At 44.6% G+C, this 523,253-nt stretch overlaps 6 protein-coding genes and 10 pseudogenes across 23 annotated transcripts; 5 read left to right on the top strand and 11 right to left on the bottom strand.

Annotated features, from left to right (window-relative positions):
- The first annotated feature begins 12,396 nt into the window (after positions 1 to 12,396).
- LOC143648711 (uncharacterized) lies at positions 12,397 to 22,340 on the top strand. 5 transcript variants are annotated; one of them, XR_013158734.1, is made up of 7 exons: positions 12,397 to 12,599; positions 13,010 to 13,098; positions 14,067 to 14,248; positions 20,696 to 20,806; positions 21,006 to 21,201; positions 21,570 to 21,764; positions 22,131 to 22,340. XR_013158734.1 is itself a non-coding variant. In XM_077119034.1 (5 exons), exons 1-4 carry the CDS (start codon positions 20,261 to 20,263, stop codon positions 21,572 to 21,574), a joined length of 450 nt encoding a protein of 149 aa, XP_076975149.1. In that variant the 5' UTR covers positions 18,811 to 20,260; the 3' UTR covers positions 21,575 to 21,764; positions 22,131 to 22,340. The 5 variants fall into 5 exon arrangements, 2 of the variants coding, with proteins under 2 accessions (XP_076975149.1, XP_076975150.1); XR_013158732.1 differs by lacking the exon at positions 13,010 to 13,098; XR_013158733.1 differs by lacking the exon at positions 12,397 to 12,599 and having other exon boundaries at positions 12,624 to 13,098.
- A 13,079-nt stretch (positions 22,341 to 35,419) lies between these two features.
- RRP1 (ribosomal RNA processing 1) lies at positions 35,420 to 54,102 on the bottom strand. 3 transcript variants are annotated; one of them, XM_077119030.1, is made up of 14 exons: positions 53,887 to 54,102; positions 52,728 to 52,810; positions 51,775 to 51,832; positions 50,443 to 50,528; positions 49,933 to 50,076; positions 48,439 to 48,500; positions 43,856 to 43,985; positions 43,572 to 43,636; positions 43,154 to 43,338; positions 41,033 to 41,112; positions 40,150 to 40,247; positions 39,832 to 39,851; positions 37,750 to 37,863; positions 35,420 to 36,029 (listed from the first exon to the last, which is right to left on the bottom strand). In XM_077119030.1, the coding sequence occupies exons 1-14, from the start codon at positions 54,017 to 54,019 to the stop codon at positions 35,884 to 35,886; spliced, it is 1,404 nt and encodes a 467-aa protein (XP_076975145.1). In that variant the 5' UTR covers positions 54,020 to 54,102; the 3' UTR covers positions 35,420 to 35,883. The 3 variants fall into 3 exon arrangements, with proteins under 3 accessions (XP_076975145.1, XP_076975148.1, XP_076975146.1); XM_077119033.1 differs by lacking the exon at positions 53,887 to 54,102 and adding an exon at positions 53,236 to 53,520; XM_077119031.1 differs by lacking the exon at positions 49,933 to 50,076.
- A 24,361-nt stretch (positions 54,103 to 78,463) lies between these two features.
- On the top strand, positions 78,464 to 81,629 carry CSTB (cystatin B). The gene is made up of 3 exons (XM_077119029.1): positions 78,464 to 78,574; positions 80,846 to 80,947; positions 81,224 to 81,629. The coding sequence occupies exons 1-3, from the start codon at positions 78,509 to 78,511 to the stop codon at positions 81,350 to 81,352; spliced, it is 297 nt and encodes a 98-aa protein (XP_076975144.1). The 5' UTR covers positions 78,464 to 78,508; the 3' UTR covers positions 81,353 to 81,629.
- A 10,138-nt stretch (positions 81,630 to 91,767) lies between these two features.
- Positions 91,768 to 116,280, bottom strand: PDXK (pyridoxal kinase). The gene is made up of 11 exons (XM_077119028.1): positions 116,166 to 116,280; positions 105,108 to 105,162; positions 101,221 to 101,325; positions 100,568 to 100,651; positions 99,458 to 99,504; positions 98,335 to 98,420; positions 97,519 to 97,564; positions 94,670 to 94,781; positions 93,855 to 93,991; positions 92,266 to 92,332; positions 91,768 to 92,071 (listed from the first exon to the last, which is right to left on the bottom strand). The coding sequence occupies exons 1-11, from the start codon at positions 116,250 to 116,252 to the stop codon at positions 91,959 to 91,961; spliced, it is 939 nt and encodes a 312-aa protein (XP_076975143.1). The 5' UTR covers positions 116,253 to 116,280; the 3' UTR covers positions 91,768 to 91,958.
- Positions 116,281 to 121,347: 5,067 nt separating this feature from the next.
- Positions 121,348 to 135,535, bottom strand: LOC143647749 (eukaryotic translation initiation factor 4B-like; annotated as a pseudogene).
- Positions 135,536 to 148,044: 12,509 nt separating this feature from the next.
- Positions 148,045 to 185,871, bottom strand: LOC143648707 (protein S100-A10 pseudogene; annotated as a pseudogene). The gene is made up of 2 exons (XR_013158731.1): positions 185,792 to 185,871; positions 148,045 to 148,722 (listed from the first exon to the last, which is right to left on the bottom strand). The product of XR_013158731.1 is annotated as a protein S100-A10 pseudogene (transcript).
- LOC143647748 (ragulator complex protein LAMTOR3 pseudogene) lies at positions 184,434 to 194,083 on the bottom strand (annotated as a pseudogene).
- A 3,877-nt stretch (positions 194,084 to 197,960) lies between these two features.
- LOC143648093 (putative G-protein coupled receptor 160) lies at positions 197,961 to 199,142 on the top strand (annotated as a pseudogene).
- Positions 199,143 to 207,325: 8,183 nt separating this feature from the next.
- On the bottom strand, positions 207,326 to 239,438 carry RRP1B (ribosomal RNA processing 1B). Of its 7 annotated transcripts, XM_077119022.1 has the most exons (17): positions 239,234 to 239,338; positions 232,074 to 232,131; positions 227,839 to 227,921; positions 226,249 to 226,306; positions 224,890 to 224,975; positions 224,418 to 224,479; positions 223,929 to 224,058; positions 222,977 to 223,041; positions 222,308 to 222,489; positions 220,482 to 220,576; positions 219,821 to 219,918; positions 218,827 to 218,846; positions 217,873 to 218,001; positions 216,526 to 217,256; positions 212,795 to 212,947; positions 211,008 to 211,071; positions 207,326 to 210,114 (listed from the first exon to the last, which is right to left on the bottom strand). In XM_077119022.1, exons 2-17 carry the CDS (start codon positions 232,078 to 232,080, stop codon positions 209,921 to 209,923), a joined length of 2,157 nt encoding a protein of 718 aa, XP_076975137.1. In that variant the 5' UTR covers positions 232,081 to 232,131; positions 239,234 to 239,338; the 3' UTR covers positions 207,326 to 209,920. The 7 variants fall into 7 exon arrangements, with proteins under 7 accessions (XP_076975137.1, XP_076975135.1, XP_076975136.1 ...); XM_077119020.1 differs by lacking the exon at positions 232,074 to 232,131 and having other exon boundaries at positions 239,234 to 239,438; XM_077119021.1 differs by lacking the exon at positions 232,074 to 232,131 and having other exon boundaries at positions 217,873 to 217,953; positions 239,234 to 239,438.
- A 92-nt stretch (positions 239,439 to 239,530) lies between these two features.
- HSF2BP (heat shock transcription factor 2 binding protein) lies at positions 239,531 to 485,258 on the top strand. 5 transcript variants are annotated; one of them, XM_077119017.1, is made up of 9 exons: positions 239,531 to 239,687; positions 240,492 to 240,721; positions 241,526 to 241,676; positions 265,815 to 265,918; positions 339,306 to 339,455; positions 341,717 to 341,849; positions 353,172 to 353,289; positions 410,679 to 410,782; positions 483,729 to 485,258. In XM_077119017.1, exons 2-9 carry the CDS (start codon positions 240,686 to 240,688, stop codon positions 483,935 to 483,937), a joined length of 1,005 nt encoding a protein of 334 aa, XP_076975132.1. In that variant the 5' UTR covers positions 239,531 to 239,687; positions 240,492 to 240,685; the 3' UTR covers positions 483,938 to 485,258. The 5 variants fall into 5 exon arrangements, with proteins under 5 accessions (XP_076975132.1, XP_076975131.1, XP_076975129.1 ...); XM_077119016.1 differs by having other exon boundaries at positions 239,531 to 239,785; XM_077119014.1 differs by having other exon boundaries at positions 239,531 to 239,816.
- Positions 303,868 to 307,501, bottom strand: LOC143648702 (zinc finger SWIM domain-containing protein 7-like; annotated as a pseudogene).
- On the bottom strand, positions 325,874 to 327,012 carry LOC143648705 (ras-related protein Rab-2A pseudogene; annotated as a pseudogene).
- LOC143648873 (Y-box-binding protein 1 pseudogene) lies at positions 338,046 to 339,142 on the bottom strand (annotated as a pseudogene).
- On the top strand, positions 363,638 to 367,622 carry LOC143648703 (medium-chain specific acyl-CoA dehydrogenase, mitochondrial pseudogene; annotated as a pseudogene).
- Positions 371,888 to 372,782, bottom strand: LOC143648701 (14-3-3 protein epsilon-like; annotated as a pseudogene).
- On the bottom strand, positions 384,650 to 385,125 carry LOC143648872 (large ribosomal subunit protein eL31 pseudogene; annotated as a pseudogene).
- Positions 485,259 to 523,253: the final 37,995 nt, after the last annotated feature.

Here is a 523,253-nt window from a genome sequence, read left to right as displayed (position 1 = left end):
GTTGGTTTGTCCAGACTGATGCCACAATGAATCCCAGAGTGATTCGGTCAGTGAGTGGAAAAGTATTTGCAAGCCCCCTTTGGGGAATGGTGAGAACGGGGAGAAATGCAACTTCCCGAAGTTGAATTCTTGATATTCCCACAAGCAGTGTAGACAACCAAATTTATAGGCTGAGCCCCCACTCTTAGGGTTTGTTTATATGAAACTTAACCCCACAAAGGATAGGTCAAGTCTACTTAAAATTTAGGCCTAAGAGTCACCCCCAAGAGAGCCTCTTTTGTTGCTCAGATGAGGCCTCTCTCTCCAGCCAACACAACGAACAAAATCACCACCCTCCTCCTGTCTATGTGGGACATGACTCCCAGGGGTGTGGACCTTCCCGGCATCATGGGACAGAAATCCTAGAAGGAGCTGAGACTCAGCATCAAGGGATTGAGAAAACCCTAGAATGAGATGAGACTTAGCATCAAGGAATTGAGAAAACCTTCTCAACCAAAAGGGTCTGGGAAGAGTGAAATGAGACAAAGTGTCAATGGCTGAGAGATTCCAGAGTCCAGAGGTTGTCCTGGAGGTTATTCTTATGCATTAAGTAGATATCATCTTGTTATTCAAGATGTAATGGAGAGGCTGGAGGGAACTGCCTGAAAATGTAGAGTTGTGTTCCAGTAGCCATGTTTCTCGAGGATGATTGAATAATGATACAGCTGTCACAATGTGACTGTGTGATTGTGAAAACCTTCTCTCTGATGCTCCTTTTATCTACCTTGCCAAGAAACACGTAGAACATATGGAATAAAAATAAATAATAGGGGGAACAAATGTTAAAATAATCTAGTTTGAAATGCTACTGATAAGGGATATGGTATGTACAATCTTTTTTTTTCTGTTGTCTTATTTTTTTCTGAATTGATGCAAATGTAAGAAATGATGAATATGCAACTATGTGATGATATTGAGAATTACTGAATATATATGTAGAACAGAATTATATGATAATGTTTTTGTTTGTTCTTAATTTTTTTAATTAATAAATGAATTTTTAAAAAAGCTACATGGTAGGCGGGCCGCGGTGGCTCAGCGGGCAAGAGTGCTTGCCTGCCGTGCCGGAGGACCCCGGTTCGATTCCCGGCCCCAGCCCATGTAAAAAACAAACAAACAAACAAAATATAATAAAACAAGAAAATGTTTAAAGATGTTTCCCTTTCTTCCTCCCTTCCTTCCTTCCATCCTTCCTTCCTTCTCTGTCTTTCCTTCCCTTCCTCCCTCTCTCTTTAAAAAAAAAAAAAAAAAAAAAAAAAAAAAAAAGCTACATGGTAAATGCAGTCAGCTTTCAAAGAAAAGTAGAACAAGGGAAATTCCTCAACTTCAAACCCAGCAAGACAATCACAAAAAAGTGCTTCCAGGACTAGATAGATCTCGCCAATCCCAGAGGGTTGTAAGCTTCCCATATAACTTGAATCACCACTTTATGCACTTAAAAAAAAAATGTCTTGGGGGAGGGCAACAAGTGGGATCTTTGAGGGAAACCTGAACCCCGATATTTGACAGGAATAAGACAGAGGGTGTTTCTGACTGTGAGGAGCTTCTGCCCCGACCTCATCACTTGGCATAGTCTCATCCCTGCCCTCGCTAGAACAGCAGAGGGGTTCAGCTTTCCTGAGCTATGGGGTTGATATTGGTTTGAGTTTGGGGGCGATTTGGGGACTGTGAAGTCAGCCTACACTACTGGAAGTGGGTCCAGGCATTCCAGGGCCTTGAGGTAAAGGACCAGAAGAGATGGGCCAGAAGGCAGGACAACAGAGCTCAGGAGGCCAAGAAACCTAGTTTCCAGCCCTGGCGCTGCAGTTTAGTGCTGGCATGGTTTCAAATACACTGGACTGTCGAGCTTCAAATTCTCATTCTGGAACTTACTGGCTGCAACTTCTTTCTAGACCTTAGTCTTCTTGTCTGTAAAATAGGGATATTTAATTCTTACGGGGTTTAACAATTAAATGTGTTAACATATGTAAGGGGCCAAAAATGCACTAAACAGAATCCATTTAACCACTGCCCTTCCTGGGCCTAGAATTCTCCATCTGTTCAACACAGAAAGAGATTAGATGACTCCAAAGTCCCTCCAAAGTCTGGAATTCTTCGTTATAGTTCCCAAGATCCTTTCTATCACCAAAGGACCTATTATATTTCAAAGTGCTTAAATGAAGAGAAAATACATTCCCTTATATTCTCGCAGGCCCTCAACCCTACGCTTTTCTTTCCTTCCCACGCACAAGACACAGAGAGACTGCCCTGATCCTTCAGGAAGAATCTGCCCACACTTCTCAGGGGCTTACATGCATGAATCCGTCTCTCCCATGGCTTTATCCCGCAGGATACTGTGGGATACTCCTAGACCCTTACTTTGAGCCTCCTCTCAGCTGCCCCTCTTCCCACTCAGCGCAGGGTTTCCAGCCAGAGCTGGCCCCTCACAGGTTTGGAGCTGACTCATCCCAATGCTGTGCGGTGGTGTGTGTGAACATGCCCCACTCCCTCTCCACACCGCCTCTCAGCGAGGATGTGCTGTGCAGAAGCAGGCCCACCACCAAGGGGGCGACAGGCGGGCACTGCAAGGGCACAATCACCCAGACACACAAAGCACATGGCAGATGAGCACACTGCCCTCCCCACCCCATGGGGACATGATTCCCAGGGGTTTAAATCTCCCTGGCAACGTGGGACAGGAGTCCTGGGATGTGCCAGGGCCCAGCATCATGGGGTTGAGAAAGCCTTATTGACCAAAAGGGGAAAGACAGAAATGAGACAAAATAAAGTGTCAATGGCTGACAGGTTTCAAACAGAGCTGAGAGGTTATCCTGGAGGTTATTCTTATGCATTACATAGATATTCTTTTTTAGTTTATGGTATATTGGAGTAGCTGGAAGGAGGGACGTGAAATTATTGAGCTGTACCAGTAGCCTTGATTTTTTAAGATGAATGCATTATGATATAGCTTTTACACTGTGACCATGTAATTGTGAAAACCTTGTGCCTGATGCTCCTTTTATCCAGGGTATGGACAGATAAGTAAAAAATTATGGATAAAATAAATAAATAAGTAATGGGGGGATAAGGGGTAAAATGAATTGGGTAGATTGAAATATTGGTGTCAAAGACATGGAGTATGGGATGCATGAGTTTTTTCTTTTTATTTCTTTTTCTGGAGTGATGCAAATGTTCTAAAAATGATCATGGTGATGAATACAGAACTATGTGATGATACTGTGAGCCACTGATTGTACACCATGTATGGACTGTATGTGTGTGAAGACTTATCAATAAAAAAAAATTTTTAAAAAAAGATACTACATGCAACAAATACAACAGAACATCACGAAGCGTATCACAATGCCGACAGACATAGCCCACCCTAACGACCAAATTAAAACACCAGAAGAGACAGACATTGGAACAACTAATCAAAATTCATATAACTCTACTAAATGAACTAAGTGGGATGGCTAATGACATAAAGGAAATCAAGAAGACAGTAGAAGAGCATAAAGAGGAGTTTGAAAGAATAAATAGAAAAATACCAGATATCACAGAGATTAAAAATTCTGTTGACCAAATAAATACATACTCGAGGTTCAGTGGTAGAATAGCTCAGCTCGCCTTTCATGCGGAGACCCGGGTTCAATTCCCAGACCATGCACCCCACCCCATCCCCCCAAAAACCCATACTGGAGACAAAAACAGCAGATTTGAAGAGGCTGAAGAATAAGCGAACTAGAGGACAGGACAACCGATTTCAAACACTCACAACAGCAAATAGCAAAAAAGATAGATGAATTTTAATTGGATCTCAGGAAAATGATGGACAAAACAAAGTGTACAAATATAAGAATCAATGGTTTCCCGGAAGGAGAAGAGAGGAAGGAGTAAAGGGCTAGGAAGAGTAGTTGAGGATGTAATGGGGGAAAACTTCCCAATCCTCATAAAGGACATAAATATACAAGTCAAAAACTTCAAACAGAATAAGTCCAAACAGGCCTTCCCCAAGAAACTAATACTAATGAGTCTGTTAAATATTGAAGAGAAGCAGAAAATTCTGAAAGCAGCAAGAGAAAAACAATCTACCTCATACAAGGGAAACCACATAAGACTGAATTTGGACTATTCAACTGGCACCACGGAGGCAAGAAAACAGTGGTATGAAATATTTAAGATGCCGAAAGAGAAAGACTTCCAGCCAAGAATTCTGTACCCAGCCTTCAAAACGGAGGGAAAGATTAAAATTTTAACAGACAAACAAATCCTGAAAGAATCTGTCAAAAAAGAGACCAGCCCTACAAGAAATACTAAAAGGACTTGTGCCAGCTGCAAAAAAAGACAGGAGAGGAAGGTCGGGAGGAGGGCACAGAACTGAAAAGTGCCAGTAAGGGTAACTTAAAGGATAAAAAGAGAAAAAGGGTAAAGAATAAATATATTCCACAAATAACATAAAAAAGATAAGATGGTAGATTCAAGAAATGCCTTTTTGGTAAAAACCTTGAATGTTAATGGACTAAATGTACCAATTAAAGTTCCCGATTGGCATATAAATACAGACCCTTCCAATATGAAAAATTTAGAATAGCAACAGCCCAAACACCCCTAAAGAGAGGGATGGAAAGATCAAAGGTGACAGTGGAGTTATACAGAGAAGATAGGATTTAACAAATGAATATGAATGCTGAATCATTAAACTGACATCTCTTTTAGTCTCTAGTATTTTAGAGCAGCTAGAAGTAAAAACCTAAAATTGTGGAACTGTAAACCATGTCAAACTCGGAAATGTGTTCTACAACTAATTGTGGTGCAGTGCTTGGAAATTTATAGCTTTTTTGTATATATCTTATTGTTCACAAAAAAAGAAGGAAGAAAGTCGATTGTGATGATAAAAAAGTGTTTAAGTTCTCTTGCCTCCTATATTCTGGAGCAGCTAGAAGGAAAAATATGAGAGGATCTTATGGTAGCCTACGACAAACTCTGGGATCTGTCTTGTAACCAGTTGTTGAAGAGCGCTTTGAAAACTATTGCTTTCTTATTTCTCTGCTTTGTATATATGTTATACCACGCAATAAAAAATGTTAAAAAAAAAAAAAATCAGCCTGACTATTTTATGTAGGCACATCTTCTCTTAAGGGTTTTAGTAAGCCACACACACAAATCATTAGTAAGACTTCCGGAGAAGATGGCGGCTTAGTAAGACGCGCGGGTCTTAGTTCCTCCTCCAGAAAAGCAACTAAAGAAACAGAAACAATACGAAACAGCTCCCGGAGTCACGACAGAGACCAAAAAGACAGCGTACCCCATTTTGGAACAGCTGAACGGGCAGGGAGAATCTGCTGCGGTGAGATACCCGAGGGGCGCGCGTTTTCCTGGCCCGGGCGGCTGGCGACTGGGGTCCCCTCCACGCACGTGGCTCCCCGGTCTGACTGGGAACGTTGGATAGCGGGGCCCTCCCGTCACGCTTGGCGTTTCGGGCCAGCTGGGCAATTAGGACCGGCACTCTCCCAAGCCGCGGCGGCCAGCAACCCCCGCCTCCACGCGCGGTTTCCCGGGCCAACTGCCGTGCAGACAGACGAGCGCCACGAGCGCCACCTACTGGGCAGGAAAAGAAAAACAGAGCCCAGAGATTTCACAGAAAAACCTTTCAACCAGCCGGGTCCCACACCCAGGGAAATCTGATCAAATGCCCAGACACCAGCAGAAAATAATGGATGACGCTCGAAAAATTGAAGATATGGCCCAGTCAAAGGAACAAACCAATAGTTCAAATGAGATACAGGAGCTGAGACAACTAATGCTGAATATACGAACAGAAATGGAAAAACTCTTCAAAAACCAAATCAATAAATTGAGGGAGGACATGAAGAAGACATGGACTGAACAAAAAGAAGAAATAGAAAATCTGAAAAAACAAATCACAGAACTTATGGGAGTGAAGGACAAAGAAGAAAAAATGGAAAAAACAATGGATACCTACAATGGTAGATCTAAAGAGACAGAAGCTACAATTAGTGAACTGGAGGATGGAACATCTGAATTCAAAAAGAAACAGAAACTATAGGGAAAAGAATGGAAAAACTTGAGCAGGGGATCAGGGAACTGAATGACAATATGAAGCGCACAAATATACGTGTTGTGGGTGTCCCAGAAGGAGAAGAGAAGGGAAAAGGAGGAGAAAAACTAATGGAAGAAATTATCACTGAAAATTTCCCAACTCTTATGAAAGACCTAAATTTGCAGATCCAAGAAGTGCAGCGCACCCCAAAGAGATTAGACCCAAATAGGCGTTCTCCAAGACACTTACTAGTTAGAATGTCAGAGGTCAAAGAGAAAGAGAGGATCTTGAAAGCAGCAAGAGAAAAACAATTTGTCACATACAAGGGAAACCCAATAAGACTATGTGTAGATTTCTCAGCAGAAACCATGGAAGCTAGAAGACAGTGGGATGATATATTTAAATTACTAAAAGAGAAAAACTGCCAACCAAGACTCCTATATCCAGCAAAATTGTCCTTCGAAAATGAAGGAGAAATTAAAACATTTATAGACAAAAAGTCACTGAGAGAATTTGTGACCAAGAGACCAGCTCTGCAAGAAATACTAAAGGGAGCACTAGAGTCAGATACGAAAAGACAGAAGAGAGAGGTATGGAGTAAAGTGTAGAAAGAAGGAAAATCAGATATGATATATATAATACAAAAGCCAAAATGGTAGAGGAAAATATTATCCAAAACAGTAATAATACTAAAAGTTAATGGACTGAATTTCCCAATCAAAAGACATAGAATGGCAGAATGGATTACGACCCAGCAATACCACTGCTAGGTATCTACTCAAGGGACTTAAGGGCAAAGACACAGACGGACATTTGCACACCAGTGTTTATAGCAGCATTATCTACAATTGCAAAGAGATGGAAACAGCCAAAATGTTCATCAACAGACGAGTGGCTAAACAAACTGTGACGTATACCTACGATGGAATATTATGCAGCTTTAAGACAGACTAAACTTATGAAGCATGTAATAACATGGATGGACCTAGAGAACATTATGCTGAGTGAGTCTAGCCCAAAACTAAAGGACAAATACTGTAAGGTCCCACTGATGTGAACCGACATTCGAGAATCAGCTTGGAATATATCATTGGTAACAGAGACCAGCAGGAGTTAGAAACAGGGTAAGATAATGGGTAATTGGAGCTGAAGGGATACAGACTGTGCAACAGGACTAGATACAAAAACTCAAAAATGGACAGCACAATAATACCTAAGTGTAATGTAACTAGGTTGGAACACTGAATGAAGCTGCACCTGAAATATGGTTTTTTGTTTGTTTGTTTGTTTGTGTGTTTGTATCTTTTGTTTTTGTTTTTTTCTTTTTCCTTTATATATATATATATAATTAGTATTATTATTTTAATTCTCTTCTCTATATTAACATTCTATATCTTTTTCTGCTGTTTTGCTAGTTCTTTTCCTAAATCGATGCAAATGTACTAAGAAATGATGATCATACATCTATGTGATGATACTAAGAATTACTGAGTGCATGTGTAGAATGGAATGATTTCTAAATGTTGTGTTAATTTCTTTTCTTTTTTTTGATTAATAAAAAAATTTAAAAAAAAACAAATCATTAGTAAACCTTTTTCTCAAATTAGTGTTTTTTAAGCAATTCATGGATTTAATTCATGTATAGACATGTGTGCATGATAAATCTTTCCACATAATTTCTGTAGTGCTGGTTATCAACAAAAAAGACTTTTAATGATTTATATGTGACTGTGGGTGTTCAGGGGTTTAATTATCTTTCAAGATCTTGAGTACTTCTTATAGTCTCTTGGTCCCCAGCTCACCTGGGTTTTGAAACTTTGTTTAAGATCTTGCTTTATGCACCAAAATGAGAGTAGAAAAGCCTGTATGGTGTGACTATCCCTTATAAGTTATCTTTCTGAAAGAAAACAGCACTGAGGCAAAAATTAATAGAGAGTAATTACTCAAAGAAAAACCATTTTTGGCAATATTTTAAGTGATGTTAATTTGGTCTTAATGGGAGTGATTTTGAATGTTATATAAATAGCAATTTCATCATTAGGGACGCATTTACAACACAGGGGTTTAGAGGAAAATGGCAGAGTTACAGAGCAGATCTTCATAGAAACCCAATGAAGACATCTTCAGGTGACTATTCTTGAAGTGCTTTCAGAATTTTAATGGAAAAGTTTTTTTCAATAGCCAGCACTAACGGACTTTCCCTAAAATATCATATGGTCCCTGGGCGGGGCCTCGGAGCCCCAGAAGTCTGCCCCTTAGTCCAGCCTTTCCTGCCCACCCAGTCACCCCAGAGGGCCGGTGTGTCCGGGACTGTGTTAGGGCTGTCGGGCCGCAGACGGGCATGGGCTCTGTCCTCACAGAGAGCAGTGGCGAGGCGGAGAAGGGCTGTGGTTCAACATCACCCTTCAATAAATGCACAGTGTGGCCTGTGCTGAGGGTGACAGGTGCGTGGGGTCCCAGGGAAGGAGCACCAGGCCTGGGGGATACTCTCCAGGGGTAGAATTCCAGGCCCCGACACCTGCCAGGAAAAGATATTGAGGCCGGGGAGGGGGCTGCCCTCCCTCTGCCTCCCCGGACACCTGCAGGCCATGCTGGGTCCCCACGGGCCGCCCAGGGCCTCCGTGGGCTCCGCGGCACGCTCGGCTTCCTAATGACACAGGAGCTGATCGGTGTCATTGCAGGCTCGGCCGTGACACACAAGGGCTGCCACTGGGTTTCCACTGTGGGTCACCAGACTCAGTCTGCGTGCCAGGGTCAGACACACTGCGTGCTCCATTTTAAGAAACCTGAGCAATTGATAGTAAGGACCTTGAGGGGAGTGAGAGAGGCCCAGGGCTGGAGGAGGGCTGGGCTTCAGGCTCAGCAGCATCTGGCTGCCCGACACCCTCCTCCTCCCCTCTCTCTGCCCTCTCTGCCACCTGTGTCCCCTCTGTGTAGGGGTGCGGTCTGGAACCTGCTGCTACTTTTTCAGTCCAAGCAGCTACCACAGCCCATCAGATCTGCCTCCTCCAGCCTGAAAACGAGACCACCTGCTTTCCTTGGGTCTCCTCTACTAACCTGCAGGAGGAGAACTCACTGACCCATCGCTGTCCAGGCGTTTGCCTCTGGGCCGATCTGCTGTGGCCTGAAGAGCAAGGTCACGTGAGAAAATGACAACTGCCATGCAAAGCACCGGGGTGGGGTGGAGGGAGGGGCCCCGGGACCGGGCAGAGAGGCTGGGCCAGGCAGCCAGCGGCACCCTGTGCACTAGGTGAGCGTCTCGCCACAGCTGCCCGTCAGCCCACGGGTGTGCGGACCGGGGGTGTGGTTCATGCGGCCTCTCCCCCCACTTCTCTCCAAGGTGCACTGGTCCTTGTGGGGGTCCCCATGGACAATGCTGCCCCACCCAGCCCAGAGAGGAGCCCACGAGGCCCCTCCACTCTGGGCATGAGCTGTCCATGCGCCTCCTGCCCCCAGATGGCCCGAGAGCCCAGCCATGGCAGGAGTCACCGTCAGTCTGTCCGTCCTCTGGCACCAGCCGCCCCCCCAGACCTGAGCACCGCGGGCTGGTCCCCAAGGCGGGGCGTGGCAGACACCTCATGGCGGAGGGGGGCTGACCTGGGAGGCAGAGCCCAGAAGGGCCCAGGAGCCCAGCAGCAGGGCCTTGGGTACTCTGCCAGGGACAGAGGGAGCCAGCAGAGTTTGGGGGATGACCCAGGGTTTCCCGCCTGGGGAGACTGATCCTGGAAAACGGTCTCCAGAGAAATCCAGTTTAGTGCAGTCACTAACGACCATGCCGCGTGTCTGTGTACTGACTGCGGAGGGGGGAACCCAGGGTGGGTCAGGGCTCTGGTGTGACAGTGCTGAGGGCGTGGCGTGGGCAGGGGGCTGAGGTGCTGCTGGGGGCTCACACAGGGGCAGGGGCCCAGGGCCGGGACCTGCCCAGCTGGGCAGAGGAGTGTAGAGCTGGGCCCAGGCACGGCTGCTCCTTGTCACTCTTTCCCTCCACCTCCTCCCCTGCTGTCCCCCTCCCTGGCTCCCTCCCCCCCAGCTGCCAGGCCCCTCCCGGCTCCCAGATGTCCGTCTCCCCTCAGCTGACCACCAGAGACTAACTAGCACCTGGGATCCCATTTCCAAGGGGATGGACACTGCTTGGTCCAGCTTGTCCGGGGTCCCCAAGCTGCCCCTACCTGCCGTGGGGCCAGAGGGACAAGGCCCCCAAGCACAAATCGGCTGCCAGAACTCCTGTGGGGTGGGACGGGAGGCTCAGAGGAAGGGCGTGTGGGCCTGAGGTCCCTTCGAGTGCACCCCAGGGGCTGGTGGCTCAGGGGGAGGCCAGCTCCCACAGCAGCTGTGCTAGGCTGCACCGAGTCCAGTCAGGGAAGCCGCCCTTGGCTGTCACACCACTGGGGGAAGGGACACGTAGTCCCCTTAGGAGCCCCCAGGTTCCTTCCACGCTCACACCGCTCAGCTCTGTGAGCACCGCGCTTACCTCCAGCCTGCACATCCGCTGCACACCAGCCAGAGTTCAAACCTGGCATTTCCCATTTGCCTTGTGCAAATCTGGAACTTTCCAGCGCCTTCCAGTGCTGGCTCTAGTTCCCAGCTACACTTTCTGCCCCACAGTTTTGTGATGTTCCTACATTAACATAAATTGTGTTGCTAATCAATTAGGATCCATAACATAACAGGGTCCTGGAAGCAGAAGTCCATTTACAGGCTCAGGCTCCGCCTTCCTGCCCAATCCGGGCTGCAGGGTCAGGGGCAGTTATGATACACGTCTTTGTTCTAAGGGAAAGCCGAGTTCAGATCCCAGCTCTACCCTTAATTAAGGAAGTTACTTAAAATCATTTCAAGTGAGTTGGACACATTCCAGGAGTGGGGGTTGGGGCAAACCCAGGAAATTCACTTCAATTTAATTTCAGATAAATGACATTTTTTTTAGTATAAATAGGTTCTCATATATCACATGGGACATATTAAACCAAAAATTATTCATTGTTTATCTACATATTTGGGATGTACTCCAAATACATGTCTACCTGGAATTCAGATTTAACTGGATATCCTATTTTTATCTAGAAACCCTACAAACCCCATGCCGGCACCAGTAAAATGATGACAATAATTGAATACACTTTTCATGGGGTTCCTGGGGGGATTAAATGAAGTAATGTCAATAAACATCAGTGGATTGCAAATGCTGAATACAGTATAAGTATTACTTTTATGTTGATTATAGGATTGCCTGTGACAATCCTGGTTTATGCCTCCTGCCACTAGGAAATGATTAACACCTCTATTTGCATTCAGAATTCCGCCAGACTGTGATAAATTACACGGCCATGGCAGGTGTAAAGGATCATATGTTTCTACCCCATTTTGAAGTACACATTGTATACAATGAATTTGGAAATATGCATTGAAATGCGCTCCCTCATTGTAACCAGCAGAGGGCACTGCAGGGCATCCGCTGAATGCGAAGGACCTGGACACACAATTTTACTTTGTAACATCCCTGCGTCAGTTTCCACCACCTATAGCGCCGCCACCTTCCCCCAACAGACACGTTTCATTTTATTCAGGGACAGTGGCTGACTCGGGAATTCTATGAGTGCTCACCTTCACATGTGCAAAATGCACACGCACACACACACGCAAGAAGACTGTAAGTCACACTAATTGGAAAATCTATGAGTGATTATCCTCTACCCATATTTTTTTCTAGAATAAAGTAAAATTGTATCATAGTTCCAGCTAAAATTAGCCAGAGCAGTATTCTTACTCTAGGCCAGCAGGGATGTGTTTTCTGACTTGCCTGCAGTGTATCCTCATTGTCCAGGACAGTACCGTGCACAGGCAGGCGCTCTAAAGATTGAAAGATTCCTGCATCCTGATGATGCAGGAATAAATGAACAAATGAGGGACGGAAGGACGGATGGACGGATGGATGTGTGGATGAATTCCAGGGCAGACTATTGAGAGATAAGCATGTAGACCCCATTAGCTGTGACTGAACCTTTCTGAAAGGAGAAATGATGGCGCCCAATAGGAAATGGAGCGCCCACTTGCATTTAGAAGGAGTCTCCCCAGCAGCAGCAATGGGTGACGACTGCTGCCCTCAGGGAGAACCAGACGCTCTTCTTGGGGAAGAAAAGGTGAAGCAGAAGGAAGCCCCCGGACACTCCCCGGCCGTGCTCACTGTCCTCCCAATACAGGATAACGCGCCCCTAACGCCCGCCCCACAGACCCGGTGGAGGGGGGGGGGGGGCAGCTGCGCGCGCACACGGGGCCGCGCTGCCCCTCGCCACGCGCATACGCAGTGCGCCAACTGCTCGGTGCGCTCATGGGCCGGCAGGTGCCCCCCATTCCCGTGCTCGGTGGCCCCCCACTCTCCCTGCGTCCCTGGGGCACCCCAAAGCTGCCCGGGCGGAGAGTCGGGGGCCAGGGCTGATGCTCCTGGGGAGCCTGAGGGCACGACGGGGCAGGGCTGTGCGGCCCTGCGGCGACCAGTGGCCCAGGAGGCCAGGAGAGGCAGGTCAGGCCCCCACCCGCCCCGTCCCCGCTGCTGTCGGGGTGAGGGCGCCCAGGGAGGAGGGGCCCGGTGGGGCAGTTCCCGTGGTCGGGGAGCCCCTCCTGGCCCGGTGCTGCGCCCCATGTGGTGAGGGGTCCCAGGCCCCAGCGCTCAGGGCTCCCAGCCCTGGGGAACCTAGTCCAACCCGCAGGGGGATCCGAGCCCCTGCTCTAGCCTGGCTGGACCGGGTGCTGACACTCAGGGGCTGGGCCTGGGCTGGAGCCCCTGGTCCGGGTGCCCTCCTGAGTCCAGGCCCTCTGGCCTCCCCTGCCTGGTTTAGTCCCTGCCTGACTTCAAGGGGGCAGGTCCCTCTGCCCCTTGGCAGTGGAGGAAACTGAGGCTCTGAGGAGTCACCCTTATCTTGCCTGTCACAGGGCTCTGACACCGCCCAGCAGTGGGTCTGAACCCCAAGGGCTGAGCTTGCACAACACACCCGAGGAGGGGGCCTGAGCCAGCCTTGAGGGTGAGGACAGCGAGGATGGGGGCCCAGGGGGAGCACTGAGCCAGGGGCTCAGAGCGAGGAGCGGACACCACGCAGCAGCTCTGAGGGTCCAGGGGTGGGGGTGTTACACCTGCCCCTGGGGTCTTTCCCAGCAGGGAGCACAGGGCCTGGGAGAACCTGGGCATTAGGCCACCCACTCCGTGTCCAGCCAGGCTGGGCCCAAGAGAAAGAGAGAGGAGAAAGAAGGTTCTGCTCCTCCAGGAGCTCATGTTCCCTGGAAACAAGCACTGAGTCCACCCAGGCGGTGACCCCTGAGCACCTACTCCTGAGGGGGCCCCATAAGCCCCCCACCTGATGGCAAACAGGGTCTGGAAGTAGAGACTATTCCCTACCCTACAGGTGAGGAAACTGAGGCTCAGGCAGCCGTAGCCAGAACCCGAACTCCTCTGGCCTCTCCTTCCATCCTGAAGTTTCACTGATGGTGATGGTGATTGAAGAGGCTGTTTATGAGGCTCACTGAGCAGGACCCCAGGGAAGGGAGGGGCTGAAGCCACTTCAATCAGTGTGTGCAAGTGGGGTGTCTGTGGTTGTCTTAAATGTGGAGTCACCACTCACACCCATGCCAGCACCTTCCTGCTGTCCCTGGGGAGACTCTCGAGAGTCCCTTTGCCTGTTCTGTGACCTTCCATCATTTTAGTGTCAGCCCAGAGCTTACCTGACCCACCCCTTGTCTGATCACTCACAGGTGGGTGTCGTGCACAGGGAAGAAGGCTCCAGGGAGGCATCTACAGGGAGCTCAGCCTCTTGGGGTTGATGTCCACAGCTGCAAAGTCATCCCCATTGTCCCCCGCTGCAGTCCTAGAGATACCCCTGAGACCCCCCCCCCCCCCCAAAATGGCAAGGTGTGAGCCAGAAGCGCTTGGCACGGCCCTGTGGCTGAGGTGGCAGCAGGAAGCTGACCTCACACCAGGCTCTCCTGTCACCTGCAGGAAACCTGAAGGTCAAGGATGTATAGGAGCGAAGCCTGCAGCCCCCCCATCGCCAAGGACAGCACCTGTGGGGATGAGACTGGCTGGACCGTCCATGTCACTGCTCCCAGAGAAGGAGGTGCTCAGCCCTGTGGGCCACCCTCCCATCCCTCAAGCCTCCACCTAGTGCAGCGGCAGCCCCGGTGAGCACGTGGCCAAGTTAGGCAGTCTCTTATCTCATGCTCAGGAGGGGCAAGACCTCCACCACCTGTGCCCCATCCCCCCAGATGCCCACCTGCCCACCAGAATATGAGAAGGATTCTCATGGTGCCACAGGGACACTGTCCCCCCCACTATGAACTGTTCATCTCCTGTCCACAAGGCCAGCTTCACCTCCTGACCGACCCTGGAGACCTGGGTAAGGTGCATGGAGACGATCCCTGAGCAGGTGGGACACAGAAGGGTCCCAGCCACAAATGGGTGAGTCAGAGAAAAGCTGCCTGGCCCTGCCCTGAGCCCTGGTCTGAGTTCCAGTTCCTGTGGTTTATCCTCCAGTTGGGACCCTTGGACAAGCCCCTTCACCTTGCAGACCTGCGCCAGCCCCATCTGTGATGGGAGGATGGCAGCTCCCTGCTGACCCGTCTCTGTGCCGGGACCTAAGTCATCCAGGAGCTCAGCCCAGGGCCCGGGGCACAGGGATGCAGCAGACAGAGACAGATCAGTGGTTCCCAGGGTCTGCAGGAGAAGGGAATGCAGCATGGTGCTGAGTCAGGGGGGGCGACCGTTTGGCGACAGAACATGTTTCAGATGAGATGGTGATGATGGTGGTACAGCATTGTAACGGATCTAAGACACTTCAAAAAGGTAAAAGTAAGAAAATTTAATTTAAAATATATTTTAAAACCAAAAAATGAATAAAACCATATGGAAAGTAAAATATGAAGAAAAAGTTAACAAATAGGAAAAACAATGCCCTGTCCAGAGAGGGGGAGGAATGTCCTTTATGTTTTGGGGACCTGGGTGGGGCAGGGCAGCTGGAGCATCCCCTGCTGCCTGGGGTGAAGCCCGGTCTTCAGCTGGCTCTCCCTGGGGTGGGGACGCTGGAGCCTGGGTGGCTTTTGATGCAGCTCTTGGTCGGGACTGGTGTAGTCGAAGTTTCCAAATCCTGGAGATACGGCTCCAAATCCACACGTGGTTCTGTAGCTGGTGCCAGCTGAAGGGTTAGCCACAGACCTGGAAATGCAGCAGACATTGCTCCAGAGCTGGTGCGAGCCCTGGTGCCTGAGGAGGGTCTGGATCTCCAGTTGGTGCTCACTCAGGCCCTGGGGCTTAAGCAGAAGGGAAAGCTCTCCATGCAGTGGGTGCTGGGGATGCTGCAGTTCTGGTGTGTGCTGTGGCTGCCTTCCCTGTGAATCAGGCACTGGAGCTGGCTGTGACTGTAAAGGTGGTATTGGAACTGGCACAGGGGTTGGCATTTGCACTGGCATTCACTGAAGCCCTGGAGCTGGCCCAGGATCTGCCATCTCTGCTGCACTCACACAGCACTGCAACTGGCAGAGGAGCTGGTGTCTGATCTGGCTGTATCTCTTGGTTGATGCTGGCTTGGGTCCTGGAGCTGACATGTGAGCAGGCTCTCCATCTGGAAGAAGTGCTGGAGTTGTTTCAGGAGGTGGCCTAACTCTGAAGCTTGTGTTAGAAGTGAAATTGTTTCTAAGTTTCCGCCTGGTGCTGGCATTAGCTTGCTGTTGGATCTAACTCTGGAACAGGTGTTGAACTGGACTTATACCTGGGTTTACTTTTGATGCTGGTGTGAGAGCAGGTGCTGGAGTTGACTCTGTAGATGGTTGTCATCTTGTCTCCTGCTGAAGCTGACACTAGACTAATGCCAGAGCTAGAAGAAGTACTGCACCTGACCATTTTTCTGGAGCTTGTGCTGGAGCTGTCAATAGCTGGCCGTATAAGGATGCTGCAACTTGTTCTGGGAAGGGCTGTAGCTTTGGAGATGTTGCTGTCTCCACCTCTGGACCTGGTGCTCCAGTTAATTCTACCTCCAGAGCGTACTTGAGACAGTAGACACGGCCCAGGAGCTAGTGATGGAGTTGGTGGTATCTTTGAAGCTGTTGGAATTCAGGACCTGGAGATGGTTATAGTAATAGAGATTCTGTTGGAGCAGGTGTGGGGAATGAATCTAAATTTGACTGTATTGATTTTATTTTATGTTTGAAGATAGTGATACCTATTGATCAGTACAGAAAAGTTCTATTTTTATGGAATAGGATAGGTCTGACATCAGTCAATGATTTAATGGAATCAGCAGTTCCATTAAAATCATAATATATAAAAATGGGTTTTTATGTTAATTATAGTTATCAATTGTTGGGTTGCTGATGGCTGGTTAGCTGATGGCTGGGGGTAAGTGGCCGTACTGAGTCAGTCAGGCGGACACAGAGCACACACCACACGACTCAGGAGACAACCCTCAGGGGAGAGTGGAAGGCGGCTGCTTTATTCAGGAAGTGCACAGGCTTATATAGGCTGGGAAGAATGCAGGGACACATGTCGGGCTGGGATTGGTGGCCGTTGTTGCTAGAGTGGAGGGCAGATTTCTGGGATTGGTCACCGTTGTTGCTAGGGCGGAGAGCGGATTTCCGGGATTGGTCACCGTTGTTGCTAGGGCGGAGAGCAGAGTTCTGGGATTGGTCACCGTTGTTGCTAGGGTGGAGGGCAGAGTTCTGGGATTGGTCACTGTTGTTGCTAGGGTGGAGGGCGGATTTCCGGGATTGGTCACCGTTGTTGCTAGGGCGGAGGGCAGAGTTCTGGGATTGGTCACTGTTGTTGCTAGGGCGGAGGGCAGATTTCAGGTCAGCCATGTTGTGTGGCCTTGCATCAGCCACGGCAGCCCTGTTATGATTCCTCCGTCAGGTATTGTCGATAAAAGAGAAAATGACAAGTGCTGGAGAGGATGTGGAGAAAGCGGCACACTCATCTGCTGTTGGTGGGAATGTCAAATGGTACAACCTCTGTGGAAGGCAGTTTGGCAGTTCCTCAAAAAGCTCAAGACAGAACTGCCACATGACCCGGCAATCCCACTGCTGGTGTCTACTCCAAGGACACGAGGGCACGGACACAGACGTTTGCACACCAGTGTGTATAGCAGCATTATTTGCAATTGCGAAGAGATGGACACAGCCCAAAAGTCCATCAACAGACGATGGCTAAACACACTGTGGTGCATACATGCGATGGAATATTACACAGCTGTAAGATAGGATAAAGTTATGAAGTATGTAACAACATGGATGGACCCTGAGGACATTATGCTGTGTGAGATTAGCCAGAAACCAAAGGACAAATACTGTATGGTCTCACTGATATGAACTGACTTTAGTGGATAAACTTGGAGAACTTCATTGGTAACAGAGACCATCAGGAGATAGAAATAGGGTAAGATCTTGGGTAATTGGAGCTGAAGGGATACAGATTGTGCAACAGGACTGAATGTAAAAACTCAGAAATGGATAGCACAATACTACCTAACTGTAATACAATTATGTTAGAGCACTGAATGATGCTGAATGTGAGAATGATAGAGGGAGGAGGGCTGGGGCATAAATGAAATCTGAAAGAAAGACAGATGATAAAGGCTGAGATGGTGTAATCTAGGAATGCCTAGAGTGTATAATGACAGTGACTAAATGTACAAGTTTAAACACTGTTTTTGCATGAGAAGGAAAAGAGGAATGTCATTACTGCAGGGTGCTGAAAATAGATGGTAATTAATATTTTAAAATTTCAACTTATGTGTGAGACTAAAGCAAAAAATGCTTATTTGGTACAAAATTTGTATTTTGACTAGTGCATTTCGTAATATGACTTATGTCGACAACTTAATTGAAACCGTAACTACATGGAACCTTGAGTAGGACATGAGATTTTGTTGGTTTGTCCAGAGTGATGCCCTGATAAATCCCAGAGTGATTGAACAGTGAAGAAAAAAGTATTTGCAAAGTCCGCTTTGGGGAATGGTGAGGAAGGGGGTAAAGTCAACTCCCCCAAGTTGAACTCTTGATATTCTCACAAGCGTTGTGGACAGGAAAGCTATAGGCTGAGCCCCTGATCTTGGGGTTTGTTCACATGAAACTTAACCCCGCAAAGGATAGGTCAAGCCTACTTAAAATTAGGCCTAAGAGTCACCCCAAGAAAACCTCTTTTTTGCTCGATGTGGCCTCTCTCTCCAGCCAACACAACAAGCAAACTCACCACCCTCCCCCTCTTGGCATGGGACATGACTCCGAGGGGTGTGGACCTACCTAGCAACGTGGGACAGAAATCCTAGAATGAGCTGAGCATCGAGGGATTGAGAAAACCTTCTCGACCAAAAGGGGGAAGAGGGAAATGGGACAAAATAAAGTGTCAATGGCTGAGAGATTCCAAACAGAGTCGAGAGGTCATCTGGGAGGTTATTCTTATGCATTAAATAGATATCACCTGTTAGTCATGATGCAGTGGAGAGGCTGGAGGAAGGGAACGGCCTGGAAATGTACAGCTGTGTTCCAGTAGCCATGTTTCTTGAAGATGACTGTATAATGATATAGCTTTCACAGTGTGACTATGTGATTGTGAAAACCTTGGGTCTGATCCTCCTTTTATCTACCTTGTAACAGATGAGTAAAACATATGGAATAAAGATGAATAATAGGGGGGGAAATGTTAAAATAAATTTAGATTGTAATGCTGGTGATCGGTGAGGGGGAGGAGTGGGGGTATGACATGAAAAACAAATAATACTTATAATAAAGAAGTGTTTATTAGAAGTTTGGTAATAAAAAAAACTGTGCATCAAAGGACATAATCAAGAAAGTCAAAACACACCCTACAGAAAGGGAGAAATTCCTATGTCTGATCCGTGTTTAATTCATCCAGAATATATAGAAGCTTGCCACCAGTAAACAACAAAAGCACCTACAACCACATGTAAAACGGGTGCAAACATAAACAGGCATTTCTGCAAAGAAGAGACAAAATGGGACCACAAGCATATGAGAGCATATTTAACATCAACAGGCGTTAGGGAAATGCAATGAGGAACCACCTCACAAACACTGCTGTGGGGATGATTCAGCTGGAGGTGGGGAAATGGCAGGATGTCGGGTCACAGAATCCACAGGGGTCTGCCTCCCCAGGGCATGCGAGGGCATCCAGGAGAAGAGGGAGCTGGAGGCCTGTCCCCATGCTGGACACTGAAAAGTGGGCGAAGCCCAGAGGGGAAGAGGCTCCTGGAGAGAAGGCCTCAGTTTCCCCTTCTCTGATTGGGCTAGGAGAAGTGTCACCCTCGGTTCTCCACCAGTGCCCCGCGGTGCTCTCAGGCCCTGAACGATATGTTCCACTCGCTTGGGGACCTGGTCAGCAGAAACAGGTTTGGTGGTTTGGGGAACTGAGCGCTTGGGCTGGCACAGAGCATGGCAGAGCACCACACCACCTTCGGGGGCCCAGGGAGAGGACACACCTTGTGGAAGCATGGAGGAAATGCTAACGAGAATGGGATGCCTTTGGAGGTTTACACCCAAGGGGAACAAGGCTGCTTTTCTCTGACTTTCGAGCCACCCTGGATGTGGACTGAGAAATGAAGTCAAGGGGTTTGTGACTTTCCCAAGACCACACCTGCGAGCTCAGCCCTGAGTAGAGGTGGGTCCCTGCTGCCTCCACCCCACAGGCCGTCCTTCCCCTTCTCAGCCCCTGCAATAGCACAGGTGAGCCCAGCCTCAAGTGTAAGAGGAATTATCACACATCACCCATTGGTGGCCCTGGGTAGGAGAAGCTGGAATGTCCCTTGAGCAGGAAAGGGAGGTGGAGGTGCTGAGAGGCACCAGCACTTGCAGGAGCACAGAACTGGGAGGAGGAGAGTCGGGTCTGAACCAGACTCTGAGCCCTCAGTTTCCTCCTGACGTCCCCAGTGTAGGGAGCAGTGTGGAGGGTTGTGAGGGTGACACAGTGCAGGGAGGGAGATGACAGGGAGCAGAGGGAGGGCGGTCACCCCACAGAGGAGCATGGGGGGAGATTCCATTCATGGAGGGGACCAAGGAAAGGGACCAGGGGGTGACCTCACTTCCTTGGAGAAGGAGCCTAACAGAACTTGGAACCCCGGTATCCAGGCACCTACATTCTAGACACAGCCCCTAACAGCTCACTCGGAAAGAGGTGCTTGAGAGAACAAGATGTTCTCCTGTTGTCTACCTGTGGGCAGAGGCCGTGGCCTCAGGAGACCCCATGGGGACAGCCTCCTCCGACGCTGCAGGCGCTGGCTCAGCTCCTGCCCTCGAAACCTCTGGCCTTGTACCAGGGGGACCCACCGGGTAACCCAGGGTCCTGTCCAGGAGCTCAGGCCAAGTCAGCCTGGTGGTCCTGCCCAGACAGCCTGAGACCTCCCAGTCCCAGAGTTTGGGGGGGGGGGGGAACATGTGTAGGGACAGGCACTTGGCAAGGTCAGGTGGTTGGGGATGGACACCTGGTGGACCTGTCATGCCCCCTTCCAGGTCATGGCTGCGTGGGGTACGGAGAGCAGGAGGGGCACCCACCTCACGGCTTCACCCAGAATCATGGAGTTGATGTCTCCTGTCCTCCCAGCCTATATGATGGTCTTCTCTTTACAGACCTCCACCAGGAAGAGGGGCCCAGAACTGGATGATTATGACTTCTACACCATCCCTGTGACCACAAGACCTGTGGACCACACCAACAGCAGTGCCCAGAGGAGACTGCAGGTGAGATGGGGGCATAGAGCTTCACTCTTAGGTGCCAAGACATCGATGGGGCGTCCGGGAATCAAAACCAGCTTGGGCAGCCCCTATGATCACTCAGGAATTCCAGGGTGTAGGTCCTCATCCTGACTCCCAGACAGATCTGTTATTAAGAAACCTAGGGTGAACCCAAAGAGCACATGTGTTTCCTACTGCTAACCAGGGTGATGAAAACATTGGTACGAATGTGGAGGAGACCAGACCAGTAAACAACCTCCAGAGGGCCAGCTGGGGAAAGAGGACCGAGGATCTCCAGGTGCCTCTTCAGATGCACAGGGAACCCTGTGTGTTGGCCAACATCCTGGGGAATGGCGGATACATACCCGCCACCAACAGGTCCTGGACCAGATGGCGACCAGGTCAGTGCCCTTGCCAACATCACTGCAGAGTCAGTTAGCACTTGCCATGGGATCTGCGATGTCTTATCAACTCTCCAGGCCTCAGGGGATACATCTGAGAGGTGGGAGTGAAAGCACACAGGACACAGGGCTATTGAGAACACAAGGGGATGAGCCATGGGATGGGCAGGGCCAAATGAAGCCTCTCAAGTTGGGCATGGGTGACAGGCTGTTCCTCTGTTGCCACAAGGACAGTGTGCAGGAGGAGACCCTCACGGGCAGGCAGAGAGAAATCCACACATACTCATAAACTTCTGTTGTGCTGCCCTGACCCTTTTGGCACCCATGGAGGAGCCATTCATGGCATGTCCTTATCTCTTCCCTCACAGTGTGAAGATGACTCTGTTGACCACCTGGAGGAGTCAAACCTGGTTCAGGCCATCCACAGGGCCTGTTGCTGGAGAACCTGAGCTGTGCCTGGTGGCCACAACTACAATCTTTGAATTTGTTTTCAAGACCATTTGCCAGGGGAACATGAGAACAAGATTCCCACCAGAGAAGCAAGTGTGGCAGCTGGTCTCCAGGTCTGTGCCTTGCCCACCATCCCTCTCGATTCAGCAACCCCTGCCATGAGACATGGGATGTCACTTGCTGTCTCTGATCCTCAGGGGATACGACCAAGGGGTGGGATTGAGAGAACACAAGACCCAGGCTATGGTAGCACAAAGGTAATGAAAAGGGGATGAGCGCCCTCAAGTGGAGCTTCTTAAATTGAGCATGGGAGATAGGCTGTTCCTCTGTTGCCAGAGGGACAGTATAAGGCATAAGACCCTCACGGGTAGGCAGAGAGAAGTCAACACGTGCTCCTGAACCTCCATTTATGGTGTCCTGACCCTTCTTCCAGCCATGGAGGAGCCACTCACGGCATGTCCTTCTCTTCTCCCATGCAGTGTGAAGAGGACCCTCCATGGGACCTGCAATCCAAACCAGGTCAGACCCATTACAAGGCCAGGTGGTGGACAACCTTGGCAGTGCCTGGAGTCCGTTAATTTGTCCTCTCCAAGCACATTGCTGGGAAACCAGCAAAGAGTTTATTTTTTTTATTTATAATTTTTCCTTGTTTTTTCCGTTTTCTTGTTTAAATAAAATTTAAATATTTATTTTATGGTTTTGACCCGTGTCCGTCAGTTCCTTAGATTCATTGCATTCCTCTGTCCCCATTATTGCTGTTGCATCCAGATCCTACTTTGCATCCGATCTGGGAACCCACCCCACAGTGCAGTTACTCTTCTCTTGCCTCCTTCTGACCCTGGTATCCACTGATCTGCTTCTTTGTCATGTGTCCTTATTCCCGGGAGTGGTGCTCACTGCTTGGAGCCCTTTATTCCTGGGCCAGAGATGGGATGAGGGAGGCAACGTCTATTCTCACTTGACAGATGGGGTGGCCCGGCTCAAGGAGGTTAAGGTCTTGCCCAACTGATTTCATCTGGAAATTTGGGGGTCAGAGACTGGAACTCAGATCTGGGGCCAGGCTTTGTCACCTGATTCATGCCTTTGTGGGTGGGACCCTCCTTTTTCAGCTCTTGCCCAGGGCTGCCCCACCTGCCTAATCCAGGTGTGTCTGGGTCAGTCCACAAGGGACCCTGGCTACAGGCAGCAAATGGCCCGTGTAGAACAGGTGGGAAAGATGTGCCTGGGGCATCATGGAAATTATCCACAGGAACTCCTCCACTGTGCATGGTAGCTGGGCATCTGGGAGGATGGGACAAAGGGGGTTAGAGGTCTCAGCTGTACTAAGGAAGAGGAAAGACCCTGCCCTGTTTGGCCAGGTGCTCACAGGGCATTCCAGTCCTGCAGGTGATGATGGAAGGAGGTTGGGGGCAGGGCATGGAGGTTTCTGGTGAATTCCTCAGGATTGACAAGGAAATTGGGATCCTCATGTGGGGAAAGGGAAAGCTGTAGAAGATCATGGAGTTTGCTATTTACACCTTACCCTCTGTGAAGGTTTGAGGCATCTTCCTCCTAAAATTCAGCATCAGGAAAGATTTTTTCTCACCAAGTAGATGCATGTTCCTTGTTTGATCAGATAAAAAGTTTGCCCTGAGATGTTTCCCTCTTTGCCCTGACTAAAAGCAAGCTCATAGTTCAATTTTTGCTTTCATGCTTAAAGCCTCATCTCAGACTTCTGTGTTAGTGTCCCTAACTTCTTTCATTATGATTGACTTTTATCATATGGAGTCTTAAATGTGTTCACGGGCTTCATCTCTTTTGAAAGGGATGATATGATGCCCTGTAGAGCCTTGAACCAGAAACCACCAGGCTGTGCTCTCCCCACCCACAGAGCAGGGGGGCTGGGAAACAGACTTCCTAACCTTCCAGGGGGTGGCCTGGAGGGTGGGCAGTCTGTGCAGGGCTGGGTGGGTCAGCGCGGCAGGGATGGGTCTTGTGAACACCACTGAGACCCGGAGGTGAGAGCAGGTGGTGGTGGAGGCTGTTGGGTTGACACCAAACCCTGGATTCAAATTGAATCCCTTCCTGTGGGTCTGGAACTATTGTGAGTAGGATCTTTCCATGCGGCTACTTCTTTAAGGTTTGATGTACCTCATTCAGATCGGTCTTAATCCTCTTACTGGAGATATTTTTAAAGAAACTGAGGAAGATACAAGCAGATGCTGCCATGTCTGTATCCAATGTCGGAGGAGCCCAGGACTGCTGGCAGCTGGTATTCAGGAAGAAAGAATGGCCTTGAGGATGCCTTGATTGGATCTTTTTTGGACTCTCACCTAAGGGAATACGTTCCCATTGCGTTAGCCAAACCAGGTCATGGTGTTAGTCTAAACAGCCTTGGAACTAAAATAGAAGAGACCACACATGCTTCTCAGACCTTGGCAAATTGGGTGAGGCACGATCATGTGGGAATTGGCTACAGCTTTCCAAAGTGTCCCACGTATTTTTTTTTTCCACCTGCTGGTGAGGTGACCCCCAGACAGTCCCATATCCCCTATGACATGTCCCCTAGGACCCACCTCTCCCAGGTCCTCCTTTGCTGCAACTCCTTTGCTACATCATCCTCAATGCTACCATGTCCTCCTCCTGGGTCCCTGGGTGGGTACCAGGCTCAGGGCTTGGTGTAGTCATCGAATGTGACATTGCTGAGTCTCTGCCCCTTGCTTATGGAGGGCCTCATCCCCACTTGGAGAAGTCCACACGGCAGGGAGAAGCGGGCACATGTGGTCAGTGGGCTCCCTTTCAAGCCCCATTCATTATTTAGGAGGGTATTAGTTTAATTTGCACATATTTGTGCATTATTGATTGATAATATCACTCACTGTGGTCTGAGAAGAAACTTTGCATTGTTCCTATCTTTTAAACTCATTGAGACATGTTTTATGGCCTGGTGTGTGGTCTGTGCTGGGCAAAGATTCATGTGCACTTGGGAAGAACGTGTGACCTTGGGTGGAGGGTCCATAAATGCCTGTTGGGTCTAGTTGCTTCATAATGTTACTTACGTTCCTATTTCTCAGTGATCTTCTGTCTAGTTGTTCTGTTAATGAGAGTAGGGCAGCAAATGTTCTGGTTTTGCTAGTGAGTTTTTTGTGTGTGTGGTTTTTTTGTTGTTATTTTTTTGTATTTTTCCTTTCCTTTCTGTCAGCTTCGGTTTCCTGTAATTTTGTGCTCTGTTATTAAGTGCCTATATGTTTATAATTCTTATATCTTCTTGATAGATTGACCCTTTTTCCAGGATATAATGTCCTTCTTTATCCTAATAACATTTTTGTTCCAGCATATATTCTATCTGATATTGGTATAACCACTCCAGCTTTTATGTGGTTATTATTTGCATGGTATGTCTTTTACCATCCTTTTATTTTCAGTGTATTTATGTCTTTCATCCTAAAATGTGTTGCTGGCAGGGAGCATATAGTTGGGTCGTGTGTTTTTATCCAGTCACACAGTCGCTGTCTTTTGATTGGATTGGCCCATCCATTCAATTTGAATATTATTATGCCTCAAGTTGGATTTTTATACAGTGTCTCATGTTGTGGTTATTAGATTCTCGTGTCAAATTGACCAAATAGTTATGCCCAGGTGCCTGGTCAGGCAAGCCCTGGCCTGAACATTGCTGTAAGGATATTTCATGGCTGGTTGATAATCAGAAGGCTGTTGTAGTAAATCATCAGGCAGTTGATTGACACCCAGGCAGATCTAGTACAGAGATAATCCAATCAGTTGGAGGCTTTTAAGGGAGAAGAGAAACTTTCCATTGCTTCTTCAACCAGTCAGCCTCTCCTTGTGGAGTTTGTCCAGACTGTTCATTGAAGAGTCAGCTTCATAGCCTGCCCTACAGATTTTGGACTTTTCTACTCCTATGGTTGCATAAGATACATTTTAAATCTCATATTTACAGATCTCTCCTGTTGGCCTGTTTCTCTAGAGAACCCTGACTAATACACGTGTTTTTGGTTCCTTTCCTGCTTCCTTCAGCACTACATGGGGGCAGTGTTTGGGCAAGAATTGGTCATCAAATGCAGTGGATGCAGTTGAGCTGCTCCCAAGGGTTGATGAGCTGCCCTAACTAGCAGGTGCCCAGCTTCCATACTGGTGCTTCCTACCTGGACGGACCTTTCTTCAGGCTGTTGGGGTGATGGGGTGGAGGGGGGTCCTCCCTTCCCCCACATCAGTCCAGTCTGTCCTCATGAAGGCAGAACACCTCCATGTGAGGTGTCCCAGAAGGGGAATAGAAAAGGGCTAGGAAGAATAGTGAAGGATATAGTGGAGGAAAACTTCCCAAACCTTATAAAAGACATCAATATGCAAATCCAAAGAAGCCCAGCAAACTCCAAATAGAATAAATCCAAATAGGTCTACCCCAAGACACATATTAATCGGTCTGTCAAATGTTGAAGAGAAGCAAAATATCCTGAAAGCAGACAGAGAAAACAATCTACTACATACAAGAGAAACCACATAAGACTGAGTTCAAACTACTCAACAGGCACTAAGAAGGCTGTGGTATGATATTGTTCTAGTTTGCTATCTGCTGGAAAGCAATATACCAGAAACAGAATGGCTTTTAAAAGGGGAATTTTACTAAGTTGCAAGTTTACAGTTCAGAGGCCGTGAAAATGTCTCAATTAAAGCAAATCTATAAAAATGTCCAAATTAAAGCACCAACAAGAGGTTATCTTCACTCAAGAAAGGCCGATGAAGTTCAGGGTTTCGCTCTCAACTGAAAGACACGTGGCAAACATGGCAACATCTGCTAGCTTTCTCTTCAGGTTTCTTGTTTCATGAAGCTCCCCCAGGGGCGTTTTCCTTCTTCATCTCCAAAGGTTTCTAGCTGTGTGGGCTCTCATGGTTCTCACGGCTCTGAAACGTTTTCCAAAATGCTTCCTCCTTTAAAGGACTCCAGTAAACTAATCAAGACCCACCTGGAATGGGTGGAGTCACATCTCCCTCTAATCAAAGGTGAACACCCACAATTGGGTGAGTCACATCTCTATGGAGATGATCGAATCAGGTTGCCAGCATACAGTAGCGAATAGGGATTAAACTAAATGCTGCCTCCACAAGATGGATCAGGATTAAAACGCTGCTTTTCTAGGGCACATAATCTTTTCAAACTGGCACAGATATATTTAAGATCCTGAAAGAGAAAGACTTCCAGCCAGGAATTCTGTTTGCAGCCAAACTGTCCCTCAAATATGAGGGAGAACAACCAGGTTATAGACAAACAGCTCAGTATCTCCAAATTTAGAATTAACAGTTACACCTCATGAATAGATGTGACTGCTGTAAGAGCTTACAATCTAAGACCCTTTACAATAAGCCCCCACCTGATAACCCATGCTCTCGACTTCAGTTCAGAGTTTTTATATTATAGTTAGTCCATATGATTGAGGCATGATAATATTTGTCATTTTGTTCCTGACATTTCATTCAACATAGAGTCCTTAAGGTTCATACACCTAGTTGCATGCCTCATAACTTCATTCCTTCTTGAGGTCACTCAGTAGTCCATTGTATGTACACACCATAGTTCTCTCTTCCATTCCTCAGTCATTTACCCTTAGGCCGCCTCCATCTATTGTGCATCATGAACACTGCCCCCAGAAACAACAGTGTGCAAATGTCCATTCCTGTCCCCACCCTCAGTTCCTCCAGCAATGGAGATTCCTGAGCAATGGGGATTCAGGATTTTGATAGGCCGAACCCACCTGAATCATTCCAGGTATCTGAGTGCACCTGGACCCTGTACCAGCCCCCAGGGAATCGTGGGGTCACCATACCAGGGACAAGGCCCCCTAGATGAATCTCAGATCTCCTTTGCAAATGGGAAGCTAGCCTTTCCCAGGTCACAGGGTCCTGAGGTCTGAGGCAGGTACTGATCCCTGAGCCCCCAGCCCTTCTGGAATAAAAATCACCACCTTGAGCAGGATTATGTGTAGGACTCAGAGAAGGTGTGGATGGATGGACAGACCAGCAGAGCGCTACCTGCATCCCGGGGCTGAGAGAAGGTGTGGATGGATGGACAGACCGGCAGAGCGCTACCTGCATCCCGGGGCTGAGAGAAGGTGTGGATGGATGGACAGACCGGCAGAGCGCTACCTGCATCCCGGGGCTGAGAGAAGGTGTGGATGGATGGACAGACCGGCAGAGCGCTACCTGCATCCCGGGGCTGAGAGAAGGTGTGAATGGATGGACAGACCGGCAGAGCGCTACCTGCATCCCGGGGCTGAGAGAAGGTGTGGATGGATGGACAGACCGGCAGAGCGCTACCTGCATCCCGGGGCTGAGAGAAGGTGTGGATGGATGGACAGACCGGCAGAGCGCTACCTGCATCCCGGGGCTGAGAGAAGGTGTGGATGGATGGACAGACCGGCAGAGCGCTACCTGCATCCCGGGGCTGAGAGAAGGTGTGGATGGATGGACAGACCGGCAGAGCGCTACCTGCATCCCGGGGCTGAGAGAAGGTGTGGATGGATGGACAGACCGGCAGAGCGCTACCTGCATCCCGGGGCTGAGAGAAGGTGTGAATGGATGGACAGACCGGCAGAGCGCTACCTGCATCCCGGGGCTGAGAGAAGGTGTGGATGGATGGACAGACCAGCAGAGCGCTACCTGCATCCCGGGGCTGAGAGAAGGTGTGGATGGTTGGACAGACCAGCAGAGCGCTACCTGCATCCCGGGGCTGAGAGAGTGAAATCATAAGTACAATAGCAGGAAGCAAAGATGAGCCAACACAATGAGAAGAACAAATAGTACAGGGGCTCTTTTTTGATATTCCTACAAATAGGGGAGCCTGACTCTGCCCCTGGACAAGGCTGGGCTGGGCGATGGGGGGCTGGGTGTGGAGTTATCCCTGGGCCACAAGTCTGTGGAGGCTCAGTGGGGGATGGGGGTGGGAGTGGGGCAGCCCCTCCAAGGCTGTGCCCACAGGTAAAGGCCCTGACATGGCCACCTGCCCCCAGCAGGCCACAACTCCCAGAGGAGCCTCCCCAGGGCCCAGGCCCCATGGCCGTCCCACTCTCATCCCTGCATCTGCCCCCTGGAGCCTGCTAGGCTGACCCTGCAGGGGAGGGCAGCTCCTTCTGCCAACCTGGCGCACCCTAGGGTCAGTTCATGGGTCAGGGGCTAGAGTGGGGGGTTCCTTCTGTTTCCCTCCCTGAGGCCCGTGGGCTCCCATGGGCAGCACAGGAGTTCCTGGTTTCTTATTGAATATGAAGTGTTGGGTGTTAGGTGCTAAGTGGGACAGTGCCCTGCCAATGTCTAGGGGTTCCAGAGACTACCATAATGGGGAGGGTCTCCATGGGGGTATCCTCAGGTGTCCCCCCACTTCCACACATGGACAGGAAATGCCCCAAGTTCGGGGGACATCAAGTCTCCCACAGGGTGGCCTAGTACAGGGCTGTGCCATCAAGCCCAGGCCAAGTCCACACACAAGGCCACTGTAGCCTCTGCAGCCCCACTCCACCACTGTCCAGGAAAGAGGAGAGCTTGCCTTGGAGAGGAGGGACTCAGGGCCTGGGGAGAAACAATGACCTCGGGGAGGGGCAGGGAGCATCTGTAAAGTTCTAACCACACATAGAGTCTCCCATTTCACTGTCAGTGCTGCAGCGAGGACTGTGGGGCCCTGCCCCCCCAAGGCAAGTGGGAACTGGTCCCCCAGTTGTCAGCTCCCCTGGGCACTGGGACACAGGGAGCTTGGCTCTCTTGCTCTGTCTCCAAACCTCAGAGGGCTCTGGAAGGCCTGGGAGCCTTCCCCTAGGAGTCCACTACTTCTGCCCTAATGCTGTCCTCATGGGCTGTTACCAACGGGAAGGCCCCTGAAAGACTCTTCCACTCCATTGACCTGTGTGACCATCTTTGGGTCAGCACAATGCTGTTTTGATTACAGTACTTTGTCTTAAGTCTTGTGTTTAGGAAGTATTAGTTCTTTTTCAGGATTGTTTTGGCCATTCTGAGTCCCTTACATTTCCATCTGATTTTTCATTGATTATTTGATTGGTTAGTGTAAAATTGTTTTGTTTTTTATGAATTTGGTGACCTTAAGTTTAGGTGTGACACTAGTGGACACAAGAATTCCCTCTATCTGATCTATTCTTTTACCACCTGTTGGTCTCCATTTGCTATATTTATCAGGAGGGACTGCCACCTCAGGTGATGTGTAGGACAAAGGTGGACAGATTAACATGAAGGCCACTTCCTCCCTCCAGATTATGCCTCTCCCTGCAGCCTTCGGCCACCCTCCACCCACACCCACACAGCCTGTGCTGCAGTGGAGGGGCCTGTGGCTGAACTGAAATGCCTCATTGAAGAGCTCTCGTCCACTCAGAGGACAATGGGGTAAGGATAGGCATCTCCCTCATGGGGGGGAGTGGGGAGGGGTGCAGGAGTGTCAAGACCATGAACAGGGCCTAGGAAGAGGACAGCACAGAGAGGAGGCCTGCCCTGGGGGCTAGGGACCATGCCGCAGGACGTAACTGAGCAAGGCTTGCAGCCTACTGTGTACAATACCACGGCAGCGGGGCTGTGAGAATGGAAGCTCTTTCATGAGGTTGACAGTGTGGAGACACAAGACGTGGCTGAAATCTCTCTCCCAGATCTGAGAGCTGAAGAGAGATTTTACAAGAGTGAGAGTTGAGAGGTGGTGACAGAAGAGGGGGCTTTGCCTTGACATATTCCGACTGGTTAATCATAGCACTGTCCTTACACGGTAGAGTGGATTTTAGGACAGATTTCCTTACTGAATGACCGCTCGCATTTGATTTGCTTCCAAGTTCTACCTGTCTTTGTAGTCTTGGTTTTAAGGGAGGTGACCTCTGTTCCTGGTGCCCCAACGATCATATAAAGGACAAGAGTCAGTTTTCTGCTCCTGCTCAGGTTCTATGGCCTGCAGTAAAACAAGGTCCAAAGAAAAGGTTATAGGAACTGAGAATATCTCCACAAACTGTTTTTTTCTACCCTCACTTTCAGTCCCCTTTGAATTTTTGAACATTCCTCAGTCTTGAGGGCTGGGTGGTGACAGCCCTTCTGGCTGCCTCCTGCTGAGGAGGGGCACAGACCAGCATGTGCAGAGGGAGGGCTGGCGTGGAGATGAGGCTGTCTGAGTGCCTGGCTGTCATTCTTGGAGGGACCGATGCCCCCAGGCTTCAGGGCTTCTCTGGCACAGGAGCAGTCCAGAGCTGTTCTGGTTTGCTGGCTGCCGGAACACACCAGAGACGGACTGGCTTTTAATAAAAGGGGATTTATTTCATTAGTTCTTCAGAGGAAAGGCAGCCAACTTTCAACTGAGGTTCTTTCTTACGTGGAAGGCACAGGGTGATCTCTGCTGGCCTTCTCTCCAGGCCTCTGGGTTCCAACAACTTTCCCCAGGGTGATTCCTTTCTACATCTCCAAAGGCCTGGGCTGAGCTGCGAGTGCTGAGATGAGGTATGCTGAGCTGCTTGGGCTGTGCTATGTTGCGTTCTCTCATTTAAGCACCAGCCAGTTAAATCAAACGTCGTTCATTGCAGCAGACACGCCTCCTAGCCGACTGCAGATGTAATCAGTGACAGATGAGGTTCACGTACCATTGGCTCATGTCCACAGCAACAGAACTAGGTGCCTTCACCTGGCCAAGTTGACAACTGAATCTAACTATCACAAGAGGCTTTAAGTCTGTTAACAAGTGAACTGGAAATTACAGGTTTAAATAAAAGGTGTAGAAAGATCATGATGAGGGACGTGCTCATCTGAAATATGCACCACGGAAGACAGACAGCCGGGGACGGAAGACAGCCAGGGACAGAAGACAGACAGGGACGGAAGACAGACAGGGACGGAAGATGGACAGACAGGGACAGAAGACAGACAGCCGGGGACAGAAGACAGACAGCCAGGGACGGAAGACAGCCAGGGACGGAAGACAGACAGACAGGGACGGAAGACAGCCAGGGCTTCTTGGGGACAGGGCTGAGCCCAGGCCCAGGGCAGCAAAGGCGGAAGAGGGACTGGAGACCCTCCCTGTGCCGGAAGCAGGAAGGAGCTGTGGGATGCAGGGGCAGGTTCAAAAGGACAGAGTCAGCTAGAAAAGAGCCTGCTGCCTGGTGTGGGGCCCGTGGAGGTGGACGTGAAGGGCAGCAATGGATTGGAGCCCCCTGAGCCAATAAAAGAGCAAACTGTGAGCCGTGCTCATACAAGTAAAGGAATGGAGAATTGGAAGTCTGACGGGAAACTGGACCTCACCACTTTGAAGTGTCTCCCTCCTGGAAGAAGGCCACAGCCAGCCGTGAGTCACAGGATACCTGTGGGCAGCACGGGGAAACCTACAGGACACAGCGCCAGCTGCCCTGCGTCCATGCCCACAGCCCTGCGGGAGGCTCCTGGGCACGCTGGACTGACCTGAAGCCAGGCCAAGGCCAAGGCCCTTCTGGGCGGAGGGACAGCGGGGTCTGGGAACCAGTCCTGGAGCACACCGTGGGGGTGTGGCTGGGGTCTGCTCCCGCAAAGGACAACCTGGCCGCGCGCGGCCCGCAAAGCAGGTGGGCGCCAGGTGGAGGTGTGGGCTGTGCGGCATCACGTGGGCACATGGGAACCGAGGACTTCCAAAGGGTTTGGGGAAAGTCCTTTAGCATTGTAACATCTCTGTGGGGATTGTTTGGAGGGGCGAGGCGCAGACCTTGTCCTGGCCTTGGGGCTGTCACCCCCATCCCACAGGCTGGGCAGGGAGGCTCAGGGTGCTGGCTTCTTACCTAGGGAGTGGGGGCGCTGGGCTGGGCTCTTCCCACCTCCTGGGGCCCATCGGCCTGACTGCCATGGAAGCCATTGCTAAGCCCTGGCGGGGGAGGGGGCAGGGCGGGGACAGTGCAAGCCCACCCAGTGTCTGCTGCCCTGCACAGAGCTCTTGAGGGCAAGTTCTTGGCACAGGGGAAGGGTGCCAGCTGCAGACGGTGCCCACGCATCGGCTTCCCTGGAGAGTGGCCCCCACCCTGCAAGGGGAATGCTCACCTGGGCCCCAGGCTGTGGAAACCGTGAGGACCCACCTGTCCTTTGGATGGGAGCAGCACCCATCTGCAACGACACTGTGGGATCCCAGCCCCCGTGCTCCCAGCCAGAGGGCGCTGAGGTGCCAGGTCAGCACACACCTTTCTGGTGTGCACTTCCTCCCAATGAAGGGCCTGGGGGCCTTTGCAAGACCTGCTTCCCAGCCCAGGTCGTCCCCAGGGATCTGTCTTTAAGGACACAGCAGGCTCTTGGGACCATGAGACTCAAAGCAGCAGCAAGACCAGGCCCGGCAATGAACACAGAAGAGCCCAGCAGCGCCCAAACTGCACGGGGGGGGTGCCGGGTTGTGCGGTCCTGTGCTGCTCTGGTCTGGAAGCTCTTGGGGAGGGTCCTGGCCCTGACCCCCATCGGAGCCCCTCCTAGCGGAGGCTCCCTGGTGCAGAGGCCCTGCTGAGCAGCCACCTGGCCACTTCCCCCCAGGCCTGCCAGCTGTGGGCCTTCCTGCACCTTTTCTTCCCGGAATGCCGTCACCCTGTGTGACTCCCAGCGTCGCTCTGGGCACCCCCACAGTGGCTGCTCCGTCCCCATCTCCTCAGGGAGAGTAACTGCAGGCTGCCTCTCCAGCCCAAATGTGCAAATGCTTGGTCTGCCAACGTGCCCCAGGAGGCCGCCATGGGCTCATGTCAGGACGGTAAAGGGCCAGCCAAGAGGGGTGGGTGCCCAGGGTGCAGGGAGAGGGCGAAGCCCGGCGGCTCTCAGCCACCTCATGCCCTTGGCGATACCCCAACAGAAGCCAGCCCCAGCCCCAGAACCAGTCCACCCCCACCATGTGACTGCCACCCCACCAAGCTGAGGGCCTCACGCCTGGACTCATCAGCACCCAGCGGGGGCAGGCTGGGTGGAGCCTCCAGGACTGCGGAAGTTAGGGGTGGCCCCCGCCCCCGCAAAAACGCCCCAGCCCCTACACACGAACACACTGTAAATAAGATGTTTCCAGTTAAGGGGAGGCCACTGAGTCAGGTGGGCCCTAGAGCAGTGCCACTGGAGTCCCTGGGAGCAGAGGACCGTGGCATGGAAGGAGGTGGACAGGGAGCAGCGCGGAGACGGCAGCCACCTGTAACGCCGCAGCACCCAGCACCTCCATGTCGGACTTTGAGCCTCCCAACTGTAAGCCCGTAAATCCCAGTAAATCCCGGCTGCTTAAGCCACCCACTCCCTGCGTGTCTATTTCAGTAGTCCTCAGAGACTGGGTCAGCCGGGGTGTCCCAGTGGTGGCACCTTGCACCCTGCCAGTCACAGACACTTCAGGGGCATCAGGGGCAGCACCACTGCTGGGCAGCCGGGCTAGAGATGGGTGGCGCTGGGGCTCTCCACCAAGTAGGAGCTCAACTAAAAAGACCTGAGTTTCCCCCAAACACTGTTCTGTGACTGCGGGTGGCAGGCAGGCAGAAGTTGCTCCTGCATTTGGAAAGTCCAAGGAGCAGGGCAAAGGGGCCAGGGGCAGGCCCAGCTCAGACCTTGGCTGACTCTCGTCCTCCAGGGCAGGGCAGGAGCCAGGGAGCAGGTCGGCATGACGGAAAAAGGCTACGGTGTGATCTCCCGAGAGGGGATGGTGCCCGGGGGAAGGGGGTGTCAGCTGGTGCCTCCAGGAAGGGGACCCCTGAGGAGTCTCAGGCAGGCCTGAGCCTGGAGCACACCCAGCCCCCCCACTGGATGCGCCATCTCTCGTCTCCAAACGAGCAGCCCCATCGCGCAAAACTGCCTGAGAGTCTTCATGAAAGTAAGTTATAACCTTTTATTACCCAAAACTGAGCCATCAAGGACAGGAAATCTACAGAAGGGCTGTGGGGGGCAGGCTGTTGGGGAAGCCAGACTCAGCGTGGAGACAGGGAACTTTTTACTTGTTATTTTGGTCTTCAACCGTCTGGTTTCTCTTCATAATTCCCATCTCTACTCTCTGTTTATCATTTGTCTGATTTCCTTTAGTTCTTTGTCTACATTTCCCTTTGTGATTGTAAATAGCTAGTGCTGAGAGCTTTCTTTCAATGCCAGGAGCAAGGGAGAGGAAAAAGGAAAACACTTTCCTAGTCTGTAGATAGGCGTGAGCTGTGCTCTCCTTCAGAGCTTGACCACACAATGAGCTTAGGAAATGGCTCCTGGCCAAAGTACAGTGGCCTCTCTGGTCCTTTGTGCACGTGTGTCTTGTCTTGGGCATGTGTATGTGTCCTTAGAAATGCTCACATTCCCTACAGGTGTCCTCACGGTCCTGGGCCCTGCACTCTGTCCTTTGGCCAGCAGTCCCTACCTTTCCACAGCGCCCTACAGAGCTGGGTGAGCCCAGTACCTTGGAACGGGGCCTTTGGAAATACAGCTGTTTCGGGGGGGTTAGTTTATGCAAGGTGCCCACATACTAGAGTGGGGGTGGGCCCCTAATCCAATGGCTGCCCTCCTGCAGGGAAGAAATGTGGACACACAGAAGCCCAAGGGGGCAGAGCCCCTGACAATGGGAAAGAGACTGAGGGGCCACATCTGCAAGCGAAGGAGGGCCAAGGAGGACCAGCAGTCACCAGAAACTGGAAGCAGCAGAGGCCCACCTGCGCCACCCACAGGTCTCCAAGGGACAGCAGCCCTGCCCACTCCATTTCAGACTTCTGGCCTCTAGACCCGTGAGAGGATGGATTCCTAAGGTTTTAAGCCCCCCAGTTTGGGAGAGTTTATGACAACTGAGGAAATGAAAAGAAGAAACCAACACTTCTTAAGAACTGTATCTTTTTATTTCATGGATGCCCCATAATGTACAAAACCAATTCCTTACTGGGGGACAGACTGCCTGGCCAGTGGCTGTCAGTCTGAGAAGTTGATTTCCTGACCCGAGGCCATGACAACCACAGCACAGTTGAATCAGGGCAAGAAATGGTTTCCTGGGACACCAGCCCGAAAGAAAAGGGTCCAGTCCTTCGTCAGCACTGACCCTCCGCCGCTTCTTCACGTTGCAGGCTCTGAGCTGTTGGCGCACCGGGTATAGGACCCCAGCAGTTAGAATGTCCATTTATTCACCTGGAGCACGCAGAAAGAGCGAGCCTACAGCAATGGCCTCCATCTGTCTTTCCTGAGGCCGGCTCATGTCACTTCTCGCTCTCTAGCATCCGTTTCTTTTTCTTCTTGGGTTCCCGGAAATCAGCTCCAACGGCAGCTTGTTTTGGTGGCGGACAGCTGCTATGGCCTCCTCCAGCGAGCCCCTCTTGCTCCTGGATCCCGGTCTGTCCTGGGCTGCCCAGTGGGGTCTGCCCTCCTACCCTTCCTCCTCCTCCTCTTCTTTCTGGAGCTCAGATCTGGACTTGTGTCCTCTTCTTCCCCTTTCCCTAGTGAAACAACAAGGCACTGTGAGCCACACACAGGGGCAAACGCGGGGCCATAGCCAAGGCAGTGCAGCCACCAGAGACACAGGGACGAGAAAGAGCAAGAGGACACGGATCCAAGCAGCTAGCACAGCAAGGCTGCTCCAAACCGCGACTCCACCAGGGGTTTGTGTTCGGGTGTCTGAGACTTGGTTTATAGTGGGTAAAGACCCATCTCACTCAAACAGCCGAAAGTGAGGCCAAAAATGCTGACTACGGGTTAGGGGCAATAAGGACACTCACACGTTTTCCTGGTCCTGAAGCTCAGAGAGAGCTGAATGTTTTCTACCGTCCTGTGATGGAATGAACTATCACATGAAAACTAATATGCATTTAATGTGAGTATAGCTCTTGAATAATAAAAACCACTATATCCCATGAGGAGAAAAAAACAAAAAAAAAACCTGGGTGCATTTCACCTCAACTCCCTAACTGAAGATATCAGCACCAGGGAGCACAGATCACATACACATTTGCTACCAGAAGGACAGACAGCCTCAGGAGAAACCAAGACTCACTGCGGCCATGCCCACCGCCAATGGGGCTGGTGAGGCCCACCTCTGTGCCTGTGTGGCCACTGAGCTCCAGGAGCACCAGGCAGGCTCAGGACACAGGAGAAAGCTTTTCCTAGGCGGAGATGCCTAGGAAAGCCCTCTGGACAGACTCAGGAAGATAGAAGTGGAGTGCTGACGCATGAAGGGGGGGACAAGCAGGACTGGTCTAAGACCCGTGCAGAGGCAAGAAATGGCACTGGGCAAAGAGGGACGAGCCAGTGGGCCAGGCTCATAGAGCCAGAAGGAGAGGCTTGGTCTTAGCTTCCTGGACCACAGAGAATGCAAAGATGGCACAGGTGGGGGTACTGTGATGTCGATGCATGAGCCCAGCTGAGAGCAGCTTGAGCAGAGGGCACAGCCAGATGGTGGCACAAGGTCCAGGCATGGAATATGGACCCGACAGAGGAGAGGTGAAACCAATGACACTTCACAAGTAGGACCCATGGAAGTTACAGCCTGTTTGGGTGTCCATGGGACGACTTGGAGAGGCTCTCGAGAGAGCTGGGGGTGGGGCCACCTCTCCTCCTCTTCCTCTTCCTCCTCCTCCTGTGCAGCACCAGCCACCAGCCCCACTCTGCTGCCACATCCCGCAGACCCAGCGAGGGACATGAGCACATGAAGCCCTGCAGGGAGGGGTCGCACTCTAAACACACGTGTGCACCTGCAGAGAGGCAGGCGGAGGGAGGTCCGTGAAAGCCAGGGTGAGAGCAGCCAGGACCGAAGTCCTTCAGAGGGTGCTGAGGAGCAGAGGGGGAATATGGGGGGTTCAAATCCAGGGAGGTGGAGAGGGCCAAGAAGAGACGGCCCAGATGAGAGGATAAACTAGTAGGCTGGAGAGGGTAAGACGAGCAGACAGAGCTTCAGGTAAGCTAAGTGGTGCAGCAGGAGCCAGGAAGCTGAGGCCCAGCCAGGACACATGGTGGCCTCTGCTGTTGCAGGACGTCTGGTCCAGACTGGCCAGCATGTACATGGGGCAGTCAGGTGCTGGACATACTGCAGCATTACGTTGGAGGAAAGCCTTTCCATGCCAACCCGTGGACAAGCAGGTGTCACTGGTGACATGGAAAAGGGAGACAAGCAAGCAGGGAAGTTGAGCCACCTTTCCAGTCAGCAACTAGCCCTAGTCCTACCTTTCTTGTTTCGCAACTGGGGTTTGGGCCGGCGCTTCTTCTTCTTCCTTTCCAGCCTCCCTTCATGCAGGTGCCTGTAGACCTTTTCCGGAACATCATCCTCAGGGAAGTGGCCTGGAGAACAAGGCAGATGAATCAGGGGTGCCAAGGGGAGGGTGCAGACGCTTTGGTCTGATCCAGTGAGCACCACTGCCACACACACTGTACAAGAGCCTATCCTAACACCCCAAAGCTGTCCTGATGCCCCCCGCTGAAATCCACCAGCTCAACACCACCCCACCTGGGGCGATTACGTTGTATTTGGAGGATTTTTTAAATGCTTTCAGGCTGCAAAGGGGCTTAGAGGGAACTTTCTAGGCCACTGATGGCATTCTGCATCCTGAAGGGTTTGGATTACAGATGTGTATGCACTCATCAAAAACCCAGCAAACAAGGATGGGCAACAGTGGCTCAGTGGCAGAGTTCTCACCTGCCATGCCAGAGACCTGGGTTCAATTCCCAGTGTCAACCCATGAAAGTAAAAAAAAATCCAGCAAATAAGTTAATATTCACAAACTCTATTATATATAAATTTTACCTGAAAACATATTGGCCTTTACTAGTTCACAACACACATGTGGCAGTACTTCCAGGGGAGCACACTGCTGTTTGCAATTTATTCTGACATGTATCAAAACAGCAGGATGGACTGATGGACAGTGGGATGTACTGATGGACGGTGGGATGGACTGACATGCTACAGGAAGAGCAGCAGTGCACTGGCGGGGTGTAAAACGGCACAGCAGCTGTGGAAAGCAATATGGAGGTACCTCAAAGCATTAATGTAGAATTACCATATGACCTGGCAGTTCCACTCCCAAGTGGATACCCCAAAGAAGTGAAAACAGAGTCAAAACATACTTTTCACCAATGCTTATAACAGCATTATTCACAATTGCCAAAAAGTTGAAACAGCCCAGGTGACCATGAACAGACGAATGCACAGACACCAGGTCCATCCCACAAGGGGACACGACGCAGCTGAGAGCAGGCTGAGTCCTGCAGACGCTACCGCGTGGAAGGACCTTAGAAACACCATGCCGAGTAAGGAAGGCTCAAAAGACACCTACTGCGAAACAGCAAATTCGGAGACAGAAAGTCGATAAGGTCACCAGAGGACAGGGAGAAGAAGGGAAAGGGAGTTTTTGGTTGGTGGATATGTGTTTTTAAATAAAGTTAACACAATTTGGAAAAAAAGACTGTTAAGTGTTGATGGTAAAATTCAGGTGGTGGATATACAGGAATTCACTGGGAAATTCTTTCAACTCTGATGTACATGTGAAAATTTTCATAAGCTGCTGGGGAAAACGCTTAACATCTTCAGTCATAAACCCCAAAGGGAGGGTACTAGGACAGGCCACTCCAAGTCCATCGGCCATAAACTGAAAGGCGAAGGCATCTTTGCACACAACAGTAGGACTCTGCTCCAGCAAGGATAGCCCACCTCACCACTCCCTCATCCACACCATCTCCTAAGACCCAGTGGGGCTCCAAGCCAGCTTAGGCATTGCCTCACACATGGCCAGAGCCAAAGACCACACCCAGCCCCAGCTGTCAGCCCCAGCTATGGGCACCTACTTCGGAGAGGGCTGGGAGGGGCTGGGAGAAGCAACCCACCTCAATGCCCACAGCAGCCAATCACAACTCACAGCCCTGCTACCACCAGGACACACAGCTCCTCCATCTGTAGGACAGTGGCCTGGGCCACCCACCTGCACTGGGCCCACACCCACAACTAGGAACAAGCATGTTCAAAGGAGACTGAGCCCTCCCGCTGCCATCAGCCCAGGCAGCAAAAGAAGGGCTCTCAGAGTCCTGGATCAGCAGCGTCAAGCCTTACCCAGGCACTTCGTACAAATGCAGGTTCCCAGGCCCCAGGCCGTGGTGACAACCACTGAGCTGGAGCCACGGGGCCCCACCTTCCCTCCCTTTCCCACGCCAGTTTTTGTGCTGTGGGCTTAATGCATGGACCCAACCCACCCCCAAGAGAACGTAATTCCTCCCAAATCAGGAGACTACTAGCAAACATGGCCCAATCCTCACCTTCAGCAAGCTCCTGCAACCTGAAAGAACAAAGGACACAGTTACTTACCACCACCGAGCTGCCCAGCCCTGATGTAAACACTGCAGAGTCCTAAAGGGCGACCCTAGTGGTTTCCCTGAACTGACTGAGCTGAGCCCCAGGCCCACCGCTCCAGAAGCACAGTCTGAGTTCTAAAGACGGCACTGTCAAAGTGACCCCATCTGCCCTGGTCATTCAAGGGACTTCAGAGCAGAGCAAAAGCACCCTTATGCCATTAAAGCCAAGGGCAAAGCAAAGGGCAATTCCAAAGGCATGGGAAGACCCCATCAGTTACTCACTTCCGGACCACCTTGTAGAGACGTTTCCTGTTCTGTGAAGGAGTGTTGGGCCGACTGGCCATCTCAAAGAGCCTGTTAGCAACCGCCTCGTAGTCAAACTGTTTCAAAAAGAGAAATTGTCAGGCCCCTCTCTCAGGCTCCAGGAACGGGTGACCAATGGGAATGAGACATACTCAGTTCGATGTGCTGGCCCCACTGTCATCCCACAGACCCCCGAGTGTCCCTGCCACCTCCTTCCAACCAACGGGTGCCTCCCACAGGGCAAGGCTGGGAGTGCCACAAAGGAACACTGAGAGCCACGCAGACAGGCCCCAGCTGGCCGGCATCCCCCACAGCCCAGGGAAAGCAAATGAAAACAAAGGACAAACAGATTTTAATAAGTCCTACTTAACCAAACACAACCTAAATAGAACTCAACAGATACTCAACATTTAAAAATTAGTAACAAAGCATTTTATGTTCTTGGTGCCAGACATCCGACAGGTCTTTTTGTCATGAAGGTTCGGACAGCCCAAGGGGACAGCTCAAGGGGACGAACCCTGGAGAAAGACACAGAAGGAGCATCCCAGGGACCCTCGGCCTCGCCTGCCTTCCAATGTGCCTGAAGCCATGGACCCTGCTCACTGTACCTGCTCGGGCAGAGCACAGGTCCATTAGCCCAGCCCTGCCAAGGGGGGCATTTCCTCTAGGAGGGGGCTGCTACTTGCCAAGGAGGAGGTCTGCCTGGGGCCCACCTGCCCCACACTGCACCTGCACTCCTCCCAGGCTAACCAATCGTGAAGTTCAGCACTTCTGAATCACACCACAGGAGCCCAGCCCCTGCTTATGGGCCTGCAGTGGAGCCAGGGACTCAGGGACTCAGCCCAGAAGGCAGCCCACCTACCTGGAGGACGGCACCAGTGCTGTCCCCACTGTCTCCCACCACCTTGTCCCTTGCCTCTGGCTCGGTCCTACCGATGGAGCCTAGAACGAGAAGGGAGCCATGAGCTCAAGCACTCAGGCCAGCATGTCAAGGGTCCCGTGCCAAGCCCCAGAAGCCAGGATGCCAAAACACAACTCTGAACTAGAGGCCAGGAGCCTCACCGCCAGGGTTTATCGGCCTTGCTGTTAAGTGCAGGTTAAGGGTGAGGTAAGAGCTCCCAGGACAACGTGACAAGAGGGACCACACGGCTCTCACAAAGAACAGAAGCACCAGAAAACAATAAAGAGCTCCTGGGGAGGCAGGACCCAGCCAGTCCTGCTGGAGGGAAAGACATTAAGAATAGGTGTTGCAGGCAGCAAAAATGGATTGCACTTGGAATGAGGTGAGACTCAGCATCAAGGGATTGAGAAAACTCCTAGAATGAACTGCGACTCAGCATCAGAGGACTGAGAAAACCTTCTCGACCAAGAGGGGTTAAGAGTGAAATGAGATAAAATAAAGAGTCAATGGCTGAGAGATTCCAAACACAGTCGAGAGGTTATCCTGGAGGTTATTATTACGCACTAAATAGATATCACCTTGTTAGTCAAGATGTAGTGGAGAGGCTGGAGGGAACTGCCTAAAAATGTGGAGCTGTTCTCCAGTAGCCATGTTTCTTGAAGATGACTGTATAATGATAAAGCTTTTACAATGTGACTGTGTGATTGTGAAAGCCTTGTGTCTGATGCTCCTTTTATCTACCTTATCAACAGATGAGTAAAACATATGGAATAAAGATGAATAATAGGGGGAACAAATGTTAAAATGAATTTAGAATGAAATGCTGGTGATCGATGAGGGGGACGGGTGGGGGGTAATGGTGTGTATGAATTTTTTTGTTGTCTTTTTATTTCTTTTTCTGAATAGATGCAAATGTTCCAAGAAATGATCATGATGATGAATATGCAACTATGTGATGATATTGTGAATTACTAATTATATACGTAGAAGGGAATGATCAAAAGTTACAAATGTTTGCATTTGTTTGGTGTTTTTTTGGGATTCAAAAAAAAAATCAAAATTAATTAGAAAAAAATGGATTGCAAAATGTTCCAGAAGTGAGAAAGACAGCAGCTAAATCTACCCCTGAGGCTGGTGGAATTGGGGTTGCAAGGATGGCAACCCTGTTGGGGACCTGGCACCAGCCTGGGCACTTGGGGCTTTGGGGCACCACCTGGATCTGAGGCTTCTGGACAAAAGGTGACCGTGAGGGGAGGAGAGAGGACAGAACAAAATGACGGCATGACAGCACGGCCTCAGGGGGGCCAGAGCGGTACTTGGACAGGGGGTGCTCTGGCAACTGCCCAAACAGTCAGGATCAACTGGGTGAGGGAGAACCGAGAGGGCGGGACAGTTAAGACGCATTAAAGGATGGGCACCAGGGGTCCGTCCAAATGAAAGCCACGGAGCACACCAGGAGGACAGCAAGGTCACCACGGAGCAGGCAACGGGGGTAACCCCCCCCACAGTACACAGCACAGGGTCCCGAAGGGCCAGCCACATCACAGCAGAAGCAGACAAGCCAGATCCGTGCAAGGCCAGCGGGCAGCTCACAGCCACCTGCAGGGTCAGCACACCTGTCCCACTGAGGCCAGAAGCAGGCCAAGCCGGAGGCTGCCACCACCCAGAACACAAAGGCCCCAAGCACAAAGCACTTCCACTGGGGACACAGCAGCAACGAGCCCCCTGCCCTCGTGCAATGAGGACTGTGACGAACACGCAGTTCATAGGGAAAGCGGGCCGCCCGAGTGACAGGTGAGCAGAACAGACACCTGGGTGTACTCCAGGCAGCGGGCCCAAGGTGGGGAGTGCCCAGGAGCTGAGGACCAGCACAGGGAAGAGCCCAGGTGCGCAGACAGTGCACCAAGCATCCCAAGAGGAACAATGATACACACTTTATACTTTTAAAAGATCCCACGGCTACCATGAGGACAGATGTTGGGAACTTGGCACAGCAGGGAGGCAACTGGCTACAGGCCCTAACCAGGGCAGGGGCACAGGGGAGGCGAGATGCCGTCAGCACCCAGCATGCTCAAGCCTCACCTCTAGGCAGCTTCCCAGGGGACTCTTCAAGGGGCTCGTCCGAGTCACAACTGTCACCCTCCAACATCTCCTCCTCCTCCTCTTCTTGTGCATCCAATTCATTCATTAAGTCCTCGATGGCAAATGGGGCCTGTTCCACGATCGTTTCAAAGATTCCTTGGGCTATGTTATGCAAAACCAGGGTGCTGAGGGCGAGCAGGGGGAAGGAAGCAGATCCGTGAGCCGATCCTACACAGAAGAGACACACACTGCCCCCTCCACCCATCCGCACGGCCTAACGGCCTCTAAGCAGTCCTGTCTCTGTATATTCAACCCAACTTGTCTTCTCTTACTAGAGGGATGACTTCCTGGAAAAGTCATCCTGGAGAATGCAATGAAAAGGAACAGCCTAGACTGACAAAGCAGTCTTGCCACTCACTCCTTAGTCCTGGCGGCGATTCTGCAGAAGGGATCGATAAACTTGAGGTTCTGGTCAGCCGTGAGCTACAGAGGAGGAAGCAAGAGCCACTTCAGGGCCTCAGTTTATCAACACCATGCGAGGGGCCCCACCTGACCCCAGCCCCCAGGTTCACAAAGACCACACGACGGTCCCCGGCCTGACCAGTCCCAGGTTCATGAAGACCACGGAGGGGCCCCGGCCTGACCCCAGCCCAGGGTTCATGAAGACCATAGAGGGGCCCTGGCCTGACCCACTGCCCTCACCTCCTGGGCGCCCACTTTGGTCAGCTCCTCCAAGAAGATCTCAATGAAGTGACTCTTCACCCCGTTGGGGGCCTGGCTGTCTGGGTGCAGGATCTCAGTCGTCAGCAGCTTCAGCAGCTTTTCCATCTGTCTGAGGAAACAGAAGGCAACCATAGGTCAGGAGCAAGCTCCACCTCACACTGCCATCCATGCTGACCACTGACTCAGGAGACAGACGGAAGATGGAACACAAAGACAGAGAGATGCCAGCCAAGGAAGGGGAACAAAGCTGCAATTCCTGAACCTGCTTCCATTCTTGGCTGCATGAGGTACACTCTCTGATGATAGCCTCACTTTCAAGTTCTTTGTGGTTTTAGGGGTCTGGTGGGCCCCAGAACCTGCCACCAGGGGCTGGTGGCCTAGAGGCAAAGGGAGCTCCTTGGGGACTAGATAATTTAGACCCCATGCTCTCTTTTTGGAAGTTCCCTGGGTGATTTCGATGCCCAACAAGGTTTCATGAAGGAAGAGGGCAGGTCACAGTGGCTCAGCAGGCAGAGTTCTTGCCTGCCGTGCTGGAGACCCGGGTTTGATTCCCAGTGCCTGCCCATGCAAATAAATAAATAAATAAATAAACCAGCAGGCAGAGTTCATGAAGAGGGGTGCTATGCTCTGCAAGGATTCTGGGAGAAGGAGGAGAGGCAAGGTCAGGTGCAAACCAAGATAAAGAGGCTTAGACACAAAGACTGCTCCCTGTGCTGGTGACACTACTGCCAGCACTTCCAAGATAAAGCAAAACAAAGTCCGAACACCTCTGCAGAAGAACGGAGAGTCACCGTAAGCATGAACCAAACAACTAGCACTAAGGGTATTCCAGGGCCAGGAGGAGAGGGTACCAATTTCTTCATCATGATCTTTGGGTTGAGTTACTAGTTACAAAAATAAGGATGTGAACACTAAAATAAAATCGTCCTTCAACTGTCAGCTCGGCCCAAGTTCCAGAATGCAAACCAAGTCCTAAAACAAGTGAGCGCCTCCAGCCTCAAGGTCAGACCTGGGGGTCAGGCTGGACACCAACCGCCGCCGGGGCCCAGACTGTGAAACCCCCCAGGAGAATGCACACCTTAGAGCCACAAGGCGGCATCATCATGAAATCCAGGGAAGGAGAGCCCAACTTCAACTTCTGCCCAGTCTTTTCCAGAAGGAAAAATGGGGCAAGAATGTCTTAAGTTGATTACCCAGGAGAGAAAACACCCCAAGCCTCCCTCTGCCCTGGAAGCTATTTTGACACCTGGGTACTAGGTTCAGTACTAATAAACTTGAAATAAACTCCATTAACATACGATGTTTAATTACAAATCAACTCAAATTACATTTTTCTAAAGCCCCTCTCCCCACTGCCAAAAAAAGACCATGCAGCTTCAGAAGAACACTGAACAGTGACAGGGGCTTGGCTTAAGTAAACTACAAAAGCCGTCTGCAAATTATTGCTTTCAGTTTGAGACCACTTTTGTAAATACATGGGTGTCCCTGTGCGCTGCCGCAGTGGCATATGCAGCACACAACACTGGGTTAAAAGCGATCACCTTCCGGAGTTAAAATTACTCTTTCAAGTTTTATTAAAGTTTTCCCAGTTTTTTACACTAAACATGCATGGATCTCATAATTAGAAAAAAAAACACTTAAATAACTAAAAAATTTTAAAACATTAAATGCTCAGAAAGCCACTCTGGGTGGGAGAACTCAGAATGCCTTGTGTAGGTTTAGAAATCCACGGCCCTTCAGTTAGACACAAAAGCTGTCCAGAGCCAGCAAGGACCGGAACCCAGACAGGACACAGGGCTGGCTGGCGGTCCCGGCAGACTCACTCCCCAGTTGCTGACGAGGAGGCTGGACAAGGCAGGGATTTCCATAGCTGGGAGCAACTGCCACTAACATGAACGCAGGATGTTTTTGTAAAAAAGCTACTTAGGGCAGGCCACGGTGGCTCAGCAGGCAGAGTTCTCCCGGAGACCCGGGTTCGACTCTTGGTGCCTGCCCATGAAAAAAAAAAGCTACTTAGCTGCTCATCCTTCTCAAGCTGAGGACTCAAATTCTGATTCACGATAAGAACGTGTCATCAAGGTCAAAAAAAAAAAAAAAAAACCCAGGATCATCCATAAACTTATACACAAATTGTAACTTTTAAAAAATGCCTTCCTGTTTGGCAGTTCCTCAAAAAGCTGAATACAGAATTGCCATATGACCCAGCAATACCATTGCTAGGTATCTACTCAGAGGACATAAGGGCAAAGACACAAACGGACATTTGCACACCAATGTTTATAGCAGCATTATTTACAATTGCAAGGAGATGGAAACAGCCAAAATGTCCATCAACAGACGAGTAGCTAAACAAACTGTGGTATATACATACTATGGACTATTATGCAGCTCTAAGACAGAACAAACTTATAAAGTATGTAACAACATGGACAGACCTTGAGAACATTATGCTGAGTGAGACTAGCCAAAAACCAAAGGACAAATACTGTATGGTCTCACTGATATGAACTGACATCAGTGAATAAACTTGGAATATGTCGTTGGTAACAGAGATCATCAGGAGATAGAAATAGGGAAAGATAGTGGGTAATTGGAGCTGAAGGGATACAGACTGTGCAACAGGACTGGATACAAAAACTTAGAAATGGACAGCACAATACCACCTAACTGTAATGTAATTATGTTGAAACACTGAATGAAGCTGCATGTGAGAATGATAGAAGGAGGAGGGCTGGGGACATAAATGAAATCAGAAAGAAAGATAGACGTTAAAGATTGAGATGGTATAATCTAGGAATGCCTAGAGTGTATAATAACAGTGAAATGTACAATGTACAAATTTTAAAAATGTTTTGGCATGAGGAAGAACAAAGGAATGTCATTATTGCAGGGTGCTGAAAACAGATGATAATACTTTAAAATGTCACCTTATGTGTGAGACTAAAGCAAAAAATGTTTATTTGTTACAAAACTTAGATTTTGACTAGAGCATTTCCTAATATAACTCATGTAGATAGTTTGATTGAATGTCATAAGTACTTGGAATCTCAGGTAACGCATGAGATTTTGTTGGTTTGTCCAGAGTGATCCCCTGATGAATCCCAGAATGATTTGATCAGTGACTGGAAAAGTATTTGCAAGCCCCCTTCGGGGAATGGTGAGAGTGGGGAGAAATTCAACTTCCCCAAGTTGAATTCTTGATATTCTCACAAGCAGTGTGGACAACCAAAGCTATAGGCTGAGCCCCCAGTCTTGGGGTTTGTTCACATGAAACTTAACCCCACAAAGGATAGGTCAAGTCTACTTAAAATTTAGGCCTAAGAGTCACCCCCAAGAGAGCCTCTTTTGTTGCTCAGATGTGGCCTCTCTCTCCAGCCAACATGACAAGCAGTCTCACCACCCTCCCCCTCTCTGCATGGGACATGACTCCCAGGGGTGTGGACCTTCCTGGCAACGTGGGCCAGAGATCCTGGAATGAGCTGAGACTCAGTATCAAGTGTCTGAGAAAAACCCTAGAATGAGCTGAGAATTAACATCAAGGGATTGAGAGAAACTTCTAGACCAAAAGGGGGAAGAGTAAAATGAGACAAAGTGTCAATGGCTGAGAGATTCCAAACAGAGTCGAGAGGTTATCCTAGAGGTTATTCTTACGCATTAAATAGATATCACCTTGTTGTTCAAGATGTAGTGGAGAGGCTGGAGGGAATTGCCTGAAAATGTAGTGCTGTGTTCCAGTAGCCATGTTTCTTGATGATGATTGAACAATGATATAGCTTTCACAATGAGACTCTGTGAATGTGAAAACCTTATGTCTGATGCTCCTTTTAGCTACTATATCAACAGAAGAGTAAAGCATATGGAATAAAAATAAATAATAGGGGGAACAAATGTTAAAATAAATTCAGTTTGAAATAGTGGTAAACGAAAGTGAGGGGTAAGGGGTATGGTATGTATAGTCTTTTTTTTTCTCTATTATCATTTTATTTCTTTTTCTGTTGTCTTTGTATTTCTTTTTCTAAATCGATGCAAATGTACTAAGAAATGATGATATTAGGAATTACTGACTGTATATGTAGAATGGAATGATAGCTAAATGTTTTGTTTGTTAATTTTTTTAATTAATAAAAAAAGTTTAAAAAAAAAAAGAATCTAGTAAATGTAAAAAAATAAAAAAAAAGCCTTCCTTTTAAGCACCGTCAGGGTCATTGTTTGGCGTATAGGCTAATGTCTCCCTACAACCAACAGCTAAAAGAAGAACATGTGGCTCCAGGTTCCTGGGACACGAACCAGAGGGTGCAAAGTGCTATCTTTGGGCACACTACCTGCCACCCTCAGACCCGCCACCCTCCCATCGCTGCCCTCAGACCTACCACCTGCCACCCTCAGACCCGCTGCCCTCGGACCCACCACCCGCAGGCCCGCTGCCCTCGGACCCACCACCTGCAGCCCCTAAACCTGCCACCCTCTTATCTGCCACCTTCAGATCCACCGCCCACTGCCTTTGGACCTGCCGCCCTTGGACTAGCTAGGAGAGCGGCCATCTCAGGCTGCGTGTTGCCAACCTTTCGTCCCATCCGTGCGTCTTCAGGGCCTTCAAGGACTCATTCAGGACCATCCGCATGAGCTGTGGCACAGAAGGGGGCCAGTGTTAAGGAAGCACGGCCCAGACAACACCTACCCCAACCTGCCCCTGTGACAGGACTTTCACTAGGACAGGACACCAGGCCATCAGGCCCCTGGGCCTAGAAAACAACAGCTCCACCTGGGCTAAGACACTCTGACTTCCCAAGAGCAACAGCAGATGAGGATGCAGTGACAAACACAGAATCACAGGCAAGGCTCAGACCAGACAGTTTCTGTCTAGAAGTGAGCACCGGGAATTCAGGCCTTCCATGGAGGTAGAGCACCTCGGCAAAACCAGCGGCCCATCTGAAAGCTTCTCCCCAACACAACGCAAGCCCCGTTTACCTTTTTTCTGCTCCAATACACAGTCAAGACTCTCTCCCTATTACTGATTATATATGTAGAACGGAATGATCATATGTTAAGAATGTTTTTGTTCATTTGTTGTTAAAAATTTTTTAATTAATAAATAAATTAATTAAAAAGAAGAAAAAAGAAAAGACTCTCTCCCTAAGCCACAAATTTAAACCAAGCTCCAGAGGCACAAAATCTACCCCTACGATTCCAATTCTCCTGTGTCCCCATCACAAGGCCCAGTGTGCTCTGCACAGCAGCCCCCCTCCCAGATACGTGCAGCCCCGAGGAGCCTCTGGTCACAGCCAGGATGCCGCCCAGAACACCAGGCACTGCCGGAGACAGCTGCCTCGACAGCGGGAGGGCTGTGCTGCTGCACTCAGTCTCGTGCACTCACTCAGTGCGAGGGAAGACAGGCCTTCAACGGCACAGAACGCATGCTGTGAAAGGGCCCGGCAGGTACACTTCAGATAAGCAGAATGCTTTCTAAGGATTCTTTTCTGATAAATCCAAGCACAATGCCTGGTCCCTGGCTGTCACCTACCTCCATTCTCAATTGCTCCAACCAGCCCCCCTGCACTCATGCTTTTCTAGGTGGACAACTGCCTGCCAAGAACATCTACAGACACATATTAGCCACCTAATCCGGGCCCAAGTTCAAGCTGGTCACTGAGGCAGAGGGGCAGGTCAGTAAGTGAGCACAGCCCCAAGGGGACCCATCCTCAGCGAAGTCAGGACACTGCCCTGTTCAGGCGTCCCAACCCAGCCCCAATCATGTGTCTCATCTCTGGGGCTGTCCCAGAATCACAGTGAGCTCCACCCATAACCAGACCACGGTTTAGCAGGAGGGGCGGCCAAAGTAGCAAGAAAATTATGTCTGGAAAACATAAATTTCCCCTGTATTTTTCAGAGTGAAATTACTGACCTAAATCCACAGAATGTAATTGGGAAGAAGAAAGAAAACTGTTCAGAAAACTGAATGCTGCACCACTATAATCTTAACCACTTTGCCTGAAAGACAACAACTACCCCCACGGGCCCAGCATTTGGCAAGCCAGGCAGTGGTGCTCTGAACTCACCTCGGCCGCCCTGCCACGGACATGGCGGAGGACAGGGCGGGGGACACGGCCTTGCAGCCGAGTCTCACCAGGAAGGCAGTTCTGACCCTTCCGACCAAGAGCTGCCTCCTCTGACCCCAAAGTCTGTGTGGCTGCTTTAAGGATCTACAATGGGAGGGAGAATTCCTTATCCGCCCAGTAATCTTCTGAGGAGGGGGACACTGGGGCAGAATCCCAGACAACTGTCTCCCAGACAAGGTTCTGTCCCATCCTCGGACACACAGGACTTACAGGAACCCTGCCTCGGGGTCCCTCACTGCCCCAGAGCCTTCACCTCTGTGAGTGATCGGGGGGAAGGGGCTCAGAGGCCAGACCACTGCTCTCCCTGAAGCTGGGCAGCAGCAACACGATGGCCGGCACACAGAACTGCCGGGCGCCCCAATCACTGATCCCCACCCACCTGCAGGCACTGCGGGGGGGGGGGGGGGCGGGGAACGGGGTCCTGGCAGGGGGCCGCACCCAGCTTCTCACCATGTAGAACTTGTCCAGGCGGAGCCTGTCTATGCCCATCCACTCACGGCACATGGTCTGCCAGAAGGTCTGCAGGAACAGGTGCTCTGGGAGAGGGAAAGCCGTTAGCGCCGGGAGAGGCTCCCCGTGGGAACACGCATGCGACTCTAGGAACCGGGGCGGGAAAATAATAGGAAGCCTGGACAGGAGGCCTCAGTCCACAGACCGCTGAGCTGAAAGACACTTCTGCGTATTTCTCTCAGAATCAGGATTAGGAACCTCAGAAAGAAACTGAAGCACAGCTACAAACGCAAACTGTAGCCATGCTCTCCAAAGAACAAGAGCACAGGGACAGGAGAGCAGGCAGCACAGAAGGCAGCTCTGCCCCAGCGGTCTCTGGTATGGACTGCTGCTTGCCTGCCGCACCTCCAGGCGAGTCTGCCACCCCCGGCCAGGGCTGAGGATCACCCACACCCAAGCCAGACACCTGGGGGCGGCCCATAGCACCCTAACTGCACATAATGTGTGCAGTATGCCTGCCCACTAGAGGGACAAACAATGAAAACATCAGACAGAGGGACCCAGAGGGCCACCATGTCTCCCCACAGGCTATCAGCTGGCTGGGTCAGGGCTGGACTTGTGTGTTCAGACCACCCGCCTGCTGCGCACAGACCATTCCATGCCAGCTTGCTGTGGAGGACGAAAACCACCCTGCAAACTCAAAAAGCAAAACTCAGACTACATCACTAATTCTCAGGTATAGTTCCAAGAGTCTCCCAAACTGAGAGATGCTGCTTGTGGCTCTTCTGACACCATCCTGATGCAGCTCTGCCTGCGTCACTCAGGGCCCACCGTGAACCCATGCCACACCAGGCAGGGACAGTGAGGGGCTCAGGCCCAGCCCAGAGGGGTCTGGCCTGGACTAGGGACTTGAACACAAGTGTCCTCAAGGCTCTCTGGGACTCCGAGGTGCAGGCAGGGATGGAACTACTGATCTCGATCAGGATCAAAAGCAGAAAGGAAAACCATCGACAGGAACTTTACAACTCTCAGCTGGAGTTCAGTCACAGCCAGGTAATATTACCCCAGCTTTCCTTCTGGATTTAAAAACATGAGATTTTAGCCTTTTAGACTCTTACTGGAAAGCTGAGTCTATTTGGGATAACCGAATGAACACACGTGAACACTTGAGCGCACTGAGGTGCCAGCTAGGACCTTCACCCATTTCCATAGCTTGTGGGTATCATTTGCTGTAGACTTTAAAACAGTAGCCAACCTCTTATGTCTGGCAGTTGTGATTTACAGTGATTCTGGCCTTTATAAATGGATTTAAATGCAGTAGGGTGTACTTACGTGCCTCTGTGGTCTGAAAAGCATGGATGAGCTGGGAAATCGTCCTCCCTAGTTCCTCCTGTATAGGGAACAGTGAAAACTCCCTCAGTCCCTGAAGAAATGCAGTCTTACAACGACACAGGAGAGACTCACACGGCTGTGCATTCACTCGACACAGGTGACAAACTCTGCTGGGTCTGGCAGCCAGTGCACTTGAGTTTTACAAGTTCCCTGGGCAAAACCTTCTCCCACAGACAGGATGACGGAGCTTCCTGACTGGCACTACAGTAACTGTCCCATGCCTGAGCCATGACCAGTACAGCACAGGCCAAAGGCCAAGGAGGACAAAGAAGGAGCAGAAGGGAGCCCCGGAAAGCTCTGCCACTTTACCAGCAGCAGATGTGACCAACAAGATCATGAGAAACTGCTCACTGGGACACTTGCTAAGATGGAAGATTCCAGAGTCTCCCCTTGAGAGATTCTTCTAGTTTAGTAGATACAGAATTGAGACCAGGAACCTGCATTTTAAATAAGAACCTCCACCACCCAGTGATTTTGAAGCACAGCAAACAATTCATAGTTCAAGAAACACTGTCCTTAAAAAAAGTACAGCAGGAGAAATCATTGCCTTAGACCTGGATATAGTGCATTGTCTTCTATTACCTCGGTGCTCTGTTTTGACAAAACACAAACCCCCATGTTTCCCCCATATCATGCCCTGCTCTGCATCCCACCAGTATTGCTTCTGCTGCGCTACTGCTCAGTGAATGATGGAAAAGTCCTAAGCAAATGTAAGATCCACTCTAACCCATGGCCTGGCTCCCTCCAGCCAAAAAAGGACAAAGTGGTGAAGCTATAAAACTTCGCCCAGCATTTCTACCCATATTAAAATGGGGTCAACCACATGCCCACCTGTCCTCCCACAGTTGCTACCATCCCCAGGAACTGCTTCTCCTTTCTTCTCACACACTCACCTGGAGAAGTGGCTTGTCCTGCATCCACATGCAATAAAACAGCCCTTTCCACACCTTCAGCAGCTCATCATGAGTGAAACCACCTGCGTCAAAAACGGCCCCATTCAGACTAAATGAACTTTGACCTTTTAGTTTGAGAATGAAGCCAGAGGAACAAGCCTGCCTGGACGAAGGCCAAATTCCACTGCTGTGGCGGCAACTAGGGGAGCAGGGTGGGCCCCCCCTCTCAGGGGGTCCTTGTAGCTGAGAACCTACTGAGCCCGAGGCTGAAGGGATCCCTCCAGGTAACCGCCACTTCATTCATTCACCCACTCGCCTCCAGAGACTCTACAAGGTATCAGGCACGGTACTCCACTTTGGAGAGTCTTTGGTGATAATTCACCCCAACTTTACAAGTAAGGATTTATACATTTTTCTGTTAAACCTCAAATTTTAAAAGAAACCATAAGCTCATGTATTTAGTCAAGGAAGGCAGGTATACAAAATCGTTCATCCAACAAGCGCTTACTGAGGTCCTAGTCTGCATATCTGACACTCTGGTCCCGAAATAGTTCTGACTTAAGCGCTCCTACGGGAATGGCCTGGGGGCTTCTTAAAACACAGCCTGCTGGACCTGCCGCCACGGTTTCGGACTCCGCACGGAAGGGACCCAAGAATTTGCATTTCTAACAAGTATCCAGGTGATGCTGAAGCTGCTAGTCGCGGGCCACATTTGGGAACCACTGCTCCAGAGACCCGTTAACAAGAAGCCTTTTCTCTGCCCTCTTGGGGCGCCCCCTCGAGGGAAAAAAAATATCGACGATTCAATAATCACACAAAGAGAGAAGCACAAACAGTGATGCACGCTGCGAGGAGAAGATACAGGAGCCCAAACAGTTGGTGGCGGACGGATGCGGTCTCGTGGGGCACGGGGGTGGCTTCCCAGAGCCGAGGACCTCCGAGCTGGGAACGGGAGTTAACCGAGCGCCTGGGGAGTGGGGTGCGGGTGCAGGATTCCGAGCCGAGACCCACACGGCTTCCAGGAAACGCGGGTGGGAAGGGGGGCCGGACCCGCCACATGGAGGCTCCCCCGGCCGGGCCGCCGCTCGCCCCTCCCGGACCCCCGCCGCCCGCCCCGTCGCCCGCGTCCACCCTCCCACACCCCGCATCCCCGCGCCACCTGCGGCCTGCTGGGTCCTGGCCACGATGTATTTCCGGAGCTTCCGCACCGCGCGGTCCCGGGTCACCTTCTCGTTCCCCGCCAGGCGCTGCGCGAGCTGGATCTCGGGCGGGAGCTGCGCGCGCGAAACCATGGCTCCGGCTGCGACACGCGGGACCCGCCGAAACCCCGAACCCCGGCGCAGACGCTCTCGGCACCCGCGGGGCGCGCGCCGTGACGTCACACGCCCGCGACGCGGCTGCTGCTGCGCGCAGCGCCGCCTTCTGGTCCGGCGGCGCCGCTGCAAGGCCGAGCCGGGCCCCGCCCGCGAGTCCCCGCGCCCCTCCCCCGCGCGACCTCCCCTGCAGGTTCTCGTTGCAGGCGGCTCCCTCTGAACCCTTCTAATTGTCTTTAATTGTGAATTAAAGGGAAATGGTTTAGGGTTTGCCCTGCCTTTGAGTAGGGACTGAAGTTCATTCCCAGTTGAGGAGGGAAAGCTCGTCTTTACCGAAGAACGCCAACCAGCTCAGGTGGAAGGAAAGGTAGAGCAGAAGGGCCAGTTTGCAACTCTCGGTGAAATAAACGATCCGGGCAAAGGTCATCAGTAACTGCACAACATCAGAATAAGGCTGTTGGAGAACGGGCGTTGGCACGTGCTCCCCCTCCCCAGCTGCCTACTAACTGGACAGTGCGCACTCTTCTCCCCACTGCCCACGCCTCCAAAGCTAGCGTCGCTGGTCATGGGACTCCCCTGCCAGCAGGGGCCACCTCCTGCGATGCAGTAGCAGCTTCACAGCGTCCCCTGAGCGGCATTCTAGCTGAAGTGTATGACTTCAATCTATTCAAGCATTTAGGCCCACCTCCCAATTCTCAGGAAAGACTGGAAATAGAGAAGGATGCACAAGGAAATCACAAATCCAGATTGTGGGACATTCTGCAAAACCAAACGTTCTGATCTCTCCCAGAAGTTAATGGAGTGCATGAATGAATGAGTGTATACAGAAGGGGAGAATGCAACCTATAAATCCTGATTGGATCCTGCTGCAGAAAAAAAGCTATAAAAGTCATTTGGGGAGTACTGGGGAAATGTGCATATAGAGTAGATGTTAGATTACAGAACTTTATTTTCTTAGATGTGCCAGTGGTGTTGTTTCTGTGTGACCTGGGGGTCCCCATACCACCTCCAGGTTCCGTGGTTTGCCAGGACTCTTGAGAAGCCTCAAGCAGTCATGCGCACAGCTACGATTTACTTCAGGGAAAGGACACGGAGCAAAGTCAGCAAAGGGAAAAAGTGCCAGGGCGATGTCCCCAGGAAACAGGTGATGCTTCCAGCATCCTCTCCCAGTGGAGTGACACAGGACACACTCAGTTCCCCCAGCAAGGAGTTGTGACAACATGTAGGAATTGGCTACCAACAAAGCCCATTAAAGACTCAGTGCCCAGGGTTTTTATTGGGGCTGGTCATGTAAGCTCTGCCTGCCTAGCACAGACCAAGACTCCACACTCCCAGAAGGAGAGCAGGTGTTCGGCATCAACCACGTTGTCTGTACCAAAAGGCCAAGGGCAGTGAGTCCCCCTGATCAGTTAGGAAAGGGGAGCCCTCCCAAAATCCGATTCCTAGATGACAGCCAAGGGTCAACCGTGTAAGCAGGCCTTTCCAGAGAGAGCAGTCAGGCTTGCTGTGTTATGTTCTTTTCTTTCAGCTTTGTGGACCACAGGACTCCGCGTTTGTGCAAATGGTTGGGTGTGGTTGTCTTCCAATGAGATTTTATTTTCAATATTAGGTGGTGAGCAGAATTGGGCCCATGGAGCATAGTTTGCCAACCCATGATGTAGAGAAGGCCCTCACCTGGGGAAAGGCTGCTGAAGTCCTCAGTGGGGGTAAAGCATCATGACTTCTGGATAAATAATAAAGAAATAACAGTGCACACACACACATATACCCACAGATAGATACAGAGCAGTGTGATGGTTATTTTTATGTGTCTGGACGATGGTGTCCCGTTGTTTGCTCACACGCTAGCCTAGGTGTTCCCGTGAAGGCACCCTGTAAGTGTGACTGGCAGCTACAGGCAGCTGGCACGAAGGAGAGGAGATTGTCCTCAGGAAAGTGGGGGGCTCTCAGCCAGTCACCCTAAGCCTTAAGAGCAAGAACTGAGGTTTCCACAGGAGGAAGGTCTGCCCCCAGACCACCCCCTGGAGTCGACTCCTCTCTGAGTTTCCAGCCTGCCAGTCTCCCCTGCGGATTTCAGCATCACCTCTCCTGGAATTTCCAGCCTCTGGCCTGCCCTATAAAATTGGGACTTGCCAGCCCTGAAGAGGGCGTGCGCCCATTTCTTACAATGAGCCTCTTATCCGTCTACCTGAACTGCTGGTCGTCTCTCTGCCAGCGCGGACTGACACAATGAGCAACTATGATAGAATGTTACCTATTGCTGACTGCAGCAGTGGGACACAGCCCTCCACTGTCCTATTCTTCCCACTCTTTCTATTTTTGGAAATTTTCATAACAAAATTTTAGAAAGCAGTCTTAGAATCAAAATTAGGGTGGTACAATGGTGGCTCAGCAGGCAGAATTCTCGCCTGTCATGCGGGAGACCCAGGTTTGCTTCCCAGTGCCTGCCCAGGCAAAAAAAAAAAAAAAAAGAAAAGAAAAGAAAGTTTTAGAATCAGAATTAGTTCTCTCACCTATTGCTTAAGTCCCAGTGGCTCAGCAGGCTCCCTGCGCCCCTGACGAGGGCTGTGTGCAGAGGGCGCCCCTACTTCCCGGAGCTCACGCAGCATCACCAGCTCCAGGCAATAAAGTCACAAAGCAGCATGCTGACAAGCAGGCGAAGGCAGGGAAAAGATGCCAACCAAGCAGGGTCATTCTCATAGACATAGGGGAATTTCTGATGTGAAATTTCATCAGTATAAGTCGATGAAATGCATACCATACCCTGTGTGCTGGTTTGGAATTGTTATGTACCCCAGAAATCCATGTTCTTTCCATCCTACCCCAATCTTACAGGGCAGATCTGCTGGGGGTGGGATCTTTTGAATAGGTTGTTCCTTTGGAGCTGTGATCCACCCAGCTGTGGGCAGGACCTTTAGATTAGATTATTTTCCATGGAGGCGTGACCCCACCCTATTCAAGGTGGGTCTTAATTAGTTTACTGGAGTCCTTTGAGAGGAGAACATTTTGGAGAGAAAGCATGGAGACAGACATTTGGAGATGCTTGCAGGACTGACACAAAGAGCAGAGAAATGAAACCAAAGCACAGATGTTTGGAAATGCTAAGCTAAGAGAAGAAATCCAGAGTTTGCCCTGGAGAAGCTAAGTGAGGACCCATGGAAGCTCAGACAGGAGGCCACGGGAAGCAGGAGCTGAAAGCAACAACACCCGGGAACAAAGGGCCAGCAGACGTCACCGGGTGCCTTCCCAGCTGGCAGAGAAATCCTGGAAGTGACCAGCTTTTCTAGAGTGAAGGTATCCTCTTGTTGGTGCCTTAATTTGGACATTGTCATGGCCTTAGAATTACAACTTCCAACTTAATAAATCCCCTTTATAAAAGCCAATCCATTTCTGGTATATTGCATTCTGACAGCATTAGCAAACAAAAAACACCCTGTTAATTCTGACAGCTCGTGGGAGAATTTGTCACATTTTCAGTATAACTAAAAAATAAATGTGCTTCATTCTACATGCAAAAAAATAACCATCATTAAGAAGCATTTAGATGTCGGCTGTGAACCAGAATCCCATTTCCAGGTATATAACTAAAATAATTGAAAGGACTCAGACTGATATTTGTATACCAGGTCATGGCAGCATTATTCATAATAGCTAGAAGGTGGAAACAACCCAAGCAGCCCTCAGCAGAGAAACGGATAAACAAAGCATGTATATATGCATAATGGAATATTACTCAGCCTTAAAAAGAACAAAAATCCGACAATGCCACTAAATGGATTGTTTTATTTTCTGGGCTGCTAAAACGAATTCCAGACAATGGTTTGCCTTAACAAGAGAAGTTTCTTGGCTCTCTATTTCAGTGGCAGAAGGCTGGCTCTCCCCCGGACGTGACCTCTGCTGGCTGGCCAGCAGTCTCTGGGGCTTCCTGGCTTCTCTGTCACGTGATAATGCACATGGCAACATCTTCTCCTTTCTTTTCTGGGTTCCATCAATTTCCAGCTTCTGGCTGCACATGGCTTCTCTTCTGTGCCTCATCTTCTTTGCTTATAAGGACATCAGCCCTAGAGGACTAAGACCCTTGTTCAGTTTGGTCTCATCGTAACTCATAACATCTTCAAGGGTCCTCCTTACACGTGGGCTCCCACCCACAGGAGCAGAGGTGCTTGTGCTGCAACCAGGCTTTCCGTGGGTACTGGGGTGCAGGCCTCACCCCTTCTGAGCATTGGGGTGGTGGCAACCTCCCTGAACAGTGGACACAAGGTCCAGCCCCTCCAAGCACCGGGGTGGACGTGCCCTCTCCACATATGTGAGTGGGCCCACGCTCCTAGCTGGAGGAGCTCTCTTTGGTCCAGAGGTCATTCTGCCTTCCACTCAGCCCCTCTCTCCCTTTCAGGCACTGCTTCTGTTAAGAGAAATTTCACAAAAACCTCACTGACTTTGCCCTCAGTTCCAGGAGGTCCAAACCATCAGACAAACAGAATTCTCCACAGGTCCTTCCTAGACAACTGCATTTCCGATCTGATTTCCACTGAGAGGGTCGACTGGATCTGTGTTCAGACACACCCTCTTAGCAAAGGGTTGTTGTGCTAAACCTTCACACAGAGCCCTGGGCTCCAGGGACTCACTTCCCAGAAGGTCAGGGAGGCCCCTGATAGAGCTGCTGCTGGCCCTTGAGCACTTTCTAGACAGGCTAAGACTTTTCAAACCATCAGTTTCTGTTTTCTTTGTACTTAAGGAAGTACAAAGTTTATCTCTTTCTTCTTGCATTTTATCTCAGTTTATCTCTTTCTTCTTGCATTGTACTATAAACTATAAGGAGAAGCCAAGCTGCACCTTCCATACTTAGCTTGGAAACCTCCTCAATTAAATATCCAGGATCATTGCTTTCAAGTTCTGCTTTCCATCCAATACCAGAACTCAAATTCACCAAGTTCTCTGCTGTGTTATAGCAAGGATTGCCTTTCTTCCAATTTCCAATAACATATTCATCATTTTCTTCTAAGGGTCATCAGAAGTAACTTTAACATCCATATTTCTACCAACATACTGTTCAGGACAAATTATGTATTCTCTAAGACAGTATAAACTTTCTCTACAGCTCTCACTCATTTTTCTAAGATTTATTCTTTTAAAAAATATTTTTATTGAGAAATCTTCACACACATACAGTCCATCCACAGTATATAAATCAATGGCTCACAATAGCATCACATAGTTGTGTGTTCACTGTGATAATTTTTTAAACATTTGCAGCACTCCAGAAAAAGAAATAAAAAGGAAAAAGAAAAAACTCATAATCCCATACCCCTTACCCCTCCCTCTCATTGACTACTAGTATTTCAATTTAACCAAAAATGTTTACCCATTATCTGCCCCTATTATTTATTCATTTATTTTTCCTTATTTTTTTTTTTACTCATCTTTCATACCCTGGATAAAAGGAGCATCATTCACAAGGCTTTCACAATCAACCAGTTACACAGTAAGAGTTATAGCTTTATACAACTGTCTTCAAGAATTAAGGCTACTGGAACACAGCTCAACAGTTTCAGGTACTTCCCTCCAGCCACTTCACTACACCATAAACTAACAAAGGATAGCTATATAATGCATAGGAATAACCTCCAGGATAACCTCTCGACTCTGTTTGAAATCTCTCAGCCACTGATACTTTATTCTATCTCATTTCTCTCTTCCCCCTTTTGGTCAAGAAGGCTTTCTCAATTCCATGATGCTGGGCCCTGGCTCATCCCCAGGAGTCCTGTCCCACGTTGCCACAGAGATTTACATGTCTGGGAGTCAGGTCCCACGTAGGGGGTAGGGCAGTGAGTTGACTTAGAGAGAAAAGCCACATCTGCGCAACAAAAAAAATTCTCTGGGGATAACGCTGAGGCACAATTATCAGTAGGCTCAGTTTCTCCTTTGCAGAAATAAATTTGACAGGGGTGAACCCCAAGATTGAGGGCTCAGCTTATGAACTGGTTGTATCCACTGCTTGCAAGAATATCAGGAATTCCCCAGCTGGGGAAGTTGAATATTTCCTCCTTTCTCCCCAGCCCTTTTGCAAATATTTTTTATTCTCTGCCCAAATTACTTTGGGATATATCAGGGCATCACACTAACCTGTACAAACCAACAAGATCTCACATCCTATTCAAGAGTCCATGTAATTATGGTATTCAAATAAAATGATCATACAAGTTAAATTAGGTAATATGCTACCCAAAATATAAATTTTACACCAAATAAGCATTTCTCCCTTTGGCTTCACATAGAAGTTGAAGTTTTAAAATATGGACCATATCATCCCTTGCCCTGTATTCTGATTTACCTTAGTCTATCCACATCAGCTCCATTCATCTCTTGACTCGATGTCTGATCACTTTTTCAACTTTTTTAACAGTTCCTGTATGGGAGACTACTGATTTTCATAGCTGCAGAGCTCTAACTCAGAGTCTCAGGTGTCACACAAATATCCGAAGTTTCTGGGAATGTCCAGGTTATACACAAATAGCCCAGCATCTCAGAATTTAGAAATAAGAGTTACACCTACTGAGTATATGTGACTGCTGTAAGAGCTTACAACCTAGGACCCTTTACAACAGACCCCAACTCGATAACCCATGGTCTCTATCCATGTTAAATTTCTTGAACTTAACTGCATTTAAGGTGGTTGCTTCCTTGCTCTTAGGAAAAGTGCATGAAAGTATTATGTGTTCGAGGAGCAGGATGGATACAACCTAGTCTCAAGTGTTCGGAAAACTGACAGATACAGACAGACAGACAGAGGGATATCTGAAATCTTAAAGTTGGTAGATCTGAGTATCTGGGGTGGGGCTGGGGGATATGGTGGAATTCTCTGTATGGGCTTTGCATTGTTTTTGCAACTGTCCTATAAATTTGAAATTATTTTGAAATAAAAAGTTTAAGCAAAAACATCTTTTCGGTGTTGCAGGTTGAAACAACCAATGAATACTAAAGTCTGTGGCCAAAAGCATGACGAAAATATATTTGCATAGCATCAAAGGAACTTGGTAACTACAAAGGGAAAAGAGGAGCTTTGCCACGGAAAAGTCCAGCCAGCTCCGCATCAGCCCCACGATCAGGACCAGCGGCCCCAGGGTCAGGCACTGCCCCAAATGCAAAACTTCCTTCTTGTCATGAGAAAATATCGGCCAAAACCCAATTGAGGGACAGTCTTCAAAGTACTGCATCCATCCTCTTTTCAAGATCATGAAAGTCAAAGAAGAGAAGCTGTCATGGACAGGAGGTGATTAAGGACACGGGGAACTAAATGCAATGTGGGAGTCTGGGCCAAAGAAAGGACTTTTGGGGGACCCTTGGCAAAAGACATTTGATAAATTCTGTGGATCAGTCAGTACTCTCGTGCTGCAATGTCAATGTCCTGGTTTTGACCTTTACACTGTATTCACGTATGGGGGGGGTAAAGAGTTTATGCGAACTCTACACTGTTTTAACAACCTAAGATCATTTCAAAATAAAAAAAGATTTAAAAAAAATAAAGTAGTTAAAATGAAAGAAAGTTTGATGGGAATTGGGGGAACTGACATATTGTTGCTCTCTGGAACATTACCTCTCCAGGGTGTTGGTTTTGTCTGTTGTCCTCGCCCCGCACCCAGGACGGTGCTGGGATGGTGGCTGGAGGAACAAGTGTGAATCGCTTACCAGGTACAAATCAGCCATGAGACCAATCAAAAGCATGAAATTCTCTACCCGTGCGCTCACATAACCAATTCCTGAAATGCTAGGGTTTCAGAGAGAGAAAGTTCATTGGCAGGCACAAAGCAGGAGAGCAGATGGCCTATCAGCCTAAAACTCTGTCTCCCTGAGCTGCAGTAACTCTGATGGTTTTATAGTTTCGAAAGGTTTTTAGGATAACGAGCACAATGGCTTCAGATGACGTAATGAGAGGGGACCTAGTTACTGGGCATGCGCAGGTGGGTTCTGTGCTTAGCAAGCTAGTTCAGGAATCAGGGTGGGTCAGTCCTGGGCTGACTCCAGTTCCTTCATTCATAAACATTAGGGGGTTGTCTTTGTGATCATAAGACTCAAAAGCTGAAAAACAGGATTGGGGGTACAAATGAGGGCCGGTCATGAGGCTTTTACAATCACAGCATAAAGGCTGCAGAGTCACACAACCATTACCAACGATCAAGACCGCTGGGCCACAGCTCAGTCTCTCAGGTATCCCTGCTGGCGTTTATAACACACTGGAAAGTGAGAAGAAATATCTCTATCAGGCATAGCAGTATTTGTTAAATCCTAGGTTCCCCGTTACAACAGTAGGAACGAAAGATCGGCATGTCTCCTTCTCAGTCACTGGCGCGTTGCCCACTTCCTGTCAGAGCCTCTCCTGGCTGCATGTTGTTTCTTGTTCTGTGTGTGTAGAAGTCCACACTCCCACGTCCCATTTGTTCCCTTACATCTTGATCTTTCGACTGCAGATTCAGCTTGGTAACCATACGGCCGTCCAGGTGTGGGGGTGACATCCAGGTGTGGGGGTGACATCTTTTAGGGAAAACTTTGCATCCAGGCTAGGAAATACGTGCACAGGTGTGGCGCCAAGAAGAAGGTAAGGTAAACATAGTCACTCCCACTGAACAAGGACCTAGCGTGCACCCAGCTTTGCACACTCCATTCCCAAACCTTGACACAACCCTCACGGCGGGAAGATTGTTGCCATCTTACAGAGGCACAAAGAGGCCTAGAGGATAAAGAACCCCGCCCCCCAGCCAGGAGTGAAGACCAGACGCTCTGCCCGGGCAGGTGCCCGCACGGTGAGCGTGCATTAGGTTCTAGCCAGGGGGCCTGGGAACCCCCGGGACGCTGGCACAGAGCCCCCAACTCAGGAGGGCCTGCGCTGGCGCGGGAGCTGCTGTCAGCATCTTGAAATTCTCAGTACCTTCTGAGCTCCAGGCCCACAGCTCACCCTGCGGTGTCCTCAAATCACAGGGCTGGTCCTGGTTCCAGCTGTTACTAAGCCCGCCTCCTCCTTCCCCTCCTCCGCTCCTCCTCCTCCCCTCTTCCCCTCCCCCTCCTCCCTGCTGGCTCAGAAGGACACAGGGAGAGGCTTCCCCCTGGCGCCTGCCACTTGCAAAGCTGCTGGGGCCACTCAAACCCATTTGAGGCCATATTAGGTATTTCCCACTATATACTCTATTTTTCAATCACATAAAATATATAAACCCCATATTGAGCATCCCAACATACCCCCCCACCCCCAGATACTCAGATCCAGCAGTTTGAACATTTATTTATTTATTCTATGTATCATCTACCTAAGTAGACGCATCCCTATTTTCTGAACGTGTGAGAGCAGGTGGCACACATCACACTCCTTGAACACATCACACTTCCAAACACATTTCCTATAAACAAGGTGTTCTAGTTTGCAAGCAGCCAGAATGTGATATGCTAAAAACGGAACAGCTTTTTAAAAAGGGGAATTTAAAATGTACAAATTTTAAAATGTTTTTTAAAATGTACAAACTTTAAAATGGTTTTGCATGAGGAAGAACAAAGGAATGTCATTACTGCAGGGTGCTGAAGATAGATGGTAATTAATATTTTAAAATTTCACCTTATGTGTGAGACTAAATAAAAAAATGTCTATTTGGTACAAAATTTATATTTTGAATAGTGCATCTCCTAACATAACTTATGTAGATAGTTGGTTGAACAACATAAGTACATGGAACCTTGGGTAGGACATTGGATTTTACTGGTTTGCCCAGAGTGATGCCCCGATGAATCCCAGAGTGATGTGATCAGTGAGCGGAAAAGCATTTGCAAAGTCCCCTTCGGGGAATGGTGAGAACGGGGGGAAATTCAACCTCCCCAAGTTGAATTATTGATATTCTCACAAGCAGTGCGGACAACCAAAGCTACCGGCTGAGTCCCAAGTCTTGGGGTTTGTTCACGTGAAACTTAACCCCACAAAGGATAGGTCAAGCCTACTTAAAATTAGGTCTAAGAGTCACCCCCAAGAGAGCCTCTTTTGTTGCTCAGATGTGGTCTCTGTGTCCAGCCAATACAATAAGCAAACTCACCACCCTTCCCCTACCTACGTGGGACATGACTCCCAGGGGTGTGGACCTTCCTGGCAACGTGGGACAGAAATCCTAGAATGAGCTGAGATCCAGCACCGAGGGATTGAGAAAACCTTCTCGACCAAAAGGGGGAAGAGGGAAATGAGACAAAGTGTCAATGGCTGAGAGATTCCAAACAGAGTTGAGAGGTTATCCTGAAGGTTATTCTTATGCATTAAGTAGATATCACCTTTTTAGTTAAGGTGTAATGGAGAGGCTGGAGGGAACTGCCTGAAAATGTAGAGCTGTGTTCCAGTAGCCATGTTTCTTGATGATAATTGTATAATGATATAGCTTTCATAATGTGACTGTGACTGTGAAAACCTTGTGTCTAATGCTCCTTTTATCTACCTTGTCAACAGACGAGTAGAACATATGGAATAAAAATAAATAATAGGGGGAACAAATGTCAAAATAAATTCAATTTGAAATGCTAGTGATCAATGAAAGGGAGGGGTAAGGGATATGATATATAAAATTCTTTTTTCCTTTTTCTGTTTTTGTTTTATTTTTCTGTTGTCTTTTTATTTCTTTTTCTGAATTGATGCAAATGTTCTAAGAAATTATGATGATGAAGATGCAACTATGTGATGATAGTGTGAATTACTGATTATATATGTAGAGCGGAATGAGCATATATTAAGGATGTTTGCATTTCTTGTAATTTTTTTAATTAATAAAAAAATATATAAAAAAGAGGGAATTTATTAAGTTGCAAGTTTACATGTTCTAAGGACATAAAACTGTCCAAATTAAAGCAAGTCTATAGAAACATCCAATCTAAGGCATCCAGGTAAAGATACCTGGTTCAAGAAGTTCGATGGCATTCAGGGTTTCTCTCTCAGCTGGAAGGGCACATGGTGAACATGGCGACGTCTGTAACCTTCTCTCCAGGCTTCTTGTTTCATGAAGCTCCCCCAGGGGTGTTTTCCTTCTGCATCCCCAAAGGTCTCTGGCTGCATGGGCTCCCGTGGCCCTAAAGCTTTTTCCAAAATGGTTCCCTTTTAAAAGGCTCCAGTAAGCAATCTCACCTTGAATGGGCAGAGACGCATCTCCATGGAAACCATCTAATCAAAGGTTACCATCCACAATTGGGTGGGTCAAATCCATGGAAACAATCAAAAAGATCCTACCCAGCAGTACTGAATGAGGATTCAAGAATTTGGCTTTTTGGGGGTACACCACAGATTCAAACCAGCACACAAGGATATTCACTTACCTAATCACCGTAAGTGCAGTTATCAAGTAGAAGAAATGCAATGTTGATATAAAGCTTACCTTTATATTTCGATTTTTTCTTAGGTCCCAATAATGTCCTTCTGAGCCTCTTCTCTTCCTAGAGAGAGCCCATGTATTACATTTGTCATTACCTCTTTAGTTCCTCTCTGTGCTGGTTTAAAAGGATGTATGCCCCCTAGAAAAGCCATGTTTTAATCAAAATATCATTTCGTAAAGGTAGAATAAGCCCTATTCAATACTGTATGTTTGAAACTGTAATCAGATCATCTCCCTGGATGATGTGATTTAGTCAAGAGTGGCTGTTAAACTGGATTAGGTGATGACATGTCTCCACCCATTTGGGTGGGTCTTGATTGGTTTATTGGAGTCCTATAAAAGAGGAAACATTTTGGAGAATGAAGGAGATTGAGAGAGCAGAGAAGAATGATATAGCCATGAGAGCAGAGAGCCCACAAGCCAGTGACCTTTGGAAATGAAGAAGGAAAACGCCTCCTAGGGAGCTTCATGAAACAGGAAGCCAGGAGAGAAAGCTAGCAGATGACACCTTGCTCGCCATGTGCCCTTCCAGCTGAGAGAGAAACCCTGACCGTGTTCACCATGTGCCTTCTCACTTGAGAGAGAAACCCTGGACCTCATCGGCCTTCTTGAACCAAGGTATCTTTCCCTGGATGCCTTAGATTGGACATTTCTATTTCTTGTTTTAATTGGGACATTTTCTTGGCCTTAGAACTGTAAACTAGAAATTTATTAAATTTCCCCTTTTAAAAACCATTCCATTTCTGGTATATTGCACTCTGGCAGCTAGCAAACTAGAACACCCCCCCCCCTTTTTTTTTAATTCTGGAAGCATATATACAACATCAGTTTCCCACACCAGCCTCTCCCAAGCACACCACTCAGTGGGAGTGACCACATCCGCATGGTTGCAGTACCCTCCCCACCTTCCATTCCTAGAACTTTCCCTGAACCCCGCACGTAGTCTGCATTAATGCCCCATTGCCTCCGCTCTACCTGGCCACCTGCACTCTAATTTCTGTCTCTGTGGGCTTGCATATTCACTTCTATTTGCTTTGTAATTACCATAGTGCTTAAATTTAACATCCTAAATTTATAACAATCTCATTTGCTTTGATACCGACAAGTTCAAAAACGTTCACAACCTATGTTTCTCTGACCTCCCACCCCCACCTCTAGGTAGGTGTTACCACAGATCCCATTTACACTTTATGAATCCCAAAGCACTGATTTCTCATTGCATTTTACAAGTTGCCTTGGAGATCCTATAAAAAGTAAAAAGTGGAGTCACAGATCAAAAACACAATAAGCCAAGACAGCAAGCAGACTCACCACCCTCCTCCTGTCTACGTGGGACATGACTACCAGGGGTGTGGATCTTCCTGGCAGCGTGGGACAGAAATCCCAGGATGAGCTGAGATTCAGCATCAAGGGATTGAGAAAACCTTCTCAATCCAAAAGGAGGAAAGACCAAAAGGAGGAGGAAAGACCAAAAGGAGGAAGAGTGAAATGAGACAAAGTGTCAATAGCTGAGAGATTCCAAACAGAGTCCAGAGGTTATCCTGGAGGTTATTCTTATGCATTAAGTAGATATCACCTTGCTATCCAAGATGTAATGGAGAGGCTGGAGGGAATTGCCTGAAAATGTAGAGCTGTGTTCCAGTAGCCATGTTTCTTGATGATGATTGTATAATGATATAGCTTTCACAATGTGACTGTGTGAATGTGACAACCTTGTGTCTGATGCTCCTTTTATCTACCTTGTCAACAGATGAGAGGAACATATGGAATAAAAATAAATAATAGGGGGAACAAATGTTAAAATAGATTTAGTTTGAAATGCTAGTGATCAATGAAAGGGATCAGTAAGGGGTATGGCCTGTAAAAAATTTTTTTTTCTGTTTGTTATATTTTTCTGTTGTCTTTTTATTTCCTTTTCTGAATTGATGCTAATGTTTTGGGAAATGATCATCATGATGAATATGCAACTATGTGATGATATTGTGAATTGCTGAGTGTATGTGTTGGGAATGTTTGTTTCTTGTAATTTTCTTTAATTAATAAAAAATTTAAAAAAGAGCACTTTGAAAACTATTGCTTTTTTTCTTTCTTTGCTTTGTATATATGTTATACTATACAATAAAAATTAAAAAAAAACACACACACACACAATAGTACTAGCATTTCTATTTACCAGTGGCATTACCTTTACCAAGATCTTTGTTTCTTCACATGCCTTCAGTCTGTTGTCCGTTGTCCTTCCATCTCAACCTGCAGAGCTCCCTATTAGTATCTCTCAGAGGCTAGTGTGATGGTGACAAACTCCCTTGGCTTTTGTTTATCTGGGGATGTCTTATTTCTCCCTCACTCTTTTTTTGTTGTTTTAAAGATTATTTGAACTAGTTTATAAAGGATAGCTGAGGTATCAATCCATATATGCAAATAAAGTTCCATGGAGGTATCCAGTGAAATGTTGTTTTTTTTTTTGATCATTCTGTTCTACATATATAATCAGTAATTCACAATATCATCACACAGATGCATAGTTATCATCATGATCATTTCTTGGAACATGTGCATCTATTCAGAAAAAGAAATAAAAAAACAACAGAAAAAAAATTCATGCATACATACCCCTTACCCCTCCCTTTCATTGATCACTAGCATTTCAAACTAAATTTATTTTAACATTTGTTCCCCCTATTATTTATTTTTATTCCATATGTTCCTCTCATCTGTTGACAAGGTAGATAAAAGGAGCATCAGACACAAGGTTTTCATAGTCACACAGTCACATTGTGAAAGCTATATCATTATACAATCATCATCAAGGAACATGGCTACTGGAACACAGCTCTACATTTTCAGGCAGTTCCCTCCAGCCTCTCCATTACACCTTAACTAAAAAGGTGATATCTACTTAATGCATAAGAATAACCTCCAGGATAACCTCTGGACTCTGTTTGGAATCTCTCAGCCATTGACACTTTGTCTCATTTCACTCTTCCTTCTTTTGGTCGAGAAGGTTTTCTCAATCCCTTGATGCTGGGTCTCAGCTCATTCTAGGATTTCTGTCCCACGCTGCAAGGAAGGTCCACACCCCTGGGAGTCATGTCCCATGGTGAGTTTGCTTGTTGTGTTGGCCCTCCCTCACTCTTGAAAGACAGTTGTGCCAGATACAGAATTCTTGGCTAGCAATTTTTGCTTTCAGCCCATAAATATATCATCCCATTGCCCTCTTGCCTCCATGGCTTCCAATGAGAACTGAGCACTTAATCTTTTTTTTTTTTTTATTAATTAACGGAAAGAAAGAAATTAACCCAACATTTAGAAATCATACCATTCTACATATGCAATCAGTAATTCTTAACATCATCACATAGATGCATGATCATCGTTTCTTAGTACATTTGCATCGGTTTAGAAGAACTAGCAACACAACCGAAAAAGATATAGAATGTTAATATAGAGAAAAAAATAAAAGTAATAATAGTAAAAACAAAACAAAACAAAACAAAACAAAAACCTATAGCTCAGATGCAGCTTCATTCAGTGTTTTAACATGATTACTTTACAATTAGGTATTATTGTGCTGTCCATTTTTGAGTTTTTGTATCTAGTCCTGTTGCACAGTCTGTATCCCTTCAGCTCCAATTACCCATTATCTTACCCTGTTTCTAACTCCTGCTGGACTCTGTTACCAATGACATATTCCAAGTTTATTCTCGAATGTCAGTTCACATCAGTGGGACCATACAGTATTTGTCCTTTAGTTTTTGGCTAGACTCACTCAGCATAATGTTCTCTAGGTCCATCCATGTTATTACATGCTTCATAAATTTATCCTGTCTTAAACCTGCATAGTATTCCATCGTATGTATATACCACAGTTTGTTTAGCCACTCTTCTGTTGATGGAGATTTCGGCTGTTTCCATCTCTTTGCAATTGTAAATAACGCTGCTATAAACATTGGTGTGCAAATGTCCGTTTGTGTCTTTGCCCTTAAGTCCTTTGAGTAGATACCCAGCAATGGTATCGCTGGGTCGTATGGCAATTCTATATTCAGCTTTTTGAAGAACCGCCAAACTGCCTTTCACAGTGGTTGCACCATTTGACATTCCCACCAACAGTGGATAAGTGTGCCTCTTTCTCCGCATCCTCTCCAGCACTTGTCATTTTCTGTTTTGTTGATAATGGCCATTCTGGTGGGTGTGAGATGATATCTCATTGTGGTTTTGATTTGCATTTCTCTAATGGCCAGGGACATTGAGCATCTCTTCATGTGTCTTTTGGCCATTTGTATTTCCTCTTTTGACAGGTTTCTGTTCAAGTCTTTTTCCCATTTTGTAATTGGGTTGGCTGTCTTTTTGTTGTTGAGTTGAACAATCTCTTTATAAATTCTGGATACTAGACCTTTATCTGAGATGTCATTTCCAAATATTGTTTCCCATTGTGTAGGCTGTCTTTCTACTTTCTTGACGAAGTTCTTTGATGCACAAAAGTGTTTAATTTTGAGGAGCTCCCATTTGTTTATTTCCTTCTTCAGTGCTCTTGCTTTAGGTTTAAGGTCCATAAAACCGCCTCCAATTGTAAGTTTCATAAGATATCTCCCAACATTTTCCTCTAACTGTTTTATGGTCTTGGACCTAATGTTTAGATCTTTGATCCATTTTGAGTTAACTTTTGTATAGGGTGTGAGATATGGGTCTTCTTTCATTCTTTTACATATGGATATCCAGTTCTCTAGGCACCATTTATTGAAGAGACTGTTCTGTCCCAGGTGAGTTGGCTTGACTGCCTTATCAAAGATCAAATGTCCATAGATGAGAGGGTCTATATCTGAGTACTCTATTCGATTCCATTGGTCGATATATCTATCTTTATGCCAATACCATGCTGTTTTGACCACTGTGGCTTCATAATATGCCTTAAAGTCCGGCAGCGCGAGACCTCCAGCTTTGTTTTTTTTCCTCAAGATGTTTTTAGGAATTCGGGGCACCCTGCCCTTCCAGATAAATTTGCTTATTGGTTTTTCTATTTCTGAAAAATAAGTTGTTGGGATTTTGATTGGTATTGCATTGAATCTGTAAATCAATTTAGGTAGGATTGACATCTTAACTATATTTAGTCTTCCAATCCATGAACACGGTATGCCCTTCCATCTATTTAGGTCTTCTGTGATTTCTTTTAACAGTTTTTTTGTAGTTTTCTTTATATAGGTTTTTTGTCTCTTTAGTTAAATTTATTCCTAGGTATTTTAGCACTTAATCTTATTGAGGCTCCCTTGTATGTGAACTGTTGCTTCTCTCTTGTGGCTTTCAGAATGCTCTATCTTTAGCATATGACAATTTGATTATAACATGGCATGGTGTGGGTCTGTTTGGGTTTATCCTGCCCGGAGTTCCTTTAGCATCTCAGATGTGTATATTCATGTTCCTTTTCAAACCTGGGAAGGTCTCAGCCATCATTTCTTGTTATGGTCTGTCTTCCACTTTCCCCCTTTCTTCTCCTTCCAGGACCCCCACAATCTGTACACTGGCACACGTGATGGTGTCCCACAGGTGCCTCAGGCTTTCAGTTCTCATTATTTCCTCTTTCTCCTCCTCAGACTGGCTAATTTCAATGGTTGTATCCAGTTTTCTGATTCTCTCTTCTTCCAGCTCCAATTTGTTACTGCACCCTTCTAGGGAACTTTAAATTTCCATTACTGTGGTCATCAGCTCTGTTTGGTTCCGTGACATAATTTCCATCTTCTACTGATATTCTCTTTGTGCTCAGCTATCATTTTCCATGTTTTTCTTTATGTCTTTGAGCTTATTTAGGACCATTTTAAAAAAGGTTTTGGGGGTGGGCAATGAGGGCTCAGTGGCAGAGTTCTCACCTGCCATGCTGGAGACCTGGGTTTGTTTCCCAGTGCCTGCCCATGTAAAACAACAACAACAAAAAAAACAACAACACTTTGGAATATCACAGGTCTTATCTCCTCATTGGTGAGTTCTGAAGCTTTTATCTTTTCCTTTGCCTGGACAGTCACTTTCTGTTTCTCTGCGTGTTTTGCAATCTTTTGTTGAGACTTGGACATTTTGATATTTTAGCATGTATTGCTGAAATTTAGACTCTGAGGCATCTGTTCCTTAAACTTCTATCCAGCTAATATTATAACAGAACTTTCCCTGAATGGCAGGAGTTAACACAAAAAAATAGAAGCTAAAAAAAAAAATACCAATATTATGCAGCTACAAGACAGAATAAAGTCATAAAGCATGTAACAGCATGGATGGATCTTGAAGACATGCTGAATGAAATTAGCCAGAAACAAAAGGACAAAGACTGTATGGTCTCACTGATATAAGCTAACATTAATGAATGATCCCAGAGAATTTCAGTTAAGAATAGAGGCCATCAAGGGATAGAAATACCGGAGCTGAGAGAGCTGTCTGAAACCAGAAGCTAGGAAAGGATGCAGGCTAGCCAGGTGCCCTCCCATGTGACAGACATCAGCCTATCTTGATTCAAGATCTCTTCCTCTGGATGACTTGGTTTGGACATTTGCATGGCCTTGGAACTGTAAACTTGTAACTCAATAAATCCCCTATTTAAAAGCCAAAACAAAACAAAACAAAAAGAAATAGAAATACGGTAGACTTTTGGGAATTGTTGCTGAAGGGATGCAGATTGTGCAACAGGACTAATTGTAAAAATTCAGACATGGATGGCAGAATACTATCTAATTGTAGCACAATAATGTAAGATCACTGAATGAAGCTGAATGAGAGTATGATAGAGGGAGGAGGGCTGGGGGCACAAACGAAACCAGGAGGAAAGATAGATGATAAAGATTGAGATGGTATAATTTAGGAATGCCTAGAGTGTACAATGGTGATGATTAAATGTACAAATTTAAAAATATTTTTGCAGGAGGAAGAACAAAGGAATGTCAGTATCGCAGGGTATTGAATGTAGATGTATATGGGGGAAAGGTACAATCAATGCAAGCTAGGGTCTGTAGTCAACAGTAACACTGCAATATGCTTCCACTGAATGTAACACAGGCATTATGCCAAAACTAAGTATTAACAGGTGGGGGGACTGGGAAAGGGGTGTAGATTCTTAGTGGAAGAAAAGGAAATGTCTTCAGACAGATTATTCTGGCGAAGGTATGTCTATGCACTTAGGCTGGATTGTATGATGTGTGAATAAAACTGTTTAAAATCAAACAGAGAGAAACAAGTTCTAGAGAGAATGTGGAGAGAGAGATGCACCTGTTCACTGTCAGTAGGGGAAGGAGAGGTGCAGCCCCTTGGAGGGCAGTGTGGGGGGTCCCCAGGAGCTAGGGGTGGGGTTGCCATGGGATTCTGAACCCCAAGGCTCAGTGTATACCTAGAGGAACCGAGTGTGAGGACAGGAATGGACGTTTGCACACTGGGGTATCTGGCAGTGTTCGTGACCCACAGTGAATGGAGGTGGCCTAAGGGTACAATGACGAGGAATGGAAGGGGACAATGGTGTGTCCATACAGTGGACGACTGAGGGGCCACATGAAGGAATGAAGCTGTGCAGCAGGCAAGTCGGTGAATGAGCCTTAAGAGCTGTATGTTGGATGAAATGTCAGGAACAAAAAAGCAAATATCATGCCTCAATCATATGGATTAACTACAATACAAAAATTCAGTGAACTAAAATCGAGAGCATGGGTTATCAGGGCAGGGCTTATTGTGAAAAGTCTTAGACTATAAGCTCTTGCAGCAATCACATCTATTCAGGAGGTGGAACTGCTAATTCAAAAATCTCAGATTCTGAGATATTTGTATATAACACGGTCTTTCCCAGAAACTTTGGGTATTTGTGTGACACCCGAGACTCAGAGTTAGAGCTCTGAAGCTATGAAAGTTAGCAGTGCCCCATACAGGAGCTGTCTAAAAAGCTGAAAAAGTGATCAAACATCGAGTAGAGACATGAATGAAGCTGAGCTGGAGAGGACTAAGGTATACCAGAAGACTGGTTACAGGATGACATCATCCATGTTTTAAAACTTGAACTTCTGTGTGAGACTAAAGGGAGAAATGTTTATTTGATGCAAAATTCATATTTAGGCTCATAAAGTTTCTTAATTTAACTTGTATGGTCAGTTGAATTGAATACCATAATTACACAGAATCTTGAATAGGGCATGAGATCTTGTTTGCCCATGTTAGTGTGATGCCCTAATAAATACCAGAGTGATTTTGACGGTGAATAAAGAAGTATTTACAAAGTCCCTTGGGGGGATGGGGAGAAAGGGGGAAATATTCAGCTTCCCCGTTTGGAGAATTTCTGATGTTCTTGCAAGCAAAGGGGACCACAGAATTGATGTGCCCGAGCCCTAGATATTGAAGTTCACACCTATGAAACTGAACCCTGCAAAGGTTAGGCTAAGCCTACTTAAAATTAGGCCTAAGACCTAAGAGTCACCCCCAAGAGAACCTCTTTTGTTGCTCAAATGTGGCCTCTCTCTCTCTCTCTCTCAGCCAACATGACAAGCAAACTCACTGCCCTCCCCCTCTGTGTGGGACACGACTCCCAGAGGTCTGGACCTTCCTGGCAATGTGGGACAGAAATCCTAGAATGAGCTGGGACTCAGCACCAAGGGACTGAGAAAACCTTCTCTACAGAAAGGGGGAAGAGAGAAATGAGACAAATTAAAGTGTCAATGGCTGAGAGATTCCAAACAGAGTCGAGAGGTTATCCTGGAGGTTATTCTTACACATTATCACCTTTTTAGTTAAGGTATAATGGAGAGGCTGGAGGGAACTGTCTGAAAATGTAGAGCTGTGTTTCTTGAAGATGATTGTATAATGACATAGCTTTCACAGTGTGACTGTATGATTGTGAAACCTTGTGTCTGATGCTCCTTTTATCTACCTTATGAACAGATGAGTAAAACATCTGGATTAAAAATAAATAAATAATAGGGGTAACAAATGTTAAAATAAATTTAGTAGGTTGAAATGCTAGTGATCAATGAAAGGGAGGGGTAAGGGGTATGGTATGTGTCAATTTTTTTCTGTTTTCTTTTTATTTCTTTTTCTGAATTGATGCAAATATTCTAAGAAATGATGATGGTAATGAATATACAGCTACGTGACAAAAAATAATTTCCATATTGTACGTTGATTGGTTTTTTTAATAAATTTTTTTTAATTAGGCTTAAGAATATTGTGCGTATACAAAAAGGAACGAAGCTGTGAGGCATGCAGCGATGTGAATGAACCTGTGGGACACAGGATGAGGCAAAAAAAGCCAGAAACGAAAGAGCAATTATGGTGAGGTCTCCTTTAGAAAATGCTTATAAGAAAACAGGGGCCTAGATCATAAGCTCTTAGAGCAGACACATTTATTTCTGGATTTTGAGAGGCTGTTTTATATGTCTATAACCAGGTATTTAGAGATAAGAATGAAGCTAATCATGTCAAGATTAGGGTAGTTCAGAATGCAGGGGTAAGGAAGACAGTGTCTGTATTTTAGAACCACACCTACTCTTTGATACCAAAGGAAGAAAGGTTTATTTTGTCTGGAACCTAAATTTTCTGTAGTGCACAATATAACTCAATCTGTCTCGATAGGTCATTTGAACAATGAAACATAGGGAGCCAGAATAAAATTGAGGGCCTTTAATCCTGTAAAAATAAAAAACAATAGGTCTAAGAGAACCTCTTTTGTTGCTCAGATGTGGCCTCTCTCTCCAAGCCAAAGGAGCAAGTGAACTCACTGCCATACTCCCATACTCTGGGAGACAAGACTCCCCAAGGTGTATTAGTTAGGGTTCTCTAGAGAAACAGAACCAACAGGAAATATTCGTAAATATAAAGTTTATAAAAGGGTCTCACGTAACCGTGGGAATGTAGAGTCCAAAATCTGCAGGGAGGCCTGTGAAGCCAACGATTTTGATGGAGGGTCTGGCCGAAGCCAGCCAAAGCAGGTAGAGCGCCTGTCTCTTCTGAATTCTCCCTAAAAGGCTTCTGGTGATAAGATTAAGCATCACTTATTGCAGAAGACACTTCCCTTGGCTGATTACAAATGGAATCAGCTGTGGACGTAGCGCATGTGATCATGATTTAATTCTATGAAATGTCCTCATCGCAACAGACAGGCCATCACTTGCCCAACCAGAGAAACAGGTATCACCACTTGGCCAAGTTGACACATGAACCTAACCATGACAAGAGGTGTAAATACCCCAGGCAACATGAGACAAAAATCCCAATGAGCCAGGACTCAGCACTGAGGGATTGAGAAAGCCTTCTTGACCAAAAAAGGGAAGAGAGAAATGAGTCAAAATCAAGTGTCAGCAGCTGAGAGATTTCAAACAGAGTCAAGAGGTTATCCTGGAGGTTATTGTTATGCATTTATATAGATATCCCTTGTTAGTATATGGTGTATTGGAGTGGCTGGAGGGAAGTACCTGAAACTGCAGAGCTGTGTTTCAGTAGCCTTGATTCTTGAAGATGATTGTATAATGATACAGCTTTTAAAATGTGACTGTGTGATTGTGAAAACCTTGTGTCTGATATTCCTTTTATCTAGAGTATGGACAGATGATTAAAAACTATGGATAAAAATAAACAAATAATAAGGGAAACAAAGGTTAAAAAAATTGAATAGGTTGAAATACTACTGGTGAGAGAGGGGGGTAAGAGCTGTGGCATGTATGAGTTTTTTCTTTTTTTTCTTTTTTTGCTGGAGAGATGCAAATGTTCAAAACAATGATCGTGGTGATGAATACACAACTACTGGACAATACTGTGAGTCACTGATTGTATGCCATGTATGGAATGTTTGTATGTCAAGAATGGTTGTATGTTTGTTTTATAAGGTTTGACCAAAAAAAAAACATAAAAAAAAAAGAAAACATGTATCCACTTTTCGCAGATCAAGCTCCTGTAGTGCTTTCCTTTGGGGCTCATGTTTATCACGGAACAGCTTCGAGTTGAAGCAGAAGGTCTCCCCTGCTGAGTTGAAGCAGAAGGTCTCCCCTGCCCTTTCTGCTCGTGCACCTTATGCTGGGCGTGCACGTGTGGCCCAGGAATTCCCCTCTCCCCTAGGAAACAGACTCCGCACAGCCCGGCAGCACACTCCCTGTCCACAGCTGCCCCTAGCCTGCTGACTGGAGCAGGGCAGGCTCTGAGCGGCGAGTCCCTCAGACACCCAGACAGACTGGGCCAGACTCGCATGCTCCCAGCGCGTGCATAATGGCTACTCTGACCCCACAGGACCCGGGGCTGGCCTCCGCACCGGGGACAGGGCATGGGCCACCCCCACCCTCAGCCAGGGAGGGGTGGGGAAGGGCTGGCCGGGCACCCGGGGATCCTACCGCTCTTAAGTGGCTGGTTTTCTGGTTTGGGGCTCGCCCTGTGACTGCAGTGCTTTCACTGTTTTCTGGAGTTTTGGCAAAGACGTTTCTGCCAGTTCTCGCTGGTTGTTCAGAGCCTCCACAGCAAGACAGAGCCCTGACCCGCCTCGCTCTGCCATCTGGAGTGGGGTTGAGCCTATGGCAGTAGCATTTTAACAGGGTTTATGTGTTTCCTCTCCCAACTTACCCCACTTGTCTTCCTCTTTCCGCTTTCCAGAGGTGTGCTCGGCCTGCTTTCACTCACTGGCTCCCTGGCACTCTCGGGGACAGTGCCCGCTGCATGGTGCCACGGTCCGAAACCCATCGGAACCCCCGTAACAACCGGCCCCAAACAGTTGGGACGCAGTCAGTGACCACCTGCCTCCCTAATTTTTGTCCTCGTTCCCAACTCAGGATCAACGGCAGAAAACCAGATCTGCTCCCCAAACCAACCACAGAAGATGCCCACTTCCTGCCAGCCGCCCCCAGCCTCCCCACCTCACAGTGCAGGACCAGCGCCCACCTGAAGCCTCCCTTTTGCTCACTCTCCCACCTACCTTCAAGTCTTATCTTTGCAACTTCTGAGTAAAGAGCCTTTGCTGTTCTCACCAGCTGGCTTCGTTTCTCCCCACAGGTGTCAGCTGTGGACACCTGCAGCCCCACCTCTGGGGGTGTGAGAGTGGTCCCCACGCCTGGTGCCTTTGGACACATCAACATATTTTCCACAAGACAGTGGGGCCCAGCCTCACAGAGCCACTGAGTGGAAAAAGCAAGAGAAGTGCTTCCCTTTCCTTCCTTGGTTAATTTTTTGATGCTTTGTTTCTGTGTGGAGACCTGCTCCATTTCTATAGGATCAAACCTGTCATTCTTTCGTTCAACCACTCACTCTTCAACAACAAGGGAGCATCTTCCTGACCTCCCCAGGGTTCTGACTCCACCCGATGTCCCGTCTCTCCAGAACCCTTCCCACCTGGCAGGTATGGGAAAGGTGCTCCTCGCCCCCACACAGACCTGTTTATCAGTCACAACCCCTTCAGCCCTGCCTAACCCTTCAGCCCTGAGTAGGTGCAGCCCGGGGATCCGGGAGCGGGAGATCATTCTGGAAGGCCAGTCAGCTCTTGCCCCAAACAAGGATGCGCCCTTCCCTGCCCCCAGGTGCTTGAGTATAATTTAAATCTTAACCCAAATCCCTCTCCAATCCGCACAGAGCTGACCCCAGCCCGGCCTGGGGTGTTCAGCTGCCGCACTCGGCTGCCCACTTCTGTGCTTCACTCTCCGCGCCCCTCGGGGGGCCAGGCTTGTGACCCCCCACTCCCACCCGCCAGTAGGCTGGGTCCGGGGCGGGCCTCTCGCCCAGGCTCCTGCAGGTCCCGGCTGGACCACGGGCTCTGACCCGTCTCCAAGCTCACCCGCAGGACCCGCCCCCGCGGCCCCTCCCGCGGCCCCCCGGCGCCCCCACCCCCTCGCGCGGCCCGGGGCGCCCCCAGCAGAGGTCCGGCCGCGCCCACCCCCCTCCCTCCCGCCGCCCCGAGTCTCTGCGGGGGCGCGGGGCGGGGAAGTGACACCACAGCCCGGAGAGGGGGGCGCCCGCCACGGGACCCGCCCGCCCCCTCCGGCCCCGCCCCGCGCGCCTTGGGCCCGCCTGCGTCACGTGGCTGTCACGGGGCGTCACGTGGGCGGCGCACTACTTATCGCCCCGCGCGCGGCCGGGAGCCGAGTCCCCGCCCGCCGCCGCGATGATGTGCGGGGCGTCCTCGGCCTCGCAGCCGGCCACGGCCGAGACGCAGCAGATCGCCGACCAGGTGGGCCCGCGCGCCCCCGGCCCGGAAGGCTGCACCCGCGGTGTGCCGCCACCCCCACTCCCACCCGCGTTCCCGGGCGCGGCCGCTGAGCCACGGAGAGGCGCGGGAGGGCCGGCGGGGGGGCTCCCATTCCCCTCCTGGGGGGTCGGGAGAAGGCGCGAGCGCCGGGCCAGCTGCGCAGGGTGGGACCGGCCCGATCCTGCGACTTCAGCCGCGGGCAGGGCGCAGCCGGCACGGGGAGAGGTGCCCGGTAGCCCCGGAGGCCCGCCTGGTCGTCCTGTCGTCACGTGTCCACAAAATCGGTTCTTTCCACGCAAGGATCCGTCCGCCAAGATGTCCGGGGCGCACCGGGGCGCCTGACGCGGGGAGGAGGGCGGAGGCGCAGCAGCCTGCCTCTCGCCCTCCCCGCGGGCTGCTGCTGAAGCCGGGGCCTGTGGTCAGCCCAGGGGCCTTGCGCCCGGCTCGGGCTACAGCAGGTGGCCACGAGTCGGTGCCCTGAGGCCCTTGGGAAGGAGGACCTTTTAGAAGGCCCTTCCACTGGCGCGCGTGAACTGCCCGGGAGAGAGTGTGCCGAGCTCCTCTCCCACGGCCACTTCCTCAGGCCTGGCCCCTTCCTTCCCAGCTGCCTGGTAGCCAGACCCGCGAGTCCTCCAGTGTCAGGGTCAGTTTCCAGAAGGCTGGGAACTTTGAGCGAATGAGTTCTTGGCGGCAGCCAGGAGAGCAGGGCCACCATCCCAAAGGGGCTCTGTCCCTGCTCAGCACCCCTTGGGGGGTGTGGGAGAGGGCAGCCGTGTGATTGGGAGAAATCACTGGGCCTGCCTGATGGAAGCCGGCCGTATCTGGGGGTCTAAGGAGAAGGGGAGCACCTACCATGTCGCTGCGTTTTGCATCCTCACTAGTCTTGGCCTAAGTGTGGTCTGCTTTCCAGGTGAGGAGGCTGGAGGGCAGGCGCAGGACCAGGTCCTTGCGTTTTGTCACCCGGGTGGCAGGGCTGGTGGACGGCTTCCGGGACACCCCGCTGGCCCCTCCACGCCTCCTGCTGGGCGCTCTCCCCCAGCCCGCCCGTTCTGCTCCATTTGGGTTTTTTTCCTCCATTTCTTGCAAATAGCTTAGGCTTTTCTGCCTCTTGAAAGCCCCCAAAGACAGGCGATTCCTCCTGTCCTTGACCTCTCCTCAGCAGCCCTGGGCCGCTCCCAGGATCACTCCTTTGTCCTCCTGAGGGTGTGGACCATCCAGCAGGTGTATGTCAGCCGGGTGGGCACCGGCGTGAGGAGCTAACAGAGGGCCGACAGGACGCAGCCGCTTGCCGCCCTGCGCCCTCCTGCCAGACTGCAGCCTCTCTGTCCTCCCCCATCAGGTGTCCCTGCTCTGAAGGCTCAGAGGCTTCCAGGACGCCCATGGCCCTTGTTCGGGTCGTCACAGTGACTCAGTTGCATGTGATTCCTGATGACTCCCTCATTTCCCAACCAGCACCCTTCCTGCAGTTCTGTGTCTTCCTTTTTAACTAAAATTCGGACCCGCCATGGCTGGTCTGGACACCCCACGCATTCTGAGGATGGACTGCTGCTTCCAGGCAGGGCCTTAGCTACTGTCCTAAAAGAGACAGACTTGCTCCCCCTTCCCCGTGGAGGAGGCCATCTCCTAAACTGTGGAGACCTAGAAAACAGGGTTGTCTCAAACGCATGTTGGCTGTGCACTTCGGATTTGGGTCCTGCTTGGCCCAAAGGCCCTGTGTCCTGAAGAAACCCTCCCTCAGGGCAGGGCTTTCCACCTGTGGTCACCACAGCGTGACTTGTCACAGCAAAAACTGGGGACAGCCAAATGGCCACGGGAGGGGGATCCTCCACGGAATCAGGGCACACGATGCAGAGGAAGGCTCGCTTTAAAAAAGAACATGCAGACTTTCGTGTGAATGTGTTAAGTGAAGAAATAAAGAGCATAAACCTGTGTTTACTGTTGTAATGATAAAAATGCCCAATGCCTAGAAGAGGAGAGGCAGACAGTCTTTTGAAATATTAAAATTCTGGTGAGATGAATAAGGAACTTCTATTACTTTTTTGGTTTTTTGGTATTTCATCATTAGAGCTACCAATTTCCTTGGCTCACTGGGTTTCCTCAGTCATGGAGTGAATCTGTTGGAGGAAGTACGTGAAGATTTGGTGTTTGAATTCAGTTTAGAAACTTAACATGAGAAACAAATTCCGTGTGTGAGAGGCCCGTTGGCAGGAAAGAAGTCACTGAGCGTCTTCGCATTTTCTCCCCTTCTCCTAGGTGAAGGCCCAGCTGGAGGAGAAGGAAAATAAGAAGTTTCCTGTTTTCAGTGCTGTCGAGTTCAAGCACCAGGTGGTGGCCGGAATGAACTTCTTCATCAAGGTGGGGCTCGGGGCAAAGTGGGCCCTGGCCTCGCCGGCGCCAGAGCAGGGGTGCTTCGCGGGGTGCCCCTAGGCTGCGTGTCGCTGTGTGGTCGCACAGATGGCCCCCAGACTCGTGGGCGGGGGCGGGGATGGCGTCCAGCACTGACGTGGGAGTGGACCAGGGCACACCTGCGGGGCCCAGCCCCCTCGCCTTCTGCCCGCACACACCCGGGGCGGGGCACGGGCCTGGGCTGCGGCTGCCCCACCTTTGCCTCACCTGCCTCCTGCTCTCCAGGTGCACGTCGGCGACGATCACTTCGTCCACTTGCGGGTCTTCCAGAGCCTCCCCCATGAAAACAAGCCTCTGAGCTTGTCCAGCTACCAGATCAACAAATCCAAGGATGATGAACTGACCTATTTTTGATTCCGGACCTCAAAGGGAGCTGTTTGTCCCTACGACTAGCCTGTTGGGATGGTCCTCTGTCCTCTATGAGTGTGCACTGGGGGTGGTAAAGCTAGCACGTGTCTGCGCTGGCCTTGGGGGTGGGGGAGGGGAGGGGCTAAGCCGCCTCCTGTGCCTCTGTTCCTAAATTGTTTGTTGTGTCCAGGTGGCTTTCTTTCCCATTCCATGATCTTAACTAACTTCCTTTCACAGAGGGCTAAGTATTATCTTTAAATAAATATTTTCAAACTTTAAAAAAGTGGTTTCCTTTGGCTTAGTAAAACCATGAGATCCGAAAATGCCTGGGACGCATAGAAAATCACGAGAAGTGCCGCGGAGGGAGCAAAGCATGAGAGAGAAGCGGGTCTGGCGGCTGGGTGGTGAGAAGGCGTCTTGGAGGGGGTGTATTTCATTTGGGTGGCCCGCCACGGGGTGGGTGGGGGGCACGAGACTATCCTGGCAAAGCAGCAGCAGAGGGCAAGGGCCCAGGGACAGTGGTACCCTCGAGGAGGGCTCTGTGTGGGGAGGCCAGGGGCCTGAGTGGGGTTTGGGAAGGGGTGGGCAGGCCCGGGGGACAGGAGCTGACACCTGCGACCCCACCCCCGGGACGACGGCCAGGTCACAGGTAGGCAGAGGGGCTGGTGTGCCCAGGGCTCTGCTCACTGGCCCTGGACGCACAGCCTGCCCTCCAGCCCCTGCCTGTGCACCGATGACACCCTCTGGGAAATGAATGTGAGGCAAGCCAGGGCCCCACCTGCGGGGGGCTGCCCGTGAACTGGCTTCATTTTCTAGCCCATGGGGAATTAAGAAATGAAGTTTCTCCTCCTGGTCAGTGCAGACATGCTCCCCCAAACAATCCTGCCTCATGGACATTGAGAAGGCACCAAAAGGCATTGCCAGAGTGGCCCGTGCACTCCTTCTGGGGGCAGGGTTGCTCCCTGGCACATGCTGCCCTGCCCGGGAGGCAGGCACGGCGGGGGTGGGGGCGTCCCTGCCCCCAGCACAGGCAGGTGGCTGCACTGAGCGTGGGCAGCGTCCACGGCCAGCTCCAGCTTCAGGCACGGAAGGCAGTGGAAAGGGGCCCAAGGTACAGTCTGGAACGTGTGCGCGTCAACGACTGCCTGGGTGAAGCAGGCTCGTGTGGACTAGGGGCCTCGCTTCAAAGCTGAAAAGTGGTCTGGAGGCCACTTGGTGCTGCAGTCAGGGGCAGCTCTCTGAGCACCGCGGCAGCCGGGCGTGGCCAGGGAGACGGAGGGGCTGGCAGCTGCGCCCATCCTTGGCATCAGGGCAGTCAACCAGAGACACTTTTGGGGGCAGCAGCAGAGCACCGGGGGGAGTGGGAAGGCGGTAGGGATGGCGCCAGCTGGAGCCCTCCCTTGGGCACCCCTCATCCCCACCCTCTCTGCTTGCTCTGTGCCCGGGGCTTCCCCCAGGCCCTCCTGGTGCGGGTCCCTCTGCTCCCGCCAGGCGCCTCCCCTGGCGCAACCTCCTGGCCCTTCTAACTTGCCTTCCCCACTGGTCACCTTCTGGCCCCAGCAAGGCTGTGGACCCCTCAGGAACTGCAGCACTGCCTGTCCCCTCCGAGCCACCTGCCACCCCCTGGTTGTAAACAGTCCCTTCATTAAACTCCTGTGTGGTGCCATCTGTCTCGTGCCGGGTCCCAGGGGAACAGAACGCACTGCCTTGAGCTCAGTGAGTCCAGGGTCCTCCCCTGTGCTCTGGAGGTGGGGCCCGGCCCCCAGCCTGGGCTGGTCCTTTGTCTCTGCTGCGCTGGGGCCCGACTGGGCCAGAGGAGGTGAGAGCCGCGTTAGGGAGACAGGGCAAGACGTAACCGGATGCAGATTGTGCAATGGAGAAGGTGGTAGGCGGTGACCCAGTGTTTGCTGCCCCCTGGGCTATCTCCGAGGCCCCAGCTGAACTGCCTGCAGCGAGCGGTCAGTGCTGTTCTCTCCCTACAGAGCCGGGGCCGCAGCCCGCCGAAGGCTAACTCACTTTCCCTTTGATTAGCTACGTTCAGAGCAACTGTCTGTCTTGAGGCTGACAGGGAATTTGAACAGAATCTTGAAAGATGGTTTGTACAAGAAATAAAAACATCATCACAAAAGCATAGATCCAAAGCACACAAGTTGTCCCCATATTCCATGAACCCCCAGCTTAATGAAAATGGGTCTGTCCACCGGGACATCTGGGCCTGACTACACGGCATATCGCCTTGACAGGGTCCTTTACAAATTCAGGTTATTCATCCCTGTGCCGGACGTGTATGTGAATGTGACACTGTTCGTGGGCAGCTGGAGTGCCCAGAGCCCCGCCCCCCCGCTAGAGCCTTCAGCCTGGAGGGCCGCAGGAGCACCGAGGGGCGGGAAGCTGGCACATAGGCTGGACGGAGTCCTGGCTGTCCTCTGTGCCCTGTGGGTCCCTGGGAAGGCTGGATGGGGCACGGGACAGTGAGAGGCCTGCATCGCACTGGGTTGGGGGCTGGGGGCAGTGACCCTCTTTCGTCCGTTTGAGGCCCAAGGTACAGACGATCCTAAATCAGCTTTCTGACTCACATTTAGGGTAGACAATACATGCAGTGTGATGGCTGGGTTCTGGTGTCAACGTGGCCAAGTGATGATGCCCAGAGGTCTGGTCAGGCGAGCACACGTGGCTGGTTGATGAACCAGGAGGTTGGGGTACTAAGTCGTCGATCAAATGACTAATCCGCAGCTGACCACAGCTGCAATCAACGAAGGCATGCCTCCCACCAATGAGATAATCCAACCAGTTGAAGGCTTTTAAGGAAGAAGAGAGGCTTTTTTTCACTGCTTCTGCAGCCCGTCAGCCTCTCCTATGGAATTCATCCAGACCCCGCATTGGAACTGCCAGCCTCACAGCCTACCCTGTGGATTTTGGACTCTTCCCTTCCCCTGTTGCATGCGGCAGGCACCTCTATAAATGTCATGTTTACAGACCTCTCCTGTAAGCGCTGTTTCTCTGGAGAACCTGACTTACACGTGCAGGGCCACGGGACTCGTCCCACCATAGGTGGGTGAACCCCACGCAGATCTCGGCAGTGCACAGAGGGGTACAGAGGAGCTCAGACTGCGAGGGCAGGCGTGGGGTGCCAAGGGAGGGTGCTGTAGTTTCCACTGGAACCCATTTCTCGACAGTCAACCTCCTTTCCGATAAAGACACCCCACCAGAGATTATTCCTGACCATTAAGATAAGGCTGGTTTCCTTAGAACCGTGATTCACTACACAAGCCTTCACAAATTGGCTTCGTGGCAGGTTTTCACAAAGAGCCTCAATGGGTCTTTACAGGCCTCTTGAGGCCAGGACCCGACACCAGGTCTCACCTGCAGTCCAAAAGGGACCTTTCTGTGCTCACTGTGAGGCTGGTCCCTGGAGCTGGCCCTGGTGGTGTCCGCAGAGGGCTCTGAGCCCAGAACCTGGGCCTCCAAGTCTGTCCTGTCAACTAGGGGGACAGATCCCAACTGAGCCAATGTGAATCACTATTTGGCCATCACAATGAAAATATTCAATATGAGCTTCCAAATTCTGTTCACAGACAGAACGTACAGGAGTGTGGCCTGGAGGGCTGGGGAAGTAGGGGGAAGTGCGGGAGTGCTGAGGGGTACAGGTTACTTTTAGGGGTGATGAAGAGGCTCTAATGCTGACCCTGGCAGGGTTGCAGCCCTCTGTGAATGTCTAGAGACCACTGACCACTTCACACTGGGGAACTGTAAGGTACGAGAATCGTGTCTCAATAAAGCTGCTACAGAAAGGAAAGCAGAGCCCCACTCTTGGCCTCCCGGGCGCCTGCAGGCCTGGGGGCCCCCACGCCAGGCAAGGCAGAGCAGCAGGCGGGAGGAGCAGAGCCCAGCCTCGGGGAGGCGCCCTTGGGGACGCAGTCAGCTGCGGTCAGCCCACGTCCATGCTGGGCGCATCCGGGGACGCCCCCCTCGGGGAACCGAGCAGAGCCCCCATGAGGTGAGGCAGTGCCCACAGAGGCCTGGGCACCTGCTGTCTCTGCCCCCGGCGCCTACCAGGAGCAGATGGGCTGCGCCGTGGGGACCTGGGGTCGCATGTCAGGGCTTCCTCTGCAGCCCGCAGGCTCCTGGCCATGGCTCTCCAGCCCCCACTCAGCGCTTGCCCCTGTGTCATGGGGTCCCTCTCGCCACCCGTGTCCCATGGCCCCCCAAGTCTGACGTCCTCTGTGTGGGCAGGCCACTGCATTGGGCTCCACTTAGCTGATGCCATTTCCACAGAGGCTTTTTGCAGATGGGCCCAGGCCCAAGGGCCGTGGCTGGGGCGTGAACGTGCCCTGGTGGGGGCTGCGCCCCCAGACCCTGGGCTGAGTGGGAGGGAAGGTCTTCAACCAGGGCCTGTGGGCTGGAGCATGGGCAGCAGGGCAGCTGGCAGTGTCGGTGAAGCTCAGTAACACTGGGGCACAGGGCGCAAGGGAAGGCCTGGGCTTTGGGGGACTTGGGGGAGCTCATGAGAGCACAGCAGAGGGAGGGGTCACTGGTCTCTTTTGGGGGCCCCCATGCCCTGTGTGCTGCAGCATCCATTCCCCCTCCTGTACAGGTAGTCCGGGCCCACCCAGAAGGGGCCCAGGCTTGCACCCCCCACCTGCCCACACACCTCCTGGAAACCAACCCTCCAGAAGGCACAGGGCCAGGGGCTCGAGCCCCTTCCCCCCCTGCTTAGGGCCTGGCGACCAGGGACCAGGGGAAGGAGGCCCAGGGGCACTTGCCTACAAAGACAGGCTTAGTCCAATTACTGATGGTGACTCTCTAGATGCAGAAAGGGAAGGGCCTTGCTTCCTCGTGCTTACCCGAGGTGCTCAGGGGTGGAGCTCGAGCCCCCCAACCCCGTAACTCCTGCAGCGTGGCATCGGGCCGCTGTGCGCACAGCCTGTCCCGTACGTGGTCACAGATGGCGGTCCCCAGGTGCCCTCGTCCAATCCCCGGAGCCTGTGGCTGTGACCTGGTGGAAGGGGCTCTGCAGCTGGAAGTAAAGGATCGCGAGACGGGGATTATCCATGTGACCCGGAATGTCAGCACAGGGGCCTGCGAGAGGGGGTAGGGGGGCGGTCAGAGACGGAGATGGAAGCAGAGGTTGGGGTGGAACCAGGGATGTGGGGCCGTGAGAAGTGGGAAGCCTGCAACAGCCGCCTGGAGAGACGCCCCAGAAGGAACCAGCCCTGCGGACGCCTGGGGTTTAGCCCAGCGAGACCCAGTGTGGACTCCCCGGCCCCTGGCTCTGTAAGAGAACATGCATGGGCTGCTCTTAGCAACTAAGCCCAGGAAACTGACCCACGGGGGCCGCGATGGAGGCGCCGAGCCTGAGGGTGCCTGTGGGAGTTCACGGGGAGGGTGAGGCAGAGCAGAGCCTACCATGGGGTGTCTGGCCCGACACTCCGGCCACCCGCCCCTGCACGGCCTGGAGGCCAGGGCCTTTGGTGCCCCGTGTCCTGTGGGGAGGCTGGTTCTGCAGAGCTGTCCTCCCCACCCCACGCACAATGCCTTGGTGCTCACCTGAGGACGCACAGGTGTGGGGGTCCTGGAAAGAACAGTGCCCACCTAGGCCGGCAGCACCTGGGCCTGAGGACCTCAGGGGGCGGGGAATGGGGCTCCATTCTCCCTCTGACGGCGACAGGCAGGGGTTGAGGGCCCAGGAGCGTGCTGCCCAGAGTGGACAGCTCAGCGGGGGGAGGGCCACTTCGGGGGTGGATCTGGGCCTGGGGGACAATCAGTACAGCATCCACCCTTCCCCCTAAGAGGTGGCCTTCCAGGGTCCCCGGGCCCATGGTCTCCAGCTTGTGTGGACGCAGAACACGGCTTTAAACAACACACGGACAATAAACAGATAACACGCGGAGGCACAGTCCCCATGAAAACATTTATTTGTGGATGACCACACGTCAACAGGAGCATCACAAAACGCACAGGGCCTACGCAGCATGAGGGCATATGTTACAGATGTGCCCGCGCAGGTGGGGGGCTCGCGAGGACCCACCCTCCCCGGGGGCAGGAGCCACAGGGCAGAGTGCCGTGCCACCCTCCCCAGAGGTTCTGGGCCAGGCCTGGGCGCAGTCGAGCCGGCACCTTTGCCCTTTGATCCAGTTTTGCAGTAATTCGCCGAAACGCAGGCTAAAATCCCAACGAGAAACCGCACAGTCATAAAGGTAAAAGGAGTTGTGACACGTGCCCCCTCTCCCGTGGTTCTCGCACCCCCAGGGGCAAGGGGGCAACTCAACAACTCACTCCCTCTACAGAGAAGGCACCATGGGCACACGCTGACCCAGCAAACCCCTTCGCATCCTCTGGCTGCACAGCTGCTGGAGCCGAGGCTTCGCCCCCTCGTCTCGCCCCCTCGTTTGCCCCGCTCTGGCGCCACCAGGAGCCTCAAGTCCCCCTGTGTCCCTCCAGCTCGGCGCTGCCCACCTCACCCTTGGAGCTGGGCCCTGCAGGACTCCATATCCACGGTCCCTGCCACACAGCTCCACCCAGGGAAGCAGGGGGCAGGGGGCTTCTGTGAGGCCCGGATGACCCGTGGCCAGAGTGGGGTTGGGGGGTCTGGGGTGCGAGGAGGCGCTCACTCCTGTCTCTGTGCCCAACCGCCCCGGTTCTGCCAGGCACTGGGCTTGCCCTCACTCCCTTTCAGCTGGCCACAGGACATGGGGCCCATGGCCAGGGTGGGTGGCCTTTGGCCTTGCAAAAGATGCCCCCCCAGAATCCTGGCCCCCGCTGTACCTGGTGTCACTCACCAGCATGGCCCTGAAGATGGGGCCCCCACCCTCAAGGCCCATTGTCCCCCCTGGGGTGGTCAGAGCTGCCAGCTCCCGAGAGGAGAGCCTGCCTGGCTCGGATGGATGAAAACTTTCTAACACGCCCGCACACTCTGCCAGAATAAAAAAGAAAATTCCAGGGGCAGCTTTCCCGACAGAGACGCATGGCCACACGGGAAGCAGCTTTAACTGCACGGACACTGTGCCGTTTGTAAGCAGACTCTAACAAGGTGGGAATATGGGTTTTAACACATTATTTAATCAGTAACTTTGCACGTTAAGAACAAGACATCTTGCACCAAGAGCAAACCACGGGAGTCGAGCAGAAGCAGCGCACAGCACGAAGAGCACACAACTGTAGTGTCCACGCCCTCGGCTGTGAAGGGGCACGGTGGGGGACGGGGCACCCACGGGACGCAGAGCACACACTCCCGGTCGCGTCACCTCCAGAGAAGGACCTGGAGACCACCAGATGGCTGGTGTGCTGGCCTCGGCTGTGACTGAGCCGCCGGACCGCTGCTCCCCCTCTCCGCATCCCTCTGCTGGCAGAGGCTGGAACGTGCGGCCGGGGTGAAGCCAGGAGCTGTCACTGGGCAGACGTAAGGTCACCTGTCCCCACTGCTCCCGTGGGCACACGGCCAGCCAGGCCTGATCCAGGCCTGATCCAGCCCCCATCACAGAGCAAGCGTGGCAGAGACGTGGCACACACATACACACACGCACACGCAAGGAGCTCACACCTGCCAGAAGGCAACTCGCGGCCTGAACAGGCACCGCCCTCCGTGCTGCACGTGGGCCCCTGGCCAGCCCCGGGGACTGTGCTGCAGGGTGGCAAGGGCTGGGGGCTGGTGCCCACCACCCCCTCCCTGGGCACGGCTTCCCGGACTTAGGCCAGAGGAGCAGGGTGGGGCCAGGCTCCCTGGTGCCCACTCGGCCGTGGCTGTCCAGACAAATTCAGTGTCACACGGGTGTCAGGATGCTGCACTCGGGGAGAGCCTCGGGCACGAGGTGAAGGGACGGCCCCAGGCTGCGCGAGGCGACGGCGATGACAAGGCCCAGCAGCTGCCGGCCTGCGGCCTCGTCCCTCCCGGGGACTCGGTAAGCCGTGACCCCGTCAGCCCTTAGGTACACAGGGTTGCGGGGCAGACCGTGCCCCGTGGGAGACGGGAGTGGAGGAGGCCGTGAGACCAGGTGGCTGCAGAGAAGGGGGGCTCCTGTGCTGACCCACGGGGTCACGGGTGTGGGTCTCGCATCCTGAGCAGACAGCACTGCCCGAGGACAGGGGCTGGGAGCCTTCGTGTCCCCAGGGACGCCAGGGGCTGGAACACTTGACCCCTTTCTCCCACCTCAGCTCAGGGGGCGGGAGGGTCACGCAGGCTGGGATGGTCCTGGCGACCTCACCCCACTGCCCCCTGACCAGAGCCACAAGCCCCCCAGGGCTTCTCCACGGGATCTGTCCCCAAGGACGAGCTGGGCAGGAGGTGTGTGGTGTGGGCAGGAGTTCGCAGGAGACGGCGGCAGGCAGGGACGGTTCCCTGCGGGTGCCCAGTGCAGACCCTGTGCCCCCTGCCCACTTTCCTGGCACCGCATGCCCCGTACCCGATTTGCCAGGGCCGCTGTGCCAGGCCCAGCCAGCCTGCGTGAGGGGAAGCCACACCTTAAAAACAGGACTAGTGGGCTTAAGGACTGGACATTAAGGAGTGATTTTTAGAGCCGCTGACAGGTTCCCGAAAACCACAGACTGACAGTTACCGTCACCTTGGCAGGACCAGGCCACGATGTAAAGTGGTAAAAAAGGATCCTGTTTGGCAATTACCCTCGACACACGGAGCTGGGAGAGAAGATATGAGGACAGCAGAGCGCACCCCACTGAGGGCTAGCTGAGCACGGGACTGTAACAGCTGCCTCCCCAGCTGTAAGAAAAGTAACGCAAAATGCTAACAGGGAAACCAGGGGGTATATTTAGAACTGCACTTTCTGCCAGATTTGCCTGTACACCTACAATCACCCTAATAAAATAAACATTTTTTAATGCAAAAAATAAAAAAATAAAAGCATTAGGATTTGGTATTTCAAAAACAAGCAGGCAATTCTGGACCAACAGCTCTCATCTTAAAACAAATGACTGTTCTTATGCTGCACATTATCAACTATAGAAAGTACAACACAAATTCTAATTTGGATCCAAATTGTATCAAAAACCACTTCCACAGATCCTGGTCAATTCTTGGATGGGAAATTCTAAATAAGAACACTCCCGGGCCTCCTCTCCCACAGAAACAATGACAAGACAGCGCAGATTTTGCAAAAATCCTGGCACAAAATGCAGCTCCGGCCCCAGAGGGGGAACACGGGTGCTGCTTCCCCGCAGAGGCGACTCTGCCAGCTCCCCGCACCCGTCCCCACACGAGGCCGCGGGAAGAGCCCCACGCCTCACCCTGCACACATCCAAAGACGCCAGCAGAGCACGGTTCAGGCTGTACAGCGGGGACGCCCGAGGGCTCAGGCAGGAAAAATGGGCTCGGGGCCTGCGCGCAACCCAGGGAGGGGACAGCAGCGGCCCTAACGCCAGGACGCAGCCTCTTGAGTCTGAGTCTTCACCAGAGTGAGCACACTTTCTTGTCAGCTATGCACGCGTGGGGGTTCTGACCGCCAGCACCGGTCTTGGGGAGATACTCCCGATCTCCTGGAAGTGACACCTGTGGGGACCACGAGTCCTAGCCTTGCTCTCAGAAAAAAGAGAAAAGGAAAAGGCCTCTCCTGGGCCGCAATGGGCTATTTGTCTTGCCTCGCAGCAGCAGCGGATCTTTCTGGCAAAAGCACTCTGAGGGCGTGGGGTGGGGTTGGCTGGCCCCTCTTCTCTTGGGAAGGCTGCATGGGCAGACTTGGGGATTGGGGCCCAGGCTGTGCCCCACACACCAAGGGCTCCTTGGAACCAGGGGACTAAGTAGCCCAACACGCACAGCTGTCAGGGGAGCCAACAGACGCAGCCTGGCGCGCAGGCCGCCGTGGAGAGGCAGAGGCGCAGGACAGTGCTGAGAGTTCACCGGGGGCAAAGTGGCTCTCGGATTTAGGGCATTTTCCCACAAAGTGCAGTCGCTCCCTGGCCGACCTCTGCCCTACGCTGACCTCACTGGCGCTGCGTCCCCGTCCCCTCGCCTCGGCAGGTGCTAGGAGAGGTCACGGGCAGCGGGAGCTCCCTGCGGTCCATTGGGAGGCAGGCCGGGCCACGGAGGACATGTCACCCCGCGTGTGTTGGGGCCGCAGACAGGAAGCCTCCCGCACGTGGCCAGACAGATGCCCCTGGTTGTGCAGGGACTCGGAAGGCAGCACACAAGGAACTGGGCTCAGTTGTCGGACAGGGGGTTGGATGAGAACGACAAGGAAGCTTTTTGGCATGATTCTCAGGGTATGACTGGCTACAACCTGCCCCTCGGAAAGGGGAGGACACGGAAGCAGCCGGGCCTGAGCGCCCGGGAGGGGCTGTACGGAGAGAAGGCAGGTGGTGAGCAGGCCCTGGGGGTGCCGGCCTACCCCAGAAGCCCCGGGACATTTCACTGTGGCAGGCTGGGGGGTCAGGGAAGGGGAGGGGCTGGGTTTCCAAATGACAAACTTGTGCGATCACTTTGTTACGTTTTAAAAAGCACGACCAGCACATTTTCACAATAAAGACCAGTCAATGCGAGACGGCCGGGAAGGGAAGAAAACATTGCGTTTCTGTCAGAGCTCTAAGGCAGACACCACATTTCAAGGGGATGGGATGAGACGAGGAGGCCACAGGTGCACGGGACGGGGTGATGTCCACGCGGCCGTCACAGCACCGTGGCCTGGACCACGATCTCGGGGTCCTCGATGTCCCTTTTGCTCTGGACCATCCTGAGCTCCAGCTGGGCCGGGCTGGGTTTCTGTCCCTTTCCCGCTTGGCCTGTCAGGACAGACGGCATCAACCGAGGAGGAGGCCTGGGGGCTGCTTCCAGCTTCCTCCCTCCTGCGGCCTGTCCCCAGCTCTACCCTCAGATTATCTCTGAAGCAGGGAGTGCCACCAGCTCCCGGGGAGGTTCCCACGTGGCCCCAGGGCAGCAGGCAGGCGTCCCCGTGCCCCCGCCCTGCTGCGCGTACCTTTGGCGCACTCGATGGTCCTCAGCAGGACATGGTGCATGGCTGACACAGTCTTCTCACACGCCACCTGCAGAGAGGGGAGAACAGTGGGGTGCCCACCCGGGGGACCCCGACCTGCCGGGACGGGGGCTGAGCACGAGCACTGTTTGTGCCCTTGAAGCCTCCGGGGCCACCTGCCCCCCTCGCCCTCCCAGCCAGGCACGGCCAGGCCCCTGTGGGGGCGACGGCAAGAGCTGAGGGGGCACCCACAGACGGCCCACGGCGGGTGTAGGGACTGACTGCTCCCAGAGAGCTGACGGGAGAGACCCAGGCGGGCAAGTGGGTTCTGCTGGAGCAGGAACGGGCCGAGGTCGTCCGTGTGGGTGGCTCTGAGGCCGAGCTGGGTGGCGGGGCAAACGTGGGAACCGCGGAGGCAGAACCCCAGCTGGGGTGCCCACAGCAAGGCCTCCCCAAGGCACCCCATGGCACACCCATGCCGCCTCACCCCAGGCAGCTGCCCAGGGACAAGGGACACACACATAGGGCAGACCCGCCACACACTCCAGCTTCATTTTTGGGCCTGCAAAGTGCTCACCAGGGGTCACCCAAGTCGTGGGAGGTGAGCTGAGAGGCCCCACGCAGAGGGAACAGAGGCTCGGCTGCAGCCAACCCACAGGGAAGGGTGCACTGGTAGCAGCCTGCCTGGCATGTGCGGCTGGGGCCAACCCCCACAGCCCCCCTTCTGGTAGGCACCCGACTCTCTGCTCCCACTGCTGACCCCGCCATCCTGCCCTGTGCCCAGCAGTGCCCCTGTGCTACCCAGCCTGGAACCCCATGGTTCCACCCCCTTTTAGCATGGGTGGAGAAGGAGGCAACCAGTTCCATCCCCCTACCCCGTGTTATCGACAACCCCTTCCAACATGAAAGAGTTAGAAAGGGCACAGCCAAAATACCCCTAAACAGTGGGGGAAAGATCAGAGGTGATGGTGGAGTTACACAGAGAAGGTTGGTTTAACAAGTGTGAGAGCTGAATCATTACACTGATATTTCTTCTAGTGCCTGGTGTCTTCGAGCAGCTAGAAGCCTGAAATTGTGGAACTGTAACCCATACGAAACTCTAAAATCTGTTCTACAACTAATTGTGGCAGTGCGCCTTGAAACTGATTGCTTTTACATATATATATAATTTTATTGCATTTATATATATATATATATACACACACCACTTTTCACAATTAAAAAAAGCAGCCCTGGGGTCATTATAGCACGCATGCTCTCCCTGACAATCTCTGGACACCCTTCTCCAGATGGTGCGTCCAAGCCTCCCAGAGGTGGCAACCCAGTGCCAGGCGCGGTGCCCGAGCGGAGAGCCCACCGCTGTCCTCAGAGCAGGATCTGCCCCTGTGGCGGCGCCTGGCGATGCAGGTTTCCTCATATTCTCTCAACACCCGACGCGGGCGCCCAGTTCTCCCGACCCAGCTGGGCCATGAACCGGCCAGCGCGGCCCAGGCACCATGGCCCAGGCTGGGCTCCTCCTCCCTGTAGGACGGTCCTGACCAGCTCCCCAGAGGAGCAGCGGTGCCGGCAGGGAATCCGCGCTGCTTGCTAACCTTGAGGTCCTTGGGGTGCTTGTGTGTCCATGCCAGGAGCATGGCGGCGAAGAGGTCCCCCGTGCCCACGAAGACGGCGTCCACCCTGCGTATCTCCAGCCGGATCCGTTCCGTCACCGTGGAGCCGTCAGGCTTCCCTGGAGGGGGAGCGCATGGCCAGCTGGCTCCCGGGGCTCTTCGGCAAGGGGAGTCCCTATGGCTGAGGCCTGACCTCTCACCCCCGGACCCCGCCTGGCTGGTGACAGTGAAGCCCTGGGGTTCAGACAGTGCCCAGGCCCCCGCCTGCCCCCCAGCTGCTGCCCTTTCCCAAGGGAGGAAGAGAGAGACTGGAACCCCGGGAAGGCCCAGCTGGGGTGGCCCCAGGGAGAAGTCCTGAAGCCGCGGGAGAGTGAGAAGGACGTGCAGGCCTGGGGCAGCACACTGGATGTCTGCACCCTCGGGCAGGGGTGGCACAGTGGGTGAGAAATGGGGCCACCAGCAGCACCTGGACCCTACCCCTGAGGTCCGCTTAGCGTGCATGGAAACAGCCGACCTAGCAAAGCCGGAGAGAGAGGCCATCCCTGGAGGCTGTGCCCAGCCCTGCCCAGCTCGCAGGAGGCTGCGTGCACCTGGCTCAGGGATGCCCACCCCTGCGGGACCACCTCATGTGATCCGAGGGCCCCTGGCCCTCACCCGACCCTGGGGCAGGGAGAACGAGGGCACCTGGGTGCCTGTCCCACGAGCACCTGCCTGCCAGCCTGACACATCACCCGCGGGGTACGGAGTGCGGCCGGGGGAAGGCCTGCTGACCCAGTCCCCCCAGGGCTGGGACTCACAGGTCCGCTGGCTGCCCAGGGCAATCAGGTAGTCGCGGCCCAGCGTGGATGGAAGATCGGAGCTGGTGATGACCACAGTGTCGGGGCCCATGGCATGCAGCGCGTCCATCACCTGGGGGTGGCACAGGGGGCGTCAGCTCAGCAGCCGCACAGCCAGCCCCAAACCATGCACTGTCCCTAACCCAGGAAGAGGGGGCTGGCCCTGGCAAGGGGGAGACGGCGGGGTCGAGGGAAGCCAGGGGAACTGCGCCCTGGCTCCCGCCCACCCTCAGTTGCTTGGCATGGGGAGCCCTGGGCTCTGGCTGCCTGCTGTCCAGGGCAAGGCGCCCCCAGGCCCAGCCCCTGCTCGTTCCCTCAGCCGGGCTTCAGGAGGCAAAAACCAGGCACGCCTTTCCCCACCAAGCAGCAGGCAGCTTCCACCTTCCACCCAGGTAGGCAGCTCACTTATTTGCTCAACAAACGCCTGGCACCATGTGATTGGAACACACTGGCAGGAGACTCACTGCCAGTGATGAAACACCCCCACCAGGGCAAAGGGGGGCAAGGACAGGGCCGCTAGGGGAGACTGGAGGCAGGGCAGGGTGGCCATGCCTTCCGGGGCAAAGTGGGAGGCCGAGGAGGGGTCTCGTGGTGGAAGCAGGTGGGGCCCTTCTCAGGACGCCACCGTGCCCGCCTGCCCACTCAGAAGGACCACCACGACTCCCACTTGGGTCCCTGGAACCTCCGAAAGTGACCAGATTTGTGACCCTGGCAGATGTCATCACTTAGGATGAGGCCAAACAGAGCAGGTCCACCAGAATCCAAAAACCGGACACAGACACACAGAGGAGGCCAAGGGACAACGGAGGCAGAGATGTGGCAGTGTGGCCACAACTGTGGAGCTCCCAGGGCCCCAGAAGCTGGATGAGGCAGGCAAGGGACCCCCTGAGAGCCTGCCCCGCCCACGGCATGATCTGGACTTTGGAGATTCTACGCGCTGAAGTCCCCGGGTGTGCACCGCCACACTGGCCCCAAAACTCAGCCCTGGGTGAGCCTGAGACGTGGCCGAATGAGGGGCCGGCTTCCCGGCAGATGCTAAGCCTAGAGAAGTCCAGAGCCTGGGGGCACCCTGCACAAGGAGGGCACCTGCCCCAACCAGCCGACCCCGAGCACCCAGGGCCCTGCGGCCGGGAGAGGACCCGAGGGCGTGGCCTGGGTGGCCCTTCTGCAGTCCCTCTGTGCACATCTTCCTGGGAGCAAGGCCTGGAGCCTGCCGACTGCAGGGCACTGGGCAGTACCCGCAGCGTCAACTGTCTCCAGTCCTCGGCGAGCAGCCCACCTGAGCCAGGCCACCTGAGCGGGCCTCAGGGCAGGACACAGCGGCCCCTGTGCCATCCTCCTCACCACAGCTGCCCCTCGAGCTTATCAGGGATGCAGAGACCCTGGAGTCCCGAAGGCCTGGAGTAACCCCGATGCGGCCGCTCACCGGCTATGCCCCGGGCCCCCACCTGACTCCAGAGGGTGCATCCCCCATGAGGGAGCTGGGCTGCAGGGGCTTGGAGTACAGTCCGAGGGGGTGATACACCCCCTGCCTGGACCCCCGGACCACAAGCCCCACGGGAGGGAGGGAGGAAGTCACAAGAACTCTGAAGAAGGAATTCCACCTGCAGATAACAGCCTCAGCCCCTGCCGCAGTCTCCCTCCTACGGAGTCCAATCTGCCTGACTAGCCCCCACTTTGGTGCAAGACAGATCTCTTAACGCACGTGTGTCCAGCAGACGCTGACCGATACAGTTTTGTGTCCATCAGGAGTCAATGGGTACACAGACTGGCCTGTGATCCCTTGTCCACCTACAAGCACAACGCTCTGGGAAGGGCCCCCCCAGGTGCAGGTGGGAAAGGGGGCTCCCCAGGTGCAGGTGGGAAAGGGGCTCCCCAGGTGCAGGTGAGAAAGGGGCTCCCCAGGTGCAGGCAGGAAAGGGGGCTCCCCCAGTGCAAGCGGGAAAGCGGCTCCCCCAGTGCAAGCGGGAAAGGGGCTCCCCCAGTGCAGGCGGGAAAGGGGCTCCCCAGGTGCAGGCAGGAAAGGGGCTCCCAAGGTGCAGGTGAGAAAGGGGCTCCCCAGGTGCAGGCAGGAAAGGGGGCTCCCCCAGTGCAGGCGGGAAAGGGACTCCCCTAGGCGTAAGTGGCAGCTGTCCCCGCTGTGCCTGGAGCCTCCCCCCGCAACCCGAGGGGATAGCTCTGCCCTGCAGCCGCTGGGCCGCCTCTCTGACAAGGATGAAGAAGGTGGATGGCGTGGAGAGGGGAGGCTGGGGAACAAATGGGGCGGAACAACGCACACCTGTAGGAGTTCTGGGGGCCTGTGAGCCAAACTGCACAATGCCCTGTACACAGCAGGCGCTCAATATACGAGGGACAGTTGATCAGAGACCCTGGTGGTGCCAGGCTGCAGCTGACCAACCAGGGCCCCGTGCCAAAACTGAGACATGCCCCCGACCCACACCAGGTTTCTCATCAGACACCGGGATGCCGGTGGCCTTCGGAGCCCAGCCCCAGGTGGACACGCGCCTCCCGTTCTCATGGGCACATGCCCGCCACCCTCATGTGGCTGTCCCCACCACGGAGCCCTCCCTATCCTCCCCCCGAGTATTGCTTGCCATCCTTACCCACTCCACGGGGCGCTCTGCCTCCCCTGTAAAGGGCCGACCCCTGCCCAAGCACATGGCTCCCCCTAGCACATGGCCGCCCCCTGCCCAGGACATGGCCATCCCCTCCCCCACCACGCGTAGCCATCCCCTCCCCCCTTGAGCTGTGTCCTGTGTCCACACAGGGCACTGTTGGGTGCAGGTGTCCTCCCAGGAGGCCAGCCTTACCTCTAATGCATCTTCCTGGGTATGGATTTTCCTGCCAGTCAGTAACCTGGAGGGCAGGTGGGAGGGACAGGGACATGAAGCCGGGAGACGCCCCTGTCAGGGCCCGCCCGGAACAGATTCCTGAGCTGCGGGACCCTCCGCCCCATCCCAACGGGAACTATGCCTGCTGGTCACCGCGGCCTGGCGATCGCACGGTGGTGGGGCAGGGGGATGACAAGGCTCTAATGAAGGCTAGTGTCTGCACGTTGTGATACTCCACAGCCACCCCGAGGTCCCAAATCCAGCACAGGACCCCCACAAAGGAAACCCAGAACCCCCAAAAAGGAAACCCAGGCCATGGAGGAGTGACAAGCCCCCCAGCATGACCTGCTGCTTTCAGAGCAGCCCCCTAGTGAGGCAGGCCTCGGGTTGGAGCGGTGAGGACCGGCTCACCTGCAGCCTGCCCTTGGGGAGGGAGCCCCAACACAGGCCTTCAAGCCTCCGGTCCTTTCAGAGCTCTGCGGCCTCATCCAAGGGCTAGGGCCCTGTCAAGGCTGGAGAGCAGCCCCCGCACTTCCTGGCCTGTAGTCGGGTCACCTTCTGCCCGCCCCTTCCCTCAAGCACCATGCCCCGGGACCCAGCCGCAGGCCGTGGTGCAGCCACGCGGGACAGCCCCTATTTCTGATGCAGCCTCAGGGCGGGGGCCGGGGCTGCAGAGCCACATCCCTTCCAGGGCCCGGGTTTCAGCTCGGCGCCCCCAGGAGCCCCCCACCGAGCAGACCTGGAGGAGTTCCCAGGGGCGCCGAGGCCCGCTGGCTACAGGGCAAAGTCACTTACTCGGCCTCGAACTGATTGGGCGTTATGATGTCTGCGACCGGCACAACCTTTTCCCTGTACACGGGGAGCAGGTCCTCAGGCACGTACTGCGGGGGGAGCAGACAAGGGCCCAGGCTCCCGCGGGCTCGGGGTGTGGGCCGGGCGGCGGGCGGTGGCCGGGTGCGAGCCCCAGTGCCCACAGGGCAGGGAGGGAAAGGGCCGGGCGGTGGGCGGCAGGAGGAGGCCTCGCCGGGTCCGTGGGGGCAGCGCCAGCATGGGGGCTGCTGGTGGGGGGGGGGGGGCGCGTGTCCCCCCTGCAATGCGGAGGGAAGTGTCATCTCCACTCGCCGTCCTGGGTGTGGTGCCCGGGACACAGGAGGGGCCCTACGATGGCCGGGGGTAGGGTCACCCGCCTGGCAAGTCACAGCGGATAAAAGCGAGCACGTCTTCCATTTACTGATCGTTTTCTGAAGCTGTCTGACACGCGTGACCACTTTCTTTCCTTCTCAGAGTCCTTTACAAAGAACTCAGGAGGCCCGGCCCCCACAGGCACCTGAAGATTTTTATGGACTATTTCACTGGTCAATGGCCGAGCGGCTGTGTTAGCGCGCGTTGGCTTTGAATTTCTTTCCGTCACTTTGCTCCTCGTAACCGCCCCCTGGGAAGCCAGGCTGCACGCTGCCCTGTTCACAGGGGGGGCTCCCAGGCAGCTGGACCCAAGCTCAGGGTGGGGAGAGGCAGGGGACCCGCCCAGCCCCAGGGCCTGCCCCCACTGCATGCTGAACCACACATGCTGACTACACCCGGGCTGGCCGCAGCTCACGAGGAAGAGACCAGCCATGCAGGGGAGCTAACTGGACCTCCAGGTACACAGAAGGGACAGCACCCCCCCAGCACAGCATCAAATGCGAGCGTCTCACCGGGGGGCCCTGAAGGTGGGGGCAGCACAAGGACAAAGGGAGGGGCTGTGCAGAGGACACTGGGGCAAGGGACCTCCCAGGAAACGGCACTGAGTGAAGCAGTAGCCCTGGCCAGGGCATGGCTTGCAGTGTCCCGGGGCAATGACCCCCGGCCTGGCCGTCCCATGTTCATGTCAAGCCTTGGGCGGCTAACCTGCTCAGCGCAGCCGCCAACAGTCACTCACCATGGAGCCCTCGCCGTCCCACTTGTCACCCATCACTGGGTCGCACACTGCGGGGACAGAGGCAGCACATCAGCTGGCACCCCTGGCATCCCGCTGCTCCCCACTGGCCTCAGCGCAAGGGGGCCCAGGGGAGGCCGGTGTGTCACCCCCGCCCATCCCCTTGCCACCTGGTGTCCCACAGTTTGCAGTCCAGGGCCACCAAGTGCTGCCATCGGTTGCTCTTTCCTTATCATGGAAGGTGACTCGGGACGGAGCCCAGGGCATCCGAGTGCGGGCAGCCCCACCCCCACCCCGGCCAGGGCTCACCAAGCGGCAGCCCTGCCCCCACCCCCACGCACTCTCCATGGTGGCGTTCACGGTGGGGACAGGAGGTGCGTCCCCTGTGGGCTGCAGCTGGCCGCAGAGCACCTGGGAGACAGACACACACCCAGGGGAGACGGTGCAGCTGGGGCCGCCTGCTGTGGCCATGGGAGACCATTCAGAGGCCCAAATGTCCAGGCCCAGTACCAGAGGGAGGGACTGGCGCCTCCCACTTCTTCACCCACAGCTGTCTCACAGAGGGGCGCCTGGGGCATGGGGACAGCTGCCAACACCTCTGGGTCACACACACCTGCTACCCAGGTGCCCTGCCAGGGTCTGCACCTGCCCCACCACGCCAGCCACGGCCAGGGCACCTCCCCCACCCTCTGCAGGGTACACGGTGGTCAGCACGGCAGGACCAGGCTCTTCCCACACACTTCCTTGGTGCCCCGAGTGCCGAGAGCTTACGGGCTGGGAGAGGTGGACACAGAGGGGAGCTGGGGGGCTAAAGCACCTGCATACCAGGAAGGCCCTGGGTTGGGGTGGGGGGAGAATGGTGCCCAGCCCAGTATCTTGTGGGAGAGCAGCTCCTGCTCCCAGCGTCAGGGGAGCTGGGTGTGAGAGCAGCGCCCACCCCAGCACCCAGGTGTGAGTGGTGCCCACCCCGGCACCCAGGTGTGAGTGGTGCCCACCCCGGCACCCAGGTGTGAGTGGTGCCCACCCCGGCACCCAGGTGTGAGTGGTGCCCACCCCGGCACCCAGGTGTGAGTAGTGCCCACCCCAGCACCCAGGTGTGAGAGTGGCACCCACCGTACACGAGCTTCGTGTTCTGCTGCTTCAGCTCCTGCACAATGTCCACCACCATGGCCAGGAACGACTTGTCCCTCATGTAACCTGAGGGAGGAAGAGTCCAGGCCATCTCAGCAAGGGGGGACTCACGTCGACCCTCTGTGTGACACCCCGAGCCCTGAGGCCGGCGGGAATCTGCTCGGAGGCCCTGCAGTACTCGGGCCAGGTGTCCGAGACCACGCCACGCTGGGCAGGCGCCGAAGTCCCGTAAGGCACAGGAGTGGGCAGGTGATGGGGAAGCACAGGAGGCAGCCGCATGAGCAGCGTTCCCCTTTCCTCTGTCTCCGCGTTGTCAGTAAGGAGCCTATGTCACTTATAACCGTACATCAAAACATACATTTTTTTGACCAAATATACATTTTTTTGACCTTGTAGTTTGCAAATGAAAGCACCCCCCAGGAAGTCCCTGTGTCCACACCCCAGCCCTCCTTCCTGGGCAGCACCCGACTCGCCACCCATCCCCTCCTCGGGCCTGGAGCCCCAGGGGTAGAGCTGCCTGGCCCAGGACAGTCAGCCAGCCAGGGGCTCGAGCGGCCAGGCACCCGGACCCCAGGTCCCAGGCCCCCAGGCCCCAGCACCCAGACCCCAGGCCCCAGGCCCCTGGCGTGCCTCACCTGTGAGCACGTAGTCATACTTGTTGACACCGTTCAGCCGGAGGCCCTCGTACAGCTCGTGCAGCTCGCTGGAGTTCAGCACTTGCCCCTTCCAGTGGGCGTAGCCTGGGGGGTGGGACACGCAGCTGACACACACATGCCCACGCGGGACAGAGCAGCGGGCGGGGACACGCGCAGCCAGCCCCGGCCACGAGCAGGCCAGATGGCCGGTTTCACCCTCGGGGGTGGACGAAGGACGGAGGCGGGTCCCCGAGGTACGGGCCAGCACGGGAGCACAGGGGGCCCCAGTGTCCTGGCATCCCAGCTGCTGGCACAAGCACCATCAGTGGACACCGTAGTGGCATATCAGTAATGCCAAAATTCTCACCGTCCGGCCCCACAGACATGATTGATTATTGGTCGGCGGCAGTGCTCAACCTCTGAACTGCCAGCTCCTTCTGAAATTAATTAAATGGACAAGGGCAGCCTAGGGACATCAGCAGGACCTGGGTCACCTGGTGAGGGGCAGGGAGGAGCCCGGGCCCCCCCACCCCCGCGCCTATGTGGGGGTGTCTCGTGGCACCCCTCACCGCACACACATGCCCAGCTATTCAGGCCGTGGGGGCTGCATCATGCCCCCCACAAGCCGTGCCCAAGCCTGCACTGTCCTGTACCAGCGAGCTCACCTGGAGGCAGGGCCTCGGCAGGTGTAATGAGTGGACGGCCCGGTGGGGAGGGTGGGCCTGCACCAGGAGGCCAGCTGACCACGCCAGGGTACAGTGGACAAAAGGACCCGTAGCCGCCAGCCCTGGTGACAAGTGCTCTGGTCAAAGGCCCCAGTCCCCCGAGAAATGGCAAACTGGGCCGAAAAGGAAGAGAAGCATTTCTCGGGGGTCTGACGACTGCAACTGGGGAGCACAAATTTAGGGAGCAACCCCAATGGTGCCTCAATTTCCTTCTAAAAGGAAAAAGGGGAAGGAGAAAAAGAAGTTGCTTAGGGCAAGGGACTGAGAAGCAGGTTTTGTTTTCTCAGAAAGGGAGCCTCTAGGCTGCACATGCACATCTGAGAAACACCCATCCAGAAAGCGGTCTGCAAATGACAGCTCACCAGCTGGTTCCGTACTGCTCGCAAGAATAGTTTCATCTGGTTAGGTGGTTGGGGAAACAAACTTATTAAGAAGCCTATTTCATGTTAGCAGTCAATGAGAGGGCGGGGTAAGGGGTATGGTATGTACAAGCTTTTTCTTTTTCTGGAGAGATGCAAATGTTCTAAGAAATGATCATGGTGATGAATATACAACTAGGTGATGATATTGGGAGCCACTGATTACATACCAAGAATGGAATGTTAACATGTTAAGAATGTCCGTTTGTATGTTGTTATGTTCTGTCAATAAAAATTTAAAAAAATTAAAAAGCCTATTTTGTGGCATGTGAAAATTATGATGAAATTCACATTTCAGTGTGCATAAAGAATTATTGTAAATATTTAAGCCATATTCTGGAGCAGCTAGAAAGAAAAATCTGAGAGGATCATATGGCAACCCGTGACAACCTCTGGGATCCACCCTGTAACTACTGATTGAAGAGTGCTTTGAAAACTGTTGCTTTTTTATTTCTTTGCTTTGTATATATGTTATACGAATAGGTAGCACCTGTTTAGTCAAGATGTAGTGGAGAGGCTGGAGGGAAGTGCCTGAAAATGTAGAGCTGTGCTCCAGTAGCCATGTTTCTTGAAGATGATTGTATAATGATATAGCTTTCACAATGTGACTGTGTGATTGTGAAAACCTTGTGTCTGATGCTCCTCTTATCTACTTTGTCAACAGACAAGAAGAACATATGGATTAAAAATAAACAATGGGGAACAAACAAAATAAAAAACAAAAACAAACAAAAGTGATGGTGGAGTTACACAGAGAAGGTTGACTTTAACAAATGAGTATGAGTCTAAATCAGTACACTGATATTTCTTTTAGTCTCCAGTATGTTAGTGCAGCTAGAAATAAAAACCTAAATTGTGGAATTTTAACCTATATCAAACTCTAAAATCTGTTCTACAACTAATTATTGCAATGTACTTTGAAATTTATTGGCTTTTTTGTATATATGTTATTTTTCACTAAAAATTAAAAAAGAGAAGATAGTACTTAAGAAAGAAATATGACTGTTAAATCAATATATTGATATTTCTTTTGCTCTCTAATGTCTTGGAGCAGCTAGAAGAAAAAATGAAAAATTGTGGATCTGTAACCCATTCCAAACTTTAAAATCTATGGTATAATTGCTTGTTAAAATGTACTTGAAAATTTCTTGCATTTTTGTATATACGTTATTTTGAGAATAAAAAGAAAAAAAAAAAGAATGATTGTAACCCAGCCACGCCCATTCCTTTGCACATGGTCTAAGGTGCTTCTGGACAGCACAAAAGTTGCAGAGCTTAAACTTTCGACTCTCTGGCCCTGTTGGGAAAGTCTGCGGACCTCTGGACTTGAAACCTGAAGACTCGGCAGCCTTTCTCCTCGCCCTGCCCTCTCGGCCTCAGGCATAGGAGTGACTTTGGGTGACATCGGGCCAGCGCTGTCAGCCCTGTCTTGGGGAAGGAGTGGCCCTGGCCGTGGCTTGGGTGCTTTCCCTGCGGATCGTGGCTGGAACTTTCCTCCGCCCACCCGAAGTCACTCCTACGCCTGAGGCCGAGAGGGCAGGGGAGGGGAAGGCTGCGCGAGGCCAGCAGCAGGTGCGGCCCGCAGGGCACCTGGAGAAAGCTGGAGCCGACCCTCCTGGGGCCACAGGGCCTGGACTAGCCAGCAGGGAAGCCCCTCCCTCCTCCTGGCCCGAAACTAGCCCCCATTTGCGTGGCCTCCATCCCGTGCCTCCTAGGGCAGGCAAGAAGCCCCATTCTCAAAACCCGAGGATGGCTGGTTCCCCAGAAGGGCCCCCCGAACCCAGGCTGGGGTCCCAGACAGAGCAAAGGGCCGCAGGCGCCTCTGGGCTGGGTCTCCACTCGCGGGGAACTAGCCTCGTGCGGAAACCCAGTTCCCTCCTGCATTCAGTGTCCACGGTGGGAGCACGGTGTCCATCTAGGCCACTTGGGACTTCCATTTCCTGGGCACCCAGTGCGCCCAGCAAAGGGAGAAAGGACTTAAACACGGGAGCAGGTTTTCCTCTTGAACCAGCAACTAATTCCTCCCTCACGTTCTAACTCACCCCACCCCCACCCCCCAAAACAAAACTGCATCCAAGAGAGAGACTGCGGGCGAGCGCTGAGGCCAAGGCCCCTGCCTGCATCCTGCTGTGCGGTCTCAGGGACATCCTGTACTCTCAGGGTTCCCTGTGACTTCAGAGGGGACAGCGTGGGCTTCAAAGGACCAGGCGCTTTGTCCTCCTGCCACCACTGCAGTATCCTAATAGAGAGCAGAGCCGGCCTGTGCCCCGGGGGCTCTCCGAGGGCCCAGGCTTGGGTGGAAGTGGGGGTGCAGCTGGGGGCCAGGGATCCTCACAGGACCCTCACGCCGGGAGCCAGCAGCCCACATCTGGGCTCTACACCAAAGAGGTCCTTGGAGCCCGAGTGTGCAAGAGCAATGCACACGCACTTCCGAGCTGCCCACGTCCTGCAGCGGGCCCCGCCGGGGCACCCTCCCTGCTCTGCATGACACCCCGGGGGCCAGCAGGGGCTGCTCTGGGCCAGGCTCCCCCCATCTTAATCGTCACAGCCCAGGGCAGCCACTGAGATCCAGGACACGGGACGAAACCAAGGCCCATGCAAGGCTGGGAGTCACCCGCCAGCAGGGCAGCCCCAGGGCCCCCACCCCCACCGGCTGGGCCATCCTAGCCGGATCCCCGGAGCCCAGGGCCGTTCCCCAGGCCCGCATGCAGGTCTCTGGGCACGGCTCAGGCCAAAGCACTACCTGTGTGGTTTGAGAACTGGACAGAGTTCACTGTGTCGATTTCAAACCCCAGAACCTGCAAGGCAAAGAAAGACGCAGGTGGTCAGGGCGCACGGCCTGGGCACCCACTTCAGCAAGCGCAGCACCCCAGGGCGGCCCAGCAGAGCAGGCGGGTGGGGCAGGGTGCAGGGCGGGGGTGGGGGGTGGTGCTGGGTTTCAGCACTGCCTGCCCACTGGGGCCTCTCCCCTTCACTGAGGCCTGCTCGGACACCCAGAAGAGCACTTTTGGGGCTCCCTTCTGACACCCTGCCAGCAGGAGACCTGGCGCAGCTGGGACTCGTTGGTCTGGACACGAACAATGGGCCCTGTGCGGGGGGGGTTGGTCAGGCTTCCCCGCGGGTCGCCCACATGTCTGCATGTCCGCCTGTCTTCGGAGGGGCAGGTGGGGAGAAAGGGGGGCCCAGGCCTGGGCTCAGCCCAGCTCTGCTCGCTGGGTCACACGCATCCCTGCCGGGGCTGCTTAATAGGCAGGGCAGGCACGGCCTGGGGGGTTTGTCCAGAGCAGGGAGGTGGGGACCCTGGGGTCCCGGGGTTGCGGGAGGAGGGGGTGGGAGAGCTGGGAGCAGTGGCCGGGAGGGAGAAGCACGTTTTTAGCAAGGTCACTGACAGCATACAAAGCTGTCTTAGCAAATTTCAAGAGATCTCTGAGTTAAAAGGGTAGTTGTTATTATTTTCGCTTTAAGTTGTTTTATTGATGACAGAACAGTACATAATTACAGAATTGAAGAGGAACCTGCAAACAATGAAGAATGAATCTATTGCCAGTATAATACATTTATTCCTGGACCTTCAGACTTACAAATATTGACTTCTAAAAGGGTAATTTAAAAAAAAAAAACCCAAGTCTTTGGGTGAAAGTTTAAGAAAGGCTGAGTCTAAAACAGCCGGGCATCCACACATGCAAGCACTGACATCACTCACTCTGTGGCGTGGGCGTGGGGAAGGAGTTTGTCATCTTTATTACCCCCCCCCCCCTTTTTTTTGCATGGGCAGGCACTGGGCATCGAACCCGGGTCTCCTGCATGGCAGGTGAGAACTCTGTCACTGAGCCACCATGGCCCGCCCTATTCCCCTCTTTTTAAGAAACTGATTTCCAGGTTGTTACAGACCCCTTGGGGTCCTCGTGTGGCCCCAGCGAGCCCTGCCGTGGGGTGGCATCAGGGCACAGGTGCTGTCCGCTGTCGCTCTGCTGGGCCCGCCACCCTCCTCCCACCCGCCTCCTTCAGGTTTCATGGAATCCTGGACCCTGGACCACCGCCTGCTGACCCCCGCAATCCCTCGCCGTCCACGGAATCAGACCCCATGTCCAGGGACGAAGGCATCTCGGCTCCTGGCCGATCTCACAAGCAGGGCATGGATGCCAAACTCGCGTGGCCGGTTTGCCAGGCCCACGGGGAGGCGCGGCCAGCAACCCGTGCTCTGCAGGCTACGGGGTCCCCGGGCCTTTGGGACCCCCGCCCCGCATGGCTGGTGCAGGCCTGGGGGAGGCTGGGGGTCTTCAGGACCCCAGGTACCACCTGGGCAGGTGCGCTCACGGCCCTGCCTCTGGAACCACCTGGGATCACGGCAGACGCAGGTGTGTGGGGCCGAGTCAGTGCTGCCTTAGGGAGGGGCCACCCGGGGAGGGACTGCATGTGGGCGGAGGTCACGCAGCTGTGCTCCCTGGTGATGCCTCCCCGAGCTCTGCACCACATCTGTGAGCACCAAGGTCTCTCTGAAGCAAAGCAGCGTCCCCACCACGTAAGGCAGTGACGGAAAAGCTGAAATTGGCACTTGGTAAATCCACTTGCCTGCATCACATCCCCTCAACACAGCTAAAACACGCAGCATTCCAGCTCTCAAAATTCCAATCAACTCTGAAGGCACACATTTCAGCCACAGAACACAGATCTGGAAGTTCCTCCCCAGACATTTGGCTCCCTCGCTTCTGGATGTGAAGAAAATGAAGCCCCTGGAGCTGGCAGAGTGGTCCAAAAAATAAAAGCTATTTTCTGCTTTTAAATGACAGGGGAGCTCAGCCTCTGGGCGGACGTCTCCATTTCCAATGGCACAAGCCAGCCGGCCCATCCATTATTGCGTGACCAGTTCCAGGTCCACCTGTCACCCGGCTCGAGTGACACTGAGCCAGACGCAGAGAGAAACGCAAGGCAGGGGCCCAGCTCCACATGGGGGTCCCCTGAGCCTGTGTGGACCTCCCTGAGCCTGTGTGGGCACCCTGGACACCGCTGGGCCCCCTGAGCCTGTGCAGGCACCCTGGACACCGCCGGGCCCCCCTGAGCCTGTGTGGGCACCCTGGACACCGCCGGGCCCCCCTGAGCCTGTGTGGACCTCCCTGAGCCTGTGTGGGCACCCTGAACACCGCCGGGCCCCCCTGAGCCTGTGTGGGCACCCTGGACACCGCCGGGCCCCCTTGAGCCTGTGTGGACCTCCCTGAGCCTGTGCGGGCACCCTGGACACCACTGGGCCCCCCTGAGCCTGTGTGGGCACCCTGGACACCGCCGGGCCCCCCTGAGCCTGTGTGGGCACCCTGGACACCGCCGGGCCCCCTTGAGCCTGTGTGGACCTCCCTGAGCCTGTGCGGGCACCCTGGACACCACTGGGCCCCCCTGAGCCTGTGTGGGCACCCTGGACACCGCCGGGCCCCCCTGAGCCTGTGTGGGCACCCTGGACACCGCCGGGCCCCCCAAGCCCATGTGGGCACCCTGGACACTGCATCCTGCTGGGCAGTGGCTCCAAGGCTCGGCACAGCCACCAAGGGCGGGAGAAGGAAGCCAGAGGCTGGGTGGGGGTGGCTGGGCCAGCAGTACCCCTCCTTCCCTCACCTCTCCCCAGCCTCTCTCCACCCCTTACCCCACTTCCTCATCCTTTCCATGTCCACTCTGCAGTTCTCCCATCACCCAAAGGTCTGTTCTCATCCCCTGCTGACCCCTGCACAGGGGCGGCGATACCCTCTCCCAGCTTTCAGGTTCCAACGGCCCCAACCCCTTTCCTCTGACCCCACAATCCCAGCCATGAGAGCGGGGCGAAGCCGTGCTGGGGGCCAGCAGCCACGGCCACCAATGCTGGGCTTGACAGCGGTTGAAAATGAATTCTCTGTCCAACAACTGCTCCGGCTCCTGCTTCTGGCCTGGATGCTGCGGCCCACCACCATCCCATGGCCAGCTCCTCCTGCCTGGCCTGGTCTCAGGATGGGACCCTCAAAGGCAGAGTCTTCCCTGGGGTGCAGAGGGGAAGCCACAGGGCTTCCGGAGGGGGGCAGGACTCCACACGATGTGGAGGTTCTGGAGAAGGACCCTGGGGAGAGGGATATGGGCGGCCCTCTGCTGGCCGCCAACCAAGAAACGGGGACCCCAGACCTCCAGCCACAAGGAGCGTGTGCTGCCAAGAGCCCGGGAGCCTGGAAGCGGGACCTCCGGATGCGAGCCAGCCCTGCGTGCACCTGGGTTTCAGCCCGAGGGTGGCTGTGCAGAGCTCACCTGGCCCCCGGCCCGCAAATGGCCAGTTTAAGCCGCTGTGTTGGCGGCTCCTGGTTGCACAGCAACAGGAAATCAACGCGGCTCCTGGAAAGCGGATGCGGTGGGCAGCGGCCTCGGGTCTGCAGCCCTGGAGACCCTGCCGGGCTGCCACGCACCTGCCCACCCGCAGGGTCCTCACGCCCCTCCCCCAGGTGGACTGTCTTCCCTGACCTTCAGCGACTCAGCACAGAGTCCCCGCGGCAGAAGGGAAGCGCCGTGGCCCTGTCCGTGGGGTGGCCACTCCAGCGGACAATGCGATATGTCCAGCGGGGCCGGCCCCCGGCGGAGGAGCAGGGCGGGGACCAAGACAGGCCGAGGGCCTCGCTGTACGCTCCGACAGCTTCCCACTGTGAGGCTTGGAGGGACTCTCGCCACTTGTAAGAAGGGGGTCTCCATCTACCTGTGAGAACCCCTGGGAAAACGAAGGGGAAATTCAGGGGAGCACCTGGGCCGGCTTTCACCTGCTCGAGAGCCGGATGCTACAGCCTCGGGAGTTTTAAGTCGGGTGCTACCAATAGCCATGATAAAAGTGAAATCACAAACCTCAGCAGACAAATGGTACTGAAAACAAGACCAGAGACACCCCTACCTTGTCCCTCCCAATTAGTCTCTGCGCTGAACCCCAACCTACGCTTCCGGCCTCTCCCAGCTCTTGCACTGGTGCAAGCTCCACTCTGGCTGGCGCCTCACAGGCACACCCCCGGAGACAGGCACACGCACCACAAACCACCCCAGCCCCAGCTGCCACCAAATATTTACCAGCACCAAGCAGAAGGTGTGAGCAAGCCCAGGGAAAACAGAGGGAGGCCTTGCAAGAGACGGGGAACGCACCTCCCATCAGCTCTCACCAAGGCGCACGGGCCGCTGTACCCCCCACCGCCTGTCGACTGATGGCCTCGCCCCCTCCCACCTGTCCCTGTGGCCCCTCTCTGCTGTGATGGCCAGGGCAGGCCTGTTTAACAGCACCCCACTCCCGGGACATCTCCCCACCACCCACAGCTCACACATGCACCCCGAACTCTGGGGACGCCCCCTAAACCCAGCCCTGGGAGCTCGCCACTGCCCCCAGGAAGAAGCTCGGTCGGGCTCTCCACGCAGCTCCTGTCTCACATTCCAGGGCACTCCCCGCTGCAGCTGGACACGTCCTGAACCCCAAAGCCCTGAAGCCTCTGTCGGCTCCCCTCTCACCTTGGCCTCCAAGACGTGGTGGAAACGCTGCTGTCGTGGACACCAGAGGGACCGCTGGGGTGTGCCTGGTGCCGGCTGAGACCCCACAGGGCAGCCCGCCTGCCCACTGGCCTGAGGGAACGTGGCTGTGTGCAGGACCCACAGGCCACAGGACAGACCCGTCCTCCCGCCACCAAGTCGGTGAAACAAGGAGCCTCCGGTCACCCACCACCACAAGCCGGCCACAGCCACAAGCTGCTCTGTTCACTGACCTGAGATGCTTCCAGCAAGATCCACGACCTCCCCAAGCTCTTCTAGGCCTGGCATCGGCAGGGCCCCCAGCCTGCTGGGCACCCTCTATGGACGGTCCCCGGAACCCACCACAGAGGAAGCCATCCACCTGGACAGAGCCATCCCAGCCGGGACCGGGCTACGAAGAGGCCTGGAAAAGGCTCCGCCGTCCACCCCTCCCAGCATGCAGGGCGTCCTGCAGTCCTCAGGCCCACGTGCGCCCGGGCAGCGCCCATTCAAAGCCCGCATGTCAGCCAGGCACAAAGAGCATGACAGCTCTTGGTCCCCGCTCCCTTCTCCCTGCCGCCCCCGGCTGGGCGTCATCAGTCCCCCTGCTCCCAGGCAGGGCCTCTGACGCGGCTCAGAACAGCAGGAGCTGCAGCAGACTCTGGAATATTCCAGTACATTCCTCCACTCATCCCAGCAGGCACCCAGGGAGGGACGCAGGGTGCCGGGCAGGAGGCGTGAGGAGCCCGCCTTGTCCTCAGCAGTCTTCAGCAGCTCATGTGGAGAGAGCGTTAGCTGCTCTCATAGAAAACTGGTGGCCATTAGGCAGGTGGGGCTGGGGAGCTGTGTCCCAAAACCCTGACAGGGGGCCTGGCGGCCACCCATCACAGCCAGCCCACAGAAGCCTGTGGTTTCTGCTCAAACCACACCCCTGCACTGACTGCCAGGGTGAGTGCCCGTGGACACAGCTCTGCCCCTGTCCCCCAAAACCACCCCCCCCACTCCAGGCTCGCCCTGCAAGGGCCCTCCGCCATGGGTGCGGCCCTGGGCCCCACCACCTTGCCCCATCCTGCCCCCGGCACACACAGGCTGGCATGGGACACTGACACCACATGGACCTGATGCAGGCCTGCCCAGGCCCCTCCCGGAAACCCCCAGCAGCACTGGAGCTGGGGATGGTCACCATGTTGGGGTGCTGGGTCACCTGGGCTTGGCAACCTGGTTCCCAAGCTGCTCTGCAGGTTTCCCCAGTCCACAGGGGACCAAGAAGCACAGAGCCAGGCAGGAGCTGGCCACTGCCCCGTCCAGCCCCCCAGAGCCCACAGGCCGCTCACAGCTGGCTCAGAAGTGCTCAGAGCATCAGGCAGCCACAGCCTTGGGGCTGGCTGGACACAGCCAAAGCAGCATCACCAACCCCGAAGCTGACCTCTACCCCGCCCACCCCCATGGTCTCACGGTCTAATCCCTTCCCTCCAAATGCCGCCTTGTCTCTGGTTCCAAGCATCTGGACCTCTGGCCCCATTCAGTAACCTCTGCTCGGACAGAGGCCAGCCGAGGCTTTCCAAGTGCTTGCTGGCCGCCCTCCCAGCCGCCACCCAGGGTCCAGTGCCAGCCCATTCGGCGCCTCCTGGGCACCGGGTCACGACTGAGTGCACACAGGGGTCTAGAGCTCCCAAGAGACCCCTTGGTCACCCTGTCCACTACGGCATCTCCAGAGCCTTGGAGAGCAGCCACGGCACCCACCCTGGCTTTAGGCACAGGGAGCATGGCGGGGCCCTCCTGCCCTCTGGAAGCTTCCCTCCTATCAAGGTGCACACACATGCCACAAGCGGAGGGGAAGGTAGGGAAGGGCTGTCCTTGGGGGATGCTGCAGCCTCTCTTTTTTGAACCCCAAAATGCTCCCAAGTGAAGGGAGCTCCATCCTGGCCAGTTTGGCCACAGAGGAGGGCAAGTGGCTGGCCAAGCCACTCACAGTGGCTAAGCCCAGTGACCCTCCAACCCCGTCACTGCACTGCCACCACACACGTCTTGGCCCAGTGCCCTGGAGGGTCCCCAGGCACCCCACCAGCCCTCACCCGCTGGGTCTCCTCTCAAAGCCTCATGCGAATTTTCAACGAGATCAGATATTGCTTTAGTTTCCCAGCTGCCAGAGTAAACGCCATGCAATGGGTTGGCCTAAGGACAGGAACGCAAGGCCTGCTTCCTCCGGGGCGGCCGGCATCTCCGGAGGCCACAGGGAGATGCACACGGTGCTCTTTTATCTTCCAGGTTCCTTCCGGCTGTGGCTGCCCCTTGGGGCTTCCCTCTCTTCATTCCCCCTCTGCCTATAAAGGGCTCCAGGAAGTCCAAACTACAGTCCCACCTGCCTCAGCTAGTGGGCCTGGGAGCTGCACCTCCCCTGAAGTCACATCTCCGAGAACTTTCTCACGACGGTTGACACCGCCAGAACGGGGATCCCAAGCAACTAGGACCCACCACGCACAAGGATGTCTCCACACCAGGACACACCACACACCCATCCTGACACGCGGCCTGCAGACGCACGCCCGACACCAGGACCACACGGCATCCAGCAGGGCCTCTTTCCTTGCAGAGACGGCACGCGCATGCACCGGCTGCATGAGACAGGGTCCCTCGGGTTTTCCTGTGCTCGCTGAGATTCTGATCAGTCACAGTAAGAGAGCCAGGGTACGGACCAGCCCAACAAGCAGAAGTCTGTCCTTAAACTTGGCCCCATCAGAGTGAGTCTACACTCACCCCTCATGATGCCTAGAAATAGCCTCAACTGCCTGCCTGAGGCCGAGCATGTTATCTCAGTGGGCCTCTGCTATGCTGTATCTGCAGGCTCCCAAAGGGACCAGGCACTGGGCAGCACACATCTCTCTGTAGTCACCAACATCTGAGACCCTGGTCTTCAGCCACGAAAGCTTAACAACATAACCAACTCACACAGCAAACAGGGGAGCCAATTCATAAACCAAAAGCAATCATTATTTTAGGTGCTAAAAAGGAAAAATAAAAACTCTCACCAATTAACCAAGGATACCCATTCTTCTCTTCTAAGCTGCATCTGATCCAGACATGGGAAAACGTGAGCTGTGCAGGTCAGAATGGAGGATACAGGGCAGTGCTGCCATCCTCACAGAGAATGCCCTAACCCCAGCCCTGCTTGTGGTTGTACCTTGAGGTCAGGTGCACAGGGAGGGGGGAAAGGGCAGGTAGGGGAGCCAAAGCCAGATTCCAATGTGGGGTGGTGCAGGGCCGGGACAGCTGCCCATCCTGGGGTTCAGTCTCCATCTGACCCCCTCCTCTCTCCCAGCAGGGGTGACCGTCCTCCAGTCCTGCCCCCAGACGTCATTCCCACTCACCACGACTGGCTCTGGGGGGTCCCTAACCTCTGTGCTCACCACCCATGGCTTTAACCAGTGTAGCTGCCTGAAGCAACCTCATTTCCAGGTGCTTGGCTATCGAATCAGTTTAGGGATGGGCCAGAACGACTGAGGAAGGCAGCCACCTTGTGACGGGCACACTGGTGGGCAGGCTTGTTGGGGTGGGGGGTACACAGCTGGGGTGGGTTTTGGAGTGGGGTTTTTTTTGGAGTGCATGGGCCGGGAATCGAACCTGGGTCTCCCGCATGGCAGCGAGCATTCTACCATGAAGTATAGGCTTGTAGGCTCATCTAAGGGGCAGAACCCTTTTACAAAGAGGCCCTATGTGGAGCCCAGGACAGGCAGGCAACAGCACGGTTGCTCTGGAGGGTGGGAGGAGAGGCAAGAGCACTCCCTCTGCCAACTGCACAGCTCTGTTACCTGGCTCCCAACGTCTCACTGCTTCTCCTTAAGAAAATCACTCTTATTTACCAGAAACATTTCCACAGTCTCATTCTGTGAGTAGAACAGGTTCATCCCATTTCAAAAGCTCCATGTGCATGTGCACCAGGAGACAGCAAAGCTGAAATGCCAACACTGTGCCCCTAAAGTACCCACCCTGCAGACATGTCCTGCCGCTTCCAGAGAGTGCCGGGGGATCCACTGAGCACCGGCACCAGCCCATGGAAGGACTGGGGCAGCTGAGACAAGTTCAGAAGCCAATGCCAGCTTCCTCGCTGGGATTCCAAGAGGAATGGGCATCTCTGGGTGCCACTGCCCCCTGGTCATGGGTCATGGCCCACAAGCCTATTCTCCTGCTCCACGGCATGGCATTTTCCCAGCCTCTCTCTGGATAGCATCCTTGGGGCACAGCCAGAGCCTGCATTCTCCGGTTTCTAGGGCCCCTTCCTATCCTTAGCCCACGGATGAGCACAGCTTCAGAGTCCCAAACTGTAGGTAAGGCACTAGAATCTGAATCTGGGTGCAGCTCTGGATTTCCAGAGGGGCTTTCCTGGGGAGTCGCAGCGGGAAGGCTCTGTCCTGGGCGTCCAGGGCTGCTCTGGCTTGACAAGCTGGGCAGGCCACCTTGGGCCATCCTGGCTCACCTCTCAGCCTCGCCCTGCCCACCGGCGCTCAGGCGAGGGGAGCCCAAGTTGGGGAGCAAAAAGCCAGCCTGGGACTCTGGAGCACCAAACAACACTCCTATAGCAGCCCACTCAGCTAAGACGAGCGTCCCGAGTGGGTTGGCCAGGCAACAGGAAGCCGGTCGCGGCTGCACTGCACACGTGTCCAGTGAGTTAAGACGTTTCTAGGAATTGTTCTGTCAGAGGACCAGGACTGGGGGCATGTTTAGGGACCACCGTCCCTGGCTCTCTCCTGCCCTCAGTGCTCTCCACCCCTAGGACCAAGTGTCCAGGTCTCCACGGCTTTGGGCTGGGGTTTCTCCATCGGGGCGGGAACTGATGCTGTCCCAGAGCCCTGTCTGCTTCTACCCTCCTGGCTCCCCTGCTTCACGGACGGCACTTTTGTCCCCAAGCACAGTCCTGCCACCTGCCATGTTCCCTGTCCCCACAGAAGCCTGGAGCAGACAGGTACAGCGGTTAAGAGCTCAGGCTATGGGGCCACCCCGGGCCCTTGGAGGTGACTGCCCCATGCTGGCTGGCCCAAGGGCGGCAAGGATGGGTGGCAGACACCTGACAGGTGCTCAGAAGTCAACTCACCACTCGGAGTTCGAACCATGTACTATTCTACCCTCAACCCTGCTGCTGCTACTTCCTCCTTGGATGCAGCTTGGGCCCTTGCTGGTTTCCTTCCAGGCCAGGCCCCAGAGCCCATTCTCCAGCAGAGAGCTGGCCACACCCTGTGCCCTCACTCAGGGACAGGCCCGGGGACAGTGAGCAGGCCAGGAAGGCCACCAACTTGCCAGAATCATGCAGGCTTCCTGCTGGGACAAGTCAAGGGCCGCCAGGCACCTCATCTAGCCTCTGGCCTCACATGCTGCTCTACTGCACCCCAGCTTCCCCCAGCCACTGCGAGGGTCACCCAGCCAGAACCTCCAAGCTACAGACAGGAGACAGGGGGTGGCAGGGAGCAAAGTGGAAGGAGAGACACAGAGCAGTAAGCCCTCTCCAAGGACAGGCCCCCAGGGCAGGTGGCACTGGGATCTGCCAGTAATGAAAAGCTAAAACCTTTTCAAAAGCCATTTCTGAAACCAAAACCTATGTACAGGCCTGGGTCTGTCCCCAGGAGCTTTTGTGCTTCAGGGCAGGTGCTTGCACTGGGGCCTCCCCACCCCTTCCCTAGGACCACGTTTCTGAATGGCCCCTTCTAAGAGTGGGGCTGCTACCGCAGCACAACGGGGAATCCCTCCCCACCTGTCCTTGAGGTTACTCAGCCTCCTCCCTAACTCACCAAGGGCCACAGAGAGCACCCCCGCTCCACCCCCACCCTGGGTCTCCTGCAAACACCCGAATTATCTTCACCTCCTTCGCCCCTGATGTGTCCCTTGCACCCCACCTGGGTAGAGTCCCGGCTCCTGCCACTTACCTCGGTCTGGTGCGCATCTTCTCGGGCCCCAGGCGCCCCGTCCCCACCCTGACCTACGGGGCCGCGTAGGAAGCGGGGCTGGAAGGTGCGCCACTGCCCGTGCACGGAGGCTTCGTCCTTTCTGGGGCATCCACTCGCGCCCCTCGGGGCCCTTCGGGGTGCTCTCCCTCGCCCCACCCCCGACCGGGACTCCCCCCCGCGCTCTCCGGGGCAGGTGCCTCCCTCCGCCCGGTGCACGGCAGGGCTCCGGGGTTCCACGCCGAACACGGGACCGAGGCTCTCGGGGGACTCGCCAAGGTCACGCGCCCCGGAGGCGGCGGGCTGGGGGCCCCACACCGCGGGGCGGCCGGCGGGCGCGGAGACAGCTCGGCCCGCGTTACATAAGCCGGCGGGGCCGCGCGTACCTGCAGCGGGAACGTGGCCGCCCGGTTGCCCACGTAGCCGCGGACGACGTGGCTCTGGATGGAGAGCACGCGGCACTCGTGCTCCATGCCGGGCCTGGGCGCGGGGACCGGGACGCGGACGGCGCGGCGCGGCGCGGCGCGGCTCGGCTCGGCTCGGCTCGGGCTCCGGCCGCTGCTCCGGGTGCAGGCGAGCAACTGGGCCGCGGGGGCCGCCTCCCTCTGACATCAGCGCCGCCCGGAACCCGCCGTTTCAGCGCCGCGCCGGGGGCGGGGCGGGGCGCGCACATGCCCCGCCCCCGTCCCGCCCCCTCCCCGGGGAGGGGAAGCCGAGCGAGCCCCGCCCCGTCCGCCCCGCCGGGTCCGCCCTTCGTGGCCCTGGGCGCGGCGCCCGCCCTGGGGCTGCGCTCCCGGCTTGTCGCGGGCGGCCCCGCGGGCCCTTTCAGGACTGCGCCCGAGGACGCTGCAGGGAGTTCCTTCAGTTCATCCAGGCATGCATGCATTCAGCCATTCATTCATTCATTCATTCACTCAGCAGCTATCCGCCCCAGGCCCGCTGCTGCGCCCCGACCCTCACCTCCGCGCGCTGCAGGAGGGTGGGCGAGGGCCCGGATCCGGCGGGCTGGAGCCGGACCTCAGCAGGGCCAGGGCGACCTGGAGACCGCTCGGGGCTGACGGCAGCACACGGGGAGCGCCCCCCCCCCCCCGCGGCCCCAGGGACCCCTGCCGGCCCGCGCGGCCCCGCTGTAAGGCGGGGACCCCGGCATTCAGGCTCCGGGGCAGGCGGGGAACCCACAGTTGTCCCCACTCGCCCCTCGTGAGGCCGGGGACCGTGTCCCAGCCGTGACCTCCTGCTCCCCCTCGGCCACCGTGCGGGGAATGGCATGAGGGAGCCTCCTCGCCCTGAGCAAGAGTGACCGTCCTGTCCCGCACAGGCCCCAGGCCCGTCGGGAACCGGCCACGAGGCCAGCAGGGACCGGACCTCACCAGGAGGCCGGGCTGTAACCCAGACAGTGAGGCTTGTGATGACCGGCTCATGGTATAGACGGCCCTCCTTCCCTTCGGGTGGGTGAGACAAAGGGGCTGCCTGACACCTCTGAGCTGTAACCCAGCCGCCCTGACCTCTGACGAGGATCAGGAAGCCTTCTCCTTGTGCCTTTATAATCATAATACCTTTATCCATAGTTTTTGTCTTTGTGAACTTTAAAGATCTGATTAATTTGGAGAAAACAAAAAACCCACACACAACCCAAAGGATGGGGATTTTACATCTCAAGACATCTCCCAGGTATTTGAGTCCACAAATTTTAAATCAATTTCCTAGAAAACGTTTTTTTGTGTGAATTTTACATGTATTCAGGAGCTGGGCGTAATCAATCCCTGTTTCTGTTTTAATGGAAGGGGGAGGGGAGGGGAAGGGAGGGGAGGGGAAAGAACAGTTTTGGATACAACTAATCAGAGGAGGAGTAGAGATGAAGAGGGCAAACCCTACCTTTTCATCATTTACTGCAAATAGTTAAAAAAAAAAAAAAAAGCCTTTTGCCCTTGGGTATCTTTCTTCAAAAGCCCACTTCCTACCTACTAGCCAATCCATGCCAATATTTTAAAATTAATTCACTTGGATTACCATTTCTGTCCACTGGGTAAATGATTCAGGGTGCCCACTCGCGCAGCCCATGCAAACCACACCCCGCGTGGCTGGGCAGGGTCTAACCTAGGACTGATGCAGGAAGGGCTGGCAAGCCACAGGCCAAGGTGTCATTTCTCTGCAGGTGCCGATGCTGCCCACGGCCTTAAGGCCTAATTCCTACCGAGGAATTAGGATTTGAGGGGACTTTGATTTCTGAATCATATTCCTTTTTCCCTTCTGAGATATTGGAGCAGACAGGGGAATACCTGAAATCCCTAAACTATAATCAACTGCCCCAATATCTGAAATGAGTGTAAAAGCCCTTTTCTTTGTGACTTTGTGGCCCTAAGAGCTGTTACGCCCTTTATCTGGTCATTTTCTTGTAGGGCAGAGGCCCTGATGCTAATGCAGTCAGACATTAACTAGTCTCAGCCCCAGACATTTGCAAATCATATCAGCTAGACTGCTACTGAAAGATAACTTGTCTCCCTTCCTTTTGGCTCACACTTTTAGTATTGAAATGACAGTCTGCCTCCCTCCTTCCAGCTTATGTTCTCCTATGGGAATGAAAATAACACTGCCTCCTTTCCTGCTTCGAATTTGCTGTTCAGATTGGCCTCATCTTCCCTTCCTCAAGTCCTTAAAAACCTAGAACCCCCCAAACTCGGGGAGACAGATTTTGGGCTGCTAGGCCATCTGCTGTCCTACTACACGCCTGGTAATAAACTCTTTCTTTGAAACCCCGGGCTCTCAGGAATGGGTGACTGGGCACAGCGGGCTGAAGAATCCAGGGCCTTTGCACAGCACCAGGAAGGTCGCCATCCCCCAAACCCAGGCTTATGAAAGGCGCACGCCAGAGCAGGGAAGCTCAGCTATCCTGCTGCAAGAGGTACCAGGACAGAACCTTCTTAATTACTTCTCACCATCATTTATTCTCTCAAAGGAAGCGTAAAATAAAACACCGCACATTGGTCTAGGTTACAGTATAAATCTGAACTCTGGTACTTCGGTAGTGAGAGGAGGAAACGTGCACAAATAAACCAACCAAGGTTGGAAGAAATGCTCCCAATTTAACTGTCCCTATTTGCCCACCTTATTCACCGCCTGGGACCATTAGTCCTGGAGTTTTCTGACCTGTCAAAGGGGTCAAAGAAGCAGGAGCAGGAATGGATGGAGGGAAGGAGAGTCAAGACTTCAAGGAGCCAATTTGCTTGAGAAAAGCAGGGCTCCCTCAGTTGGCAGTTCCTAGGGCTGAGGTATAAAATAGCTAAGAGATTACGTGTGTGGCTTCAATAGAAGCAGATTTCGTGGCAGGTGATAGTAAAGGGTAGTATGAGGAACTCAGGACAATGGTAATGAGACCAAATTTTTAAAGCTTCAAGGTTTCAAAAGGATATATAGGATAGTGTTTAGAAAGGACTAAATCATGATACCTAAAGACCTGGGAATTCCCACGACGCCTAAGTCCAGGAAGTGAACATGTACGTGTGTATTGCAGGGCCCACCATTTCCCTACTGCCTGGTGTGCCATTTTGAAACTATTATGTACCCTAGAGAAGCCATATTTAAATCCTAATCCAATCTTGTTGGGGTGGCCATTTCTTTTAATCCTGATTCAATACTCTAGGGTAGAAGCTTTTGATTAGATTATCTCCATGAAGATGACACACACAATTGTAGCTGTGGCCTTTTGATTAGGTGGAGATGTGATTCTACCTATTCAAGGTGGGCCTTGATTAGTTTACTAGAGTCCTTTAAAAGGGGAACATTTTCAAGAAAACTCAGATGAAGATGCAGACACTTGGAGAACAGTTGCTTCAGAGCTGACAAAGAGACACGGCTGTTTGGAGATGCTTGGAGAAAGTTGTTTCAGACAGAGGCACGGCTGTTTGGAGATGCCTGGAGTACCAGCAGAGAGAGCAGATGCCTTGGCATGGACAGAGCCCAGCAGGCGTCACCATGTGCCTTCCTGTGAGATGCTAACAAGCCTGAACCCAGAGCTGTGTCCTGGAGCCACTAAGTGAGGGCCCACGATGCTTAGAGAGGGAACCACTGGCATCAGAAGTGGAAGCAACAAACTGGAAATGTGGGCCCCAGCCATAGCTGGCTGGGAGTCCTGGTCCTTGACTCAACGAGACAAAGAATTGAAACTTGCGTTGAGGTTCGGAGAGTAAGGCGATTTATTAAAAGCACCGAGTGAAGAGAGGAAGAAAAACATGGTAAAGAAGGACGGGCTCAGTTGGTGGAGAACTGAACTGGCCCCAGACAGTTTAGTTCAGGGCTTTATGGGGCTAGTGGGTGATGGTGTTGCAGGTGCGTTACTAGAGGACTTTCTCGGGGTTTTCCCTTTGTGGCTTTGTCCCCCGCTTTAACAGGGTGCTCTGACTGCACTTGCTCAGTGTAACCATTTAGCCATCCTTTAAATGTGAATGTTCTGACCGCAGTTTGCTCAAGTTAACCATCATTAAAGGTGGCTCTAGCCTCCTGGGGTGGCCTTGTGGTATCCCCTCGTCCCATAAGGCGGGCTCATGGCTTCCTAACTACCTGACAGGAACGAGGACGAGCAGGTGCCAGTCACGTCTTCCCAGCTGATAGAGGTGTCCTGAATGGCATCAGCCTTTCTTAAGTTAAGGTAACCTCTTGTTGGTGCCTTAATCTGCAACTTTTCACAGCCTTAGAATTGTAGCTTGCAACATATTAAATTCCCTTTATAAAAGGTGTTCCATTTCTGGTATATTGCATTCTGGCAGCTTTAGCAAACCAATACACCTGGTGTGAAAAACAATTCATCACCTCCCAAGGCTTCTTTTCAAATCATGTCTTTTCCCATTGCTTTTGGTCACAGAGCCGACCTATTCTTTCATGACCTGTGGACTCACTCCCAACTACCTCCCTGGGGGGGGGGGGGGCGGGCAAAAATGAAGTAAATCCCCCTAGTGTGGCCCAAGAACTCAGAATTAAATTAAGAAGAGGGACTGGCGGCCTCCTGGATCCTGAAACAACCTCAGAGACTCTTTAACCCGTCTTTCCAAGGATGGAAAATTGATCTAGTTAAGGTTCAGAATTCATATATGCCACAGCAGGATGGTGAGAATTAAAAGGTGGCACTCTCGCCCTCTTCCTTATCCCAGCCCTACCATCCAGCCAGGGCCAGACGCTGCATCACCGTCATCGCCTTTCCAGCTACGTGGCAACCTAAGGACTGATCTCACAGGCGTCTGCACAGTGTCATAAAACGCACAACTTTTCCTTTAAAAGCTGTATGCCTCTTTCTCTCTGGCTACACTGGCGATTCTCCAGTTAGTTCAATACTTCATAGGAAGCAGCAGCATGCAAAAGAATTGTATTTATTTATTTATTTTTTAAGTTGAGAAAGATCTCCAGGAGATGGTGTGTTTTATTTTGCCTTGTCTGGATAGGGGTTTAATTTGCTCTCAGATGTTCCAGGATGGAGTGACACTAGGAGATAGCACAGGACATAGAGGTTTATTTGGTGTAACCCTCACTGCCCACCCCCCATGCCTGCCCCATTTTCAGCTTCACCATCAACTGAGCCTACGTGCCTGCAGAACTGAACTTAGAGGCTGGACTTTCTTTAACTCAGGTGCAGATCTGGAGCCCTCATCCATTTCGCCCTCCTTCCCATCAGACTCCTTCCACTAGTCTTTGTTCTCTCCATCTCCTGGACCTCCAGTGGCATTCCCACCTTGGCCTTTTGGGACACTCACCCCATCTGCTTTGTTTTCATCTATTCTGGCTGGTCCTTCTGCAGATGGTTGAGCTGGAAGTACTTTTCCACCGCCTGTAGGAGACAGCTGTGCTGCATCAGAACTCCGAGACTGAGCAGGAGCCTTAGAACTTGGCTTCACCCGAGCATTCTCCTTTGGTGGAGGGGCTAGCATCACCTTTAGAGGCTGATCAGATTTGGGGGGCTTGGACGTTGGAGAGAGAGCCATCTTCCTTACTGAGTATTTCATTTTCCAGAGACTTCTCGCTTTCTCTCCTTGGAGCATTTCTCCCAGATGTGATGGGGGTTCTGGATTGCAATGCCTCACTCCTGTCCTCAACTCTTCCCCTCCCTGGGTCTCCTCACTTTGCCAACTTGGGTGTGTTTCCCGAGGCCGTTGTTCTAGCTTGGCTCATCCAGCACATGCTGCAGTGTCTCCCATTCCTTCTTAGCCGTCTTCTCCTTCCCATTCTGTAGCAGCTATGTCAACCGGCTTTGCCCCTCCAAGGATGGAAGCTGCTCGACTGGACTGGGCAGTGCTAGCAGAGGGCTCACCTTCCTTAGAGTACTCCGAGGCTTTAGATTCAGTTTGGGCCTTTCGGGTGGACTCTGTCATCATACCTGTAATCATCTTGTTACTGAACAGAGGCAGTGGATTCTTTTGCCCGATATCCTCAAATGACCAATTCAGTCATCAAAATGATCCCTTAAATGCCCATTTCTCGGTCAGCGTCTCATGAGTAACCATCTCTGGAACTCCACGACCAATCAGCCTGTCTGTCGTCTCGTCTTCATAGCAGTCCCCCCCCCCCCCCCCCCGTAGCCGTCCTCCCTGCCACCGGGAGCCACAGCCTCTATCATGGTCTGCCTTGGTCACCATAGCGACCGCATCCCCATGTGGCCCATCACGACAGCCATCAAAAATTGGGTCCGAATCAGAACGATCAGGATACTTGTCCCCAAAGCTATCATCGCCTCTTCCGGGTGAGTAGGTATCAAGGCTGTCTACGGCAGGGCGGACCCTCCAGCCTGTGTCCATTTTGCCAGAAGCCCGATTTCGGCCTCAGCCGGATGAATCATCATCTCCTGCGAGGCAGGCACTTAGTGTATGGACCTTAAGGATTGTGGGTGGAGTGAAATGTCAGAAACAAAGAGACAAACACTTTCATGCCTCACTGATATGGACTAACTACAATATTTAAAAAAAAATTTTTATTAATTTTAAATTTTTAAAAAAATATGACAACAAAGAAACACAAAAATTCTTAACATATGGTCATTCTCTTCTACATATATAATCAGTAATTCACAACTATATCATCACATAGTTGCATATTCATCATCATGATCATTTCTTAAAACATTTGCATCAATTCAGAAAAAGCAATAAAAAGACAACAGAAAAAAATTCATACGTACCATACCCCTTACCCCTCCCTTTCATTGATCACTAGCATTTCAATCTAAGTTTATTTTAACATTTGTTCCCCCATTATTTATTTTTATTCCATGTGTTTTACTTGTCTGTTGATAAGGTAGATAAAAGGAGCATCAGACACAAGGTTTTCACAGTCACACAGTAAGTCACATTATAGTATTAAAAATTCAAACTGAAGTCGAGGCATGGATTATCAGGTTGGGGCCTGTTGTAAAGGGTCCTAGATTGTAAACTCTTACAGCATCACATATACTCAGTAGATGTAACTGACATTTCTAAACTCTGAGACACTGAGCTGTTTGTATATAACTTGGTCATTACCAGAAACTTTGGGTATTTATGTGACACCTGAGACTAAGAGTCGGAGCTCTGAAGCTATGAAAGTCAGCATTACCCCATACAACAAAAGTTAAAAAGCTGAAAAGGTGATCAGGCTTTGGTTAAAGATATAAATAAAGCTGATCTGGATAGGACTAAAGGATGATATAATCTGTATTTTAAAACTTCAACTTCAGTGTGAGATCAAAGGGGAGATGTTTATTTGGTGCAAAATTGATATTTTGGGTAGCCCGTTATCTAATTTAACTTGCATGGTCAGTTTAGTTGAATACCATAAGTATATGGAATCTTGAATAGGGCGTGAGATCTTGTTGATTTGTCCAGGTTAGTGTGATGCACCAATATATCCCAGAGTAATTTAGGCTGTAAATAAGGAAGTATTTGCAAGGTCCCCTTGGGGCACTGGGGAGAAAGAAAGAAATATTCAACTTCCCCATTTGGGAAATTCCTGATATTCTCTAAAGCGGTGGGGACAATCAATTCAACAGGCTGAGTCCTTGATCTTGGGGTTCAACCCTATGGAACTTATTCCTGCAAAGGATAAGCTAAACCTACTTATCATTATGCCTAAGGGTCACCCCCAGAGAACCTCTTTTGTTTCTCAGATGTGGCCTCTCCTTCTCTAAGCCAACTTGGCAGATGAACTCACAGCCCTTCACCCCTTTAAGTGGGACCTGACTCCCAGGGTGTAAATCTCCCTGGCAATGTGGAACGAACTCCTGGGGATGAGCCAGGACTCCGTGACCAAAAGAGGGAAGACAGAAATGAGACAAAATAAAGTGTCAGTGGCTGAGAGATTTCAAACAGAATTGAGAGATTATCCTGGAGGTTATTTTTATGCGATATATAGATATCCCTTTTTGGTTTATGGTGCATCGGGGTACCTGAAACTGTTGAGCTGTGTTCCAGTAGCCTTGATTCTTTTTTTTTTTTTTAACATCTTTTAATTGTGAAAAATAGCAAATACAAAAAAGAAATAAATTTCCAAGACCATTTTAAACAAGTAGTTATAGAACAGATTTTAAAATTTGGTATATGTTATGGTTCCATGAGTTTTCATTTTTTCTTCTAGTAGCTCCAAGACACTGGAAACCAAAAGAAATATAAATTTATTGATTCAGCAGTCATATTCATTTGTTAAATCTTATCTTCTCTATTAAATTCTTCCTTCTCTTTTTTTTGTGAAAAATAACATGTATACAAAAAAGCAAATTTCCAAGTATATATGCAACAAGTCGTTGTAGAACAAATTTCAAGAGTTTCAGTAGCCTTAATTCTTGAAGATGATTGTATAAAGATATAACATTTACAATGTCACTGTGTGATTGTGAAAACTTGTGTCTGATTTCCTCATATCCAGGGTATGGACAGACGAGTAAGAAATACAGATAAAAAAATAAGTAACTAAAGGGGAGGGACAAAGGGTAAAATAAATTGGGTGGTTGGAAACACTAGTGGTCAATGAGAGGGAGAGGTAAGGGAATGGTATATATGAGTTTTTTATTTTTTCTTTTTATTTCTTTTCCTAGAATACTGCAAAGGTTCTAAAAATTGGTCATGGTGATGAATACACAGCCATGTGACAATATTGTGAGCTATTGATTGAACACAATGCCTTTCCAGGTGAGAGAGAATCCATGAGCTTCATCGGCCTGTCTTGAGTGAAGGTAACCTCTTGTTGGTGCCTTAATTTGGATATTTCTAAAGACTTGCTTTAATGGGGACATTTTCACAGCGTTAGAACCTGTAAATTTGCAACTTACTCAATTCTCCCTTTTAAAGGCCGTTCTCTTCGTGGCATATGGCATTCTGGCAGTCAGCAAGCTAGAACACCGTGGTGAGCCCACTGCACTGACAGTCAGTCCCCTAGGGAATTCCTCAGCAGAACCTTCCGTGGCGTCACAGGGCCAGGTTCCCTGGAAAAGCAGTGCAGGTGGCGATTTGGGAAGACAGCCGGGGTGGATATTGGGTCCCGGAGCAGCCGGTGGAGAGTGGGAAGGACGCAGTGGTCAACCGGAGGCACCCGCACGTGGTCACCTCCTCCCAGGCCGCCTGTGTCCTCAGCCCAGCTGGCTGGGCCGGCAATGTGGGTGCTTCCCCCCGCCGGCCGGCGGGTCAGGGAGTGTCCCTTCCCCTCCCTCTTCCTCGTCCTCTCTGCCGCTTTCTGTTTTTACTTTAGAAACACACAATCATGAGCACAATCCCTCCCCGTGCTAATGGAAGAAATTGAGTCAGCGCAGAACCATTAGCATTTGTAAGTTATTCCTGCCTGTACCTGCTATTGAGATGGTGACAATGCTACCTCCCTGGGTTTCAACCCATAAAAACCTCTAACTCCTTGGACTCAGGGAGATAGATTATTTTTTAAGCCAATAGGCCATCTGATTCTGCTTATAAACGCGTTCTGTCTTTGAAATCCTGCATCTCAGGAATCGGTCATTTGAATGCACTCAGCATCGTGTCCTCCGCCTTTGTGTGGCGTCAGGACGACAGGGGACACCTGGTGCACAGTGGGCCCGCCAGGCCACAGCAGGAGGAGGGCCCAGGCCCGGCCCACCCCAGCCAAGGCCCCTGGGTGGCCCCCACCGTCATCCTCCTCTCCTCCTCCAGGGTCTGCAGGTGAGGACGGTGGGGTCCAGCCTGTAGCCCCAGCCACCCCTCCACCTCCCGCCCCCCTGCCCCCCTCTGTTGGCTGATGGTTTGCCCTGTCCACCCCCCCGAGGAAAGAGGGGCTCAGGGGGTGGGCCTGGGGGGTGGAGTTCCACGGTGCTGCTTCAGGTCAGGGGGAGAGTGCAGCCCCCCAAGACCCGTGCAGCCTGGCGCCACCTGCAGGCGGGTAGTGAGGCAGGAGGCCAGGGCTGCACCTGCCAGATTTTTAAGAAGCACACAGCAATTAATAATAATTAATTGCCCACTGCTAATAGCCGACATTTATCAAGCACTTACTCCGCGCTGAGGTATTCCACCCCTGAACATGTGTAGCTTTCTCAACCCCCTAGAAGGTACCCCATTACAGGGAGGAAGGGGCTCCCTGCTGCCCAGCCCCCCCACTGCCCCGCTGCCCTTTCTCATTCCACCTGGCGGGGTCCCCATCTGGGGGCTCTCAGGAGTGTCCCATGGACCCATTTCTCCTGCAGCTGATGTCCCACTCGATCTGTCCCCAAAGGACCCTTCCCTGCAGGGGGTCCCCTCCTCTCCCACAAAGCCTGGAGCCCCACCAAGGGCAAACTCAGAGAAGGACATCTGCGTGAATTCACTTTCACTGTCTCTTGGGCTTTTGAAATATCTGGATTCCCAGCTGTGGAGGAGACACCTGTGACATGGTTCTCAAACTGGCCACATCAAAACCACCTGGGGCCACCTGGTAGACACCCAGGGCCAGCCCTGTCCTGGTCACTCAGGCTGGCCCCCTGCACTCTTTCAGCTCCGCAGAGCCTGGGGACCAGCAGAGTCCAAGGCCCACTGTTCAGGCAGATGAGTTAATCGGTATTTTTATGAACACAGGTCAGTTACCGTTAACTGTCCTTCCAAGAACAGATCTTTTCCTTGATGGCCCAAATAGCAGGATCTTCCAGAAACCGCTTGTCTACTGAAAAGACACCTCCAGGTCAGGGAAGGCATTGGCCGCTCCAGAGCCCTCCCGGTCCCTCCCCCTGGAGGTCTGAGGAACAACTCTCCTGGGAGAAAGTGATGCCAATCAAAGTTGGGGTTCTCTGCCCTGTGCGTAGCAGCTGCTCTACGTCACGGTGAGAGAAAGGTCACTGTACTGATAGGTGGGGAATAAGCCCACCCTGGCTGAGCTGAGCAGTCCCCCTCTGTGCTTGGTTCCCAGGACACCAGGCAGACCTTCCGGGCTTGCTCGCAGGAGGAAGACAACAGAATAGCGTCAAGACGCCCCCAAGGGCATTGGAAATAGATGGTCATTCATATTTTAAAACTTCAACTTCTGTGTGAAACTAAAGCAAAAAATGCTTATTTGGTACAAAATTTATATTTTGACTGGTGCATTTCCTAATATAACTTATATGGACCTGTTAATTGAACAATGTAAGTACATGAAACCTGGAATAGGGCATGAGATTTTACAGGTTTGTCCAGTGTGATGCCCTGATAAATCCCAGAGTGATTTGAACAGTGAATAAAGAAGTTATTTGCAAAGTCCCTTGGGGGGATGGGGAGGAAGGAGGGAGGGTTTGACTTCCCCATTTGGAGAGTTCCTGATATTCTTACAAGCATTGGGGACAACTAAATCAACAGGCCGAGCCCTCAGTCTGGGGGTTTGTTCCTATGAAGCTTATCCCCACGAAGGAGAGGCTAAGCCTACTTAGGGCTAAGAGTCACCCCCAAGAGAGCCTCTTTTGTTGCTCAGATGTGGCCTCTCTCTCTCAGCCAACACGACAAGCAAACTCACTGCCCTCCCCCTGTCTACGTGGGACATGACTCCCAGGGGTGTGGACCTTCCTGGCAACATGGGACAGAAATCCTAGAATGAGCTGAGAGTCAGCATCAAGGGATTGAGAAAAACTTCTTGCCAGAAAGGGGGAAGAGAGAAATGAGACAAAATAAAGTGTCAGTGTCTGAGAGATTCCAAACAGAGTTGAGAGGTTATCCTGGAAGTTATTCTTATGCATTAAGTAGATATCACCTTGTTAGTTAAGATGTAATGGAGAGGCTGGAGGGAACTGCCTGAAAATGTAGAGCTGTCTTCCAGTAGCCATGTTCTTGAAGATAATTGTATAATGATATAGCTTTTGCAGTGTGACTGTGTGATTGTGAAAACTTTGTGTCTCATGCTCCTTTTATCTATGGTATAGACAGATGAGTAAAAAATATGGATTAAAAATAAATAAATAATAGGGGGAATAAATGTTAAAATAAATTAAGTAGATGGAAATACTAGTAGCCAATGAGAGGGAGGGGTAAGGGGTATGTCATGTATGAATTTTTTCTTTTTTCTTTTTATTTCTTTTTCTGGAGTGATGCAAATGTTCTAAAAAAACGATCACAGTGATGAGTACACTACTATATGATGATATTGTGAGCCATTGATCGTACCTCATGTACAGAATGTTCATATATTAAGATGTTTGTGTTTGTATATTGTTTTGGTTTGTCAATTAAAAAAACCTAAAAAAAAAAAAAGAGCTTTAGGTTTACAGAAAAATTAATCAGGAGGTTTAGAGTTCCCACATTGTGTCCCCTCAAACAGTTTTCCCTATTAACATTTTAGATTAGCTTGATACATTTGTTACACCCAATGAACCAATATTAATATAATTATTCTATTATCTGTAAAAAAAAAAAAAAAAAAAAAAAAAGAAGACCCTGAGGCCCAGTGAGTCAGTGACTCCCTCCTCTCAAAACACAAGTCTGACATCTCTGAGGCCCCACCAAGAGAAGCATCCTGCAGACCCTGCCCTGGGCCGCTCGTCAATACCAAACCTAATGGCTGAGGCTGGAGTGACGAGACATGCTGGAGACAGCACAGGTGGGACTGCCCAGAGTCCTCACCAAGACCCCACGTGGTCCCTGACGTGACAGGTGTGAGTCACATGGACATTACTTGAGTTTGACCCCTACCCACTTCCTTTACCTATAGAAACCCCAGCTCACATCCCAGTGTGGACTGGTTTGGGGAGGACTCGTCCAGTCCCCTACAGAGAGCCCCGGGAGATGTGGCTTTCCCTCACGGCAGGGCTGGGCAGGCCCCATGGGGAGAGGGCCAAGCTAGCCGCAAGGACAGAGCTCAGGTGACCTGTGGGCCTCGGAGCTGTCTAAGGAGCTTCCGGCTTCTACGGACTCAGATGCAGGGTGGTCACCGTGACAGTATCATGTTTATACACAACTACCATCCACAAAACGTAAAGGAGTGGAGCTGAGCCAGCCACCACAGTAACAAGGACAGACAGCTGTGGCAGCTGGTGAAGGGACGGGGCAGAGCGAGAACCAAGCGAAAACAGCCATTGCAGCGGCCAGGGTACAGCCAGTCCTGGGCTGACTCCAGTTCCTTTGTGAATAAGCATCAGGGGTTGTCTTCGTGATCATAAGACTCTCAAGTTGCGAAACAGGGTGAGGGGGTAGAAGCGGGGCCAGCTACCTGGTTCTTACAATCACAAGATAAAGGTTACAGAGTCACACAATCATTATCAGAGATCAAGGCAGCGGGGTTAAACTTCAGTGGGTTTCAAGTCCTTTCAGGTGTTTCTTTTTGGCTATTTCACAATATTCTAGAAAGTAAGGAAACATCTCTATGATGATTCATTCATCCCAAGTATTTGTCCATTCTTAATTTCTCAGCTACAGTTGCGCCACCCAAGTTCAAATACCCTGCAGGGGATACCCTGGGCAGTTTCCACCCCTTCCTGGCTGGAGAGCTCCAGGAGCCCAGCTGGGGACGTTTCTAGAATAGGTTTTTTTTTTGTTTTTTTTTACATGGGCAGGCACCAGGAATCGAACCCAGGTCCTCTGGCATAGCAGGCGAGCATTCTTGCCTGCTGAGCCACCGTGGCCCTAGAATAGGTTTTGAGCAAATCTTCACCAAGACAGAAAAGAGGGAACCTGAGAGAATTCTCTGAGTGGTTTCCATGGACGCACCTGAGTTCCTGTTCCCTGAGCTGGTGGTGGGGCAGCACACTGGACTGTGGAAAATGACCAGTGACTAACAGAAAGGGCTTTCCATGTGGACACAATGATGCACACAACTGCGCGTCCATGAATCTTCATCCCCCCACCCTGGATGGACTGGAAATCCATCAGGAGGCCACACCCACAGGAAGTTTGGGCAACAGCTTCCCGGCACCAGTGCGTTCTTTTTTTTTTAGTTTTAGTTTCCTTTTAAAAATTTTTTATTAATTAAAAAAAAAACTTATAAGAAGCACAAACATTCCCAACACATAAACTTGGCAATTCACAATATCATCACATAGTTGCATATTCATCATAATGATCAAATTCCACACATTCAATTCAGAAAAAGACATAAAAAGACAACAGAAAAATAAAACAAAAACAGAAAAAAAAATTTTACATACCATACCCCTGACCCCTTGCTTTCATTGATCACTAGCATTTCAAACTACCAGTGCGTTCTTAATTAGGAAAATGCATGCTAGAATTGCTTTTTTTTCGGTGAAGTGAGAGCCTGGAGGCCTGGGCATGCTGTGCCCACACTTCTGGGGGCCCATGAGCTGCTTTCTCCTTGGGCTGAGCCTTGCAGAGAAGCTGCCGAGGGCCTACGAGGACAGTGCTGGGCTGTTTGGGGGCCACTTGCCGACGAGCTGCATGCGTGAGGAACCTGAGTTCATGCTAATGCACCCCGGTATCCAGCCCGCCTCTGGCCCTTACCCCCAAGACCCTGACACTTGTGGAAGGACAAATTGGCCCAGCCCAGTTCACGCCAGCCTGTGTCCCAGATTTTCTGAGGCTTTTCCAGAAAAGCCTCTTCCTGGCTGGAGCGCCCCAGGGCCAGCCCCGTCCCAGGAGTCCAGTTGGGGGATGTCTCTCGGATAGGTTCTGCTAAAATCTTCACCAAGACTCTCCTATCGGCAGGCAGGGTGTACTGATTTTAGGTCCAGAAAAAGCAGTCACCGCGCTGGCAGGGCTCTGCCGACACTGGGGTCGAGCTCTGCTCCAGGCTGAGGCTTTTTTGTTGCAAGAAGGAATTCAGGGATGCAAGAGTAAGTAGAGGCAAGCAGGGAAGTTTATTGAAAGGCCAGTACATGCGAGAGGACATTAGCAAAGGTCCTTAGGGAGCAGTGCACGCTTAGGGAGTTAGCTTGGCCGTGCCCGAGAGCGGTGGGGGGCCGGGAACTTGCTTGAGTTTTTATATGCTGGCTTGTCTTTAGACTAAGGTTAGGGGGTGGCAATTTCCATTCTCCCCTCCTGGCTTGACCCCTCTGTTCTGTCTCTCGCTGGCCATCTTAGCTGTTTCTAAGAAGTAAGTTTAAATTGCATCTTATCCCATCCCTCCCGTCTTGCTCTCCGTCTGTTTATCTTGGCCATAACCTGATGCTGCCCATCCCTTCATCTGAACTGATTGACGCCCCTGGCCAGCTCAGAGGGGCCTACTGCAGCCCACCACACCTGTCCCCAGGTTTGTCCCAGCTCAGCAGGCGTCTCTGGCCTTGGTGACAAGGGACCTGGGGCCTCGGGGACTCAGCCCCCAAGAGCGCTGTTGGGCTTGCACGCGGACCACACCTTCCTTAATGCTTCCACCCTCTTCCCAGCCCACGCCCGGTCCCCAAGGGCACTTCCCTGTCCTGCGCGGTGGGTTTTGTTGTATTTGGCCAAGAGGTGGCAGCCAGGGGATGCCCAGTCCCCAAGGGCACTCCCTGCCCTGCCGGTGGGTTTTGCTGTATTTGGCCAAGAGGCGGCAGCCAGGGGATGCTCAGGCACAGGAGCCACTGCCCAGGCTGATCTGGCCCCTCTGCTCCTGTCCCTGGAATGAGGGCCCCCCACTTTCCTCACCCCCTGGAAAGGAGCCACAGTGATGGCAACACCTCAAGGCGCTGAGAAGAGGTGGAGCAGACTCATGGCGTGGGGGTGGGGGTGCCTCCTTTTCTCCAGGCTGTGGTTGGCCAGCGGAGCCTCTCAGGATCGATGGCCTGCAAGCCGCCATTTGAGTGGACCACAGAATCCTGCTGTAAATCCTCCCACATTATAACAAGTGCCTCCATCCTTCTGGATGTTTCCCAGTTCCAGAATGTCTTTCTTACAGGGGTTAAAATGGCCTGGAGCCTGGATTACATTTTTTCATTAGCGCAGGAATCTCTTTTTGCTTCCCTCTTGGGAGTAGATTTTCTGAACCTTTAAAGCACATTAGGCAGTGTCTCTGAGAACACTAGAAACCCCCTAGATTCTTCTCTGAGCTGTGATGGTACATGTTTAAACTTTTCAATTCTTAAACACACGCAAAAATGGCCCCCCTTCCATTTTTCGTTTCAATGTGCTGGCCTGGGGCAGCTTTCCTGGCTCTTTCTGAGGCCCACAGGCTCCACCCGAAACACCCGTCTGGGGAGTTCTCTCCAGATAATGCAGAAGGTTGCATGGTAAATTCCAGTTTAAGCCCAGGAGGGCCTGGCTGGGATCACAGTCTCCACCCAGAGAAAGCATCTTGAGCCTCACCCTTTATCCCTTAACCACAGCTTTTACTGGAAGTGTTTCCTTTTTCTCCTTGGTGTTATTTTTTTTTTTTATTTTTTTTTTATTTTTTTTTTTAAAGAGAGGGAGGAAGGGAAGGAAAGACAGAGAGAAGGAAGGAAGGATGGAAGGAAGGAAGGGAGGAAGAAAGGGAAACATCTTTAAACATTTTCCTGTTTTATTGTATTTTGTTTGTTTGTTTTTTACATGGGCTGGGGCCGGGAATCGAACCGAGGTCCTCCGGCATGGCAGGCAAGCACTTTGCCCGCTGAGCCACCGCGGCCCGCCCCCCTTGGTGTTATTTTAATTAAGAAATGATTCAAGATCTGGGCCAACAGTGGAGAAGTTTTCAAGGGACCTGCAGGAGCAAACTCTCCACTCAGAAAGAAGAGAAGGGCAGGGAGGGAATTTTCTCTCTTCCTGTGTGCTCACCTTCTATGACAGATTTGGATTTTCCCATCAAGCTGAAAGCAAACCTGGCTGTCTTGGATGGTGGTCAGATGGGCTTTGAGGTAACAGCTGTCTTTTCTATTATATGCAGTTTGCCACAGAGATTTCCCAAACACCATTTGTTGCTCTTCTAATTATAAGAGAAACTCATAGACAACTTGAGATTACAAGGATTATAAAGAAAACTGAAAAATAAAATATATATGTATCTATATTATCCCATTGGTTTGAGGGCGTATTGCTTTCTTCTCCTGTATTCATCTCCTTGTCTGCAAACCAACACCTGTCTTGCTTGGCCTTGTGTCTTAGACAAGGTACACACTCAAGAAATATGTAAATGTTAGATTTTTGTGCATGTATGCTAAATTGGGGTGGTGATATATTGTGTTTATAGTATTAATGCTGGAAACAGACTCTGAAAACTAAGTACAGAAGAAGTTTATTGAGCAAAAGTAGCACGTGCAACGCAGATATACAAGACAATTACTGCTCAAGGCCTGGGTTCCGGGGGGGCAGCTGGTAAAGGGAAGACATAGCAGGAAGGAGTCCCAAGGGAAGCATGGGCTATTCCAGCTGAGAGGGTGACAGCAGCGAGGCACCTTTGGGTCACAGTCCATTAATTAGCAACCTCAAGACTCTGGTTATCTGGTGATTAGCAGACTTGCTGGTTTGACTCCTTTTATTACACCAATAATAAAAAAGTGCTCTTTACTACACAGTAAGGGACCTTTGGCAGATCAGCCTGCCTCACAATATTTTTTTTTGTGTGCTTCTTCATTGTAGTTTCCTGAGGAAAATAAGAGCTTAAGTATTAGTAAAGCTATTTACCATTCCAGCCTCACAGTATCTACTATCATATTTACACACTTTCCACCTGTCCTTCGATATTCTCAATGGTCTTGGATGGCTGCATTAAACGCCAGCACATGGCAGGACAAGGATTTCTTTAATCCTCTATTATTGGAAGTCAAGGCTCTCCAGTTTCCCACTATTATAAATATTTCACTAGGTGTGAATGAAATTTCTGATTATTTTCTCAGTGCAAATTCCTTGAAGTGGAATTACAGGTCGAAGGGTAATTTACATCTTTAAATTCTAAATATATGTTGTCCAGATAAGTGGTTTGGCACTCCTGCCAGCAGCTTTAACAATTTTAGCGTCATCAGCATAGGTATTGGCATTTTTTAAGAATCTGAAAACTTGACACATAAAAAAAGAGACATCTTTAGATATGCATGAACTTGTGCAACTTCTCCCCACAGCTTTAGAGCAGCGAAATACACAAATAAAAGGGATTAATCTAATTGTACAAACTGGATTTCCTGAGTCTTCTCTTCGCTTCTGAGATCCCACCAAACGGCCTGCATCCCCTCTCCTTGGGCAAGGCTCACCGGGTCATATTGCCCCTGGGGCGGGGGGGCAATCACTCACATGCCCTCCATGGCACCTGGGAGCGTGCCACATACAAGGTGACCCTCCTAGGCTCCATCCTCAGCTTCCCAGTTCCCCTCCCACAAACCATGGGCGACCACAACATCCTGCACAGAGTTCTCATGGGGTCATCTGAGAGGATATGCGTGGAGCACACAGTGAGAGCAATTGTATCCTTTCCCCTTCCCCCCAACCTCCCGCTCTCCCCACTAGTCTGTGAGTCCACTGGGGCTGGACTCAGGGCTGCCTGCTCCCTGGCAGTCACCTAGGAAATGCTGAATGAATGAATGGATGAATCAGCCACCTGGTGAGAAAGGTAAGAAGGCTCCATGCAATATCAACATAATGAAAGCAAATTCTCTGGCACTGTAAGAGCTTACTTACTACATTTAAGCAAAATAACCACGAGGACAAGCTAAAGGGGTCCTGCTAGAACAGAACACTGGGGGTGAGGACGGGTGTCCTGGTCCATTGCAGGTCAGGTGGAACTCAGAACCTGGTAGGTCAGAGATAGGGCCTGCAGGCTGGGCATGGAGTGGGGGCAGGGAAGAGGTGCAGGCTCGGAGGGCGCAGTCCCCAGATGTCCTCTGTGGCCAGGGTGGCCTGGTGCACAGAACTCTACGAGGTCACGCCTACGCGTGTTGGGCCGCCTGTCCCCTGAGGGGACCCCAGAGCTCTGAAGGTGGCTGCCCCTCCCTTCCCCTGGAGCAGATTCCGGGGCCGGGGCTCAGGGCACTGTCCATGATGGGGATTGCTGTCCACCAACGCCCACACCCAAAGCCTCATCCACTCCTCAAGGACTTCCCTCCTCTCTGGAACCCTCCAATCTGGCCCCCTGCAGGCCAGTTTGCTTTCTTCTCCCCACCTGTCCGGGCATCTCCCGCTGGCCGGTTCTGGGCGCACTGGACACCGGGCGCCCATGGGAGGGGAGGGAGGGGCCATGGCCTGGGCTGGAATGCCAGCTCCTCTGCGGTGGACGCAATCCAGCACAAGTGGACATCACTGTGAAGTGTCTCGGCGGCCGCACGAGCTCCAGCCGGGCAGGCCCTTCCCTGCGTGCGACCAAAGCGCCCCGGCGCGCTGCAGAGGGTGCCCGTGCCGACCAGCAGCGCAGCCTCAGGAGGACGATGGAGCGCGTGCGGCGGCCGGAGGGCGATGGAGCACGCGCGACTTTGGCCAAGGGTCTGCGAGGGGAAGTACGAGCAGTGGGGTGGAGGCATGGACCTCAGAGCAGGCCAAGGACAGGCACGAGGGGGACGCGTTCTCTTCTAGGAAAATGGAAGCCGGTCGCAAAGACCAGCTAATCTGGATTCCATTCCTGTGAGATGTGGGCAAGCCCATGCAGAAGGTAAGTAGATAGATAGGTGAGGGTCTCGGGCTGGGGGCAGGAGGGGAGAAGGGGAGTCCCCAAGGGGCAAGGTTCTCGGGGAGGGGTGGCGAGAATGTGCCCAAATTAGATGGTGATGGATGCGCATCTGGGCGTGTCCTAAAGGACGTATTGAATGGGTGAGCATTATATAGTAGGTGAGCTTCTCAATAAAGCTGTTTCAAAATTGTAATAATAGGATATTAAAAATAAAACAGGAAAAAAGAGAAATTGAATTTTTCAAGAAAAAAGCCCAGACTTAAATCCATAGAGAAAGGGATTCCTTTGAAAAGATGCTTTTTTCCTTTATGAATATAACACAAGTCGACATGTTCAGTTTCAGCTTCTACATGTAAAGAGCTTGGAGGTTGTCACTCCCTTCTTCACAAGAAGGCAAAAGCGGAACAGACTGAAAATCAGTGATTTTTCTCAGATCCGTCAGAGAATTGGGGTCACGGGGCAGCTATCCCGTCCTACCCGCCCTGTGCCTCCCCAGAAGTGGAGTCAGGCAAACACGGTGGGAGCTGAGGCCACCGAAGCCAGCACCAGGCAGACTTAGCTGGTAATTGACAAACTGCTGGAGGCTGAGCGTGGACTAGCTCTAGAGTTAAAAACTCCTGGGGGCCCAGACTTAGGGGGACCCCACACTTTGAAGGTTTTATCTCCAAGGACCCCACCAGATTCTCTTGATGATGACTGGAGAAAAATCCTGTCCTGCTTGGGGAGGGGAGAGGAGGGGCAAAGTAACCATTTTGAAGTAAGCCCAGGGTGCTTCATATAAAATTTAAACCTGCCCTCAAGAAAAACTACTTTACTAGAGCCTTATCTGACCCAGAAGGGTATTTAGACAATTCCAGCCCTTCTAGCCCTCCCAAGTAAGGTAAGAGGTAGGCCGGGGAAAGGCTAAGAAATACTTCTGAAGGTCACAGCTCAGGAACTCAGGCCTGAAATTTAATCATAAGGTTAAAGGAAGTTTCCCTCCAATGCCTTTGGATCACATCAAATGGGGCCCCACTATAGTAACAGTGGATTATTACCCAGAGAATGGCAAGACAAATCTCTCATTACAAGACAATTCCCAAGATAATAGGGGAGGGAAAAGTAACAAACAAGGAAATTGAAGCATCTGGCACCTTCAGCTACAGCAAACATTAAGCATGGCTCAGCTCCCAGCCAGCTTAGCATAAACCATGCCTTAAAACCTTGATGTCCTCCATTCCCATTACCAGGTACATCATGCCTGGCATTCAGCAAAAAAAAATTACAGGGCATGCGAAAAGGCAAGGAAAACACAGTCCAAAGAGACAAAGTAAGCATCAGAACAAGATTCAGAGATGATGTAGATTTGGGAATTGTGAAGCAGGGAATTCAAAATAACCATGATTAACATGATTAATATGCCAAGGGCTCTACTGGGCAAAGTAGACAGATTATGAGAATAGATGGTAATGTCAGCTGAGAGATGGAAACCCTAAGAAAGAATCAGAGGGAATGTTAGGAATAAAATGACACTGTACAGAAATGAAGAATACTTTTGGTGAGCTCACCATCATCTAGAACAAGATCAAGAAAAGAATTGGTGATCTTGAAAAGAGGTCAGTAGGAACTTCCCAAACAGAAGAGCAAAGAGGAAGCAGAATGAAGAAAAAAGATGGAACAGAGTATTCAAGAACTTTGGGGGAATTATAAAAGGTGTAACATATGTGATGGGAATACCAGAAGGAGAAGAGAGAAAAGAGCTGAAGAAATATTTAAAGTAATGATGATGGAATTTTCCGAAATTAATGACATATACCACCACAGATACAGGAAGCTCAAAGAACCCAAAGCAGGATAAATAACATATATATATATACCTAGGTATATCGTATTCAAAATACACAAAACCAAAGACAAAGACAAAATCTTGAAATAGCCGGAGGGAAAACCACCTTACCTGTAGAGAAAAAAAAGGATAAGAATTACATCTGACATCTTGTCAGAAATGATGTGTGGAATTTTGGGGCTATGTGTCCCCCAGAAGAGCAGGTTTTTAAATATGATCAATTCCTATGGCTGTGAACCCACTGGAAGCAGGACCTTTTGAGGTGTCTGCTTCCATTAAGGTGGGACCCACCTCACTCAGGAGGGACTTTACTCTTATTACCGGAGTTGTTTATAGGAGAATGGAAATTCAACTGGGAACCTTCCAGTGGTTTTATGTTTTGTTTTGTTTTGTGTGTTGTTTGTAAAGCTGCCATCTGACCCAAGTTTCCTGTGCTCAAGTGGCCAGGGACAGGCAGGGAAGGGAGGTAGGGTGGTTTTGGGGGGTGATTTCTTTTGTTAACTAAACATTGTGTGGTTTTACCATTCTTTTGTACATTTTTTTTTTTTGCTAACTTATTTGGATTTCCTTTTTAAAAAAATGAATAAAGACTGGTTGCTAAATAGAGAATGAGATTCAGACAGAGAGAAAGTCATAGGAAGCGAGAGGCTAGAGATCAGTGGAACCCAGAAGAGAAAAGAGATTCCAGGAGAGGCAGCCATGTGCCTTGCCATGTGACAAACAGTTGACCAGGGGACACTGGCAGCCAGCCCCAGAACACTGCAGTCTTCAGAGAGAAAGCTCTTCCTTGATGAGGCCTTGGTTTGGACTTTCTCACGGCCTCGAAACTATAAGGTAGTAAACTCCCATTGTATTGGTATTTGCTTGAGAAGCACGGGAAACTAAAACACCATATAAGCAAGAAGAGAGAGCCATGGAATATTTAGTGTTGAAAGAAAAAATCTACCTACCTGGAATTGTGTATTCAGTGAAATTATTCCCCCCCAAAAATCGAGGGTCAATTGCAGGCCAAGATGGCAGCTTAGCGAGGTGTGGGATTTAGTTTGTCCTCCAGAACAGCTACTAAATAGCCAGGAACAGTCCAGAACAACTATTGGGACCACGTCAGTGACCAGACACACAGGGAACCCCAGTCTGGACCAGCTGGACCAGCTGTGAGCCCCCCCAGACCGTGAGTTCCCCAAGCTGTGGCGGCCAGCTCCCCACCCCCTCAGGCTGCTTCCCAGAGGGGAAAGGAAAGAGACTTTACCAGCAGCAGGGGCTGAAGCCAACTAAGCTTCAAGTGTGCAATTAATTAACAAATTCCTACTACTAAAAATAGGCCCCTAGCTCAGGTGAAACTGGTCAAAGCAGAGGTTGCTGATTTTTGCCCCGGTGCCAAGGGGGCAGGGCTCAGGGAAGAAGAAAAAAAAGAAACAGAGGTTTTTGTGGCTGTGTTTCTACAGAGGCTTGACTACCTTTGGATACAGCTGCAAGGATTCTCAGGCAGAAACAAGCTTGTTTGAGAACTTGTCTGGAGCCTGTGCCTTCCCCAGAAGAGGGATGGGGCCCAGCTAAGGTGGAATCCCTCCCTCAAGGAATTCAGACCGCAGGGTCTGGAAAGGGAAGCCATTAAAGACAGCCCACAACCTCTCCTCTGTCTCCACTATACCCCAGCAGGGAGAGTCTGCTGAAGTTAAAGGCACTGCATCACCTTACGCTGGTGGGACCTACAGGCAGACAAGTGCCACATATTGGGCAGGACAGGAAAAACACAGAGTCCATAGACTTCACAGGATAGTCTGTCAACCTGCTGGGTCTCACCCTCAGGGAAAACCAACGCAGGTGACTCTTTCCTCCTGATAGGAGGCCAGTTTGGTCTGGGAAAATCCGGCTGGGGTCTGTAACACCTATGTAGACCCTCCTCAGGGTGGAGGGGAAAAGGCACCATACAGGCAGGACAAGAACAGAAAAATTCTCCTCTGTTAAACAAAACCTAAGCTAGAGGTCCAGAATAAGCTGAAGTGAATGTCAAAGAACAGACAGACGACAAATTCATCCAGCAAAAAAATCCTAGGTGAAAGAACTAAAAACTATCTCCAGAATAAGCTAATTAAGGTAATTAAATGCCTAGACACCAGCAAAAAATAACAAATCACACTAGGAAAATTGAAGATATGGCCCAGTCAAAGGAACCAACCAACAATTCAGATGAGATGCAGGAGTTGAAACAATTAATTCAGAATATACGAACAGACATGGAAAACCTCATCAAAAACCAAATCAGTGAATTGAGGGAGGATATAAAGAAGGCAAGGAATGAACAAAAAGAAGAAATCAAAAGTCTGAAAAAACAAAACATTGAACTTATGGGAATGAAAGGTACAGTAGAACAGATGAACATGAAAACAATGGAAATCTACAATGTCAGATTTCAAGACGCAGCAGATAGGATTAGTGAACTGGAGGACAGAACATCTGAAATCCAACAAGCAAAAAAAACATAGGGAAAAGAATGGAAAAATATGATCAGGGACTCAGGGAGTTGAATGACAATATGAAGCACATGAATATGTGTGTTGCGGGTGTCCCTGAAGGAGAAGAGAAGGGAAAAGGAGGAGAAAAACTAATGGACAAAATTATAACTGAAAATTTCTCGACTCTTATGAAAGACTTAAAATTACAGATCCAAGAAGTGCAGCATACCCCAAAGAGAATAGATCTAAATAGACGTACTCCAAGACACTTACTAATCAGAATGTCAGAGGTCAAAGAGAAAGAGAGAATCTTGAAAGCAAGAGAAAAGCAATCCATTACATACAAGGGAAGCCCAATAAGACTATGCATAGATTTCTCAGTGGAAACCATGGAGGTGAGAAGACAGTGGGATGATATATTTAAATTACTAAAAGAGAAAAACTGCCAACCAAGAATTCTATTTCCAGAAAAATTGTCCTTCAAAAATAAGGGGGAAATTAAAACATTTTCAGGCAAAAAGTCACTGAGAGAGTTTGTGACCAAGAGACTGGCTCTGCAAGAAATACCAAAGGGAGCACTAGAGGCAGATACAAAAAGACAGGAGAGAGAGGTGTGGAGAAGAGTGTAGAAATGAAGACTATCAGTAAAGGTAAAAAGAAGAAAGCTGAGATGTGACACATAACATCTAAAAGGCAAAATGGTATAAGAAAGTACTACTCGTAGAATAATAACACTAAATGTTAATGGATTAAACTCCCCAATCAAAAGACACAGATTGGCAGAATGGATTAAAAAACAGGACCCATCTCTATGCTGTCTACAGGAAACACATTTTAGGCCCAAGGATGAACATAAGTTGAAAGTGAAAGGTTGGGAAAAGATATTTCATGCAAATAACAATAAGAAAAGAGCAGGAGTAGCTATACGAATATCCAACAAATTATACTTCAAATGTAAAACAGTTAAAAGAGACAAAGAATACTATGTATTAATAAAAGGAAAAATTCAACAAAAAGACATGACAATCATAAATATTTATGCACTGAGCCAGAATGATCCAAAATACATGTAGCAAACACTGAAAAGAGAAATTGACACACCTACCATAATAGTTGGAGACTTCAATTCCCCACTCTCATCAATGGACAGAACATCAAGACAGAGGATCAATAAAGAAACAGAGAATTTGAATAATACAATAAATGAGGTAGACTTAACAGAAATTTATAGAACATAACACCCCACAACAGCAGGATACACCTTTTTCTCAAGTGCTCATGGATCATTCTCAAGGATAGACCATATGCTGGGTCACAAAGTAAGTCTCAATACATTTAAAAAGATTGAAATCATACAAAACACTTTCTCAGATCATAAAAGAATGAAGTTGGAAATCAATAATAGGCAGAGTGCCAGAAAATTCACAAATATGTGGAGGCTAAACAACACACTCTTAAACAACCAGTGGGTCAAGAAAGAAATTACAAGAGAAATCAGTAAATATCTCGAGGCAAATGAAAATGAAAACACAACATATCAAAACTTATAGGATGCAGCAAAGGCAGTGCTAAGAGTGTAATTTATTGCCCTAAATGTGAAAAGAAGGAAAGGCAAAAATCGAGGAATTAACTGTCCACTTGGAAGAAGTAGAGAAAGAATAGCAAACTAACCCCAAAGCAAGCAAAAGGAAATAAATAATGGAAGATTAGAGCAGAAATAAATGAAATTGAGAACATGAAAACAATTGAGAAAATCAACAAAACCAACAAAAAGTTGGTTCTATGAGAAAATCAATAAGATTGATGGACCCTTAGCAAGATTGACAAGAAGAAGAAGAGAGAGGATGCAAATAAATAAGATCAGAAATGGAAGAGGAGACATAAAAACTGACCCCACAGAAATAAAGGAAGTAATGAGAGAATACTATGAACAACTTTATGCTAATAAATACAACAACATAGATGAAATGGACAACTTTCTAGAAAGGCATGAACAACCAACATTAACTCAAGAAGAAATAGACGACCTCAACAAACCAATCACAAGTAAAGAAATTGAAGCAGTCATTAAGAAACTCCCCAAAAAGAAAACTCCAGGACCAGATGGCTTCACATGTGAATTCTACCAAACATTCAGAAAGAATTAGTACCAATCCTGCTCAAACTCTTCAAAAAAATTGAAGTAGAGGGAAACCTACCTAATTCATTCTATGAAGCCAACATCACCCTCATACCAAAGCCAGACAAAGATGTTACCAAAAAAGAAAACTACAGACCAATCTTTCTAATGAATATAGATGCAAAAATCCTCAACAAAATTCTAGCAAATAGAATCCAGCAACACATTAAAAGAAATATACACCATGACCAAGTAGGATCCATCCCAGGTATGCAAGGATGGTTCAACATAAGAAAATCAATTAATGTAATACACCATATCAACAAATCAAGGCAGAAAAACCACATGATCATCTCAATTGATGCAGAAAAGGCATTTGACAAAATTCAACATCCTTTCCTGTTGAAAACACTTCAAAGGATAGGAATAGAAGGGAACTTTCTCAACATAATAAAGGGAATATATGAAAAACCCACAGCTAACATCACCCTCAATGGGGAAAAACTGAAAACTTTCCCCCTAAGATTGGACCAAGACAAGGATGTCCACTATCACCACTGTTATTTGACATTGTGTTGGAAGTTCTAGCCAGAGCAATTAGACAAGAAAAAGAAATACAAGGCATCAGAATTGGAAAGGAAGAAGTGAAACTCTCACGGTCTGCAGATGATACGATACTATATGTTGAAAACCCTGAAAAATCCACAGCAAATCTACTAGAGCTAATAAATGAGTACAGGAAAGTGGCATGTTACAAGATCAACACTCAGAAATCAGTAGTGTTTCTATACACTAGTAATGAACAATCTGAGGGGGAAATCAAGAAAAGAATTCCATTTACAATTGCAACCAAAAGAATAAAGTATTTAGGAATAAATTTAAGTAAAGAGACAAAAGACCTATGCAAAGAAAACTACAAGAAATTGTTAAAAGAAATCACAGAAGACCTAAATATAATGGAAGGGCATACCGTGATCATGAATTGGAAGACAAAATGTACTTAAGATGTCAATTCTACCTAAATTGATTTACAGATTCAATGCAATACCAACCAAAATCCCAAAAACTTATTTTCAGAAATAGAAAAACCAATAAGCGAATTTATCTGGAAGGGCAGGGTGCCCCGAATAGCTAAAAGCATCCTGAGAAAAAAAAAGTGAAGTCGGAGGTCTCACGCTACCAGACTTTAAGGCATATCATGAAGCTACAGTGGTCAAAACAGTATGGTACTGGCATAAAGATAGATATACTGAACAATGGAATGGAATAGAGTGTTCGGATATAGACCCTCTCATCTATGGACAGTTGATCTTTGATAAGGCAGTCAAGCCAACTCACCTGGGATAGAACTGTCTCTTCAATAAATGGTGCCTAGAGAACTGGATATCCATTGCAAAAGAATGAAAGAGAATCCACATCTCACACCATATACAAAAATCAACTCAAATGGATCAAAGACCTAAACATTAGGTCTAAGACCATAAAACTGTTAGCAGAAAATATAGGGAAGTATCTTATAAATCTTATACTAGGAGGCGGTTTCCTAGACCTAACACCCAAAGCAAGAACATTGAAGAAAGAAAGAAAGAATTGGGAACTTCTCAAAATTAAAAACTTTTGCGTATCAAAGAACTTCATCAAGAAAGTAGAAAGACAGCCTACACAATGGGAGACAGTATTTGGAAATGATATATCAGATAAAGGTCTAGTATCCAGAATTTATAAAGAGGTTGTTCAACTCAACAATAAAAAGACAGACAATCCAATTACAAAATGGTCGAAAGACTTGAACAGACAATTCTCAGAAGAGGAAATACAAATGGCGAAAAGGCACATGAAAAGATGCTCAACTTCCCTGGCCATTAAGAAATGCAAATCAAAACCACAATGAGATATCATCTCACACCCACCAGAATGGCCATTATCAACAAAACAGAAAACAACAAGTGCTGGAGAAGATGTGGAGAAAGAGGCACACTTATCCACTGTTGGTGGGAATGTCAAATGGTACAACCTCTGTGAAGGCAGTTTGGTGGCTCCCCAGAAAGCTAAATATAGAATTGTCATATGACCCAGCAATACCATTGTTAGGTATCTACTCAGAGGACATGAAAGCAAGGACACAAATGGACATTTGCACACAATCTTTATAGCAGCATTATTTACAATTACGAAGAGATGGAAACAGCCAAAATGTCCATCAATAGATGAGTGGCTAAACAAACTGTGTTATATACATATGATGGGATATCATGCAGCTGTAAGACAGAATAACGTTACAAAGTATGTAACAACATGGATGGACCTTAAGGACATTATGCTGAGTGAGATTATCCAGAAACAAAAGGACAAATACTGTATGGTCTCACTGATATGAACTGACATTAGTGAATAAACTTGGAGAATTTCGTTGGTAACAGAGTCCATCAGGAGATAGGGTAATATATTGGGTAATTGGAGCTGAAGGGATACCGACTGTGCAACAGGACTGATTGTAAAAATTCAGAAATGGATAGCACAATACTACCTAACTGTAATACAATAATGTTAGACTAGAGTGTATAATGAAAGTGACTAAATGTACAAATTTAAAAAATGTTTTTGCATGAGGAAGAACAAAGGAATGTCATTACTGCAGGGTGTTGAAAATAGATGGTAATTAATATTTTAAAATTTTACCTTATGTGTGAGACTAAAGCAAAAAATGTTTATTTGGTACAAAATTTATATTTTGACTAGTGCATTTCCTAATATGACTTATGTAGACAGCTTAATTGAACACCGTAAGTACATGGAACCTTGAGTAGCACATGAGATTTTGTTGGTTTGTCCAGAGTGATGCCCTGATAAATCCCAGAGTGATTTGTACAGTGAATAAAAAAGTATTTGCCAAGTCCCCCTCAGGGAATGGTGAGGAAGGGGGAAAATTTAACTTCCCCAAGTTGAATTCTTGATATTCTCACAAGTAGTGTAGACAATCAAAGCTATAGGCTGAGCCCCCAATCTTGGGGTTTGTTCATATGAAACTTAACCCCACAAGGGATAGGTCAAGCCTACTTAAAATTAGGCCTAACAGTCACCCCCAAGAGAACCTCTTTGGTTGCTCAGATGTGGCCTCTCTCTCCAGCCAACACAGCAAGCAAACTCCCCTGCCTCCCTGTCTGCGTGGGACATAACTCCCAGGGGTATGGACCTTCCTGGCAACGTGGGACAGAAATCCTGGAATGAGCAGAGACTCAACGTGAAGGGATTCAGAAAAACCCTAGAATGAGGTGAGACTCGGCATCAGGGGATTGAGAAAGGGGGGAAGAATGAAATGAAACAAAATAAGTGTCAATGGCTGAGAGATTCCAAACAGAGTCGAGAGGTTATCCTGTAGGTTATTCTTACGCATTAAGTAGATATCACCTTGTTAGTCAAGATGTAATGGAGAGGCTGGAGGGAACTGCCTGAAAATGTGGAGCTGTGTTCCAGTAGCCATGTTTCTTGAAGATGATTGTATAATGATATAGCTTTCACAGTGTGACTGTGTGATTGTGAAAACCTTATGTCTGATGCTCCCTTTATCTACCTTATCAACAGACAAGTAAAACATATGGAATAAAGATGAATAATAGGGGGAACAAATGTTAAAATAAATTTAGAGTGAAATGCTGGTAATCGGTGAAGAGAAGGGGTGGGGGGTTTGGCATATTCGAATTTTTTCTGTTTTCTTTTTGTCTCTTTTTCTGAATAGATGCAAATGTTCCAAGAAATGATCATGATGATGAATATGCAACTATGTGATGATATTGTGAATTACTGATTATATATGTAGAACAGAATGATCAAAAGTTAAGAATGTTTGCATTTGTTATATTTTTTTTAAAAAATTAAAAAATTTATAATAAAAAAAAATCAAGGGAGTTTGTTACCAGTAGAACAGTCAGAAGAAATGCTAAAAGAAGTTCTTCAGAAAGAAGGAAAATATTCTAAGTCAGAAACTCAGGTTTAATTAAAGACAGGAAGAGCATTAGGGAAGGAATAAAGTAAAATAAAATCCTTTTTTAAAAAAATTCTTAATTGATCTAATAGATTACTCTTTGCTCAAGTAATAACCACGGTGTATTGGTGGATCACAGCTTATGGGTAAGTGACATGAAGGACAGCATTGCTTAAGGGGGTTGGGGACACTCTGCTGTGTGTCACCTGCACTACCCCCAAAGTGGTAGGTGTTCTTTAAAGTAGTCTTTGAGCAGCTGTAAATATGTATATTGCAAACTCTCAGGCAACCGTTAAAATTTTTTTCTGCATGTGTGTGGGTGTGTTTGTGTGTGAAGAGAACAAAAGTTTTAATCCACATAAATGAACATTAAAAAAAAGCACTTTTTAAAATTCCAAAGTAAAGCATGAAAACAAAACACCAAGCCAAAGAATAGAGATTAGTGTGTACAATTCCAGGTCATTTTTAAAAAAATTTTTTTTTATTAATCAAAAAAAAGAAAAGAAATTAACACAACATTTAGAAATCATTCCATTCTACACATGCACTCAGTAATTCTTAGTATCATCACATAGATGTATGATCATCATTTCTTAGTACATTTGCATCGATTTAGGAAAAGAACTAGCAAAACAACAGAAAAAGATATAGAATGTTAATATAGAGAAGAGAATTAAAATAATAATACTAATAAAAATATATATATATAAAAAGGAAAAAGAAAAAAACAAAAACAAAAGATACAAACAAACAAACAAACAAACAAAAAACTATATTTCAGGTGCAGCTTCATTCAGTGTTCCAACATAGTTACATTACACTTAGGTATTATTGTGCTGTCCATTTTTGAGTTTTTGTATCTAGACCTGTTGCACAGTCTGTATCCCTTCAGCTCCAATTACCCATTATCTTACCCTGTTTCTAACTCCTGCTGGTCTCTGTTACCAATGATATATTCCAAGCTGATTCTCGAATGTCAGTTCACATCAGTATTTGTCCTTTAGTTTTTGGCTAGACTCACTCAGCATAATGTTCTTCTCTAGGTCCATCCATGTTATTACATGCTTCATAAGTTTAGTCTGTCTTAAAGCTGCATAATATTCCATCGTAGGTATACGCCACAGTTTGTTTAGCCACTCGTCTGTTGATGGACATTTTGGCTGTTTCCATCTCTTTGCAATTGTAGATAATGCTGCTATAAACACTGGTGTGCAAATGTCCGTCTGTGTCTTTGCCCTTAAGTCCTTTGAGTAGATACCTAGCAGTGGTATTGCTGGGTCGTAATCCATTCTGCCAGTCTATGTCTTTTAATTGGGAAATTCAGTCCATTACCTTTTAGTGTTATTACTGTTTGGATAATATTTTCCTCTACCATTTTGGCTTTTGTATTATATATATCATATCTGATTTTCCTTCTTTCTACACTTTACTCCATACCTCTCTCTTCTGTCTTTTCATATCTGCTTAGCTGTGCTACGTTGCAATCTCTCATTTAAGCACCAGCCAATTAAGTCAAACGTCACTCATTGCAGCAGACACGCCTCCTAGCTGACTGCAGATGTAATTGGCAACAGATGAGGTTCATGTACCGTTGCTTATGTCCTCAGCAACAAGATTAGGTATGCTCACCTGGCCAAGTTGACAACTGAATCTAACTAACACAATACTGAATTCCCCCTTTTAAAAGCCATTCCATTTCTGGTATATTGCATTCTGGAAGCTTTTGCAAACTAAAACAGTAATCACAGTTACAGCTCTGGAATAGATGTGACTGCTGTTAGAGCTTGCAATCTAGGAACCTTTACAACTGGCCTTAACCTGATAACCTATGCTCTCAAATTCAATTCTCAGAGTTTGTACATTATAGTTAGTCCATACTAGTGAGGCATTATAATATTTGTCTTTTCATTTCTGGCTTGTTTCACTCAACATACTGCTCTCAAGATTCATTCACCTCATTGCATGAGTCTTTTTTTTTTATTAAAAAAGAAATTGGTTTATTGAAGGCAAGAGGATGCAAACAATATAAAAATTAAAAGCTTATCTGGCATTTAATTGACCTTTCTTTCACTGCCTCTCAATTGGGAGCTGGATTTTATCTGTACATTCTCTAAGGACCCAATCTGTTTTGAAGTCCTTATACAAAGAGTAGCTGTGGGGCAGATTCTTTAAGCAACTCTTGGGATAATTCTCATGAGGGCGGGAGGGGATGCGGAATTAATTCCTCAGTTCTGCCTACTTCTTTCCCTTCTGCTTCATGTGTACTGCAAAGCAGTCATTACATGCGATGGTGAGCCCAGCAGTCAGCTCAAAGAAGCCCTGAAAGCCCCTTTGCCATCTCGACACTGGTCCAGATCATCCTTCCTTATTTTGTCCATAGCCAGAGGGTCTTTCTGGTTTTCAAAAAATCCAGGGAACTCCTTTTCCATGAGTACCTTCAGGTCCTCCTTTGTTAAGTAACCTTTATCCCTGGTGAATTTGTGAAATGTAAACGTCATAGTTTCCATGCCATGCTTCATTTGAGAAGGCATTTTGGTGAGGTCTGTTGAAACCTTGTCTGGAGGCGTGATGGTGGTGGGAGCGGGGCTTCGGGAGCAGGGCCAAGGCCAGTGTGTACCTCTTTTTCTTTATGTCTTTTTGAAGAAGTGTAGTTGATGTGCTGTGAGAGGAAAGACCATAGAAGGCAGAAAAAGAGCAGAAGATAACAAGCAAAAAGGGCAAGGAATAGAAAAATTACAAACATGGTAGATATTAATCCAATTTTATCAATAATGACTTTTAATATAAGTCTAAACACATGTGTGGTAGTTAGATTCAGGTGTCAACTTGGCCAGGTGAAGGTGCCTCTATCTATTGCTGTGGACATGAGCCAATGGCATGTGAACCTCATCTGTTGCTCATTACATCTGCAGTTGGCTAGGAGGCGTGTCTGCTGCAATGAATGATGTTTGACTTAATTGGCTGGTGCTGAAATGAGAGAGCGCAACGTAGCACAGTCCAAGCAGCTCGGCATACCTCATCTCAGCACTCGCAGCTCAGCCCAGGCATTTGGAGATGCAGAAAGGAATCACCCTGGGGAAAGTTGTTGGAACCCAGAGGCCTGAAGAGAGGGCCAGCAGAGATCGCCCTGTGCCTTCCCACGTAAGAAAGAACCTCAGATGAAAGGTAGCTGCCTTTCCTCTGAAGAACTAATGGAATAAATCCCCTTTTATTAAAAGCCAATCCATCTCTGGTGTGTTGCATTCCTGCAGCCAGCAAACTAGAACAACATGAAAAAGCAGAGACTGTCAGAGTGAATATAAAACTAAGACCCAACTATATACTGTCTACAGGAAACCCACTTTTAATGTAAAGACACATATAACTTAAAATTAAAGGAATGGATGCTAAAAACATCTTGAGGAAAAAAAACGAAGCTGGAGGTCTCGCGCTGCCGGACTTTAAGGCATATTATGAAGCCACAGTGGTCAAAACAGCATGGTATTGGCATAAAGATAGATATATCGACCAATGGAATCGAATAGAGTGCTCAGATATAGACCCTCTCATCTATGGACATTTGATCTTTGATAAGGCAGTCAAGCCAACTCACCTGGGACAGAACAGTCTCTTCAATAAATGGTGCCTAGAGAACTGGATATCCATATGTAAAAGAATGAAAGAAGACCCATCTCTCACACCCTATACAAAAGTTAACTCAAAATGGATCAAAGATCTAAACATTAGGTCTAAGACCATAAAACAGTTAGAGGAAAATGTAGGGAGATATCTTATGAATCTTACAACTGGAGGTGGTTTTATGGACCTTAAACCTAAAGCAAGAGCACTGAAGAAAGAAATAAATAAATGAGAGCTCCTCAAAATTAAACACTTTTGTGCATCAAAGAACTTCATCAAGAAAGTAGAAAGACAGCCTACACAATGGGGGATAATATTTGGAAATGACATATCAGATAAAGGTCTAGTATCCAGAATATATAAAGAGATTGTTCAACTCAACAACAAAAAGACAGCCAACCCAATTACAAAATGGGAAAAAGACTTGAACAGACACCTCTCAGAAGAGGAAATACAAATGGCCAAAAGGCACATGAAGAGATGCTCAATGTCCCTGGCCATTAGAGAAATGCAAATCAAAACCACAATGAGATATCATCTCACACCCACCAGAATGGCCATTATCAACAAAACAGAAAATGACAAGTGCTGGAGAGGATGCGGAGAAAGAGGAACACTTATCCACTGTTGGTGGGAATGTCAAATGGTGCAACCACTGTGGAAGGCAGTTTGGCGGTTCCTCAAAAAGCTGAATATAGAATTGCCATATGACCCAGCAATACCATTGCTAGGTATCTACTCAAAGGACTTAAGGGCAAAGACACAAACGGACATTTGCACACCAATGTTTATAGCAGCGTTATTTACAATTGCAAAGAGATGGAAACAGCCAAAATGTCCATCAACAGAAGAATGGCTAAATAAACTGTGGTATATACATACGATGGAATATTATGCAGCTTTAAGACAAGATAAACTTATGAGGCATGTAATAACATGGATGGACCTAGAGAACATTATGCTGAGTGAGTCTAGCCAAAAACTAAAGGACAAATACTGTATGGTCCCACTGATGTGAACCGACATTCGAGAATCAACTTGGAATATATCATTGGTAACAGAGACCAGCAGGAGTTAGAAACAGGGTAAGATAATGGGTAATTGGAGCTGAAGGGATACAGACTGTGCAACAGGACTAGACACAAAAACTCAAAAATGGACAGCACAATAATACCTAATTGTAAAGTAATCATGTTAAAACACTGAATGAAGCTGCATCTGAGCTATAGGGTTTTTTTGTTGTTGTTTTTTACTATCATTACTACTTTTATTTCTTTTCTCTATATTAACATTTTATATCTTTTTCTGTTGTGTTGCTAGTTCCTCTAAACCGATGCAAATGTACTAAGAAACGATGATCATGCATCTATGTGATGATGTTAAGAATTACTGAGTGCATATGTAGAACGGTATGATTTCTAAATGTTGTGTTAATTTCTTTTTTTAAAAAAAAAAAAATTAAAGGAATGGAGAAAAACATACTATTCCAACAATAACCAAAATAAATTTGGAGTATTTACATTAATTTTGACTTAGTAGACTTCAGAACAAGGAATATTATCAGGAATAGAGACATTACATCATGATATGGGGGGGGGGGGGCATTTTTCCAAGACATAACAGACCTTCACCATGTACAGGCCTGACAAGGGGATGTTAAAATACATTAGACGACAATGGATGGAACAAGGAGAGATAGACAAATCCACTGTTACAGAGATGTCGGCATTCCGCTGTGAATAATTGGCAGGCAATCAGGAAGGACACTGTTGACCTGACAGTACACATTTACACAGCACTACATCCAATAACGGCACAGGACACTTTTTTTTTTTTTTGAAGTTCACAAGGGCAGTCACCAAGATAGACCACATTCTGGGCCATCAAACACTTCAACAAAGTTCAGAAACAGAAATTATACAAAGTATACTCCCACACCCCAATGGAATTAAAAAGTAGAAATCAATAATAGTTGGGAAATGCCCAAATATTTGGTGATTTAACAACACATTTCTAAATAACACATGGATCAAGGAATTTAATGAGAAATTAACAACAACAAAAAAGGTGAACTGAATGAAAATAGAACTTACCAATATTTGTGGGGTTGTTAAAACAAAAACAATTGTGGAGTGCAGGATAAGCAGAGTTTATAAGGAAATTTACAACGTTGAATTCGTATAATAGAAAAGAAGAAAAATCTAAAATCAGTAATCTAGGTTTTTACCCTTTCCCCAGTCCCGTAGGAACTTAGGAAACTAGAGAAAGAACAATATAAACCTAAAGCAAGCAAAAGGAAAGAAAAAGTAAAAATTAGAGCACACATCAATGGAATTGAAAATAGGAAAGCCATCGAGAAAAGCAACAAAATGTAAAGCTGGTTCTTTGAAAAGGTCAATAAAATTTTTCAAAAACCTGCTTCCAGGGTAATGCAGAAAAAAGAAGAAAGAAAGTATTAGCCTCAGAAATAAAAGAGGGACCATCACAATGGATCCCAAGCCATTAAAAAGATAATAAGGGAGTATTATAAATAACTTTATGACACAAATTTGATAACTCAGAAGGAGTGGACAAATTCTTGGAAAGACACAATCTACCAAAATGAATGTAAGGAGGAATAGATAATCTGATAGGCCTATATCTGTTAAAGAAATTGAATCGATACTTATTGACCTTCCAAGACAGAAAGCAGCAGTCCCACCAATAATTTAAGAAAGACATGGCATCAATTCTCGACAATCTCCTCTAGAAAACAGAAGCAGAGGGAATACCTCCCAAACAGCCCTATAAAGCCAGCATTACCCCGTTATCAGAACCATATAAAGATATTTTAAGAAAGGAAAACCATGGCTCAGTAGCTGTCATGAACACAGATGCAGAAATCCTCAACAAAATATGAGCGAATGGATTACAGTATAGACTAAAAAAAAATTACACACCTTGACTGTACTGGTTTGAATTGTGTCCCCACCCCCACCCCCAAAAACGTCCAACCCCAGTACTGTGAACATGACCTTATCTGAGAAAAGGGTCTTTACAGATGTGGTTAAGGTGAGGATCCTGAGATGTGAGGCCCACCTGTTTCAGGGTGGGCCCTGATCCAATGATGGGAGACACACACAGATGTCTGTGTGATAGACGCAGAGCCTGGAGGGCAGCCAGCACCAGCCACAGAACCCAAAGGAGAACCAGCAGCCACACTGGGGGCAGAGAGCCAGGGAAGGCCCTTCCCCTAGGACTGCCAGGGGGACCATGGCCCTGCTGAAATCTTTTTTTTCTCCCCTGCTAAAATCTTGATTTTGAATTGCTGGCCTCCAAAAACTGTGAAAGAATATATTTCTGTTGTTGCAAAACACCCCGTTTGTGGTCATTTGTTATGGCAACCATGGCAAACTATTATGGTGACAAAGTGTGGTTTATTGCAGGTAGGCGAGGATGATTCGGTATTCAAAAATCCAGTAAGGTAATCCTTGACAGCAACAGGCTAAAGAAAACTCATGATCATACATACAGAAATAGCATTCAACAAGCTCAGCATCCACTCACAATAGAAACACTCAGCAAACAAGGACTAGAAGGCAGCTTCTTCAGCTTGGTGAGGAATGTCTACAAAAAAACACAAGCTCGCAATCACACTGCATGTGCAAATCTGCTTGCTTTTCCCTAGGATCAGGAGCAAAGCAAGGATGCCTGCTCTCACCAGCCACGTTCTTCGTCATATAGAAGACCCGGCGAATGCACTGCCACCACCCGCCTGTAGTTCCCAAAAGGAAATAAAAGGCGCACCACTGGGAAGGAAGAAGTAAAACTGTCTTTGCCAATAATATGATTATCTTTGTGGAAAATGCTAGAGAATTGACAAAAAAAAAAAAAACCTCCTAGAACTAAGAAGTAATTATAGCAAAGTTTCAGAAACAAGGTAATACACAAAAGTCCATTGCTTTCCTATATACCAGCAATGAACAGTTGGAATTTGAAATAAAAAGCACAATACCATTTCAATTGGCACCCTCCCAAATGAAATACTCAAATAATAAAATACCTCACAAATCTAACAAAATGAGGAAAACTACAAAACTCTGATAAAATAAATTAGAGTAGATATCTTTAAGACATCAGTTCTTCTCAAATTAGTCTATAGATTCAGTATACTCTCAGTCAGAATCCCAGCAAATGATTTTTCAGATATGGACAAACTGATTCTAAAGCTTCTATGGAGATGCAAAAGACCCAGAATAACTAATAGGACATGAAGGAAGAAAAAAATCAGAAGACTGTCTGCCAGGCTTCAGTATTTACTACAAAGCTACAGCCAGATTGATCAATGGACAGAATAGAGTCCCAAAATAGAGCTGCATATATATTGTCATATGATTTTAGACAAAGAAGCAAAGGCAGTTCACTGGAGTAAAAGATAGTTTTAACAAGTGGTGCTAGAACAGTTGGGATAATCAGGTGCTAAAATAATAATAAATGTAGACACAACCCTTACACCTTCTAGAAGATTACACAAGAGAAAATATAGGTGACCTTGGGTTTTATGATGAGTTTTTTCTTTTTTAACATTTTTTATTGTGAAATATAACATGTCTTAGTTTGTTAAAGCTGCTGAAATGCAATATACCAGAAATGGAACGGCTTTTAAAAAGGGAATTTATTAAGTTGCAAATTTACAGTTCTTAGGCTATAAAAATACCCCAACAAAGGCATCCAGAGACAGATACCCTGGTTCAAGAAAGGCCAATGGCGATCTGGATAGAACCAAGGTAGGTCACAATACAGGGTAAAGGATGACATCATCCATATTTTAAAACTTCAACTTCTGTTTGAGACCAAAGGGAGAGATGTTTATTTGGTGCAAAGTTTATATTTTGCGTAGTGCATTAATTAATTGGTTTTCTAGTTTGCTAGCTGCTAGAATGCATGACAATTTGTTGTAGAACAGATTTCAGAATTTGGTGTGGGTTACAATTCCACAATTTTAGGTATTTGTTTCTGGCTGCTCTAAACCTGCTGGAGACTAAAAGAGATACCAATTTAATAATTCAGCAATCATATTTGTTTGTTAAACCCTACCTTCTCTGTATTTAAGTCCACCATCACCTTTAATCTTTCTATACCACTCTTTAGGGGTATTTGGGCTGTGGCCATTCTAACTTTTCATGTTGGAAGAGGCTGTTACTAATATGGGGTAGGGAGATGGAACTGTCTGATGTTCTGGAGAGGCTGGGCTGTCTAGGTGTCAGGACTTGTCTGGTCCAGGGACACATCTGGAGGTTGTAGGTTTCTGGAAAGTTACTCTAGTGCCTAGAACCCTTGAGGAATCTTATATATTGTCCTAGGTGTTCTTTAGGATTGGCTGGACTGGTCCTGGTTGGGGGTTGGCAGGTTATGATAGGTAGCAAGGTCTAACTGAGGCTTGCATAAGAGCAGCCACAGAGTAGCCTCTCGACTCTATTTGAACTCTCTCAGTCACTGATACTTTATTAGTTACACTTCTTTTCTCCCTTTTGGTGAGGATGGAATTATTGGTCCCCAGGTGTCAGAGCCAGACTCATCCCTGGGAGTCATTTCCCATGCCACCAGGGAGACTTCCACTCCTGCATGTCATGTCCCACGTAGAGGGGAGGGCAATGATTTCACTTGCAGAGTTGGGCTTACAGAGAGTGAGGCCACATCTGAGCCACAGCAGAGGTCCTCCAGAAGGAACTCTTAGGCATGCCTATAGGTAGGCTAAGCTCCACTACCTACATAAGCTTCACAAGAGTAAACCTCAAGATCAAGAGCTTGGCGTATTGATTTCAGTGTCCCTAAAGTTTGACACAGTATCGGGGGATTCCCTGAATGTAAAGTTTAATAATTCGATATTTTTTCTCCCCTCCCTGAAGGAACTTTGTCAATACTATTTTTTTTTTTCTTCCCATGGGCAGGCACTGGGAATTGAACCCAGGTTTCTGGCCATAGTAGGCAAGAACTCTGCCTGCTGAGCTAACGTGGCCCACCCTGCCAATACTTTTTTATTATCTGTTTAATATACTCTAGGATATATCCAGGCATTACATTAATCTATACAGGATTAAAGGCCCTCATTCTTATTCTGGGTTCCCTGTGTTTCAATTGTTCAAATGAGCTATCCAGACAGGTTGAGTCAGATTACGTGCTATGGAGAATTTAGCTTCCAGGAAAAATAAACATTTCTTCCTTTGGTCTCAAAGAGTAGGTGTGGTTCTAAAATACAATGTCTTCCTTACCCCTGTGTTCTGAATTACCTTGATCCCGACCTGACTGGCTTCGTTCTTATCTCTAAATACCAGGTAATAGATATATAAAACAGCCTCTCAAAATCCAGAAATAATGATCACCACTCTGCACTGAGCGGGCCTGCTGCAAGAACTTACAGTCTAAGCCCCTGTTACGTTATAAGCATTTTCTAAAGGAGACCATACCATAATTGTTCGTTCGTTTCTGGCTTATTTTGCCTCACCAAATATCCCACGGGTTCATTCACATTGTTGCATGCTATTGATAACATTTTGATATAATCACTAGAATTTCTGCTGGTTTTAGAAAGGTGGAGTCATGTCACTCACGGTATTTTATAATTTGCCATTTCCTGTTAACCGGTGATGGTGCACAGCTTTTCATGCCAATAAAAATCATTCTATATCATTGTCTTCAATGACTTTACTTTATTCCAAAATATGGAATTCAGATCTTCCTTCAGCATGTCCTGGTCTGAGTCATGTTTACATTGTGACTACTTTTTGCCCACAGTGGAATCTCATTTCACTTGCATAAATTCAATGATAAATGTTCAGGGCCCCCACCCCCATCCGCCAAAAAAAGAGGGCGCTGAGGGAGAATGAAAATTAGCCATTAAAAACAGTGAGTCTTTGTGTGATTATGAAAACCTTGTGTCTGATGCTCCTTTTATCCACCTTATCAACAGATGAGTAAAACATATGGAATAAAGATGAATAATAGGGGGAACAAATGTTAAAATAAATTTAGAGTAAAATGCTGGTGATCAGTGAGGGGGAGGGTTGGGGGTATGGTATGTATGAATTTTTTTCTGTTTTCTTTTTATTTCTTTTTCTGAATAGATGCAAATGTTCCAAGAAATGATCATGATGATGAATATGCAACTATGTGATGATATTGTGAATTACTGATTATATATTAGAACAGAATGATTAAAAGTTAGAATGTTTGCATTTGTTTGGTGTTTTTTTTTTTTTTTTGGTATTTTAAAAAAAATAAAAAAATTTAAAACAAACAAACAAAAAAAACAGTGAGTCTGGCTGCCCTTGGCCTTGGCAGGCGTGGGGCCCGGGCTGCTGCGAGATGAGGGCTGTGACCAGCTCAGCTCTCCTTACTTGCCCTGGGCTGTCAGAGAGGAGTTTTGTAATGCTGAGGGTCTCTGTTTGGGTCTGCTAAAGCTGCCGGAATGCAATATACCAGAAATGGGTTGGCTTTTACAACAGGGATTTATTAGCTTACAGTTTACAGTTCTAAGGCTATGAAAATGTCCAACCAGCAGGACGATACTTGGACTCTGAAGAAAAGCTATGACATCCATGGTTCCTCTGCCACGTGGGTAGGCACATGGCAGCATCTGCTGCTCCTTGACTCCTGGGTCTCTCGTTTCATTGCTTTTGGCCTCTGGCTTCAGTGGCTTCCTCTCTCAGCTTCTCTGCGTGTGTCCTTGTCTCTCGGTTTCGCTGAGCTCCCTTTCTCTGTATCCTATATCCTCTTATACAGGGCTCCAGTAAGAGGACTAAGGGCCACTTTGAATGGGGTGGGTCACATCTTCATTGAAACAATCTAAACAAAAGGTCCCACGCATGGGAAATCCTTTTCATGCGCCCGCAGGGAAGGAAGAGAACATGGGCTTCCCTAGGGTACATAGCAGCCCCAAACCACACGGTCTAGCAAGTGTTTGAAGACTTAGTTTTTGAACAATGTGGCCTCTTAACACAAGTGAAATATTTCCTGTGGTGTTCAGCCAAAGGAGCAGTGTCTGTTCCAACGTCAGGGTGGAGCTGTGAGTGCTGGACTCGGAACAGAATTCTGGACAGTAGTGACTCTACCTGATTCTCACCTAATGAGCTAACTTTAGGACTTAACCTCTGTGTTATTATTAGCTCTCTGAGTACAAACTTGTACATAATCTTTACGCACATTCATGATTACTTCCTAATGTCAAATTTCTAGCCGTGGAATTTTTAGATTAAACGGCATGCACTTTTCTGAGAATATTGGTGCATATTGGCAAACTGAAATTCTAAAGTTTGTATAAAACACCTACAAACTATGTATGAGAAATAAGTAGAAAATACAATATCTGAAATTAATGTACTAGATGTATTTAAAAGTAGATTGGACACAGACAGTATTAATGAACTGGAGGATGGATTAATAGAAAATGTCCTAAACCAGAGCCCACAAGGGGAAAAAAAAGAATATAAAAGAAGCATACAAAAGAGCTTAAAAGATGTAGAATTTAGTCTAAAGGCTGAGCACATGTTTAATTTGAGTTCCAGGTGGAGAGGACAGAGAGAATGGAGCTGAAACGGTATTTTGAGAGAATAGCTGAGAATTTTCTGAAGACGTCAACCCACCAATTTGTTTATTTATTTATTTTATTATTATTTTTTGGCATGGGCAAGCGCTGGGAATTGAACCTGGGTCTCCGGCATGGCAGGAGAGAACTCAGCCACTGAGCCACCATTACCTGCCTGCAGCGCACCAATTTAAGAAGCGAGGTGTATTAGTCAGGGTTCTCGGGGGAAACAGAACTAATAGGAGAGAGCTGTAAATATGAGGTTTTTATTTTTTTAGTGTCTATTGTTTTTCTTTTTCTTTTTTAATTTAAGAAAACAAACAATATACTTAGAACTACCAAAGATGGATATCTTGGTTAGCTTAACCATAGGCATATTTAAGTATCCATATAATAATGTGAAGCTTGTGTTTGCACAGTAAATTTCATAAACCAATTTAAAATTAAGGCAACAAGAAAGAAATCTACATATTCAGGTAGCAAAGTCCTTAAATCCTAAGTAGGAAAAACTAACAGACCATCGATCAGCTGTCAGTGTTTTCAAAATATCAAGTAGAAAGTTCTTACAAATATCTGCATTGCTATAGTAATGACCTATATTACTAAATATTTTCCTTATTTCTGGAATAAATAGGAGCGTTTATACAAGTGGCTCATTCAGCTGTGGGGATGCATGAGTCCACATCTCAGGGTAGGCTGCAGGCCGGCAACAATGAAGGCGTCCGATGAATTCTGCAGGAGAGGCAGGGCTGGTGGGAGTAGAGACGAAAAGTTCTCTCTTCTGGCTGTTGAAATCATCACCTCTCCCTTAAACGTCTTCCACTGCTTGGGTGAAATCCAGCTGATTGGGTTCTCTCATTGTGGAAGACACTCCTGCCACCATCAGGTCCATGTGTCAACGTGGCCAGGAGGTGGTGCGCTGGTCGGGCAAGCGCTGGCCTGTCTGTTGCTATGAGGACATTTCACGAATTTAAATCATGACCATGTTGTTTGTATCCACAGCTGATTGCATTTGCAGTCAGCTAAGGCGAGTGTCTTCCGTAATGAGTGATGCTTCATCTAATCACCAGAAGGTTTAAGAAGAATTCAGAAGAGACAATCGCTCTTCCTGCTTCAGCCGGCCAACCTCTCCTGAGAGTTCACTGAGGACCTTCATTGGATCTGCCAGCTCTTGGCCTGCCCCACAGATACTGGACTCTTACATCCCCATGGCTGCCCAGCCAGCCTCTCCTGAGAGTACATTGAGGACCTTCATTGGAGCTGCCAGTTTGTGGCCTGCTCTACAGACCTTGGACTCTACATCCCCATGGTTACATGAGACACTTTTATAAATTTTTTATTTACAGATATCTCCTGCTAATTCTGTTTCTCTAGAGAACCCTAGCTAATACAGTTCCCTTAGTTGTTTGTGGATGTAATCAACCAATACTGATTAATGATTTAATAAGCCAGACTTCTGGTTTACTAACCAGCTATAAAATATCCTTACAGCAATGGTTAGGCCAGTGCTTGCCTAACCTGACAACTGGGCATCATTACTTGGCCAAGTTGACACACGAACCTAACTATCACACTTGGTGATCTCTTGGCAGGAAAAATATAAAGAAAATCCTCCCTAGGCATATTCTAGAAAAGCTACTGAAACTTGCATATACCACATAACATCCCAACAAACTATTTGGTGAGTTCCCTTGGGACAGTGGCTCAGCAAGGGGGCACCACGCTTAGTGGGTGCTTTGGATACATGGGGCTCCTGTTGGCTCCAGTGGCAGTGGAGCACCTGTGGCTCGTGGTTGGGGTGAGGTCAACGGGAGCAGCCTCCCACCCAGCTGAGGACAGGGTGGCCCCAAATGCTAAAGGACTGGCCTCCTGTGCACCCAAGTAGGGAAAACCTGAGCCTTCCTTCCACTGTGTTTTACACATAAACTCAAAGACATTTTTGCATGATGTTCATATAATTTTCCAGGAATGCAAATGTCGTGCAAATTGACAGAAGATGATACTTTGGTTCTGATGTTTGACAGGAGTTGCTCACCTTTGCATAAAATCCCGTTACCATGGCAACCCGAGGATGGATTCGGAGTCCCTGAGACAGTCTCCTGGCATCTGCCTCCGCAATGGTCCAGGCCTCACGTCTCACTGTGTCTTCTGGTGATGTCACACCCAGGTATTTGCATACTGAAAGTCCGTATTTTGTCATAAACATATTGCTATTTATTTCTCTTTTCCATGATAATGAGGGCAGTGTTGATTTTGTAAGTCACGCAGCAGCTCGCTGTGTCTATTAATTTCATTTCAGGGAGGCACTGCTCAGCAGTGTTGGTTATAAAAAGGTGCATTGGGTCTGTGCTGTTTTGAAAATGTTGTGTACCCCAGGAAAGCTCTGTTCTTTTAATCCTCATTCAGTACTGTTTAGGGTGGAACCCTTTGATTAGATTGTGTCTGTGGAGATATAATCCACTCAATTGTGGTGTGGCCTTTTGATGAGGTAGAGATGTGACTCTGCCCATTCCTAGTGGATCTTGATTAGTTTACCGGAGTCCTTTAAAAGGGGAAACATTTTGGAGAGGATTCAGAGCTGACAGAGCAGACAGAGGAGCCCATGCAAGACCCAGAAGTTTGGAGACGCAGAAAGAAGACTCCCCTGGGTAAGGTTTTGAAACCAGAAGTCAGAGACCCCGGCAAATGCCAGCCACGTGAAGGCAGAGATGTCCAGGACCCATCAGCCTTTTTTGAGTCAAGGTATCTTTCTCTGCATGCCTTTGTTCGGACATTTTTAAGTCCTTAGAACTGTAAACTTGTAGCTTAATAAAACCCCTTTTTGAAAGCCATTCCAGGGTGGTACATGGTGGCTCAGTGGCAGAATTCTCGCCTGCCATGCTGGAGACCCGGGTTTGTTTCGCATGACATTGCGAATGCAGTTAACAGCACCAAATGGTATACTTGAAAACAGTTAAAGTGGAAACTTTGCATTGTATATATATATTAACACCACAATAAAAAATTTCCCCAGCCCAGCCATTTACTAACATCTCTCACCAGTCTCTTCCTTAGTTTCCCCCATTTACTCCCATGGATGGCTCTTGAGTGGGCCTGGCCATAGCACCCCTGGCCCCAGGGCGGCTGTCACAGGGTGCACAGGGGGTGGCATCCAGAGGCATGGGTGGGTGCCCAGCCCCACTGCACCCCACACATATTGGCTGAGCACCTCCTGTGGGTAGGCCCGGGTAGGGCTCGGGGGGTTCCCAGCTGGCCGGGGGAGGGGGAGCAGAAGACTCATTGGTGTGGCCAGAAGGGGGCTCATGGTGGGTGCCTGGGGCTGGGGTGGCCGCTAGGAAACTACCGCAAAGGACACTGCCACGGGAGCGCACCCCGAGTCCCACTGCTGCCCCTCCCCCATACTTGGGAGCACTTTTACCAGCAGATTTGGGCACAGAAGGGCCTGTCTGTCACTGCTCAGCTGGGTTACAAAGAAGTGGCACTGCAGTGATTGCTTGTGGGGTAAACGCAGCCCGTTCCACTAATGGCCCGCCAGTGGCGGGTGGGGCAGCCGTGGGCGCCAGCACCCCCTCTCCCGGGAGCGTGGCCCACGCAGAGGCCTCACAGGGACGCTGTGGCCGTGGCGGTCGATGCCTCTTAGGAGGAGACAAACATAAGATGGGACTCAGATCCCACAGCTGCCGGCCAAGTACCACCTCTCCTCTCATTCCTAAAGCCTGGGTCACAAATAATGACAGGCTTTAAAGATTGACGGAAGCCTTCGTCACCAGGCGATGACTCATTCCGGGAGAACTGCAGCCCTTCTTAGACTAGGTTCAGAGAGACGGAGAGGCCCAGGGACAAGAGGCGGGGCGCAAAGGACCCTGAGGCTGCGAGGGCTGGACAGACCCATCTGAGGGCCCCCTGGGGCTCTGGTCTGTCTCCCCATCTTCGCCACAGAGGAGGGCTGCTGGGCCGCCCTGGCCCTTGCTGTCGGATGCCGCCCTCGCAGCCTGGAGTGAGAGCAAGGGTGAGCTGAGGGGCCGTCAGAGGCGCCTGGGTGACCCGCTCCACCCTTGGGCCCCGGGTGGCGGTCATCACAGGGCCACCCAGATGGAGATGGAGGTTGTCCCAGAGGAGCGTCTGCGGGGGCAGAGGCCTGAGGGGGCGGCCGTGTGATAGGCCCCAAGAGGCAGAGCTTGGAGCCAGGGTCTCCGTCCCGGACGCCCCTGCCCGCCCGCCCCCCGCAGCCAGGCCCCCTGCAGCCAGGCCAGGCAGCCAAATACTGGGTCAAAAGGCCAGGGTGACAGAGGCCTCTGCCACCTCCCAGCATGCCCTCGAGGGGCAACGGATGGTGACTCATGGATCAGGAGGCAGGAGACCTGCCATGCAGACTGCCAGGGCAAAAGCCACCAGCGGGTTGGCTTAGACAGTGTTGTTTATTGGGTCGTGGTTCAGGAGGCTACAAGTCCACTGTGCGGGCATCAGCGAGGCCGTGCTTTCTCCCCGGAGTCTGCAGCATTCTCGTGCCAGCTGCCAGCCGGCCTCGGGTCCCTTGGCCAGTGACTTAGCCTCCCACGTCCTCTCCTTTACACCATCTGTGACTTCCCGGTTCTCCTGGAATCCAGAGTAAGAACCCACCTTCGTTCAGCTCGCCACAGCTTAACTGAAATTAACGTCTTCAAAAGGTCCGATTTCCTCTGGGTTCACACCCACAGGGACTGATTAAGATGGAGAATGTGGGTTTGTTGGGGTACATGCATCACACTTCCACAGAAGCAGACACCGCCTGGGGCTCGCTCCAACCTCCTCGCTTTCCCCCATTCCCCCCGGACCCCACCCGGTCAGCCTGAAACCTGTCTCCCCCTCATCCCTTCTGCCTTGGCCAGAGCTCAGCCCCATCCACACATCCAGCTGACCAGCGTCCCCTCCAGTCCATCCCATCCTGCACCCGTGAGCCCCTACTCTGTCTGCTTGAAGCTCTTCAGTGGTCCCCGTCATGCACAGGACAAAGCCTAACTTCTGGGTGTCACAGACCTGGGTCACCTGGCCACACCTGGCCTCTCCACTTGGCTGGCCTACCTGGCCAGTCACCTGGTCGTCCCACCTGTCCACCCACCTGGCACTACATGGGCTACCAAACATCTCACTGCAGCCTCACAGACAGACTTGGGCCCTGGGACATGCCACCCCACCCCCCACCCCGTGCCTTTGCCATGTCCTTCCCTCTAACTGGGGCACCCAACCCAGCTTGTCCTCTAGGCAGGCCCCTCTCATCTCGAGGCTTAGGGCTGTGATGCCCGGGCCTGTGGCCACCAGCCTCCGGGGAACAGAGCATTGAAAGGCGGCTGGTCCAACATGAGAGGGGCTGCCATGTAAAGACAGAAGGTTCTTTGAGGACATACTGCTAACACAAGGCTGCAGAATATCTCAGTAATTTTTATATAGATTACATGTTGGAATGATCATATTTTGGATCTATTGAGTTAAATAAAATATATTACTAAAATTGATTTCACTTTTTTCTTTTAACATTTTTTCTTTCTTTGACTTTTAAACTTATAATTTGGAGATACTTTCAACTTTACAGAACAGTTACAAAAATAATACAAATCTCATACGGAGAACTCCAACATAGTCCTATCTCTTCAGATGCTCGGATTTTAATATTTCACCACATTTACCATATCATTCTATTTATCTATACATCCATCTGTCTGTATCCCTATCAATTCATGTTCTGGACGCTGGAATGTAGGTGGCACACGTCAGGCTCCTTGAACACTTAGTATGTCCATCGTACATTTCCTGTGGACAAGGAGACCCAACATGTATCTAGCTGAAGGGCAGTTACCAAGCTCAAGAAATTTAACATTCATATAAAGCTTACAGTCTAAACTGCAACTTTTTCATGTCCCAGTAATGTCCTTTGAGCCATTTCTCCTCCCTTGCTGGATCCCATGAGGACTGTGTATTGCCTTTGCCATGGTCTCTTTAGGTGCTCTTTCTTTGGTCTCTTAGTTGTTCTCACCACCTCCCATCATTAAAACTTCCCTCTCCTTACACCCCTCATGCATTAACTCCCCACTCCCCCTGACCCCTACCTCTGCACTGTGATTCCTTTCTCTATGATCTTCAATATTCTCCAGTATTTTCTTTGTGGTTATCATGGGGCTTGAATTAACATCACAAATCTGTAGCAATCTTGTTTGCTTTGATAACAACTCAATATCAGTAGTGTTTTAGTCTGCTAAAGCTGCTGGAATGCAATATATCAGGGGTGCCCTGGGTTTTATAAAGGGATTTATTTCATTACAAGTGTACAGTTCTTCAGAGGAAAGGTAACCAACTTTGATCTGAATCTCTCTGTCATGTGGGAAGGCGCAGGGCGACGTCTGCTGGGCGTTCCTCTCGGCTTCTGGGTTCCAACGGCTTTTCCTGGGCCACGTCCTTTCTTCATCTCCTAGGCTCTGGTCTGAGTTGCTGAGCTCTCTTCTGACCTCTTTGTTTTAAGCCTCCAGCTAATTGAATTAAAGTCACCCACTGGGGAAGGCGCGCCCCTACCCAACCACAGGTGTGATCAGCCATGGTCGAGTGTCACATGCTGGTGATCGAAGTCCGCGGCAACAGAACAGCAGGGCACCTCACCTGGCCAAGGTGAGACTCGAATCTCATACTACAACTAGTCTACACCAACTGCGTCCCTATACCCGCCTGTCCCGGCCTCCGTGTAGTTCTTGTCACGAGTTACATGTTTTCACATTATGAGTCCCAAACCACTCATTTCTCACTACACATTACGCATTTGCCTTTTAGGTCCTGTAGGAAGTAAAAAATGTAGTTAAAAATGAAAAATACAGCCCTCCCCCTCTCTACGTGGGACATGACTCCCAGGGGTGTGGACCTTCCTGGCAACGTGGGACAGAAATCCTAGAATGAGCTGGAACTCAGCATCAAGGGATTGAGAAAACCTTCTTGACCAAAAGGGGGAAGAGAGAAATGAGACAAAATAAAGTGTCAATGGGTAAGAGATTACAAACTGAGTTGAGAGGTTATCCTGGAGGTTATTCTTACACATTAAATAGATATCACATTTTTAGTTAAGGTGTAACCGAGAGGCTGGAGGGAACTGTCTGAAAATGTAGAGTTGTGTTCCAGTAGCCATGTTTCTTGAAGATGATTGCATAATGATACAGCTTTCACAATGTGACTGTGTGATTGTGAAAACCTTGTGTCTGATGCTTCTTTTATCTACCTTATGGACAGATGAGTAAAACATATGGATTAAAAATAAATAATAGGGGGAACAATGTTAAAACAAATTTAGATTGACATGCTGGTGGTCAATGAAAGGAGGGGTAAGGGGTATGGTATGTATGAATTTTTTTCTGTTTTCTTTTTTGTTTCTTTTTCTGAATAGATGCAAATGTTCCAGGAAATGATCATGATGATGAATATGCAACTATGTGATGATATTGTGAATTACTGATTATATACGTAGAACAGAATGATCAAAAGTTAAGAATGTTTGTGTTTGTTTGGTGTTTTTTGGTATTTTTTTTAAATTTTAAATTAAAAAACATATGGATTAAAAATAAATAAATAATAGGGGGAACAAATGTTAAAATAAATTTAGATTGAAATGCTAGTGATCAATGAAAGGGAGGGGTAAGGGGCATGGTATGTATGAATTTTTTTCTGTTTTCTTTTTATTTCTTTTTCTGAATTGATGCAAATGTTCTAAGAAATGATCATGATGATGAATATAAAAAAAATTATACTACATAAAAAGACTATGTTTATTGTGAAGGATTTACCTCCCCCCAAATGATCACGTTTACATTTCCTGACGGAGACATTAAAGGTGTGTGAATTTAATCATTCATTCTTTCTGACAATAGAACATTTATGCTGGATAAGCTGTATGTATGGTTTTGTTTTTATGTCTTAGACCATCTTGAGAGGTTATTTGCTCACCCCATAATACAATTTTGTGCAAAAAGGTTAACTTTGCAATGTTTTTTGTGGAAATTATCAGTTATAGTATTTTGAAGGGATGGAATGACATTTTTGTTTATAAGAGAACATTTGTAAATAAAGCTGACTTTCCAAGTTAAAAAAAAGAAAAATACAGGAGTGCTGGCATTTATATTTACCCTTATTGACATCTTTACTGGATGTCTTCATTTCTTCATGTGGTTTTGATCTACTGTCCTTTCTTTCCAATCTGCAGAACTCCCTTTAGCGTCTCTTGTAGGGCTGGTCCAGTGGTAACAAACTCCCTCAGCTTTTGTTTTTCCTGGAATGTTTTAATCTCTCCCTCATTTTCAAAAAACGGTTTGCCGAATATAGATATTTGGTTGGCAGTTTTTGGCTTTCAGCTCTTTAACTGTCATCTCACTGCCCTCTTGACACCATGGTTTCCAACGAGAAATCAGCACTTCATCTTTTTTTTTTTTTTTAGTTGCAGAATGTTTATTTTTTTAAAAAAAGTAGTGTTCCAGAACCTTTATTAAAAAAAAATACACCAATGCTTTGAACGAGATTATGGGATATAAATAACACCAGTGGCTCAGTAAATGTATAGTCCTGTGGTCTTTTCCATTCTGATATCCAGGGTCTACTTGGCATTGCTATTTTCCAGCAGTTTGTATCTTTGTGATATTGTTAGAAATTATGCTTCAGAGCATCCTTAAAACGTTACCTTCGTCTTTGTATTTTAGTTGCCCTGCTTCAGCTCTCCATGCAAATAATCTTCAGGCCAACTGTTGCTGTCTTCTTTTTGTTCCTTAGTTAGGTCCCTGGAGTTTTGTTGTTAATAGTTTGTGTAGCTTTCTTTTGTATCATTCGTTAAGAAATATTAAAAAGGTTTAAAGGCAACAGTGACAAGTACAAATGCTCACCATAATTAGAATTAATTAGGATTTCTTAAATTTTCTATAGTAGAAAACATAGAAAGTGCTCCACTTAGAGCTATTTTTGAAAGCTGGAGAGATTAGATAACACATTTCTTTAATATTTTGTAATGTACTCTTGTGTGTATGGATTTTTTCCTCTCTAAGTTTTGTGAAAGAGTGTATGTTGGTTTGGTGATTTCATTTGGTTTATACCTTTAAAGTTAATATTTTAGGATTGTGAGGTATAAGGGCAAATGAAGAAAAAGAGAGCTCACAGTACATGGAAAGCAAAATGCAATGGAAAGAGTACTGGATTGGGAATTAGATGTTCTTGTTCAAATCTATTTTCCTACTTATTGATTGGTAAGTTACTTAGCATTTTCTGGAAGCTTTCTCTTCTTAATAAAATGAGATGAAAGGGAAATATGTTTATGGTGTGATTGTCATTTTTTATATTAATTTTAAGATTTTTTTTAAATACCAAAAAAACACCAAACAAACGCAAACATTCGTAACTTGATCATTCCATTCTACATATATAATCAGTAATTCACAATATCATCACATAGTTGCATATTCATCATCATTATCATTTCTTGGAAAATTTGCATCTATTCAGAAAAAGAAATAAAAAGAAAAAGGAAAAAATTCATACATGCCATTACCCCCCACCCCTCCCCCCCACCGATCACCAGCATTTTACTCTAAATTTATTTTAACATTTGTTCCCCCTATTATTCATCTTTATTCCATATGTTTTACTCGTCTGTTGATAAGGTAGATAAAAGGAGCATCAGACACAAGGTTTTCACAATCACACAGTCACATTGTGAAAGCGATATCATTATACAATCACCTTCAAGAAACATGGCTACTGGAACACAGCTCCACATTTTCAGGCAGTTCCCTCCAGCCTCTCCACTACATCTTGACTAACAAGGTGATATCTATTTAGTGCGTAATAATAACCTCCAGGATAACCTCTCAACTCTGTTTGGAATCTCTCAGCCATTGACACTTAGTCTCATTTCACTCTTCCCCCTTTTGGTCGAGAAGGTTTTCTCAATCCCTTGATGCTGAGTCTCAGCTCATTCCAGGATTTCTGTCCCACGTTGCCAGGAAGGTCCACACCCCTGGGAGTCATGTCCCACGTAGACAGGGGGAGGGTGGTGAGCTTGCTTGTTGTGTTGGCTGGAGAGAAAAGTCACATCTGAGCAACAAAAGAGGTTCTCTTGGGGGTGACTCTTAGGCCTAATTTTAAGTAGACTTGACCTATCCTTTGTGGGGTTAAGTTTCATATGAACAAACCCCAAGACTAGGGGCTCAGCCTAAAGCTTTGATTGTCCGCATTGCTTGTGAGAATATCAAGAATTCAACTTGGGGAAGTTGAATTTCCCCCCATTCTCATCATTCCCCAAAGGGGACTTTGCAAATACTTTTTATTCACTGTTCAAATCACTCTGGGATTCATGGGGGAATCACTCTGGACAAACCAACAAAATCTCATGTCATACTCAAGGTTCCATGTACTTATGGTGTTCAATTAAGCTGTCTACATAAATTATATTAGGAAAAGCACTAGTCAAAATATAAATTTTAAAATTTTTTTAAAAGAAAAAATATATATATATAAATTTTGTACCAAATAAACATTTTTTGCTTTAGCCTCACACATAAGGTAAAATTTTAAAATATTAATTACCATCTATTTTCAGCACCCTGCAGTAATGACATTCCTTTGTTCTTCCTCATGCAAAAACATTTTTTAAATTTGTACATTTAGTCACTGTCATTATACACTCTAGGCATTCCTAGATTATACCATCTCAGTCTTTATCATCTATCTTTCTTTCTGATTCCATTTGTCAGCATTTTACCTTATTGAGGCTCCCTTGTATGTTGGCATGTTGCTTCTCTCGTGCAGCTTTCAGAATTCTCCCTTCATCTGTGGTGTTTTTTGAGAGTTTGATTATATGCCACTGCATGGATCAATTTGGGTTTATCCTGTTTGGAGTTTGTTGAGTGTCTGGGATGTGTATATTCATGTCTCCATTATACTTGGGAAATTTTCAGTCATTATTTCTTGGAATATTCCCTCTGCACCTTCCTCTCTTCTCCTTCTGGGACCCCCACAATGTGGATTTGGTTCACTTTGGTCTGCCACAGTTTCCTCAGACTCTGTTCACTTTTCTTTATTCCTTCTTCCTTCTTCTCAGACTGGATGATTTCAATTATTTTACCTTCAAATCCCCTGATTTTTCTGCCAGATCCAATCTGTGTTGAACTCCTCCAGGGAATTTTAAATTTCTATTTCTGTGGTCTTCAGCTCTGCTTGTTCCGTTTTCATAATTCCCATCTCTCTATTGCTGTTCTCTTTGTGCTCATCTTTTGTTATCCTGATTTCCTTAAGTTCTCTGTCCATATTTTCCTTTAGCTCTTTGAGCATGTTTAGAATCATTTTTAAAGAGTCTTTTTCTGGAGTGTCCAAGTTTGATCCTCCTCATCCATGGTTTCTAATGTTTTAAACAGGGCCATTGTTTCCTGTTTCTTTGTTTTGTTGACACTTGGATGTTTTTTTTTTTTTTTTTTTTGGCAGTCTTAAAGTTTATTTAAATCTCTAATTACAAAAATGATACATGCTTGTTTGGGGGAAAAACACACACAAAAAAATACAAAAGGTTATCTTCACCTCTCCCAATCCCACACTCTCCATAAGTAATCATATGATAATCCTCAGGTGTCTTTCCAGACCTTTTCTATACACACAAGTACGTAACTACATATATGACACCTGGATGTTTTGATATTTTAATGTGTTGTCACTGGAATTTAGACTCAACATGCTGTTCCTTAAACGTATATAGCTAGTGTGAAGCCAGAGCTTTCACTGAGTAACGGGCTCAGAAGGACAACAAACCAAAACAAAAAAGAAGGGTTAAGAGATAACACCTCTCCCAGTCTTTGCAGCTGAACCTGTGGGAGTGTTCTCCTTCAGGGCATTTCTATACAATGAGTTCAGAGGGTAGCTAGAGGCCAAAACACAGGGTCTCCCTGGTCCTCTGTGTCTGCATCTGCTTCAGGCATGCATGTGTAGCCTTAGGAATTCCCCCATTTACATGGTCTGGATGTCCCTCTTCCTAGGACATGTCTCCTCACAGTCCCGGGCACTGCCCTGTATGTCCTACACCCAGCAATTCCCTGGACCTCCCTGCTGTCTTACAGTGTCCTGTAGGGAGCTCGGTGAGCTGCCTTCTGCACCAGGCAAGTTCTGAGATGGCGAGTCCCTCAGGCATCACCAGACAGACTGGGCCAAGTACACATGCCCCCAGTGTGTGCACAGAGCCACTGTGCTCCTGGGGAACAAGGACTGCGGATCCACACTGGGAGAGAGCGATGAGGGGCAGTCAGGGTGCCCCAAGATCCTACCACTTTTTTGTTTTTTTTCATCCTACCACTTTTAAGTGGGCGTTTTCTTGATTTAGCACTCACCCTGTTACTGCAGTCGTTGAACGGTTTCTCAAGCTTTGGGAAAGACATTTCTGCTGGCTCTTGCTGGTTGTTTGAAGCTCCTGTGCTGGGATGGAGCCCTGAGATGTCTCTCCACCCTCTTGACCAGGGCAGGGCCGCGTTTAATTTTTTTTTTTTTTTTTTTTTAAATTTTTTTTATTAATCAAAAAAAAGAAAAGAAATTAACACAACATTTAGAAATCATTCCATTCTACAAATGCACTCAGTAATTCTTAGTATCATCACATAAATGTATGATCATCATTTCTTAGTACATTTGCATCGATTTAGGAAAAGAACTAGCAAAACAGCAGAAAAAGATATAGAATGTTAATATAGAGAAGAGAATTAAAATAATAATACTAATAATATATATATATATAAAGGAAAAAGAAAAAAACAAAAACAAAAGATACGAACACACAAACAAACAAACAAAAAACCATATTTCAGGTGCAGCTTCATTCAGTGTTCCAACATAGTTACATTACACTTAGGTATTATTGTGCTGTCCATTTTTGAGTTTTTGTATCTAGTCCTGTTGCACAGTCTGTATCCCTTCAGCTCCAATTACCCATTATCTTACCCTGTTTCTAACTCCTGCTGGTCTCTGTTACCAATGATATATTCCAAGCTGATTCTCGAATGTCGGTTCACATCAGTGGGACCTTACAGTATTTGTCCTTTAGTTTTTGGCTAGACTCACTCAGCATAATGTTCTCTAGGTCCATCCATGTTATCACATGCTTCATAAGTTTAGTCTGTCTTAAAGCTGCATAATATTCCATTGTAGGTATACGCCACAGTTTGTTTAGCCACTCGTCTGTTAATGAACATTTTGGCTGTTTCCATCTCTTTGCAATTGTAGATAATGCTGCTATAAACACTGGTGTGCAAATGTCCGTCTGTGTCTTTGCCCTTAAGTCCTTTGAGTAGATACCTAGCAGTGGTATTGCTGGGTCGCAATCCATTCTGCCATTCTATGTCTTTTGATTGGGAAATTCAGTCCATTAACTTTTAGTATTATTACTGTTTGGATAATATTTTCCTCTACCATTTTGGCTTTTGTACTATATATATCATATCTGATTTTCCTTCTTTCTACACTTTACTCCATACCTCTCTCTTCTGTCTTTTCGCATCTGACTCTAGTGCTCCCTTTAGTATTTCTTGCAGAGCTGGGCGTTTAATTTTTTTGTTAAGTATGGCTGCTCGATGGTGGAGTTATACAGAGAAGGTCGGTTTAACTAATGAATGTGATTGCTGAATCATGGTATTGGTATTTCTTTTGGTCTCCAGTGTCTTGAAGCAGCTGGAAGGAAAAACCTGAAATTGTGGAACAGAAATTCATGCCAAACTTTGCAATCTGTCCCATAACTACTTGTTAAAACGTACTTGGAAAGTTATTGCTTTTTTGTATATATATTATGTTTCCAATTAAAAAAGAAAGTTAAAAAATATGTATATATATATGGTTGCTCGATTTAAAGGCTGGGTGAGGATGGGGGCCAGCACCTGGCCGTAGGGCCCCTGGGACATGCTGGTGGCACCCAGGCCCAGGCCTCGGAAACCCGGCCCACTCTGTGTCCTGCCGCTGCACAGGGACGACTGCCTCTTCCTGGGTTGAAAATAAAGCCCCTCCCTGTATGGTTTCCCAAGAGAGCTGGGAAGCTGGGCTGGCCATCTTTTGGGTAAACAGCCCCCCTGAATCCAGGGTCACTTGGCTCAGCACGGGGCGGGGGCACCACAGCACCTTGAAAATGTCACGACCCCTGCTTGTCCATCCCGGGGCAGTCAGAGTCCACCCTAAAGTAGGCCCCAGGGTCAGTCTCCAAAATGCAATGTCATAAGAAAAATAAGGGGCAAGCGGGGAATGTTTCAGAAAGAGAGTGTTTAGCGAGAAAACAATCAAATGCAGTGTGCTACTGAGTTTGGTTATTTCCCGAATTTTAAAAGATAGCTAGAAAGTGTTCATTGGGGACAACTGCAGGAAATTTTTTTAAACATTTTTTATTGTGAAATATAACATATATCCAAAACAATAAATTTTAAAGTGCACTGTGCAAGTAGTTACAGAACAGATTTCTGAGTTTCGTATGGGTTAAAGTTCTACAATTTTAGGTTTTTCCTACGAGCTGCTTCAATACACTGGAAACTAAAAGAAATATCAATATAACAGTCTTACTCATTTGTTAAATCCCATCTTCTCTGTTAGAACTCTTCCTTCTCCTTTGATACGTCTCTCAATCTTTTTTTTGCTTTTTTTTGTTTTTTTATTGATTAAAATATTAAGATATTCCATTCTACATATACAATCAGTATTTCTTAATATCATCACATAGTTGCATATTCATCATTTCTTAGAAAATTTGCATCGATTTAGAAAAAGAAATAAAAAGACAACATAAAAAGAAATAAAACGATAATAGAGAAAAAAAAGATTATACATACCATACCTCTTACCCCTCACTTTCATTTACCACTAGCATTTCAAACTAAATTTATTTTAACATTTGTTCCCCCTATTATTTATTTTTATTCCATATGTTCTACTCTTCTGTTGATATAGTAGCTAAAAGAAGCATCAGACACAAGGTTTTCACATTCACAGAGTCTCATTGTGAAAGCTATATCATTGTTCAATCATCATCAAGAAACATGGCTAATGGAACACAGCACTACATTTTCAGGCAATTCCCTCCAGCCTCTCCACTACATCTTGAACAACAAGGTGATATCTACTTAATGCGTAAGAATAACCTCCAGGATAACCTCTCGACTCTGTTTGAAATCTCTCAGCCATTGACATTTAGTCTCATTTCACTCTTCCCCCTTTGGTCGAGAAGGTTCTCTCAATCCCTTGATGTTAATTCTCAGCTCATTCTAGGTTTTTCTCAGTCCCTTGATGCTGAGTCTCAGCTCATTCCAGGATCTCTGTCCCACATTGCCAGGAAGGTCCACACCCCTGGGAGTCATGTCCCACGCAGAGAGGGGGAGGGTGGTGAGACTGCTTGTCATGTTGGCTGGGGAGAGAGGCCACATCTGAGCAACAAAAGAGGCTCTCTTGGGGGTGACTCTTAGGCCTTAATTTTAAGTAGACCTGACCTAACTTTGGTGGGGTTAAGTTTCATGTGAACAAACCCCAAGACTGGGGGCTCAGCCTATAGCTTTGGTTGTCCACACTGCTTGTGAGAATATCAAGAATTCAGCTTGGTGAAGTTGAATTTATCCCCGCTCTCACCATTCCCTGAAGGGGGCTTGCAAATACTTTTCCAGTCACTGATCAAATCACTCTGGGATTCATCGGGGCATCACTCTGGACAAACCAACAAAATCTCATGTCCTACCTGAGATTCCAATTACTTATGACATTCAATAAAACTACCTACATGAGTTATATTAGGAAATGCTCTAGTCAAAATATAAATTTTGTAACAAATAAACATTTTTTGCTTTAGTCTCACACATAAGGTGACATTTTAAAGTATTAATTATCATCTATTTTCAGCACCCTGCAATAATGACATTCCTTTGTTCTTCCTCATGCCAAAACATATTTTAAATTTGTACATTGTACATTTCACTATTATTATACACTCTAGGCATTCCTAGATTATACCATCTCAATCTTTAACATCTATCTTTCTTTCTGATTTCATTTATGTCCCCAGCCCTCCTCCCTCTATCATTCTCACATGCAGCTTCATTCAGTGTTTTAACATAATTACATTAAAGTTAGGTAGTATTGTGCTGTCCATTTCTGAGTTTTTGTATCCAGTCCTGTTGCACAGTCTGTATCCCATCAGCTCCAATTACCCAATATCTTACCCTATTTCTATCTCCTGATGGTCTCTGTTACCAACGACATATTCCAAGTTTATTCACTGATGTCAGTTCATATCAGTGAGACCATACAGTATTTGTCCTTTAGCTTTTGGCTAGTCTCACTCAGCATAATGTTCTCAAGGTCCATCCATGTTGTTACATACTTCAAAAGTTTATTCTGTCTTGTAGCTGCATAATACTCCATCGTATGTATATACCATAGTTTGTTTAGCCACTCTTCTGTTGATGGATATTTTGTCTGCTTCCATCTTTTTGCAATTGTAAATAATGCTGCTATAAATATTGGTGTGCAAGTGTCCGTTTGTGACTTTGCCCTTAAGTCCTCTGAGTAGATACCCAGCAATGGTATTGCTGGGTCATATGGCAATTCTATATTCAGCTTTTTGAGGAATCACCAAACTGCCTTCCACAGTGGTTGCACCATTTGACATTCCCACCAACAGTGAATAAGTGTGCCTCTTTCTCCACATCCTCTCCAGCACTTGTCATTTTCTGTTTTGTTGATAATGGCCATTCTGGTGGGTGTGAGATGATATCTCATTGTGGTTTTGATTTGCATTTCTCTAATGGCCAGGGACGTTGAGCATCTCTTCATGTGCCTTTTGGCCATTTGTATTTCCTCTTCTGAGAAGTGTCTGTTCAAGTCTTTTCCCCATTTTGTAATTGAATTGGCTGTCTTTTTGTTGTTGAGTTGAACAATCTCTTTATAAATTCTGGATACTAGACCTTTATCTGATATGTCGTTTCCAAATATTGTCTCCCATTGTGTAGGCTGTCTTTCTACTTTCTTGATAAGTTCTTTGATGCACAAAAGTGTTTAATTTTGAGGAGCTCCCATTTATTTATTTCTTTCTTCAGTGCTCTTGCTTTAGGTGTAAGGTCCATAAACCACCTCCAATTATAAGATTTATAAGATATCTCCCTACATTTTCCTCTAACTATTTTATGGTCTTAGACCTAATGTTTAGATCTTTGATCCATTTTGAGTTAATTTTTGTATAAGGTGTGAGATATGGGTCCTCTTTCATTCTTTTGCAATGGATATCCAGTTCTCTAGGCACCATTTATTGAAGAGACTGTTCTGTCCCAAATGAGTTGGCTTGACTGCCTTATCAAAGATCAAAAGTCCATAGATGAGAGGGTCTATATCTGAGTACTCTATTCGATTCCATTGGTCAATATATCTATCTTTATGCCAGTACCATACTGTTTTGACCACTGTGGCTTCATAATATGCCTTAAAGTCAGGCAGCGTGAGACCTCCAGCTTCGTTTTTTTTCCTCAAGATACTTTTAGCAATTTGGGGCACCCTGCCCTTCCAGATAAATTTGCTTATTGGTTTTTCTATTTCTTTTTTTTTTTTTTTTTTTGCAAATTTTTTTTTATTAATCAAAAAAAAAAGAAAAGAAATTAACACAACATTTAGAAATCATTCCATTCTACACATGCACTCAGTAATTCTTAGTATCATCACATAGATGTATGATCATCATTTCTTAGCACATTTGCATCGATTTAGGAAAAGAACTAGCAAAACAGCAGAAAAAGATATAGAATGTTAATATAGAGAAGAGAATTAAAATAATAATACTAATAAAAATATATATATATATAAAAAGGAAAAAGAAAAAACAAAAACAAAAGATACAAACAAACAAACAAACAAACAAAAAACTATATTTCAGGTGCAGCTTCATTCAGTGTTCCAACATAGTTACATTACACTTAGGTATTATTGTGCTGTCCATTTTTGAGTTTTTGTATCTAGTCCTGTTGCACAGTCTGTATCCCTTCAGCTCCAATTACCCATTATCTTACCCTGTTTCTAACTCCTGCTGGTCTCTGTTACCAATGATATATTCCAAGCTGATTCTCGAATGTCGGTTCATATCAGTGGGACCATACAGTATTTGTCCTTTAGTTTTTGGCTAGACCCACTCAGCATAATGTTCTCTAGGTCCATCCATGTTATTGCATGCTTCATAAATTTAGTCTGTCTTAAAGCTGCATAATATTCCATCGTAGGTATATGCCACAGTTTGTTTAGCCACTCGTCTGTTGATGGACATTTTGGCTGTTTCCATCTCTTTGCAATTGTAGATAATGCTGCTATAAACACTGGTGTGCAAATGTCCGTCTGTGTCTTTGCCCTTAAGTCCTTTGAGTAGATACCTAGCAGTGGTATTGCTGGGTCGTAATCCATTCTGCCAGTCTATGTCTTTTAATTGGGAAATTCAGTCCATTAACTTTTAGTATTATTACTGTTTGGATAATATTTTCCTCTACCATTTTGGCTTTTGTATTATATATATCATATCTGATTTTCCTTCTTTCTACACTTTACTCCATACCTCTCTCTTCTGTCTTTTCGTATCTGACTCTAATGCTCCCTTTAGTATTTCTTGCAGAGCTGGGCTCTTGGTCACAAATTCTCTCAGTGACTTTTTGTCTATAAATGTTTTAATTTCTCCTTCATTTTTGAAGGACAATTTTGCTGGATATAGGAGTCTTGGTTGGCAGTTTTTCTCTTTTAGTAATTTAAATATATCATCCCACTGTCTTCTAGCTTCCATGGTTTCTGCTGAGAAATTTACACATAGTCTTATTGGGTTTCCCTTGTATGTGACAGATTGTTTTTCTCTTGCTGCTTTCAAGATCCTCTCTTTCTCTTTGACCTCTGACATTCTAACTAGTAAGTGTCTTGGAGAACACCTATTTGGGTCTATTCTCTTTGGGGTGCGCTGCACTTCTTGGATCTGTAAATTTAGGTCTTTCATAAGAGTTGGGAAATTTTCAGTGATAATTTCTTCCATTAGTTTTTCTCCTCCTTTTTCTTTCTCTTCTCCTTCTGGGACACCCACAACACGTATGTTTGTGCACTTCATAATGTCCTTCAGTTCCCTGATCCCCTGCTCAAGTTTTTCCATTCTTTTCCCTATAGTTTCTGTTTCTTTTTGGAATTCAGATGTTCCATCCTCCAGTTCACTAACTGTAGCTTCTGTCTCTTTAGATCTACCATTGTAGGTATCCATTGTTTTTTCCATTTTTTCTTCTTTGTCCTTCACTCCCATAAGTTCTGTGATTTGTTTTTTCAGATTTTCTATTTCTTCTTTTTGTTCAGCCCATGTCTTCTTCATGTCCTCCCTCAATTTATTGATTTGGTTTTTGAAGAGTTTTTCCATTTCTGTTCGTATATTCAGCATTAGTTGTCTCAGCTCCTGTATCTCATTTGAACTATTGGTTTGTTCCTTTGACTGGGCCATATCTTCAATTTTCCGAGCGTCATCCATTATTTTCTGCTGGTGTCTGGGCATTTGATCAGGTTTCCCTGGGTGTGGGACCCGGCTGGTTGAAAGGTTTTTCTGTGAAATCTCTGGGCTCTGTTTTTCTTTTCCTGCCCAGTATTGAAATCTCTGGGCTCTGTTTTTCTTTTCCTGCCCAGTAGGTGGCGCTCGTGGCGCTCGTCTGTCTGCGGGTCCCACCAGTAAAAGATGCTGTGGCTCCTTTAACTTGCCAATCCGAATCTCGCAGTCAGCCCAGGAAACCGCGCGTGGGGGGGGGGGGGTCGCTGGCCACCGCGGCTTGGGGGAGTGCCGGTCCAAATTGCCCAGCTGGCCCGAGACGCCAAGCGTGGTGGGAGGGCCCCGATATCCAACGTTCCCAGTCAGACCGGAGAGCCACGTGCGTGGAGGGGACCCCAGTTGCCAGCCGCCCTGGCCGGGAAAATGCGCGCCCCTCGGGTATCTCACCGCAGCGGATTCTCCCTGCCCGTTCAGCCGTTCCAGAATGGGATATGCTGTCTTTTTGGTCTCTGTCGTGGCTCCGGGAGCTGTTTCGTATTGTTTCTGTTTCTTTAGTTGCTTTTCTGGAGGAGGAACTAAGATCCGCGTGTCTTACTAAGCCGCCATCTTCTCCGGAAGTCTAAATCCCCCTTTTTAAAAGCCATTCCATTTCTGGTATATTGCATTCCAGCAGCTAGCAAACTAGAACAGACCTGTATGTGTGTCCATTAGGGCATCCCTCGCTCTGGCACTCTGGAGTCCTAGGCCTGGGCGTGCTCCTCCTTGCTCTGCCTTGCAGACACAGAAGGAGTGGGAACAATTCCTCTGTTTGCCTCAGCCGCCCGCCAGAAGCGCCGCCCTCGCCTGATGTATAATTCTTTCAATGTGTTGCTGGATTCGATTTGCTAGAATTTTGTTGAGGATTTTTGCATCTATATTCATTAGAGAGATTGGTCTGTAGTTTTCTTTTTTTGTAATATCTTTGCCTGGTTTTGGTATGAGGGTGATGTTGGCTTCATAGAATGAATTAGGTAGCTTTCCCTCCACTTCAGGTTTTTTGAAGAGTTTGAGCAGGGTTGGTACTAATTCTTTCAGGAATGTTTGGTAGAATTCACATGTGAAGCCGTCTGGTCCTGGACTTTTCTTTTTGGGAAGCTTTTGAATGACTGATTCAATTTCTTTACTTGTGATTGGTTTGTTGAGGTCATCTATTTCTTCTTGAGTCAAAGTTGGTTGTTCATACCTTTCTAGGAAGTTTTCCATTTCATCTACATTGTTGTATTTATTAGCATAAAGTTGTTCATAGTATCCTGTTATTACCTCCTTTATTTCTGTGAGGTCAGTGGTTATGTCTCCTCTTCCATTTCTGATCTTATTTATTTGCGTCCTCTCTCTTCTTCTTTTTGTCAATCTTGCTAAGGGCCCATCGATCTTATTGATTTTCTCATAGAACCAACTTCTGGTTTTATTGATTTTCTCAATTATTTTCATGTTCTCAATTTCATTAATTTCTGCTCTAATCTTTGTTATTTCTTTCCTTTTGCTTGCTTTGGGGTTAGTTTGCTGTTCTTTCTCCAGTTCTTCCAAGTGGACAGTTAATTCCTGAATTTTTGCCCTTTCTTCTTTTTTGATATAGGCATTTAGGGCAATAAATTTCCCTCTTAGCACTGCCTTTGCTGCATCCCATAAGTTTTGATATGTTGTGTTTTCGTTTTCATTCACCTCGAGATATTTACTGATTTCTCTTGTAATGTCTTCCTTGACCCACTGGTTGTTTAAGAGTGTGTTTTTGAGCCTCCAAGTATTTGTGAATTTTCTGGCACTCTGCCTTTTATTGATTTCCAGTTTCATTCCTTATGATCCGAGAAAGTGTTGTGTATGATTTCAATCTTTTTAAATTTGTTGAGACTTGCTTTGTGACCCAGCATATGGTCTATCTTTGAGAATGATCCATGAGCACTTGAGAAAAAAGTGTATCCTGCTGGTGTGGGGTGTAATGTCCTATAAATGTCTGTTAAGACTAGCTCATTTATTGTAATATTCAAATTCTCTGTTTCTTTATTGATCTTCTGTCTAGATGTTCTGTCCATTGATGAGAGCGGGGAATTGAAGTCTCTAACTATTATGGTAGATGTGTCTATTTCCCTTTTCAGTGTTTGCAGTGTATTCCTCACGTATTTTGGGGCATTCTGGTTCAATGCATAAATATTTATGATTGTTATTTCTTCTTGTTGAATTGTTCCTTTTATTAGTACATAGTATCCTTCTTTGTCTTTTTAACTGTTTTACATTTGAAGTCTAATTTGTTGGATATTAGTATAGCCACTCCTGCCCTTTTCTGGTTGTTACTTGCATGAAATATCTTTTCCCAACCTTTCACTTTCAACCTGTATTTATCTTTGGATCCAAGATGTGTTTCCTGTAGACAGCATATAGAAGGATCCTGTTTTTTAATCCATTCTGCCAGTCTATGTCTTTTGATTGGGGAGTTCAATCCATTAACATTTAGTGTTATTTCTGTTGGGTAGTACTTTCCTCTACCATCTTGCCTTTTGTATTTTATATGTCATATCTAATTTTCCTTCTTTCTACACTCTTCTCCACACCTCTCTCTTCTGTCTTTTTATATCTGTCTCTAGTACTCCCTTTAGTATTTCTTACAGAGCTGGTCTCTTGGTCACAAATTCTCTCAGTGACTTTTTTTCTATAAATGTTTTAATTTCTCCCTCATTTTTGAGGGACAATTTTGCTGGGTATAGAATTCTTGGTTGGCATTTTTTCTCTTTTAGTAATTTAAATATATCATCCCACTGTCTTCTCGCCTCCATGGTTTCTGCTGAGAAATCAACACATAATCTTATTGGATTTCCCTTGTATGTGATGTATTGCTTTTCTCTTGCTGCTTTCAAGATCCTCTCTTTCTCTTTGACCTCTGATATTCTGACTAGTAAGTGTCTTGGAGAACATCTATTTCGATCTATTCTCTTTGGGGCGTGCTGCACTTCTTGGATCTGTAATTTTAGGTCTTTCATAAGAGTTGGGAAATTTTCAGTGATAATTTCTTCCATTAGTTTTTCTCCTCCTTTTTCCTTCTCTTCTCCTTCTGGGATACCCACTACACGTATATTTGTGCGCTTCATATTATCATTCAATTCCCTGAGTCCCTGCTCATATTTTTCCATTCTTTTCGCTATAGTTTCTGTTTCTTTTTGGATTTCAGATGTTCCATCCTCCAGTTCACTAATCCTAACCTCTGCCTCTTGAAATCTACCATTGTAGGTTTCCATTGTTTTTTTCATCACTTCTACTGTATCTTTCATTCCCATAAGTTCTGTGATTTGTTTTTTCAGACTTTCCATTTCTTCTTTTTGTTCATTCCTTGCCTTCTTCATGGCAATTCATTGATTTGGTTTTTGATGAGGTTTTCCATGTCTGTTCATATATTCTGAATTAATTGTTTCAGCACCTGTATCTCATTTGAACCATTGGTTTGTTCCTTTAACTGGGCCATATCTTCAATTTTCCTGGTGTGATTTTTTATTTTTTGCTGGCGTCTAGACATTTAATTACCTTAATTAGTTTATTCTGGAGATTGCTTTCATTTATCTTACCTAGTGTTTTCTTGCTAGATGAGTTTGTTGTCTATTTGTTCTTTGACCTTCAGTTCAGCTTTTTCTGGGCCTCTAGCTTAAGTTTTGTTTAACAGAGGGTAATTTTTCAGTTCTTGTTTTCTTGTTTCTTGTCCTGCTTGTAAGGTCCCTCTCCACCCTTAGGAGGGTCTACATAGGTATTACAGACTCCAGCCGGGTTTTCCCGGACTAAAGTGGCCTCCTTTGGGGGGGAAGGAGTCACCTGTGTCAGTTTTCCCTGAGTGTGAGACCCAGCAGGTTGAAAGACTTTCCTGTGAAGTCTCTGGGCTCTGTTTTTCTTATCCTGCCCAGTATGTGGCAATTGTCTGCCTGCAGATCCCACCAGCAAAAGATGTTGTGGCTCCTTTAACTTTGGAAGGCTCTCCCTGCTGGGGTCGTGGTGGAGACCGAGGAGAGGTTGTAGGCTGGTTTTAATGGCTTCAAATTGCCAAACCCTGGGGTCTGAATTCCTTGAGAGAGGGATTCCACTTGAGCTGTGTTTCACCCCTCCCCTGGGGAAGGCTCAGGTGGGAGACAACCCTGAAAGCAGTCTGTTTCTGCCTATGCCTGGGGCAGTTGCAGCCAGAGTAGTCCCTCCGCTGAATCCAGAGGCAGCCAAGCCTCCGTAGAAACAGCCACAAAATCCTCTGTTTCGTCCCCTTTCCTCTTTTTCGGTTAGCCCAATAAGCGCCCTCCGCCCTGACCAGTTTTGCCTGAGCTGGGGGCCAATTTTTAGTAGTCAGAATTTGTTTATTAATGCCACAATTGGTGTTTGGTTGGACTCAGTCCCTGCTACTGTTAGAGTGTCTTTTGTTTCCCTCTGGGAAGCCCCCTGTGGGGGAGGGGTGCCGGGCATCGGCCCCTGCAGCTTGGGGAACTCACGGTTCCGGAGACTCGCAGCCAGTCCAGCTGGTCCAGACTGGGATACGCTGTGTGTCCGGTCACTATCGTGGCTCCGGGAGCTATTCTGTACTGTTTCTGGTTATTTAGTAGTTGTTCTGGAGGATGAACTAAAACGTGCACATTGCTAAGCTGCCATCTTGGCCCCCTCCCAACTGCAGGAAATTTGAACTTGAAGTTCATGAGAGGATGTTTGGGACCTGCTGGGAATTCCGTTTGGGGTGACTGTGGCAATGCGATTAAAGGGTAGAATGTCACTCTCGGGCACTGCAGGCCACGTTTCTACAGTTCACTGTGAAGCGTGGTGAGAGGTTGGCAGAGGGTGGTGGAAATGACAGGTGTGTAGAGGCTGGCTGTGCTGTTTGTCCTGCCTCTCTGTGTATCCAGAAACTTGAAGGCTGGAGGAGAGCTGGGGCCAAGGGGCAGTCCGGTGATTGCCGGAAACCAACTGGAGTCAATTTGATCCAGGAAATGGGTGCTGAAGGCATCCTGCACCCGGTGCAAGCCGGGCTCCTGTCCTGCCCCAGGGGCACTGGGAAGGGCGGGCTCTGCAGGGCACCACCTGTGGGCAGCAGGGCACCCTGGGACTGTCCGGAGGGAAGGGGGCTGCGGGCCACGGGCGAGGCACAGCGGGTGGCTGCCTGAAGCCCGTGTTAGGTGGCCCGGAGGCGGCAGAGGCAGGGGTGGGGGTCTGAGGCCACAGGCAGGAGGAGGCAGGTCCGTTGGGAGGGCCGTGAGCATGGATTTGGGCCAGCCTCGTGGGGGCCCTGGCTGACAGAGGGGTGGGGGCACGTGGGCCGCAGTAGCTGTGGAAGTAGCCCAGTCCCGGGTCAGCGCCGAGCCCAGGGAAGGGAAGAAGTCTCCAGCAGGCCGGGTGGCACAGAACCTGGGGCCCACAGAGTCGTCTAATTTCTTTTAAAATCAGGAGGAAAAGAATGAACTTTGATATCAAAGAAAATAATAATGTCCTTATACCCACACAGCGGTGAAATAAAACTTTAAATATTTGTTTTTGATGGAGGAAGGGGCCCATGAAGGGCCGGAGGCCGGAGGGGATGGGCGCCCGGGCACAGCGTGCTGTGCTTCTCTGCCCGCGGGTCAGTCCCCAGGCCCTCGTGTAGCTCGTGTGTGTCCCACGCAGACGCCCATTTCATCTAGAACCGGGGGTGGATCCCCAATAAAACGGGGTCCTCAAGCCCCACACCTGCACGGATTCCTTAAGACCTCATCTTCCTAATTTTGTATTTATAATGGTTTATTCTTTTTCCTAAAAGTTTCCAAAAACTAATAAGCTTCAGGCCTACACAACCTCGTTCTGCATGGGGCTTAAAACGGGGTTTGTTTAAACTCATAGGCAAAGTTATTAAGAGTCTTTAAAAGCTATGAAACATTATGAAAAGAAATAAAAGAATGGGATGGAAAGCTGTCACGTGCTCATGGCAGGGAAACCTTAGTACTGTTAAGCTGGGGATACTGCCCCAGCTCATCCACAGATTTACCCAAGCACTGTTGGAATCCCAGTGGCCTTTCGTGCACAGTCGACGAGCTGGTCTTTAAGTTCATCTGGCGACGCAGGGACCCAGTAATAGCAAAAACAATCTTGGAAAAGAACAAAGTCTGAGGACTCACACTTCCTGTTTTCACAACTCCCTGCAAGGCCGCAGTCACCCAGCCCCGTGGACTGGCCCAAGGAGGGACCTATGGACCCACAGAATTGTGAGTCCAGAAGTAAACAGCCGGTTGTTGTTTGTCTGTTTTGGGGGGAAACATTTTATAACTTATATATAAAATCTCAATAAGAAACCATGTAAAATGACAGAAATAGCCACCTTACAATAATAGAGTCAATTTTTTTTAGTGATTTTATTACTTTTGCTAAGCCATTTCATCTCCTTATATTCAATGCAGAGAAATAAAACTTAATATGAAGAAAAGTATGTCCTCATTATCACTCACAATAAAAAGGACCTATTTCAGCCTGAAGGCCTGGGACTATTTTACAGTAGGGGCACTTAAGGGTTCAAGTGGACCCATGTACCACTTAATTCTGATCCACCGCAGAGAATCTTCCGTTTGATGGCTGAACTAACTCTGTAGAGGCTGAGATAGGCTGAACCATTTTTGCAGTGTCCCCAGATCTTACTAAATAAGAATAGTCCCTACTTAAGGAAACAGAACAATCTGTCCAGAGCTTATACCCATGTGCTCTTTCTCAGTATAGTGGGAAAAGGGGCCCTTTCTTGAGTAAACGGATGTTAAGTATTATTGTGGTCTAAAGATTGCTGGGTTGATAGTGTGTCTGGTACAATCAAGGTAAGGTACGTTATTGAATCCACTGTCAGATCAAGAAACTTCCACAACTTGTCTCAGTTCTTCAAATAATGGACTGACCATTAGTCCTATGTTGGCATTGTGGCTGGCTATGAAACTTACCACCAAAGGTAAATGATTAAATCAAACCATCTGGTAGGTGTTATAGTAACAGGTAATACTTCTGGTTTTTGAAATTTTGAAAGCCCAAGTTTGCTTCCTTGGTCTGCTCCAAGGGCAAAAGTAGATAAGAAACCGGGTCTTAAAGTATGCGCTGGGGCATTATCACTGGCCACTGTAATAATAGGTGCTCTGTCTCCATCTGACACCCCAATAGCTTCGAGCCCTTCAACACTTGGGAGTATTTTTACACAGGAACCGTTTTAGGTCCCTCAAGCACCTTACTTTCCTCCACCATCATTCTAGGCAGAAATTCAAGACCCCACACATTCATTTTAGTCTCCTAATCCAGATCTTAGGGACAATAATTAACAGGGAGTGGGGGGACCTAAAACAAACAAACAAAACAGTTATCTGCCATGATGAACCCCTTTCCCCCACAGGGTCAATCTCCATGCCTGAATTTCTGTTTTGGGGACTGCCCGGGTTCTGGCTGCTGTCACTTCAGGGACACCATCAAAGATTAGTTCCTCTACAAGCCATGGTCGCATGGTTGGGCTCAGTTAGCTTCTAACAAGGATGTCAAGGCAAACTCAATGGGGGAAGAAAAAAGTCTTTTCTATAGGTGGTGCTGGGACACGGGGATGAAGTTGTCCTACCTCACATCCTATAAAAAATTAGCACAAAATGGATCAAAGGCCTAAATGTAAGAGCTAAAACTATTAAATTCTTAAAAGAAAACACAGGCAGACCCCCGCCACGACCCCCAGCTGAAACGCAACAAGGCCCTCTAACTACGACCCAGCGGCTCGGGTCGGAGAAGGGGCCAGGCCACTGAGGGAGGCCAGCCGGTGGAGGAGTACCTGAGAAAAGGCCTCAGGACTGCCACCGCTGCCCTCTGCGCCTGGGCAGGATCACTGGACACACAGCCCGGCCGGGGATCCTCCGCGGCGGCCGCTCCCTGCTGCTCCGCGGCGGCGGCCACGGTCGGCCCTGGGTCTCGCTAGGCGGCGCGGGCTTTTTTCTCCCCCCTCCCCAATCCTCTCATTCTGCCTTTTGAAAATGAACTAACACTTACTAGAAGAATAAGTGGAGTGGTGGCCACTTTCACAGGCAGGGAAGAGCCAGGAGACAGATCTGGTTCCAGCTGTCATCCTCTGACTTCCTGGATACCTACACGAGAGATCCAAGATGGCGGCTTAATAAGGTACATGTGTCTTAGTTCCTCCGACCCCAAATCAACTAATAGGTGAACAGAAACAGTACAGAACAGCTCCTGGGACTACGGCAGGGAATGGACACACAGCGTAACCCAGTCTGGACAGGCTAGTCTGACTGCAAGACTCGGCTGCGGTGAGACCCCCGAGCGGCGCGCGATTTCCCGAGCAGCGGCAGCTGCGGCGGTCAGAGCTAATCCCTCCCTCCTTCCCGGGCCGGCTGAGAGTCTTGGAGAGGCAAGTTTCCCAAGCCAAGGCGACCGGTGCCCCTCTTTTGCGGGTGGCTTCGAGTCTCGGCTTCGAGTCCGCGGCTACGGGTCTCGGATCAGAGGGCTATCCAAAGCCTGGACTGGCTAGTCTGACTGTGAGACTCGGCTGCGGTGAGACCCCCGAGTGGCACGCGATTTCCCGAGCAGCCGCAGCTGCGGTGGTCGGAGCTACTTCCTCCCTCCTTCCCGGGCCAGCTGAGAGTCTGGGAGAGGCAAGTTTCCCAAGCCGAGGCAGCCGGCGCCCCTTTTTTGCGGGCGGCTTCGAGTCTCGGATTCGAGTCCGCGGCTACAAGTCTCGGTTCAGAGGGCTATCCAAAGTCTGGACTGGCTAGTCTGACTGCGAGACTCGGCTGTGGTGAGACCCCCGAGCGGCGCGCGATTTCCCGAGCAGCGGCAGCTGCGGCGGTCGGAGCTACTTCCTCCCTCCTTCCCGGGCCGGCTGAGAGTCTCGGAGAGGCAAGTTTCCCAAGCCGAGGCGGCTGGCGCCCCTCTTTTGCGGGCGGCTTCGAGTCTCGACTTCGAGTCCGCGGCTACGAGTCTCGGATCAGAGGGCTATCCAAGCCACAGTGGCCCCCCCCCACGGGAGGCTTCCTGGTCTGGTGGGGAATCCCCCAGGCCCGCTGCGGCCCGTGACCAGCCACAGGGCCCCCTCAAGCCGCGGCAGCAGACGCCCCACCACGCGCGGCCCCTGAACCAACGGAGAGAATTGGATAGGAAACCCCCAGGCCACGGAGATCAGTGACCAGGGGAGACCCATTCCAAACACTTGAGACAAACGTGTGCCACGTGCGCCACCTACTGGGCAAGATAAGAAAAACAGATCCCAGAGATTTCACAGAAAAATCTTACAACCTTGCTGGGTCCGACACCCAGAGAAAGCTGAATAAATGCCCAGAAGCCAACAGCAGAAGATAACTGTCCACGCTCAAAAGATTGAGAACATGGCCCAGTCAAAGGAACAAACCAATAGCTCAAATGAGATACAAGAGCTGAGACAACTAATGCTGAATATACGAACAGAAATGGAAAACCTCTTCAAAAATGAAATCGATAAATTGAGGGAGGACATGAAGAGGACATGGGCTGAACAAAAAGAAGAAATAGAAAAACTGAAAAAACAAATCGCAGAACTTATGGAAGTGAAGGATAAAGTAGAAAAGATGGAAAAAATAATGGATAGCTATAATGATAGATTTAAAGAGACAGAAGATAGAATTAGTGATTTGGAGGATGGAACATCTGAATTCCAAAAAGAAACAGAAACTATCGGGAAAAGAATGGAAAAATTTGAACAGGGTATCAGGAAACTCAAGGACAATATGAACCGCACAAATATACGTGTTGTGGGTGTCCCAGAAGGAGAAGAGAAGGGAAAAGGAGGAGAAAAACTAATGGAAGAAATTATCACTGAAAATTTCCCAACTCTTATGAAAGACCTAAAATTACAGATCCAAGAAGTGCAGCGCACCCCAAAGAGAATAGACCCAAATAGGCATTCTCCAAGATACTTACTAGTTAGAATGTCAGAGGTCAAAGAGAAAGAGAGGATCTTGAAAGCAGCAAGAGAAAAACAATCCATCACATACAAGGGAAACCCAATAAGACTATGTGTAGATTTCTCAGCAGAAACCATGGAAGCTAGAAGACAGTGGGATGATATATTTAAAATACTAAAAGAGAAAAACTGCCAACCAAGACTCCTATATCCAGCAAAATTATCCTTCAAAAATGAGGGAGAAATTAAAACATTCTCAGACAAAAAGTCACTGAGAGAATTTGTGACCAAGAGACCAGCTCTGCAAGAAATACTAAAGGGAGCACTAGAGTCAGATATGAAAAGACAGAAGAGAGAGGTATGGAGAAGAGTGTAGAAAGAAGGAAAGTCAGATATGATATATATAATACAAAAGACAAAATGGAAGAGGAAAATATTATCCAAACAGTAATAACACTAAATGTTAATGGACTGAATTCCCCAATCAAAAGACAAAGACTGGCAGAATGGATTAAAAAACAGGATCCTTCTATATGCTGTCTACAGGAAACACATCTTAGACCCAAAGATAAACATAGGTTGAAAGTGAAAGGTTGGGAAAAGATATTTCATGCAAATAACAACCAGAAAAGAGCAGGAGTGGCTATACTAATATCCAACAAATTAGACTTCAAATGTAAAACAGTTAAAAGAGACAAAGACGGACACTATATACTAATAAAGGAACAATTAAACAAGAAGACATAACAATCATAAATATTTACGCACCGAACCAGAATGCCCCAAAATACGTGAGGAATACACTGCAAACACTGAAAAGGGAAATAGACACATCTACCATAATACTTGGAGACTTCAATTCACCACTCTCATCAATGGACAGAACATCTAGGCAGAGGATCAATAAAGAAATGGAGAATCTGAATATTACTATAAATGAGCTAGACTTAACAGACATTTATAGGACATTACATCTCACAACAGCAGGATACACCTTTTTCTCAAGTGCTCATGGATCATTCTCAAAGATAGACCATATGCTGGGTCACAAAGCAAGTCTTAACAAATTTAAAAAGATTGAAATCATACACAACACTTTCTCGGACCATAAAGGAATGATGTTGGAAATCAATAAAAGGCAGAGTGCCAGAAAATTCACAAATACATGGAGGCTCAACAACACACTCCTAAACAACGAGTGGGTCAAAGAAGAAATTGCTAGAGAAATTAGCAAATACCTCGAGGCGAATGAAAATGAAAACACAACATATCAAAACTTATGGGACGCAGCAAAGGCAGTGCTAAGAGGGAAATTTATTGCTCTAAATGCCTATATCAGAAAAGAAGAAAAGGCAAAAATTCAGGAATTAACTATCCATTTGGAAGAACTGGAGAAAGAACAGCAAGCTAACCCCAAAGCAAGCAAAAGGAAAGAAATAACAAAGATTAGAGCACAAATAAATGAAATTGAAAACATGAAAACAATAGAGAAAATCAATAAGGCCAGAAGTTGGTTCTATGAGAAAATCAATAAGATTGATGGGCCCTTAGCAAGATTGACAAAAAGAAGAAGAGAGAGGATGCAAATAAATAAGATCAGAAATGGAAGAGGAGACATAACTACTGACCTCACAGAAATAAAGGAGGTAATAACAGGATACCATGAACAACTTTACGCAAATAAATACAACAATTTAGAGGAAATGGACAGGTTCCTGGAAAGACATGAACAACCAACTTTGACTCAAGAAGACATAGATGACCTCAACAAACCAATCACAAGTAAAGAAATTGAAGCAGTCATTCAAAAGCTTCCTAAAAAGAAAAGTCCAGGACCAGACGGCTTCACATGTGAATTCTATCAAACATTCCAGAAAGAATTAGTACCAACTCTCCTCAAGCTCTTCAAAAAAATCGAAGCGGAGGGAAAACTACCTAATTCATTCTATGAAGCCAACATTACCCTCATACCAAAACCAGGCAAAGATATTACAAGAAAAGAAAACTAAAGGCCGATCTCTCTAATGAATATAGATGCAAAAATCCTCAATAAAATTCTAGCAAATCGTATCCAACAACACATTAAAAGAATTATTCATCATGACCAAGTAGGATTCATCCCAGGTATGCAAGGATGGTTCAACATAAGAAAATCAATTAATGTAATACACCATATCAACAAATCAAAGCAGAAAAATCACATGATCATCTCAATTGATGCAGAGAAGCATTTGACAAGATTCAACATCCTTTCCTGTTGAAAACACTTCAAAGGATAGGAATACAAGGGAACTTCCTTAAAATGATAGAGGGAATATATGAAAAACCCACAGCCAATATCATCCTTAATGGGGAAAAATTGAAAACTTTCCCCCTAAGATCAGGAACAAGACAAGGATGTCCACTATCACCACTATTATTCAACATTGTGTTGGAGGTTCTAGCCAGAGAAATTAGACAAGAAAAAGAAATACAAGGCATCAGAATTGGAAAGGAAGAAGTAAAACTATCACTGTTTGCAGACCATATGATACTATACGTCGAAAACCCGGAAAAATCCACAACAAAACTACTAGAGCTAATAAATGAGTACAGCAAAGTAGCAGGTTACAAGATCAACATTAAAAAATCTGTAGCATTTCTATACACTAGCAATGAACAAGCGGAGGGGGAAATCAAGAAACGAGTCCCATTTACAATTGCAACTAAAAGAATAAAATACCTAGGAATAAATTTAACTAAAGAGACAAAAAACCTATATAAAGAAAACTACAAAAAACTGCTAAAAGAAATCACAGAAGACCTAAACAGATGGAAGGGCATACCGTGTTCATGGATTGGAAGACTAAATATAGTTAAGATGTCAATCCTACCTAAACTGATTTACAGATTCAATGCAATACCAATCAAAATCCCAACAACTTATTTTTCAGAAATAGAAAAACCAATAAGCAAATTTATCTGGAAGGGCAGGGTGCCCCGAATTGCTAAAAACATCTTGAGGAAAAAAAAACACAGCTGGAGGTCTTGCGCTGCCTGACTTTAAGGCATATTATGAAGCCACAGTGGTCAAAACAGCATGGTATTGGCATAAAGATAGATATATCGACCAATGGAATCAAATAGAGTGCTCAGATATAGACCCTCTCATCTATGGACATTTGATCTTTGATAAGGCAGTCAAGCCAACTCACCTGGGACAGAACAGTCTCTTCAATAAATGGTGCCTAGAGAACTGGATATCCATATGCAAAAGAATGAAAGAAGACCCATCTCTCACACCCTATACAAAAGTTAACTCAAAATGGATCAAAGATCTAAACATTAGGTCTAAGACCACAAAACAGTTAGAGGAAAATGTAGGGAGATATCTTATGAATCTTACAATTGGAGGCGGTTTTATGGACCTTACACCTAAAGCAAGAGCACTGAAGAAGGAAATAAATAAATGGGAACTCCTCAAAATTAAACACTTTTGTGCATCAAAGAACTTCATCAAGAAAGTAGAAAGACAGCCTACACAATGGGAATCAATATTTGGAAATGACATATCAGATAAAGGTCTAGTATCCAGAATTTATAAAGAGATTGTTCAACTCAACAACAAAAAGACAGCCAACCCAATTACAAAATGGGAAAAAGACTTGAACAGACACCTACAGAAGAGGAAATACAAATGGCCAAAATGCACATGAAGAGATGCTCAATGTCCCTGGCCATTAGAGAAATGCAAATCAAAACCACAATGAGATATCATCTCACACCCACCAGAATGGCCATTATCAACAAAACAAAATGACAAGTGCTGGAGAGGATGCGGTGAAAGAGGCACACTTATCCACTGTTGGTGGGAATGTCAAATGGTGCAACCACTGTGGAAGGCAGTTTGGCAGTTCCTCAAAAAGCTGAATATAGAATTGCCATACGGCCCAGCAATACCATTGCTGGGAATCTACTCAAAGGAATTAAGGGCAAAAACTCAAACGGACACTTGCACACCAATGTTTATAGCAGCATTATTTACAATTGCAAAGAGATGGAAACAGCCAAAATGTCCATCAACAGATGAGTGGCTAAACAAACTGTGGTATATACATACGATGGAATATTATGCAGCTTTAAGGCAGGATAAACTTATGAAGCATGTAATAACATGGATGGACCTAGAGAACATTATGCTGAGTGAGTCTAGCCAAAAACTAAAAGACAAATACTGTATGGTCCCAATGATGTGAATCGACACTCGAGAATAAACTTGGAATATGTCATTGGTAACAGAGTTCAGCAGGAGTTAGAAACAGGGTAAGATAATGGGTAATTGGAGCTGATGGGATACAGACTGTGCAATAGGACTAGATACAAAAACTCAAAAATGGACAGCACAATAATACCTAATTGTAAAGTAATCATGTTAAAACACTGAATGAAGCTGCATCCGAGCTATAGGTTTTTGTTTTGTTTTGTTTTGTTTTGTTTTGTTCTTACTATTATTACTTTTATTTTTTTTCTCTATATTAACATTCTATATCTTTTTCGGTTATATTGCTAGTTCTTCTAAACCGATGCAAATGTACTAAGAAACGATGATCATGCATCTATGTGATGATGTTAAGAATTACTGATTGCATATGTAGAATGGTATGATTTCTAAAAAAAAAAAAAAAAAAAAAATGGACAGCACAATACTACCTAATTGTAATGTAATTATGTTAAAACACTGAATGAAGCTGCATCTGAGCTATAGTTTTTATCTTATATATTTTTGTATTTTTTATTTTTATTTTTATTTTTTCTCTATATTATCATTTTATTTCTTTTTCTGTTGTCTTGCTATTTCTTTTTCTAAATCGATGCATACGTAGTAAGAAATGATGATCATACATCTATGTGATGATATTAAGAATTACTGATTGCATATGTAGAATGGAATGATTTCTAAATGTTGTGTTAGTTAATTTTTTTTAATTAATAAAAAAAAAAGAAAACACAGGCAAACATAAATCTTTATGACCTTGGGTTAGGCAATGGGTTTTTAGATTATGATCCCAACAAAAGAAGAATTAGACAAACCGGACTTCATCAAAATTAAAACCTTTTGAATTTCAAATGTTACCATCAAGAAAATGAGAAGACAATCCCCAGAATGGGAGAAACTATCCACAAATCTCATACATACAAAATACATAAAGAACTCTTACAATTCAGTAATAAAAAGTGAAATAACCCAACTTCATTTAATGGACAAAAGATTTGAATAGATGTTTCTCCAAAGAACGTGGACAAATGGCCAATAAATAAGAAAAGATGTTCATTAGCCATTAGGGAAATATAGAGCAAAACTGTGATGCAATACTACTTCTCATCCACTATAATAGCTAATATAAAAAAGATATTAACAAATGTTGACAAAGATGAGGAGAAAGTGGAACCCTTATGTATTGTTGATGAGGATGTCAAATGGTGCAACTACTTTGAAAACATTTGGCATTTCTTCAAAACGTTAAATATTGAATTACTATACGACCTAGCAATTCCACTCCCAGATATATGCCCCTCAAAATGGAAACCCCCATCCATCTTCTGATGAATGGATAAACAAAATGTAGTACATTCATACAATGGGATATTATTTGGCCATACAGAGGAATGAAGTACTGAAGATGTTACAACATGGGTGAACTTTGAAAACGTTATGCTAAATGAAGGAAGCTGCTTCTATAGGAAACGTCCAGAATAAGTAAACCCATAGAGACAGAAAGTAGACTAGTGGTTGGAGCTGGGGAATTGGGAAAATGGGGAGTGCCTGCTTAATAGCTATAGGGTTTCTTTTTGGGGTGATAATTCCGGAATTAGATAGTGGTGAAGTTTGTAAAATTCTGTGAATATATTAAACACCATTGAACTGTACACATAAAAAAGGGTGGATTTGATTTATATGAATTATTTCTAAATAAAAAAGTCACCAGCTCCTATGATTTCAAAAGAAAATCTTTATTATAAGTAATATTTAATGCCTGTTTTGGTAAATTGGATAATTAAACAAAAAAAACTACATTATTCAAGAGAATGCATAACCTGACCATGTGACACTTGAATTACTGACCCCAGAAAATGACATGTTCTCGATCTTAACCCATTCCTGCAGGGGCGAATCCACCGAAAACAGGAGTTTTGAAGTGATTTTAGTTGAGGTGCGGCCCAGCTCGGGGAGGGTGCCTTACTCCTGTGCCTGGAGGTTTGCGCAGGTGAAGCCGCGTGCAGGAGCAGCGGAGGGCCAGGGGAGCAGGGGGTGGCGGGAGAGGACACGGCAGGTGCCTGCCAGGTGACTGAGAAGCCCAGGCTGGGGATGGCGGGCAGCACCTGCTGGGCTCTGTGGTGGCTGTGACCATGGGAGTTGGTAGCCCTTTAATCAGCTCTCCCGGGATCCTTGGCTGGAAGTTGGGTTAAACCACCTCGGCCAGGATGCCACGCCTGGGTGCAAGCCGTGCTCTGCCCCTTCGCAGGGAGACCTGGGTGAGGCTCCTGACTTCCCAAGCCTCAGTTTCCCTGCCTGTGAGAGGAGAGCGACCATCCCGCTCACCTGCTGGAAGCTCTGAGGTCGGGCCCAGTGCCTGTGGAGCCCAGGGTGGGTGGAGGTCTCCCAGGGAGAAGCCCCCAGCCCACAGGAGGCCCGAGTTCGCAACAGGGGCTGGGGAGAGACCCAGGCCGTTGCCCGAATCTGAGCTCCGGGTCTGAGCGCAGTGGCCTTCGCCCAGGGCTGACGCTGACTGCTGCCTCAGCGGGCCTGGCGGGGCTGGTGAATAGCTGGCAGGTGCTCTGGGGAGCCACCTCCTAAGACGCCATTCACACCCCCTGGGGCCAGCCAGCCCTCCTGGGGACCACACAGATCTCCCACCAGGGGCAGAGACCTGTGCTTGGCCCCCAGCCGCCCAGGCCACTTCCTGGCCTCAGTTCATGCTGCTTCTCATTGCACTGGACACCATGGGTCACTCCCTGCCTGAAGCCTTTCCTCCCGACTTCTTCCCTAGCCTCACTGTCCCTCCTTCTCAGGGTTCCTCCACAGCAGAGACCTTCTCAGCCCTGGAGGGCGCCAGGCTCCCTCCTCCCTAGGGGAGCCCCTCCACCCTGGCTTCGTGTGCCATCTCCAAGTCCCAACCTCCAAGTGCCAACTACCTACTCAGAAACCCCACTAGGAGGACGCAAAACCTCTCAGATGTGCTGTGTTCCGCCCTGAACTTCTAGCTCCTCTACAAACCTGCTCACACCTCTTGCCAAAAGTACTGCAAAGTACTTTTCACTTGAGGGATGGGAGAAAACATATGGAATTATTAAACTTTACCATTAGGGAATCCCCTGATACTGTGTCAAACTTCAGGAACATCTAAATCAAAAGGCCAAGCCCTTGATCCTAAGAGGTTTACTCTTGCAAAGCTTATGTAGATAGTGGAAAAGCTTAGCCTACCTACAGGCATGCCTAAGAGTTACTTCTGGAGGACCTCTGTTGTTGTTCAGATGTGGCCTCACTCTCTCTAAGTCCAACTCTGCAAGTGAAATCATTGCCCTCCCCCCTATGTGGGACATGACATCCTGAGGTGAAAGTCTCCTTGGTGGCATGGGAGATGACTTCCATGGATGAATCCGGCCCTGACACCAGGGGATCAACAATTCCATCATGACCAAAAAGGGGAAAAGAGGTGTAACTAATAAAGTATTAGTGGCAGAGAGAGTTCAAATAGAGTCTAGAGGCCACTCTGGTGGTTGCTCTTATGCCAGCTTCACTAGACCTTGCTACCTGTCATAACCTGCCAACCCCCAACCAGGACCATTCCAGCCAACCCTAAAGAACACTAGGGCAATATATAAGATTCCACAAGGGTTCCATGCACTAGAATAACTTTCCAGAAACCTATAATCTACAGATGGTTCCTTGGACCAGATAAGTCCTGAAACCTAGAGGGCCCAGCCTCTCTAGAACATCAGCTAGTTCCATCTCCCAACCCCATATTAGTGACAAACTCTTTCAACATGAAATAGTTATAATGACTATAGCCCAAACACCCTTAAAGAGAGGAATAGAAAGATCAAAGGTGATGGTGCAGTTATACAGAGAAGATAGGATTTAACAAATGAATATGCATGCTGAATCATTAAATTATCTCTCTTTTAGTTTCCAGTATCTTACAGCAGCCAGAAGTTAAAACCTAAAATTGTGGAATCGTAACCCATGTCAAACTCTGAAATATATTCTACAACTAATTGTGGTGCTGTGCTATGAAATTTATTGCTTTTTTGTATATATGTTATTTTTCACAAAAAAGAAAGAAAAAATGTCAATTGTGATGGTAAAAAAATATTTATGCCTTCTAGCCGCCTATATTTTGGAACAGCTAGAAGGAAAAATCTAAGAGGATCATATGGTAACCCACGACAAACTCGGATCTGTCCTGCAACTACTTGTTGAAGAGTGCTTTGGAAACTATTGCTTTTTAAATTTCTTTGCTTTATATAAATATTATATTATACAATAAACAAGTAAAAAAATAAGAAAGGGTAAACCTAAATTCCCTATAAAATGAAAACAAAAATATCTGTGCATACAACAAAATACATCCTTAACACAAAATAAGGGCATAATATACTCTTCAGCATAACATTTTATTATATTTCTTGGCTGTAGCTCTTTGATTCAGAAATTGAAAACTGTTTTTTTTTTTTTTTTTTATTACATTGTGATTCCTGTTCTAGTGTGCTAGCTGCGGGAATGCATCACACCAGAAACGGATTGGCTTTTAATAAAAGGGGATTTATTTAGTTAGTTCTTCAGAGGAAAGGCAGCTAACTTTCCACTGAGGTTCTTTCTTACGTGGGAAGGCACAGGATGGTCTCTGCTGGCCTTCTCTCCGGGCCTCTGGGTTCCAACAACTTTCCCCGGGATGATTCCTTTCTGCATCTGCAAAGGCCTGGGCTGAGCTGTGAGTGCTGAGATGAGGAATGTTGAGCTGCTTAGGCTGGGCTACGTTGCGCTCTCTCATTTAAGCCAAACAAAGTCAAACGCCTCCTAGCCGACTGCAGATGTAAATCAGCAACAGATGAGGTTCACGTACCATAGGCTCATGTCCACAGCAACAAAACTAGGTACGCTCACCTGGCCAAGTTGACAACTGAATCTAACTACCACAATTCCCTTCTCTTTCCCCACATTAAGGAGTTTTAAAAAGGTTTAATTTTTATCAAATTTTCATTTACACATAACTTCAGTGTTTATAAAGTATCATATATTGTAGTTTACAATGTACAGGAATGAAAATAATTTTTTTTTTTTTTGCCATGGGCAGGCTCCGGGAATCAAACCCAGGTCTCCAGCATGGCAGGGGGGAATCTTAACATAACCTTTGGTCTGTAAAAAATATTCTACAAACGTGCATACCATCGGAACAATCTTTTTGTTTGGGATCTTTTCTACGCACATTAACCAAACAATTATATATCCATACTCCTTATGTTAGGGTAGCTGGGTGCCATCTAGTGTTTAATTTCTCAAACTAATAATCTCATAAATTTCAGAATTGCTTTTAAAACAACCCAGACTCTAAACTGCATTTTGGAACTCCTCTTTTGTTGATGTTTTATGGTGGCAACACAAGGTCACAGAGAGAATGTATGTGATACAAAAATAGCCACAGGAGACTTAAGTATGGAAAACAGATCTCATTTTGACTTCAAACGCAGATTTCTGCCCCCTTTAAATTGTATCAAAATCTCAAGAGAAAAGAAAATCTCAAGAGAACACCTAGGTAACTAGAACATACAGACAGACTCTGCATTCAACAGACCAGTCAAAGCGAGGCCTCAATCCCAATCCACAATGTCGTAGGGCAAATGCAGCAAAGGCAGTCACGCATATTTTCTTCTTTTTTCAGCAGATATTGAGTCTTTTACCCATAAGCTTCATTATATCAAAAGAACAAATTGGGTTTAACATTTCACTTAAGATAATTCAGCATTACCAGTTTTTAAGGAAACACAAACATCTTAAAAATAACCCAGTCGCTGGCGCCCCGCGGGGCCGCTGAGCCCGGGTGGCCTGGGACGCGTAGGAGGGAAGTGCTGCCCGGAGGAGGAGCCACGCCAGCTCCGACCCCCGCTGGCCAGAACACTGCTCACAGGGTGTGTTCCAGCACGCTGCCTGGACGCTGCCTGCTCAGGGTTCTGCAGGGACGGGAAGCTGAGCCCTCACGAGAGCTTACTCACATAGCATCGGGTATGGCAAAATGAAATGTAAGGAAGCAACGAGATAACTGAAGAAATAAAAACAGAAATAAAATAAGAAGAAGATAAACAGCCAAGAAAGACCCACGGGAGAAAGCATGGGATGGAAAATAAAGTGAAGCAGTGTTTTTTATCATATGTGTTTCAACAGACCTGAAATCCAACTAAAAATGCCTGCTCTCTCTTCAAAGAACTGCTCTTTTCAGTACCAGTTACATCACATAAAGCAGCCCCTAGATGTAAGCTGTCTCCTGTTCTTAATAATACTTGGGAAGACATTATTAAATATCCTCATACTAGGAATGCGAAGAAAAAACACCCATCAATATTTTATGGAATATTTTTGCATTTCATTAGCATTTGTTGATCTTTTACTTTTGGTAAACATTTCCTTTATATCCTACTTTAGGGATTTTGTAATTTTAGGCATTAGATTCACTAAATACCACATCTGCCTATTTACTCAAATTATTTCCTTTACATAAGGCTTTTTGCATTATCCAGTTGTCCTGGTAGCTTGCATAGATTATTACTTGAATTTCTCTAAAACCACTAAGTTTCCTTTTAAATGTCAAAAATTATTTTATTTCTTTATGGTAATTTTTATTTGGATTTCAGTCCTTGCTTATGTTTTGGGAGATCCAGCTATCTACCAAAGCCTGAATGCACAGAATGTTTATTTTTGTTAATGTCCTTTCTACGTCAGCATTCAGAGTTACTGGCTGTCATTTTCCATGGTGATGATTTTATTTATTGCCTTTATAGCCTCTTGGTCAGAAGTTGTTATCTGGTACAGGCTATAAGGATAACATCATATATGAATGAGGCTATCCTATATTTTTCCTTTTCATCCCACTCTAATTATATAGTGAATTCAAAGAAAATATTCTTGCCCAAGCTCATTATGTTTTTTTTGGTACCTGGTTCCTGTTTGTGCTACTTCAAGTACTCATCCTTTTACTGAAAGTAGAGATTCCAGCTTATGTTGAGATGAACATTCCCTGGTTATACTTTGTCAAGTTTTCTCACTGCTTCAGTTTATTGGTTTAATTGTCACAAGCTTAGTTTAAGACACATTGCATTACCTGTGGATCCATTTGTCAGCTGGAAATGCTGCTTCGATTTGTAACTCATAATCTTGAGCAAACTGAAAAGCCCCTATCAATAATAATTTGTTAATTTGGTTGCAGGTTAAAATGAATCAAGTCTTAAAACTACACTAAGAATCACAGTTTTACAAACAGGAGAGAATGACTTAGGACATAGAAAAATGCTATGTGGTATAGTAGTGATTTAGAGTTTGAGCCTTAATGATTTAAAGCATTAAATATGACCTGAACTGAAGCTTTTCCCTTCCAACTTTCATACCTTATAGAATGATTTTTGGCACTATGATATTTAAAATATGTATATTTTTTCTTTCTTAAAAACAAAAGAATTCCATGAGAAAGTTTTCATACCCGTTTAGAAAGGTTGCAAATTACAAATGTTAGTTATCAGCACTAAAGTAGAATGGGTTGACATTTAGTCATACTAATATTTGTGTTACCCAAACAAGTAAAAGGTGCAAACTGTTATGTAAATCTGAGATTCAATGCCAACTTTAAGACATTAACCTAAATAAACATTTTTAACAAATTCAAAAAATATATATAAACCAGTCTGCTTTAACAAATTGCACTCATGCTAATGAAAATTTAATCTTCTTTAGGGGTCATGATCAAAATCCAAAATGTGGAACAATCCTCAGGAAAACTGGAATGTAAAATGTTGAGTTCAAGTACACACCCTCAACGCCTTCACATCACCTCCAGTGCCGTCAAACTGGATTTCATCAGCATCACCAGGACCCAAAGTCCGTTTTGTTGATTTTAGCTGCTCTGGAAGCTCGCCAGATGCCTGCAGACGTTTAGCGTCATGTGTATTGCACTGTATTTTAAAATATCACCTTTGCTATCCTGCTTGTCTCGTAGGCCAACCGGTATAATGTCTGAGGTATTTTTTCCAAACCTTTTTTTTTCTTAATTTCCCTGTGATGTGACATAACCTCTTCACACCATCAAAACACAATGCCTCTTCCCCAACATTTTGATCACCTGAGCACACCATCATCCTAGAACACCAGCTCTCTCTTTGCAGGTTCATTCTCACTCTTCCCTCTACGTCTATTTTTGCCTCGTTCATCTTTATTCTTAGAGTGGTGGGCAGCAGGACTCTCCCAAGAGGGGCAAAGGGTGACAAGCGAGAGGGCAGGGGACCAAGCAGACAGCGAGGCGGGCGGGCTGCGTGCAGGGGTCCCCTCATGGCCCAGCTCTTTGGAGAAGTGCTGGCGACCACTCATGGCTTTTCTGTCCCTTCTTACATGCCAGGTGACGTGTTCTAGTCTAACATCTATATACCTTGAAAGATTACCTAACATATTTTGAGATATTTTCTTAGTGGTTGCTCTAGGGCTTAAACATCTGAAGGTATCTGTGTTAGTTAGATTCAGTTGTCAACTTGGCCAGGTGAACATACCTAGTCTTGCTGCTGCGGACATAAACCAACGGTACGTGAACCTCATCTGTTGCCAATTACATCTGCAGTCAGCTAGGAGGCGTGTCTGCTGTAATGAGTGATGTTTGACTTAATTGGCTGGTGCTTAAATGAGAGATTGCAATGTAGCACTGCTAAGCAGCTCAGCATTCCTCATCTCAGCACTAGCAGCTCAGCCCAGGCCTTTGGAGATGCAGAAAGAAGTCACCCCGGGGAAAGTTGTTGGAACCCAGGGGCCTGGAGAGAAGACCAGCAGAGACCATCCTGTGCCTTCCACGTAAGAAAGAACCTCAGTGGAAAGTTAGCTGCCTTTCCTCTGGAGAACCAACAAAATAAATCCCCTTTTATTAAAAGTCAATCCATGTCTGGTGTGTTGCATTCCGGCAGCTAGCAAACGAGAACAGTATCAGAATCTACTTTAGACTTAATTGCAGTGAGACAGGAAAACTTCACTCATCAACAGCTCTAATTCTCCCCCAGCCCCCGCGCCTTTTCTCTATCATTCGGATGGAACTCTCTATTGACATACCAATTTGCAGCTTCTTTCTTCTGCTAGCTCTAGTGAATTTTTCATTTGTTGCCTTTCAACTCTAGAATCTCTATTTGGTTCTGTAAAAAATATTTTCTGTCTTTATTGACCTTCTCTAATTGATGATTTTGCTGTCATACCTCTCTTTCTTTAAACATGGTTCATTTAAATATAGTCCATTGTGTAACCGAGAAATCAGGATTTAAAGGATGACTTTTATTACTGAATCATTATATACATATTCCTTTTTGCTTTCTGGTACAATGGAGTAGACAGAGGGAAATTCCTGAAATCACTAAATTGTAGCCCAGCTGCCTTGATCTCTGGTCGTGATTGTATAGTCCTTATTATCTGCCCCGTGATTGTAAAAACCTTGTGACTAACCTTCATTTGTACCCCGTTATCCAGTTTTTCAACTTTAGAGTGTCGTGATCACTAAAGACAGCCCCTAATGTTTGTTAAAGAAGGGTCCTGGGTCAGCCAGAACTAACCCACCCCAGGTCCAAAGCTATCTTGACAACCAAGACTGGATCTAACCAAAGTGGGCCCCCCTGACATGCGCAGTAGTTTAGGCTTTGACCTACAGACCACCTGTACCTCATTCCACCATTTTCTTACACACATTCCCTAAGCATGTCACCAGTCTGTGCGTGCTCAATAATCAGATCCCATTTAATTACATCTGGGGCCACTGTGCTCATTATCCTAAATCCTGCCCATCTTTTCTCTAATAAACCTATCTGAATTACTGCAGCTCGGGGAGAGAGATTTTGGACCTCTAGGCCATCTGCTCTCCTACTACGCGCCTAGTAATAAACTTTCCCTCTTTGAAATCCCAGGGTCTCAGGAATTAGTTACTGAGAGTGGCGGGTGAAAGAATCCACCTCCATTGTCTGGTAACAAACATTTTTTTCATCTCTTCTACCTTGAACAATTAAACATTTTATAACAACTGCTCTGAAGTTTACGTCTGCTAAATCCAATATCTATTCTTCCTCAAAAGCACTTGTCCTATGTAGCTTTTATAGTATGACTGTGTGATTGTAAAAACCTTGGGTTTGATGCCTCTTTTATCCAGGGTATGGAAAGATGAGTAAAAAAAAAAATAAAAGGATAAAAAAGTAGGGGGAGATAAAGAGTAAAAATTGGGTAAATTGAAATACTGTGGGTCAAGAGAGGGAGGGGAGAGGAGTATGGGATGTACGAGTTCTTTTTTTTTTTTTCTGGAGTGATGCAAATGTTCTAAAAATGATCATGGTGAAGAATACACAGCGATGTGATGATGTGAGCCACTGATTATAAAATAGAGTTGGACTGTGTGTGTGGATATTTCTCAATAAAAATATAAAAAACATGATATTAAAACATGCACTTAGATTCCTATTAAACTTAAAATAGTTGTAGGAAAGTCCAGACAGAAAAAAAATATGCTTACAATGAGAAGAAACCATAAAAAACATATTAAAAAAATTTTTTTTATTGTGAAATATAACAAATACACAAAAAACCCAGTAAATTTCCAAGTACAATTCAATAAGCAGTTATAGAACAGATTTCAAAGTTTGGTATGGGTTACAGTTTCACGAGTTTTCGTTTTTTCTTCTCGCTGCTCCAAGACACTGGAGACCAACAGAAATATCAATACAGTGATTCAGCAGTCACACCCATTTGTTAAATCCTGTCTTCTCTGTTAAAATATATCAAGGACTTTTTTTTTTTACTTTTTTATCATCGCAATCGACTTCTTTTTTCCTTCTTTTTTTTTGTGAACAAAACATATATTCAGCAAAGCTATAAATTTCCAAGCACAGCACCACAATTAGTTGTAGTACCTATTTCAGACTTTGACATGGGTTACAATTTCACAATTTTAGGTTTTTACTTCTAGCTGCTCTAAAATACTGGAGACTAAAAGAGGTATCAATTTAATAATTCAGCATTCATATTCATTTCTTAAGTCCTATCTTCTATATATAATTCCACCATCACCTTTGATCTTTCCATACCTCTCATTGGGATTGTTTGGGCTATGGCAATTCTAAATTTTTGACATTTTGGAAGGGTCTGACACTAATATGGGGTAGGAGATGGAACTATCTGATGTTCTGGAGAGGCTGGGCTAGGTTTCAGGATTTATCTGGACCAGGGACCCATCTGGAGGCTGTAGGTTTCTGGCAAGTAATTCCCTTGTGGAATCTTATATATTGTCCTTGGTGTTCTTTAGGATTGGTTGGAATGGTCCTGGTTGGGGGTTGGCAGGTTATGATAGGCAGCAAGGTCTAACTGAAGCTTGCATAAGAGCAACCCTCAGAGTAGCCTCTTGACTCTATTTGAACTCTTTCTGCCTCTGATACTTTATTACACTTCTTTTCCTCCTTTTGGTCAGGATGGAACTGTTGATCCCACAGTACCAGATTTGGATTAATCCCTGGGAGTCATCTCCTACGTCGCTAGGGAGACTTTCACCCCTGGATGTCATGTCCCATGTAGGGGGAAGGGCAATGATTTCACTTGCAGAGTTGGGCTTAGAGAAAGTGAGGCCACATCTGAGCAACAACAGAGGTCCTCCAGAAGTAACTCTTAGGCACACCTATTGGTACTCTAAGCTTCTCTGCTACCTACATAAGCTTCACAAGAGTAAGCCTCATGATCAAGGGCTTGGCCTATTGATTTGGGTGTCCCTAAAGTTTGACACAGTATCAGGGGATTCCCTGATGATAAGGTTTAAACATTTTTATTTATCTCTTAACTTTTTTTTTTTTTTAACATGGGCAGGCACCAGGAATTGAACCCAGGTCCTCTGGCATCGCAGGCAAGCATTCCTGCCTGCTGAGCCTCCGTGGCCCACCCTATCTCTTAACTTTTTGAGAGCTGCACATCTGAGAACACATGGTAGCACTGAATCCCTTCCTTCCCACAGGGGCTTGTTGCTTGTTTAGTAACTCGCTGGACTGGTTCAGTCGAGCCCTCTCCCCCTGGGGTGCAGCCTGGATCGCCCCTGCTTTTAGCTGGGCTCTGGGTTTTTCCCTCCTCTCAGCCCATCCCTTCCGGCTCTTAGCCTTCCCTAGTTGCTAGCTGAATGACCACTGCTTTCACTAACACAAAAGCTCCACTTGTGTGGGGCCCTTGGCAGAGGCAGGGTGGTGTCCGAGGCGTGCTCTGCCCTACCCCTGCACAGCTTCTGCACCGGCACGGGACCTGGGGCCTCCCTCCTCTTCCCGGGTGGCCCCACCGACATCCTCCCTGTGGAGCAGGAGCCGTATGGGGTCTGGAACTGCCGCTGCAGCTCAGCTGTCCCCACTGCCCAGCGCAGGTCTGTCACAGCCCAGAGCTGGTAAGGATGGGATTTGCCAGAGGTCAGTGGCTGCTGGGACTACCTTGAGCAGCCCTTCCTCCCCAGGAAGCTGGGGGAGGTAGCGCTGCTGAGCCCATGGCCCAGAGCTGCCTGGGCAAAGGGAGATGCATTCTTCCTTGGCTGCCCGCTCTGGGTCCTCCCTGCGGCGTGGGTGTTAGGTATGAAGGGACGGGTACCACCCAGTTGCTGCCGTCCTCCCAGCGTCTTCTGCAATCTCGTACCATGTTCATTAGCTGCTGACTCACTGGGATCAAACCTAGCATCCCAGGAATCGGGGTTCATGGAGGTGGGTGGGTGGGGCTGGGAACTGCCACTTGGCTGCCAGGCTCCTGGGCCCAGCTCTTCTGCAGAGCAAGGGCTGGCTATGTGTGTGTTTGGGGGGTGTGCAGACTCCAGCTCTGATGCTATGGCCTCCTACTGTTCTTATCACGTTTCCGCAGGTTTTGTTGAATAAAGTCTCAGTGTGTTGTAAGGCATGTGAGCAATCTCCAGATTCTGAACGGTTGTCTTAGCTAATTTTGACCAGATGTCTCCTCTGGGGAGCCTCCCCTGAGCTCCCCACACTACCATCCTGAAACCCGGCCTTCCTGCTGTTTTCTGAATTTACAAAACATGCTCTGCCCCAAGGCTTTGTACCTTCTCTTCTTTTGCTTGGAACACTTTCTACAGATATCCAGGAGGCTCACTTCTCCATCTCTTTGGGTCTCTGTTACACTCTTGTAAACACACAGACCTTGCTCGCACAGACAGGTAAGTAAAGAAAAGCACCCAAATATCAAAGGATGGATTCAACTTTGTATGTTTTCCAACACTTAATAGACACTAATAACTGTTTTCAAATTTCCCGTATACTTCTTTTTGTGCATTAAGCGCAAATCTCAAAGGACAGGAAGTTAGTTAGGTCTTACAGCAAGTAGTACAAAATAGGCCCATGGGAGGGGGGTTGCCACTTCACACCACAGCCCCACAGCCCGCTGTGCACTCTGCCTCCTTCCTCTTCCTTACACCTTGCTTCTGGCACCATCTAGTGCAGTCTGCATTTTATTTGTTCGTTCACTGCCTGCCTTTCCCACGAGGCCAGCTCTGTCAGTGCAGGAATTGTGTTGACCGCTGCCTCCTCAGCACTCAGCACAGGGCTGGCACCCAGCAAGGGCTCCGCAAGTGAGTATGGAGGTAAGGATGGCCATGTCACACGCTGTCTGGTAAGGAAGGTGGCTCCCGTCATAGGCAAAACCGCCTTCTGCCGAACAGCTCTGAGCTCCAAGGTAGGAAAGCAGGGCTAGAGCTGGGAATGCCATGAGGGCAGGGAGAGCTGAAAGGCCGTGCACAGGATGAGAGGGGATGTGGAGGTGGGGCACGGCCCCGGGTCGGGCCGGGGAGCAGGGAACCAATGGACTCTGGAGGCTCCACGCAGCAGGCATGGAAACCACCAGAGAGAAATCCCCGGGGCCAGAGAACGGCAGCAATGTTCCAGGAGGGACCTGAGGTTGTGTTGGGTGGAGGGTGTTCACTCTACTGTGACCCCCAAACCTTCTGGGAAAGGTTTGCTTCTGTTGCCTGGAGTATCTTAGAAGGGGGTGGAAAAAGAATAGAGAAGAATTCGGCACAGGCAGGACATCAGAGCCTGGGGGCCATAACATGAATCCTTCTGGGATTTTGTATTCACGTAGCTGAGAAGTTAGGATTTAACAAGTGATTGTCACTACTGAAGCGTTATATGAATGTTCCTTTTTTCTTCTGGTATAATTAAAGAGGGGAGGGAGTACCTGAAATCTCTGAACTATATGACGCAGTTGCCTTGATCTCTCATACTGATTGTAAAGGCCCTTATCTTGGGCCTTTGTGATTGTGAGAGCTGGCACTTCTTTTTTTATTTGCTTTAGGAGCTTGTCATCACCAGGGCAAATCCCTAACGGTGACAGAGGAACTGGAGCAGCTCAGAGCCAACCATTAACTGGTTTCAGCAGCTTCACGCCTTCATATTTGTAAAGTTTCTACTAATACTTGAGATAACTGTCTCTTCCTTTCCTCTTCTGCTATTGAAATTGTAACAACTTCATCTCCCTTGTCAGAATCCTTAAAATCCTCGAATACCCTAGACTTGGAGAGGCAAACTTTTTAAGCCCAGAGGCCATCTGATCTCCTGCTTTTCTCTTTGAAACCCAGAGTCTCAGGAACTGGAGATCTGAGTGCATTGGAGAAGAGAATCCCCTGCCGCTGTCCAGGGTCATGCACTCTGGGGAGTATTTGGAACTTCTGCATGTAGAGTGGAGACTTCACAGCTGACACTGGAGCTGTATTGGTAGTAGCCAAAGATGGAAAACCTAAACGTCTATTCTTAGAGGAAAGGATAAACTAAGGTTCACCTTCCAACTAGATGCTCTGTGGTCCCACCATGAGACTTGGAGCAAGACGAGGACCTTCCGTGTGCGGTGAGTAGGCCCCATTATTAGCATTTCAGATATTTTGCAGAGTAATGACCCTCAGTGAACTTGCAAGGTACCTGAACAACTGAAGAAAAGGTTCATTCGGGGAACATGTGTCTGTAAACCTGAGGGGTACACAAGGCCTGCACTGCATTTGCTCAATGAGGACCAAAACCGATGCTGGTTCTCAGCTGGCAAACAGTCTGGTGGGCACTGGCCTGGCTGGACCCTCAACACTCTGGCTGAAGCTGCTTTTCTGGCATGGAGCTGGGGTGAGGCTTCCCAGAAGTCTGGCGGGTGCTTCTGACATGACAGTGTCTCTGGGAGCCTTTCACAAAAGACTTGCTCAGTAGCTCCTGCAGTTTCTCGGCCGTGGCACAGGTAAAAAGGGTAGCACCTGAAGGCCTTGCTTGCAACCTCCCATGACTGATGCTACCTTTCCTAAACCCTGCTTCATCACAACCACCCCCAGACAGGTGCATATGTACGCATACTGGCAGTTAAAATCAAAGACAAATCCAAGGGCAAAGACAGATTTTTTTATTTGGACGTGGCTTTGACCAGTACTGACAAACACTGCAGACACCAATACAAATGGATTGTAAACAGTCCCTGCTAAGCAGTTAGGTTAAGTTCAGAGAAAACACACACAGAAATTAAAAGATGGACCCAATTTTATATTCTTTCCGACACTTGACAACTGTGTCCAGATTTTCTCTATACTTCTTTTTGTGCTTTCAATTCAGTAAAAGTTAAAAAAGATAATAAAAATTTTAAAGTCTGATACCAAATTGTACAAAATTGACGAGACCCATGCATGTAGGGTGATTATCATTTTACAAAATACTGTAACTTAAGATCATCAGCATTAAGTTATATTACTTCCTCATTTTTTTGACTCCAAGCACCCTTGACAATTTTATCTAGGAAAATAACATGCATCAATTAAAAAAACTGGTATTCTAAATGCATTTTCTTTATATGACATATTTTTTGTGTGTATATGAGTGAAATTTTTTTTCTTTCTTTGTGCCATAAAATTTAGGCATGAAAAATAAGCTATAGAAAAGGTATTCAACTTATCCACGAAAGAGAGTAAGTTAAGACAAATTTAGAGAAGGACATATGGAACCAAAGAGGCCCGTGTTCTTCCTGGGGCCTCTGATAGGTGCTCTCAGCCCGTCCCACCATGCGTCAGAAAATCAGGTAAGGGAGCACATGATAAGAAAAGTCCCTGCGTAGCCCAGAGAACAAATGTGCCATTGTTGCCCTGGAAAGTCCTGCTAAGACTCCTGAACACTGGTGGATCAGAGGCACACCTGACTACCTGATCCACATTTAAAGCTGAGAGAAAAACCATTAAAAACACTTTTTTTTTAAACAAAAAGTTAAAAATATCTGAGTACTCAAATCTAATCTCTAGATCCTATAAGTTTTGGTTTTGAATTGGTATCATATCAAACACAGCACACTAAAAACCAAGCAAGCACCTGCCATATAGGAGACTTCTCCTTACAATAGGGGTTAAAAAGCACAATGTTGACTTCGGTGGTATGATGATGATAAAACTTCACTGCAGAGCAGGAAGAGTACAAAGCAACCACTTCCTCTTTCCCCCAGGGCCCTGGACAGTAAGTCTACCCACTACCAGGCTGGTCAGGTCCACCATCTGCAGAGGAAGCCCTACCCTGCCGTCCCAATGGACCTGAGTCCTAGATGCCCAAAGCCACGGCAGGGAGGCCGAAGCTGAGGGTCTTTGTGGCCCACTGCAGAGGAACAGTGTGGAGGGAACTGGCCGGGCTTGCGCTCCTGCACAGGAGGGTGGGATGGGGCGAGGAGACAGCTTCCACTCCCAGAGGGCCTGAGATCCCCAGGCAGAGAGCTGGCTGGGCCAGCGTGTGCACCTGGGACCCAATGACACGCCTGTGACCTCATTTCCGGTCAGCATGGTTAATGTGCACACCGCTGAGGGCTCTCCTGATGGCCACTGGGCTGCACCTCACTCCCCACTTGGCTCAGGGCACGACACGCAGGGTCCTGAGACTCGGGGGACACCAGGCCCACGTCTGTTTCTCCAACTAAAGTCTGAACCCCTTCCCACCACCAATTTTTATAACTAAAATGAGAAAACTTTATAAAAATCTGTAAGCACAAGCTTCAAATCTTCTATTTGAGATAAAAGGTAACTATGAACAAATAAATAATGACACAAAACTTGGGGGAAACTCTGTATGTACAAAAAAATACTTAAAAATACAAAAAAAAACCACTTAAAAGTCTGAACTTCAGAAGGAACTCAGTATTTTAAAAAACGGTTGCCTATGCCTCTAAAGCCACCAGTTTCAATCTGAGACAGGAAAGCTCCTTGGGGGCAGGGGTGCCAGTCTGCAGCTCCCACACAAAGGAGAACGCGGAGAGCAGTGGCTGGAAGAGTAAGCAGCTTCTGCAGGACCCTGGAAAGGGCCGAAGAGGGCACTGGTCGCCTCCTGAAGGCGTTGTGGACTGGCCTTAGAGGTAGGAGAACAAGGATGGAAATACGGAAGAGGAGAGAAAGAAAAGGAGGGTGGTAGGGCTGCTTTCTCCACCTGCTAGCTGATACCTTCAGAACTTAAGAATTCTCCAGGCTGCTGGAGAATCATCCTGACACACAAACTGTGGGTGCCTCAGGCCCTGTGACACCTTACATACTGCTTAAAATATCCATTAGACAGACAAAAATAACCAGAGAACCAACCAGGCCTGGGAAATCCAGCCCTGAGGACCGAAGCCCCACCTCACTGATGCCGACTAGGAATAAAACGCCATACTCTGTGCTAACGGCACCCACTTACTGCAGTAATGATCGGTGTGCTCTCCTTGGCCCTGGCACACTCAGCAGTCGGGGTCTCGATTTCTACCTGAGTGCTGATCACTGAGTACCCCCGAACTCAAACCCTGGGAGTGCCAACATTCTCTGTGGCAACATGGCTGCAGGTACAGCCTGAGGGGCAGAGAAGCATGTGCCACAGCTGACGAGAACCTTTCATATACGCTTCAGAGGAATTTATAAAAGTATATAATTCATAGAGTACTCTGTACAAAACAGTCCTGGAAAAGGAATCTGCCTCTGGTCTCAGAAGAAGTCCATGGCAGTTGGTCTTCTCTTCGGAGGGGCAGCAAGGGGCCTCTTGGGCGCCAGGGCAGTGCTGGAGGGGGAGCGTGAGGGGGTCTTCAGCACTCCGTGGAGGGGTCTCTGCTCAGGGTTGAAGGCCACCCTGGAGGGGCCAGTGGGACTGACCAAGAGACTCTTGTCGGTCTTCCTGAACTCTGCCCCAAGGAGAGGAAGGACTGTTACTCTTTGTCCTTCCAACCTGACCACCTTTCCCTGCCTTGGTGCTGTCCTGTGAGGTCCTGCTGTTGGGGAGCCGGGACGCCCCTCTCTGGTGGTGGGGGCGTGTGTGTGTGTGTGTGTGTGTGTGCATGCACATGTGTGCCTCCCACAAGGCCAGGCCCAGGATAGGCACCTGAGAACTTTCTGGGCAAAGTAGTGAGGCTACTGCCCAGAAATCTGTCCCAGGGCCCAGAAGGTTCATGCCTAGCAGAACCTGAGGGTGGCCCAGGGTTCAAGCCCGGGAGGACGCACTTGGAAGGTGAGGGTCAGTGGGGCAGGGTAAGGAGCTGCAGGAGCCAGGCATGACGGAGCCTCTCAGGCCATCCACATGGTCTCTCTGCACGCATGCATGCGTACACACATGCACACTCTCTCACCTGTGGGCAGGTCTTAAATGCATTCTAGACTTTAAAGTAGCCAGATATTCTCTGAAAAATCCCAAACTAACACTATGAGCAGTAAATACAAGCACACCCCCAGGAATGAGCCAGGGCCCCTCTGGCCTCCTCCTTGGGCAGCAACTAGCTCAGAATTTTAGCAGTGAGGCAGCTAGGCTCAGGGGAGTGGCTTTTCACATCCTCTTTACCAAGTAGCCTCCTCAGGAGGCTCCCCAGGAAATCTCCCCACCCACCCCAGAATCCCCCGATAGTGCAGTGAAGATGACAGGGTGGCACAGGAGGGGTGTTCATCTGGCTCAGGACTGGCAGGGATACCCCAGAACCCCACAGCTGTGCCTGTGGAAGGAGCTCTGCTCTTAAAAGGATTCCAGGCCCATCTCACGAGTCTGGGCTCTGGACGGACCCCTCCTGGAAGCAAACCCCACACTTACCTGCAGTCATGTTTCTGTTCAACCCGAAGGTGACTTTCTTGGCGCTGGGTGGTGTTTTATTTAGCTGCAGAAGAATAAGAGTACATCAGACAGAATCAAAGTGCTCTGATCTTTTGGGAAACAGCCTGGGCGGCTGTTTCCCTGGAGACACCCAGGAACCCAGGAAAGAGCACTACTCTCTCCAGCTGCGCACTACCCACCCAAATAACAGATGCCAAAGGGGTGCAGCAGTGTTAGGTGAACTTGGGGTCATGTCGGGTTGAGCCACCCTGCGCCCCCAGGTCTGCGGTGCAAAGATGTGCTTTCACAGGCAGTGACCCTTCCTCCCAACGCTGCAGGGCTGGCAGGACGCATCTCTGCCTCACGGGCACTCCCGGGGAGGAAAGGGAAACTGAAGTCCAAAACCCCTTAAATAACAGCCACAAATGTTATTAGCAAAACACTTTAAGGACACATTTTAATGACTCCTACTTATTTTGTCTCAGAGTTCTGAAGTTTTAACTAGAATGCTGTATGAAACTGAGTAGGCTTGACCTAGAGTGGAATTTGGCGTCACTGAGCAAAAGGATAAGCATTTCTGAACTTTTTGTAAATAAGAAATTTGTATATCCTAATGCTTCATTAAAATTAATTTTTTGTTAAAAAACTTTCAACTTTTTTTTTGGGGCGCATGGTCCCTCATGAAGGGTTCAATCCCTCATGGAGGGCGACCATTCTACCACTCAACCACCCATGCAACCTTAAGTTCTTTTCTTTTTGAAAGATTCCTAGATGCTGATTCATTTTGCATTATGAATTACTTTCTAAAATTCCCTTCTGGGAATCTCCTATTTTTATGAGAATCTCCTCTTTCTACCTTTTACCATCTTTTCTCTTCAATACCATGAAGATCGCAGGAGAGGCCCTTGGCTATTGCAACCCTCGAGGCCTTTAGCAGATATCCCTGAAATGCCCTATGCCTACTACAACACCAACCATGCTGTTGGCTCAGGCTGTTCCAAAGGCATCCACTGCACAGGTTCGTCACTCACTCTGGGTCTGCCCAGCTCACAGGGATGGTCCAGTTAGCCAAAAGCCTCTTATTGCCTGTCTCCTGGGCGCCGAATCCACAGCGTCTCATCTGTCGAGAGCGCTGGTTTAGCAGCACTTGACAGAGCTGACCCTTCCCTTCCTGAAGCACTCTCCATCTCCTGGGCCCCCAGAAACTATGATGGTCCTTTCTTTCAGCAACTTGTCCTCCTGCATCTGATTTATAAAGTCAGGTCCCTGTTCCTGCTCCTGCAGGCCCTCTTCCCTTTGCGGCTACTTGTTTTCCGTCTATTCCAAAAGATTTTAAGACTTGGTGTTCCTGGCCAGCTGACTGTCCCTCCCTGCCTCCTTAAGAGTCTGTATCATGAACTGAACTTGAAAGTCTCCTCTGCCATGGGATTCAGCAGGAGCGGCCCTGACCACCCAGACACAAGTAGGACATGACTTTGGGGCTGAGAGCATAGCTCTAGAGCAATCTGGGCTCCCTGGGACGTGAGCATGGCTGGCATGGCAGACCTGGGTTCTTTTCAACTTAAGACAGAATCCAGAATCCACAAGCCTGTTGCGATGCAGCCAGGTCTAGGAAGGCAGCAGCCAAGCCCACAGCCCCACGTCTGAAGACCTGTTTGTCCAAGCTCCTTGCCTTTCCCCGTTATGAAGAACAGCTGCCCCGCTCCGAGGGGTTGAGGTGGTGGTGGTGGTACAAATGCCCTGGCATACCTTTTCGGTTTTTGTAAATACCAGAGAGTCAAGCACACCTGGATGACGGGGTTCAGAGAAGAGACGGCAGCACTGCTTTTAGCTTTTCTGAAGAACAAGGGCTTTGGCAAGAAGGGGGTGTCAAACTTCACAAAGTCAGTCTCTATCCTTAGCTTCTTTTTCTTCAAAGGGATGAAAGTTCCACTGTTTCCCTACGTGGGCAAGGGGCAAGAAATAAAAGAGAGAGGTTGCACCACAGGACCAGCTTTGCCATCACCTATGCACGCAGGAAGCAAAACAGGTCGGTCGGGTTCAGATAAACTGAGGAGAGGGCTGGTCCCAGGAACCCGGGCGTGAAGATGAGATCCAAGTTACCACTGAGCCAACGCACATGACACTTTTTCCTGTACCATGGGTTCAAAGACCCCTTCCATTCACAGGATGCAGACCCCAAACAGGGAGCACTGCACCCCACCATGGCCCCAGGCCAACAGGAGGCCAGAGGGCTCCTTGCTTACCGAGACAAGAACCTATTTTTATTATCTTCATCTTCAAACTCAGACCCCAGGTTCTGAATATTTTCTGCCTTTCAAAGGTCACCTATTTAAGAATCACTCCTGATCAAAGATATATATGTCTGCTGGAGAAATCTGTGGCATGAATGAGTGAGCTTGATGTCTGCAGTGGGCTCTGGGACTCACACAGGTGGACATGGAATAGTCACTGGGGATCTGCAAACTGACAACAACCCCAAGACCACGCCTGAGCTTTGGGCTCTCAGGGTCTGAGAAACCCGAAGCGGCAGATATCACGTTGGTGGTCTGGGCAGGTTCAGTGTCCTGGCTTAGAAGAGCTTGTGGCCTGCTCCTAGGAGGTCCAGGAACCTTCTCAGTTCCTTCCCCTCTGCCTGCAGAGACGTAAAGACACATCGCTCCTATTCTGAAGAGAAATTTCCTTGGCCTGTGACTTTCTTTAGCTACTTTTCCAATCCTTTAAAAAAGGTTGCCAGGGCCTGAAAAACGAGGCTTGTAAATAACTTAAACATTTGAATAAAGGCCCTCTCCCACCCCAACGTATTCCTAGTTTCCCTGCCAACCTCTTGGTGTCCATCAAGTCTGTCCAGCCGCTCTTCCTGCGCGCGCGCGCGCGCACACACACACACACACACACACACACACACGCTTATGCGATGTGACTGACGTGAGCCTGGTGCTGAGCAGGGAGCCTCGCAGTGTATCTCACCTTCCTTCTCTCTCTCTCTCTTTTTTCCAGTGAGCAGGCCCATCTGGCCAGATGGTATGTTGGCTGCACAGCCTTTACACACACACAGACATTGCTAGAATACTGAACATGCACCATCTCCCCATCCGATATCCCCAATCGCAAATGCAGAGAAGCTAGGCTTTCAGACATAAAGTAAAAAATAAAATAAAATAAAAAAAGAGTTGGTTTCTGGGAAGGAGCATTCATGCAGACATCAAGACAGAGCCCCTGGGAACCAGGGCCAAGGAGGAGAAATTGCTGCCCCTGCCTTCAGGATCCCCACTCTAGGGGCACCTGCTCTGGGATCCCCACTCTCTAGGGACACTGGCTCTAAGACAGGGACACTAACACCAGCCATTAGGCCTCCAACCCCTTTAATGTCCAGTCTCCCAACCTGTTGGTTTTTGGTGCTGGCCTCCATTTTCTCATCTCAGCCCAAGAGAACAAGTCTTGGGGGTGGGGAGTCGGAAGGGCAGGGAATGGGTACAGCCTGTAGATCTTTAACTGGCCTCTCCAGGCTCTAACTTTCCTTCTTTTTTTAAAATTAGAAGACATACACCTTTCAGAGATTATTGGGCTTAAACAGTAAACTCCTCAAAGAAAAGGCACACTAGTGTCAACTCCAACCAGGTGAAGACACAGTGTGCCCTCTGCACCATGGCCGTCACAGGGCTTTGTTACTACAAGCCCTGGACACTGGTTCCCACCTGCACATCAAGGCAGGTAGATACAAAGGCCTCGAAGGCAGGGCTCCTGGGAGCTGGAGCTGCCAACCACAACCGGCCTTAGAGCTGATGCTGGGTGGGACTGAAGGCCAGTCTGAGCTAAATCAGGTGGTGAGAGCTGCCGCCTGGCTAGTGAGTATTGCTGGGTGCAGGGTGAAGGCTGACAGTGACCCCAGTGGGGAGTGAGTCACAGGAGACCCCTGGGCCCTGCCCTGTGTGGGTACCCTTCACCCGGGCTGGTCTCCAGCCATGGAGAGGTGATGGTGAAAAGTCACACTGCCTGTGCTGAGAGTCCAGGGCCTTGGAAGAGCAGGAGGTTTAAGGTCAGAAAGAGGAACCTGGCTGAGCAGAGGGGGCTAAAGAAGCTTCTGCTCCCAAGTGTCCCTGGTCTCCGCACCTGCTACAAAAGGCAACTGCACCTGTACACAGGGGCACGGCCCTGACAGGAGATGACCCCCACATGTCGGGTTGGGGCGACAGGAGTCAAAACCCTAGTATGTCGGGGAGGCAATAGGAAGTCAGCTCTTGGCATGTCAGGGGCAGAGGGACAGAGGGTAAACCCCCCCAGTACATCGGGGGGCAACAGGAGGTAAGCCCCAGACATGTCAGGGCAGGGCAGGTCCCTATAGAATTGGTCCAGTGACGCCGTGAGGCAGCGAAACATTCTATCCACGTGGAAATTAGTGCAAGAACAAAACCAAGTTTTGGATTTCACCCTTAGGGATTCAGACCCAGTAGCTGTGCAATGGGTGTGGGTTCTCCAACTTCCTTTTTACACCTCTGCCCCCATCCCATCCTCAGTGCTGCCAAGGTGCAACAGGGTTAGAAATCTCTACTTGTTTCTTCTGGAAGCATCACCAGCCCCCAGCCCTGCATGCTCTCACTGCTGGGGCCTAAGATTCTGAAAGCAGCAGGGTGAGGTGACCAGCAGCCCTCAGGCCCAGGATCGGGCTAGGCAGAGTCCTGGCAGACGGCACCTTGCTGAGCCTGAGGCGAACACCAGAGGATGGGGCTGGGGTCAGGGAGACACAGCAGGGGGCAGCACCTGAGGGAGCCAGGAGGGCGGAGAGCATCAGAATCAAGGTGGAGGAAACCAACACCAGGAGCAGGAAGTGCCGTGATGAAGGCAGTGCAGCGAGTAGGGCAAGGCCTGAGACGAGAAGCAGAAGGCTGCCAGGGAGGCTGGTGGTCAGCAATTCACCAAGTCCACCCAGCCCTGACGCAGTGCTGTGAAGCGGCACGTGTGGACACACAGTCAGGGCCAGGGCCAGCACCCACTACCCTTCCCGGCCTCTGCACAGATGTGGAGGGTGGGTACAGCTGTGACCCGACATCCGTTTATTATAGACTTGTACCGGCAGCTGCCAACCCCAGCTAAACAGCCAGTGATCTGTGCCCTGGCGGATAACTGCATGGGAGACCCAAGGACACACGGTTTGTTCGTAGCAACGATAAGCAAGGCAGGAGGATCGGGCTTCCTCCTTAGCCACAGGGCCCAGGACTGGCCATCATCTAAGAGAGAAAGCAAGAGCAGCAGCTGCTCAAGATGCAGGCCTACCTGCCCCACTCATGGGAGTCACTTCCACAGCCTGCAACAGACCCTCTACAGCTGGCAGATGCAGCCTCATGGCCATGCAGGGGGAGGCTGCCACATGCGTACAGGGCCGCTAAGATGAACTGCTTTTCTACTCCCCGACAGAGACTGTTATCCAATGCCTGGCCCTGGGCCCTCTGCCACTGCAGCCCCAAAGGTGGCCACGGAAAGGACTTTGGCAAAAAAGCCTCCACCCTCCCCTCCTTACCAGAGCTTGGATTTGCTTGGCTTCAGTTTTCAATACTCCATTGTGGTCTACCAAGTTCAACATCTCTTTCATTTTCTTTCTCTTTTTCAAGACGACAGTTTTCTGATTTGAAAGATCCCAAAGGTCAAGGCTGCTGGGCTCCCTTTTCCTCTTCTTTAGTCTCAGGCACAGAGGCGGTGAGGTTTGAGTGTCCCCTTCCTCCCTAGGGCCAGCAGGAGGGCTTTCCTTCTGCAGTCGAGGCAGGGGCAGCGGGGCCAGGTTGTTGCTGTGGACGGGAAGAGCTCCGGGTTTCTGCTTCTCCTTCAAGCTTTGGATTCTACCCGTTGGGGAAGTACCTGTGGCAGGTTCCTGACAACGCTCACTGCCAGGGCCTCCCTGAAATATGCTTTCTACAGGTGATGCTGCTAATTCCAGAGTTCCTTCCTGGACCCTCAAGCTCTTCTTTCTTGGTCGTTTCCTTTTGTTTTGTGTGGGGGTGGCTGGGGAACATGCCAAGCCACCATCTTCTGTGGTGCTGGGGAGGGCTCCTGCTCCAGTCTTGACCGCACACCCCTTCTGGTCTTTGCCCTTGTCTGTCGCGGGCTCCAGGCTTCCGTTCTGCTCCACACGCACAGCTTCATCCCCTGCGTCTACCTTTCCAGGGTGGAGGCCGTTCTTCTTCTTCCTTTTCCTTCTTCTCTTTGGAATATTGGCTTCAGTTTCTTCTGCTGTCATAAGAAAACATTTGCTTCCTATAAAGACATAAAAAACCGATCAAGTGTCCCAATACCATGGGAAATAAGGCCTGGTGGGTTCCTGAGGCGGCCTGATTAGCAGAGAACTTTCTGGCATTTTATCAGCAGAAACATTCTGATGCACTGGAATGCCACTAATTCTCTCATTTGCCCCATTTCTTCCCACTCACAGCTGCTACTAGAAACTTCCCTTATGCCTATTTCAAGGTAAGTGTAACTGAAATAATATCCAGATACCAATTTATTTTAAGACCAAAGGATTTGACCCAAAAGATTAAACCCACAGATACAGAGTAGTAACAAAATCACTGCCCCAAAGGGCAGTCCCGCCCATCTAGCGCTTTCTACCTCCTCACCCACCTTTTCCCTTAAAGATGCCCTCAGGAGTAAGCAGAAGCTTTGAGCTTGGTGAGGCTAGAATAATGAGTTCAATAGAAAATAGCAAACCATTTGGAAAAAATATGTTAGCTATTAAAAAAGAAACAAACTCAAGTTTTTTGCTTGGATACGAGCTCACAAGGGGTCCCTGAGATTTCAAAGCTGCACACTGGTCCCGGAAGGCCTGGCTACGCCCTTCCTTCCAGCTCTCACCGACTGTGATCTTCGTAGTTACCTTTCTCTTTTTCAAAGCTGCTCTGTTCTAAAGGCTTGTTTCCTGTTTTCTTGTGCCTTCCTTGACAGATGGTGTGGTCATCTGCATTGGCAGAAACGTCCTCAGCAAAGCTGAGCTGTGGAACACTGCCTGTTACATACCAAAGTCACATCTAGTCAGCTTGCAGGGACCTTCGCAACTCTGCCCAGAGGCCCAAGAGCCACCCCAATCCCCAACTCATCCTGGTCCATCCTGGACCCTGATTTCTGCTTCGCGTCATTACCCCCCACTATTTCTCCAATGCAAAACGCCTTTAAGCTGATGTAGGAACTGTAGATGTAAAAAGCTTTGTTGATCTCTCAGCCAAGGCAAGAAATCAGGGTTAATCCTGAGTAACCCCTCTGGGTGCACACCACACACAGGCCAACCTCTGGAGGGATGTGTCAGGCGTCTCAACACGCAGCTTTCCTAAACCCTCAGCCACCCTGGCAGGCACGAGGTTGTACGGCAGTGGTTCTTCTACTTGCTCATATGTAATAACTAGGTTTACAGACTGAAACTTTTCCCAAGGAGGATAATACATCACGAAATGAAAGGATCCCTGAGGGGTTCCAATTTCTTTGCTCCACAAAGGATGAAAATGGAACCTTCCCAGACCAATAAAGATATATCTTGTTGAAAAACAATAAAATTCAAAACAAAATGCCCACCACCCAAGCACTGAAGGAGTGTCTGCCCCGAGCTTGGCACCCCACTGGTCAAGCCCTGAGCCTGGCTTAGGGCTGTGCCCAGGATGTTAAGATGGGTAGGCCAGAGGTCCTCATAAGTGTGGCGCTTCAAAGGGCCTCTGCTTCAGCCTTTCACAGCTTTGAGTGACTATTACTTGGAGATGTTTTCAAAATCTATTTTTCGATATTTGGCATTTATAAATTCATGTAAGAATGCCATGGATTAGGATCATTTGATTTTCCTCACCTTCAGAAAGATCTTGGAATCTGAAAAACAAAAGCAAACCAAACCAGGGTTTATACACAGAAATCCTTTCCATCTTCTACCAACATAAGCATTAAAGATTTAAAACACCAGCAATCTTCGGGTATTTGTCAGTTCACTTTCTTTTCCTTTAAAAGCAAGTATCACCGAGGTAGGGTGGTGTGACACAAGGGCAAACAAAGAACGGAGAAGCTGCCCTCGACTGTCACTGGCTCATCAAGGACACACTCACTTCAAGATTCTGTTCCGCAAACCAAATTAAAAATGAAAAAAAATGAACTTTTTCTCAAGGCAGAAACGGCTTAGCTTTCTATTCTTGAACATATACCCCATTCTCCTCTGTTGAATGCATACAATTTCGGTGCACCAGAACAAAAAGTTAGTACAGGGCAGCTGTATGGTATGGTATACAGGCTCAGGCTCCATCCACAGGCTCCATCCACAATTAGAACATGGGACAAGGTGTGGGGAGTTTAAACCCACACACAGCTGGGAGACCTGTGGCAGGCCAGTTAACCTGCCCTGTACCCCTGCTAACACACTGTAAAATGGGGAGAATTAAGGGAAACATCTTAGGGGCTTTGCTTAACATGAAATAATGTATATACGTAAGATGCCTGGCTCATGAAAAGAGTGTGCTCCCTTTCAGCCACCAGCAGCCATCCTTCCTAATACAGACAGCCCCGTGGGGAGGGGGGTGTGTGAGGTCATGATGACGTCTGTCACTACCCCAGAGAGGTGAGGGAGTGTATGAATGCTGAAGGCCTTTCCTATGGTGATAGCACACCCACAGCTAACAACAAGCAGCACACTTACACCCTTTCAGTTTGCACGTTACACTGCTGGGAATACACACAGTGAAGGACAAGGAAAAAGGTTACGCATGGCGACAGCTGGTCTGACTCCACAGGGCCAACAGGCCTAGCCTGAACCGAAGGCCAACTGAATGAATGGAGCCCTCTCCCCAGCCACTTACTTTTTGATCAGTTTAGAGAGACGCTTCCTGTTGAAGGGTGGGGTGTTTTTTCTGTTGGTTATTTCTAGGAGTCGATCAGCAACAGCTTTATAGTCAAACTACGTAAGAAAAGAAACCGAAGATCAATCTGTAGCAAAGCACCATTGCTGGGCTTGGTAATTTACATATGCTGGTAGCAGAAAACCAGAAGCATAGGATTTGGAAGGGCTCAGCCACAGAATATTCTAAACAAGTATGCAGTGAGACTTGGAAATCAGAAGCTTAAGCAATTATCTTTGAACAATTTACGTTTTATTTCTTCTTGGGAGAAGCTGTGTGTGCTTTTCTTTAAGCTTAAACTAGAATTTCAATTTGAATTCAGTAACACATTAAGACTCTTTTATTTGGAAAGTATCACTGAACGGGTTTTGCTGTATGGACCAGAATACCTTAGCAATGAGAACTAAAATGAGGACTCATATCTTTCAGAATTCTAATGTATTTAACATTCTTTGTCTCAAATAGGCTTAGTGTATGGCACTAGAGACTAAAGAGATTAAAAAGAATTTTATATGCTGCCCTGACTGCTTAAACAGTTCTGATCCTTTGATCCTAATTAGTGAGTAAATTAGATTTACTAGAGTAAATCCATGTTCTAGGAAAAGCAACAGTCACTACCAACCTGGAGAAGCAGCCCAGTGTCTTCAAAGGTGTCACAGTCAGCTCTCTCACCTTCAACTCTGATTCCATCTTTTCTTGAGTGATATTTGCCCAGGGCTATCAAAGTACATCCAAAGACAAAATTCTTGAAATATCCTGTACATAACCATGACTACTTCCAAAGGAGCTACCATCTAATTAGATGCTCTCACTAAAAAAGAAACTTTCTTTAAAGAGGAAAAATATGCCATTACAGTTATAATTTCCCAAAGATATTCTGGCTGTTTGGTCCCAAGGAATAACGATGGGTTGGGGAGAAGTCACATCTTTTGCCTTTTCTATGCACAATGGGTGCAAACCTCATGGAAAAGAGCACAGACTTCTCCTCCCTTGGTGTGTCCCTGCACACCCAGGGCTAGCAAGCCATGCTGCGGCCCAGGCCCAGGACAAGGAGCTCGCCTGGACCACTCAGCGCATCCAGGAGCTGCGGTGCTCTGGCTGGTTCGAAGGAGAAGAAAGGACTTAGGAGTCTGGACCTAGCTTCAGGTAAGAGCTTGAGACCAAAGTAAAAACCTATCACAGAAGTACATAACTTCTCACATGGTTGCCTTAGGAAACACAAATCAATGTTAATTCAACTTGTCATTTAAAAAATAATTCAAACAGTATTAACAGTCTGTGAAGGGGACAGAAAATACTTATGAAAAGTCTCAATTTTCTGCAAATATGTAGATTTTAGAGCCCTGTAAGTTCGTTAGAGGTGTGGCATTAAGGTATGGCCTGGAGAGATGCAGCAGGGTCTGATACCCAGGAGGCACTCAACAAGCATTTGACAAATGACACAGCAAGAATTTCCAGACAAGCACATGGAAGAGAATGAGAGGTCTCTAGCTCAGAGTGACAAAAACGTGCAGACAGAAGGGATCCAGAGACTACATAAAATTTACTCAGGGCCATTTATTAACTGTGTCACCTAAACTGAATTAAAAATTAGAGTATTTCTTATTTTCCTTCAGAGACTTGTTTTCTTCAAATTAAGAAAATGATAACTATAGAAAAGAAAAGAAAGTACAAAGAAGACAGGAATCACTCATAATTCTACCACTGAGGGCTATTAACATTTTATTATTAGCCTTCTTTTTAGGCATATATAAATGTTTAATAAATCAGGTTTCTTCTAGAGAGTTTTGTATCGTGCTTTTTTTTTCTCCTTCAACTTGATTGTTTCCCCTTTGCCAGTTTTTTAAAACTTTGCTCTATAACGGCTATATAACATTCCAAAAGTATACTCAACTACCGCTGGCTTAATGTGGAGTGCTGAGATGCCACAGACAAATGTGAGAGCTCTGAAGGCCTCCAACTTCAAACTGGGATAAGCTACACCAAGTTTCCACAGAGAAGGATGAGGAAGAGGATGAAAGCCTGCAGTGGGTATTTAAACCCCAAAGAGAAAGGCCCTGAAGGAAGGTGGCGATCCTGGGAGCACTGTGGAAACAGATGTGTGTTCGCAGTAGTTAACTGTGAATTGCAGGTCTTCCACCAAGCACTGGTGCTAGCTCCAGCAGGATATTTAAACACATCCAAAAAATCTCTCAAACACCCAGACCAACAGCACCACAGAAACCCTGATCCTAAGAGACACAGAAACGTGTGCGGGCCGCACTGCAACTTACACGGACGTGTCTGAATACACCTCTGCGTTCTATCTCAGGTGGGGACCGCGGCAGAGCAATCTATGAATCCGAGGTCATGCTCAGTGAGACTCCAACAGATGTACAAAAGCGTGTTTGTGGAGGTGATGATGATTTTACCCAGGGAAAAAAATGGTTATCAAGGACATTTTCTTACCTGTCTTCTTTTTACTGACTGCTTTCCTCCATGTCATCTCGTTTTCAGATATCTTAACTTCAGACAGGTCACTTCCACCCACTTGAGTTTTCTGTTCTTCTCCTATCTCTTCAGGTACAAAAGGAGACTGATCTACAATGACTTCAAAAACACCCCTAGCTATAGTCTGTACCAATGTATGGCTGAGGGGAGAAGCACAGCGAAGAGAAGTGATTAAAACTCCTGGTATGGACTTGTTATTTAAAGGAGGTAGAAGAAAGAGAAGTAAAGACGGAGGACTACTGTACTTTCTGCCTCAGACTGCTTACTATCTGCCTGCCTGATTAACTGGTGAGCAAGTGATTGTGTTACTAAGTTAAACCTGCAAATTAACCAGTTGTCACCGTAAGGTGTGACAAAGTCGGTGGAACTTACAGCAGACAGAGCTTGGGGTTTTTGAGGAGGAATGGAGAGAGCATAAACCCTGGTATGGCTAGGGTAAAACCCTGAAACTGAATTACTATTTAAAGCTTCAGATATCTGTCTAGAGGGAATGAAGAACCTGATTGCTCTTAGCTTTGGGTAACATTCACAGGGAGCCTGCACCACACTTCGCAACTCAAAACATTTTTTTCCCCCCATAATTAAGCACCAATTGAAGGAGTGAAAGCAAACATGTAAAGCACTTACTCCTTAGTCTTGGCAGCAATTTTGCAGAATGGATCAATAAACTTGAGATTCTGATCTGCCAAAAGCTGTAATTTGGAAATAGGGAAAAATGAGAAGAAAAAACTTTTATTCTTTTCTGACAAGTCCTTGAAAAAGGAACTATTTGCCATTTTCACAAAGGTTGAATCAGACCAAACAATACCTCTCTCATGTGGCCTCAAATGTGGTCTGCACGCATTGCCCACAGAGGCCTGGAGCTAGGCCCAAGTCACAGCAGTCCTTGGCCCCTTGGCTACCTCAGAAGAATAGCCTGGAGACAAGAGCCCAGTCCACCCACTATTTCACATTCCCAGAGTAAATCCTTCCTCGTCTAGGGAGAAGTTTTAGGTGGATACTATCTGAAAGTGTGCAACAAAGGAATTCTTTTTTTAATATAACACTTAATACTTTCTTTTAACTAAAAAAACACATGGTCACTGTAGAATATTTGTGGAAGAAAAAAGTGAAAATAAAATCCCAAATTCATGTAACTGCTCTCATGTTAAAAAAAAGTACACTCCCTTCCTAGCCTTTTCACTGTTCATATATGTATAGTTTAAAAAAGGATCCTATCGTTTGCATAGCTTTCTCTACTGTCTTTTAAAAACTCGACCTAACATGAGCATTTCCCGACGCAGAAATGTGTAGGGTACTTACAATTCTATTTTCTAAGTAAGACTGCAAAGCACATGCTCTGTACATAAATCTTTGCCCACACATCCTATCAGCTGTTCAGGACACGTTTCCAGAAGGGGAATGCCTGGGTCAAAGGACAGGCTGAACCAGTTTACGGTGCTATCGTCACAAGTAATGCTGGATGCCAATAAGGGGCATTTTATCAACAACTCATATGGACATTCACCACAGAACTGGAAAAGCTATCCAGTTAGCTGTGGTTTCAATACATGGTGGGCAGAGGACCTGGCTTTCTTACCTCTTTCCCTCCCACCTTGGACAGTTCATCCAGATAGATGTCAATGAAGTGGAATTTCACTCCATCAGGAGACTGACTCTCAGGATGCAGGATTTCCTTCATTAAGACGTCCAGAAAAAGCTTGATTTGGCTAAGGGAAAATCATACACAGTTCTTTTAAGTAAAGCGTATCAATACTTCTCTCTGCTCCAAGAGAAAATAATCACATTTAGTCTAGTGCCTACATTTTGTAACAATGAAGAAAAAACAATTAAAAATGTAAGGCTAAGAATGGTTTAAAAGGGAAAACTGCTGCATTTGATGACTAGTTTTTGTCCATTTACTGGGTTTTAAGTTCCCTACTGGCATGGACATGCTTTGGGTCTCACACTGCTCACACAGCAGTGTGACAGGCACAGAGTGTGCAATGACGATTAACAAGAGGCTTGAAACACGATCACTTCAATAGCTCTGAGATCACCGAATGCAGACTCAGATCAGTGTACCAACCTTTCTTCCCAGCCGTTTTGCTTCAGAACTTCAAAGGACTGTCTCAGGACCAGACGGATAAGCTAAAGACAGACACCTTTTGTTACCAAAGGGAAAGTGAGAAACATGAATCAGCTCAGCAGAATCAGGAGACATCAAACTGGTGTAGTCTGGGCCCCAAAGGTGGAAACATTGCCACAACGATCATATTTCACTTCTACATTAAAACAAACAAACAAGCAAACAAAAAAACCCAGCCCAAACTCATTCAAAAACAAAAAACAAAAACAAACTAACAGCTGAAGTGCCAAATCAGAGAAGTTCTCAAGGATATATACTCAAATGCCTCCCGCAGACGTTATCTCTCAGCACCTCAAGCCTCGCATTGGCCTTGCTCCACAAATAAACCTTTCTACTGCTTTTCAAATGCTGAAAGCTATTTTCTTCCCATGAGGCTCTGAAGAACTTGTAGATAAAAAGTCGCTGATCTTACCATATGGTACTTGTCCAGGCAAAGTCTGTCTATTCCCTTCCATTCTCGGTTCACGGTTTGCCAAAAGGTCTGAATGAACAGGTGCTCTGCAGTGAACAAAAGCCTTTTAATGTGTGGTTTTTATGTTATCATGGTACCACATAGCAAGAAAAAAAACGAAGAGAAAGAGACATTATTTACTTTTCTCAAGAATTCTAGGGCAGCTAAAAAAATTTGGCCAATAATTAAATATGCTTAATAATTTCTTTTACATTTAAATAGAAGCAGATTATTGCATTATTATTTCACATGTTATAGACAGTCTATTCTAGACATACTATGTTTATATTATAAATATTACAAATCTAAATATCCCACATACCATATGTTGTATATAACTGTTACACTGATAACGAGGAAATATCTTTGTGTTCAATTAGAGCGCTCTGAGGAGTGGCCTCCTTTACCCACCAGAAGTCCTGTTTCTATAAAATCAAAACCTTCTTGGATCCACACCTACTGGTGCTTTCTACCGCATCGATTCCTAACAATCCACCCACATTCGTTCATTTTTATGAACACTTACAGGCTCCACATAGAAACTGGCTTCTTGTTAGGCGTCAGCTGGGACTGAGCCAAAGACATTCTATTTTGCTCTTCCAAACCATGAAACTGGTTGTTCTTCATCCAAATCACATTTTTTGTCTGTCACTTTTTCATGGTTTCCTTCTTTTTGCCACCATCATTTCTCGATATACATGCAAACCTACATGGTATTCTCTATGTAGAAATTAACCTTTTTATCTAATCAGCTAGGTCTCTGCTGAAACTCAGAGAACCCCTGAGGGCCACTAAGGCCATCAGGGCGGTTCTGTTCTGGGAAGCGTCAGGCAGGACAGACTGATCCAGCTCTCTTTTCCTGCCTTTGTAGGTACGCAGCGCCTATCTCAGAACCCCTTACTCTCTCCTTTTGGTAAAGAAGGTTCCTTTATCATCTTCCTACTGGTGTCCTTTGATGGCTCTAGCCTTGAGGAGGAGAAACCTGCATGTGCAGATGCCTACATGAACTCTAAGAGTGGCAAAATCATCCCGAACTGTGAGAGTCTGGAGGAGTGTTACTCTGAGATGTCAATTATGATACGCCACAAGATATCTCCTCCGCCAAGTCAATTTCTAAATTTATTGGAGTTTCTTAATGGGGACCAACTTGCTGACTGCCCTTAGAATATTAGCACTGGGTTCACCATGTTAAACTAGCACATGAGAACACCAAGACTGAAGGAGAAGAGAATTAAGGAACAATATTGGTTAGATTTCCAAGGCAAGTTACCAAATCCAATGAAGCAGGAAATTGAAAATCATGAGAAAATGCAGACTTACGAGCCTCTGAGTTGTTAACAACATGGATGAGTTGGGAAATGGTGTTCGCTAGCTCCTCCTGCAAAGGTGGGGAGGGAAAACACTGTGAGATAACAGCATCATGGGCCTCCAGCCTCCTTTACTACCCTGCCAGGAAAAATTGGGACCTCCTGTCTTCAATACCATTTCTAAGAATATGAATTTTATCCTATATGAAATTCCCAATTTCAACGGACTATTAGGCCTACTTTATATGCCCCTGATATTAGGCCTAACTACTTAGGCTGCATGTTAAAAAAGCAATTTTAGTTATCAGTTCAAATGATCTACAGAAGAAATAAATTAGCAGCCAGTTCCTTGTTTTAAAAATACATTATTACTTAGATTCTGATTCGATGATCATCTCCTAAATAATCTGAAACACTGAAGACAACAGGGCTGACTCAACTGGGGATAGACAAGGGAGAGCCTCACTCCACGAGATTCAAGTCATGTACGAGAACATCTTTGACTCAGCTGGGTCAGGGAGAGACCCGCAGGACAGATGGGTGGGAAGCAAAGCTTCCTGGGTCTTGTCCTGACAGAGACGCAATCTGAGATGGGCCCTGCTAACAAGCAGCAGGACTCACTGCTGCGGAGAAGTGGGTGTCAAGGCCTATGAAGATACCTGCCTTGGGGAAGACCCAACAAAAGGATTCAATTTACAAGGTTATCGAACAGAACAACCCTCACTGGTACTCCTTACATGTCACCTGTCCTCAAACCTTCCTTAACCCTTCATTTTATGTGAACCCCAGATTTGAAAGCATTTTTCCTATTCATTCATTTTCTCCTCCCCCTAAAGCTGTGCTTTGTTACTTTTGAATGAAGGTATCCTACTCAAAGGTCAGTAAAGTAGAAGTAATAAACCAAAACAAGTTATTACACAGTTTGAGTGAGGTGGAAAGGTCTCATGTTTAAACCCAGGAAAGTAGAGTCTCCCCATGAAATCTTACACATCAGAGGTTTCAAGCCGTGAACTGTAAGGTTCTCTTCTCTACTTCTACAAAGGCAGATCTGCTGTCATGCAACAGAACAAAGCCTTTAAAAGAGAGAAAATGATCTCCTTAAATGGGGGTCAGCAAACTCAGCTGCAGGGATCAAGGTGTACCATGCATTTCAGACACAACATGAAGTTTCCACTGAGCTTGAAAAATCAGGAGTAGTAAGGGAAGGCTTGTATGGTAAAGCCTGGCTGCTTGCTTTACAGAGAGCCTGGTACTCAGGCAGGGCTGTGCTCCCGAGTACCCAGTTAAAAGGGGTCCTGAGCCCTTACCTCCCCCAGAGATCTTACACCAGTGCTCCTTTTGGGTTATTTTTTGACCCACAAATAATATACTGAACAGAAGAAACAGAAAATTTCAAATAAATAGTATAAACCCACCATGGAACCTATGCAATAGTGAGACAGAAGGAGTAAATCTGCTAATACGTATGCGTCCTTCATGATTCAGAGATAACTAACCTAATGCTCTCATACTGCATCATTTTGCTTTCCATATGGACATGAGGGGAGAAAATTAATCCTCAAAGCCCCACTCTAGCCACCTGGAGAAGGGAGCAGTACCTTACCTGGAGAAGAGGCTCGTCTTGCACCCACATGCAATAAAAGAGTCCTTTCCATATCTTTAAGAGTTCTTCTTGACTGAAACCTCCTACAGAGCAAAAAACCTCATTTTAAAGTCTACATATTTCCTTCCTCTAAGTTTAGGTCTGCCAAACAAGCAGTGACAATAATACCATAGATATCTGAACTCTCTTGTCTACAAGTGTCTTGTTTTATTTGAAACACACATTCTCCCGTTATTACAAAATAAACATATAAATCCCTACATACAAGGCTTTGTCAGCTCGGGGGCGGGGTGGTGGCAGCATGTCCTCATTTTAAGGAAGTAGTAGTACAAGGAAGCAAATGTCACCACAACCCAAAATTAATGAACAGGCCATTTATAAAATTAGCTCCCCCTCAAGTTTTTCACCCTGCTTAAAGCTAGCATCTCACCTAGAGCAACATAATATTCATTGGTCTTGTGAAGGATTTCAGCAAGTCGAAGCAAAGGGTCGAAGAACTAAACAGGTCAAATTGCAGGTAGAGCATCAGGCAAACGGCAGCCCAGCTCAGAAGCCAGAGCCCATTTGGGCCAGGAAATGGAAGGGTTGTAGATATTACATCTGAAAGGCAAAGGACTTGAAAGGCCCTGGAGGAAAGCGACAAAGCTTTGGAGTAATTTTGCAAAAACGACCCTTTTAAGGACCTGCTGTGAAGTGAAATTTGGCTGTTTCTTCTCTCCCTCCCTCCCTGTCCATGGAGGCCACGGTTCACTGTGTGGTTCTGTCTCTGCTTTAAGTGGACCCTTGCAAGGGTCCACAGAACAGGGTCTGTTCTGACTCAACTTGAGCCCTCCACCTCTGCCTGTACCATCTAGGACTAAATTGCTGGTCTTTGTTCATTCTCATATCACTCTCTTGGGTTGACCCTACATACTTGTGACCCTGGAGGTAAATGACATAAGGAAGCACAAAATAAGGCAAAGGTACTCTTGTGAGGTTTTCAAGCCATTAAGTCAGTCAAATAGTGCCCTTGAGCCTTCGTGGGCATCACAAACAGTCCTTAGTGATATCTCACTAGCAGGTACTGGAATGAAACTCTTGAAGCAGCAAAGTGGGATAAACTAGATGAACTCAAACAAGTATAAATTCGGAATCCAAGTGATTTCAATACTCTAAAAGACAAATATGTAAACCACAAATAATCCTTAGTTTACATTCAGTAAATAGTGTATTTAGTTTACAGTGTATTTTAGCGTACAATGTATTACCCTTTATAAGTATTCCGAGTTTCTAGAGATCCTTTCTTATAGCAACAATTCTAAAATGCTGTTTTGATTTTTTTCTTGGTTGTTTCCCACTTGAAACCAAGATATCAGAAACCATAGTAAAACTACTTTATTAATGTACATTTCCTTGAAGAGCTGAGAATATGAGGTGCCCACTGGTTTTCCTCCTGTTGGTCCTTAGAAGCCATGCCTGGGGACCTACCCACCAACGACTCGAGTATGGTGTGGGTGCTGGACGCCACAGGAGCTGAGCCGCCTGCAGCCAGGCTGGGAGGAAGGCTGGCTCTCAGGTTGGGTCTTGATGGGTCACCCTGGAACTGGGCTTGGTCTTCTGCTCTAATCAGGTAATATATCATTCAGAGGCTGACGTGGGGGAACCAAGTCATACTGAATAACTCACCCTCGCCCACCTTCCCCTCCCCCGAACTAATCTATAAACCAAACACAAATATATTAATTTGCATTCAGAAATACAGTCTCCTGGTCACTGCATTCATTTCCTTGTAGCAAAGTATACTTGGAATGCTGACTGCTGAGCGACACCTGCCATCACATGGGGCAACCATGGCGAACTCAGTTATGAGCACCAACCGGCTGCAGGGACCATTCAGATGGCTGAGAATCTCTCTCCTGGCTTCAACTGACAAATGTGACCCCTGAGACACATTTTTCTGGACTCCTTGGAGACCAGTGCCTGCTCCTTTCCTTAAGACAACAGCTTCCTCCTGGGTGGTCCTGGGCGCCTTCCTGGGTTGGGGTGGAGGTGTGGGTGTGTGCCTGGGAGGCACACTGGGGTCGGCAGACTCTGCAGCAAGCTGATTTCACTTATTTGATGCTGAATGTCACACTGGTAGAAAACCCTCTGAACTCAAGAGTGTCCTGTGAATAGCATGAGGGCAGGAGCATTTGAGTAACCAGTCTGAGGAGTATTTCTTAGATAATAGCTGCCCACAGGCCATAAAGTATTGGTTATTTGATGAATGTTCTTCCATCTGCGGTGCCAGTACTTGATGATCCAAGAGGTATGAGCTGCTCTGTCACATGGTCTCCCTTCTTCCCCTGCTCTGGGGTTAAGAATGGCAAGAAAACAAGGGAGAACTTCTTCCTGGCAAGGGCTTCAGGAGCTGCTGCCCCCTGAAGTGGCCAGCCCACTGTGTGGTGACGCAGGCTGCTGCTCTCTCGCTGCTGGTGGAACATGGCCGCAGCCTAGCTCACTGTTTACAGACCCTGTCTGGTGTCTGGATGAGTGGAGGCCAACAGACCCCAGTGGGGTCATTCCCAGCAGCCAGCTCCCCAGACCAGAGGATCTCACAAGACTCCCCTACCTGCTTAGGTTTCACCCTGAGCTGCTTCAAAAGGGCAAATCCTCTGGAGCGGAAATGACTCTGTCCCATGTTGCCTCAGTCTCAGAGGTTGGGGCTTCTGATCTCTTCCTCTCTTTAGCCCCAGTCCTGTGAGTTGGGGAAGTGGCAAGACTGACTTCTGCATGCCTCAGAACCAAACATCAGACACTGGTGGTCCCTGCCACAAGACATCCCACCTCTCCCATGCTCATTCTCAGGCTCTGGGACAGGCAGCAGGCTGAAGAGACAGAAAGGGAGCAAGGAACTGCTGGCTGCATGCTCTGCAGACTCTCACAAACATTACGAGGCAGACTCTTCAGTCCTCTTGCTCTTCTTCCCTGGTGTGGTAGTTAGATTCAGTTGTCAACTTGGCCGGGTGAAGGTACCTAGTTCTGCTGCAGTGGACATGTGAACCTCATCTGTTGCTCATTACATCTGCAGTCGGCTAGGAGGCGTGCCTGTTGCAATGAATGATGTTTGACTTAATTGGCTGGTGCTTAAATGAGAGAGCTCAACATAGCACAGCCGAAGCAGCTCAGCATACCTCATCTCAGCACTCGCAGCTCAGCCCAGGCCTTTGGAAATGCAGAAAGAAATCACCCTAGGGAAAGTTGTTAGAACCCAGAGACCTGGAGAGAAGGCCAGCAGAGATCACCCTGTGCCTTCTTGCATAAGAAAGAACCTCAGTTGAAAGTTAGCTGCCTTTCCTCTGAAGAACTAACTAAATAAATTCCCTTTTATTAAAAGTCAATCCGTCTCTGGTGTGTTGCATTCTGGCAGCCAGCAAACTAGAACACCTGGGCGTCTCTTACAGCGCTCATGGATAAGGACGCTGAACTGGAAACAGATCAACAGCACTGTGGCAAAACTGGGTGTCTCTTCTAACTTGGCCAGGAATAATTTATAACTGGGCTCTCTATGATTCTGTAACTGCTTGGGGATGGGGTACTAAACACCATCCTTTTACATTTAGTAACTATCTTGTCAAAGAGTCCTGTGCTTGTGTCTCCACAAGACTGCAGGTATCCCAGTTGAGCTAGGCAAGCATTTTCAACAGCTGCTAACAGATGAAACGAAACTGAAGGACTTTAAAATGGATGGATCAAACCAATTAACACCAACCCCCCTCCCTCCTCCCCAGCAATCCTAATTCAAGACAATCATTTATTATGTGCCTGATGTAATGCAATAGGAAGTACACAGCATTACTGTTAAATATTCTTGCAAAAACAAAACAAACCTAAATCATGTCAACTGTAACTATTAATACCAGTTTTTAGGAAATACTGGGGTCAGAGGGACATATTAAATGAGTGACAAGGAGAAAAATCAATAAAACCCAAAACATGGGACACTCTACAGGACAAATGACTCAGTTCCACCAACAAATAAACTGCAAGGGAAAAAAAAGAAGGAAAGGAACTATTAGAATTTAAGAATCTTAGGAGACATATCAACTAAATGCAATGGATGGGTCTTATTCAGATTCTGATTTGTCTTAAGAAACATTTATGGGACAACTGGCAAATAACTAAATAGAATATTTTATGATATCAAAGTTTTTTTTTTAAGAAGGTACAAAGATGGTACCATGGGGTGCATGGGAGGTTCAGTGGTAGATGCTCACCTTCCATGCAGGAGACCCGGGTTTGCTTCTGGGGGGAACCATGTACCCTCCCCTAACTCTGCCAAAAAAAAAAGATAGTATGGTTATGTTAAAAAGAGCCCTTATCATCCAGAGATACATACTGAAGTATCAGCAGATGAAATGAAATGTCTGGGATTTGCCTCATGGACTCTAGAGAAATAAATTGGGCAGATACTGATAGATGGTCAAGTTGAGTAATGAGCACCGTTTCATATATTTTATGTTTATCAATATATATTTTACAGAGATCTCTGTATCTGCATTAAATTACCAAAGTGTCTTTTTTCTTTTTTAAAACACTAGGAAACTAGACAGGGATGACCAAACAGTATTTAAAGGACACAGGTGGCTGCATGGGGTTCGGTCCTGGACATCTGCTATTACTCCCCTCTAGCATTCTCCACTTTCCTGCTGGGGTATGTGGTCAGGTGGAGTCGTCATGTGGAGAGAGGCACATGTTTGGGTGGGTCTCAGCCACCCAGAGGGAAGGCCTGCCATGTGGGCTTCATTCAGGCAAACCAACATGAACTTATTTGGCTTCAGAAATGTAAAAATGACCCTATCACTGGTCAAGATTCTGTTGCTCAGGCTTTAGGAAAGCGCCAGCTCTTTCTCATTAGACTTGAAGAGAAGTTAAACATCTAGAGCTGCGCTTGGCCACCCAGAGAAGCCTGCCTGAGAACGGGGCCAAGTTAGGGGAAGCAGAGTTTGCTGTGGAGAAAACCCAGGTTCTGGTGTCATCAGCTGAGCTGCCCGATGAAGCCGTGCCTCACTGTTTCCCCTTACAACTGGTGTGGCTTGGATGTTCTGTCAAACAGCAACTGATAAAGAATCCTAACCAATAAAAATACACATGGACTACAAAAAAATTCATGTACTACATTAGATGTTATAAATAAAACATTCTGGCTTGTCCACTACTTCCCAAATCCTGGACCCTTCCCCAGAGGCACCACTGTTACCTGTCTGATCTCTTTCCAGACTTTTTCCTAGCATTTAGTTACATACTTACATTGAATACTGAAATGCATAATTTTGAGGGGGTGTGTATGTGTTATGTGACTCAAATGACATCATATTCTATGTATTTTGTATCCTGGCACTTTTCACTTAAAAATAGTACAGTGTATATTTATCTGCAGATGGATCCTCTAAGTGCACCACTATATCAAGCAAATGTTAAGTGAAAATTGATAAACCTAGAACCATTTTAGGCAAAGGTATAATGCGAGGGGTGTTTTAGTCTACCAAAGCTGCCAGAATGCAACACACCAGAGACGGACTGGCTTTTAATAAAAGGGGATTTATTTAGTTAAAAATGTATAGTTTATCAGAGGAAAGGCTCTGAACTTCAGCTGAGGTTCTTTCTTATGTGGGAAGGCACAGGGCGATCTCTGCTGGCCTTCTCTTCAGGCCTCTGGGTTCCAACAAGTTTCCCCGGGGTGATTCCTTTCTGCATCTCCAAAGGCCTGGGCTGAGCTGTGAGTGCTGAGATGAGGTATGTGAGCTGCTTGGGCTGTGCTACGTTGAGCTCTCTTATTTAAGCACCAGCCAAATAAGTCAAACGTCATTCTCTGCAGCAGACACGCCTCCTAGCCAACTGCAGATGTAATGAGCAACAGATGAGGTTCACATGCCATTGGCTCATGTCCACAGCAATAGGACTAGGCACCTTCACCTGGCCAAGTTGATACCTGAATCTAACTACCACATGTTCACCCCTTGTCAACTTGGCAACTATACACATCACCTTAAATGATATTAAGGTGCCAAAATTTCTCTTCTGGCTGTGGACCTATGAATCTCAAAACAAGTTATTTTGGTGCCAATATGCAAAGGAGGGATAGTCACAGGATACATTTTCATTTCCATAGGGAGAAATTGGAAGGAACACAGATGTCACAAGACCCAAATAGTTCTGAAAACCTGCAAGGCTAACTCCACTGAATTTCAAAGTCTAAAAGTCATTTATCCTTCGGCTTAGAAAGTGGCAGGCTCACCCTTTCCAAGGGCCTATGCAGCGGGCTGCCTCTTTCTGAATCAACCTCAGGGAACATTGAGAAGACCATCTTTTTCTTGGCTCCACACTCTACGAGTACTGGGGCCACATCTGGGCTCTCTGCCAATTCCAAGGGCACATACTCAACCCCTCCACATGGTGGCAGCTAGGCTCTCCCGAGTCCCCAAGGAGCGTGCTGCACTTTCTCCAAGGCCTGAGGGTGCACGACTCTTCCACTGCAATGAGGTGGGAGACTCATCCTTGCCTTTCAGGGCAAACTCACCCTCTCCATGTACATGGGTGGGTCCACTCTCATGGCCTGAGGTTTCTTGGCTTCAGATCTGAACTTCCATGGTTCTCACTCTGCAAACTCCAATTCGTCCCTTTTGTGTTCCCCTTTGTCCAGATTGGCAGTGATTCCGTTTACACCAACAGTCTCTTCAAGCACTCCAGGATGTCTCCATCATTTTCCTCATAGTTCCTCCAAAATCTTCCCCTTTTCCATTCAAAAAAACGGATCCAATGTGACTGGTATTTGCAAACTGCAGCAGAACCCCACTTCTCTGGTACCAAATCTACCAAAGCTGCCAGAATGCAACATACCAGAGATGGACTGGCTTTTAATAAAAGGGGATTTATTTAGTTAAAAATGTAAGTTCTTCAGAGGAAAGGCAGCTAACTTTCAACTGAAGTTCTTTCTTACACGGGAAGAAAGGCACAGGGTGATCTCTGCTGGCCTTCTCTCCAGGCCTCTGTGTTCCAACAACTTTTTCTGCATCTCCAAAGGCCTGGGCTGAGCTGCGAGTGCTGAGATGGGGTATGCTGAGCTGCTTGGGATGTGCTATGTTGAGTCTCTCATTTAAGCACCAGCCAGTTAAATCAAACATCATTCACTGCAGCAGGCATGCCTCCTAGCCAACTGCAGATGTAATCAGCGACAGAGCCACATGCCGTCAGCCCATGCCCACAGCAACAGAACTAGGCAACTTCATCTGCCCAAGTTGACATCTGAACCTAACTACCACAAGGGGCCACCACTAGGTTTTTGTAACAGAAAATTACTGATTTTGAAAAAGTAGCAAAGTGACACTAGATCCTAAACAATGGGCCGGAAAGGGGGTTGGCCCTGAAGGTTTCCTCAGTGGAAACAAGCCTGTGGTCAGGCTGTTTACTAGCTGTGCAGTCTTAGAAAGCAATTAGCTAACCTCTGGGCCTCAATTTCCGCAAGTACAACATACGTAATGGATATGGGCAGGGTCAAAATTAAGAGCATGCATGAGAAGCACTGTGTATGAGTAAAGCACTGTTCAATTGGTGGATATAATAATTGTTTCAGTTTCTCTTCCCATATTCTATTGAAGCTTTTTTTTTTCCTTTTAAAAACAGTTGCTTTCAATATATGTATAAAAGTCATTTGCTTTTCCCCAGGAATTTAGTCAGTAAAAATAAGGTACCAATTTTTGAAGCATTTAAAGCAAAACAGAGAACTGCTGCTACTGCTTCAATTCTAATGTGGAGATAATAAATACCAATAAGCTTTTATGAAGAAACCCAACAGCTACTCTCACCACAAAACGAGCACAGGGGCAATTTTAAATGGGGTGAAGTGCTACATGCTAACATGGCCCTCTGTCAAAACACCCACGACTCCTCCTATAACTATTGGTCAGGGATAATCCTAACCCTAGTGGTATGACAAAACACTTATTCCCACATTGTCTCCTCCACTGAACCCAAGACATCACTGCCTATAAGATGCACTGTATTTTATGGGTCGACAAAAGAAAAAAATGATGCAAAAGAAACCATCACAGGGTAGACTGTAAGATGCATCCAAATTTTAGAGCTGTTACATGTAAAAAAGTGTTGCAGAATCAATAAAGTAGGGACAGGAAGCTTTGTTTGCTTTGTTCAATGCTGCGTACCTGGTGCCAGAACAGTACGCCTAACAGTGCGTAGTAGGTGCTCCAAAGTATTTGCTGAATACATGAATGACTAAACCTGGACAAATGAGCCTTTATGAACTAGAACCACGGATATAATTGTGGGGGATTGAATCCTGTCTCCATGAAAGGCATGCTTAGGTCTCAACTGCTGTTCCCGTAGGTGTGTAAACCCATTTGTAAATAGGACTTTTGGAGGTATTATTAGTTAGATGAGACCAAACCGAATGAGGGTGTTAATCCAACATGCCTAAAGTCCTTACAAGCAACGGCAATTGGACACAGAAAGAGCAGCCATGGGGAGGAGCCAGAAGCTGTAAGCCCACAGGACCCAGAACAGAAAGGAGATGTTGCCATGTGCACTGCCATGTAAATGAAAAGCCAAGGACCAAGAATCACTGACAGCCAGTCCCAGAATGCCAGTCTTCAGGGAAAAAGCATCGCCTTGCTCGTGCTTTGATTTTGGACTTCTTGTAGGCGCAAAGCCATAAGCCAACAAATCCCTGTTGTTGAAATCAACCCATTGTATGGTATTTATTTTAGCAGCTAGGAAACTATTCACTAAACAATGATTATTCCTTTATTGTAAATGCTCAGCACAAACAGTTAAAGCACTAGGGCAATGTGTGGTTGCTTTAAGCAGTACAGGGATTCCTAATTTACTTTCTGAAATCACAAAGCTATCTATTTTTGCTGCTGATAAACAGCTACATGTACTAGTATAAGCGAAATTTCAGATTTTCTTTACCTTGCCTAGGACAAGATGCAAAAAATGCGAGTCTGTCTATGAGATTCAAATATCAGGTCAATTTATTTTTAAACTTGTGTCTCTATTTTGATGGAGGGGAACTGTGGCACTTTTTTTTTCCTGCCCCGTTATCACTGTGCCTACGATATTCACTTTGCAGAGTTTTTTTGAGGGCCCACTATACACCCTGCAGTATAGATTAGGGGGCAGAACAAGAGGTATACCACAAGTAATTCTAGCTGTGATGGGTACTAAGCCAGGACCCTGGGGCAATGGTAAACCGACTAGCCTCATACCCTGCATCATTTTAGCATCTTGCAGACCCTGGGCTTGCTGACCAAAGGCCTGTTTGTGCAACAGGGTTTGTCTGGTCCATTTCAGACCCATTCTAGGGTGCAATACGGACAGCATGCCAGGTCCTCGTACAGCTGGGTGTGATCTGACTTTCAGCTAAGGAAACAGTGGAAGGTCACGGTGTTTTGGAGGAAGAATGACACGCTGAGAGATAGTTAAAAGGCAATGTAGCTAAGTGCCACAACAGAGACCATACACAATACACTGGGTATTTTAGAATCATAAAGGAGTAGGGGTGTTAGGAAAGGCTTTTTGGAGGAAGTGATACTGAACTGAGTGCCAAATGCAGAAAGGGGGTGAGCTTTCTGCTGTGTTAAAAAAAGGCAAAGAGGTGAGAAATGGTGTGTCACATATGAGGAACCAAGAATAGATTGTTGTTGATAGAACATGAAGTGGTCAAGGTGTAGCTAGAAGGGACCCTGAATTTCGAGGGTACTACAGGGATCAGATTTGTTTTAAGATTACCCTGGTGGGCTATGGTGGCTCAGCAGGCAGAGTTCTTGCCTGCCAAACTGGTGACTGCCCATGCAAAATAAATAAATAAATAAATAAAAAGATTACCCTGAACTGGTTAGTGGAGATGGATTCAATGGGGATGCAGAGGGACATAAATAAGTACGCAAAGACTCCAGGTAAGATAAAGTGGGCCTGTGGTCAGGGTGGTCATTTAGGAGGTGAAACAAGTAGGACCAAGGGACATTCAATGTAGGCTGGGGGGAGAGGATGAGTAAAAGTGAGGAGTCTGAGTCGATGGTGGAGAACTAGCAACCAAAATAAAATAACGCAGGCAGACAAGGGAGAGCTGCAACAACAGAAAATAACAGGTTTTGGAGGGAATAAAATGAGTCAGTTTGGGGCACTCTGAGTCTTAGGTGACTGTTGGAAATCCAGGCAGAGATGTCAGGCTAGTGGGGGTTATCTGAGCTGCAAGTAGGGAAGGTATGGGCTAGAAATTTAGGTTTTGTAACCTCAGGTGTATATAGGATAGCTGAAACCGTAAGAGAAGCTAAGAGAACTGAAGTTAAGAATTTGGTCTTCTTTCCCCTTTCTGTTTATCAGAACTAAAATTCGATTCAATTTTTCCTGAGTAGTCTTCTGTGTTTCTCTTCAAAATAAAAGAAACTAAGAACGTGGTGAAGAGATAGATAATAGCTACTCTTTCAAGCAGATGTTAAAGGCATTAACGTTAGCAGTGATTAAATCAAACTTTATCTTACTATAGCATATTGCACCATGTGCACACCTATATGTTCACTCAAGAACAAGTTCATACACTCTGAGCTCACTCAAGGGTTTACAGGCACATGTTCTATATCTGGTAAATGAAATCCTTCGCTGGCACTCTACTACAGCTAAAATCCAAACTACAAAGCCCTATGCGATCTGCCCTCTGCCTGTGTTTCCAACTTCATTTCAAGACACCCCAGCCTCCTCATTTACAGGTCTAGGGCATGCTAAGTTCTCTCCTGCTTTTCTGCAGGGCTGTCTTCCTCTTGCCTCTGGACCTCACTTGAACATCACCCCAGCGAGGCCCCGAAAACAGCCAATGAAGAAGAGTTGCTTCTCTCCTTTTTTCTCGCTGTTAAGTGATTTTCATTTTCCTCACTACACTTATATAAGCTCTATTGTATTTGTCACCTTCTCTAGCTTTTTTCCTAGGAGTTCTTTGAGGGGAGCTATTCTGTCTGTCTCCTCTCTTGTATTTCCAGCACCTAAACATGTTGACCAAACGCTGGCATGAATCAATCAACGAAGAGCACGCCGAAATAAAAGCGGGTGAATGTAATGACTGAAAGTGCAGGCGTGGGAATGGGAATCAGACGGACCCGGGTTTCATCTCAGCCTCCCCGTTTACTGAATGTGACTTTCAGTAAATCAGTGACCCACTTCCGGCCTGTCTGCTCAGCGGTAACATCAACATAGGACTGGATACAGTAAAAAGGCGGTTACATGGATTGGACACATGGACGCCCACGAAAGAAGTCACGAATCCCTGCTCGAAGCCCCTTTCCCTGCTGGGCTCGGCGTGTCCCCGGCCCTCCCGGCCGCCGCGGCCGGCTCCGGCCCGCCATGTGGCTGAGCGCCGGGGGCCCACCTGTCTTCCTCTGCGTCTTCACGCTGATGTACTGGCGCAGCTTCTTCACCGCCCGCTCCCGGATCCACTTCTCGTTGGACGCCAGCCGCTGCGCGAACTGGATCTCGGCGGGCTGCATCGCAGGGACCATGGCGCCAGCCGGAGCATCCCGGGCAGTCCAGCCCGCGGTCGCTCAGCCTCACGCCGCGGTCGCCGCCAAGCCGGGCCCGCGCCGCGCCTGCGCAGGAGGCGGCGTCAGCGTCAGCGGGCTGATAGCGTCACAAAGGCGCCGGCGGCCTCGTAGGGGGCGTTCCGAAGCCCGCGCTGCTTTGGTCAGGGCCTCCGGCGCGAACCGCCCCTCCTGGGTGCGCCGCGCCGTCGCATCTTCGCGCCTTCGCCGCCTTTCGGTCGCCAAAATTCAGGACCGTTGGCGGCGCGGTAGCCAAGGCTGCGTCTTCGTCAGGAAGAGACGGATGTCAGTTTTCAGTTTCTGGACTCCTTAGGTCCACTTAGCCAACCCCCCACACGCTCAGCACACGACCTACGGGGCACCGTGCAGCCGAGCTCCTAAGTGTAGGGCCTCCGCGCGCGACACTAGGGAGAGGTGAGGGGGGGCACGGCGGCCCGCACTGGGGGTGTCGGCACCAAGCCCGTCCGGGGCAGCCCTTGGAGGACCCTGAGGGCGGGCAGGCCGGTCTGTCGTCCAGCAGTACCGCGGCTACCCGGCCCGAGCAGTGCCCGCACGCCTGTTCTCCCTGCTCGCAAAGGCAGGAATTTCGGGTTTTGTGCAAACGTCTCGACTTGATTCCTGCTCCAGCCAGCCTGGGAAAACGTCCACAGTTAAACGGGACTGTGAACAATGCCTTCTGGCTAGCCTAAGCGAGGGGAGAAAGGGGAATGGTCCTAACCCCGGGAACCTTTCAAAACCACAGGCCAGCTCAAATTTTGCGAGTCCAGGGTGCGCACTGGGGCAGGTCAACGGACGAGGCTATTTGTCCAATTTGACGGTTTTCATCTTTGTTATTTCATTTACTTAGCTGGCTGCAGAACTTCCTATGGTGTGCAGCCCTCCCGAAGGGTCCTAAAGGTGAAACCTTTAATAGGAAAGGGTTGGAGTAGAGCGGGAGGTGCGCAGTTTGCTGCGGTGAGGTTTCCCGGGAAGCAGGCTGCGGGCAGGCAGTTGCCCCTTGATAGCCTTCCGCACTCTGCAGGAAAGGACCGGCTCACTTTAGGTGACTTGATATTTACACCAAAGTCTCACTTTCCTTTTACTCTGCAGTTAGCAACTTCATAGCCCGGGCTAAGCCGGAGAAGCTCACTCCTCTCACTCCTCTCAAATGCGGCGCAGAAGCCACGACATTTGAACCTCACGGCTGTCCGTACCGAGCATCGGCCGCGGCCGCGTTCCCGCGTTTTCCGCGGAAGGCGGCAGACGGCGCCGCGCAGGCGCACTGCGGGGAGGTCGGCGCGGCCATGGGCGAGGCGAGCGGCTCGGAGGAGGCCTGCCGGGTCAGTGACGAGGCCGGGGACCTCTACGGCGCTCGGGAGCCGCTCCGTGGTCGGGGAGGCCTCGGGCCTTCTCCACGGACAGCGGGGGCCGGGCGGGTGCGGGCGGGAACGTGGTGTGGCTGCCGTGAGGTCGAGGTGATGTCTGCCGCTGCTGCGGTGGGGCGGGTGTGGGGAGTTGGAGGGAGCGCGAGAGGCAGAGAGGGTGAGGTGAATGGCCCTCGCAGCGTCTGAAAACCCAGTTTCCATCGGACCAGGACTTGGACGCTGGTTGAAACATGACAGAGTGCTTCCTCCTGTGATGTAGGAGGACGTGCTTGGAGTTTGGATGTCGGGGCTCTGTAAATGCTGGCTTTGACCCCTCGGGTCCCCAGTGTCCCACGCTGGGGAGTCACCTGGCCTTCCATGCCTCGGTGTTCTGCTCTGGAAAGTCCTGAAGGGTTTCACTGAGTATTAAATACGGTGTCCAGCAGAGGGCTTGACAGGTCTAGTAGGAATCCAGCAGAAGTATTTCCCATTTTCTCTTGATTAACCTAGTGCCAAAATGTTACTAGAAAGTTACTGGCATTTTCTTTGGCTTTTAGGAGTAGGACTCTTGTCCTACCCCTCTCTCATATCTGGTTCTCACTTTGAAGATCAGGGCTTCTACCTTCAGCATGTAATATAGCAGAAGGCATATTATAAAGATAAATTTCTGGAACAGTAGCACCAGAGGTATTAAAGAGAAGGAAGTAAGCTGAAGTGGGCCACTAGTTTTAGTCATTTGAAGAGAAATGGTATGATCATAAGATCTGCTTGTTCTTTTAGCACGTGGAAACTAAAGAAGAATTCGTTAAAGTCAGGAAGAAGGACCTGGAACGTCTAACAACTGAAGTGATGCAAATACGGGACTTCTTACCCAGAATACTAAATGGGGAGGTACTGGAAAGCTTCCAGAAATTAAAGATTGTAGAAAAAAGTGAGTCTTTTCTATCTTTAACGATCACCATTGACTCCAACAATGTTTCAGCAGATACAGCGTCCCTCGTTAGAAAGTAATGATACATAATTTTTGAGATACTGTTATAGGTTATATAATTAAATTGGGGATTCAGATAAGACATAAAAAGGGCAGGTGGCCTCGAATGAATTACTTGGACATGGGTGAGTTGGTGTGAGGGTGGCCAGCTCTCTGGAGTATCTCTTACTAGCTTCTCATTCTCTTCCATGGTGGGAGAATTTTATACTTTTGATTATTAAAGAGGTCTGCTCTGAAGATTAAGTCCACGTTTGGGTTAGTGAAGGATCTTGTCATGGTGGAAAGCTTGCCTGGAGCTGAATGTGTCTGCAGAGGTGGCTGAATGTGTGTTCACTTCCCTAGGTTCTTTAGGTTGACAGATGGGTTTGTTTCTAGCACTGCTTTCATTTCAGGTTTGGTGGGACTTATTCATCAGACTTTGGAGATCTGAGCTGAGCCATTGTATCAGACACCAGTGCAGGGGCTGGTTCAGATGCCTGGAGGTCCTCTGGATGGATTCAGCACTTGCCTCATTAAGCTGCATTACCATGAAGTCTGTCTTCAGTGATTAAGGCTAATTGGCCAGACTGTATTTGACAGCCATCGCTGTGAGGCCTTAGAAAGGTACATCCAGGAGGCTGAGGTAGTGTTGCTAGCACTAGTCCAGACAGGAAGTTACGCAGGAAAGTTCTTGGGTCCAGACTCAAGAACGTAAGTTTCTGGTTTGTGTAACTATCTGGTCAATGGGGCAGTCATATCCAGTTAGAAGAGAGACTGTTCACAGTTTCTGTAGTCATGCCCTGTTTATATTCTCTTTGAAGTCCTGGGATCCTTTCTCTCCTTCTCTGCACTGAGGTGTTCTGTGGCTCCCTTACTGCCTGCCAGAGGGCCAGCCAGTGAAACCTATCAGTGAGAGGAGAGAGTGGTGGGGGCATCTCCTCCCCCACACCCTCCCTGCATTGCTGCTCTCCTCTGGCATAGTTTCATCCCTCCTCATCTGTGTCTACCACTCAGTGACCTCCTCTCTTGTCCCAACTCTCGCTGGCCTCCAGGACTGTTTTCTCCCCTTGCTCCTTCAGTTGTGGGGCTGTTTTTACCATCCCTTCTTGGGACTTTTATCTGCTCTCCCTCAGTAAGTTTTTTCATTAAAGTCCCTTGATATCTGGGACTTTAATCTTTCTTTTTTTCTTTGATTTCTCCTTCATGCTGGCACCCTGACTGATGTGCTCTGTCTCACTGGTTTCCACAGCTCCAAGTCCTTGGCTTCTCAGCTGCCTTTGTGCTGTTGCCATGCTTACCACATCAACCATCCGAGCATACCTCTTCAATCCATGTTTGTCTTTGGGAAAGGAAACTGCTGGCCAGTGAGCAGAGTATATCGGCCTGCCGGTTGGTTATATTTCTTACTGTAAATCAATACATTGATATTCTGAAAAATATGTGAGGGTCTCATGTTGGTTATGATGAGTCAGTTTATTGGAGATCAGTCCTTTCCCACGTCAAATTGTGATGCTTGTGAAAGTGAGAACCACAAAGCAATCTCTGGTAACCTGTTCATAGTTAGCTGAGGAGACCTTGGCCGGCTGCCCAACCTGCCCCTCCATGGTGTCACCTCTTTCCCACTGGTGCACTTCCTGGCCATTCCTTCTCAGTTCCATTGCTGGTTTACCCTTCACTTCTTAGCACCCTTTAGGTGGGGAGTTGAGGCGGGGCCCCTGTGCTTGCCTATGTGTGTAGCACAGAGCAGGCCTCTTTGCTAAATATTTGGTCCTGGAGGACACCATACTTTCTTTGTACTCTCTTGGTTTTATGTCATTCCCATATGGTAACTTCCCATTGCTTCTCATCTGGAATTTAAAAATGTCTATTCTGTAATTATTCTGTCCTCTACAAACAGCTCACATTGACAGTCCGCAGTCTGTCACACCCTAATCCTTGTTCCACAGATCAAGCAAAAACTGAGGTTATCAATCCCCAATCAGGTTTTCCTCACTCCCATTTGCAGCTTGCATGCATGCCATCACCCTAGTCTAAAACATCTTCTCTTTTGTTTTTTTAATGAACCATGCATCTCTCTTTGATGTTCATTTATTCCCTAATGAATATTGGGCAATATCCTCATTGGTACTACTCCAAATTCTATCACCTATCTTGCCTAAGTTTCCCAAAAGTAATTATTTGTGCTAGAGTCAGATCAAGCCCCAGTTACTCCCTGGTATTTATTATATCAACTGAAATTTTCTGGCTATCTTATAAGTTACTTGATAGCTGGAGCCCATCCAGGCCAGCCAAATAGATGGACATCAACACTCTAAAATAAACTTCTCAAATCTGGTCTGGACCTGGCACACACCAACCTCAAGAAGCAAAAGCAGTTTTGATACTGGTCAAATCCAAGAAGCGTACTGGCCACAGGGCTGAGGAAGTGTAGAAAACTCATCGTGCCGAACGTCTCTTGCTGCCACATGTGAGCTGTGGATTCTTTCTGTGGAATACCCATTCTCAGAGCATGGCTCCTGGGGTGGTCTAGAAAGACAGGCTCCTAAAAGGCCCAGGGAGGGCTGTCAAGTCTAGGTCTAATAGAAGGAAAAAGAGGGAAATGTTTGTTTTCCTCGTTTTTTTATCTGAGTCACCAATGTGGTAAACCCACAAGAGCCAAAATTAGGGGAAAGGGGCCACAGGAAGCCTTGTTTTGGGCCAGAAAAACAAGTGTGATTCAAGACTCAAGCCAACTACAAAGTTCGCAGAGAAACGTCCTTCAACCACCCCGGTGCCCTTTAATCCCTCCTTTCGCTTACCAACAAGTTTCCTGTAGCACGTGTTAGCTCAATGAACTAACTGCAAATACAACATCTCAATACATTTCCTGGTCTGTAACATGCGGACAGTATTGCTGAACTCCTAGGATGTGGCAAGGTTTAAAATGAGATAGTATTTGTAAAGCATTTGGCTCAAGACCTGGCTCATGGTGAGTTCTCAGTAAATAGTACCTTCTCAGATGGCAGGATAAACCACTTGAACAAATAATGAAAGAAATACTCAAATTTAGCTTTGATTCTGGCTCATACTCAAATTTAGCTTTGATTCTGGCTCAAACTGTCATTTTGTGGGAAGGGTGTGGGGGTTTGAAGGAAGAGTTGAATTCTGGTTCTTCCCTTTTTTTTTAATCCATGTAATCCTCAGTTTCTGTTTTGTTTTTTTCTTTTTCCTATGAAATGGGGATAGCTCTAGTGTACTCAGGCTTACCTGGGATATTGTTGGTGAAGCAGGGCCTGTTGGTGCTCAGTGAAAGCTAGGCTCCCTCTTGATTTCCTCTCATCCTCTTTTTTTTTTTTTTAAATAACTTTTAAAAATCCTTTTATTGTTATAGCACATATGCAACACAAAATTTCCCATATCAGCCACTTTCAAGTATGCAATTCAGTGACATTTGTCACATTCACAATGTTGTGCCACGATCACCATCAAACATTACCAAAACTTTTCCATTACCACAAGCAGAAACTCTGTACCCAGTCAGCATTAACTCCCTATTCTCCACCTCTACCCTATCCCTGGCTCTACCTTCTCTGTCTTTGAATTTGCATGCTCTTGTTAGTTCATTTAAGTGATATCATTCAGTATTTGTCCTTTAGTGTCTATCTTTTCTTTTTCCACTCCTAGCACCTTGTAACCTCTAATCTACTTTCTTTTTTTATTAATTTATTAATTTTTTTTAAAGATATAACAACAAAGAAACATTCTTAACTTATGATCATTCCGTTCTACATATGTAATCAGTAATTCACAATATCATCACATAGTTGCATATTCATCATCATGATCATTTGCATCACTCCAGAAAAAGAAATAAAAAAGAAAAAACTCATACATGCCATACCCCTTACCCCTCCCTCTCATTGCCTACTAGTATTTCCATCTACTCAATTTATTTTAACATTTATTCCCCCTATTATTTACTTTTAAACATGGATTAAAAGTAAATCCATGTTTTTTACTCATCTGTCTATACCGTAGATGAAAGGAGCATGAGACACAAAGTTTTCACAATCACATAGTCACACTGCGAAAGCTATATCATTATACAATTATCTTCAAGAACATGGCTACTGGAATACAGCTCTGCATTTTCAGGCAGTTCCCTCCAGCCTCTCCATTACATCTTGACTAACAAGGTGATAACTATTTAATGTGTTGAAATAACCTCCAGGATAACCTCTCGACTCTGGAATCTCTCAGCCATTGACACTTTATTTTGTGTCATTTAGCTCTTCCCCCTTTTAGTCGAGAAGATTTTCTCAATTTCTTCATGCTGAGTCCCAGCTCATTCTAGGATTTCTGTCCGACTTTGCCAGGAAGGTCCACATCCCTTGGAGTCATGTCCCACCTAGACAGGAGGAGGCTGGTGAGTTTGCTTGTTGTGTTGGCTGGACAAAGGGGCCAAATCTAAGCAACAAAAGAGGTTCTCTTGAGGGTTACTCTTAGGCTAATTTAAAAAAAAATTCTTTTAAATACCAAGAAACACCAAGCAAACGCAAACATTCCTATTTTGATCATTCCATTCTACATATATAATCAGTAATTCACAATATCATCACATAGTTGCATATTCATCATCATGATCATTTCTTGGAACACTTGCATCTATTCAGAAAAAGAAAACGAAAACAGAAAAAAATTTATACATAACATACCCCTTATCCCTCCCTTTCATTGATCACTAGCATTTCAAACTAAATTTATTTTAACATTTGTTCCCCCTATTATTTATTTTTATTCCATATGTTCTATTTGTCTGTTGACAAGGTAGATGAAAGGCTCATCAGACATAAGGTTTTCACAATCAGACGGTCACATTGTGAAAGCTATATCATTATACAGTCATCTTCAAGAAGCATGGCTACTGGAACACAGCTCTACATTTTCAGAGAGTTCCTTCCAGCCTCTCTGCTACATCTTGAACAACAAGGTGATATCTACTTAATGCATAAGAATAACCTCCAGGATAACCTCTCGACTCTGGAATCTCTCAGCCATTGACACTTTGTCTCATTTCACTCTTCCCGGTTCTGGTTGAGAAGATTTTCTCAATCTGTTGATGCTGAGTCTCAGCTCATTCTAGGATTTTTCTCAATCCCTTGATGCTGAGTCTCAGGTCATTCCAGGATATCTGTCCCACGTTGCCAGGAAGGTGCACACCCTTGGGAGTCATGTCCACGTAGACAGGGAGGGTGGTGAGTTTGCTTGTTTTGTTGGCTGGAGAGAGAGGCCACATCTGAACAACAAAAGACGTTCTCTTGGAGGTGACTCTTAGGCCTGATTTTAAGTAGGTTTGACCTATCCTTTGTGGGATTAAGTTTCATATGAACAAACCCCAAGACTGGGGGCTCAGCCTATAGCTTTGATTGTCCACACTGATTGTGAGAATATGAAGAATTCAACTTGGGTAAAGTTGAATTTTCCCCTGTTCTCACCATTCTCCCAAAGGGACTTTGCAAATGCATTTTTATTCACTGTTCAAATCACTCTGAGATTTATCAGGCATCACTCTGGACAAACCAACAAAATTCCCTGCCCTACTCAAGGTTCCATGTACTTAAGGTGTTCAATTAAGCTGTCTATATAAGTCATATTAGGAAATGCACTAGTCAAAATATAAATTTTGTACCAAATAAACATTTTTTTGCTTTAGTTTCACACATAAGTTACAATTTTAAAATATTAATTACCATCTGTTTTCAATACCCTGTAGTAATGACATTCCTTTGTTCTTCCTCATACAAAAACATTTTTTAAATTTGTACATTTAGTCACTGTCATTATACACTCTAGACATTCCTAAAGTATACCATCTCAGTCTTTATCGTCTATCTTTCATTCTGATTCATTTGTACCTCCAGCCCTCCTCCCTCTATCATTCTCACATTCAGCTTCATTCAGTATTTTAACATAATTGTATTACAGTTAGGTGGTATTGTGCTATCCATTTCTGAGTTTTTACATTCAGTCCTGTTGCACAATCTGTATCTCTTTAGCTCCAATTACCCAATTATCTTACCCTATTTCTATCTTCTGATGATCTCTGTTACCAGTGGAATTCTCCAAGTTTATTCACTAATGTTCATGTCAGTGAGACCATATAGTATTTGTCCTTTTGTTTCGGGGTAATGCCACTCAGCATAATGTTCTTAAGGTCCATCCATATTGTTACATACTTCATAACTTTATTCTGTCTTACGGCTGCATGATATTCCGTCGTATGTGTATGATACAGTTTGTTTAACCACTCGTCTGTTGATGAACATTTTGGCTGTTTCTTTCTCTTTGCAATTGTAAATAATGCTGCTATAAACATTGGTGTGCAAATGTCCATTTGTGTCCTTGCCCTCATGTCCTCTGAGTAGATACCTAGCAATGGTATTGCTGGGTCATATGGCAATTCTATATTTAGTTTTTTGAGGACCCTCCAAACTGCCTTCCACAGCAGTTGTACCATTTTCCCACCAACAATGGATAAGTGTGCCTTTTTCTCCACATCCTCTGCAGCACTTGTCATTTTCTGTTTTATTGATAATGGCCATTCTGGTGGGTGTGAGATGATATTTCATTGTGGTTTTGATTTGTATTTTTCTGAAGGCCAGGGAAGCTGAGTATCTTTTCATGTGTCTTTTGGCCATTTGTATTTCCTCTTCTGAGAAGTGTCTGTTCAGGTTGTTTGCCCATTTTGTAATTGGGTTGGCTGTCTTTTTGTTGTTGAGTTGAACAATCTCTTTATAAATTCTGGTTCCTAGACCTTTATCTGATATATCATTTCCAAATATTGTCCCCCATTGGGTATGCTGTCTTTTTACTTTCTTGAGGAAGTTCTTTGATGTGCAAAAGTGTTTAATTTTGAGGAGTTCCCATTTATTTCTTTCCTTTTTCAGTGCTCTTGTTTTGGGTGTAAGGTCTACTAAACTGCCTCCTATAAGATTTATAATTCCCTACATTTTCTTCCAATAGTTTTATGGTCTTAGATCTAATGTTTAGGTCTTTGATCCATTTTGAGTTAATTTTTGTATAGAGAGTGAGATATGGATCCTCTTTCATCCTTTTGCATATGGATATCCAGTTCTCTAGGCACCATTTATTGAAGAGACTCTTCTATCCCAGGTGAGTTGGCTTGACTGCCTTATCAAAGATTAATTGTCCATAGATGAGAGGAAGTATATCTGAACATTCTGTTCTATTCTGTTGTTCAGTATATCTATCTTTATGCCAGTACCATGCTGTTTTGACCACAGTAGCTTCATAGTACGCCTTAAAGTCCAGTAGTGTGAGACTTCAGACTTCATTTTTTTTTCCTCAGGATACTTATGGCTATTAGGGGCACCCTGCCCTTCCAGATAAATTTAGTTATTGGTTTTTCTATTTCTGAAAATAAGTTCTTGGGATTTTAATTGGTATTGCATTGAATCTGTAAATCAATTTAGGTAGAATTGACATCTTAAATATATTTTGTCTTCCAATCCATGAACATGGTATGCCCTTCCATTATGTTTAGGTCTTCTGTGATTTCTTTTGACAATTTCTTGTAGTTTTCTTTGTATAGGTCTTTTGTCTCTTTAGTTAAATTTATTCCTAAATATTTTATTCTTTTGGTTGCAATTGTAAATGGAATTCTTTTCTTGAGTTCCCCCTCAGATTGTTCATTACTAGTGTATCGAAACACTACCTATTTTTGAATGTTGATTTTTTAACCTGCCACTTTCCTGTACTCATTTATTAGCTCTAGTAGAATTGCTTTGGATTTTGCGGGGTTTTTGATATATAGTATCATATCATCTGCAAACAGTGAGAGTTTTACTTTTTCCTTTCCAATTTTGATGCCTTGTATTTCTTTTTCTTGTCTAATTGCTCTGGCTAGAACTTCCAACACAGTGTTGAATAACAGTGGTGATAGTGGGTATCCTTGTCTTGTTCCTGATCTTAGGGGGAAAGTTTTCAGGTTTTCCCCATTGAGGATAATGTTAACTGTAGATTTTTTATGTATTCCCTTTATCGTGTTGAGGAAGTTCCTTTCTATTCCTATGCTTTGAAGTGTTTTCAACAGGAAAGGATATTGAATTTTGTCAAATGCCTTTTCTGCATAATCGAGATGATCAGGTGGTTTTTGTTCTTTGATTTGTTGATATGATGTTTTACAGTAGTTGATTTTCTTATGTTGTACCATCCTTGCATACCTGGGATGAATCCTACTTGGTCATGGTGTATAATTCTTTTAATGTGCTGCTGGATTCAAATTGCTAGAATTTTGTTAGGATTTTTATATCTATACTCATTAGAGAGATTGGTCTGTAGTTTTCTTATTTTGTAATATCTTTGTCTGGCTTTGGTATGAGGGTGATGTTGGCTTTGTAGAATGAGTTAGGTAGCTTTCCCTCCTCTTCAATTTTTTTGAAAAGTTTGAGCAGGATTGATATTAATTCTTTTTGGAATGTTTGGTAGAATTCACATGTGAAGCATCTGGTCCTGGAGTTTTCTTTTTGCGGAGCTTCTTAATGAGTGACTTAATTTCTTTACTTGTGATTGGTTTGTTGAGGTTGTCTATTTCTTCTCGAGTCGATGTTAGTTGTTCATACCTTTCTAGAAAGTTGTCCATTTCATCTACATTGTCAAGTTTATTAGCATAAAGTTGTTCATAGTATCCTCTCATTACTTCCTTTATTTCTGCGGGGTCAGTGATTATGTCTTCTCTTCCATTTCTGATTTTATTTATTTGCATCCTCTCTCTCCTTTTTGTCATCCTCACTGAGGGTCCATCAATCTTATTGATTTTCTTATAGAACCTACTTCTGGTTTTGTTGATTTTCTCAATTGTTTTCATGTTCTCAATTTGATTTATTTCTGCTCTAATCTTCCATTATTTCTTTCCTTTTGCTTGCTTTGGGGTTAATTTGCTATTCTTTCTCTACTTCTTCCAAGTGGACAGTTAATTCCTCAATTTTTGCCCTTCTTTTTTGATATAGGCATTTAGGGCAATAAATTTTCCTCTTAGCAGTGCCTTTGCTGCAGCCCATAAATTTTGATGTGTTTTCATTTTCATTTGCCTGAGATATTTACTGATTTGATTTCTCTTGTAGTTTCTTCCTTGACCCACTGGTTGTTTAAGAGTGTGTTGTTGAACCTCCATATATTTGTGAATTTTCTGGCCCTCTGCCTATTATTGATTTCCAACTTCATTCTTTTATGATCTGAGAAAGTGTTTTGTGTGATTTCAATCTTTTTAAATTTATTGAGACTTGCTTTGTGACCCAGCATATGGTCTGTCCTTGAAAATGATCCATAGGCACTTGAGAAGAAGGGGTATCTTGCTGTTGTGGGGTATAATGTTCTATAAATGTCTGTTAAGTCTACCTCATTTATTGTATTTTCAAATTCTCTGTTTCTTTATTGATCCTCTGTCCAGATGTTCTTGTCTATTGATGAGAGTGTGGAATTGAAGTCTCCAACTATTATGGTAGATGTGTATGTTTCTCTTCTCAGTTTGCCTCATGTATTTTGGAGCATTCTGGCTCAGTGCATAAATACTTATGATTGTTATGTCTCTTGTTGAATTGTTCCTTTTATTAATACCTAGTGTCCTTCTTCATCTCTTTTAACTGTTTTACATTTGAAGTCTAATTTGTTGGATATTAGTATAGCTAATCCTGCTCTTTTCTGATTGTTATTTGCATGAAATATCTTTTCCCAACCTTTCACTTTCAACTTATGTTTATCCTTGGGTCTAAGATGTGTTTCCTGTAGACAGCATAGAGATGGGTCCTGTTTTTTAATCCATTCTGCCAGTCTGTGTCTTTTGATTGGGGAGTTTAATCCATCAACTTTTAGTGTTATTACTGAACTGGTAGTACTTTCTTCTACCGTTTTTCCTTCTGGATTTTATATGTCATATCTAATTTTTTTCTTTTTACCTTTACTGATAGTCTTCATTTCTACACTGTGCTCCACACCTCTCTCTCCTGTCTTTTTGTATCTGCTTCTAGTGCTCCCTTTAGTATTTCTTGCAGAGCCAATCTCTTGGTCACAAATTCTCTCAGTGATTTTTTGTCTGAAAATGTTTTAATTTCTCCCTCATTTTTGAAGGACCGTTTTACTGGATATAGAATTCTTGGTTGGCAGTTTTTCTCTTTTAGTAATTCAAATATATTATCCCACTGTCTTCTCCCCTCCATGGTTTCTTCTGAGAAATCTACACATAATCTTATTGGGCTTCCCTTGCATGTGATGAATTGCTTTTCTCTTGCTGCTTTCAAGATGCTCTCTTTCTCTTTGACATCTGATGTTCTGATTAGTAAGTGTCTTGGAGTACATCTATTTGGATCTATTCTGTTTGGGGTATGTTGCACTTCTTGGATCTGTAATTTTAGGTCTTTCATAAGAGTTGGGAAATTTTCAGTGATAATTTCCTCCATTAGTGTTTCTCCTCCTTTTCCCTTCTATTCTCCTTCTTGGACACCCACAACACATATATTCATGCCCTTCATGTTGTCACTCAGTTCCCTGAGTCCCTTCATATTTTTCCTTTCTTTTCCCTATATTTTATTTTGCTTTTCAGATTTCAGATGTTCCATCCTCCAGTTCACTAATCCTATCTTCTGGATCTTAAAATCTGACATTGTAGGTTTCCATTGTTTTTTTTCATCTCTTCTACTGTGCCTTTCATTCCCACAAGTTCTGTGATTTGTTTTTTCTGAAGTTCTATTTCTTGTTTTTGTTTATTCCTTGCCTTCTTTACATCCTTCCTCAGTTCATTGATTTGATTTTTGATGAGATTTTCCATGTTTGTTTGAACATTCTGTATTAATTGTTTCAACTCTTGTTTCTCATCTGAATTGTTGGTTTGTTCCTTTGGGCCATATCTTCAATTTTCTTAGTGTGATTCGTTATTTTTTGTGGGCATCTAGGCATTTAATTACCTTAATTAGTTTATTCTGGAGATTTTTTTCACTTCTTTTACCTAGGATTTTCTTGCTGAATGACTGTGTTGTTTGTCTGTTCTTTGACATTCAGTTCAGCTTATTCTAGACCATTAGTTGAGATTTTGTTTAACTGAGCAGAATTTTCCAGTTCTTGTTTCTTGCCCTGCCTGTGTGGTGGCTTCCCCCGCCCCCACACTTAGGAGGGTCTACTTAGGTATTATAGACCCTAGCCAGATTTTCCCAGACCAAACTGGCCTCCTATCAGGAGGAAAGAGTCACCTGTGTCGGTTTTCCCTGAGGGTGAGACCCAGCAGGTTGAATGACTTTCCTGTGAAGTCTCTGGACTCTGTTTTTCTTATCCTGCCCTGTATGTGGTGCTTGTCTGACTGCAGGTCCCAGCAGCATAAGATGATGCGGTACGTTTAGCTTTGGCAGACTCTCCCTGCTGGGAGCATGGTGGAGACAGAGGAGAGGTTGTAGGCTGGTTTTAATGGCTTCAAATTACCAAGCCCTGGTGTCTGAATTCCTTGATGGAGGAATTCCACCTGGGTGGGGCTTCACCCCTCCCCTGGGGAAGGCACAGGCTCCAGACACGCCCTCAAAGAGCTTGTTTCTGCCGATGCCTGGGGCATTAGCAGCCTGAGAAGTCCTGCCGCTGAATCCAGAGGCAGTCAGGCCTTTGTAGATACACAGCCACAAAAAAGAAGGAGAAAAGTCTTTTTCAGAGCAGGACCTCCTTTCCTCGGGTTTGCCAATCAAGAGCATAAGTTGGTATGTTGCTTTGCGTACCTTCAGATCCTATGTGCCCCCTCCTTTACTTCAGGGCCCAGAGGTTTTGAAGTATTATGTGCTGTCTGATACAAAAAATCTGTTTCTTTTCTTCTTTTTTCTTTTTCTGTCAGCCCTGCCCCCTTGGTGCCGAGGCAAAAATCAGCAACCTCCTCTTTGATTCAAGTTTCAGCTGAGCTGGGGGCCTATTTTTAGTAGTCAGAATTTGATAATTAATGCCACACTTGGCGTTTGGTTGGGCTCAACCCCTGCTGCTAGTAAAGTCTCTTTCCTTTCCCCTCTAGGAAGTAGCCTGTGAGGGAGGGGTACTGACTGCCGCAACTTGGGAAACTCACGGTTCTGGGGGGGTCTTGCAGCTGGTCCAGCTGGTCCAGACTGGGGTACGCTGTGTGTCTGGTCAGTGATGTGGCCCCAGCAGTTGTTCTCGACTGTTCCTCGCTATTTAGTAGCTGTTCTGGGGGATAAATTAAATCCCACACTTCACTAAGCCGCCATGTTGGCTCCTCTCCCCTCTTTTTTTTTTTGAAGATATTTTTATTGACAAATGTTCACACACACGAAGTCTGTACTTATATAGTCAGTGGCTCACAGTGTCATCACGTAGTTGTATATTCATCACCATGGTCATTTTTAGAGCATTTGCATCTCTCCAGAAAAAGAAATAAAAAGAAAAAACTCATATATCCCATCTCCATTACCCCTCCTTCTCACTGACCAGTAGTAGTTCCATCTACTCAATTTATTTTACTCCTTATCCTCCCTATTATTTATTTATTTTTATGCATATTTTTTTACCCATCTGTCTATATCCTGGATAAAAGGAGCATCAGACACAAGGTTTTCACAATTACCCTGTCATACTGTAAAAGCTATATCTTATATAGTTGTCTTTAAGTCTTATCTACTCTTATGCTTTCTTCATCTGGCAGTAAGGAGATGATTACAAAATCAATGGGTATCAAAATTTTGTTTTTTTAATTGGAGGAATCTTGTTTGCTTCTTTTTAAACAAAATCTTATATAATACAGTTCAATATGTAAAGTAGGTGAAAGTTGTATTTTCTGTGCATTTAAACATTAGAAAATTTATTTAAATATTTTAAAATGTCAATATTGTAAAGCGGCCTTGTTTTTTTCATTAAAGATCTCAGCAATGAATATAAACTGGTGTAGCCATGATATACTGGAGATATATTGTTTAATAGTCTTTTTTAGCAGTTAAAGAGCTATTTTGTTTAATTTTAAATTTGTATACAGCATTTTGCCTTTATCAGTGCTGTTCAGTCACGCTTTCTGCGATGTTGAAAACTTGAAATCTTTGTGGTCCAATATAGCAGCCACCCGCTACATGTGGCCCGTTGACTCTTCATTTATTGAAAAGGCACTCTTTCTCTGCTGTACTACAGTGTCATCTATGAGTTAGCTAATAAGTCAAGTGGCCATGTATGTGTAGGTCTGATTTCGGATTCTTTGTTTCGTTCATCTCTTTATACATACATCAGTATTCCATACTTTTTTTTTTCTTTTAACATGGGCAGGCATGAGGACTCGAACCCGGGTCTCCAGCATCACAGGCGAGAACTCTGCCACTGAGCCACCATGGCCCACCCAGTATTCCATCACTTTTAACTTCAGCTTTTTTTTTTTTTTTGACTTTTTAAATTGTAAATATAACATACAAAGAAAGAAAAAAGCAATAGTTTTCTAAACACTCTTCAACAAGTAGTTACAGGACAGATCCCAGAGTTTGTCATGGGCTACCAAACACATCATCTCAGATTTTTCTTCTAGCTGCTTGAGAGCATTGAAGGTTAGAAGGAATATATATATGTTTTTTATTAGCACTTTTTTTGTGAAAAATAACATATATGCAAAAAAGCAATAAATTTCAACAAATTTAGCACAACAATTAGTTGTAGAACAGATTTCAGAGTTTGGTATGGGTTACAATTCCACAATTTTAGATTTTTACTTCTAGCTGCTCTTAGACACTGGAGACTAAAAGAAATATCAGTATAGTAATTCAGCAGTCATGCTCATTTGTTAAACCCTATGTTCACTGTATAACTCCACCATCACCTTTGATCTTTCTATCCCTCTCTTTAGGGGTGTTTGGTCTATGGCCATTCTAACTTTTTCGTGTTGGAAGGGGTTATCGATAATAAGGGGTAGGGATATGGAACTAGCTGATGTTCTGGAGAGGCTGGGCCTCCTGGGTTTCAGGACTTGTCTGGTTTAGGGACCCTCTGAAAGTTGTAGATTTATGAAAAGTTACCCTACTTCTTTAGCTTTTTAATGCCATCTTGATACCTGGTAGTGTACTTCTTCAACCTTGGTGTTCTTATTCAGGATTATCTTGGCTATTCTTGTTACTTTCTATTTTCATATAAATTTGAAAGCTAGTTTATTAATTCCACACACACACAAAAACCATTTAGGTTCTTGGGATTGTGTTGAGAAACTACAGTTAACTTTAGAGGAGAGTTGTTATCTTTACATTTTTGGGTCTTCCAGTCTACTTTGATTTTTATTTTCTTTTATTTGAATTTATTTCACAGTTCTTTTTCTGATTATTGATTGGGTACTTAGGTTATTGATTTTCAGCTGCTCGTCTTTTCTAATGAATGGATTTAAGGCTATAAATTTCCTTCCATCTTTTTTCCCTCATTTATTTATTGTCATTTATATCAGTGTGGATTCATGGATATTTATATTTGACTTTGGGGTGTAGTCCAAGGCTACTTTATCTTATTGATCAGACTGTTGCAGCTTTGCCCACTGGGAGCTCTGTCTGTGTGTTCCTTTTCCTTTGCTATGCCTCCATCAACGTTTTTTTTTTTTTTGATCACTTTCTTCTGACACTGTAAGAGGCTCCTGGCTTGCCTTGTTTATTTTCTGCCCCAGTCTTAAAATCAGCCATTTCTCCAAGGAGTCCTGGTTCCTTTTACTAGAGGATGAGCAGCATTGGGAATCAAGGGTTCTGGGGGTGCCAGTCAGCTGAGAGAGCACAAGATCTGTGTGTTTATCCTAACCAGAATCAAAACACTGAACTGTAAATATTTCTTTCCATAGCCATCTGTATCTGTACTAAAGGAGGCATGAGTTCATCTTGATGTTCCTCTTATCCATTACCACTTGTGTCACTCTGGTTTCCTCCCCTTGCTTATCTGTAAATTCTCCCTCCATCAGAGAGAAATCTGCTCCCACCATCTGCCATCCATTTATGTACTTGTTCAGTTCCAGTTTACATGAAAAACAGTACCAGAATTGTTAAGCCATACCCCAGGGAAACAGCTTTATTGATTACAGAACACTTCTTCTTGCCTTTATCCTTGTAGACTCCACTGACTTTCGGGGTGACTTAGGTCCGCACCCCCCCTTCTCTCCTTCAGTAGGTTGTTTCGTATGCTTGTAATACAGTCAAATTCTCTTCTGTGGTTTTCATTCCTTCCTGGGATCCTTGGACATCCTGAATGATTTTTTAAAGTTTGGATACATTAAGGTTTTCACTTTGTGTTGTAAAGTTCTATTTGTTTTCCCCTGTTCTTCACCTATTCAACCTTCCTTCCCCCAACCCTGGCAACCACCGACCTTTTTACTGTCTATAATTTAACCTTTTCTGAAATGTCATGTAATTGGAACCATAGAGCATGTAGCCATTTCATACCTAGAAATATGTTTCTTCCTTAGCAGTATGCATTTAAGAATCATCCATGTGCTTTCGTGGCTTGGTAGCTCATATCTTTTTATTGCTAAATAATATTCTACTGTGTGGATGCATCTGTTATACTTTCAGCTGTTGCTTCTGACCCCTTTTTCCTCTCTAGTTACACCCTACAATCACGGTATTAGACTTTTACACCATCTTTCATGTCTTACATTCTTTATTTTTATCCTTTTAAAAAAATTGGCTCCAGTTGGTATATTTTCTGCTGATTTATTTCCAGATCCCTGATCCCATCTTCCTCTTCATCCACATTGCTGTACACCCATCTTTTGTGTTGTTAAATTTAGTTTTTCTTTTGATTTTCCATTTGGTTTTTAAAATCAATTCTAATACTCTGATGAAATTCTCTTGTTACCTATTTTCTGGAACATTTTAAAGTTAAAGTCTGTGTCTGGGAAATCCAATATTTGGATCACCCATGGGCTTCTTTCTGTTGTTTTCCTCTTAGAAGGTCTGGTGATTTTTAATTGAATAATGGATTTTAAAAATTTTTATGAAAATGTATGGAGGCTATGGATGAGTTATTTTTCTACAGAGGATTTATTTTTCTGGCTTATGTTAGAATAAGAGTCAGAGTAATCACCTAAAGCCAGTTGGGTTGAACTGGTTCATGGCTTGTTGCAGTCTTAATCTAGCAATTGGTTTCCAGTGCATTCTTCCTCTTAGGATATTAATTCCTCAGGGGCATCTGCCTGCAATCTGAGGTTGTTTACCAGAGTCCTTCTTTCCTTTTTTTTTTATGAATTAATAAAATTTTTTTTAATATAAAACAAACGCAAACATTCTTACCATATGATCATTCCATTCCACATATATAATCAGTACTTCACAATGTCATCACATAGTTGTATATTCATCATCATAATCATTTCTTAGAACATTTGCATCAATTCAGGAAAAGAAATTAAAAAAAAAAACAAAAAAATTCATACATACCATACCCCTTACCCCTCCCTTTCATTGATCACTAGCATATCAACCTAATAAATTTATTTTAACATTTGTTCCCCCATTATTTATTTTTAATCTGTATGTTTTACTCGGAAGTCCTTACTTCCTGGTGGGCTCTGATGTCCAAATTTTATCTCCCTAGCACCATGTGACTATAGCTCTGCTTAGAAATGTGGCCTCTTTTCAGCCAGTCCCTCCTTGCTTCCTCAGCCTCTCCAGTGCCACTAACAGCTTGCCGACTGCCTTGAGGGGAAACTGGCTCTGATGTCAGCTCATTTTCCCCATTTTTTCCAGAATCCTGGTCCTTGGAGTCTTAGCTGTCTGGTAGCTGTCGACTTTGTTTTCATTCCCCTGCCCAAGGATCAGACACCCTGCTTAGCTCTGCTGCTTTGGAGTGAGCAGACACCTCAGGGAAAGTGGGATAGAATGTTAGGGCACACCTCAGTGGTGTTCCCTTTACTCTGGGTCTTGGTCCTCATGGCATCTGGGCAGTGCTCGGAGGCCGTCAGATCGTTGTTTGTTTGTTTTGCATGGGCAGGCTCTAGGAATCGAACCCGGGTCTCTGGCATGACGGGCGAGAATTCTGCCACTGAGCCACCATCACACTCCTTCAAATCGTTTTTTAAATTCAGCTTTTCTAGTCATTGTTGGGAAGAGCAATCCATTACCCTCTCATCACTGGAAATGAAAGTCCTCCCACCTGCATTGGTTTGATATTTAAATTGTTAAATATATGTTATTGTGTCATAAATGAAAAGACAGGCTATGGAAATGCTTCAGATTAAAGGACAGCTACATTCAGAATCTAACCCTAGGCTGGATCTTGAATTCAAAGGAAAAAAGTGCTGTAAAGGGCAACTTTGGATCACTTCACAAATTTGAATGTCAGTGGTAGATTAGATAAAATATATCAATATTAATTTTCTTGAAGTTGGTAACTATACAGTGGATGACTGAGACATTATCCCTATTCTTGGGAAATATTTACTGAATTTAGGAGTAAAGGGCCATGATATATGTAACCACCCTCAGTGACTCAGAAAAAAATATATTGTGTGTATATACATGTTTGTGTGTAACAAATGATGAACAGATGGGGTGAAACCTGGGTAAAGGATATATGGGTCTTCTCTGTACTGTTTTTATGTATGCGGATTTTTGCAATTTTGAAATTATTTCCAAATGTAAAGTTTAAAAAATCCTTGTACTATGGAAATGCTAATCTGATGTTCACAGGTGTGTAAGTGACTCAGAGGCCCTCTCAGTCCCTTGGTGGTGTGGTTTGAAAACCTCTGCATTACACTGGGGTGTCTTGAATTTAATTTCTTGAGAGTTTGGAATTAATGAGGAGGAGGGTTATTTCTGTATGAGCTCAAAGAAGAAGTAGTTTGGCTCATAGAAATAGGAACTAAAGAGATTATCATGAAGATTGACAAAAAGTGAACAACAAAAAGAAGGTATTTAATTTGACCAAAAAGCTTATTGTAGCCCAGATTAGGTAATTTCAGAGTGTGTCATGTATTTATCCTGGCAGGAAGCATAAGAGGTCAACCAAGGGAGCTTACTTAGGAGATTATTTCCAAAGGTGAGGGGTAACCAAGCATCCAGGAATGCAGGAGGGGCGGCTTTGCCTTCCCTGGGCTAGAGGAGCAAGAGGAGGTAGTGGCTCAGCAACAGGGCTAGCTTGGTAGGGAGCATCTAGTGGATCGGTGTGGACTGAGGCCTGGCAGGGCTGGTGCAGTGGGCAGACGTGCCCCAAACTCAGTCTTCTCCTGCCCTTCACTCCCCTTTGGGGTCAACCACTTTCTGAATGCAGCAGGAGGCCACAGGCAAGGGGGTTCATTGTGTGGATGAGAGACATCAACCACTGGGACTGGGGGAACAGCAATCTGAAGGGGCCCCTGGGGGCTGCCCAGTGTGTGGGGAGAGTGGGAAAGGGGAAAGGAGACCAGGTTTGAAGGGCCTGTGGAGGCTGCCCAGCCTATGGCGAGTGGGGATAAGGGCTTTTGGACAGAGTAGGTGGAGAAGAAGTTAAGAGGGAGAGGAAGGAGATAAAAATTATTTAAGTGAATGTGTCATTCCTGACCTCCCAATCATTTATATGCCAATAAACGAAAAGCAGAATTCCTCATAACTTTGGTTTGGGAAATATTTTAACAATTCATTTAAGTAGTATTGATAGTGGTTGTTTTTTTGTACTGGTATGACTTTCCTGTCTTTTAATGAATTTATTCAGAATAATGAGCTAATTATTCCTTGACGCTTGGTATTTGTCAAGCCCTGCTGGGGGATATGAGGATAAGAGGAGAGGGAAGAGCTGGCCCTGTTATTTTTTTTGGCTTTAAAAAAAGGAGAATTTATTAAGTTGCAAGTTTACAGTACTAAGTCTGTGAAGATGTTCCAACTAAAGCAAGTCTGTAGAAATGTCCAATCTAAGGTATCGAGGGAAAGATACCTTGGTTCAAGAAGGCCAGCGACGTTTAGGGTGTTTCTCAACTAGAAAGGCTCGTGGTGAACATGGCGAAGTCTTCTAGCTTTCTCTCTCCAGGGTTCTGTTTTCATGAAGCTCCCCCAGGGGCATGTTCCTTCTCCATCCTGACCCTGTTCTTTGATAGTCTGCGGTCAGTCCAGGGACCAGGGTGTGCAGCTGTGGAAGGTCAGTGCTGCACGGTCGTGCCCGGTGCCTCAGTTTGCCAGGATGGGCACGTTCCGGTAAGTCACACGTTTTCTGTATCTTTCATGGTTTTAATCTGATGTCCTTTGACTTAGAAAAAAATAAGGGGTTTTGGAAGCAAATGTTTGCCAGTGCAGGAAAAAATATTCTTTCCATATTCTGGTTTCTGGTTTCATTCTCCTCTCCCATCTTGTGGGGTTGTTTGACAATTTTGACAAATCAAAGTGTTGTTTGGCTAGCTTAGAATGGATGTTAAGTTTTCGAGAACATTTGCGCTCTTTAGTTGAGGTTGTTTTTGTTTTTTTTTTTTAATCTGTAATCTCATTTTATTCACTTTTTCAACTATTTTTTGGGCACCTCTGACTAATACCTCAAGGGAATCATTGAGGTTTACCAAGTTGGAAAGTATGTTTAAAACCAGACTATTTCCCTAAAGACATGGGTAGCACCATTCTGTTTTTCAGTAGGTTTAAGTGTTGGGAGGAGGGTCCTTTGTGGAGGGTGGGGCCCTTATCATTTTTCTAACATTAATTGAGATTTGAGAGCCTGGGGATGACGTTTGTTGAGTCTACTCTTGTCTATTAAAAAAGGGAGAGAAGGTCACTGTGTGACCATCTGGATAGATGGTCCAGAATGGTACGTCAGAGACCATGACCAAAGCCTGTCAGCTTCTGCTTCCCTGTACTGCAGTGTTTGCACCCTTCAGCCTTCAGGGGCCCTGTGTTTGTCTTGGGTGCAGCAGGAAAGCTTGAGTGGTTGGATCCTGTACCCCACAACACAGAGCCACTGTGAGAAGCAGCAGCCATTGAATCAATGCCCGTGACTCTGGACTGAGAAAGGCAGCAGGGCAGATGGGATTTGCAGACAGAACTGGATAGGCTAAAGGGTCCACACTCCTCAGGTTGGGACCTGCGATGCAACCCCGTGGCTTCACAGCTCTGTACTTGACACTGACAGGGATCCAGAAAAGTACGCAGGATGGTCATAATCCCAGGAGCATAGTGGTCTGGAAAATAGGCTGTACCCCAGTAACTGTCCCAAAGGGAAGTGTATCATAGATGCCACATGACTGTGATAAGGCTGTCGAATTCCAGGAGGGAAGAGTGAGCAGAGAAGGCTTTATGGAGGAGTGAGAACAAGGATTGGGCTGGACAAGGAGATGGTCAGAGGAGGTAGAGAGGGCTTAAGCTGGAGGGCAGAGCTGGGAAAGCCCTAATATGCTTTCAAATGGAGAATGCCGTGGTTTTATTGGTTGAGCTGCTCTGCGCCTGCCTGGCTTAGAGGGTACGGGAATGCTAGGATGCAGTGCAGAAGCTGCTTGCTCTGCCCTGTGAGATGGTTCCACTCAAAACCATGTCCATCAGGATGTTATTAGGGCTTGTGTGATTGCCTTCTCAGGACCTCTCTGAATCAAGATGGATTATCAGCTTTCCTGAAGCCCGCATTTCTCAGAATATGTACCTTATTTGAATCATTAGTTGGGACGGGGCGTAGACCTGGGCATGCTTCAATTTTGGGGCTCTCAACCCCCATCCCTATTAGTTTTGGGGGACCTGAAAGGATCCAGCATCCTCCTGGACACAGGAAACTGTGGTGAGGGGTGCTTCTGGCTGATAGACTGACTGTGTCTTGCTAACCCCATGTAGGGTGGGTTGGCACATGCGGAAGAAGTGATGTAACGCTAGGTTATTACTGGAATAGGACCCAAACCTCCTCAAAGAGGAGGCAGAATCTCTTTGTAGTTTATTCTTTCTTCTCTAAACCTATTGGAGGGTGACAAAAAGGTAAAAGTTAATTGTTATTAAACCTTGTTTGGGATATGAGACTCTTCTTAGCTCATTTGATCAAAACCAAAAATATTTTCATATTACCACAAAACAATTGCTATTAGTATGTCATGTGGTAAGGAAAGGGTAGGAGAAATTTATTCCTTTTATGTTTCTGTTTTGAGTGTTTTGGAAGCCCTGATTTTATGCAAAACTCTCTCAGTCCTGCCTGCAAGAAAAGCAAGGATGGGGTGATACCATCATTCTTGTGTTATTAAACTATATGAAATAAAGGTTGTCATCTCAGGAGCCAGAGATGTTGAGGTGGTCTTTGGTTTCCATTCCTGCCATGTGTTGGTCATTGTAGCCTTGTTACCCTTCATTCAGTTAGCCTGGATTTAGACTGTGTCTGTGCTTGAATGCTGGAATTAGCCCTGAAGTACAGTCTGGGCTGGTGACAGTCCCTGCCCAGTTAATGCCAAGGCTGGGAAGACCATGTCTTGACTATGTATAATATATCATTTATTGTCCATATTCTCTTTGTCCCTGTTTTTTTTTTTTAATTGCAAAAAACAATATATACTCATCGTAAAAGAGCAAGAAATAAAGATAACCAAAGTGGCTGTGTACTTTACTCAAAGATCAGCAGGTTTGAGGAGGGATGGATATAGAGAATGAAATTCATTCAGGGGACATAATTGTGTAGTGCCTACCAAGTACCATATCCTCTTCCAGGCACCAGAGTGTATTGGAGAACAAGACAGATGCAACCCCAACCCCTGGGGTTGTTAAAGACTGAAAACATGAGGTGGGGGTTTTGGCAGGAGGCGGCAGTGCTCCCATCTGGCCACAGGGTGGCGGCCGCACACAGCGGGAAGGAGCCTGTCTGGGGAGAGCTGGGTGGGTACAGCCCTGCAGGCTGCCTTCTGCCAGCTGTGGGCTGCTGGGGAGTGGGGCGTCTAACGCTGCGTTAGCCTGGCTGCAGAGAGCGGGAGCTTATGAAACCATGAGAATGAAAGATAACTCGGGGAATTTTGGGGGATCAAAATAAATATGGCTTATTAATATGGCTTATAGAGATACAATTTCCTATCTTTTTAAATGTGCTTAATAAGAGTTAACTGCAAGGGAAATTTTAAATCACCAATAATTTTATCTTACATCCTTTTTTCACTTTGTACATTCCATTTTGTCTATGGTCATGTGAGTACATATTTCATACATAATTATGAGTGCATATAATTAAATAATAAATAATACATGTTTGCTGTCAACACTGTTACAAGGAGGTGCCTGTGTAGTTTTTCAAAGGCTAGCACCTGATTGATGGTTGATTTCTTGGATGGCCAGGATTAATGGGATAAATAAAGAATTCTGGTAAGTCTTGTTGTGGCACAATACATCTTTCAAGGGCAGAGAAAACAACCTCTGATTAAGGAAAAATATTTCACCCTAGTTTCTAAGGGACACATTTTAAGAGAAGCTTTGCCAGTCAAATTCATAATCTCCAGCTAGTCTGGATATTTACTCTTGGATTCTAATCTTCCTTCTACTTGGGTTTTAATCTTCCTTCTAGGGTAAAGGATCTCTAGAAAAGAGAGACTACCTTTGCTTTTCTCTCCAAAGCTTTTGGGACGCCCTGTAGCTGTGGGTGGTCCTTACTCTGTCTTGTTTGGACTCCCCCTTGGTTATAAAGGTTCACCCACTCTGGTCTGCACCCTCTTCTCCTCTAGGGTGGAGTAAAGTTCTGTTTTCCAGGCGTCTGCTTTTGGAGGCTTCCTCTGCCACCCTCCTCCAGTTTCACAGGCCTGCGGCTGGCTTCCATCATTTATTGTGGCCAGTTGTGTGTTGTGTGTTCATTTCATTCTGTGTGTAAGAGAGACCAGTCTGTGATCCTAAAACAGTCATCTTCAAAGTGGAGACCCTGGACCAGCAGCCTCTGCATCATCTGGGAACTTGTTAGAGATGCATGTTTGTAGGCCCACCCTCCACTCCTGAGTCAGAAGCCCTAGGGTGGGGACGGGTAAGTTGGGTCTTGACACATTCCGGGTGATTCTGCTGTGCACACATGTTTGAGAGCCACTGTCCTCAAGTCTGCTAGTGTAGTCAGAAATGTTCTCCCATCAACTCTTAGCCTGTGATCCCCCCAAATCTTGGTGCATGTTAGTATGAAAACTGGTGATTGCCGAGCCCTTGAGAACAATGCCCTTACAATTTTGAATTATGTATTTCTTCGATTTTTGTTTGAATGCCAGCATTTCTGTAGCTTGGTAATATTTTTTATCTGGAATTGATAATACTTTTGATCTCATATTTGTCAAAAAGCATGTCTTTTGGTATTGTTGGATGTTTGAATCATTGGCTGCATAGATGTGGTGGGTAGGAAGGTCCCCTTCCCTGCGCCGTTTTCTGCTCTTGGCCTCTGCTGTTACCCTCCTCCCTCAACTCCTCCTGCAGTTGTTCCCACTGAGTCAGCCTCCTCTTGGTGAGACTGAATCAGCTTTGGCTCTGTCTCCTTGCTGAACTGCCTTCTGCTTTTTAGGGAGAAAGGTCAAGTCTGTGCCATGAGACATTTGGACTTCTCAATGCTTTATTTATTTATTTATTTTAACTTTTTAAATTGTAATATAACATATATACAAAGACAAGAAAGAAAAAAGCAATAGTTTTTAAAGCACTCTACAGTGAGTAGTTACAGGACAGATCCCAGAGTTTGTCATGGGCTACCATAACATCATCTCAGATTTTTCCTTCTAGCTGCTTCAGAACATTGGAGGCTGGAAGGAGTAAATATTTTTTTACCATCACAATTGACTTTTTTGTGAAAAATAACATATATACAAAAAAGCAATAAATTTCAAAGTGCAGCGCAACGATTAGTTGTAGAACAGATTTCAGAGTTTGGTATGGGTTGCAGTCACACAATTTTAGGTTTCAATATTTAACACACTTGCTTAACGCCTTGATTACAAGTTTGGCAATAAAGTCAGGCCTTAAAAACACAGAACAAAACAACAAAAAAGTTTGCTTTCTGCTGTGGGCTAAAGCAGGAACTTGAAAAACATGATTTTTAGAATATCGGTTATTCAGAAACTGGTTAGAAATCAGAAATAAGAATAGTGTGCCCTCAGAAATCAATACAGGTTTTATTCACAGAAGATTAGGCAAAATAGATGGTTAGGAGAGAATAGTGATTTGAAATATCTTGAGTATTTTTATGTCTTTCTTCTAGATCTGGAAAGGAAAGAGCAAGAATTAGAGCAGCTGAAAATGGATTGTGAACACTTTAAAGCTCGCCTGGAAACTGTGCAAGCAGATAGCATGAGAGAGAAGAAGGTATAATGCTTATACACAGATTTCTTAAAATGCCAGGTTCATGGTTATGGCCAGAAAGTGGTGTTGGCTTATGGTCTTTGATTTTGAATAAGCAGTAAGCCTTAATTATTTCTAATCCTAAAGCCTGAAGAGATTGTATTTTTTAATGTATTCTGAAGGGATTGGACAGCAATCGAATAGTTGGATTTTATAACCATTTAATGTAGAGATTATTTTCTTGGTACCTTTTAATAGTCCCTGTTAATTTTTATATTTAAAAACTCACTGCAATATAAAGTTTCATAATATATTAAGAATTCTGACAAAAAAACATAGGGCAAAGATGATTTGTAATTGGGGATAGGTTAAATCAGAAGCATTTATAAGTAATTTGGGGGACTACTGAAATTTTTGAAATAACCAATTGTATTTTAACATTAGGGGAGACTATATGATAGGTTTTTTTTAAATGACAAACTAACTTTTAGTTTTTGTATGGCCTAAATGATTTCCTCTCATAAAACTAGAACTGTTCTGCTGCTTCACGTTAAATCTGGGGCTTGGGTGTATTTTTGCTATTGAATAGTGAAACAGTGTTCCTGCTCACAGTAGCTGCCATGTGCTGATGTGTGCTGGCTTGGTGCATTCAACCATCCGTGCAACTGACCACATGGCCTCCCTGCTTCTCAGCCCAGTTCCCTCACCCCACAGCAGGCAGTGTTGGCCTGAGGCGTAATGAACGGCTCCAAGGCTGTGCTAGCCAAGGGCCAAGCATGGTTTCTTACTGCCTCTTACTGCTTTCTCCTCAGAAAGGAATTCTGAATGTCTGGGGCTTCAGTAGAGGTTTTCCAGAAATGGTGAATTTGGTGTATTTGCTGCTGAGGAAGTAGGAGAGGTGAGAGAAAGAGTTCAGGTCAAGATGCGCCATGCCCCTCACCTCACCTGGAAAGTTTAGTTTTCTCAAATTCTGTTGAGACTGTGATAAACCAGATGGCAGCTGACCAATTGGTTTACTCTTCTGTAGTGTGAAAGAAGTTGGCCAACAGGCATGAAGAAATTTAATAAATGTTGAACGGGCAACCCATTTGTCCTGTCCTTCCTAAATTGTGGAGATATTATTGTTAAGGTTGAAGCTTAAATTGAGCAGTATCTGAGATTTCCTGTTTTTTCCAAATGGATGGGCATGGAAAAAGTATTTTGCTTGCATTTTATGTCATGGTTAAAAATAATCCATTCCCCAAAAACGCCAGTGTAAAAGAATGAAATGAACATGGTAAATTAATTTCAAATTATTGAGGAGTTATTTCCCTGATATGTTGACCTGAGTTAAAATGTGGGACTATTTTAGTTTAAAATATTTCCTATTTCCAGTTAATTTCCTGCTCTGTAGTCATGCCAGTTTCATCTAGAGGGAACCTGTTACCAGTTTGCTCAGACCAGGCCTCTGTTTTTCCCTTGCTGTGAAGGAGAACTGGTGACTGCCTTTCTCTGGGCTTTTCTGTGGTCTCTGTCCAAGTCTGGACAGCTCATGAAGCAGAACTCTGGGTGTTCATTTGAGAATTGAGGAACCAGGAAAGAATCCAGGGTCTAGGATCCCAAATTAGATGATTGCTATTAAGTACTCATTATGGGTAAAATCAACAGGAAACAGAGGGAATAAAATCAAAGAAGCACTGCGTGATTGCCACCCTCTGTACCCCAGAGAGTGGTCATGAGATCAAGGACGGTTTACTTGTCCGTGACCTCAGCTGAAGTATTTCCAGCAATGACTGAGTGGATTGGTGGAAGTTTGGACTTGATATCTGCTCTGTGGTGTTAGGAAGCTGGCCAAGAATGAGTCCTGGTAATGCCACCTTTGAACTTTCAAAAAGCCCAGCTTTCAACTTTCAAAAAGCCCAGCTTTCATGGTATGGACAGAACTGTTGGAGACTATTTGAGTTGCTTTTTGAAAGACTATGCTGTGACTTTGTGTCTCGGCTTGAGGAGCTCCTTCAGTGCCTCTCCTGGCTTTCCTAAGTATTTGTAAATATCAATTAATACTGGCCTAGAACCCTGGAACCAAATGCTAATTTCTTGTGCAGAGTTAAACTGTCTTCTGTTTGAGGATCAGACATTTTGGCTTGACTTTTGCTTATCTGTGGTTTGCCCTGCCCTTGTCTGGTTTTCTGAGGGCATGCACCTGCACAATCCAGAAACTCACTTGCATGTGGTCTACCAATTGTTTTGTTATCTCTGTTGTTAGTATCTATATTTTAATTTATTGGTTTGAAAAGAGTTGCTACTTTAATGTAACAAAAGGGAAGGTGTTGCAAAATTAATATTGTATTTCTAAAAACTTTTTAGAGAAAAGTAAACTGATAGTATATTGTTCATTTAAATTCAGAAAGGACTTCGGAAAGATTTTAAAGGAATCTTGAAAATTTTGTCCTTGATACCTTGTTATGTATGAGTATTCATTTAAAATAGGAAAATATGAGTATTTTTAAAACAGCCTTATTGAGGCATATTTTATAAACCAAAAACTCCCCCATTTTAAGTTCATAGTTTCATAATTTTTGGTAGATGCATGCAGTTGTATGTACAGCTATCACTCAAATCTAGTTTGCTTTTTAATTTTACATTTTTATTTTTAAATAATTATAGATTCTAAGGAAGTAGCCAAAAAAGAAAAAAAAAAAAAGTCCAGGGAGGTTCCCTGTCTCCCTTATCCAGTTTCTTCCAGGGTAATTCTAGGACAAGATCCAAATCAGGAAATTGACGCAAGTACAATCCACAGATTCTATGTAGGTTTCATAAGTTTTACTTCGTCTCATTGATACTGATCAAATATGCTGGGTTCTCTGCCTGATACGCTGAAATGATCAGTTCCTGAGACACTAGGGTTCCGGAGAGAGAAGGAGTTTACTGCTGGGTGCGAAGCAGGAGATCAAGTGGCCTAACACTAAAACTCTGTCTCCCCTAACTCCAGTAATTCTGATGGTTTTATAGTATTAAAATATGGGCAGGCTGTCTTGACCACAGGCTGTCAGTCCTCTTGCACAACCTCCAATTACCCAATCTTTACCCTATTTCTATCTCCTGATAGCCTCTGTCCTTAACTGAAATTCTCCAAGTTCACTCATTAATTTTAGTTCATATCAGTGAGACCATATGGTATTTGTCCTTTTGTTTCTGGCTAATCTCACTCAGCATAATGTCCTCAAGTTCCATCCATGTTGTTACATGCTTTGTGACTTCATTCTGTCTTACAGCTGCATAATATTCCATCAAAGGTGTATACCGCAGCTTGTTTAGCCACTCATCTGTTGATGGACATTTGGGCTGTTTCCATCTCTTGGCAATTGTAAATAATGCTGCTGTGAACATTGGTGTGCAAATGTCCATTTGTGTCCTTGTCCTCATGTCCTCTGAATATCTATCAATAATATTGTTGGATCATATTGCAATTCTATACTTAGCTCCCTGAGGAGCCGCCAAACTGCCTTCCACAATGTATATGCCTCTTTACATTCCTCCCAACAGTGTGCCTCTTTCTCCACATCCTCTCCAGCATTTGTCATTTTCTGTTTTTTTGATAATGGCCATTCTGGTGGGAGTGAGATGGTATCTGATTGTAGTTTTGATTTGCATTTTCCTAATAAAGGGAGGTTGAGCATCTTTTCATGTGCCTTTTGGCCATATGTATTTCCTCTTCTGATAAGTGTCTGTTCATGTCTTTTACCCGTTTTATAATCAGGTTGTTTGATTTTTTGTTGCTGAGTTGAACAATTGCTTTATATATTCTGGATACTAGACCCTTATCTGATAAATCCTTTCCAAATATTGTCTCCCATTGTATAGGTTGCCTTTTTACTTTCTTGATAAAGTTCTTTAATGCACAAAAGTTAAATTTTGAGGAGTTCCTATTTATCTGTTTCTTTCTTCAGTGCTTGTGCTTTGGGTATAAGATCTAGGAAACCACCTCCTATTACGAGTTCTATATTTTCCCTACACTTTCTTCTAAAAGTTTTATGGTCTTAGCTTTAATGTTTAGGTCTTTGATCCATTTTGAGTTACTCTTTTTTATAAGGTGTGAGATATGGATCTTCTTTCATTCTTTTGCATGTGGGTATCCAGTTCTCCAAGCACCATTTATTGAAGAGACTGTTCTGTCCCAGGTGAGTTGGCTTGACTGCCTTATCAGAGATCAATTGCCCATAGACGAGAGGGTCTATATCTGAACGCTTTATTCGATTCCATGGTCAGTATATCTATCTTTATGCCAATACCATGCTGTTTTGAACACTTGAGCTTCATCATACACCTTAAAGTCAGATTGTGTGAGACCTCCAACTTCATTTTTCTTTCTCAAGATATTTTTTGCTATTCCAGGCACCCTGCCCTCCAGATAAATTTGGTTATTGGTTTTTCTGTTTCAGCAAGGTAAGTTGTTAGGATTTTAATTGATACTGCATTGAGTCTATAAATCAGTTTAGGTAGAATTGACATCTTAAGTATATTTAGTCTTCCAATCCATGAACATGGTATGCCCTTCCATTTCTTTAGGTTTTCTGTGATTTCTTTTGACAATTTCTTGTAATTTTCTTTGTATAGGTCTTTTGTCTCTTTAGTTAAATTTATTCCTAAATATTTTATTCTTTTGATTGCAATTGTAAATGGAAATTTTTTCTTGATTTCCCCCTCAGATTGCTCATTACTGTTGTATAGAAACACTACAGATTTTTGAGTGTTGATCTTTTAACCTTCCACTTTGCTGTATGCATTTATTAGTGCTAGTAGCTTTGCTGTGGATTTTTTTGGGTTTTCAACATATAGTATCATATCATCTGCAAACAGTAAGAGTTTTACTTCTTCCTTTCCAATTTGGATGCCTGATATTTCTTCTTCTTGTCTAATTGCTCTGGCTAGAACTTCCAACACAATGTTGAATAACAGTGGTGACCGTGGACATCCTAGTCGTGCTCTTGATCTTAGGCGGAAAGTATTCAGTTTTTCCCCACTGAGAATGATGTTAGCTGTGGGTTTTTCATATATTCCCTTTATCATGTTGAGAAAGTTCCCTTCTATACCTATCCTTTGAAATGTTTTCATCAAGAAAGGATGTTGAATTTTGTCAAATGCCTTTTCTGCATAATCAAGATGATCATGTGGTTTGCCACTTTGATTTGTTGATATGGTGCATTACATTAATTGATTTTCTTTTGTTGAACCATCCTTGCATACCTGGGATAAATCCAACTTAGTCATGGTGTGTAATTCTTTTAATGTGCTGCTGGATTCGGTTTGCACAAAATTTGTGAAGGATCTTTGTACCTATATTTGTTAAAGATATTGGTCTGTAATTTTCTTTTCTTGTAGTATCTTTGTCTGGCTTTGGTATGAGGGTGATTGTTGGCTTCATAGAATAAGTTAGGTAGCCTTCCTTCCTCTTCAATTTTTTTGGAGAGTTTGAGCAGAATTGTTACTAATTCTTTCTTGAAAGCTTGGTAGAATTCACATGTGAAGCCATCTGGTCCTGGACTTCTCTTTTTTTGAAAACTTCTTAATGACAGATTCAGTGTTTTTACTTGTGATCAGTTTGTTGAGGTCATCTATTTCGTCTCAAGTCAATGTTGGTTGTTCATGCCTTTCTGTGAAGTTTTCCATTTCATCTGTGTTATCTAGTTTATTAGCATAAAGTTGTTCATTGTATCCTCTCATTACCTCCTTTATTTCTGCAGGGTCAGTGATTATGTCTCCTCTTCTATTTCTGATTTTATTCATTTGCATCCTCTCTCTTCTTTTAGTCAGCCTTGCTAAGGGTCCATCAATCTTATTGATTTTCTCAAGAACCAACTTCTGGTTTTGTCGATTTTCTTGATTGTTTTCATGTTCTCATTTTCATATATTTCTGCTCTAATCTTTGTTATTTCTTTCTGTGCCAGTTTGAAAGGATGTATGTACCCTAGAAAAGCCATGTTTTAATCCTAATCCCATTTTGTAAAGGCAGCCGTCTTTTCTGATCCCTATTCAGTACTGTATGTTTGAAACTGTAATTGGATCATCTCCTTGGAGATGTGACTCAATCAAGAGTTGTTGTTAAGCTGGATTAGGTGGAGATGTTGTCTCCACCCTTTCAGGTGAATCTTGATTAGTTCATTGGAATCATATAAAAGAGGAAGCATTTTGGAGAAAAGATTCAGAGAAGGCAGAGAACGCTGCAGCACCACGAAGCAGAGAGTCCACCACCAGCCAGTGAATTTTAAAAATGAAGAAGGAATACGCCTCCCAGGGAGCTGGAGAGAAAGCCAGCAGATGACACTGGTTTTTACCATGTACCCTCTCACTTGAGAGAGAAAACCTGCCCGTGTCCGCCATGTGCCTATCTGCTTGAGAGAGAAGCCCTGAACTCTTAAATCAAGGTATCTTTTCTTGGATGCTTTAGATTGGACATTTCTATAGACTTGCTTTAATTGAGACATTTCCACAGCCTAAAAATTGTTGACTTGCAACTTATTAAATTCCCCCCTATTTCTTTTAACTTTTTTTATTGTATAGTATAACATACATACAAAGCAAAGAAATAAAAAAGCGATAGTTTTCAAAGCACTCTTCAAAAAGTGGTGACAGGATAGATCCCAGAGTTTGTCATGGGCTACCATACGACCCTCTCATATTTTTCCTTCTAGCTATCCCAGAGTATAGGAGGCTAGGGAGCTTAAATACTTTTTTATCATCATAATCGACTTTTTTCCTTCTTTTTTTGTGAACAGTGACGTATATACAAAAAAGCATTAAATTTCCAAGCAGAGCACCACAATTAGTTGTAGAACATATTTCAGAGTTTGACACAGGTTACAATCTCACAATTTTAGGTTTTTACTTCTAGCTGCTTTAAAATAGTAGGGACTAAAGGATGTATCAATTTAATGACTCAGCATTCATATTCATTTGTTAAGTCCTACCATCTATATGTAATTCCACCATCATCTTTGATCTTTCCATACCTCTCATTGGGGTAGTTTGGGCTATGGCAATTCTAAATTTTTTATATTGAAAGGGTCTGTCACTAATATTGGGTAGAGAGATGGAAGTCTCTGATGTTTTGGAGAGGCTGGGCTAAGTTTCAATACTTATCTGGACCTGGGACCTATCTTGAGGTTGTAGGCTTCTGGCAAGTTACTCTAGTGCCTGGAACCCTTGTGGAATCTTATAAATTGTCCTAGGTGTTTTTTAGGATTGTCTGGAATGTTCCTGGTTGGAGGTTGGCAGGTTATGATAGGTAGCAAGGTCTACCTGAAGCTTGTGCAAGAGCAAACTCCAGAGTAGCCTCTTGACTTTATTTGAACTCTCTGTCTCTGATACTTTATTAATTGCATGTCTTTTCTACCATTTGGTCAGGATGTAATTGTTGATTCCATGGTGCCAGGTCTGGATTTATCCCTGGGGGTCTTCTCCCTTGTCACCAGGAAGACTTTCACCCCTGGATGCCATGTCCCATGTAGAGGGGAGGGCAATGGTTTCACTCACAGAGTTGGACTTAGAGAAACTGAGACCATATCTGAGCAACCAAAGAGATCCTCCAGAAGTACTCTTAGGTATGCCTATAGGTAGTCTAAGCTTCTGTGCTTCCTACATAAGCTTCACAAGAGTAAGCCTCATGATCGAGGGCATGGCCTCTTTAGTGTCCTTAAAGTTTGACACAGTATCAGGGGATTCCCTGATGATAATGTTTTATAGTTCCATAGTCTTTCTCCCCTCCCACAGGGGATTTTGCCAATACTTTTCGATTATCTGGTTAATATACTCTAGGATGTTTCCAGGCATTACCGTAATCTATACAGGATTAAAGGACCTCTTTCTTATTCTGTGCTCCCTGTGTTTCAGTTGTTCAAATGAGCTATACAGATAGGTTGAATTAGATTGTGCAGTACAGAAAATTGCAGTTCCAAATCAAATAAACCTTTCTTCCATTGGTCTTAAAGAGTATGTGTGGTTCTAAAATATAGGCACTGTCTTCCTTACCCCTATGTTCTGAATTACTTTAACCTCCAACTGTTCAGCTTTGTTCTTATCTCTGAATATCAGGTTATATATATAAAACAGCCTCTCAAAATCCAGAAATAATCACCACTCCGGACTTAATGTATCTGCTCTAAAAGCTTACGATCTAGGCTCCTGTTTTCTTGTAAGCATTTTCTAAATGTGACCATATCATTGTTCTTTTGTTTCCTGGCTTATTTTGTCTCACCAAATGTCCCACATGTTCATTCACGTCATTGCATGCCTCATGACGTTATTCCTTTTTGCAGCAGCACAGCCTTTGTTCACAAGTGTACACCATTGTTCGCCATTCTGCTTCTCTGTCAGTGGATCCTTCCGTTACCTGCATTCATTGGGCAACATGTAGAGCGCCCAAAGTCCATAGTCCATCAACATTCTCAATTTTAAATAATTTCATTGTTTCCAAGAGACAGAAAACCGATAAACAGACCCTCACCAAATAGGACATCCAAACCGCCTCTTAACTCTTCTCCCTCACCCCGGTATTTACCTCTGCTATTGCTGTGATAGTGCTGATGGTTTCCTTTTGAACATAGCTCATACCATGTAATAACAGTTTTCCCTCTGTACCCTGAACTTAAACACTCTTTATACAAGAATCATATCTTTTATGTAATTCTTAAAAGAAATCACTCATATTTCTATTGTGAGTCAATGGGACACATAGGCCTATACAACCCCTTTCAATCTTGTTCATCTTCAATATGGTAGTATTACTTCTAGACCCACTAGAGAATCACCTTCACTCCTATCTGTTCCCTTACATTGGAGTTCAACCTCATTAGCTAACAGTTCACCCATTTCTAGCTTTTCTATATCTCTAAGTCCCCTGTATTTTGTATTGTAAATCTCTGATTATACCTTTATGTTGGTCATAAGGGTGAAATCATACAGTATCTGTCCTTTTGTAACTGGGTATTTTCTCTCAGCGTTATGCCCCAAGGTTCATCCATCTTGTCGTGTGCTTCAGGACGTTGTTTTGTCTTACTGCTGCATGATATTCCATTGTATGTATGTATCATATTTTGTTTGATCCACTCGTCTGTTGATGGGCATTTGATTTGTTTTCATCTTTTGGCGATTGTGAATAATGCTGCTATGAACATCGGTGTACAAATGTCTGTTTTTTTTGTTGCTTTCAGCTCTTCTGGATATATACCAAATAGCGCTACTGCTAGGTCATAGGGCAGCTCGATATTTGGTTTCCTAAGGAACCGCCTGTGCTGGTTTGAAAGGATATATGCCCCCTAAGAAAGCCATGTTTTAATATAAAACCCATTTCATAAAGGTAGAATAATCTCTATTCAATACTGTATGTTTGAAACTGTGATTGGATCATCTCCTTGGTTGATGTGATTTAATTAAGAATGGTTGTTAAACTGGATTAGGGATGATATGTCTCCACCCATTTGAGTGGGTCTTGATTAGTTTCTGAAGTCCTATAAAAGAGGAAACATTTTGGAGAATGAGAGATTCAGAGAGAGCAACACTACAAAGCAGAGAGTCCACCAGCCAGTGACCTTTGGAGATAGAGAAGGAAGACACCTCCCGGGGAGCTTCATGAAATAGGAAGCCAGGAGAGAAAGCTAGCAGATGACGCCGTGTTCGCCATGTGCCCTTCCAGCTGAGAGAGAAGCCCTGACTGTGTTCGCCATGTGCCTTCTCATTTGAGAGAGAGAAACCCTGAACTTCATTGGCCTTCTTGAACCAAGGTATCTTTCCCTTAATGCCTTTGATTGGACATTTCTATAGACTTGTTGTAATTGGGACATTTTCTCGGCCTTAGAACTGTAAACTAGCAACTCATTAAATTCCCCTTATTAAAAGCCATTCCATTTCTGGTATATTGCATTCCAGTAGCCAGCAAACTAGAACACCGCCAAACAGTCTTCCATAGGGGCTGCACCATTGTACATTCCAACCAGCAGTGCATAAGTGTCCCAGTTTCTCCACATCCTCTCCAACATTTAGTTTCCTGATTGTTTAATAGCAGCCATTCTTATAGGTGTGAGATGGTATCTCATTGTAGTCTTGATCTGCATTTACCTCATAGCCAGTGAAAATGAGCATCTCTTCATGTGCTTTTGAGCCATCTGTATTTGCTCTTCCGAAAAATGCCTATTCATATGTTTAGCCCATTTTATTATTGGATCGTTTGTTATTTTGTTGTTGAGTGTTGTTATTTCTTTGTATATACAGGAAATCAAACCTTTGTCTGATATGTGATTTCCAAATATTTTCTCCCATTGAGTTGGCTGCCTCTTCACCTTTTTGATAAAGTCTTTTGAGGTGCAGTAGCATTTGACTTTGAGGAGTTCTCATTTAACTATTTTTTCTTTTGTTTCTTGTGCTTTGGGTGTAAAATTCAGGAAGCTGCCTCCTATTACTAGGTCTTGAAGATGTTTTCCTACATTTTCCTCTAGAAGTTTTTTTTTTTTTTTTTTATTAATTAAAAAAAATTAACTAACACAACATTAGAAATCAATCCATTCTACATATGCAATCAGTAATTCTTAATGTCATCACATAGGTGTATGGTCATCATTTCTCAGTACATATGCATCGATTTAGAGAAAGAAATAGCACGACAACAGAAAAAGAAATAAAGTGATAACACAGAGAAAACACAAATAAAAATAAAAAGTACAAAAATATATAAGAGAAAGAAAAAAAAAAACTATAGATCAGATGCAACTTCATTCAGCGTTCCAACATAATTACATTACAGTTAGGCAGTATTGTGCTGACCATTTTTTTTTTTTTTTTTTTTAGACATCATACCATTCTACATATGCAATCAGTAATTCTTAACATCATCACATAGATGCATGATCATCGTTTCTTAGTACATTTGCATCGGTTTAGAAGAACTAGCAGTATAACAGCAAAAAATATAGAATGTTAATATAGAGGAAAAAAATAAAAGTAATAATAATAAGAACAAAACAAACAAAACAAAAAAAAACAAGAACCTATCGCTCGGATGCAGCTTCGTTCAGTATTTTAACATGATTACTTTACAATTAGGTGTTATTGTGCTGTCCATTTTTGAGTTTTTGTATCTAGTCCTATTGCACAGTCTGTATTCCATCAGCTCCAATTACCCATTATCTTACCCTGTTTCTAACTCCTGCTGAACTCTGTTACCAATGACATATTCCAAGTTTATTCTCGAGTGTCGATTCACATCATTGGGACCATACAGTATTTGTCTTTTAGTTTTTGGCTAGACTCACTCAGCATAATGTTCTCTAGGTCCATCCATGTTCTTACATGCTTCATAAGTTTATCCTGCCTTAAAGCTGCATAATATTCCATTGTATGTATATACCACAGTTTGTTTAGCCACTCGTCTGTTGATGGACATTTTGGCTGTTTCCATCTCTTTGCAATTGTAAATAACGCTGCTATAAACATTGGTGTGCAAATGTCTGTTTGAGTTTTTGCCCTTAATTCCTTTGAGTAGATTCCCAGCAATAGTATTGCTGGGTCGTATGGCAATTCTATATTCAGCTTTTTGAGGAACCGCCAAACTGCTTTCCACAGTGGTTGCACCATTTGGCATTCCCACCAACAGAGGATAAGTGTGCCTCTTTCACCGCATCCTCTCCAGCACTTGTCATTTTCTGTTTTGTTGATAATGGCCATTCTGGTGGGTGTGAGATGATATCTCATTGTGGTTTTGATTTGCATTTCTCTAATGGCCAGGGACATTGAGCATCTCTTCATGTGTCTTTTGGCCATTTGTATTTCCTCCTCTGAGAGGTGTCTATTCAAGTCTTTTTCCCATTTTGTAATTGGGTTGGCTATCTTTTTGTTGTTGAGTTGAACAATCTCATTATAAATTCTGGATACTAGACCTTTATCTGATATGTCGTTTCCAAATATTGATTCCCATTGTGTAGGCTGTCTTTCTACTTTCTTGATGAAGTTCTTTGATGCACAAAAGTGTTTAATTTTGAGGAGTTCCCATTTATTTATTTCCTTCTTCAGTGCTCTTGCTTTAGGTGTAAGGTCCATAAAACCGCCTCCAATTGTAAGATTCATAAGATATCTCCCTACATTTTCCTCTAACTGTTCTATGGTCTTAGACCTAATGTTTAGATCTTTGATCCATTTTGAGTTAACTTTTGTGTAGGGTGTGAGATATGGGTCTTCTTTCATTCTTTTGCATATGGATATCCAGTTCTCTAGGCACCATTTATTGAAGAGACTGTTCTGTCCCAGGTGAGTTGGCTTGACTGCCTTATCAAAGATCAAATGTCCATAGATGAGAGGGTCTATACCTGAGCACACTATTCGATTCCATTGGTTGATATATCTATCTTTATGCCAATACCATGCTGTTTTGACCACTGTGGCTTCATAATATGCCTTAAAGTCAGGCAGTGCAAGACCTCCAGCTTCGTTTTTTTTCCTCAAGATGTTTTTAGCAATTCGGGGCACCCTGCCCTTCCAGATAAATTTGCTTATTGGTTTTTCTATTTCTGAAAAATACGTTGTTGGGATTTTGATTGGTATTGCATTGAATCTGTAAATCAATTTAGGTAGGATTGACATCTTAACTATATTTAGTCTTCCAATCCATGAACACGGTATGCCCTTCCATCTATTTAGGTCTTCTGTGATTTCTTTTAGCAGTTTTTTGTAGTTTTCTTTATATAGGTTTTTTGTCTCTTTAGTTAAATTTATTCCTAGGTATTTTATTCTTTTAGTTGCAATTGTAAATGGGATTCGTTTCTTGATTTCCCCCTCCGCTTGTTCATTGCTAGTGTATAGAAATGCTACAGATTTTTGAATGTTGATCTTGTAACCTGCTACTTTGCTGTACTCATTTATTAGCTCTAGTAGTTTTGTTGTGGATTTTTCCGGGTTTTCCACATATAGTATCATATCGTCTGCAAACAGTGATAGTTTTACTTCTTCCTTTCCAATTTTGATGCCTTGTATTTCTTTTTCTTGTCTAATTGCTCTGGCTAGAACCTCCAACACAATGTTGAATAATAGTGGTGATAGTGGACATCCTTGTCTTGTTCCTGATCTTAGGGGGAACGTTTTCAATTTTTCCCCATTAAGGATGATATTAGCTGTGGGTTTTTCATATATTCCCTCTATCATTTTAAGGAAGTTCCCTTGTATTCCTATCCTTTGAAGTGTTTTCAACAGGAAAGGATGTTGAATCTTGTCAAATGCCTTCTCTGCATCAATTGAGATGATCATGTGATTTTTCTGCTTTGATTTGTTGATATGGTGTATTACATTAATTGATTTTCTTATGTTGAACCATCCTTGCATACCTGGGATGAATCCTACTTGGTCATGATGAATAATTCTTTTAATGTGTTGTTGGATACGATTTGCTAGAATTTTATTGAGGATTTTTGCATCTATATTCATTAGAGAGATCGGCCTGTAGTTTTCTTTTCTTGTAATATCTTTGCCTGGTTTTGGTATGAGGGTAATGTTGGCGTCATAGAATGAATTAGGTAGTTTTCCCTCCACTTCGATTTTTTTGAGGAGTTTGAGGAGAGTTGGTACTAATTCTTTCTGGAATGTTTGATAGAATTCACATGTGAAGCCGTCTGGTCCTGGACTTTTCTTTTTAGGAAGCTTTTGAATGACTGCTTCAATTTCTTTACTTGTGATTGGTTTGTTGAGGTCATCTATGTCTTCTTTTTTTTTTTTTTTTTTTTTATTAATTAAAAAAAGAATTAACAAAACAATTAGAAATCATTCCAATCTACATGTACAATCAGTAATTCTTAATAACATCACATAGTTGCATATTCATCATTTCTTAGTACATTTGCATCGATTTAGAAAAAGAAATAAAAAGACAACAGAATAAGAATTAAAACAATAATAGAAAGAAAAAAAACAAAAAAAACAAAAACAAAAAACCTATACCTCACATGCAGCTTCATTCAGTGTTTTAACATAATTGCATTACAATTGGGTAGTATTGTGCTGTCCATTTCTGAGTTTTTATATCCAGTCCCGTTGTACAGTCTGTATCCCTTCATCTCCAATTATCCCTTCTCTTTTTTTTTTAATTAACGGAAAAAAAGAAATTAACCCAACATTTAGAGATCATACCATTCTACACATGCAATCATTAATTCTTAACGTCATCACATAGATGCATGATCATCATTTCTTAGTACATTTGCATTGGCTTAGAAGAACTAGCAACATAACCGAAAAAGATATAGAATGTTAATATAGAGAAAAAAATAAAAGTAATAATAGTAAAATCAAAACAAAACAACACAAAACAAAACAAAAACCTATAGCTCAGATGCAGCTTCATTCAGTGTTTTAACATGATTACTTTACAATTAGGTATTATTGTGCTGTCCATTTTTGAGTTTTTGTATCTAGTCCTGTTGCACAGTCTGTATCCCTTCAGCTTCAATTACCCATTGTCTTACCCTGTTTCTAACTCCTGCTGAACTGTGTTACCAATGACATATTTCAAGTTTATTCTCGAATGTCCGTTCACATCAGTGGGACCATACAGTATTTGTCCTTTAGTTTTTGGCTGGATTCACTCAGCATAATATTCTCTAGGTCGATCCATGTTATTACATGGTTCATAAGTTTATCTTGTCTTAAAGCTGCATAATATTCCATCGTATGTATATACCACAGTTTGTTTAGCCACTCTTCTGTTGATGGAGATTTTGGCTGTTTCCATCTCTTTGCAATTGTAAATAATGCTGCTATAAACATTGGTGTGCAAATGTCCGTTTGTGTCTTTGCCCTTAAGTCCTTTGAGTAGATACCTAGCAATGGTATTGCTGGGTCGTATGGCAGTTCTATATTCAGCTTTTTGAGGAACCGCCAAACTGCCTTCCACAGTGGTTGCACCCTTTGACATTCCCACCAACAGTGGATAAGTGTGCCTCTTTCTCCGCATCCTCTCCAGCACTTGTCATTTTCTGTTTTGTTGATAATGGCCATTCTGGTGGGTGTGAGATGATATCTCATTGTGGTTTTGATTTGCATTTCTCTAATGGCCAGGGACATTGAGCATCTCTTCATGTGCCTCTTGGCCATCCGTATTTCCTCTTCTGAGAGGTGTCTGTTCAAGTCTTTTTCCCATTTTGTAATTGGGTTGGCTGTCTTTTTGTTGTTGAGATGAACAATCTCTTTATAAATTCTGGATACTAGACCTTTATCTGATATATCATTTCCAAATATTGTCTCCCATTGTGAAGGCTGTCTTTCTACTTTCTTGATGAAGTTCTTTGATGCACAAAAGTGTTTAATTTTGAGGAGTTCCCATTTATTTATTTCCTTCTTCAGTGCTCTTGCTTTAGGTTTAAGGTCCATAAAACCGCCTCCAGTTGTAAGATCCATAAGATATCTCCCAACATTTTCCTCTAACTGTTTTATGGTCTTAGACCTAATGTTTAGATCTTTGATCCATTTTGAGTTAACTTTTGTATAGGGTGTGAGAGATGGGTCTTCTTTCATTCTTTTGCATATGGATATCCAGTTCTCTAGGCACCATTTATTGAAGAGACTGCTCTGTCCCAGGTGAGTTGGCTTGACTGCCTTATCAAAGATCAAATGTCCATAGATGAGAGGGTCTATATCTGAGCACTCTATTCGATTCCATTGGTCGATATATCTATCTTTATGCCAATACCATGCTGTTTTGACCACTGTGGCTTCATAATATGCCTTAAAGTCAGGCAGCGCAAGACCTCCAGCTTCGTTTTTTTTTCCTCAAGATGTTTTTAGCAATTCGGGGCACCCTGCCCTTCCAGATAAATTTGCTTATTGGTTTTTCTATTTCTGAAAACTAAGTTGTTGGGATTTTTTTTTTTTTTTTTTTTTTTAAGAGAGAGGGAGGAAGGGAAGGAAAGACAGAGAGAAGGAAGGAAGGATGGAAGGAAGGAAGGGAGGAAGAAAGGGAAACATCTTTAAACATTTTCTTGTTTTTTTATTATATTTTGTTTGTTTGTTTGTTTTTTACATGGGCTGGGGCCGGGAATCGAACCGAGGTCCTCCGGCATGGCAGGCAAGCACTCTTGCCCGCTGAGCCACCGCGGCCCGCCCAGTTGTTGGGATTTTGATTGGTATTGCATTGAATCTGTAAATCAATTTAGGTAGGATTGACATCTTAACTATATTTAGTCTTCCAATCCATGAACACGGTATGCCCTTCCATCTATTTAGGTCTTCTGTGATTTCTTTTAGCAGTTTTTTGTAGTTTTCTTTATATAGGTTTTTTGTCTCTTTAGTTAAATTTATTCCTAGGTATTTTATTCTTTTAGTTGCAATTGTAAATGGGATTCGTTTCTTGATTTCCCCCTCAGCTTGTTCATTACTAGTGTATAGAAATGCTACAGATTTTTGAATGTTGATCTTGTAACCTGCTACTTTGCTGTACTCATTTATTAGCTCTAGTAGTTTTGTTGTGGATTTTTCCGGGTTTTCGACGTATAATATCATATCGTCTGCAAACAGTGATAGTTTTACTTCTTCCTTTCCAATTTTGATGCCTTGTATTTCTTTTTCTTGTCTAATTGCTCTGGCTAGAACCTCCAACACAATGTTGAATAATAGTGGTGATAGTGGACATCCTTGTCTTGTTCCTGATCTTAGGGGGAAAGTTTTCAATTTTTCCCCATTGAGGATGATATTAGCTGTGGGTTTTTCATATATTCCCTCTATCATTTTAAGGAAGTTCCCTTGTATTCCTATCTTTTGAAGTGTTTTCAGCAGGAAAGGATGTTGAATCTTGTCAAATGCCTTCTCTGCATCAATTGAGATGATCATGTGATTTTTCTGCTTTGATTTGTTGATATGGTGTATTACATTAATTGATTTTCTTATGTTGAACCATCCTTGCATACCTGGGATGAATCCTACTTGGTCATGATGTATAATTCTTTTAATGTGCTGTTGGATACGATTTGCTAGAATTTTATTGAGGATTTTTGCATCTGTATTCATTAGAGAGATTGGTCTGTAGTTTTCTTTTTTTGTAATATCTTTGCCTGGTTTTGGTATGAGGGTGATGTTGGCTTCATAGAATGAATTAGGTAGTTTTCCCTCCACTTCGATTTTTTTGAAGAGTTTGAAGAGAATTGGTACTAATTCTTTCTGGAACGTTTGGTAGAATTCACATGTGAAGCCATCTGGTCCTGGACTTTTCTTTTTAGGAAGCTTTTGAATGACTAATTCAATTTCTTTACTTGTGATTGGTTTGTTGAGGTCATCTATGTCTTCTTGAGTCAAAGTTGGTTGTTTATGTTTTTCCAGGAACCCGTCCATTTCCTCTAAATTGTTGTATTTATTAGCATAAAGTTGTTCATAGTATCCTGTTATTACCTCCTTTATTTCTGTGAGGTCAGTAGTTATGTCTCCTCTTCCATTTCTGATCTTATTTATTTGCATCCTCTCTCTTCTTCTTTTTGTCAATCTTGCTAAGGGCCCATCAATCTTATTGATTTTCTCATAGAACCAACTTCTGGCCTTATTGATATTCTCTATTGTTTTCATGTTTTCAATTTCATTTATTTGTGCTCTAATCTTTGTTATTTCTTTCCTTTTGCTTGCTTTGGGGTTAGCTTGCTGTTCTTTCTCCAGTTCTTCCAAATGGATAGTTAATTCCTGAATTTTTGCCTTTTCTTCTTTTCTGATATAGGCATTTAGAGCAATAAATTTCCCTCTTAGCACTGCCTTTGCTGCGTCCCATAAGTTTTGATATGTTGTGTTTTCATGTTCATTCGCCTCGAGGTATTTGCTAATTTCCCTTGCAATTTCTTCTTTGACCCAGTCGTTGTTTAGGAGTGTGTTGTTGAGCCTCCACGTATTTGTGAATTTTCTGGCACTCTGCCTATTATTGATTTCCAACATCATTCCTTTGTGGTCCGAGAAAGTGTTGTGTAAGATTTCAATCTTTTTAAATTTGTTAAGACTTGCTTTGTGACCCAGCATATGGTCTATCTTTGAGAATGATCCATGAGCACTTGAGAAAAAGGTGTATCCTGCTGTTGTGGGATGTAATGTCCTATAAATGTCTATTAAGTCTAGTTCATTTATAGTAATATTCAGATTCTCTATTTCTTTGTTGATCCTCTGTCTAGATGTTCTTTCCCTTGATGAGAGTGGTGAGTTGAAGTCTCCAACTATTATGGTATATGAGTCTATTTCCCTTTTCAATGTTTGCAGTATATTCCTCATGTATTTTGGGGCATTCTGATTCGGTGCGTAAGTATTTATGATTGTTATGTCTTCTTGTTTAATTGTTCCTTTTATTAGTATATAGTGTCCTTCTTTGTCTCTTTTAACTGTTTTACATTTGAAGTCTGACTTGTTGGATATTAGTATAGCCACTCCTGCTATTTTCTGGTTTTTATTTGCATGAAATATCTTTTCTCAACCTTTCACTTTCAACCTATGTTTATCTTTGGGTCTAAGATGTGTTTCCTGTAGACAGCATATAGAAGGATCCTGTTTTTTAATCCATTCTGCCAATCTATGTCTTTTGATTGGGGAATTCAGTCCATTGACATTTAGTGTTATTACTGTTTGGATAATATTTTCCTCTAACATTTTGCCTTTTGTATTATATATATCATATCTGATTTTCCTTCTTTCTACACTCTTTTCCATATCTCTCTCTTCTGTCTTTTTGTATCTGACTCTAGTGCTCCCTTTAGTATTTCTTGCAGAGCTGGTCTCTTGGTCACAAATTCTTTCAGTGACTTTTTGTCTGAGAATGTTTTAATTTCTCCCTCATTTTTGAAGGACAATTTTGCTGGATATAGGAGTCTTGGTTGGCAGTTTTTCTCTTTTAGTATTTTAAATATATCATCCCACTGTCTTCTAGCTTCCATGGTTTCTGCTGAGAAATCTACACAAAATCTTATTGGGTTTCCCTTGTATGTAATGGATTGTTTTTCTCTTGCTGCTTTCAAGATCTTCTCTTTCTCTTTGACCTCTGACATTCTAACTAGTAAGTGTCTTGGAGAACGCCTATTTGGGTCTAATCTCTTTGGGGTGCGCTGCACTTCTTGGATCTGTAATTTTAGGTATTTCATAAGAGTTGGGAAATTTTCAGTGATAATTTCTTCCATTAGTTTTTCTCCTCCTTTTCCCTTCTCTTCTCTTTCTGGGACACCCACAACACGTATATTTGTGCGGTTCATATTGTCCTTGAGTTCCCTGATACCCTGTTCAAATTTTTCCATTCTGTTCCAGATAGTTTCTGTTTCTTTTTGGAATTCAGATGTTCCATCCTCCAAATCACTAATCTATCTTCTGTCTCTTTAAATCTATCATTGTAGCTATCCATTATTTTTTCTATGTTTGCTACTTTATCCTTCACTTCCATAAGTTCTGTGATTTGTTTTTTCAGATTTTCTATTTCTTCTTTATGTTCAGCCCATGTCCTCTTCGTGTCCTCCCTCAATTTATCGATTTCATTTTTGAAGAGGTTTTCCATTTCTGTTCGTATATTCAGCATTAGTTGTCTCAGCTCTTGTGTCTCATTTGAGCTATTGGTTTGTTCCTTTGACTGAGCCATATTCTCAATCTTTTGAGCGTGGACAGTTATCTTCTGCTGCTGGCGTCTGGGCATTTATTCAGATTTCTCTTGGTGTTGGACCCAGCAAGGTTGTAATATTTTTCTGTGAAATCTCTGGGTTCTGTTTTTCTTATCCTGCCCAGTAGGTGGCGCTCGTGGCACCCGTTTGTCTGCGGGTCCCACCAGTAAAAGGTGCTGTGGGACCTTAAACTTTGGAAAACTCTCGCCGTCCTGGGGGTTCGCTAGCCGAAACGGCTTGAGCCGGCCCGGGGTCCGAACGCAGGGAGGGTTGCTGGTCGCCGCAGCCAGGGAAAGAGCCCGTCCGAATTTCCTAGTCGGCCCTGGGCAACAAGCGTGGCGGGAGGGCGCCAGCGGCAGCGGGCCGCCCGAGAGAGTGCACGTTCCCCGGGAGTCACGGGTTTGGAAGGGGCCTCCCCCACCCGTCACCGTTCTCCACGGCCTGGGGGTTTCCGATCCAATTCTCTCAGTTGGTCCGGGGGCTGCGCGTGGTGTGGGCGCCAGCCGTCTTTGTTTCAGGGGACCGCCTCTCCAATTCTCCCAGCCGGCCCGGGAAGGGGGAAGGGAGTAACTCCGGCCGCTTGCCACCCCGCCCGGTAAGGCCCGCGCGCCTCGGCGATCTCACCCGAGCTGCTTCTCTCAGCCATCCAGGCGTTCCAGGATGGGGTACGCTGTCTTTTTTATCTCTGTTGTGGGTTTGGGCGCTTTCTGTATCGTTTCTACTCCCCTAGTAGGTGTCCTGGAGAAGAAACTAAGATCCGCGCGTCTTACTAAGCCGCCATCTTCCAGGAAGTCCCCATCTATGTCTTCTTGAGTCAAAGTTGGTTGTTCATGTCTTTCCAGGAACCCGTCCATTTCCTCTAAATTGTTGTATTTATTAGCGTAAAGTTGTTCATAGTATCCTGTTATTACCTCCTTTATTTCTGTGAGGTCAGTAGTTATGTCTCCTCTTCCATTTCTGATCTTATTTATTTGCATCCTCTCTCTTCTTCTTTTTGTCAGTCTTGCTAAGGGCCCATCAATCTTATTGATTTTCTCATAGAACCAACTTCTGGCCTTATTGATTTTCTCTATTGTTTTCATGTTTTCAATTTCATTTATTTCTGCTCTAATCTTTGTTATTTCTTTCCTTTTGCTTGCTTTGGGGTTAGCTTGCTGTTCTTTCTCCAGTTCTTCCAAATGGATAGTTAATTCCTGAATTTTTGCCTTTTCTTCTTTTCTGATACAGGCATTTAGAGCAATAAATTTCCCTCTTAGCACTGCCTTTGCTGCGTCCCATAAGTTTTGATATGTTGTGTTTTCGTTTTCATTCGCCTCGAGGTATTTGCTAATTTCTCTAGCAATTTCTTCTTTGACCCAGTCGTTGTTTAGGAGTGTGTTGTTGAGCCTCCACGTATTTGTGAATTTTCTGGCACTCTGCCTATTATTGATTTCCAACATCATTCCTTTATGGTCCGAGAAAGTGTTGTGTAAGATTTCAATCTTTTTAAATTTGTTAAGACTTGCTTTGTGACCCAGCATATGGTCTATCTTTGAGAATGATCCATGAGCACTTGAGAAAAAGGTGTATCCTGCTGTTGTGGGATGTAATGTCCTATAAATGTCTATTAAGTCTAGTTCATTTATAGTAATATTCAGATTCTCTATTTCTTTGTTGATCCTCTGTCTAGATGTTCTGTCCATTGATGAGATTGGTGAGTTGAAGTCTCCAACTATTATGGTATATGAGTCTATTTCCCTTTTCAGTGTTTGCAGTATATTCCTCACGTATTTTGGGGCATTCTGATTCGGTGCGTAAGTATTTATGATTGTTATGTCTTCTTGTTTAATTGTTCCTTTTATTAGTATATAGTGTCCTTCTTTGTCTCTTTTAACTGTTTTACATTTGAAGTCTGACTTGTTGGATATTAGTATAGGCACTCCTGCTATTTTCTGGTTTTTATTTGCATGAAATATCTTTTCCCAACCTTTCACTTTCAACCTATGTTTATCTTTGGGTCTAAGATGTGTTTCCTGTAGACAGCATATAGAAGGATCCTGTTTTTTAATCCATTCTGCCAATCTATGTCTTTTGATTGGGGAATTCAGTCCATTGACATTTAGTGTTATTACTGTTTGGATAATATTTTCCTCTAACATTTTGCCTTTTGTATTATATATATCATATCTGATTTTCCTTCTTTCTACACTCTTTTCCATATCTCTCTCTTCTGTCTTTTTGTATCTGACTCTAGTGCTCCCTTTAGTATTTCTTGCAGAGCTGGTCTCTTGGTCACAAATTCTTTCAGTGACTTTTTGTCTGAGAATGTTTTAATTTCTCCCTCATTTTTGAAGGACAATTTTGCTGGATATAGGAGTCTTGGTTGGCAGTTTTTCTCTTTTAGTATTTTAAATATATCATCCCACTGTCTTCTAGCTTCCATGGTTTCTGCTGAGAAATCTACACATAGTCTTATTGGGTTTCCCTTGTATGTAATGGATTGTTTTTCTCTTGCTGCTTTCAAGATCTTCTCTTTCTCTTTGACCTCTGACATTCTAACTAATAAGTGTCTTGGAGAACGCCTGTTTGGGTCTAATCTCTTTGGGGTGCACTGCACTTCTTGGATCTGTAATTTTAGGTATTTCATAAGAGTTGGGAAATTTTCAGTGATAATTTCTTCCATTAGTTTTTCTCCTCCTTTTCCCTTCTCTTCTCTTTCTGGGACACCCACAACACGTATATTTGTGCGGTTCATATTGTCCTTGAGTTCCCTGATACCCTGTTCAAATTTTTCCATTCTGTTCCAGATAGTTTCTGTTTCTTTTTGGAATTCAGATGTTCCATCCTCCAAATCACTAATCTATCTTCTGTCTCTTTAAATCTATCATTGTAGCTATCCATTATTTTTTCTATGTTTGCTACTTTAGCCTTCACTTCCATAAGTTCTGCGATTTGTTTTTTCAGTTTTTCTATTTCTTCTTTATGTTCAGCCCATGTCCTCTTCGTGTCCTCCCTCAATTTATCGATTTCATTTTTGAAGAGGTTTTCCATTTCTGTTCGTATATGCAGCATTAGTTGTCTCAGCTCTTGTGTCTCATTTGAGCTATTGGTTTGTTCCTTTGACTGAGCCATATTCTCAATCTTTTGAGCGTGGACAGTTATCTTCTGCTGCTGGCGTCTGGGCATTTATTCAGATTTCTCTTGGTGTTGGACCCAGCAAGGTTGTAAGATTTTTCTGTGAAATCTCTGGGATATGTTTTTCTTATCTTGCCCAGTAGGTGGCACACGTGGCACACGTTTGTCTCAAGTGTTTGGAATGGGTCTCCCCCAGTCACTGATCTCCGTGGCCTGGGGATTTCGGATCCAATTCTCTCCGTTGGTTCAGGGGCCGCGCGTGGTGGGGGTGTTAGCTGCCGCGGCTTGTGGGGACCCTGTGGCTGGTTGCGGGCCGCAGCGGGCCTGGAGGTTTCCCCACCGGACCAGGAAGCCTCCCGTGGGGGGGGGCTACCGCGGCTTGGATAGCCCTCCTATCCGAGACTCGTATCCGCGGACTCGAAGCAGAGACTCGAAGCCGCCCGCAAAAGAGGGGTGCCGCCTGCCTCGGCTTGGGAAACTTGCTTCTCCAATACTCTCAGCCGGCCCAGAAAGGAGGGAGGGAGTAGCTCGGACCACTGCAGCTGCCGCTGATCGGGAAATCACGCGCCGCTCGGGGGTCTCACCGCAGCCGAGTCTCGCAGTCAGTCTAGCCAGCCCAGACTTTGGATAGCCCTCTGATCTGAGATTCATAGCCGCGGACTCAAAGCCGAGACTCGAAGCCGCCCGCAGAAGAAGGGCGCCGCCTGCCTCGGCTTGGGAAACTTGCTTCTCCGATACTCTCAGCCGGCCCGGGAAGGAGGGAGGGATTAGCTTGGACCGCCGCAGCTGCGGCTGCTCGGCAAATCACGCGCTGCTCGGGGGTCTCGCCGCAGCCAAGAGTCGCAGTCAGACTTGCCAGCCCAGACTTTGGATAGCCCTCTGATCCGAGAGTCGTAGCTGCGGACTCGAAGCTGAGACTCGAAGACGCCCACAAAAGTGTGGCGACGGCCGCCTTGGCTGGGAAGCTTGTCTCTCCTCTAGAAGTTTTATGGTGGTAGTTCTTATATTTAGGTGTTTGATCCACTTTGAGTCAATTTTTGTGTAGGCTGTAAGCTAGCGGTCCTCTTTCATTCTCTTGGCTATTGATATCCAGTTCTTCCATGCCCAATTATTGAAAAGACTATTTTGTCCCAGTTCAAAGGATTTGGGGGCCTTGTCAAAAAACAGTTGACCATAGGTTTGGTGGTCTATTTCTGCACTCTCGTTTAGAATCCATTGGTCAATACTTCTGTCTTTGTGCCAGGATCATGCTGTTGTGTTTTTTTTTTTTTAATTTATTTTATTTATTAAATGTAGCAACATACAAACACAAACATTCTTACCATGTGATCATTCCAGTCTACATATATAATCAGTAATTCACAATATCATCACATAGTTGTATATTTGTCATCATGATCATTTCTTAGAACATTTGTATTAATTCAGAAAAGAAAAGAAAACAAAAAAATTCATATATACCATACCCCTTTCCCCTCCCTTTCATTAATCACTAGCATTTCAATCTACTAAGTTTATTTTAACATTTGTTCCCCCTATAATTTATTTATTTTTAGTCCATATGTTTTACTCATCTGTCCATAAGATAGATAAAAGAAGCATCAGACACAAGGTTTTCACAATCACACGGTCACATTGCGAAAACTATATCATTATACAGTCATCTTGAAGAAACATGGCTACTGGAACACAGCTCTACATTTTCAGGCACTTTCCTCTAGCCTCTCTGTTATGCCTTAACTAAAAAGGTGATACCTATTTAATGCATAAGAATAACCTCCAGGATAACCTCTTGACTTTGTTTGGAATCTCTCAGCCATTGACAGTTTATTTTGTTTCATTTCTCTCTTCCCCCTTTCAGTTGAGAAGGTTTTCTCAATCCCTTGGTGCTGAGCTTAGTTCATCCTAGGATTTCTATCCCATGTTGCCAGGAAGGTCCACACTCCTGGGAGTCATGTCCCATGTAGCGAGGGGGAGGGCAGTGAGCTTGCTTGTTGTGTTGGCTGAGAGAGAGAGGTCGTATCTGAGCAACAAAAGAGGTTCTCTTGGGGGTGACTGTTAGGCCTAATTTTAAGTAGGCTTAGCCTATCCTTTGAATGGTTAAGTTTCATATGAACAAACTCCAAGTCTGGCGCTCAGCCTGTTGCTTTGGTTGTCCCCACTGCTTGTGAGAATATCAAGAATTCTCCACTTGGGAAGGTTAAAATTTCCCCCATTCTCACCATTCCTCCAAGGAGACTTTGCAAATACTTTTTTATTCACTGTTCAAATCCCTCTGGGATTTATCAGGACATCACACTGAGCAAACCTGCAAAATCTCATGCCCTACTGAAGGTTCCATGTACTTATAGTGTTCAATTAAGCTGTCCACATAAGTTAGATTAGGAAATGCACTAGTCAAAATATAAATTTTATTCCAAATAAACATTTTTTTTTGCTTTAGTCTCACACATACGTTAAAGTTTTAAAATAGTAATTACCATCTGTTTTTAACACCCTGCTATGATATTCATCATCATGATCATTTCTTAGAATATTTGTATTAATTCAGAAAAAGAAAAGAAAACAGAGAAAAATTCATATATACCATACCCCTGACATTCCTTTGTTCTTCCTCATGGAAAAACATTTTTGAATTTGTACATTTAGTCACTATCATTATATACTCTATGCATTCCTAGATTATACCATCTCAGTCTTTATTGTCTATCTTTCCTTCTAATTTCATTTGTGCCCCCAGGCCTCCTCCCTCTATCATTCTCCCATTGAGCTTCATTCAGTGTTCTGACATTATTGCATTACAGATAGATAGTATTGTGCTATCCATTTCTGAATTTTTACAATCAGTCCCGTTGCATAATCTGTATCCCTTCAGTTCCAATTACCCACTCTCTATCTCCCGATGGCCTCTGTTTCTATCTCCCAATGGCCTCTGTTTCTTAACTGAAATTCTCCAAGTTCAATCAATTTTAGTTCGTATCAGTGAGACCATTCAGTATTTTTCCTTTTGTTTTGGGCTATTCTCAGTCAGCATAATGTCCATAAGGCCCATCTATGTTATTACATATTTCATGACTTTATTCTGTCTTACAGCTGCATAATATTCCATCATCTGTATGTACCACAACTTGTTTAGCCACTCGTCTGTTGATGGACACTTTGGCTGTTACCATCTGTTCACGATTTTAAATAATGGTGGTATAATCATTGATGTGCAAATGTCTGTTTGTGTCTTTGCCCTCATGTTCTCTAAGTAGATACCTAGCAATAGTATTGCTGAGTCGTTTGACAGTTCTATGCTTAGCTTCCTGAGGAACCTCCAAACTGCCTTCCACAGCGTTATACCATTTGACATTCCCACTAACAGTGGATAAGTGTGCCTCTTTCTCCACATCCTCTCCAGCGCTTGTTTTCTGTTTTATTGATAATGGTCATTCTGGTAGGTGTGAAATGGTATCTCATTATGATTTTGATTTGCATTTCCCTAATAGCCAGGGAGATTGAGCATCTTTTCATGTGCCTTTTGACCATTTGTATTTCCTCTTCTGAGAAGTATCTATTCAAGTCTTTTGCCCATTTTGTAATTAGGTTGTCTGTCATTTTGTTGTTGAGTTGAATAATCTCTTTATATATTCTGGATACTAGACCTTTATCTGATACATCATTTCCAAATATTGTCTCCCATTGTATAGGCTGTCTTTTTACTTTCTTGACAAATTTCTTAGATGCACAAAAGTATTTAATTTTGAGAAGTTCCTGTTTCTTTCTTTCCTTCTTTCTTCAATGCCTATGCTTTATGTGTAAGGTCTAGGAAACTGCCTCCTGTGATAAGATTTATAAGATATTTCTGTACATTTTCTTCTAAAAGTTTCATGGTCTTAGATCTAATGTTTAGGTTTTTGATCCATTTTGAGTTAATTTTTGTATAGGGTGTGAGATATGGATCCTCTCTCATTCTTTTGCATTTGGATATCCAGTTCTTTAGGCACCATTTATTGAAGAGACTGTCTGTCCCAGGTACGTTGGCTTGATTGCCTTATCAAAGATCAATTGTCCATAGATAGGAGGGTCTATATCTGAACACTCTATTCTATTCCATTGGTCAGTATTTCTGCTTTTATGCCAGTACCATGCTGTTTTGACCACTGTGGCTTTATAATAGATTTTAAAGTCAGGGAGTGTTAATCCTGCCACTTTGTTCTTCTTTTTTTTAGGAAACTTTTAACTATTCGGGGTCTCTTTCCCTTCCCAATGAATTTGGTAGTTAGCTTTTCCAAATCTTCAAATTACGTTGTTGGAATTTTGATTGGTACTGTGTTGAATATGTAGATCAGTTTCGGGAGAATTGACATTTTAACTATATTTACGCTTCCTATCCGTGAGCAGGGTATGTCTTTCCACCTCTTTAGATCTCCTTTAATTTCTTTTCGCAATGTTATGTAGTTTTCTGTGTACAAGTCCTTTATATCCCTAGTTCATTCCTAAGTATTTGATTCTTTTCGTTGCTATTTTGAATGAATTTTTTTCCTTAACTTACTCCTCAGCTAGGTCATTGCTTGTGTATAGAAATGTTACTGATTTTTGCATATTAATTTTATATCCCGCCACCTTACTGAATTTATTAGCTCAAGTACCTTTGCTGTAGGTTTCTCAGGATCTCTATCATATCATCTACAAATAATGAGAGTTTACTTCTTCCTTTCCAATTTGGATCCCTTTTATATCTTTGTCCTGCCTGAGTGCTCTAGCTAGAACTTCTAGCACAATGTTGAATAATAATGGTGATGTTGGGCATCCTTGTCTTGTACCTAATCTTAGGGGGAAGTCTTTCAGTCTCTCTTCATTGAGTACAATGCTTGCTATTGGTTTTTCATATATTCACTTTATCATATTGAGTTTGTTACCTTTGATTCCTATCTTTTAGAGTGTTTTTATCAGAAAAAGGTGCTGAATTTTATCGAATGCTTTTTACGCATCAGTCGAGATGATTGTGTGATTTTTCCCTTTTGATTTGTTGTTACATTAGTTGATTTTCTTGCATTGAACCATCCTTGGATTCTTTGTATAAACCCCACTTGGTCATGGTGTATAGTTTTTTTAATGTGTTGTTGGATTTGATTTGCTAATATTTTATTGATAATTTTTGCATCTATATTCATTAGGGAGATTGGCCTATAGTTTTCCTTTTCTTATAGCATCTTTACCTGGTTTTGTTATTAAAATGTTATTAGCTTCATAAAATGTTAAGTAGAGTTCCTTTTTCCTCAATTTTTTGGAAAAGTTTGAGCAGGATTGGTGTTCGTTCTTTCTGGAATGTTTGATAAAATTCCCCTGTAAAGCCATCTGGCCCTGGGCTTTTCTTTGTAGGAAGATTTTTGATGACTGATTGACTCTCTTTACTTGCGATTGGTTTATTGAGATTTTCTATTTCTTTCTGAGTCACTGTAGCTTGTTTGTGTGTCTCCAGGAATTTGCCTGTTTTCATCTAAATTGTCTAGTTTGTTGACATATAGTTGTTCATAATATCCTCTTATGATTTTGTATTTTTTCAGGTTCTGTGGTAATGCACCCCTTCTCATTTCTGATGTTTATTTACATCCTCTCTCTTTTTTTTCTTTGTTAGTCTTGCTAGTGGCCTATCAATTTTATTGATTTTCTCAAAGAACCAACTTTTGGTTTAATTGATTCTTTCTATTGTTCTTTTGTTCTCCCATTCATTTATCTCTGCTTTAATCTTTGTTATTTCTCTTCTCTGTTTGCTTTGAGGTTAGTTTGCTGTTCTTTCTCCAGTGCTTCCAGGTGTTCTGTTAAGTCCTAAATTTTTGCTCTTTCTTCTCTTTTAATAAGGGCATTTAGGGCAATAAATTTAACTCTCAGCACAGCCTTTGCTGCATCCCATAAGTTCTGGTAAGTTTTATTTTCATTTTCATTTATCTCCAGATAGCTACTGATTTTTCTTCCAATTTCTTCTTTGACCCACTGGTTGTTTAAGAGTGTTATTTAATCTCCATATATTTGTGAATGTTCTCGTTCTTTGATGGTCATTGAGATCCAACTTCATCCCATTGTGATCAGAGAAAATGCTTTGAATAATTTCAGTGTTTTTAAATGTATTAAGACTAGTTTTGTGCCCCAGATAGGTCTATCCTGGAGAATATTCCATGAGCACTAGAGAAAAATGTATATCCTTGTACTTTGGGGAGCAATGACCTATATGGATTCGTTAGGTCTAATTCATTTATCAAGTTATTTAACTTTACTGTTTCCTTGTTGATCTTCTGTCTGGTTGTTCTGTCTATAGAGGAGAGTGGTATATTGAAGTCTCTTACTATTATTGTTGAAATAGCTATGCTGCCTTCAGTTTTGCCAATGTCTGTCTCATGTACTTTGCAGCTCCTTGATTGGGAACATAAGCATCTATGATTGTTATATATTCTTGGTGAATTGACTCAATTAATATATAGTGTTCTTCTTTGTCTCTTATGATGTTTTTATATTTAAAGCCTATTTTGTCTTATATTAGTATACCTACTCCTACTTTCTTTTGATTACAACTTGTGTGGAAAATCTTTTTCCATCCTTTCACTTTCAATTTATTTGTATCATTGTGTCTAAGATGAGTCTCTTGTAAGCAGCATATAGCTGAATTGTTTCTTAATCCATTGTGCCAACCTGTATCTTTTAATTGGTAAGTTTAGTCCATTAACATTCAAAGTTATTACTGAAAATGCCTTTCTTGAATCCACCATCTTTTCTTTTTTATTTTATTTGTCATATCTGTATATTCTTTTCCCTCTTTCTCTTTGTGTTCTTTAAATTACCCTTAGTGGTACTCTTCAATTCTGTGCCCTCCTCCAGACTTCCCTCTCCTGTCTTTTTTTTTTCAGCTGGCAGAATTCCATTTAGTATTTCTTGTAGGGCTGGTCTCTTGTTGACAAATTCTTTCGGAATTTCTTTGTCTGTGAAAGCCTTAATCTCTTTCTCAATTTTTTTTTTTTTTTTAACATGGGCAGGCACCAGGAATCAAACCCGGGTCCTCTGGCATGGCAGGCAAGCATTCTTGCCTGCTGAGCCACCGTGGCCCACCCTCTCTCTCAGTTTTGAAGGACAGTTTGGCTGGGTACAGAATTCTTGGCTGTAACTCTTTCTCTTTCTGGATATGAATACATCATACCACTGCCTTCTCACCTCCAGAGTTCTAGTTGAGTAGTGTGAACTCAGTCTTATTTGATTTCCCTTGTATGTAGTAGATTGTTCGCTTTCTGCTCTCTGAATTTTCTGCTTCTCTTCATCATTTGACAGACTGATCATGGTGTGCCTTGGGGAGGGTCTATTTGGATTTGTTCTCTTTGGAGTTCTTTGGGTTTCTGTGACTTGTATATTTATGTCCCTTATGAGGATTGGGAAGTTTTCCCCCATTATATCCTCAACTGCTCTTCCTAGCTCTGTACTCCTCTCTTCTCCTTCTGGGACACCAATGATTCTTATATTTGTGCACTTCATTTTTTTTTTTATCGTTTCTTAGTACATTTGCATCGGTTTAGAAGAACCTGCAAACAGAAAAAGATATAGAATGTTAATATAGAGAAAAGAAATAAAAGTAATAATAATAGTAAAAAAACAAACAAACAAACAAATAAAAACCTATAGCTCAGATGCAGCTTCATTCAGTGTTTTAACATGATTACTTTACAATTAGGTATTATTGTGCTGTCCATTTTTGAGTTTTTGTATCTAGTCCTGTTGCACAGTCTGTATCTCTTCAGCTCCAATTACCCATTATCGTACCCTGTTTCTAACTCCTGCTGGACTCTGTTACCAATGACATATTCCAAGTTTATTCTCGAATGTCCGTTCACATCAGTGGGACCATACAGTATTTGTCCTTTAGTTTTTGGCTGGACTCACTCAGCATAATGTTCTCTAGGTCCATCCATGTTATTACATGCTTCATAAGTTTATCCTGTCTTAAAGCTGCATAATATTCCATCGTATGTATATACCACAGTTTGTTTAGCCATTCTTCTGTTGATGGACATTTTGGCTGTTTCCATCTCTTTGCAATTGTAAATAACGCTGCTATAAACATTGGTGTGCAAATGTCCGTTTGTGTCTTTGCCCTTAAGTCCTTTGAGTAGATACCCAGCAATGGTATTGCTGGGTCGTATGGCAATTCTATATTCAGCTTTTTGAGGAACCGCCAAACTGCCTTCCACAGTGGTTGCACCATTTGACATTCCCACCAACAGTGGATAAGTGTGCCTCTTTCACCGCATCCTCTCCAGCACTTGTCATTTTCTGTTTTGTTGATAATGGCCATTCTGGTGGGTGTGAGATGATATCTCATTGTGGTTTTGATTTGCATTTCTCTAATGGCCAGGGACATTGAGCATCTCTTCATGTGCCTTTTGGCCATTTGTATTTCCTCTTCTGGTAGGTGTCTGTTCAAGTCTTTTTCCCATTTTGTAATTGGGTTGGCTGTCTTTTTGTTGTTGAGTTGAGCAATCTCTTTATAAATTCTGGATACTAGAGCTTTATCTGATATGTCATTTCCAAATATTATCTCCCATTGTGTAGGCTGTCTTTCTACTTTCTTGATGAAGTTCTTTGATGCACAAAAGTGTTTAATTTTGAGGAGCTCCCATTTATTTATTTCCTTCTTCAGTGCTCCTGCTTTAGGTGTAAGGTCCATAAAACCACCTCCCATTGTAAGTTTCATAAGATATCTCCCTACATTTTCCTCTAACTATTTTATGGTCTTAGACCTAATGTTTAGATCTTTGATCCATTTTGAATTAACTTTTGTATAAGGTGTGAGATATGGGTCTTCTTTCATTCTTTTGCATATGGATATCCAGTTCTCTAGGCACCATTTATTGAAGAGACTGTTCTGTCCCAGGTGAATTGGCTTGACTGCCTTATCAAAGATCAAATGTCCATAGATGAGAGGGTCTATATCTGAGCACTCTATTTGATTCCATTGGTTGATATATCTATCTTTATGCCATTACCATGCTGTTTTGACCACTGTGACTTCATAATATGCCTTAAAGTCCGGCAGCGCGAGACTTCCAGCTTCGTTTTTTTTCCTCAAGATGTTTTTAGCAATTCGGGGCACCCTGCCCTTCCAGATAAATTTGCTTATTGTTTTTTCTATTTCTGAAAAATAAGTTGTTGGGATTTTGATTGGTATTGCATTGAATCTGTAGATCAATTTAGGTAGGATTGACATCTTAACTATATTTAGTCTTCCAATCCATGAGCACGGTATGCCCTTCCATCTATTTAGGTCTTCTGTGATTTCTTTTAACAGTTTTTTGTAGTTTTCTTTATATAGATTTTTTTGTCTCTTTAGTTAAATTTATTCCTAGGTATTTTATTCTTTTAGTTGCAATTGTAAATGGGATTCGTTTCTTGATTTCCCCCTCAGCTTGTTCATTACTAGTGTATAGAAATGCTACAGATTTTTGAATGTTGATCTTGTAACCTGCTACTTTGCTGTACTCATTTATTAGCTCTAGTAGTTTTGTTGTGGATTTTTCCGGGTTTTCCACATATAGTATCATATCGTCTGCAAACAGTGATAGTTTTACTTCTTCCTTTCCAATTTTGATGCCTTGTATTTCTTTTTCTTGTCTAATTGCTCTGGCTAGAACCTCCAACACAATGTTGAATAATAGTGGTGATAGTGGACATCCTTGTCTTGTTCCTGATCTTAGGGGGAAAGTTTTCAATTTTTCCCCATTGAGGATGATATTAGCTGTGGGTTTTTCATATATTCCCTCTATCATTTTAAGGAAGTTCCCTTGTATTCCTATCTTTTGAAGTGTTTTCAGCAGGAAAGGATGTTGAATCTTGTCAAATGCCTTCTCTGCATCAATTGAGATGATCATGTGATTTTTCTGCTTTGATTTGTTGATATGGTGTATTACATTAATTGATTTTCTTATGTTGAACCATCCTTGCATACCTGGGATGAATCCTACTTGGTCATGATGTATAATTCTTTTAATGTGTTGTTGGATACGATTTGCTAGAATTTTATTGAGGATTTTTGCATCTATATTCATTAGAGAGATTGGTCTGTAGTTTTCTTTTTTTGTAATATCCTTGCCTGGTTTTGTTATGAGGGTGATGTTGACTTCATAGAATGAATTAGGTAGTTTTCCCTCCACTTCGATTTTTTTGAAGAGTTTGAAGAGAATTGGTACTAATTCTTTCTGGAATGTTTGATAGAATTCACATGTGAAGCCGTCTGGTCCTGGACTTTTCTTTTTAGGAAGCTTTTGAATGACTAATTCAATTTCTTTACTTGTGATTGGTTTGTTGAGGTCATCTATTTCTTCTTGAGTCAAAGTTGGTTGTTCATGTCTTTCCAGAAACCCGTCCATTTCATCTAAATTGTTGTATTTATTAGCGTAAAGTTGTTCATAATATCCTGTTATTACCTGCTTTATTTCTGTGAGGTCAGTAGTTATGTCTCCTCTTCCATTTCTGATCTTATTTATTTGCATCTTCTCTCTTCTTCTTTTTGTCAATCTTGCTAAGGGCCCATCAATCTTATTGATTTTCTCATAGACCCAACTTCTGGTCTTATTGATTTTCTCTATTGTTTTCATGTTTTCAATTTCATTTATTTCTGCTCTAATCTTTGTTATTTCTTTCCTTTTACTTGCTTTGGGATTAGTTTGCTGTTCTTTCTCCAGTTCTTCCAAGTGGACAGTTAATTCGTGCATTTTTGCCTTTTCTACTTTTCTGATATAGGCATTTAGGGCAATAAATTTCCCTCTTAGCGCTGCCTTTGCTGCGTCCCATAAGTTTTGATATGTTGTGTTTTCATTTTCGTTCACCTCTAGGTATTTACTAATTTCTCTTGCAATTTCTTCTTTGACCCACTTGTTGTTTAAGAGTGTGTTGTTGAGCCTCCACGTATTTGTGAATTTTCTTCCACTCCGCCTATTATTGATTTCCAACTTCATTCCTTTATGATCCGAGAAAGTGTTGTGTATGATTTCAGTCTTTTTAAATTTGTTAAGACTTGCTTTGTTACCCGGCATATGGTCTATCTTTGGGAATGACCCATGAACACTTGAGAAAAAGGTGTATCCTGCTGTTGTGGGATGTAATGTCCTATAAATGTCTGTTAATTCTAGCTCATTTATAGTAATATTCAGATTCTCCATTTCTTAATTGATCCTCTGTCTAGATGTTCTGTCCATTGATGAGAGTGGTGAACTGAAGTCTCCAACTATTATGGTATATGTGTCTATTTCCCTTTTCGGTGTTTGCAGTGTATTCCTCATGTATTTTGGGGCATTCTGGTTCAGTGCGTAAATATTTATGATTGTTATGTCTTCTTGTTTAATTGTTCCTTTATTAGTATATAGTGTCCGTCTTTGTCTCTTTTAACTGTTTTACATTTGAAGTCTAATTTGTTGGATATTAGTATAGCCACTCCTGCTCTTTTCTGGTTGTTATTTGCATGAAATATCTTTTCCCAACCTTTCACTTTCAGCCTATGTTTATCTTTGGGTCTAAGATGTGTTTCCTGTAGACAGCATATAGAAGGATCCTGTTTTTTAATCCTTTCTGCCATTCTATGTCTTTTGATTGGGGAATTCAGTCCATTAACATTTAGTGTTATTACTGTTTTAATAATATTTTCCTCTTCCATTTTGTCTTTTGTATTATATATATCATATCTGACTTTCCTTCTTTCTATACTCTTCTCTATACCTCTCTCTTCTGTCTTTTCATATCTGACTCTAGTGCTTCCTTTAGTATTTCTTGCAGAGCTGTTCTCTTGGCCACAAATTCTCTCAGTGATTTTTTGTCTGAGAATGTTTTAATTTCTCCCTCATTTTTGAAGGACAATTTTGCTGGATATAGGAGTCTTGGTTGGCAGTTTTTCTCTTTTAATAATTTAACTATATCATCCCACTGTCTTCTAGCTTCCATGGTTTCTGCTGAGAAATCTACACAAAATCTTATTGGGTTTCCCTTGTATGTGATGGATTGTTTTTCTCTTGCTGCTTTCAAGATCCTCTCTTTCTCTTTGACCTCTGACATTCTAACTAGTAAGTGTCTTGGAGAACACCTATTTGGGTCTAATCTCTTTGGGGTGCACTGCAGTTTTTGGATCTGTAATTTTAGGTATTTCATAAGAGTTGGGAAATTTTCAGTGATAATTTCTTCCATTAGTTTTTCTCCTCCTTTTCCCTTCTCTTCTCCTTCTGGGACACCCACAACACGTATATTTGTGCGGTTCATATTGTCCTTGAGTTCCCTGATACCCTGTTCAAATTTTTCCATTCTTTTCCGGATAGTTTCTGTTTCTTTTTGGAATTCAGATGTTCCATCCTCCAAATCACTAATTCTATCTTCTGTCTCTTTAAATCTGTCATTGTAGGTATCCATTGTTTTTTCCATCTTTTCTACTTTGTCCTTCACTTCCATAGCTCTGTGATTTGTTTTTTCGGTTTTTCTATTTCTTCTTTTTGTTCAGCCCATGTCTTCTTCATGTCCTCCCTCAATTTATCGATTTCATTTTTGAAGAGGTTTTCCATCTCTGTTCGTATATTCAGCAGTAGTTGTTTCAGCTCCTGTATCTCATTTGAACTATTGGTTTGTTCCTTTGACTGGGCCATATTTTCAGTATTCTGAGCATCATCCGTTATCTTCTGCTGGCGTCTGGGCATTTAGTCAGATTTCCCTGGGTGTTGGATGCAACAGGTTGAAATTTTTTCTGTGAAATCTCTGGGATCTGTTTTTCTTATCCTGTCCAGTAGGTGGCGCTCGTGGCACACCTTTGTCTTCGGGTTCCACCAGTAAAAGGTGCTGTGGGTCCTTTAACTTTGGAAAACTCTCGCCGTGGGGGAGGTTTGCCAGCCGAAGCGGCTTGGGAGAGTGCCAGCCGGCCTGGGGTCCGAACACGGGGAGGGTCACCGGCTGCCGCAGCCCGGGAGAGCGCCCGACCAAATTTCCTAGTTGGCCCGGGGCGCCAAGCGTGGCGGGAGGGCGCCAGCCGCCGCAACCCGGGAGAGTGCACTGTTCCCAGCCGAACTGGGGAGTCACGTGTTTGGAAGGGACCCCCCCGGTCACCGTTCTCCACGGTCTGGGGATTTCCGACCCAACTCTCTCAGTTGGTCCTGGGGGCCTCGCGTGATGGGGGCGCCAGCTGCCGCGGCCCAAGGTGACCGCCTGCCCAATTCTGCCAGCTGGCCTGGGAAGGAGGAAGGGAGGGACTCCGGCCGCTTGCCATCCCGCCCAGGAAAACCCGCGCCCCTCGGCGATCTCACCGGAGCTGGTTCTCCCAGACAGTCAGCCATTTCAGGATGGGGTACGCCGTCCGTTTGATCTCCGTCATGGCTCCGGGAGCTGCTCTGTATCATCTCCACTCCCCCAGTAGCTGTTCTGGAGGAGGAAAGGTGAGGGTGGCAAGGCTGTCGAGGACGGTGGTGGAGGAGACAGTGAAGGCGGAAGAGGGCACGGTGGTGGTTGGAGAGCCGCTGGAGCAGGAGGAGTGTGCGCTTCATTTTGTCTTTCATTTCCTTGAGTTCCCATTCAATTTTTTCCATCTTTTTTGACCTTTGCTATTTTGAGTCTTCAAATCAATTATCCTGTTCTCTATATCAGTTATTCTTTCTTCTGTCTCTTCAGATCTGGTATTGTGTGCCTCTAGTATGTTTTTTGTTTGGTCAACAGAGTTTTTAATCTCTGGATTTCTGCTGTTTTTCTATTTATATTTTGGATAGCACATTACCTAATTTAACTTGTATGATCAGTTTAGTTGAATACCATAAGTACATCGCATCTTGAATAGGGCATGATATCTTGGTGGTTTGTCCAGGTTTGTGTGATGCTCCAGTATATCCTAGAGTAATTTGAACAGAGAATAAAAAAGTATTCTTAAAGTCTCCCTGGGGGACTGGGGAGAAAGGAGCAAATATTCATCTTCCTCATTTGGGGAATTCCTAATATTCTTGCAAGGAGTGGAGATAGCTAGCTCAATAGGCCCAGTCTTCAGTCTTGGGGTTCTTCCCTATGAAACTCATTCCTGCAAAGGATAGGCTAAGCCTACTTATAATCATGCCTGAGATTCACCCCCAGAGATCCTCTGTTGTTGCTGAAATGTAGCTTCTCTCTCTAAGCCTATTCAGCATATGAACTCACTGCTCTCCTGCCTATGTGGAATATGACTCCCAGAAGTGTAAATTTCCTGGACAACATGGGATAAACCTCCTGGATGAGCCAGGACCCAGCATCATTGTATTGAGAAAGCCTACTTGATCAAAAAGGGGAAGAGAGAAATGAGATAAAGTCTCAATGGCTGAGAGATTTCAAACAGAATCAAGAGATTATCCTGGAGGTTATTCTTATGCATAATTTAGATATCCCTTTTTAATTTATGGGGTATTGGAGTGGCTGGAGGGAAGTACCTGAAACTGTTGAGCTGTGTTCAAGTAGCCTTGATTCTTGAAGACGATTGTATAATGATAAAGCTTTTATAATGTGACCATGTGATTGTGAAAAACTTGTGTCTGATGCTCCTTTTATCTGAGGTGTGGACTGATTAATAAAAAATAAGAATAAAAAATAATAAGGGGGGATAAAGGGTGAGAAATTAGGAAGATTGAGATACTAGTGCTCATTGAGAGGGAGTGGTATGGGGTATAGGATGTAGTGAGTTTTTTCATTTTTTTAAATTTCGCTTTCTGGAGTGATGCAAACGTTCTACAAATGATCATGGTGATGAACGCACAACTATATGATAATATTGTGTGCCTTGATTGCACACTATGTATGGAATGTGTGTGTGTGAAGATTTCTTTAAAAAATACTAAAAAGTTTCGTAAATGGTAGAATGGGCATTTCTTTCAAGGAGAAAATTATTCTATTGGAAAGACTGAGATGCAGTGGTTTCACACAGAAATATACTGATAAAAAAGATGGGCGAGTTTTAGGATAATGAGCACAGTGGCTTGAGATAACGAGGTTAGGGATAATCTTATTATTGAGCATGCACGGATTGATTGCAGCAAGCTTAGTCACAGAACTTCTGTAAGGAAATGCTGTCCTTGATATGATGATGATTGTTCTTTTTAGTATCATCATGAAATACAGATCACTTATGTGTTAAAGTTTAAGCTACTGTGCATTTCAGGTGGGCCAGTTTTGGTTAGATACAGCTTTGGGTATCAATATAGCTTTGGAATTGGGGTGGGTTAGTTCTGGGCTGAATCAAGGGCTTTCATCAGTAAACACTGGGGAATGTCTGTATTGATCATAAGACTATAAATTTGAAACACCAGGTAAAGAGGTAAAAATGAGGTTTTGACAATTGCAAGATAAAGGCTTTATAGATACACAGTCATTATCAAAGATCAAAGCAGCTGGGTTACAGTTCAGGAATTTCAAGTATTTCCTTATGGGCTATTCTAGTATACCAGAAAGTGAAAAGCGATATCTGTATGATGATTCAGTAATTGTAATATTTTTTCCCGATTTTAATATTTTTATTGTAAGAGTTCACTTACAAACATTCTTGACATACAAACATTTCATAGATGGTGTACAATCAATGGCTCACAATATCAGTTATAATCTTTATAAAGTCTTAACTTCTTGGTTACAGCATTTGTCATTCACCCATCTTGCATGCATTCATTCGCGCACACGTACTGCCACCCCTATCTAGCCAACCTCTCCTCTGGCAACCACTAATCTGTTCTCTATCTCTATTATTACTATTTCGAGAATGCCATGTAAGTGAAATCACACAGTTTATGACCTTCTGAGATAGGTTTTTTTTCATGCAGACATCCAACTTGTTCCATGTGTGAATAGTTTGTTCTTTTTTATTGCCACATGGTGTTCCATGGTATGGATGGGGCACAGTTTCTTTTACCATTCACCCACTGAAGGACGTTTGGGTGTTTGGGAATATGACTGTTCAGGTGCAGGTTTTTGTCTGAGTGTAAGTTTTGATTTCTTTGGGATAAGTGCCCAAGGATGCACTTACTGGGTTGTATGTTAAGTTTAGTTATAAGGAACTGTCAAAGTGCCTCCCAGGGTGCTGTCCCATTTGACATTCCCCCAGCAGTACATGGGCCTGAATCACATCCTCACTAGCGTTTGGTGTTTGTAACTGTTACAGCCATTCTGATAGGTGTGTGGTGAGTTCTTGTTCTAGTTTTCATTTGCATTTCTTTAATGGCTAATTATGTTTATGTGCCATCTCTTTATACTCTTCAGTGAGATGTCTGCTTATGGTTTTGTTTGTTTGTTTGTTTGTTTTTAATGTATTTTCTAAGTGGGTTTTTTTTTTTTTTTACTGTAAAGTTTTGAGAGCTCGTAATGTATTCTGTATACAAGTCCTTTCTTTTATTTGTGGCTTGCAGGTCTTTTCTCCCAGTCTATAGCTTGTCTTTCCATCCTCTTTAAAAGGTTTTTCACAGAGCAGAAGTTTTTATCAATTTTTCCTTTTTTTTTTTTTTTTTAGTGGCTGATTCTCATTGTTATGGGCATATGGGCTGCTTTCTCTGCGTGCTTCCCTACCTAGCTAATATGTACATGTAATTCGCAGGCTCCAAGGGTTGACAAATTTATTTTTGTGGCATTTATGGTTCTACTTGGCTGCTCTTACTATGTGGATAATGCTGATAGTTTCAGTGGATTCTGAAAGGCAGGGTTTTGTTTGTTAAGAATCTGCTTCTTATCATAGGAAATGACTGAAGCCATTTTACTGTGAAACATTGTGAACTATGATAATGAAAATATCTTTAACTTACAGGCAATGGAAAAATGAGTTGGATATACTAAACATGTATACTTGTTCCTAGGAAGGCTACCAGGAAAATTAAAAGTATAATTCTTCAATCAAGAAATTGCTGTTAATTTAGAGAAATGATATTCTCATACATTCTTAAAGTAGAATATTATCAGATAACAATTTTGAGTTCCCTTCTTTTCCATATACAGGAAACTTACTCTAGATGAAGAAGCTGGAGAAATAGGATACTTCCTTCTGCTAGATTCTGTTTTTCCCTTCTACAGCTAGGTAGTTGTTTTTTTTTTCCCCCACGTTTGACCAAGTTGTTTAGAACCCAAAGTAAAAATTTTACTAAGTAAAATAATATAACTGTTTGCATATATAAGGTGAAATAAAAAGAAAACTTTTCAAAAACAAGCTTAGGGTGTTGCATTGGCTCATCATACTGAGCTACATCTACCCTCTAGCCTTTACCCTGACAGCTGCCTAAGAAAATAAGTGTATACCCAGCCTAAGTTTCCAAGTATTAGAAAAGTCTTGGTAGGTTTTATTTGCCACACTTTGGTGTAACAAAAGGCTCTGCTGACCACAGAACACCATGACACCTGTAGCCCTGAGCTTTGGGCATAGCATTCCTTCACTAGGGGTGCAGAGGTTGTGGGTTCCTAGACTACAAAGACATTTATTTTGTTTGCTTGTCCACTATTTCAGTTCCCTTAGTTAGTATCCCTGCAAGAACACTGAAGGCCTGTGAACCCCTCCAGAGAAAGGAATTTTCTGTCCTTCTAGGATCCCATTCTGGCTTTACCTAGTAAGAAATTCTTGTCTTATGCTGAATCTGTCTCCCATTTAGAACAAGGACCCTCCTTTGGGTCCAATTAGGTCCCATTTCTCTCCCTTGAAACAATCCTCCTGGTATCTTTTTGCCCTTTCTTCTTGAGACTGAAAATTGTTAGCTGTATCTTTAGCTCCCGTCCAGGACATGAGTCCAAGATCCTCTCATCATCTGACCTGTTACAAAGCTCAGGGCAGAACTAGCATCTCCCTTCTTTGCGTTACTACCTAATAAAACTGCCTTACTTAAGTGTTGTTTCTGCACCAACACCACATGAAGCTTGCTGACCATTTTCATATTTTTTCCATTTAGCCACGTGTTTCTGCTCTGTATTTTACTGCTGCAGAGTAATCTTCTAACCGAAGGAAAAGAACTTATACTTCATTGGTTTACCTATCTACTTTTGCCTACTGTTCCAACTTTTAAAATTACTTGTATTTCAATCACTTAAGCATTTCACTAATTGTGGACATAACGCGGTATTAGGTTTTGAGTCTAAAATCCTTGATTCCATCCAGGGAAATTCATTATACAAAGGGTTCAGAGGCTGTTTCGGATTGTCCATGAGACGTGTACAAAGCTTGTAACCATACACACATCCTGCGTCCCACCCTTCCTGCAGGAGCCCCTGGAAGAGCCACTTCACATCTCTTCCATGTGAACGTGGAACAGCTTAAAATGTGTTTCTGGATGGGACTTCTATTTTGACCAACAGGGATGCTTAATCTGTATCTTTATGCTTCTTGTTCCTCCTCAGTCAGTAATGTTTCAGTCAATTGCTTGTCAGAGATGCTCAGCTTCTGGCAGGTCCCCATAACCTGACTAAGATAAACTGCCAAGAGATGCTTGCACAGTAGGTTTTCACTCTTCCGCAGCACTGAGAAGGCAAAAGCAGGACATGAACAATAGTGGCAAGAGGCCAAGCATGTGTATGTTTTATCAGAACTTCCAAGTACCTGGTAGAGGCACCTCCCACTGGGAGAGGAGATTAAGGTGATAGACTGCCGGTCAGCGAGGTCCATCCAAGGCCTGGATGGCTGAGGAGCCAAAGACAAACTTTAGCGATAATAGATGCTCATCAGGAACTGCAAAAGTGGAATGGAAAAAAGTTAGCCATGTTAAACCAATGACCATAGACATACAAATTTCGCGTGCTCTCCCGCACCGCCGCGGCCATCTCTCTCAGGAGCTCCTCCGCGACGCCCGACAGCACGGCCATGGCACCACAGACAGCCTTTACGCGCTCCTCAGGCGTCCAGCGGCCGCCACGGCCGGGACGTCCGCCGCGGGGTGGGGCGAAGCGGGGGCGCCACATACGTCATCGCGCACGCGACCTATCTGGCGTGCTCTGGGTGCTGGGGGCGCTGGGGGCGCGGCGTCGGGGAGTCGGGGAGTTGGGCCGGGCCTGCAGTGCGCAGAGGACGCGGCGGGAGTATGTACCGCGCGCTGAGCCGGCCTCTGGGTCCGGGCCTCCTGCGGGCGGCGGGGCTGCGGCGCCGGGGCTGCTCGGCGTTCCTGTCTCCGGCACCCGCAGGGGGTCCGCGGCCCGGGGTAGAGGCGCTGCCACCCGGAGTCGCGCCTCGGGGACTGGGCTCGGGCCTGCTACCGCTGCTGGCAGGTAACGGGCACGGGCCGGGCGGGGAGCGTCGCGGGCCGGGCCTGTGACCTCCGGGCACTCCCCGCAGCGCTCGCCTCTATCAATTTTTCCTTTTAAGGCTCGTGGTTTTGGTGTCATCTGAGAACTTTTCATCCAACTGTTGGTCCCGAAAAATTTTTTTCTTTTTTCCAGAAGTTTTCTAATTTTACATTTTACGTTTAAGTCCATGATCTGTTTTGAACTAAATTTGCTATAAGGTGTGAGACTTAAAGTTCACCTTTTTTTGAGGGGGGGGGGTAATAATTGTCTTATTACTCCAGCACCATTTGTTGAAAAGGCCGTCCTTCTATTGAATTGTTTTTACATCTTTGCAAAAGTCATATGGGCTATTATTGGTCAGTGAGAGGGAGGGGCAAGGGGTGTGGGATGTATGAGGTTTTTTTATTTCTTTTTTTGGAGTGGTGCAAATGTTCTAAAAATGGTTATGGTGGTGAATACACAACTGTGTGATGGCATTGTGAGCCACTGATTATACACCATGTATGGACTATATGTATGTGAAGATTTCTCAATAAAAATATTAAATAATTAAAAAATTTTTTAAAATTCATTTTCTGAATACTTGAAAAAAAGTCATCTGGGTACATTTGAGTCTATTCTAGGTGCTCTATTCCATTGATCTGTCCCTCTACCAATACCATACTATCTAGATGGGAAACTTTGGAAAGTGATTCTTCTCATTTAATTCTTTTTCAAAATTGTCTTAGCTATTTTAGGGTCTTCGCTTTTCTATGTAAATTTTAGAATGAGCCTGCATACATCTACAAAAACCTTGCTGTTATTTTGATAATAATTGCCTTAAACATGCATATCAGTTTTCAAAAATATGTTTACTATGTTATGTCTTTCAATCCATAAACATGGTATGTCTTTCCATTTAGCTAGGTCTTGTCTAATTTTTTTCATCATCAATTTGTAATTTTCAGCGTACATATCTTATACATGTTGTATTAGATTTCCAGTGAAGTATTGTTTTCTTTGAAACAGTTGTAAATGGAAATAGATGTACAATTGATTTTTGTGTTTATCTTGTATCCTGTGATGTTGCTGAGCTCGTTTATTAGTTCTAGGACTTTTTTTTTGGTAGATTATTTGAAATTTTCTACATAAACAATCATGTCATGTGAAACAGGGCCAGTTATAGTTCTTCTTTCTAATATGCATACCTTTTATTTCTTTTTCTTGCCTTAGAGCATTGGCTGGAACTTAGAGTACTATGGTGGATAAGACTGGTGAGAGCAGACCTCTTTACCTTGTTTCTGATCTCAGTGAAAGAATTCCATCTTTATCTATTGTGTATGGTGTTATTTAGTATAATGTATGATAAAGATACTCTTTATCAAGTTAGGGAAGTTCTCCTCTATTCTTAGTTTCCTGAGAGGTTTTTTTTAAAACGCCATGAATATTGAATTTTGTCCAATCAAATTTTAGAACATTTCCAACACCTCAGAAAGTTTTTTTTCAGCCAGTCCCTACACTTACAACAAGCCCTAGGCAACCTCTGTTCTACTTCCTGACTTGATAGAGTTGCTATTTTTGAGCATTTCATATAAAGGAATCATATAGCATGTAGTTTTTGGTAATGTTTTGGAGGTTCATCTGCATTACAACACACGTTAATAGTTCACTTTTTAAATTCTAAATAATATTCCATTGGAATTCTATTCCATTCCATTTTCTTTATCCATTCGCCAGTTGATGGACATTTAGATTGTTTCCAGTTTTGGGCTGTTATGAATAATTCTCTTTGTCCATATGCAAGTCTTTGTGTGGACAAATCTTCATTTTTCTTGGGGAGGTACCTAGGAGTAAAATTGCTGGGTTGTATGGTGAGTATGTGTTTAACTTTCTAAGAAACTGCCAAACTGTTTTCTAACATTGACTGTACCTATTCTGTGTTCCCATCAGCAATGTATGAGGATCCCAGTCCTCTAGGTGTGCCAGTTTGATTGTACCCTAGAAAAGCCATGTTATAATCCTAATCCCATTTTGTAAAGGCAGCTGCTGCTTCCAATCCCTATTCCAGAACTGTATGTTTGAAACTCTAGTTACATCATCTCCCTGGAGACGTGACTCAATCAAGAGTGGTTGTTAAGATGGATTAGGGGAGACATGTCTCCACCCATTCAAGTTGGTCTTGATTAGTTTATTGAAATCCTATAAAAGAGGAAACGTTTTGGAGAATGAGGGAGATTCAGAGAGAGCAGAGAATGCTGCAGCACCACAAAGCAGAGTCCACCAGCCAACGACCTTTGGAGATGAAGAAGGAGAACTGGGAGCTTCATGAAATGGAGCCAGGAGAGAAAGCTAGCAGATGATGCCGTGTTCACCATGTGCCCTCCCAGCTGAGGGAGAAGCCCTGACTATGTTCGCCGTATGCCTTCTCATTTGAGAGAGAGACCCTGAAGTTCATCAGCCTTCTTGAACCAAACTAACAAACTAGAATACCAGGTTCTCCCCAACACTTGGGTATTAATAGATCTTTTGGTTTAGTGGGTGTGCTGTGGTGTGTCTCATTGTTTTTTAATTTTTTTAAAAATTTATTTATGATACATAACCACATACAAGCACAAACATTCTTATCATATGATCATTCCATTCTTGTTATCTAATCAATAACTCACACTGTCATCACATAGTTATATATTCATCATCGTGATCATTTCTTAGAACATCTGCATCAATTCAGAAAAAGCAATAAAAAGAAAACAGAAAAAAAATCGTACATACCATACCCCTTACCCCTCCCCTTCACCGGTCACCAGCATTTCAATCTACTGAATTTTAACATTTGTTACTCCTATTATTTATTTATTTTTAATCCATATGTTTTACTTGTCTGTTGATAAGGTAGACAAAAGGCGCATCAGACACAAGGCTCTCACAACCACACATTCACACTGCGAAAACCACATCATCATACATTTATCTTCAAGAGACATGGCCACTGGAGCACAGGTCCACATTTTCAGGCAGTTCCCTCCAACCTCTCCATTACACCTTAACTAAACAGGTGATATCTATTTAATGTGTAAGCATAACCTCCAGGATACCCTCTCGACTGTTTGGAATCTCTCAGCCATTGACACTTTATTTTGTCTCATTTTGTTCTTCCCCGTTTGGTCAAGAAGATTTTCTCAATCCATTGATGCTGAGTTCCAGCTCGTTCTAGAAGTTCTGTCCCACATTGCCAGGAAGGTCCACACCCCTGGGAGTCATGTCCCACGTGGAGAGGGGAAGGGCACTGAATTTGCTTGGTGTGTCGGCTGAGAGGCCACATTTGAACAACAGAAGAGGTTCTCTTGGGGGTGACTCTTAGGCCTAATTTTAAGTAGGCTTAGCCTGTCCTTTGCAAGATTAAGTTTCATATGAACACACACCAAGATTGGAGGCTCAGCCTATTGCTTTGGCTGTCCCCACTGCTAATGAGAATATCAAGAATTCTCCACTTGGGGAAGTTGGATTTTCTGCCTTTCTCACCATTCACCCATGGGACTCTGCAAATACTTTCCTATTCGTTGTTCACATTGCTTTGGGATTTATCTGGGCATCACTTTGGACAAACCTACAAAATCTCATGCCCTACTCAAGGTTCCAAGTACTATGGTATTCGATTAAGCTGTCCACATAAGTTATATTAGGAAATGCACTAGTCGAAACATAAGTTTTGTAACAAACATTTTTTGCTTGTCTCACACATACGTTAAAGTTTTAAAATGCTACCATCTATTTTCATACCCTGCATTATTGACATTCCTTTGTTCTTCCTCATGCAGAAACATTTTTAAATTTGCACATTTAGTCACTATCATTATACACGCTAAGCATTCCTCTATCATACCATCTCAGTCTTTATTGTCTATCTTTCCTTATGATTTCATTTGTGCCCCCAGGCCTCCTCTCTCTGTCATTCTCACATTCAGCTTTATTCAGTGTTCTAACATTATTGTATTACAGTTAGATAGTATTATGCTATGCATTTCTGAATTTTTATAATCAGTCCTGTTGCATGATCTGTATTCCTTCAGCTCCAATTACCAAATATCTACCCTATTTCTATCTCCTAATGGTCTCTGTTACCAACTGAAATTCTCCCAGTTCATTCGCTAATGTCATTTCATATCAGTGAGACCATACAGTATTTTTCCTTTTGTTTCTGGCATAATTTCTTTAAGGTCCATCCATGTTGTTACATGCTTTATGACTTTATTCTGTCTTACAGCTGCATAATATTTCATCGTGTATATATACCACAGCTTGAATAGCCATTTGTCTGTTGATGGACATTTTGGCTGTTTCCATCTCTTGGCAGTTGTAAATAATGCTGCTATAAACATTGGTGTGCAAGTGTCTGTTTGTGTTTTTGCCCTTATGTCCTCTGAATAGATATCTAGCAATGGTATTGCCGGATCATATGGCAGTTTTATACTTAGCTTCCTGAGGATCTACCACACTGCCTTCCACAGTGATTGTACCATTTGACATTCCCACCAACAGTGGATAAGTGTGCCTGTTTCTCCACATCCTCTCCAGCAATTGTCGTTTTCTGTTTTATTCATAATGGCCATTGTGGTGGCTGTGAGATAATATTTCATTGTGGTTTTGATTTGTATTTCCATAATAGCCAGGGAAGTTGAGCATCTTTTCATGTGCCTTTTGGCCATTTGTATATCCTCTTCTGAGAAGTGTTTGTTCTTGTCTTTTGCCCATTTTTAATTGGGTTGTCTGTCTTTTTGTTGTTGAGTCCAACAATCTCTTTATATATTCTGGATACTAGACCTTTATCTGACATATCATTTCCAAATATTGTCTCCCATTGTGTAGGCTGTCTCTTTTACTTTCTTGACGAAGACCTTTATCTGACATATCATTTCCAAATATTATCTCCCATTGTGTAGGCTGTCTCTTTTACTTTCTTGACGAAGATCTTTGATGCACAAAAGTGTTTAATTTTGAGGAGTTCCCATTTCTTTCTCTTTTTCTTCAATGCTTGTGCTTTGGGTGTAAGGCCTAGGAAACCGCCTCCTATTATATGATTGATGAGATATTTCCCTGCATTTTCTTCTTACAGTTTTATGGTCTTAGATCTAATGTTTAGGTCTTTGATCCATTTTGAGTCAATTCTTGTATGGAGTGTGAGATATGGATCCTCTCTCATTCTTTTGCATTTGGATATGCAGTTCTTTAGGCATCATTTATTGAAGAGACTGTATGACCCAGGTAAGTTGGCTTGACTGCCTTATCCATAGATGAGAAGGTCTATATCTGAGCACTCTATTCTATTCCATTGGTCAGTATATCTGTCTTTATGCCAGTGCCATGCTGTTTTGACCACTGTAGCTTCGTAATATGCTTTCAAGTCATGTAGTGTGAAGCCTCCAACTTCATTTTTCTTTCTCAGGATATTTTTAGCTATTTGGGGCATCCTGCCTCTCCAGATAAATTTGGTTATTGGTTTTTCTATTTCTGAAAAGTGAGTTTTGGAGATTTTAATTGGTATTGCATTGAATCTGTAAATCAATTTTGGTAGAATTGACATCTTAATTATATTTAGCCTTCCAATCCATGAACACGGCATGCCCTTCTATTTCTTTAGGTCTTCTGTGATTTCTTCTGACAGTTTCTTGTAGTTTTCTTTGTATAGGTCTTTTGTCTCTAGTTAAATTTATTCCTAAGTATTTTATTCTTTTGGTTGCAATTGTAAATGTAATTCTTTTCTTGATTTCCCCCTCAGATTGTTCATTGCTAGTGTGTAGAAACACTACAGATTTTTGAGTGTTGATCTTGTAACCTGCCACTTTGCTGTACTCATTTATTAGCTCTAGTAGTTTTGCTGTGGATTTTTCAGGGTTTTCGACTTATTGTATCATATCATCTGCAAACAGTGAAAGTTTCACTTCTTCCTTTCCAATTTTTATGCCTTGTATCTCTTTTTCTTGTCTAATTGCTCTGGCTAGAACTTCCAACACAGTGTTGAATAACAGTGGTGATAGTGGGTATCCTTGTCTTGTTCCTGATCTTAGGGGGAAAGTTTTCAGTTTTTCCCCATTGAGGATGATGTTAGCTGTGGGTTTTTCATATATTCCCTTTATTATGTTGAGGAAGTTCCCTTCTGTTCCTATCCTTTCAAGTGTTTTCATCAAGAAAGGATGTTGAATTTTGTCAAATACCTTTTATGCCTCAATTGAGATGATCATGTGGTTTTTATGCTTTGATTTGTTGATATGATGTATTACATTAATTGATTTTCTTATGTTGAACATTTCTTGCATAGCTGGGATGAATCCTACTTGGTCATGGTGCATAATTTTTTTAATGTGCAGCTGGGCTTGATTTGCAAGAATATTGTTTAGAATCTTTGCATCTGTATTCATTAGGGAGATTGGTCTGCAGTTTTCTTGTCTTGTAATATCTTTGCCTGGCTTTGGTATGAGGGTGATGTTGGCTTCGTAGAATGAGTTAGGTAGCTTGCCCTCCTCTTCAATTTTTTTGAAGAGTTTGAGCAGGATTGGTACTAATTCTTTCTGGAATGTTTGGTAGAATTCACATGTGAAGCCTTCTGGTCCTGGAGTTTTGTTTTTGGGCAGCTCCTTAATGACTGATTCAGTTTCTTTCCTTGTGATTGGTTTGTTGAGGTCATCTATTTCTTCTCAAGTCAATGTTGTTTTTTCATGCCTTTCTAGGAAGTTGTCCATTTCATCTACATTGTCGAGTTTATTAGCATAAAATTGTTCATAGTATCCTCTCATTACTTCCTTTATTTCTGTGGGGTCAGTGGTTATGTCTCCTCTTCCATTTCTGATTTTATTTTTTTGCATCCTCTCTCTTTTTCTTTTTGTCAGCCTCATTAAGAGTCCATCAATCTTATTGATTTTCGCATAGTATCAATTTTTGGTTTTGTTGATTTTCTCAATTGTTTTCATGTTCTCAATTTGATTTATTTCTGCTCTAATCTTCATTATTTCTTTCCTTTTGCTTGCCTTGGGGTTAAATTGCTGTTCTTTTTCTAGTTCTTCCAAGTGTACAGTTAATTCCTCGATTTTTGCTCTTCTTTTTTCTTTTTTTTTTTTTTTTGCTTAAAGAAAACAGCTTTATTGTGCACTTATATGCGAGAAATACAAAATAAATATTTTCCAGCTAATGTTTAAACTTCACATTTCCAAGTATTCAGGTTTTCCTTTGGGATCTTATGGGCCTTTGATGCAGTGAAAGTAGCAACATGTTGCTCCTGTCATTCCTCCGATGCTTTGGTGCTCCCCAAAGATTTGAGATCGGGGATGCTAGTAGAGAGGTGGGAATGAAAGAGAGCATTTTTGACAGAAAGAGGAAAATGAGAGGGTCAGGCAGAGGCATTTGGGAAAGGGTACAAGGTGATTTTCTTCCATTTAACCTACATCAAATATTTGCTGCTTTTTAACCCCTTTATGGTCAGGCCAGAACCACGTGAAAATACCTCTCCCAGAAGACAACAAATACTGCTAAATCATAGCAGAAACATGTTGTTGAAGGAATTTGGGGAGGGATTGCTCTTCTTTTTTGATATAGGCATTTAGGGCAATAAATTTCCCTCTTAGCACTACCTTTACTGCATCCATAAATTTTGATGTGTTGTGTTTTCATTTTCATTTGCCTCAAGACATTTACAGATTTCTCTTGTAATTTCTTCCTTGACCCACTGGTTGTTTAAGAGTGTGTTGTTGAGCCTCCATATATTTGTGAATTTTCTGGCACTCTGCCTATTATTGATTTCCAGCTTCACTCCTTTATGATCTGAGAAAGTGTTTTGTATGATTTCAGTCTTTTTAAATTTGTTGAGACTTGCTTTGTGACCCAGCATATGGTCTGTTCTTGAGATTGATCCATGAGCACTTGAGAAAAAGGTGTATCTTGCTGTTGTGGAATGTAATGTTCTATATATGTCTGTAATGTTCTAGCTCCTTTATTGTATTATTCAAATTCTCTGTTCCTTTATTGATCCTCTGTGTAGATGTTCTGTCCATTGATGAGAGTGGGGAATTGAAATCTGCAACTATTATGGTAGATGTGTCTATTTCTCTTCTCAGTGTTTGCCTCATGTATTTTGGAGCATTCTGGCTTGATGCATAAATACTTATGATTGTTATATCTTCTTGTTGAATTGTTCCTTTTAATAATACATAGTGTCCTTCTTTTGTCTCTTTTAAGTGTTTTGCATTTGAAGTCTAATTTGTTGGATATTAGTATAGCTACTCCTGCTCTTTTCTTATTGTTATTTGCATGAAATATCTTTTCCCAACCTTTCACTTTCAACCTATGTTCTTGGGTCTAAGATGCGTTTCCTGTAGACAGCATATAGATGGGTCCTGTTTTTTAATCCATTCTGCCAGTCTGTGTCTTTTGATTGGGCTGTTTAATCCATTAACATTTAGTGTTATTACCGTATGGTCAGTACTTTCTTCTTCCATTTTGCCTTTTGGATTATATATGTCATATATAATTTTTTTTTTACCTTTACCGATAGTCTTCATTTCTATACTCTTCTCCCCACCTCTCTCTCCTGTCTTTTCTTATCTTTCTCTAGTCCTTCCTTTAGTATTTCTTGCAGAGCAGTCTCTTGGTCACAGATTCTCTCAATGAACTTTTGTCTGCAGATGTTTTAATTTCCCTCTCATTTTTGAATGATGGTTTTGCTGGATGTAGAATTCTTGGTTGGCAGTTTTTCTCTTTTAGTAATTCAAATATATCATCCCACTGTCTCCTCCCCTCCATGGTTTCTGCTGAGAAATCTACGCATAGTCTTATTGGGCTTCCTTTGTAGGTGATGGATTGCTTTTCTCTTGCTGCTTTCAAGATTCTTTCTCTTTGACATCTGACATTCTGATTAGTGTTTAGAGTACATCTATTTGGATCTGTTCTATTTGGGGTATGCTGCACTTCTTGGATCTTTAATTTTAAGTCTTTTGTAAGAGTTGGGAAATTTTAAGTGATGATGTCCTTCACTACTTTTTCTATTCCTTTTCCCTTCTTTTCTTCTTCTGGGACATACACAACACATATGTTCTTTCACTTCATGTTGTCATTCAGTTCCCTGGGTCCCTGGTCATATTTTTCCATTCTTTTTCCTATATTTTCTTTTACTTGTTGAATTTCAGATGTCTCATCCTCCACTTCACTAATCCTATCCTCTGCCTCTTGACCTGACATTCTAGGTTTCCATTGTTTTTTTCATCTCTTCTACCATGCCATTCATTTCCATAAGTTCTGTGATTTTTTTCAAACTTTCAATTTCTTTTTGTTCATTTCTTGCCTTCTTTATGTCCTCCCTCAATTCATTGATTTGATTTTTGATGAAGTTTTCCATGTCTGTACGAACATTCTGAATTAATTGTTTCAACTCCTGTATCTCATTTGAATTGTTGGTTTGTTCCTTTGACTGGGCCATTTCTTCAGTTTACCTAGTATGATTTGTTACTTTTTGCTGGCGTCTAGGCATTTAATTACCTTAATTAGTTTATTTGAGAGATTGTTTTCACTTTTTTTTTCCCTAGGATTTTCTTGCTGGTTGATTTTGTTGTCCATCTGCTCTTTGACATTCAATTCAGCTTATTCTAGTCCTTTCTCAGGTTTTGTTTAATAGAGCAAAATTTTTCGGTTCTTGTTTTTTTCTTTCTTGCCCTGCTTGTATGGTGCCTTTCCCCCACCCCTTAGGAGGGTCTCCTTAGGTATTATAGACCCCAGTCAGCTTTTCCCATACCATACTGGTCTCCTCTCAGGAGGAAAGAGTCACCTGTGTCAGTTTTCCCTGTGGGTGAGACCCAGCCGATTAAAAGGTTTTCCTCTGAAGTCTGTGGACTCTGCATTTTTCCTGTCCTGCCTGGCAAGTGGTGCTTTTTTCCCTGTGGGTCCCAGCAGCATAAGGTTATGCAGTACCTTTAACTTCAGCGGACTCTCCCTGCTGGGGCTTTGTGGAGACAGAGGAGAGGTTGTGGCCTGGCTTTAATCGCTCCAGTTTTCCAGACCCAGGGGTCTGAATTCCTTGAGGGAGGGATTCCACCTGTTCTGGGCCCCACCCCTCTCCTGGGGAGGGCACAGGTTCCAGACAAGCTCTCAGACAAGCTTGTTTCTGCCTATTCCTGAGGCATTGGAGCCCAAGAAGCCTTGCAAAGTTCTGGGGGGACTTGCAACCGGTCCAGCTACTCCAGACTGGGGTACACTATATGTCAGGTCACTGATGTGGCCCCAGCATTTGTTCTGTACTGTTCCTGGCTATTTACTTGCTGCTCTGGAGGACAAACTAAATTCCACACCTTGGTAAACCATCATCTTGACTCCTTCCTCACCGTGTTTTAATTTGCATTTCCCTAATGAAGAATTAAGTTGAACATCGTTTCTTGTGCTTATTATTCATTCATATAATTTCTTTGTTTAAATGTCCATCCAATTTTTTTTTGCCTGTTTTTAATTGGGGTGTTTAGTAGAGAGTTATAAGAGTTCTTAATATCTTTTGGATACAAGTCCTTTGTCAGATACATGATAGAGAAATATTTTATCTTAGTCTATCTTGTTACTTTCTTAATAGTATCTTTTTTTTTTTTTTTTGGCATCCTGTGTATTCAAGGTCACATTTCATTCTTTTTCCATGTGAGTATCCCATTATTGCAGTACTGTTTGTTGAACTTTTTTTTTGGGGGGTAATGCATTGGCTGGGAATTGAACCGGGACTCCTGCTTGGCAAGTGAGAATTCCACCACTGAATTACCCTTGTTCCCCCTCTTAACGGTATCTTTTAAATAGTAAAAGTTTTAAATTTTGGTGCTGTTCAGTTCATTTTTTCTTTTATGCATCATGATTTTAATGTGATCTCTCAGACATACTTATTTGCCTAACCCAAGGTCACAAAGATTTTCTTACATATTTTCTTCACAGATGTTTTACATGTAGGCTTCTGATCTATTTTGAGTTTTTTTTGTGTGTGTGTGTGTATGAATATCCAGTTGTTTTAGTGTCTGGAAATTGAACATTTTCAGTACCTTTGTTAAAAAATCAGTCAACAGAAATGTCGCTGTTTCACTGATCTATATATGTGTCTTGATTTCCATAGCTTTATAGTAAGTATTTTTTTTAAACAGGTAGTATTTTGACATCGTTACTCTTTTCACATTTTTTGTCTATTCTAAATCCTTTACTTTTCCATGTGTATTTTAGAATCAGATTGTCACTTTTTACAAAAAAGATTGTTGAGATTTTGATAGGGACTGCTTTGAATCTATCAATCAGGTTGAGGAGAATTGCTATCTTAATATGGAGTCTTTCAGTTCATTAACATAGTATGTCTCTCTATTTATTTAAATGTTTTTTTTTCTCAATAATGTTTTATAGTTTTCATTGTATGGGTCTTGGAGTTTTCCTAAATGTATTACTAATTATTTTCTTATTTTTGATGGTATTGGGAATGGAATTGTTTTCTTAATTTTAAGTTTCTTTTTTGAAAACATGTTTATTTATCAATACTATCTACTCCCCAAGCAAGAACTCCCCCTTCTACTCTCCCTCCATCCCCTGCTTACCTCCAGTCTAGTTTCTTTGAGCTTGCTATTTCTAGATATCTCAAATAAGTGATATCATATACTGTTTATCCTTACGTGCCTTGCTTAATTCACTCAGCATAATGTTTTCAAGGTTCATAAAGGTGATAGCATGTGTCAGAACTTTATTCCTTCTTATGGCCAAAATGTATTCCATTTTGTGTATGTACCACCTAGGAATTAACAATTCATTTGTTGGTGGTTGTTTCTGCATTTTGGCTTTAGTAACCAGTGCTACTATGAACATTGGTGTGCAAGTATCTGTTTGAGAGTTTGCACTTTCTTTGGATATATACTTAGGAGTCGAATTGCAGGGTCATATGGTAATCTTGTATTTAATGTTTGAGGAACCACCATATTGTCATTCCCAATGACTACACCATTTTACATTCCCCAAAACAATGCATTAAAGTTTCGGTTTCTCTGTATCTTCTCTAACATTGTTATTTGCCATGTTTTAAAAAAGAATAGCCATCTTTGTGGCTGTACAGTAGTATCTTGTGTTTCTGATTTGCATTTACCTAATAACTAATAATGTTGTAGCATCTTATTGTATGCCTATCGGCCGTTTGAGTATCCTCTCTGGCAAAATGCCTGTTCAAAGCCTTTGCCATTTCAAAATTGGGCTGTTTGATTTTTTGTTGTAATGTTGTAAAAGTTCTTTCTTTTGGATATTAAGCCCTAATCACATATATTCTTTGAAAATATTTTCTTCCATTCTTTAGGTTGTCTTTTTGCTTTCTTGCTAAAGTCTTTGTACAGAAGTTTTTAATTTTTTTTATTTGAATGGGCAGGTACCAGGAATTGAACACAGGTTACTGGCATGGCAGATGAGAACTCTGCCTGCTGAGCCACTGTGGCCCAAAAGTTTTTAATTCTGATGAAATTGAATTTATCTGTTGTTTCTTTTGTTGCTTGTGATTTTGGTGCCATATCTAAAAATCCACTCTTGAATCTTATGTCATAAAGATTTACCCCTATGTTTTCTTCTAAGTGTTGGAGAAGCCATCTGGTCCTAGACTTTGCTTTGGTAAGACGTCTGGGTTTATTGATGCAGTATTTGCACTTGTTATGGTTTATTGGGGTCTTTCTATTTCTTCTTGAGTTACTTTAGGTAATGTGTGTGTTTTCAGGAATTTTTCCATTTTGTCTAGATTATCTGTTGTGTTGGTATACAGTTGTTCATAGTATTCTCTCTGTCTCTCTCTCTTTTTTGGCTGGGTCATGTTTTATCTATATATCTATCTATTTATTTATACAACCAGAGGCTCTTGGTATAATCACAGAGTTGTGCATTCACCACCACTGTCAATTTGAGAACATTCTCTTTGCTCCAAAACAAAACAAGATAGTTGTTCTAGTTTGCTAGCTGCCAGAATGCAACACACCAGAGACGGATTGGCTTTTAATAAAAGGGGATTTATTTTGTTGGTTCTTCAGAGGAAAGGCAGCTAACTTTCCACTGAGGTTCTTTCTTACGTGGAAGGCACAGGATGGTCTCTGCTGGTCTTCACTCCAGGCCCCTGGGTTCCAACAACTTTCCCCGGGGTGGCTTCTTTCTGCATCTCCAAAGGCCTGGGCTGAGCTGCGAGTGCTGAGATGAGGAATGCTGAGCTGCTAGGCTGTGCTACATTGCGCTCTCTCATTTAAGCACCAGCCAATTAAGTCAGACGTCACTCATTGCAGCAGACACGCCTCCTAGCCGACTGCAGATGTAATTAGCAACAGATGAGATTCACGTACCATTGGTTTGTGTCCACAGCAACAGAACTAGGTATGCTCACCTGGCCAAGTTGACAACTGAATCTAACTAACACAATAGTATTCTCTCGCTCTATTTTTTTTTTTTTTGGCTGGGCCATGTTTTATCTATCTTCTATCCATCTATCCATCTATCTGTCTACCTGTCTGTCCGTCCATCCATCCATCCATATCAGAGGCTCTTGGTATAATCACAGAGTTGTATATTCACCACTGCAGTCAATTTGAGAACATTCTCTTTGCTCCAAAGCAAAACAAAACAAAATCCCATAGCCCTTTCCCCCTCCTATTATTGATACTTAGCATTGGTATATGTGCTAGTTCGAAACAACGGTTACGTACCCCAGAAAGGCCATATCCTTTTCCTAATCCAGTCTTGTGGGGCCAGACTTATTGTTTAGGGTTCAACTTTTGATTAGATGGTTTCCACAGAGACTGACCCACTCATTTGTGGGTGTGAACTTTGATTAGATTACCTCCATGGAGATGTGGTCTCACCCATTTGAGGTGGGTCTTTATTAGTTTACTGGAATCCTTTGAAAAGGGAAACATTTTGGAGAAACCTCAGATGCAGATGCTTGGAGAAAAGTTGCTTCAGAGTTGACAGATATGCAGACATTTGGAGATGCTTAGAGAGAGGAGATATTTAGGCATAGATGTTTGGAGATGCAGAGCCTAGCAGATGTTGCCATTTGCCTTCCTACAAGATACTAAGCAAACCAAAACCCAGGATTGTGTCCTAGAGGAGCTACCTAAAGGCCCACAGATGCTTAGAGAGGAAACCACTGGCTTTAGAAGCTAGAAGCAACAGAGCTGTGGATAAGGAACAAGGATCAGCAGTAGCCAGCCATGTGCCTTCCCATGTGATAGACTTCGGCCTTCCTTGACTTACGGTATCTTTTTATGGATTCTTTAGTCTGGACATTTTTATGGCCTTAGAACTGTAAACTTGCAACTGAATGAATCCCCTTGTGTTAGTTAGGGTTCTCTAGGAAACAGAATCAACAGGAAATATCCTTAAATATAAAATTTATAAAAGTGTCTCACGTAACCATGGGAACATAGGGTCCAGAATCTGTAGGGCAGGCTGTGAAGCTGACAATTCTGATGGAGGATCTGGACATAGGAGAGGCTCACTGGCTGAAGCAGGAAGAGAGCCTGTCTCTTCTGAATCCTCCTTAATCACTGAATCCTCCAGTGATTAGATTAAGCACCATTCATTGCAGAAGACACTTCCCTTGGCTGATTACAAATGGAATCAGCTGTGGATGCAGCTGACATGATCATGATTTAATTCTATGTAATGTCCTCATAGCAACAGACAGACCAGCACTTGCCCAACCAAACAGATACCATCACCTGGCCAAGTTGACAGATGAACCTGACCATGACACTCCTTTTTAAAAGCCATTCCATTTCTGGTATATTGCATTGCCAGCAGTATTTAGCAAACTAGTATAATATAGTACCTTTGTTACACTTGATGAAAGAATATTACAATGTTGCTGTTAACTATAGTCCATAGTTTGCATTAGTTGTATTTTCCCATATATTAGTATCCTATTAACACCTTTTGATATTTGTTCTAATTAGTGTAAGAACATTTTTATATTTGTGCAATTAACCACAGTTATCACCCTCAACAGGTTTCACTGGGTGATACAGCCCCATGCTTTATCCTGTAGCTTTTTCCTTCTAGTGACATACACGACTTTGGACTTCCCCTTTCAACCACACTCACACTCAGCACTGTTAGTTATATTACAGTATTGTGCTACTGTCACCTCTATCAAATTTCCAAACATTTACAATCAACCTTATTAAAACTTCTTTGTTCATCTTAAGCATTACCTCTCCATTCCTTACCTTCTTTTTATGTCCTCATAACTTATACTCTATATTTTAACTCCAAGTTTACTCATTGTAATTAGTTTGTATTAATGAGACCATACAGTGTTTGTCCTTTTGTGTCTTACTTATTTCACTCAACATAATGTCCTCAACATTCATCCGTGTTGTCAGTGCATCAGAAGTTCATTCCTTTTTACAGTTGAATAATAGTCCGTCATTTATACACACACACAGACACCATTGTTTGTTTATCCATTCATTGGTTGATGGCAATTGTTGTGAATAATGAAAGTGTGAACATTGGTTTCTAAATATGTTTGCATCCCTGTTTTCAGTTCTTCTGGTTATACACCTCACAGTATCTCTTACAATCAGTAGCAATGTCTCCATTTTCATTTCTTATTTTAGTTATTTGCATCTTTTTTTTTTTGTCTAGATAAAGGTTTGTTAATTTTATTGATTGGTTTCAAAGGACAAACTTTAAATTTTGTTGATTCTTTCTATTGTTTTCTGTTTTCCATGTCATCTATCTCCGCTGTAATCTTAGCTCCTTCCTTCCTTCTGCTGACTTTGGTTTTCTGGGCTCTTCTCTCCGAGTGCCTGGAGGTGTGTGTCTGGGTCCTTATCAGCTTTGCGCGGCTCCTTCTGTCCCCCTGTGCTGGGCGCCTCCACCTGCAGACTCCAGACTCGGTACTCGGGAGAGCAACCCTGTCTGCTCACTTCCAGCAGTGATTTTGTGCTTTTGCAGAGGTAGTGTCATAACAGATGAATTGGAATGCTGACTGCTTTTCTCATGATAAGCTAGATTTTGGAAGGAGATGCTGTGATGTGGCCATGACTGGAGTGCGTCCAGCTGCACAGACCTTGAATTATGAATCTAGAAATCCAAACTGCTTTTGTGATGAAGTCAGACATCAAGAAGTCCAGAGTTTATTAATCATATTAGGCAGTTTTGGCATGTGTCAGGCTCAGTGATGATTCTAAAGTAAGTGTGCGTATGTGTATGAAGTACTGCACACCAAATGCTTTATCCCCAGGTCATCTGAATGGACCATCCTGGGCCAGGTTATGAGGCCAGCAGTGCTGGATTTGCATCCTCCATGTTCCCTTTTCCTCCGCTAGGTGAAAACCCCCCTCTAATTTAACTGTTCATAAGCGTGTTTACCTCACACCTCTAAAAAACCCTACAATATCTAATAGACTTTACCCTGTGGGTCATTTAACTAATTACTTAGGCATAAATGAATTTATCTAGGTTTTTATATTTTTAAGTTAATTTCTCATGAAGGAGGGAAATGGCATCACCTTTTAAGGGAATTTCGGGTAACATGTGAGAGAGAACCTGGTGGTGATGGTTGGGATCATCTAAGATGCCCCTGAAGGTAACTCTAATGTGCTTCCTGTTGGAGCACTATGTGTTTAGGAGGGCTACCAGAATGGGCGATTCTCTGCCTTTTCCCTTGCCCAGGTACAGTCGTGGGGTGCATTTTTTCAAAAGCTGCCATTGGGTGGAGTAAGAAATCTTCCTTGGCTTCAGCTCGTGTCCCACTGGAGTGCCTGCTTAGCAAGGAGGCCCCATAGGCCCTTCCACCCACTCTTGTCCTGCCTCTGCACCATCTTCCTGCCTGGTCTTCCCTCTGGTTTGTTTTCCTTTTAGATCACTCTGGAAAGAATGGGTTGTGCAATATATAGTGATGGGGGATTATGGCAATTGGATCTCTCCTTCACCCCATATGCAAAAAAAGTTTGGATGGACTAAGCACTTAAATGTGAAAAAACAAATTGTGACTCTACATGATACTAGAGAAGAATCTCTTTAAGATTCTAAGTAGAGAAAAATTTCTTTAAGAGAACACAAAAAGTTCTAACCAAAACAGAAGAGGTTGATGCAATAAAACTGGTAATACTCTCATATTTAAATTTGATGGTAGGTTACTCATGTTCCTTTGATTAAGTTTCGGCTTATACAGCTGTTCCATATGTTTTTGCATAGACCAAGCATTATTACATTCTAAAATGTTTAATTACAAAATGAAAGGCATATAAATTAAGGCAAAGAAAGAGGTCAGTACACTTAATAATCATGAAAAAACAAGACCAACTTTTAGGAGTATTCTCTTCTCACTAGTGTGTGTATGGTCTCAAAAAAATTAACTTAAAAAAATTGTGTTAATAAAATTGATCAACATATAATGCTAACACTCTTTTTTTTTTTTTTCAACAAATGGTGCTATAATAACTGGATACTCACATGGAAAAAGAATGAAATGTGACCACACCATACAGCATACAAAGAAAAAAAAGAAAGGAAAAAAAAACATTATTGTGTTTAAGGAAAAGATTAAAGTCTTCACAATGTGCCATCTAAACGTGGATACTCATTCTTCTGGGAGTTGCTTTTATTGTAGGGATTCCTTGCTTCCGCCCTTTTCACTCATCATACCATGTTTTTAATCAACAGTATCTATTAAGGTAAACAAATCCTTTTCTGAAGAGGCCTTAAGGAAATTGTGAACAAATTGCAAACTTTTGGCATTAAAGCAGGTTAAACACATTACACAGCCTTTAGTAATATACATTTAAGCATATTTTTCTTGGACTAGTAACAAGAAAAGATGAACATGCTTGTTAACAATGTCAAAAAGTTTAAAATTCAGCGTCCAAGCAATTCCTAACAATGCTTCTGTAGCTTTAAGCTCTGAACAGTATAGAATTTATGCAAATGCATTAAAGAATTCAAACTTGGCAAATTCCACCCAAGCAGGATATTAAATTATATATACAGGAAGTAAATGATAAATACAGAATTAAGAGTCCTTCTGTTTTTCCTTATAGCCTTGAAAAGTGACAAACTTTCTGAGGACAGTTCTATAATATTAAACATTAAGTAACCACAGGTGTTGGGAAGCCTAACTATAACAAACATTTAAAATATTCAGGATGACTTGGTAGTGTTTAATACAATTCAGTTTGTAGTCAAGGGCACAAGACAACATTTAACAAAAATAATCACATCAATTGACCTAGAAATCAAATGCAAATAGATATGAACACAATCTCCAAAATCTGTCTTTTAAAGTGAACATTCAAAGTTATACAAGAATTTGAAGGATTAAAGTCTTCTGTGACATAAAGCCATGTCAAATAGCTTCATGTCTCAGCTGAGCAGGAGGAGAGAGGGTTGAAAGAACAAGTGAGTAGGCCCCATGGGCAGCTAGACAGTAAAAAGAGACTCAGCAGCAGCCTCCCTCAGCCTGCTGTACTCCCTGATTGCATGCATGCGTCGCATTAGTAGCAGCATGCTGAGGGCCAATTTTAATGCCATTTGCCTCATTATTAATGTCAAAAACTCCTTCTTGGATTTTTTCATAAATTTCTTTTGCTGTATTAATGAATGCCTCTTCTACATTGGAAGCAGTCTTAGCAGAAGTTTCCATGAAGATAAGTCCATGTTCTCATGCAAAAGCTTCGCCTTCTTCTTTTTTTATTTCTCTTCTAGATTCTAAATTGCTTTTATTTCCAATAAGCGTAATAACCATGTTGGAATTGGAATGCTGGTGGGCGTCTTCTAACCAGGTTGTCAAAAGTGGTTGAATGTATCTCTCCTTGTAATATCATACACTAGCAAAGCCCCTGCTGCACCTCTGTAATATGACCTTGTGATGGATCGAAAGGACTCCTGCCCTGCTGTATCCCATATCTGAAGTTTTGTCTGTTTTCCATCAATAGTTATCATTTGAGCACCAAACTCTACACCAATAGTAAGGTTATGCACTGGCTGAAACCTCTTGTCTGTGAACTGTAGCAATAAACACGATTTACCTACACCAGTATCGCTGATGATGATGTATTTGAAGAGATAGGCGTACGCCATGGCCGTGGCCGCTTGGTGCCAGGGCACACGGCTCCTCCTCCTGCTGCTGCTCCTCCTCCTCGGTGCTCCTCACTCCAAGGCCGCTCACCCTCGAAACTCCAGGCCACGCCTGCTGCCGTCGTCGCCAACCGCCGGGAGTGAGGAGGTGAAGGAAAGCCAAACCAACTGACACCGGCGAAGCTGATGGAAAACACCGCCCGGCAGAGCCCAGCGAACAATAACAGCCTCCGCAGTGCCTTCGCCCCACCTCAGCGCCGACCCGGAAGTGCTGCGGCCTCCGGCGCCGTTCAATGCTAACATTCTTAACATATGAACATTCTGTATTTGGTGTGCAACAGTGGCTCACAGTATCATCACATAATTGTATATTTATCACCACGATCATTTCTCAGAACATTTACATCACTCCAGAAAAAGAAAGAAAAAGAAAAAAGAAAAAAACTCATACATACCATACTCCTTTCCCCTTCTTCTCATTGACCACTAGTATTTCCCTCTACCCAATTTAACAGTTGTTACTCCTATTATTTATTAATTTTTAATTCATATTTTTTATTCATCTGTCTATACTGAAGATAAAAGGAGCATGAGACACAAAGTTTTCACAATCATACAGTCACTTTGCGAAAGCTGTATCATTATACGATCATCTTAAAGAAACATGGCTACTATCCTTCCCTTTCTCCTCCTGCTCTGGCGGTTCTCGAACCACCACCATGCCCTCTTCTGCCTACACCGGCTCCTCCGCCACCGTCCTTGACAGCCTTGCCACTCTCACCTTTCCTCCTCCAGAACAGCTACTGGGGGAGTGGAGACGATACAGAGCAGCTCCCGGAGCCACAACGGAGATCAAAGGGACGGCGTACCCCATCCTGGAACGAATGACTGTCTGGGAGAACCAGCTCTGGTGAGATCGCTGAGGGGCGCGGGCTTTCCCAGGCGGGACGGCAAGCGGCCGGAGTCCCTCCCTTCCTCCTTCCCAGGCCAGCTGGCAGAATTGGGCAGACAGTCCCCTCGGGCCGCGGCATCTGGCGCCCCCACCACACAAGGCCCCCTGGACCAACTGAGAGAGTTGGGTCGGAAATCCCCAGACTGCGGAGAACGGTGACCAGGGGGTTCCCTTCCAAACACGTGACTCCCCGTGTTCGGAACCCCGGGCCGGCTGGCACTCTTCCAAGCCGCTTCGACTGGCGAACCTCCCCCATGGCGAGAGTTTTCCAAAGTTAAAGGACCCACAGCACCTTTTACTGGTAGAACCCGAAGACAAACGTGTGCCATGAGCGCCACCTACTGGGCAGGATAAGAAAAACAACCCAGAGATTTCACAGAAAAATCTTTCAACCTGTTGGGTCCAACACCCAGGGAAATCGGACTAAATGCCCAGACGCCAGCAGAAGATAACAGATCACGCTCAGAAAATTGAAAATATGACCCAGTCAAAGGAACAAACCAATAGTTCAAATGAGATACAGGAGCTGAAACAACTAATGCTGAATATACGAACAGAAATGGAAAACCTCTTGAAAAACGAAATCGATAAATTGAGGGAGGACATGAAGAAGACATGGGCTGAACAAAAAGAAGAAATAGAAAAACCGAAAAAACAAATCACAGAGCTTATGGAAGTGAAGGATAAAGTAGAAAAGATGGAAAAAAACAATGGATCCCTACAATGATAGATTTAAAGAGACAGAAGATAGAATTAGTGATTTGGAGGATGGAACATCTGAATTCCAAAAAGAAACAGAAACTATCCGGAAAAGAATGGAAAAATTTGAACAGGGTATCAGGGAACTCAAGGACAATATGAACCGCAGAAATATACGTGTTGTGGGTGTCCCAGAAGGAGAAGAGAAGGGAAAAGGAGGAGAAAAACTAATGGAAGAAATGATCACTGAAAATTTCCCAACTCTTATGAAAGACCTAAAATTACAGATCCAAGAAGTGCAGCGCACCCCAAAGAGATTAACCCAAATAGGTGTTCTCCAAGACACTTACTAGTTAGAATGTCAGAGGTCAAAGAGAAAGAGAGGATCTTGAAAGCAGCAAGAGAAAAACAATCCATCACATACAAGGGAAACCCAATAAGACCATGTGTAGATTTCTCAGCAGAAACCATGGAAGCTAGAAGACAGTGGGATGATATATTTAAATTACTAAAAGAGAAAAACTGCCAACCAAGACTCCTATATCCAGCAAAATTGTCCTTCAAAAATGAGGGAGAAATTAAAACATTCTCAGACAAAAAGTCACTGAGAGAATTTGTGACCAAGAGACCAGCTCTGCAAGAAATACTAAGGGGAGCACTGGAGTCAGATACGAAAAGACAGAAGAGAGGTATGGAGAAGAGTGTAGAAAGAAGGAAAGTCAGATATGATATATATAATACAAAAGGCAAAATGGTAGAGAAAAATATTATCCAAACAGTAATAACACTAAATGTTAATGGACTGAATTCCCCAATCAAAAGACATAGACTGGCAGAATGGATTAAAAAACAGGATCCTTCTATATGCTGTCTACAGGAAACACATCTTAGACCCAAAGATAAACATAGGTTGAAAGTGAAAGGTTGGGAAAAGATATTTCATGCAAATAACAACCAGAAAAGAGCAGGAGTGGCTATACTAATATCCAACAAATTAGACTTCAAATGTAAAACAGTTAAAAGAGACAAAGACGGACAGTATATACTAATAAAGGAATAATTAAACAAGAAGACATAACAATCATAAATATTTACGCACTGAACCAGAATGCCCCAAAATACGTGAGGAATACACTGCAAACACTGAAAAGGGAAATAGACACATATACCATAATAGTTGGAGACTTCAATTCACCACTCTCATCAATGGACAGAACATCTAGACACAGGATCAATTAAGAAATGGAGAATCTGAATATTAGTATAAATGAGCTAGACTTAACAGACATTTATAGGACATTACATCCCACAACAGCAGGATACACCTTTTTCTCAAGTGCTCATGGATCATTCTCAAAGATAGACCATATGCTGGGTAACAAAGCAAGTCTTAACAAATTTAAAAAGATTGAAATCATACACGACACTTTCTTGGATCATAAAGGAATGAAGTTGGAAATCAATAATAGGTGGAGTGCCAGAAAATTCACAAATACGTGGAGGCTCAACAACACACTCTTAGACATCAAGTGGGTCAAAGAAGAAATTGCAAGAGAAATTAGTAAATACCTCGAGGCGAATGAAAATGAAAACACAACATATCAAAACTTATGGGACGCAGCAAAGGCAGTGCTAAGAGGGAAATTTATTGCCCTAAAAGCCTATATCAGAAAAGAAGAAAAGGTAAAAATGCAGGAATTAACTGTCCACTTGGAAGAACTGGAGAAAGAACAGCAAACTAATCCCAAAGCAAAGCAAAAGGAAGGAAATAACAAAGATTAGAGCAGAAATAAATGAAATTGAAAACATGAAAACAATAGAGAAAATCAATAAGACCAGAAGTTGGTTCTATGAGAAAATCAATAAGATTGATGGGCCCTTAGCAAGACTGACAAAAAGAAGAGAGAGGATGCAAATAAATAAGATCAGAAATGGAAGAGGAGACATAACTACTGACCTCACAGAAATAAAGGAGGTAATAACAGGATACTATGAACAACTTTACGCTAATAAATACAACAATTTAGATGAAATGGACGGGTTTCTGGAAAGACATGAACAACCAACTTTGACTCAAGAAGAAATAGATGACCTCAACAAACCAATCACAAGTAAAGAAATTGAATTAGTCATTCAAAAGCTTCCTAAAAAGAAAAGTCCAGGACCAGACGGCTTCACATGTGAATTCTATCAAACATTCCAGAAAGAATTAGTACCAAATCTCCTCAAACTCTTCAAAAAGATGGAAGTGGAGGGAAAACTACCTAATTCATTCTGTGAAGCCAACATCACCCTCATACCAAAACCAGGCAAAGATATTACAAAAAAAGAAAACTACAGACCAGTCTCTCTAATGAATATAGATGCAAAAATCCTCAATAAAATTCTAGCAAATCGTATCCAACAACACATTAAAAGAATTATACATCATGACCAAGTAGGATTCATCCCAGGTATGCAAGGATGGTTCAACATAAGAAAATCAATTAATGTAATACACCATATCAACAAATCAAAGCAGAAAAATCACATGATCATCTCAGTTGATGCAGAGAAGGCATTTGACAAGATTCAACATCCTTTCCTGTTGAAAACACTTCAAAAGATAGGAATACAAGGGAACTTCCTTAAAATGATAGAGGGAATATATGAAAAACCCACAGCTAATATCATCCTCAATGGGGAAAAATTGAAAACTTTCCCCCTAAGATCAGGAACAAGACAAGGATGTCCACTATCACCACTATTATTCAACATTGTGTTGGAGGTTCTAGCCAGAGCAATTAGACAAGAAAAAGAAATACAAGGCATCAAAATTGGAAAGGAAGAAGTAAAACTATCACTGTTTGCAGACGATATGATACTATACGTCGAAAACCCGGAAAAATCTACAACAAAACTACTAGAGCTAATAAATGAGTACAGCAAAGTAGCAGGTTACAAGATCAACATTCAAAAATCTGTAGCATTTCTATACACTAGTAATGAACAAGCTGAGGGGGAATATCAAGAAATGAATCCCATTTACAATTGCAACTAAAAGAATAAAATACCTAGGAATAAATTTAACTAAAGAGACAAAGAACCTATATAAAGAAAACTACAAAAAACTGCTAAAAGAAATCACAGAAGACCTAGATAGTTGGAAGGGCATACCGTGTTCCTGGATTGGAAGACTAAATATAGTTAAGATGTCAATCCTACCTAAGTTGATCTACAGATTCAATGCAATATAATCAAAATCCCAACAACTTATTTTTCAGAAATAGAAAAACCAATAAGCAAATTTATCTGGAAGGGCAGGGTGCCCCGAATTGCTAAAAACATCTTGAGGAAAAAAAACGAAGCTAGAGGTCTCGCGCTGCCAGACTTTAAGGCATATTATGAAGCCACAGTGGTCAAAACAGCATGGTATTGGCATAAAGATAGATATATCGACCAATGGAATCAAATAGAGTGCTCAGATATAGACCCTCTCATCTATGAACATTTGATCTTTGATAAGGCAGTCAAGCCAACTCACCTGGGACAGAACAGTCTCTTCAATAAATGGTGCCTAGAGAACTGGATATCCATATGCAAAAGAATGAAAGAAGACCCATATCTCACACCTTATACAAAAATTAATTCAAAATGGATCAAAGATCTAAACATTAGGTCTAAGACCATAAAACAGTTAGAGGAAAATGTAGGGAGATATCTTATGAAACTTACAATGGGAGGTGGTTTTATGGACCTTAAACCTAAAGCAAGAGCACTGAAGAAAGAAATAAATAAATGGGAGCTCCTCAAAATTAAACACTTTTGTGCATCAAAGAACTTCATTAAGAAAGTAGAAAGACAGCCTACACAATGGGAGATAATATTTGGAAATGACATATCAGATAAAGCTCTAGTATCCAGAATTTATAAAGAGATTGTTCAACTCAACAACAAAAAGACAGCCAACCCAATTAACAAAATGGGAAAAAGACTTGAACAGACACCTACCAGAAGAGGAAATACAAATGGCCAAAAGGCACATGAAGAGATGCTCAATGTCCCTGGCCATTTGAGAAACGCAAATCAAAACCACAATGAGATATCATCTCACACCCACCAGAATTGCCATTATCAACAAAACAGAAATTGACAAGTGCTGGAGAGGATGCGGAGAAAGAGGCACACTTATCCACTGTTGGTGGGAATGTCAAATGGTGCAACCACTGTGGAAGGCAGTTTGGCAGTTCCTCAAAAACTGAACATAGAATTGCCATACGACCCAGTAATACCATTGCTGGGTATCTACTCAAAGGACTTAAAGGCAAAGACACAAACGGACATTTGCACACCAATGTTTATAGCAGCGTTATTTACAATTGCAAAGAGATGGAAACAGCCAAAATGTCCATCAACAGAAGAGTGGCTAAACAAACTGTGGTATATACATACGATGGAATATTATGCAGCTTTAGGACAGGATAAACTTATGAAGCATGTAATAACATGGATGGACCTTGAGAACATTATGCTGAGTGAGTCCAGCCAAAAACTAAAGGACAAATACTGTATGGTCCCACTGATGTGAACGGACATTCGAGAATAAACTTGGAATGTGTCATTGGTAACAGAGTCCAGCAGGAGTTAGAAACAGGGTAAGATAATGTGTAATTGAAGCTGAAGGGAAACAGACTGTGCAGCAGGACTAGATACAAAAACTCAAAAATGGACAGCACAATAATACCTAATTGTAAAGTAATCATGTTAAAACACTGAATGAAGCTGCATCTGAGCTATAGGTTTTTTGTTTTGTTTTTTTTACTATTATTATTACTTTTATTTCTTTTCTCTATATTAACATTCTATATCTTTTTCTGTTGTGTTGCTCGTTCTTCTAAACCGATGGAAATGTCCTAAGAAACGATGATCATGCATCTATGTGATGATGTTAAGAATTACTGATTGCATATGTAGAATGGTATGATTTCTAAATGATGGGTTAATTTCTTTTTTTCCGTTAATTAATAATAAAAAAAAAAGAAACATGGCCACTGGAGCACAGTTCTACAGTTTCAGGCACTTCCCTATAGCCTCTCTAATACACCTTAAACTAAAATGGGGTTATCTATATAATGCGTAAGAATATCCACCAGGATAACCTCTCGACTGTATTTGGAGTCTATCAGCCACTGACACTTTATTTTGTCTCATTTTTCTCTTCCCCCTTTCAGTTGAGAAGCTTTTCTCAATCCCTTGATGCTGAGTCCCAGCTCGTTCTAGGATTTCTGTCCCACCTTGCCAGGGAAGTTTATATCCCTGGGAGTCATATCCCACTTAGAGACTGCGAGGTCAGTGAGTTTGCTTGCCATGTTGACTGAGAGATAGGCCACAAATGAACATCAAAAGACGTTCTCTGGGGATGACTCTTAGGCCTAATTTTAAGTAGGCTTAGCCTGTTCTTTGCAGGGATAAGTTCCATATGTACAAATGCCAAGTTTGAGGGTTCAGCCTATTGATTTTGTTGTCCTCACAGCTTGCAAGAGGGATGTTCAGTTTTCCCTCTTTCTTACCATTCTCCCGAGGGGACTTCGCAAATACTAAGAAATATTAACTTTAAAGTGATAGAAAAAGACAGCTGATCTTAGAAAGTAAGCTCGAGATGGGTAGGGTTAGAAGTCATGGATATGTTAAAAGGTGGCAAGGGCTGAAGAAGCACAGCCACTTTTAGGGGTATAAGAAAAACCTGCTAGTTACCGCTTTGGTCTCTAGTTAGGTCCATTTGTTAATAGTTGAAGAACCTTTTTTCATGATTCTCGTGTTGATATTTCCAAAGGGATCCACCAAACTGTAGACCAAAATAAAAGAAATCCAAGAAACTCAGTACCCGAAACATTTTCAAAGAAATCTTTTCTTTTAACAGTTATTTTTAGAAAAGATGTAAATTTTTTAAATGGAAGTAAAATTACCTTTATGAAAGATCAAAGACTTATTTATAGATAACACACTGCATTAAAGATTTGATTAACAGTGTATTAGCTAGGGCCACAGATGCTTTTATTATGTCTAAATTATCATTGTAGGTACAGATGGTAGGAGGGGAATAAACTCCAGTGTTCCAGCTCTGTATCCTGACCCATTATTATCATTTGTAAAATCCTAATGATGCCATAAATCAGTTTTTAAACTTCAGTGATATATTTGAGGCCACTGTGTCTTTTTTCTTAAATTAAAATTTTTTTTTTATTAGCGAAGTTGTGGGTTTACCAAAAAAAAAAAAGTACATAAAATACAGGGTTCCCTTGCCACCTTGTTATTAACACCTTGCATTGGTGTGGTACATTTGTCACAATTGATGAAAGCATATTTTAATAGTTGTATCATTAACTATAGTCCATGATTTAACTTTTAGGGTTCATTGTGTTGTGCAATTCCATGGATAAAAAAAAATTATTCTAGAACCATATATACAACCTAAAATGTCCCCCCCATGATGTTTAAATATATTATTCAGTGCTGTTAATTGTGTTCATAATGTTGTGCTGCCATTACCACTGTCCATTACCAAAATTTTTCTATCATCTCTCCATTTTTCTTTTTAAAATGCATTATGGCTTCTTAAGGAATAGCTTTGATTTGCCACCCTTCTTCTGTAATACTGCATGCATTTCCTTTTTTGTCTCACTTATTTTTTTAAGCTTTTTTTGTTGTGTAATATAACATATATACAAAGCAAAGAAAGAAAAAAGTAGCAGTTTTCAAAGCACTCCTCAACAAGTAGTTATAGGACAGATCTCTGAGTTTGTCATGAGGTACCATACCATCCTCTCAGATTTTTCCTTCTAGCTGCTCCAGAATATTGGAGGCTAGAAGGAATATATTTTTTTATCTTCACGGTTTTTTTCTTTTTTTGTGAAAAATAGCATATATAGAGAAGTAGCAATGAATTTCAAAGTACAGCAGAACAGTTAGTTATAGAACAGATTTCATAGTTTGGTATGGGTTACAATGCCACAATTTTAGGTTTTTACTTCTAGCTGCTTTAAGATACTGGGAACTGAAAGAAATATCAATATAATGATTCAGCAGTCATATTTGTTTTTTAAACCCTACTTTCTCTGTATAACTCCACCATCACCTTTGATCTTTCTCCCACTCTTTACGGGTATTTGGGCAATGCCAACTCTAACTTTTTCTTGTTGGAAGGGCTCAATAATAAGGGGTAGAGAGATGGGGCTAGCTGATGTTTTGGAAAGGCTGGCCCTTTAGGTTTCAGGGCTTATCTGGTCCAGGGACCCATCTGGAGGTTGTTGGTTTCTGGAAAGTTACCCTAGTACATGGGATCTTTGAGAATCTTATATATTGCCCTAATGTTCTTTAGGATTGGATAGAATGGTTTTGGTGGGGTTTGGCAAGTTATGATAGGTAGCAGTGTCTAACTGAAGTTTGCATAAGAGCAACCTCCACAGTAGCCTCTTGAGTATTTGAACTCTCTCAGCCACTGATATCTTATTTGTTACATTTCTTTTTCCCTTTTGGTCAGAATGGCATTGTTGATCCCATGGTGCCAGGGCTGGACTCATCCCTGGAAGTTATCTCCCATACTGCCAGAGAGACTTTCACCCCTGGATTTCATGTCCCATGTAACGGGGAGGGCAATGATTTCACTTGCAAAGTTGGGCTTAGAGAGAGTAAGGCCACATCTGAGCAACAAAAGAGGTCCACTGGAGGTGACTCTTAGGCATACCTATAAGTAGTCTAAGCTTCTCCGCTACATACATAGGTGTATTAGGTAGGGTTCTCTAGAGAAACCGAATCAACAGGGAACACTCACAAATATAAAATTTATAAAAGTGTCTCACGTGACCGTGGGAATATCCAAAATTCGCAGGGAAGACTGTGAAGCCGATGATTCCGATGGAGGGTCTGGATGAACTCCACAGGAGAGGCTTACCAGCCGAAACAGGAAGAGCCTGTCTCTTCTGAATCCTCCTTAAAAGGCTTCCAGTGATCAGATTAAGCATTACTCATTGCAGAAGACACTCCCCTCTGGCTGACTACAAATGTAATCAGTTGTGTATATAGCTGACATGATCATGATTTAATTCTATGAAATGTCCTCATCACAACAGACAGGCCAGCACTTGCCCAACCAGACAAACAGGAAACAGGTACCACCACTTGGCCAAGTTGACACATGAACCTAACCATGACAATAAGCTTCACAAGAGTAAGCCTCAAGATTGAGGGCTTGGCCTGTTGATTTGGGTGTCCCTAATGTTTGACATAGTATCAGGAATTTCCGGTGGTAAAGTTCAACATTTCCATATTTTTTCTCCCATCCCTCAAGGAAATTTGCCAATACTTTTTGATTATCTGCTTAATATATTCTGGGATATATCCAGGCATTACATTAAGCTATAGGATTTAAAGCCCTCATTTTTACTGTGGGCTCCCTATGTTTCGATTGTTTAAATGAGCTATGTAGACAGGTTGAGTTAGATTATGTGCTACAGAAAATTTAGGTTCTGGACAAAATAAACCTTTCTCCCTTTGGTCTCAAAGAGGAGGTGAGGCTCTAAACAGACAGAGTCTTCCTCGCCCTGTGTTCTGAATCACCTTACTCCTCACCTGGTTGCCTTTGTTCTTGTCTCTGAGTATCAGGTTATACATTAAAACAGCTTCTCAAAATCCAGAAATAGTCACCACTCCGGACAAATTGTGACTGGTACAAGAGCTTACAGTCTAGACCCCTGATTTCTTATAAGCATTTTCTAAATGAGACTGTACAATAACTGCTCTTTTATTCCTGTATTATTTTGCCTCGCCCGCAGGTTCATTCACAGTGTTGCATTTCTCAGAACAACTTTGTTCCTTTTTGTAGCAGCACAATATCTGATCATATGTGTACATCATCATTCGCCAATCTACTTCTCAGTCAGTGCATCCTTCAGCCACCCGTATTCATTACCTGTCACGTATAATGTCTGTCAGTACTCTCAGTTTTAGTAATTTCATTGTTCCCAAGAGAAAGATAAACAATAAACATACCTTCACCAAATAGGAAATCGAAACCTCCCCTCAACTCTTTTTTTATTATTTAAGACCTTTATTAACAAGTGCTTGCAACTTGTTGACTTTTTTGAAAAAATCAAGTTGTAAACTTTTATTACAAATTAGAAATGAGGTTCTTAAAAATCTCAACTTGACCTGATATGAAGCAATTTAAAAACCTTTAAAGGTGCATTGAGAAAAACCTGGCTTTTTAAAAAGCACATTTGTCATTACCAAAAAGAGACGCTTTAGGTAAAAATAATAAAAACCCCATACTGCATAGATATGCAGATAGTTCTAGTTATCTGGTCAACAGGCAAAAAGCAAGCACTTACGGTCTTCAATCTTTTGTTCATTTCTTATTCCTGGAATTTCATATTCACTTCTTCTTGTTGGATGACTAAACTGGATGATGGTAGAGATGGTAAGCCGGCATTTATTCAGCCTCGGGAGCCCACAAATTTTCAGCTGGTGGATCGGCTGCTTTTGTCTCTTTGCCATCTTGTGGTTTAGGGTGTTCCGGGTGTCTGCGTTGGTAATTGAAGTTATGGGGGTACCGACGTTGAGGTGGCTGCTGACCTTGGGTCTCATCTCCTTGATTTTCCTTATCATCTTCATTGCTATCCTCTCTAGGCTGTCTTTGGCAAGGAGCGCCCCTGTGGAATCGTGGTATGTAACCCCGATGCATATTCTGCCTCTCTGGTCTACCTTGTTCTCCTGCACCCTGGTTGTCAGCAGCCTCCATCACTCCTCCTTGCACAGGAGGGTTGGAGTACTGGGGTCTCCGCCCATGGGGTCTCCGCAGGTAGTAAGGTGGGAATCGTCGCCTGCGGTGGGGCCGGCGTTGTTGGGCCTGGCCTTCGGGAGCACTCTCTGATCCCTCAATCTTTTCCCCACTCTCACTATTCTGGTAATTTTGCTGGTGATCGCATGGAGGACCGACCCCTAGACGTGGGTAACGTCTACAGTGGTTGCGGTCCGCTGCGTGTTTACCGCCCTGCGTTGGAACCCCACCCGGGCCTGAGACGCGTGCCGCCTCCGCCCCCTTTTCTCCTTCAGCAGCGTCATACCCCACCGTCTCTCCATCTCCTACACCGCAGAGGCGCTTCCTGGGTTCTTCTTTATGGCAGTCTGGTGTACAAACACATCTTCCTTGCTGTCATTCCTGTTGATGAAACCATATCCGTTTCTTACATTGAACTATTTGACTGTTCCCAAAACCTTCATTGCGATGACCTTGTCCCCCCGGCAGGCGCTGCCAACGTGAGGCCGCCCGGGACGCCGCTGCGGGTGGTGCCGGGCTTGGTGTCGGCAGCGCTGAGGGCGGGGGCGGGGCGGTGGGGTGGCAGGCGGCCGCTGGGTCTCGGCCTCCCTGCTCCTGATTGCGGTGAAGGTGACTAGGGCCGCTGCGGCAGCTGCGGCTCCTCCCGGGGTGTGATGGTAACCAGGCCGGTGACGGTGGGGCTGCTGAGTGCGCTCTGGGGTCCGCTCTCCGCTCCAACTCCTCCCCTCAACTCTTATCCCTCCCCCCATTATTTACCCCTGGTATTTGTGATACTGCTGGTGTTTTCCTGATACATATATCCCATAGCTGCACTTCCTTTTAAAAATATCTTTGTCAGATAGGAAATGTGATAGAAATATTTTGAGGTCTAATGCTATTCCTTTTTCTGATTTTATTTTGCTTTGATTTCAGGAGAAACTGGCTCTTCGACAGCAGCTGAATGAAGCAAAGCAACAACTACTGCAGCAGGCAGAGTATTGTACAGAAATGGGGGCAGCAGCCTGTACCCTTCTATGGGGTGTCTCCAGCAGCGAGGATGTCGTCAAAGCCATTCTGGGAGGAGTAAGCTGAACTTAAGGCTTTTTGGAGGCAGTTGATGTGTGTTTTATTCGACTCACGGGGTGCAGAAGGGGCCTTAAGGTGCCTGTAGCCTAAGCTCACTGCCCTCTGCCTGTTTAGTTTTGTTAATTCACCGAATGGTTGATGAATACCTTCTACCTGTAGCTGCTGGGATCTGGAGCTCTGGGGGAATATAAAGAGAAATGAATTAGGTCCCTTCTCTGTGGTATTTGGCAAAAGGGAAAGTGCCTTAGCACACATGGATAATACCATTTTAATTTATTGAGTATTAAGAAGCAGCGTGCATATGCTAGGAAATTTCACAGAGAAGGAGGGATTTGAAATGGGCCTTGATTAAATCTAATTGGTAGAAATGGCAGAAAATGAGAAGGGTAGCTTCAAAAAGGGGACTAGCATAATCAGAGGCATTGGGCAAGAAGTCTGAGGTTTGTTTTAGGGATAATGTGGAGGTCAATTGACACTGAGTAGAGGATTTCTGGTGTAAGGCAGTGGGGAGGTAAGGCTTAGACAGTGGGTTGAAATTGCTTGTGGAGGATCTTAAATGCTGGGTAGCGTTTGATTTTGCAGGCGGGACTGGATCACTTGAAGGTTTTTGGGTAAGAGTGGTGGGGAGCATTGTGTAGGAGGTCCTGTGAATGGATCTGCATCTTCTTCAATCTTTGGTTTTGCCAGATTTTTATTTTTATTGGTAAAAATGTTAGCTCAGTATGGTCTGGATTTGCATTTCCTTTATCAGTGAAGTTGAACATCTCTTCATATCTTCATTAGCCATATGTGGCTAATTTTTCTTCTGGGAAATGCCTGTTTATCTCTTTTACCCACTTTTCTATTAGTTATTTATGCTTTTCTCATTGATTTGAAGGAATCACTGATACTAACCTTTTGTTGATTTTGTTGCAAATATCTTCTCCCAGTATGTAATTTGTCTCTTTGCTTTCAAACCTTGCCTTGGATAAATTGAAATTATTAATTAAAGGAAAAAAAGAGTGGTTGAGCTGGTGGGAGGGCTATCTGACCACAGTGTGTGGATGGATTAAAATGTGAGGGTTGTGGGTCCTGGAGACCAGCCAGGAAGGCTGAGCATGGGGCCTGTCACTGTCCAGGCTGGAGGGAGATGGAAAAGATGGGATGCCTGTGATGGGCTGGAAGTGATAGGTCAGGGGAGGGGGACCAGTGAAGTTGGAGGTTTGACCCTGGAGAATGTTGTGGGTGTGGAGGAAATCAAGTTGGGAGGAGGACAGTGGTAAGTTAATTAGATGAGAGCTGACTTACCAAAGTAAATTTGTCTTTGACTTTCAGTGGAGGGACTAAATACACTTCTAAATTTTAATAGCTTTATTAATGTGGAACTCAGATGCCATAGAATTCACCCATTGTAACTCTACAATTATGTGGTTTTAGCAAATTTCTAGTTGTCAGTTATCAGTTTTAGAAAATTTTTATTGTGCTGGAGAGTTCCCTTGTGCCCACTTATAAATGCATTGGTTTTTCTTTTTTCTTTTTTTTGGTGTGTATGGTCTGGGAATCAAACCCGGGTCTCCCACATGAAAGGTGAGCATTCTAGCACTGAACCACCCGTGCACCCTGCCTTTTTTTTTTTTTTTCTGCATTGGTTTTTTTTTTTTTTTACATTTTTTAAATTTTTTATTAATTAAAAAAAAATTACATGAAAGAAACACAAACATTCCCAACACATACACTCAGCCTGCATTGGTTTTTAAACAATTCTATAGAATTCTAGCACCCCGAAAGAAGTGCTTCAAAGATTTTGTAAACTTGTAATTTTTTTTTGCTGTGTAATGAAGATTTGAACTGCCAGAGAAAACACTTTACTGTTTTTGTTTTTTAATCTTTTTTTGCATGTTGAGGTTTCAGTTAAGATTTTATTTGGAAAAAAAGTTCTGCTAAAGATTTGGAAATTTCTGGTTTAATGCATAAAATGAACAGACAACATATTTTTCTAGTATATTACTGTTATATTTTTGGGAAAATTCATTCTAGTACTATCATTGTGTAAATTTCTTTATTACCAGTGTATATTTATTTTTTTGTTTTACTCCTTCTCATCAATTTTTAGGGATACTTTTTCTTGCTTCTACTTGTCCCAAATTTTAATGAAAGTATACTTAAAAATAATGCTTCTGTAATGAAAACAAGAGTCATTTTTTCCCCTGTATTTTGCACTCTTCACATGTTTTTATACTGGTGTGTGTGAAAGGTGACTTTTATTTCCAAACTTTCAGGATAAAGCATTGAAGTTTTTCAACATCACTGGTCAAACAATGGAGAGTTTTGTGAAGTCGCTAGATGGGGATGTAAAGGAGCTGGATTCTGATGAAAACCAGTTTGTTTTTGCTTTGGCTGGAATTGTGACAAGTAAGTAACTTTTCCCAACCACAGAACGGGTTACATGTGGACATGGTAGCCATGGTTCGCATTTAGGGGAGTCTGTGCATAAACTTCACTCGCAATGTTTCTCCACTGAGTGGACTCAGCCTGGAGAATCTGGGTCAGTAGATCTGGTCTGGACACCAGGTGGTTCTGGTAAGTATCAGTGATTAAGAAGGACCAAGGCTAAAGGAAATGCAATATGAGCTTGTATGTCCTGTTCAGTTATGCATGTAGACAGAAACCAAGCAGAGCTATGGGGTAAGCTGCCTGTCATTGGGAATCATTATCATTTTACTAGCTTAATGCCTGAAGTATAAATTCTAAAACCAAGCTGTGACTCCTGCCATTGTTGTTTTTTTTAAAAATATTTTTATTGACAAATCTTCACACATAGTCCATACATGATGTACAATCAGTGGCTTACAGTATCATCATATAGTTGTTATTCATTGCCATGATCATTTTTAGAACATTTGTATCACTCCAGAAAAAGAAATAAAAAGAAAAAACTCATACATTCCATACCCTTTACCCCTCCCTCTCATTGACCACTAGTATTTCAGTCTACCCAATTTATTTTACCCCTTATCCCCCCATTATACATTTATTTTTAACCCATATTTTTTTACTCATCTGTCCATATGCTAGATAAAAAGAACATCAGACATAAGTTTTCACAACCACGTAGTCACATTGTATAAGCTGTATAGCTTTGTAGTCGTCTTCAAGAATCAAATTTACTGGAGCACAGCTCAGCGATTTCAGGTGCTTCCCTCCAGCCACTCTAATACACCATAAACTAAAAAGGGGCATCTGCATAATGCATAAGAATAACCTCCAGGATAACCTCTTGACTCTGAATCTCTCAGCCACTGACACTTTAATTTGTCTCATTTCTTTCTTCCCCCTTTTGGTCAAGAAGTTTTTCTCAATCCCATGATGCTGGGTCCCGGCTCATCTGGGTTGTTCTGTCCCACATTGCAAGGGAAATTTACACCCCTCAGATTCATGTCACACATGTCTTTTCAGTAAATTTCTCCCAAAGGATTATAAAGTAAGCCTTTTCCTATAAGTTTTGACTTGATTCCATGTGTTTTAAGAGATAAAGGCAAGGGACTAAATAATTGTACAGTGGAATGTGTGTGTGGGGCTTTTACAGGGATAGTGTAATCCATCAGAAAAAGCAAATCTGTTACTAGTACATACTTATAACCCATGAAGGAGGCTACTTGTAAAATCTACTTGGAGGCACTCAGAAGGCCCTTTAGGGTATGGTTCTCGTGCATGCCCAACCTGGGGTAGTTAGAGTGGGGTAGTGAAGTTTCTTTACTAGAGTTGTTAGTTTTGGGGCCTGTCTCTGCGCGGTTTAATGGGTTGTCTCTTGGAGGATTTAGGCAGTGCATCCCTTGGAGGTTAACTGGTCCCACCAGTCGGCCATCCTGCCTTCTTGGGATTTACAACCCATTTCTTCCTAGTGTTATCTTTAAAAGCTAAAAGGATTTATCTTTTCTATGAGAGGTTTTTATCAGGGTAAGCTGTTTAGCATGATGATATGTTAAAGTATTTCCTCTAGCTTGTGTAGTATTGCTTTGACTCTGGCCTCTACTTGTTTTTTTTGGCTTTTACAGTGGAGATCTATTAGTTTACAATTTACATTTCTAAGGACATGAATACGTCCCAATTAAGGCATCAACAGAATGATACCTTCTCTGAAGAAAGACTGCTGGCATTCCGGAGTTCCTCTGTCAGCCAGCAGGGCACATGGCCAGTGTTTGCTGGTTTTCACTCCCGAGTTTCATTGCTCTCAGCTCCTGGTTCCAGTAGCTTCCTCTCTGAGCTTCTTTGGGTCCTCTCTAAGCATCTCTAGGGTTTTCTCTCTCAGCTCCTCTGGGGGAGTTTTCTCTGAGCTCTAACCAGATTTCTCTGATGTTTCTCTCTGGGCTTCTTCTGTGTCCTTTTTCATGTCATAATGGACTCCTGTAAATGACTATGACCCTCTTTAAATGGGGTGGGTCACATCTCAGTTGAAACAACCTAATCAAAAGGTCCCATCCACAGTAGGTCCACATCCATGGCAATGTATCAAAAGAACATGGCCCTTTCTGGGGTATGTAGCAGCTTCAAAGTAGGACAGTTGGTTTTTCAGTAGCAAAATGATCCATGAATTGATCCACTGAGGACTCATATCCATGATGACTCATGTTATAGAAGAATTGTGGGAAAGATATCAATGCCACTTGAGAGCACAGGGACCCTCCCATACATGTTCCATTTCCTAGGGCCCATTTCTTCTTGGAAGTGCCCTCAAGTGGTCCTAGGAGACTTCAAAATATATCTTCCTAGACTTCTTCCTGGACTAGTATGTTCAGTTGTCATTAAATCTCTCTCCAAATCCTACAGTCTTTGGATTTGCTCTGAGCAGCCTTGCAGCTGAGGTCCTACAGGAGTGCCTCCAGTGATGAAGAAATGCTCTCTATCTGTGCTGTCCAATGCAGTAGTCACTACTTACCTGCAAGTGGCCTTTGAGCACTTGAAATGTGGCTGGTGAACTAAAGGAGTGACCATTTTTAATTTAATTTTAGTTACCTTTATTTTAAGTTTAAATAGCTACATGTTGCCAGTTGTATTGTATGGATAGCAGTAGCTCTTTCTAGCACCAGAACTATGCATGTTCTGCAAGGATGTGTGATGGATACCTGTGCCCCTTATTCTGTGATCACTTGGTCACTTAGATACTTAAACTGTCCTATATGTGTCCTGTGGCTCACAGAGGCCTTCATTTTCTGCTTGCAGCTGTTGCTCCTCTAGGTCAAAGATGCTTTCTTCCTGAAGACTGGCTGCTGGTGATCCTGGACTCTGTCAGGTGGCATGGCACATGGCAGTGTCTGCTGGTCTCTCCCTTCTCTTCCAGGTTTTGCTGCTTCCAGCTTCTGTCTTCAGTGATTTCCTCTCTGTTTCTATGGCTTTCTCTCACTTTGTGTCTTTTCTCTGGGCCTCTACTTTTATAACAGTGGTTTCTTCAGGTAATATAAAGCATCAAGTAATTTCATGTATTTTTTGTCCATTTTTAATAGGGGTCCTGTGAATATTAAGAAATCTTTTTTGCCATTTTATGACAGTCCCAAGTTGTGAATTACTTCAAAAATTGACTAGCAGTAAATTATTTCATCTTTTACTTTTAGCAGTATGACATGCCCTAATAAGAGCCTTATATAAGTTCAGCCACGTAAGCCAATTTAGTTTCTGGTAAAGTATTGGCTTTTGAAGAAGTCTAGAGTAGGTATTTCATGACTAGCCTGGTAATGCCCTGCTTACATTTAAGACGAGACTGCTCAAGAGACATCATTCAGGTAGACTGTGATACGGTGTGTCCACAACCCCTGTTCTGGGCATGGGCACTTCTTATGCCATGGAACACCATCAAGGGGTCCACCATCAGGAAAGTGTCCAACAGTTGCTGGGTTGAGAGGGTTACATTGATGGCCTGTAGTATGAGGAGAAAGTAACATTATTTCATAATTAGTTAATCAACTACTAGAAAAACACTGGGTATTTTCAGTTAGCAGAGGAATTATAGTGTTTCTGGTGCTTTAGTTCAATACGATACTAGTGCAGGACCTGAAGCTTGCATGCTGCTGAGGCTGTTGTGTCTGAGGTGAGAGGAGACAGTATGCCTTACCCACTGGATATAAGCCCTGGCGCTGGTTCTCATGGACAGCAGCCTCTGCTGTGTGCTGTGGTGGGACAGGGTGTCTCACACCTGGCAATGTATATATAAACATTTTTAGTATTTGTGCTGACAGATCTTCATACACATACAGTCCATACATAGTATGCAATCAGTGGCTCACAATATCATCACATAATTGTGTGTTCAACACCATGATCATTTTTAGAATATTTGTATCACCCCTAACCCCTCCCTCTCATAGATCACAAGTATTTCTATCTACCCAATTTTTTACCCTAATCCCCCCTATTATTTATTTATTTTTTCACTCATCTGTCCATACCCTAGATAAAAAGAGTATCAGACATAAGGTTTTCACAATCACATGGTCACATTATAAAAGCTATATTGTTATGAAGTAAACTTCAAGAATCACGGCTACTGGAACACAGTTCAGCAATTTCAGGTACTTCCCTTTAGCCACTTCAATACATCATAAACTAAAAAGGGATATCTACATAATGCCTAAAAATAACATCCAGAATAACCTCTTGACACTGAAGTCTCTCAGCCACTGAAACCTTATTTTGTCTCATTTTTCTCTTCCCGCTTTTGGTCAAGATTTCTCAATCCCATGATGCTGGGATGATGCTCATCCCAGGAATCTTGTCCCATGTTGTCAGGGAGATTTACCTTCCTGGGAGTCATGTCCCACACACCTGGATACTAATAACATTCTTCGTTGTAAGGGGCTGTTTTGGGCATTGAAAGATATCTAGGAGTTTTCCTGTCCACCGTCTATTAGATGCTAGTAGCAACCCTCTAGCAGGACAAACCAAAATGTTTCCAGACATTGCCAAATGTCCTCTTGGGACAAAATCTTTCCCTGGTTGAGAATCACTGCCCTGACTTTTTTTTTTTTTTTTTTTTTTTTTTTTTTTTTAAAGAGAGAGGGAGGAAGGAAAGGAAAGACAGAGAGAAGGAAGGAAGGATGGAAGGAAGGAAGGGAGGAAGAAAGGGAAACATCTTTAAACATTTTCTTGTTTTATTATATTTTTGTTTGTTTGTTTGTTTTTTACATGGGCTGGGGCCGGGAATCGAACCGAGGTCCTCCGGCATGGCAGGCAAGCACTCTTGCCCGCTGAGCCACCGCGGCCCGCCCCTGCCCTGACTTTTTATGCATAGAAGAAAATGAAAGATTTGTGATAATATGGGAGATTAGAGGTGGTTCTTGAGAATTTTGAGGTCTTTGAAGGCCTTTTCAGTTTGTGTTTCATGGACATAGTTCTGAGATATTTGATTTAGTCTAGTCATTTGAAGGCCTTGCCAATTCAGAAAAATTTGTTATGTATTATATGCAATATCCAATTAATCACAGAAATTCTCTCAGTTGTCTTTCATAGTTGAACTTGGGTAATTTGGGATCATTTGTAATGTTTCCTTAGATAATGCCTTTCCTTCAGTTGACAGATCATGGCAAGGATAATTACCTTCTTAGAAGCTTTCTGTTTTTTTTTTAGCTAGCTCAGTGAAGAGTTAAACATTATCAGTTTTCCAGATTAGGGAAATTTAAAGAGGAGGTTATGTACGTGTACGTTTTGTTTCAGAGGGCACCCTCAAGGATTCCATGTATCCTTAACATCTTGGTTTAAGACTGGGGAGAAGTTGGATGGAGCTTCAGTGATTCCCAGGGACATAACTCTGTAGGTGAATTGTTTATCTTTCCAGGTGAAGACAAGTGAATCTGGGCTATCTTTATAGAATTGGACACTAAAGAAACCTGTGCATAAATCTTTTACTGTACAGAATTCGGCTTCAGGGTCGGGGGCAGGGCTGAAGAGAGGTTAGGCTAGGTGCCACAGGAAAAGAAGTTATTCTATCAGTTGTCCACAGACCTTGGACAGATCCATATCCTCGACCATTAGGTTTTTAAAAACAGGTAACATTAGGTGATTGCAGGGGTTGGCGCAATCCTAATAATCCTTTTCCTATTAAGCTGGTCACAGTTGGCTGAAACTGTTCCTTAGCTTCAGCTTTAGATGGTATTGAGGAAGCTTAGTTAAAGATTTAGAGGAACTTGTCTGGACTCTGTTGGCCTTTTGGCCTTTAACCCGTTTATCTTCTCACTTCCACAGAATCTTTTGCCCATAGTATGGACAAGCTGATTTTCATCTCTCAGTTCTAATTTGATTGTGTGTATAGGAGAATTTTCTGGGGTTTCTTAAAATAATCCTTCTGCAGTACATTTTATATGACAATTCCATTTGTAAAATAAATCTCTATCCGTTAAATTTTGCAGGATCATGTACCAGAAAAGAAAAGATTGTTCTTCTGATAATGACCCTAGAATAAGTTTTAGGTTAAAAGTAAGAAAAGATGCTGGGAGTCTTCCTTTCCTGAGAGAGCATTATGATGTGAAGGGAGAAATTCAAGCACAGTGAAAGTTAGCATTTGGCTGGGAGTGAAACTGTGTCACCTTGCCTTGCATTATTTTTTATGATTGGATTTCCTAACAGTGGGGCATGCTCATTCCACGATGGAAGCTGATGTAACTTGGGGCGTACATGTGTTGAAGGTAAGAGATAGGCAGAGCGGAGAGAAGTTACTCTATCAGTTGTCCACAGACCTTGGATAGATCCATATCCTCGTGGAGTCACTTTCCACTGCTGACTGACACCGTGAACAGAAAAGTGTGGTTAGCCTGACTGTCAAGTACCCTTCAGTTTACAGGGCACTTCCCACTAGGTCTGGGCATTTCTTCCAACTCTGTGGACTTGACTTCCCTGTGAGGGATTTCACAAATAATTGTACAGAAGCCGAGTTGCCAGATGGCAGTTACCCATGGGCCGTGGTCCTCATCCCCAGCCCTTCAGCAGCTGAATAATGAAATTGTTAAGAAACCTGCCATAGCTAGCCCAGGCAAGTTCAAGGAAACAAAAAGCAAAAAATAAAAGTGATGTTAATATCAAAAGAAAATCATGTAATTGCTCATAATTCTAAAAAAAAATACGTTTTGAAAGCTACAGATAAGAGGTTTATAGAAACAGGTCTAGGGCTAAAGGAACTAAGTAATTTATTGAGTGTTAGAATCGTGTTTTATTATCCTCTCCTTCATTATTGTTCATTTTCTTTTCAACAGCTTTATTGAGATATAATTCATGTACTGTACACGTACTCATTTTGAAGTATATAGCTCAGTGGCTTTTGGTATATTCGCAGAGTTGTGCATCCATCACTACAATCAATGCTAAAACATTTCATTACCCTTAAAAGAAATCCTGCTCCCCTTAGCCTTCTCCCCACAATCTTGCCATCCCCCAAGGCTCTTCTGGACATTGCATATAAATGGAATCATATAAAAGGTGGCCATTTGTGTTTGGCCTCTTTCACTGAGTGTAGTGTTTCCAAGGTTCATCTATGTTGTGGCATATATCAGTACTTCACTATTTTTTATGACTGAATAGTGCTCCCTTGGAGGGATGTATAATATTTTATTAATCCATTCATGAGTATATGGACATTTGGGTAATTATTCTTTGGCTATTACTGATAAATACTGCTATGAATATTTGTGTGTAAGTTTTTGGGTGGACATATTTTTATTTCATTTTTCTAGGAGTGGAATTGCTGGATCATATGGTAACTTTTGTGTTTAACTGTTATACCAGATTGTTTTCCAAAGTGGCTACACCATTTTATATTCCCACCAACAGTGTCTGAGGACTTCAATTTGTTTACATGCTCAAAACAGTTGTTACTGTTTTTTTTTTTATTATTATTATAGCCTTTTTGGTGGGTGTGAAGTAGAACCTCATTGTGGCATTGACTTGCATTTTCTTGAGGGCAAATGATGTTGAGCATCTTTTCATGTGCTTACTGGCTGTTTGTCTTTGGAAGAATGTCTGTCTTTTGCCCATATCTTAATCGGATTATTGATCTTACTGTTGATTCATAAGAGTTCTTTTATATTCTAGACAAGAGTCTCTTATCATTAAATTTTTTTAGCATTTTATTGTGAAATATAACATATATACAGAAAAGTAATACATTTCAAAGGACAGTTTAAAAAGTAGTTATAGAGCAAAAAATGAAACTATTTCTAGAAACAAAAATTTGACAATTAATTTGTATTGAAGTTATGAACCACAACCATAGCAAAAGTTTTTCGGTTTCTCCTTTACATTAAAAAAATGTTTTCATTATAAACAATGAACATACACAAACATTCTTGATATACAGATATTTTTGACATGGTTATAATCAGTGGCTCACAATATCATTACATAGGTATTATCATCACCATGATCATTTTTTTTAACACTTGCATCTCTCCAGTAAAAGGAACAAAGAACTCATACATGCCATACCCCTTACCACTCGCTTTCATTGACCACTAGTATTTCAGTCTACTCAGTTTGAATAAATGATTTTTTAATTATGGTATTTGAAGCATAGAAGTTTTAAATTTTGAAGATGTCCAGTTTTTTCTATTTTCCTTTGGTTGCTTATGCTTTTGGTATCTCCAAAACCACTAATCCAAGGTCAGGAAGATTTATACCTATGCCTTCTTCTGAGAGTTTTATGATTTTAGCTCTCACACTTAGGTCTTTGATTCATTTTAGTTAATTTTTGCATATGGTGTTAGTTAAGGGTCCAACTTCATTCTTTTACTTGTGATACAGTTGTCCTAGTGCCACTTTTTAAGAAAGACTGTTCTGTTCTTTTTCCATTGAATTGTCTTGGCAACCTGGTCAGAAATCAGTTGACTATAAGTGTAGTGTTTTATTTTTAGACTCTCAACTTTGTCCATTAATCTATAAATCTCTTCTTAAGCCAGTACTCTGTTATTATTTTTTTCTGGTGAATTAAGACAAAATTATCCTAACCCAAAACAAAACTATTAAACATAATGTGTCTCAACCCTGTAAATCTTTCTTAATACATGATTGGCAGGATGCATTTCTTATGCTATATAGTTACTATGCTAACCTCTAGAAATACCTATAAATGATGTAAATGAAGAATGAACCTATAAAAATTAGTACATTTCACCATAAAATTAAATCAGCAATTTTTTGTATGTATATGGTGGATGATAAAGGCAATTCTGTAGACCTGTAATTGACTCATAAGCATCACAGCCCAGTTTGACAGAGCACTAGGGCTATCTGTGTAGAGATTTATTCACATTTATTTTATGTTATCATTTGCTCTATGGTCATCAGTATTCAGTGAAATGCTCTCACGATGCTGGATATATGGTAGGAAACTTCTTTTACCACTAAATTTGTTGAGTTTTATTGTATGTTGTTGCCTGTTATTATAGAGTGTATGTTGTACTGTATAATTTTACCTTTTCTTCAGTGATGTATTAGTGATATTCTGTGTAACAGATTACCCCAAGACTGGAAATCTTAAAACCACAGCAATCAGTTATGTTCATGAATCTGCAGTTTTGTCAGGGGTTGGTGAGGATGATCTGCCTCTGCACAGTGATGTCAGGGCCTCAGCTGGGATGACCGTACAGCTCGGGGGCTGGTGGGTGACCCTCCCTCTCTCATGGTGTCTCAGAGCTCCACCATCATAGTCCTTCTCCAAGGTCTGTCCCTCATGTGGCTTGAGGGAAGTTGGGCTTCTTGCAGTGTGGCTCAGGGCTCCATAGCCAGTGCTGTAAGAGGCCGTGGTGGGAGCTGTGAGGCCTCTTGCCTAACTTTGGAAGTCATGTAGCTTAGACTCTGCTGCATTCGGTTAGTTATGAGTGAGTCACAGGCCAGCTCAGATTCAAGGGTCTGAACAACAGGAGACAGGAGTCATTGGGAAGTCATTTACCAGCGTTCATATTGAGAACTTATCTTTTCCTGCTGGATTCTAATATATATTTGCATAAGAAATAATGTTTTCCCCTGCAAAGCTACCTTAGAATTCTTTTTCATGTGTTTATGATGCCAAATGTTTAATTGCTTCATTTTCCCCCAAAATATTTCTTTAGTAAAACTGGGATGTGTCATATGCTTAAAAATGTAATCACAAGATTAAAGATTAAAATTCATTGAATGAAAGAAGGTATAGTTTTTTTTTTTCCACCCAAAAAACTATTACAAGGCAGGCCACAATGGCTCAGCACACAGAGTTTTCGCCTGCCATGCCAGAGACCTGGGTTCGTTTCCCAGTTCCTGCCCATGCAAAAAAACAAAACAAACAAACAAAACTATTGCACAACTGTGTTCAGAGCAGCTTTATTTGTAATTTCCAGAAACTGGAAACAATTTGAAATGTCCCTCAATACCTAAATGGTTAAAGAAGCTGTGGTGAATTAAGAAGGTATGCTTTTTTATCTATGAAGACTTCTGTCCTCAATAAAGTTATACCTCTCATTGAAGTGTATAGCAAAGAGCACAGCACCAGGTTTGTTTTTTACATGGACAGGCACCAGCATGGCAGGCAAACCACCAGCTTTTGAGGCAAACTTGTTGGGATGGTAAATAGAAATGGGGGAAAAAAATCCATCAAGTCTGTCTTGGTCATCTCAGCCAAGGTGAAAAAAATAGGAAGAATTTTCAAGGATCTAATTCCATAAGCATGATCTGATAGCATAGATGGGACTTTATGCTCTGCAATCAAATTCTGGTAACCAAAGGTAGAACAAGTAGGCGATAACGTTCATCTCCATTCTTAGTATTTCTTAGCAAACTAAAAATAGACGAATAATTCCTTCAGCTGCTAAAGAAGATTTCTACCAGAAACACATCAGATATCACATTTAATTGTGAACTATTAGTAACATTTCCTTTAAAGTCAGGGAAAAGACAAGGTTGCCTCTGCCGTGTTTCTTTTCAACCTCTTTCTGCTTGTTTTAGTTAGGAACTTTAATCACATTGAATCATGCTTTATTTTTAGACCTAACTAAAGAAGAATCTTACAACAGGTACATTAGTGCAATTTGGATCATTGATGTATCCTCCCATGTATTGGGAATGTTGACAGGGTCAGGTGTGGGCTGCAGCAGAGTCCTTTGGAAGCCGTGGAATTATTTGGTGTGGTCTCTGTGATGATTCTTCCAGGCCTTAGTCGTGAAGAAACGTGATATTTGCTCACCCACATCAGGTCATAAAGTTTCAAAAAAACTTTTTTCAAAATGAATTTTCATACTCTCCCATTTGACCTCATATGATTTTAGTATCATATCCTGGTTAAGAGTCATTAGCAGGTGCTAATAATATTGGAGGTTATTGGTCATTTTAGTGTCATTGGTCTCAGCTGTGATTATCAGTCTCCACCGTATGTTTGGACCCTGGCTGCCCACAGTTGTTTCGTCTGCACACTGTGGCAGCATGGTGTACACTTACAGAGCTCTGGTCAGATGCAGACATATTTAAAGGAAAACCCTCTGCTCCATTTCAGGGGTACTAAACTAATTACAGTGGATGTTGCTCACTATTTTAGTAACTTGTTGTGGCGGTCAGTCTTTCTGGGCTGCTGTCTGTGTGGATAAAACCACTTTTTGATGCCTTGCCTTCTCTTCTATTCTTTCATTAGGTGTCTTAGTAGAAAAATACCAGCAAATATTCTGTACTGGATAAACATCTTGGTTCTGATGTAACTAGGATCGTGAGCCTTTGCTTTGTCTTTCGTTACAGATGTTGCTGCCATTGCCTGTGGCCGTGAATTCTTGGTTAATTCGAGCCGTGTGCTCCTGGACACGATATTGCAACTTCTCGGGGACTTGAAGCCAGGACAGTGCACCAGACTCAAAGTGTATGGTGTTTATTGTATTTAAGAGTTAATGTTTATATATTATTTATAATATGTGGATTGGGCCTTTTTTCAGGTAAACTCAATTTGACAATGAGTTTTAAAAAATAGAAGCCACAGATTGCCTGGAGAATTGAGATGCACGTTGCCTATTATATATTATTTTAGAAAAAGAATATAAGCATAAGGAATGTTCTCGCCTTAGACCAGTGAGTCCCAAATACTATCACATGACATTTCAGGATTATGTTAATTATCTTGAAATGAATTTAAATTTAGTTCTTTTTAACTAAGAAATTAAAATAATTTTTAATAAGGACAGAACTGTAGAAAATAGTACAGTTTTTATTCACTGATTAAAAAAAATATATTTTTATTGAGAAATTTTCACAATATACAGTCCATTCATAGTATATAATCATTGGCTCACAATATCATCACATAGTTGTAGTCGCTAATTTTTTATATGGCTGCTTCAGAAAGATCAGCTGTAAAACTTTTACCAGCAAGTAATGTATGAAAAAACATTTTTGAACCTTGTCTCATCCTTTGGTTAGAGCCAAAAAATGAAGGATGGTGTGAGTTATGTGCTCCATACATTACTTGGATTAAAAAAGTCTAAAATTAAAGTTGTGAGGGTTTGTACTAGGGCTACAACAGTTTTGTTCAAATAGTTACACCATAGCTTCATTTAGAGGATGTGGTAGATGCTTATGGGAAGGTCGCTTGGCCCAGATGGCCAGAGCTGGGATATGTTTTCTGGTGGAGAAATGATATCTAGGCCATGGTGTGAAGGCAGGCATGAGAAGCCAAGTGCACAAGGGGTGAAGGAAGGGTCCTTCCAGCAGCAGGAACAGTACATGCAAAGGCAGAGATTTGAGGCCTAAAGGCACTCATGGTATTGTAGCACGCATTATCGTGGTCACCATCAGAGCCATCAGCCTTTGAGCATGTTCCATGTGCCTGGTAGTCGTCTTAGTGCTTTGCATGCATTAAATCGTTTAGTCCTCCCAGTGACCCCATTAGGAGCTGTTATTGCCTCCGTTGTACAGAGGAGGAGACTGAGGTTCAGGAAGGTTAAGGTTATGCTCAAGGCCACAGAGCCAATTAATGATGGACCCAGAATATGAACTGTGGTGGTCTGCATCCAGGTGCCCAATCAGTTATTTTAGAAAAGCAGCAGTGCCCTTGTACCTAATACAAGGATAATTTGTTTTTGTTCCTATTAGGTACTGATAGAATGCTGTGATATTTTCATCAGAGACCTAAGAAATGTAATGGTAGCTGATTTAACCCCTAGGACTTTTGTAATTTTAGGTCTATGATCTCTTTTTTAAAAAAAAATTTTCTATTAATTTTTAAATTAAAAAATATATAACAACAAACAAACACAAGCATTCTTAACTTTTGATCATTCTGTTCTGCATTTATAATCAGTAATTCACAATATCATCACATAGTTGCATATTCATCATCATTATCCTTTCTTAGAACATTTACATTAATTCAGAAAAAGAAATAAAAAGACAACAGAAAAAAATTCATACATACCATACACCTTACCCTTTCATTGATCATTAGCATTTAGATCTAAATTTATTTTAACATTTGTTCCCCCTGTTATTTATTTTTATTCCATATGTTTTACTTGTCTGTTGATAAGGTAGATAAAAGGAGCATCAGACAGAAGGTTTTCACAATCACACAGTCACATTGTGAAAGCTACATCATTATGCAATCATCTTCAAGAAACATGGCTACTGGAACACAACTCTGCATTTTCAAGCAGTTCCCTCCAGCCTCTCCATTACATCTTGACTAACAAAGTGATATCTATTTAATGCATAAGAATAACCTCCAGGATAACCTCTCGACCCTGTTGGGAATCTCTCAGCCATTGACACTTTATTTTGTCTCATTTAGCTCTTCCCTCTTTTGGTCGAGAAGGTTTTCTCAATCTGTTGATGCTGAGTCTCAGCTCATTCTAGGATTTCTGTCCCATGTTGCCAGGAAGGTCCACACCCCTGGGAGTCATGTCCCACATAGATAGGGGGAGGGCAGTGAGTTTGCTTGTTGTGTTGGCTGGAGAGAGAGGCCACATCTGAGCAACAAAAGAGTTCTCTTGGGGGGGGTGACTCTTAGGCCTAATTTTAAGTAGGCTTGGCCTATCCTTTGTGGGGTTAAGTTTCATATGAACAACCCCCAAGATTGGGGGCTCAGCCTATAGCTTTGATTGTCTGCACTGCTTGTGAGAATATCAAGAATTCAACTTGGGGAAGTTGAATTTTCCCCCTTTCTCACCATTCCCCAAAGGGGACTTTGCAAATACTTTTTTATTCACTATTCAGTCGCTCTGGGGTTTATTGGGGTGTCACTCTGGACAAACCAACAAAATCTCATGCCCTGCTTAAGGTTAGGACTATGATCTCTTGAGTAAATTTTGCTATGTGATAAAGGTATGAATAAAAAGTAATTATTTTGTGTATGGATGTCAACCACGTTCCAGTGGGAAGGGCTGTCCTTTCTCCCCTGACTTGCCTTTGCACCTTTCTTGAAATTCAGTTGCTGATTTTTGTGTTGATCTATTTCTGGTCTCTTTGTTCTGTTCCACTTATCCACTTGTCTATCTTAATGTCAGTGCCATGCTGTCCTGATAGCTTTAGCTTTATACTAAATTCTGAAGTTCGATAGGTCAGTCCTCCAACATTTTTATTCTTTTTCAAAAGGTGGTTTTTTGCTCTTCTCGGTCATTTTCATTTTCCTATGAATTTTAGAACCAACTTGTCAGTTTTAACAAAACATCTGCTGAAATTTTCACTGGAGTTGCATTGAATCTGTAGGAAGAATTGAAGTCTCAACGATATTGAGTGTCCTGACCCATTTATTTAGGTCTTTTATTTCTCTCAGCTTTATTTCGTAGTTTTCACTGGATAAGTTTATATGTCTTTTGTGAAATGTACCCATAATGTTACTGTAAATGGTACTGTTTTTAAGTTTCAGTTTCTGAATATTTGCTGTTATATAATATTTGTTGTAATATTTGTTACAATATATTATATATAATATGAAGCTTTTGTATTTATTTATTGACTTTTATTTCCTGCAACCTTGCTAGCTGTTCTAGTTTGCAAGCTGCCGGAATGCAATCTACCAGAAACAGAATGGCTTTTAAAAACAGGAATTTAATAAATTCTAGTGTACAGTTCTAAGGCCAAGGTAATGTCCCAATTAAAGCAAATCTATAGAAATGTCTAATCAGAGGCATCCAGGGAAAGATACCTTGGTTCAAGAAGGCCGATGAAGTTCAGGGTTTCTTTCTCATCTGGAAAGGCACATGGTGAACACGCTCAAGTTTTCTCTCTCATCTGAAAGGGCACGTGGCGAACACAGTGTCATCTGCTAGCTTCCTCTCCTGGCTTCCTGTTTATGAAGCTCTCCGAGAGACATTTTCCTTCTTCATCTCCAAAGGTTGCTCTGCTTCTTGTGGCTGCGCCATTCTGCTCTGCTCTCTCTGCATATCTGTCATTCTCCAAAATATTTCCTCTTTTATAGGACTCCAGAAACTTATCAAGACCCACTCAAATGTGTGGAGACATGTCAACACCTAATCCAGCTTAACAACCACTCTTGATTAAATCACATCTCCAGGAAAATGATCTGATTACAGTTTCAAACATACAGTATTGAATAGGGATTATTCTGCCTTTATGAAATGGGATTTTGATTAAAACGTGGCTTTTCTGGGGTACATGCATCCTTTCAAATCAGCACACTAGCTCAGTTACTTTTTCTAGTAGCATTAATGTAGATTTAATCAGATTTTCTACAGAGATGATCATGTCATCTATTAATAAAAACAGTTTTGCTTCTTTTTTTCGATCTGCATGAATTTTATATCTTTTCTTATTACATTGGATAGAAACCTCAGTAAAGTGCTGGAGTAGTGATTTTAGGGGGAAAACAAATCTTTTGCCGTTAAGAGTGATATTTAGCTGTGCTTTTTTTGTAATGTCCTTTTTCAGGTTGAGGATTGGTCTAGTTTCCTAGGCTACTAAGAGCAAATACCATTAAATGAATTGGGTTAAACAATGAGAATTTATTCTCTCATGGTTTTGAGGCCAGGAAAATGTTCAAATCAAGGCATCATGATGATGCTTTCTTCCTGAAAACCACTTGCTGGCGATCCTTGGCACCTCTGCTACATGACAAGGCACATGGTCCTACCCACAACTGGGTGGGTCACATCTCCGTGGAAGCAATCTAATCAAAAGATTCCACCCACAATACACCAACACTCACAAGATTGAATTTAAATTAAAAGAACTTATCTTTTCTAGGGTGCTTAACAGTCTCAAACCAGCACACTCATGAACACAGATGTGAAAATCCTCAACAAAATATTTGCAAGTTGAATCCAGAAATATACGAAATACTACATTACAAAAAAAGTACAGCTAAATATCACTGGTATCTCCTTTCTCTTCTAGGTATAGTTGCTTTCAGCTTTTCTCTCTCTTTGTCTCAATTTCATTCTCTTATATAGAATTCCAATTACAGGATTAAGACTCATCCTGACTGAGGTGGGTCACACTTTAACTGAAGTAGCCTCATCATAAGGTCCTATTTACAATAGGTTCATATCTAAAGGAATGGATTAAATTTAAGAACATGTTTTTTTTTCGTTGTTTTTGGGAACATGTAGCCTTACACCACCACAAGGACGTTACCTTTAATTCCTATCTCATTAGGAGTTTTTACATATATGGATGTTGAATACTGTCAGATGCTTTGCCTATGTTAGTTGAAATGGTCATGTGGTTTTTCTTCTTTAGACTGTGAATTTGGAGAATTACATTGATTGGTTTTCAAATATTGAACCAGCCTTGCATTCCTGGCATAAATTCTTTAATGCAGTATTTCGTATATTTCTGGATTCAACTTGCAAATATTTTGTTGAGGATTTTCACATCTGTGTTCATGAGTGTGCTGGTTTGAGACTGTTAAGCACCCTAGAAAAGATAAGTTCTTTTAATTTAAATCCAATCTTGTGAGTGTTGGTGTATTGTGGGTGGAATCTTTTGATTAGATTGCTTCCACAGAGATGTGACCCACCCAGTTGTGGGTAGGACCTTTCGGTTAGATTTCCACGGAGTTGTGACCCCTTTCCATTCAAGGTGGGTCTGAATTAGTTTACTGGAGTCCTTAAAGGAACTTACAGAGAGAGAAAGAAACTCAAGAGTCAGTACTGAGAGCAGATGCCTAGACATGGATGTTTGGAGATGCAGAAGGAAACTGCTGCAGTATATGCCAGAAGACTCACAGAAGCTGAGAGAGCCATTTGAAACCAGAAGCTCAGAGAGAAGGACAGCAACATGTTGCCATGTGCCTTCCCATGTGACAGAGAAACCCAGGTTGATTGGCCTTTTTGAGTGACGACATCCTCTTGTTAGTGCCTTAATTTGGACATATTTACAGCCTTAGAATTGTAACTTGTAATTTACAAAGCCTCTTTATAAAAGCCAATCCATTTCTGGTATATTGTATTTGGTAGCATTTGCAAACCAAAACAATGAGGGATCTTGGGCTATAGTTTTATTTTCTTGAATTTTGTCTGATTTGGGTGTTTGGGTATTGCTGGCTTCATTAAATGAATTGGGAATTGCTGTCTATTCTTTTTATTAGAAGAGCCTTTTTAATATTGATGTGTCATTTCTTTTTTAAATGTCTGGCAGAATTTGGCAAGCCATCTAGGTCTTTTTTTTTTTAAATCTTTAAACTATGAATCCAAATTCTTTAATAGTTATTTCACCTTGGGTAAATTTTCACAGTTTATGGTTTTCAGGGAATTTGTTCATCTCATCTAAGTTGTTGAATTTATTTGCATTGACTTGTTTGTAGTATTCCCTTATTTTAAATGTCTGAGAGAACTGTAGTAAGAGTCCCCCTTTCATTCCTGATAACTTGTAATTTGTGCCTTTTCTCCTTTTTCTCTTTCAGTCTTGCTGGAAGTTTATTAATTTTACTTTTTTAAGGAACCAGGTTTTGGCTTTATAGGTTTCTTTCTGTTGTTTTTATGTTTTCATTGATTTCTGTCCTAATCTTTATCATCTTTCTTCTGCTCTCTTTAACTTTAATTTACTCCTTTCTTAATTATTTCTAGAAGTGAAAGCTATGTCATTGATTTGAAACAACTTTTATTATGTATTAAAATGAAATGCTGTAGTTTTTCTCTGAGTACTGCTTTAGCTGAATCCTACAATTTTTGATAAATTCAGTTAAAAATATTTGTAATTTTTCTCGAGATTCTCTTTTAGACTCATGAATTAATTGGAAGTATATTGTTGGATTTCCAAATACTTGTCCTTTTTCAGATGTCTTTCTCTTACTGATTTCTAATTTAATTTCATCATGATCACAGAATATGCTTTGAATTATTTTAAATTTGTTGAGATTTGGCCCAGAACATGGCTTATCTTGGTGAATGTTCCATGTGCACTGGGAAGACGTGTATTATCTTGTTGCTGAGTTGTGTGTTCTATAAATGTCAATTAGGTCAAGTTGGTTTGTACTATTTTTTTAGTTCTTCTATACTCTTGTTAATTTTCTGTTTATTCTGGTAATTATTGAGAGAGACATGTCAAAACCTCCAAGTATAATTGTGGCTTTTCTGCATCTTCTTTGAGTCCTATCAGTTTTTACTTGATGAGGTATGCACATTTAGGATTGTGATGGTCTTATTGAGTTGACCTCTTTACCGTTATGAAATTTCCCTCTTTATCCTGTGTAGTATTCTTTGCTTTGAAGTCTGATAGAAATATAATCATTCCAGTTTTATTTCTTTAACTTTTTTAATGTAATAGAACAAATATACAAAGTAAAGAAAGAAAAACAGTAGTTTTCAAAGCACCCTTCAACAAGGAGTTACAGGACCAATCCTAGAGTTTGTTACGGGCTTCCATGCCATCATCTCAGATTTTTCCTTCTACCTGCTCCAGGACATTGGAGGCTATAAGGAATACATATTTTTTTTATCATCACAATTGACTTTTTTTTCTTTTTTTGTGACAAATAACATATATACAAAGAAAGCAATAAATTTCAAAGCACATCATGACAGTTAGTTGTAGAACAGGTTTCAGACTTTAGTATGGGTTACAATTCCACAATTTTAGGTTTTATATTTCTAGCTGCACTAACAAACTGGAGATTAAAAGAAATATTGGTATATTAGTTCAACTATCATACTTGTTTGTTAAACCCTACCTTCTCCGTATAACTCTACCATCACTTTTGATCTTTCTCCTATTCTTTAGGGGTATTTGAGCTATGGCCATTCTAACTTTTTCATGTTGAAAGAGGCTGTCACTAATATGGGGGTAGGGAACTTGATGTAGCTGTTGTTCTGGAGAGGCTGCCCTCTAATATTTGTATGGTATATCCTTTTCCATCTCTTTACTTTTAACCTACATCTGTCATTATATAAGAAGTGAGTTTCTTGTAGACAGCGTATTATAGGGTTGTATTTTTTAGATTCATGCTGCTAAGCTCTGACTTTTATTTGGTGTATTTAGACTGTTTACATTTACTATAATTATTATTATGCTTGGGTTTGTCTGTTAGCCAGGGTTCTCCAGAGAAATAAAACCAACTGTATGTATGTGTGTGTATGTGTATGTAAATGTGTGCATGTAAATATTAAGAAATTTATTATAGGAATTGGCTCTCATGACTGTGGGAATTGGCAAGTCCAAATGTCATAAGGCAGGCTGTAAGATTGGGTAGATTCCCCCAGGAGAAGCTGGCTGGCTGAGGTAGAGATGGAAATTCTTTGTTCTGACTACTGAAATAATCAGTTCTCCTTTTAAGGTCTTCAGCTAATTGGATGAGGCTTCTCCCATTGCTGAAGCCCTCCTCCTTTGTTGATTGTAGATGTCATCAGCCATAGGTGCAATCAGCTGGTCATTTCAATCTGTGAAATACCCTCACAGGTATTTGGCTGTATTTACCTGCTTGACCAAACAACTTGACACGATCATAACCTAGCTAAATTGATAAGGAACTTAACCATCACAGTCCATCTCTTGTCAGCCTTTACAGAAATAAGGATGGTAATAACAGTATTATTCCTTATTTTATCCCTTTAACTACATTACAAGGTGATGTGACAGTAGTGGGGGCCATAGGCATTTGGGCCACTTCCTCAGATAACTTACTTGTGCCTTCAGGACCTTCTTGAGCCCACTCTCTATATATACCACTTGCATTTTATGATGGAGTACTGGTATACATGCCCAGCTTATGACTTGGTGGGTCAGACAACACCCAGTTCATGATAGGAAACTCAGGTCTCATGGTAACTTGGTGGCCCATGGTTAAGTAAGGCTCAGTAGTAGGCCAAAAACTATTTCTCAAAAAGGAGAGGATAGCAGGGCTCTGCTCTAAAATCCCAAGGGCTTACATTGTGATTCTCCCATAGGGGCCTGCCAGAGGCTCCAAAAAGCATTTCTCTTTGCAGTGAAACTTTGAGCACCATTGTTTCTTCTGGATTGTATGGCATAAGACTTGCACAGCTGTTTGAAGAAACCTCCTCTTGTTCCAGTCCCCACTCAAAACTAACAGCTGTTTGGGTCACTTATCCCATGGGCCAGAGTAGCACACCCAAATGAGGAATTTGTTGCCTCCAGTATCCAAAGAGGTCAACTAGGACTTGCCCCCCCCCTCCCTTTTTTTTTTGCTTGTAGAAAGGGCCAAATGCAGCACCTTATCCTTTACCTTAAAAGGGATATTTTGACATGCCCCACATCACTGGACACTTAGAAATTTCACTGAGTTGGAAGTCCCCTGTATTTTTGTTGGATTTATTTCCTATCCTCTGAAATGCCTTACCAATAAATCTAGAGTAGCAAGAAGTAGCAACTTCTTGCTTGCTAGATCCAATCAGTATAATATCATCAATAAGATGGACCAGTGAGATATCTTGGGGAGGGAAAGATGATCAAGGTCCTTGTGGACAAGATTATGATATAAGACTGGAGAGTTGATATAGATATACCCTTGAATTGGGATGGTGAAGGTATACTGCTGGCCTTGCCAGCTGAAAGCAAACTGTTTTAGTGGCCCTTACTAACAGCTATGGAAATAGAAATATTTGCCAGATAAATAGCTACTTACTAGGTACCAGGGGATGTATTGATTTGCTCAAGCAGTGGTATCACATCTGGAACAGTAGCTGCAATTGAAGCCATCACCTGGTTAAGTTTATGATAATCCACTGTCCTCCTCTAAGTCCCATCTGTTTTTCGCACAGGCCAAATTGGAGAGTTGAATGGGGATGTTGGAATCACCACCTCTGCATTGTTCAAGTCCTTAAGAGTATTACTGATCTCTCTAATCCCTCCAGGAATCCAGTATTACTTCTGATTTACTATTTTGCTAGGTAGAGGTACCTACATAGCTTCCACTTCTATGGCTTCTTCTTGGCCTTTCCTACCTTAATAATCATCACTCCACAATTCAGGAAATCAATGTGGAGATTCTGCCAGTTGCTGGGTAGGTTTATTCCAATTATTTATTCTTGAACTGGGGAAATAACCACAGAATGGGATTGGGGACCCACTATACCTCCTGTGAGATGGCCCTGAGCTACAACTCCCTCGATCACCTCACTTCCATAAGCCCCTACTCTGATTGGTGAACTACATTGACATTTTGGGTTTCCTGGAAAGAATATCAGTTCCAAGCCAGTGTCTAATAATCCCAGAAATGCCTGATTAGTTCCTTTTGCTCAGCGTTCAGTCACCCTAGTAAAAAGCGGTGGGTCCCTCTGGAGAAGGTGGGGAGCAAAGGGGACCGATCTTCCTTTTGTTCAAGGGGTTCTGAGTCTATAACTGTCTGAAGTCTGGAAACTGATTGAGGAGCTATGTGACTTTTGTGACTCAAGTTAGACTATAGTTCACTTGACCTAGAACTCATCTCCTTATAGAGATCAAGTAAGAGTTTAGTGGAATGCCCATTTGTTTTACTTCTGTGTACCCCATGATCTGCTAATCAACATCCTTGGTCTCGAGTCAAACTACTCTGAGTCTGTCTTTGTTTCTGCTGTCTATTTTGGTAGCCATACCCACCTTGTCGTTTGTGATCAAGTGCTGCCACTTTGGCTTCTGCCATCCCAGGATTTGATCATCCCCATCATGTTTAGGGATCCAAGTTCAGTGACAGCAGTTCCTACAATGATGTCTGACATATCTGTATAGAAGAGTGATCATTGGGCATCTCTTCGTTGTCTTTTCCCATATGAATTGAGGTTTTCTTTCTTTTATATACTTAATAATTTTGGATTGAATCCCAGACATTTTGAATATTGTGTTATGAGTTTAAATCCTCTGGAAAATGTTGATATTTTTGTTTTAGCATTGTGCTAGTTTGAAACTGTTAGGTACCCCAGAAAAGCCATATTTTTTTCCTAATCCAGTCTTGTGGGGGGGCATACCTGTTATTTAGGGTGAAAACTTTGATTAGATTGTTTCCATGAAGATGTGACATACCCAACTGTGGGTGTGACCCTTTGCTTAGATTATTTCCATGGAGATGATGTATACCCAGTTATGGATGTGACCTTTTGATTAGGTGAGGATGTGACCCTGCCCATTTAAGATGAGTTTTGATTAGTTACTGGAGTCCTTTAGAAAAGGAGGTATTGATATAGTGCCTCGGCTCTGCCTGGTTGGGTGGCATCTGAGTATCTGGATCTGAAGCCGACATGGCAGCAATGTTGAGGCGAAGCTGTGGGGTCCTGAGAAGTAGTTGGTTTTACTGGCGATCGCAACATACAAAAGCTGCCCTGCAACGTGAGCCAGGATTTGGTTTTAATTTTGAGCTCACTGAACAGCAAAAAGAATTTCAAGCTACTGCTCGTAAGTTTGCCAGAGAGGAAATAATCCCTGTTGCTGCAGAATATGATAAAACCGGAGAGTACCCTGTTCCTCTAATTAAAAGAGCATGGGAACTTGGTTTGATGAATACACACATTCCAGAGAGTTGTGGGGGCCTCGGTCTTGGATGTTTTGATGCTTGTTTAATTACTGAAGAGATAGCTTATGGATGTACTGGGATTCAGACTGCTATTGAAGCAAATTCTTTGGGGCAAATGCCTGTTATTATTGCTGGAAATGATCAACAACAAAAGAAGTATTTGGGGAGGATGACTGAGAAGCCAATTATGTGTGTGTATTGTGTAACAGAGCCTATAGCAGGTTCTGATGTTGCTGGTATAAAAACCAAGGCAGAAAAGAAAGGAGGTGAGTATATTATTAATGGTCAGAAGATATGGATAACCAATGGAGGAAAAGCTAATTGGTATTTTTTATTGGCTCGTTCAGATCCGGATCCTAAAGCTCCTGCTAGTAAAGCCTTTACTGGATTTATTGTGGATGCAGATACTCCAGGAATCCAGATCGGAAGAAAGGAATTAAATATGGGCCAGCGATGTTCAGATACAAGAGGAATTGTCTTTGAAGATGTAAAAGTGCCTAAAGAAAATGTTTTGATTGGTGAAGGAGCTGGTTTCAAAGTTGCAATGGGAGCTTTTGATAAAACCAGACCACCAGTAGCAGCTGGTGCAGTTGGTCTAGGACAGAGAGCTTTGGATGAAGCTACCAAGTATGCCCTGGAGAGGAAAACTTTTGGAAAGCTGCTTGTGGAGCACCAAGGGATATCTTTCTTGCTGGCTGAAATGGCAATGAAAGTTGAACTAGCCAGATTAAGTTACCAGAGAGCATCTTGGGAAATCGATTCTGGTCGCCGAAATACCTTTTATGCTTCTATTGCAAAGGCATTTGCTGGAGATGTTGCAAATCAGTTAGCTACTGATGCTGTACAGATTTTCGGAGGCAATGGATATAATACTGAATATCCTGTGGAAAAACTAATGAGAGATGCCAAGATCTATCAGATTTATGAAGGTACTGCACAAATTCAAAGGCTTATTATTGCCCGTGAACACATTGCCAAGTATAAAAATTAAGACCTCTAAAGAAACAAGGTGAATTCTTGAACTAGAACATTATTCACTATTTAAGCTCCAGAAAAGATGAGAAGCTTTAAGGTTTTTCCTCAGTGAAACTTAAAAATAAGTCCTTATGCCACACCTATTCCACTGATACTAATAGTAGTTTTGTCCTTTTGTTTAACTTACAACTTGCCTTTTCTCAACAATTTGGTTTCATTAAAATTATGTGTCCTCCTCAATACCATTATACTTGAATTGCATTAATCTAGAAAAACTATTTTATTTTGACCTCTTAAAATTGGTGTAGCAAATATTTCTTAGAATTTCAGTATTTTTCCAATGACAGGAAATTGAATTTATAGAAGTACTTAGAATGTTCCAGAATTTACATTGAGAAAATACTGTAGGATTTGAATTGCCACCAGATAACTTTCTAGTGACTTGAGAAACTTAATTGTGTTATATTAGAGGAATTATTTTTACTGCAATTTGGAAAACATTTGCTTTCAACTTTGCATTTTAATGGTCAGAAATTTGATGTTCATATTCTCCTGTTATACACCTCCAAGAAATTACTTGAAAATCTTGCTTAATTCTGAGCCCAAAATTTCACTTGCCTTATTTAAAACAAATCAATAAAGTTTGCCTGAAATTTTTATATGGCTTTATTGAACCCTAGTAGCCTTTGGTCTATTGTATACAGTCTCATTTCATGATTTCACATGCATACGTTCTAAAAAGGAATTAAAGTAAAATTGTCTGCTGAATGCTTATTAGTGTATCTGTTTATATTCTTTCCAAGAATTTTTATTACTTCATGCTAACAGGGTATACTTGATGTATTTTACTATGGTGAAAAAAAGTTGGGTTCTGATTTTGAGCTGCATAAAGTACCTGCTCATTTTTTCATTCTAGACTATTACCTTGGAGAATAAACATATCGAATAATGTGTAAGAAACAATTTTTGTGAATTTTTTTCATAATTCTAAACATCAAATAGTGCTATATTGTTATATTAAATTACCCAAATAAAAATCTGAATATTTACAAAAAAAAAAAAAAAAGGAGGTATTTTGGAAAAGCACAGTTGCTCCCAGAACTGGCTCAGGTGCAGGCATTTGAAGATGTTTGAAGTGCTAGCAGAGAGAGCAGATGCTTAGACATGGACATTTGGAGATATAGAACCCAGCAGATGTTGCCATGTGCCTTCCTATGAGATTCTAAGCAAGCCAGAACCCAGAGTTTTGCCCTGGAGAAATTAAGTGAAGACCCACAGATACTTAGAGAGGAAGCCACTGGAATCAGGAGCTGAAAGTAATGGAACTGGGGAAAAGGACCAGCAGGGACCAGCAGACACCAGCCACATGCGTTCCTATGTGATAGACATCATCCTTTCTTTGGAGTCAAGGTATCTTTCTCTGGATTCCTTACTTTGGACATTTTTAAGACCCTAGAACTGTAAACTTGCAACTTAATACACCCCCTTTATAAAAGGCATTCCAGTTTTGGTATATTGCATTCCAGCAACATTAGCAAACTAAAACAAGCAGGGAGTCTGCCTGGTTGGATTCAGGTGGCAAGCTCTTCCCAGCCCTCTCTGTTTGCAGTATCAATGTCAGCCTATTTTCAGAAAGACTTTGCTATTCAGGTATAGCCCTTACATGTGCCCCAGGGACTGGTCTGAGACCTGTATGGTAGTTTTGTCCTTGCGTGGTTCCCAAAGCTTTTGGATTGTGACTTAAGATCAGACCCAAGCATGCACACCTTGAGGTGAGGCAGGAGTTTATTAACAACTTTTGGAGTCTCGTTCCTGAACTCTTTACTCTTCGCAGTGTCCTTGGAACATTCTGGTTCCCTAGACATCCTGTTTTTAGCCCTTCATCTGGAATGCTGCATGTACACTTTTGGGCTGTGCTTGCCTGGGTCCATGCACTTCACAAGATCACAGCCTCTCTAAGTCCATAGAGCCTCCTAGGGGTGCCGTTGCTACTGCTGTTGTACCTGGATGTTTTTGCTTGTAAAAGCTGCCAGATTGCAATATACCAGAAATGGAATGGCTTTTCAAAAGGGCAATTTAAGTTGCAAATTTACAGTTCTTAATTTATGTCCAAATTAAGGCAAGGCTATAAAAATGTCCAAACTAAGGCATCCAGAGATAGATACCTTGGTTAAAGAAGGCCAATGATATTTGGGGTTTCTCTCTCCACTGGAAGGGTACATGGAGCCTGCTAGCTTTCTGTCCAGGCTTCTCCAGAAACTTCCCTGGGGTATTTTCTTTCTCCATCTCCAAAGATCTCCAGCTGTGTGGGCTTTGTTGGCAGTAAAGGTTTTTCCAAGATGGTTCCCTCTTTTTTTTTTTTTTTTTATTTGTTGATCTTGTTTATTGTGACCTTAGTAAACTCCCTTCTTAGTGCTTGTAGTGTTTTGGTTGACTTCTTGGGATTTTCTATGTATACCATCAAGTCATCTGCAAATTAAGGATAGTTTTATTTCTTCCTATCCATGTATTTTATTTCTTGTTTTTCTTTGTATTGGCTGGAATTGCCAGTACGATATTGAATAAGAGTGGTGAGAGAGTAAATCTTCGCTCTGTTCCTGTTACTAAGTGGAAAATATTCAGTCTTTCACCCCTAAGTATGATGTAGTTATAGGTTTTGTAAATGCTTTTTTTTAAAATTTTTTTATTAATCAAAAAAAAAAGAAATTAACACAACATTTAGAAATCATTCCATTCTACACATGCACTCAGTAATTCTTAGTATCATCACATAGATGTATGATCATCATTTCTTAGTACATTTGCATTGATTTAGGAAAAGAACTAGCAAAACAGCAGAAAAAGATATAGAATGTTAATATAGAGAAGAGAATTAAAATAATAATACTAATAAAAATATATATATATATAAAAAGGAAAAAGAAAAAAAACAAAAGATACAAACACACAAACAAACAAAAAACCATATTTCAGGTGCAGCTTCATTCAGTGTTCCAACCTAGTTACATTACACTTAGGTATTATTGTGCTGTCCATTCTTGAGTTTTTGTATCTAGTCCTGTTGCACAGTCTGTATCCCTTCAGCTCCAGTTACCCACTATCTTACCCTGTTTCTAAGTCCTGCTGGTCTCCGTTACCAATGATATATTCCAAGCTGATTCTCGAATGTTGGTTCACATCAGTGGGACTAAAGTATTTGTCCTTTAGTTTTGGGCTAAAGTATTTGTCCTTTAGTTTTGGGCTAGACTCACTCAGCATATTGTTCTCTAGGTCCATCCATGTTATTACATGCTTCACAAGCTTAGTCCGTCTTAAAGCTGCATAATATTCCATCGTAGGCATACGCCACAGTTTGTTTAGCCACCCGTCTGCCGATGGACATTTTGGCTGTTTCCATCTCTTTGCAATTGTAGATAATGCTGCTATAAACACTGGTGTGCAAATGTCCGTCCGTGTCTTTGCCCTTAAGTCCTTTGAGTAGATACCCAGCAGTGGTATTGCTGGGTCGTAATCCATTCTGCCATTCTATGTCTTTTGATTGTGAAATTCAGTCCATTAACTTTTAGTGTTGTTACTGTTTGGATAATATTTTCCTCTACCATTTTGGCTTTTGTATTATATATATCATATCTGATTTTCCTTCTTTCTACACTTTACTCCATACCTCTCTCTTCTGTCTTTTCGTATCTGACTCTAGTGCTCCCTTTAGTATTTCTTGCAGAGCTGGTCTCTTGGTCACAAATTCTCTCAGTGACTTTTTGTCTATAAATGTTTTAATTTCTCCTTCATTTTTGAAGGACAATTTTGCTGGATATAGGAGTCTTGGTTGGCAGTTTTTCTCTTTTAGTAATTTAAATATATCATCCCACTGTCTTCTAGCTTCCATGGTTTCTGCTGAGAAATCTACACATAGTCTTATTGGGTTTCCCTTGTATGTGACAGATTGTTTTTCTCTTGCTGCTCTCAAGATCCTCTCTTTCTCTTTGACCTCTGACATTCTAACTAGTAAATGTCTTGGAGAACGCCTATTTGGGTCTATTTTCTTTGGGGTGCGCTGCACTTCTTGGATCTGTAAATTTAGGTCTTTCATAAGAGTTGGGAAATTTTCAGTGATAATTTCTTCCATTAGTTTTTCTCCTCCTTTTCCCTTCTCTTCTCCTTCTGGGACACCCACAACACGTATATTTGTGCGCTTCATATTGTCATTCAGTTCCCTGATCCCCTGCTCAAGTTTTTCCATTCTTTTCCCTATAGTTTCTGTTTCTTTTTGGAATTCAGATGTTCCATCCTCCAGTTCACTAATTGTAGCTTCTGTCTCTTTAGATCTACCATTGTAGGTATCCATTGTTTTTTCCATTTTTTCTTCTTTGTCCTTCACTCCCATAAGTTCTGTGATTTGTTTTTTCAGATTTTCTATTTCTTCTTTTTGTTCAGCCCATGTCTTCTTCATGTCCTCCCTCAATTTGTTGATTTGGTTTTTGAAGAGTTTTCCATTTCTGTTCGTATATTCAGCATTAGTTGTCTCAGCTCCTGTATCTCATTTGAACTATTGGTTTGTTCCTTTGACTGGGCCATATCTTCAATTTTCCAAGTGTCATCCATTATTTTCTGCTGGTGTCTGGGCATTTGATCAGATTTCCCTGGGTGTGGGACCCAGCTGGTTGAAAGGTTTTTCTGTAAAATCTCTGGGCTCTGTTTTTCTTTTCCTGCCCAGTAGGTGGCGCTCCTGGCACTCGTCTGTCTGCGGGGCAGTCGGCCCGGGAAACCGCGTGTGGAGGCAGGGGTTGCTGGCCGCCGCGGCTTGGGGGAGTGCCGGTCCAAATTGCCCAGCTGGCCCGAGACGCCAAGCGTGACGGGAGGGCCCCGCTCTCCAACGTTCCCAGTCAGACTGGGGAGCCACGTGCGTGGAGGGGACCCCAGTCGCCAGTCGCCCCGGCCGGGAAAATGCGCGCCCCTCGGGTATCTCACCGCAGCGGATTCTCCCTGCCCGTTCAGCCGTTGCAGAATGGGGTACGCTGTCTTTTTGGTCTCTGTCGTGACTCCGGGAGCTGTTTCGTATTGTTTCTGTTTCTTTAGTTGCTTTTCTGGAGGAGGAACTAAGACCCGCGCGTCTTACTAAGCCGCGATCTTCTCCGGAAGTCCAAGATGGTTCCCTCTTAAAAGGCTCCAGTAAGCAACCCCACCTGGAATGGGTGGAGACACATCTCCATGGAAACCGTCTAATCAAAAGTTAACCACCCACAGTTGGATGGGTCACATCTCCATGTAAACAATAAAAAAGATCCTATCCATAAATATTGAATGAGGAATAAAGGATATGGCTTTCCTGGGGTACATAATAACTTCAAACTGGCTCACTGGGGCACTGCTTTCCTATTACTAGACTTCTGGTGCTCTGTGTGTGCCATTGCCCACTTCTGCCTTGAGTGCAGATGGAAAAAGTGGTGAACCTGATGCTAGTTTAGTGTAACTTCACTTTTCAGGGTCCTCAAGTAGCTGGTCTGTGCATTCTGTCCCAGTTTTGTAGCTGTATTCAGTGGAAGCAAGTGGTGGGGCAAGTGTGCTCACCCTACCTTATCTGGAACTAGTCTGCTTTAGATACTTTTACTAATAAATATGCCTGAGTGAGTAATATATGTATATGTAGTGGCATTTTGAGTAAATTTTTATTATTATTTTTTATTTTCTTTAAGTTTAATATTAGTTCCCTGCTGTATTACAGTAAGAACAATACAGATTCTGTATCTGTGACTCCAGTCAGATATCCAGCAGTACAAATTAGCTTCAGGTTGCACATAATGGAACAAAAGGGGTTGAGCTAGTGAAAAGGGGGTAAGGGAGGGGAAGGGAGACAGGGAAGGAAAAGAGACAACTAAACACTCATGCAGGTTTTTCCATACCACCTTCAATGCTAACCTGCTTTAGAGGGAAAATAAAGTAGGCAAGAATGAGCAGCCACGGATTGTTGAACTGTTACCAGCACCATACTTTTCAGCAATATTTCACCAGCATTTGAAACACGTTTTACTGGAAAATCCATTGTAAGTTCCACAAACAACCTTTAACCCATCAAACTATCACCAAAGTAACTTCAAACATTGGTATAAAATTTGATTTAAGCATTTAGAAAAAGGAAAAATGTAACCACCCACATATACCTCTACAGTGTAATTAATCTCTCTTAGATGCTCACATCACCTAGGAAATTAATCTCTCTTAGATGCTCACATCACCTAGGAATCTATTGGCTTTCAAATGTAATTCCCATTTCTAATGGTGATCTTGCTACATCTAGCATGTAGAGAATACAGTAATGCTGAAAAAGCCTCTGCAGTCCTGATGTGTCTTAAGGACCCTAAAAGCTGGGAACAATAAAATCCACAGAAATTCACTCTTGCCTTTAAGAACTTTTGAAAACTTTTTTTTTAAACAACAACAAAACTCCCAAAAAACAAAAACAAAAACCAGAGTGGAACCTAAATTCTGAGACTAAATGTAAAAGTAAAATTTGGTGGTTTTCAGTGACATTGGGGAATTTCCAAGGGATGGGAATGAGGAGGACTGGGGTGGCCAGAGATGGTTTGTCTTTTATGTCTCACTGATTTTCGTCTTCCACATCTTGCAGCACTTCTTTATTCTGCTCTTCACCGTCACCCTGCGTGTCTGAAGTCCTTAGTGTCAGGTTATCATGTAGCAACTGCGTGGTAAATGTAGACTCCTTAGAGATTTCTTCAGTAGGGCTTTCCAGTTCTGCAATTGCATCATCAAAAGATGCTTTTGCCAACTTGCAGGCACAGTCAGGGGAATTAAGAATTTTATAGTGGGCGGGCTATGGTGGCTCAGCAGGCAAGAACGCTTACCTGTCGTGCCAGAGGACCCGGGTTCGATTCCTGGTGCCCATGTAAAAATAAATTAATTAATTAATTAAAAAAAAAAAGAATTTCATAGTGGAATATAGAAAAATTGAGAGCAAGACCTAAGTGAGTGGGATTCCTTGGTAGAAGTTCTGTCATTGCACCATCACTAGCAGCTTTATAAGCCATTTGGGTGTTCTCTGCAGGCTTCTTCCTGTCATTTTTTGTGGCAGATTCATCTGGATGCCAGTGGTAGTCCCCTTTCATTTTATAATAGAAAGTCTTAGACTCGCCAGTGCTAGCTGCTGGAATGAGGTGTTTGTCCAGTACATCCAGTATGTCACAACAGTTTAACTTTAGTCTTAACCATTTGCCAATATTCCCGAATTATTTTTAGTTTTGTCTTCTTCTCTCCTCTCTTGTTTTCATCTTTTTGTTCAATACCACTGATTAACCTCCAGGAGGCTCCTCTGGCTCCTATCATATTTTTATATGCAACAGATGAGAGGTTTCTTTCTTCAGCTGTCAAATCCACATTCATCCTGCTGCTTTCTTCATGGACCCCACCGTTTCGCCATACTGCTCAGCCTGCTTGGCCGGCTTCGTCTGGTGCACCAGATCTCCCTGATCATCCATAGCAGCGGCAGCTTCGGCCCAGTCTGCGCGACGGGTGGAAGCGGATAGCATCTCCAGCTCTCTCAACCTCTTGTTCCCTGGGCGTATTTTCAAGTGAATTGTTATGCATCTAGTTGATTCCTCTTAACTGTTTTATGTAGAAGAAGATGTAACATTGGAGTTATTCATTTCCTGACTGATGGATGTTTAGGTTGTTTTCAGTTTTTACTCTAAAAATATGCTGCAGTGAAATCCTTGGCAAATATCTTCTTGCTAACTGGTGTGAGGGTTCCTCTAGGGTTACCATTAGAAGTGGACTATTGGAAAAGTAGAGTAGGGTATGAACATTTCTAGCTTTAGAAGATTCTGCCCACTGGTCATGAGACTGTATAGTTGCACCTGTGTGGCCTCAGGGCTCTGTGCTCTCTTTTGAAGCTATGCTTTTTTTTTTAAATTGTAAAAAAATAACACACACACACACATATATATAAAGCAATACATTTCAAAGTATACTACAATACCTTAGTTACATAATAGATTTCAGAGTTTGGTAGGGTTACAGTTCCACAATTTTAGGTTTTTCCTTCTCCCTCCTCCAAGACACTGCAGACTAAAATATCAATATAATGATTCAGTACTCATTCTCACTTGGTAAGTCCCATCTTATCTGTTATCATTCCACCTTTTCCTTTGATCTCTGTCCCAATCTTTAGGGGTATTTGTGCTATGCCTATTCTAACTTATTCATGTTGAAAAGGGCTGTCAATAATTTGGGATAGGAATTGATGTCTGGAGAGGCTGACCCCTCTGGGTTTCAGGACTTATCTAGCCTAAGAACCATCTGGAGTTTGTAGGTTTCTAGAAAGTAATCATAGTACAAGGAACCTTCGTAGAATCTCAGATAGAGCCCTAGGGGTTCTTTAGAGTTGGCAGGAATGGTTTTGGCTGAGGTTTGGCAAACCATGATTTAATATCTAGCCAAAGCTTACATAAGAGTAGCCTCCAGAATAGCCTCTCGACTCTACTTGAACTCTCTCAGCCATGATACCTTATTTGTTACAATTCTTTCCCCCATTTTGGTCAGGGAGCATTGTCAATCCTATGATGCCAGAGCCAGACTCATCCCTGGGAGCCAATAACCTATGGTGAAGCCATACTTATGGTTCATAGAAGAGATCAGTCTTAGAGCTTCCCAACTGACACTTTCTGGGCAGCCTTCTCTGTCCTTCTCCTGGATGGAGATGCCTACAATAATAGACATCAGAGACTCCAGAGCATCCACAATCTCACAGCACCCCTGGGAAAGCCATAGTTACACTATCACACATGTGCATCAGAGTGCAGGGACACACATAGGAATCACATATCGCACGCTTGCCATCACATTTTTCACACAGTCTTCTGCTGGCAGCTCCAGCCTACTTGTGGCTGAAGATCAAGTCCAGGTTATACTTAGCCACAACATCCACTCAGGCCAGCCGCAAGAGGTTTCAGAGCCCCCTCTGCTTTTCATTCGCTCTTCTTTGGAATTTTGCTCATCTAGTTATTGCTTCCTGCTTCTGCATATTTTCAGGCTCTCCCTCTCACCTTGTTTCTTATTCCATCCATTCTCTCTTAGTTGTGCAATGACCACCCTTAGGCAGGGCCCTGGGGTTCACTATAAACCATTTATCAGATCAGCTGGAATGTGGATGGCCTTGGGTTTGCCGTGACATGACACGCTTTCCTAGGATGGAGAACGTACTCATGTGCACTGCTCCTTTTCTTCCGGAGATCCCCTGGGCCTGTGAGTCTGTGGTCTTACACAGACTTAATTCTCCTGGGGGTCACAGTTCCTCTTTTTGATGGCCATCACCCATAAGGTGACAAGTGGGATCTTGTGTGACTCTCCCTTTTTGAGTTCTTTCAGTATCATGGCCTTCCAGCTCATATAATTTTTGACTTGTCCAGCTCTGGCATGTTTAGAAAGCCCTTCTTTTTACCTCTCCAAATCTAGATATGTTCAGCAGCTTATGGCCCAATGCCCCAGCGGACTCTGGAGTAGCCCTTGTGGTGCTTTGTGCTGCCGGCGGTGTTTGGAATGCAGTTTCCCACAGTGGTGTCCTCTCAATGCCTTGGCATCAGGCCTCCAAGAAGATCACCTTCTCACTTCATAGCCAGTGCTTTCTGTTATCAGTTTCCTTATTTGTATTTGCCTCTCCGGTGTCTGCTACATGTGACCTTGTGACAGAACCACATGTAGCTCAGATCAGCCCTGGACCAGGCTCCTGGTGGGGGCCCCTGCTGGGACCCTGCCCTCTCTCTCTGCATTTCTACCCCATTATCTGAAAATCCCATCAGCATATTACTAGTACCATGCCTTCCTCTCTGGCCACTGACCACCTGGCCGTGTATGCCGTGTTGGCACATGTGGGTCCCGAGCTGTGGCTAGAACCTCCACACTTTGACTTTGCGCCAGCAGAAGGGCAGGTAAACCCTCCTGACGTGAGGAGGCATGGCCGTGAGGGTGTGACTACATGTGTGGCTTGTCTTTTGCCACTGCTGCCACACAGCATGAGTGTTTTCATTCTCTTTGACGCTTACAAGAATCAGACATCCAAAATTTGTACTTCACATTGGAGATCAGTTTCAGGAGTTAGGATTACTCTCAGCTTCTTTTTTTTCCCCCTTCTTTTTGTACTTAAGTTTCTCATTGGGGCCTTGCTATCTTTTCCTCATTGCCCGTTCTTCATTATATTTTTATCAATCCTAATTGAGCAGGCCACGAAAGGCTGTTGGAACATCTTGTTCTCTTGTTCCTTAGGGTCAGTGTTGGGGTCAGACCTTCTGGGAGTGGCATTGGCTGGATGGGCTGAAGGTCCAGAGTTGTAGGAGGCTCCTGAGGCAGAAGGCAGAGGCTACTGGCAGTGGGAGGCAGAGGAGGACCCAGGGCTGCTTCTCCACCTTTCTGAACGACTAGGTAGTGCTCAGCAAGGCACTATCCTGGGTTGGGGCTATGGTGCATCTCCTTGGAGGACTGTGTTCACTCCTTACCAGGCAGGGTGGGCATGCATCGGTGTGGAAAGAGAGAGCCAGCATCCAGGTGTGGGACTGTGAAGGGTTATAGAAATGCCTCTTGAAAAAAATTTTTTTTAAAAATTAAAAAATAAATAATAATAATAAAAAGGGCAGTGCAACAGTGGCTCAGTGGCAAGAATTCTTGCGTGCTGAGCTGTAGACACAGGTTCGATTCCTGGAGCCTGCCCATGCCAAGAAAAAAAAAAAAAAAGAAATGCCTCTTGAGCTTTGGGATACACTTAGGACCTGTGCCTTAAGGTTGCTATTGATTTGTACCCAACTTGGATGATTGCACCAGTTGTCATCCGTAGGATTTAGCAGTGAGAGTGCTTGGTCATGAAATTTTTCCAGGTCCTCTGGAGCAATTGATTGCTGAACTAATTGTGAGCTCTGCAGGAAAACTAGTTAATACTTTGTGAGGCAGACTAGCGTTATTAAATTTTATCACCTCTTTATTGAACAGCCTTAGCTCTAAACGACTTTTGGCTCTACCTGCAGACCTCATCATCCTTGAATGATGATTCCTTGTCAGGATAAGCAGGCTACTTCCACAAATGTACATTTCCAAAGGGAGAACTTTCTCAGGACGGGTTAAGCTCAAGAGTGCAGTTTTTGAAGATGATTCTAGAAAAGTTTCTACAAAATGTCCTCAGACAATGGCAGCCTTATAGAACTAAGTTTAGGGAAGTGAGTTTGAAGAGAAAACTATAAAAGCACCCATCGTGTGGGTCTGACAGGACACTGCCGTCTCCCTCCCACCCACTGTGGATGCCTGCATGACACAGACAGTGTTTCTTCTGTCCTGTGTCCTCGAGACCTGGCATACAGAACGGCTCAGTAAATGCTGTCAGACTGAGTGGATGAGTTGCAGATACTCACTTTCTGACTCATGGTTGTATTTTTTTTTTTAAGTATACTTTGTATTTTACCGTGCATTTGGGCGGCCCGATGTATTCTTCACATAAAGACCAATTTATTGCCATCTGAAAATAAATCTTCAAACACAATTAGATTTTTTAATTGTTTCCAAACAAAAGTTTAGTAATCCTAATTAGGAGAGTTACAATTAAGAATATAACATGTGTTTAGGAAATTGGTTAACAAATATCTTGAAGAGGGAAGTATGCCTTGAAGGCAAATCCTAGCTAATATTCGAATTGCTTGTGTTAAAGTCCTCATTATTTCTAGATTTTAACAGAAATCAGTGAAGTTTCTAAAATCCCTAGGGCATTTAAGAATTTTATTGTTCATTGTTCCTTAGAATGACTTCATGGGCTCATTGGGCTACATCACATTTTGGTCAATTTAGGTTGCATGTTCTCTGGGCAGTGAATGCCACAATCTTTTTTTCTTGTTTATTTTTATTGCTGATTTGTTTTGAAATACAGGGTGAATCTGTTCTTTGTTACTTCTAGGATACAAGTTTTGTTTCCTTTTAAGATGAAGCATAAGGTAGTTCAGTTGCGTCACCTTTACTGGAAGTGACGCACCTTGCACGTCAGGCCATTGCAGATGGCTTTCTTTTCACTGGGAGAATGTACTCTGCCCTCAGGCTTTGTATGTTTAGGTAAAGAGAGCTTCCTTCTTATTGAAGGTGAGTTACTTGTATTATTTTGTAGCATTTCAGGTTTGTCAGTACCTTATTTTAGTTTTGCTTTCAGTTATTTTATTGTAACTGACAGATGTATCTGGCATTACCAACACTGAAGAGCGTAGAGAAGTTGGTGTTTTGAAGCCCATTAGCCCGTTCATCATGGATTTTCTGCTTAGGTTCATTGTAGAAAGCAGAATTGGATAAAAAGTACAGCTCCTGGTACAGTAGTTTGGGAAAGGACATTTACTATCTCAACACTAGAAAGGGTGCATTGAATGGGCAGTGTCTTTTTGACTTGACAGTTGGAAACTTGAAACATTATTTACAAAATACTTTTGGTTGGAATAGAAATGTTATATTGGAGAAAATATTTACATGAGAAGCAGGAAGTCATTCCAAGTTTTTTGTTGTTAACTCCTTGTGTGACCTGGGGACATCTCTCTGGTCTTCTGTAAGATGTGCTCTGATAAAGACCTGAGGTCTCTGAGCACCATGGTTTCTTGCATGACATTATTCCATTCTCACTTCTTAAGGATGATTTATTTTGACAAAATATGAAATTTCATTTAAAAATGAAATGACAATTTGTGTCATTTTTACCATCTTAAAAGAAAATTACTGTCAGTGAAAGATTTCAGCTGGACTTAGCTTCTCAAATTTGCCCCATATTGCATTATCACCCTGATGAGAACCTGGCCTTTTAAGATCTAGAGAGGATTAGTTCATCTTATCTGTTTTTATGCCCTAAAGCCAGGGATCAGCAAAGTTTTTCTGTATAAGTGCCAGGTGGAAAACATTTGAGGCTTTGTAGGTCATGGGGTCTCTGTGGTAGTAGAGACCCCTCTGCTGATGTAGTGTTATAACAGCTACCAACAGCACCTAGGTGCATCACACTTTATTTCAAGAACAGGCGCAGGGCCAGCTTTGACATGTGGCTCGTGGTTTACTGATCTCAGTCCTCGAGCATGGGGCAAGCCCTGAGGGCCCTCAGGCCTTAAAAGCAGACCTGGCAGCTGTGGTGAGCATCCAGGATCCCTGTGCAGCGTCCGGCCACCCCTGCCCCAACAGGGGAGGGAGGGCGCCTCTCAGTACCTTTTATGTCTGCTCTCATGGAGCGGACTTGAAGGGCAGCTGCGACAGCTCCATGCAGCAGTGGTGCTTCTGGAAGCTATTCTGCTAGTCATTGGTAGCTCTTGGCAAGGTGAGAAAGACAGATGGCTGATGATATGGCTCCGGGGAGTCAGGATTGGCTGGGAGTAGATCTAGAAACAGAAGGTGCCTTTCTTATATGACTTACCATGTGACCCCAGCCAGTTTATTTTAGCTCCTGCTGACTCAGTTTCCCCTGAGTCACAAAAAGGGGTTACAAATAGATGCCTCCTACCTTTCTGACGACCAGGTTTGTAATTAGCGTGCTGCCTGTGCTCTGGAGATGGGGGCGCTGCGTGTGACTGGGGTGGGGGTCAGCGGCATCTTTTAGTTAATGAATTCAGAGGCTTATTATCAGGATTTTAAATGTTTTTAGTCAGAAGCAGCTTATTTAGCTTTAATTAGATATTTGCCTTTAAGGTTAATTAGCGGAGGGAGCTGAAGGCTTTAGCTTTCCCTTGCAGAAATTGAATTTTCCAGACTAGATGCTGCTTTTGTTTAGTTTTGTGGCAGAATATGGAAAATCCTGAAATAATGGTAACCAGAAACTCTCTTTGACATCATTTGCATATTTGTCCATCTAGGCCAATTTTTCTGGTTTCAAGAACTTTAAAGGGGAAGAAAAAGAGAATTTTCATTGTATGCTTGGATGTATGTGAATGGTTGGTTTGCTATGTTGTTAAATGTTGTTACTTTAGATTTGGATTTTGTGGCTTTCTCATGTAATAGAGTGCAAATCCTAAAATAAGAATTTTCTTTCTAAGTTTTCAGTTGGATTTGCTTTTAACAACTGTCTTGCATAGCCGTTCATTTAACTCCATATCGAGCAAGCTAAGGACAATGTACAGGAATGGTAGTATTCCTTTTTCAGGGGGAAATGAGGCAGAGGTCCATGTTTAGACATTGTAAATTAGTTTCTTTGTTCTCCCATAAATGTGTGTGCCATTTCAACTATCACACAGTGACACAGACTGTGGGTTTTAGACAACTTCTGAGGATGACTAAGTTTAACTGTAAATTACATCAACTTGGACATTACATTGATGCAGAGGATTGCTGGCTGATGATGTGGAATTTATGGACAGTCTCTGGGCTTTTATCCAGTTACACTGAGAAAAGATTTCATGTGAGACCTGGTTTTGATTTTAATTAGGTAATGCAACTTTACCTCATAGCAAAACACAGTATAGTTAATGACATAGAGAAACATGGCATAAATTGTGGGTCTGACTGATAGCATTTTATGATTACATACATGTTTAATTTTTCCTTCCTTCTTTAAGTTGTTTATTGTTGTTTTAATTAAGTTTAACTTACCTATGTCTAAATTCACTCTTTTTGGCATGTGGTTCTGAGTTTTGACAAGTGAACAGTCAACCACAAGCAGGACGCATGATAATTCATCCCCTCTGTATAGTCACATTTGCAAGAGTGTCGCGGTCACTGGGGGCAGTGTATGGCAGCTTTGATGATTCTAGAAGCGGGAGTGGTTTGGAATTGGGATCTGTGCCTTGTCTTTTCACTGGAGAGGTGGCCACATTTTCCTGATTCCTTGTTTGTTGAGAGGTTTTGCATTATGTCCTGGACATTTTGGTAATGAGAGACTCTAGGTCCTGTTAAAATCACGTGGAGAATGTTGGGGTTTTTTGTTTTAGTAGAAATCAACGAGGTTTGGTTCAGTCAGCAAGTGCTTGCTCATTTTCTGAGGGTAGTGGTTCCAAAGTTGGTTCAGTTTTCAGAGTCTTTGTTGTTCTGCTTTGACTTTTCCCCTTACATGCTCCACTTGGTTTGTTGGTCTGGATTTGGGCTGTGATGATATCATGGCCTCAGCTTTCAAAGCCTTTGTTGTGTGTGTGGGGTCCACTCTGTGCTTGAGCCGCTCAAGGACGTGTTGGTTCATACACAGAATTAGGAGACCCCATTCCCTGTTCTGTCCTCTGGGGGGTTTCCTCCAATGCTCTGGCTCTCTGGAGGCCCTTTTCCTAATCCTTCCACTCAGAAAGATGGGAGTGGTTCAGAGTTGTAGTGCCCTGTGCAGCAACCACTTTCTCACATTGGAGGAATAGCTGCAAGGGAAAGTGCTAGAGAAAAGAGGGCTAGAGAATAGTGGGAGCGCTCCTGAGCTCAGGGTCCCCTTCATTTTAGTCCCTCTGTCTATAGTGACAGTGCTTGTTTCTTGGGTTTTCTGGTGTATTCTGTGTGCCATCTTCACCGCTATGGCAGCACTGCAGCTCTGTGACTGCAGCAGGCTTGGGAGAAAAGGCCAAGAAGAAAAGAACAATAAACTAGTGTCCTACCCTACTCTTAAGCTTGTAAGGGCCTCCTTTTCTGGTCCTCTGGTCAGAAGTAGTTTTCTGTTGGGATTTCTGCTCTCCACCTCTTGCACAGTTCTGCACCTGTGGCTTCCCATAGGTCAAAAGTAGGAAAAAGAGGGAGAAACACCAGGAAATTCACCTCCATTGCAAGTCAGTCTTCAAGTATTGGCTTCTCCTCAAATCTGCGTGCTGCTGTTTACTTTTCAGAGTTCTCAATTTGTTGCTTTTTTATATTTTACTTTATTTTTTTTTTGTATTTTGTATTTTACTTTATTTGTTTGTTTGTTTGTTTGTTTTCTGTGGCAGGCACCAGGAATTGAACCCAGGTCTCTAGCCTGGCAGGCGAGAACTCTGCCTGCTAAGCCACTGTGGCCCACCCTTAATGCAGTTTTATTTAAATGTGTTTATACACTCTAAAATTCATCCAAAATATACAGTCAGTGGCTCACAGTATTACCACATGGTTTTATTTTTTAATTTCTCTTAACTTTTGATTTTTTAAAGTAATTACAGATTCATAAGTACAAGAATGGTACAGAGCGATCCCCATGTACCATCTTATATTACTGTTAGTACAGTATCAAAACCGTGAATACTACATTGGTAGAATATATAGATCTTACTCAGATTTCTACAGTTTTTACTTGCACTTGTGTATGTGTGCATGTGTGTGTGTGTGTAGTTCTGGGCAGTTTTATCACATGTATAGAGTATTCCATCACTGTAAGGGAACTAATTCCCTCATGTGACTCCCATCCTGTTCCTAAACTGGTTGGCTAATAGTAGTTGGATGGGGACTAATAGGTTCCCCATCTCTGTAATTTTGTCATTTTAAGAATGTTAGGAAAATGGACTAGAAAACCTTTTGAAATTGACTTTCTCTTCACTCAGCATGGTGCTGCTGAGAGCCATACAAGTTCTTGTGTTACCAATAGTTTGTGCCTTTTTATTGCTGCAAAGTATTCCACAGCATGAATGGACCATGGTGGTTTAGCCATTCACCTATTGAAGTGCATTTGTGTGGTTTCTAGTTTTTAGATATTGCAAATAAAGCTGCTACGAACATTCATGGACAGGTTTCGTTTGGGCATAAATTTCCATTTCTCTGGATATGATTGTTGGATTGTATGTTGATTACATGTTTAGTTTTATAAGAAACTGTCAGAGCAAATGTACCATGTTGTGTCACCACCAGTGGTGCATGTACACTCCATTTGTTCTGCATCCTCACAACCCTTTGTTTACTAGGGTTTCAGTTTTTGCAATTTTAATAGGTGAGTAGTGGTAGCTCACTATGGTTTTAATTTATATTTCTCCAGTGGCTGATTATATTGAACATTTTTTCATATTCTTACTTGCCATCCATAGATCTGTTATTTCCCCATTTTCTAATTGGATTTTTACTCTTTGAATTTTGAGAACACTTTATATACTATCGGTGGGAATTCTCTGTCAGATATGTGGTTTGCAGATATTTTCTGCCTGTCTGTATACCTTGTATTTTCATCCTCGTAAGAGGTTTTTTCTTAAGACAGCTGAAGCCAATTCATGATCTTTTTTTTCTTTTATGGGTCTGCTTTTGGTGTTGTATCTAAGAATTCTTTATCTAACCCTAGATCCTGAAAAGATTTTCTTCTAAATGTTTTATATTTTTATGTTTTACATTTATATCTATGATCCATTTTGACTTGTTTTGTATAAGGTATGAGGTATAAGTCAAGGCTCTTTTCTTTTAAATTAAAAAAAATTTTTTTAAACATAACAACATACAAAAACAAACATTCTTACCATGTAATCATTCCGTTTTTGGTATATAACCAATAACTCACAATATCATCATATAGCTGTATGCTCATTACCATAATTTCTTAGAACATTTGCAACAATTCAGAAAAAGAAATAAAAAGAAAAAAAAAAACTCATACATACCATATCCCTTACCCTCCCTCATTGATTGCTAGTATGTCCATCTACCTAATATATTTTAGCCTTTGTTTCCTCTATTTTTTTCTGTACTCCTTATCACTCCCTTTCATTGATCACTAGCATTTCAGTCTACTAAATTTATTTTAATATTTGTTCCCCCATTATTATTTATTTTTAATCCCTATGTTTTACTTATCTGTCTATACTTCAGATAAAAGGAGCATCAGACACAAGGTTTTCACAATCACACAGTCACATTGTGAAAGGTGTATCATTATATAATTATCTTCAAGAAACATGGCTACTGGAACACAGCTCTACATTTTCAGGCACTTCCCTCCAGCCTCTCCAGTATAAAAAAGTGATATCTACATAATACGTAGGAATAACCTCCAAGATAACCTTTTGACTCTGTTTGAAATCTCTCAGCCACTGACACTTTATTTTGTCTCATTTCTCTCTTCCCCCTTTTGGTCTAGAAGGTTTTCTCAATCCCTTGATGCTGAGTCCCAGCTCATTCTAGGATTTCTGTTCCATGTTCCCAGGAAGGTTTACACCTTGGGAGTCATGTCCCTGTTAGATGTGGGGAGGGTGGTGAGTTTGTTTGTCATGTTGGCTGAGAGAGAGGCCACATCTGAGCAACAAAAGAGGTTCTCTTCGGGGTGACTCTTGGGCCTAATTTTAAGTAGGCTTAGCCTATCCTTTGCAGGGATAAGTTTCATGTGAACAAACCCCAAGATTGAGGGCTGAGCTTATTGCTTTTATTGTCCCCACTGCTTGTGAGAATATCAAGAATTCTCCACTTGGGGAAGTTGAATTTTCCCACTTTCTTGCCATTCCCCCAAGGGGACTTTGCAAATCCTTTTTTTATTCACTGTTCAAATCACTCTGGGATTTATCAGGACGTCACTCTGGACAAACCTACAAAATCTCATGCCCTATTCAAGGTTTCAAGGCTCAGTGTTGCCTGTGGATGTCCATTTGTTACCCCATTGAGTTGCTTTTGCATCTTTGTCAAAAATATGTTGGCCATACTTGTGAGAGTTTGTTCTGTTCCACTAATTTTTGTGTCTCTTCTTCTGCCAAGACCACATGGCCTTAATTATTGTAGCATTATACAAAGTCTTAAAATTGGGTAGAGCAATTTCCCCCATTTTTTCTTCTTTATCAAAGTTGTTTGAACTATTCTACTTCTTTTGCCTTTGCTTAAAACTTTTGAATAAGGTTGTCTATATCTGTAAAAATTTTTGCCAAGATGCTTTTTATGTTTTATTCAAATTTTTAGTTGAATCACTGGGAGAGATACAATGAATTGTTTACTTATGTTTTGGCTCACATTGGAAGTTTTAATTTGGTTTTGACATCAGATAAATTAATGAAATCTTTAGGCAGCCTCTGTTACTGCTCTATAATAAACCTAGATTACTTTAGAAAATAGTTTTATTGAGAAATCTTCACATATTACAGTCCATACATGGTGTACAGTGGCTCACATTCTCCTCACATAGTTGTGTATTCAACACCATGATCAGTTTTAGAACATTTGCTTCACTCCAGAGAAAGAAATAAAAAAGAAAAAACTCATATATTCCATACCCCTTGCCCCTCCCTCTCATTAACCACCAGTATTTCAGTCTACCCCATTTTTTACCCTTTACCCCCCCCCATTATTTATGTATTTATTATTATCCTTATTGTTTTACTCATTTGTCCATACCCTGGATAAAAAGAGCATCACACACAAGGTTTTCACAATCATACAGTCACTGTAAAAGCAATATCACTATACAATAATAAACCTGTATTATCTTTTTTTTGGAGTTATAATTTTATTTGGTTATCAGTTGTTAGTTTTCATCCACATTGACTGTCTGTAGGTTTTGGAAGTGGAGACAGGTACACAGGTAACCAGTGTATAGAGCTTGTTTGGAAAATCTTCATCCTCATTACATATTCTGGATAACCATACACGTATATGATATGGGATGCTCCTTATTCCCTTGGCCTAGACAGCCTTGTTGAACCTCATGTCAGTGTGCACATCTAGGGTTCCCATGGCCTTCATGGCAGCTTTCTGGATTGTTTTGAGTGCTCAAGGGGAGTATTTCTTGAAACCCACTCCATGGTTGCATTTGTGAATGTTGATGATGTACTCCCTGGTCACCACTTCATTGATGTCAGAACAACCCTTTTTCTTCTCGCCATCCTTCTGTGCCGGAGCCGTCTTGCCTAGACTGGGTCGGGAGAAAGCTAGATTGCTTTTTTTTTTTTTTGATGTTTTTAAAATTGTGAAATATAGTATATATACAAACAAATTTCCAAGTACATTTTAATAAGTAGTTATAGAACACATTTCAGCGTTATGGGTTACAGTTCCACAATTTTTCATTGTTTCTTCTAGCTGCTCCAAGAAACTGGAGACCAAAAGAAATACCAGTATAATGATTCAGCAATCATAAGCATTTGTTAAGTCCTATCTTCTCTGTTATACTCCTCTTTCTCTTTTTTTTTCAGAAAAATAACATATATACAAAAAAGAAGCAATAAATTTCAAAGTATATCTCAACAATTAGAACAGATTTCAGAGTTTGATATGGGTTATAATTCCAAAATTTAGGTTTTTATTTTTAGCTGCTCTAAGGTACTGGAACTAAAAGCATATCAGTATAGTGATTCAGCACTCATACCCATTTGTTAAACCCGACGTTCTCTGTATAACTCATTCATCACCTTTGATCTTTCTCCCACTCTTTTTTTTCCCCTAATTTTTTAATTGTATAATATAACATATATACAAAGCAAAGAAAGAAAAAAGCAATAGTTTTCAAATCACTCTTTAAGAAATAGGTACAAGATAGATCCCAGATATTGTCATGGGCTACCATATGATCTTCTCAGATTTTTCCTTCTAGCTGCTCCAGAATATAGGAGGCTAGAAGAAGTAAATATTTTTTTTTATTCTTTTTTTTAACTATAATTTATTTTGTATTATCAAACCAAAACAACATACAAACAGGAACATTCTTAACACACAAACATTCCTTGTATGGTGTACAATTAGTGGCTCACAATATCATCACATAGTGGTATATTCATCACCATGATCATTTTTTAGAACTTTCGTATCACTCCAGAAAAAATAAATAAAAAGAAAAAACTCACACATACCATACCCCTTACCTCTCCCTCTCATTGACCACTAGTATTTCCATCTATTCAGTAGATTTTAACCTTAGTTCCCCTATTTTTTTTCTATACCCCTTACCACTCCCTTTTATTGTTCACTATTTTTTCAGTGTACTCGATTTATTTTAGTATTTGTTCCCCTTATTATTTATTTTATTGTTAATCCATAATTTTTACTCATCTGTCAATATCACAGAAGGCACGTCAGACACAAGGTTTTCACAATCACATAGTCACATTGCAAAAACGATATCATTATACAGTCATCTTCAAGAAACATGGCTACTAGAACACAGCTCTACAGTTTCAGGCACTTCCCTCTAAACTCTCTAATACACCTTAAATTAAAAAAAGAGGATATCTATAAGATGCGTAAGAATAACCTCCATGATAACCTGTTGACTCTGTTTGAAATCTCTCAGCCACTGACACTTTATTTTGTCTAATTTTTCCCTTTCCCCTTTCAATTGAGAAGGTTTTCCCAATCCCTTGATGCTGAGTCCCAGCTCATTCTAGGATTTCTGTCCCACGTTGCCAGGGAGGTTTACACCCCTGGGAGTCATGTCCAGGTAGAGGGGGGTAGGGTAGTGAGTTTGCTTGTGGTGTTGGCCAAGAGAGAGCTAGACCATATCTGAGCATCAAAAGAGGTTCTCTGGGAGTGACTCTTAGGCCTAATTTTAAGTAGGGTTAGCCTATCCTTTGTGGGAATAAGTTTCACATGAACAAACTCCAAGATTGAGGGCTTGGTCTATTGATTTGGTTCTCCCCAATGCTTGCAAACATATCAAGGATTCTTCAAATGGGAAAGTTGATTTTCCCCCTTTCTTACCATTCCCCAAGGAGACTTTGGAAATACTTTTTTATTCACTGTTCAAATCACTCTGGAATTTATTGGAGCAGCACTCTATATAAACCTACAAAATCTCATGCCCTACTCAAAGATGCATGTACTTATGATGTTCAATTAAACTGTCCATATAAGTTATATTAGGAAATGCACTAGTCAAAATATAAATTGTGTACCAAATAAACATTTTTTACTTTCGTCTCACATATAATTTAAAGTTTTAAAATATGAATTACCATCTTTTTTCAGCCTGCAATATTGACATTCCTTTGTTCTTCCACATGCAAAAACATTTTTAAATTTGTACATTTAGTCACTATCATTGTACAATGTAGGCATTCCTAGATTATACCATCTTTATTATCTGTATTTACTTCTGGTTTCATTTGTGCCCCCAGACCTCCTCCCTCTATCCTTCTCATATTCAGCTTCATTTAGTGTACTAACATTATTGTGCTACAATTAGGAAGTATTGTGCTACCCATTTCTGAATTTTTACACTCAGTCCTGTTGCATAATCTGTATCCCTTCAGCTCCAATTACTTAATATCTACCTTATTTCTATCTCCTGATGGCCTCTGTTCTTAACCGAAATTCTCCAAGTTCATTCATTAATGTTACTTCAAATCAGTGAGATCATACAGTATTTGTCCTTTCATTTCTGGCTAATCTCACTTGGCATAATGTCCTCAAGGCCCATCCATATTGTTACATGCTTCATGACCTTATTCTGCCTTAAAGCTGCATAATATTCTTTTGTATGTATATACCACAGCTTGTTTAGCCACTTTTCTGTTGATGGACATTTGGGTTGTTTTCATCTCTTGGCAATTGTAAATAATGCTGCTTTGAACATTGGTGTGCAAATGTCCATTTGTGTTCTTGCCGTCAAGTCCTCTGAATAGATACCTAGCAATATTATTGCTGGATCATATGGCAGTTCTATACTTAGCTTCCTGAGGAATTGCCAAACTGCCTTCCACAGCGGGTGTACCATTTTACATTCCCACCAACAGTGGATAAGTGTGCCTCTTTCTCCACATCCTCTCCAGCACTTGTCATTTTCTGTTTTATTGATAAACCCTTTCTGGTGGGTGTGAGATGATATCTGATTGTGGTTTTGATTTGCATTTCCCTAATAGCCAGGGAAGTTGAGCATCATTTCATGTACCTTTTAGCCATTTGTATTTCCTCTTCTGAAAACTGTCTGTTCATGTCTTTTGCCCGTTTTGTAATTGGGTTGTTTGTCTTTTGTTGATGAGTTCAACAGTCTCTTTATATATTCTGGATACTAGATCCTTATCTGATATATTGTTTCCAAATATTGTCTCCCATTGTGTAGGCTGTCTTTTTACTTTCCTGACAAAGTTCTTTGATGCACAAAAGTGTTTAATTTTGAGGAGTTCCATTTATCTGTTTCTTTCTTCAGTGCTAGTGCTTTGGGTGTAAGATCTAGGAAACCACCTCCTGTTATAAGATTTATAAGTTATTTCCGTACATTTTCTTCTAAAAGTTTTATGGTAGTAGATCTGATGTTTAGCTCTTTGATTCATTTTGAGTTATTTTTTGTACAGAGTATGAAATACGGATACTCTTTCATTCTTTTGCATGTGGATATCCAGTTCTCTAGGCACCATTTATTGAAGAGACTGTTCTGTCCCAGGTGAGTTGACTTGACTGCCTTATCAAAGATCAATTGTCCATAGATGAGAGGGTCTGTATCTGAACACTCTGTTGCATTCCATTGGTCAGTATATCTGTCTTTATGCCAGTACCATGCTGTTTTGACCACTGTAGCTTCATAATAAGCTTTAAAGTCATGTAGCGTGAGGCCTCCAACTTCATTTTTCTTTCTCAGGATATTTTTAGCTATTTGGGGCACCGAGTGCTTACAAATAAATTTGGTTATTGGTTTTTCTATTTACGAAAATTAAATTTTGGGGATTTCAATTGGTATTGCATTGAACGTATAAATCAATTTAGGTAGAATTGACATCTTAAGTATATTGAGCCTTCCAATCCATGAACACGGTATGCATTTCCATTTATTTAGGTCTTTTGTTATTTCTTTTAACAATTTCTTGTAATTTTCTTTGTATAATAAGTCTTTTGTATCCTTAGTTAAGTTTATTCCTGAATATTTTATTCTTCTGGTTGCAATTGTAAGTGGGATTTTTTTTTCTTGATTTCCCCCTCAGATTGCTCATACTAGTATATAGAAACACAACTGATTTTTGAGTATTGACCTTGTAACCTGCCACTTTGCTGTACTCATTTATTAGCTTTGGTTGTTTTCCTGTGGATTTTTTAGGGTTTTTGACATATAGTATCATATCATCTGCAAACAGTGAGAGTTTTACTTCTTCCTTTCCAATTTGGATGCTTTGTATTTATTTTTCTTGTCTAATTGCTCTGGCTAGAACATCCAACACAATGTTGAATAACAATGGTGACAGTGGACATTCTTGTCTTATTCCTGATCTTAGGGTGAAAGTTTTCATTTTTTCCCCATTGAGGATGATGTTAGCTCTGGGTTTTTCAAATATTCCCTTTATCATGTTGAGGAAGTTCCCTTCTGTACCTATCCTTTGAAATGTTTTCAGCAAGAAAGAATGTTGTATTTTGTCAAATGCCTTTTCTGCATCAATCGAGATGATCTTGTGGTTTTTCTGCTTTAATTTGTTGATATGGTGTATTACATTAATTAATTTTCTTATGCTGAACCATCCTTGCATACCTGGGATGAATCCAACTTGGTCATGGTGTATAATTCTTTTTTTTTTTTTTTTAAATCTTTGTTATTTTATTATTATTTTTTCATGGGCAGGCACTGGGAATTGAACCCGGGTCTCTGGCATGGCAGGTGAGAACTCCGCCACTGAGCCACTGTGACCTGCCAGTATAATTCTTTTAATGTGCTGTTGGATTCGATTTGCAAGAATATTGTTGAGGATTTTTGCCTCTATGTTCATCAGAGAGATTGGTCTGTATTTTTCTTTTAGGTAGTATCTTTGTCTGGCTTTGGTATGAGAGTGATGTTGGCTTCATAGAATGAGTTAGGTAGGCTTCCCTCCTCTTTAGTTTTTTTGAAGAGTTTGAGCAGGATTGGTGCTAATTCTTTCTTGAATGTTTGGTAGAATTCACATGTGAAACCATCTGGTCCTGGACTTTTCTCTTTTGGGAGCCTCTTAATGACTAATTCAATTTCTTGTTATTGGTTTGTTGTGGTCATCTGTTTCTTCTCAAGTCAATGTTGGTTGTTCATGCCTTTCTAGGAAGTTGTCTGTTTCATCTACATTGTCTAGTTTGTTAGCACAAAGTTGTTCATACTATCCTCTCATTACCTCCTTTATATCTGTGGGGTCAGTGGTTATGTGTCCTCTTCCATTTTTTATTTTATTTATATACATCCTCTCTCTTCTTCTTTTTGTTAACCTTGCCAAGGGTCCATCAGTTGTATTGATTTTCTCATAGAAGCAGCTTCTGGTTTAGTTGATTTTCTCTATTGTTTTCATGTTCTCAATCTCATTTGTTTCCCCTCTAATCTTCATTATTTCTTTCCTTTTGCTTGCTTTGGGATTAGTTTGCTGTTCTTTCTCTAGTTCTGAAGTGAACAGTTACTGTTTTGATTTTTGCTCTTTTCTCTTTTTTTTTTTTGATATAGGCATTTAAGGCAATAAATTTCCCTCTTAGCACTGCCTTTCTGAATCCCATAATTTTTGATATGTTGTGTTTTCATTTTCATTTTTCTCAAGATATTTACTGATTTCTCTTGTAATTTCTTCCTTGACCTACTGGTTTTTTAAGAGTGTGTTGTTGAGCCTCCATTTATTTGTGAATTTTCTGACCCTCTGCCTATTATTGATTTCCAGCTTCATTCCTTTATCATCCAAGAAAGTGTTTTGTATGATTTCAATCTTTTTAAATTTATTGAGACTTGCTTTGTGACGCAGCATATGGCCTATCCTTGATAATGATCCGTGAGCACTTGAGAAAAAGTTGTATCCTGCTGTTGTGGGGTGAAATGTTCTAAAAATGTATTTTAAGTCTAGTTCATTTATTGTATTATTCAAATTCTGTTTCTTTATTTATCCTCTGTCTATATGTTCTGTCCATTGATGAGAGCAGGGAATTGAAATCTCCAACTATTATTGTAGATGTGTCTATTTCTCTTTTCAGAGTTTTCAGTGTTTGCCTCATATATTTTGGAGCACTCTGGCTTGGTGCATAAATATTTATGATTGTTATGTCTTATTGTTGAATTGCTCCTTTTATTAATACATAGTATCCTTCTTTGTTTCTTTTAATTGTTTCACATTTGAAGTCTAATTTGTTGGATATTAGTATAGCTACTCCTGCACTTTTCTGATTGTTGTTTGCATGAAATATCTTTTCCCAACCTTTCACTTTCAACCTATATGTATCCTTGGGGTCTAAAATGCTTCTCTTGTAGACAGCATATAGATGGGTCCTGTTTTTTAATCCATTCTGTCAGTCTATGTCTTTTGATTGGGAAGTTTAATCCATTAAAATTTATTGTTATTACTGTAAGGACAGTAGTTTCTTCTACTATTTTGTCTTTTGGATTTATGTTGTTTCTAATTTTTCTTTTTTTTTACCTTACTGATAGACTTCATTTCTACACTCTGCTCCACACCTCTCTCTGCTGTCTTTTCCTTTGTGTCTCTAGTACTCCCTTTAGTATGTGTTGAAGAGCCAGTCTCTTGGTGGCAAATTCTCTCAGTGATTTTTTGTCTGAAAATGTTTTAATTTCCCCCTCATTTTTGAAAGTGAGTTTTGCTGAATATACGATTCTTGGTTGGCGGTTTTTCTCTTTTAGAATCTTAAATATATTAAACCACAGTCTTCTTGCCTCCATGATTTTTGCTGAGAAATGTACGCATAGTTTTATTGGGTTTCCCTTGTATGTGGTGGATTGCTTTTTTCTCTTTTTGTTTTCAAAATTTTCTCTCTCTCTTTGACATCTGACATTCTGATTAGTAAGTGTCTTGGAGTATGTGTGTTTGTATGTATTCTGTTTGGGGTACGCTGCACTTCTTGGATCTGTAACTTTGTGTCTTTCATAAGAGTTGGGAAGTTTTCAGTGATAATTTCCTCCATTACTTTTTCTTCTCCTTTTCCCTTCTCTTCTCCTTTTGGGGCACCCACAACACCTATATTCACACGTTTCGTGTTGTCATTCTGTTCCCTGAGTCCCTGCTCATATTTTTCCATTCTTTTCTCTATATTTTATTTTGCTAGTTGGATGTCAGATGTCCCATCCTCCATTCACTAATCCTTTCTTTTGCCTCTTAAAATCTAACAGTGTACCTTTCCATTGTTTTTGTTGATCTCTTCTACCATACCTTTCATTCCCATAAGTTATGTGATTTGTTGTTTCAAACTTTTGATTTCTTCTTTTTGCTCACCCATTCATTGCCTACTTTATTTCATCCCTCAATTCATTGTTGTGGTTTTTTTTTTTCACATGGGCAGGCACCGGGAATCGAACCTGGGTCCTCTGGCATGGCAGGCAAGTGTTCTTGCCTGCTGAGCCACCGTGGCCCGCCCTCACTGTTTTGATTTTTTTTTATTATTAATTTAAAAAATTAACTAACACAACATGTAGAAATATTTCCATTCTACATATACAATCAGTAATTCTTAATATCATCACATAGATGCATATTCATCGTTTCTTAGTACATTTGCATCGATTTAGAAAAAGAAATAGAAAGACAACAGAAAAAGAAATAAAATGATAATAGAGAGAAAAAAAGAAAAAAGAAAAAAGAAGAAAAAAAAACTATACCTCAGATGCAGCTTCATTCAGTGTTTTAACCTAATTACATTACAATTAGGTAGTATTGTGCTGTCCATTTCTGAGTTTTTGTATCCAGTCTTGTTGCACAGTCTGTATCCCTTCAGCTCCAATTACCCATTATCTTACCCTATTTCTATCTCCTGATGGTCTCTGTTACAAATGACATATTCCAAGTTTATTCTCTAATGTCAGTTCACATCAGTGGGACCATACAGTATTTGTCCTTTAGTTTTTGGCTAATCACACTCAGCATAATGTTCTCTAGGTCCATCCATGTTATTACATGCTTCTTAAGTTTATTCTGTCTTAAAGCTGCATAATATTCCATCGTATGTATATACCACAGTTTTTTTAGCCACTCTTCTGTTGATGGACATTTTGGCTGTTTCCATCTCTTTGCAAATGTAAATAATGCTGCTATAAACATTGGTGTGCAAGTGTCCGTTTGTGTCTTTGCCCTTAAGTCCTCTGAGTAGATACCTAGCAATGGTATTGCTGGGTCATATGGCAATTCTATATTCAGCTTTTTGAGGAACCGCCAAACTGCCTTCCACAGTGGTTGCACCATTTGACATTCCCACCAACAGTGAATAAGTGTGCCTCTTTCTCCACATCCTCTCCAGCACTTGTCATTTTCTGTTTTGTTGATAATGGCCATTATGGTGGGTGTGAGATGATATCTCATTGTGGTTTTGATTTGCATTTCTCTAATGGCCAGGGACATTGAGCATCTCTTCATGTGCCTTTTGGCCATTTGTATTTCCTCTTCTGGTAGGTGTCTGTTCAAGTCTTTTTCCCATTTTGTAATTGGGTTAACTGTCTTTTTGTTGTTGAGTTGAACAATCTCCTTATAAATTCTGGATACTAGACCTTTATCTGATATGTCGTTTCCAAATATTGTCTCCTATTGTGTAGGCTGTCTTTCTACTTTGTTGATGAAGTTCTTTGATGCACAAAAGTGTTTGATTTTGAGGAGCTCCCATTTATTTATTTCTTTCTTCAGTGCTCTTGCTTTAGATTTAAGGTCCATAAAACCACCTCCAATTGTAAGATTCATGAGATATCTCCCTACATTTTCCTCTAACTGTTTTATGGTCTTAGACCTAATATTTAGATCTTTGATCCATTTTGAGTTAACTTTTGTATAGGGTGTGAGATACGGGTTCTCTTTCATTCTTTTGTATATGGATATCCAGTTCTCTAGGCACCATTTATTGAAGAGACTGTTCTGTCCCAGGTGAGTTGGCTTGACTGCCTTATCAAAGATCAAATGTCCATAGATGAGAGGGTCTGTATCTGAAGACTCTGTTCGATTCCATTGGTCGATATATCTATCTTTATGCCAGTACCATGCTGTTTTGACCACTGTGGCTTCATAATATGCCTTAAAGTCAGGCAGTGTGAGACCTCCAGCTTCGTTTTTTTTTCTCAAGATACTTTTAGCAATTTGGGGCACCCTGCCCTTCCAGATAAATTTGCTTATTGGTTTTTCTATTTCTGAAAAATACGTTGTTGGGATTTTGATTGGTATTGCGTTGAATCTAAATCAATTTAGGTAGAATTGACATCTTAACTATATTTAGTCTTCCTATCCATGAACACAGTATGCCCTTCCATCTATTTAGGTCTTCTGTGATTTCTTTTAGCAGTTTTTTGTAGTTTTCTTTATATAGGTTTTTTGTCACTTTGGTTAAATTTATTCCTAGGTATTTTATTCTTTTAGTTGCAATTGTAAATGGGATTCGTTTCTTGATTTACCCCTCAGCTTGTTCATTACTAGTGTATAGAAAAGCTACAGATTTTTGAATGTTGATCTTGTAACCTGCTACTTTGCTGTACTCATTTATTAGCTCTAGTAGTTTTGTTGTGGATTTTTCTGGGTTTTCGACATATAGTATCATATCGTCTGCAAACAGTGATAGTTTTACTTCTTCCTTTCCAATTTTGATGCCTTGTATTTCTTTTTCTTGTCTAATTGCTTTGGCTAGAACTTCTAACACAATGTTGAATAATAGTGGTGATAGTGGACATCCTTGTCTTGTTCCTGATCTTAGGGGGAAAGTTTTCAATTTTCCCCCATTGAGGATGATATTAGCTGTGGGTTTTTCATATATTCCCTCTATCATTTTAAGGAAATTCCCTTGTATTCCTATCTTTTGAAGTGTTTTCAACAGGAAAGGATGTTGAATCTTGTCACATGCCTTCTCTGCATCAATTGAGATGATCATGTGATTTTTCTGCTTTGATTTGTTGATATGGTGTATTACATTAATTGATTTTCTTATGTTGACCCATCCTTGCATACCTGGGATGAATCCTACTTGGTCATGATGTATAATTCTTTTAATATGTTGTTGGATACGATTTGCTAGAATTTTATTGAGGATTTTTGCATCTATATTCATTAGAGAGATTGGTCTGTAGTTTTCTTTTTTTGTAATATCTTTGCTTGGTTTTGGTATGAGGGTGATGTTGGCTTCATAGAATGAATTAGGTAGTTTTCCCTCCACTTCAATTATTTTGAAGAGTTTGAGGAGAGTTGGTACTAATTCCTTCTGGAATGTTTGATAGAATTCACATGTGAAGCCGTCTGGTCCTGGACTTTTTTTTTAGGGAGCTTTTGAATGACTAATTCAATTTCTTTACTTGTGATTGGTTTGTTGATGTCATCTATTTCTTCTTGAGTCAAAGTTGGTTGTTCATGTCTTTCCAGGAACCCGTCCATTTCATCTAAATTGTTGTATTTATTAGCGTAAAGTTGTTCATAGTATCCTGTTATTGCCTCCTTTATTTCTGTGAGGTCAGTAGTTATGTCTCCTCTTCCATTTCTGATCTTATTTATTTGCATCCTCTCTCTTCTTCTTTTTGTCAATCTTGCTAAGGGCCCATCAATCTTATTGATTTTCTCATAGAACCAACTTCTGGTCTTATTGATTTTCTCTATTGTTTTCATGTTTTCAATTTCATTTATTTCTGCTCTAATCTTTGTTATTTCTTTCCTTTTGCTTCCTTTGGGATTAGTTTGCTGTTCTTTCTCCAGTTCTTCCAAGTGGACAGTTAATTCCTGCATTTTTGCCTTTTCTCCTTTTCTGATAAAGGCATTTAGGGGAATAAATTTCCCTCTTAGCACTGCCTTTGCTGTGTCCCATAAGTTTTGATATGTTGTGTTTTCATTTTCATTCGCCTCTTGGTATTTAGTAATTTCTCTTGCAATTTCTTCTTTGACCCACTTGTTGTTTAAGAGTGTGTTGTTGAGCCTCCATGTATTTGTGAATTTTCTGGCATTCTGCCTATTATTGATTTCCAACTTCATTCCTTTATGATCCGAGAAAGTGTTGCGTATGATTTCAATCTTTTTAAATTTGTTAAGACTTGCTTTGTGACCCAGCATATGGTCTATCTTTGAGAATGATCCATGAGCACTTGAAAAAAAGGTGTATCCTGCTGTTGTGGAATGTAGTGTCCTATAGATGTCTGTTAAGTCTAGCTCATTTATACTAATATTCAGATTCTCTATTTCTTTATTGATCCTCTGTCTAGATGTTCTGTCCATTGATGAGAGTGGTGAATTGAAGTCTCCAACTATTATGGTATATGTGTCTATTTCCCTTTTCAGTGTTTGCAGTGTATTCCTCACGTATTTTGGGGCATTCTGGTTCGGTGCATAAATATTTATGATTGTTATGTCTTCTTGTTTAATTGTTCCTTTTATTAGTATATAGTGTCCTTCTTTGTCTCTTTTAACTGTTTTACATTTGAAGTCTAACTTGTTGGATATTAGTATAGCCACTCCTGCTCTTTTCTGGTTGTTATTTGCATGAAATATCTTTTCCCAACCTCTCACTTTCAACCTATATTTATCTTTGGGTCTAAGATGTGTTTCCTGTAGACAGCATGTAGAAGGATCCTGCTTTTTAATCCATTCTGCCAGTCTTTGTCTTTTGATTGGGGAATTCAGTCCATTAACATTTAGAGTTATTACTGTTTGAATAATATTTTCCTCTACCACTTTGTCTTTTGTATTATATATATCATATCTGACTTTCCTTCTTTCTACACTCTTCTCCATATCTCTCTCTTCTGTCTTTTTGTATCTGACTCTAGTGCTCCCTTTAGTATTTCTTGCAGAGCTGGTCTCTTGGTCACAAATTCTCTCAGTGACTTTTTGTCTGAGAATGTTTTAATTTCTCCCTCATTTTTGAAGGATAATTTTGCTGGATATAGGAGTCTTGGTTGGCAGTTTTTCTCTTTTAGTAACTTAAATATATCATCCCACTGTCTTCTAGCTTCCATAGTTTCTGCTGAGAAATCTACACATAGTCTTATTGGGTTTCCCTTGTATGTGATGGATTGCTTCTCTCTCGCTGCTTTCAACATCCTCTCTTTCTCTTTCACCTCTGACATTCTAACTAATAAGTGTCTTAGGGAACGCCTATTTGGGTCTAATCTCTTTGGGGTGCGCTGCACTTCTTGGATCTGTAATTTTAGGTCTTTCATAAGAGTTGGGAAATTATCAGTGATAATTTCTTCCATTAGTTTTTCTCCTCCTTTTCCCTTCTCTTCTCCTTCTGGGACACCCACAACACGTATATTTGTGCGGTTCATATTGTCCTTGAGTTCCCTGATACCCTGTTCGAATTTTTCCATTCTTTTCCGGATAGTTTCTGTTTCTTTTTGGAATTCAGATGTTGTATCCTCCAAATCACTAATTCTATCTTCTGTCTCTTTAAATCTACCATTGTAGGTATCCATTGTTTTTTCCATCTTTTCTATTTTATCTTTCACTTCCATAAGCTCTGTGATTTGTTTTTCAGTTTTTCTATTGCTTCTTTATGTTCAGCCCATGTCTTCTTCATGTCCTCCCTCAATTTATCGATTTCGTTTTTGAAGAGGTTTTCCATTTCTGTTCGTATATTCAGCATTAGTTGTTTCAGCTCCTGTATCTCATTTGAACTATTGGTTTGTTCCTTTGACTGGGCCATATTTTCAATTTTCTGAGCGTGATCCGTTATCTTCTGCTGGCGTCTGGGCATTTAGTCAGATTTCCCTGAGTGTTGGACCCCACAGGTTGTAAGATTTTTCTGTGAAATCTCTGGGTTCTGTTTTTCTTATCCTGCCCAGTAGGTGGTGCTCGTGGCACACGTTTGTCTACGGGATCCACCAGTAAAAGTTGCTGTGGGTCTTTTAACTCTGGAAAACTCTCACCGTAGGGGAGATTTGGCAGCCGAAGCGTTTTGGAAGAGTGCCAGCCGGCCCAGGGTTCCGAACGCAGGGAGGGTCGCCGGCCGCCGCAGCACGTGGGAGCACCTGACCAAATTTCCTAGTCGACCCGGGGCGCCAAGCATGGCGGAAGGGCGCCAGCTTTCGCAGCCCGGGAGAGTGCACTGTTCCCAGGCGGACCGGGGAGTCACATGTTTGGAAGGGACCCCCTGGTCACCGTTCTCCACAGTCTGGGGATTTCTGACCCAACTCTTTCAGTTGGTCTGGGGGGCCTCGCGTGGTGAGGACGCCAGCCGCCACGGCCTGAGGGGACCGCCTGCCCAATTCTGCCAGCTGGCCTGGGAAGGAGGAAGGGAGGGACTCCGGCCGCTTGCTGTCCCTCCCAGGAAAGCCTGCGTCCCTTGGTGTTCTCACCGGAGCTGGTTCTCCCAGACAGTCAGCCATTCCAGTATGGGGTACGCTGTCCCTTTGATCTCCGTCGTGGCTCCGGGAGCTGCTCTGTATTGTCTCCACTCCCCCAGTAGCTGTTCTGGAGGAGGAAAGGTGAGGGTGGCAAGGCTGTCGAGGCTGGTGTGGCGGAGGAGCCGGTGAAGGCGGAAGAGGGCACCGTGGTGGTTGGAGAGCCGCCGGAGCAGGAGGGGGAAGAGGGGAGAAGGAGGGCGGGCGGGTCGGCTGCTGCGGGGCATGGGCGCTGCGCGGCGTCCGGCGGAGAAAGAGAGGGGAGAAGGAGGGCGGGCGGGTCAGCTGCTGCGGGGCGTGGGCGCCGCGCGGCGGGCCGGCGGAGAAAGAGAGGGGTGAAGGAGGGCGGGCGGGTCGGCTGCTGCGGGGCGTGAGCACCGCGCGGCGTGCCGGCGGAGAAAGCTATGTTTAACTTTTTAAGAAACTGTTCCTCTTTTTATCCTCTAGGATTCACTTGTGGTAATAATAGCTGTCATTCGTTGCATACTTAACTGCTGGCAGACATTGTTTCTGCTAGACTTGCATTCCAGAAGGCAAGTTTGTGTTTGTTTCTCGTGCTGTAGGGACAGCACTGGCCATATGGTGGGTGCAAGGAAATGATTGTATAAACTCATTTGTTTTAATTCTTACGACCATCTATATTCAGGAAATAAAACTGAAACTTAGGAATGTTAAGCATTGTTCAGATACTTGAAGTTGGATCTGAACTGAGTTCTATCTTACCTCAGGTTCTAGGTCTATGGAAGCATTCCTAAAATGAGGGTTTTCAGTGGGGCAGCTTTTATTAAGGAAGTAATAAAGCTATGACTGTGAGTTGTAGCGGATTGGTGTCCTCTCCCCTGAAACCAGGCCGTATGGTAGAGGGACTCGCCCGCATGCTGATAGTTGTCATCATGTCTGTCCTTGTGCCTTTTTTTTCCCCCAACAAAAATTAAAATGTTTGCAGTGGTGTGCACACAGACATTTGTAGGCTAGGACTGCTCCTTGTTTGAACAGTGTTTTTTGTCAGAGTGGCAAGGCGTTTGGGATTTTTGTTGCTTGTTTTCCTCCTGATTCTGTGCTGACCTACTTAGGAGGGCCAGAACGGACCATAAGTGGCCAGGCTGTCAGCCTACTGGAGGAGTGAGATTGTGGAGCCTCATTGACACAGCAGGGCCAGGCTATTTCTGTGGCTCCAGAGGACATGCGCTACCTCTGCTCACCTACCTGATTGTGCTTTGAAGTGGGAAAGACCTTGGTGTTATTAAGAAAGCAGGGTGCTGTTGGTGGACACTTGGGGATTCTTTTTAGCCTGGCTTTACCCATAGGTATATGAATGGCCTTGATGGCAATGCATATCTGTCTTAATATGTGTTTTTTAGGAAACCTCAGACCAGGTATGCTAATGATAGTAGATGTTACCAACTGTAAAAACCAAGTAAATGTGAGTGGGTTAAACTAATAGTAATCTAATAACAGCAACATAGACAGCAGGATGGCACTGATGGTGCACTGATAGTAAAGGTTCCTTCCTAGGAATTGTAGGAATTCCAATGGTCTGCATTTGTGATCTGTAGTAGGAACTTTGCCCTTGTTGGAAGACTAGGTTAGAGACTGTTCTAGTTTGCTAGCTGCTGGAATGCAATATACCAGAAATGGGATGGCTTTTAAAAAGGGGAATTTAATGAGTTGCTAGTTTACAGTTCTAAGGCTGAGAAAATGTCCCAATTAAAACAAGTCTAAAGAAATGTCCAATCAAAGGCATCTAGGGAAAGATACCTTGGTTCAAGAAGGCTGATGAAGTTCAGGGTTTCTCTCTCAAGTGAGACGGCACATGGCAAACACAGTCAGGGCTCCTCTCTCGGCTGGAAGGGCGCATGGTGAATACGGTGTCATCTGCTAGCTTTGTCTCCTGGCTTCCTGTTTCATTAAGCTGCCTGGAAGGTGTTTTTCCTTCATCTCCAAAGGTCGCTGGCTGGTGGACTCTCTGCTTCATGGTGCTGCAGCATTCTCTGCTCTCTCTGAATCTCTCTGAATCTCCCATTCTCCAAAATGTTTCCTCTTTTATAGGACTTCAGAAAGTAATCAAGACCCACTCAAATGGGTGGAGACATGTCATCCCCTAATCCAGTTTAACAACCATTCTTAACTAAATCACATCAACCAGGGAGATGATCTCATTACGGTTTCAAATATACAGTATTGAATAGGGATTATTCTACCTTTAAGAAATGTGATTTATATTAAAACATGGCTTTTCTTAGGGGGCATACTTCCTTTCAAACCAGCACAGAGACCTTATTAAATTCTAGTTCAGATGCTGAGTTTTACTGGTGAAGACTGCATTTGAGTATGTTTAATTGTGCATTAAGGAAGTTACAGTGAATAATGTTGGGGTATGTGTAAAAGTTTTCAGCAAAACCTAAAGAAAGAACTTAGAAGTTTTCTCATCCTGTAGTCCATGCGGACATGAGGGCCATGATCTGAGAACTGAGGCTCTGCTCTAGAGGGAGTGCATGCGGCTTTGCCTGTGCATCGGTGGCATTACCAGTGACTTTGAACTTGTCCATGGGGCTGTGAGGAGAGAGAAGGCCTCTGGTCTGGACGTTTTGCTCTGCTGAGGCTCTCATTCCCTGGGGGTTGATTTTCACTTCGAAATGTATAAACTGAGTGCTTCCTGTCTCCCAGGACTGTACCAGTCTGTGAGAATGCAAAGACGAATAAGCCATAGCCTGCTTTGTACAAACTAACTTTAGTGGAAGAATGGGTATTTGGCAGAAAGCTGTAATAAAAGGATCCCTGGCGGGTGGGTGTGCCTGGGTCAGTCTTCCATTAATGCCCTGGATCAGGATGGCTAGTTTTTCCTTTTCTCTTATTATGACCCCATCTTTACTTAGAATTTTGAGATCTTTTCATTATGTTTTTTTTTTAATTAATTTTGATTTTTAAAGATATTGCATTTAAATGTTAAAATTTCTCGATTACCCTGTTATTGGTTGAATTGTGCCTCCCTGTAAAGATATGTTAATTTTGTTCTTCTGTTTATGTGTATGTTCAATTTATTTAACCTTCCTTTGAATTCACTGAGATTTTTTCTGAGTTTATTGTTTTCTTTTAGTATCTTGAAAGTTTAACCTCTGTTTTTTAGTCTGTTAGTGGTTACTCCTTTTTAAAAGCATATATACCAATACTTGACTTAGTTCCCTAATGTCTTCATTGCCCACCTGAACAATAGAAGAGCCTTAGAAAACTTTAATACCTGTCACCTACACCCCAGTTCACTTGCTTTTGTTGACAATACTTTATACTTAGAGTTTTTAGATCACATATATTAGACATTTTTATGACTGCTTTTATTGCCACTGTTTCATTAGCCTGTGCCCATGTCTCTCTGACTTAATGTTTCTCCTTGTGTCTCAGAACATTCTTCCGAGATCATTTTCCTTTTTCCTGAGGGGCTGTGCTTCACGTTTCTCTTAGTTCAGGCTAGGTTGTGGCCAAATTTCTTAATTTTTCTTTAGCAGTCTTTTTGTTTTACCCCCTTTTCTGAAAATATTTTTGTTGGGTTTTTCAATTCTAAGTTTACAATGATTTCTTTCTATACTTGGAAGACCTAATTTTCTTGTCTTTTGGCTTCTGTTTTTGTTATTGACATCCTAGCTTTCTATGTAATCGTTGTTTCTTTGTAGGTGATCTGTCTTTTCTCTCTGACTGCTTATAAAATCTTTTCTTCTTTGGAGTTACGCATTTTAACTACAGTGTGTGTAGAATTGTATTTATCTTTCTTTATCTTCCTTGAGATTTTTTGTACTTCTCAGACCTGTGAGATTTTTTTACCTCCTCATTTCTGGAAAAGTCTTGGCTTTTATTTTTGTAATATTTTTCCTCTGCTATCGTGTCTGTTCTCTCTCTCTAATTAGTGAAGTTGAGGGTTTAAAGAATGGCCTTGCATAAAATACGGGATTCCCATGTACCACCTTATTATTGATACCTTGCATTGGTATTGTACTTGTTACAGTTGATGGAAAGACATTTTGATAATGTTACTGTTAGCTATTAAACTTAGGGTTCTATTTCCAGTTTGTGTTGGGCAGTTCATTGGAATTTTTTAAAAATTTAGTAAAGTTTACAATTCTAGTAAAATTTATATAACCTAAAATTTTCCCTTTTAACCACATTCAAGTATATAATTCAGTGCTGTTAATTACAATAAAGTTGTTGTACTACTACACCATGCATTACTAAAACCTTTCCATTGTTCAAAATAGGAACTGCACATTTTAAGCCTTAACTTCCTAATAATTACCCCTACCCTCTCCCTGGTAACTTATATTCTAGATTCTGGCTTATTAGTGAGATCATACAATATTTGTCCTTTTATGTCTGACTTATTTCACTCAACATGATGTCTTCAAGTTTCATCCATGTTGTTGCATGTATCAGAACTTCGTTTCTTTTTATGGCTGAATAATATCCCATTGCGTGTATATACCACATTTTGTTCATCCGTTCATTGATTGATGGACATTCATCTTTTGGCAATTGTGAATAATGCTGTAAACATTGTGCAAATGTCTGTTCAGGTACCTCTGTTCAGTTCTTTTTGGGGTCTAAGTATATTACCTAGAAGTGAGATTACTGGGTTATTTGGTAATTCTGTACTTAACTGTCTGAGTAGCTGCCAAACAGTCTTCCACAGCACCTGCACTATTTTACATTTCCATGTACAATGAATGAGTGTTCCTATTTCTCTATGTCCTCCCCAACACTTGTAACTTTCCTTTTTTTAAAATAGTAGCCATTCTAGGGGGTGTGAAATGGTATCTTATTGTGGTTTTGAATTGTGTTTCCTAATGATATTGAGCATTTCTCATGTACTCTTTGGACATTTGTATATCTTCTTTGGTGAAACGTCTATTCAAGTCTTTTGCCCATTTTTAAATTGTTATCTTTTTGTTGTTGAGTTGAAGGATTTGTTTTTTATTTTGAACATTAATCCTTTATTGAATATGTGATTTCCAAATATTTTCTCCTGTTTCATACATTGATGTTTTACTTTCAAGATAATGTACTTTGAGGTACAGAAGTTTTTAATTTTGATGAGGTCCTATTTATCTCTCTTTCCTTTTGCTGCCTGTGTTTTGGGTATAAAGTTGTGCTGGTTTGAAACGATGTATGTACCCTAGAAAAGCCATGTTTTAATCTTAATCTCATTTTGTAAAGACAGCTGTTTCTTCTAATCCCTATCCAGTATTGTATGCTTGAAACTGTAATTAGATCATCTCCCTGGAGATGTGATTTAATGAAGAGTGGTTATTAAACTGGATTAGGTAGAGGTGTGTCTCCACCCATTTGGGTGGGTTTTGATTAGTTTCTGAAGTCCTATAAAAGAAGAAACATTTTGGGGAATGGGAAATTCTGAGAGAGCAGAACAACATAGCCACAAGAACCACCAGCCAGTGACCTTTGGAAATGAAGAAGGAAAATGCCTCCCAGGGAGCTTCATAAAACAGGAAGCCTGGAGAGGAAGCTAGCAGATGATACCATGTTCACCATGTGCCCTTCCAGATGATTGAGAAACCCTGACTGTGTTCACCATGTGCCCTTTCACTTGAGAGAGAAACCCTGAACTTCATCAGCCTTCTTGAACCAAGGTGTCTTTCCCTGGATGCCTTAGATTGGATATTTGTATAGACTTACTTTAATTGGGACATTTTCTTGGCCTTAGAACTGTAAACTAGCAAATTATTAAAGTCCCCCTTTTAAAAGCCATTCTGTTTCTGGTATATTACATTCCAGTAGCTGGCAGACTAGAACCAAAGTCTTAAGAAATCATTGCCTGTCATGCCAGAGACCTGGGTTCAATTCCTGGTGCCTGCCCATGCAAAAAAAAAAAGAAAAAAAAGAAATCATTGCCTACAGCTAAGGAGCAAAATGCTTCAGGGAAATCCGTGCAACAGCAGGAACAGGTAATGCTGCTTTTTGGAGTGCTCGTGTGTGTGTGTGTGTGTGTGTGTGTGTGTGAGAGAGAGAGAGAGAGAGAGAGAGAAAGAGATAAGATGAGTAAGAAAATAAAGACAAGAGGTTTTTGATTACTGATTCAATCTCTTTATCAGCTGTTGGTTTGTTGAGATCTATTTCTTTTGAATTGGTGCAGTGGTTTGTGTGTTTCTAAGAGCTTGTCCGTTTTATCTAGGTTATCTACTTTGTTGGTATACAGCTATTCATAGTATCTTCTTATGGTCTTTTTTATTTCAGTGGGGTCAGTAGTAATGTGCCCTTTTTCACTTCCAATTTAAGTCATTTGTGCCTCTCTTTGTGTGTGTGTGTCAGACTGGCTAAAGGTTTGTCAATTTTATTGCTCTTTTCAAGGAACCAACTTTTAGTTTTGTTGATTCTCTCTATTGTTTTCTTTGTTCTCTATTTCATTTGTCTCCACTTTAATCTTTGTTATTTCCTTCCTTCTTTACTTTGAGTTTAGTTTGCTCTTTGTTCTAGTTCTTCCAATTTTGAGATTAGGTCTCAGATTTGAAATCTTTCTTCTTTTTTAATGTAAGCATTTTAGAGCCATGAATTTCCCTCTCAGCGCTGCTTTTGCTGCATCCCATAAATGTTGGTATGTTGTGTTTTCATTTTCATTTGCCTCAAGATATTTCCTAATTTTCTTTGTAATTTCCTCTTCAACCCAAGAGTTAAGAGTACATTATTTAATTTGTTTATATTTGTGAATTTTCTATTTTCCTCTCTTTTATTGATTTCTAACTTTATTCCATTGTGGTCAGAGAAGATATAGTATGTTTTCAGTATTTTTGAATGCCCTGAAACTTGTTTTGTGGCATAGGATATGATCTATCCTGGAGATGCTCCACGTACACTGGAGAAGAACGTGTAGTCTGTTGCTGTTGGGGGAAGTGTTCTATATGTGTCTGTTAGGTCTTGTTGGTTTAAAGTCTCATTTAGGTCCTCTATTTCTTTATCTTTTGGCTACATATTCTGTCCATCATTGAAAATGCACTTTAAATTCTACAGTTAATGTAGAACCATCAATTTCTACAATTTCTTCTGTCATTATTTGCTTCATATATTTTGGGGCTGTGCTATTAGGTGCATATATACTTATAATTGTTATATCTTCTTGTTGAATTGGCCCCTTTATCTATATATGGTGACCATCTTTTTCCCTTGTAACTGTTTGTGACTTAAAGTCTGTTTTATCCAGTATCAGTATAGCTGTGCTTGGCTGTCTTTTGGTTACTATTCATGTGGTATATTTTTTCTATCCTTTCTCTTTTAGCCTGCTTGTGTCTTTGAATTTAAGCTGAGTCTCTTACAGATAGCATATAGTTGGATCATGCTTCTTCTTTAAATCCATTCTGCTAATCTCAATCTTATTAAATTTATAAAGACTTCTTTTGTGTCCCAGCATATGACCTAATCTGATGAACATGCCATGAGCACTAGAGAAGAATGTATATCATGGTGTTTTGGGATGTAATGATTTCTATATATGTCTATTAGGTCTAATTCATTTATCATATTGTTTAAGTTTTCTATTTCTATTTCCTTTTTCTAGTTCTATCTATAGTGGAGAATGGTGTATTGAAGTCTCCCACTATTGTTGAAATATCCGTAGCCCCCTTCAGCTTTGCCAGTTTGCCTCATGTACTTTGGAGCTTCTTGATTGGCACATAAACATTTATGGTTGCTATTTCTTCTTGGTGAATTGTCCCTTTTATTAATATGTACTGCCCTTCTTTGTCTCTTATTATGTCTTTACATTTAAAGTCTATTTATCTGATATTAGTATAGCTAGTTCTGCTTTCTTTTGTCTACAGCTTGCGGAGAAATATTTTTCCACCCTTTCACTTCAAGTGATTTGTGTCCTTGGGTCTGAGATGTGTCCCTTGTAAACAGTATTTGGATAGGTTATATTTTTTAGTCCATTCTGCCAATCTGTGTTTTTTAATTGGTGAGTTTAGTCCATTAAAAGCAGTTCTTGAATCTACCATTTTATTCTTTAGTTTTTATTTGACAGATCTCTATATTATTTTCCCTCTCTCTCTTTTTATTCTTTTAACTACCCTTCCTGGTACTCCTCAGTTCTGTGCCCTCCTCCAGACCTGCCTTTCATCTCTTATTTCTTCAGCCAACAGGATTCCCTTTAGTATTTCTTATAGAGCAGGTCTCGTATTGACTAGTTCTCTTCTTTATCTTTGAAGATGTCAATCTCTCCCTCAACTTTGAAGGACATCTTGGCTGGATACAAAATACTTGGCTGAAAGCCTTTCTTGTTCAGGATCTTCAGTGTGTCCTACCACTGCCTCCTTGCTTCCATGGTCCCTGTTGAGTCGTTTGAGCTCAGTCTCATGTGGTTTTCCTTGTATGTAGTAGATCACTTTTCTCTTGCTCCTTTCAGGACTTTCTGCTTATCTTCAACATTTGCAGTCTGATTAGTATGTGTCTTAGAGTAGGTCTATTTGGATTTATTCTATCTGGGGTTTGTTAGGCCTCTATGATTAGCATATTTCTGACTTTTTAAAAGGGTTGGGAAGTTTTCTCTGATTATGTATCTTCAGCTAACCTTCCCAGCTCTTTACTCTTCTCTTCTCCTTCTGAGACACCAGCAGTTCTTACATTTGCATGCCTTTTGTTTTCCATCATTTCCCTGAGATACAATTCCTTTTTTCCAACGTTCTTGTCTTTGGTGCTCCCTAGTTCAATTGTTTTGTTTTCTAGCTCACTTATTCTTCCTTCTGCTTCTTCAAATCTGCTGTTGTGTGTCTCTAATATATTTCTAATTTGTTTTGCAGTGTCTTTCATCTTTGTGGGAGTCACTATTTTTCTATTTAATCTTTCAGATTCTTCTTTATGGTCTTCTAGTATGTTCTTGATATCCTCTGTTTCTTTATAAATATCCTTGAGTAGTAGTCTGAGTTTACTGGCTGCTGTAATGTGATATACCAGAACTGGAACAACTTTTACAGAAGGGGAATTTAATAAGTTACAAGTTTACAATTCTAAGGAAATGAATGTATCCAAATTAAGGCACCAACAAGAGGTTGGTTACCTTCACTCAAGAAAGTATGTACTGTCTGGAAAAGTTCTGTCAGCTGGAAAGTCATGTGGCTGACATCTGCTGATCCCTTGCTCCTGGGCTCCAGTGCCTTTAGCCTCTGCTCCGGGGGTTCCTCACTTTATTTCTTCAGAGCTAGCTTTAATCCTTGGCTTCCCTTGGCTCTCTCCAGGTTCTGGCTTGCATAACTTCTCATGGCAATGTGTGCTGGGCTCCAGGCATCTCCAGACATCTGTGTTTCTGTTCTCCATGTGTCCACATCTGTGTCAGCTCTGCTGTGAAGTTTTTGTTGGCTCTGAGGCTTCTTTCAATTTCTGTTGTTTATTACTCTCTCCAAAATGTTTCCTCTTTTCAAGGATTCCAGTAAACTAGCCAAGACCTACCTGGAATGGGTAGAGTCACAGCTCCTCCTAATCATAGGTCACACCCACAACTGGGTGTGTCACATCTCATGGAGGCAATCTAATAAAAAATTTCCAACCCACAGTGTTGAATCAGGGTTAAAAGAAATGGCTACCCCCACAAGATTGAATCAGGTTTAAAACATGGCTTTTCTGGGGTGTATACTATTTTCAAACTGGCACAGTAGTAGTTCCATATTCTGTGTCCCCTCTGTTGTTTTGATATAGTCATTTAGCTGGTTTGTTTCTGATCTTCATGTACTTTGTCATTTTCTCTTTGAGACATTTGATTATCTTAAGATTATTTTGCAAGTTGGTTTCTTTTACTTGTCTAAAGTTTTGCATTTGCTTGGATTTGCATTGAAGGTCCCATTTTGCACTTGATTTGTCAGTAATTCCCCACTAAACCAAGGCCCTGATCTTGCATAGGGGGTGCAGTTCTACTTGAAGGTCTGTTAAAAGCTAGGCAGGGATGCACAGGTAGTTTAGTGGCAGAATGCCCACTCGCCATGTGGGAGACCTGGGCTCAACTCTGCACATGCATCTCCCCCCCCAAAAAAGATAGCAGCAGTATAGTATGTGAAGCCAGAAGGAAGCACCCCAAGATGTATTGGGAATGAACTTACATTGGTACCCACAGAAGAGAAGGAGAAAAAAAAAGAAATGAAAATTTAAAAAATAAAATAAAAATAAAAACTAGTCATATTGGAGTTTGCCAGACAGTACTTACTACCTCTTCCCAACAAATGGCACTCTTGAGCCACCTCCTTCTCCGAGGCCCACCTCTGTCTGACTGCTGTGGGGGGCTAGGCAAGGTGGGCCGTGGGGTGCTCCTGCCACACTGCCACACTGTGGTCCCAGTGTGCTGGCTGAGGCAGCTGGTCACAATGCCCTGAGGCATCTGATTGCCGTCCCAGTGGATCTGCTCCTCACAGCGCCCACAGGACTACTATTAGCGGCACCTGGTGGACTGATCATCTCAGCACCTGGCAGATGCAGCTTTTTGCAGTAGTATTCTGGGTACTGCAGGCTGCAGGCCGTTTGGGGAGGTCTCCCTGGCTAGGTAGTTGTTGGGGTAGGTTGGATTGGAGGGACAGTGTGCTCCCTTGGATCCATAGTTAACCACACACTGCCACCCACCCCCAGCAGGATCGCAGCCAGATAGACTCACCCTGCTGTCCCTGTCCAGCTCCCCACCCCCTCTCCACCAGGAAATGCTGAAGATCCTCTGTGGGCACTCACACCTCAGGACTGCAGTCCCAGTCATTTTTTCTGTCCTTTCCTGGTTGCCCCATGGAGCAGGGGTGAGCCAGCTTACCCTATTCTGCCATCTTCCCAGAAGCCTCTCTGCCCTTTCCTTATGGAACTCGATTTTGAAGAATGTTGAACATTCTCACTCTAGCCTCTATGTGGTTTAACCTCTCGCATGTTTTTTTATCCAGTTCTATCTGTGCTGTATTCTCTGAATTTTCTCTAGCTTTGTTTTCCTTTCTGAGTTTTATATTTCATTGTTATAGTCTTCATTTCTGTAAGTTTTATTAGTTTTTTAATTTGCCTGCTCATTTATAATATTTACTAGCTCCTTGATCATTTTATAATTTCTTTTTTTTTTTAACTTATTTGCACCTATTGAACATCTTCATTTTCTGTTCTGAAATTGATGATTATGTTATCTGAAAGTTTTTCGGTTCTGGTTCTTGTGCTGAGTATTATGTGTAAGGTCTTCATTTTTCATGTTTTTCCTGGTTTATATTGTGAACTAACATTTATTAGTATTGTATTTGTGGGAATTCTTTGAACACCAGGTTGTAAGTTCTTTCCTTTGAGAATATGTGGATTCAGTTTGGCCAGGAAGCTGGGGAAGCTACTATCCTAGATCTACTTTTTGTTAAAATTATTGGTTTGTAGATTTTCAGGCCAAGCTTGAGACTGGCAGAATTCCTTGATAGTTTTTCAGTTTATTCTTTTCTAGCTTTGTGCAGGGGTATGCCATCAGAATCTTCCTGAGGCTTTTCTTCTGGTACCCTTGCATTAAGCCACTAAGACTGAAGTTCTAGCCCCTGCAGTCTGCTGATTTTGGCACTCACCTCCCTGAAGTTGTTCTCTCATTTCATTCAGTAGCAAAGATGTTTTTCTTTCGTTTTTTGCAACCTCCTTCATTCTCACAAGAGTTTAAAGAAATGTTTATCCAGGCTTTTTTATTGCGCTACAGTGTGAAGGTTTTGGGCTTTCTGTATTCTGTACTATTGTCAGAAATCAAAGTCCTTTAGTTTCCAGTTTTCATTAGAACCCACACTGCAAGTTGTAATTCAGTTCCCAAAACAACTTGTAGATCCTCTTTAATTCAGAACACTTATTGAGATGGTTGGTGCTGATATGCTGTTATCACTTGTTGTGTGGATTAAGCAGGCTTCTGTGGTCTGATCTGGTTACCCAGATGTGACATATAATGTTCATTTAATAAAAAATACATGATTAGATTTTAAACAGTTGAATTGAACTTTTAGAGTTCAGTACACTTATGAATTGAGGGTTACTTGTATGTATATGCAGGACTGGTAATAAAATAAGAACGATGAATCAATAAATATGGTTTCTGAGTTTTCCTAAGGGGCCCTCTCTGCACCCATGTCTCTTGTTTATGGGAGCCCACAAAAAGTCAGTTTACATGAAATTATTGGTAAAGTTTCACTTTTCCAGTAGCCTCATCTAGACATACATTACTTCACATACCTCGTACTGACTCTTGCTCATCCGTATTGCTGGATTGGACACCTGACGTGTAAGGAATCTGCACAGTATGTTAAGGTCCTTTGACCATGGGTTGCATTTAGGTGCAGTACATGTGGAGGGGCTTACACCTCACCCACTTCCTTTTGTGTTTCAGGCTAATGCTGATGTCTCTGTACAACGTGAGCATCAATTTGAAAGGCCTGAAGTATATCAGTGAGAGTCCAGGATTCATCCCTCTGCTGTGGTGGCTTCTAAGTGGTAAGGAGGGGGCAGCTTACCTGCACAGTGATGGCTCATGCATATGTTACAGACAGATGTGTTACAGGGGGCTCACTTCCAGACCAACGTGTGAAAACGAGTCCCACGAGATGTGTGGTTTCCAAGGGCATGTCAAAATTACATTACACTACCTGTAGCTTATTCAATGTGCAGTAGCATTATGTCTAAAAAGTCAGTTACCTGAATTAAAAATACTTCATTGTTAAAAAAAATGGTAACCATCATCTGAGCCCTTCAGTGAGCTGTAATCTTTGCTGGTGGAGGGTCTTGCCTTTATGTTGATGGCTGCTGACTGATCAGGTTGGTGGCTGCCAGAGTTTGGGAAGGCTATAGCAATTTCTTAAAATGATGCAACAGTGACATTTGCTACATCTGTGGACTCTTCCTTTGACTTCAACACTTAGAGGCCATTGTAGGGTTATTAATTGACCTTATTTCAGTGTTGTTGTGATCAAGGAATAGGGAAGCCTGAGGAGATGGGGAGAGAAGGGAATGGCTGGTCGGTGGAGTAGTCAGAACACATATAACATTAATTGAGTAAGACTGCTGTCCCATATGGCGGTGTTCATGGTGCCATAAACAAGTAGACTCGTAATATCAAAGATCATAGATCACCATTCATAGAAATGATAATGAAAAAGTTTGAAATATTGTGAGAATTACCAGAATGTCACACAGAGAAACAAAGTGAGCACATGCTGTGGGAAAAACAGTGCCAGTAAAGTTATCTTGACTCAGGGTTGTCTGTACTCTGTAGCTGAAATAAGATTTAAGTAATTAGGAATTAGAATTGAGTATCCAAAGATGGAATCATTCCTTTATTTATTATTTATTTATTTATTTATTTATTTATTTTGGCATGGGCAGGCACCGGAAATTGAACCCAGGTCTCCGGCATGGCAGGCAAGAAGAACTGTACCACTGCGCCACCATTGCCCACCCATAATCATTCCTTTTAAAACAATGGTTACAAGTTAGAGAAAACCCTGTGGTGTGCTGAAAGTTATTTCTACTTCTATTTCTGAAGTATGGCTTTCAATTTAGTTGCAGTTTTCTGGTGGTCCTGCAATACAAAGATAAGTGATCTTCTCAGACAGATTATAAATGGCTTCTATCTATCCCTTCCTGTGATGACAGGGCAGTTCTGTGTGTGGTGTATGTGGTTTTGAATATAAGACAAAGGAAAGGCCCCACTGTTAAAGAATTTGCTTAAAAAATATCTGATACTGCAATTTGTGTGATGTTTTATGTGTGTGTGTATTTTCTTTGAAATAAAAAACTTTTACTGCTTCCCTTTCTCCTCACCCGTAACACTGCTTTCATGTAAAATTTTGTCCCAATCTGTTATCATAACTTTTAGCAATATGTATTTAGTAGATACACATCCTATTCACATATGCTAAAAATGCGACTTTATGTTTTCGTAGTTCAACTTACTCTCTATTTTTGAGCTTCAGTCTCACTTGGTATGAATTCTTAATTTTTGTTTACAGCTTTATTGCAGTATAATCGACATGCAATAAAGCCCACATTTAAAATAAACAGTTTGATAAGTATTGACAAAATCCACACCTGTGAATCCATCACTACAATCAAGAGTGTTCACATGCCCAAAGGTACCTCACGTCCCTTTGGGTCCTTCTCTTCTCTTGCCTCTCTTCCTCTCTTCCTTGACAGTCACTGGCCTCCTTTCTCCACCACAGATGAGTTTCATTTTCTACAAATGGAATCAAACATTTTGTGTTCTTTTTTGCCTAGCACCTTTCACTCAGCACGATTATTTTGTAAATTCATCCATGTTGTTGTGTGCATCAATAGTTATTACTTTTTATCGCTAAATAGTACTCCTTTGTGCAGATACACCATATAGCTGTTGATGGGCATTTGGGTTGTTTACAGCATTTGGCTATTATAGCTATAACTTCTGTGAACATTCATGTACAAGTCTTTGCATGGACAAGTGCTTTCATTGCTTTTGGGGCTTGTAATTCAGACCCAGATCTGAATCAGAGCTTTTCTACTTAGGAACTTATCCAGTCTTTTAGCATCCCACTCTTCTGATCTGTAAAGTGGACTTTTCCACCTCAAGGGTCTTCATGAGTATTAAAATACAGCAGTCCCTGGGTAAACACCTAGTGTAGTAGGTGTTAAATAGGTGGTAGTTTTACTTTTTATTTCTTATCTTAACCTATTAGGCTGCAGTGAAAGCTCATTTCCGTTTATTTCATTTGACCTAGAGGTGGCAAGTGGCTTTCTAGTACACTGGTCCATAGTACAGGATCAGTGCTATTAACTGTGCTGTACTAGATGTTCTCATTTCCTTTATCCTTTGCTGGATTTTATTTTCCTTCCCTTTAATCATCTCAGCAGCTGACATTTTCCCAAGCCTTTTCCAGATTCTTTGCATTCCTCTGAAGCTGTGAGACTGACATAGAATGCCAGCAAGCAGCTAGTGAGGATGGAGTGCACCAGGATGATATTGGACGAGGACCACGTGTTATATTGCTGTTAATGCAAACTAGTATTATGATTACATTTGTAACATTATAACTGCTTGTCTTATCCATGTTTACTATGTTGAATAGGCATATAAGCCCCATTATTTAGTTTGTCCAGGTACTATGAAATCTTGATAAAATTTGCCCATATTTATTTATTTCTTCAGTCTAAACCTTTCTTCTGAACTCCAGACCCATATATCCAGCCATCTAGTAGTAAAGGGATAATCTCTTCTGAGAATTCATAGCCACAGCTGGTTTTTATGCAAGTTTGAAGCCTTAATTGTAGCTACCTGAGTGGTCCAGAGTATCTCCAGCCAAGAATTTAGTTTGAAATTGTCCTTGGTTGGTAAAGTTTCTAGCCATTTAGGAAAAATATGTGACTTCTTTCTGGAGAATTCTTTGGCTTCAACCAAGACTTTGAAAAATTCTTACAATTAAGCTCCAAAAAACCTGAGCGCACAAATTAAAAATCATAAAAAGCATAAGGAAACATCATTGGTGAAAGCTCATAAGAAATACAATCAGATTTGTGTCATAAAATCTGCGGAAGATTTCAAACATAGGAATTGTCAAACTGGTAGAAATTAAATGTATTTGATATGTTTAAAGAAATAAATGAAGGGACTAAAATATGAGTATAAATAAAGAGTTTATAAAAATGACAAGGCTGATCTGAGAAAGAATCAGATATTTCTGAAAATGAACAGTATAGTGTATATAATCATAAATTTATTGTGCAGTTTTAACAGAAGATTATACATAGTTGAAGAGATAATTAAATTAATTGACAGATCTGAAGAAATTATCCAGAATGAATAATGAGATGGAAAATATGCAAGGCAAGAGACATGGAGGAAAGACTAAGAATTTAATGTGTAGCTAATTAGAGTTCTGGGAAGAGGAGAAGGTGAATAGAACAGAAGCAGCATTTGAAGAGATACTGGCTAAGGAGCTTCCCAAACTGATGAAAGAAGCGATCCTTAATTTGAAGTCCACTTAGCGCTAAGCAGAATGAATGAAGAGACCTCAGACACATCATAGTATGAACTGCAGAGCCAGAGATAGGGGAGATATTAAAGGCAGGCAGGCAGAAAAAATGTACACTTACAAAGTATCGAGGCACTGAGACTGATATTTAACTCCTAACAGCAACAACGGAATACCTTAATGCTGAGAGAAAAGTGTTAACCCAAATCTGTATAGCCCCCCAAAACACCTTTCAACAACAAGAATGAAATAGAGATATTTTCAGACAGACAAAAGCCGAGTGTCTGTCACCAATGGGTCTTCCCATCGGTATTGTAAAGGCACTTCATGTAGAGCGTGAGCTCAGATGCACTTATGAGATGCAGGTAAGAATGATGATCAGAGAGTGACAGACACATGGATAAATCTAAGTAGACAGTGACTAAGAGGGACAGAACAAACAGCCAAGCAGTGGCATTAGGTACCAGGAGAGAGTGTCACGTGCACTGGGAGAAGCATCAGAGGAATAGTGTTCTGCCGTCCTCGCCAGGTTCAAGTGGAGGGAAAAGAGAATGATTGCTTTTAAACTTGAATAAAATAAGTGTGCAAGTAACATTTCCAGGTTAACAGGGAGATTATAGAAATAGATTTCATAACAGTGTAGGATAAATGGAATGTGAAAAATAATTCCAAAGATGGCAAGAAAAGATAGAAATAAGAAATGCAAATGTTAGATGGAAGTAATTTTAAGTTACAGTAAATATAAATAGACTGTGTGAATCCTGTTAAAAACAGGATTTAAAACAAAATATCTAGCTATCTTTTGTTTATAGGATATCTGTCTAAACTAAAGAATACGCAAAAGTAACGTTTCACCAGGAAAAGGTAACAATTCTGGACTTACCTAAATACTTACCAACACAGTCTCAAAATAAATGAAACAAAAAACTGTATAACTGTATTTTTTTTTGTCCAGTAAAACATTTTATTTTGTACAATATATATATGTGTGTGTATATATACATTATATATACACAACAAAGAACATTGTTGTTTGAGGTTTCTCAAACAACAAATCCCTGAGTCCATGGGAACCCAGGACACTTATACTTATAAAAAGTATAAGAAGTATACTTATAAAAAGTATAAGAAGACTCCCCTCTCTTTCTCCGCCGGCCCGCCGCGCGGCGCCCACGCCCCGCAGCAGCCGACCCGCCCGCCCTCCTTCTCCCCCCTCCTCCCCCTCCTGCTCCGGCCGCTCTCCAACCACCACGGTGCCCTCTTCCCCCGCCTTCACCGGCTCCTCCACCACCAGCCTCTACAGCCTTGCCGCCCTCACCCTTCCTCCTCCAGAAAGCTACTGGGGGAGTGGAGATAATACAGAGCAGCTCCCGGAGCCACGAGGGAGAGCAAAGGGACGGCGTACCCCATCCTGGAATGGCTGACTATCTGGGAGAACCAGCTCCGGTGAGATCACCAAGGGGCACGGGCTTTCCTGGGTGGGACGGCAAGCGACCGGAGTCCCTCCCTTCCACCTTCCCAGGCCAGCTGGTAGAATTGGACAGGCAGTCCCCTTAGGCCGCGGCGGCTGGTGCCCCCACCACACGAGGCCCCCCAGAACAACTGAGATAGTTGGGTCGGAAATCCCCAGACTGCGGAGAACAGTGACTGGGGGATCCCTTCCAAACACGTGACTCCCCCGTCGGCTGGGAAGAGTGCACTCTCCCGGGCTGCACAGCTGGCGCCCTCCCGCCACGCTTGGTGCCCCGGGCCAACTAGCTAATTCGGCCGGACGCTCTCCCGTGCTGCGGCGGCCGGCGACCCTCCCCGCATTCGGAACCCCAGGCCTGCTGGCATTCTTCCAAGACGCTTCGGCTGCCGAACCTCCCCTACAGCGAGAATTTTCCAGAGTTAAAGGACCCACAGCAACTTTCACTGGTGGAACCCGTAGACAAACGTGTGCCACGAGCACCACCTACTGGGCAGGATAAGAAAAACAGAACCCAGAGATTGCACAGAAAAATCTTTCAACCTGTGGGGTCGAACACCCAGGGAAATCTGACTAAATGCCCAGACGCCAGCAGAAGATAACGGATCACGCTCAGAAAATTGAACATATGGCCCCGTCAAACGAAGAAACCAATAGTTCAAATGAGATACAGGAGCTGAAACAACTAATGCTGAATATACGAACAGAAATGGAAAACCTCTTCAAAAACGAAATCAATAAATTGAGGGAGGACATGAAGAAGACATGGGCTGAACATAAAGAAGAAATAGAAAAACTGAAAAAACAAATCACAGAACTTATGGGAGTGAAAGATAAAGTAGAAAACATGGAAAAAACAATGGATACCTACAACGACAGATTTAAAGAAACAGAAGATAGAATTAGTGATTTGGAGGATGAAACATCTGAATTCCAAAAAGAAACAGAAACTATCCGGAAAAGAATGGAAAAATTTGAACAAGGTATCATGGAACTCAAGGACAATGTGAACCGTACAAATATACGTGTAGTGGGTATCCCAGAAGGAGAAGAGAAGGGAAAAGGAGGAGAAAAACTAATGGAAGAAATTATCACTGAAAATTTCCCAACTCTTATGAAAGACCTAAAATTACAGATCCAAGAAGTGCAGCGCACCCCAAAGAGATTAGACACAAATAGGCGTTCCCCAAGACACTTACTAGTTAGAATGTCAGAGGTCAAAGAGAAAGAGAGGATCTTGAAAGCAGCGAGAGAAAAACAATCCGTCACATACAAGGGAAACCCAATAAGACTATGTGTAGATTTCTCAGCAGAAACCATGGAAGCTAGAAGACAGTGGGATGATATATTTAAATTACTAAAAGAGAAAAACTGCCAGCCAAGACTCCTATATCCAGCAAAATTGTCCTTCAAAAATGAGAGAGAAATTAAAACATTTATAGACAAAAAGTCACTGAGAGAATTTGTGACCAAGAGACCAGCTCTGCAAGAAATACTAAAGGAAGCACTAGAGTCAGAACCGAAAAGACAGAAGAGAGAGACATGGAGAAAAGTGTAGAAAGAAGGAAAATCAGATATGATATATATAATACAAAAGTCAAAATGGTAGAGGAAAATATTATCCAAACAGTAATAACACTGAATGTTAATGGGCTGAATTCCCCAATCAAAAGGCATTGAATGGCAGAATGGATTAAAAAACAGGATCCTTCTATATGCTGTCTACAGGAAACACATCTTAGACCCAAAGATAAACATAGGTTGAAAGTGAAAGGTTGGGAAAAGATATTTCATGCAAATAACAACCAGAAAAGAGCAGGAGTAGCTATACTAATATCCAACAAATTAGACTTCAAATGTAAAACAGTTAAAAGAGACAAAGAAGGACACTATCTACTAATGAAAGGAACAATTAAACAAGAAGACATAACAATCATAAATATTTATGCACCGAACCAGAATGCCCCAAAATACGTGAGGAATACACTGCAAACACTGAAAAGGGAAATAGACACATATACCATAATAGTTGGAGACTTCAATTCACCACTCTCATCAATGGACAGAACATCTAGACAGAGGATCAATAAAGAAATAGAGAACCTGAATATTACTATAAATGAGCTTGACTTAACAGACATTTATAGGACATTACATCCCACAACAGCAGGATACACCTTTTTTTCAAGTGCTCATGGATCATTCTCAAAGATAGACCATATGCTGGGTCACAAAGCAAGTCTTAACAAATTTAAAAATATTGAAATCATACACAACACTTTCTCGGATCATAAAGGAATGAAGTTGGAAATCAATAATAGGCGTAGTGCCAGAAAATTCATAAATACATGGAGGCTCAACAACACACTCTTAAACAACAAGTAGGTCAAAGAAGAAATTGCAAGAGAAATTAGTAAATACCTAGAGGCAAATGAAAATGAAGACACAACATATCAAAACTTATGGGACGCAGCAAAGGCAGTGCTAAGAGGGAAATTTATTGCCCTAAATGCCTTTATCAGAAAAGAAGAAAAGGCAAAAATGCAGGAATTAACTGTCCACTTGGAAGAACTGGAGAAAGAACAGCAAACTAATCCCAAAGGAAGCAAAAGGAAAGAAATAACAAAGATTAGAGCAGAAATAAATGAAATTGAAAACATGAAAACAATAGAGAAAATCAATAAGACCAGAAGTTGGTTCTATGAGAAAATCAACAAGATTGATGGGCCCTTAGCAAGATTGACAAAAAGAAGAAGAGAGAGGATGCAAATAAATAAGATTAGAAATGAAAGAGGAGACATAACTACTGACCTCACAGAATTAAAGGAGGTAATAACAGGATACTATGAACAACTTTACGCTAATAAATACAACAATTTAGAAGAAATGGACAGGTTCCTGGAAAGACATGAACAACCAACTTTGACTCAAGAAGAAATAGACGACCTCAACAAACCAATCACAAGTAAGGAGATTGAATTAGTTATTCAAAAGCTCCCTAAAAAGAAAAGTCCAGGACCAGACGGCTTCACATGTGAATTCTATCAAACATTCCAGAAAGAATTAGTACCTACTCTCCTCAAACTGTTCAACATAATCGAAGTGGAGGGAAAACTACCTAATTCATTCTATGAAGCTAACATCACCCTCATACCAAAACCAGGCAAAGATATTACAAAAAAAGAAAACTACAGACCAATCTCTCTAATGAATACAGATGCAAAAATTCTCAATAAAATTCTAGCAAATCGTATCCAACAACACATTAAAAGAATTATACATCATGACCAAGTAGGATTCATCCCAGGTATGCAAGGATGGTTCAACATAAGAAAATCAATTAATGTAATACACCATATCAACAAATCAAAGCAGAAAAATCACTTGATCATCTCAATTGATGCAGAGAAGGCATGTGACAAGATTCAACATCCTTTCCTGCTGAAAACACTTCAAAAGATAGGAATACAAGGGAACTTCCTTAAAATGATAGAGGGAATATATGAGAAACCCACAGCTAATATCATCCTCAATGGGGAAAAATTGAAAACTTTCCCCCTAAGATCAGGAACAAGACAAGGATGTCCACTATCACCACTATTATTCAACACTGTTTTGGAAGTTCTAGCCAGAGCAATTAGACAAGAAAAAGAAATACAAGGCATCAAAATTGGAAAGGAAGAAGTAAAACTATCACTGTTTGCAGACGATATGATACTATATGTAGAAAACCCAGAAAAATTCACAACAAAACTACTAGAGCTAATAAATGAGTACAGCAAAGTAGCAGGTTACAAGATCAACATTCAAAAATCTGTAGCTTTTCTATACACTAGTAATGAACAAGCTGAGGCAGAAATCAAGAAACGAATCCCATTTACAATCGCAACTAAAAGAATAAAATACCTAGGAATAAATTTAACCAAAGAGACAAAAAAACCTATATAAAGAAAACTACAAAAAACTGTTAAAAGAAATCACAGAAGACCTAAATAGATGGAAGGGCATACCGTGTTCATGGATTGGAAGACTAAATATAGTCAAGATGTCAATCCTACCTAAATTGATTTACAGATTCAATGCAATACCAATCAAAATCCCAACAACTTATTTTTCAGAAATAGAAAAACCAATAAGCAAATTTATCTGGAAGGGCAGGGTGCCCCGAATTGCTAAAAACATCTTGAGGAAAAAAAACGAAGCTGGAGGTCTCGCGCTGCCTGACTTTAAGGCATATTATGAAGCCACAGTGGTCAAAACAGCATGGTATTGGCATAAAGATAGATATATCGACCAATGGAATCGAATAGAGTGCTCAGATATAGACCCTCTCATCTATGGACATTTGATCTTTGATAAGGCAGTCAAGCCAACTCACCTGGGACAGAACAGTCTCTTCAATAAATGGTGCCTAGAGAACTGGATATCCATATGTAAAAGAATGAAAGAAGACCCATCTCTCACACCCTATACAAAAGTTAACTCAAAATGGATCAAAGATCTAAACATTAGGTCTAAGACCATAAAACAGTTAGAGGAAAATGTTGGGAGATATCTTATGGATCTTACAACTGGAGGTGGTTTTATGGACCTTAAACCTAAAGCAAGAACACTGAAGAAGGAAATAAATAAATGGGAGCTCCTCAAAATTAAATACTTTTGTGCATCAAAGAACTTCATCAAGAAAGTAGAAAGACAGCCTACACAATGGGAGACAATATTTGGAAACGACATATCAGATAAAGGTCTAGTATCCAGAATTTATAAAGAGATTGTTCAACTCAACAACAAAAAGACAGCCAACCCAATTACAAAATGGGAAAAAGACTTAAACAGACACCTACCAGAAGAAGAAATACGGATGGCCAAGAGGCACATGAAGAGATGCTCAATGTCCCTGGCCATTAGAGAAATGCAAATCAAAACCACAATGAGATATCATCTCACACCCACCAGAATGGCCATTATCAACAAAACAGAAAATGACAAGTGCTGGAGAGGATGCGGAGAAAGAGGCACACTTATCCACTGTTGGTGGGAATGTCAAATGGTGCAACCACTGTGGAAGGCAGTTTGGCGGTTCCTCAAAAAGCTGAATATAGAATTGCCATACGACCCAGCAATACCATTGCTAGGTATCTACTCAAAGAACTTAAGGGCAAAGACACAAACGGACATTTGCACACCAATGTTTATAGCAGCGTTATTTACAATTGCAAAGAGATGGAAACCGCCAAAATCTCCATCAACAGAAGAGTGGCTAAACAAACTGTGGTATATACATACGATGGAATATTATGCAGCTTTAAGACAAGGTAAACTTATGAACCATGTAATAACATGGATGGACCTAGAGAACATTATGCTGAGTGAATCCAGCCAAAAACTAAAGGACAAATACTGTATGGTCCCACTGATGTGAACGGACATTCGAGAATAAACTTGAAATATGTCATTGGTAACAGAGTTCAGCAGGAGTTAGAAACAGTGTAAGACAATGGGTAATTGAAGCTGAAGGGATACAGACTGTGCAACAGGACTAGATACAAAAACTCAAAAATGGACAGCACAATAATACCTAATTGTAAAGTAATCATGTTAAAATACTGAATGAAGCTGCATCTGAGCTATAGGGTTTTTTTTGTTTTTGTTTGCTTGTTGGTTTGTTTGTTGTTGTTGTTTTTTACTATTATTACTACTTTTATTTCTTTTCTTTATATTAACATTTTATATCTTTTTCTGTTGTGTTGCTAGTTCCTCTAAACCGATGCAAATGTACTAAGAAACAATGATCATGCATCTATGTGATGATGTTAAGAATTACTGAGTGCATATGTAGAATGGTATGATTTCTAAATGTTGTGTTAATTTCTTTTTTTTTTCTTTCCGTTAATAAAAAAATAAAAAAATAGAAAATAAAATAAAAAAAAAAAGTATAAGAAGAAATTCACAAATCCCCAGTGATCAGGAAATGTTTTAACACTTCTCACTCAATAATTGATAGATCAAAAAGGCTAAAGAATCAATAAGGAGATGAATGATTTGGAAAACAAAATTAATTTTCTTGGCCTAGTTGATGTATAGAACACTGATTCAGCTACAGAATGTATATCTGTTTCAGGCCCAAATGGAATATTTCCAAAAAGTGACCATTTTATGGGCTATGCAACAAGTCTCAACAAATTTCAGGAATTTGAGTGGTCCAAAATATCTCCAGCCAAGAATTTAGTTTAAAATGAGGCTTGCTTGGTATTGGTAGGGTTTCCAGTCATTTGAAAAAAAATACAAGACCTTTTGTAGGTTTATTTGATTTTAACCACGGCTTTAAAGAATTCTCACAGCTAAAAAAAAGAAATCAAGAGAATATCTTCTTTGAGCACAATACAATGAAGCTGGAAATCAGCATCAAAAAGAGAATTAGTCAAGTCCCTTGCATAGAAATTAATAACATATGAGTAAAAGAAGATTTGATGCTAAAAGTTATAGGGAAATACAAAGTGCTAAAATGAGCCAAGACAATGTATCATGAATTGTTAGATCACTTGTATTATGATGAGATAGATACATTGATAATGGAACAAAATTGACCCACACATATGGAAACAATTTATGGCAATTGATTTTGCGTATTAGTGAACAGAATGATGCACAGTTGTTTATACATATCAGGAAAATGGAATAGGAGTCCTAACTCACACAGATTAAAAATAAATGAAATTGTTTTCAAGCTCACACAGCATATTCCAAAAATCAAATCCAGGAGAATTAAGAATTTAAATGTGAAAGGCCAAAATATGAACTTGTAGAAGGTAATATAGATGGATATTTTTCTCCTTCCAGGAAAAGTAAAATTAATATAATAAAATACAAACCATAAAGCAAAGGATGGGGACATTCAGTTACATTAATTGTAAGATCTTATATTCATCAAAAGACACCCCAAATAAAGTTTAAAAGCTAAGTCACGTAGTGGAAGAAGATATTTAAAGCAAAATAATGACAGAAAATTAGTGCCAAGGATGCAAAGGGGGAATAAAACCTGTCCTCTATATTACTGAAAAAGAGTTCCCTGGCAAAACCACATGACTAGGCATGATCCACAAAAAGAAACTCAAATAACATGAGAAAAGATGCTTACTTATTAGTACAAGATACCATTTTATGCACATCATCTGAACAAAAATTTTAAAAGCTGGGCACAATATCAAGTGTTGATGAAGATGAAGAAAAGCTGGAGTACTTACACACTACTGAGAGACTGGAAATTGGTGAAAGCACTCAAAAAAACGATCAGGCATTATCTAGTAAAATTGAAGCTATATGTTGTATTCTCTTAGGCATATGATTTAGAAATTCCTACTTGTATATATCAGGAGACATGCATAAGGATGGATTTCACAATACTTTATAATAGAAAACTTGACACAATCCAGTTGTCCATTCACAATAGACTGGAAAATTAATTGTGGTAAACTTATACATTGAGACAGTGGCATTTATGCACTGAGATTTCACAGCCGTGAAAATGAAAGAATGACAATGCCACCAAAAACAATTGGATGACTTAAGAAACAAGGTTGAGTGAACAAAGAAAAGCATACAGGAACACACATAGGATGATTCAATTTTTGTGCACTTCATATAAAGTAACACTAAAACGTATACTCAATGATACAAATGCACAAAATGAAAGTAAAAAGTTGAAAGAATGATAAACACAAAATTCAGGGGGCTGGTTACCACTGATTGGATAGGAAGAGGATGTGATTTAGAAGAGGCACACAGAAGAACTGAAAGTTAATGATAAAGATGGAATCTTTTTTGAACAGCTGATGTACTCAGAAAATCTTTTTCCCAAAGAGCAATGATAAACAGGATGTTATTCTTGAAAATAATCACTTCAGGACTCTAGAAATTGACCAAAGGCATACATCAAATTTAGAAGTGTTTGTCTTAAACAAACCACTCAACCCCAGTGAGAACAGCGGGAGTCTTGTGTTTTAGCCTAGAAACTGACTCACCCCTTCACCATTCCCCCTGAATTGCCATGACTGGGTTTTTACCATGATAGGATGAGCAGTGAGCAGCGAGCAGCAACTTAACTGCAAGAGGAGGTTTATGTGATTTGGAGCAGAACCAGAAAATCCCCAGCCCTAGGAGTGTTGTAGAAAGCAACCGTGATTTTGGTTGGAAACAGGTAAAGTCAATGTTGAACCTAGCCTGAAGTTGTGATACTGGTTGGAACAAGCAACAGACCAGGACACCACCCAAAAATTTAAGAGGGAGATTCAGGGAGTGATAAAGCCATGGTGGGTCTTGATTAGCTCCCATATATTCCTGTGGGTCAGAAGGCTGGCACATGTGTAGGGTTGTGTGCACACTCAGGAGAGACCAGAAAGGGTCCTTACAGTCTGCTTATGGGTGAGCAGGAGGACTGGCGAAAATGGAAAGTAAAAGAAGCCTTGTAAAGTGCTTCAAAACTTTGAAAACTTTCTTATAACCCAGACACAGATTCATCAGCGAAGTGTTTAAGTACAACTTCTGACCAATCATTGGTTGATCCAGAGGCAACCTCTAGGAAGTCAAACTGAAAAACCAAAAAGTAAAACCAAGAATTTTAAAAAGGATAAACAAAATTCAAGCAGAGATATCAGTAGCCACACACTGTGGGGGAGATTGACTCCACAGAAGTCTGGGCAAGTCACAAAACAAACAAGGAACAGTAGTAATCTCTAAGCAGGGGGAGTCAGAATCCAGAGTTGCTACAATGTGCTACTTAAAATATCCAATATTTATCAAAAGTATTATGTGACATGGAAGGAAACAGGAAAGTGTAAAGTCATACACAGGAGGAAAAAAAGCAAGCCCATGTCTTATAGACAAATCCGTCAAAGCAGCTATAATAAAAATGTTCAAAGAACTGAAAGAAGTCATATATAAAGAATTAAATAAAAATACACTGACAATGACTCATCACATATAGAATATCAGTAAAGAGATAGAAATTATTTTTACGAGTCTGTTAAAAATTTTGCAGTTCAAAAATTCAATACAAAGAGCCACCCAAAAGAGAGATGAGAGAAAAGCACAGAAAAAAACAGTTGAGGAAATAATGTTTTTGAATTTCCCAAGTATGATGAAAAACAATCTTGACATAAGGAGAAGTTTAGGGAACTCCAAGTAGGATAAACAATACAAAGAGCTCTGTATCTAGACACATCATAGTCAAGCTGTTGAAAGCTTAGAACCTGCAAGAAAAATCTCAAAACCCGCAAGAAAAAAACATATGCAGGGAATCCATATTAAGATGAACAGCTCACTTTTCATCAGAAACCAATGGTTGTAATAGAGCAGAGGGATGACATATTCAAAGTTCTAACAGGAAAAAAAAACTGTCATGCAATAGTTCTATACCCCATAGAACTACTCTTAAAAATTGAAAGCAAAATGAAAACATTCTTGGATAAACAAGGACAAAGATTTTGTTGTTAGCAGAATTTCCTTACAATGAAGACTAAAGGAAGTCCTTAAGGCTAAAAGAAAATGACACCAGAGGACTACTTGAACCCTTACAAAGAAATAGGGAACACTCCTAAAGTAAATAGAAAAGACATTAATAATATACTTGTCCTTGTCTGCTCTTAGCTGATTTAAAAGACAATTGTACAAAACCTTATTGTTGGGCTTATAACATAAAAAGACATAATATATATCAATAAATATATGTATATAATACATATGTGATGTATAATATATATGTATATATGATATATATGACAGTAATGGAACTGAAGAGGGCAGAGAGAGTGAAATTGCACATGACCACAATTCAGATCCACAGGAATAAATGAAGAGTATCAAAAATGGTAAATATTTAGATTAGTATAAAAGTATAAATAAATATACTTTTCTCCTTTATTTCCAACTTATTTACAAGACATGAGTGTATTAATCAGTAATTATTATACTGTATTGTTGGGTTTATAACAAATAGATACAATATATATGACTAGTACAAGCAGGATCTAAGGGAGCTTTAATGGAGTAGAGTTTCTGTACTTAACTGGAATAAAGTTGATATTAATCTGAAGTAAAATGTGATAAATTATGATGTATACTGTAAATCCTAGAGCACTATTAAGAAAATAAAAATATACAGTAAAAACACTACAAATTAAAGCAGCACATTGGAAAATGTGTATTTAACACAAAAAAGTAGTAAAAAAGGAACAGAGGAACAGAAAAATATGAAACAAATAGTAAAATAGAAATTCGATCGTATAATTTTTTTCTGGTAACGTGTATAATATGAAATTTCACATCTAACCATGCTTTTTGGATTTCTGTAGGTTGGTAATAGGCTTTAAAATCAGGATGTATTAGTATTCCAACTTTCTTCTTCTCTTTCAAGATTGTTTTAGCTATTCAGGTCCCCTTAACCTTCCACTTAAATTGGATGATTGGTTTTTCCCTTTCTGCGAAGAAGGCTATTGGAATTTTGTTTGAGATTGCTTTGAATCTGTAAATTGCTCTGGGTAGAATGACATCTTAGCAATATTTATTCTTGCAGTCCATAAATACAGACTGTCCCAGTTCTAAAGGGAGCAGAGTAACCCTTTTGCACATGTTGGGAGCATGTGTGTCTGGCCCATTCTATCTGGTGGTTGCCTAAGGGACTTGCCATCCCAGAACTTGCCATGCATGTAGAAGGCAGCTCTCCAAGCTCTCCTACAGAACACTATGGTAAAGCAGCCAGTATCTGCCCTGGGGCAGGGGTTGCTTACTGTAGAACATATAGGTGTGGGTCAGTCCTGAAAGAGGTCACGCCCACTGATCAATTTGAAAAGACTAGAAAAGATATTTTCTTTTTTATTTTCTTATCTCCTGGCATTCAAAGAAAACTCTGTCATAACGCTAGCTGAATACAGACCTAAGGAACAGAAAAAATTCAAAGAATAAATTCCAGCATTAGTGCATTAAAAATATCAGTGTCCAGACTTCAGTAAAAGTTTTTAAAACATACAAAGAAACAAGAAGTGATAGCCCAGGAAAAGGATAAGATTAAAGTGTTAGAGACCATCAATGAGGAGGATGACACCTGGGACATTCCAGATAAAGATTTTTTTTTTTAATTTTTTTTATTAATCAAAAAAAAGAAAAGAAATTAACACAACATTTAGAAATCATTCCATTCTACAAATGCACTCAGTAATTCTTAGTATCATCACATAGATGTATGATCATCATTTCTTAGTACATTTGCATCGATTTAGGAAAAGAACTAGCAAAACAGCAGAAAAAGATATAGAATGTTAATATAGAGAAGAGAATTAAAATAATAATACTAATAAAATATATATATATATATAAAAAGGAAAAAGAAAAAAACAAAAACAAAAGATACAAACACACAAACAAACAAAAAACCATATTTCAGGTGCAGCTTCATTCAGTGTTCCAACCTAGTTACATTACACTTAGGTATTATTGTGCTGTCCATTTTTGAGTTTTTGTATCTAGTCCTGTTGCACAGTCTGTATCCCTTCAGCTCCAATTACCCATTATCTTACCCTGTTTCTAACTCCTGCTGGTCTCTGTTACCAATGATATATTCCAAGCTGATTCTCGAATGTCGGTTCACATCAGTGGGACCTTACAGTATTTGTCCTTTAGTTTTGGGCTAGACTCACTCAGCATAATGTTCTCTAGGTCCATCCATGTTATTACATGCTTCATAAGTTTAGTCTGTCTTAAAGCTGCATGATATTCCATCGTAGGTATACGCCACGGTTTGTTTAGCCACTCGTCTGTTGATGAACATTTTGGCTGTTTCCATCTCTTTGCAATTGTAGATAATGCTGCTATAAACACTGGTGTGCAAATGTCCATCTGTGTCTTTGCCCTTAAGTCCTTTGAGTAGATACCTAGCAGTGGTATTGCTGGGTCGTAATCCATTCTGCCATTCTATGTCTTTTGATTGGGAAATTCAGTCCATTAACTTTTAGTGTTGTTACTGTTTGGATAATATTTTCCTCTACCATTTTGGCTTTTGTATTATATATATCATATCTGATTTTCCTTCTTTCTACACTTTACTCCATACCTCTCTCTTCTGTCTTTTCGTATCTGACTCTAGTGCTCCCTTTAGTATTTCTTGCAGAGCTGGTCTCTTGGTCACAAATTCTCTCAGTGACTTTTTGTCTATAAATGTTTTAATTTCTCCTTCATTTTTGAAGGACAATTTTGCTGGATATAGGAGTCTTGGTTGGCAGTTTTTCTCTTTTAGTAATTTAAATATATCATCCCACTGTCTTCTAGCTTCCATGGTTTCTGCTGAGAAATCTACACATAGTCTTATTGGGTTTCCCTTGTATGTGACGGATTGTTTTTCTCTTGCTGCTTTCAAGATCCTCTCTTTCTCTTTGACCTCTGACATTCTAACTAGTAAGTGTCTTGGAGAACACCTATTTGGGTCTATTCTCTTTGGGGTGCGCTGCACTTCTTGGATCTGTAAATTTAGGTCTTTCATAAGAGTTGGGAAATTTTCAGTGATAATTTCTTCCATTAGTTTTTCTCCTCCTTTTCCCTTCTCTTCTCCTCCTGGGACACCCACAACACGTATATTTGTGCGCTTCATATTGTCATTCAGTGCCCTGATCCCCTGCTCAAGTTTTTCCATTCTTTTCCCTATAGTTTCTGTTTCTTTTTGGAATTCAGATGTTCCATCCTCCAGTTCACTAATTGTAGCTTCTGTCTCTTTAGATCTACCATTGTAGGTATCCATTGTTTTTTCCATTTTTTCTTCTTTGTCCTTCACTCCCATAAGTTCTGTGATTTGTTTTTTCAGATTTTCTATTTCTTCTTTTTGTTCAGCCCATGTCTTCTTCATGTCCTCCCTCAATTTATTGATTTGGTTTTTGAAGAGTTTTTCCATTTCTGTTCGTATATTCAGCATTAGTTGTCTCAGCTCCTGTATCTCATTTGAACTATTGGTTTGTTCCTTTGACTGGGCCATATCTTCAGTTTTCCGAGCGTCATCCATTATTTTCTGCTGGTGTCTGGGCATTTGATCAGATTTCCCTGGGTGTGGGACCCAGCTGGTTGAAAGGTTTTTCTGTGAAATCTCTGGGCTCTGTTTTTCTTTTCCTGCCCAGTAGGTGGTGCTCGTGGCGCTCGTCTGTCTGCACGGCAGTCGCCCGGGAAACCGCGCGTGGAGGTGGGGGTCGCTGGCCGCCGCGGCTTGGGAGAGTGCCGGTCCTAATTGCCCAGCTGGCCCGAAACGCCAAGCGTGACGGGAGGGCCCCGCTATCCAACGTTCCCAATCAGACCGGGGAGCCACGTGCGTGGAGGGGACCCCAGTCGCCAGCCGCCCCAGCCGGGAAAACGCATGCCCCTCGGGTATCTCACCGCAGCAGATTCTCCCTGCCCGTTCAGCCGTTCCAGAATGGGGTACGCTGTCTTTTTGGTCTCTGTCGTGACTCCGGGAGCTGTTTCGTATTGTTTCTGTTTTCTTTAGTTGCTTTTCTGGAGGAGGAACTAAGACCCGCGCGTCTTACTAAGCCGCCATCTTCTCCGGAAGTCCAGATAAAGATTTTAAAAAGTCTTTTTAAAAAGCCCGGCATAGAGGCATGGAGCTGCGGAGCCCATGGGAGTGCACACACTGGAATGCAGGACTAAGAAGTAAGCCGGGCCGTGTTCCTTGGTAGTGCTACCCTCACCAGTGCAGCCCGATGACTTGCTACTCACCCCACACCCCATGCACCTGAACCCCATCACCCTCTTCCATTCCCTGCGCTCCAGGTGCCCCCACCCCACCAGCCCCCAGTTCATGTACCTTCCCCACACCCCCGCCCCAAGTGCAGCCCAACCCACCTCTCCTACATACCTCCTGAGCACTACCTCCCCCTCCCTGTTCCCTGCAGGCTGTTGCCAGTGCATTAAAGGTTGCAGGCACTAACCATACCTAGGCTACCCCCGCCCCATGACCATAGTATAGCACAGCCTCACTCTGCCCTCCCTGAGCTCAGCGCATCCCTTTATGGTACTCCCAGGCCCACACGTTACACAAGGCTCCCAATCACTTTATTTAGCTCTGGGAACCGCACTTTACAGCAGTCCTAGGACTGTGGATGTGCACAGCCCACAACCTCACTTCCCAGCTCTGAGAAAGTGGCAACCTTCACAGGTGGGTCACATCTGTCCCCAGTCTACAAAGGCATAATGCCGACATGCTACCATAGCTCTACGCGTGCACACAAAGGGTCCTGTGCCTTAGACCAGCCAACACACCAGGGTTACTCCCCCCTGACCGGTGTACCTGCACAACTGCACCCTCCCTGGCTGCTGAGTGCCCACATTCACAAGCATCAGCGTATCATCCCCAACCTGTGCCCATACCTGCCCTGAAACAAATCACTGTACTGAATGCTCCATATTGTGCCCTGCTCCCTGCTGTACAACCATCCCACAAATACAAGGCCTTAGACTACTGAAAGAAATAAGCTCCAATTTCAGTTAATCAAGATATTTACATGTGATGAAAAGCAGATCACTAAGCGTATCACAATGCAGACAGATATAGCCTTCCCTAATGACTAAACTAAAACACCAGAGGAGACACAGATGTTGAAACAACTAACCAAAAATATTCATATGACTCTACTTAATGAAATAAGCAGGATAGCAAATGACATAAAGGAGATCAAGAAGACAGTAGAGAGCACAAAGAGGAATTTGAAAGATAAATAGAAAAATAGAAATCACAGAGATTAAAGACTTCGTTGACCAAATAACATACTGGAGGCAAACAACACCAGATTTGAAGAGACAAAAAGGAAGAATGAGTAATATACAGGGCAGGATAATTGACTTTGAAGACTCAAAACAGCAAATGGCAAAAAAGATGGAAAAATTAAATGGGAACTCAGGGAAATGATAGACAAAATGAAGCGCACAAATATAAGAATCTTTGGTGTCCCAAAAGGAGAAGAGAGGAGTAGAGGGCTAGAAAGAGTAGTTGAGGATATAATGGGGGAAAACTTCCCAGTCCTCATAAAGGACATAAATATATAAGTCAAAGAAGCCTAAAGAACTCCAAATAGAATAAATCCCAGTATGCCTTCCCCAAGGCATGTACTGATCAGTCTGTCAAATGTTGAAGAGAAGCAGAAAATCCTGAAAGTAGCAAGAGAAGAGCAGTCTACTACATACAGGGGAAATCAAATAAGACTGAGTTCAGACTACTCAACTCACACGCTGGAGGCAAAAAGGCAGTGGTATGATATATTCAAGATCTTGAAAGAGAAAGACTTCCAGCCAAGAATTCTGTACCCAGCCAAATTGTCCTTCAAAATTGAGGGAGAGATTAAAGTTTTCACAGACAAAGAAGTCCTGAAAGAATTTGTCAACATGAGACCAGCCCTATAAGAAATACTAAAAGGAGTACTGCTGGCTGAAACAAAAAGACAGGAGAGGGAGGTCTGGAGGAGGGCACAGAATTGAAGAGTATCACTAAGAGTAATTTAAAGAACACATAAAAAAAGAGGGAAAAGAATATGTAGATCTGACAAAATAAAATAAAAAAGAAAAGATGGCGAAATCAAGAAATGCCTCTTCCGTAATAATTTTGAATGTTAACGGACTAAACTTACCAATTAAAAGATACAGATTGGCAGAATAGATTAAGAAACAATCCAGCTACATGCTGCTTACAAGAGACTCATCTTAAGACAGAAGGATGCAAACAAGATTGAAAATGAAGGATGGAAAAAGATTTCCTGCGCAAGTTGTAATCAAAAGAAAGCAGAAGTAGCTCTATTAATATCAGACAAAATAGTTTGGAACTGTTAAGACATCATAAGAGACAAAGAAGAACACTAATTAAAGGGTCAATTCACCAAGACAATAAAACAATCATAAATGTTTATGTTCCCAATCAAGGAGCTCCAAAGTACATGAGACAGACATTAGAAAAACTGATGGGAGCAATAGCTGTTTCAACAATAATAGTAGGAGACTTCAATACACCACTCTCCTCTATAGACAGAACAACCAGACAGAAGATCAACAAGGAAATAGAGAAGTTAAATACCTTGATAAATGAATTAGGCCTAACAGACATATATAGGTCATTGCACCCCAAAGTACAAGGTTATACATTCTATTCTAGTGCTCATGGAACATGCTCCAGGATAGATCATATGCTGGGTCACAGAACAGACCTTTATAAATTTAAAAATATTGAAATTACTCAAAGCACTTTCTCTGATCACAATGGGATGAAGCTGAATCTCAATAACCACAGAGAATGAAACATTCACAAATATATGGAGATTACACAAGACACTTTTAAACAACCAGTGGGTCAAAGAAGAAATTGCTAGAGAAATCAGTAGCTATCTGGAGATGAATATAAATGAGAATACAACCTATCTGAACTTATAGGATGTGGCAAAGGCTATGTTGAGAGGGAAATTTATTGCCCTAAATGCCTATATTAAAACAAGAAAGAGCAAAAATCGAGGACTTAACAAAAAACCTGGAGGAACTTAAGAACACCAAACTAACCCCAAAGCAAATAGGAGTTGAGAAACAAGATTAAAGCAGAGATAAATGAATGGGAGAACAAAAGAACAGTAGAAAGAACCAATAAAACCAAAAGTTGGTTCTTTGAGAAAAATCAATAAAATTGAGGGTCCACAAAAAATGTTTATTTGGTTCATTTTTTGAACCAAAAAATGCACTAGTGCATTTCCTAATATAACTTATGTGGACAGTTTAACTGAACACCATAAGTACATGGAACTTAGAGTAGGGCATGAGATTTTATATGTTTGTCCACAGTGATGCCTCGATAAATCCCAGAAGGATTTGAACAGTGAATAAAAAAGTATTTAAAAAGTCCCCTTAGGGGAATGGTGAGAAGAGGGGAAAATTCAGCTTTGCCAAGTGGAGAATTCTAGATGTTCTCACAAGCGTTGGGGACAAACCAAAGCAATAGGCTGAGCCCCTAATCTTGGGGGTTGTTCATGTGAGACTTAACATCCCGCAAAGGATAGGCTAAGCTTACTTAAAATTAGGCCTAAGTGTCACCCCCAAAGAGAACCTCTTTTGTTGTTCAGACGCAACCTCTCTCTCTCAGCCAACATGACAGGCAAACTCACTGTCCTCCCCATTTCTATGTGAAACATGACTTCCAGGGGTGTGAACCTTCCTGGCAACATGGGACAGAAATCCTAGAATGAGCTGGGACTCAGCACCAAGGGATTGAGAAAACCTTCTCGACTGAAAGGGGGAAGAGAGAAATGAGACCAAATAAAGTGTCAGTGACTGAGAGATTCCAAACAGAGTCAAGAGGTTATCCTGGAGGTTATTCTTATGCATTAAATAGATATCATCTTTTTAGTTAAGGCATAACAGAGAGGCTGGAGGAAGCTGCCTGAAACCGTAGAGCTGTGTTCCATTAGCCATGTTCTTGAAGATGATTGTATAATGATACAGCTTTTGCAATGTGACTGTGTGATTCTGAAAACCCTATGTCTAATGCTTCTTTTATGTACCTTATGGACAGATGAGAAAACATATGGATTAAAAATAAATAAATAATAGGGGGAACAAATGTTAAAATAAATTTAGTAGATTGAAATGCTAGTGATAATGAAAAGGAGGGGTAAGTGGTATGGTATGTATGAATTTTTTGTTTTCTTTTTATTTCTTTTTCTGAATTGATGCAAATTTTCAAAGAAATGATCATGATGATGAATATACAACTATGATGAAAAAAAGAATGTTCATATTGTATGTCGATTGGTTTATTGATAAAAATTTTTTAAAAATTGATGGGCCACTAGCAAGATTAACAAAGATAAAAGAGAGAGGATGCAAATAAACAAAATCAGAAATGAGAAGGGGTTCATTACCACAGACTCTGAAGAAGTAAAAGAAATCATAAGTGGATACTATGAACAACTATACACCAACAAATTAGACAACGTAGATGAAGTGGACGAATTTCCAGAGACACACAAACAAGCTACACTGACTCAGGAAGAAATAGAAGATCCCAACAAACCAATCACAAGTAAAGAGATTCAGTCATCAAAAGTCTTCTTATAAAGAAAAGCCCTGGGCCAGATGTATTTACAGAGGAATTTTATCAAACATTCCAGAAAGAACTAAAACCAATCCTGCTCGAACTTTTCCAAAAAATTGAGGGAAAAGGAACTCTACCTAACTCATGTTATGAAGCTAATATCATTTTAATACCAAAACCAGGTAAGGATGCTATAAGAAAGGAAAACTACAGGCCAATCTCCCTAATGAACATAGATGCAGAAATTCTCAATAAAATATTAGCAAATCGAATCCAATAGCACATTAGGAGAATTATACACCATAACCAAGTGGGGTTTATACCAGGAATGCAAGGATGGTTCAACACAAGACGATCAATTAATGTAATACAGCACATTAACAAATCAAAAGGGAAGAATCACATGATCATCTCGAGTGATGCTGAAAAAGCATTTGACAGAATTCAGCATCCTTTTCTGATAAAAACACTCCAAAAGATAGGAATCAAAGTAACTACCTCAATATGAGAAAGGGATAGATGAAAAACTGATAGCCAGCATTATATTCTATAGAGAGAGACTGAAAGCCTTCCCCCTAAGATCAGGTACAAGGCAAGGATGCCCACTGTCACCACTATTGGTCAACATTGTGCTAGAAGTTCTAGCTAGAGCAATCAGGCAGGACAAAGAAATAAGAGACATTGAAATTGGAAAGGAAGAAGTAAAACTCTTATTATTTGCAGATAATATGATAAAGATCCTGAGAAATCTACAACAAAGTTACTTGAACTAATAAACAAATTCAGCAAGGTGGTGGGATATAAAATTAATCAGGAACATTTCTATTCACAAGCAATGACCTTGCTGAGGAGTCAGTTAAGGAAAAAATCCCATTCAAAATAGCAACTAAAAGAATCAAATACTTAGGAATAACTTAAGTAGGGACATAAAGGACTTGTACACAGAAAACTACATAACGTTGCTAAAAGAAATTATTGGAGATCTAAATAGGTGGAAAGACATTCCTTGCTCATGGATAGGAAGGCTAAATATAGTTAAGATGTCAGTTCTCCCCAAATTGATCTCAGATTCAACACAATAACAATAAAAATTCCAGCAACCTACTTTGAAGATTTGGAAAAGCTTACTACCAAATTCATCTGGAAGGGAAAGAGACCCTGAATAGTTAAAAGCATCCAAAAGAAAAAAGAAGAACAAAGTGGGAGAATTAACACTCCCTGACTTTAAAACCTATTATTAAGCCACAGTGGTCAAAGCAGCACGGTACTGGTGCAAAGATAGAAGCGTTGTTTGATGGAATCAAATCGAGAGTGCAGAAATAGACCAACAACTATGGACAGCTGATTTTTGATAAGGCCCCCAAATCCTCTGAACTGGGACAAAATAGTCTTTTCAATAATTGGACATGGAAGAACTGGATATCAGTAGCCAAAAGGATGAAAGAGGACCCCTATCTTACACCTTACACGAAAATTAACTCAAAGGGAATCAAACACCTAAATATAAGAACTAGCACCATAAAGCTTCTAGAAGAAGATGTAGGGAAACCTCTTCAAGACCTTGTAATAGAAAGTAGCTTCCTAAACTTTGCACCCAAAGCACAAGCAACAAAAGAAAAAATAGATAAATGGGAACTCCTCAAAATGAAATGCTTCCGCACCTGAAAAGACTTTGTCAAAATGTTGAAGTGGCAGCCAACTAAATGGGAGAAAATATCTGGAAATCACGTATCAGACAAAGGTTTGATTTCCTGTAAATACAAAGAAATCAGGCTACTCAACAACAAAAGAACAAACAATCTAATTATAAAATTAATAAGAATTAATTTTATAAGAATGGCTGCTATTAAACAAACAGGGAACTAAATTTTGGAGAGGATGTGGAGAAACTGGGACATTTAAGCACTGCTGATGCGAATGTATAATGGTGCAGCTACTATGGAAGACTGTTTGGTGGTTCCTTAGGAAACTAAATATCGAGTTGCCCTATAACCCAGCAATAGCACTACTTGGTATATGCCCAGAAGAGCTAAAAGCAATGACACAAACCAATTTGCACACCAATGATCATAGCAGCATTATTCATAGTCAACAAAAAATGGAAACAAACCAAATGCCCATCAGCAGACGAGTGGATCAACAAAATGTGGTATATACATATGATGGAATATTATTGCAGCAGTAAGACAAAGTGATGTCCTGAAGCACATGACAAGATGAATGAGCCTTGAGGACATAATGCTGAGTGAAATCAGCCAGACAGAAAACGATAGATACTAATGATTCTACTTTTATGACCAGCATAAAGGTATAATCAGAGTCTTAAAATACAGAAGATAGGAGACTTACAGATACCTAGAAGCAAGAGATGGGTGAACCATTAGCTAATGAGGTTGAGCTCCAATGTAAGGGAAATTGATAGGAGTGAAGGTGATTCTGTGCTGGGTCTAGAAGTAATATTACCATACTGAAGATAAATAAGATTGAAAAGGGTTGTATAGACCTACATGTCCTACTGACTCACACTAGAAATATGAATGATTTCTTGTAAGAATTACTTCAAAGATATGATTCTTGTGTAAAGAGTGTTCAAGTCCAGGATACAGAAGGAAAATTACTTTTGTATGCTATGAACTGTGTTCAAAAGGAAACCATTAGCACTACCATAGCAACAGCAGAGGTAAATAATGGGGAGGGACAAGAGTTAATAGGCGGTTTGAATTTCCTTTTTGGTGTGGGTCTGTTTATTGGTTTTCTGTCTCTTGGGAACAATGAAATTATCTGAATTTGAGAATGTTGACTGACTGGACTTTTGGGCCCTCTACATGATGCCTGATGAATGCAGGTGGTTGAAGGATGTGCTGACGGAGAAGTTGATTGATGAATCATGGTGTATACTTATGAACAACGGTTGTGCTGCTACAAAAAGGAACAGTGTCGTGAGGCATGCAATGATGTGAATGAACATGTGGGAAATTTGGTGAGAGAAAATAAACCAGAAACAAAAAAACAATAGTACGGTCACCTTTAGAAAATGCTCATTAAGGAAACAGGAGCCTAGATTGTAAGCTTTTAGAGCAGACACATTAAGTCCGGAATTGTGATTATTATTTCTGCATTTTGAGAGGTAGTTTTGTATATGTATGATCTGATATTTAGAGGTAAGAACGAAGCTGAACAGGTTGGGGTTTTAAGTAATTCAGAACATAGGGGTAAGGAAGACAGTGTCTATAATTTAGAACCACACATACTTTTTGAGACCAACGGAAAAAAAGTTTATTTGATTTGGAACTGAGATTTTTTATAGTGCATAATCTAATTCAACCTATATGTATAGCTCATTTGAGAAACTGAAACACAGGAAGCATAGAAAAAGAAAGCGTTCTTTTAATCGTGTATAGATTATTGTAATGCCTGGAAGCATCCTTTGGTTTATTAAGCAGATAATTAAAAAGTATTGGTAAAGTTCCCTGAGTGAGGAGAGAAAGAATATGGAACTATTAAATCTTACCTACAGGGAATCCCTTGATACTGTGTCGAACTTTAGGGATACCCAGATCGATAGGCCATGCCCTTGATCATGAGGCTTATTCTTATAAAGCTTATGTAAGTGGTGGAGAAGCTTAGACTACCTATAAGCATGCCTAAGAGTTACTTCTGGAGGACCTCTGCTGTTGCTCAGTTGTGGCCTCAGTCTCTCCGAGCTGAATTCTGCAAGTGAAATCATTGCCCTCCCCTCTACGTGGGATGTGACATTCAGGGGTGAAAGTCTCACTGGCAACATTGGAGATGACTCCCAGGGATGAATCTGAACCTGGCACTGTGAGATCAACAATTACATCCTGACCAAAAGGGGGTAAAGAAGTGTAATTAATAAAGTATCTGTGGCAGAGACAGTTCAAATAGAGTCGAGAGGCTACTCTGTGGCTGCTCTTATGCAAGCCTCAGTTAGACATTGCTACCTATCATGACCTGCCAAACCCCAGCCAGGACCATTTCAGCCAATCTTAAAGAACAGCTAGGGTAATATATAAGTTTCCACAAGGGTTCCATGCAGTAGAGTAAGTTTCCAGGAACCTACAACCTCCAGATGGATCCCTGGTGCAGATAAGTCTTGAAACCTAGCCCAGCCTCTCTAGAATATCAGATAGTTCCATCTGCCTACCCCATATTTTTATACTTCCAATATAAAATTAGAATTGCCGTAGCCCAAACAACCCCAAAGAGAGGTATCCACATCACAAAATGATGGTGGAATTAAAGATAGAAATAGGAAATGAATATGAATGCTGAATCATTAAATTGATATCTCTTTTAGTCTCCAGTGTTTTCAAGCAGCCAGAAGTAAACACCTAAAATTGTGAAATTGTAACCTATGTTGAAGTCTGAAATATGTTCTACAAACAGTTGTGGGGCCGTGCTTTGAAATTTGTAGCTTTTTTGTACATATGTTATTGTCACAAAAAAAAGGAAAAAGAAGTCGATTGTGATGATAAAAAAGCATTTAAGCCCTCTAGCCTCCTATGTTCTGGAGCATCTAGAAGGAAAAATACGAGAGGATCATATGGTAGCCCTGACAAACTCTGAACTCTATCCTGTAACCACTTGTTGAAGAGTGCTTTGATAACTATTGCTTTTTTTTTTTATTTCTTTGCTTTGTCTATATGCTGTACTACAATAAACACAGTTCCAAAAAAAGTAGAGAAGGACAGTTAAAAAAAAAATTGAGGGAGGGATTAAGATATTCCCAGATAAGCAAAAGCTGAAGGAGTTCATCACCACTAGACCTGCCCTACAAGAGATGCTAAAGTGATTTCTGCAGTTTGAAAGGAAAAGATGATAGACAATTGACTGAAGCCAGTTGAAGAAATAAAGATCTGTGGTAAAGATAGTGGCATGGGTAAATACAAACATCAGTGATATTGTATTTTTGATTTGTGACTCCACTTTCTATTTCCCACAGTATCTAAAAGACAAATAGAATGCAAGTAATGATAATTCAGTGGTTTTGGGCTCAGAATATATGAATGAATTTATGGCAAGAACTATATTAAGGTAGGGGGATGGAGGAGTATAGGACATAGTTTCTAAATTCTATTGACGTTAAGTTGGTATCTGTGCTCATTTGAAACTGTTACGTACCCAGAAAAAGCCATGTTCTGTTAATCCTAATCCAGTCTTGTTTGGGCAGCCATGTTCTTTTAATCCTGATCCAATATTGTGGGATGAGACTTCTTGATTAGGTTGTTTCCATGGAGATGTGACACATGCAGTTGTGGGTGTGATCTTTTGATTGAATGGAGATGTGACTGCATTCAGGGTAGGTCTTGATTAGTTTACTGGGGTCTTTAAGAGAGCTCACAGAGGGAGAAAGGTGAGGCCCAGATGTTTGGAGATGCAGAGGAGAACATGAGAAGGACCCACGGGATCTTTGAGAGCTGTTTGAAACCAAAGCCAGGAGAGGAGCCCAATAGACATTGCCACGTGCCTTCCCATGAGATGCTAAGCAAGCCAGAATCCAGAGTTTTGCCCTGGAGAAGCTTATTAAGGGCCCACAGGTGCTTAGAGAGAAAACCCCTGGAATCAGAAGCACAAAGCAACAAACTGGGAGAAAGCATCTCACGCCAGCCACATGCCTTCCCAGCAGACAGAGAAATCCTGGCTGCCATTCAGCCCTTATTTGGAGTGAAGGTATGTTTTTCTGGATGCCTTAGTTTGGACATTTTGAAGACTTTAGAACTGTAAACTAGTAACTTAATAAATCCCCTTTATAAAAGCCATTCCATTTTTGGTATATTGCATTCCAGCAACATTAGCAAACTAAACAAGTATCAAAGCAAAAGAAATCATTGATTTAGAATGTTAAATTTAAGTGTCATGGTAACTACAAAGTAAATATCAAAGAATATGCAAGGTCATAGAGACAGAAAATAGAGTACAGCTTATAAGGGGTGAGAGTGAGCGATACAGGAGGAGTGGAGAGTTGATGCAACAAATGTTTGGAGTGAAACGAAAGTTTTAATAATGGAAGATGGGGAGAGTACTGCAATATTGTGAAGGTGATTAATCACACTGAATGATGCGCTTGTGAAGGGTTCGCATGGAAAGATTTGTCTTATATATGGTTCCACAACTTTTAAAAAAAGATAAGCTAAAGAGACTAGTCTAGGACTCAGGGTTCAGTCAGTTGGCGCATGGACTTCTGTCCAGAGGCCAGTGCATGCCCAGGTAGGTCCCTTCAGAGTCAAAGGAGAGTGGAGAGGCTGCCCCTTCACTGGGCGGGAGAAAGGAAGCTTGCAGCCCCAGGTGCTTTTGGGAGAAGACACAGAGAACCCAAGTCTTTGGTAATATAATTGAGCCATTAAATTCTGCCCTATATATGGACTTTGTTATATGAGAAAATAATTACCACTGCTGTTTAAGTCAGTTGGAGTTGCAGTTTTTTACTTTTAGCTGGTGTATTCTGATTCACCAAGTCTGCTGTAAATGCAATTATAAAGTTTTCTAAACCAATTTCACATTTCTCATTATACAGAATAGAGGGTTGTAAAGAAGGTATGATAGTTGGAGGCAATATCCGCCTTTGTCTGGCCACACATCCAGCCACTCAACTTGGGTCCTTCTCCTTTCTTGACACAATATGGAGCCCCGTGTGGCAGAAAGAGAAGGGAGCTGCTCACCCCACAGCACCTGGGAGGTGCCCCGGCCAGGCAGGAGTCCTGAGGGCCACACACACTTGCTGGCTGCTGACCCTCAAGCAGGTCCAAGGACGATTTAGGCACCAAATCTCAACCTCTCAAGTGGTACAGATGCTATCTTTTAGAGCAGTTAAAATAAATGAGTTGATCTATGTAAAACACCCTGCATGGTATCTGTACATAGGATTAGGTTGAATCACAGGAAAGTGCCATTATTTTCCCATTGTAAACCTACAAAAAATGACAGTTTCACATGATTCAACTGAATACTTCAAAAATGGTAGTGCCATTATTAATAGTAAATGAAATTGGGAATTGAGGATTTTATCAAGGTAATATAAGCATTTTTGACTTCAAATACTGTTCAGTGAAAGGTGTTTTTTTATTTTAAACCAATTTAACTATGCTTCATTAGAGCTTACATGATTTAAAACCATAGCCAAGGGCAGGCTCAGTGGCTTAGTGGCAGAGTTCTCACCTGCCATGCTGGAGTCCTGGGTTTGATTTCTGGTGCCTGCCCATTTTAAAAAAAAAAAAAAAAAAAAAAAAGGAAGTAAAACCGTAGCCAAAGAAATAACTTGCACAGTTAATTTTCCAGATTTCAAAATAACAAGTTAAAGAAACAAAAAGAAAAAACGATGCCCTGGGTTTCATAGCAATGTGGAATATTATAATAATGTCATTCTTTATTAAAGCACTCATATCACTGAGGCCAGGTTTTCCTCTCTGAGATGTGAGAGTGGAGGGCTGCCCTCTCTAAAATACTAGGTATGTGGCTTTCTTTCCTCCCTGGTGATTCATGCCGTGTTGCCGTATAACAGAGCAGCAGGAGCAAATGTGAGCACAGCACGTTTTCTTGTGCATGTGACAGTCACTGCACTAACACCTTTACGTGACATTTCATCTGGTCTTCATAACAGGCAAATTTTGTACAGGCAGATCTTGGAGATACTGTGGGCTCAATTTCAGATCACTCCTTTAAAATGAGCCACACAAATTGTTTGGTTTCCCAGTGCATTTAAGTTATGTTTGTACTACGTTGTAGTCTGCGAAGTGTGCAACAGCATTATATCTAAGTAAACAATGCACGTTCTTTAACATGTGACACAGAGACGTGAAAAGTGAGCACATGTTGTTGGGAAAATGGCGTTGAGAGACTTGCTCAATGCAGGGTTACCACAAACCTTCACTTTGTAAAAAACTCAGTATCTGCAAAGCACCGTAAAGTGAAGTGCAGTAAAATGAGGTGTGCCTGTACGTGAATACTCAGGCTTCAAGAAGTACAGAGGCTCTCCAGGCCCATAAATAGTGGTGCTTTCCTTACTGGAGCTGAGATTTCATTGATGATGTAGACTCATCTAATGCTGTGTACTATCAAAAAGATAAATTTCTTTTCTCAACTCTATTTCCATTTAGGTACTTCAGCCATCAAGAGCTGGATGCAGCAAACTGCCCCACATTAGAGGCTCATGTCCTTGAGCTCTCTTGGATATGGGAGTGTGGAACTGACTTTTGAGTTATGATTTAAACATCCTAGAACCTACCACTGTTACTCTGTCTTCCCTAATCTTAGGTATTTTTTGAAATATTGTTAGGATAAAGGATACCTTTAGGAATTTTCTCATTTTACTGCGGGGCCTCAACATTAGTTCACTCTGTCATCGACTGCATCTCTTAAGGTGCACTTCTCATATATTTGGCAGAATTTGACAGTAGAGGGTTTCAGTTTCTTTTGAACTAAAGAGCATTTTCCCCAAAGTAAAAATCTGATAATGTGTGAAAGCACTTTCTAAGTGGTAAATTGGTAGTCAAATGTAAGTTATTTTTATCATCCGCTGGAAAGAACAAGCCCCACAGGGGCAACTAACATTGTAACTTATCCCACAGTATTTGGAAGTCAGCTCACCCCATCTCCTGGTTGGAGAGAGACACCGTGCTCTCTGGTTCCTGAGGGAATCTGAGGCCTGTGTTGAAGGGTCCGCTCTCCATTGCAGTGTGGTGCTCCTCCTTGGGAATGTGCTGGCTTTGAACAAGTTGTTCTTCCTTCTGTGAGAAGGATGGAGCTGCAGCAGCCAGGCAAGAGGAGGCTGCTCGACGTGCAGGCACCACCTTCTGCTTTCAGAGCCTGTGATCTGCAGCTTTTGCCTGATTGTGATGCAGATGCACTAACATTTGAAAAATGTTAGACCCCAGAAATTGAGACACTTGGAGTTCCAGGTCTTAAAGCAGGAAGCAAATCTGAACTGGCTATTGTGGAGCCTAGGGGCTCCATTAGAAGTGAGGCCGGGCAGGGAAGAGCTCCCTCTGATGTTCCTGTGGGCCCAGGTGGAGAGGCAGGGAGAGCTAGGATGTCACGAGCTCTAGACGTCTTCCCTGGGCAAAGCAGCCCATGTTGGTGTGGCCTGATGGGCATAGGAGAGGTGAGAGATATACTACAGTAGGTGAGGCCCAGCCATTGGTCTGGTTGCTTTCTGCCTCATGCAGGCCAGGCCTCCTGGAATCTGGGCTCTCTGAAAGGGCGGGGGGGAAATGGCCCACGTTTTGTTTCTTTTTAAACCAGATCCTCAAAAAGGCTCAAAGAAACTCATGAAGAAGTGTTAAGAACATTCTCCCAAGGCAGGCACCCAGCAGGCAGGGCTACTGGCTTCAGGCAGAACTCAGCGGGAAGGGTCAACTGGTTTATGGAAGGAAGTGGTACATATGATAGTTATAGGGTGAAAGAGCATGAAGGTGACTGTTGTCCAGAGAGAAGCTTCATGATCTTTCTGATGTCTGTTCTTCCAGAGCCCCAGAGTGGTCTTGGAAGTGAGAGGTAACCTCAGGTCCTGTTCCTTTACAGGGACAGTGACTCACTGGCTCCTCACCTCAGGGCATTGGGCATTGATGCCAGCTTCCCCGGTCAGAACTCTTTCTCCTGGTATCTGACACCATTGAGTGCTGGACAGCCAGCCATTAAGTTGTCCTCAAAGCATGAACAGGGAGGGAGTGTGGACAGTTGTGCCTGGAAGCTGAGGGCTCACTCTACCGTAGTGCAGTACTCATCTCCACTGACATTGGTACTGTCCCCAAACTGCTCCTTTTCTCACCTCATCTCACTCTAGCTCACCCTTCTATTTGCAGTTCATGCCCACCAGGGAGCTTTTCTTTCCTTCCCCTTTCTGCGTTCTTTGAGGCCAGAGACCCACCTCTGTGTGTAACTTGATACTCAGTTTGAGATCTGTTGGTTTCCATCAGTGTCCACTAAGTGAGGAGATGTTTTAGGGGCTGGCTTCCCAGAGATCCCTTCAAGGTCATGTTGATTGGGGTTTTGTGCTTTCCCATTCTCTTTATTTGTGTGCTTTCATTTAGGGCCCAGATTTATTTTTCAGGATTTCCGCTCACATGTATTCCAGATATGTGGGTTGTCCTGGTTCATTGGTAGAAGGCAGCATTACTTGCAAGTTCTTAGAGGCCCTTGTGTTCCTCTGCTTGCCAACTGCAGTTATGCAGATGGAGCTGCAGTGGGTGGGAGTCGTCATCCTCTGCCAAGCGGGAGTCTCATTGCTCACCCCAGGTGTCTGGCTTTCAGAAAGGTCACAGAGCTCTTGAGGGGTGCCAGGATTTAGGTCTTGCTTTGTCTGACTCTAGAGTCCCTGTGCTTTGCTGACCAATGGTATGACGTAGCCAGTGACTTCTGGGCACCAAATCTGTCCTTTCATTCACTCCTTCATGGATTCATTCATTTATTCATGAAACTTTTAGTGTGAAACCATTAAATACCAGGCAGATTGCTGGTGCTGGGGAACATGCTGAATCCATCCAAGCTCTCCCCACCCTGAGCTCTGGGTCTGCAGTGAACACTCCTAGTGTGGTATGGCAATTGGTCAGTGTTGTGAAAGGGCAACTGGCCTGGGCCCTATTCAAATTCCACATAGGACAGAAAAGAAAAAAGAATAGCCAAACATCTGAAGCATGCCTGGTTTATTCAAAGGTGGAGCTGTTGTTCACTTCCCTAAAACTTCTGATTATGGAAAGATACGTGTGTGTCTCTGAGGGTTCTGACTTGAAGGTAACAGGTTGGAAAAGGAAGCATGTATCAGTTGTGAGTTTCTAGCCAGGAAGAGAGTGTGTTAGCAGTGTTGGAATGTAGCCATCTATCCTTGGAATTCTTTCTATAGAGAGAGCGGAGGATGTGTTACTGCCATGGGAGCCCAGACAGAGCATTTGCACCAAGCATGTTGCTAGTGGGGCCCTCTGTGCATTCTCTTTGGCAGGGTGCTGCTTAACCTGGTCTCCCTTCCAGCTGCTTATGGCCATTTTCCTCAGGCTTTCCTGAAGGTGCTTCTTCTTTAGCCCCCCTTTAGTTGCTGGTATTCTCCAGGACTCTATCCATGGGAAGCTTTTCCCCCTAAATTACACATTCTCTGGACAGTCATATCTGTCCTGTGACTTTAGCTACTTTTGTGCCCAGGACCCTCAGGTCTCCATCTGTAGGCCAGATTGTTCTCCCTGCTTTGTATACCATTTCCTTACTCCCTTGGCTACCCCATGGACCTCTTCAGCCTGTACACTCAGAGCTGGAGTCACCTGTCCCCTGAAGACCTCTGTACCCACAGGTCCTCATCCTGGTTGATTGTGCTCCAGCCTCCCATCACTTAGGCCAGAGACTGGGAGCAGCCAAGCCTTTCCTTCTTCTTTGACCCCACATGTCCAGTTGAACCGTAGGTCCTTTTGATTCTGACTTGCTCCTTCCCTGAATATCTTTCTGTCCCCTGTTCTTGTCCCCATAGTTTCTGGCTGGGTCCAGGCCTCAGTCTACCTTTTTCAGGTTACTTTAGGGGTCTTTTTATGGTTTCCTTTGCTTCAGACATGGCCTTCTCTAACCCAGCCCCTCACTCTCCTCCCCAACAGTGTTGTTAGACTGGGTTTTGATCCCTGGCTTCCCCATTAAAGCCTGGGATGACTTCAGCTGCCTTTAGGATAAAATGGCATGTTCTGGCTCTGCCTCCTTCTCTTGCGTCATCTATAGTCATTGTTTCCCGTGCTCCAGCCAGAATGGTTCTTCCTCTCATCATGTCTTTTACTTGGTACATACTATTCCTGTTTGATGGGCTTCCATCCCTTCACTCTACCTTTCTCCTGTTAACATCTCCTAGTCTGTCAAGGCATGCTATAGGAGTTCCTTCCTCCAGGATACCTGTTGGGCTGGTACCCACCTCTGATATCCTCTTGTGCCTGTTCTCTGTTTCTCTCAGCCAAGATTCTGAGGGCTGAGGAATGGCCCTTAGATCTATTGTTCAGATATTACTGGGTTCCTTGAAGAAAGCAGAACCAGTAGAGCTGTAGGGATGGAAACCATATTGGACAATGGGTTAGGGATGGAGGGCCTGCTTCATGAGGTGTGTAAAAGAGGTAGAAGAGGAGAAAATTAACAAGCTTGAGGAAATGATGTGATGTTTAGGAAGACATGAATGTCTGGCTGTGCATATGTTTTGAGGCAGAGGTGCCTTTAGATAGGGTTTGTGGGATGCAAGAGGCTGTTGCTTATGAGATTTCACAGTCCGTATCTGGGTGACTGCTTGCGACATTGTTCTAATTTGCAATGAAGAGAATGCTTGTGTGTCTTTGGGTTTTGAATATATATGAATTATATACTATACATAACTAATATATATTTGTGAGTGTGTGTGTATATTTAACATAAAGTGAAGTGCTTCTAACTTTTGGGAAATTGTAACACCATTCCTTTATTTGACTTCGTGATAACACATTTTTTAGTATGTTGTATGGTACATATTCAGACATATTTAATTTTCAGTCATTAGGGGATTTTCCATATATCTTCCTGTTGTTATTTTTTTAAGGTTTTTAAAATCCTATAGTTGATTTTTAATTTAATTTTAATGTAGTCATAGGATATTTTCTGTATGATTCTAATACCTTTAAGTTTCTTGAGACTTGATTTTAGGCCAAATTGTGGTTTAACTTGTAGATTTTCCTTGTGTACTTGCAAAGAATAATGTGTTCTGCTGTTATAGGGTGGACTGTTCTATAAATGTCAATACTTTCAAGTTGGCTGATAATGTTGATTAGGTGTTGTATATACTTAACTAATTTTTTTCTTTATTTGTTCTATCAGTTATTGAGAGAGGGATGTTAAAATCTCTATCATTGTGAATTTCTTCATCTTTTCAGTGTTGTCAGTTTTTACTTCATCATATTCTGAAGCTCTTTTATTACATGCCTACACGTCTAGAATATTTTGTCTACTTGATGAATTGATCCCTTCATCATTATGAAATTTTCCTCATTTTCTCTGGTTTAAGTCTGCTTTGCCTGATACATCAGTGTAGCCACTTCAGTTTCCTTTTGATTAGAGTTAGGTTATTATACTTTCTTTGCTCCTTTTATGTTTAACCTACCTGTAACATTTATGTTTAATGTGGCTTTTTGTAGACAGCATACAGATGGTTGTTGATCCTCATTTTTGTTTTTGTTTTTATACAATCTGACAATCTCTGTTTTTTAGTTTGAGTGATTAGATCATTTATTCTTAGTGTTATTATTAACATGATTGAGTGTAAGTTGTCTTGCTGTTCATTTTTTACTTGTCCAATCTGTTCCTTGTTCTTTTTCCTCCCTTTCATGTAGGTTATTTTTTTATTATTGTGGAATTCCATTTTATCTCCTTTATTAGCTTATTTTATATATCTTAGTTTTTTTCTTTTAGTGGTTACTTTAGGGTATAAAATATACATCCTTCACTTAACATAGTCCATCTTCAAATAATATGCCATATATTATACTTTCACATATAGTATAAGAAGCCTATAGCAATATACTTCCATTTCCCTTCCATATTTTTTGCTCCTGTTGCCATATATATGTGTTATAAATCTCAAAATGTATTTTTATTATTTTTCTTTGAATAGCTACCTTTTAGAGAGATGAAAAAGTATGCAATAAAAATTCATACAATGACCATTCCTGGTGCACTCCATTCCTTTGTATAGATTGGATTTCCATCTGGTATCATTTTCCTTCTGCCTGAACAACTTCCTTTAACATTTCTTGGCATTAATTTCTCTCCATTTTTGTCTGAGAAAGTATTAATTCACCATTATTTTGGAAGATATTTTTGTTGAACATAGAATTCCAGGTTGACAGGTTTTTCTTTTACTATTTTAAAGCTGCATTATCTTCTTCCTGCAAAGTTTCTGATGGGGAGGCTACTGCACTCTTTTTTTATTTCTCTATGTGTAATGACTTCTTCCTCTTGCTGCTTCTAAGAGTCTCAGCCGTTTGGATCAGGACATGGCTGGTGTTAGCTTCTTCTGCTTGGACTTCATTGAGATCTTTGGTTTGTAGGTTTATAGTTTGCATCAAATTTGGATATTTTAGACATTATTTCTTTAACTGTTTTTTTGTCCTCTGCTTCCTCTCCAGAATCCCAAAGATGTGCTTCCCCATTTTGTCTATCTTTTTTTTCTCTGTGTGTGAGGACGAAAGAGTCCAGTGAAGTAAATTACAATAGGAGGCAATTTTGTAGCTTTGTGTTTTCCCTTGGGATTATAGGTGTCGTCCTCAGAAAGCACCAAGGAGCTTGTATGAGCTGTATGTGCTCACCACCTCTTCTCACTTTCTCTACCATGCTTCTCCGCTCCTCCTGTACTGTATTACCGTAATAAACAGACTCTTGTATTTAAAATTTTCTGCCCATAAACTGAGCTTTCTGGAAGGGCAAACAAAAGGTAGTTCTTAAAAAGATAACTTTCTTAGATAAGCTCCTGAATTCTTCCAAACCCCAGCTACATGGTACTTCCATGGTAAGAGGAGGCACAGTGGCCTTGGGAGTTCTGTTGGGTAGTTGCCCCTGTGGATGGCATAGTCTACTACCAGTGCTTTCAGGTGCTATCTGACGTACTCTCTAGTGCTCTTTTGTGTCTGGGTGTGTGGGTGGGGGGGCTTTCTGCTCCATTGCTGAGGAAACTGAGGTAGAGGGAATATGAAGACCTTCCTTGTCAAGGCTAGTTGGTTAAGAGGTCCATATACTCTGCCCTCTGATGATAAACCCACTGCTAATGCCTGTGTGCTTTCTCTTGTGCCATGCTGCATTTATAAATTAAATCTACGTTTAACTTGAGATGCAAAAATTATGTGTTGCCTCCATTTTAATCAAGATACCATTCTGAGAATTCTGAGTATGCGGTGGTACTTCTCTTGTAGCTATGATGTCTGTATATTTGAATGTATTTTGACAGGTGCTGCAGTGGGACAGGTTTGATTGTGATTCAGGTTCTGCGTATATCCCAAAGCTGACCCATCTGCTGCACAAGTGTATTTTAGGAAAGGAGCAAATTCCTAGTTGGGCCAAGTAGCACCTTTTCCACTTCCTCTGTGGATGATCTGTTGTCTGAAGCATCATGTTGAAACACTTGAGAAGTGATTTTGGAAAGGAGGAAGTGAGGAATCTATTGCTAGAGTGTCATTCAGAGACAGATGAGCTAATAGAAGGAGGCAAGTGTTCACATGCTGTTATAAGGGAGCTTTTATTTTTCTCTAAAGATTGAGGTGATAATATCTTTCTTGATTTCAGAAAGAAAAAACAGAAGTTTGCAATAATGAATCTATTAAGCGAAAAACTACTATATAAAGATTAACTCATAATCATCTAAGTGCTTTTAGATATGTTATGTTCCTAGACCTTCAAAATCTGATTTGTAACTGCCTTCTAGGGAGCCTCCCCAGTCTGATCATTCCTTTCTCTGAATTCCACAGTGAATGTTGCAAACGGAGTTACATTTGCACCTTCTGATCTATTGCTTGTTAATGGTCTGAAACTCTTTCTTTTTTTCATTTTAATCCCTAACTAGGTAAAAGAACAGGAAATAGGGGTTGCATTTCTTTTGTCTTCCACAAAATAGAACTCATACAATGGAGCTTCACCTGCAGCCAGCTAATGTAGTGGGGGACTGGGGGTGGGCCACTTGCCAGGCTGGGCCTGTTGGGGTCCTGTCATTATCAGGGAGTTGGGGCTGGTCAGACAACAGGGGTCAGGGGACCTGTTGGACAGCAGGAGTCAGGGGGCCAGTCAGTCCTCAAGGGTCAGGCCAGCCTTGCTGGTGACAAGTATCTGTGGAGCATGTAACACTGTTCCAGGAACTGGAGCGTCTACAATTGAACGAGATGAAGTTTTAGCCTTTGTGGAACTTACATTCTGGTGGGAGACTTAACAGTAAACAAATAAATGGTATGTATAATACAGTAATACAAATGAAAAGGGGGTGGCCTGAGGGGACGGATGGGGCCACAGTCGGTGTTTGGGTGGAGATGGATGAAGTGGCGGAGATCCATGCACAGATGTGGGAGATGGGCACCCCAGACAAGGGTCCATGCAGGGGTCCAAGGTAGCAGTGAGCAGAGGAGTGTTGTAGGGGAACCATAAGGCCAGTGTGGGTGGGGAGCGGTCCAGAGCCAGTTGGAGCTAGGCTGTACCGGCGTCGTAGATGGCCCTGAAGCCCCTGGACAGGATCCTGAATAGGGGGGTGCCACAGTCGGATATTTTTCAAGATAGAAGAAGTTGGAGGCTTCTGGTACAGATGAGAAGATCCTGGTGTCTCGACCCTGATTGCCATGGTGATAATGGGATGACCAGGAGGGCAGAGGTCATGACTGGCTCTCAGGATCTGGTTTGAGTAGCTGGGTCAGTGGGGGTGCTATGGGAGGAAGGTGCAGGAGAGGGGGACATGTAGGGAGATGAGGAGTTGAGGGGCATGTTTGGTTTGAGATGCCTTCTAGCATCGAATACAAGTTGAACTTATGAACTGAAGTTCAGGGTGAGGTTGGGCTGGAATCATGAGAGAGGTGAGGGCTGGGGATTTAATTATGTGCACATTTCTAGCTGTAGTTGTACATGGTGTCCTCTCAGGAACGTGACTGAGCTGGGGCACCCAGTCTTAGAAATGCAGGAGGAAGAAGATGCTCAATCAGAGAATATGGGGGTGATGTGGGGGTAGGAGCACAGAATAGCAAGATGAGGCAGGAGGGAGCCATGAGGAGGTAGGGTCCTTGAGCTCCAGGAAGAGCAGCGTTTACAGGAGAATAAAGGATTGAGTCGGGAAGCCTGCAAGCTGGGAGAGGGGAGGGCCCTTTCTGGGGTGTCCTTGAAGGACAGTGGTGAGGGGAAATCCTCCCTGTGGGCAGAACTTCGAGCAGTGCACACCTGGTTGTTCATTTTGCTTGGAAGGAAAACTTGCCAGAGGTGCGTTTGTATACTGACTCATGGGCTGTTGCTAATGGTTTGGCTGAATGGTCAGGGATTGGAAAAACCATAATTGGAAAATTGGTGACAGAGGTCTGGGGAAGAAGTATGTGGATAGACCTTTCTGAGTGGGCTAAAAACATGAACATGTTTGTGTCCCATGTGAATGCGCACTAGAGGGTGACTTCAGCAGAGGAAGATTTTAATAATCAAGTGGATAAGATGAACCATTCCATGGATACCAGTCAGCCTCTTTCCCCAGCAACTCCTGTCATTGCCCAATGGGCTCATGAACAAAGTGGTCATGGTGGTAAGGATGGAGGTTATTCATGGGCTCAACAACATGGACTTCCACTCACCAAGGCTGACTTGGCTACAGCCACTTCTGAGTACCCAATCTGCCAACACTCAGCCCCTGATATGGCACCATTCCCCAAGGTGACCAGCCGGTTACATGGTGGCAGGTTGATTACATTGGACCACTCCCTTCATGGAAGGGGCAGCGATTTGTTCTAACTGGAATAGACACATGCTCTGGATAGGGGTTTGCTTTCCCTGCACGCAGTGCTTCTGCCGAAATTACCATCCGTGGGCTTGCAGAATGCCTTATCCGTCATCATGGTATTCCACCTAGCATTGCTTCTGATCAAGGAACACACTTCACAGCAAATGAAGTGCAGGAATGGGCACATACTCATGGAGTGCTCTGGTCTTACCATGTTCCCCGTCATCCAGAAGCAGCTGGATTAATAGAACAGTGGAATGGCCTTTTGAAACTTAATTACGGTACCAGCTAGGTGGTACCAACTTGAAGGGCTGGGGTAATGTTCTCCAGGAAGCTGTAAATGCTCTGAATCAGTGTCCACTGTATGGTGCTATTTCTCCCATATCCAGAATCTATGGGTCCAAGAACCAAGGGGTGGAAATGGGAGTGGTACCACTCACTATTACTCGTTGTGATCCACTAGGAAAAGTTTTGCTTCCTGTCCTTGAGACCCTGAGCTGTGCTGGTCTAACGGTTTTAGTTCTAAAAGGGGGAGTGCTTCCACCAGGAGAAAGAACAATGATTCCATTGAATAGGAATCTAAGACTGCCACGTGGTCACTTTGGGCTACTCATGCCCCTGGATCAACAAGCCAAAAAAGGGGATGGCATTATTGTCTGGGGTGATTGATCCTGACTATCAGGGGGATATAGGACTGCAACTACACAATGGAGGTAAAGAAGAGTTTTCTTGGAATATAGAAGATCCCCTAGGGCGTCTTTTAGTACTGCCATGCTCTGTGATTAAAATCAATGGAAAACTGCAACAGCCCAATCCAGGCAGGACTACCAATGGGCCTGAAACTTCAGAAATGAAGGTTTGGGTCACCCCACTAGGCAAAAAAAACACACCCAGCTGAAGTGCTTGCTGAGGGTAAAGGGAACATGGAATGGATAGTGGAAGAAGGTAGTGATAAATATGAACTACGTCCACGTGATCAGTTATAGAAATGAAGACTGTGATGCCGTTTTGTTCCTGTTATACTATTTATGTTGTAAGATATCAAGTTTAAGAATGAATATTACCCAAGGACTTGCACCCTATTCTGGAAAGAGTTAATATGTTTCCAGTTATATGCAGGACAGTTGAGTATTGTTAGGTGAAAGAAAAATGTGTGTTTTAATGATTTTTATTTAGAAATTAGGTATGGCTTAAGGTGGTATGCATAGCTGCCAAGTTGACAAGGGGTGGACTGTCATGGTTAGGTTCATGTGTCAACTTGGCCAAGTGGTAGTACCTGTTTGTCTGGTTGGGCAAGTGCTGGCCTATCTCTTGCAATGAGGACATTTCATAGAAATAAATCGTGATCACGTTAGCTGCATCCACAGCTGATTCCATTTGTAATCAGCCAAGGGGCGTGTCTTCTCCAATGAGTGATGGTTAATCTAATCACTAGAAGCCTTTTAAGGAGAATTCAGAAGAGACAGACTCTCTTCCTGCTTTGGCTGGTGAGCCCTTCCTGTGGAGTTTGTTCAGACCCTCCATTGGAATCATCAGCTTCACAGACTGCCCTGCGGATTTTGGACTCTGCAGTCCCATGGTCGCGTGAGACACTTTTATAAATTTTATATTAGTGAGTGTTCCCTTTTGATTCTGTTTCTCTAGAGAATCCTAACTAATTCACTATACTAGTATCCAACAAATTAGACTTCAAATGCAAAACAAAACAGAGGACACTATTTATTAATGAAGGAAACAATTCAACAAAAAGACATAACAGTCAAATATTGATACACCAGCCCAGAGTGCTGCAAAATACATGAGGCAAACACTGACAACTCTGAAGGGAGAAGTAGACACATATACATAATAGTTGGAGGTTTTAATTCCCTGCTCTCATCAATGGGTAAAACATCTAGACAGAGGATCAATAAAGAAACAGTATTTGAATAACACAATAAATCAAGGAATTGACTGTTCACTTGGAAGAACTAGAGGAAGTTTGTCCTTAAAGCAAACAAATGGAGAGAAATAACAAAGATTAGAGCAGAAGTAAAGGAAATTTAGAATATGAAAACAACGAAGAAAACAAAACTGTAAGTTAATTCTTTGAGAAAATCAATAAAATTTATCTTAGCTAGGTTGACAAAAACAAAAAAAGTATGCAAATAAAGTCAGAAATGGAAGAGGAGACACAACCACTGACTCTGCAGAAATAAACGTGATAATGAGCATATACTATAAGCAACTATATGCTAATAAACTGGACAATGTAGAAAATGGACAACTTCCTAGAAAGGCATGAACAACCAACATTGACTTGAAAAGAAATAGATGACTCAACAAACCTATCACAAGTAAAGAGACTGCATCAGTCATCAAGAAGCTCCCCCAAAAGAAAAGTCCAGGATCAAATAGCTTCACATGTGAATTCTACCAAGCATTCAAGAAAGAATTAGTAACAATCCTGCTCAAATTCTTCAAAAAATTGAAGAGGGAGGAAGGCTACCTAACTCATTCTATGAAGCCAACATCACCCTCATACCAAAGCCAGGCAGAGATACTACAAGAAAAGAAAATTGCAGAACAATCTGTCTAATGCATATAGAGGCAGAAATCCTCAACAGAATTCTTACAAATCGAATCCAGCAGCACATTAAAAGAATCATACACCATGACCAAGTAGATTCATCCCAGGTATGCAAGGATGGTTCAACGTAAGAAAATCAATTAATATAATGTACTGTATCAACAAATCAAAGTAGAAAAGCCACAGGATAATCTTGGTTGACGCAGAAAAGGTATTTGACAAAATTCAACATCCTTTCTTAATGAAAATACTTCAAAGGATATGAATAGATGGAAACTTCCTCAACAAGATAAAGGGAATATATGAAAAACCCATGGCTAACATCATCCTCAATGGGGAAAGACCAAAAGCTTCCCCCTAAGACCAGGAACAAGACAAGGATGCCCACTGTCACCATTGCTATTCACCATTGTGCTGAAAGTTCTAGCCAAAGCCAATAGATAAGAAAAAGAAATAAAAGGCATCCATATTGGAAAGAAGTAAAACTCTCACAGATGATATGATGCTAAATGTCAGAAATCCCGAAAAATCCACAGCAAAGCTACTAGAGCTAGTAATGAGTACAACAAATTGGCAGGGTACAAAATCAACACTCAAAATCAGTAGTATTTCTATACACTAGTGATGAGCAATCTGAGGAGGAAATCAAATTTCTATTTACAGTTTCAATCAAAAGAATAAAATATTTAGGGACACGTTTAACTAAGGATACGAAAGACCTATACACAGAAAACTATAAGAAATTGCTCAAATAAGTTATGGAAGACCTAAATAAATGGAAGGGCATACCATGTTCATGGATTGGAAGACTAATTATAGTTAAGGTGACAATTCTACTCAAATTGATTTATAGATTCAATGCAATGCCAATTAAAACCCCCAAAACTTATTTTATTGAAATAGAAAAACCAAAAACCAAATTTATTTGGAAAAGCAGTGTGCCCCAAATAGCTAAAAATATCCTGAGGGAAAAAATGAAGTTGGAGGTCTCACACTACCTGACTTTAAAGCATATTACAAAACTACAGTGGTCAAAACAGCATAGTACTGCCATAAAGATAGATATACTGACCAGTGGAATCGAATAGAGTATTCAGATATAGATCCTCTCATCTATGGACAATTGATCTGTGGGAAGGCAGTCAAGCCAACTTACCTGGGACAAAGCAGCCTCTTAAATAAATGGTGCTTGTAGAACTGGATATCCACATGCAAAAGAATGAAAGAGGATCTACATCTCACTCCTTATACAAAAATTAACTCAAAATGGATCCAAGACCTAAACATTAGAGCTAAGACCATAGAACTTTTAAAAGAAAATGTAGGGAAATATCTTATAAAACTTGTAATGGGAGGCAGTTTCCTAGATCTTACACCCAAACCCTGAGCATTGAAGAAAGAAAAAGATAAATGGGAACTTCTTAAAATTAAACACTTGTACATCAAAGATATAGGACGATATCATCCATATTTTAAAACTTTGAACTACCGTGTGAGACTAAAGGGAGAGATGTTTAGTGCAAATTTTATATTTTGGCTAGTGCATTTCCTAATTTAACATGTATGGTCAGTTTAGTTGAACACCATAAGTACATGGGATCTTGTATGACATGAGATCTTGTTGGTTTGTCCAAGTTAGTGTGATGCTCCAATAAGTACCATAGTGATTTGAACAGTGAATAAATAACTACTTGCAAAGTCACATTGGGGGAATGGGAAAAAAGGGGGAAAGATTCGACTTCCCCTTTGGAGAATTTCTGATATTCTCGCCAGCAGTGGGGACAACCAAATCTGTAGGCCCTTAATCTTGGGGTTCGCTCCTATGAAACTTATTCCTGCAAAAGATAGGCTAAGCCTACTTAAAATTAGTCCTAAGAGTCACCCCCAGAGAACCTCTTTTGTTGCTCAGATGTGGCCTCTTTCTCTCTAAGCCTACACAGCAGGTGAACTCACTGCCCTCCCCCCCCCCCCCCACATGGGACATGGCTTCCAGGGGTGTAAATTTCCCTGGCAACATGGAACAGAAATCCTGGGATGAGCTGGAACCTGGCATCAAGGGATTGAGAAAAAGTTCTCGCTTAAAAGGGGGAAAAGAGAAATGAAACTAAATAAAGTATCAGTGGCGGAGAGATTTCAGAGTCCAGAGGTTGTTCTGGAGGTTATTCTTATGCATTATATGGATAACTGCTTTATAGTTCATGGCACTTTAGAGTGGCTAGAGAAAAGTGCCTGAAACTATAGAGCTGTGTTTCAATAGCCTTGATTATTGAAGATGATTGTGTAATGACATAGCTTTTACATTGTTAATGTGTGACTGTGAAAACCTTGGGTCTGGTGCTCCTTTTATCTAGGGTATGGACAGATAAGTTAAAAATACGGATAACAAATAAATAATAGGGGGAACAAAGGTTAAAATAAAAAATAAATAGATGGAAATGCTAGTGGTCATGGAGAGGGAGGAGTAATGGGTATGGTATATATGAGTTTTTCTTCCTTTTTCTGAAGTGATGCAAATGTTCAAAAAAAATGATCATGGTGATGATTACACAGCTATGTGATGATATTGTGAGCCACTGATTGTTCACCATGTGTGGAATGTTTGTATGTTAAGGGTGGGGAGCATGTTGTATGGAAACCACTGAGAAGGCTATTTCAGGAGTCTGGGTGGGTGAGAGCTTAGTCTAGGTTGGTAGTTGGTGGCTTAGAGGATGATTGGAAATCACATGGACAAGACTTCCATTGGATGTGAGAGGAGAAGAAAAGGGAGGACTTGGTGCCACTTGAACTTCAGACTTGTGCACTGGGTGAATGGTAGGTTGTTACTGAACTAGGGAAGCTGAGAGGAAAAGGCATGAGCAGCACAGGAAGTTAGAGTTGTGCTCCTGCTCTGCTAAAGCTGACCTGGCTATAAATTCCTGAGGGGAGACATTGAATAGGTGGTTGCGGATATGAAGTCTGGGATTCCAGGGAGATCCTGGGGTTGGAGAAATTGTTCTGAGAGTCCCTGCCAAAGACAACATGCTCAAGGCCATGGGAATAGGTGAGCTCCCTGAGGAAAGTGGCAGGAGAAGGAAGTGCAGGACAGAGCCAGGGCACTCATGGACTAGGTGGGTCAGGCAGAAAGAGGAGCTAGCCAAGAGCTTGACCATGGAGGCCAAGAAAAAAAGTATCTCAAGAAGGGAGATGGCCAGCTGTGCCCAGAAGTCAAGACAGGCGAGCCCAGGGAGGTGAGGATGTGAATAGATGTGGCTCCATGGTGTGGAGGGGGTGGGCTGTGATGGAGGGGTAAAGGCAGCAGTGGTGGTAGCAAGAGGAGACACACTGTCCAAGAAATATTTCTGGGAAGAGAAGCAAAAACTAGGCAGTAACTGAGACCAACTTGGGGTAGGGAGGACTCCTTCGTTGTATTCTTCCCTTATTCTTTGGGGCCCATGAAGCTTCTGGGGAAAAAAATCATATTCCTAGAGCACAAGGGCACGTGCATAGCCAAGGCTGAGGCTGATGTGGCCCAGTTGTGGGCCCCAGTCTGCCCTGCTTCTAAGAGGCCCAAGAGGACACAGGACATGGGGGCGTGTGCAGGAACATCATGGAGTGGCACCGCGAGTTTGCAGTGCCTGGCAGGGGAATGTCGAAACACATTTGAAATCTTTTGGCATTGTCATGCAAAATTTCATCAGCAGATGAAATGGAAGATCTGTGAAATTCTTTAAATATAATTTCAACTGTTGTAAATTTGAATGGTTATAAAAAAGGTTTTTAAATTTTTTATCACCTGCCTGTGTGAACAGAGATTTTCATTGTGTTGGTGAGCCACAATTTGAATAGATCATCGTTACAAACTCAATTAGGTTTGGGTGGTATCATTTAGTGTGAAATTTCACATAAGGAGTTATATTCACAGAAATGTTTGTGATTAATTTTGATATTTTATTTGAAAGCTTTATATAAATTGTGTTGAATCTGTCTTAATACTTTGAATTTTGATTTTTAAATTGTAATTGTTCAATTAAAAAATCATTTTTATCCACCAGGTTCCATATGGCCACCCTCAAATCCCTTCCAGTTTTCTGTCATGTACCTTACAGATATTTCACTTTCTATGTGGGCAAAATGTGAAAAGGTTTGGTAAACACTATTCTGAATGACATACTTCCTAATTTTTAGTTTTACACATTGTCTATTGACATTCATTATAAAAGCAGAGGATTCGCTCTTGTTCTTCCTCTGTCCCCGTGCCCCCCACCCCCCATGGCATGATCCCAGTCACTGTATTTTGAGTTAGGTTAATATTCAAGGTCTGTATTGCTCTGACTACTGTCATGCAGAGCTGAGCTATAAGATAAACTGCGAGTATGTTTTTTTTCCTTCTAATTTCCTTCTTTTCTCAGTCAGTAATTTACTTCAGAGCTTTCCCTTCGCCATTATCCTGATTCCCTCCCCTTCACTTCTATGTCAGTGCTTTGTGTTCTTACCCCAGGACGTCCTCTTTCTTCCTTTACTCCCTTTTTTAGTTGGAGCACATCCTTTAGTTGACCCTGGAGAATGAGTGTGGGAGATGAAACACTCTCACCTATGATAGTTGTGGTTTGGCTGGTATATTAGCCAAGGCTGCTGTGACAGATACCACACAATGAGTTGGCTGAAACCACGAGAATTTATTGTCTCACAGTTTGGGAAGCTGCAAGTCCAAACTCAAGGTGTTAGCCAGTCCTTTCTTCCACCCAGGAGTCAGTGGCCTTCTGGTGCTGGCTTGCTGTGATCCTTGGGGCTCTGTGGCTTGTATCAATGCCCTCATCACATGGCAAACTCATCTCTCTCTGTCTGCTCTTCTGCTTCTACTGACATCCCACCTCTGGCTACTTCCTATGGTTTCCTCTGACTTGTGTTTTCAGGTTTAATTGTTTAATAAGGCCTTTAGTCCTCTGGATTAAGACTCACCTTGATTCAGTTGGCCATACCTTAACTAACTTAACATCTTCAAAAAGGTGCTAAATACAATGGGTTCACACCCAGAGGGAGGTGGATTAAGATTAAGAACATGTTTTTTTTTGTGTGTGGGGGGTGTATGATTCAGTCTACCACAACTGCATAGATAATTCTAGGTTGGAAATAATTTTCTTTCTTTATTTTGAAGGCATCATTACATTATTTTCTAATGTCCTGTGTTTTTGAAAAATTATTCCTGATTCTTTGTACATAGTCTGTCGTCCCCTTCCATGAAAACTTGTAGTCTTAGTTTCATATTCTGAACTGAGATTTCATGTTGTTATGCCTGAATGCATTGTTTAAATTTATTGTATCAGTGTTGCTGGGAACTTAAAGAGCTCATTCCGTTTGGAAATGTTTCTTTCAGTTCTGACTGAAGATTTGAACTATTTAACAATGATTCCCTCATCTCACTTGACTCGGTTCCCTTCTTTTGAAATCCTGTTATTGGATGTTGGACTTCCTGTGTAGTTCTCTATTATTTTCCATCTTTTTGACTTTTAGCACTATTTTAGAGAGATCTCCCTCAACATTATTTTCCAGTTTTCCTACTGAAGTTTTCATCTCTGCTGTCATGCTTTTAGTTTCCAGGACTGCTTTTTGTGTTTTGTGTTTTATTTTATTTTTTGGAATGTTTCTCCTGTTTTGATAAAAGCACCATATTCTTGCATAATAGATGATACAGTTTCTTTTATCTCCTTGAAGATATTAGTGATCATTTTTAAAAAGTTTTCTTACTGTATAATCTCTTTTCTTTAACCTTTTATCTCTGCTTAAATTGACATTGATCAGACTTTTCTCAGATATATGGTGATGCTTGGGTGTCTGCTCACGTTTAAGGGGTAGACGTTTATGAAGCCAGAAATTCTGAGTGTGTGGTTGTGGCTTTAGGTAGGGTGAGCCATCTCAACCATTTATTGGAAATCCACATGTCAGTGTCTAGAGGTATTTCCTCTTGGGTTGCTCAGATTACCCAGGGACAATTCATCAAAACTCCTTCTTGAGGTTAAAGCCTACCAACTCGGGAACAGAGTTGGGGAAAAGGATGCATTTTAGAATTTGGTAAGTAGGTGTTTACTTATTCCACCTGTTGTCTGAACAACACTTCCTTCCTCAATTGTGCCTAATGTCCCTGTTCCAGAGGCTCTATAGAAAATAAATTTCCAATCCTCTAGGGAAGGAGCAGTTGCCCAAGGGCATGGACTATGGGAAGGGATCCAGGGATCTAATTACTTTTTTTTTCTAATTTTTATTGATAAAAATGTACAAGCACATGCATTCTTAACATACAAATATTCCATTCATGGTGTATAATCAGTGGAGCACAATATCATCACATAGTTGTATATTCTTCACCATGACCATTTTTTTAGAACGCTTGTCTCACCCCAGAAAAAGAAATAAAAAGAAAAAAAAAAAAACTCATACATACCATACCCCTTACCCCTCCTTTTCATTCACCATTAGTATTTCCATCTAATACACTGTAAACTAAAAAGAGGATATCTGTATAATGTGTAAAGATAACCTCTCAACTCTGTTTGAAATCGCTCAGCCATTGATACTTTATTGTATCATTTCTCTTTTCCCCCTTTCAGTCGAGGTTTTCTCAATCCGTGAATGCTGAGTCCCAGCTCATTCTAGGATTTCTGTCCCATGCTGCCAGGGAGGTTTACAACATGGGACTCATGTCTCATGTAGAGAGGGGGTAGGCGGTGAGTTGCTTGCCGTGTTCTCTGAGAGAGAGATGGGTCACATCTGACCAACAAAAGAGGTTCTCTGGGGGTGATTCTTAGGCATAATTTTAAGTAGACTTAGTCTGTCATTTGCGGGGATAAGCTTCATATGAACAAACCCCAAGATTGAGGACTTGACCTATTGATTTGGTGTCCCCAATGCTTGCGAATATCAGGATATCTCCAAATGGGGAAGTTGAATTTTCCCCCTTTCTCGCCATTTCCCCAAGGGGGCTTTGCAAATTATTTTTTATTCACTGTTCAAATCACACTGATTTATCAGGGCATCCCTCTGAACAAACCTACAAAATCTCATGCCCTTTTCAAGGTTCCATGTACTTATGGTGTTCAATTAAACTGTCCATATAAGTTATATTAGAAAATGCACTAGTCAAAATATAAATTTTGTACCAAATATTTCTTGTTTTAGTCTCACACAGAAGTTGAAGTTTTAAAATATGAATTACCATCTGTTTTCAATACCCTGTGATATCGACATTCCTTTATTCTTCCTCATGCAAAAACATTTTTTAATTTGTACCTTTAGTCACTATCATTGTATACTCTAGGCATTCCTAGATTATACCATCTTAGTCTTTATAGTCTATCTTTCCTTCTGGTTTCATTTGTGCCCTCAGCCCTCCTCCCTCTATCATTCTCACATTCAGTTTCATTTGGTGTTCTAACATTATCGTACTACAATTAGAAAGTATTGTGCTATCCATTTCTGAATTTTTACAATCAGTCCTGTTGTACAATTTGTATCTGTTCAGCTCCAATTACCCAATATCTACCCTGTTTCTATCTCCTGATGGCCTCTGTTCTTAACTGAAATTCTCCAAGTTCATTCATTACCGTTAGTTCATGTCAGTGAGACCATACAGTATTTGTCATTTGGTTTCTGGCTAATCTCACTCAGCATAATGTCCTTAAGGTCCATCCAAGTTGTTACATGCTTCATGACTTCATTCTGTCTGACAGCTGCGTAGTATTCCATCATATATATATATATATATATATATATATATATATACCACAGCTTGTTTAGCCACTCCTCTGCTGATGGACATTTGAGCTGATTCCATCTCTTGACAATTGTAAATAATGCTGCTAAAAACATTGGTGTGCAAAAATCCGTTTGTGTCCTTGCCCTCATATCCTCTGAATAGATACCTAGCAATGGTATTGCTGGATTATTTGGCAATTCTATACTTAGCTTCCTGAGGTACCGCCAAACTGCCTTCCACAGCAGTTGTACCATTTTACATTCCCACCAACAGTGGATAAGTGTGCCTGTTTCTCCACTTCCTCTCCAGCACTCGTCGTTTTCTGTTTTATTGATAATGGCCATTCTGGTGGGTGTGAGATGATATCTCATTGTGGTTTTAATTTGCATTTCCTTAATAACCAGGGAAGTTGTGCATCTTTTCATGCACCTTTTAGCCATTTGTATTTCTTCTTCTGAGAAGTGTCTGTTCAAGTCTTTTGCCCATTTTGTAATTGGGTTGTCTTTCTTTTTGTTGTTAAGTTGAACAATCTCTTTATATATTCTGGATACTAGACCTGTATCTGACATTGTTTCCAAATATTGACTCCCATTGTGTAGGCTGTCTTTTTACTTTCCTGACAAAGTTCTTTGATGCACAAATGTGTTTAATTTTGATGAGTTCCCATTTATCTATTCCTTTCTTCAATGCCAGTGCTTTGGGTATAAGATCTAGGAAACCACCTTCTATTATAAGATTTATAAGATATTTCCATACATTTTCTTCTAAAAAATTTATGGTTTTAGATCTAATGTTTAGGTCTTTGATCCATTTTGAGTTAATTTTTGTATAGGATGTGAGATGTGGATCCTCTTTCATTCCTTTGCATGTGAATATCCAGTTCTCTAGGCACCGTTTATTGAGGAGACTCTTCTGTCCCAGGTGAGTTGGCTTGACTGCCTTATCAAAGATCAGTTGTCCATAGATGAGAGGGTCTATATTTGAACATCCTATTTGATTCCGTTGGTCAATATATCTATCTTTACGCCAGTACCATGCTGTTTTCACCACTCTAGCTTCATAATACACCTTAAAGTCAGGTAGTGTGAGATCTCCAACTTCGTTTTTCTTCCTCAGGATATTTTTAGCTATTTTGGGGTACCCTGCCCTTACAGATAAATTTGGTCATTGGTTTTTCTATTTCTAATTCAAAAAGTAGGGTTTTGGGATTTTAATTGGCATTACATTGAATCTATAAATCAATTTAGGTAGAATTGACATCTTAACTATATTTAGTCTTCCAATCCACGAACATGGTATGCCATTCCATTTATTTAGGTCTTCTCTGATTTCTTTTAGCAATTTTTCTTAGTTTTCTTTGTATAGGTCTTGTGTATCCTTAGTTAAATTTATTCCTAAATATTTTATTCTTTTGGTTGCAATTTTAAATGGAATTTTTTTCTTGATTTCCCCCTCAGATTGCTCATTACTAGTGTATAGAAACACTACAGATTTTTGAGTGTTGACCTTGTAACCTGCCAGTTTCCTGTACTCATTTTTTAGCTGTAGTAGTTTTGCTGTGGATTTTTTTGAGTTTTTGACATATAGTATTCATATAATCTGTAAACAGTGGGAGTTTTACTTCTTCTTTTCCAATTTTGATGCCTTGTATTTCTTTTTCTTGTCTAATTGCTCTGGCTATATAACTTCCAGCACAATGTTGAACAACAGTGGTGACAGTGGTCATCCTTGTCTTTTTCTTGATCTTAGGGGGAAAGTTTTCAGTTTTTTCCCATTGAGGATGATGTTAGCTGTGGGTTTTTCATATATTCTCTTTATCATGTTGAGGAAGTTCCCTTCTATTCCTATCCTTTGAAGTGTTTTCAACAAGAAAGGATTTTGAATTTTGTCAAATGCCTTTTCTGTATAACCGAGATGCCTTTTCTGCATAACCGAGGTGATCATGTGGTTTTTCTGCTTTGATTTGTTGATAAGGTGTGACATTGATATGTCAAATATGTTAAAATGCTTGCTTTGGGATTAACTCGCTGTTTTTTGTCTAGTTCTTCTAAGTGAGCAGTTAATTGCTCACTTAGAAGGACTAGATTTTTGCTCTTCTTTTTTAATATTGGCATTTAGGGCAATAAATTTCCCTCTTAGCAGTGTTTTTGCTGCATCCCATACATTTTCATATGTTGTGTTTTCATTTTCATTTGCCTCAAGATATTTACCGATTTCTCTTGTAATTTCTTCCTTGACCCACTGGTTGTTTTAAAGTGTGTTGTTGAGCCTCCATATATTTGTGAATTTTCTGGCCCTCTGCCTATTATTAATTTCCAACTACATTCCTTTATGATCTGTAAAAGTGTTTTGTTTCATTTCAGTCTTTTATTTAAATTTATTGAGACTTGCTTTGTGACCCAGCCTATGGTCTTTCCTTGAGAGTGATCCAGGAGCACTTGAGAAAAAGGTCTGTCCTGCTGTTATGGGGTATAGTGTTGTATAAATGTCTGTTAATGTTCATTTATTGTATTTCCTGTTTAATTATCAATCCTCTGTCTAAATTCTCTTATCCATTGATGAGAGTGTGGAATTGAAGTCTCCAACTATTATCTTAGATGTGTCTGTTTCTCTCTTCAGTGTTTCTAATGTTTGCCTTATGTATTTTGGAGCACTCTGGCTTGGTGCATAAATATTTATGATTGTTAAGTCTTTCTGTTGAATTGCTCCTTTATTAATACATAGTGTCCTTCTTTGTCTTTTGTTTTTCATTGAAGTCTATTTTGCTGGATATTAGTATAGCTACTTCTGCTCTTTTCCGATTGTTGTTTGCATGAAATATCTTTTCCCAACCTTTCACTTTCAACCTATGTCCATCCTTGGGTCTAAAATGCATCTCCTGTAGACAGCATGTAGATGGGCCCTGTTTTTTAATCCATTCTTCTCATCTACGTGTTTTGGTTTAATCCATTAACATTTAGTGTCAATACTATAAGGGCCATATTTTCGTCTTCCATTTTTGTCTTTTGGATTTTATATGTCATTTCTAATTTTTCTTCTTTTTACCTTACTGATAGACTTCATTTCTACACTCTTCTCCACACCTCTCTCTCCTGTCTTCTCCTATGTGTCTCTAATGCTTCCTTTAGTATTTCTTGCAGAGCCGGTCTCTTGGTCACAAATTCTTTCAGTGATTTTTTTTGTCTGAAAATGTTTTAATTTTCCCCTCATTGTTGAAAGACAGTTTTGCTGGATATAGAATTCTTGGTTGGGAGTTTTTCTCTTTTAGTATCTTAAATATCTCATACCATGGTCTTCTTGCCTCCATGGTTTCTGCTGCGAAATCTACACATAGTCTTACTGGGCTTTCCTTGTAAGTGATGGATTGCTTTCTCTTGCTGCTTTCAAAATTCTCTTTCTCTTTGACATCTGACATTCTAATTAGTAAGTGTCTTGGAGTATGTCTGTTTATGTGCTTGGGGTATGCTGCACTTCTTGGATCTGTAATATTAAGTCTTTCATAAGAGTTAGGAAATTTCCTCCATTGGTTTTTCTCCTCCTTTTCTCTTCTCTTCTGTTCTCTTCTTCTGGGATGCCCACAACATGTATATTCTTGTACTTCATGTTGTCATTCAGTTCCCTGAGTCCCTGCTCATATTTTTCCATTCTTTTGTCTATATTTTGTTTTATGGATTTCAGATGTCCTGTCCTCCAGTTCACACTAATCCTGTCTTTTGCCTCTTAAATCTAACATTGTAGCTTTTCATTGTTTTTTTATCTCTTCTACTGTACCTTTCATTCCCATAAATTCTGTGATTTGTAGTTTCATATTTTCAATTTCTTCTTTTTGTTCGTCCTTGCCTTCTTTATATCCTCTGTCAATTCATTGATTTGATTTTTGATGAGATTTTCCATGTCTGGTCAAACATCCTTAATTAATTGTTTCAACTCTTGTATCTCATTTGAATTTTTGGTTTGTTTCTTTGACTGGGCCATATCTGCAGTTTTCCTAGTATGGTTTGTTATTTTTTGCTGGCATCTAGACATTTTTTCCTTAATTAGTTTATTCTGGAGATTGTTTTCACTTTTTTACCTAGGATTTTCTTGCTGGATGCCTTTGCTATCTATCTGTTCTTTGACATTCAGTTCAGCTTATTCTAGACTTCTAACATAGGTTTTGTTTAACAGATCAGAATTTTTCAGTTCTTTTTTCTTGTTTTCTTTCCCTACCTGTATGGTGACTTTTTCCCTGCCTTAGGAGCATCTACTTAGGTGTTAAAGACCCCAGTCAGATTTTCCTAGTCCAGACTGGCGTCCTCTCAGGAGGAAAGAGTCACCTGTATCAATTTTCCCTGAAGGTGAGACCCAGCAGGTTGAAAGACTTTCCTGTGAAACCTCTTGACTCGGTGTTTTTCTTATCCTGCTCAGTCAGTGTGTGGCACTTGTCTTCCTGCCAGACCCACCAGCATAAAGTGATGTGGTATCTTTAACTTCAGCAGACTCTCCCTGCTGGGGCACAGTCAAGACAGAGGAGAGGTTGTGGCCTGGCTTTAATCGCTTCAGTTTTCCAGACCCAGCGATCTGAATTCCTTGAGGGAGGGATTCCACCTGAGCTGGGCCCCACCCCTCTCCTGGGGAAGGCACAGGCTTTAGGGAATTTCCTCCTTTCACCTGAACAGGCTTTTTGCCTCGCATACAAGCTTAATTCTGCCTATGCCTGGGGCAGTTGGAGCCTGAAAAGCCTTGCAGTTGTATGCAAAGAGCAGTCAAGCCTAGAAACACAGCCAGAAAAAAGAAAAGAAAAAAAATTCCTTTTCAGAGCCAGACTCCCGTTCCTCAGGTTTATCAATCAAGAGCTTAAGTTGGTACATTGCTCATTGTATCTCCAGGTGCTACGTGCCCCCTCCTTTCCTTCAGGGCCCAGACCCTTTCAAGTAGTTTGTGCTGTCAGATCCAGAGAAACCTCTGTTATTGTTGTTATTGTTATTGTTGTTTCATTTTCTGTCAGCCCTGCCCCCTCTGCACCCTGGCAAAAACCAGCAGCCTCAGCTTTTACTGGAGGTTCAGCTGAGCTGGGGGTGTATCTTTAGTAGTCAGAATTTGTTAATTAATTCCACAATTGGAGCTTGGTTGAGCTCAGCCCCTTGCTGCTGGTAAAGTCTCTTTCCTTTCCCTTTGGCATAGCAGCCTGTGGGGGGAGGCGTGCCGGCCTACGTGGCATGGGGGATTCACAGTTCTGGGTACGATTGTAGCTGGTCCAGCTCGTCCAGAGTGGTGCATGCTGTGTGTCTGGTCACTGATGTGGCCCCAGCAGTTGCTCTGTACTGTTCCTGTCTGTTTACCAGCTGCTCTGCAGGATGAACTAAATTCCACACCTCACTAAGCTGTCATCTTGGACTTTCTCCCTCTAATTACTTCTTCCTTTTATTTTTAATTCTTTTTCCCTAAATTTAGGCATATTGAATTTTAGTTTACTTTGAGTAAATTTTGCCATTATTGGGCTGGGGGCACATATGAAACCAGAAGGAAAAATAGATGGTAAAGACAGATGGTATAATCTAGGAATGCCTCGAGTGTACAATGATAGTGACTAAATGTACAAATTAAAAAAATGTTTTTGCTTGAGGAAGAACAAAGAAATGTCAATATTGCAATGTGTTGAAAATAGATGCTCATTCATGTTTTAAAACTTTAAGCTTTGCTTGAGACTAAAGCAAGAAATGTTTGGTACAAAAGTTATATTTTGACTAGTACATGTCCTAATATAAGGTATATGGACAGTTTAATTAAACACTATAAGTACATGGAAGTTTGAATAGCACATGAGATTTTGTTGGTTTCTCCAGGTTAGTGTGATGCCCAAATAAATCCTAGAGTGATTTGAACAGTGAATAAACAAATATTTGCAACGTCCCCTTGGGAGGATGGAGAGAAAGAGGAAAAAATTAAACTTCCCCATTTGTAGAATTCCTGATGTTCTTGCAAGCAGTGGAGACAACCAAATTAATAGGCCAAGTCCTCAATCTTCGGGTTTGCCCCTATAAAACGTATCCCCACAAAGGATAGGCTAAACCTACTTAAAATGATGCCCAGAAATCACCCCCAGAGAACCTCTTTTGTTGCTCAGATGTGGCCTCTCTCTCTCTTAGCCAACACAGCAAGCAAACTTACTGCCCTCCACTTCTCTACATGGGACTTGACCCCTGGGGGGGTAAACCTCTCTGGCAATGTGGGACAGAAATCTAGAATGAGCTGGGGCTTGGCATCAAGGGATTGAGAAAACCTTGTCGACTACAAGGGGCAAAAGAGAAATGAGACAAAATAAAGTGTCAGTGGCTGAGAGATTTCAAACGGAGTTGAGAGATTAGCCTGGAGGTGATTCTTACACCTTATATAGACATCCCCTTTTTAGTTTATGGTGTATTAGAGAGGCTAGAGGGAAGTATCTGATATTGTAGACTGTGTCCCAGTAGCCATGTTTCTTGAAGATGATTTTTTAATGATATAGCTTTTGCAATGTGTCTGTGTGCTTGTGAAAATCTTGTGTCTGATGCTCCTTTTATCTGGTATGGACAGATGAGTAAAACGTATGGATTAGAAATAAACAATAGGGGAAACAAATGTTAAAATTAAAAAATATATATTTTGGATAGTTGGATATACCAGAGGTCAATGAGAGGGAGGGGTAGGGGGTATGGTATATATGATTTTTTTTTTTATTTTTCTGTTCTAAAAATGTTCTCTTGTAATGTTCTAAAAAATGATTATGGTGATGAATATACGACTATGTGATGATATTGTGAGACACTGATTGTACACCATGAATGGAATGTTTGTATGTTAAGAATTTATATGCTCAGCGGGCCACAGTGGCTCAGCAGGCAGAGTTCTTGCCTGCCATGCCGGAAACCCAGGTTTGATTCCTGGTGCCTGCCCATGCATAAAAATATATATATATATATATATATACATACATACATATATACATACACACACACATGTACACGCTTGTATGTTATTGTATCAATAAAAATTTTTTAAAAATCAATTGGCCATAGATGTGAGGGTCTTTCAGAACTTATTCTCTTGGTTGATATATTTATCCTTAGGCCAAAACCATGCTGTTTTGAGCACCACAGTATTTTAATAAGTTTTAAAGTCAGAAAGTGTGAGTCCTCCAACTTCATTTTTCCTTTTCAAGATGCAAAGTAGGCTATTGGAATTTTAATTAGGATTGTTAGAATTGACACCTTAACAATATTTAGTCTTCCAGTCCTTGAACACAGAATGTCCTTTTATTTTTTTAGGTCTTCTTTTATTTCTTTTAGCAATGTTTTGTAGTTTTCTGTTTCCAAGTTATTTGCATCCTTGTTTAAATTTATTGTTAGATATTTGATTCTTCTAATTGTTATTGTAAATGGAACTTTTTTTATTTCCTCCTCAGATTGTTCACTACTAGTGTATAAAAACCCTACTGGTTTTTACATATTGATCTTGTACCCTACCACTTTGCTGTATTTATTTATTTATTTATTTTTTTAATTTTTTTATTAATCAAAAAAAAAAAGAAATTAACACAACATTTAGAAATCATTCCATTCTACAAATGCACTCAGTAATTCTTAGTATCATCACATAGATGTATGATCATCATTTCTTAGTACATTTGCATCGATTTAGGAAAAGAACTAGCAAAACAGCAGAAAAAAATATAGAATGTTAATATAGAGAAGAGAATTAAAATAATAATACTAATAATATATATATATATATATATATAAAGGAAAAAGAAAAAAACAAAAACAAAAGATACAAACACACAAACAAACAAACAAAAAACCATATTTCAGGTGCAGCTTCATTCAGTGTTCCAACATAGTTACATTACACTTAGGTATTATTGTGCTGTCCATTTTTGAGTTTTTGTATCTAGTCCTGTTGCACAGTCTGTATCCCTTCAGCTCCAATTACCCATTATCTTACCCTGTTTCTAACTCCTGCTGGTCTCTGTTACCAATGATATATTCCAAGCTGATTCTCGAATGTCGGTTCACATCAGTGGGACCTTACAGTATTTGTCCTTTAGTTTTGGGCTAGACTCACTCAGCATAATGTTCTCTAGGTCCATCCATGTTATTACATGCTTCATAAGTTTAGTCTGTCTTAAAGCTGCATGATATTCCATCGTAGGTATACGCCACGGTTTGTTTAGCCACTCGTCTGTTGATGAACATTTTGGCTGTTTCCATCTCTTTGCAATTGTAGATAATGCTGCTATAAACACTGGTGTGCAAATGTCCGTCTGTGTCTTTGCCCTTAAGTCCCTTGTGTAGATACCTAGCAGTGGTATTGCTGGGTCGTAATCCATTCTGCCATTCTATGTCTTTTGATTGGGAAATTCAGTCCATTAACTTTTAGTATTATTACTGTTTGGATAATATTTTCCTCTACCATTTTGGCTTTTGTATTATATATATCATATCTGATTTTCCTTCTTTCTACACTTTACTCCATACCTCTCTCTTCTGTCTTTTCGTATCTGACTCTAATGCTCCCTTTAGTATTTCTTGCAGAGCTGGTCTCTTGGTCACAAATTCTCTCAGTGACTTTTTGTCTATAAATGTTTTAATTTCTCCTTCATTTTTGAAGGACAATTTTGCTGGATATAGGAGTCTTGGTTGGCAGTTTTTCTCTTTTAGTAATTTAAATATATCATCCCACTGTCTTCTAGCTTCCATGGTTTCTGCTGAGAAATCTACACATAGTCTTATTGGGTTTCCCTTGTATGTGACAGATTGTTTTTCTCTTGCTGCTTTCAAGATCCTCTCTTTCTCTTTGACCTCTGACATTCTAACTAGTAAGTGTCTTGGAGAACACCTATTTGGGTCTATTCTCTTTGGGGTGCGCTGCACTTCTTGGATCTGTAAATTTAGGTCTTTCATAAGAGTTGGGAAATTTTCAGTGATAATTTCTTCCATTAGTTTTTCTCCTCCTTTTCCCTTCTCTTCTCCTTCTGGGACACCCACAACACGTATATTTGTGCGCTTCATATTGTCATTCAGTTCCCTGATCCCCTGCTCAAGTTTTTCCATTCTTTTCCCTATAGTTTCTGTTTCTTTTTGGAATTCAGATGTTCCATCCTCCAGTTCACTAATTGTAGCTTCTGTCTCTTTAGATCTACCATTGTAGGTATCCATTGTTTTTTCCATTTTTTCTTCTTTGTCTTTCACTCCCATACGTTCTGTGATTTGTTTTTTCAGATTTTCTATTTCTTCTTTTTGTTCAGCCCATGTCTTCTTCATGTCCTCCCTCAATTTGTTGATTTGGTTTTTGAAGAGTTTTCCATTTCTGTTCGTATATTCAGCATTAGTTGTCTCAGCTCCTGTATCTCATTTGAACTATTGGTTTGTTCCTTTGACTGGGCCATATCTTCAATTTTCCGAGCGTCATCCATTATTTTCTGCTGGTGTCTGGGCATTTGATCAGATTTCCCTGGGTGTGGGACCCAGCTGGTTGAAAGCTTTTTCTGTGAAATCTCTGGGCTCTGTTTTTCTTTTCCTGCCCAGTAGGTGGTGCTCGTGGCGCTCGTCTATCTGCACGGCAGTCGGCCCGGGAAACCACGCGTGGAGGGCGGGGGGTGTCGCCGGCCGCCCTGGCTTGGGGGAGTGCCGGTCCTAATTGCCCAGCTGGCCCGAAACGCCAAGCATGACGGGAGGGCCCTGCTATCCAACGTTCCCAGTCAGACCGGGGAGCCACGTGCATGGAGGGGACCCCAGTCGCCAGCCGCCCCGGCCGGGAAAACGCGCGCCCCTCAGGTAGCTCACCGCAGCAGATTCTCCCTGCCCGTTCAGCTGTTCCAGAATGGGGTACGCTGTCTTTTTGGTCTCTGTCGTGACTCCGGGAGCTGTTTCGTATTGTTTCTGTTTCTTTAGTTGCTTTTCTGGAGGAGGAACTAAGACCCACGCGTCTTACTAAGCCGCCATCTTCTCCGGAAGTCCTTTGCTGTATTTATTGACTTTAGTAGTTTTGTTGTAGTTTTTTTTTTTTTTTTTTTGGCTTTCTATATATAGGATCATGTCAGTCTGTAAACAGTGAAAATTTTTACTACTTTCTTTCCAGTTTGGATGCCTTTATTTCTTTGTCTTGCCTAACTACTCTGGCCAGAACTTCCAGTACAATGGTGAATAAAAGTGCTGACAGGAGCATCGTTGTCTTGTTCCAGATCTCTGAGTGAAAGCTTCCAGTCTGTCACCATTGAGTATGATGTTAGCTGTGGATTTTTTATATATACCCTTTATCATGTTGAGGGAATTTGTTTCTATTATTAGTTTTCTAAGTGTTTGTTTTTTTTAAAAACGTGGGCAGGCACCGGGAAATGAACCCAGGTCTCCAGCAAGCAGGTGAGAGTTCTGCTACTGAGCCACTATGGCCCACCCTTTCTAAGTGTTTTTATCAAGGAAAGATGCTAGATTTCGACAAATGCCTTTTTTGCTTTGATGGAAGATGACCATGTGTTTTTTCCCTTCATTTTGTTAATGTGGTGTATTAAAGTAATTGATTTTCGTTTGTTGAACCACCCTTGCATACCTGTTATAAGTTCTTTTAATGTGCTGTTGGATATGATTTGCAAGTATTGTGTTGAAGGTATTCATAACAGATATTGGTCTGTAATTTTCTTTTCTTGTATTGTCTTTATCTCACTTTGATATTAGGATGATGTTGGACTTATAGAATGAGTTAGGTAGTCTTCTCTCCTTTTCAATTTTTTAAAAGAGTTTGAGAATGGATTGTTATTAATACTTCTTGAAAATGTTTGGTAGAATTCACCTCTGAAGCCACCTGGTCCTGGGCTTTTCTTTGTTGGAAGCCTTTTTTTTTTTACATGGGCAGGCACCAGGAATCGAACCCAGGTCCTCTGGCATGGCAGGCGAGCATTCTTGCCTGCTGAGCCACCGTGGCCCGCCCTGTTGCTTTTTGATGACTGATTCAATGTCTTTGCTTGTAATTGGTCTGTTAAGGTCTTATATTTCTTCTAGAGTCATTGTAGGCTTTTGTGTGTTTCTAGGAATTTGCCCATTTCATCTACCTTGTGTAATTTGTTGGCATACAGTTGTTATATATCCTTTTAAGATCCTTTTTACTTCTGTAGTTCAGTAGTAATGTCCCCCCTCCCATTTTTTATTCTATTTATTTGCGTCTTCCCGTTCTCTTTTTTTGTCAGTTTATTGCTGGATTTGATTTGCTGATATATTGTTAAGGATTTGTGTGAGTGCTGGACATGATATGTAGGTCAATTTTCCTGTAATGGACAAGATAGTATGTTCATGAGGGATGTTATTCTTGTCTTATATTGTCTTCGCCTAATTTTGATACCAGGGTAATCCTGGCTTCTTAGAAAAAAAAGTTAAAACTTCTTTCCTCCTTTTCTATTTTCTGGAAGATTTGTGTAGAGTTACTATTATGTCTTTAAATATTTGATGGAAGTTACCGCTGAAGCCTGCTGGTCCTGGGGTTTTCATTGTTGAAACATTTTTAACTACAAACTCAATTTCTTTAGTAAATATTGTGCTATTTAGGTTACCTATTTTTTCTTGAGTGAGTTTTGGTAGTTTGTATATTCCAGGATGTTGCCCATTCCATTTTAGTTGTCAGATTGATGGGCACAAAGTTATTTATAAAATTTCCTGTTATCCTCTTTATATCTAAAGGATCTGTAGTGATGTCCTCCCTTTCATCCATGTACTTGTAATTTTTGTCAGTGTTTGCTCTTTTTTCCTCATTAGTTTGACTAGAGTTTATCAGTTTTATAGGCTTTTAAAGAACTTTTGGTTGTATTGATATTTTTCCAGTTTTTGTTTTCAGTTGTATTTATTTTCTGCTCTTGTTTTTATTATTTTTTCTTCTTGAATGTTTTGAATCTGATTTGCTCTTTTTCTAGTCTTTTTTAGGGTGAAAGCTAAAAACATCAATTTTGAGACCTTCTTTTCTAATATAAGTACTTAATACTATAAGTTTCCTTCGTAAAGACTGCTTTAGCTGCATCCACAAATTTTGATAATGTTGTATTTTAATTTTCATTTCATTTATAAAACTTCTTAGTTAACTTATGACTTCCTTTTCAATACATAGATTATTTACAAGTGTGTTACTTGATTTCCAAATATTGGGAGATTAATTTCTAATTGAACCCCTGTGATCACAGAACATACTGTGAATTCCTTTAAATTTGCTGAGATTTGTTTTATGGCCCTAAACATATCTATCCTGGTGACTATTCCATGTGCATTTGGAAGGAATATTTATTCTGGTTTTGTTGGGTGTGGTGTCACTTTGGTCTCGTTAGTTGATGATGTCACTTAGGCATTCTCTATCCTTCCTGGTTCTCCCTCTCTTTCTATCAAGAGAAGAGGTAACAAGTGTCAAAATCTCCAGCACTAATTGCGAATTTATTTTGGCTTCGAGTTCTCTCAGATTTTGCTTTGTATACTCTGAAGCTCTGTTGTTAGGTGCATGTACACTCACCATGATTGTGTCTTCTTAGTGCATTGGCCTTGTTGTTATTTTGCAGTGTCCCACTTTAGCCCTGGCAATACTTCTTGTGAAGTCAGTTTTGTGTGATGTTGCTGTAGGCACAACAGACTTCTCTGAGTGTTTGCATGCCATATTTTTAATGTTCTTTTACTTTCAACCTGTGTCTTATTTTTTGTCATGGGCTTCTTGTAAACAGTATATGGTGAGGCCTTGCTTTTTTTAAAAAATAGAGCCTGTGTCTTTTTTTTTTTTTTTTTTTTTTTTTTTGCAGAACGGGTCCCAGAGTTTGTTGTGGGCTACCATTTATTCATCTCAGATTTTTCCTTCTACCTGCTCCAAAACACTGGCAGCTTTACCAGAGTCACAATAATGGAATCATACAGTATCTGTTGCCTTTTGTGTCTGACTTATTTCACTCAGCATTATGTCCTTAAGTTTCGTCTATGTTGTCATGTGTTTTGAGATATCATTTTGTCTAAATGCTGCATAATATTTCATCATACATATACATACCACCTTTTGTTTATCCACTTGTCTGTTGATGGTCACTTGAATTGTTTCCATCTCTTAGCAATTGTGAATAGTGCCACTGTGAACATTGATGTGCAAATGTCTGTTTGTGCCACTTCCCTCAACTCCTCTGAGTATATACTGAGTATTAAGTATACTTAATACTTATGTTATATTGCATTCCAGCAGTTAGCAAACTAGAACACCTGGCAATTGGTGCCAGGTGTTCTAGTTTGCTAGCTGCTGGAATGCAATATAACATAAATGGAACAGCTTTTTTTTTATTAATTAACAAAAAGAAATTAACCCAACATTTAGAAATCATACCATTCTACATATGCAATCGGTAATTCTTAACATCGTCACATAGATGCATGATCATCGTTTCTTAGTACATTTGCATCGGTTTAGAAGAACTAGCAACACAACAGAAAAAGATATAGAATGTTAATATAGAGAAAAGAAATAAAAGTAATAATAATAGTAAAAAAAAAAATAAAAATGAACAAACAAACAAAAACAAACAAACTAAACCTATAGCTCAGATGCAGCATCATTCAGTGTTTTAACATGATTACTTTACAATTAGGTATTATTGTGCTGTCCATTTTTGAGTTTTTGTATCTAGTCCTGTTGCACAGTCTGTATCTCTTCAGCTCCAATTACCCTGTTTCTAACTCCTGCTGGACTCTGTTACCAATGACATATTCCAAGTTTATTCTCGAATGTCCGTTCACATCAGTGGGACCATACAGTATTTGTCCTTTAGTTTTTGGCTGGACTCACTCAGCATGATATTCTCTAGGTCCATCCATGTTATTACATGCTTCATGAGTTTATCTTGTCTTAAAGCTGCATAATATTCCATCGTACGTATATACCACAGTTTATTTAGCCATTCTTCTGTTGATGGACATTTTGGCTGTTTCCATCTCTTTGCAATTGTAAATAATGCTGCTATAAACATTGGTGTGCAAATGTCCGTTTGTGTCCCTGCCCTTAAGTCCTTTGAGTAGATACCTAGCAATGGTATTGCTGGGTCATATGGCAATTCTATATTCAGCTTTTCGAGGAACCGCCAAACTGCCTTCCACAGCGGCTGCACCATTTGACATTCCCACCAACAGTGGATAAGTGTGCCTCCTTCTCCGCATCCTCTCCAGCACTTGTCATTTTCTGTTTTGTTGATATTGGCCATTCTGGTGGGTGTAAGATGATATCTCATTGTGGTTTTGATTTGCATTTCTCTAATGGCCAGGGACATTGAGCATTTCTTCATGTGCCTCTTGGCTATCCATATTTCCTCTTCTGGTAGGTGTCTGTTCAAGTCTTTTTCCCATTTTGTAATTGGGTTGGCTGTCTTTTTGTTGTTGAGTTGAACAATCTCTTTATATATTCTGGATACTAGACCTTTATCTGATATGTCATTTCCAAATATTATCTCCCATTGTGTAGGCTGTCTTTCTACTTTCTTGATGAAGTTCTTTGATGCACAAAAGTGTTTAATTTTGAGGAGCTCCCATTTATTTATTTCCTTCTTCAGTGTTCTTGCTTTAGGTTTAAGGTCCATAAAACCGCCTCCAGTTGTAAGATCCGTAAGATATCTCCCAACATTTTCCTCTAACTGTTTTATGGTCTTAGACCTAATGTTTAGATCTTTGATCCATTGAGTTAACTTTTGTATAAGGTGTGAGATGCGGGTCTTCTTTCATTCTTTTACATATGGATATCCAGTTCTCTAGGCACCATTTATTGAAGAGACTGTTCTGTCCCAGGTGAGTTGGCTTGACTGCCTTATCAAAGATCAAATGTCCATAGATGAGAGGGTCTATATCTGAGCACTCTATTTGATTCCATTGGTCGATATATCTATCTTTATGCCAATACCATGCTGTTTTGACCACTGTGGCTTCATAATATGCCTTAAAGTCCGGCAGCGCGAGACCTCCAGCTTCATTTTTTTTCCTCAAGATGTTTTTTGCAATTTGGGGCACCCTGCCCTTCCAGATAAATTTGCTTATTGGTTTTTCTATTTCTGAAAAATAAGTTGTTGGGATTTTGATTGGTATTGCATTGAATCTGTAGATCAATTTAGGTAGGATTGACATCTTAACTATAATTAGTCTTCCTATCCATGAACACAGTATTCCCTTCCATCTATTTCGGTCTTCTGTGATTTCTTTTAACAGTTTTTTGTAGTTTTCTTTATATAGGTTTTTTGTCTCTTTAGTTAAATTTATTCCTAGGTATTTTATTCTTTTAGTTACAATTGTAAATGGGATTCGTTTCTTGATTTCCCCCTCGGCTTGTTCATTACTAGTGTATAAAAATGCTACAGATTTTTGAATGTTGATCTTGTAACCTGCTACTTTGCTGTACTCATTTATTAGCTCTAGTAGTTTTGTTGTGGATTTTTCTGGGTTTTCGACGTATAGTATATTGTCTGCAAACAGTGATAGTTTTACTTCTTCCTTTCCAATTTTGATGCCTTGTATTTCTTTTTCTTGTCTAATTGCTCTGGCTAGAACCTCCAACACAATGTTGAATAATAGTGGTGATAGTGGACATCCTTGTCTTGTTCCTGACCTTAGGGGGAAAGTTTTCAATTTTTCCCCATTGAGGATGATATTAGCTGTGGGTTTTTCATATATTCCCTCTATCATTTTAAGGAAGTTCCCTTGTATTCCTATCTTTTGAAGTGTTTTCAACAGGAAAGGATGTTGAATCTTGTCAAATGCCTTCTCTGCATCAATTGAGATGATCATGTGATTTTTCTGCTTTGATTTGTTGATGTGGTGTATTACATTAATTGATTTTCTTATGTTGAACCATCCTTACATACCTGGGATGAATCCTACTTGGTCATGATGTATAATTCTTTTAATGTGTTGTTGAATACGATTTGCTAGAATTTTATTGAGGGTTTTTGCATCTATATTCATTAGAGAGATTGGTCTGTAGTTTTCTTTTTTTGTAATATCTTTGCCTGGTTTTGGTATGAGGGTGATGTTGGCTTCGTAAAATGAATTAAGTAGTTTTCCTTCCACTTCAATTTTTTTGAAGAGTTTGAGGAGAGTTGGTACTAATTCTTTCTGGAATGTTTGATAGAATTCACATGTGAAGCCGTCTGGTCCTGGACTTTTCTTTTTAGGAAGCTTTTGAATGACTAATTCAATCTCTTTACTTGTGATTGGTTTGTTGAGGTCATCTATTTCTTCTTGAGTCAAAGTTGGTTGTTCATGTCTTTCCAGGAACCCGTCCATTTCATCTAAATTGTTGTATTTATTAGCGTAAAGTTGTTCATAGTATCCTGTTATTACCTCCTTTATTTCTGTGAGGTCAGTAGTTATGTCTCCTCTTCCATTTCTGATCTTATTTATTTGCATCCTCTCTCTTCTTCTTTTTGTCAATCTTGCTAAGGGCCCATCAATCTTATTGATTTTCTCATAGAACCAACTTCTGGTCTTATTGATTTTCTCTATTGTTTTCATGTTTTCACTTTCATTTATTTCTGCTCTAATCTTTGTTATTTATTTCCTTTTGCTTCCTTTGGGATTAGTTTGCTGTTCTTTCTCCAGTTCTTCCAAGTGGACAGTTAATTCCTGCATTTTTGCCTTTTCTTCTTTTCTGATATAGGCATTTAGGGCAATAAATTTCCCTCTTAGCACTGCCTTTGCTGCGTCCCATAAGTTTTGATATGTTGTGTTTTCATTTTCATTTGCCTGTAGGTATTTAGTAATTTCTCTTGCTATTTCTTCTTTGACCCACTTGTTGTTTAAGAGTGTGTTGTTGAGCCTCCATGTATTTATGAATTTTCTGGCACTCCACCTATTATTGATTTCCATCTTCATTCCTTTATGATCCAAGAAAGTGTTGTGTATGATTTCAATCTTTTTAAATTTGTTAAGACTTGCTTTGTGACCCAGCATATGGTCTATCTTTGAGAATGATCCATGAGCACTTGAAAAAAAAGTGTATCCTGCTGTTGTGGGATGTAATGTCCTATAAATGTCTGTTAAGTCTAGCTCATTTATAGTAATATTCAGATTCTCTATTTCTTTATTGATCCTCTGTTTAGATGTTCTGTCCATTGATGAGAGTGGTGAATTGAAGTCTCCAACTATTATGGTATATGTGTCTGTTTCCCTTTTCAGTGTTTGCAGTGTATTCCTCACGTATTTTGGGGCATTCTGGTTTGGTGCATAAATATTTATGGTCGTTATGTCTTCTCGTTTAATTGTTCTTTGTCTCTTTTAACTGGTTTACATTTGAAGTCTAATTTGTTGGATATTAGTATAGCCACTCCTGCTCTTTTCTGGTTGTTATTTGCATGAAATATCTTTTCCCAACCTTTCACTTTCAACCTGTATTTATCTTTGGGTCTAAGATGTGTTTCCTGTAGACAGCATATAGAAGGATCCTGTTTTTTAATCCATTCTGCCAGTCTATGTCTTTTGATTGGGGAATTCAGTCCATTAACATTTAGAGTTATTACTGTTTGAATAATATTTTCCTCTACCATTTTGCCTTTTGTATTATATATATCATATCTGACTTTCCTTCTTTCTACACTCTTCTCCATACCTCTCTCTTCTGTGTTTTCGTATCTGACTCTAGTGCTCCCTTTAGTATTTCTTGCAGAGCTGGTCTCCTGGTCACAAATTCTCTCAGTGACTTTTTGTCTGAGAATGTTTTAATTTCTCCCTCATTTTTGCAGGACAATTTTGCTGGATATAGGAGTCTTGGTTGGCAGTTTTTCTCTTTTAGTATTTTAAATATATCATCCCACTGTCTTCTAGCTTCCATGGTTTCTGCTGAGAAATCTACACATAGTCTTATTGGGTTTCCCTTGTATGTGATGGATTGCTTCTCTCTCGCTGCTTTCAACATCCTCTCTTTCTCTTTGACCTCTGACATTCTAACTATTAAGTGTCTTGGAGAACGCCTATTTGGGTCTATTCTCTTTGGGGTGCGCTGCACTTCTTGGATCTGTAATTTTAGGTCTTTCATAAGAGTTGGGAAATTTTCAGTTATCATTTCTTCCATTAGTTTTTCTCCTCCTTTTCCCTTCTCTTCTCCTTCTGGGACACCCACAACACGTATATTTGTGCGGTTCATATTGTCCTTGAGTTCCCTGATACCCTGTTCAAATTTTTCCATTCTTTTCCGGATAGTTTCTGTTTCTTTTTGGAATTCAGATGTTCCATCCTCCAAATCACTAATTCTATCTTCTGTCTCTTTAAATCTGTCATTGTAGGTATCCATTGTTTTTTTCCATCTTTTCTACTTTATCCTTCACTTCCATAAGCTCTGTGATTTGTTTTTTCAGTTTTTCTATTTCTTCTTTTTGTTCAGCCCATGTCTTCTTCATGTCCTCCCTCAATTTATCGATTTCGTTTTTGAAGAGGTTTTCCATTTCTGTTCGTATATTCAGCATTAGTTGTTTCAGCTCCTGTATCTCATTTGAACTATTGGTTTCTTCCTTTGACTGGGCCATATTTTCAATTTTCTGAGCATGATCCGTTATCTTCTGCTGGCGTCTGGGCATTTAGTCAGATTTCCCTGGGTGTTGGACCCCACAGGTTGAAAGATTTTTCTGTGAAATCTCTGGGTTCTGTTTTTCTTATCCTGCCCAGTAGGTGGCGCTCGTGGCACAGATTTGTCTACGGGTTCCACCAGTAGAAGTTGCTGTGGGTCCTTTAACTTTGGAAAACTCTCGCTTTGGGGGAGGTTCGGCAGCCGAAGCGGCTTGGAAGAGTGCCAGCCGGCCTGGGGGTCCGAACGCGGGGAGGGTTGCCGGCCGCCGCAGCCCGAGAGAGCGCCCGACCGAATTTCCTCGTCGGCCTGGGGCACCAAGCTTGGCGGGAGGGCACCAGCTGCCGCAGCCCGGGAGAGTGCACTGTTCCCAGCCGGACCGGGGAGTCACGTGTTTGGAAGGGACCCCCTGGTCACCGTTCTCCGCGGTCTGGGGATTTCCGACCCAACTCTCTCAGTTGGTCCGGGGGGCCTCGTGTGGTGGGGGCGCCAGCCGCCGCGGCCCGAGGGGACTACCTACCCAATTCTGCCAGCTGGCCTGGGAAGGAGGAAGGGAGGGACTCTGGCCGCTTGCCATCCCGCCCGGGAACGCCCGCGCCCCTCGGTGATCTCACTGGAGCTGGTTCTCCCAGACAGTCAGCCGTTCCAGGATGTGGTAAGCCGTCCCTTTGATCTCCGTCGTGGCTCCGGGAGCTACTCTGTATCGTCTCCACTCCCCCAGTAGCTGTTCAGAGGGCCGACCTCCAGGAGGGGCCCTGGAAGACAAGGGCCGCGCCACTGCTGCTGTACCCCGACGGCCGTGGAGGCTGGGGACCGCGACTTGGGTCTGCCACAGTCACAGAGCCGCAGGGTCCTGGCTCCAGCCTCACCGCCCGGCCTGCTGCCCTCCCAGCAGCCTCCGGGGTTCGAGGGCCGCTGGCAGGCGGGAGCCTCGTGGGTCTGGAACAGCTTTTAAAAGGGGAAATTTATTAAGTTGCAAGTTTACAGTTCTAAGGCCATGAAAATGTCCTAATTAAAGCAAGTCTGTACAAATGTTCAAATTAAGGCACCAACAAGAGGTTACCTTGACTCAAGAAAGACCGATGACATTCAGGGTTTGTTTCTCAACTGGAAAGACACATGATGAACATGGTGACATCTGCTAGTCTTCTTGTTTCAGGAAGCTCCCCTGAGGGCGTTTTCCTTTTTCAGGGCTAAAGGTCTCTTGGTGCATGGGCTCTCTGCTTCAGGGCTCTTTCTAAAACGTTTCCTATTTTAAAGGAGAACCTCTGTCTTTTAATTGGCATGTTCATACTCTGTAATTATGAAATATAGAAATATTTCTGTTACGTTTTTCTTTTTTTGTCTATTATTGATTATTCTTTTACTATTCCACTTCGTCTACACTGTTGTCTTATCATTTACACTTTAAAAATCTTTTTATTTTGACTTCCAGTGTTTTTTCATACATACTTAATTAATCTCGGACTACCTTTAATATACTTCAGGTGTGGAATAAGAACCGTAGAATAGTATATTCCCATCTATTAATCATACTTACATGGTTTTGGTATGTGTCCTCTTGGCATCTGTCTGTATTGATTACTATATTCCTTGACAGTGCCCCCCCTTACCCTCAGCTTTTCCTCTGAAAGTTTTAGTTGAATGTTGGACATGTAGGTCAATAGCACAGGGTCAGCCATGTTTTTCTGTAACAGACCAGAGAGTATATATTTTGAACATTGAGGGCTATAAACAGTCTCTGTTACATATTCCGCTAATTTTTTTTTTCTTATTAACCCTTTAAAAATGTAAAATCCGTTTTTAGTTTGTAGCCTGTACAGAAATAGGTCACAGGCTGCCCTTGCCTGTGGGCTATAGTTGCCAATACCTGCAGTATTGAAAATGATATTTATTCCTGGAAATGGCCAGGCCTGCTCCTCTGCTAGGCTGTTGGTGTGGGGGTTGTACCAGGTTTGGGCTTTGGTTTTGCTGTGGTTACCATTAATATATCCCCAGCCCCTATGTCCTCTCCTTTCCCTGTGTGAGGCTGAGGGCTGAGTTGTCAGGGTTTTCCTCCATGTTCCCTTCCCACTTTGGCCCTCGGCCTTCCCTGGGGGCCTCACAGGGTCTCTCTCCATCCTTTGTCTGCACCTCATCCCACCCCAGCTGTTAGTGAGTGTCGGCTCAACTGGTGGTGGAGGACAGAGTATCAGTTCTCCGTTCTGAGTCATTCTCCATCTTAGTGAGGCCCTGTCCACCTGTGCCTGTATCTGGGCTTTCCCTCCATCCATCCCTCCTTCCTATGATGCCCGAACTCTGCCCAGTATCTTTGGCAGGTCTTTGCTCTATAGAAGGGGTTCCTGCCCCTTCCTCATAAAAGAGGCCTCCAAAGGTCCCCATAGTAAGTCTTGGCTATACCACGGGGGCAATAGGGATTGCTCTTCCCGCCCCAGAAACTTAGCCATTGTTCCCTAGGGAAGGAGCATCTAGGTGGGCCTGGGGTCTGGATTCCTCCCCTCCTTGGGCCTGCACCACTGAGGGTTTGTTCAGTTCACTCTATTAATCCACTTACTGCTTAGAGGCTTTCTGAGGAGGTGTTTCAGTCACAGTACCCAGACAGCAAGTGAGTTAAGGTATGTCAAAGATTTGCAACTGAGAGAAAAGATAAGGACAGTGTCCTAATTAAGGAGGAGAGATGGGTTTGATTTGGGCTCTTGTTTGTGTAGCTATTTTTTATGATGGCTGCAACACATACAGGATAATGTCGAGGGGTGCTCCCGTGGAAAACCATGGGGTGACGGCTGCAGCGCATACGGGATGATGTTGAGGGGTAAGCCCGTGGTAAACCATGGGGTGCTGTGGTGCACAACACTGCACCCACAGCCCTGTGCCTCAGTGTTCCTGAGCAGATGCCTTCCCTCACGTGACCCAGAGGGACTTTCTACAGTCAGGGTGAGGGTGAAGCCATGCTTTTATTTCAGCTTCCTAGGCTTTGAGTTCATAAGAATGTCCAAATCAAGGCATCATGGCCTTGTCTGCTAGTCTCTCCCTGCTCTTCTTGGTATCATTGTTTTCAGTCTTGCTCCATGGCTTTTTCTGTCTGAATTTTGTTCTCTTAAAAAGGACTTTAGTTAGAGGATTAAGACCCACCCTGGGCCACGCCTTAACTGAAGTAAGCTCATCAAAAGGCCCTATTTAGAATAGGTTTATACCCACAAGATTAGCTTTAAGAACACAATATTCTGGGGACACATACAGTTCCAAACCACCACAGCCTTTTAAAACAGTCGCATACATGCGCAGAATTATAGCAAACAACAGCAACAACTCTCAGATTTTCGGTTCAGCATTTAAAAATGATACTCCTGTGAGTAATGGGTAAAGAGGGGGATAGCTACCAAATAGATGGCCACTGAATTTCCACTGGCTGCTCTTATTGAGCTAAGTTCTGACATCAAGCAGCATCTCTGCTTCTGGGTCAACCTGCAGCATTCTAGACTTTCAGAGTAAATCTGTGATTCAGAAAGGTAAGTGCCCCTTGAGGGTACATCTGCCCCAAGAAAGCTTTGTTCTAAAATCACCTTTACTTCTCCACCCTAGACCCAGATGCAGAAGTGTGCCTCCACGTGTTGCGGCTCGTCCAGTCCGTGGTACTGGAGCCAGAAGTCTTCTCGAAGTCGGCTTCTGAGTTCCGGAGCTCCCTGCCCCTACAGCGCATCCTGTCCATGGCCAAGAGTCGCAACCCACACCTGCAGACCGTGGCCCAGGAGCTCCTGGAAGATCTTCGAGGTCTGGAGCACAATGCCTAGGGGCGCTCAGCACCTAGAGTGTTGTTGAAATCACCAGTGTCCTTTCCCCTCCCCCATTTCCCTCCCTCTGTATTTTGAAAGCCATCACTGTAGGCCTGAATTAGAGACAGCCAAGTGTGATTGGCAGGAGACAGACTGATTGAAGAGTCTCCTGCTTGACTTCCTCCTGGAGCACACCTTGCGGATGGTTGGTTGATGCAGCCAGAGGGCAGCCTGAGGAAGACGCCTTCCTTCCCTGCAGGCCCCACCTCCGCCCTTGCTGGAAGGACCTTTTCCGGGTGGCTGTTGCTGCTTGGTAGACTCCTATGACCTTAGTTTCACCCATGAAAATGGGAGATTCAATAGCCATCCATTCCATTAGTCAGTGCTTTCTTGAGACACCTTTCTTTTGAAAACAAGTCATTCCTTCTCTAGGAATTATAATCAACCCCCTCACACACATGAGCACAATGCATGTTTACCTTCACAACCTTTTGGTGAGCCTGCTGCTTCAGCTGACATTGGACATTTAAAGTTCCATATTTTGTGTTTCTTCTGTTTTTTGAATAAAAAAGGTCAGAGTCATTGATGTGTTACAAATATGGATTTCTGAAAGACTATAAACTTGATGGTGTGGAAGTTGGTCTCCCTGTTCACATTACAATTCATATACTTGTTGGTATAAAAACTCCCTTTACATTACTGCCTTTGGCTATCATCAATTCAGATGTCCAGTTTTCTTACAGCAAGCACTGAGCACATCCTTGTAGGTCAGAAAGCATGCTGTTGGTGAGCTTCCTGATGTGACATTTCCACCTCCCCTTTGCCCATGGATATGTGTACACCAGCCCCCTGCCTCATTTTTGTCTGTCCCACCTGCTGAACAGTCACACCGTCAGGCTTCATTCCCCACGAAACCAGGCCGTGGAACAGTGAGTGGCTTTTTTCATCCATCGACTGCCACCAGACAGCATGATCCCCCAGGACACTTGTTCCTGCTGCATAATGCTATGGGCTGTGGGGCTCGGAGCATCCTGCAAGCTCAGAGCCAGTCCGAGTCATGCACAGTGACTGCCCCACACACCTACTGGCTGTGGTGTTATAGAATAGCTTCACTTTCCTTTTTAGGAGAGCTTTACAGCAGCATGCATTCTGTGGATGAGGCTGCTGACAGAAAGGTGCGGTCACGTGAATTTCATGAGCCAACACTGGAGCAGTCGCTCAGCAGAGCCAGAGCAGCGTTGTTAGATGCAGCTTAAAATTCAGGGGGCAGAAATCAGTCCATCTGTGCTGTGTGGTTCTCTTAGGTCCTGGTGATTGGTGAATAAAATTGCACATGTTGTGTTTTTGTGTGGTTTGGTTTTATTCGTTTGATAAGGTGGTGTTTTGTACCAAGCATGCTCCTGGCAACAAGGAGGCCCCTCCCCGCCGTAATGGCTCATCTACTGTGTAAACTTAGCTTTCACAACACTTCCTGGTTCTGGCCACCAGCAGCCAATCCACTCCCTCAAGTGTAGCTAGTTACCATATTAGGGAGAGCTGCCAGCAGCCAATCATCTCCGTCGAGTGTAACGACTTGCCATATTAGGAGGATGCTGTCAGTCATTCTGTCTATAGATACCTTATTCCAGTTCCTGGTCAGGGCTCAGACTTTCAGAGGCTACTCAGCTGAGCCCTACAGCCATAGTCTGATAAAATCTACCTCCTGAAACTTCGGAGCCTCGGTCCCAGTCATTCTCTTTCCGCTGATGTTCTTGGAGGTTTGAGCCTTGTTCTTGGCTACGCGCTCTGGTCCTGTTCCCGCGTAACGTTCCAACAGGCTTGAGCCTTGTTCTTGGTTACGCGCTCCAGTCCTGTTTCCGCGTAACGTAGCTGGAGGCTCCTGCAGAGCCTTGTTCCTGGTTTCGCACTACAGTTTGCATTTGCTTCTTCTTGAACTGTGGATTTGTTTCTGCCAAAGACTGGGTCAGTGGGGTACAGAGAAAAATAGAAGGTTGTGGCATAGTTTTGCTGATCAGTAGATGGAGTTGATTAATAATGAAGGATGTTTTTCCCTCTTGATTTTAAGATGCTAATGGTAGAAGAGTTCTTATTAAAACTATTCAGGAAAAATGTGAGAAGCACGTGTTTGGAGTGTGTTATCACAGAAGAAGTGCTTAAGGCCAATTTTAAGGAGTGACTGGCTTCCCTGATAGTTCTTGTCATATGAAGGTTGCAGTGTTTGAAAACGCTTGTGGTTTTTAAAATTAGTGACAGAAGTTATAAAATAACGCACATTTTTAAAATTTAATTTTTCGAAAATCATCTGTTTATTATGCCAAGGAACTCCTTTTCTCCTTGGCACTGTCAGTTTGTGTGTGAAAGGATAAGTGTTGGCAGGCTGACCCTCTCTCCTCCTCACCTAGCTGACCCTGAAGTTAGGAGAAAGAAGGTCTTCCATGCGGCGCAGACCAGGGCAGCCTCAGTGGTGGCAGGGGGCACCTCTGTGTCCTCAGGCACAATTGGACATCGGGATAAGCCTGATGGTGTGAGGCCCACTAACCCACATCGGTACAGCAGTGCCTTTCACTTATTCCAGAGAGTGTTAGATTAGAGTACTAAACAAAGGCTCACAAGTAGGGGCCCAAAGAAAATTAGACCTAGGCTGGAAACAGATGATGGGCGTGGAGAGATCTTCAAAGGGGTTGTAAGCACATCTCAGGCAGGATGCCGGATAGGACACAGGGTATGAGATGGGGCAGGATACAGGATAGGAGACAGGTAGATTACAGGGTGGGGTATGGGGTATGACACAGGATAGGATACAGGGTAGGAGATGGGGTAGGGTATGGGTTTAAGACAGGATAGTATAAGGGTAGAATATAGGATAGGGGACGGGTTAGGGTACAGGGTAGGATATGGGGTATGACACAGGATAGGATACAGGATAGGTAATGGAGTAGACTATGGGGTACAAGACAGGATAGTGTATGGGGTAGGATACAGGATAGGGGACGGGGTAGGGTACAGGGTAGGGTATGGGGTTTGAGACTGGATAGGATACAGGTTAGGGATACTGAATAGGAGACAGCGTAGGGAACAGGGTAGGGTATGGGGTAGGATATGGGGTAGGGATACAAGGACTGGGGCCAGCAGGAATTGGGGTAGGGTGTGGGTGGTAGGATCTGGTGCACTGCATCCTACAGGAGCTGTGCATGCTCGGAAAGGGCTGTGAGCCCATCAGAGGTCTTTAAGTTCAGAGTGACCTCATGAACTGCTTTGTGCAGTGGCAGCAGTTGGGGCCAGAAGTCGGAGTTACATATATCACAAGATAGCCAGCCCTGCCCCTGTCCTCTTGGACTCCACTCAGCACCTGCCATGTCTGTCTGCTCGTTGGCTCTGCTCTTATTGTAGAGTGCAGAGTTGGAGTTCTTAGAGCTAGTACATGTTACAAAACTAAGACTATTGCCATTGTCATTTGAAAATGTTATTACAAATATGGTTTTCAAAACTCAAAAATTCATTTATACTTGGCTCATCATATTTTTGAAATACTTGGTTATCTCATGAATAACTCTTATCACAAAGATTTTTAAGTTTTTCCCATTTGAAACTCCCCAGGTTGCTGGGTTTTTGCACCACAAAATGCACGTTTAATGTTTTGAGGACATGCCCAACATGCAGTGACTCCTGCTCACAGTGGCTATTATGTTTTTAAATTGAAGGCATATTTCAGTTTACCTTTTCAGGTTGAACAATTTTATGCAAAACACCTGTTTCTTACTTGAAGAGCAGCCCAGGTAGGAGACCAGGAGGTGCAGAGGCTGCACTCATGTCCTACTGGGGCAGGTTGAAGCCTGGCTCAGGGGCTGTGGTTGCAGGGGGCCAGCCAGCATGCAGGCTGGTGGGGATGGGCCCCTGTGGATAGGCAGGGCTGGGGAGCAACAGGAATCAAGGAGCCAGTGGGTATGAAGACTTGGGGCCAGCAGGTACTGGGGAGCTGGTGGGTATGAGGGCTGGGGGCTGGCAGGTACTGCAGGGCCGGTGGGTGAGAAGGATAGGGGTTGGCAGGTGTGAGGGCTGTGGGTGCTGGAGGTGTGTTTTACTTTGCTAGTGCTGCCAAAATGCAATATACCATCTCCCTGCCTGTTCATCTCCCTTGACTGTAAAGCCTCATGGCACTTATCATCAGCTGTTTTGGAGATGTAATCCACTTTAAATTTTTTTTTTAATTTTTTATTAATTAAAAAAAAAATTACAAGAAACACAGACTTCCCCAACACATACACTCATCAATTCACAATATCATCACATAGTTGCATATTCATCATCATGATCATTTCCAAGAACATTAGCATCAATTCAGAAAAAGAAATAAAAAGACAACAGAAAAATACAACAAACAGAAGAAGAAAGAAGAAAAAAAATTTACATGCCATACCCCTTACTGATCCCTTTCATTGATCACTAGCATTTCAAACTAAATCTATTTTAACATTTGTTCCCCCTATTATTTATTTTTATTCCATATGTTCCTCTCATCTGTTGACAAGGTAGATAAAAGAAGCACCAGACACAAGGTTCTCACAATCACACAATCACATTGTGACAGCTGTATCATTATACAATCATCATCAAGAAACATGGCTACTGGAACACAGCTCTACATTTTCAGGCAGTTCCCTCCAGCCTCTCCACTACATCTTGGATAACAAGGTGATATCTACTTAATGCATAAGAATAATCTCCAGGATAACCTCTCGACTGTTTGGAATCTCTCGCCATTGACACTTTGTCTCATTTCACTCTTCCCCCTTTTGGTTGAGAAGGTTTTCTCAATCCCTTGATGCTGGGTCTCAGCTCATTCTAGAGTTTTTCTCAATCCCTTGATGCTGAATATCAGCTCATTCTGGGATTTCTGTCCCACGCTACCAGGAAGATCCACACCCCTAGTAGTCATGTCCCACATAGCAGGGGGAGGGTGGTGAGTATGCTTGCTGTGTTGGCTGGAGAGAGAGGCCACAGCTGAGCAACAAAAGAGGTTCTCTTGGGGGTGACTCTTAGGCTTAATTTTAAGTAGGCTTGACCTATCCCCTGTGGGGTTAAGTTTCACATGAACAACCCCCAAGACTGGGGGCTCAGCCCATAGCTTTGGTTGTCTACACTGCCCACAAGAACACCAAGAATTCAACCTGGGGAAGCTGAGTTTTCCCATTCTCACCATTCCCCAAAGGGGATCCCGCAAATACTTTTCCACTCACTGATCAATTCACTCTGGGATTCATCAGGGCATCACCCAAACAAACCAACAAAAGCTCATGTCGTATACAAAGTTCCATGTACTTAAGGTGTTCAACTATCTACATAAGTTATATTAGGAGATGCACTAGTTGAAGTACAAATTTGTACCAAATAAACATTTTTTGCTTTAGTCTCACACAGTTGAAATTTTAAAATATTAAGTACCATCTATTTTCAGCACACTGCAGTAACAACATTCCTTTGTTTCTTCCTCATGCAAAAACATTTTTTAAATTTGTACATTTAGTCGCTATCATTATACACTCTAGGCATTCCTAGATTAAACCATCTCAATCTTTATCATCTATCTTTCTTTGTGATTTCATTTATGCCCCAGCCCTCCTCCCTCTATCATTCTCATATGCAGCTTCATTCAAAGTTTTAATATAATTGTATTACAGTTAGGTAATATTGTGCTGTCCATTTCTGAGTTTTTACATTCAGTCCTGTTGCACAATCTGTATCCCTTCAGCTCCAGTTACCCAATATCTCACCCTATTTCTATCTCCTGATGGCTTCTGTTACCAAGGAAATATTCCAAGTTTATTCACTAATGTCAGTTCATATCAGTGAGACCATAGAGTATTTGTCCTTTTGTTTCTGGCTAATCACACTCAGCATAATGTTCTTAAGGTCCATTCATGTTGTTACATACTTCATAACTTTATTCTGTCTTACAGCTGCATAATATTCCATCTTATGTAAATGTCATAGTTTGTTTAGCCAACTGTCTGTTGATGGACATTTTGGCTGTTTCGATCTCTTGGTAATTGTTAATAATGCTGCTATGAACATTGGTGTGTAAATGTCCATTTGTGTCCTTGGCCTCGTGTCCTTTGAGTAGAGGCAGCATATAGATGGGTCCTGTTTTTTAATCCATTCTGCCAGACTATGTCTTTTGATTGGAGAGTTTAATCCGTTAACATTCAGTGTTATTACTGCATGGGTAGTATTCTTCTACTGTTTTGACTTCTGGATTTTATATGTCATATCTAATTTTCCTTCTTTTTACCTTTACTCATAGTCTTCCTTTCTACACACTTCTCCACACCTCTCTCTTCTGTCTTCGTATCTGTCTCTAGTGCTCCCTTTAGTATTTCTTGCAGAGCTGGTCTCTTGGTCACAAATTATCTCAGTGATTTTTTTGTCTGAAAATGTTTTAATTTCTCCCTCATTTTTGAAGGACAGTTTTGCTGGATATAGAATTCTTGGTTGGCAGGTTTTCTCTTTTAATTATTTAAATATATTATCCCACTGTCTTCTCGCCTCCATGGTTTCTGCTGAGAGATCTGTGCATAGTCTTATTGGACTTCCCTTGTATGTGATGGATTGCTTTTCTCTTGCTGCTTTCAAGATCCTCTCTTTCTCTTTGACCTCTGACATTCTGATTATTAAATGTCTTGGAGTATGTCTATTTGGATCTATTCTCTTTGGGGTATACTGTACTTCTTGGATCTGTAATTTTAAGTCTTTCATAAGAGTTGGGAAATTTTCAGTGATAATTTCCTCCATTAGTTTTTCTCCTCCTTTTCCCTTCTCTTCTCCTTCTGGGACACCCACAACATGTATATTCGTGCGCTTCATATTGTCTTTCAGTTCCCTGAGTCCCTGCTCATATTTTTCCATTTTTTTTCCTATAGTTTCTGTTTCTTGTCGAATTTCAGATGTTCTGTCCTCCAGTTCAGAAATCCTATGTTCCGTCTCTCGAAATCTGCCATTATAGGTTTCCATTGTTTTTTTTCATCTCTTCTACTGTCTTTCATTCCCATAAGTTCTGTGATCTGTTTTTTCAGACTTTCAGTTTCTTCTTTTTGTTCTTTCCTTGCCTTCATTATATCCTCCCTCAATTCATTGATTTGGATTTTGATGAGGTTTTCCATGTCTGTTCATACATTCTGAATTAATTGTTTCAGCTCCTGTATGTCGTTTGAATTGTTGGTTTGTTCCTTTGACTGGGCCATATCTTCAATTTTCCTAGTGTGATTTGTTATTTTTTGCTGGCATCTAGGCATTTAATTACCTTAATTAGTTTATTCTGGAGATTGCTTTCACTTCTTTTATCTAAGGTTTTCTTGCTGGATGAATTTGTTGTCTATCTGTTCTTTGACATTCCGTTCAGCTTTATCTGGACCTCTAGCTTAAGTTTTGTTTAACAGAGGAGAATTTTTCAGTTCTTGTTTTCTTGTTTCTTGCCCTGCTTGTGTGGTGCCTTTCCCCACACACACACTTAGGAGGGTCTACTTAGATATTATAGACCCCAGTCAGATTTTCCCAGACCAAACTGGCCTCCTACCAGGAGAAAAGAGTCACCTGCATCGGTTTTCCCTGAGGGTGAGACCCAGCAGGTTGAAAGACTTTCCTGTGAAGTCTCTGGACACTGTTTTTCTTATCCTGCCCAGTATGTGGCACTTGTCTGACTGCAGGTCCCACCAGCATAAGATGATGCGGTACATTTAACTTTGGCAGACTCTCCCTGCTGGGGGCATGGTGGAGACAGAGGAGAGGTTGTAGGCTGGTTTTAATGGCTTCAAATTACCAAGCCCTGGTGTCTGAATTCCTTGATGGAGGGATTCCACCTGGGTGGGGCTTCACCCCTCCCCTGGGGAAGGCACAGGCTCCAGATAAGCCCCCAAAAGAGCTCACTTCTGCCTATGCCTGGGGCAGTTGCAGCCTGAAAAGTCCTGCCACTGTATCCAGAGGCAGTCAAGCCTTTGTAGATACACAGCCACAAAAACCTCTGTTTCCTTCTTCCCCCCCCCCTTTTTCTGTCGGTCCTGCCCCCTTGGCACCGGGGCAAAAATGAGCAATCTCCACTTTGATCAAGTTCACCTAAGCTGGGGGCCTATTTTTAGTAGTCAGAATTTGTTGATTAGTTCCAGAATTGGCGTTTGATTGTGCCCAGTCCCTGCTGCTGGTAAAGTCCTTTCCTTTCCCCTCTGGGAAGTGGCCTGTGGGGGAGGGGCACTGGCCGCCGCAGCTTTGGGAACTCACCATTCTGGGGGGTGCTCACAGCCAGTCCAGCTGGTCCAGACTGGGATATGCTGTGTGTCTGGTCACTGACGTGGCCCCAGGAGCTGTTCTGTACTGTTTCTGGTAATTTAGTAGTTGTTCTGGAGGACGAACTAAAATACGCACATTGTTAAGCTGCCATCTTGACCTGGAACTTTTCCCACTTTGAAATTTTGATCAATAGTACAGAAAAATTCCATTTTGAAAGCAACTTCTGGGAGTCACTGGGGTTGTCGTTTCCCCCCCTCACCCCCCACTGGGGGTCCTGGGCTCTCTGTAAAGGAAGCACTGGCCCTGGATGTGAGAGACCGCATTGTGTTGAAAGCATTGTTAGGTCAGAGTTGCGATGAAGCTGCAGGGTGCAAGGTCCCACAGGACACAGTGCGTGCCTCTCGGGCAGTTCCCAGCTCCCCTGCCTCACGGCCAGCTGGAGGTGAGGAGCCTAGAGGTCAGGGAGCGCAAGTGTCAGAGCTGTGATTAAAACCTGGGTCTCTGCAGCCCGTCGTCCTGATGCTGCACTGGCTCCATGTCCTTGGGTGTGCCCTTGTCATGCTCAGAGGTTTCCGATGAGCAGTATAAATCCCTTTAGCAGGAAGATGGGCACCTTCTGCTGGGTGCCTCCAGCAGGCTGTAGGATGGGGGAGGGAGGGAAGGGAAGCCGCTAGGACAGACAGAATGCCCCATGAGGCAGGAAAGACTGACAGCATACCCCGTGAGGGAGAGCAGACAAACAATGCTCTGTGAGGCATGGAGCTGCACGAGTCACCCACCAGTTACTTTCTTCCCCTACCTGTTGGTAACCAACAGTGCTGTCTGGTCGTATTATAACGTTGTTGTTTTTTTTTTTTTCACATGGGCAGGCACCAGGGATCAAACCCGGGGTCTCTGGTATGACAGGCAAGAACTCTGCCACTGAGCCGCCATTGCCCGCCCATATTATAACATTTTAGAAGAACAGGGAGAGATGTGGACTAATCAATATTAAAAACAATGGGTTCTAAAAGGCTCTGTCCAGGACTTGTGTATCAGTTTCCATAGCCTTTGCTCCCACCTCGCTGCCCTGGTTGTACGGGATGGCCCAGCCTCACCCTCTAAGAATCACCTAGCTGTTCCCTCACTCTCACATCGTGGAAACAAGCCAGGGTGGGGGCAGGACAGGTTCTCCTGCTCCAGGCCTGGACGTCTACCCCCAGGGCAAGAGGACGCAGAGGGGAGAGGTGCATCCTCTGCGGAAGGGCTGCACTTTTTCCCCTTTTCTTTCTTTTTTAGACTGAGCTCTAATAGAGGAGAATAAGGTGCTGCTGCAGCTTGAAAAACACTGGTTTGGGGCAGTGTCATGTGGTCTCCTCATGCTGGCAGGAGATTCCCAGGAAATACTTTGTTCTGGGGGTTGAGGCTCTTCTCTCAAGGCCCAGCACTGTACATGGATGGAACTGTTGCCATGGAACACTTTTATAAGGTGTGTCACTACAACCTGCCTTTATAGATCGTGTTTGGATCATTTCACTTTCTCCTTGACAAATCAGTGTCCTCCCTTTCTCCCTCCTGGGTCAGAGAAATCAGTTTTCCAGAATTTTAGTGCTAGAGTTTGACATTTAAACACATTTCCTCCAATTATGAGAGTAGAGGCTGTTTCTCATGTTTGAGTGAAATTTCTTACCTCCATGTACTAAGAGGTTCTGTGAAAGTGGTTATATAGGGAAACTGGGACATAGGTAGCCTGCGTCCCTGATGGCAGAGGTTTGTTCAGGGGTTGTTTTGCCCAGGGGGCAGGAAGTGAGCATCCTGAGGTTGGTCGGGCCTTTGTGTCCCCATTGAGCTGTGAGCTTGCCTGTAAGTGAAGCCTGGGATGCCTTGAGTGTGCATGCATGCATGCTGCATGTGTATGCATGTGTGGTCTGCATGCACATGTGTGTATTGCATGTATACACATGTGCATAAATGTGCAGTGTGTAATGCATGTGAATGTGTCATATATGGTGTGTAGTGCATGTGTGCATGCATGTGCAGTATGTATAGTGCATGTGTACGTGTCTGCATGTACATGTGTGTGTAGTGTATGTGTACATGTCTGCATGTACATGTGTGTGTGGTGCATGTGTACATGTCTGCATGTACATGCAGTGTGTGTAGTGCATGTGTATGTGGCCATGCATGTATGTGCAGTTTATGTAGTACATGTATGTGGCCGTGCATGTACATGCAGTGTGTGTAGTACATGTGTACATGTCTGCATGTACGTGCAGTGAGTGTAGTGTATGTGTACGTGGCCATGTCCGTATGTGCAGTATGTGTAGTGCATGTGTACGTGGCCGTGCATGTATGTGCAGTATGTGTAGTGCATGTGTACATGGCCGTGCATGTATATGCAGTGTATATAGTGCATGTGTATGTGACTGTGTGTGTATGTGACCATGCATGTACGTGTCTGCATGTTCAAGCAGTGTATCTAGTGATGTGTACATGGCTGTGTGTGTACGCGGCTGTGCATGTACATGCAGTGTGTGTAGTGCATGTATATGTGACCATGTATTATATGTAGTGTATGTAGTACATGTGTAGGTGTCTGTATGTACACGCAGTGTATGTAGTGCATGTGTATGTTTCTGTGTGTGTACGTGGCTATGCACATACATACAGTGTGTGTAGTGCATGTATACATGACCGTGTATTATATGCAGTGTATGTAGTACATGTGTACATGGCTGTGTGTGTACACGCAGTGTATGTGTACATGTCTGCATGTACATGCAGTGTATGTAATGCATGTGTATGTGTCTGCATGTACACGCAGTGTACGTAGTGCATGTGTAGGTGTCTGCATGTACACGCAGTATATGCAGTGCATGTGTAGGTGTCTATGTACATGCAGTGTATGTAGTGCATGTGTACGTGACTGCATATGCACGCAGTGTATGTAATGCATGTGTACATGTCTGCATGTACATGCAGTGTGTGCAGTGCATGTGTAGCTGTCTGCATGTACATGCAGTGTATATAGCTCATGTGTATGTGGCCTTGCATAACGTGCAGTGTGTGTAGCACATGTGTACATGTCTGCATGTGTATATGTACATGCAGGTGCATGTGGGGTGTAGCCCATCTGGGAGCTGAGGCCTCCATGTTCTTCCAGCTCTTCCAGAAAGCACCCTCAGGGGTGTGAGGGGAGGACAGAGTCCCTTTCCTGCTCCTCAAGGAGCCTACCCTGGCAGTCATGCCCCTACAGTGGACGCTGGGGTGAGAGGGCCCCAAGGCCTGTTCCTGGAGCGCTCAAGTGTTCCATCAGCCCAGACCCCGGGACTTCTACCCCACTCTACCCAATGGTCTCCTGGGAGCCGAGGCACAAGGATACCATGTCTGTGCTCTGTTTCTGAAATGTGACCCGCCCCCCCCCCCCAACCCTGTGATATGGTCCCCTGGACTTCTGGATCCTCACTCTGGGTTCTAGAACTGTAGCCCCCCCTCCACTACCCGCCCCCTGTGCATCCCGTGCGTCCTTCCAAGGCTGGGCTGGTGGCTTCAGGGCAGCCCTACACTGCCCCAGATGCACGTGTTCTGGGCATTCTGCTCTCGCTTGCTGAGCCTGCCCTACTGCCTCCTCCCTCCCCTCACGCGCCCCACAATGGGGGCTCCCTGCACTCCCTGCTTCCCAACACACACACACACACACAGCTGGTCCTTTTCATTATGTTCCTGGCACATCAGCAGGCCCAGTCCCCGCCTGTCTGTCTTGGGTGGGGTGGGGATTGTGCTTTCCTTTCCCTGCTGACCACACCAATCTCCAGCAGCCCTGTGACCCCTGTTCCAGCCCCTTGCATCCTCTCAGGAAGTGGGCCACAAATGAGAGCGCCCAGCATCCCTGAAAAGTGCCTTTACAGAGGAGAACCTCTGAAGCAGCAGCGTCCTGGAACTGCCTGCCCCTCCAAGATGTGGTCTCCCCTGGGGTGGCCTCTGCCAGGTTCTCAAGCAAACGGTGCCCAGGAGAGCGAGCTGGGCATATGCCTAGTCTGAGCATGGCAGTGCTCCCTCCCAGTGCCCGGAGCAGATGACACGTTTTGGGTGGTGATTTGCCATCCAAACCCGCATCAGGCCTTTGCCATGTGGGTGTGAGAGTGTGCACCGGAGCTACACCCAGGCAGCCGCTGGCACCCCTCCCTCCCCACCTCCAGTCTGCTGCCGCACAGTGCAGAAGGGGCCGGGGGCCGGGGTACAGCTGTAGGACTTCATGGCCCGAAAGATAAATGTTTACCCTGCTATGAGGGGACTTTTCTGTTGATGTAAATAGGACACTGGGTTTTGTGGAGTCTGTGTCAGCTGAACCCCAGTTTTGGCTTAAGGTCATGTGGGCTGTGGTCAGGCATCCGATTGGGTCTGCGAGGCTGTGACGGTACAGGCCGCCGCTGAGGCCTGCAGGGCACTCGCCACCCCCTGCTTCTCTGACAAGCATTTCACCCCTTGAAGCAGCCCAGCACCCACCCTTCGGGGATCTGGACTGATACCTGCCTGTATTGGCACTCACTCGGGGCCCGGGTTCATATGGCTCCTGCTTGTCCTGTGCTCTAAGCCCTCTCTATTAATCCTGTTTATTCTGCTGTGCCAGGAAAAAATAGTCCCATTCCTGGAAGTTGTCAGAAGCAAAGCCCTATCCGAAGGTGGACAGAGCTGGAATAGCCAGGGAATGCCTGAGCCCCAGCTGGCAGCCTAAGCGCCGGGCGCCGGGCGCTGCTGTCCAGGAAGCCCCCACGCTGGCGGCCACTTCCCCTTCCCTCTCCACCCTATCCAGGGCCACGGCCAATGTCGTACGCCCTTTGACGTCACCAGCACAGGAGACTCGAGACAAGGAACAAAAACTGCCTGTCCTAGGGGACTCCTGATGCTGTCACCCCTTAGGAAACCCTGACTATGCTCCAGGCAGGTAAAAGGCCTTCCTGTTTGTCCTTTCAGTTGGCCACACCCGATCTGGGCTGCAACACACAGCCCTCTCCAGCATCTACCCCCTGGCTGGGAGCAGAGCAAGGGCCAGCGGCCCAGACTTGCACAACCCTTCCCTCTGCCCCTCTTCTCCTGGTTGCCTCGGCTCCGCCCTCATGAGGCTCTCACTCCCTCCCCTCCAGGCCTCCGGGAACCTGGTGGCCCCAAGGTGGGCTGTGCCCACCAAAGATGCCCATCTCCGGAGGCTGCAGTGCCTGCACCCTGTCTGAGTACCAGCAGCTGGGAAAGGACATGCGCCTGGTGCCTCCTCGTCGGGAGCCACCGCTGAGCAGCTGTGCTGAGTGGATGGCCTCGCCACAGGCAGCAGAGGAAAGGGCAAGGTCACCCGAGTGCTTCAGCATCCTGGGGACTGAGCACACTCTCCAAAGCCCAAGTCAGCCCGGCTCGCTGCAAATCCATGTGTAGGGAATCTATGAATTCCCTATCACAGCAGTCTTTGAACGCTCCCCTTACTAAAGGGGCTCTGAGCCCTGGTGGCCGCTGGGGTGGGGGGCTGCCCCACCATTTCCCCAGGGGCTGGAGCCCAGGCTTCTACACTCTTCCAGAACACATCCAGGGAGTGGGGCAATAGGATCACAGGTCGCGCGCTCATCTTGGGTGTGAAAGCGCATTCCCATGGCCCCTCCCTCTCCCCGTCAGAGTCTCTCATTGTGAAGAAGCTTTCTGCCACCGCTTTGCATGGGAAGGGGGCCAGGCTGTGTATAAATCTAAAGTAGTGAAGTGGACCCCAAAACTTCTTCCACTTCAGACTTTGGAACATGTCCTGTGCTTTTTGCCCAATGTCCCATTCTTTGTCTGACTGCATTGGGTTTGGGCTTCTGCTAAAATCTGTCTGCATTTCCTTTGTGCACTCAAGGAGGCGGTAAGGGGGCACCAGGGTCCCAAAAGTTGCGCAGACAGAGGGTACCCTGGGGGCAAGTTGCTGCCGGGTGCACAGGTCCCAGTGCAGAGGCCCCGGGGGCTGGCAGGCAGCCCCACTTTCTCGGTACCCTACAGGGTGCACACGACAGTAGGGATCGTGCCTGAGGACATTGTGGTCTTCTAGCGAGTGCCAGTTAGCAGAGGCGTCAGGAGGGTCACCGAGCCTCTGCCAGCACCACGAGAGCCTTCTCCCCAAGACTCCTGGTAGCCATTGCATCAACCCCCTCATCTCGGCTGTGCCCCATTCTTTGCTCTCTCCCCAGACTTCCTGGGCAGGATCCGGGGAGGCATCTGGATGGTGGGCTGTAACCTCCAAGACGGCCAGGCCATTCCTGTGGCTTGAACCCAGGTGAGGTGTTAGTCCCAGCAGGTAAAGAATAAATGAGCAGAGAAAGAAAGTATGGACAGAAACAGGCAAGAGACCTTCCTGGGGAGCCTTGACCAAAGGTGGAAAGAGAGAAATGAGACAAGGTAAAGTGTCAGCGGCTGAGAGATTTCATTCAGTTGCGAGGTTATCCTGGAGGTTATTCTTACGCATTATACAGATAACTCCTTTTTTTTTTTTTTGCATGGGCAGGCACTGGGAATCAAACCCGGATCTCCGGCATGGCAGGCGAGAATTCTGCCCGATGAGCCACCGTGCCCCGCCCAGGTATTCCTTTTTAGTTTATGGTGTGTTCATGTGAGTGGAGGAGGGGTCCTGAAACTGTTGAGCTGTGTTTCAGCAGCCTTGATTCTTGAAGAGATTGTATGACCATATAGCTTTCACAGTGTGAGTGTGTAATTGTGAAAGCCTTGGTTCTGATGCTTTTATCCAGCATATGGACAGATGAGTAAAACAATAAGGATAAAAAATAATGTGGGGGATAAGGGGTAAAATAGATTGGGTGGATTGCAATACTAGTGGTCAGTAAGAGGGAGGGGTAACGAGTTTGGGATGTATGAGTTTTTCTTTTTATTTCTTTTTCTGGAGTGATTCAAATGTTCTAAAAATGATCATGGTGATGAATACACAACTATGTGGTGATACTGTGAGCCACTGATTGTACACCATATATGGAATGTATGTGTATGAAGATTTCTCAATAAAAATATTTTTTAAAAAAAAGATACCATCTTGGAAAACAGATCTCAGAGTCCCCTCCGCCTCTTTCCCCCACTGCACGGCTCCCAAAATGCTGGTTGTGGCTGAGTATGATAAACCAATATCAAGACCCTAGAACCTGGAGCTGTGGGGACTCATCAGCAGGGCCCAATATGGGCAGCAGCCACCGAAACCTCCAAGCAGTGACTTTTCACAGGCTGGACGTGTGTGCACGCGGTGCTGTCCTCTTGTGACTGCGGACATGCGGGTCCCAGAGGCTAAGTGCTTTGCCCGAGGTCCCGGCCTGCGCATGGAAGAAGAGCACCTCCGGGGGAAGTCGGAGAGCGAGGTCCGCGCTGGGCTCCGTGCGTGGTCCCCTTGCCCTGGCCTGGTCTTTCTTTCCTGCATGCTAGATTGTCGGAGATAGGTTTTATCACGGACGGCCAGGTACGCTGCGCCAGCTTCGTCTTTGGAGATTGATAAGGTCTTCACGGTCACCTCGCCTTGGATGACTCCTCGCGTTGGGATGTGCAGTTTCTGGGTCATCAGGCCTGAGGAGGGAGAGAAAGGCAGCTTCGAGGATCACCGTGCCGCGGACTTCTCTGTCAAGAAACGGGGGGTTGCTGGGGACCAGCTTCCCGGCTCTGCTTGCCTGCCTGCAGCCTGGGAGCACCGGCACCCTCCGGCAGGGCCAGCAGGCTGATGACAAGGAAGGCCGGTCCTCATTCTCAGCCTCACCTGGGCATGCCCCTGCGTGTGGGAGAGGCTGGCCCGGTGGGAGAGGCACTGGGCCCTTGGGCCTTTGGGGCCAGCCGTCGGCTGAGCGTGGGCACAGGGGCAGAACCTTTCCCCGGCAGCAGAACATTCTGGCATCAGCCCACAGATTCTCACACTGCCCTTGGACAGGCTCTGCCTGAGCGGTGCCCCGTGTCCCCTGGCCTCTTCTCCCATCCCCAGCACCAGGGAGGGGCCCCTGAGCCAGAGAGTCTGGGGGCTGCCCGGGGAGGGGTGTCAATGCCAGAGGGGCTGGGGGCTGCTGAGGGGGAGTGGTGTGGGCCAGGGCAGAGTGGAGAGCAGCCGTGGGGTCTGAAGAGGAGAGAGAAACCTGCCCCTGTGAGCCCCTTTGCTTCCTGGCAGGCATTTGGGTGGTGGGCCCTGGGGTTGTGGGTTGAAGCCCTGTGGGGGAATGAAGTGCTGGCCCCAGGGATCCCTCCCCAGGGAGCCCTCTTTCCAAGTATGCTGGCCACACCTTTCTCTGAGAGGCCAGGGTGGGGGTCTCTCTTGCTCCATTTCTCTTATGCTCGGGCCAGCCAGAGCTGGTGTCTGGGCAGCTGCAACTGACCCTGACTGCCCGCCGAGATGGCTCGCCACACTTCCCTTCGGCCTGCCTCCTGCTGAGAGGTCCCTTCCAGGACCCACCACGGCCCTTCCCACCTCCTGCCCACCCGCCTCAGCCACCAGGCAGCAGAACCCAGACCTCCTGCGCATTGGCCGTACAACCCCCGCCTGCCCAGCCATCCTCCCTCTCCTTCAGCGGAAGTCAGGATCCAGGGCCCAGCACTGGGCACTGTCCCTGGCAGAGGCCTGAGCCCTGCGTTACTCTGCCCTGTCCTATACTGGGGAGGCCTAGGGTGCTCCTGGAGGCTGGACTCAGGAGGAGCTGCCCACCCTGGGCACCCTGGCTAAACACCTCCTCTGACCCACACCCCCAGGGTCCAGCACCTCCACTGACCTCACCCCTGGGGCCCAGCACCTCCTCTGACCCCACACCTGGGGCCCAGCACCTTCTCTGACCCCAGGGCCTAACACACCTTCTCCTTCTGTGTACCCCCTGTCACCCCATCCCATCCGCGAGCCAATGCCCTTGGGAGAATGGAAGCGCCCAGACAGAATTACTCCCAGCCCCACCTGTAGCTGCCCCCCGCAGGCAGCCCTGGCCCTTCTGCCCCTTGGCCTCTCTCCTCCTCCTAAGGATGGCCGGAGCCCACGAGGCTGGCGGGGTGGGTGGGTGGGGCTCCCTCCGGCCCTCAGGGACAGCCTGGCCTGGCCTGCCCCATGACTGAGAAGACATGTCTGCTCTTTCAGGCCCCAGTTTCTGAGACTTTGTCCCAGCAGCCCAGGGAACTGAGGCCCATACCACAGACGGGGTGCTGTCTGCAAACGGGGAGCTACGAGCTTTTGCCCCCAGGCCCCCACCCCACCCCATCCAGGACACCCCTGCTTTGTGGCGTGGGCTGTGATTTGGAACTTGCTGATGGCAGCGGCCGTTCAGTCCAGGGAGGAGACCCTGGGGGCTCAGTGCCCAGCAGAGGCTCAGAGAGGAGTGCGGGCTCCGGAGGGGGCTTTGGCCCCGGCTTTGGATCTGCCCCGAGTCCCCAGCCAGGCAGCACATCTGTGGGTCCATGTCTGGGGGTCTGTGCCAGGCAGAGTGGCAGACGCCGAGCTCTGTGACCAGGGCTGGAGGGCGATGGCAACCAGCACCCCAGAGTCCTGCTGCTGGGAGGAGCAGGGGGCCGTCTGAGTTCCTCCTCTGTGGAGAGCCCTCGCTGTACTGGGACTCAGGGAATCGCTCCTCTCGGTTCTGTCCTGGGCCTGAGTTGGGTCAGGGAGGAGCCAAGAGACAAAAGATGTCCCCTCCAGTTCTTGGGAGTTGTCCAGGGTTTGCAGGCAGCGCTTCTCTCTCACCTAACAGCAACAGTCTGGCTTTTAAAGTGATGGGGCGTGGCTCTGAGGCATGGCTTTTCAGGCTGCCCTTTCCCAGGGGTGCCCGCCAACCCCCTCCCAGGGCTGCTGTCAGGAAGGTCTGGACACAACAAAGCCCAAGGGACTGGTGTCTGGCCTGGGAGCCAAGCCTCTGCCACGGGGCTCACAGGAGGGGCTGCTGGGCTGGGGTACTGCTTAGTGCTTGGGCTCTGGGGACAGCTCATGCATGCCCATGGATGCTCATGTGTGTTCCGTGTGCGTATGTGTGTGTTCCGTGTGCTTGTGCATGCTCCAAGTGTGCTCTATGTGCTTTGTGTGCTCTGTGTACTTGTGCATGCTTTGTGAACTTGTGTGTGCTCCATGTGTGCTCTGTGTGCTGTGTGCTCCATGTGCTCATGTCTGTTCCATGTGCAGATATGTGCTCCATGTGCTCATGTGTGCTCATGTGTGCTCTGTGTCCTTATGTGTGCTCCATGTGTGCTCTATGTGCTCATGCATGCTCCATGTGCTCATGCATGCTCCGTGTGCTCATGTCTGTTCTGTGTGCAGATATGTGCTCCATGTGCTCATGTGTACTCATGTGTGCTCTGTTTGCATGTGTGTGCTGTGTACACATGTATACTCCATGTGCTCGTATTTGCTCCATGTGCCTGTGTCTGTTCCGTATGCAGGTGTGTGCTCTGTGTGCTCTGGGTGCAGCCCACATGGGTTTCCTGGGTCTGCCATAACAGAGCATCACCCACTGAGGGCCCTAAGGTCACAGAGACTTGTCCCCTCCATCTCTGAACTGGGGGTCCAGGTGCAGGGGGTGCTCCTTGCTGCTGCTTCCCACTCCTGGGGGCTCCCAGGTGCTCCTGGCAGCCCTGGGCTGGTGGCTGCAGCATCCCAGCCTCTGGTTCCCTCCTTTCCAGGGACCCCAGTCTCTGGACGTCACCCACCTTATCCAGTCTGGCTTCATCTGAACTGAGTCCATCTGCCAAGACCCTAGTTCCAATTCAGGCCAACTTCTGGGTTTTCAGTGGCATGAATTTAGGGGGGCACTGTTCTCGCAATGTGGTGCCCCAGGAGGCTGGAGCTGGAGCAGCCAGCAGTGCCACCAACCCTGGCGCCCACAAGGATGGCTACACTGGTGGCTTTGCAAGTCACACAAGCAGGTTCCCATTTCTGGGGAGGCGAGAGGGCGGGATGGGGGCCCCTTGTGGCTGCACTGTGGGTTTTCCACCTGCTGCCCCCTGGGCTCCCCCAGGGCTGGCATTCCCTCGGGTTGGAAAGCAGGACAGCGGCAGCCAGTTCACGCATCTCCCATGCTCCCGTACTCAGGAGTGGGTTGGAGCATTTAGTCGCTGGGTCCCCTTAGCCCTTGCAGAGGGGCTGGGAAGAAGAGTCAGTAAGAGCGGTCACCACAGCAACAACTCCGTGTGGACTCCAAAATAAACTGTTTCCTTTTTCCTGGATCTGCACGTCTGCTCACTCAATGGGTTGCAGGGGACGCGATCCCCAGAGCACATTGGATCCCAAATGTTCGTTTGGGGTCAGGAGGTACAGCACAGGCTGAACTACATTTCCTAAAAGACCCTTCTGGCTCTGAGGTCTAATGCCACATCCAGGCGCCAGTGTGAACGGCTGAGCAGCCAGAGGACAGGGCGCCACTCGAAGGGCTTGTGGCCGCATGGGTCTCCAACACGTCCCTGGTGGGGCCCTGGACCCGGGACCGAGTTCCTGGAGAGTGCCAGCCCTGCATCTCCTGAGTGGGGCAGTAGGCACCGACCCTGAGCCTGAAGTGTTAGGGTCTCGGTAAACCCCGTGCCAGCTCCCGAGCAGCTGGAAGCAGAGCCCCTGGAGGAGAGCAGTGCTTAGGACAGGAGCTTTCTGGGGTAAAACCCAAGGGCGGTGACCCCCTTCCTTGCTCCATGGCCCCCTTGCTTGCTCCATGGCATTTCCCTATGGTGGGGTCCAGCAGTGGTGGCAATGGATTTCCAAGCCTCGCTTTTAGAGGGATGGCCTCTTCCCTTTCCTCACTTTGGTTTCAGGGCCAGCCGTTGGCCAGGGAGAGTTACCTGAACGGAATGGGGAACTAGCAGTCCCTGCCCCCCAGCTCTGATGGGCTGCGTGTGTCCCCAACTTTATGGTGCCTAGAGAGTGGCTGACAGCTCTGCACTCCTGACTCATCCATTTGTAGCGTACATTTGGAGAGCGCTGCGTGAGCCCCCCAGGACATCAAGTGTGTGCAAGTGTGTTTACAGTCACGCGTGGACATGCGTGTGCCCATGTGTGAACACGGAAGGAAGCATGTCGCCCTCCCTGCAAGGTCCAGCCCTGGCATGAGGGTTCCGTGGCAGTCTGTCTGGAGGTCTGTCCCACAGGAGCAGCTGGGCAGCCTCGACTTCTTGGGGGTGAAGGGGACTCCCCAGGCCGGCCTCTCTGCCCAGCCAAGCTTCCATTTTAGCTCCAGAGGGGCCACCTGCTGTGTCCACAGACTCCCCCACCCCACCCCGAGAGGGCCGCACAGGAGCCAGGGTCCAAGGGCCTTTTCTTGGCTGATTAATCCTCCAGCGGATCGTCCACACCGCGACCTACAGTTTAAATCTGCTCCTTCAGCCAGGCTGGGGCCCTGGGTCCTGCCTGTCTCCTTCCTGCTGAAACGCCCAGAGGAGAGGCTGTCTCAGGGGGCTCTCAGGGGCGGAGGCAGGGCGGGACCCTGGGCGTGGGGGCGGTGGGGCAGCGGGTCTGTGGGGGGCGTGTGAGCCTCCCTTGGCCCCCGTGACAGCGGCTGGGAGCCTTGGAGCCCCGCCTCCGCCGTGTGGGGCAGGGACAGGGCTGGCTCCGCCCACAGGTTCTGAGAAGAACCGGCTCCTGGCCTCTTCCAGCCTCCAAGGGCCCCAGCAGTCCAGTTCTGCCTCCACTTGCCACGGCCTTCTCCCCTCTGTCTGTCAGTCTGTCTGTCTTCTCTTCTTTTAATGACCCCAGCCCTTGAGTTTTGAGTCCATCCTGCTGCAGCCTGAGCCCATCGTAACTCTGTGAAGGCCCCGTTTCCCTGGGGCGGGGTGAGGCCTGGAACGTGCCTTTTTGGGGGTCACTGTTTGCCCCCCATGAGAGGAGCCCTGGCGTTTGGGCCCAGCCAGGTGGTTTGTTCTTTTGGGGTGTCCCTTGAGGCCCCTCCCAGCCTCTGTGAGAATGGTGACGCCCCCAGGAGGCTCCCTCGGGCTCAGGGCCTGCTACTGGCGATCTTGCCTGGAAACCATTTCTCTACCAAAGAAATCCCGGCTCACGCTGCAGAGCAAGGCTTGCCACCCAGCACCGAGCCCCATGAAAGGACACACCAGGCAGGCATCTGTGGGCCACCAGGGGCCACGCATAGGCCACCTGGGAGGAGAGCGTGGACACTGAGAACTGGCAGGCAAAGTACCTAAGGACAGAGCTGTGACTGACGACACCACCCAGCAGGAGAAGGGGTGCAGGGCACGGGACGCAGGCCAGAGTGCGGCCGACCAAGCACGGAGAGAGGACATGCCCCATCCCCCAGTCCGGCCCCCGCTGAGGAGCCTGGCATTCCATGGTCTGTCACCCAGTCCCAGGGAGAGCTTGGCCACTTTGTTGTGACACCAAACGTCTCCATGCCATGTGCATGACAGTTCCCTGCCTGGCATATGAGCCCTGCAGCCAAGGGCAAGGGGTTCACAGCAGCTCTGCGGGCCAGGGACCCAAGAGACACCCGGTCCAGGGCCACAGGCAGGAGGGCAGCTGGGGTGGGCGAGCACACGGGGGACCCGCACAGATCTGCATGCGTGTGACCAGCCACGGGCTCCATCCGGACGCTCCTCGGGCAGGCCCATCAGGCACCCAGCGTGGCCCTCTCTGCATGCGGAGGCCAGCAAGGCCGGCACACGTCTCTAGGCACAAGTGTGTACTTGAGGAGACGTAAACGGAAAAGAAAGGGAAGATGCAGTCTGGGCCGGAGGTGGCCTTGCCCGGGGCCGGTGGGGTGGCGCGGGGAGCAGTTGGCTGTTCTTGGTCCAGTTCTTGGCCTGTGGGCAGGCCTCGGGCGCTCGTTACATTATTAAATGTTAGCTGATTAGAGTAAGAGGGCCTTGCATGGACGAATGGTGGTGCACCATGAGAGGGTAGAGACGGGGAGAGTCCAGCTCAGAAGCAGCAGCTCCCTCTGTGCTTTTCAAAATCGCCGCCCCCACCCCCCCGCACAGACCCGTCACTCCTGCGCTCTGGGCACTTCGCTAAGGCGAGAGGGTGCCTTGGTGTTGGTCGGCCCCCCACCCTGCTCACACGCGTGTGCCAGCACCTGAGCTCCTGGCCCGGCCTGCCTGTGCTCGTGCAAGACTGGGTGCAGGGCTTTAGGCCCGCCGCACCTCCCTTCCAATGGCGAGCATGGACGCCGTCGTCCTAAGGAGCCCGAGGCTTGGCAAGCGTGGGGTGCAGCCAGGGCGCAGCCGAGGAGGGGCAGCCAAGTACCCAGCTCTGGTCCCCTGGCCCCTCTCCACACCCACCCCATCTACACGCACCCCTGAGCCCGGGGCCAGGCTGGGCTGCATTTTGTGGAGGTCACCTGTCTGCAGAGCTGCCCGAGGCCCCCTCCCGCCATTTCTCTGCCACCAGGGCGTGAAGAGGACAAGAATCATCCGGGAGGTATTTTGAGTGCTTAGCAGGTTTTGATTCGGAAAGCATTTGGATTTTGCTTGCAACCGGGTTGTTTATTAACAAGAGCTGAAAATAAGACCCCAGCTCATCAAAAGCTCTGGCTGGGCCTTTGCCAGTGGGGACAGGAGCCTCAGCTGCAGTAGAGGGTGGTGGGCAGCGGAAGGCTGGTCCAGGTGGCTGTGCACAGTGGAGGGGCCTTCCCGCCCACACCTGCCCAGAGCGCACCAAATGGTCCCGGGCACTGCCGCTCCTGCCCCTGGGTCCACAGGGCATCTGGAGGCTCTCATACCCCTGCTGGACCCCCCACCCCACGGAACTGGGCCTGGCCTCAGCCCCCTCAAGGGGCCCCGAATGTCTAGTGCAGCCAGGGTGGGTCGTCCCCAGGCCACTCAGATCTGATAGCCTTGGCCTGTTCTCTCTGGAAGGTTCTGGGGCCAAGGGAAGGCCGCCGTGGGAACCTGGCTATGGGGGCCAGGGGCAGGTCCAGGAGAGGGAAGACTCGTCCTGCTATGGCCGGGGGACTGAGGCACATGGGGCTGCTGGCCAGCCTGGGGTCACAGTCGCTGTGGGAACAACCCGTCCACAGCCCAGGGCAGCCCCAAGGCTGCTGATTTCACCTCGAGGCAGCTGCCCCCACCAGTTCTGGGAACAGAGGAAACTGGGGATGCTCTCGAGTTTCCTAAGGAAGTTTCTTCAGAAACCTGTGGCCGGCAGGGAGCCCAGATCTCAGGCTGGAGGCCAACCTGGGGGTCCTGGCCGTCCCCAGGGAGCCCCTGTTCGGGAGCAGCTCCCGTCAACACTCAGCCCAGAGGTTGGGACGCCCCAGATGGGCCCCCCAAGCGTGGGGAGGGCAGGCTGTGGGGCGCCTGCAGGGTCCGTGCCCAGGAGGGACCCGTGCGCCTCCCAGAAACGTCCTGCTCGCTGAGTCAGATCCGAGAAGGGGCTGGCCCCCGCCCGGCTGCGGGCCTGACTCACTCTGTAAATGGGTGGCCTCTCGGGGGGATGGTGAGGGTGGTAGGGGGCCAGAAACAGGCCACTGCTCCCAGCGGGCGCCCCCGGTCCTGCTGTCACCGGACACTGCGGGCAGCTGCCCTCCGGCTGGGCCACCTGTCCAAGCAGAACCTCGTCCCTGCCCCTAGGCGGGCCCTGCCACACGGCCTCGGCCTGGCGGGGTGGGGACAGCTGAGGGCGGGGCGCTGGACACCCAGAGCAGGGTGTCCTCGGGCGGCTGCTCCCCGAGTCCTGCCCGTGCGCTGGAGGGAGCCGCTGGACGCTGCGGGCGCGGCGCAGGCAGCACGGGGGTGGGGGGGTGGGGCCGCGCCTGGGCTGCGGCTCCAGCTGAGCGGGTGGCAGGTGCCCACGGGCGGGGACAGCCTTGCCACCCTCTTCTCCAGAGGAAGCTTCTGGGAACCCACAGGCTGTCGTCCTCCCCGTGGGCTCCGGGGCCGGGCCGGGGCCACTGGTCACCACCACAGCTGGCGCCGCCGCTGCTCCTGGGTCAGGACTGGCCCTGAGAGGCGCCCCCGCCCCGGGGCAGGGAGGCAGGGCCAGCCTTTGAGGGCTGCCGCCTGGGGCCAGCGCCTCCAGCACAGGGCAGGAATGGGATCCGGTCAGGGCCCCACGGCGCAGAACCGAAGGACGCGCTTGGTGGCCAGGCTGACCAGGTGTCCCGGGAGGGCCAGTGTAGGTGGCCCTGTGCTCAGACTATCCCAGCACAGGGCATCTCCGATCAGGGTTAGGGACGATATGGTCCCCAGCTGCTCCCAGAGCTGGCTGAGAAATGCGTTCTAGAAGCTTGTGCTTCTGGGTGGGAGTGGGCTGCAGGGCGAGCTGGCCAGGTGACCTGCGACCCTCCATCAGCAGTGCCAGCTTGTCTGAGTAGCTGTCAGCGGAGACAGATTTAGAAAGCCCAGCCCCCTCACCCCGCCTGGATGTCGGCTATTTTCAGAGCAAGCAGCACGTATCCCAGCCCAAGGCACTAAGGGGGAGCAAGGGGGGCTGCGCCTGGGGCCACCCGGCTTTGAGTGGCTTCGGGCAGTGCAGGGGCTGCGAGGGCTGGATGGGGACAGATGAGGGTCCTGCATTTGGGGCTGCGCTGGGCACCCCCGAGGCAGTGCACAGGGACCACACTCAGCTGGCTGGGCGCGGGCGCCGGGGGAAGCCCAGGCCGGCTGAGGGTCACCTGAGAGTGCAGGACACTCCCAGGGAGGGGAGGGAGGCCCAGCAGGGCAGCGGGCAGCTTGTATGGCTCTGCCCTCATCGCCTGCTCCCCTGGCTGCGCCTTGCAGGTCCCATTCCCCGCGGGTCCCTCCACTGGCAGGCCAGCTCCCGGCCTCAGCTCTCTGCAGGGCACCACAGGCCTCAGGGCTGCTGCTGGGGGCAAGGCCGTGTCTGATGACCCCCACGCCTTCCTTGGTTGGTCTCCTCCAGACACTCAGGGGTAACCCATCCCCTGGAATTTTATCCCCAAGAAAGACAAGAAACAACATGCAAAAATCTACAGAAAACATCGCTTATAAATATGGATGCAAGAGTTCTCAACAAAGTCCTAGCAAACCAAACCTATCAACCTATAAAAAGATATATACACTATGAATAAGTGGGATTTATCTCAGAAAAAGCAAGGTTAGGTTAATATTTGAAAATCAAGTGGCACTACATTATCAGACTAAAAAAGAAAAACCTAATATGGTTCTCTCAATAGATGCAGAAAAAACATTTGACAAATGTTTTCATGATGAAAACACTCAGCAAACTAGGAATTGAAGGGCACAAACTGACAAAGTGCATCTACCAAAATGAAAATCCTGTGGTTAAAATCATACTCGGTGGTGAAAGATCGGAAGCCTTCTCCCCAATATCGAACAAGATGAGGCTGTCCTCTTTCACAACTTCTGTTCACGGCTGTACCAGAGGGTCTATCAGTGCATAAGGCAAGAAAAAGAAAGAAAAGGCCTCCAGATTGGAAAGGAAGAAGCAAAATGTTTTGTTTACAGAAAACAGATAGACTATGTAGAAAATCTTATGAAAAATACAAAAAAATCTCCTAGAACTAATAAATACATTTATCAAGGTTAATACAGATAACACATAGAAACCAGTTACGTTGTTTACTAGCAAGATACATGTGCTGGTTTGAAAGGATGTATGTCCCCTAAGCTGTGTTTTAACCTAAATCCCATTTCGTAAAGGCAGAATAATCCCTACTCACTGCTGTATGTTCGAAACTGTAATCAGATCGTCTCCCTGGAGACGTGATTTAATCAAGGGTGGTTGTTAAGCTGGATTAGGTGACGACATGTCTCCACCCATTTGGGTGGGTCTTGATAAGTTTCTGAAGTCCTCCTATAAAAGAGAAAATATTTTGGAGAATGAAGGAGATTCAGAGAGAGCAGAGCAGAATGACATAGCCACGAGAAGCAGAGTCCAACCAGCGACCTTTGGAGATGAAGAAGGAAAACGCCTCCCGGGGAGCTTCATGAAACAGGAAGCCAGGAGAAGCTAGCAGATGACACCGTGTTCGCCATGTGCCTTTCCAGCTGAGAGAGAAACCCTGAACTTCATCAGTTTTCTTGAACCAAGGATTCTTTCCCTGGATGCCTTAGATTGGACGTTTCTATAGACTTGTAACTGGGACATTTTTTTGGCCTTAGAACTGTAAATTAGCAATTTATTAAATTCTCCTTTTTAAAAGCCATTCTGTTTCTGGTCTATTGCATTCCAGCAGCTAGCAAACAGGAACAATACAATCCAAAATTGAAAAATACCATCAACAAGTATGAAATATTTAGCGATAGATCTTACAAAAAATGTGGAAGACGTGTATTGAAAATTACAAAATAATGCTGAATTTAGAGATGACCTACATAAACAGATATAGCATGTTACATTGTTATAATGTAAATTCTCAACATTGTTACAATGTAAATTCTCCCCAAAATCCTATCAGGCTCTTTTGTAGAATTTCACAAGGTGATTCTCAAATTCATATGGAAATGCAAATGACCTAGAATAACTAAAAATAATTTGATAAAGAAGAAAATTGGAGGTGTCATCTTATTTGACTTCAAGACTTGTTATAAAGCTAAATCAAGACAGTGTGGTGTTGGCTGAAGAGTTGACAAATCTATCAGTGGAACAAAATAGCATGTCCACAGATAGGTCAACATATATATGGGCAACTGATTTTCAACAAAGGTGCAAAGGGCAAGTCCAAGGAGAAAGGATACCCTTTCAAACAAACAGTGCACAGAGCAATTGAATATCTATAGACCTAAAAATGAAACTTTGATCTGTATCTCTCCCCATACACAAAAAATTATCTCAAAATAGATCACAGACCTAAATATAAAACCTGAAACTAGATAAATTCTATAAGAAAACATAGGAGAAAATCTTTGTAGCATTGAGCTAGGCAAACATTTCTTAGATGCAGCATCAAAAACATTTTATCTAAAAAAACTCTGCAAAATTGGACTTCTACAAATGAAGAATTTTTGCTTTTCAAAAGACAGCGTTAGGAGGATGAAAAAATAAGACATAGGTTGGAAGGAAATTTTTTCAAAGTATATATCTCAGAAGGGATTTGTATCCAGAGTATAGAAAGAATTCTTAAAACCCACGACTAGGAAGGCAGACAATCTGAAAATTAGCAAAAGATGTGGAGGGGCCACTGCAACAGAGAAGCACATGGGAAGACGCTCCGCATCAGTTGTCGTCAGGGAAGGAAACAGGATCCTTCACACATTAGAGTGTGAAGGACTCACTCTCTCAAGTGTTGGCGACGGTGTGGGCCAGCCGGGGCTCTCAAGCCTTGCAGCTGGAATGCATGTCTGCGTACGCCTTAGCCACATATCTGTGCAGCAGCTTTACGGTAGGGGCTGAGCGCTGGACAGAAGGGACAGAGGGGACAGAGGCATGGTGGTCCAAATAACCTTGCAAGGTGAAAGAAGCCAGGCAAAAAGGACACGATTCCATTTTTAAACTTCAAAGATGCACGAGAGTCTGCACGGCAGTGGGTCGATCCACAGCTCCCCGTTTGCTGGAGGGGGGTTCATGCGAGGCTGGGGGGTCACGTGAGGCCGGGGGGCACATGTGAGGCCAGAGGGATGGGGGGTCACAGGAGGCCGGGGTGGGGCATGCGAGGTCGTGGGGAGGGCATGTGAGGCCAGAGGGATGGGGGCGTCGCATGAGGCTGGGGGGGTCATGCGAGGTCGTGGGGGAGGCATGTGAAGCCAGAGGAAGGGGTCAGGTGCACGTGAGGCCAGAGTGGGGGCATGTGAGGCCAGGGGGGCGGGGGCACGCAGAAGCTGTTGGGGTCACGGGGTGTTCATGCCTGCAAATGCAGCCATAGTTTCCCGGGGTGGATTTATGTCAAGACTCATCAAACTGTACGTTTTAGATATGAGCAATTTATCTCCTATCTAAATTTATAGCACATTTATACCTCAATAGTGTTAAACATAGAAACAAAGGGGAAATCCAACCACCCAACTAAACAAAACTACAAGAAAAGCCCTAAACACTGAGTTCTCGCTCTCTGTCTTCCCATGTATATATTAAAAATGTTTTTTAACTTTCCCTGGAGCACTCCAGCCCCCGTGGCGCTTTGCTGTTCCTGCTGTTGCAAAGGGGTGCGGAGCTCGAAGGAAGGAAGCGGCGGCCACAGGCCCTCCCCACCGCCCCCCCGGGAGCCTTCAGGTGAGCAGGGAGCCCGCCCCTCACCTCCTGGGGGGGCCCGGCCTGCGGCCGCCTTCAGCTCAGCTGCACACACCCTGGGCTGGAGCAGCGAAGAAGGGTGCTCAGAGTCGCCCCCTGTTAGGCCGCGCCTGCCCTGGCCCCCCCCCCCACCTCTGACTACAAGGCTTGGTGGGGCACCGCCCCCCCCAGAGGATCTGCGCCCCTGGCCACTCTGAGCACACTTGTTCTGGCTCCAGGTGGAGGTGGGAGGTGCCCCCTCCCCCCACAGCAGACGGCCCCGTGGGAGCCACCTGCCACTGGCTGCAGATTTGGCTCTTTAGAAAGAGGAGGTGACGAGGACGTTTCCCAGAGGGGCTTGGGGGGAGCAGGGTGGGAAGGGGGTGACGGTGGCTGCAATGGGCCGTACCTGAGGGACTGGAGGAAAGGAAGTACCCCCATAGGCCAGGCTGGGCTCCCCACGCCGCCGTCTTCCCAAAGACCAGGCTGGACTCCACAAGCTGCCATCCCCCCAAAGGCCGGGAAGGGGCTCTCCAGCAGCTGGACGCTGCTACAGGCACCATAGCTCAGCCGTGTCCCAGCAGGGAGCTGCTGGCTGGTCTGTGGCCTCGGGCAGGGCGGTGACACAGTGCCGGCCCATCCCCAGGGGACAGGAGGAGCTCCTCCAGCCCAGCCCCACCACCAACTCTCTGTACCGGCAAAGCACGCTGGACCCTCCGGGAACTGCGACAAGAAGCCTCGGTCCTCGGGCAGAGACGACCTTCGGCCGCATATGTGTCCCTCTTGCTACAGCGACCGGCTGCTCTGGGACACCTCTGGGACGTGCCTTACTGCAATCCTGAAAAGCTGCTCGGCTGCCTTGGCGGATCCTCAAGCTTCTCCCAAGCACCCATCCCAGTTTGCAGTGGCGTGTTTGCCTGGAGCCCACGTCCTTAATCCCTGCAAGTTGGACTCACCGTACAGGAAGCGGTGGCCCCTGTCAGGTGACAGCACCTGGGACCCAGCCGGGACACAGGGGCCTGATGGGGTCTGGTCGGGCTCCCGGCCGCCGAGGCACGTGCCAGGCCAGGGGCCGGCTGAGACGCGGGAGTGACAGTCTCGTGGTCCCGAGGCCAGGAGGCCTCCCAAATCGAGGCGTCAGCTGCCATCTCCACGCCGGCTGCGGGGCCTGGGCCCCTCTGCCCCAGGCAGTGCCCTGGTGGCCTTTGTCTTCTCCTCTAACTTTCCCTGAAGACACTCAGCAATGGACGGAGCCCACCTGGCTGCGTGGCCGCACCTGGACGGGGAGCCCCGCCTGTGGGGATGAGCGAAGCGTAAGAGGGTTTCCCTGACACACAGCCCCAGGCCCCCACCGCCCAAGCCTGTGGCCCAATGTCGGGAGCAAATCTCATGGGGGCCCCTGCCAGCTAGATGGTCTCTTGGGGACCCCACGCCCAGGGCTGTCCGGGTTTCTCTGCTGGACGTGCCCCCATTGGGTCGGGGTGACGTTCCCATTTGGTCTCTGACCTCCCGGTGCTGAATGGGGTGCGTGGTCCCCCAGGCTACCCCAGCGCCCGGCCACCCGCTCGCCTCACCCGCCAGAAACAGGGCAGCAACTGGGAACTGCCAAGCGGGAGCACAGCGAGCACATCCCCCGCCAGGGAGCTCCTGTGTGCCGGGCAGGGCCAGAGAAAGGGGCAGCTGGGAGAGGGGCCCCCACTCCGGCCCCCGCCCCCCACCAAGCCCCTGGGGGGTCTGCCTGGGTGGGCCGTGCCCTCAGCATTGCACGCGCTCGCCAGCCAGGCTGCTGCCGGGAGCCCGTTCCGGGAGGGGCAGGCTGCACGATGGGGCCAAAGCCGCCTGCGGGAAACGGCCGTCTAGGGGCAGCGGACCTGCGGAGGTCGAGGCCGGACAGGCTGGCGTACCCCCGGGGCAGGGTCGAGGGTCCCGACGCGCCCCATGGTGTCCGGGGCTGGTCTGAGGACAAGTGTCTGAGAAGCACCTGCGACCCCCGGGGGCTGTGCTAACCCCGGGCGCATGGTCCCTTCTTCTCAGCCTCCTACTTGATGAGACAAAAGAAAAGGCAAAAATCAAAAAAGGAATAAGGCACCGGGAGGCGTCTGAGGGTGTGTCACAGGTCAGTGTCCAGTGCTTGGATGCCAAAGAGGTGACGCTGACGAGCTGGCGTCCCCCTGAGGCTGAGGGCCCAGGGACACCATCGGGCCGCGGGCAGGCGTGCCACAGCGACCCGGGCCTGTCCACCCGCCGCGCAGCCTCGGGCCCTTTGACCTGGGGCTGTGGCAACGGAGCAGCGACGGGGCGCACTGGAATTGGGTGGGGGTTTGCACTGACCACGCCAACAGCCCTGCGTCCCTTGGAAAATCCAAACAGGTCTCCGCCACTGGCCGGGGCAACAGGGCTTTGGAAAGGGCTAGAGGGTAACCCCCTGTTCCACCCCCGCCCAGATTTTCCTGCTCTTTGAAAGGACCCGGTTCCAGGGTCCTGCCCTCGGGAGTTTCTTGAGTCAGCCCCCTGTCCACCCCGTAGTGCCCAGAGGTGGGAAACTCGGGAGTGCAGGGCCGGTGTTTTCATCTGCTCCTGGAGCCGGGGTCCCCCTTACTGGCCGATCTCCACGTTCCAGGACAGAGGAGCCTCACCTGGAGCGTCACACCCTCTGGGCCCCAGGAGCGCCTTCCAGAACCCCCAGGAGCACCCGGGTCAGGCGGCCCAGCAGGGCGTGGCTGGGGCTTGTGCCCTCGCTCCCGGCGGGAGGTGCAGCCTTTGGCACAGGCCGTGACCTGGCAGCGAACTCGCCCATGGGCAGGAGCTCCTGGGGCCACGGGGGCAAAGCACCACAGCCCAGAGGCTGCCAGTTTCCTAGCGCTGGAGGCCGGAAGTCTGAGAGCAAGGAGTGGGCTCGGCTGCACCCCTGACAGTCCAGGGCAGGCCCCCCCCACCCACCCCTGCCACTTCGGGGGCACACCGGCCGCCCTCGCTCCTTGCACTTGCAGCCACAGCATCCCATGTCTGCCTCATCCTCAAATGGCCACCTCCTCTGTCCATGTGTCTGTCTCTGTGTCCAAATTCCTCTGCCCTTATAAAGACACCGGAGATAAAATTGTATAGAGAAAGCTTTGGGGCCCCTCAGAACCCAAACCCATAAAACACAAAAAGGAGGGAATATGAGTTTCCTCTTTATTGATGAAATTTGAAATCTCCTCCCAGGAGCTGCCCCAATGGCCAACCAAGCCCCCTGTTCACTGCCTCTGACCCAGTGCAAAATAAAGCCCACCTGCCCTAAACCCACTCCTACAACATGGACACACCTTGGCCAGTCAATAGGAGCCAAGCTCTTTGCATCTATAAAAATCCTGTGCCATCCCGAGAACCCTGAAGCTCCTTCCGTTCTGGCCTCCTGGGCTGCAGCAAAACTCGGCGTCTGAATAAAGTGCCGTCATCCTCAGACTTGCCTCCACCTCTCTTACACCAGTCACTGGCTTTAGGGCCACCCTGACCTCATATTACCTTGATTACATCTGATGACCCTATTTCCAAATAAGGTCACATGCACAGGTTCCAGGTGGGCCTGAATTGAGCACACTAACCCAGGATACGTGCCACAGATAACTCCAGGACCCCACCCAGTGCCTGCCAGACAGACGTCTGCCACTGTGTCCCTGGGTCTGGGGGCCTCACTCTCCTTGTCGGTGACACGGTGGCACTGGAAGCGCCTCCTGGCATTGACCATGAGGCTGCACTGGGTGCACGTTCCTAACACCCGCAGACCGTGCCCGGCACACGGTAAGCAGTAGAAAAACCGTTATGGTACTTCATCAAGGCCCAGAGAGGGTAAGTCACTTGCCCAAGGTTGCAGAGTGGACGAGTGATTGAACCTGAACTTGAACGCACAACTGCCCAGGGTTCATCTCACGGGGGCTGGCAAGCCCACCCTTTCTGCCCACCTGGGCCCCCCATGGGCAGTGCTGCCCCAAGGCCCCCTGGCCTAGGCCTTCCACTTGCATGTGACATGTGCCCACAGACAGTCCCACCAGCCTTCCACGCATGTTGACGCTATCTGGGGGTAATTTAAGGGGGTCCCGGCCCACCCCAGCCTCAGTGCACCCCTAACACCATGTAGGGCCTCCCCCACTTCCGAGGGGGCTCTTTGAATCTCTCCCACCCCTACTTCTGGGTGGGGTGAGCCCCCTCAAGGTCTTCTCAGCACAGGTCAAGGGCTTTCCCTGAACAGCTTGCTCCCAGGGGCACTGGGCTGCCTGCCCTACCTTAGGACTGTGAGCCCCTAGAGGCCTCGGGGTAGGGCTCTCAAGTGGAGACCACACCCCCCACCCCCTCACCCCCACCCCGCCCCCGGCCCTGCAGGCAGCACCTTTGTCCGGGCTGCAGTACTCCCCACCCTCCCGAGCACTAAAGGACAGTTTTACAGCAGTAGCCGAGGCACAGCGTCCTGGGTGATTTCCACGTCCCAGGAATGGCCCCGCTCGAGTACTGTCCACGCTCCAGCCATCCCAGGCCCCTAGCGGGATCCCACAAGGCAGCTTCTGGTGGGCCCATGGGGGTAGGGCGCTGCGGGAGGAGGGGACGGTGCAGCCCTGCATCCTTCCAAGCTACAGGAATGCGTTGCTGCCAGGCCTGGGGCGGGGAGGCAGGAAGTGGCAGCCGCGGCGGTGGTGGCAGGGCCCAGGGCCCACATTCCACATTCCCTGCCTGGGCTGCAATTCCCGGCCGCCTCCAGCCGGCCCTGGGTGCGCGCCTGTGCCCTGTGCACACGCAACATGCCTGCACTGGGCCCCACAATCCGTGCACTCAGCACTGTGAACACACACGTGCGCTTGCACACACATGCTGTGCACACGCGTGCACACATGCTGTGAGCAGACGCAGAGAGAGACACTGTGCCCATACGCACGTGCAGACACACCTGGATGCACAAACAGTGGGTTTGCACATGCTGAACCCCTGGCGTCCAGTACTGAATTCTGGCCGTGGGCGCTGAGGCGCTGCAGTGGGCAATCGGGGCCTTGCAGGCGCCAACGCATGACCGCATTTCCAGACCACGCCTGAGGCCGGCTCTAGACGCTGGTCATCTTGTGGCCGAGGGCGCTCCTGACAGGGCCCCCCCGACAGGGCCCCCTAGGCCTGCGCCGGCACCTGCGCGCCCTGCTCTCTCCCACCTCCACGTGCAGCCGCGCTGCCCCTCTGCGCGCCCTCACCTGGGGGCTCCCACCCTGCTCCCCGAAGCCCACCGCCTGCCCTCCAGCTGCGGACACCTCAACTCCCGAGTGCCTGCTCTGCACCCCCAACCTGCTCCCCCCTCCTCTTTTTCTTATTTTTAGTTGCTATGAGAAGTTTGAAAAGTACAGAAATTACAGGGAAAACAGTAGCACTGCCCCCCATTTCTATTACCCAGAATTGACAGCCCTTAAGTCTTGGCCGTATTTGCTCATGGTCTCTCTTCTGTTTGTACGTTACATTGAAAGCACGCCTGTGTCCACTCTCCCCTTACAAACCACCCATAATGGCGGTGACGCTGCCCGCCCGGCCTTCTCTGTGCCGCCCAGGGGGCAGCGGGATTACACTGTCCCCTCCTCACCACCACACCCACCAGAACCTGGGCTGACCTGGGTCTCCACCATTAAGGGGCACGAGGCTCAGGGGTGGTTCCTCCTTCCCCGAGTTTTGGGGATCGCACAGGTGATGGGTAAAGGTGGAATCTTCTTCAGCAGGAGCCCCCACAAACCAGTTCCATTAGGAGGTCCAGGGGGTCCCGAGGGGTCCCGAGGGGTCCAGAGGGGGCCCAGAGGAGTCCAGAGGGGGTCCCAAGGTGTCCAGAGGGGTCCAGAGGGGTCCAGAGGGGCTCCCGAGGGGTCCAGAGGGGGTCCTGAGGGGGTCCCGAGGGGTCCAGAGGGGTCCAGAGGGGGTCCCGAGGGGTCCTGAGGGGTCCAGAGGGGGTCCCGAGGGGTCCAGAGGGGGTCCCGAGGGGTCCAGAGGGGGTCCAGAGGGGTCCAGAGGGGTCCAGAGGAGGTCCAGAGGGGTCCAGAGGGGTCCAGAGGAGGTCCAGAGGGGGTCCCGAGGGGTCCAGAGGGGTCCAGAGGGGGTCCTGAGGGGTCCAGAGGGGTCCAGAGGGGGTCCAGAGGGGTCCAGAGGGGTCCTGAGGGGTCCAGAGGGGGTCCCAAGGGGTCCAGAGGGGGTCCAGAGGGGGTCCCGAGGGGTCCAGAGGGGTCCAGAGGGGTCCCCAGGGGTCCAGAGGGGTCCAGAGGGGGTCCCGAGTGGTCCAGAGGGAGTCCCGAGGGGTCCAGAGGGGGTCCCAAGGGATCCCCAGGGGTCCAGAGGGGTCCAGAGGGGGTCCTGAGCGGTCCAGAGGGGGTCCCGAGGGGTCCAGAGGGGGTCCCGAGAGGTCCAGAGGGGGTCCCAAGGGGTCCAGAGGGGTCCAGAGGGGGTCCCGAGGGGTCCAGAGGGGTCCAGAGGGGGTCCTGAGGGGTCCAGAGGGGGTCCCGAGGGGTCCAGAGGGGTCCAGAGGGGTCCAGAGGGGGTCCTGAGGGGTCCAGAGGGGGTCCAGAGGGGGTCCAGAGGGGGTCCCGAGGGGTCCCGAGGGGTCCAGAGGGGTCCCGAGGGGTCCCGAGGGGGTCCCAAGGGGTCCAGAGGGGGTCCCGAGGGGTCCAGAGGGGTCCAGAGGGGGTCCCGAAGGGTCCTGAGGGGTCCTGAGGGGTCCAGAGGGGGTCCAGAGGGGTCCAGAGGGGGTCCCAAGGGGTCCAGAGGGGTCCAGAGGGGGTCCAGAGGGGTCCAGAGGGGTCCAGAGGGGGTCCTGAGGGGTCCAGAGGGGTCCAGAGGGGTCCTGAGGGGTCCAGAGGGGGTCCCGAGGGGTCCAGAGGGGTCCAGAGGGTGTCCCGAGGGGTCCAGAGGGGGTCCCGAGGGGTCCAGAGGGGGTCCAGAGGGGGTCCCGAGGGGTCCAGAGGGGGTCCCGAGGGGTCCAGAGGGGGTCCAGAGGGGGTCCCGAGGGGTCCAGAGGGTTCCAGAGGGGGTCCAGAGGGGGTCCCGAGGGGTCCAGAGGGGGTCCAGAGGGGGTCCAGAGGGGGTCCCGAGGGGGTTCCGAGGGGTCCAGAGGGGGTCCAGAGGGGGTCCCGAGGGATCCTGAGGGGTCCAGAGGGGTCCAGAGGGGGTCCTGAGGGGGTCCCAAGGGGATCCCAAGGGGTCCAGAGGGGGTCCAGAGGAGGTCCCGAGGGGGTCCAGAGGAGGTCCCGAGGGATCCTGAGGGGTCCAGAGGGGTCCAGAGGGGGTCCCGAGGGGGTCCCGAGGGGTCCAGAGGGGGTCCAGAGGGGGTCCAGAGGGGGTCCCGAGGGGTCCAGAGGGGTCCAGAGGAGGTCCCGAGGGGTCCAGAGGGGTCCAGTGGGGGTCCAGAGGGGTACAGAGGGGGTCCAGAGGGGGTCCCGAGGGGTACAGAGGGGGTCCAGAGGGGGTCCCGAGGGGTACAGAGGGGTCCAGAGGGGGTCCTGAGGGGTCCAGAGGGGGTCCCGAGGGGTCCAGAGGGGGTCCAGAGGGGTCCAGAGGGGGTCCAGAGGGGGTACCTGAGGGGTCCAGAGGGGGTCCCGAGGGGTCCCCAGGGGTCCAGAGAGGTCCAGAGGGGTCCAGAGGGGCTGCTTCCAGCAGGGAGTGGCCACCAGGGAAAGCGGAGGACGGTTGGGTTGGTCAGGCAGACCCATGGGCCTGCCTGTAGGAAGGTATGTGGGACCGTGTGTGAGTGTGTGTGGCAGTATGTCCATGTGCTGTGAATGTGTGAATACTTTTGTATGCTGTGAGTGTGTGTTGGTGTGCATGGTGTGTGTGAGTGTGAGAGCTGAGTGTATGTGATGTGTGTGTCCCTGTAAGTGAATGAATGAGTATGAGTTGTGTGTTTCTGAGTTGGTATGTGTGTGGTGTGTGTGCGCATGTGCATGGTGTGTAAGTGTGTACTTGTGTGGTGTGTGAGGGTGTGTGTGAGTGCAAGGATGTGTGTGGTGGTGTGTGAGTATGCGCTGTAAGTGTGTGCGTGTGAGTGTGTGTTAGTGTGGTTTTAGAATGTGTTAGAATGTGTGAGTGTGGTGTGTAAATATGCATGTGAGTGTGGTAGTCTGTGTGTGGTGTGAGTGCTAGTGTGTGTGTGTGAGGGGCAGGAGGCATGGTCTCTGGGCGGGCTGTGGGTGGGGTAGGAACCGGCTTCCCCGCAGACCCCCTCCTGGGGCCGCGTCCCTGCCTCAGGGCTGCCAGCGTCTGGAGAGCCAGTTCTGGAAAGGACAGTTAACTGGAGGTGAGCTCACACTACTCCATTGCACTCACTTCCTTGGCCGCTGGGAAGTGCAGAGCCTGGCAACCCGCAGGAAAGGGCCTGGGTACTCTGGGTGCCCTGGGCCTGGCCCTGGGACGGGGCAGGAGGGCGTGGCAGGAACCCTGAGGGGGTGGCAGGGGTGCCCTCCCGGCCCTGGGCACTGAGCAGAGGGCACATGCCGCCTGTCACAGAGCCCGCCTTGGCCCTGCGGGCAGCCTGGCATTTGTCCTGGGCCCAGTCCTCTGGGGGGAAGCCCCCTGGGCCCACCTCCGAAGTCGAGGTCCTCAGCCCAGAGCAGCCCGGCTCTGCACACAGGCTCCCACACCCAGCACCCAGGCCTTAGGGTTTTTTAATGCCCTGTTTCTTCTAGTCTCACTAACTAATATCTCCATGAACAACGCATGCTCAGGGTGTGGCTTATTATTCTGACAACAGATGTAAATCTGCTAATAAAAGATGACTTAGAGTGGGAACATGATGTACCATCTTCATCTTAAAAAGGAAACCTCCTGCTGACCCCCGTTGCCTCTCTTGTCCTGCCCCACCTCCCTGTCCCCTCAGTGGCACACTCCTTGTAGGGGCAGCTGTCTACACCCGCTGTCTACACTCGCTGTCTACACTCGCCATCTGCACTTGCGGTCTCTGCTCCCTCTCTTCCTGGTTTCTCCTGAGCTGAGCTCCGTGCTGCCGCACCCAGTGGGCACTGCCCGTCCCCCTCTAGCGTGTCTCCCAAGGATCCTGGGCCGCTGCAGCCCAAGCCCCCTCCTGCCACCCCCCTCGTCTCCTGGGCGCCTCCCGCACTGGCCTCCCATCTTGGCGCCCCGTCTCCCGACCCCCCTCCAGGTGCCCCCAGGCCCTGCACCCCACCACATCCTGCTGTGCTAGCTGACGCGGCCTTGCTGGGCACTGCCCGTGCAAGTTCAGACTCCATCTTCAGGATGGAGGCTCCCAGGCCCCTGTCGCAGCCTGGCCTCTGCCTTGACACTACCTGACAGTGCTCCCCTCCCCAGAGGGCTCCTCCTCCCCAGGGTGCATCCCCCCATGGCGCTCAGAGGTGCTAGGGCTTCACCCCAAGGTTACACGAATGCAGACACATGTGGCAGGCACGTGCAGGGTGCCAGCCACCCCCAAGTGTCCCCTGTTTTGTACTCCCTCCATCCTTGGGTGGGGTCTCCCTGTGGAGCCCCTGTCCGCTCCAGGTCTCCACGGCAAGCAAACCGGCGAGCAGCGGGCAGTGCCACCGCCCATCCCTTTGTCGGGTGCAACACCCCTCACCCCCCCACTTTCTAAGACAGCAGTCTCCGCCTGGGGAAGCAGCGTGCCCTGCGTCTGGGGTTTGAAAAGAGAAGCAGTGGACACGGGCAGGGCTTAGGGCTTATTTTATCAACCCACTGAATAAACAAGGGCAGCAACCAAAAATCATCCGTGGAGTCATCAGGGGGAGTCCGAGCTGGTGTTAGGAATGCTCATGTTGGGTGTGTTAATGGCAGCTTGACTATATATATATTTTATTTTCAAGAGCTATGCTTTAGAGACACTGCTACACTGTTTATGGTTGAAATGTTCTGGGGTTTACTTCCAAATAAACGAGCGGAGAGGGGGCTGCGGACGAGAGCCTCGGTCCCGGCCGTGGCTCTCCGCTGGGAAGGGTTGGCGTGGGTAATGCGCTTTTCTTACACTAATGAAAAAGTCTGATGATTTCCTAATGAAATGCTAAGAATCTAACAGTCAATTACTTATCCTAATCTTGTGATTCGTCTGAGAAGGTAGGATTTTTCTTTTGGATCCTATAGAACTTCTCTAATCCTGGGAAAGAAGCACCATGATGTTACTAGACTCAGAAAGTCTTGGGGACGGACAGAGCCAGCCCCAGAAGGCCTGCACGCGGGAACACGAGTAAATAAACGGCCGGGCCAGTGCGGGGGCCCCCATGGTTTAGGGTCTGTTTTTGTGCAGCTGCAGGGAGAGATTTTGCGGTAATTCTGTGTGTGGTTGTTCAAGGAATTTGAAGTGTTCAGAAAAGTCCCTCACACTAAATCAATAATTGCGGTTTTAATGGTGGGAGGGGAGTTGGTAAACTCACAAGGGTGGCTGGGGAGCACCCTTCGCAGGGGCCCCTTTGCCTTCGGCGAGTCTGAGAGCAGCATCTGCAGGCTGAAGGGGATGCATCCGTCCGTGCCGGTTCCCTGCGGGCCCGGGAGGAGAGGGTGCTGTCGCCCGCAGCCCTGGGCCGTGGGAGGCACACAGGGGGTGGGGTGTGCCTCGTCTTGCTCCCCATTGATGAGAGGGGCCAGCAGTGGGGACCCCCAGGCCTTGGGGACCCCTCCGTGGCCTGGCATGTAAGACAGGGGCCCCCACTTTTGCTGGTAAGCAGTGTCTGGTGGTGGTGGTGTGTGTGTGTGTGTGTGTGTGTGTGTGTGTGTGTGTGTTGTACAGAAGGCGCCTGGCCTGCAACCCATGTGCGGGAGGGACCCCGCGGATGTGCAGCTGCTCACAGCTCACTCGAGGGGGCCAGGCCCAGCGATCCAGGCGACCCCCTCGTGGGCACTGGGGACCCTGCCCTTCCTGCACAGCCCGGGCCACGGCGGCTCAGCGACAGACTCCCACCACAGCCAGGGCCACATGTTTGACTGCTTTTCTGTTTATTTGTTAAGTTTTTCTTGCCTGGAAAATAGCAATGGAGCCGAGAAAGCAGTGTG

The sequence above is a fragment of the Tamandua tetradactyla genome, chromosome 10 (assembly GCF_023851605.1).
Source record: "Tamandua tetradactyla isolate mTamTet1 chromosome 10, mTamTet1.pri, whole genome shotgun sequence".
Classification (NCBI taxonomy): Eukaryota; Metazoa; Chordata; class Mammalia; order Pilosa; family Myrmecophagidae; genus Tamandua; species Tamandua tetradactyla.
Note: the sequence above shows the minus strand (reverse complement) of the source record. Positions and strands in the feature narration are given on the sequence as shown.

Excerpts from the sequence above, each read along its gene's own strand:
- PDXK (XM_077119028.1), bottom strand. The coding sequence starts at position 116,252 with ATGGAGCACGAGTGCCGCGTGCTCTCCATCCAGAGCCACGTCGTCCGC. Across the intron at positions 100,652-101,220 it reads GTATGACTACGTGCTCACAG|GTTACATGAGGGACAAGTCG; the intron begins GTGAGGCACGCC and ends TTCCTCCCTCAG. Across the intron at positions 98,421-99,457 it reads GGGACGGCGAGGGCTCCATG|TACGTGCCTGAGGACCTGCT; the intron begins GTGAGTGACTGT and ends CTCCCCCCGCAG.
- HSF2BP (XM_077119017.1), top strand. The coding sequence starts at position 240,686 with ATGGGCGAGGCGAGCGGCTCGGAGGAGGCCTGCCGG. Across the intron at positions 241,677-265,814 it reads ATTAAAGATTGTAGAAAAAA|ATCTGGAAAGGAAAGAGCAA; the intron begins GTGAGTCTTTTC and ends TCTTTCTTCTAG. Across the intron at positions 410,783-483,728 it reads GCTGTGGTGGCTTCTAAGTG|ACCCAGATGCAGAAGTGTGC; the intron begins GTAAGGAGGGGG and ends TCTCCACCCTAG.
- RRP1B (XM_077119020.1), bottom strand. The coding sequence starts at position 239,363 with ATGGTCCCTGCGATGCAGCCCGCCGAGATCCAGTTCGCGCAGCGGCTG. Across the intron at positions 219,919-220,481 it reads ACACTGGGCTGCTTCTCCAG|TTTGACTATAAAGCTGTTGC; the intron begins GTTGGTAGTGAC and ends TTTCTTACGTAG. Across the intron at positions 211,072-212,794 it reads CTCTGAACCCCGTCATCCAG|CTAAATAAAACACCACCCAG; the intron begins GTGTGCTTGACT and ends ATTCTTCTGCAG.
- RRP1 (XM_077119030.1), bottom strand. The coding sequence starts at position 54,019 with ATGGTTTCGCGCGCGCAGCTCCCGCCCGAGATCCAGCTCGCGCAGCGC. Across the intron at positions 50,529-51,774 it reads TTTTCAGACCACAGAGGCAC|AGCACCTGTTCCTGCAGACC; the intron begins GTAAGTACACCC and ends TCCCTCTCCCAG. Across the intron at positions 43,986-48,438 it reads ACGCACGGATGGGACGAAAG|ACAGATGGAAAAGCTGCTGA; the intron begins GTTGGCAACACG and ends CTGTTTCCTCAG.
- CSTB (XM_077119029.1), top strand. The coding sequence starts at position 78,509 with ATGATGTGCGGGGCGTCCTCGGCCTCGCAGCCGGCCACGGCCGAGACG. Across the intron at positions 78,575-80,845 it reads CGCAGCAGATCGCCGACCAG|GTGAAGGCCCAGCTGGAGGA; the intron begins GTGGGCCCGCGC and ends CCCTTCTCCTAG. Across the intron at positions 80,948-81,223 it reads GAATGAACTTCTTCATCAAG|GTGCACGTCGGCGACGATCA; the intron begins GTGGGGCTCGGG and ends CCTGCTCTCCAG.
- LOC143648711 (XM_077119034.1), top strand. The coding sequence starts at position 20,261 with ATGTTCTCCTGTTGTCTACCTGTGGGCAGAGGCCGTGGCCTCAGGAGA. Across the intron at positions 20,399-20,695 it reads GTACCAGGGGGACCCACCGG|ACCTCCACCAGGAAGAGGGG; the intron begins GTAACCCAGGGT and ends TTCTCTTTACAG. Across the intron at positions 20,807-21,005 it reads GTGCCCAGAGGAGACTGCAG|GGTGATGAAAACATTGGTAC; the intron begins GTGAGATGGGGG and ends ACTGCTAACCAG.